The 465,099-nt window shown below is 45.4% G+C and overlaps 5 protein-coding genes, 2 non-coding genes and 1 pseudogene across 14 annotated transcripts; 4 read left to right on the top strand and 4 right to left on the bottom strand.

The window, feature by feature from the left end:
* Positions 1–3,361: 3,361 nt before the first annotated feature.
* Glod4 (glyoxalase domain containing 4) lies at positions 3,362–26,730 on the bottom strand. 2 transcript variants are annotated; one of them, XM_058580072.1, is made up of 10 exons: positions 26,573–26,730; positions 23,220–23,269; positions 21,560–21,680; positions 19,546–19,690; positions 17,101–17,166; positions 14,454–14,590; positions 12,539–12,625; positions 12,155–12,268; positions 11,979–12,065; positions 3,362–4,301 (listed from the first exon to the last, which is right to left on the bottom strand). In XM_058580072.1, exons 1-10 carry the CDS (start codon positions 26,660–26,662, stop codon positions 4,236–4,238), a joined length of 963 nt encoding a protein of 320 aa, XP_058436055.1. In that variant the 5' UTR covers positions 26,663–26,730; the 3' UTR covers positions 3,362–4,235. The 2 variants fall into 2 exon arrangements, with proteins under 2 accessions (XP_058436055.1, XP_046302982.1); XM_046447026.2 differs by lacking the exon at positions 17,101–17,166 and having other exon boundaries at positions 26,573–26,729.
* A 23-nt stretch (positions 26,731–26,753) lies between these two features.
* Positions 26,754–32,189, top strand: Mrm3 (mitochondrial rRNA methyltransferase 3). Its single transcript, XM_046447027.2, has 4 exons — positions 26,754–27,106; positions 27,364–27,608; positions 29,009–29,176; positions 31,469–32,189. The coding sequence occupies exons 1-4, from the start codon at positions 26,790–26,792 to the stop codon at positions 31,999–32,001; spliced, it is 1,263 nt and encodes a 420-aa protein (XP_046302983.1). The 5' UTR covers positions 26,754–26,789; the 3' UTR covers positions 32,002–32,189.
* Positions 32,190–37,965: 5,776 nt separating this feature from the next.
* On the bottom strand, positions 37,966–208,448 carry Nxn (nucleoredoxin). Of its 3 annotated transcripts, none has more exons than XM_046446895.2 (8): positions 208,157–208,448; positions 62,973–63,090; positions 60,663–60,796; positions 60,030–60,130; positions 58,431–58,537; positions 45,139–45,318; positions 43,144–43,268; positions 37,966–39,565 (listed from the first exon to the last, which is right to left on the bottom strand). In XM_046446895.2, exons 1-8 carry the CDS (start codon positions 208,430–208,432, stop codon positions 39,383–39,385), a joined length of 1,224 nt encoding a protein of 407 aa, XP_046302851.1. In that variant the 5' UTR covers positions 208,433–208,448; the 3' UTR covers positions 37,966–39,382. The 3 variants fall into 3 exon arrangements, with proteins under 3 accessions (XP_046302851.1, XP_046302850.1, XP_046302852.1); XM_046446894.2 differs by lacking the exon at positions 208,157–208,448 and adding an exon at positions 182,974–183,453; XM_046446896.2 differs by lacking the exons at positions 45,139–45,318; positions 208,157–208,448 and adding an exon at positions 182,974–183,455.
* Positions 65,029–65,101, bottom strand: Trnav-cac (transfer RNA valine (anticodon CAC)). Its single transcript has one exon. It is a non-coding gene; the product is annotated as a tRNA-Val (tRNA).
* Trnaa-agc (transfer RNA alanine (anticodon AGC)) lies at positions 72,976–73,047 on the top strand. The gene has a single exon. It is a non-coding gene; the product is annotated as a tRNA-Ala (tRNA).
* A 151-nt stretch (positions 208,449–208,599) lies between the features above and the next one.
* Positions 208,600–213,503, top strand: Timm22 (translocase of inner mitochondrial membrane 22). Its single transcript, XM_046446898.2, has 4 exons — positions 208,600–208,837; positions 210,214–210,410; positions 210,958–211,030; positions 212,902–213,503. Exons 1-4 carry the CDS (start codon positions 208,600–208,602, stop codon positions 212,976–212,978), a joined length of 585 nt encoding a protein of 194 aa, XP_046302854.1. The 3' UTR covers positions 212,979–213,503.
* A 1,883-nt stretch (positions 213,504–215,386) lies between these two features.
* On the bottom strand, positions 215,387–404,670 carry Abr (ABR activator of RhoGEF and GTPase). 5 transcript variants are annotated; one of them, XM_046446891.2, is made up of 23 exons: positions 403,342–404,670; positions 310,772–310,956; positions 285,882–285,980; positions 278,514–278,699; positions 273,675–273,782; positions 270,910–270,970; positions 265,944–265,996; positions 265,272–265,412; positions 263,455–263,576; positions 261,671–261,836; positions 258,529–258,651; positions 258,110–258,185; positions 257,548–257,652; positions 256,477–256,551; positions 255,007–255,104; positions 254,469–254,600; positions 224,478–224,537; positions 224,140–224,249; positions 223,273–223,412; positions 222,048–222,182; positions 221,088–221,193; positions 218,479–218,626; positions 215,387–217,876 (listed from the first exon to the last, which is right to left on the bottom strand). In XM_046446891.2, the coding sequence occupies exons 1-23, from the start codon at positions 404,414–404,416 to the stop codon at positions 217,787–217,789; spliced, it is 3,594 nt and encodes a 1,197-aa protein (XP_046302847.1). In that variant the 5' UTR covers positions 404,417–404,670; the 3' UTR covers positions 215,387–217,786. The 5 variants fall into 5 exon arrangements, with proteins under 5 accessions (XP_046302847.1, XP_058436054.1, XP_058436053.1 ...); XM_058580071.1 differs by lacking the exon at positions 403,342–404,670 and adding an exon at positions 365,640–365,788; XM_058580070.1 differs by lacking the exon at positions 403,342–404,670 and adding an exon at positions 359,825–359,944.
* Positions 404,671–453,323: 48,653 nt separating this feature from the next.
* On the top strand, positions 453,324–454,283 carry LOC124094184 (THO complex subunit 3-like; annotated as a pseudogene).
* The last annotated feature ends 10,816 nt before the right edge of the window (positions 454,284–465,099 follow it).

The following is a 465,099-nucleotide window of genomic DNA, read 5'->3' as shown; positions in this document are numbered from 1 at the left end:
AATTAGGACTACAGGAAGCAACTGTAAGGAAGATTAAGTTTAAAAAGAAAAGATGAAACATAGTATATGTTTCGTAGTATACAGTGTGCTAAATTTTGTGGAGGAAAGGGAGAAAATAAGAATATATTTGTATTTGCTTAAATGGTTACCTATAGGGCTGGGATTGTGGCTCAGTGACAGAGCGCTTGCCTAACATATATGAGCCGCTTGGTTTGATCCTCAGCACCACATAAAAATAAATAAATAAAGGTATTGTGTCCATTTACAACTAAAAAAAAAAATGGTTATCTATAGGAAGCAGGAGAAATGGGATTGATAGGCAGAGGTAGGAGCAGGATTTGTTGTAGATCTTTTTATATTGTTTTGATGTTTGAACCATGTGACTCTGTTACCTTATAAAGAGGTCTGAGGCAGCCTAGAGTGATGGCTCATGCCTGTAGTCCCAGAGGCTTGGGAGGCTGAGGAAGGAAGATCACAGCCAGCCTCAGCAACTTAGGCTCTAAGCAACTTAGCAGAACCCTGTCTCAAAATAAAAAGTGAAAAAGGGCTGGCAATGTGGCTCAGTGATTAAGCACCCTTGGGTTCAATCCCTTGTATTAAAAATAACAAACAAACAAACAGTCTGAGGCATAGGTACTTATTGATCATTAAGGCTCGAGTACATTTCCTATTGATTTCCCATATGGTATGCTTGTGAATTCTTAGACCAAACAGGGAATTTTTTTTTTTTTAATTTTTTAATGGTACTAGGGATTAAATGGTACTAAGTGTAAGTTCAAGTATTTCTTGAGGTTAAATCCAGAGATTTAGAATGGCTATGCTGCAAGAGTTCTCCTAGGTTAGATGGATTAAATGGTACTAGGGGTGCTTAGTCACTGAGCTACGCCTCCAGTCCTTTATATTTTTTTGAGTTCTGGTCTCACTAAGTTGCTGAGGCTGGCCTCAAACTCGCAATCCTCTTGTCTCAGCATGCACCATCATGCCCAGCCTTATTAACTGTTACTATGAATTTCAGAGGACAAGTTGAAGGCCTCCTGAAAATTGACTGCCAAACCACAATGGCTCTGTGTGACAGGTTAGATAGGCAGAATGTCACATAAAGGACGTCTGAACATCCATGGTTTAGTTAGTTCCACCAAGATGGCAGGTAGATTACCTCTAACTCTCCATCTAACTTAGGAGAACTCTTGCAGCATAGCCATTCTAAATCTCTGGATTTAACCTCAAGAAATACTTGAACTTAGCAGGCTAGACTCCACAACCTGTCAATTAAAAATCAAAGTGACTACTCTGAAAACCCAACTCTTGCTTTACAACTTCATCTGTTTAAAAGACCAGCTCATACAAAATCGCCTTTCTGAACTAGGGAGTAGCTCAGTGGTATACCACGTGCATAGCACATATGAGGTTCTGGGTTTGATCGCCAGCACTATAAAAATAAAAACAAAAAAGAAAAACCCAGGGGCTGGGGTTGTGGCTCAGTGTAGAGCACTCACCTGGCACATACAAAGCCCTTGGTTTGATCCTTAGCACCACATTAAAATAAATAAATAAAATAAAGGTATAGTGTCCAACTACAACTAAAAATAAATAAATATTAAAAAAAAGAAAAACCTATAGTACTTTCTCCAGTTCCACAACACTTTTCATTTAACTTATATTCCCTATCTTAGAGGAGCATATTCTTGAATTTCAAAGCAAAACAACAGGCCCTTTTTCTACACAAACATCTATATCTGTTTGTACTATGATTTGTTAATCTAATTTTCTATTAGATTATTAATTCCTGATAGTACCTCTTAATAATACTGTTCCCCAAAAAACAAACTACTGTTACCATGCATTAGGCTCTTATAAGGGGGACATATAGGGCTGGGTTTGTGGCTCAGAGGTACAGCGCTTGCCTACCATGCGTGAAGCACTGGGTTCGATCCTTAGCACCACATAAAAATAAAGATATCCCATCCACCTATAACTAAAAAAAAAAACATTAAAAAACGCGGGGACATATATATTTGTTATAGTAAATACAGTGGTTTATGTAAATACTGTGTGACTAAATAAACACTAGTTTCTTTACCTACTTAAGGTTGACTTTTTTTTTTCTTTTTTTGGTACTGGGGATTTAACCCAAGGGCATTTTCACTGAGATTCAATTTCAGCCTTTTGTATTTTTTTGTGACAGGGTATCTTTAAGTTGCTGAAACTTGCAATCCTTCTGCCTCAGCTACCCAAGTACCTGGGATTAAAGGCTTGCACTACCACCTTCAACTTTATCTCGTATTTTTATGAATTGCCAAGATCATTGTAATGTCATGTGTAGCTAATAAAAAAAAAAAAAAAAAACCTTTATCTCGTATTTTAAAATACTAAAATGTTTTCCTCCTAAGTATCTTTCTATGCATGATAGAAAGCATCATACATGGTAGAAATCAATGCTGCTTACCCACCTAGAACATTTGCCTTTAAGAAACTAGCTTCCTTTTATTAATTTCATTGCCTGTCATGTTTTCCTTTGTTGTAATCTTTTTTATTCATTTTAAAATCATTTAATAGCCAGGCATGGGAGTGTACAGTTACTGGGGAGATGAATGCAAGAGGAATACAAGTTCAAGGCCAGTCTCATCAATTCAGGGAGACAGGGAGCCTGGGGATGTAGCTCAGTGGTACACTACACCTGGATTCAATTCTCAGTCCAAAAGGAAAAAAAGAAAGAAGTCATTTAGTGTATATGTTTGGCCTTTATCAAGGAATTTGGACATTTATTTTTCCAGAGTCCATCTTGTAATTTTAAGCCTACTATTTTTTAAAAATATTTATCAACTTCTATATCTTTTTTTTAAAAGAGAGTGAGAGAGAGAGAGAAAGAGAGAGAGAATTTTTTAATATTTATTTTTTAGTTTTTGGCGGACACAACATCTTTATTTGTATGTAGTGCTGAGGATTGAACCCAGGCCGCACGCATGTCAGGCGAGCGTGCTACCGCTTAAGCCACATCCCCAGCCCTAAGCCTACTATTTTTAGTCATTTTAAACTGAAAATTATAATTACTTTCTTACCTCAGGAGGGATGATCACAATAAATTAGGAAATTATATTATAGAAAATAAAAAGCAAGATAAATAAATAATTACTATTATATCCACTGAGGAGGACTGCAAGTTTGAGACCAGTCTAAATAACTTAGGGAGACTCTGTCTCAAAATGAAAAATAAAAATGACTGGGAGGTACCTCAGTGGTAAAGTACCCCCAGGTTTGATTCCCAGTACTGCAAAAACAAATACAAGCCCCCCCCCCCCCAAACAAACAAACACACAACAAAATGATTGTACAGAACCAAAGAGAAAACCACCAGATAACATTTTTTTTCAGGCTGCAGAAACCATTTAATCCATTTGTACATAAAGAAACTAGCCCAGAGGGGCACAGGGGCACACTTCTATAATCCCAACTACTTGGGAGGCTGAGGCAGGAGAATAGGAAGTTTAAGGCCAGCCTGGGAAACTGAGTGAACCCTGTCTCAAAATAAAAACTTTCTTAAAAGGGTTGGGGATATATCTTAGTGATACAGCACCCCTGGGTTCCATCCCAGTACTGCAAACAAAGCAAAGGAATGAAAAAAAAAAAGAAACTAGCACAGAGCTGGGTGTGTAGAAACACAACACATTAAATCCTTCCCATCTGTTTTCTCTAGCTTCTCAAAATGTAAAGCAAGTAAAATGGGGTTTAACCAAATCTTTGTCCAAGGAACAGAATTTCTTTAAAAAAATGTATATGTTAAGATCTGCTAGAGTAGAAGATTAGAACAGCATATTATCATCAGATGCTGGAATTCTGACTACTATAAGCAATTGGTTTGAATTTATTTGAACAGTAACTCCTTTAAAATCTACATGATTCATCAAAATTCCCTCCATTCCCAACCAAGACTAATGCCCCATAGAGTTGTCCCAGTCTAGAAAATAATTTGTTACTGATCTATTACCCAATGTACCATTACAGTCCAAGTGCAGATTACAGTGAGTTCCCCTCTACCTGGATTAATGATAATTGGATTTCATTTCTAAACATATCAGAGCTTTCAAAGATTGAAATATACAAATCTTCACTACCCAGGTCTCCTTGCCTGAGCAGGACACAACCAAGTAGTAAGAACATTTATCAAAAAGGGACATATTAGGCTTCACAGGTGCCACGCAAGAATCATAAATGCTTGTTTCACATGATGTCTTCCATTAACCTGAAGCCTTTGGTTTGTTTCTTTCAGCAAACCACTCATCACTTTTATCTGCCGCCATTGCCTACAGAAACAGAAATATACATTTATTCCAAGTCTGAAAAACAATATACACTTTATATCTCACTGCATGTACTATGCACAAAGAAGAAATTGATATTTAAAGAGTGTTCATCCAGTGTATTTTGTTTAATGTGACAGAGATGCTAGTGAATACTGAGCAACCGCTTGGTGATTACCACTCTGCAGAGTTAAGGGCAAAGTCTGTTGGCTGATGAAAGAGCAGGGACCATGCATGCTAGCCTGTGAGGTCTGTGGTAGAACAAAAATCTTTAGTGTCATGAGACTCAATCTGAGACTGAGGCCAAATAAGAGCGGGTATTTAATGTTTTAGCTAGTGGGCCTTGAATGATTCACTTTTTTTAAAAATATATTTATTTTTTAGTTGTAGTCGCGCACAACTACAACTATTTATTTATTTTTAAGTGGTGCTAAGGATCAAACCCAGTGCCTCACGCATGCAAGGCAAGCGCTCAACCATTGAGCTACAACCCCAGCCCAAATGATTCACTTTTTAAAGGCTCCTCCTAGCCTACTCCACCAATATTGGTTCTGTTGGGTTAGTTTTGTGCCTATTAACTCAAACAGAATCCTTGTTAATGAAAGAACTCTTACAAGAGTTCTTTTAGCTGTTTGTTAAGAAAAATACTTAGGCAGCCCAAAAGCAAGTAGGGAAATAGCTTTCTTTAAAAAAAAAAAAAAAAAAAAAAAAGGACAGGGCTGGGGTGGTAGCTCAGTGGTAGAGCATTCGCCTCACACACGTGAGGCCCTGGGTTTGATCCTTACTGCCACCATAAAAAAATAAAGTTATTGCGTTCATCTATAATTAAAAAAATATTTTTTAAAAAATGACAGTTTTCATCACAAGCTAGGTACTAAGCTGGATCAGGTGTGGCTGCTGTGACAAAGTCTCAGGCTTTGGGGTCTATATAGAACAGCCTAGGACTCACATATGGAAACAATTACTTTGCACAGAGAATATGTGTGTGTGAGGCATTCACTATAATACAGCCATGAACAAAGTGGTACCTGACCAACAAGAAACAACTAATTGGAGAAAGTGCAAAAAATACCCATCTACCTTCAGAAGGAAGTCACAAGATGATGTCAGTAATTGAAAATGAGAAAACAAATGTATATAATGTATATATCTTGTTTAGAAACAGTAAAGGTGATGGCAGTCTTGGGTAATGGGTCAAAGATGGGGCAAGACATTATTACATTTCATTTATATAAATCTTAGTACTGGGCTGGGGATGTAGCTCAGTTGGTAGAGTGCTTGCCTTGCATGCACAAGGCCCTGGGTTCCATCCCCAAAACCACAAACAAACAAACAATAAAATCTTAGTATTATCTGATTTATTCTGATGAAAATAAAAGGTGCTTAAAAATCAAAGATATGCTAAAAAGCAACAAAGATTCACAATAGTTGGAATTGCAAAATTTTCTGTCTTTTAGGTACCATAAAAGTGGAGGGACAGAACCCAAGAAACTTTCTTAGTTTTTTGGTTTTTTTTTTTAGATGTTGATGAACCTTTATTTTATTCATTTATTTATATGCGGTGTTGAGAACCAAACCCAGTGTCTCACACATGCTCACAAGTGCTCTACTACTGAACCACAACCCCAGTCCCAGCTCTCTGAGTTTTGAAGCACAAGTTGAAGAACAGGGAAGAGAAAAAAACTCTTTGGGCAAGGCAAGGTTTGGGTTAATATAAACAGTTCAATGGGACTGGAATATGGATAGGTAAGTGACCTTTGGGAGACAGGTAGAATAGATCAGAATAGGGAAGGGCCAGACATGTCCACGTCCTCTGTCAGAGGGTTTGGCATACATCTTGAAAGTACTGGAGAGCTATCAGAAGATTAAACACTTGTAAGAATTACTGGATTGCTGCTGTGGAAAGCTAACACTGGCAGCAAGAAAGGGGGATGTACTGGAAGGTGGGAAGAGGCTTTTGCAGTATTACAGGGGATAATGAGGACATTTTCAAAAATAAAGTTGTCAGACCAAAGACATTCAGAACTCACATCTCTTGGTGACTAAGAGCTAGAAGAATTTAGGAGTGTGAAGAAACAACATACAAATGTGGCTCTGTCTGTACATCTAAAGCTATTTTAAAATAAAAAAACATGTTAAAAACAAAACAACAACATCAAATCAGTCCTGAGGACTGTGGTGTGAACAATTGGGATAAAAGACATACTGTATATACTACCCACAAGAAGAAGCAGGATATAGAGAAAGAAAAAGAATCTACTGTGAAGCCCAAAAGACCTCCACCCAAGCCCCTGCTTGACACTTAGCTGAATGAATGATGTTTATGGCTGAGTGGCTTAATCATTTTTTTTAAATTTATTTTTTTAGGTGTAGATGGACACAACACAATTTCTTTATTTTTAAGTGGTGCTAAGGATTGAACCCAGCTCCTGCCCCTGCTAAGCGAGTGCTCCACCCCTGAGCCACAATCCCAGCCCTGGATTAATCTTTTTGAGCCTCAGTTTTCTCATCTGCAAAGGGGAATGCTATTAATCTTGCAGACTATACTAAGAATTATAGAAAGTACATAAAACACTTAAGAATGTGTCCAAATAAGAGATACTTAATAACAATCTCCATTGAATATTATTAAAAGAAGAATGGATTTTTCTTTTCTTTTTTTCTTTAAGATAAGTTACAGACATGCCGTGGGATCATGGTGAAGAGGCTCACTAGACACAACACTGGTCTGGAACCAAAAGCACTAAATATAAAAAGTGGATAAATGGGCGTCCCTGCTCTTCAAAAGACTCCACTGAGCCGGGAATGTAGCTCAGTGATAACATTTGCCTAGTATGTGCAAGGTCTTGGCTTCAAACCCTAGCACCACCAACAAAATAAAATAAAGAAAATAAAGAGCCAAACCAGAGTGGTAGTACATGCCGGTAATCACAACAACTTGGGAAGCTGAAGCAGGAGGATTGTGAGTTTGAGGCCAGCTTCAGCAACTTAGTGAGACCTTGTCTCAAAATAGAAAACAAAAAGACCTGGGGATGTAGCTCAGTGGTAAAGTGCTCCTGGAATAAATCCCTACACCAAAGACAAAAGAAAACAAAACAGACAAGCCATAGACTAGAAAAAATACTTGCATTTACAGGTATCTACCAAATTACTTATATATAGAATATATAAAGAACTCTAACAAGTCAATAAAAATGAATAAATTAAAATATGGATTTAAATGAGCCTTAAAATAAGAGCAAATATTTAAATAAGAGAAAGAACATTTCAGGAGAATAAAATAATATGAACAAAGACATACAGAGTGAACAATATATTCGTTTTAGAGATTAGTGAATAGCCTAGAATGGTTAAAATGTAAAACAGATCAGAAGTCTACCTTTCAAATCATTTGTCATGAAGTCCACTGGATCAGATAAATTTGTTCTGTACTAATAATACATTCTAATTAAATAAAAACTAGTCACAAAAATGTAGGGCAAACCAACAGTATAAAACCATTTTTCAGACAACAGGGAAATTTTAATAACTGGATTTTTATCCCAGGACTGCCAAAAGAGAGGGAATGAGCACTGGATTTTAGATGACACTGTTGATACACAGTTCCCATCCCAGTGCCAGGGATTGAACCCAGGGCCTTGCACATGCTAGCACTCAACCACTGAGCTATAACCCCAGCCCACACTGTATATTTTTTAAGGGTGACAATGTCAACAATGGTTTATAAGAAAATTGTTTAGGGCTGGGGATGTGGCTCAAGCGGTAGCGCGCTCGCCTGGCATGCGTGCGGCCCAGGTTCGATCCTCAGCACCACATACAAACAAAGATGTTGTGTCCGCCAAAAACTAAGAAATAAATATTTAAAAAAAAAAAAAAGAAAATTGTTTAATTCCTACTTCCTTATATTGTCATAAAAAGTACGAAATACTTAAGTATTTTAGAAATTTAAAAAATGGTATGTTAATCTGAGATTTGTCTTAGAAATCCCCAGCCAAAAGAAAAAAACAAAAGAAAATCAGGACTGGGGATTGAAGGAAAGAATGATAAAAATAACTATGGCACAGAGGTGATGGGTGAGAGTCACCCAGGGATTTGTTGTACTTTTCTTTAGTCATCAGGGAAATACAAATTAAAACCAAAACAAGAAACAATCTTTCAACTGTTAGAATGGCTAAAACCCAGAAAACAAAAACCCCAAATGTTGGTGAGGATATGGAGAAACTGGAATGCTCAAACACCTACAGTACTTCCCCCTTATCCTTAGGTGATACCTTCCAAGACCCCTAGAGGATGCCAGAAACTGTAGATAGTACCCTATAATTTAGTGCTTTCCTATCTTAACTAGGCACTTACTTTGTCCTATGGCAATAACTTGCATTTTGAAATACAAAAGCAAAACTAATACAAATATCTTTTTACTTCTTCAAATTTTATAGATAAAAGATTTGATCGTATTGTTATCTTGGAATCTCAGCATGTTTTTTTTTTTCTTTCCTTATTAATCAAGAATCTTTACCTTTTCACCTAAAAGAAGCACTGTGAAGCTTCTCTTTGGCATAATGAAATTGCCAACATCACTACTTTTGTGCTTTGAGGACATTATTAAGTAAAATAAGGGTTGCTTGAACTCAAGCACTGCTATATCAAGGCACTTAATCTAAAAACCAAGATGGCTACTAACTGACTAATGTGAGAGGAGTGTATACAAGTGGCTACACTGGATAAAAAGATGATTCAAGTCCTAGGTGGAACAGAACAGGACAACAGGAGATATCATTATGCTACTCAGAACAGTGTGCAATTTCAAATGTATGCACTGTCTCTTTCTGGAATTTTCCATTTAATATTTTTGGAAACAAGAGACTATAGGTAACTGAAATCATGTGAAAAGAGAAATTGCAATTAAGAAGGACTACTATAGTATAATTACTATGAATAGCTATTTGGTACTTTTGGATAAAGTAAAAGCAATTCTACTAAGAATTTACCTGAGACATAAAACATGTATCTACAAGAAGATTTAAACAAGAATGTTCATAGCAGTCTTCTTTTTAGGAGATAAACATCTGGAAACAGCTCAATTACATAACATTGAAAGAATCAATAAACAACTGTTATAAAGGTGAATACTATTCAATGAGAAAACAAACAAAAAAGAAATAAACTATGATGTATGTAACTACATGAAGGAATCTCAAAAATGTTGAAAGAAAGAACCGTGTATAAAAGAATACCTACTGAGTGATTCTATTTGTATGAGTCCAAGAACAAACAAAACTAATCTATAGTGCCAGAAATCAGAATAGCACTTGCCTCTGGAAAAAGTGGTCAAGAAAGATGTGAAGAAGGCAGAATCTCAAACTCTAATACCAAAGAAGAGAGTTTAAGAGAAGGGAAAGTTTGTAGATGGCATGAAAGAACAAGGAGGAAGTCCAGCAAAAAGTTGCCTGAGATTCTAGTTTCCTGCATAAAATTTACAAAAGATGTATCTGTATCTTCTTACACATTTCCTGCTTTAGTCTATGGTTTGCTGAGCTTTAAAAACCACAGAAAAATCCCATGAAGCAGATATTCTTACTTTCTCAGATTGTTAGATAAAGAAGCAGTAGTTCAAAGAATTTAAGTAAATTGTTTAAGATCATTTATATAGATATTAAAATGACAGAACTGGGATAGACTAATGAATTCCTTCAATCATTCAATAATGTATTTAGAGATAAGCCAGGTAAGATAAGTAGTGGCATGTGCCTATAGTCCCAGCTACTTAGGAGGCTGAGGCAGGAGGATCACTTGAACCCAGGCATTTGAGACCAGCCTGGGCAACAACTGCAAGACCCTATCTCTCTCTCTCTCTGTCTCTCATATATACATACACACAGAGTATTCAGAAAACCTTTACTACATGCTAGATACAAGAAGTCTGAGTAATTCCTTTGAAGATTGCTTGGAAAAAAATTTTAATACAAAATTTTTCATTTTAATACAAAATTTAAAATTGTAAATACCAAAACAAAACAAAACTAACTTTTTTTAAAATCTTTTTTTTTAGAGGGTGGTACTGGGAAGTGAACCTAGGGCTTTACACATGTTATGTAAACACAATACCCCTGAGCTACTTCCCCAGCCCTTTTATTTTTATTTTGAGACAAGGTCTCTGTAAATTTCCCAGACTGTCCTTTAACTTTCAATCTTCCTGCCTCAGGCTCTCAAATAGCTGGGACTATAAGCACATACTACCATACCTGGCTGAAAAATCAAGTTTGATGAAAATAAAAAAGAAGTTTCTGGATTTGGCAAGATGGAAGTCCCAAAGATGTCAACATCAGCAAATATTTGAGTGACAAAGAGTTACTGCAGAATAGAGTGAAGTATAAATGGAGAGTAAAAAGTAGAAACTGTGTGCAAATTTTTAAAGAAGAAATCTAGGGCTGGGGTTGTAGCTCAGCGGTAGAGTGCTTGCCTCTCATGCGTGAGGCCCTGGGTTTGGTGCCCAGCACCACATAAAAATAAAAATATTGTGTCCATCTACAACTAAAAAAAAAGGAGCGGGGGAAGGAGGGGGAAGAGGGGGAGGAAAAGAAGGAGAAGGAGGAGGAGGAGGAGGAGGAGGAGAGGAGGAAGGGAGGAAGAGGAAGAAGGGGAGGAGGAAGAAGGGGAGGAGGAAGAAGGGGAGGAGGAGGAAGGGGAGGAAGGGGAAGGGGAGGAGGAGGAGGAGGAAGAGGAAGAGAAGAGGAAGAGGTAGAGGAAGAAGAAGAAATCTATAGCCCAGTGTGGTGGCACACACCTATAATCCTAGCAGCTTAGGAGGCTGAGACAGGAGGATGGCAAGTTCAAGGCTAGATTCTGAAGATGTAGCCCAGTCATAAAGGTCCCTTGGGTTAAATCCCCATTACCAAATATAAAGAAAAAAGAAAGAAAGAGAGAAATTTATAAAGAAATCCAAAGAAAGGATATGGAGTTAATACAAAGCTTAAAAGATGGGAACTATTGGAGCTTGCTTGTATGCTGATGAGAACAATTCACTAGGAAGACAGACTGAGCTGCTGAATGGAAGAGAAGACCAGAAACCTAAGAAAGTGAGACGGAGCTGGGGCTGGGGCGCTGGGGTTGTATCTCAAGGGGTAGAGCGCTCACCTAGCATGTGTGAGGCACTGGGTTCGATTCTCAGCACCACATAAAAATAAAAGCATTGTGTTGTGTCCATCTACACCTAAAAAATAAATATTAAAAAAAAAGAAAGAAAGAAAGAAAGAAAGAGAATGAGATGGGATGGTATCTTGGCATTCCCACACTTACTGAGCAGAATAATATTGTATACAGCAGCAGTGGTTCTCTAAGACGCCTGAGTCTACATAAGGGGTCATACAGGTAACAATGAAGACACAGGTCCCTGGCTAAAAAGTCACCCCAACAGCAAAAGGATGTGGTTCAGACATAAGAACCTGGACCCTACTGCTTTGGCCCTTTCCCATATACATTTATGCCTTCCCCCTTAGGCCTATGGTGACATAATATAGAAATAAGACTCACTGGCTAGGGTCATAGCACACTGGTAGAGCACTTGCTTAGCATGTATGAGGCATAGGGTTCAATTCTCAACACCGCATATAAATAAATAAAAAATAAATAAAGGTCCATTGACAACTAAAAAATATATGTTAAAAAAAAAATCAGACTCACATCATCCAATAATTTGCTTCCCTCTGGATCCATTTTAGAAAGTTCTCGAAATGCTTCATCCCCAACAAAGCAAATTTCATGTCCATCCTATACCAATAAATAGAAAAGCAATTTGTAAAAAGACATCTCTGAAGAAACCCATGGTAAAGCCTGTCTCCTTGCTCAGTAATACTTACAGGGTCAGCCAGAATCACTACTTGTACTGTGGCCTTCCCTGGGGTATCCAGACTCACCAAGGGAGTCAGTATCGTCTGGTTCTCCTTTTTCATTAAGTCTTCTAAGTCTGGCAACTTGAGAAAAAGAAGGCAAAGTGAGCAAGGATCACATACTACTTTTATGGCAAGGATCAAATACTCGTTAGCTCCAGATGAGTATCTGATCAGAAAGAACCATGGCACCAATTGTTTGATTTTATTATCTTAATGGCTCTTAAAATAACTGTTGAACTTGATTCCAAAGCGACAATCAGAATGAACCTGAAGAAGGAAGGCCAAGGTCCTCAGCTGAGTGGAACCAGCTAGTCACAGAGATTAAACAAAAGTCAGGTGATCTAACATTACCTCTTTATGGGGACAAGAAAAGGCAATTCTTCCAAAAGCTGCTGCATGGTCAACTGCACCCTTGATGCCCTGCAGCTCCAACTTACACTGAGAAGAAAGAAGAGAGTTTATGCTTCTGGACAGGTTATACATGCATATGGTAACAAAATTCAAACAGTGGGGCGAGGGATGTAGCTCAGTAGTAAAGTATTTGACTAGCATGTTTAGACCCTGGGTTTGATCCTAGATCCCCAGCACATTAAAAAAAAAAAAAAAAAAAAAAAGTTAAAGAGTACTAAAAGAAGTAAAAACAAAGTCTTCCTCCTACTTTCACCCAAGAAGCTACCAGTCTCCAATGTCCAGAGTTTTCTTCTAGGCACATTTTGTGTGTGTATGTGTGTGTGTGTGTGTTTTGTTTTATATAAATGGCAACCCAATTTACAAGTTATTCTATCATTTGTTTTCTTTACTTAACATTACCACATACCAGTACATAAAGATTTGCCCCAGGCTTTTCAATAGCTATATAATAATCCATTCTGTTTTTTTTTGTATTGTTTTTGTTTTTTGTGAGGGGGTTTTTTGGTACTGGTGATGGAACCCTTGTGCATAGTAGGCAAGTCTTCTTCCACTGACCTACATCCCCAGTATCCTATTCTATGGATTAATTATACAGTTTTTAAATATTCGTCTAATCCACAGGACCTGAAGATTCCTATCTTTTCCTACTACAAACAATGCTACAATAGATAACCACAAACACACTTCTTTGTGCATGTATATGCTGAGTACATCTATTAAAAAACAGACCCCAGGGCTGGGGTTGTGGCTCAGCGGTAGAGCCCATGCCTAGCATGTGCGAGGCCCTGGGTTCGATCCTCAGCACAACATAAAAATAAATAAAAGTATTATGTCCAACTACAACTAAAAAGTAAATATTAAAAATATATATAATACGGGCTGGGGTTGTGGCTCAGTGATAGAGCACTTGCTAGCACATGTGAGGCGCTGGGTTTGATCCTCAGCACAACATAAAAAGAAATAAAATAAAGGCATTATGTCCAACTACAATTAAAAAAAAAAAAAAAAAAAAAATATATATATATATATATATATATATATATATATATATATATATATATATATATATATATATAAAAAACAATCCCAGCTACTTAGGAGGCTGAGGCAGGAGGATCACACTTGGCCAGCCTGGGCAAATAATAGAGATCCTGTCTCAAAAAACAAGACAAAACACAACCCCCAATAAGGGCAGGAATGTCACTTAGTGGTAAAGTAGTTGCCTAGCATGTATAAGACCCTGGGTTTAACCCCAAGTGCCACCAGAAAATAAAATATCCAAGAAGTACAATTGCTGGGCCAAAGTATAAAGACTAAATCAGGTTCAAATGCTAGGTTACTAAGTATATATATATTTACATATATAAAAACAGATCACGCATTAATTCTTGTTTGTGTCTAAGAAATTCCACCTCCTATAATGTGTTGGCCGTGCTGGGGATAGAACCCAGGGCCTTTCATGTTAGGCAAAGGCCTTTCACTGCTCTACCACTATGCCATATCCCAGCCTATTCCACTTCAAAACAGATATATTCCCAAATAGAAACAGAAATAATATCTGAGTGGTGAGATTATCACTAATTTTTATTTTATTCTTTCTGTCTGTATAAACATTGAATCAGGGCTGGGGTTGTAGCTCAGTGGTAGAGCATGTGTGAGGCGCTGGGTTCAATCCCCGGCACCACCACATTAAAAAAAATAAAATAAAAATATTGTGTCCACCTACAACTATAAATACATACATACATAAATAAATTTTGAGTCACTGTGAAGAACTATGGGAACAACCTTCATGTTCCCCTTATTTATAAAACAAACTCAAAGAAACAAGTTATTTTTTTCCAAGATCACTTACCTGGTTATCAGCATAGCCCAGCAAAGCCCTTTGTTTCTCTTCATCTTGTTCATAAATTTTCATTCCCAGTAGATTAGACCAGTAGTGCAAGGACTTCTGAAGATCAGACACTGCAAGAGTTACTTTCAATACAGGATCTGTAAAGTAATAAATCAGCAGGAATAGATAGGTCATTTTGGTACAACAGATTAAAAAGACCAAGCTGGGCATGGTGGATTGCAAGTTCATGGTCAGCCTCAACAATTTAGAGAGACCCTCAGCAATTTAACAAGACCCTGTCTCAAAATAAAAAACAAAATGGGCTGGGGGTGTAGTTCAGGATTACTGGTTTCAAACTCCAGCACCACAAAAATACATATATACAAAAATAGGCTTAGGGCTGGGGAGATAGCTCAGTTGATAGAGTGCTTGCCTTGCATGCACAGCCCTAGGTTCAATCCCCAAAACAAAACACTCAATCATATATAAGAATTTAGTTAATGGGGGTGGGAATATTCCTTAGTAGTAAAGTGTATGCTTTGCATATGTGAAGCTCATGGTTTGATATCCCCCAAAAGAATTTAGTTTATGATTTAAAAAACGATTTTAAATCAGTATGAAAGGGCACCTTATTCAATAGACGACACTAATTTAATTGGTTAATCAATTGGTGGGGAAGAGGTATGTATTTGAACTAAATAGAAAATTAAATGCATTCCTAATGGGTTAAAGGGATCAAGTTTAAAGAATAAAACTAAGAAAATACTAAATACAGGTGATGATTTATACAATTTTAGATTGGAGGATGATTTTTATTTAAATATGACACCAAAGATAGAAAAACCATGAAGAAAAAAAGCCTGCCAGGTTAACTACACAAAATGGGAAAATCCTAGACAATAAGAACTAAAAGAAGAATTCTAGGGCTGTGGATGTAGGTCACTGGTAAGGTACAGGCCTAGCATGTACAAGCCCTGGGTTGAATCTTGAATGCTCCTTGTCCCCCAAAATAATTAATAATTAAGATTAAAAAGTAAAGAATTGGGCTGGGGTCGTGGTTCAATGGTAGAGCGCTTGTCTAGCATGTATGAAGCACTGGGTTCGAATCTCAGCACCATACATGAGTAAATATAGTCCATTGACAACTAAAAAAAATAAAGAATTAGGAAAAAATTTTTGCTATACATAGGACAAACATTAATATGAAAATCATATTTAAGTACCAATGAGAAAAAGGTGAACAGCCTAGAAAAATTGGCAAAAGGTGCAAAGCAGATATCCACATGAGGAGGAACTGCAATGGTCAATGAACATGAAAAACTTATTCAACCTCACAAATCATCAAAGAAATTTAAATTCATATAAAATATTTCATCTAACTGGCAAATAATTTGGTTTTTCATTATTATTATTTTTATTTTTGTTCTCTTGGCAAACAATTTTAGTTTTTTCACATTGTTTGAATTAAACCCACGTCCCCAGCCCCAGGAAAATAATTTAAAAAGTAGTGTTAACTGTGTGTGTGTGGGGGGAGCGGGCAGGGGTCACAATCATAGAGTACTGATAGAGTGTAAATTAATACATTTCTGGTCAACAATTTGATAACTGCCTCACATGTATGAGGACTGGGTTCCATCCCTGGCACTGCTTTAAAAAAAATAACAGTATTCTTGACAGAATGTATCAAAATCTTTAAAAATGTACATTATTAAAAGAGCAAGTCCAGTTTCAGCAATTCAAAAAGTAATTGTGGATGTATGAAGGTCTTTCATCACAAAGACACTTGTCAGTGTTGCCCAAAAAATGAAACACTGGGAATAACATAAACATTCAACAATAGAGAATTGTTTATCTTCCTACAATGTGATAATGCAATGGAATTCTTGAAATGGATAATGAAGACAGATCCTGTCTAAAATAAAAAAGGGCTGGGGATGGGGCTCGGTTGAACCTTGGGTTCAATCACTGGTACCAAAACAAAACAAATCAACAAGTCCCAGTTGATTCAGAACCTGAAGGAATGCAGGAACAGGAATGGGAATAAGTTTTTGAAACTAAACAGGAATGAATAATTCAAACAAAGGATGGATGCCAGCTAGACTTCTACTTCTCTTACAATGATGGGTTCAGCAGCAAGCACAGTGTATTAAATCTGACCAGGAAGTTAGCTAAAAGATTCCAAGAAAGTTCTGCACAAAGAACAGTAAGAACTTGGTTTCCTGACCCCTGCCCAAGTGAATGTGTGACAACATGTAGCCCTAACTGCTACTGGCAGCAGATTTAACTCCATTACCAAAAGAAAATTAATGCCCCAAGGATGTTATCATTACCTCCCAAGGAGGACAAAAACAGTATCTAAAACACTTGGGACTCTAAGTGTTTCAGATTTTCAGGTTTTAGAAAATTTGCACAGACTTTTACTGGTTGATCATCCCTGATCCAAAATGCTCTGAAATCTGAAACTTTCTGAGTGCAGATATGACGTTCTAAGTATGATGTTTTGGATTTCAGAACATTTGGAATTTTTGGAATAGGAATACTCACCTGTATTGAATAACTACTAAGATTAGAGGATGAAAAAAAAAGTATGATGGATTTAGTTGCAGAAATTATGGTTTAAAATAGTATTCAGGGGCTGGGGATGTGGCTCAAGCGGTAGCGCACTCGCCTGTCATGCGTGCGGCCCGGGTTCGATCCTCAGCACCACATACAAAGATGTTGTGTCTGCCAAAAACTGAAAAATAAATATAAAAAAAATTCTCTCTCTCTCTCTCTCTCTCTCCTCTCTCTTAAAAAAATAAGTTCTTAGTTTAAAAAAAAAAAAATAGTATTCAGACCAACCACAGTGACACATGTCTGTAATCCCAGCAACTGGGGAGGCTGAGGTAGGAGGACTGTAAGTTTGAGGCCAGCCTCAGAAACTTAGGGAGACCCTGTCTCAAAATAAAAATAAATAACAATGAGAAAGGGATAAAGATGTGGCTCAGTGATAGAGTAGCCCTAGGTTCAATCCCTAGCAGCAAAAAAAAAAAAAAATGAAAATAATAAAGTCAGTATATAAAGCAATAATTGCCTGTCAAAAAAAAAAAAAAAAAAAAAAACAACACAGCTAGGAATAGTAGTTCATGCCAATAATCCTAGCAACTGGAGAAGTTGAGGCAGGAGGACCACAAGTTCAAGGCCAGCCTCAGCAACTGAACAAAGCCCTAAGCAACAAAGTGAGATTCTGTCTCAAAAAATAAAAAGGGGATCTAGCTCAGCAATAAAGTACCCCTTGGTTCAATCCCCAGTACCAAAACAAAAGAAAACAATGACAAAAATGCTTTCTGCATCATGTCCCAAATGCTGAGTCTAATTTTAGTTTTCAGTGCTATTTGTTTTTCATCATGCTCAGCAAAAAGAAAGACCAATCCTTTCTGATGTGGGAGGGTAGACCAGCTGTGTAGGACTTATTGCAAGCTGGTATTTCTGTACTTCATTGATGATTGAAGGGTTTTTTTTGTTTTTTTTATTTTCTGTATGGGGGAATTGAACCCAGCATGCTTTACCATGAGCTACATCCCAAGTCCTTTTTATTTTGAGACAAGGTCTTGCTAAGTTGCTGAAGGCTTTGCAAAGTTACTGAGGCTGGCCTTCAATTTGCAATCCTCCTGCCTCAACTTCCAGAGTTGCTGGCATTACAGACATGTATTACCACACCTGGCTTGGAAAAAAGAATTTATATGGCTCATGTCAAGTCACCTACAGGCATGTGTTCACTGAGTGAAATGGCAGGCAGAATTGTCCTTGCTCTTTACCAGCCTCCTCCTGCCCTGCACTGCTACCACCTCACCCTTTTTTTTTTTGCTTTTGTGTTGGCAAAGAGGCAGTTGAATTTATAGGAATTAAGTATACATGATGAAGCTGTCACTATCTTGAAAAAACACACCTTGTGAGATTTCTTTCCTGCTTTATGTGACAGGCAGTGTGGTGAACTCCTCACTTCTGTTTCATCGTTACCAAGTACCAGCATAGAGTTTTGGAAACTAACCTCAGCTCAAGTGGTGTGTCTAGGAATAATCCTACTTCTCTTACAATGATGGGTTCAGCAGCAAGCACAGTGTATTAAATCTGACCAGGAAGTTAGCTAAAAGATTCCAAGAAAGTTCTGCACAAAGAACAGTAAGAAGTTGGTTTCCCGACCCCTGCCCAAGTGAATGTGTGACAATATGTAGCCCTAACTGCTACTGGCAGCCATCCTATCATCAAGAGGACTTAGCTCTAGGAGAAATACACTGAAGAAAATAGAACATTTTAGAGAAAACTTGGGTAGTGACACTGATATTTTTTCTACTAGAATACCTGCTCTGTGAGCTAAAAATTTTTCCTATCATTCAAATTAGTCTGAGTTGGGTTTTCTGTTATTTGTAACTGAAAGAATCATAAGTAGGTGCATTACCAATAGTACAAAACCAGTCTAGATTCCCTGTTGACTAATGTTCTAACATGATAATATAATTACTCAGAAAACAGGTAAGAGCACTGGCTTGTGAAGGACATGTCATATCAAAACAAAAAGACTCCATAGCAGTAAGAAATCCCACTCCCTCTCTTCTTTCATCAAAGGTGGCTTTAGACAGGTGCTCTGGTTTGGATCTGGAATGTCCCCAAGGCTCAAGTGTTGAAGACTTAGTTCTCAATGCAGCAAAAGTCCCACTCAGAGGTGGGACTTTCGGGAAGTGATTGTCTCATGAGGGCTCTAACTTCATCGGTGGACTGGTCCATTAATGGGTTTAATAATCTGATGGTATTATGAGGAGGTAGTGAAACTGTAGGATGTAGGGTCTAGTTGAGAAATTAGGTCACTAGGGACACACCCTGGAAGGGCAATTCTTGTCCCTGGCCCCTTCCTGTTTCTCAGTTCTCTGCCATGAACTGAGAAGCTTCCCTTGGCCATACCCTTTCATCATTATGTTCTGCCTCATCTGAGGCTCAAAGCAACCATGGACTGAAACTTCTGAAACTGAGTCAAAATACACTTTTCCTCCTTTAAGTTGTTTATATCAGGTATTTTGGTCATAACAACAAAAAGCTGAATAACACAATAGGTTTTTACTCATCCTGATGTAATTACCTGACTGAAGTAGACTGCGATTCTGCAAATAGAATTTATATCCTCCTGGGGCCTCAATTTCAAAAACTCCTTCTGCAACTTCACTGAGTGGCCACTCCAGCTTCCTGGCATTGCTGACAGCCTGGCTAGAAGCAAGTGTGATTCCCTATAACAAACAATGAACACACCCACACATATAATCACAACAGATCTTTTACAGAACAAGGAGCCAAAGTCCACTGACTCTAGGTCAAATTACTTAAGATTTAATTGGCATTCCAAAATTTTCTTCCATTAATTGCAAAGTATGTTTTGGATGTTTTCCTCCCACAAAGATTCAGATGTTTTTGGATCACAGAAGAGAAATTCAAATGTCAGTAAAGTATATCTATTCAAATATTCAAGATCTAGGGCTGGGGGTACCGTGGTACCGTGCTTGTCTAGTATGTACAAGGCTCTTGGTTCAATCCTCAGTTGAAAACCAACAAACAAAAAAATATTTTTTCAAGATGAAGCCAGAGAAATCTTGATTTTTCCTTGGCCTGTCAGCTACCTCTTCTGAGATTTTTATTTATTTATTTATTTATTTATTTATTTATTTATTTATTTATAGGCATGGTCTGGTTATGTAGCCTAAGCTGGGCTTGAACTTGGCAATATTCCTGCCTCAGCCTCCTGAGCCATTTTTTTTTCTTTAAGTTGTAGGTGGACACAATATCTTTATTTTTATGAGGTGCTGAGGATCAAATCCAGTGCCTTATACATGCAAGGCAAGTGCTCTACCATTGAGCCACAACCCCAGCTCCTAATTTTTGCTTTTTGTTTTAAAATATTTATTTTTTAGTTGTAGTTGGACACAATACCTTTATTTATTTTTTATGTGGTGCTGAGGATCGAACCCAGGGCCCCACACTTGCTAAGCAAGTGCTCTATTGCTGAGCCACAACCCCAGCTCCCAATTTTTGCTTTTTATTTTAACTTTTTCTATTTAGAATTTATTTTAAATTTAGGGCTTCCTGGTATTTGGCTTATTTGCAAATGTTGGTAGTAATGATAACGTAGTCTTCATTTTTGTGTAAAATAGGTAGAGAACCCAAATTTGAGGGGGAATAATGCAAACAAAACAATATAACATTTATATGAGGCCAAGAGGTAAGATCCTGAAGCTATGATGAGAGCCCAATATGTCTCTACTGAAACTTTGGGGTTTGCAGGCACCCCCCAGGACAAGGGAGTATACTGCCCACTCCCATGTCCCCAGGAGGGGAGTCCTATATGGAAATAATGGCCACCTCTGGGGTGCAGCTTCTGAGGTTCTGCCTCTGCAAGCAGAGCCTGGGCATCTGATAAGGACAGGTTCCAGCCCAGGACCAATTTTTGCTTTTAAAACAACAAAAAATTAAACAATTAATGAACTTTAAATTTACTCAAGTACTCAATAATGTACACTTGGGTCTCCTGAAAAGGCCAGCCTCATTTCTTTTTTAAATAATTTTTTTAGTTGTAGATGGACAGAATATCTCTATTTATTTATTTTTATGTGGTGCTGAGGATCAAACCCAGGGCCTCACACATGAGAGGCAGGTGCTCTACCACTGAGCTACGGCCCCAACCCCTGCCAGCCTCATTTCTAATTTGGACTATAATAGTCTCTGCTGCAATCTGATTAATTCATCACCCACTGTGCAGCCACAGTAAACTTTCCAAAATGCACCCAATAGCCTGTTTTCAAGATAGCTCCTGGACCTTGCTTTCTCCTCTGCTCAAAACCCTCAATAGCTCTTCATTTCACTCAGATGGATTATAGTGGCCTAAAAAGGTTCAATCTAATCTGACCCCATCTCCTACCACCTTTCCCTGGTGTTCTCCATTCCAGTCACCCTGGTTTCCTTGCATTTCCACATGGCTAACTCCCTTACTTCCTCGGAACCTTTGCTCCAATGTCACTTCCTCATGGATTCACGGACTCAACAAATTCAGATTAAACAAGTCATCTACCCTAGCCAAAAATCTACTGGGATAGAGTGATATTTACCATGAAGTCATTGCCCAGCTTGTAGTCTCCAATGCCATAATTGTAAGTCAGCTCTGCAACAAAATGATCATCCTCAGGCCCAAATCCCACCATTGTTTTACTCCATTTCCCATCATAAGGCCTAGAAAAATGAAAGTAAATGAACCCAGTGACCATAGGCAAAATCTGCTATAGTCCTCCCTCAGAGAATTATGGGGCACAGAATGGTGGGCAATCCCTTCTGGTCCCAAAAGTTCTCATAAGGTTATGATGACCTCAGGAGTTGCTGAGAACAGCTGAGGGCAGTGCTCATGGGCCCCAACTACAAGCTTCAAAGATCTTCTGTTTAGCACTTTACTGGAAGGAAAGATTCATTTACACCTTCTTTTTTGGCAATGGGGATTAAATCCATGGTCTTGTGAATGGTAAGCATTAGATAAGTACTCTACCACTAAGCTATATCCCTAGCCCTTTAAATATTTTAATTTTGAGACAGGGTCTTGCTAAGTTGCCCAGGCTGGTCTCAAACTCGTAATCCTCCTGCCATATCCTCCTTAATAGCTGGGGTTAAAGGCATGTTTGTTCACTTTTCTTTAAAGCAGAAAGTAGAATCCTAAAGAAAAAAATAATACTAATTTCCAACCTAAGTTCCTAAGTTCTGAACTTAGTTTGTTTATTTGTATATCAATCAACAAGCACACAAATCCCAACAGGCCAATTTTTCAACTTGATGTGGCTATTAAACTTAAAAGATACTCAATAACCAATGTTTTATCCAGAGCACATATTTGTGTTTATGGTGTAATATATCTAATTCCTGTCACAGAGGTCCTAAAATCCTTGGAATTTCCTGGTATTGGGGTATCTTTCCTAGTAAGTCCTTTCCATAATGCCTGAGTTTATGATAATGAACTGTCTTAGAGTGGGGCCCTTAGAGAGCCCTAGAATAGGGCTGACTCCATAAAAATCAAGTAATTAAAGGGTTTGAAGTTTCAGCCCCACTCCCCTTTGGGAAGGGGAAGGGTTAGAGATTAAGCTCTAATAATCTGTGTAAAACTACTGAACAACAAAACTAGATGAGCTTCTGGGTTGCTGAACACATGGAAGTACTATGAGGGTGTATATCCAGAAAGAATATGGAAGCACCACACCTCCTTTCTCCCATATTCTGCTCTATGCACCTCTCCTACTTGGCTGTTCCTGAGTTACAACCTTTATAATAAACCAGTAAATAAAAGTAGTGTTTCTCTGAATTGTGAGCCTTTCTAGCAAACATGTGAACTTGAAGAGGTAGTCATGGAAACCTCCAATTTATAATTTCTGGTAAATCAGAAATAGCAGAGGCCCAGACTTGTGCTGCGCAGCTATATTGGGGTAGTCTTGTGGGAATGAGCCTTTTATTTGTGGGATCTGACACTAACTTCAGGTGGACAGATTAAGAATTTAGTTAAACAGTAGGACACCTACCTGGTATTGGGAGAGTTGGAGAAATGCCTGGTTTATCAGAAGTGCTATGTGAGAGTGCAGAGAAACAGGATGGTTTCCCCAGTGTTCTTCAAGTTACCTCCCTGATTTACTGACTCCTTCATTTATTCCATTTATAGTCACTTTGAGAAACTGCCTTCTGTTCTCCTGGGGGTATTCAGAGCCTACAGGAGATTTAAGATACAAGATGTCATACCCATTACAGGCAGCTTTGCAGCCTTCTTCAAATTCCTCATGCCGCAGAACCTGGAAAGGGAATTAAAATAAATTGTAAGGTTTTACTAGTACTGCACATAGTATATTTAGCACAAACTAAAAGGTCAAAACACAGACATTATCATTTGTAAACTTTGTTTAAAAAAAAAAAGGAAAGGACGGAGAGAAGAAGAGAAGGAAAAAGGAAGAAAAAGAAGAAAGGAAGGAAAGAAAAGCTTTATACCTTTCCCAAGCTAGAAGAGGTAAGGGAGAGCAGCTTGACACCAAACTGCGAGCAAGCCAAGTTGTAAAATTCTACCTAGATTGGGAAGCAGTGCTGAGATGGAAAAAGTGTGGTTTTTCAGCATCAGAAAAATCTGATTTGCAATTCTGGTTCTCATCTAGCAGTGTGTAATTCTGAGCAAGCTACTTAGGCTTGGAGTCTGTCTCCTCATGTGTTGGTGAAAATGGGTAACTTGTTAAAGCATCTACCATAGAACCTAATATGCATTAGATTCTCAATGTCTTAATTTCTGTCCCCCCCCCTTTTTTTTTTGTACCAAAAACGGAAAAGACACTTTACTATTCAGCTACATTCCCTGTTTAAATTTTGAGACAGGGTCTGGCTAAATTGCTGAGGTTGGCCTTGAAATTGAAATCCTCCTGCCTCAGTTTCCGAAGTCCCTGGGATTTCAAACATGCACCACCATGCCCAGCACTGTTTTCCTTTTCGATTCCATGGCTACTGTTTTAGTTGAAGCTCCCATCATCTCTTCCAAAGACTACTATTAGGCCGGGCACAGTGATACACATCTGTAATCCCAGGAACTCAGGAGGATTCCAAGTTTGAGGTCAGCCTCAGCAATTTAATGAGATTCTCTCAAAATGAAATGGGCTGGGGACATATCTCAGTAGCAAAGTGCCCCTGGGTTCAATCCCCAGAATCAAAGCAAAACAAAACACAGAACAAAACAAAACTCTACTAATCTTCTTCCATTATACCACCATAAAAGTGTATCACTAAAGAACACTTCTGCCGGGTGCAGTACATGCCTGTAATCTCAGCAGCTCAGGAGGCTGAGGCAGAAGAATCTTGAGTTTAAAGCCAGCCTCAGCAATTTAGCAAAGCCCTGAGCAACTCAGTGAGACTCTGTCTCTAAATAAAATACAAAAAGGGCTAGAGATGTGGCTCAGTGGTTAAGTGTCCCTGGGTTCAATCCCCAGTACAAACCACAAACCATTTCTGATTACATCACTGCCTTATTTAAAAAAAAAAAAAAATTGGGGGCTGGGGTTGTGGCTCAGTGCTCTTAGCACGTGTGAGGCCCTGGGTTTGATCCTCAGCACCACATACAAATAAACATTTTAAAAAAAATTGATCTCCCTATTTACTGAAGCATCAAATCCAAATTCTCAAGCCCAGTATTCAATACACTTTCAGAAGCAATCCCAATCTATTTGCCTTGCTATCCCATCTCTTCAACTTCAAGTAGATAAAGGCACATAAATAGTGGTGTTTCCAAACATATCTTTGCATCATCTACTCAGTTCTTCTAGTATAACTCATTCCTTCCTCTGATTTTGATCCTTGGAAATACTATTTCTATATTCTATAGGTCAACTTGAATGTACAGTCTTTATGTATTATTCCTTGATGACTCAGGTTAGAAAACCTTGCCTTTTTAATTTTTCTAATACTTCTAGAACATACATATATATCTAAGGGTCAAATGCTTTCTAGATTTAAAAAAATTCATTTAGTTGTAGATGAACACATAGTATCTTTATTTATTTTTTATATGGTGCTGAGGATGGAAGCCAGTGCTTCACACACATGTGAGGCACACGCTTTACCACTGAGCTACAGCCCCAGCCCCTCAAATACTTTTTTTTGGTGGTGGTGCTGAGGATTGAACCCAGGACCTTGTGCATGCAAGGCAGGTACTCTACCAACTGAGCTATATCCCCAGCCCTCAAATACCTTCTAAATAACATGTATAATCTTCACAACAGCCCTTTAATCAATGAGGGAAAACAGTAAATAGAGCTTTGTGGTTTTCTGCTATCATTTACTAAGACATTAATTCTGACTTCTACTACTTTTAGCTAGGTACAAATTCAATCCCCATCTCCACCTCACCCCTGACCATGAGCTCTAGTTGTGGCTAGATATCAAAATCTTTTGCAAGTCTGTCATCAAAACTCAACACAGTACCCTGAAAAAATATTTCACTGTACTAAACCTCAACCCTTTTTTGAGACAGGGTCTCACTAAATTGCTCAGGCTGGCCTTGAACTTGTGATCCTTCTGTCTCAGCCTCCTGAGTAGCTGGGATTACAGGCCTGCACCATCCTGCGGTCACTGCATATATTTTTTTAAACCACTGATGTACTCAGGTAACTCCCTTTGTACTCCGGGTCTTCTGTACTGTTTCTACACAAAACCACCCTTGGCTCTAACAATGCCTTCAACACTGGTGTGTACTCTCCTTCCCTGACTTACTAGGAGTTCCCTAAAAACCTCCTTCCATGTTCTCAGGTGAGTGACCCCTGAACAATCACAGCTTCTCAGAGCTGGAGACATGCAATTTGATGAAGGCAGTGGGGAAGAGAATGGATTCTGACCTCATACTTAGGCCTGGATTGTTGAAAGGAGAGTCAACGATTTATCCAGAGAGATGAGAGAGTTATGGAGAGAAACCACACAAACTAGCCCTGACCAAAGCAAAACTTTGAATATGCTGATTATCTACCCAGAAAGGCTCCAATACCAGAAGAGACTGCGTTATTGTTCACTGGAAGAATATTATGTAAGTTTTTGGTTGTTTATTATCCTTCACAGTACATTGGAAGCTCCCCAAGGCAGACGCTCAAAAATATTTGTGTATGTAAGTGAAAAAACGTGCGCATAGCTAGCATGTCAATCCTTTTTTGTAACGCCCACCGCGGTGGCCCACGCCTGTAATCCCTCCAGAGGGAGGCTGTGGCAGGAGGATCCCAAATTCGAGGCCAGTCGGGGCTATTTGGCGAGACACTGCCTCAACTAAAATCTAAAAAATTAAAATTATTTTTTTAAAAAGGTTGGCCATATAGCACAAGTGGTAACGCGCTTGTAGAGCATTGCGAAGCCCTGGGCTCGGCCTCCAGTATCAAAAAAAAAAAAAAAAGAAAAGAAAAGAAAACACAAAACAGTACCTAACCCGTAACCGGGGACTCAGCGTTTCCTGAAGCTGAATACCCCGCAGGGCCAATGGGAGAATCCGGGGCCCAAGGTCCGACCACACACCCTTGACCCCCTCCTCCGCCAGGCACTTCCAGCCTCGCGCGCCAGCCCCTGTCGGCCCCAGCCTGCACCTTCATCCCCAGGACATCTCGAAAGAAATGCGTCGTCTGGAAGCGGTTTCCCACTTTGAAAACGAAGTGCAGAGCTCGGCGACCAGCCATGACTCCCCACGCTACACCACCGGCACTCGGACAGCGACGCCCCACCCACACAGACGGCGCCGAGGGCGGGTGACGTCACTGGCGATGGACGGCGCGCTTTCCTGACGTGACCCGCGTTACAGGAAAGATGGCGCTGCTGGTGAAGAAAGTGTGTTCTTCTGTGCGACCGTGGCTGCCAGTGGTCCAGACTTGGGATCTCAACGCGCGGCGCTGGGTCCGGGCACTGCGGCGGAGCCCCTTGAAAGTGGTGTTTCCATCCGGAGAGGTGGTGGAGCGGAATCGCTCCCCTCGGAAGCAGCCCCGCGAGGGGGCGTCTGAGGCGGCGCATCCCCAGGTTCAGCGACCGAAACAGCCGCTTCAGATGTCCCCATCCCATACGCCGAGTACCTGGGAAGAGGCAGGACTTCGCTACGATAAAGCTTTTCCTGGGGACAGGAGGCTGAGGTGATGTGTTTCTGACACTTGTCGTCTACTCCGGTGTTTGTTTTTGCTGCACAGTGGAATCTTAACCTCCTCGTCCCGGAGGAGTTCTTCCAGAACAACCCTCTGGTTTTATTATTTTTATTTTTGCATTATGCAGAATAAGTGTCTCCTTTGGAATTCGTTTTTGCCTCTGCGAAGCTCTTTATGTCTGTTAGAAATTAGGTGTGTCTCAGTATAAGAATGTTGGTCATCAGCCATCTTTTTGTTTCTACTTACAGCAGTGTAATGACAATAGTTAAGTCCAGGCCGTTTCGGGACAAACAAGGGAAGATACTACTGGAAGGTCGCAGGCTGATTGCAGACGCTCTGAAGGCTGGAGCTGTGCCAAAAGTTTTGTTCTTTAGCCGCCTGGAATACATAAAGGAGTTGCCAGTTGATAAGTTGAAAGGTGTAAGCCTCATTAAGGTGAAATTTGAGGATATCAAGGATTGGTCCGACCTAGTAGCACCACAAGGAATAATTGGTCAGTGTTTACACAATGTGTCACTAGGTGTGAATTTCTTGTTCATACTTGTCTTAGGGCAGCAGATTTTATTTAAATCAAATTTAAAATGTTACTATCTAATCTCTTCTTGGAGGCTTTGTACCTGTGATGCCTTTGCAAAGAATTCTAAATTTTTCATTGTATTATCTTTCAGGGAAGTAACTCATTTATTGGAACAATTATATATAGCAAAATGCTTATGATATTTAAAAAACTGTACAGTCCTTTGGGAGCATGCTTACAAAGAATATTGAATCTTTATTTGATATTAGTTTATATATAAAGAGCTTAGAAGTTTTGGGGACTGGGAATTGAGCCCAGAGGAACTTTACCACTGAGCTTCATCTGAAGCCCTTTTTATTATTATTATTATTTTTTATTTTGAGACAGGGTCTTCCTTGTTAAGGTGCAGAGGTTACCAAGGTTGGTCTTGAATTTGTGATCTTCCTGCCTTAATCTCTTCAGTAGCTGGGATAACACGTGTTGCACCACTGCACCCTGCTAGGATTTTTGTTTTTCCAGGTATAAACAGGTGTTTTATGTGCTTCAAATGTGAATAATCTAGAATAGGCTGTGTGGAGGACAGTTTGGTATCACTTGTTAACAGTAAGAGTGTATTTATACCAATTGTCCTTTTCACTTATGGGTGTTTATTTTCAGACACATACACATAGAGTCATACAGGGACATTCATTATAGCATTGTTTGTAAATAAGGAAAATTTGAAATAATTTAACTGTCAGTGGAAGAGCTAAATGAGCTGTTGTATATCCTTATTACAAAATAACATGCAAGCCAGGCGTGGTGGCACATGCCTATAATCCCAGCGGGAGGCTGAGGCACGAGGATTGTGAGTTCAAAGCCAGTCTCAGCAATGGTGAGGGGCTAAGCAGCTCAGTGAGACCCTGTCTCTAAATAAAATACAAAATAGGGCTGGGGATGTGGCTCAGTGGTCGAGTACCCCTGATTTCAATCCCTGGTACCAAAAAAAAAAAAAGTAAAAAATAACATGCAAGACAAGAATAAGGTAGCTTTAAATATACATGGTCATTTCTTTAAGACATGTTATTGAGTGAAATAAGTTAATTGCAAAATAATACATTGAGAGTTTTTATATGTTGATTAAAAGCACCTATATATGGACAGATGTCCCTGTATTTAGGTAGATGCATAAATGTTTTGAAAGCATACACTACAAGATTGAAAACAGATGGGGCAGGCAGGGGATCAGCACTGGTAGAATTTTATGTTGTTTTATGTTTTTAGTCAGAATGTATTCACATATTTCCTATGTCTTTAAAAAGACATAAAGAATAAGTAAATGGAAAATCAAATTATTTCCCACATCAAATAAGTGAACGTCCTTGTTGTTTCCTCAGGGATTTTTGCCAAACCTGACCATGTCAAAATGACATATCCAGAGACTCAGCTTCAGTATTCCCTGCCCTTATTTTTGATTTGTGACAATCTCCGTGACCCTGGGAACCTGGGGACAATTCTGAGATCTGCTGCTGGGGCAGGCTGCAGCAAAGTATTACTAACTAAAGGTAAGAGCACCTGTTACTAGGTGGCTTGCTTGGTTGGGACTCTGGGCAGACATGCATAGGTCTGAATCTTGGATCTGCACCTTACTAGATGTGTGTCCATGAGCAATATGCTAAGGGTCAGTTCCCTCATCTCTGAAGTGAGAATAGTAACAGAATCTTACTCATAGGGTTGTTCTGAGGAGTACTTGAGATGATACAAATAAAGTACTTCGCTCCATGCCTGGCATGATAAATAAGTCAGTAAATGTTGATTTTCTTTTAAAGTTATTTGAAACCTGTTAGGTTATTAAAGAAAAAAATTTTAATCAGGGCAAAAAATTTTAACATTTGGTTTCAGGTCTTGTATTTAATGATTTTGAGTGGGTATAAATTAAATTAAATTTTGAATTCTGTGAAAAGAATGTGTCAATGGTGGGATTATGCCTTTGTAATTCATTTCCCGCAGCCTCAGGTGGGTCACACAGTCCGTCCACATGCTAATTAACCTTATTACATTCCTATCTCTTTTAATCAGAAATGGGGATTAATAGGTTTGGTTCTAAACAGACCTGCCAAACTCATGGGATGTGCCCAAAAGACCTGTTCCACCTTGGGAGCGGAGGAGAGGGAAAGCATCATTCATCAGAAACACTCAAGCTACCATTAAATACACTAATAGTGGCAGCCATTGCTGAGACTTGCCTAAATTGTTTGTTCCAACTCTTCCCAGTCACACCCTGTTGGAGTACATTTCTCTGCTGGTATGAGAGCTAGGTGCTGTGATTCCTTTATGAGTAGCCACCTACTCCATTGTTGAGCACTGTGATAGGAGAGGTGGTTTTGGAAATGTGTTTATATAATCCAAGCAGTGTGGTTTTTCATATCGATAGTGGTGGCTGGTCTGAAAGAGGTAGAGAAAGAAAGAGTAGGAAATACTTGGTATGGTGCCCAGTGTCAAGGACATGAGGAGAAGGGGGAAAGTCTCACCTTTTCCTTACTCCCCGCTAGGTGAGGGGGTCAGACTAGATAGCTCCTCACAGGTATGAGCCCATCCTCTAGACCCTTTCCCTCACCTCTTCGCCTGTAGCCCAGCTCCCATCTCTGGTCCCTGACATGCATGGGAAAGCCCATAGGTGGGGTATGTGTGGGCACTCTCATGTTCTCAGTTTCTTTTATAGTCCTTTTAAAATGCTGTCTGCCTAGTTAATCTGTCCTGAATCTGACAAATTGACTTTTAAAATAACTTCTCATGAGGAGACTTGTGCTAACAAGTTAGGGTAGCAATATGTGTGATATAGTCATGAGGAGGTACCCTGGTTGTGCCATCTCTTCCCCCTTGCCTGTGGTGAGTAGACACTGGGAAAGATCAAGTATCTGCTGTGCATGGGAGTGGTTGGGCCTAGCACTTAACTATATGTAGAAGAGTAGGTTTGCTAACCTTACCATAATATGACAGAAGAGGTGTATGTGAGTGACAGAACTGCCACCTGGGTTCAGGTTCATTTCCCCCTGAATTGCTGCATCGACCTCCTACCTAATTTCCTCATCTCTAGTGTGGGAAATCTGTTCCAATCCAAATTGAACATTGAAGTCAAATGAGTCTGTCTGAATCATAAATCAGGTTCTGTCACTGTTTTGCTGAAAATCCTTCAGTACCTCATACTGTCTTCTGAAAAAAATCCAAACTCTTCAGCTTCACATCCTTGGCCTTCTGTACACTGGCCACTGCCTGCCTCCTCTCTCTTCTCCCACGCTCCACCCCCACCATCAACTCCAGTTCTTAGACATTCTCCCCTTCTCTGACTTTGTTCTCTACCTGGGCCTTTCTCTTACAACATCCTCTTATCCTTCAAGACCCAGCTCAGTGTCATGGTCTCTTAGACATTTGGTGTTTTTCCTGAAAGCCTGCTTTATATCAGGGTTTTCTCTTATCCTGTTTATGCTTCTTTTACATTGTCATTAATATTCTAATTACCTGATTAGATATTGTCCTAGCACCACCAACCACTGTACCCCGAGTTCCGGGATATTGGGTGTTTTAATTCCCTTTGCATCCCCTGGTCAGTGCATGTATGTATGAACAATGTCAAAGGGATGCATAGAATCCCTCTTCAGCACTAGCAGGGATTAATCCTGCAGTCCCTTTGCTGGACACTGCCGTCATTGGGAAGGCTCTGGAAGGTACCAACTACCAAGAAGGCTCCACTGGGAAACACTTTTGCTTTATTTTCTGGTCCAGAATTAATCTGATTTACTCCAGAGCTCCCACTCTGAGACTTATGAAATCTTGATTAAATCTTTTTTGTTTTCTAGGCTGTGTGGATGCCTGGGAACCCAAAGTGCTACGGGCAGGCATGGGGGCACATTTTCAGGTGCCTATTATCAACAATCTGGAATGGGAAACAGTACCCAACTACTTGCCCCCTGACATCCGGGTCCATGTAGCAGACAACTGTGGCCTCTATGCTCAGGCCCAGATGTCTACTAAAGCCAGTGATCATGGCTGGATGAGTGATCGACGATTTCTGAAATTTCACAAGTTCCAGGAAGAGGATCTAGAAACTGGAGACAGTAAAGACTGGCTCCCTGAAATTGAGGTTCAGAGTTACGACTTGGACTGGACAGAGGCACCAGCAGCTGTGGTGATAGGTGGGGAGACCCATGGCGTGAGCCTGGAATCCCTGCAGTTGGCTGAGAGCACTGGGGGCAAGAGGCTGCTGATCCCTGTTGTGCCTGGTGTGGACAGCCTGAACTCGGCCATGGCTGCAAGCATCCTGCTTTTTGAAGGAAAAAGACAGCTAAGGTTAAGGGTGGAACACTTGAACAGGGACAGGAGCTACCGCTGAAAAAGGGGGCCAAAGTTGTCTTTGAGGATGCCTCCAGCTCCTGCAACCCCAGCATACTGGATGGTAACTGGCTTCCTGGCATGGAGGCAAGAGGTAGGCATTGCTGCCATCATATAGCGTCGGAAAAATAGGAATTTCTACAAGTTTCTGCTTTTCCTCATAAATAAAAAGGTCAAAATTCTTCCTGAGATCTCCCGTCTCTACGAACTTTGAGGGTGTGTGTGTGTGGTAATTAATTACGTGGGCTCTGGATATACATAATTTAATTGTGTACTGTGGCTGGGGTGTAGCTCAGTGGTAGTGCTTCCCTGACACATATGAAACCCTGGGTTCCATCTCCAGCATGGGGGTGGGGGGCAGGAGACCACTAAGAAGCATTTTTTTTTTTTTTGCCCAGAAAGTTCCCAAAGACTGATTGGTATTTTATAGTCATCAAGTATTGGTTATGGGTCATGGTTAAGCCACCTCTGCCTGATAATTGGTCAGTGGAAAATAAACCTAGAACCAGCAGATGACGATGACATTAAAAAGTTTAAGTGTGGTCAGTGGGTCTCAGTGTCTCTTCATTTTTGGCCTGCTGAGGAGGGCATTGCTAAGAGAGGAATAACCCAGAAGCTAATGGCTGCGAGTCATGGAGCAATAGCTAGCTGTTCTTGAAGCTTGGATATGTCCACCCCTGGGGTCTGTGTAGACCTCACTTCAATAGCCACTGTTATGTATATCCCACCCACCTTATGCCAATCTTTAGAAACAGCTTGATTCATCCGGTGGTATCATCTTCTTAGCACCTTTGCAAATGTTTTTTGAGGACTCTGCAGAACAGGAAGAAATTGACAAAATCTGCAGCTTAACCCTGCAGCAGTGGGGAAAGCGTCACCCTTTTTACTATTTTCCTGTTGTTAATCCTATTTTATGTAAAGTTGTTTAAATGTAATAATGTACTAAGGTACACCCTTCCCCCTACACAGAATGACAGAACTGCTCAGGAACGTGCCAGCAGGCCTGGGTGCTGTGTGAACACAGGAAGAGTGGGTGGGTGAGGTTCTGAGAGCTTGAAGCCCTGGGAACCACGGCTCTGCTGCAGGACCCCCTGCAATTCTCTTAAACCCCCAGGGGACTAGGACAAGTTATATCCTTACTTACCAGGTGCCATCCAGGATACAGCCAGGTAGGTGAGGGCAGATACAGATGGTAATCACCATATCTAATGACTGCCTGTGGACTAGTGTTAGGACTCAATCCAGACACCACTTTTACAACTATAAATATAGGGTTGGAGTTGAGGACAACAGTAGGAGTGTAGCTGAACTATATATACCCTTTGGTACAGTAGTTCCTGTAATGATTTGGACTCCTTAGCTGCTCATTCCAGAGAGGTGGAGTGGGTTGCCAGCAGGCTCAAGAGATACCATGGACCCCCTTTCCTTCCCTTTCTGCTTTTCCAGCTCCCTAGTAAAAACTTCCTCCTGGGAGAACTAAATGTGGGTGTGGGTATGTGCTGAGTGATATTGGAAATCAACTTTCACTTGGCAGGTGGTATTGCTTTGGTATGTTGGGAGAGGGGTGTTTGCAGTTTGATTGGCTGTGTCTTCCTCATCAACATCTTTGAAAAGTGCTAGAGAAAAAGAAGTCATACACTTGTGTCTTTCCCACCTGAAGCCAATTTCTTGTAATTTGTGTCCGTAGATGGTGTTCTTGCTGGGTTTTGTTCAAAATTAAAATCAATGAAAGAACAAACTACATCCTTGAGAAAAAACAGCAATGCAAATAACTCTTTAGCCCAGTTTTTGTCCTGACTGTAAGAGGGGGAAAAGGAGTTGGTGTGCCTTTGACGTGATAGTCGGTGGCTTCTCCACAATGTCTGTGAGTTCTTTTTGTACATTCATAGGTATAACCACCCTGGCTGCTGGTGAGAAGGGGAGGGGTGGAAGGCACGCTGTCCTTTCTCTTAAATGACTGCAGGAGAGCAAATGGTGGTTAAGTTCTTATCTGCTGAGTGATACTGGAAAACAACTTTCATGAATTTTCAAATTTGAGGCCAATGTTTGTTCGGTCACCATCTTTGCAGTGAATAGGAATAAATTGAGCAATACATGACAAGAAAAACACTGGCTGAAAGGTAAACCTTGTGGGATGCTGGCTAGGCTCCTTGCCTTTGTCCCGAGGCACAGCTGCAGCAGTGGTTTCTGCCACAAGGTGGCGGGCTGCACTTCAGAACCACCCCTAAAGCCGGAGGGAGGGGTCATGATCTTTCTCAGATTTAAGTTGCTTAAAAGGAGAAGGATAGAGTCAAGTTTCCCTCTACCAAAGAGTAATTGCAAGCTCACAGTTGTCAAAGACCCATCCAGACTGGCTCATGTAATCTTAGTAGAAGCAAGAATCTGAAATTCAGGAGGACACTGGACCAAAAACTCTAAGTGGACAGAAATGGGAACTAACAAAACTGCTACAGCTTTTCCCTGTAACAGCTTCTGAGAGAGCAGCTCTGTGCAGAGGCCAATGTCCCAGTGGGCCCAAGTCTTACTGTGGGAGTGTGCTTGGCCCTTCAGTTAGTGCTACACAGCAGGGAGGGCAGAAACCATTCTCCCCTGCCCCACCCTGGCTGCTGACTTCTGGTTAGGATACTGTTCATTAATGAACAGTATGGAGCTTCTGACACTTGCCCCAGGGTTCACATCAACTCCAGATGTCACCGCCATCCAAGCTGAGCTGCATTTAGATCCACTTTTGTGATTCCTCCATGCAAAGACCCCAGAAACAGCACCCATCCAAGGTTCTCTGGATAGTGCTGAAAACCACCAGCTGTACTGCAGAGCTTGGGGCTCCCCTCTTGGTCCCTGCTACTCCCTCAGGAGCAGACTTCACTTGAGCTCACTTTTGTTTTCTCAAGGAAGCACTCATTGTCACTTAAATTCTGAGATCTTATTCCTTCGATTTCCCCCATGAGATTGCACAAATAAACGAGAAGCAAAATTAATGGATGAACTAAGTCTCTTTAACTAAGGAATCATGTCACATCTGAGCAGCTGAGATGGCAGCTGTAAGCCAAGTCCTCCCTGGGAGTCTCAGGAAGCATTGTTGACGCTTAATGGCCAAGTATGACGGAGACTCCCAATGTGTTATGATTGGAATCAGTTCTGCTCTTCCTACTCTTAAAAATCCCTAGTTGTGAAAGAAGAGCTCCTTTTCTCAGATGAATTATCAACCGATGCCAAAGGTGCTGCTTTCTCAAAATGCAAGGGAACACAGATTGAGGAAGAGGTGGGAAAATGACTGCTGCAGGGTCCAACCTCAGCCTCCCTTGTATCCCTGGAATGAAGGAAGCATGCGCTGACTGCGAGCCTGCAGAGTGGCTCTTGGTAGACTGGGGACTCTCAGGTCCTCTGATGTCCAAAGATCAATTTGGGGGAAACTTGGCTCCTAAGACCATGTCTCTTATGATTTTCCCATTCCAGTTCATGTGGGTGACTTATTTGTATAAAGCATGAGCACCCAAGAATCTAGACCTGAGGCTACTGTGCCTGGCTTGGGCTGTACATTGGCCTATAGAGATGGAGGCTTTCAAGAGTCGGCACATTATTTTAATGGAAATCCAAATGTCCCTCCGAATGAGTTCCACCCACCCCTACTAACACATTTCCTGGTTAAGGAAGTATTCTAAAACACCAATGGGGTGAGCCACACATAAATGGGGCACATTTACTTCATCCTTTTGCATATAAGGTACCTAGAACTTCTTTGTCATATATCCCCCAGTAGAAGAAACCCCGTCATAAAGCAGAACTCAATATAAAATTTTACATATAGCCTTTTGTTTTCTGGAAACACAAGCTCACACCACACATGCTGAGGCCAGTGACACTAATAACAAAGCTCCCGTCCACAGCTATTTGCTCCCCACCCTCCCCAAATTTTCCCTTCAGCAACCTACTTGAAGGAAAGGACACATTCTTGTCACTCTCTTGTCCCTGTTGGCATTGGGAAGAGGGATGTAGGTGAGGTGATTACTTCAACACAACTGTTTTGGGGCAGCCTTGAAAGTCTGCCTAGGCTTAGGCAGGTCAGTTCCTAGTTCCCAAGGCAGTCCTTATAGAGGAACTTCTGGGGGCACTCCTGAATCTCTGTAGCCTATGAGCATCACTACCCCAAGATCTATAAAATAGTTGCACTCTAGAACTATCCTGCAAGCACGGGCCTGCCCAGGCTGGCCAGAGAAATGGCATTGTGTACAGAATGTGTGTCCCTCCCTAGTGACTGGGTAGGGCAGGACCACATGCTGAGGTCCCTCCCAATGCTATAATTTCATGTGTGCAGCATTTCTGCACGTGACCTCACATGTCCATGGTTTTCTTTCTAGCTAAATAGTACAACACCACATAGTACTGCCGGCCTGTCCCCAGGCCACATCCTGCTGTCTCATTGCTGAATTCAGTTTGCTGCCCTGCAGAAGGGCAGGAGGAGTGGGGAACAGCTTTTTAGTGTCTTTAATTAGGCAATAGAGAAAAACAAAGTCTGGCTGGAAATTACCACTTGAAGCTTGTCCGATGCCAAGAAAATAGCACTGGCTCCCGAAGCCGGGATAAATGCTAGCCATTGATTTCAAGGACACATGTGTGTGTGTTGGGAGTGTGTGTGGGGGTTAATAGCACAATACCACCTGACTCCTGAAAAGGAAGCTGGTTTCCTCTGCCCAGTGTACATACCAATCCCAATACACCCCATTTCCTTAAACAGATCTTTAATGTGGGAAGACAGTAAAAAAAAAAAAAAATCTCATCTCTATTGTGAGAATGGCAAGTGGAGGTCATTGTTGTGAACACAAATCTGGGAACTCTAGGGTGGCATTTCTACAGCCACCTTCCTGTCTCAACCGGCAGGACATGGTTCTCCTTGAATATGTCACAGCTGGGGTTTTTAACCTGCTTCCAATTAGCAATGAGACTTATAAGGTATCATGGAGCTACTTGGTGGGAATTATCCCACTGCCATTTGTCTGCATCAATGACCTTTAGGATCTCCTGCACCATGGAGAAGGGACTTTTTCATTGGCACGGTGAAGTGAGTCTTCCCTAACATTTTCCTCCAGTGTAGCCACGGTATAGACCTAAACCTTTTTAATAAACCTTCCCACTGAGCTTAACTAAACTACACATCTGCTCTAAAAGGGGAATTCTGGTGACAGGGATCCGGCTGACATTAGTAGTTAGTACTTCAGAAAAGTCAGCCCAGTACAGGCCACTAAAGTAACACAGATGACCAATTTTTCTGTTGCAATGACAGCAACTCCTCACTGGAGTCTGTTCCTTCTGTCCTCACAAAAAAGTAGCTGCAAAGAGGGCCTCCTTTCCTCCAAGGCAGTGATGACCTAGGGCAGGGACACAAATTCTATACATCTTCCAAGGGAGAGGCCTAATCTTGTACCCTCATCTGCCTCACCCTCTAAGGGACAATGGTAGAATTTCTAGAGAAGCCTCTAGCCTTAGGACAGAGCTAGACTTGGGCAGCCCCAACTCTTACTCTATTCTTCACAGGTACCAGCAATCTCAAGAGGGAAAGAGCGGGAATGTCCATAACAATGTCTATAATCTAGGGATTCACCTTGGAGCAAGTACCAAGCCAATGGGATGGTGACCAGAGCTCCTGGAGGCATCTGTCTCTGGCACTCTAATCAAAATCAGCTTCCTGGCTTCTGGAAACCAAGATGATTTGACAGATGGCCAAGTTCTTGGAATTTTTTTTCTCTTTCTTTTTTCTTTTTATCCCCCTCAATACCTGGGATCAAACCCAGGGCCTTCTTGCACATGCTAGTCAAGTGCTCTACCACTGAGCTCTTGGGATTCTAGAAAATTCTGGAACATGGCTACTAGAGGTTCTCTATGCCTTTCCCTCCACTGCCCACCCTCTCATAGAGCACTCAAGTGAAAAATATTTTTGTTATTAAGAACAGGGAAGGCCACTAGATGGTAATGTCCAGAGATGCCTGCTTTATTTCTTACTAGGTGATTGCGTTTCAGGCTGGCAACATCAAATAGTCTAATTACCAACTAATTTTGTACCTCTGAACTACAAATAAAAATCCAATTTAGCAAGGAACACTGTCAACAGCTTATGCGGGTGGGTTGTGGGGTTTTCCAAATAAATTGTTTTGGTTGGCAGATGGCAGAGTTGAGTCAAGGGTAAGCCTTGGATTGTTTAAAGGCTGACACCTGACTGAGATAGGCTAAACCCCTGTGAATCCCTGGGCCAAAGTCTCTCACCCCAAATGTGGTCAGTTCCACTCAAACAAAAGGGCAAGTTACCTAGGCCTAGCAAAGGGTACCCATGGCCTACTTGTAGTTGACATGCCCTCTGTCCTCCCTCTTGCCTGAGAACACAGCTTCTTCTGAAGGTTCTTAAGGACAAGCTAGATTTCTAGTAAATTCTTGCTTTTCAGTTCTGCTTTGAAAAGAAAAGGGAGTGACAGGGGAAACTGAAAGGGATGCAGATGCCTCAGCAAAGGTCCAGTGGCCTCAGGCACAGAGCTGGGCCAGAGATCTGTGTAGCTGAGCACGGCTCCTCTAAGAACTCAGGGCCAAGTTTCTTGTAAAGATATCAAGGAGAAGAATTCAAGAACAAAATTCCGAGAGAGTAGAAGCTGCCCGTATGAGCAGGCAAAAACCTGGAGAAGGTCAAGACCAAGGAAGAAAGAGATAAAAGGAAGGAATGCAAAACTCTAATCATATGGTAGGAGCTCAATAAAAGTAAGCAATTATATGAATCATTACCTTAGCTACTTGTTTTCTCACCAAAAAACCCCACACACTTTGTTTTAGATTTGGGAGTCCCCTGCCCAAGAACCCACTGATAAGCTGCTATTTCTCCCTCAGGCCAAGAAAGACTATATCTACGTCCCCTATAAAAGGATGCTCTCCCCAACAGCTCTGAGCTGATGTCTGCTGAGGCCACGCCCTTTCTCCACTCCACCAGCATGTGCGTGTGCGTGTGGAGCAGCTCCCTTCTGGCTGTTTTGTGTGCGTGCTGACTCCAGAGCCAGAACCCTAATTCGATGTCTCTGCATGCTTATTGTGCAGAATACCCTGAACAATCCTTCACCAAGAGCTAGTGACCTGGAGAGAGTGCTGCAGTCCCAGTTCTGGCCCAGTTATGCCATCCCTGTGAATGCCAGGCAGAATCTCCAAATATGGCAGATTCTGCTGCTGCTGTGAGGATGTGCACCCTTGGGTGCTAGTGAGGAGTTAATGCAGAAACAAGGCACCACAGAGAGGTTGGAAATTTGGGTTGTGTGATTTAGGACCTGCTGGAAAAGTCCAAGGGCAGAGGGGAAGAAGGGGAAGAGGAGGAGAATGAGTCTTAAATAAGGTCTCAAGAGGCTGGAGCCCCACTAGATGGGCTCTGGCTTGAGCTTTTCTGCTAGGAAGTCATTCACAAAGGCCTCCACAATGGCAGGGGTGATCTCCTCCACGTCCATCACATACTTGGCCCGGGCTGACATGTCCAGAATGGTGAGCAAAGGGGCAGCTTCAGGCAGGTTGGTGTAATCTCTCAGGGAGTCAGTCATATCATCCTGGAAGTCACCAGAGGGGAGAGAAAACCAGTAAGTTTTAAAAAGAAGAAGTCCCCTGGGCCCCATCTCCCCAGACTGCATGGAATGGAACAATTCCATCATCCTGAAGAGCAGGCTACCCTCAAGGAGAGGTGGGTTCTTAGCACAGGCAGCAGGAGACCGTGCCCTGTTATGGGGAGACCACTTCAAAAAATTCCCTCAGATCCCCCAAACCATCAAGCAAATCATCTTTATTAGAATGAAAGCAACTCTGGTTATATCTTCTGCTTTTTAAAAATGTGATGTCTTTTGATTGCTTATTTTTGCAAGCAACTCTCAATTACTTGCTAACTCTACTGTGGCTTTTCTGAGGCCATCTGAACTTCAATTCTGGAAAGTTTTTAAACAAAAAACAACTCACTACCCACCACCCCATGGTTTCAAAGAAGGCAGGAGGCACATAGCTGGCCAACTCTAAACATAGCTGCGCAAGCACCAAGGTTACACTGCTTCACTGTATTTGTTTGAGAAGGACATGGACACTTTCTTGTACATTCCCAGCAGCTGTGCGGGTGAACTTCCCTCATATCAGATACTGCCTGATTCAAATATAAATGCAAACACAAATCCAAAGACAAGAAAAAGGTTTTGTCAGGGAGCAACCATTTAAGGTTACCTTTCATGACACTGACCCCCATGAGGTAGATAACAGTCAATGGACTTTACATACCCATCCTGAAGTCATTTCCCTACAAAATGCACAATATTCTAAACCCAATGAAAAAGACAGACACTGTTATGGTTTGGATATGAGGTGTCCCCCAAAAGCTCATGTATGAGACAACGCAAGAAGGTTTAGAGGAGAAATTATTGGGTCATGAGAGCTTAACCCAATTATTGAATTAATTCCCTGATGGGATTAACTGGGTGGTAACTGAAGGTGGGTAGGGTGCGGCTGGAGGAGGTGGGCATTGGGGGCATGACTATGGGGTGTATATATTGTATCTGGCAAGTGGAGTCTCTCTATGCTTGTTGATCACCATGTGAACCACTTCCCTCTGCCACACTCTTCCACCATGATGTTCTGCCTCACCTTAAGCCCCATGGAATGGAGCCTGCTCTCTATGGATTGAGACCTCTGAAACCATGAGCCCCCCAAAAAACTTTACATCCTAAAATTTTTCTTGTCGGATCTTTTAGTTAAAGTATCAAAAAAACTGACTAAAACAAACATTTTGCCGAAAAGGGGCTTGGATTATTCTTGGTCTCAGATGGAGGTGAGCAGGAAGCATAAAATTTATGACTCACTGATTTCTTTTTTTAATATTTATTTTTTAGTTGTAGTTGGATGCAATACCTTTATTTTATTTATTTTTATGTGGTGCTGAGGATCGAACAAAGGGCTTTGCACATGCTAGGCGAGCACTCTACTGCTGAGCCACAACCCCAGCCCATGACTCAATGATTTCTAAGACAAAAATAAAATTCATGTATCCATGGCAAATCTTTAGGTAGACTATTAGTGAGATGACCTTTCCTGCCCCCTAAAACACCATGCACTTCCCAGCAATGCTGTGTGATTCAATTTCTCAGGCACTCTTCCCCCAATTCAGGCCCTTCATGTGAGTTAGTAAAAAGTCTTCATGATAAATAAAGGGAGACACCTGGACAAATAATTTATGTCTCATTCCCATTAGGAGGCCTGCACAAGCCAAGCGTTCCACTGCTTGCCCTCCCTGGATCCCTCCAATCAAACCACATGGATGAATTTTAATGTCCACCAGGGTTTCAGAGGGGATAACTTTTGCCTGCCACAGGGATATGATTGAGACAAAGTCCTGGGCTCAGTCAATGCTCGATGTTCCATCTTCCTCTGCCTGGCCCCCTTCCTTCCATGCTGCCTTGCTTCTGAGCCTAAGGACAGAGAACTGGAACCTGGAAAGCCCAAAAGGCCAGAAGCCCACGTGAAATGCACAGGAAGAACATGCAGCCAGGTGGGGACAAAAGCCGCAGATGACTCAGATGCCTCTGTCCAGTTTTCGGGTCCAGGGAGCCTCCTTCCTCTGGGCATGAGCAGGTCCATTTGTCAGAACACATGGACAGAAAGAGGAAGAGCACTGTTCCTGGAGTCACGGTAATCTCATTTCAGTTCCCTCCCTCACTACCTACTTCCTATGTGACCCTGGCAAGAACTTCCAGCCCAGGTCCTAGCCCCTGTCAAATGTATTTAACAAAATGGATTTGACAGAGGTTCCTAACACATGGAGCTTCTGTGAGGGTAAACCAAAGGCCAGCAACCCCAGCCCTCTCAGAGAGAGCCCAGGGAGCAGTTTCAGGGCAACCCTTCATCTGGCTGGAGCCTTACTTTATTCCTCTGTGAGACAGGACGATGATTATGTTCCCAGGCAGAGAGGTGAGGTACAAAGGAAACAAGCAGGTGAAGCACTTGGCCCAGTGCCTGGGTTTCCGTAAAGGCCCCTTTTCAGCCACTTTCTAAAGCCCCGCCCACAGGGACTCAGCCCTTTCTGTTCTGCACCCATCTTTTCTTCGGAGCCATTCTGTGGGGTTAGAGTTTAATAAATGCAGAGCAGCCTCGCTGGGCGCTTTGTGTGCAGCGCTAGTGAGCCCCAGGGCCTGTGAACCCTCTTTGTTCCTTTCCATCCCAGGGTTGGGCAGGGCGACTTGAGCTGCCTGCGAGGGGCCCTCTAGGGCCTGCAGGGGCAGCTATTGAGGAAGTGATGAATGGGTGGCTCAGGGTGTCTGGCTGCTGCCTGTCTTCTCCAGCCTCTCCTGGGATCCTGGGATCCAAACAGCGTGAAATGAGCGTGTGGGCTCCTACCAACTAGAGGTACAGATGGGTGAACGAAGGAGGCAGGGGTAGTCTAACCAAGTGTCAATGACTTTTTCAGGGGGCACCGGGGTGGGATGCCATGAGCATGCGCAGAAGGGGATCCTGTGGGATAGACGCCTGCGCACTGTGCATGCACACATGTCCATCTTACTGAACGAAGCGGCTAGCGGGTTGGAGGTTCCCTCCTCTCCAGGGCTCCCTTCTAACCCTGGGAAAAGTTCCCTGTTGGTCCAAACTGTGGGGGCCTTCAAGGGCCAGGCCTTGGTTGAAAGGGATTGGGGATGACAACAGTTTCCAAACTTGATCCTCTTCCTGGGCTGGCTGGTAACTAACTGTACTCCCAACTACGGCCAAAACCAGAATCCCAGTAAAGAGCTAAGCTCATTTTGCAGGCTGGTGCAGAGAACCTAAACCAGTCCACACTTTATAAAGCACCCAGGGCATGGTTCTGACCAAGCACCACCGGAGAGAGGGTGGATTGTGAAAGTTTTTGGCAGCTGTTCTCCCCAGCAGCCTGTGTGGCAGCGGCCCTGAGAGGGCTTGGTACTGTTGCAAAAAGGAGGGGAAAAGGAAGCAGCAGGGGTAGGAAATGGTTTTCCATGTCTAATGACATGTCTTTTCTTCCACATTGGTCTGTGGCATAATCAGCTTGGTCCCAGAGGTCCCCTCAAACTTCCTAGAGGCCACTATTATATCCTAAAAGTCCCCAGCTAAGAGAGCCAGGGCCATATCCTCTCTCCACACTCACCTCCCCAGCCACAAAGAATAGAAGTGGTGCCTCCTCCTCTTTGGCTTTGTACTTGGCGATGATCTTCTCAGCTATTGGCTGAATCAGTTGTTTGGCTGCCTCAGATTCTCCATCATCCTCAGAATCTGTGATGGGGGAAAAAGAAACAACAAACTCTGGCTTGTCACCTACCACCCCCAAAGGCCTGGGGAGCTGGAGAAACACCCATCTAAACAGCCTCTGAATGGAAAAGAACCTCCTCTTAGACATAAATATAACTTTCCGTGTGCATGAGTGGGCCTACACACATGCACACATATATGCGCACACACACACGTACTAGCAGCAAAGCAGGCTCTAACAGAGCTCTACTGCACAGGGCTCACCAGGAACAATTAGCCTCACTGAGTGACACAATGCCCCAGCCAGACAATGCTTTTCATTGAATTCTTTTTTTTTAAGCCTTTTTTTCTTCTTCTTTTTTTTATACCTTTATTTTATTAATTTATTTGTATTCGATGCTGAGGATCAAACCCAAGGTCTCTCGTGTACAAGGCGAGCGCTCTACCGCTGAGCCACAACCCCAGCTCCTTCACTGAATTCTTTAAAAGCTGGGTTTCCTCTAAGCCAGGACCTGAAGTATCTGGTAGTTTTCTTCTCAATCACAGAACCAGAAGCCATGACCTGGGAACTTCCAGATTCCCAGTGAAAATGGCAGAAGTGGTGGTACAGTTGAGGTTGAGGACTGTGATTTCTTTAGTGGGTTTCATGGTGCTGGGGTGAGGGTACCACAGCTGCTGTGATGCCACCTCCACAGCGAACAGCCAGACTCTCCTGGAAGGGGAAGACTGGCTACATGGGAGAACACAGACTGGAAGTGGCCATGTAGAGGGTCCCAGGGCTCAAGCTGCTGAAACCTGTAGCCAAGAGCAAAGGCAGTATCCCCAAGTGATAAAAGTAGGCTTCAGTGGTGGAGGGATTCCATTCATACATGCTACACCACATGATAAGTTTGTGGTGTGCAGAGAGAGCAGGACACACTCTGGATCTCCATTTAGTTTGCTTTGCCTCTCTATGACCCTTTCCACATTGCTGCAGATGGTCCTGAGGTTCCTAATTCATCCTGGGTTCAGAATTGTTTTCTAACTGGCCACAGATGTTGTATGTATGCCTGCAGCAGGCCCTTTTCCAAGGCCACCTCTCTCCAGGCGGGCACCATCCCCACAACTCTGACCCAGGCTACAAGTCAGTTGGCTTAAGAATTCCTTCAGGTCTGCTTATTGGCTTCCCTCCTGAGAGCCCCTAAACCAGACTTCAGAGAATCTGGAGGATGAGGAATATACTCCCTGACCCTCGGTGAAGCAGATATGGCACATCTCAGCCATGTCCTAATACGGCAGTTCATCTGGAGGGGAGCAACAAGTCCTTAGGCCGAGGGGAAGGTGGCTCTTGGCCAGCAGTTGCTTAGTTTGCAGAAGCAACCTGGGTCATCCCAAAAGGCTGCAGAGACCTCACGTGAATGTTTCTCTGCCTCTTGCCCAGGCTGAGCACAGCACCCAAATGAGAGTTGCATTTGGCTACAGGGAAAAGAGAGAGCCAAGAACACTGCCCTGGGCTGGCTCTAACAGCCTGCTGTTAGCAGTTCCTCAGAGCACAGAGGAACACAGAAGCAGGTGGGAGTGAGCCAGGCTCAAGGGGGCCCAGCCTCCTGCAGCTGCAGTGCAGACAGCCCCGCCTCTTTCTTAGGGGGTGGGAGTAGGGGCATCCTCCTGGCCTGACCTATTCTGCCCAGCTGGCAGCCCAAGCAGCTACGGAGGAAAGCACAGCAGCCGTCCTAGACCACCTCCCACAGGGGAAGAGCCATGAATAAATCATTGGGGTCAAAAGCAAGGCTGGTAGGGAGAGACAAAGGCCTGGGCTCAGCCTGGGGCAGCAAAGAGGCTTCAGGGACAGGCACCACCCCCAGTGAGATCCATTCTGGCCCATCTCCCTCTGTCCCGCCACTGAGCTCCGTACCTACAAAAAGGACGAGGCAGGGCCCCTCGTTGAGCTGCACAGCGTTGGAGTCAGAGAGCTCCAGCACGGGTTTGGGGTGCCATGGAAACTCCCTGCAGTCCTCATCATTGAGCACCTCCACCCGTCCCTGCCGGGTGATCACCTCCCCCTGTGGGTCCAACACAATGAGCGTGGGGATGCCTGCAAGAGAGAGAGAGAGACAGAGTTCACACTAGCTTGGCCACTGGCCTGGGAGAGGAGGTGTGTCTGGAGACACAATGCAGTCTCAGAGTTAAGAATCTGGGTCCCCAAGCTGGAAAGCCTCAGGTCAGCCACTAAATGGCTACAGAACTGCTGTGGTTCTGCCTGGAACCTCTCCATAAAACACTGATAAGTCACCAGCCTGTCTAGGCCTCAGTGTCCTCAGTTGCAATGTGGTAAAGGTGTTGTGGTTCCTACCTTTTCTGGTTCCATCAAGAGCATGTAAAGAATTAGGCACATGCCCCGGGGAGGAGCTCAGTGGTGGAGTGCTTCCCTGGCACACACAAGGCCCTGGGTTCAACCTCCAGCACCGCAAAACAGAAGCAAAAATATTAGTACAGGGTCTTGGCACATGAGAGCAGCTGATCATTGGTGGCATCCTAAAGTGACCCTAATGGCACAGGAGACCTCCGCACTTGCAGGGAGTCTAAAGCTGACCGAGATGATGTTAGAACTCACACACGCTCCCACATGGCACCCCTGCCATAGACGCACACGCAGCACTAAGCAACAGATGGAGCAGAGTCCTCACACGGGCAGTGGGGGGGGGGGGGCACCACAGTGAGCAGGGGAGGAGCCTACGGCCAAGGCTGTAGCCACACAAGTGAGGGAGGAAGAGAAGCCATGCTGCCAGCCCTGGCCTTTTGTGGCCCCCACTCTCCAGTCCCAGCCCTGCTGCCTGTGGAGGCTCTGATACATGCTCTGAGAGAGACAGTCCCCAGAGGGAGCAGTGCATGGGAGTCTTGGGCTGGAATAAGAAATGCATTGCAGGGGCTCTGATTGTGGCTCAGTGGAACAGTGCTTGCCTAGCATGTAGGAGGCCCTGGGTTCGAGTCTCAGCACCACATATAAATAAATAAAATAAAGGTCCATTTACAACTAAAATAAATATATGTATATTTTTAAAAAATAAATGTATTGCAGTTCGTCGGCAACAACCACCACCACTACCCCCCGCCCCCGGCCCAACACACACACAAAGCCTCAAGTGAGCACTTAGAGAAAACCCATCCTGAGTTATGGTCACCTCTAAGTTTGCCACCACCCCCATTCTCCTCCAGCCGGGGCTACCCCCACCAACCACAGAGTCAGCCTTGGCCCTGTCCTTTGAGGACATGTGTCTCTCCATTGGCAGTTGGTCCCCTCTCCTTTGGAGCTATCCAGGTGCCTCTCCTCCACGGCAGACCAGAGCTTGAATTTTATATGAAAGCCAGAGCAATTTAATATTTATAGATTGCTAAGTATTTGGTCAGTAATTTGCTCCACTGACATTTTACTTCTCTATGGGGGGAACACCGAAGTACCAGAAATATGGCCTTGGTGCTTTGTAACCTGCAGCGGCAGCCAGCCCAGCGGGCATGCAGCGGTGGGCCCATCTTCAAAAGGAATAAACGAAACCATTATGTTCTAACTATTAGATAAGTGGCTGGGTGTGTTAGGGGAGAGGTCCAGAGAGAAATGGGCTCCTGAGGACTGCCATTCCCATCACATCACACACAGACACACAGCGTCTCCTCAGGGACTTTGAAGATGCACTGGTGATGAAGAGGACTCCTGAGCATGAGTCCAGGCATTTCCAGCCTCATACTGTTAGCTGCGCTTTCCCCTCGAGGCTGGGCCCCATGTCAGGTGTGTCTTCATCCCTGGGGATCAGGACCTGGACTTGAGTCAGAGGCCTGAAGGGGGCCCAGGGCTGTGGGCTACTTGGGGCCAGCCAGCTACAGATGAGTCTTCCACATTGCCACACTGCAATCTCAAAAAAGCCTTGGCTTTTAATCAAGCTACTGTGTTTCTGAAATCGGGCGGTTATAAGCACTGGGTCACACCAGAGCCATCCACGGCTATCATTAGACACATCAGCTGGCCAGTTCGTAGCCTGCACTCAAGATGTAGAGCTGGTCTGCGGAGCACAGGCAGGCACAGAGAATGGATAAGGAAGGAGAAAAGGGAAGATTGCTGGTCAAGCAGGCCAATTCCCGGGTCAGAGCCTCAGCCACTCTGAGGGACTATGGTAAGGGGCCTTCTTTGTTGTCATAGCCAAAGTCTCTTGGGTCCACACCCATGAGGAACAAAAGCACAGAGCTCCAGCTGGTTGCTGGTGAATCTCCTGCTGATTCCACGAAGGGCCAGATCCTCTGGGCCTGGGTCTCCCCACCTCTTCCCCTTGGCCATGCACAAGCAAAATCCCTTCATGTTGGTAATTAGAGCACGAAAGCCTATGTCTAAAAACCCTAGACAATGAGGTACACAGGGACAAGACAGTGTCAGGCATGTGACTGTGGTACATAAACAGAAACTCACTCAGTAAAATATCTATAGTCAGTCTCTGACCCAGAGAAACCCCTGTGTTTGGCACATGGATGGGGAAAAAATCCACGCCCACTGTGCCTGGCTGGTCCCCTTCAACTGACCTCTGGTTTTGGCCCTATAGCCAGAAGAGTGTGCTTTCCTCTGATGCTGAATCAGAGGTCTAGAAAAGGGAACTCGCCTGTGTGGAGTGTCTGCTCTGTGCCAGGCAGGACACAGATGCTACCTCACTTAATCGTCATAACAGGTGACTGCAGGGAGAACCACTATCCCTGACTTATGGATAGTCAAGTGGCCTATCCACTGTCACCCAGCTAATCAGTGGTCTTGCTGGGACAGGAACCCTGTCTGCCTGTTGCAAAAGCTGCAGTTCTCTGTCAGGCCACTGCCTTTGCTGAGGATTCTTCTAGCACCTGCATGGGGACTCTCCTAACTAGGACCAGGAAGAGTCCCTGTAGAAGCAGCTTCGCGTACCACCTTCTTCCCTCCTGTCTTCCTTCCAAAACAGTAGGGAAAGAGGCTGAAATTGCTTCTCCATCATGCAGTCCCTGAAGTAGGTTCTCTAAAGTCAAGACTTCTCAAGAGAAAGTAAGACAACACCTCAACAGGAACTTACAAGGAATGGCAAACTTCTAATTGATGGCATTAAACAAAACATCTTCCACACCATCAAGGAGCTTCTTGCAAGGGAATGAAAAATGGACAACTCATTGCTGCTTAGCTAGGGCTTGTTGTTCCCAGCCTGGATGGCTGGGATGTTGAGGGAAAGGACAGTTGAGACTCTAAGGAAGATCAGGCAAGTCCTTTAATTTCTTTGAGCCTCATTTCCACAGCTATCAAATGCAGATAATGGCATAATTTTGTCTTAATTGTTGTGGGGAGGAATAAACAAGATTTAAATGTAAAAATTTTTCTAGCAGAAGATCATGTATATAGTAAGTGCTCCATTAAGTATTGGCTATTATTGTAAATCAGTTCATTTTTTAAAATGCCATCTCTAAACTGATGATTTGAGAAGTGGAGGTGTAGAGAACTGGTGCCTTGTTCTACTGAAAGCAAAGAACCCTCAGGCTGGGCTGGGGAAGTTATCTGAAGAACAGAAGAGAGACAATGTCAATACTACAGCAAGAGTCCCAGGAATAGGATGTGAAAGCTATCTGGCTGCGACATCTGTCACCCCATTGATCGCCAGGGTTGATTCGGCTGATCTGGCTGGCTAGGCGGGTGTCCCCTTCCTCCCTCACCACTCCATGTGCGTCCCTCCCGAAGCTGCGTGCTGGATCAAAGAGGATGACCTTCCCCGATAGAGGAGGACCATTCTTCGGTCAAGGGTATATGAGTAGCTGCGCTCCCTTGCTAGAACCTCCAAACAAGCTCTCAAGAGTCTCAGGAACAGTGATGCCTGTCATGCATGGGGTTGGTGCTCTTTTATTTGTGCCAACTCAAACTTAAGTTTCAGGCTTAGAACAAACAGGTTATCTTCCTAAAGAGGGCTCAGGTCCAAGCTCCTAGCCTTAGGGAGCTGGGCTGGACCTCAAGCGGTTCCTAAGAAGCCTGTAATCCCAGTACTTGGGAAGCTGTGGCAGGAGGATGGCAAGTTTAAGGCCAGCCTCAGCAACTTCATGAGATCCTGTCTCAAAAAATATAAAGGGCTGGGGATAAAGCTCAGTGGCAGAACACCTCAGTGTTCAATCCTCAGTTCAACCAGGTGTGTGTGGGGGGGGGAACACAAAGAAGGAACAATGAGGCCTATGAAGCCAGCTCATTTATTCCTCATGGGAGGAGCCTATTTGTGACTATTTAGAACAATCTTGAAGCTAAGTGTATTGAGACTATTTTTCTATTGCTAAAGAGATAGAGTTTGTGGAGGTGACAGGGCAAAAAAGTTGAAATCATCTGGGACCTTGGGGAGAGGGAGAAAGACACACAGGATTGCAACCCAGGTTTCTTTGCATCTGGATGGCAGCATGACCTGAGGGTACTTGGAATAATTCCCCAATTGGAGGAGAAATCAACAGAAAAGCGGATGCTAAGACAGGAAGCATGGATTAGGGCACATGGCAGGGAAAAATACTATGTGATCATGAAAACAGTCATTATGAAGACTGTAGCAACATGGAAATGGTTTGTAACATATTGTTAAGGAAAATATGCTACTTGTACGTTACAACTGCAAATAAGTACCTGTGTGTACTGACAGAGACCAAAAGAACTCAGAAAAGTGGAAACAGTTATGCTAGCAAGGCAGAAGAGTGGGCGAGATAAGCTGTATATGTATTTGGGTTTTCTTTTTTGTTTTGTCATACTGGCAATCAAACCCAGGGCCTGGCACACACAAGGCAAGCTTAGGTTTTCTTATATGGTATCATGATGCATGCATTAACATAGAATGAAAAATCAGAACTGAAGGGCAGCAGGGTTGGATAAGAATGAAATACAAGCCCATGTCTTAGCCAGATCATTGCCAGTTGTTTGTCAGATCCTTTTTCCTCTCCTCTTACTGGTTCCCCCAAACTTTCCCTTATTGAGAGAGCTAAGGAGGGGAAGAAAGCAGCTGGTTTGGGTGAAACTCAGAGAAACCCACAAGAGGTCCCAGGGATGGTTCTGAACATACTTGAACTGGGCCAACAGATCCAAAAGCTGCTCAGGGCGGTGTCTGTGCCAGGAGACAGGCATGAACAATTTAGAAAAAAATCTAGAAACAACCAACTGCCCATTAGCAGTGAAACAGATAAATCAACTGGTACATTCATATAATGGAACACTTTCCAGAACTGAAAATAAATGAACTAGATATAAAGGTCAACAGGAGTAAGTCTTGAAAACACACTGGTAAGTGAGAAAAGCAAGTTGCAAGACGATATTTCAGCATGACAGCATTTTAAGCATGCTCCTAAACGACACACCAAGCAAAACTATATATTATTCATGGATTCATATATATGCAGGAAAAATGTGGAAACAGCTTGTGAAGTTACACATTAAATGTATGGCAGTGTTTCCCCAGGGAAGAGGAAAGAGAAAGGAAGGAGAATAAAAGGACCCTCCCCTTTGTCTGTAATGCTCCCATTCATTTGTGTTTTCTTTATATCACTTTCGGATGCTGCAGACTGAACACAGGGCCAGGAGCCCATTTGTTTATATTTTAAATACCTGAGCAAAAATGTCCATGGGGGGGTGGTGGAGGCCCATGGGTGTTTATTACAGTATTCTCTGCCCTTACTTGCCTTTTTCTGTGTTCTCACAATTAAACACGACATACAAAATAGAACACCAAGGCCGCTGAGTAGTTTCCCAGGCTGCCCCCAACGTGCTCTCAGCAGCTGACGGGGCCAGTTCTAGACAGGCCACACCAGCCCTTTGAATACTGAGATTTAGCTTAAAAAAAAAAAAAAAATCCCAGAATCGGCGGCTTGCCTTCTACTGATAGGAAAAAAAAAAAGAAAGAAAGAAATCTAAGTTCCAAATGTGTCCTTTTTATATCTACAGATTTTTGCTTCAAATCCATTTTTTTTTTAAAGGGCAAGAAAGAGGGCAAAGGAAGGGAGAGAGGAAAAAAGAGGGAAATAGAAGGAAAGGAAAAAGGAAAGGGAGAAGAAAGAGTGGAGGAGAAGGATGGAGCAAGAAAAAAAGAGAAACTGAAATGCTAGAGTCTGTAAACAAGTCAAAATAACACCTGGCATTTAGCCAGGGGAATGTTAGAGTTCGTAAACAAGTCTGGATGGTGCCTGGCAAAATGCCAGAGGGAGTGGTTTGAGAAGTAACAAAAGCAAGCCATTAAGTGTGGAGATTCCTGATTGGTTGACTGCTGTATCTAGTTTATGCTAATTAGATAAGCTGTGTGGAATGTATAAATACTGCTCCTGTCCTGCAATAAACGGCTCCTACTCCTGCTGTATCAATCTACACAAGTTATTCTTCCCCCCCCCCCCCAGTTAGAGCGTGTACACATGTACAAGCACACACGAAACAAAACCAGTTAGAGCCCCTAGCCCAAGAGAGAAGGGACACTAAGCCTATGAGCTGCAAAGAACAGGGTGTTCTATGACACCCCAGGATTACTTAAGACAATTGCTAATGGGATTTGCCCTTTGCCAAGTGTGTCTAAATGGTTTCCTTAGAAAGGCATTTTTAAACAGCTTATAAGGCCACAAACTCCCCAGTCTGCATAAAATCCTGGGAGTAGATAGGCCTTAGACCCAGGGGAAGCCAGCTATGCCCATAATACAAAGGAAATGAATAGAAACTAAATGCCAGGTCCTCGGTGAGCTCGGGTAGCCCTGTGAAGACCACCAGTTCACACAGCCTGGGCTAGGTCCACGACACCCAAAACAATCACAGCAACCAGTCAGCTGGCAGCGGCAAGGCATTTGTGCCATCCAACCAGGGGCAAACTCAACCAGCAAGGTAGCAAGACCCTGTCTTAAAATGAAATATAAAATGGGCTGGGCGTGTAGCCAGTTGTAAAATCTCCCGGGTTCAATCCCCAGTACCAAAACAAAAACAGAAAGCATAATGGTAAGTGAAGAGAGAGAGAAGTGGAATGAGAGCCCCACGCACACAGGAAGAGCCACACAGGAAGCAGGCGCTCACCCAGAGACAGCCCTGTGTGATCTGCTGAAGACTGGACACTCACAGAGCCAGAAGCCTGCTACGTACGTGTGTGCTTGTACATGTGTACACGCACGTGTGCATTTACATCTAAACATGAAGTTATAAGCACAGAGTTACACAAAAGATCAGAAATATTCAGATTCAATAAAAAAAACTGACAATTTTGTGATCCTAGAATAGAGTATGAAAGAAAACAGCTCCTTCAAGGCTGAAGGTATTCAGAGCTAGACTGCAGACCTGTAGGCATCCACAGAGGCCAAGCAACGTTCAGTGGAGGGATGGTGCATCCTGTAGGGGGAGCTATCAGCTTCTAAGACCAGAGAGAGCAGTGATACCAATTAAACCAGGGCTCTGAAGGTGAGAGGAGCAACCTAATTGAGAGCAAGGACATGGCACTATAAACAGGCTGTGGGTTGGGCAGGAAAGCTGGTTACTTGCAAACTTGATGCACTGAGAAGATAGTTTCAAAGAGTTGGAATAATCTTAAGTGGGCATCTTTCAAACCTAGGAAGATCTAGAATTAAGTTTAGAAAATATCAAACTCATTTGTGTTTTTATATATCAAAAAATCCAAGCACATTTAGTATATAACTCAAGATTTAGATTTAATTAAGAGAATGTGGTCTGTTAGAGTAACAGGTCCATCCTAGGATTCCAATATTAAAATACATTATCGAGAACTTAATGCAAACTTGCGTTTTGTTTTGTTTGGAAATTGAACCTAGGGGTGCTTAAACACTAACCCACCTCTCCAGTCCTTTATATTTTTTACTTTGTTTTTTATTTTGAGACAGAATCTCACTAAGTTGCTTAGGGCCTTGCTAAGTTGCTGAGACTGACTTTGAACTTGTGATCCTCCTGCCTCAGCCTCGTGAGCCAATGGAATTGTAGGAGTGCACTCTGTAGACTTTTGAGATTTTTAAGTTGGACCCTGTGACAGTAATTCTACATTTAAGATAACCTAAGAATCATCATATCTATGTCTAATTTACTGGAGTTAGTAGATGGACTCAAACACCAAAGAACATTTTGTTTGTCCTTCAATTAAATATTTTTAAGAGATTTAAGTATATAAATCAGTTAGAAATGTTTAAAGGAGTAAACTCGAAGTTTGTAAATGGGTTCAACAGATCCCTAACAAGAAACTACTACAATTTCCTAAATATATACATAGAATTAAAAATTCAAAAGCCAGGTGGAGTGACAAATGCCCTTATCCCAGCCAGCTACTCAGCTACTCAGTAACATTACTGAGCCAGTAAGGTTACTTGAGCCCAGGAGTTCAAAACCAGCCTGAGCAACACAGCAAAACCCAAAATCAAGGGGGTAGAAGGGAAGAGAAGTCCTGATCTGATAGGGCTGGTTCCTTGTGAGGAGAAGAGACATCAAAGCTCTCTTCCTCTGCCATGAGGACACAGGGAGAAGCTGGCTATCTGCAAGGCAGGAAGAAAACTCTCACCAGGACACAAATCTACTATCACCTTATCTTGGTTCTCCAGCCTCAAGACTGTGAGAAATAAAGTCTTGTTTAAGCTGCCCAGTGTGTGGTCTTTTGTCCTGGCAGCCCTAGCAGACTGAGCTAGTCACTTAGTGGGTGATGATTGTTGTTGTTTTGTTTGTTTTATGGCTAAGATAGATCTGAGTATATCATGAGGTGAAAAGGAGCTGGAGGAGGGGCTGGAGTGTGGCTCAGTAGTAGAGGACCTACCTACATGTGTGAGGCCCTGGGTTCAATCTCTAACACTATACGGGGGGGGGGGGGGGAGAAAAGAAAAAATGGAAGAGACGAAGAGCAAGAAACTAGAACAAAGGTGGAGGCTTGGAGAGTAAGGATGAGACTGCGAATGAGGAGAGGGGGTGGGGCTGTTCAAAGACATGGAACCTGATGAAGTTACAGGAAAGTTTCATGGCACAGGGGGACACTTGCGGAATTCAGGAGAGCTATCTATATTGCCACTAATACAGGTCCGCTGAGGAAAGCGGCTGGAAGAGGGGAAAGGAACGAGGGGAAGGATGTGATGGCCATGGGACCTCTGTTGGTGGCCATGGGACCTCTGTTGGTGGTCATGGGTAAGTTTCCAGCTGGCCCTGCTCTGCATCCCTAGACCCGGGTCCAGCCTGTGCAGAGCTGTAGAGGCATGTTCTCAGCAGCCCTGCGGCCCACTTCAGGCTGCTTTGGTAACTAGTGGGATGAAAGCTTGCCTGAACTTGTACTTGTGAGAAGAAGGTTTCTGAATGGTAAGATCAATGTGAAACACTGCACAAGAACTTAATGACAACCTGTGCTTCACTGGGAAACCAGCTGCATAAGCCTCATGGATGACAGACTCCCACCTGTCCCATCTCACATGCCCTTACATAGGTGACAATGTGAGGCTGGGAGGAGCAGAAGCAGGGAGATGGCCTCCTCCCCTCTCCATAGGGCAGGCCTGTGTGAGGCTAGACAACCTGGCAGCAGAGTCCTGAGCTCCAGGGTAAGACTCAGTGTGTCCACCAGAAATATCAGTGGATGACCTGACTAAGGGATTTCTCTTCCAGTCTATAAATGTCAAAATGGTCAAGTCCAAGGATGCCTCAGGCTTTCTGTGATATTTCTGTGATACGGCCTCATCAGCCTCATCTCTGCTCTGCCCCAACAGCAAACCTCAGGCTTTCCTGAGGTATCAGTGTGGGGCAAAAAGTAAGCACATTACAAATATTTGTCCAAAGGTTTATTTTGACCTTTGTCTCTAATGTCCCAAACCCTTCATCTAACCCCACCTATTCTATAAGGCCCTGCTCTACAACTACCTCGTCTGGGAAGTCTTCCTGGATCAGTAGCTCTAAAGCCAGGGTTTCCTCTGAAACTTATTCTATTAAATGCTGCCGTGAGGAAACAAGGGGCAGGCAACACTGTGCCAGGGAGAAGTTGGAAGCCACAGAATGAGGAAGTAGGAGGTGGGGAGTTGGAAAAGTAGATATTTCCAAGCTGAAGAGAGATTATCACAGATGGCAGGGGATGGACATCATGGAGTCGGCAGACCAGAAAAAGGAAGGGTCCAATATGAGGCTGGGCTGCAAAGAACACTCATGGCTGGAGCTGGGTTCCAGAGGAATCTGACATTCTTTCAGTTTAGCTGTCTGGCTGCTGCTTGCCTAAGGACCAGGTCTTTCCAGATCAGCTTTGTGATCCTCAGCTAAGGGTCTCTTGTAGTCTGGGACCACATATGTACTTCTCATCCTTACGCTGCCAGGGCCTAAACTGCCCCAAATGAATGAGCCTCTGAAATTCATCCCTGTATTCTCTTCCTCCTCCACTATGGCCACCTGCTTTCTGGCTGTCTGGCTGTCTGAGCCACCCCTAATAACCATGGCTCCTATGTCCATAACATGTGCATGCTGACCACTGAGAATCAGAGGGAGAGTTCAGCTGAGTTTCTAAGGTCTAACGCAAAGAAAGAATTGTGGCCCATAATGAAATTTGAAGTATACAAAAGATCTTAAAATAAGTAAGTAAGTAAGTAAATAAATAAATAAATCCCCAAACCTGGGGCTGGAGTGTAGTTTAGAGGTAGAGAGTGTATTTAGCATGTCCAAGGCCCTGGGTTCAAACGCCAATCCCCAGTACCAAAAACCCAAATGAAACAGAATAAAACCAAAACTACCACCTGATTAAGCTTAGCTTTTACTGGGTGCTCTAGGATAATTTCTTGAGAATAAATTCCTATAAGTGGGATTTATAAATTAAGGCTATCAAACTGCCTAAAAAAAGTAACTTAAGGGTACAAGTCATTTTCAAGGCTGTTGATATATATTGCCAAATTGCTCTCCAAATTTATATCCCTATAAATCTCTTGATTTATATCCCTACTAGCCATCTGCTATCTTTCCCTACACTGGGATTAGATTATCATTTTTAGGGGATGGTTCTTTGCAAATGTGATAGATGCAAATTTAGTGTTCTCATCTGTAAATCATGAAATTATGCTGAATATTTTTCACATCCATACTGACAATGTATATAGGGTAAGTTGTCTGCTTCATATCTTATATCTTCTACTAAATTGTCTTGTCTTTTTAAACTGGTATCTGGAGAAAGCGCTTCCTTTATGAAAGAATATGGATTCTTTGCCATATATGTTACTAATATTGTTGGTTGCCTTTGTTTCAACATTATTATATTCTAAAGTTTATCTTCTTTAGGTGATAAAATAAAAATTTTCCTTCTATTCCTCTCTGTGTTAGCCAACAAATATTTGTAATGTGCTTACCTTTTGCCCCACACTGAAATATTCCCATTTTACTGAACAAAGAGAGGTTAAGTAACCTGATTGAGGCCACTGTAGTGGGGCTGGGATGTTGGTGGCCTGCAATAAGGTGGTGGTAATAAATGTGGAAAGAAATAAGCAGAAAACAATATCCTAGGAGAAGATCCACAGTGCCCACATCTGGCAGGAGAAGGAAAATTGACAATCTTGGCCTATCTTTGAGATGCCTCTGGGAGAGTATATTCCAAGGCTCAACCACATCACAGAAGCATATTTTTTGCATACTAGTACACAACCCACACACATAGCTGGAAGGGGAAGAACAGAGTCCAGATTGTGGTTGAGGAGCCTCTGTTAGGGAGTCAGAGGAAGCCACACATCGGAGACACCTGCTGGTATGTACAGGCAATGGGGATTTGAAAAATCCCAGGGTTTTCCCAGAATTACTAAAAGGCCAAGATGGAAAATCCATGGTTAGCAGAAGAGGTAGGGCAAAGGTGCTCTTGGATATGGCTCTAGGAGACAACAAAGTCTTGGTAACACTTAGGAAAGATTTGGGTCCTACCCAACCTACTGGTGAGTCTCACTGTAGCCAGGGAAGGAGCACTTCAAGTCACAAGCCAGAATAGAGGCTGAGGCTCAGCCAGGTGGAATGTGCTGGCCGTGCAGTTAAAAAAAGACAGTCACATCTCCATTTTAGGAAAATCACAGAGTCACTTTGAGGGTGAAGAACTGAATCCTGCAGGCAGAAAGGACAAAGACAACCCCCATGTAATTTTGGGGTGGGTGATAGGAATGGAACCTATGGCCTGAAACATGCTAGACAAGCTATCTGCCACTGAGCAACACAACCAACTCCTAGTTTAATTCTTATACTTGCCAAGTAAGTACTTCACTAAAAAAAAGTAAAGTACTGAATGAAGTATATTCATTCTGCTGAAGAATGAGAAGGAGTTGTTAGTATAATAAAGAATAGAAATACAGTTTGTTTCTCTCACAGTCTTTTTCGGGGGGGCAGGGGTGGACACCATGGATTAAATTCAGAGGTGCTTAACCACTGAGCCACAGTCCTTTCAATTTTTATTTTGAGAAAGGGTCTTGCTAAATTGCAGAGGCTGGCTCCTGTCTCAGCCTCCCAAGTTACTGGATTACCGGCACATGCCACCATACCTGGCTAATAATCATTATTTCTGAAAATCACTATGATTAGTACCACAAGTCCTGGTTCTAGACACTCTCAAGCAATTTCCTTACCCAAAAGGTTATTACCCACCACTCAGCCCCACCATGACGCTTCAGGAATTGTGAGAAGCGCTTTATGTATATACATATTCATGCTCTACACAATTTATTATCCCCACTTTTCAGAAGAGGAAACTGAAGCTCAAGAACTCTGAGTGATGGAACTAAAGGTCACTCTCTGTCACACACTGGTCTGTTTGACAGTAAAACCTCATTGTTTTGGCCTTGTCATTTGGGAGCATGTGTTCCGCGGCCCACCTATGTCAGAAGCTACTATGTCAGAAAGTGAGAAGTAGCTGTCTCACCAGGACAAGTACTTAAATCCACACCAAGTAATTTTTAAGATGGTGAAGAATATGAACATTCCTGGAAATAAAGGTGTTTTTTGGTTTTCTGTTTTTTCTGCTAAAGGGAAAAGGATGTGGGCTGGGGCTGTAGCTCAGTGGTGGAACACTTGTCTAGCATATGTGAGTCTCTGGGTTTGATCCTCAGAACCATATAAAAATAAATAAATGGAATAAAGGTATTGTTAAAAAAAATCTTAAAAAAAAAATAAAGAAAGGGATGTGGTGAACCTAGAGGGCCAATGGGCCTTGGTTGCCATCTAAGGAGCCACATGGAGTCAGGGCCTGGGATGCCTACCTTGGATTCCATATAGCCGGTTCAGGCGCGACCTCCGGGCCTCATCAGTGTAGGGGACAGCAAGCCAGGGCATCTCACTGAAGTACTGTTTGAATGATTCTTCTGACCTGCAGAGAGACACCCATGGAGAACAAGGTCCTATTATCCAGAATATACCTCCATTCAGTCCTCCCCACCCATTACAGAGTTGTGCCCGAAGCCCCTATAGGGCTGGGGTTCATGACATCATGCTCCTTGGACACCAGGCAATGGGAATGTTCTGTTCTACCCATTCTGTGTTCACCAAGAAGCAAATGCCTCCACACAGCAGGTGGAGCCCAAACTGAAGCTCCAGGCTGGCCACTGCAATATCCCCCTTGCTCACATCCTACCAATTATTCTCATGCCTAGATGTTCATTTTCAACCCAGACAGGTCTTACTATTCCAGGGAGCTCAGACATACACAGCTATTGTATTCCCTGTGATATTTCTACTCTGCATAGGGAACCGTGATGTGTACAAGACCATAAATTTAAAACCAAGCATACACCTGTGAGTCCATGTTTAAGAAATTCTAGGGAAGACAAAACTACTCAAGTGATAGTGAGTACATCCGAGGTTCCTTGGAGCTGGAATTTGGGGATGAGGACTGATTGATAAGAGCCACAAAGGAATCTTTTGAGTGATGGATACATTCTGTATCTTAACTTTGACGATGCAATTATATAGGTAAATATATTTGGCAAAACTCACTGAATTGTGTACCTTAAAGGTATTCCTTTTATTGTATAGAAACTATATTTCAATAAAAGTGATGTTGCTTAAAGTTTTTTAAAAAGGGACTGCTCCGCCTGACATGCCTTTAGGCTTGCCCCCACTCTACACACTGAGACAGGGAGCTGTGGGGAGGAACCATGGGCCATTAAGACAAGCATGGGATAGTGCGGTGCCAAGTTACATAACAATATGCAAAAGGCCTTCCGCGTGCCGGCATCTCAGCAGCCCTTCTGTGAACAGCGTCCTGAGAGACAGAAGTGCCTGGGGACCCAGGCTGAACAGGGCTGGAATTCTGAGTTGAAGGAAGCTTGGTGATACGTGACGTGACGTCGGAAAGAGAAGCAGAGGAAATTGAGGCTAAAAGGACCTGAACTTGCTCCAGGAAGAATGTCTGTCTTTCTTGCTTTTGTGATTCAAACAGCCCCCAGACAGAGTGCATGACCAGGGCTAAGAAAAATGACTGCACGTGCAGCAAGACAGCCGTCAGATCCCATCAGGCGCTGGCTCTCTTCCATCTCCCCACTCTGTATCTTTTCCTCACAATCTAGAAAGCTGTTTGAACAAATTGGAAAACAAATCCAAATCCAAAATGGCCCAGGTCTGGATTGGGATGTGCCCCAGTGTTCACAGCAAGAAAAGGTTTTTCTTGGTTCCCTTCAGACAATTATAGGAGCAAATGTGAAATGTATCTATCTGGCCCTCTGCCAAAAGTGCCAGATATGCCTTCCCCAAGTGCTGCCTCCACTCCTACAGCAAGGAAGTAAGAAGTGTAAGGTGAAAGAAATGGATGCTAACCACCTCGGGAAAGGGAAGCAGCACCACCTTGCACAGGCACGCCTCACCTGTCTGCGCTAACGAAGATGATCTCAAATTTCTGGCCGGCCTCCTTGATCTTCCGGTAGGATTCCACCAGCACCCGTGTGAGGCTTCGGCAGGGTGGGCACTGAAAGAAAAGATCAGGACCTTGCTGTGCCATCAGAGGAAGACCCAAGTGAGATTGGGACACAAAAGAGGTGGAACTGAGCTTGCTCCTCTTCATGAACCAACATTCAGCACACAAGGGCCCCCTGCTCCATAGTGAGCCAGCAGGCAGTGGTTAGAACAGTCCCCTTGGGAACCCTTAAAGGCTCATGTGAATGGGTTAAGGGGAATATCCTTTCAGATCAATCAAAAGAAGTCATTTTGGGGGCTAGGGATTTAGCTCAGTGGTAAAGTGTTTACCTAGCTCACACAAGGCCATGGGTTCTATCCCCAGGACTGAAAAAAAAATTTTTTTAAAGTTAGTTTCTTGCTGCTATTATCATTTATAACATTAAGCACTAATTGCATGCCAACACTGCATCAGGAGCAGGAGAAGACAAGAAGGCCAGAGAATTCCTGCCAGAGCAGACACCCCCAGATGCCAACCACAGCTGAGCTCAGTGGTGACATCAGTGCTCCTATTTGTCTGGACTTAGGGGGGACCAACCACTCACCCAGTGTGCGGAGAAATAGACTCCCACATGAGACCCCTCCAGGCTGCTGCTCTCCAGGGACTGCCCATTATTTCTAAGTAAGGGCCCTGCGATGACTTCCCTGAAGGGCTTAGGTCCCCACGGGAATTCCAGACCTGAAAAAGCAACAGATGGCAATGTTAAGACTCCTCCTTATGGCATGGGGCCCAGGAGCCACTGAGCTGCAGGCAGGACAACTTCACCATCAAATGCTATCTGTTAACACAGCCATGGGATATGCAGCTCACATGCAAACAAAAGAACTCATCCACTACCTGTGGGGCAACAGCTCCCAAGCCTGCACGGGGCCACCTCTGGATACAGAAGCAAGGCTGAGGACAAAACTGAGCAGACTCCCCAGGTAATTCTGATGGTGGGGCAGGGCTGCGAATCCCTGCCTCAGGCGTTAGCCACAAATTGATGCAATCTAAATCCTAGCATCTCAGTCGTTCTCAATGCTGACCACATGTTAAAATCTACAGGGGAATTTTAAAATATAATGCTCCGGGGCCCCATCCCCAGAGAATCTGATTATATTGGTCTGGGTTGGAGCTAAGGGAACCAAGTGAGAATTTAAGTCTAATAAAAGGAAAGATTAAAACCCACCCAACCCAGATGGTCAACATTCTGATAACACTTAAGCTCCTGGCGGAAGAGTAAATAATATGCTCTCAGTTCTACAGAAAAATATGTTCTTACAGGGTGGTCTGTGGCCCACTGCTTCAGAATTGCCTGAGAGATCCAGGACTAGAGGGAGAAGTATAGACCAGTTTTAAAAAATGCAGGTGGCCAAGCCCACCCTGAAATAAAAGAATATAAAAATCTCCGGGGAGCCAGGCTTGGTGGTGCACGCCTATATTCCCAGTGACTCTGGAGGCTGAGGAAGGAGGACTGCAAATTCAAGGCCAGCCTCAATAATTTAGCCCCCCCCCCCCAGGATGAGGCTCAGTGTCTAAGTGCCCCTGGGTTCAACCCTCCTAACCAAAATAAAACCAAAAACAAAAAAAACCTCGATTCCAATCTTTGGGGTATATGTGTGCATGTATGTGTGTACGTGCAAGTGTGTTTAAATCTTCACTGCAACACAGACAGCAATGAAGCCATGGTGATGGTGAGAAAGGTTGAGCATCTCTAACCTGAAATTTAAAACTATCTGAGTCTTTTTTTTTTTTTTTTGGTACTAGGGATTGAGCCCAGGGGTGCTTAACCACTGAGCCACATCCCCAGCCCTTTCAGCCCTTTTTGGTATTTTATTCAGAGATGGTCCCACCGAGTTGCTTAGGGCCTTGCTATGTTGCTGAGGCTGCCTTTGAACTCTCAACCCTCCTGCCTCAGCCTCCAGAGCTGCTGGGATTACAGGCATGCGCCACCTTGCCCGGAGAATCATTTTGGTGCTCAAAAAGTTTTAAGATTCCAGAGTATTTCAGAGTGTTGGATTAAGAATGTTCAACTGGTAAACTCTGTGCAAATATTTCAAAATATAAAAAATTTTGAAATCTGAAACATTTCTGCTCCCAAGCATTTCAGATGAGGGATACTCAATCTATCTTTAAATTTCGAGAGAGAGGGGCTGGGGTTGTGGCTCAGCGGTAGAGTGCTCGCCTAGCACGTGCAAGGCACTGGGTTCGATCCTCAGCACCACACATAAAAGTAAATAAATAAAATAAAGGTATTGTGTCCATCTACCAAAAAAAAAAAATGGGGAGAGAGAAAGGCCCCTTTAGTTTGCCTCCGATTGTGAAGTTAACAGCTGCTACTGAGAAAAGCACTGGAAAGCCGGGTGTGATGGTGCAGGCCTGTTATCCTAGTTACTTGGGAGGCTGAGGCAGGAGGGTGAAAAGTTAGAAGGTGGCATGGGCAACTTAGCGAAACCCTGTCTCAAAATAAAAAATAGAAATGACCAGGAAGGTAGTTCAGTGGTGGAGCACATCCCCAGGATGGCAAAAAAGAGAAAGGAAGGGAAGAAAAGAAAAGAAATAGCACAAGCGGTCAGTATCTTGGTTTTTGCTGCTTTTCAACAGCCTCCTTAGACTTCAAAGCTGAACTTTCTTTTCCAGATTCCAATTCCTTCATCCCATGAATTAAAGTCCCCTAGAGGGACATTCTTATCCCTTTAAAAATCTTAACCATGACCTACAAAATACCATAATTTCATCAAGACAATGTTCTCTAGCCACGTAAACCCACTTACACATATTTATTAGCATTCCCTGTACCAAGGAGGAGGGGGCTAGGGCAGGGGAAGGAGCGGGAGTCAGGTCATAAGTGCGGATAGACAGGCTGAAGCTTCACCTTCTGGGTCATCACGGATCACCAGGAGCCCATTTCTGCACACGACCTTCCCAGTGGTGGCATCTAGGAATATTAGCGATGGAATGTTGGAAATTCGGTATTTGTTCCAAAGTTTAAGCTGTAAAAAGAAAAATAAAAGGTCAGGGTTAAATCCAAGCCAGATTAATTGCAGAGTTCTTTTGAGACCCTCAGGAGATGAGTGAGAAAATCACTAAAGTGTAAATAAAGAAATAACTGGGCTAAAGCAGGATGCTGGGCATAAAGGGACAGCTGACTATAATTCCCACACTCCCGTGAGGCAGATACATAGCAGGAGAACCCAGACTCCACCCAGGCTCAAGCTGTGACAGAGGATGATGGAGGACCAGGCTTCTCCTCTCCTGGCTCTCCCATAGGCACATTCTCTGAAACGCATGGTCATGAAAATGGATGACACGTGTTTGACACAATCAGACCTCCACCAGGTGGTTAAGCAAGGAAGGGAAGCATCTCCACCCACCAGCAGCCAATCGCTCCCCTGCTTTCCCATTCTGTGGTGTTCCCCTTAGCCCCATGGGAGAGGGACAGCTTTTCCAACAAGAGCAAGTGGTTCAAATGTGCCACTCACCCCCTCAGCCCCTCACCAGACCTGCTAAGATGTGTGCCATTTGGCCTACCATACACAGGGCAGCGATATCCCATACCAGCCCCAACCCACAGCTCTAGGTGCCACTCCAAACAACCTTGGGGCTGCTGGCAGACTGTTCACGTTGGCTGTGCAAACTGTCAGAAGCCCTGGGTCTAGGAGGGATGAAGCTGAGAAAACCCGAACATGACAGCCCAGGCGGGAAGCCAGGTATGTGTGGGCCCATGTTTGCTCACTGCCATGGGTGAGAACCGTTCTAAGTGGGCCTGCTTGTTCTGAAACTTAACTGCCAAGCCCCCAAAGCAAGACCATTAAATGAAATGTTGGGTTGGTAACACATCTCCAGAGAGGAAAAAAATGAAGAAAGATGGCCCAAGGGCCCACTGGTTCGGCTACTCAGCTTTGAGCCTCCCTTCTAGACAGGGAGATTAAGTGCTTGGGCACTGGAGGAACAGGACACGGATGTGACACAGGATAACAGGCATCAGAAGGCAGACTGCATGCAGCAGAGGGAAAGGCACATGTGGCCATGATTGTCCCCCCTCCCCAACGGGGTACTGGTGACTAAACCCAGGGCCTTGCACATGCTAGGCAAGTGCTCTACCACTGAGCTACCCCCAGCCCCCCACCAGTTCTTTTCAGTTTAATTTTGAGATGGGGTCTCGGTTAAGTTGCCCAGGCTGGCCTCAATGTTGTGATCCTTCTGTCTTAGCCTCTGGGATTATAGGCGTGCCAAGAAACGTTAGGCTTCCCTGTCTGTAAAGACCCACATCTTGGCAGGAGAGGTTGTGGGACCCCACCTCAAACTGGGTGGGCCCTGCTTGCGGCTGCCTGTTTTTCCCAGCCCCACATTTCCGGTGGGTTCACAAAACAGCCTCTGCAGAGACAGTTTCAATGACTGATATTACATCATTCCAGAGAAACCTGATCCTGGGCTAACATTCCGAAGAGATTGGACAACAAGCAAGCATCCTGCCCCTGGGATCAGCTTCCTTAAGTTTGCTGTGCACGTATCCAGCCAGGAAGGTAGGGAGGAAAAAAGAAAAGAAAGAAGAAAGGGGGGAAAAGAGAGAAAAGGAAAGTTAAAATGATTGATGTTTTTGTTTTTGTTTTTTTGGTTTAAAAAGTAATTCGTGTGTGCGTGCGTGCGTGTATGTGTGTGTGTGTGTGTGTGTGTGTGTGTGAGAGTCAGGGGGAATAATTACTGGAAAAAATTGGGAACAGTAAAACACAAAAACTAAAGTAAAAAATGACCATGATTCACCATTTAGGAAAGTTTAGACATTTTACATTTCCACCAATAGCCAATGAGACAGCCTACTTCCTAGTACCCTCACCAACATTATCATTGACAATAGTTTTCCAATCTTTAAAAATATTTTTTTAGTTATACATGGACACAATATCTTTATTTTGTTTATTTATTTTTTTATGTGGTGCTGAGGATCGAACCCAGGATCTCTCACTTGTGAGGCGAGCGCTCTACCACTGAGCCACAATCCCAGCCCCAGTTTTCCAATTTTTTAAAAAAATATTTTTAAAAATTGCCATGGACCTTTATTTTATTTATTTATATGTGGTATTGAGACTTGAACTCAGTGCCTCACACATGCTAGGAAAGTGCTTCTCCACTGAGCTACAACCCCAGCCCTAGTTTTCCAATTTGAGGCTAGCCTTGAACTTGCGATTGATCCTGCCTCAGCCTCCTGAAGGCTGGGATTATAGGCATCCACTGCCACACCTGGTGAGAGGATATTTTAAAGGTAGGATAACATGTGTTGACTGGGATAATCTAGGAGAGAGAGAGAGAATAAAATTGAAGAGAAAGAGAATGGCAAGAACAAAGTCCATGAATGGACAAAGCAGTGTTATCTGGGTCATAAATGGGAAGGTGGGGTTGTAGAAACAGCCCATTTTAAAAATTTATACTCTGACTTCAAAGCAGTTTTTTATCTGAATAGAAAGTCATGCTATTTCTAAGTAAAGACACCTTTACTTTTTCTTTTCAATGGTCACACCATTTATTTCCTTTTTTTAAAGAACTATAATGGCTGGAACTTCCAGAACAGTGTTTAGTAACCAGCATCCTTATCTTCCTACCTTACTATAATGCACATATCTCAACGATCTCACCAGCAAATATAATATTAGTCATTGGTTTGAGATAGATATTCTTTAACATGTTAAGAAGAAAATATTCTTCCATAACCTTTTGACCAAAACTTGAATCAGGATTGTGTGACTATATTATGATGATGATGATGATGACAACGATGACGTCTAAGTTGCTGAGACTAGCCTTGAATTTGCAATCCTCCTGCCTCAGCCTCCAGAGTCATCAGGCATACAGGCATGTATCACCACAGCTGGCCTATTTTAACCTCTTGTAGTATTTTTCATTAGCAGCTCTTCTAAGGTTAAAGTATCCTTGCCTTCTTAGAAGAAATCCTCCCTGGTGTTGGTCCTGTGTATACTGTTAAGGATCGTTAGGATCATATCTTTTCTGGGCATAGGGGTTCCCCCAAGCAAATGGTACCTTAAAACGAGACTCTTTTTGTGTTAACTAGACTGTTCCCTAAAGTAAACTGCAGCCTGTGAGCCTTAAAGAAATAGGACTGGATATAGGTCAGCGGTAGATCATGTGCTTAGGATTCATGAGGAGGTCGTGGGCTCCATCCTCAGCACCAAAAACCAAACTAATCAACAAAAGTAATAACAAGAACCACCAAAAAAAGAATTGGTGGTGGGTCTTTGCTTCCTGGGCAGCCCAGCCTCTCTGACTCTCAGTAGAGATGCCCCACCAAACAGAAGCTAGATAATGAGGAACTCAAATTACTCTGAGTTCTTCATGTAGAAAAAAAGAATTTTAACATCTTTCTCTGCCTTGCTGCAAACCACCACAGATATATCATTGTTCTCAGAATCCACCTTGAGGATCTAAGAATTTATAACTTCTGTGGCCCTCACTTTCCCTAGGGATCCCGTCCCCCTTCTTTCCCATGGGGACTCAGGAAGACAGCAGGTCTTGGCTTGTATTTTACACGGTCATCATTGGATCTTTGTTTCCAAGTAAAGGGCCACTGGTTTAGAGTAAAAAATAACAATTGCTTCTAAACTCGCCTGATACTGAAAAGTCAATCTTTTTATAGACTAGCCCATCATGGTCTAATTTTATACGATCGTGATTTATTTAGGAACTAGTGTCATTCATCAGTGAGCTGTATCTATCTGTGGATGGGCATGGACCATCTTTCTCATGCTGTGGCATCAAGACTACTTGGTTCTAAAACAGTGTGGAAGGTTCAGGAATAATCATTCCAACCTTATTGATCTTGATGCCTGAATCAGGATCTGATTCTTAGGCTTGAAAAGTTATCGGGCCTGTGCTGAGGGTTCCCTCATGCTGCCTGAAAATAAGGAAAGTTTGAGTTTAAAGAAATGAATTCTTGGACTAGGGCTGGGGCTCAGTGACAGAACACTTGCCTAGCATGTGTGAGGCACTGGGTTTGATCCTTAGCACCGCACACAAAAATAAATAAAATAAAGGCATGCTGGCCGTCTACAAATACGAAAAAAATTTTTTTTAAGAATATAAGAAATGAATTCTTTGTGTCTTCATGTGCTTGATACCTCAAATGTTCCAAAAAAGCCTCTGAAAATAACCTTTTTGGGTCACTTGAGGATAAAAGCTAAGGATCTTTTCACCAGGGAAAATACACATACCAAAAAAGTCTATGTGTAATTTCACAGAGCTCATGAATCCCTTGAAGCCTGTTAGCAGAACCTGCCTGATCATGGGAGGTCTATGGGCCCCAGATAAAGATTCCCTTGTCTTAAGAATTTATTTCAGTGCAGATCTTGACCTTATCTCCATGGGGAGAACTACATTATTGATTCATCTTTATTCCTGCCATTAAAATCTCCTCCAATAGAATTCCTCATAAAACTTGGAATGGAACCACCATTTGACCAGCTATCCCACTTCTTGGTTTATACCCAAAGGACTTAAAATCATCCTATTACAGTGATGCAGCCACATCAATGTATAGCAGCTCAACTCATAATAGCTAAACTATGGAACCAACCTAGGTGCCCTTCAACAAATGAATGGATAAAGAAACTGTGGTGTATATATATACACAATGGAATATTACTTAGCCTTAAAGAAGAATGAAATAATGGCATTTACAGGTAAATTGATGGAGCTGGAGAATATCATGCTAAGTGAAATAAATCAATCCCCCAAAAACCAAAGGCCGAATATTTTCTCTGATATGTGGATGCTAATTCACAATGGGCAGGGGGGTTAGGGAAGACTAGAGGTACTTTAGGTAGGGAGGAGGGAGGGAAGGGGAGCAGGTATGGGGGTAGGAAGGATAGGAGAATGAATCAGACATTGTTACCCTATGTACATATATAACTATATAACCGGTGGGATTGTCCACATTGTGTATAACCAGAAGAATGAGAAATTATTTATACTCCATTATATATAATGCTTCAAAATGCATTCAACTGTCATGTATAACTTACTAAAACACATTTTTAAAAATTAAAATTAATTAATTTTTTAAAAAGACATTGTCCCAGGGGCTGGGGTTGTGGCTCAGCGATAGAGCGCTTGCCTAGCGCATGTAGGGCCCTGGGTTGGATCCTTAGCACTACATACAAAATAAATAAAACAAAGGTATTGTGTACAACTACAACTAAAAAATAAGTATCTTAAAAAAAAAAAGACATTGTCCTGGATACAAAATTTAAAAAAAAAATCTCCAATAGAATCAGCATTTATAACTTATCTTACTATGTAAGATAATGGAGTTATGAACAGCAGATGATAAAAAGCCATTATCCTGCTGCTGCTGGGGTCTTTGACTCCTTCAGCACTGATTAGTGCCTAAGGAATCTAACCCACCTTTGTCTTCAAGGTGAGCACCCCCAAACCACTCAGGGCTGAAGGTTAACTGCACTTTTTTAAAAAGCATTCCCAAGAAATAAGTTCAAGTTTGCTTTTGGTTTGGGGGGTTGATTTTTTGGTTTTGTTTTTCCTTCATTTTGTTTTTATTGTGTTTTGCAGCACTGAGGACTGAACCCAGGGCCTTCTGCATGCAAGGCAAACAGTAGGCAAAAGCCCCACCACTGAGCTACACTGCCAGCCATTTTATTAGAGCATTTAATCGTCAGTGCTTCTTCATCCTCTTACAAGTGCTTCCCAGGGAGGAAATATGGTAATGTAGAAAAAAGAAACTGGCTTCGGAGAGGCTGGGCTGACATCCTGGCCCTGCACCTTATTAAATGTCAGCAGAGGACATGGGAACAGGCTCTGGGCAGGTCAGGTCTTGCTGTGAGCACAGTCATGTCCACACTGCAAGATGAATATGAGACTGGAAGGAGGTGAAGTGTGTTGGAGACACTCGAAAAGCATTGCCACACAGCGGACGCATCATTAATACTGGAATCTGATTTATGCTTATTACCCCCTTGTCTTGTCAGCATCCTCTTCAAAAAATGTTTCCCTGTCAACTTTATTTTACAGTTAATCAATCAACTAGGCTATAAATGAAACTACTCAGAGAATGGGGATTTCCTTCTACAGCAAATGATATTTTGCCACAAGAACTGTCTACAACATAGAGCGATTAGGGCCTGTTTTATATGGTTGGTTTGCCAGTCTCCTCCTTTCTTTACACCGCCCCCACTCTCATGCCTAGATTTCTGATTTAATTTATTCTTGTATTTACTTTTGAGACAGGTTCTCACTATGTTGCCCAGGCTGATCTTGAACTTCTGGGGCTCTAGGGAATTCCTGCCACAGCCCCCTGAGTAGCTGAGACTTGATAGGCATGTGCCACCAAGCCGGGCTGGAAAAAAAAATTTTTTTTTTAATTACCTCTATGGATTTTGCTTTTCACACTACTTAAGGGATCTCTGGCACTGCATCTGATTCTGAAAGGAATTCCTACTTGGTTTCCTCAACTCTGGCTTGGATGACGAAGTGTGAAATACAGTCCAGTCTAGTGCAAAGGAGCGTGGGGGGAAAAGGGAGCTGAGTCAGGTGCCTCCTTGCCCTGCTGTCTTTGAACCAGGAGACTGGATTGGGGACAAGAGCTCACATTCCACTGTGTGTCAAGAGATTTTTTTTTTTTTAAAGGCCAGTGGCGACTTCAACACTTTAAAAGCTATACTGACTGTTGCTGCTGCAATTGGAAGAGACCAAGTGACTTTTACATCCAATATTTGAGCTCTCTTCAGAGACTGTTCTGGGGGAAAAAAAATCCACTCAAAGTTCATTTCGATGACATCTTCAACCCTCTTCTTCCATAGCTACCCAAATGTCAAGTGACTCCAACATAATATGCCACAGCAAAACCCAACACCCAGAAATGTAAGTATTCCTCAGGAGTTCGCTAAATTCAGAAGCAAGGCAACAAAGATGAAATAGGAAAGAAACAAAGAGGAGACAATATGAGCTCGACTTGGCAGAAATCAAAAAGGATGACAGAATGAGCTATCCAGTTACTTGAAAGTTCCTGTTCCCGGGCTTGACGGCTGGCTCCGTCTCTGGCTCCAAGGCTGTGGTTGGAACTATCATCCTAGGAGCACTAGCCAGAAATGCTTTTATAGTGACCCAGAAAACAATCAAGCGAATATCACAAGGGACAGGATTGGGAACTGGTAAACTGTAAAAATGCAAATGAGAAAAACCAGCTAAACTGAAACCCTGGAGGGATCAGTCAGCACCCGCAAATACCACAGGGAAATACAACCTGGTGATTTCTGAGAAGTCCCAGCTCACGGGGCAACACAGGACCCGCCTCTCAAACTACGGATTGCATCTTGCACTTGACTGAGGGGCTAAGCTTTTACTTCTCAGCAGCTGCTGCAAATCTGTGGGGTGAAGCCAAAGCTAATACAGATGGAAGATTAATCAGCAAACTCCTTGCCCAGGTCAGCTGAACCTTCTCAGGCACTTTGCTCCTGGCCCTTCCACCCTGTGCTGACCACAATCAGACCACCTTTTCTATGAGCAGCATAAAAAACAGATCCAGAGAAGTGTCGCCATCCTTCCTAACCAAACATGACCAAATCCCATTGTAAATACAGTCTGAGAGAAAAAAATTCCACTTGTCCCCACCCCCCAGGGTCAAGGGAATATATACCCTGAGGGTTACTTAGCATAAGCTAAGACTGCCTGGGCCTAAGTAGGCTCCAGACACTTAGTAGTTGTTGATTTTAAGCAAGCTACCTTACTTCTCTCTTGGTTCCTCCATCTGTAAAATGGGGGTAACGGAACCTACACCTCACTGGGCCATTGTGAAGATTAGATGAGTTACATTAAATGTTGGTACAATATGACATATGTGTTAGCTGCTATTATTACCAGCTATTACTATTGTTACTGCTATCCCAGCACCATCTACTAAATGCTCCCATAGGAGTTTGTCCTCATATCTCGAGTTCAGACCCAATTTTTGACCCCTTTGCTCTTGAGGCATGATTCCAAGTGTGTGATTTGGCCTATTATTGTCATTTTCACAGCCTGGTAGAGCAGTTGGCCCAGCACAGTGCTCGGCATGTTATGCATTCAACAAGTGATGGGTGAATGAATAGAGGAAGGAAGGAATAGAAGGAAAGGAGGGAGGGAGGGAACATTGTCCTGGGTCAGACTGACTGACTAAGCAATCAAGTTCAGTTTTCTAAATGGCTTCTTCACTACTACTTCTCCTCCTAGTTCCTTAGGGGCCCAGAATTTATTTATTTCTTTAATTCCCTCTTTCCCCCACCTCCCACCTTCCTCTCCAGTTTTTAGCAGTACTGGGAACTTGACGGCTGGCTCCGTCTCTGGGAACTGGACCCAGAGGCTCACAACCACTGAGCTTCACACACTCCCAGTTCTTTTTTTATTTAATTTTTATTTTAATTTTTTTTTTTGTAGTTGTAGATGGACAGAACGCCTTTATTTTTATGTGGTGCTAAGGACTGACCCCAGTGCCTCACACATGCCAGGCAAGTGCTCTACCACTGAGCTACAGCCCCAATCCTCCTTTTTATTTTTTGAGACAGGGTCTTGCTAATCTGCTGAGACTGGCCTTCAACTTGTAATCCTGCTGCCTCAGTCTCCCAAGTTGCTGAAATTACAGGTGTGTGCCACCATGCTGGGCCAGAACGTTCTTTAAATTGTAGAATAAATGATTCAATACAGTTGTTCTTCTCTTTTAATCTGATGGTGCCTTTGACCTCTGTGTGCTACTCACTTTCCCATCTTTCCTTTGCCCAGAGTTGTCACAGAACAAACCATGTGAGGCCAAGAAAAAGATGCAGGTGGGCTGGGCCCAGCCAGTCAGAACCACTACCAGTCTATGAGAATTCAAAGAGCTCCTAATGGATTTGCAATGATGACACCGGATTTTTATAGCTCGTTCAGACCTATGCCCCCAAGGGTCACAAGACTGTGAGGTTTAGAATATAACATGTCTACTCTGCTTCCTGCAGACATCAGGCATTAAACATGCCACAAGCCCTTCTTCTGGGTCCTCTCTGCTACTGTATTAAAAAGAAAAGACTGGGTAGATGAGACATTAAACATTTATTCTTCATTCCTTTAAGTCACAGTGAGTTTTCTAACTGATTTACAGTTGACTTGGCTAAGCTGTGCAATCCAACAGGGCTTTATTAAATTGTGATTTACTCTAATCAAAGTGCTGCGTGGAGGCAGGGAAGGTTCAGGTATGTGGGTGGTGAAACACCGCGCCTGCCTTCAGGACCCACAGAGTTTATAAGTGGAAGATGGTTAAAAAGATCAATTTTGTTTTGTCTATTTTACCAGAGCAAATAAAAATATGGAGCTACAACTATACACACACAGGCACAATATAAGGCAGAGCTGCCAAGTGCTAGAAGAGGCAAACAAAGAGGGTAGGAAGGGAGACTGGCTCCATCCTAGTGTGGTGACTGTGCCAGGGAGGGCTCTGCATGCTGAACCAACACCCTGCCCATTTCAACCATATGACCACCTGCATTCTAAACAGGGGCAGCCGCCAGGACCAACAGCTCAGCATGAGTTTGATCCTCCTTCAGCCAAACGTTTAGTCGGTGCACTGCTGGACGGCAGTGTGCTGCTGTCAAGTGGTCAGGAATGTGGTTCTGGAGCCCGACGGCCTGGGCTTAAATCCTGACTGTACTGTATACCAGCTGGGTGACCTGAGGCCAGTTACATCACCTCTCAGGGCCTCAGTTTCCTCATGAGTAAAATGAGGATAACAACACTACCTCACACGGTCAGTGTGAGAACTAACTGGGCGAACGTGCAACATTTAGAGTACTGTTTGGTACATAGTAAGTGTTCAATAAAAGCCAGAAATAACGATGATATGGGGCTGGAGTGTAGCTCTGTGGTAGAGTGCTTGCCTAGCATGCAAGGGGTCCTGGGTTCAATCCCCAGCACTGCAAAAAGAAAGGAAAGAAAAAAAAAAGAAGAAAACAAAACAGGAAGAAGATGATCCCTCAAGAAAATATCTCCATTTCTCCTTGGCCATAAGTAGAAAAATATGATGTCCCGTATCGTCTTCATTTAGGCCCCTTGTCCAGTTACACATTCCCATTTCCAAGGGAAATGACCTCTGGGGCCTTGTGTCCATGTGGAACTTGTCTAGACAGAGAGACCAGAAGACAACCCTGCACACCTCAGCCTGGTGTGTAGGGACTTCTTAAGTCTTAAGGCTTCGATCTGCTTGCAAGGTACTCTTTTACAACAGAAATCATTTTGCTGCTAGTGCAAGAGACAGAGATCTGACAGGCTACTTTTGTTCCCTTGTCCAAGGGGGATGTCTAACCTCCGCAGCTGCCAGCCTTCCCCACACCTCACTGGTTTATACAAGCTTCCATCTTCATGTGTCCCTCCAAAGTACTCACAGATGCCCTGATGACTCCCAGGATAAAGGGCTGCACACTATGCCTCCCGGATTGAACACAAAACTACCACTGTCCCCTAAGGCCTTGCTTCAAGAGGATCACTGTGTTCTGGCAGCCCCCAATCCTCCACTGCATGGAGGCAGGAAATAGAGGGCAGGGGTGAGAGCACAGGCCATGGGCAATGGCTCTGGTCGGAATCCTGGGCTCTGACATTTTGGGCAAATGCCTTACCCTCCCCAAGCCTCATACTCTTCAGCTACATCTGGTACCATGGTCCCTACCTCCTAGATTATTGGAGACTTACTGATACAAAGGTAGTGTTTAGACCTGTCCCTGGCACACAGTGGGCACCACAGTGCCTTTGCACACTTTAGATCAGGGAGCCCGTGCTAGGGCAATGAGTGCTGCTGGCTGCAAGAGCACTGAGGACACAGCATTTGACTATGCTGCTAAGGACAGCACAGTGCCATTGGTACCTTGGCAGGGGGTGGGGGTCAGCATAATCCACCCAAAGAAATACAAACTATTATATAAGAGACTTACTGTCAGAGGGTAAGGAAAGGAAGGGGAAAGCTGAGGAGTCTCCTTCCCCAGCTCCGGCTCTGAGAGGGGCAAAAGCAAAAACAGGACAAATCTGCAATCCTTCCAACATGGCCCTGAGTTCATTCCAGAGAGGCAGATTCTTTCTGGGCTGGTATCCAGTCCAAGGATCCTTCTTTCTCAAAATAGGAGCTAGGCTGGGCATGGTAGCATACCATTCCCAGTGACTTGGGAGGCTGAGGCAGGAGAATTTCGAGTTTAAGGCCAGCCTGAGATACTTAGTGAGACCCTGTCTCAAAATAAAAAATAAAAAGGGATAGGGATGTAGTTCAGTGGTAAAGTACCCCTGGGTTCAATCCCCGGTACACAAAGACACACACACACACATTAGCTAAAACTCCATTAAGATGCAGTCCCTAGTTCTAACTACAACCCCCTAAAATACAGGGGTTGTTTGAACCATGCAGGTAGACTCAAGGAGGTAGAAAATGAAGCAGTGCTTCATGAGGCTTGGAGGCTGTCAGCTTTATGACCCTGGTGGTGAAGGCCACAGTGGGATACTGCTGAGGATGGAGTGTGAACATGGGAAAGAGGCTGTATTCCAAGTGCAACCAGCATTAGACGCCAAGAAGAAGGAACAAAGGCATTTCTGAGACCTGGGCCCTCCTGGCCTCCTTCTCAAGAGTCACAAGAAAAGCAACTAGGCCACTAAACTTCCTTTCAGAGAACAACACCTTCACCTTCAGACTGGCTCCCAGCAACAAGAACAATTAAACATTATGAGATGTTAAGGCCTGTGGGCAATGTCTACAAATACAAAGATAGACGTGTACAAGGTTTCTCTCCACACTTCCAAAAGTGCAGAAATACAAAATCTCTCTGAATTACTCCAGTACACGGCTGGCTTGGAGAGCCCCAGGTCCCCAACACTTGGAATTCGTTATCGTTTGTAACCCCCATTAAGGAGGTTCATTTACTAAGCCATGTGACTTCCTGCCCAAATGACTCAATGAGCCGGGAGATGAGCAGTTTGTTGGGAGTACAAAGCAGCATATGGCTGCCAGGTTCTTCCCGGCCAGCACTGCAGATGAGGGAAAGGCTGCAGGGTTTCCCCATGCTGCAGTTCTCACAAGCTGACGGAGGGATTTCCTATAGCCCATCTGGTATCAAAACCTCCACTGGGCAGAGTGGTTTGGAAAAGCGAGGGGGTGGTTTGTAATAACAGACTGCAGAGGGGGAAGCTCTCAAGAAGTGGCTTGCAGTTTTCATATGAGAGGGGGAGAAGGAGCCAGAGTCAGAGTGAGTCTGAAATCTGAGAGACGTGTCCCAGCCCCAAAGACAATAACTTCTACTGGGGGATAGGGTTTCTGTGCCTTATGTCGCTGGTCACTGTGGATTCTTCTGCAGTTATAAGCGGGAAAGAGTTCAAGTTTGCCCAAGTTCATTCTGAATAGTGCTGTTCCTCCTCCCCTCCATTGGGTACTGCTGAACCCAGGGGCACACTACCACTGAGCTGTATCCCCAGCCCTTTTTACTAAAGGTCTCCCTAAGTTACTGAGGTTGGCCTTGAACTTGTAGTCCTCCTGCCTCGGCCTCTGGAGTCCCTGGGATGACAGATATGCACCAGTGTACCAGGCTGAGTTGTGCCTTTTTGCTTGAACATTGGGACCTTGATCTAAAATCCTTTTTGAGAGATATGTTACTAAACAAGCTCAACCCAGAATGCCAAGGTCATTTCAATGAGGAACAAATTCTGTTTTCACACCAGATCTTTATAGGTTAAAACAAAACAGAAAGGCAGAAAGGAAGCCTAGGAACGATGAAGAGAAAGCGCCATGCCTTGTAGATACAGGGGGATCTGCTGGAAAATGTGCTTGTTCAGGCAGCAATATGGCCCACCTTGACCCTCCTTAGTTGAAAGGTGGTAGATGCTACCAATTTACCACAACCAACCTATACGCCATGGCTCAGTACTACATATAAGGTAATTAAATTTGGTAACTGCCTACAGCTGATGAAGGAACTTGCAAGAAATGCGCCAACAAGTTTTCTCTGTCGGTTTTTTTTTTTTTTAAATAGGAAAAGAAAATAATACCAAGAAACTGAAGAAACTTTTTTCATCTAAAAACAGACACCCCCCACCCCAAAACAGTATTAATGCAAGTTCCCCAGGACAGGACCACAGGGCTTCCCTAGCCTTGTCAGTTCTGGCTGAGCAGGCGAGCCACGGCTCTGATGTTCCACCAACTCTCAAACTCAGCACTTGAAGGACACGCCCAGCATGGCCTCTCTGCTCGCCATAGAACCCCCAGTCCCTGGTGCTTGCAGTGAAAAGGTCCAATGAGAAAAAGGCCAAAGGCATGAACCACAGAGACAGGGGAGTTTCTAGATGGATTCCACCAGGTGGAGGGCAAGGCAGCATTCCACCCTTCCAGAATCCTGCGGTCATAATCCTTATAGGCCTGACAGGTGGTGGGTCCTCAGTGGACGCCCTGATGATGCCCTCAGGCCGACAGAGTCTGCTTGCTCTACCAGCGCCTGGGGAGTGAGCAAGCCTCTGTTGCGTTTTCACACATTCATCCTCCTTCCTCAACAGCCACTTGGTAAGTTGCTATCCAGAAAAGAAATCAGGCAAATAGTCTCCAAACACTGTGCAGCTTCCAGTAGATCCGGAATGTGATTGCATAACGCCTACTAAACCAAATGCCATAAATTACAAATCAGCAGGCTGAGCTTTTCCATGTCCACTCTCCAGAATGAAAATAAGAGCAGGAAATGTTGTTTGGGAGAGTGGCGGCAATGTTTATCACTTCAGCGCCATCCGTACCTGTTCCACTGTGCAGCCATTAGCACTCAGCACAACACTCTTTCCAATTTCCTACTTGGTGGTTATTTCATCGGGGTTTTTGTACCAGAGCCCCCACCCGGCCCTCCCCGCATAGAAAGTTCTGTTTCTTGGCAGAACTTTCTGAGCGCCCAGTTATAAACCCCTTGTTACCACTTTCCTGCTTCAGGAAGTCCCCACTGAGCCCGGGCCAAATGACAAGGAGAGGAAAGGAAACATTTACAATGATGTGAGAAATTCCCAGTCTGGAAAAAAAAGATCAAAGAGGACAGTCATGAGGGAGCCTGGCACATGAAGGCCCTCCATGAATTGGACTGGATTGGTCCAAGACAAGTAGCGTCACCTCACTGGGAACCCAGCAAGCCAGGAGCCTCCTCAGCTCTGAAAACAACATCAGCCATGCTGCGAGGGGCCAGCTGTGTCCTGAGTGAAAGGAATCCTATCCCGTACTAAGGAGCCACGATTGCCATGTACTAAGATGTCTTTATATAGAAATGGACTGTGGCTTGCAGTCCCCTCCACCAGCTCTTGAAATGAAAGGATTCCACAGCACAATGAAATAAGTAACAGCAGGGAGAAAGAGAGAGGGAGGTAAATTGTTTGGAAAGCAAAAGACAGGGTGGAAAAGATGAAATTCAAGACAGATGTGTGAGAGCCGCAAACACATGTCCTTGAATTTAAGCATCCAAGTGATTTATGTAGAATAAGGGGAAAAAAGAACTACATTTTAATATAGAAATATAGCTAAATAAAGCTGTTATAAAACAGGTGAGTGGAGAATCCAAGATGAAACGCTAGTAATCAAGCAGAGATTCTCTGAGGCCCCTGTCATTCTCAACAGGATGTCAACCACCAACAATTTATTTTCAATTACTGAGTAGTGATTTTTTTATCTCCAAAAGGTACTGCTACTGCATAACTGGCAAAATTTGACAAACAGTAGCATTTACCAGGTTCCTGCCTAGCCCTTAAGAGAAAATAAAGCAGGAAATTTAGATGGGTGTTTCCACTGAAACACAAAAGTCCAAGGCTCTAGCAGGAAAGACATTTATTTTTACAGTGCAGTATTAATATGTGTTGTTTCACTTCTAAACAGCTAAGCTCAAAGGGGCCACTACACAATTGGTTCCAAATGCCTCACACTGAGAAAAAACACAGGCCGCCTGCTTCGCTGGTTTAAATGCTCTCAGTTTGAAACTTTGGAAGGTGATAAGAAAGAGGAAAACGGCAGAAATGCCCCTGGATGCTAGGATGCAGCTAGAGAAATGGGGTGAAGAGGAGTCCAAGGACATAACATAAGGGGTGGGAGGATGACTGAGTTTTCCTGGATAGGTCAAGTGCCACATTTCAGGACAGTGCTCAGCAACACATCAGGATCCAAGAATGTGCCTGGTCATTGTCATTAATAGGCATTTAATGAGTATCCCAAGCCCACCAAGTGTTTGTATTCGCCTTCAGGGAGGAAGAGTTTGGTAAATACCCAAACCTGCTTCCTTTTTGGTCAGTCCACCTGGGTTGCTGTCTCTGCCCCACCTGCATCCCCGACAACAATGAGCCTAGGGCCATGCTTCCTCCATGGGCTCCAGTCTTAGACGATAGGTGATCACAGCAGGTATGAACACTCGACACTAAGACCAATCACACTCTTTCCTGGGAATTGGACTTGGATTCAGTCAGATCAGATGTACAAGTATGTTACCAGAGGGCGCCATATTAATCCTGCCAGCCCTTGGGGCAGCTAGAGGCCCCTCTCCCTGCAAGTTCTTGGCCTCTGCAGACTAGTTTTATCCCTGAAAACAAATAATGATTATTTCCTAAGTGTGACAGGGATGTCAACAAGGTAGAGGGTGCCGAGGGTGAAGGTGGAGACCAAGCACTCAGTAAAGGGTGGGAAAAGGAGGAGTGTTGTTGGTCCAAGGACAAACAGAGAGAAAAAGAGATGAGAGAGACAGGGAAACAGAGGAGGGACAGTGTAAAGACACCAGAGAGACAGAGGGCAGAAAGAAGCAAACAAGAGAAACTGTGTAGCCCCGAAGAGGATGGGAGAGTCTTGCTTCTGAAATTCCACTTCTGGTCCCAGCTGCACTCCATTTCCTGAAGCTGGATGTCCATGGGATTAATGACTGTATTCTGAGAATCTGACCAAATCTACTTATGCCAGCTTGAGTGAATTTCTGTTCCTTGTAAACAACTCCTAACTAAGACAGATGTGTGGGTATATCTGTGCACGGAGATTCCATGCATACCATGAAACTCTTCCTGCTTAAAACATGAGCAAATAATAAAGAAAAATTACATGACACTCTGAATCTTTTCAAATCCCTTCCTCATAGACAGTAGCCCCTCTTATCTGCAGGGGATATGTTCTAAGACCCTTCTCCCAGTGGATGCCTGAAACCAAGGACAGTACCAAACTCTATATATATACTATGTTTTTTTCTTATATATATATATATAAATTTAATGCCTTTTCCATCTTAATGAAGCACTCATCATGATACAACATGATACACTCATCCATGATACAATAATTCAGCTGATAATGAAGGCAGCTACTAAGTGACTAATGGGAGGGTAGCATATACAATGTGGATACATGGGCAAAAGAATGATTCACATTTCACGTGGAATGGAGTTGGAGACAGTGCAAGATTTCATCACATTATTCAGAACAAAACTCAATTTAAAACTTACAAATTATTTATTTCTATAACTATCCATGCAATATTCTCGAATTTTAGCTAGCTAAAACCATAGAAAACAGAAGTTCAGATAAAGGAGGGACTAGACTACTGTGTCACTCTTCTATCCTCACCACAGAACCCTGGGGTCACAAGGAGGAAACTCTTTCTTATGCTAGGGAATGCACAGATTGGTGCAAGATGAGTTGCCTAAGATGACAGAGCAAATTAGTCCCAGGGCCTCTTTACTCCCTGCCAACCATCAGTCCTTGAAATATAGTACTTCTTATATATAAGCCTAAAATATAGCATATATTTCATATGCATGCAGATATGAGATAAATCAATCTGCTTCTCTGGCTTATGAGTCCAAGGAAAGTGGCTGTGAACAAACTTCTAAATTCACCAAGAAAAACCCCTTTTTGTGAGTTCCCATAATGAAGCTCTCTCCCCAGAAGGCTTTGCACTGTCTACCTCCAGGGGTGCCCCTGAACTGAATCAGTAAGGAAAAAATTCTGAGGTTTCTTTCACAGACAAGATGAATGGCTACTTTAAAAAAAAAAATCAAAATCCCATGTCTTCTATAGCACATTCCAAGGGTATTTTTTTCCTGCTGCTGAAATTCGAATCCAGGGCCTTGCACATGGTAGTCTCTACACCCCCAGTCTAGCCATCCCTGAAGTAAGACAGCACATAGGATATTCAGCAGCAGACACAGCAAGTTTCCCAACTTTAGTGTTAAATACAGATCACAGACACTACTAGACCAGGTGTGCCAGCACTTTCCTGTGTGCTGGTTTCTGAAAGCCACTGGTATCACAGAACTTAAATGGCAGGGTGTACTTTGTAAGACTGCAATGAGACTTTCTCCTCTAGAACAGAAGTGTCCCAGTGAATCAGACCTTGAATATGCCACTAATGGCTTGCTTAGGAAACTTGAACTGCTGAGGTCTTCTGAACAGAAACCACACTCAAATGAGTTCTCCATAAGGAGCCCGGACTTTCTGGGACAGGCTGGCCATTTTAAAGAGCACAATAATCCTGTCAACCTTTAGCAGAACCGAACTGTTAAATGTCAACACATTTCAAACTGGTCTCCAGACCACCCATAGAAGAGTCTTCATGTCCAAAAGCAGGGAAATTCAGTTGAGTAGCTGGGTTCCGGCATGTTTGAGCTCTCTTCTTGGCTAAGCAACAGTAAGACCCAGCGTTCGCCAGGCTGAGATGAGGTGGCCAGCAGAAGGGCTGAGGCAAGCTCTGTCTGCTCCCCCACCAGCAGCCTCAGGCTGCAGAGGAGAAAATGCTCAGAAAGCAAGCGGGGAGCAAAAAGGAAGGATGGGGGTCACTATGGAGGCCCACCACATCCCTCAGTCACCATGAAGGGCAGGCTGGCTGGAGGGCAGAGTGGTGAAGCTGGCCATGCTGTGATGTCACTTCACTTCCCTGAGAAAGTTACTTGCCTCTAGGCTTGCTGTGAGGATTCAACCAGAGACGAAATCCAGATGACTTCTTCTATGACCATATTAACCCAACTCTGGCATTCACCTATACCACAAATCTATGCCCCCAGTTCTGCTCTTACTTATTCTGCTTTAAATACTTACTATATATATATATATATATATTGAAAGGAAATTTTACACTGCTATAAAGAATTGTTTTCCCTAAATAGAGGGTGTCAAAATAAAAATAAGAAAGACCAAATAATGGGCAGAGTGCTTGCCTACCCCTGGGTTCAATCCTGGGTACTACTGGGGTGGGGGGGGGAAGACCAATTATTAAACATGATCTAGCCCTTCCTGCCTGAAGACTCTGGGGTCTGCTTTCTCTATTTAAAAGGAGGCTGGCAAGTTTTCCCAAAGTTTAAAGATGGAGCACTGCATCAAAACTTTCTTCTGATAAAACCAGAGACTTGGAAATGGAGAATGGAAAAAAAAACATGATGTAGCTCAGTCAGGGGCGCCAATCTCAGTAACAGTCCGGACACCTTACATTCCTGAGGCTCTGTGCCAACGGAGGCAGTGGTGAGAAAAGGGAACAGGAACCCAGAGAGCAGGCTTACACCTGGACAGCACCCAGCAGGCTCTTTGCCAAGGAGATGCCGCTGGCTCAGTGTGAGTTTTCCTGCCATCTGGGCATCCCAGCCCCTCCCCACAAGCCCCATCACAGGGAACCCGCCTCAGCCACGGCCAGGGATGTCACCCTCATGGAACATCATAAACTCACCACTGACAAGAAAGTAGGCTGCTCTTTGCCCAGGATCCCTCCTGCTAATAGCTGTGTCTTGCTCCCCGAACTCATCCTAGTTGTCTCTCTAACCTTTCTACCCCCAGATAAAGACAGACTTATATCTGAATGTCTGTACTGATGTCCAGAAAATTTGAACTGGGGGGACCCACTTGCTTTCCTTACCTGGCTCCCAGAGCTGAGAGTTAAGAGTTATTTTTGAATCTGGGGCTGGGGTCCCTGAAAGTGTGAAGCAGAAAGTAGGGATGATGCAGAAAGAAGAAGGGAGGGACCGATCACTGTCTGCTCCCTGAGGCAGCCCTGGCCAAAGAATGGGGGTAAATGCCCATGAACAGCTGGGATTATGCTTATGCCAAACCAAATATACCCACTCTTTCAAAGGACGCCTGCAGTTGTCTCCAGCACGAATTGCAAATTTTAAGAAAAGAGTTTCAACATGTTTAATGCGGTTATTTCTGCAGGAACCACCTATATCCGAATCTCCTGGACTGATGCAGATTTCTAGACCCCACCAAATCTGATTGCCTGGGGATGAGGCTTGAAAAATGTAAAGTATAAGAGAGCTCCCAGGTAACTATCATGCCTATTGACATTTGAGCCACATAACACTTTCCCACATGGTGCCCCTTTATAAATATGCTTCCCACTCCCAGGTATGTAGATCTTAGGTCTGACATCCCTTCCTCAGGGGGGAGACGTCTCTGCCCACTGCCTGCTCTCAAGACCTGACCAGGTCACTCACTAGATGTCCAAGTCCTGCTATATTTCTGTCATAGGGCTTATCACAATTTCCATCATAAACTGTATTTGTGTGACTTGTCAAATAATGTGTCTTCCCCACTGGAGTTCGGTGAGGGCAGGGGATCCTTTGCTCACGGGTGTACCCCAGCTTCCAACACAGTGTCTGGCACTAAGAAGGCTTGCGGTAAAAATAAAGGCTTGTGCCGAGCACAGTGGCACACGCCTGTAATCCCAGCAACTCAGGAGGCTGAGGCAGGAGAATGGCAAATTCAAAGCCAACCTCAGCAAAAGTAAGGCGCTAAGCAACTCAGGGGGACCCTGTCTCTAAATAACATATAAAATAGGGCTGAGGATGTGGCTCAGTGGTCCAGTGGCCCTGAGTTCAATCCCTGGTACCAAATAATAACAATAACAACAATAATAATGGTTTGTGCAGGTTCTTGAAATTTCTCATAATAGCAGGTACTGGGAAGGGAGACCTTGCTGTTGATATTTTTGAGTTACACAGATTTTGAATGTTCTCATCTGCTCACCCTGGTAGAGTTTTAAGAGTTTAAAATGTTTCATATACTAACAGAATAAGAAAGAGGCAGCCCCTCAATCTCCTGGGTCTGATTTTGCCTAATGAGCTACAGGACACCTATGCTCAGGGTAATGAGCAGAAAGAAGGGTCTGCTCTCTACTCAATCAGAGATATCTTCTCAAAGGCTACTAAGAACTTGCCTGCTACTTCGGGATTTAAACATGGGTAAAATGTTCCCCAGATCCCATAAGTTCTACTTATAAACATATTTGTTGAAAAGTTTTATTTGAATTAGTACAGCTCAATCGTGCTCTCTCTCTCTCCCTCCCTCCCTCCCTCCTCTCTCCCTCCCTCCCTCCCTCTCTCTAAAAATATGTCCCAGAAGGAAGCAATCCTTCCATTCTTCAACAAGTATAGGCCTGGTCCCATCTGATCCACCTCCATTTCTGGCAGCCGAATACCCACAAACGTTTAGCTCTGCCATGGGATATGTAGAATAAATTAAGTTTAGGGGGAAAAATCATAAAACAAGCCTTTGCGTCTCAAGACTCTGTGTACCTTGGCAGGGGGAATGTGTGTGTTACAACAAATCCTATCCAGCGTGCCAGAGAACTCAATCAAAACCAGAGAAACGATTCCTGTCATAGGAGACAGGCTGCTCCAGAGCAGCCCTCTAGGGGAGATGGAGATAAGGAGCCCAATCACGCCTTGCATCTGCCAAAATTCTTCTCCATGATGGCTAAGGCAGGAAAAGACCTAAAACCCCAAATAAAAGGAGATGGTCATCCCAAAGTCAGGGCTTGTGCATAGACAAAACAAACATAAAACCCCACCAGAAAGCCTTCTCACTGAGGTCTTGCCTCTGGAACTCTGATTGAATGTATTCTAGGGGGATAAGAATCTTAAATCACTGTAGGTCAAGCTCTAGAATGGCTCTTAAAGCATGGCTCCACTAGTCTTGCTAAGTGCAGTCTTTCACTAGAAATTCCCATTTCTATGGCTGAGCTTGCTCTGCATCTGGATGGCCAGTCCATCTGAATGAAACTAGACTTAACTAGTCTACAAAGCTTATTATCCACAGGAGAGCAAGACTTGACTAGTGAGACTGGCTTACCCTTGGTCAAAGAGGGACCAGATAGTACTGAGTTTTTCAGGTCAATGTTTTATAGGGAGACAGGCCACCTTATTCCCTGTGGTACTTTTTACCACTCTGGAGAAATCCACTAGAAACATCAGATTACCTGTGGCTTTTGTGGACCTTTGCTTTCTCAGGCAGGGAAAGGTCACAGGCCAGAGGCATGAACTCACTCGAGCTGCTGAGGGGCATTCAGAGCCTGTGTTGTGTAAGTCTAGACAGTCACAATCAAATGCTATCCCCAGGGAGCAGATTCAGATTAAAACAGGCTTCCATTCTGTTCTCCTGTGAAATTTGTTCCTAGTGATCTAATAACTGGAGCTCCTTTTAGATGAGCTGAGCACTTGCTACTCAACAACAACAACAACAACAACAAACCGAGCAGGTCTTCTTTTACTATACATGATGCAACTTAGGGGACATAAGAACTTGCTAATTAACTGATGTCCAAAGGCTATTAGCTTTGGGAGTAATAGTACAGCTACTCCCAGGTTAAAGTTAATACTTTTTGTTAATGCTTCTCAGTTTTAGTTTGGTTTTAATTAATTTGTAAATTAAGAAACAATTCCAAATGATAAGCTATTTCCTTTAATTACCATCACAAATAGTTTATCTTAGAGAGCTTACCAGGTTCCAGGATCAAAACTGGGTAGGTAAAGGATGTGGTGAGGGTTTTCTTGCTTGATCAAGGTGAGAGAAGTGAGAGAAGCCACATTTGGGGAAGAATGCTTTAAGAATATGCTCCCAGCTTAGTGCAATAATGTACACTTGTAATTACAGTTACCTGGGAAGCTGATGTGAGACGACTGCAAGTTCAAGGCAAGACTGGGCAACTGAACAAGACACTGCCTCAAAATAAGATGAAAAGGGCTGGTGCTGCAGCTCAGTGGTATAGTGTTTGCCTAGTATTTATGAGGCTCTGGGTTCAATCCCCTGGACATAATAATAATAATAATAATAATAATAATAATAATAAAAAGAATATGCTTCCAGATCATCTATAATATATGCATACTTTAAGGTGGAACTACAGGGGGTTGAATATCATACTAACCACTCCTGAAAGCAGTCTTACTAAATTTCTCTTTGGTGGAATGCCATCAGAGCCCATCAATGGTTATCTTAAAAAAAATTACAAAAAATTATGTTATTGATGGCATCACTCTATAGACCATACAAATTCCTTTGTATGTAGGTTTCTGGAAGAAATATCCATGCTTATTTCATTTTATCTTGCAGATACTGGGAACTGTGAAACAGATAGGTTTCCTTTTCTTCCCCTCTGACTACTAGGAAGCTGTTACGGTTTGGATCTGGAATGTTCCCTAAAGGCTGTTCTGTTAAAGACTTGGTCTCAGTTTTGGTGTCATAGGGAGGTGATAGAAATTTTAAGGGGTAGAACCTAGTGGGAGGTTCTAGGCCAATGGTGGTGTGACCCTGGAAGGGTTATGGGACCTGTTTTTTCCTCTCTTATGAGTCCTGGTCATGAAGTGAGTGGCTCTACCCACCACACACTCCCCACCATGATGGGCCTAAACACAATGGGACCACCAGCATGGACGGAAACTTCCAAAACTGAACCAAAATAAATCTTTTCTCTTTACAAGTTGACTTATAAGGTGTTCCCCGCCCCCTACCTACCCTCTACACCGGATCTCAGGTATTTGTTATAGGAACAGAAACTCATGCAAAATTTTACTTCTATGTAGTAGGTGTATGTGTCACATGATCTTCTGGCTACTTCTATTTTTGTCTTTGTATTCTTATTTCATTTCTCCTAGTTCCTTTTTTTTGGTCTTAACTTCAATTTATTTTATCCTGCACACTTTATGCTCCCTTGTAAGTCAGCTTTTTTGAACACGGATTGGAACATGTAGGCGCATGTTCTATTTCTAGAGGAAACCTTAGTGCGCTTGACCTGAAATAAGGCTTCCCCCACCTGACCCCCAGCACCCGCAACAAATATCAAACTACCGTCAGTAGGCTATACTATAATCCCAGCTACTTGAGACCAAGGTGCAGGCAGGTGGACCATAAGGTCAGTGCCAGCTTGGACAACTTAGTTACAAATAAAAATAAAAAATTCAAAGGGCTGAGATGTAGAACACCCTTGGGTTCAATCTCTGGTACCACAAAACAATAACAACAATAAATTACTGTGAAACTCCTAGTTTTCAAGGATTATTCTAAAAACATTGAGCATAAAAGCAGTGGCTGAATCAACAGTTACTGCCTTTCCAAATACTGCCAGGGCCATCAAAATATGGCACTGGACAATGCTCTTTTTATGTGGAATTATTTATCTAAACCTAATGGAGAGATTTTTTAGGTGGCACAAGTTGTTTTTAGGAAAAAAAAAAAAAATATATATATATATATATAAATACTTATTTTTTGGTTCAGATGGACACAACACAATGCATTTTATTTTTATGTGGTGCTGAGGATTGAACCTGGTCCTGCCTGTGCCAGGCGAGCGCTCTACCGCTGAGCCACAATCCCAGCCCCACAAGTTCTTAACTGAATAAAACTGTGGGGATCTTGGTCCTTTTGTAATTTTCTTTTGGTCCTTGAAATTACTTTAGGGGAAACTTCTTAGTCTGATGTCAATGAATGATTAGCATTTCTCTAATACCTGTTCATCTTCCTTTAAATTTAAGCAAATTTATGAATCTTGATTTTAAAAATGAGTGTACTTAAAGAACAATGTTAAGTAAACAATGGCACAGTTGGCATCCTTCCATGACAAAATCACAAAGGTGACACTAGAATGATAGAGCTATGGAAAATATAGGTGCAGTGAAGACTTTAAGCTCCCCTCTCTGTCCCATACCCACCCAGAAGCAGGCAGGGGTTGGAATCTCTGAGTCTATCTACTCTACGTTGAGTGCCCTGACATGAATGAAATGGACACCTTGTCCTCCGAGGAAGAACTGATGAAATGATCAGGTTTAAAAGCTACCTCAACTTTTAATTTAAACTTGGGAGAGGTTTTGTTTTTTGTTTTTTTAGAAAAGGTTTATTTTGGCTCAGGTTTAGAGATTTCAGAGCCTGATAAGTTGGCCTGTTTCTCAGAGCCTGTGGCAGCCCATCCTTGAGGGAGCCTGGGGAGGAGCCAAACCCTTCACCTCATGGCCAAGAAGTAAAAGAGAGAGAAAGGAAGGAACCAGGGTCCCATGATCCTCTTCAAGGGCACAGGGAGAGTATTTTGCCAAGAAAATTTGCCATTCAAGACATAAACCAGGTTATTTCAGGAAATACTTTCAGATCTAGTTTCCTGTGCACTTATAGTTTTAAAATGAAGTCTTCTCACTCTGACCTCAAAACTGTATTTAATGGAACCTATTAGATGTATCTGTCCAAGCTGACTAATAGTTGAAAGTTGTCATTTGGAAATGGGATAAAGAGTCACTCCCTAAATACACCAAAGGAGTTAAGACCAGAAATACTGGAGAAATTCCTCCAGAGGTCATTTGGAGTTTAGGGGAATTTTTCGTTTGGGTTTTCTCCTAGTTTTAATTGCTTATAAGAGCTCCTAAATGTCAAGTAAAGCACAACAACAACAAATGTGAAAAGTTAACTTCCCCAAGATGTTTATTCAAAAGAAAAAAAAAAAATTGGTTCTCTGCAACTCTTCTGCAGGAGGGGATTAAAACTAGATAATATTCTGTATGAAAAAGAAAGGAAAACCCAAATTACTCCAGTACAAAATAACAGCTGCACCAAACGGCCCGCCAGAGAAGGAACTTATCTGCTTAGTCACAATCTGTTTCACGGATCCCAGATCTGCTGGGGCCAAATCACAGTCAGTCCCACTCCTGTCAGAAGTGATTAAATGGGCCATCAAAATCAAACTCAGACTGCTTCTTTCTACTTGAAAGGCCTGCCCCTCTGCTCATCCCAGTCATCCTTTAATGACCCTCCCACAGGGTACTTTGCTTTTTTCACAGATTACTAAGCAACAGACAAAACTAAGCAAATTAACAGAGTGAGGGAAGATAAGGAATTCCACTCTGTTCCTGACACGTTTCCTCTGGTCACAGCTAACCCCAAGACCCAGAGCCTTAGACCATTCCTGTGTGTACAGAAAAGATAGGGTCCAACCCAGATAGGCACTGGTTGCTTTGACAATAAAGAAGGCAAAAGATAAATAAGAAACTAATGAAAGGGTTATTTCTTTCAACAGAAGTGTGACTGTTTTATACAGACTGACTTCAGAACTTCATAAACATTTTATTCATTAGAAGAATAAAAATAACAAAAAGTATGAGGGAAAAGACAAATCCTAAAGCCAAGTGGGAACAGAAACATATGAACCGAACCGTATATGGCAATTATTACGTACCTTCCAATAAAGAGTAGTTCAAGTGATTTTGGGGTACAATTCTGACTATCCATTCTTCCTGGGATATAGTCAAAGGACAAAAAGAACTAAAAGAAATCTTGAATTTTTCATAGTAGCTTTGTTGTTGGCAGGATATGAGGTTCGGACAAGGTTCTTGTCGTGGGACAAGAGAAACACAACACAAAATGGGATGCTGGTTCTGAATTAAAAATCTCTGGATAAACTTAAGATTTTAAAAAATATTTAGATTTTTTTTTATACTGGGGATTGAATAGCCACATTCCCAGCCCTATTTTGTATATTTATTTAGAGACAGGGTCTCACTGAATTGCTTAGCACCTCGCTTTTGCTGAGGCTGGCTTTGAACTTGAGATCCTCCTGCCTCAGCCTCCTGAACTGCTGGGATTATAGGCACGTGCCATGGTATCTGACAAAATATTTAGATCTCTTAGCTCTTTCTACTGAAACTTCCTAAAGCAGTGACATACTTATCAGTGAGCACACTTCATGCCCGTATTTTGGTTTCTAAATACCATTTCTCCATCAAAAGTAAGCAGGTTTTCTTAATGAAAGAGCTGATTCCAAGATTGGAGAAAGGACAAGCTCAACCTGCACATCTCACCCTACACCAGAAAAGCAAGGAAATAATGAAGACAGTTGGGAACAAGTTAAAAGGACTCAAGATCCATTCTGAAAAAGGCTCCCATTTACCAATTTTAGGTTATTAGAACATTAAAATATAATGAAGTTGATCTACTAAAGCAATTGAACTTTTTTTTTTGAGAGAGAGAGAGAGAGAGAAAGAGAGAGAGAATATGAGAATATCTATCTTTTTTGTAGATGGACACAACACAATGCCTTTATTTTTATGTGGTGCTGAGAATCGAACCTGGGTCCCGCCCGTGCTAGGGGAGCAATCTACCGCTGAGCCACAATCCCAGCCCTGCAAATGAATTTTTAAAAATGAGTCCAAAGTGATACTAAAAAAAGAAGGGGGTACAAGGGGCCCTTGGTTTTGTTTTGTAAAAGAATGACAGCTGGTAAATATGAAAGGAGCAAGAATTTTAAGATCAATGTCCCACAATAATCCATGTAAAAACATATTTGGGCAAGGACCATTAACATAGCAATAAATGCTAAAACCACTGAGCAACAAGTTATTAGGAATAGAATATTCATACAGTCCAAAGTATCATACTGTTTATTTCTTATCCATGACAAAGGAGAAAATACCTTTATGAAACAGAGAAATCTGGCAGACATTACCTTGACCAAGTCTTTCAACTATACATCATCAATAATGGGATAGAAAAATTATGTGCCTCATGGTGAGACACAATATCAACTTTTAGTATTCTGGACAATTATTTGACCTGAATCTAATCACAAGGGAACAATTTAACAAATTCAGATTCTAGAAAATTCTACAAGACAACTGACCTACACTCTTTGTGGATCATTGTTAAATTTCATGGGTATGGGGCTGAGGATATAGCTCAGTTGGTAGAATGCTTGACTCACATGCACAGGCCCCGAGTTCAATCCCTGGCACCACAAAAAAAAAAAAAAAAAAAAAAAAGTCATGGATACAAAAAGGATATTGTTCTTAAAGGGAATACCTTGTTCTTAGGGGACACACTGCAATGTTTAGGAGTACAATGTCATAATATGTACAAAATATTTCCAAAAAGTTTTAGGGAAAAAATAGACCCATCATTCATACATGTGTATAGATTTATGTCAGAGGTTCATACTGTATGTTCCCCAGACCAGTAGCAGCAACCTCTGAGAACAAAAGTAGCAAAATGTTTACTACTAATATATTTAGGCTAGGGAAGTATAATGAGTACTCATTGTATGGGTTTGAAATTGCCCCCGAAAACCGGCAGGAAAAGTGGTGCACACCTATAATCCCAGTGGCTCAGGAGGCTGAGGCAGGAGAATGGCAAGTTCAAAGCCAGCCTCAACAACTTATGAAGGCCCTAAGCAACTTAATGAAAGCCTATTTCAAAATAAGATATAAAAAAGGAGCCCAGCGTGGTGGTGCACACCCGTAATTTCAGTAGCTCGGGAGGCTGAGGCAGGAGGATTGGGTTCAAAGTCAGCCTCAGCAAAAGCTTTAACTAAAATACTCTGTTTCTAAATAAAATACAAAATAGGGCTGGGGATGTGGCTCAGGGTTAAGTGCTCCTGGGTTCAATTCCTAATACAAAAAAAAAAAAAAAAAAAAGGAAATTTCCTAAAATGAAAAGTTGGCAGCGGAAGAGTAAATTTTAATTCATTTTCCTTCTCAGGGAATCAAAACCTTCAATTTGGTTTCTCTTCAAATTGCTGAGTTTGCAAAAGTGTAAGAGGGTTGGGGATGTGGCTCAGTGGTATAGTGCTAGCCTGGTATACACGAAGCCCTGGGTTTGATTCTCAGTATCACCACCATAAAAAAAAACTTTCAGGGACTGAATGCTACATTAGCTCTATCTATGTTCTTCAGTTGAAGTACAATGTGGGATAGGACATCAACATCAATCTCAAAAGTATTAGATCAAGTGGGGGTCAACTGTATGGAAGGAAATAAAACAGGAATAAACTGGGTCCTGCCCATAGAAACTGCTGCCTCTGCTGTACAGGCTGGTTTTCCCTGATAAATATTGGTTAGACCAAGATGAGTAGGAAGATTTTTAGGAATATATCTTGCATTTCTCCCCCTCCAGACAATTCTCTGGTTCAATGTCACAAAGGACCTTTAACCAGACTTCTACCCAGAGATCATTCTAAGCTTAATTGTAATGGAAACCATAATTACCCATCTCTTACTTGGAGGCCCTTCTAATTAATGGGCCTCCTAAGGAATGTGTTTGGCACAGAAGGAGTGAAGAGGAGGATGCAGAGTTTGCTCAGCAGCTATGAAATCTCCAGGAAATGTTAAGTGACCCAGGGATTGTTCTGTCTGTTGTTAAGGAAGGGTCAGAAGCCCTGACCTCATTCAACACTGTTGAAAAGAAAAGAACCTAGAAATTTAAGAGCTGATTCTGGCATTTACTCCCTACTCAGGAAGCCAGGATTCTGAATCTCAGAACTAGAATCACTCCTGGATTTATAAAACATCATGCAATGGGGTTAAGCAGATCATTCTGTCCTCATTTAATGAGCAGATGAGAATACCTAGGTCCCCAGAAGTCCTGTCTTTTCAAATGTCATTCATGCTCCACATCTTGGACTGCCTTGCAGTTGTCAAGCATTTGTTTATATCATTCCATTTTAGGGACCAATATTTTCCAGGCAAAGGAAATGGCCAGCATTTTAAGCTGGCTGTCAGAAGCTGGAGTAATACATTTTCTTTTTCTTATGTATTACTCTTTTTAAATTTTTTTTTTTTGTAGTTGTAGAGTAATACATTTTCTATAAACCAACCCCACTGTTTCCTGCAAGAAAGACCTTGGCAATGTCTCAAGGTTAACAACGTATCATCCTTTGGCCTAGCAACTGCAATTGGAGAATGTTATTGTACAGGGCTGAGGATGTAGCTCAGTGGTGGAGCACTTGCCTACCAAGTGCAAGGCCCTTGGTTTAATCCCCATTAGCCCAAATAAATAAATAAAGTTATTCTACAGATATGCATGCATAACTGTGCAAGAAAATTTATTGTTGCATTACTTGAAATAGCAAAAGACCAAGGAAGGGATGAAATATCCGTTGCTAGGGGACTGGGTAAGTATATTATACTACATACGCTCAATGAAATACGCTGTCAGTGTTACAAAGACTGAAGCAGGTCAGTGTGTGGTGATAGGGAAAGATCAGCAAGATACGGCGATAAACTTTTTTTAACATCAAGGGTGTTTTTGGAAAGGACAGACATTACTCATAGGCACATATACATGTTTATAAATGCAGAGATAAGGATATTCCAGAAGGATGTGTAAGAAACTTAAGAGTGATTATATCTGAGGAACTGAACCTTGTTATTTCCTTCAGTACAGCTTAGATTTTTTAACCATGTGCATGTAGTTCTGCTTTTATAATTAAAGAAAAAAAGGGTGAGGACCTCTTCTTTCAGAAAAGTTCTGGCAGCCTCCGAGGCTGCGTGATCTCGGCCCCGGCACCATCAAGTGAAGACTGTTTCACTGAATCAGCAATTAAGCAGCTGGATGTGAGCTAATCTGGTTTGCTATCTCAGAATACATATTCTTAGTGAAACAAATGATTTGAGCATGGGTCAGGGCAAAGCCAACATTCAAATACTGCTTCACTGCAAACCCTCAGCTAGGGCAGCCTCAGGCTGCAGTCAGAACATTTGAGTGGAAACATTTTTACAGGAAAGAAAACTGATGCCAGCTTGGTCAGCAAGTTCCCGGGGTGCTCCAGGGAATTCTTTCCAGTCCCTTCAAGTTATGCTCAGAGCAGGGTTTGCACCGTGACCAAAGCATACTCTCCTTTCCTTGAGGGAAAAGTCCAACAAAACTACACAGTTAAGTGAACTAAGGGTTTTTCTCCAAGTCTGGGAGAACTGCAGTTTGGGTTTCTGAATAATCGAAATGTGTGATTCATAAGACCAAGAGAGTTTAACAGGGAGACTGAAAAGTCTAAACAAATGGATTAGCAGCCAATTAATCAGCAAAGGACATGCAGACTCTTTTCAAATTGTAAGCGAACGTCCCGCAGGACTGTCTGCCTGGTCAGTAGTGACCTGCAGTTCTAGGAACCTGACCTATACTGAAGAATACAGTGGGGACATTTGTATGCTCTGGGCACAGCCTCAGGGGCTTCCCAACTGGACCCTTGCAACAGCTTCAGAGTGGTCTCCTGCCTCCACTCCTGAGACCACTTACCTCCAAACTATTCCAATGAACTCACTTCTCCCTTTATCCTTTGCATGCACAAACGACTCTACGTAAATAGCTCTTCTCTGACCCGTTTCCTCCGGCCTCAAGAGCTGATGAGAATCTCTGGGAAACCTCCGTGCTCTCATCTCCTCAAACTCTCACCCAGCCATTAGATTGAGGGAGCTTCTCCTTCACCTCCCCCAGATCAGGCAGAGCCATGGTGGCCCCGTGGTAGCGCAGGTCTTGCACCAGGCCCGCCATCTCCATGTTGGTAGGAGAAAATGAGCAGAGAAAGGAAAATGCCGGGAAGTGCAAAGAAGAAAGATGTGCTGGGCATGGTGGCATATACCTGAAATCTCAGCAACTCGGAAAGGCTGAGGTAGGAGGATCCCAAGTCTAAGGCCAGCCTCAGCAACTTAGCATGATCCTGTCTGAAAATAAAAAATAAAGAGTTCTGGGGCTGTAGCTTAGTGGTAGAGAGCCCTTGGGTCCAACTCTGTCTAGTACCACCAAAAAAAAGGGAGAGAGAAAGAGGAAAACGGTCCTTTTTCTTAATCATGGCAGTCAGCTTAAGGTCTAGAACCACATAGAGGCCCAACCTGCCAATATTTCACAAGGCCAAGGGTGAAAGGTCTTTCAAGGCTGTTTCAATCATTCCAAAAGCAAGGAGGTAGCCAGGCTCAATGACGCATGCCTATAATCTGAGAGGCTCAGGAGTCTGAAGTAGAAGGATCGAGGTGAGTTTAAAGCCAGCCTCAGCAAAAACAAGGCACTGAGCAACTCAGTGAGACCCTGTCTCTAAATAAGATACAAAATAGGTCTGGGGATGTGGCTCAGTGGTTGAGTGCCCCTGAGTTCAATCCCTGGTACTCCCCTGCAAAAAAATAACCAGAAGAAAGGAGATGTTCATGATAGATGGTACCTCATGATCTGGCTGGTATTAAGTTTGACTTCCTCGCAGCTGAACTTCTAGATTTGGAGAACCGCATCCACCAAACTGTTCCTTTGCCCCCATATCTTTTCCATGTCATTATTTGTTAACTTCCCAGCACACATCTGCTTCTTTTTAAAAGGCAAGCAGACATGAAGCACCAGCGGTTTCATCAAAGGCCAGAATGCCTTAAGGAGGCACTAGAACAGACACTGGCGGCTGTTCCTGTGGCTCCTGATGTTGACCCTGGAGGGACTCACCAGGCACTGACTCATACTCTGTAATCAGGGGGCTCTGGGCAAGCAGCTCTAGTTCTGGAGGGCTTCCTGGTAAATCTCTGTTCTGATGCCACAAGAGCTACAGACCTATCCTGAATATAAGGTGGTGGGAGGGCTCTAAGGTACCTATGCCACCAACAGGACATCTGCTCAAGGTATTCTAGCCAAAGTTCATATCCCTCTCACAGCCATGTTTTTTTTTAAGTTGTAGATAGATACAATACCTTTATTTGTTTTTATGTGGTGCTGAGGATCGAACCCAGTGCCTCATGCACTGATGATTTCAGTTGTATCCTCTGAAATCATCTCTACTATGCAATAGCTCTACCTCTGAGCTATAACCCTGGCCCAATAGGTAGAATCTTGACATTGTTTTTTATTTCTTCAATTTTCTTATATTCCATGGACAACTGATAAGCTACCAATTCTCAAAGTGTCTTCTAGGGACCAATTTTTCACCTTTTCTTTTATCTCGGCCTAACTGCCAACCCACTGGCCTAATGTCAAAGGTGTCATGTGGGAGGGCTCTGGGGAAGACTTTAGGCAAGGCAGGATGATGCTGGGCACTGGCACTTGCTTTAAGCCAGTGATTCTCAACTGGAGTGATTTAACTTCCCAGGGGATGTTTGGCAACATCTGGGGACATTTTTGGTTGTCACAACTAGAGATGAGGTATTGCTGGCCCATAGTAGGTAGGTGTCAGGGATTCTATTAAACACTCTACACAGCATGGGACAGCCCCCCACAACAAAAAAAAAAATTTCTGGCTCAAAATATCAACAGTATGAGGCTGAGAAATCCTGCTATAAGCCTCTGCTGAAATTCTTTCCGTTTCTATTCAGCCCCCGATCACTTCCTAATTCCAATTCTCCAGCACAGAAATAGAGAAATGGATTAGCAAAAACAAAGGAAAAGTGAACTCAGAAGGAGCCGGTTCTTATGTATGAGTAAAAGGGAAAGCACCTTGAATTTACTGTGCAATTTGGAGGATTTGTGGGCAGTTTATTTTAATCGTCTCATTTGTATTATCTGTAGGAACATCTCGAGGTAGGAAGGGCCAGATTGAAGGAAGAACCCTATCTCCATGTTCTTCTGAGCAAGTGGCTTGGAGTCACCCATGCTCTCAGGACTATGTGTCTTGATTTTAAGCATGGTGATCTTATAGCTCTAGATATGGAACTGTGCTTTTAACCAAGAGTGGTATATACCTATCAGACATCTGCAGCTCCAATGTGAAAGACTACCTAGTATTAATGTCACTTGAAGGGAAGTTTTTAAATTTTTTATTTTTGGAATTTATAAATCATAGCACATACATTTGCTTTGGATAAGCTTCTGTGATTGAAAAAAGTTGACAATACACAAGCTTATTGGGAATTACATGTTTTGTCCCTTCCTGACCTAACTGTACCTCATTGCTGATGAACACTTAAGTTACCCCTAAGTTTATAAAATGTTTTTATGAATGATATGTCACAAAGCATCTGAGGTGCTATTTGCTTTATTTCCTGGGAGACTTGAGGGGTGTGGGCATGGAAGAAGAATGTCAAAATTTGGACATGCCTATAGAAGTATGTTGTGCATGGAATTTCATATACCATGTGTGGTGTGGCAAAAAATAAAATAAAATACTTTTTTTTTTTAAAAGTTGAAGGCTGTGGTTCTAATAGAGAACAAAGAAAGCTTGAAGTAATACCAGCTGTGAGTGGAAGGACCAAGGATGGAAGAGAGTTCCAGTACTGAATTCTGGTCTTTTAGTCAAGCTGCCAACACTCATAAGGCCAAGATATCAAACTCTATAACCAGAGAGTGAGAGGGGGAAGAGGGGAGAGTCCTGCAGAGGAGAGACATCCTGGAGATAGCGTCAGATACCACAGGTTGAGGACTAGATCCCCAAGTCTGATCCCTCACCCTAGATGCCAATTGCTTTACCTGTGCTTTGGACTGAGTTTTACAAGTTATAAATTGGGGATGCCACAAACCCTTCTCCTTAGATTCAGTTCATTTGCTTCAGTGGTTCACAGAATTCAGGGGGAAAGGAGAAGGAGAAGGAAGAGGAAGAGGAGGAGGGGAGAAGATGGAGATGGCAGCAGCACTATAAAGAAGCCAGCAAGTATGAAAATACCAAAACAGTAAGAGGAAATTAAACACTGGAGGACACACACTGGGTTAACTGGAGGGACACAGAGCTGTGGATAAGAAATGCAGGTGCCCAGATAAATAGACTCCCAGGGTGAAGGCTAAGAAGGGGCTATTGAAATTTTGAATGAGAGTGGGGCCTAACAAAAATGGTACTCAAGGAAGGCAATACAGATTGTAACAATATTCAGCAGAACTCTTTGTTTTTATTGGCCATGCTGGGGATCAAACCCAGTGAGGACCTCATTCATGCCAGGCAAGTGTCTACCACTGAGCTACACCCCCAGGTCAAGTTCTTGATCACATCTCATTTTGGCCTTTTATTTCATGCTATACGCTTTCTTCTCTAAATGTGTTTTGGTTGTGTATATCTCTCCATCAACAGAGAAAGCATCTTGAAGGTAGGAAATAAGAGTTGTATCCTCTGAAATCATCTCTTCAGCCCAGAATCGCTTTCATTGGCTTAGGAAACCCAACAGCACTTACAATTAGTATTACTCTTTGATTATTCCTTTGTACCACAAAATTGTCTTTGCTTCTCATTTACATGGAATAATAATTCCAGCCTTCAGCACATTATATGTCATCAAAACCAGTTCTTAAACAAACATATGCAATAATTGGATATGTGAATAGTGACTCTATTTTTTAAACCGCCAAATTTATCAATCATTACTGGGTTCCTTATATATGTGAAGCACTGTGCTAAAATCTGGGAATATAAAGACAACTGATAGATATGTGGCCTTGCTTTTAAGGGGGGCCTGAGCATGTAAGGAAGATTCATGGACATAAACTACTAAAATACAGGATAATAGAAGAACAATAACACTAGCATTAAGAAGAAACCAGCTAATATATAGAAAATGCTTAGAACAATGCCTGAGGCTCATACTCTGTGCCCCATAAACATTAGCTATTTTTACTATTTAATCCTATTTCGAGTCAGAACAGGTGAAGAGCAAAGAAGCAGTGACACCTGAGCTGCTTTTGGAAGTGTGAACTATATTTCATCAGAACTAGATTTGATCAGGCAGGAGTGAGATGGGGAAGGCACTCAAGACAGATCAAAAGGCAGATAAAGCCCAGTACATTTGTGGAACTGTAAGCTTTTCAAGGACTACAGATCAGAAAGTCTTGGAGGCTGTTAGGGAGATTAGGGGCACTACAGGAGATGGTGAGTCTAACTAGAACAACTCTTATTCATGACATCATTGATGGGACTATTGAAAATGAGGCCAGACCTAGAACACCTGGGCTGAACCCTGGGCGCACAATCTGGAGTGAGAGACAGATAGAGAATTAACAATAATACAGGAGACAGGTAGGACACAGATATGGACAGCCAGTGATGACTGTACTATAAAGTAACATCTGAAGGGACAGGGTACATAGCTTACATTTTAGCACAGCCTCATCATAGAAGGAAAGGGCATCCCTGGTAGAGGAACTATCCCCCATAAAGGCTCTCAGAGGCGAGATGGTGATGGTGTGTTTGGAGATCTCTGGAGCAGATCAATGTGGCTGGGTATACAGTGCAAAGGTGAGAGTGCAGGAGAACATGCTAGAAGGCCAGGTGGGGCTCAGTGGTGGGAGGTCTTGAAGTCACCACAAGGAGTCTGGATTTAATCCATCAACACTGAAGGTCTGCTATATAGGACAGCATTACAAACAATTGGTACTATAGAAAGATTGCTGGGGAGTTCAGTAGAGGAAGTGTGACTAGAGGCTGGTGGATTCATTAAGGGACTATTGAAATGACCATGTCCTGACCTAATTAGATTCAGAGAAGATGGGGGGTAGAGGGAGATGAGTTGAGAAACAATGTGGCTTGTAGCTTGGGTAAATGCAGCAGTGTGACACTTATCAGAATTAACCAAGCCTTAAAAAACATGTAGAAAAGTTAAAAGCTCAAATATTTCTGGAATGTATGAATGAATTAATGAGTGAATGGATAGATAGGAAGGAAAAGGAAAGAACAAAGTGGTTAAAAAAATGGTGGGTGATGGATACAATTAATTTGGTTTTGAACAAGGGAACTTGAGGTCTCTCTGGCAAGCAGATAAGAACATGGTTGGGACTGATAAGTAGAGATGTCCAACATGAAAACTTAATATGACTGTGTCATTATTTGCTGGACTTTCTTTGCCTTTCCGCATCTTGGAAGAGCTAGCTGGGAGGATGGGCTCTTTCTGGCCTCCAGCAGGGGGCAGCAAAAAGAATGGTTCAGAGGAAAACTGGCTAAGTAAATGGGTTCAAGCCAAAAGCTCTAGAAACTTCTCTCACAGGTATGGAATCCAACCACAATGCCCACTGTGGTGAAGCACTGTACTGGTCCAAGAAGAAAGTGATGAACAAAAGAACATTGAGACCAAGTCATCCTGCAAAAACAATCTGTGAGTTACGATTTATTTGGTTAAGAATGGAAACTCCGCTTTTATTTCAAGCAAATCTTCTACAAGTTCAAAGGTGAGGTTTCATTGGAAGAATTTATAAAAATAGTAAGATTATAATAATTTTTAAAATAAATGATTCTTTTAATGAAAAAAAAAAAGTCTTAATCTTATTCCAGGACAACAAGGTCCCTGAGGACAACACACCCCTGAGCAGATCATTCTTTTGGCGGGTAGGAGAGGGAGACGTCTCTTTATTTCCTCAAATACAAAATAAAAGAATTTAATTAAATAATTTTGAACTAACTACCAGAGCTGAGGTTTATGATAAGGCTATGATTAGGGATACATAAAAGGATAAAACATCTTAATAAGTACTTCTTTGTTGCCTGTTTGAGACTTTCTTAGTAAACTAATGAGTTACACTTTTCCTGGAGAGAAAATCTTGGAAATGACCCATTTCCCCAACAGGACAGCATTTCCTGTAATTCACATGTGGTAGAGTTAAAAAGGATTGTTTGAACCTAGCTGAGCTAGGCCAGGGAGAAAACTGAAAATAAGTATTTATTTTTCTGATTAAAGCGAAACAATCAGACTCAAAATAAAGAGGCCATTGAAAACCCACAGAATCTCCCAAGTGGCCGTGAATGGCATGCCCAAAGACCCTGCTCAAAAGGAAAAGAAGCAGGAAAAAGAGGAAAAGGGCAACCTGCTCTAAGGGGGCTGATCTGGGGCTCTGTCATAAAAATTCCTTATACATGTTTAGGAGCAGAGAATCCTTTCAGTCCCAAGAACAGGCTGACCATGAAAGACACTACTGCCACCTAGAACCAGGTAGGGACTGGGTCTGTTAATAGCATAATTATCAGAAATGAGGCCCTCCTCCTCAAATCCCACGGTCTGGGGGGAATGCCAAGAGGCTGGTCAGACCAGACTCTGGTGGTTACAATCCATGTGAGCTCCCCACTGCCTTTCTGCTCCATCGATGCCCAGGGGTTCATCCCCAGCCTTTGCTCCAGGAGTGCACACTAAAAGCAATCAGAAAGCACTACATGTTGGGTCAGGAGCTAAGAAAAAGAGCAACCAGTGAGAATCTGAATTATTGACTGCTTTATGTTTAGATGATGTTGAGAAGTCTTCCTGGAAATAGTAAGATCAAAAGTTGGTCTGATAAGCAAACCAAGAAGGAGCATGAGGGAACTTTGCAGAAAGACGGAAATTTCTGTAACTTGTTTTGAATACTGTAACAGTTGTCCAAATACACTGAACTGGGCACTAAGAACCATGATTTGGGGCTGAGGATGTAGCTCAGTGGTAGCTAGTCTATCATGACTAGGCCCTGTGTTTTTTCCCTTTTCTGTGAAAGGGAAAAATTTTTTTAAAAGAACTGTGCATTTTATCCTTTTATATATACACCTCAAAAAATGTATGTACAAGAGAAAAAATAAATCATTTGTTCCTCCATCTAGAGGTAGGTAATTGAGAATTCCAGAGTGAGGACAGAGTACCTGCCTGCTGGGTGTGTCTACTTTCCCACAAGGGACTGCCTCCCCCATCCCTGTCTTTCTCTGCAATTGTTCCCTATATCTCAGTGAATGGCACCACCCAGCTTCCCAAGCCAAAAACTGGGATTCCTTCCACATTCTTTCCTTTTCTTCACTTCTCCATCACTTCCTGGACAGTTCGGGAATCTACTCCTCATCTCCACCCCACTGGGACAACCAGAGTCTGGATCCAGGTTGCTATACTTGGCTCTCAACTATTTCCAGTCTGACTCCCTTCCAATCTGTCCTGCTAGAAAAACCAAAGCCCCTGCACTACCATCCTCCTGCTGCTCTAGATCACCTTCTGGATAAAGACCGAATTCAGCAAGAGGAGCAAAGGCAGTCTGGTGCCTTCGGGCATCAAGCAACTCTGCTGCAGCTGCCTAGCGCTCCCCCTACTACCTTCCCCAGTACCATTCCCTCCCACAGCCACCTGCACACCTGTGTACCTGGTAAGCCTTCTTTATGATTTTGATCAAACATCACCTATTCTTTGAAGTCTCTCCTCTATGTGCCTCTCCTCTGCCCTCTGCCTTCCTCCCTCCTCTTACACTGATACAGAGCTTAGATGCTTACAAGATGGCTTACTATGACAGGGCCAGACTCCCAGTACAAGCATTTCACACATGTCAGCTCTTTTAATAGCAATTACCACTCTACATAGTAATGACTGGGTTTCTGTTTGTCTCCCAGGCAAAACTGTAAGTAGGGACTATTTTGTTCAACTTTCCCCTTAATTATTCAGTCACAGGGAAAATACATATACTAATTTAACATATATTTTTTTTGAATGAGTGAATGTCACATAGCTTAAGGCACAAAATGGGATGTATTTCATTATATTTCAACAAGCAAAAGGAACCACCCAGGACAGGCTAGGTGCTGAGGTTGTAATCTGGCAGGCTTTGGCAAAACCCAGCTGTAAATCAGGTGTAGTGGTGCTTGCCTGTAATTCCAGTGGCTCAGGAAACTAAGGCAGGAGGATTGCAAGTTCAAAGCCAGCCTCAGCAATTTAGCCAGACCCTAAGCAACTCAGTGAGACCCTGTCTCTAAATAAAATATTTAAAAAGGGCTGGGGATGTGGCTCAGTGGTTAAGCGCTCTAGGGTTCAATCTCAGTACCAAAAACAAAACAAAAAAATCCAAACAGCTGTATTCAAATTATTTCCTGGGATAAGTCACTCAGATATCTCAACTGCCTAAATCTCTTTTCCACACACTTCTCACAAGCACCTCTTACCATACACCTTGCATTGTCCTGACCTCTCGTGCATAATCTCATTTAGTTCCCCTAATAGCCCTTTAGCGGGGCATCATCAATGCCCAATCTGACACGAGAAAAGAGTTCAGAGAGGCTAAGTAACCAGAGTACCGAATGGCAAAGAACAGAAGGCTGCTCTTACACTGAAAAGCTACGTCCTCCCATCTGAGCACACTGATTCCCAAGACAAAATGGAACACCTTACTGCTTCCGGTGTTTTCTGAGTCACTGTTATCTCTACTTCATGTAGAATGGGAAAGTGCTATGGTTTGAATTTGTCCCTCAAATTTCATATGTTAAAAACTTAATCCCCAAATTAATATGTTGGAGGTGTTTGGAAGTGGAGCCTTTAAAAGGTAACTGGGATTAGATAAAGCCATCAGAGTGGGCCCCTTTGACAGGACTTGTGGCTTTCTAAAAGGGCCTAGGCTGACCTACTTGTTTTGTCTTGCCATGTGGGATGTCCTTCACCAGATGCTAAGCAGATGCTGGTGCCATACTCTTGGACTTCCCAGCCTCCAGGATCCTGAGCCAAATAAACTTCCAGCCAAATAAACTTATAAATTACTTGGCCTCAGGTATTTTGCTATTATGACAGAAAATGGACTAAGACTGAAATTAAAACTCATGAGACTCAGGCCTTGCTGAGGACTGTCAAAGAGTGAGCACAGGAGGCAGAGATGGGGCCCACACAGCCAGTCACCTGGCAAAGGATAGAGCTGCCAATGATGGAACAGTAGACCCGGCTCCTATGCCCCAGCACTTGACCCCAAAAGCTACACTTTTACTTGCACAAACCCATCCTATGATAAAGAGTTAAAATGAATAGCGAAGAACTGGGTTTACTGTTCAGAATTTACAGAAAATTAGAGAAAGAATCCCCAAGTTTATAGTCTTTTTTTTTTTTTTAAACTGGGAATTGATCCAGGGAAGCTTAACCACTGAGCCACATCCCCAGTCCCTCTGATTTTTCATTTTGAGACAGGGTCTAAGTTGCTTGGGACCTTGCTAAATTGCTGAGCCTGGCTTTGAACTTGTGATCCTCCTGCCTCCACCTCTTGAGTAGCTGAGATTACAAGCAGGTGCCACCCCATCCAGCTGATATGTTTATAGTCTTTACTGGCTCTGAATTGAGAAAGCAGAAATCTTAAAAACCAAACCCTTCAGCAAGTCAAGAAAACAAGACTGACAAGAGAATGTGCTATATGAGGACTGCCCTAAAGGACAGGCATGTATTGGAGGAAATTCTGAACAGAGAAATTTCAAGGCACCAGGATCTAGAAGACACCTGCGGGAAGCTGTCAGTTAAAGGTGAATCTGTCAACCCCTGAGGACATGCAGAGGTGATCAGCAGCCTTCTAAGAGGTGAGGTGAAGGGGAGGGCTGTGTGATGGAACTAAAGTCACAAGGAAAACAGCCTGCACAACCCATGAGAGTGTGAGGCCACAGATGCCACTGAACAGAAGGCAACAGGGGCATGAGGATCAGGCCAAGGAGAACTAGGAGAAACTGGGGGTCACAGCTCTCCTAGGAGCAGAGTGAAAGATCTGTAACTGGTAGGCCTCTTCCTCCACATTTGTGTTAGACTCACTAACCCACAGAATTGAAAGCTTCCCTTATTTATAATTATTTAGACATGGTCTTGCTAAATTGCCCAGGCTGGCTTTCAACATGCAATCCTCCTGCCTCAGCCTCCCCAAGTAGCTGGGACTACAGGCCTGCACCATCACAACTAGTAAACAAACAAGACACTTCCATTTTTAAATAGAAAGGAGCAAAACTCCCACCTCAGATTTGTTTTCTATCTTTCTTTCCCATTTCTTCTTTCCCACACCAACACAGCCAAGAACTATGCCAATTAGGATTGGGAGGTAAAGACTGGAGGAAAGAGATAAAGGAGACTGACTGGCTGGCACTCACTCTTGGCTTCTGAGATGGAGAAACACCTCCACTGCCCAGGCCTCCCTCTTCTCCCCCTGATTACCCCAGGCAGAAGCTGTTCCTCGCTGGCTGTTGTATAAGTAGTCTTTGTTCTTGGAGTTGAACCAGCACAGGCCTCAAATTTCCATTACATCCACAGCTCTAAACTCCTCCTACTCCACCTTCGTGACCTCAGGCTAAGAAAAGAGCTGGCCATCAACTCCCTAGCTGAAGCTCTCACACCTCCTCTTAAGACAGACTGCCCTTAGGGAGACCCTCTGCTATGCTGGCCACCAAGCCAGGACAACACAGGGATGAGGAGGCAGAAAGGTCCAGATATAACTGGCCAGGAAAGCTCACTTGGGAAATACTTACAGAGGAGCTACCCCACAGAAATGAGGAGAGCAAAGCCACGAGATAGGGGGCCTTGTCTGTGGAAATAGTACCTCTAAAGGCAGACTCAGTGTGCTGTGGGTATGACGGCAGGGCATGATCAGCAAAATGCAGAGAATGCTGGGGTTCACACAAATGAGTTGTGGAAGTGTGTCTGGCAAGGTCCAGGGTAAAGACAACGTTTCTGGGGGGTCGGAGACAGAACGGTCACTGGAGAGGGCAGGTGAGCAGGGAACAGGTCCTTATTCTTTCATCCACCTGCCTTTTGAAATAAAACTTGGTTCTTAATTTGGTTTTCTAGCTACTTAATTTACAGGGAAATTCAGTATCCTGGGTTCAGACACTAAAAAAGCAATGGACCACCCCTTGTGAATAACAAACTAAACGGAGCTGATGTCTGACTCAGGTTTCTCAGCACTTCTGGATGACCCTATAAAACGAGTTTCAAGAATATGAACAGTTTTTAAGCATTTATATTCCAATTGTTAATCAAAACCCTAGGAAATCAGAGACAGTTTGGAACTTTCCCCCCAGATATTTAGCTGAGGACACGGAAGAAAAATTGAGGTGTGTATGAAAGATGAGTCTGGCTGAGGGTGTTCTCTGGGGAGAGTCCTGTCAATTAGGGATAAGAGAGACATCTAAGACTAAGCACTGTGTCAGGTCTCCTGAGTGGGATGAAAAGGTACAAGGGAGAGAGTTCTAGGAACAGGGTTTTATTCAGGATGACACGTCCCATAATGATCATGACCCACCCCCCCGCCCCGCCGCCAGTGCTACATGAAATCCAGGGCCTTGTGCATTGCTAGGCAAGAGTGCCACAACTGAACTACACCCCCAACCCTGGGTATTTTTAATTAGAGCAGGAAGTAACCTCTAAAAAGGGTTAAGGGCTTGGTAGTCTGTTCACCTATTTTCAGCCTTCCATTTCTCCTATTCATTTCTTAGGAACCATCATCCCTGGAAGTCAGTGGCTGTTTCCTTCTTTTTTTGCACATGCCTGATGTGAAGAAAAAGCTCCATGCTGACCTGGGAACTACAATACCTGCTTTTGATGCTCTTGGACAATTCCAAATAAAGGTCCACATATAGCTCAAAACCCTGGCAAAGAACAACATGAAAGACAGAAAGAGGCTGGGCAAGGTGGAGCCCATTAGAAGTCAAGGGCTCTATAGTTAAGACCCATCCCATCCGAGCATTTCTCAACCAAAGCAGCTTCCAGGCCCCCAGTGTCAGGCAAGCTGATCTCAGTCAGTAAAACTATGCAAGGCTATGTGCTCATACAGAATCTCTCCAACATTATTCTTGGCTCTGTTAACATTGCTTTGGCTTTAAAAAGTCAATAAATAAAGCAAGCAGAAGGTCCCCTAACATCCAGGCTGGACTAAAGGTTTGGCCTTTACCGAGCCAAAGGGAATATTTAGTCCAAGGAGATATAGTCTGCTGGATACCTGACACTTTCACATGATTTTTTTCCTTGGGAGGCCAGCAGTGCCCAGGGAGGCTTTGCTACATGAGAATCAATGTTGCTAAGCTACCAGAAGACACTGTGGCGAAGGAACAGCCAGAGACTCCAGGGGGAAAACACACACACACACACACACACACACACAAGAAAGGGAAGAAGGGACAGGAAATAAAACCCCAACTGAAGCCAGGCGTGGACACACATCTATAATCCTAGAGACTCTGGAGGCTGAGGCAGGAGGATAACAAGTTGGAGGGCAGCCAGGGTAACTTAATAAGACCCTATCTCAACATTTTTAAAAGGAGGTGGTATGCAGCTCAGTAGTAAAGCACCCGTAGATTCAATCCCTAGTAAAGCCCCCAACCCCAAAAAACCTTCTAGTGAACAAGGCTCTGAAGGGAAACTTGTGGCTCCTAAAAGTCTCAGTTCTAGAAGGCATGAGAACCTTTTCCAATAATCCGGAAATGGTGTGATATAGAGAAGGTATAGAAATAACAGCTCTTGGGCTGAGGGTACAGCTCAGTGTCTTGCCCAGCGTGCGCAAGGCCCTGGATTCGATCCCCAGCACTAGAAAACAAACAGAAAGAAGTAAATTTTCATCTTACTCTCTGAATGCTTTAAATCCTAACGTAATCTATTATTTATTCTAACATTTTGCCTGGCAATCTGGACCACAACGACCAAATTTTTATTTAGTAGAAACTCAATAAAAACATGCTAGTTGACTAGTCAGTGCTCTCCCAGAGAAGGAGGCACAGTCATGAAGGGTTGGCATAGGTGCTGGGGTGGAGGTGGGGGGCACCCAGGGAGGATGTGTCCTGCATTAACAAGGCAGTGTCTGAATTAATGAATGTGATCCAGGAAGTGGCCATTCATATGCTTTTGTCACCAAAGTCAACAAGGATACCCTCTTCTGTACCACCTATGTAGAGGTTTTCTAAATCCCAAGCATTTTCATTCCTTTATTCCTTCCACTAAAATCCCACAGCTTACTTCTCCCACATGAAGAGGCCAAGGAAAGAATCCATTTTATTTGTCAGAATTAGCCATAAGGTAAACAAATACAGAGAAAGCGTGTGTTGGCCAATTAAACAGGAATGCAGGCTCTGGCAGCTCCATGACCCGATTTTTCCATTCATTTGATGTGAGTGAACCACCCTTGCTGAGTTGGCCTCTATGGTCTATGGCTTTGGGGGGGTGGGGAGAAAGAGGAGGAAAAAAGGAAGAAAGAGAGAGAGAGGCTTTCCGTGTGTTTCTACAAGCCTACTCCACATCCCTCTTCCTAAGAGGAAAAAAGTAAACTCTCTTCTTTCCTAATTCCCATTCAATAGAAAGAATGTAGAGTGGGAAGAACTTGGGCTTCGGTGTTTGAGACCTGTGTTTAAACCCTTGTTCTGTGACATCCACTAGCCATGGATGTTCAGAGGAAGAATACAGAACCTCTCCAAGCCTTTGATCCCTCACCCACAAATTAGCAATGCCTACAACCATAATGGGTGACAGAGGACACTAGTGGAGATCATTCACATGGTCAGAATGCATGTGTTCAGTAAATGTTCCTTTCCTTTCAACTTCAGCTCATACTATACTTAAAGGATGTAGAACAAGTACCTGAGCAGGATGGACTTAAGGAGTTTTAAATGCAACAAACAGAATAACCTACATTTTACAACAAAGCTGGGGACAGGTCAGCAAGACTTAAAAAAAAAAAATCAAACAAAATAGAAAAACTTCAATACAACTATAGAGTGCTTTTAGGTCTTTAGAGAACTGCTAATGAATTGCTATAATGAAAATATATAGTGGAGATGTCAGATACCTTTCTAGAAGCAACAAAATTTCAGATTCATAATAACAAAAAACATGGGCTGGGGTTGTGGCTCAGAACAAGAGCACTTGCCTAGCACAGGTGAGGCACTGGGTTCGATCCTCAGCACCACATTAAAAATAAATAAATAATGGCATTGTGTCCATCTACAAGTTAAAAAATATATATTAAAAAATAATAACAACAACAAAAACCAGAAAGTTGGGAGTTTTTCTAAATCGTAGAGCACAGCAAGCAGAGCACTGCTGTGGTTAACAGATTGGTCAGGAAGCAGGTTCTAATCTCACTCCACCATCCACCAGCTAGGTGACCCAAGGCTTCTCAGGAGGATTAAATGAGAAGATAAGAGCATTAAGCACCATTCCCTGCACATGGTAAATGCTTAAAAGTGATGCAGTTTCTGCTGTTGCAACACTGAAAAGCTCTGAGCCCAGATACCTGTAATACAGATCCTGCATTTCAAGAGCAAAGGAAGACTGTAGGAAGATAGAGATAAAAGGAAAACAAAGAAGGATTAATCCTTTAGGGTTGCAGAATGCAAAATAAGGGTGGTTCCTGGGGTTTTAATTTAAGGCCAGGAATATTTCAGAGTCCAGTGAGGAGCAAGGTACCCGAATGCTTTGTCTTCACTCTCCCTAAACATGCCTTACAAAACATAACCCCACTCACAAAGAACACACTGGAACATGGCCAGTGCATGATCTCTCTCACTAAGCTAAATGCCCAAAACCCAAACTTATGAAGACATTCAATTCAAAACAACAAAAGTAGACACCTCATGTGTAAAGTATCTTAATTAAATAGTGTCAAACATGCCAATGTGAACTCAGTGTCTGGACCTACTTATTATGAAATAAGCTTGATTAAGAACAAATTCCTTTTAAGACGAGGAAAGAACCCAGCAACTCTTAGGCATATCAAATGCTATTCTCAATTATCCTTTTTTTCTGTGAACTTCACAAAGTACCAGCAGGTGGGAGATAATTAAAGTTTTCATAAAACTTGTTTTACATGCCTCAGTTGGAACCTTTGTTCTGCAAAGCTTTTCCCTCTCCAGCCCAAAGATGCACCTAAAAAGGAAGATTTAAAAAAAAAAATTTTTCTGGCTATATTTTGGTCTTACAACTTCAGACAGATGAGGGTAGAGGAGGTAATTTATGAAAAGGACTACTTCTCTTGATTCATATTTACATTTTATAAGGGAGTGAGTTTGGTTTTGGGTTCTCTTCCCATGCCCATCAGGGGAATAGAATCCTTGCTCCCACTTGATAAGATTTAGGAGCAATGAGAGATCCATAGGACTGATGCTTGCTGCACCCCCAACCCCAACTTCAGGAGCCTTCAGATTGCAAGAAGTGCTGACTTGGAAAAAAACGTATTTTCCCTTATAAATCTCTTTCACAGCAGTCCTCAGACAGCTTACCACCCCACTCACACGCTTGGCATCACATGAGCTACCCTGTTCTTTGTGGGCAGTTTTTAATGAATCATGTCTTGCCTCTGTTGCAACACTGGCATCACAAAAGCTAACAGTCGTGCACTGCAGAGATCAACTCCTGAAGATGCCCTGTCTACACAGAGATAAGAAGGAAAGGGAACCGAGGCAGTAAAAACCACCTCTGAGGCTTAAAAACAGGGGACCCCAAACACGGGGACCCAAACTCAAGACTAGGGCTTTCAGTTTTAGATGGATCAGAGACTGCATTTCACTGGACACTAACCTAAGATAACCCCATGGTACACAACCTACTAATTATAATTTTGCACCTTTCTATTGCACTCAGACTCAGGGGCATCTGAATTAGGAGGGTGAGAGTTAAAGGAATGTGTGTAGGTTCTGTCACTTTTTCCTCAATCCACCCAGGGGGCTCTCTTTTGCCTGAGGCAGACTTTCCAGCCCTGGAGCCTCACATCCCTTATTTCTACCTCAACACACATGCAACCCCCTGAGCAACTGCCTATACAGCAAGGTCTTGCAATGTTGGCACCACAGACATTGTTGTGGGGGCTGTCTTGTACAAGACAGAATGTTTAACAGCATCTCTGGCTTCTATCCAGGAAATGCCAGTAACACCTACCTAGTTGTAACAATCAAAAATGTCTCCAGAAGCACAGGAGGTTTTTTGGACCATACTACTATTCTATGTGATACTATCATGGTGGATACATGTCATTATCTGTATTAGTTTTCCATTGCTATAACAAAATATCTAAAATAAAATAATCAACTTAAAAAGAGGAAAGGTTGGGCTGGGGCTGTAGCTCAGTAGTAGAGCACTTATCTCACACATATGAAGCACTGGGTTCAATCCCAGCACCACATAAAAATAAATAAAGATGTTTTTTAAAAAAGAGGAAAGGTTTATGCATGATTGTACACACCTGAAATCCCAGCTGTTTGGGAGGCTGAGGCAGGAAGATTGCAAATTCAAAGCCAGCCCCAGAAGCTTAGTCAGGCCCTAAGCAACATAGCGAGACCCTGTCTCTAAATAAAATAGATTTTTTAAAAGGGGCTGAGGTTGTGGCTTAGTGGTTAAGTGCTCCTGCATTCAATCCTCAATACAAAAAAAAAAAAGGAAGAAGGGGAAGTGCCCCCCAGTCCCCCTTTAAGGACACATCCCCATAACCATAAGACCTCCACTAGGCCCCACTGCTTAAAGGTTCCAGGTTCCAACATCTCCCACTAGTGCCAAGGTGGGGACTAAACCTTTAACATATGGGCCTTTGGGGGGTGATTTGAGATCCAAACTATAGGCCTGGGAATGAGGTTCAGTGGTAGAGTGCTTGTCTAGTATGTGTAAAGCCCTGGGTTCAATTCCTAGCACCAAAAAGAAAAGAAAAGAAAAAAAAAAATATATATATATATATATATATAATATACACATACATACATGAGTGTATATACAGGGGGATGGGGATATAATTCAGTTGGTAGAAACCTGCCTAGCATGCACATGGCTTTGGGTTCAATACCCAGCATCACCGGAAAAAAAAAAAAAAAACATTCAAAACTACACCATTATGCCCTCAAAACCAACAACATGTTGGGTACAAAGAATGAGTCCCAACTAAACTGTGGATTAAAGTTTATAATAATGTGTCAGTATTGGCTCATCAGTCCTAATAAATATATCACACTAATCCAGATGGTATCAATAGGGCAAGCTGGGAGGCTACTACGATGATATTTCACAGCTCAGAAAGATATAATCATTCCCAAGGTCTTTAAATTTTCTCAACATTGTCAGTATCTTCCAAGGAACCTTTTGGGGAAATGCGCCTTGTGAATTAATTGTTCCAGTACCTCCTGCAGTTGTTGGAGGGTTAAGTTGGCTGATGTATCTATAGCTCTAAACATGGGGCTAGGCACACAGGACATGCCAACCAGACTGTTTCAGGTATTATCTTTATTTGTATTCCAAATTCACTTTAAACTAAAATCTAAACAGTCATTAAAACTATACCCCCACACACACATGCACACACCTCTCATCTCACTACTGCTAGCCTAGGGAAGTGTTGGAGGAATTGATATTTATTTTCATAAAGCTGTTCCTCATAATAGAACCTTCTCATCTAGCTCTAAACTCCCTTATACCATCAAATAACAGATAGTTGTACCTCTCCAGGCCTCTAGGACAATAGGAAGGGCCCCGAAGTCCTGCAAGTCTGGCAAGTGGCCACTGCCCATCTCATCTTCACATCTTACTGGATACACATCACACAGAGTCTTTTCTTTCTTTTTTTCAAACTGGTTCCTTTCTAGGCTTGACGGTTTAAAGTATACCTCTCATGGAGAGGTCCTTGTAGCAGATAAACATAGGATCAGTAATGGAAACTCCAGCCTGCCCAACAATAGTGCCACTGTCACACACGTGTGAGCTTTCGTGAAAGCCAGGGATTGGCAACCCCAGGCTGCCATGCCCAGGAAAATTATTTCCTGTGGGAGAAAGAAAACAACCTTCGGCTCCTGGCAGGTCCCAGGCAAGTCCAAGCCAGGCTCACTGGAGAATGTGAATGCTCTGACTTTGGAAAGGGAGGCAGAGGGGAGGGCTGTTCCCACCTGTGAATGTCCCAGTGGGGAAAGGCAGTGGGATGCAAATCAAAGCTGGGGATATAGCAGCTGTGGTAGAGCACTTGCCTGGCATGCGCAAGGCCCTGGGTTTGATCCCCAGAAGCAAGGAGGAGAGGTGGGAGAGGGGAGACACCACAGTAGCATCCAGGCCGGGCTTTTTCAACCTTGCATAACGGACAATCAATTAGCAAGACAGATCTGTTTGGTTGGGGGCGGGGGAGGAAACTCAATTTCTTCTTGAAAGCACCTTGCAGGGTTGAATGCATTTTTATCCCATCAATCAGATGTAGAAAGGCAATCACTTAAATTTAATAAGAGAAGGAAAATGCTGGGCAGCTTCATTGACATCCTGCATGTTCTGTTATTACTGAAAGGAAATAGAGAAATTACAGACAGCATAACCTATTAGCTTCCTAATGCCTAGTCCCTTGGTGATCAGCAAAGACTTCTTCAATACAGTGAGCTCTACAACTCAGTGTTCAATGAATTCTTGGTTCACTGTTATTTAGGGGTGAGCTGACACTGTGTACCTAGATGTCTCCTATATTGAGCTGGCTAGGCAATATTTAGTTTTCAATAACTACCCACCTATTGGTGTACATTTCCTCCCTCCTGGCTCTTTGCCTTTGTTCCTACTCAGCTCCTCAGAATGCCACTCCAAGAGAGCTCTTCCCCTCATTCAGGACTCAGGATTCCTCAAACTCAGTGCTAGGAAGCTGGATCTTTTTTGTGGTGTGGGGGGAGGGGGGGCATCGTGCACTGCAGGATGTTTTATTTCCTTATTTGAAAATTTTTCATGTATATTTTAAGGTATGTATCATGATGTTTTGATATACATATAAACAGTAAGATGGGTACTAGAGCAAATTAACACATCTACCATCTCTCAGTTAATTTTTTTTTTAAACAGGACACTTAAAATCTACTCTTATAGCAAATATCACAAATACAACAAAATATTCTTTTTTTAAAAAAATATTTTTTAGTTGTTGATGGACCTTTATTTTATTTATTTGTATGTGGTGCTGAGAATCAAGCATGCTAGGCAAGCGCACTACCACTGAGCCCCAGCCCCAGCCCCAAAATATTTTCAACTACACTCCTTGGTTGTATGTTTCAGCTCTAGATTTATTCATCTGCAGGACATTTCACAGCCTCCTGTTTTCTAACTGTGCTCCCCCAATCTGGATAAAGAGCCCCTTACGTGCAAAACCGCCTCCAATTGAAAACTGCTGTCCCAGTTCTGCACATTGTGTTCCTTTGGGAACATATTGGTCTTCACTTCCTGCTGCCTGGGATACTTTGGGTTCTATGTTTGCCTCCTAACTCCTACTCTGTGGTTAGGAACCTGTGTGGTTGTCACCTCCTCTGAAAATATGACTCTGAACCCCAGATCCTTATCCCCCCACCAAAGAAAGCGGGGCTGGGATGCCTCCTCTGCACCCATCCCAATCTGTGCATGCTTATTTTATGATGTCACAGCATTGTCACTACTTCCTTCTCTTAATAGCACATCCATCCATTAACTCCACAAATACGGAAATGCTGGGTATGGGAAATAAGGCCATAGACTTGGGTTCCTGCCCTCAGGGCTTACACTGTAGTGCGGGAGGACAGACAATAAAAATAATAAACAAGAATAAGAACTAGAAGAAAATATAGTTTCCCACTCTCCCCAAGGAGACTTAGCTCCTTGAGGGCAAAGACAACTCTGTTCATTACTATAGCTCCAGGAATTAACACTGAGTTTAAAAACCAAAACCAGGGCTGGGGATGTAGCTTAGGGGTTGAGCACTTGTCCAACATGTGAGGCCCTGGCTTCCATCCCCATCACCACAAAAAGACCAAACCAAAAAACTTGGTATTTTCTTCCTTTCTCCCCAGGCATGTCATTTTCTACTCTCTTTTACAAAGATGTAGTAGGTATAGGGTTCTCTCACCAGCCAGCTTCTAGAAGGGGGGATCTAGCTCAATTTCTAAATCTTAAAGAGTACATCAGAGGATTTTTGCTAACATAAATGATATCCTCAAGCTACAGTTTTTAACACTAAAATTTCATTAATAATATAGCTGAAAAGTCTGTGAAGACAACATTTTACACAAACTGAGGCTTGGGAAGGGTGACTTGCCCAATGTCACAGGGCCAAATAAATGGAAGCCTAGGGGCTGGGGTTGTGGCTCAGTGGTATGGCACCTGCCTAGCATATGTGAAGCACTGAGTTTGATCCTCAGCACTACATAAAAATAAATAAATTAAATAAAACAAAGGTATTGTGTCCATATACAAATTTTTTTTTAATTGAAGCCAAACTCCAGGACCCATATTCTTCTTCCCTGCAGATTACTGTCTCTTGTAAGAAGACAGATGCACATTAGGTAAAGATATCAGGAGAAAAATCTCTCTCCTCCCTGAAGGCTGTTGGCAAACCATAGCCAGCATTTAGAATTCTCCTTGGGTGGGAAAGGAAAGGTGGTGAATTTATTTAAAAGCAAAATGAATCTGATAGCTCAGAGAGAAGAAAAATGAATGACATTAATTTTTCAACTTGCCACTGGGACTGAGCCTCAATGATAGCACTTTCTTAGCCAAGCCAAAAATCACTCAAAAGCTAACGCCTACTAAGAAGGCAGCCAACAATGTTTGCCTTTCTTTTAAAGCAAAGAAAGATTTGTAATATTCAAAACCTCTGCCGGGCATGATACACACCTGTTATCCCAGCAACTCAAGAGACTGAGACAGGAGGATAGCAAGTTGGAAATCAGCCTAGGCAATTCAGTAAGACCCTGTCTCAAAATAAAATGAAAAGGCCTGGGAATATAGCTCAGAGGTGGAGAGCCCCACTGGGTTCAATCCCCAGTATGGGGTGGGGGTCAGGCTCATTCTGCTGAGATGTTAAAAAGGATCCAACCTGCTGGGTTGGAGGCATCTTCTGAGAGGCAGATGGACCAGCTCCAACTTTAGGAAAAGACATATCTGCATTCTAATTTGCATTCACTTAACCTCTCTAAGCCTCAATAGCACCATCTCTAAAATGCAGGGAATTGATGGGGATGATATCTAAATTAAATGGGACAGAAGTACCTGGCACAGAAGCCAACACATCATCGATGTTAGAGTCTTTTCTTTCTGCAGTTTATTACAGAGAAGAACCTCAACCTGGGAAGTGGGAACTCCCAGCTCTGCCGAGACTCAAAGTGACTCTGTACTTTAGCTGCCCCAGCTGTGGCATCCTCACTGGTAAAATATGAGAAGTCACAGGATTAAAGGACATACCCCCCCAGGGAAATCAATGCAATGCCTCTCAAGTTTTACATACCCAAAAACTGTTGGCTGAAGCTGAATTGACTACTTTATTTTATAAACACTCAGCATGAAAGCTTCACCCTCATTTTGCTGTTTAAACATGACCAGACACAGCTGCATCAGACTGTAGGATTGGGGATATAGCTCAGTTGGTAGAGTGCTTGCATACACTAGGCCCTGGGTTCGATCCCTAGCACCACACACACATACAAAAAAACAAAAACAAAACCATCAAACTGTACACTGCTGGACGGCAGTGCCAGGCTGTGGTTTCAGGGCCCCACAGTCATCTCCCCAAAATACCCTCAGGGTGTTTGTCCCAGCTGGTTAGTCAGGGTTGAACCTGAAACCAGGAAAAAGTATTTCTACTAAACACCCACCTCTCACCAATCTGACCTATCATTCCCAGCTCCCACACTGCAATGGAAAAATATCTATAACCCATTCCTAATATAAACATTAGCTCTCTTTCTTAGAAATCATAAAGGCCATAGGAAAAAAATTAACATCACAGTAGGTTGATATCCATGAAAGTGATACTTCAAGCAGAAGACACCACAGTATCTCTCTGAATGCCAAAAATCATGGTGAAGGCCCTCAGGATATGTAGAGGCAGATGTGTTTTTCCCAAAAATCTGAGCTACTCCACCTGCCTCTCAGAAGATGCTTCCAATCTGGCAGGAGGAAAAAAAAAGATGGCACAAGCAAAGATGCTGCCTCCTTGGGCTGTCTTCCCTGCCCCTTCCCCCAAAGAGGTAAGCAGAAAAGCTACGTAGAGGCAACTGTCAGGAAGTGGCAAAGCCACTGGCTTTCCTGGCTTTTTAAAAATCTTCCCTCTAAACCAGTACAAAAAGAAGTGAGGGAGAAAGGGAAAGGTCATGGAAAACAATACCACCAGGTCCCCTCTTCTACTATTCTATCACATTCCACCCAAAACATCTCAACACAAGGAATGACTCCAGTAACAACAGCAATAAAAGCATTTCACAGTTACTATGTACTTATGTCTTTATTCTGCTCCAGGTTTTCTGTGCATTAGCTCATTTAGTACCCAGGATAAGTTTTAACAAATTATTATTCCCCATTTTCCCGATGGAACACTGAAGTTCAGAGAGGCTAAGGAAATTGCCCTATTGGCTGGGAATGTAGCTCAGTGGTAAAGCACTTGCCAAGTTATGTGTAAGACCCAGGGTTCAATCCCTAGCACCACAAAAAAAAAAAAACAAAAAAAAACAGCTCATGTTATGATTTGGATGTAACGTATCCCCCAAAAGCTCCTATGCTAATGCAGAAATACTCAGAATATTCAGGAAAAAATGACTGGACTATGAAAGCCATAGTCTCATCTATCCATTCTAATTTGAATGGACTAATGGGTGGGAATGACAGGCCGCTGGGGTATGGCTGTAGGATGTGAGATGTGGGTCACAGGGGTGTGCCCTAGAAGGGTTTGTTTTCCCTGTGGCCCCTTCCCTTTCTCTCTCTGCTTCCTGGCCACCATGAATGGAGCTGCGCTCCTCTACCACACCCTTCCCCATGATGTTCTGCCTGAACATCGGCCCAGAACAATGGACTTGGCCAACCATGGACTAAACCTCTGGAATTCTGAGCCAAAATAAATTTTCCTCCTCTAAGTTGTTCTTGTTGGGTATTTTGGTCACAGCAATGAAAAACTGACTAACACAACCCATAAGTGGCTTGGCAGGATTTGAACCCTAGTTGTCTAACTCTACAGCTAAAGAGCCTCACATCTGCCTTAACTCACAGATTAGAATAACTCCCTCCAGGAGCAACCCCCTCAGAAGACCACTGACAACAGGTTCTTAATAACATTCACATTCCTTTGTGGGAAAAAGTCAGTAGTCTATGGACAAGGAGGAGTTAAGCCTACATGGACAAACTCAGAACTCCAAGCTTTGTGGGCTGAAGTCAGACTTGTAGCATTAACTTTAACGTAAATTTTTTTGGAGGTGATTCATGTAGAACTCCTGCCAAGAATTTTAATAATTAGACTGAATTAGTTCAAACTCTGTCCGTACATGCCTAACAACATCTGCTGGCCTGACAGTTATCCTAGAAGCCCTGCCAAGCCCAGGGAAGGGCAAGCTGGGCCTTGAGAACTCTCAGGCTCTGTGTGCGGCTCCTCGGTGGAGAAAGGCACCTGCCAGATTCCATCTGGTTCACACTTCAGCCTTCCACCTGGCTAACACCTGGCCCTGTTTTATCCTACCCCACAGTCACCAGGGAAAAAAGGCAGGGACACACAAATTAACAGAGGCACATAAAAGAAAAACATTTCCCAAGTCTCCTTTTTACCCAGACCTGAGTGTATTGAAGTGTTTTCCTACTGTGGTCACTTTCAGCCTTTTCCCTCTGGCCAGCACATTCCCATAAGTAACAGGGACTCGTCCACGTGGCTGTATTTCTTGAAGGATAGGGGAAGAATCCAAATCTTTGCCCCCTCCCCAAGAAGAATCATCAAAGGTGGGGTCCTAAACAATTTGGCAAAGCCCTTTGAGGAATGTGTTTTCTATCTTTCTTCCTCTCTCTGGGTCACATAGAAGCAAACACACAGATACACATATACACTCATACTCTATATATACAACATTGTGGATTTAACAAGAATCCCCAAACACATACATTGACAATGCATCAAATCTTTTCTGTAATGCTGTGTCATTCAAGCCACAGAAATTACACTAAAAGTATAAAGAATTGGGCTGGAGATTTTAGCTCAGTTGCAGAGAGCTTGCCTAGCATCTGTGAGGCTGGGGGTTTCATCCTTAGCACTATGAAGGAAATAAAGAAAAATGTTTTCCATGCTGGGATTGTGGCTCAGTTGTAGCACACTTGCCTTGCATGTGTGAAGCACTGGGTTCAATTCTCAGCACCACATATTAATAAATAAAATAAAGATCTATCGAATTGCCAAGATCATTGTAATGTCATGTGTAGCTAATAAATAAATAAATAAAGATCTATCAACAACTAAAAATATTTAAAAAAAAAAAGAAAAGAAAAATGTTTTCTGTTCTCACTTGCCCATTTACCAGTAAACTGCTCCAGGAAAGTAAATGAAACTTCTTGAGATTCTTGTAAAGGAACATTAAGAAATGCCAAGAAAACCTCCCTCACAGAACTGTTGTAAAGATCATATGTAATAATGCATATGAAAGTGTTAGGTACAGGCTATGTACATTCTAATTATTGTTACTACAGCTACTTTAAGAGAATAGATCATCCTTTCAGATCAATAGCTTTTTTCTCTTCCAGTCTATAAATATTTTGCAAACACCTGTCCTTCCTTCCCAGAGGCAGAAAAATAGTAAGAAATGCACAATGATAATTGCAAGTCCTTTTCCATATCAGAAGCTAATTTCTACCTTACAAGAAAAATCTCACCATAATTTCCAAGTGATATTTAGGTTGTTTTATTGGATAGATGCTTGGTTTAAATGAATACCTTGTTTTAATAATACCTCATTGAGGCTGAGAATGTAGTTTAGTGGTAAAGCACCTGACTATCATGTGCAAGGCCCTGGGTTTGATCCCCAGCGCCACAAAATAATAAATAAATAAATAAGACCCATCACTGGTCCTGGGCAACAAGTCTTGCTTCCAAGAGAATCTGATAATTCAAAAACTGTGTTCTGAACTAGCAAACAGAGATGAGGAAGGTCATCTACTCCTTCCTTACCTGCCTCACCTGTTCCCCCCTTCTTTTAGTCTCAGGCTCTTTTAAGATATTTGAAGAATTATCTACAAATTTAGGTGACTGTTTCTGTCTGCAATATTTTAGGATTAAGAAGAGAACTAATGTCTAAATATTTCTTGATAGCTGAACAAAAGACCTACTTCACCCTCCTCCCCATCTGCTATGGTAATGGAGACAATAATGCAAGCTTTGAGCAGCTAAGTGAGTAGTAATTATTTTATGAAGATACATATATATCTTCACAAGTGCAACTGCTATTAGATGAAGGGTCAATGAAACCTGAGGTTAAAAAGACATCTGTGATACACACCTACAATCCCAGATACTTGGGAAGCTATGGCAGAAAGATCACAAGTTTGAGGCCAATCTGGGCAGCTTAGAATGACTCTGTCATAAAATAAAGTTTTTAAAAGGGCTAGGGATGTAACTTGGTGGTAAAGCACCCTTCAGTTCAATCCCCAGTACCACAAAGCGGGGCGGGGGTGGGGATAATAAATATCCCCTTGTACAAAAAACTGGCAACCAAGACCAGTGCTTTAATAAATATGCCCCCCTGCCAGTAATATATTTATTCACAAGAGAAGAACCTATCTCAAAATCTTTCGTGTTACAGAATAATGAATTAAATGATAAAAAAAACCTTAGGTTTTGTTTTTCAATTTTAATCTCATAAGGCATGGCAAAATCTGAAATTCTCATAAACTCAAACATTACAAAACTGTCCTCCCTGAAATTCTACAGTTTTCCACTGTTCAGCATGAAACAGATTAGAAGATTTAGTATTCATATTTCAGTGACACCAAACAGAAGTTATCGGTGTGCTTTTAGAATAAACTCTCAATATAACATTTTGACAGACCTGTACTGATTAGAAAAACAATAAAGCCATCGAGACCCCGGTCTGACATTTGACTACACACAAAAGCCAGCATTTCTTTATTTCTACTGTAGTTTCACAGGGATGAAAAATGGAGGTTTGATAGCTTGTGTTCCAAAGGAAATTAATCTTAAAGAACTACTGTGAGTGATGCTTATGAACTGGACTAATGGGAAACAGCATGCAACAGATGACATATGTCTTAAGAAATGTTAGAAAGTGATATCCCCTCTAATAACCACATCTATCCACAACAGACATTGCACAAGAATCATCCTGAAATATTTCTAACATAAAGGCAGTTTACTTGTCAAGAGAAAAATCTGAAGTGTCATTTTACCTTTTCACAGCAAAGATTTCATTAAGACTTACAAAAGCAATTGTTTTTCTTCTAAAAATTCCAATTCTGGGTTGCAGCGACATGGCACGCCTTCTAAATCAAACAACCCAGGACTCAAATTCTGATATTTATAAATGGCATAGAGAGATGATAAAATGTTTTCCAAATGCTGTGGGAATTTCTTTAAAGCTCCCAAAACACGATAATGTCTGTTTTTTGTTTTTTAAAGAATTTATCATCGGTTCCAAGTTAGAGTGCAGTTACTACAAATACTCAGAACTGATGATTTAAAAAAAAAAACTTTCTACATACAGCAGTATTGCTTCGATGAACTAGTGCCAACAGATGTGGTCAGTATTGTTTCCAGATTCCTCAGGCAATTGTACTCCTCGTTATGGTCAATCCAATCCTGCTTGTTCTTGATTGCTTAATTCTCAGTCATCTGCAAACTCAAATTGACTTTTAAAAGTGAAAACATAGGCACACCTGGGCTGTTCTGATTAGCAATAGAACAAGCAATGTGGGCACAGTGTGCAGACTTTCTCACATAGGGCTTCTTAACTCAAAATAGACCACAGAAAGAAAGACACCCCCTCCCATCTTCACAAAGAAACCTTGGAGAGGACAGTTTCCATTTTCTGAGGGATGATAGACTATAAAAAAAGATTCTTTTTTGCTCTACCTTATCTTTAATTTTTTTTAAAGTCTCTGCTGATTAGCTCCATTCTGTTGATTCTCTCAAAGGACTGCAAGTTCCCACAGTACATATGTATTCAATTTTATTGCTTTGCACTTGATATACTGCTTTGTAACTGTTCAAGGCATTTTTTAGTGAACATTATGTTTCTGTCTCCCAAACTATACTCTAAGCTTCTTAACAATAAAAACCATGCCCTGCCTTCCCCCTGGGATTTTTTTTTTAACTATGACTGCATTAAACCTATAAATTAATTTTGAAGAAATGACATCTTTACAATATTTCACATTTCCAGTTAGGAACAGTCTGTTTCTCCATTAATGCATGTTTTCTTTTTTTTTTTTTTAAGTCTAACCAAAGTTTTGTACTTTTTTCCAACTATAAAAGTGAAACACGCACATAGTGAAAAATTTAAACTGAATCTTTCTCCCTTCTCAGATCCAAGTATGACCCTCAGAGGTAATCTCCTTTATCAGTTTCTTACATAGCTGTTCATATGCATGAATATCATCCACCCACCCATCACTTTTAAAAAGCTGAGCCTGTTATCAATTTATCACCTCTTAGTTGGCAAAGGAAAAAAAATATTTTAAGGGCATGGATCCATCTTCACAGAACAGAAAATACAGACAATGAAAGGATAATGTAAATAGATGCTAAATAAATGGAAACACACTATGCCCAGCACTATCTACAAGTCTTTTTAATGGTCCCCAAAGATTCCACTAAGTGGAAAGACAATAATTTACCTAACTAACTAGCCTTTTACTTACAGACACTTAGATTATTATTTCAACTGCAGGTATTGATACAATAAACACCTTTGAACATTCTAGATCCCTGAACTTTGCTATAGAAAACTTTGTTTATATTTGTAAAATCTGTTGGATAAACTCCCAGAAATTGGACTGGTAGGTCAAAGATTAGATACATTTTTAATTTTGATTGGCATTGCCAAAGAAACTGAGTCAGCTTACATTCATTCAAACCACTTGAGAGCCCGATTCTCCACACGCTTGCTAACACCATGCTCTTTTTTGCCAGTCTCCTAGTGACACATTGTACTTCATCATTCGCACTTCTTTCATTGTAAGTGGAACCAGATCTTTTCTTGTTTATAAATATGTTTACGTTTCTTGCTCTGTTCAAAGTCTTTATCCAAATTGATTTTAAAAGCTATTTATGCCTTCAGGGGGAAAAAAATGGCCCCTTTTATCTGTCATATATTAAAAATGTTTTCCCAGACTATGGTTTATCATTTGATTTGGTTTTTGGTATTTTGAACAATAAAGGATTTTAAAAATCAGAATCATCTCTTTTATAGTCACCAATAAACTCTAGCTTAATTTTCTAAACATAAATACAGTTGTCTCTTGGTATTCACATTGTATGGGGCCCAAGATTCCCCACAGATATCCAAATCTGTGAATGCTCAAGTTCCTTAACATAAAATGGCATTGCGTTTTCATATAACCTACTCATATCCTCCCATCGACTTTAAATCATCTCTAGATTATTTATAACTAAAACAATGTAAATGCTACATAAATAGGTGTTGTATTGTTTAGGGGATAACTAGAAAATAGTTTATACACGTTTGGTACAGACACCACTCTTTTTCCAAATATTTGTTATTTAGAGTTAGTGGAATCCAAGGATGCAAAATCTGTGGATTTGGAGCAACAACCATATATGTTAACTGCCTGTCAGCAAAGATGAAGTTAAAACAGAGAAAAGATAACTAATGGGTCAACAAAAATCTTCCCTGATTACAAATTATGGAAGAACAAATAGCTGTTAACCAAACTACTGTCAGCACCCAGTGGCATAGCTCATCAAAAGGCATCTGCAGACCCTCGGAATGGCACATTTTCTTGTGTTTGGAAAGTTCATAGGCTTGTCAGTTTTCGGGAGTCCAGTAATCCTCTTTGCCTCTAGTAAAAGAGGCCGTGGCTTAGCTGATTCATAACAAAAGTGATCACAGATAAAGATTTTGGCCATTGCCCTGCTACCAGACACACTTCAACATGACAAGCCATCTTGATGAGCTAAGAAAGGAGATTCGATCAATGTCCCAGAGATATTACGGACCAACCTGAGCCCAAGGAAGAAAATGATACCCAGCCAGGGTCTCCAATACTGTTACACCCCCAGGCAATGAACAGATGACAGATGTTCTCAGAGGACTTTTCTTTCCTGGCACCTTTCCCTTCTTGTCCTTTCCAGTAAAAGAGCAGGCACAATGAAGTAAAAAAAGCATTTTAAAATATTTTTTTTCTTTTTACCTACTCTGACATAAAGTCACTTATATTGCGACAAGGTATGTTTTTGCTATAATGTGTGTCCTCCCAAATTCAGGGAAAATTTCAAATACATTCTATATGTTCTTGGTACAAAAACATTGATACCAAATAATGTCTGGGCAGATGGGATAACTGAAAAACAGTAGGACCAATGTCCACCACAAAAGATTCTTCTGGTGGGGGGTAGGGAAGTGATTAATTTATCTACTTATTTAATAAACATTTTTTGAGTACCTGCTACCTATCTTAATCTGTAGGTAAGAGTCCATGCCTTCTACAAGTAGTCTAGTGAGAGACTGAAATACAGAAGACAGTGATTGCAGTAATCTCCTTTAAGTTTTTTCATTAGAGAATTTTCGAGTGCTAATGAAAAACATAAGGAGTAACCAAAAGTCAGGGCAGAAAAACCTGGGTATAGTAAGTATGGACTACTCCAGTGGGAAACCTGGAAATAAAAAGGAGAGTGACAGGGCAGGATGTAAAGGATTTGTTAAGGGAGAGAGAAGATTAATGTGTACTGGGGATTGAACCCAGGGCCTCACGCATGCTAGGCAAGCACTCTACCACTAAGCTACATCCCCAACCCTTTTTGTATTTTATTGTGAGACAAGGTTTCACCAAGTTGCCCAGGATGGCCTTGAACTTGGGATCCTTCTGGCTCAGCCTCCATAGTAGCTAGGATCACAAGGCAGGGAAGATTTATTTATTTATTTATTTTTTTTTTTTTGCGCGCGCACACACACACACACACGAGAGAGAGAGAGAGAGAGAGAGAGAGAGAGAGAGAGAGAGAGAATTTTTTAATATTTATTTTTTAGTTTTCGGTGGACACAACATCTTTATTTTATTTTTATGTGGTGCTGAGGATCGAACCCAGTGCGTTACCGCTTGAGCCACATCCCCAGCCCCCAGGGAAGATTTTTAAAGAGGGAGGTAAACAATGAGATGGAAGAAGAAAGTTCAAAGACAAACACAGCAGTTTGTCTTCAGTTGAACAAACAAGATCCCTAGAAAAGAAAGGAATATATACAATTTAGCAAATGTTTATTAAATGCTACCTTGTGCCAAACGCAGTGGCACATGACTGGAATCCCAGCAGCTCGGAAGGCTGAGACAGGAGGATCACAGTTCAAAGCCAAACTCAGCAACTTAGGGAGACCCGGTCTCAAAATTAAAAAAAACACAAGGGTGGGGATGTTTGGGGATGTGGCTCAGTGGTTAAGCACCCCTGGGTTCAATCTCTGGTGACAAATAAATAAATAATGCTACTTTGTGTGGCACTGGACCAGGTAGAGGCAACTTCGTAAAGATGAGTAACAAAGACTTGTTTGTAAACTTCCAGGAGCTCACAATCCACTGAGTCAGGTACTTAATGAAACATGCAATTTAAGAGCAAGAGAGTATGTATTTTGAGATGGGAAGAACAAGGTACTGTTAGGTTCATGGGAAGTGCAGCTAAACCACATTTCGTGCTTATTTAAGCCTGCTTCGCAAGTTCTCAGAACTTCCTGGAGCAAATGATGATAAGATTTATGGAATCATCAGACAGGTACAGGAAAGAAAGAAAATAGAAAGAGTTTTCATAGTTTTCTAAAATATTAAAGGGTGTGGGGTGGCAGAAAGGAATTTGTAGTAGAAAATTTTAGAGTTGAAGACAAGTGAGATTATCATATTCAGAGTACAAAAAGGTAAAATTTTGAATGTTCTCTAGGAATTGGTCCTAGGAAAAAAGAGAAGTTGAAAGGGGGCTGGGGTTGTAGCTCAGTGGTAAAGTGCTTGCCTAGCATGTGAAGCCCTGGGGTCTATCCCCAGAACCACCAAAAATAAAAATAAAAAAGAGGTGAGCATGAATTAGTAAGTAGTATAACAATCACTAGCAGTGGTGCAGAAACAGTGAACGTGTATAACAAGGATACCAGGGCTGGAAATTTGGCATGGCAATAGATCAACAAGGCAAGGGTGACAGATTACGAGACCAGGAAGTGAAACACAAGTGGGTTACCACTTACAGGGTCAAAGCTGGACTTCCACGATTTCCCTTTTCCCACAAGTCTTTTTTTCCCCACCCACAGGCCCTAGAGTTTTGGCCTTCAGCAATCAGTTCTGTGTTTTATTTCTATGCTCAGTTTCCAACCTCATTTTTAAAAAGCACTTCTTGAAAGGCAAAGATTGGAGAAAAAGACTGAAGCTCTTAAGAGCTCCTGTCTAGCTGCCAAAGCATTGTTTTAGTCAAATGTCAAATGAAAAGGGAGAAACAGAATAATGATTTTATTTGAATTGCTTCCAAAGAAAAGTAACCTCCAGCAAAACTTTAGGCTCACTTTGCTGGAAATCCTGGCAGGGCAACAACAGAAATGGAAGCATAAAATTGCATCTTCTAGAAAGCACGGTATCAAGTAGGAAAAACCACAAGGAGCAATAAGCTTCGAGGTCCCCATGGCTCAGGATCCATTTTATCCTTTTCTACTTTTTCCCTGCTGAAAATGAAATTACTTAAAACACCATTTTCCTTTGTAGAGGACTTTTGGAAATGACTAAAGGTCACATATCTTGTTTTAAGTAAAATTAGTGTATTAAATTTCAAGTTTACTGAACTAAAAAAACAGACAATGAAAATAAATATAAATATGTTCTAACACTTTAAAATTAAAGAGGAATGGAGTGCAGCTCTGTGATCCATTATTATTATTATAGGAGATTTCAGGGTATGGTTAAATGACAGTGCTTCCTGGTGAAATGTGAAATTGCACCCCAGCTGGATTAGCTACTGTAAATACTCAAGGAATCCAAGTGTTAGTGTTCAGGGATACCTGCAAAGTACTAAGAACTTTAACTTTATGCTCATAAATTATAGCAGCCAACAGGCCTCTAGGCTGGTTAACACTTAAACCTCTTCCTTAGAACTTTTCAAACCAAGTGGAAGGCAGATATTTTCAGTGGTCTTTATCTATCTTCATTCATTAATCACCTTTATTAGACATTCCTATGTGTCCTGTTCTGTTAAACATGTTGGAGTTACAAATCAAATATAGACTTTGCCTCCAGCAAAACTCCTTGTTCTCGTGTGAACAAAGCGATGAAGTGTTCCATGTCTGACTCTGGGTCTTTGCTTATGAACCTAAAGCTAAGCCACAGGTGCCACACTGTCATCTGTGGCAACTGTCCCAGATTCTCCTGGTTCCTTCTCAACCTGTCCCCACCCTTTGATCAAGCTGCAGTCTCATTCCTGAGTCGGTCTTCATTTCTAGCCTCTCTGAAAAGGTCCTGAGGTTTAAGAGTTCTTTGGCTTCACTTCCAACTCTCCCTCAAGGACTTGGCTCAGACTCACCTCACCGTTTTATCCCAATTCAGAAGGACTTTCCCACTCTGTCCAACGTCCTGGAAGCAAACTCTGGGTTCCAGCTCTACAAAGTACATTACTGGTGCAACAGAGTAGACAGGGTGGGACTCTCATTCCCCCCGAAGGAACAGCATGCTAGTAAAGAAAAATAACATGCTTTACAGTCAGTTTTGTTGACAAGAACCCCTAATGGATAATAAAACATTTATTGAGCTCTTTATGAAAAGCTCATGGCCCAGGACAGGACCTGGCACATTATAGAAACTCAAATATTTGTAGTATAAGTGAAATATAATTTAATATAAAAAATAAGGTTATGTGTCTAAATCAGAAAAAAAAAAAAAAACCTATAGGAAGATGGACCAAACACAAACAAATCATCAGAAAATTCACAATCTCCTTTTCTAAAACAACAGAGCCTTTTCTTTCTATAATCAAAGAAATGAGGCTGTGCTGGGCCTGGTCTCTTGTGCCAGAAACAGAGCCACCAAACCTGGGGCTAAGGAGTCTGGTCTTAATTAAGGTTATTTTCCTTCATAACATTCAGTTTGGAGGGAAAAGGAAATAATGCAGTGAAGATGGGCTCCCAGAGTCCTAACCCAGAAGAACTAAGATGCTGTGATGAGACTCACCGACACACCTTGGGCGCCTCCAGTTCCTTCTGACCCTCCTTGATTCCCCACAGCCTCTCCTCCTCCCTTTCACTGCGTCACAGGTGGGCTTCTGCTCTCGGCCATCTTGCCCCATTCCCAAAAAGCCCACTATCATCTGCTTGGAGAGGCCATGAATGCCATCTCATGCCAAGTCCATTGCTGTGTTCTCAGTCTGCTCTGCACCTGAAACCACTGCTCTTACTTGAAAGTCCTTCTGAATTGGGATGAAATGGTGAGGTGGTTCTTCAGTGTCTGGGATGTGCCCTTCTTGGTCTCTCACCAGCTCCTCTAACTGATCCTAAATGCTGGGGTTGCTGGTGCCACCTGTGGCTTTCTTCTTCTCCCCAAGGTGAGCTCACCTGCTCCCACAACCTGGCAAATGCCTGGGATGCTCGCTGGTCTCACTGCCCACCCAGCCTCTCTCAGGGCTCTCTCTGCCTGCAGTCTCCACTAGTTACCTAAGAGACCCTCAAAGTCAAGATTCCTAATCTGGAGTTATTCCTTTCCTCAAACCTGATTCTTGCCTTCTCTAGTCTTTATACTCAAGGTAGGGATTTGAGGCAGGGCCCTTGTCATATCTGTCCAGTTTATATCCCCAGGGGGTGCTTTTATACCATCTAGCACAGAAAAAAAGAAAACAAGCATTAAGCATTCAGTGGGTGATCAGGCTTTTACCACTGACACCACCTCATTTAATTACAAGAACTCTCAGGTAGGTACTAATGAGCTCCACCTTACAGGTGAGTGAGGCTGGCCAGCAGCTCAATATCTGCTCCTGAATGATAAGCTGACTTTATTTATGAATAATTAAGATTACAGCCTTTAACAAGATGCTCAATAAGGCCACGGCTTTAGGGAGACAAAAGCTCCTGGCCATTCCTATCAGAACTTGAAGCTTTGACATGCCCTGGCAACTCCTTCCAAGAGGTTTTTGGGTTCCTGAATGGAGCATGCCCAGGACATCCCTACCTTTTGCTGTCTCCCACCTAGAAGCCAGGTTCCTGCCTCATTGGAGGCCTCTGTTTCACCTCGAAACCTCCATGCTAATTATTCCTTCATAGACGAGCTACGGCCAAAAACTCTGTTCACAAAATATTTCCTCAGAATTCTACCATTAAAAGCTCATTTGAATGAAATGGATTCAGAAAATATGAAGGAAAAAAAACCTAAAAAATTGAATATAACAATAATCACACAATAGCTATACATTTTGTTAACTAATCACCTGCCCCAAAAGACACTGGGATCAGACAGTTTCATAGGTAATTTCTTTCAGATATCTAAGGAACCAATAATTACCATGTTACTTAAACCATTCCAAAACCCAGAAAATGATGGTGTTTTTTTTTTGTTTGTTTGTTTTTATTGTTGTTTTAATTCTTTCCTATGTTTTTTGAAATTCTACAGTGAGAATGTATTACTTTTATAATTAGAAAGAAATACTAACCCTATTCAACTTACTGGGGTTCTTACAGTCAGCTGCATTTTCAAATATATTTTTATTTTAACTGACATATAATAGTACATATTTAAGGATATAAAATAAGGAAATAATTATGAATCTGTATAAAGTTTTAGCTAAAGGATATCTGAGCAAAAATCATGAAATAATTCATTGATTCACTGTGTACCCTACAATATGCTATACAGCATGTCAGACACTAGGGATGAAATGGTGAGCCCAATACCCATACCAGCTATCTTCATGGAGTTTACACTCTCAGGAGGAGAAAGACACCATATTGTCCCCAAAACACATATAATTAGAAACTCTGATAACTGGTATGAAAGAACTAGATAGGACACAATACTGGAAAGAAAACCTTATCTGGGTCAGGAATGGTGGAATACCAGGAGCTGTTTAAATGAATAATATTTTAAATGAATATTTGATGATGACAAAGGATAATATTCATGTAAAGTAAATGAAAAGTACACAAAAATTTGTATAGCTTAGTCCTGCCTCCAAGTTTTAGTATTGCTATAGTTTGGATCACGTGTTAAAAGCTTGGTTCCCAAAGAAGCGCCATTAGGTGGTAGAGGAACCTTTCAGAGGTAAGTCTTAGAGATGTCTTAGATAGTAAGGCAGGGGACAGTCCCCTCAAAGGGGACTGTAGGACCACTGTCTCTTTCTCTCTTTGCTTCCCAGTCTCTATGGGGTGGGCAGCTTCTTCCACCACACACTGCCACCATGATGTACTTGGGCCTTGTTATAGATGCAAAAGCAACAGGGTCAGTTGACTAGGGACTGAAATCTCTAAAATCATGGGCAAAAACAAGCCTATCCTCTTTTCAAGTAGGTTTATTTCAGGTATTTGTTACCATAACAGAAAGCTGACTAGCACAATTATATTTACATAGGAAAATGACTGGAAGGATATACAAACACAGTAAAATGCAAAATATCTACAGGGGGAGATTTATGACTCCCCTATTCTTTGCTTTTCTGTATTTTTCAAATTCTCTAAAATAAAATTTTATATGCTATTCTTTGTGAAAGCTTCGTTTTTTAATTTTTTATTGTGGTAAATTATACATAAAATTTATCATCTTCACGATTTTTTAAGTACACAGTTCAGTGGCATTAAGCACATTCACACTGTTCTGAAACTACCACCAATATCACCTCCAGAACATTTTCATTTTCCCAAATGGAAACTGTGCTCATTAAACAGCAACTCCTCATTTCCCTGCTTCACCAGGCCCCTGGCAACCCCCAAACCTCACTTGATTTTAAAATGCAAACATTCAAAGACCAAGCCTCATTCACACCTTAGGTGTAAATTACTTTCATCTGCTAAACTCCTATCACTCAAAAAAGACTGTCTGAGCAAAGCAGGCAGGATCCACAGTTATATAGAGCCAAAGACAGTCAAAGTGGTAATTTTGACTTTAAATGAGAGATGGAAGGGCTCCTTTGAAGTTTGGCAGGAGCCTTGGGAGCAGTCAGGGTATTCAGGTATAAGGACCCACCCACCATAAGCCTTTGCTTTCAGTTCAATACTGATTGTCTCTGGCAGCTATGAGGAAAAAAAAGGTGGGGGAGGGCCTGGGGTTCAAAAAGCAGAGGGGTGTCTGGGGTGGTGCTTGCCTAGCATGTGTGAGGCCCTGGGTTCAATCCCCAGCACCTCAAAAAGAGAGAGAAAAGATGATAAAAAGAGGGACACTTAACTAACACCAATGAATGAGGCCTCCCCAACCCAAAGCCAGGAATTTCCTCCTCAACCCTCCGGACAGCTGGCTGTGCAGCACCTGCCTGCACACGTCCAACAACAGGAATACAGAGCCTGACATTCCAGAGAAGCACATCCAGACAGCTTCACAGACCACCCGCCCACAACCCAAAAACACGGACATGGTTGTGGAGGGTTCTGGCTTTTTCTGATTTTTGTGTTTTGGGTTTGGTTTGTTTGTTTGGTCGGTCTTACCTCTCATTACAAGTCAATCCCCTTTAACTCTTTCTAGAACTGTCTCACTGGAACAGTGCCCCAGCTCAAGCCACTGCTTAAGCATTCACAACATCCTTATTTCCCCCCCAGAGTACAAATGAGGTGGATTCTTTCCCAGCACAGCAAAATCCATCATTCTAGTTTTCAATGTCTCCAAAACTCCCTTTTTCTGGCTAAGACCTATCACTTTGGGGGATATCTTTGCTTTTCCTTCCCTAACATTGTGAATATTAGAGCTGCTTCTCTTTTTCAAAAAATATAATTAGAAACTCTGATAACTGATAATTTCTTTTTGGGGGGCCTGGTGGCACACACCCATAACCCCAGTGACTTGGAAGGCTAAGGCAGGAGGATCCTAAATTCAAGGCTAAGTCTCACCAACTTAGTGAGACTGAGACTGTGTATTCAAAGGGGAGGTGGGGGTGGGGGGGAATGAGGATGTAATTCAGCTTTAGCTCAGCAGTAGAGTTCAACAGAGGTTTCTATTCCTAGTACCCCCACACCTACTAAATTATTTTAAAAAGCCATTTTTCACAAAGTTTTAATGACTCAAGAGTTATAATAGAACTATGATTCAAATCTGTCTCAACAAAATGACAAATGACTACCTGTCAGGAACCTTCAGGATTGCTTGGGGCTCTAAAAAGTCAAGACAATGTTACATCCAAATTGGCAAATTCCAAGCAGCTACAGTCTATTTGCACTCTATTTTTCCTCCTCTCTCTATTAACAGTGGTATCCCACATATCCTTGGGATTTGCAGAACATGGTTCTGGATAATGAAAAGGTCTACTGATAAGGGACTTCTGCCCATCTCCTACCCAATGCAGCAGCAAAACTGTTTATAACAACCCCAGGAGGCAAGTGCTTGATGTGTAAGAGGTGGAAAGGGGAAGAGGTGGAAGAAGCAAGGCACTTAGGGATGTCTGGTCGAGGGAGGCTCCCAGAGACAGAGAACAAAGGGCAAAAAGGAGACAGGCTAAAAGGAAGGAGAGGGTAAGATTATTTCATAATAATGTCTAGAGCATGTGGGAGGCTCTTGGTTCAGTCCCTACCACCAAAAAAATAAATAACACCTACAGACAGCCCTGCCCACACCCTCACCAGCTGTCCTCTAACTAAACACTCTGCATCTAGTGTAATGCAACAAAAGAATCTCACCAACTCCATCCGCTTGTGTTAACCACGTCAACTTCTCTGAGAAGCTGGACTGGTGGTAATTAAAAAACAGAAGAGAGGATAAACACCAGAGGTAGAGGAAAATCACAGATTATAAGCTTGAAGTTGACTCTGGCCAAAAGTTTGGAAGAATTATTATATTCACAGGACTGGGATAAGGAACTAATGAGGATGCAGATGAAGGTGCTCTGCAAATGAAGTGCTGGACCAAGGTGTCACTATTAAAGACCTTGCTATGAGCCCAGAGTATAGGAAGTATGTGTGGTTGGGGGTCTTAATGATTCAGCACCACTTATTTAAAATATGACATCCAACTAGCTTCTTATCTTATTCCAAAAAGAAGGACAGTTTGGGGGAAGAGTAATATTTCTAACATATCTGACTTTAAAAGGAAAGCCTGCCATGAGATTATCCATACAATCACTGTGGATAAGATAGAGACGGATGGGCTAGATAAGGTAGACCAGTAGCTAGCTGAACCTAAAGATCAGATTATCAGATGAATATTAACAGAGGGAATTTTCCCACTGTGTTCTAAAGGGAATGCATTCTGGCCATGTTCAGCTCAACATTAATCTTAATGTTCTTGGGGGGGGAAAAGCATAGGGCATATCATTCACATGTGCAGATATTGCAAAACTAAGAGATAAGCAAATAAACACTAAAATTAGCCATGCAACGATCAGAATAATTTTTTTTTAATTTTTTGTAGTTGTAGATGGACAGCATGCCTTTGTTTGTTTTAATGTGGTGCTGAGAATTGAACCCAGTACCTCACACATATTAGGCAAGCGCTCTGCCACCGAGCCCCAGCCTCAGCCCCTGATCAGGATAATTTTTATGGATGATCTGCAATGTATTCTTAATTTTCATACAGGAAAGCAGAGGTCTTACACTAGTGAACTGCGTATGTGCTTTGTTTGGCTTGCCCAATGTTAAGAAAAAAATTAACCTGACTAAAATCATGTAAAAAATTAACTGATTTCACATAAAAATTCAGATTTTCGAGTGTAAAAAATCAAAAGACATGATGACCCTGGGACGGTGAACATACACTTTAAACTGCCCCTCTTTGGGAATAAGAAGTTAGTTGGCTGTCACTTTTTAAAGAAGTAGTGCTGAGTCATTAAGATCCCCCAACACAAGCACTTCCCATACTCTGTGCTCATAAGCAAGGTCTTTCATGGTAAAACCTTGTCCACATTCATCTGCTTCCTTCCTATCACAGTCCTGTAAATTCAGTCATTCTTCCAAATTCTTGGCTAGAGTCAACTTCAAGCTTGCAATCTGTGTTTTCCTCTACCTCTGGTGTTTATCCTCTCTTCTCTTTCTTAATTACCACCAGTCCAGCTTTTCAGAGAAGTTACCTTTACTAATACAAGCCAATGAGGTTGATCACAAATGCTTTGTTGGTTACAAAGGCTTGGCCCTCATTTTATACGTGTGAGAATACACACACACACCGCACACCACTACCCTCATTCACTTCACCTACCCATCCCTCTACTGGCATTTGAGTTGGTGATTTCTGCAGCAAGATCTTGATTTACATTATTCAACATATCCAATTGGCCATAAATTGTAATTGACCATCAAACTTCAGCTCAGTTTTCTCTCACTTTCAGTTTTCACAGGTTTTGCTCTTAAAAGATTCAATATCTCATCACAACTTTATAATGACAACCTGTGTACACACAGCAGGATGCTCTTCCACTGTGCCATCTTATCCTTCCGTTTGTTTACTCCTCCCAAAATTCCAGGAAGGTTGAGCTTATTGTATGCTACATAAGAGAGATCAACTCTCTAACTGGAAACAAAGCCAGGATTTCAACTCAGGATTTGGGCTAAATCTTGGTCTAGCATTTCCCACCATACCACATACTTTTCAACCCCCTGAAAACAGCTCTGATTCCAGGCTGATCCAACAGGAAGAGGATGAAATTCAGATTGCAAAGCAGCTGGGCTGCTCTGGAAAGAGGACGGCTTTTTAGAATCCTTGCTTTATTTCCGTTTTTAATCATCTAAAAAAAAAAACTATAGTAGTGTTTCATCCAAAGACAGCTGATTCTCATTTACACTTAACCTGTGCTGAACTCACACACTAAATTTTAAAGCTTTGCTCTCAAAAATGCATTTTGTTCTTTAAGATCTCCTTGGTAACACTCCTAATTGGTATGTGGGCTACAAAAATATAAAGAAAAGGATTGGGACCAATCAGTACTGGAGTTAGAATAAAAAATACAATTGGAAATTTAACTTGGAAAATAATTCAAGTAAAGGTCCAGGATGACAGCTGTGTAGCAGACCCAGAGAACAACCTGATCAGAATGGAGGACTGGAAAGTCCCAAGAAAGAGGACTCTGAGATTACAAAAAAAAAAAAAAGGCGAGTCTCAGTAAAATTCCTGAATGGATCAGAAGTTCTAGGGAAAAAACTGACGACACAGTCAAATAATATATAATGGAGGAAAGGCAATTAGAAATTTCAGGCAAAGTCAGTGAGATACACCTGTAACGGGGAAGCTGAGGAAGATTAAAAGTTTGAGACCAGCCTAGGAAACTTAGCAAGACCCTGCCTCAAAAAAAACATTTGAAAAGGGTCTAGGGATGTAGCTCAGTGATAAAATGCTTGCACAACATGCATGGAAGACCCTCAGTTCCATTCCCAGGAGGGAGGGAGGGAGGAAACTAACTTCAGGAAAAGCAAAAGGCTGTATTAAAAAGGTAATCATAAGGGGCTGGGGTTGTACCTCAGCAGTAGAGCACTTAACTAGCACATGCGAGGCCCTGGGTTTGATCCTCAGCACCACATAAAAATGAATATATTAATAAATAAAGGTATTATGCCCAACTAAAAAATAAAATATTTTTTAAAAATGTAATCATAATATATCACCTGAATTTGCCATGAACTTGATGTGTGTATGTGTGTTGCTGGGGACTGAACCCAGGGCCTTGCACATGCTAGGAAAGTGCTCTACCACTGAGCTACACCCCAGATCCTACTGTGAACTGTATTTACAGAACAATGCCACTACTGATTGATTGGCTGATTTTCAACTATACACATAGCATGATTTCAAAGCATGAATCAGTTATGTAACAGATTATAAATATGAACAAACTTGACAAAGTCAAAGGAAAGATCCTCTCTTCCCCCAAGAAAAGGAGAAGGAGAAAAACATGAGAGTTGAAGGGCAGGATAGAGAGAAATCAACATTCTCAACTTACAAAAAGTCATTATTGAAGAACAAGAACTAAAGGCAAAAGCATGGTATTTAAAATTAAAGGTGGGGGCTGGGGATGTGGCTCAAGTGGTAGCGCGCTCGCCTGGCATGCGTGCGGCCCAGGTTCGATCCTCAGCACCACATACAAAGATGTTGTGTCTGCCAAAAACTGAAAATAAATATTGAAATTCTCTCTCTCTCCCCTATTTCTCTCTCTCTCTCTTTAAAAAAAAAATAAATTAAATTAAATTAAAGGTGTAGGGCTAGGTAGTGGGATTACCTAGTATGCTCAAGGTCTTGGGTTCAAAACCCAGAATTGGGAGAAAAAAAAAAAAGGAAAACCATAAATTGTGATATAGTCATATCAAGAGGACAAGAATTGAGTTTAAGTGAGCTTGATTGTCATCAATCTTAGCAGAAAAACAACAAATAATACTGAAAAAGAATTGACACAGAAATAGCAGGAGGAATATTTATTAGAGATGTGGAATTAATTTCCAAGATATATATTATCTTAAAAAACAAAAAGTCACAACACTTAAAAGTGATAGCTTTTAATAATGAAAAGAAACAGAAAGATCATACTTCATTATAAGTATATATATACCATTTCATTTTGTTTTCCCATAGCTATATTATTTAATTTAAAACACATTTTCATCTGGGTGCAATTGGTATGCACTTGTACTTCCAACTGTCAGGAGGCTGAATCAAGAGGATCCTTTGAGCCCAGGAGTTTGACAAACCAGCATGGGCAACATGGTGAGACCCCATCTTAAAAAACAAACAATTAAAATATATTTTCAATCTAGTTGGGGGCCTAGGAAAAAAACGAAAACAAAGATCATCTGAAAAGTCTGTCTACCTAAAAGACATCAAAATCAGCTTGGGGGGCTGGGGATGTGGCTCAAGCAGTAGCGCGCTCCCCTGGCATGGGTGCGGCCCCGGTTCGATCCTCAGCACCACATACAAAGATGTTGTGTCTGCCAAAAACTAAAATGTAAATAAAATATTAAAAAAAAAATCAGCATGGTACTGGTTCTGAGTAGTGGTTCTTAGTCTGTTCCCTGGACCAATAGCGGCACCTAAGAACTAGTTAGAACTATAATTTCTTGGGCTCGGCCCAGACTCCCAACTCTGAAACTCTGGGATGAGGCCCAGGAATCTGCATCTTAACAAGTCTTTCAAGGGAATATTTTTTTGTGGGGGAGAGGTGGTGCCGGGGATCAAACTCAAGACTTCAGGCATGTTAAGCACTGGGTCTACCTCCAAGCTACACCACAAGCCTTCCAAGGTGATTCTGATGGAGACCCAGTTTCAAAACCACAAGTTTTAGTCAGGCTTGGTGGCACATACCTGTAAATCCCAGCAGCTCAGGAGGCTGAGGTAGGAGGATCAAGAGTTCAAAGTCAGCCTCAGCAATAGTAAGATGTTAAGCAACTCCCTGAGACCCTGTCTCTAAATAAAAATTTTTAAAAGGCTGGGGATGTGGCTCAGTGGTCAAGTGCCCCTGAGTTCAATCCCTAGTACTCCAAAAAAACACAATAAAAAAAAAAAAAAACCACACAAGTCTTGAACATAACAGAACTGTTAAAGCAGTTTCTGGTGTTCTCAGCTAAGTGTTAACTATACATTAAGGCAGTCTCAGGTGAAGGCCTGAGCCTCTTCTAAGAAAATATTTATTTGAAAGGAATCTTTAGAGCTGGTTCCTCAGGGTTGTGGCTGGGGAAGGTGACCGCTGCCCTGGGTGAGTTCTAATGGGGCCCAGCAGAAAGGCCCATCAGAAAGAGGCTCTGGGAGGTACCCATCTGCCACAGCCCATCAGCGGGCAGTGAGTGGGCTCGTGACCCTTCGCCAAGCAGCTGAATAGGTTCAAAGTGCCCTGTTGTGGCTGGCTTTGCATAAGTCATCTGCTATTATAAGGAAGCAAGAGGCACTTCACTTCTGGCCTCTGACATTAGGAATAGAGGTCTCAAATGTCCTTTCTTATTCCTGACTTAAAATAGATTGAAGCAGGAATGGCAAGCAATATTTTATACCCTATGTACACTCTGATGGGCTCCAGGGGCTTCAAGGCATATGCTTTGCCAACTTCTCTCTCCTGCTTCTGTTTGGAGGGAGTGCTAACTAAGAGGAGCGGCCTCACCTTGGGTCAGAGTTACAGGAAAGCAGAAAACAATCTCAGGACTGCCATCATTTTCCTCTCCAGAGAGAATGGCAGGCATGGCAACCAGAAAGGCCTCAGAGTCCTTCTCAACATTCAGCTCACAAGGCAACTTACTAATCCATTAATGTTGGCTGGCAAGATGAAATTTATCCTAACCAACTTAGTATACCCAAGCACTCTGTCATCAGCAGAGGACCCAATGACACAGTGCCTAGCATCTCTTGGTAGGACCAGGTGATTTGTCATCCATGATTTATTCCTTCCTAGGTAACAAATTTCGTAAATTTATTGTCAACTACATGAAACAGGCCTCCTTTCTAACAGTCTTGTTAGAAATTTAGGTCCAGAAGTTGGTAAGCTTAACATCCTTAACATGAGAAATCAAGTCTGAAGTTCCAGAAACTGATGTAGAACTGGTCTCAGTACCCCCTGAACATAAAGTGAGCAATCTAAATTTTCTGTCTACTCTCTTTCTCCAAAGTGCTTATTGTACAAGTTGGAAAGCAAAATGAAAAATACAAATTAACACAGATCAGTGACAAATTTTTGAAGCCAGGCGTGGTGGCATGCGCCTGTAATCTCAGCAGCTCCGGAGGCTGAAACAAGAGGATTTTGAGTTCAAAGCCAGCCTCAGCAACTTAGTGAGGCACTTAGCAACTCAATAATACCTGTCTCTGAATAAAATACAAAATAGGGCTGGGGATGTGGCTTAGTTGTCAAGTGCCCCTGAGTTCAAGCCCCAGTACCCCAAATTAAAAAATAAAAAATATATGTATTTTTTAAAAGAAAACACCACTAGAGTTTCCAAAGAAAGGGGACATTCAGAGAGCTGGAGAGGACTTTGTGGAGGTCATAGTTAGGTTTGGAGAGGCAGAGCACCAGGGGCAAGGCATTCTAGGTTGGTAGAACAATCTGAGCAAGCAAGAGGCAAACAGAAGGGAGCCCTGTGTTGTCTCTGTGAGTAGAGGGCTCGCCCGCTAGGGATGCCTGCTGGACAGTGACAGAAACTAGATTTGGTGCAATAGCATGGCAACCCCATGGAGGGGCTTAATGCCATTGAAATATTGCTCCTGTATGTCCTGTGAAAGTTAGCCTTTTGTTGCTGTGACCAAAATACCTGACATAGACAACTTAGAGCAGGCAAAGTTGATTTGAGCTCACTATTTCAGAGATTTAGTCCACGATAGGCCAACTCCATTGCTCTAGGCCCAAGAGGAGGCAGAACATCATGGCAGAAGGGTGTGGTGGAGAAGCACTGCTCCATTGTGGTGACCAGGAAGCTGAGAGAGGGGAAAGGACTTCAGGGAAAATGAACCCCACCAGGGCATGCCCCCAGGAACCTACCTCCTCCAGTCACACCCCGTGTGCCTAGCGTTATCACCCAGTCAGTCCATTCATACTGGGGTGGACTGATTATATTATAGCTCTCACAATCTAACCATTTACTCTGAATATTCATGCATTAACACAAGACTTCTGGCAAGGGGACAAACCAAACAGGCCCTTTTGAGAAGGATTACTCTCCTGGCAAAACGGATGAAGCCTGGGGAGCTACACCTGAGGAAAAAGACCTGTTTTCCCTTATTAAGGTCCTTTCTAGGTTCAATAACCAGTGGTCATTAGTCTCTCCCTCTCTGCCACACACAGACAAGAATTCAGACCACCCTCCTGCTGCCCCTCTCTCATCCATCCTACTAAACATGGTCTGGCTACTGTACCCAGCAATGTAAGATGCCAGGGGAATCACTGAGGGGCTCTATGATGACAGCCCTGGTTAGTTTTAGGTGTCACCTTGACTGGAGTAAGAAATACCTAGAGAATTGGTAAAGCATTATTTCCAGGTGTGTCTATGTGGGTATTTTCAGGGGAGACTGGCATATCAGAGTTGGTAGACTGAGTGGGAAAGATCTGCCCTCAGGGTGGGTAGGTACCATCCAATTGGTGGGGGAGTAGGTAGAAGAAAAAAGCAGAAAAAAATCTCTCAATCTCTCTCTCTCTCTCTCTCTCTCTCTCTCTCTCTCTCTCTCTCTCTCAGCTGAGACACACTCTTTCCTCCTGCTCTTTGGACACTGGAACTCTAGACTCTCCAGCCTCTGGACTCCATGACTTACAATAGTGGCCCCCACCAGGTTCTCTTTGGCCTTAGACTGAAATTTACAGCATCAGCTTCCCAAGTTCTGAGGGTTTAGGGCTTGGACTACCAGTGTCCCAGGGTCTCCAACTTGCAGATGGCCTGTTGTGGGACTTCTCAGGCTGTATAACTGAGCGAGCCAATTCCCTTCATACATTCCTTCTCACCTACCTATCTATCGCCTATTGATTCTCTCTCTCTCTCTCTCTCTCTCTCTCTAGAGAAATATAATAAAACGACTCATTCACACAGTGAATTTTGATGGAGTCAGCCCGCCTGTTTTGAATCCCAGCTGCATCACTTACCAATTTGTAATCTTAAAATAATTACCTAACCTCCCAGTGCCTCAGTTTCTGCCATCTATAAAATGGCTAACCTCACAGGTTATGTAGACTACATGTAGATTACATGTAGTAAGAGTTCATTAAATGTAGCTGTTATCAGTAGATATTATCCACATATTTACTATACTGGATCTAAGATTATTTTTGTGTATTATTTATTTCAACCCAGCTCACCAGTTGCTTAGAATGCCTAAACATTCTCAACTGCATCTGAATCTATATAACCAGCTGATTTTCCCACAAAATTTTGGAGCTGAAAAGAACATAGGAATTATGTAGTCCAATAACTCCCTCTTTTAAGGATGAGGAAACTAAGAACTGAAAAGATTATTTATCAACTCTCAGTAAAAATTTTCCTCCTTTATAACCTGCTTAAGTTCAATCTGCACCACCACTTTGATAGTTCCTTCCCCACTAACTTAGTATCTGCAGCCTAAATCCATTAGGAGGACTGAAAATTCACCTGGTTTCAAATCCTCAAATGTTCCAAACTACAAGATCATTTAGTGCCTCATCCCCAATGGTACTAGGACCAAGAAATAATACAACCAACCACATACTAGCTATTCTGGCTTTTGGATCTGTTTTGTACTCCAGGTTTGCAGTTACCGTTTACAGAAGACCATGTTTGTGTCTCCGCACAGAACCTCGACCTGGTGAGCGTGTACCGTAAGATGGAGGCAAGGCCTGTGGGAGAAGAGTTTGGCCAAGGGAGAAAATCTGATTAATAAAAAGATAAGCGGCCAAGAAATAAATTAAATGACAGCTCACAGAGAAAGTACAAAAGGCAAGAGGGGGAGAGACTTGATGCCCACATTGCAAAAGGGACAGAAATGCTTTAAGGAGAAGGATGGGGGAAGGGTAAGAAGTGATTTTCTAATATTAGACTCACCACATGCTGAATTCCCAAATCCCAGCCAAAATGAGGGCCCCTCTGCTGCCTCTGAGTCCCAGGGCAGCCTTCTGCTTGGACACACTTTTTGCATCAGGACTATGCACGGATGCCAGAGCAAATCCCATCCATCTCCACTCCTCACTGCGACGCAAAATCACTCACAGGGCTTATCTTGAAATTCCCCCTTTCATCTGTGCCTCCCGCTAATTTAAAACAATGCCTTTAAAAAATACTCAAGACCCCTACAGTAAATCCACATCCCCATTATTCATAAAGCTCTTACCAGAAAGCTGTTTATCTAGAGCTCTGCGTGGTCAGTTTTAGAAAATATACCTTCATTTAAGCTTTTTTATAAAATAAATAAATAAAAGCTTCCACAATACCAGAACACTGTCAATTTGGACCGAAGTCACAGATTCCAAGACAAGCAGCCAAGGTCCTCAAGCAAAAACATCCCTTGCCTTTTCTTAATTGAAAAACAAACAGATGGGGGAGGTGGAGGTGCATTCCCCACTATGCAATTTAACAAATGACACAATGGACTCCAGCTTCGATTAAATTTGTCTTTTTTTTTTTTTTTTGCACTGGGGATTGAACCCACTTTCTAGGCAAACTCTTTAAAACTGAGCTACATCCCCAGTCCTTCAATTAATTTTTAAATTATTCATTTTATTTTGAACTTTATGATTATAAAAGTCATGAATGCAGACTAGGGAAAAGAAAGGAAGCACCATTAAGAGGAAAACCAGGGGTCACTGCTGGAAAAGTCTTTGAATTGGTGACTTATGGTCAATAAAATCTCACATCTGGGCCAAATTCCAATCCAAGTAGGAACATTCTCCTAGCCTGGTTCCCGGCGGCTCTCCAGCTGGACAGACCACTCGTGCGCTGTCACTCATCACTTAATCGTCTTACTGGGCCTTTAAAATGGCCACAGGACTCCACCCCGATTCCTAAGTTTGTGGCGATTCTCTGGCAAAAGCCACCACCTTTCCTATATTATGTGGTCTGTGAGGCAGCCAGAAATGCCCTGGGCTTATGAGTACAGAGAGGTGGGGTCCCCACTGGGCTACCATGACGACGGGGCACGCACAAAGCCAAGGCTATTTTGTGAGGAGCCAACCAAGATAGAATTGGGGAAGGGCAGCTCTTAGAAACTCAATGAAATTGGGCCACAGTGTGACCTGAAAGACTTGGAAAGTCCCCAGCCTCCTGGCCAAGGCGGAATAAGAAGGAACCTCATAACAAAAAGTGATAGTGCTTGAAGGAGACCTCGTAAGGCTGCAGGAAAAGGACAAAACACCAGCCCAGAACCCGCTGCAGTGAGCTGGCCCTCGGCTGATGAACTATGCACTCCCTCCACCAATATGTACCTATGGAGCACCTGCTGGGTCTGAGACCCTGAGCTCTGGAGAACACAACCGTGAGTCACAGAAAGAGCCACCTGGACAGAGCTCTGGGACAGACTGCTGTTGATGAGGGTATTGCAAGTTCTGTCCTTCAGAACAAAGGCATCCTCCATTCCATGCCACAATATACCACGCCAGCTATGTCCTTCAAACTTAACTGAAATACAACCTGTAACCCTGCTGCCGTGAGGTCACACTATTCTCGGTCCCTCTCTTGCTCACATCAACCATCTTCAGTGGTGTGGCTGGAGCCGGTCAGTATCACTAGAATCCCACTCACAGTCAACCTACAGCTGAAGACACACAACCAGGCCTCAATACTGTGTAAATACTAGTCACCAAGGGCCTGGTTAATGCAATCTTCTTCCATTATACCCCAAAGTTCCTCTAGGACAAACCTTTTGGTTTTGCTTTGTCTTCTTTCTCCCCCTAAGTGGAAGAGCTGCCCCTGTAGCTTAGGGACTTTGGCAAGTGACAGTACATATGGCAGGTGCAGCTCTTTTTAATGCCTTTATTTTATTTGTTTATTTTTATGTGGTGCTGAAGATCAAACCCAGTGCCTCAAGCATGCTAGGCAAGCGCTCTGCTGCTGAGCCCCAGCCCCAGCCCCCAAGGGCAGCTCTTATATGCTACCTGTGCACCACGTGTGACCAGGACCAGCAATGGCCCCAGGTAAATTCTCTCCTGTGAATGGACATGCTACTTGCTGGATGGCATGGCCCAATAATTCCCTCTTTCCACATCTTCCAGTCCCCAAAGCAACTTGAGGCCAGGATACGGCTGCAGGAAAAATGGACCTGGATGAAAGGCACAGGCAGGGGAGAAGCAGGGAGCAGCAGAGGTGTGTTAGCCTGAATCCGTCCTGGGGTGCCAAATCTTGACTGTGCAAAGAATAAGAAAAGGATGCTGCAGACACCTGGCCAACACAGAGGACAAAACATCAGTCAGGCGTCAGTGCTGTCAGTAGAACCAGTGTTCAGACCCTGTGGCTTTATGGTAGATTTTTTTTTAACTTGCAAGTAAATATGAAATACTTTACACAGGCACTGCAGTTAAATCACATTTGTTTGTGTGAACTTATTTTTACTGAAAGAAGTAAAATTCTATAAAATTGGGAGTGTTCCAGAAAATGCAGGACTTGAGTTCAACAATATCCACTGGCAGAAAAGGGAGAGAAAACAGCTTTGGCAGATGGTTTAGCCAGGCCCTCTCCTGAAGAGTGTTCACACATTGTGGGGGCCTGCTTGTGTGTTAATTCACAGTTGGAGTGAGAGTGGCATGTCAGTGACACACACACACCAGCAGACGCACCAGCCATTCTTTGGAGGACAACTGACATAAACAGGAGTGGGAACTTTCCTTCTGGTAGCTATAAGCTAATCTTTGAAGGTCATTATGAGAATTAAGTGAGCTAATATTTATAAGCACTTAAAATAGCGATTGCTATGTAAATTTTTTGTTTATTTGTTTTGGTACCAGGGATTAAACTCAGCAGCACTTTACCACTGAACCATGTCCCCAACCCTTTTTTTATATGTTTTTTAGAGACAAAGTCTTGCTGAGTTACTTAGGGCCTCACTAAGTTGCTGAGGCTGACTCTGAACTCATGATCCTCCTACCTCAGCCTCCCCGGCCTCTAGGATTACAGGTGTGCGCCACCACGCCCGACACTATGTTTTTTGTTGTTGTTGTTGTTGTTGTTGTAGATGGACACAATACCTTTATTTTATTTATTTTTATGTGATGTTGGGGATCAAACTCAGTGGCTTACGCATGCTAGGCAAGCTCTCTACCACTGAGCCACAACTCCTGCCCTATGTAAGTTTTTTAAAAAGAAAAAAATGAATAACCTTTTTAAGTGTTATCATTTGTTGGGGACCGAACCTAGCATGCTAGCATGCACTCTACCACTGAACTAACACTCCCAACTCCTGCAAAACATATTTAACCAAAATTTGTTGTGATTCCAGAAGCCTGAAGTTGATAAGGACACTCTCTATGGCTTCTTGGGGCTCCCACCCCAGAGGAAAGAAGGAGCCCAGAGCTCCAGTCACGGGGTTATCTGGCAGGGAAGGTTTGTTGTGTCACTGTCTTCTGGGCGACAACCTGCCTTAGGTTCTCTTAGGTTCTTTGATATTTGGGTCAAGTATCCCAAACTTAATATTTAGGGCTAACTTTCATTGAATGCTCCTTGCTAGCTGGGTGTGAAGTTTAATTAGAGCTCTCTAGGCTTGTGCTGGGTGAAGAGTAAAAGAAAGCTTGAGGTTAATCAAGATTACACATAATTTTAAAAACTGAACTAAAAGAAGGTAACTAGGCAAAGTAATGGATAGATTTATTTATTATTTATTGACTGTAGTAATCACTTCGCTAAGTATATCAAAACAGTAAGTTGTTGGGTATGATGGCAAAAGCCTGTAATCCCAGTGACTCAGAAGGCTGAGGCAGGAAGACTGCAAATTCAAGGATAGCCTCAGCAACTTAGCAAGACCCTATCTCAAAACTTAAAAAAAAAAAAAGGATTAGGGATGCAGTTTAGTGGCAAAGCACCCTGGGGTTCAATCCCTAGTACCAAAAAGAAAACAAGCAAAAAAAAAAAAAAAAATTATGTTGTACACCTTCAATACATACAATAAAAATAGGTTAAAAATGAGATATGGGCCAGGCATGGTGGTGCATGTCTGTAATCCCAGTGGCTCAGGAGGCTGAGTGAGGCAGGAGGATTACAAATTCAGAGTCGGCCTCAGCAACTCAGTCTCTAAGTAAAATACATAAAGGATTGGGGTTGTGGCCCAGTGGTTAAGCACCTCAAAGTTTCAATCCCTGGTACCCCAAAAGAGAGAGAGAGAGAGAGAGAGAGAGAGAGAGAGAGAGAGAGAATATATCTGAACAATAACTGGGTATTTCATTATAGTAAGGATTTGTTAATTTGAAAATCTGGAGGTATTTCTTCAAATCCTTACCTTGCATATCTTTTATAGGTACACATTAAATATTTATGGCTGAAATGACATGATGTCTAGGATTTGCTTCAAAATCTGAGATGGGAAATAGGACATGGGAAGGTATAGATGAAACAAAGATGCTATGAGTGATCTTGTCTGCAGGTGGAAGTACACAGGGGCTGATGATATTATTACATCTACTTTTGTATGTATAGATTGAGCATCTCTAATCTGAAATCTGAAATCCTAAATTTCATGAGTATCTCCTTTTTGGGGCTGGCAAATTTTCAGATTTTGAAACATTTTGAATTTTGGATTTTCATATTAAAGATACTTAACAATACTCCAAGATCTAAAAAGCTTTGAAATCTGAAATACTTCTGCTCCTAAGCATTTCAGATAGGAGATACTTGAACAATATTTCAAATTTTCTATAACAAGAAAAAAATGTTTGTTTTTGTTGTTTAAAGAAAAAAAAAAGATGGAGAGAGTAATGACTAAAAAGAAAAGCCCGGCGGGGCTGGGGTTGTGGCTCAGTGGCAGAGCGCTTGCCTAGCACATGTGAGGTACTGGATTCAATTCTCAGCATATTAAAATAAACAAATAAAATAAAGGCAGGGTGTTCATCTACAACTACAAAAATAAAAATTAAAAATAACCGAAAAAAAAAGAGCCTGGGTTTTCCAACAGGAAAATGATCAAAACAAACAGAAGGAATCAACTTCCAACATGGACCCAACAAACCTGCTTTGAAGAACCTGGGAAATAAGGATACCCCAAGTTCATGAGATGGTGATCACTATGCAGTGAATACTAAAGGAGAGTAAGAGGAAATGTGGGTGTCGGATGAGAAGGAAAACTGAACTATTCTTCGTAATCAAGAAGAACCTACTTTTCCCCAGGGTTACTGCTAATTCGAGCACATTTCCTTCTGAACATGTCCACAAAGTTACAGGGGTCTCCCCCACCAGCTCTCCCCAACAAACACACTCACACCAGACAATTTCACTCTCCTCTGCACGGATTCCAGAGAGGTATCCTGGAGACAGACATCAAAGGAATGAGAGCTGGCAGCCCACAACAGGTCACACCATGTGGGGAGCATGAGGAACCACATGAAAAGCAGAGAATTCACAGGGCGTTTTATTATTATTATTATTATTTAAAGAGCTCGAAATGTCTCACGTTTTAGTTTGAGTTTAAGGACAGCTACCTCTTGGGGAATGGCTTTGAAGTCATATAGCCCAGAGCAGCACTTAGTGGCAGGCCAGCAAGGGAAGAAAAACACTGCACCCAGCAGAAAAAGCAAGAGGGATCCATGCTAGCTTATGGGTTGGTCTCATCACTATGGAATAACCCAGAAGATTTATGCTTGGAATAAGGGCAGGAAGGAAAGAAAAGGAACCACTGTTAGAAAGAACAGAGCTGAGACCAGATCGAAAAGGCTACCAGGCTAGAATTGTAATTGCCCTGCAGGGCGGCAGCTGCAGTCTATAGAGGTTAAATGATAGAACCCCAGTGGAACCCTACTAATGCCCCTTTGCTTGGAGGGGGCCAAGTGCTGGAGGAGTAGAATGACTGAGAGGAGAAACACACTTCAGACTGTCCTATGGCTCTAGAAAGCAGTACTATAAAAGTGCAGGATGGGAGATCCCAGGGCAATGACGTAGTATCTACAGGTGGGCAGCAAGAGCTTGCCCTGATGTGTGTGACAAACAGGTATTAAGTGGCCACAATCAGAGCTTATAGCTAGTGTGAAGGCTAGGCCAAAGAAAAAGCCCTAAGCATAAACTGACCCCATCTCAGCAGCTCCCACAAACACAGAAGAAAGAGAACACAGATATTCCCTGCTAGGATGGCCTCTTCCTCGCTCCCCTCAGGACACTGAGGAGCTGAACTAGAGACATAAATTTATACTAACAAAGTCAAGATCTAAAAGGAGAGTCTGTTAGCAACAAGACAGAGAGGGGAAAACCAAGCAGAAGGATGTGCCCTATCTATGGGCAAATCCAGAACCTGACAAACTTTCTTCATTCAAGGACAAATGAACAATGCAGAATATGAAGCTGCCAGAAACAGTCTGCAATACCACAGCAAAATACTGCACTTAAGATACAAACAGTACACCATCAGAAACAGAAGAAAAATTTGGAAAATGTATGCTTGTTTGTAGGCCAAAATGTTGAAGGAAAAAAAAAAAAAAGCAGGCCAGCACAATGGGGCACCTGAATCCCAGCTCCGTGTGAGGCTGATGCAGAATTGCAAGTTCAAGGCCAGTGTGGGCAACTTGGCCAGACCCTGTCTCAAAGTAAAAAAATTTTTAAAGGCTGGGAATGTAGCTTAGTGATGGAGCTACATTCTCAGTATCTGCCCCACCACCATTTAAAAAAAAAAAGGATGCAAACATAAACCAAATAAAATGAGGAACTATTATAGAGAAACTAATAAAAATGCAATTGCAGGGCTGGGGATGTGGCTCAAGCGGTAGCACACTTGCCTGGCATGCGTGCGGCCCAGATTCGATCCTCAGCACCACATACAAAGATGTTGTGTCCGCCGAAAACTAAAAAATAAATTTTAAAATCCCCCCCCTCTCTCAAAAAAAAAAAATGCAATTGCAGGGTCTGGGGCTTATAGCTCAGTGGTAGAGCGGCTTGCCTAGCATGCACAAGGCCCCAGGTTGAGCCACATCACTGCCAAAAATAAAAAATAAAACCACAACAGAACTAATCCTTGAAAGGAATACTGATAAAAAAAAAGAAATTAAAATGATGAAAAAGAAGGGCTAGGGATGTGGCTCAAGCGGTAGCACGCTCGCCTGGCATGCATGCAGCCCGGGTTCGATCCTCAGCACCACATACAAACAAAGATGTTGTGTCCGCCGAGAACTAAAAAATAAATATTAAAATTCTCTCTCTTTCTCTCTCTCTCTCTCTTTAAAAAAAATAAAAAATGAAAAAATGATGAAAAAGAAGATGAAATTGAGAACCAATGACAGGCATAAAAGAACTAAGGAGATAACAAATCTTTGATGCAGCAATTCTTCTCCTAAAAATTTATCCTAAGAGAACAACCAAAGTCAAACCCAAAGCATATGTAAAAAAGTTTATAACACCACTGATTATTATAGCAAAGTTTGAAACCGGCCTCAATGTCCCATAATAGGGAATTGTTAAATAAATTATGGCACATGTATATAGCAGAACACTGTGCAGCTATTAGAGACCATCTTTTAGAAGAGCATATTCTTAGACACCAAAATTCCAAGACACACATGTATGTGCACACACAGAAAACAATAAGGCTGCTTGTAAAGTAAGAACATCAATTACTTCTAAGCAGGGTTTGAGGAGGGTTTACAGGTGACTCTTCCCCTATATATTTTTTTGTATTTTCCAAAATGATATTATTATTATTATTATTATTATTATTATTATTATTACTATTACTATTTTGGTACCAGGGATTGAACCTAAAGGGGCTTTACCATTGAGTCACATCCCAGCCCTTTTTAATTTTTATTTTGAGACAGGGTCTCGCTAGGTGGCTGAGGCTGGCTTTGAACTTGCAATCCTTCTGCCAAATGGCTGGGATTACAGGCATGCACCACCACGCCTGACTCCAATATTACTTTTTTGGGGGGTATCAGAAATTGAACCCAGGATTGGATACTCAAACACTGACCCACATCCCCAGCCCTTTTTTATATTATATTTAGAGACAAGGTCTCAATGAGTTGCTTAGGGCCTTGCTAATTCTGGCTTTGAACTCACAATCCTATGCCTCAGCTTCCAGAGCCACTGAGATTATACCAACATTACTATTATATCAAAGTCACTGTACTGTCATGTATAACTAATTAAAACAAATTAAAAAAAAAAGAGAGAGAGAAAGATACCCCAATTAGTTTTTACAAAAGAAGGAAACAATTGCAGGGACTTCCTCAAAATGCAGGTCTTCTGAAAATCAACATCACGGAGGTAAAAGGCAGCACCAAGCCCCTTACCACTCAAGATTGGTCCCTTACAGCTTGTCTCATTTGATAACAACCCAGCAGACTTTTCAGAACCCTGGAAAACAGGATTCCATGGCACAGCTGTAAATTCACCATGTGTGTTTGTCTCCTCAGATTTACTACCAGGTCAGCAGGCACTAGACCCCATCTTCCCTTCCCTGTTCCAACATACTTCACTGCTTTAAAATAACCTGTCAATTTTAAAAGGTAAATATTAGGGTTAGCTCCTTCTCAGGCATCATAATTCTCCCTTGACTAAAATGTTTGTGAGTTTTAAACATCTGAACTGAGGTATTTGTCCCACATGAAGTTACCCAGTGAACAAATGACTCCCTGCTCTGGATTAAATATCCAAGTTCAAGGACCTCCCAGAAAAATACTGGAAAGCGAAAGAGAAGCTCCACAGAGATTGACTGGCCCCTGATTCTGAGATCACAACAGGACAGTCAAAAGGATTCCCAGGCAAGATTTCAAGTAATCACAGCCCACTCCTGCATGCCTGCTCTCCACAGCTTGTACACTTTCAGACACTGATCATAACTAACATGGCTGAGGATGTAGCTCAGTAGTAGAATGTGTATTTAGCATGCACAAGGCCCTAGGTTTACTCCCCAGCATATTAGAAACAGAGAGAGAGAGAGAGAGAAATACTAGTACTTTGTCAATAAATCCTAGAAATTTCTTCAAAGAACATTAACAAATTTGTTTATTTATTTATTTATTTTTATACCTTTATTTTATTTATTCATTTATTTTTATGTGGTGCTGAGGATCGAACCCAGGGCCTCGCACGTTCTAGGCAAACATTCTATTGCTGAGCCACAACCTGGCACAGAACATTAACAAATTTAAATTAACTCCTCCACAAAAGAATTCATGCCAGTCCTATTTTATAAACATGGGGGGGGGGGGCCGGGGAATGAGGTTATAAAAGGAAAATCAGAGATTCATAAAAATCATAACCCTGGAAAAAGCCTTAAAAGTCATTCAGGTCAATATCCTATCAACATTATCTGTTAGATAAGCAAAATGTAGTTTACACATACAGTGGAATATTAATCAGCCTTAAGAGAATTCTTCAGGGGCATGGTGGTGCATGCCTGTAATCCCAGAAACTCTGGAGGCTGAGGCAGGAGGATTGCAAGTTCAAGGCCAGCCTGGGCAACTTAATGAGACCTTATATCAAAATAAAAAATAAAAAGGACATAGTTCAGTGATAGAGTACCCCTGAGTTCAACCCCCAGTACTGAATTCCCCCACAAAAAGGAAGGGAATTCTAACATATGCTATAAAAGAGGTAAACCTTGTAGACATTAAGCTAAGTGAAATAAGCCAGACACAAATACTGGTTTCATTGCTATGAGGGTCTTAGAGTAGTCAAATTCATCTCAGCAAAGAGTAGAATGGTGGTTGCTACAGCTAGGGGAGGAGAAAAATAGGAAGTCATTGCTTAATAGCTACAAGATTCTATCAGGGAAGATGAAAAAGTTCCAGAAATGATAGTGGTGATGGACACAGAACAATGTGAATAGACTTTAATACCACTGAACTGTGCACACAAAAACTGTTAAGATGGTAAATTCTTTCACATATATTCTACCATGATTTTTTACTTACTTGCTTACATTGTTTATTTATTTGCTGTTCTAGGGATTGAACCCAGGGTCTCAGCTGAGCGCAGTGACTATAATCCTAGTGGCTGGGGAAGCTGAGGCAGGAGGATTGCAAGTTCAAAGCCAGCCTCAGCAATTTAGTGAGGCCCTAAGCAACTCAGCAAGACCCTGTCTCTAAATAAAATATAAAAAAGGGCTGGGGATATGCCTCAGTGGTTAAGTGCCCCTGGGTTCAATCCCTGGTACCAAAAAAAAAAAAAAAAAAAAGAGAGAGAGAGAGAGAGAATTGAACCAAGAACAAAGGGTCTTGGGGGCTGGAGCTGTGGCTCAGTGGTAGATCACTTATCTAGTTCGTGTGAAGCCCTGGGTTCAATCCTCAGCACACATAAAAATAAATAAAGGTATTGTGTCCAACTACAACTACAAATAATTAAAAAACAAACAACAACAACAAAAAAAAAACAAGGGTCTTGCCCTTGCTAGCCAACCTCTTCACCAATGAGCTACATCCCTCCAGGCTGGCCTCAAACTTGCAATCCCCCTATGTGTGTGACTGCATTCAGCTCTACCATCATTTTTCAAAAATAACCTTTTCAAAAAAGGGTCTTAGTTCATCAATTCTTCATATGTATCACAGGCTACATAACTCGCTTAAGCTTCCCATAAGAAAGCCTTGGGATCAACCTGGGTAACTCATGTTCCTATCTCATCCACATTAACCCCAAACTCCATGGGGATCAAATGAACTTCTGACTTCAAAGCTTAAAGTCAGGGCTGGGGTAGAGTGTTTGCTTCACATGCACAAGGCCCTGGGTTCAATTCTCAGCATCACAAAAAAAAAAAAAGCTTAAAGTCTACACAGATATAGATTTTGGAGGCACAAGGCTGCCTCCAAAAAGTTCTTCTCCATCGGCAGCCAAGGCCTCGCTCTGCATTCACTCACGTGTGGCTTTCCTCACCTGGACACTGCTTCAGCCAGGGATCCTGCTTGGAGCAACAGGAGGGCTCCTTCCATTGAAAAGATGGCAAAGGGCCAAAAGTATGGTAGATTAGTTTGTTTGTTGCAAACAGCTGAAACCCACCATGGCCCAGTTCTGAAAAATCCCTCTGCAAGTTAACCAGCTGGGTGAGAGTAAGAGTGGGCAGGGAGATCCCTTCTCTCATTTTCACCTCAAAAAACACCAACCTTTGTCTTGTGATTCTCAGTGAACTCCTATTCCTCACTTTTAGAAATGAAACCCACAGAAAAGTCCAGAATAGCTTGGGCAGAGGTCAACATTTTTAAAATGACAGCCCATGCTGTCAGTGTTCTCTTTCAGGTGAGGGCCGCAGTGGGGAAAATTTAAAAACAGGTAATAACAAACCACCTACCCACTGTGAGACACACTGCAAGGAGAAAATTGGGTGCAAAATAGAAATGGATTTTTCTAAAATGGAGTCAGATGCCCGAAAGGTTCACCAGAGCAGAACTCCAGGAATGGCCGTCTCAATAAGCAGTGACATGCTAGTGATCTGTACAAGCAGTTCTCTTTAGCAACTGCCCCTGTGACAGCTCTAGCCCTCTGTCACCACCCTGGCCCAAGCCCTCTCATTAGCCTCCCAAGCCAATTTTTCCCTTCCTAACTCCTCCAGCAAAATTGCACCAATTTTCCTTAAATACCATGCTCACCACCTCGTACCCCTACTCAAAGCCCTTTAATGGCTGCTGAGTCACCTCACATTGAGCACCAACTTTCTTGCCTATTTTCAAGGGTCTCTGTATGCCAGCCCCACCCTCAGTGCACAGTCTTCTGTTCCTCTACTTCCAGTGAACACCTCTCAGCACCTGGGTTTGAGTCCTGCTCTGACTTCCATCCTGAACACACAGTCCAGGATGTTTTCGTGATGGAGGCTGTACCTCACAGGGTTGTTTAGCAGATCCTGAAAAGAAAATGCAAACCCCTGGCACAGGACTCAGGCCCTGGCAGGGTTAGCCATAGTTTCCCTACACACCAGTGCAGCACTGTGTCAGGGATAAACACTGAGGAAAGTGCCTGGAAAATGGTCAAGTTGCAATGGAACGTGGTTAGGTATATGACCACTGCTGAGCTCACACCGGGAATCTGCCTGAAATGCCCCTTTTCACCCCACCCCTACCTTCTGGATCCAGTGCAAGTTCTGCCCCTTAGAGGGTCTTCTCTGACTACTCAGGGGGTTCTGAGTTCGCTTCTGACTCCTTCTGCACCATCCTACACAGCTCAATGCCATCTTCTCTTGTTCTGTCCTGCTTCCCCGCTGAGGAGGGCCCTTTCTCTATAAGCGAGACCATAAGCTCCCAGGAAAACAAGCCTCACCCAAACTCCTGAGTGCTCCTGGGACCTCCCTGTGCCCAAGTTCACAGGCATCCCATGTTACCAGGTACACACACAGTACAGTACTGCAGCCCTTAAGGCCACAGTCATTAAGAGGCCACCCAAGGGACAAACTGGGCCCTTAAACATGTCATCTAGGTACTACAATGTTTTAAATTTGAATTGTCTAACAACACTCATGAGATACAAAGATTTCACATCGTGAAAGAATCTTCTTGGCAAGATTTGACTGACCAGGTCTGCATTCCAGAATGGCCGCTCCCTTGAGATGAAGGCCACTCTCACCAGTTTGGCCCAGGCCCACCTATCCCTTGCTATCACCTCCTGACCTACATTCCCACCAGTGGCTTATACAGAGTAGAGGTGAGACAAAATGAATTGCTTTTTACTCTTCCATCTCTTTCAAAGGTTGGATAGTAGAAAATTCACTAAAAGGGATGTCAGTGCTGGGCAAGGTGGTGCACTCCTGTCAAACTCCCAACTCGGGAGGCTGAGACTGGAGGATCACGAGTTCAAGGCCAGCCTTAGCAATATAGCATTTCAAGACTCTCAGCAACTTAGCAAGACCCTGTCTCAAAATAAGAAGGGTTGGGGATATAGCTCAGTGGCAAAGTGCCTCCAGGTTCAATCCCCAGCACCAAAAGGAAGAGGGAAAAAAAGAGATGTCAGCTTCCAGAAAAGTGAAAGACAGCACATTTCCTATGTTTCAAAAGCGCACACCAGTCGTGTAGAAATTCCCCATGAATTTGAGTCACAGTAGGTGTTGAAGCTTGCTGCCCTGTCATCTGCTCTACAGTCCCAAGTGGGTCTTTAAAGGAACCTTGGGGAATAAATAATTTACCAAATTAAATTTAGAAGTCAAACCCTGAAAAGTCAGCAGATATCAAGTATATGGTTGTTTTCATATATTTAACCCCAATATAACAAACAGGGGGCCAACAGAAGGGCCTACCAGTAGACCACGGTGGCAACATCCTGCACAGCCATCAGTGGTGTCTGGGGCAACCCTCTCCTACTTGCCACTGCTGCACTCTCTCTCTCTGTGAATCTTGTCAATTCTACCCTTTCACAAAAATGCTAATTTTTCTGAGATGAGAGGCCAATCAGCAGTTCCCTTGGGTTAGGCCAGAAAACCACAGGCTGAAAATGTCCTTGGGGTCCTGGGATCTTGGCTGTTTTCACCCTGTTGGCTGCTCAAAGGGCTCTTTCTTTGCTATCAGAGACACTCCCTGGGGTAGGGAGAGATGGTGTGTGAGTATATGTGTGTTGGGGAATTCTAGGGGCTTGAAACTTCATAAGGCCATTGTGTTAGTCCATTTTATATTGCCATGACAAAATACCTGAAGCTGGGTACTTTATAAAGAAAAGGCTTAATTAGTTCACAGTTTCAAGATCAAGCAGACCCATCTGTTCAGACTCTGATGAAATACACACACATATACTATAACACAACACGGCAGAGAAGCATAAAGAGAAATAGTCACACACGGAAGCAGCCAAGGGCGTGGGGTAGTCTCACTTTTTAAGAACCTACTCTCATTTGGACAGACCAACATTAATTCCTTCCCAAGAAGATGCTCCCATGATCTAACCAACTTCCAAAAGGTCCCACCTCTTAAAGGTCCTAATTCATTCACATTGGAGACCAAGTCAGCAGCACATGGATCTTTGAGAGACATCTAAACCACAGCAGTCATCTTTAGAGAACTGAGGTATTTGAACCACTTTTCAGAGCTCCCTTTTGCAAGAGTCTGCGGTTGGGGCTGGGGATGTGGCTCAAGCGGTAGCGCGCTCACCTGTCATGCGTGCGGCCCGGGTTCGATCCTCAGCACCACGTACAAACAAAGATGTTGTGCCCACCGAAAAACTAAAAAATAAATATTAAAAAAAAATTCTCTCTCTCTCTCTTTAAAAAAAAAAAAGAGTCTGCGGTTGGTATACTCAACACCCTAGCTCACCTTATCCCCAGTAACACACTGGCTGACAAACTCTTGCCAAAAAACAGAGTCCAGATGTACCTAACACCATGCTCCCACCATGTACAGTGGTACACAGGAGGAAAGGAGAGGCTCTGGAGGGAAGATCAGCAGACCAGGTCTCGTCTATAAAATGGGAGTAATGATGCCAACTTCAGAGCATCCTTGCGAGAACTGAATAAGGCAGCACACATAAAGGACCTTTTATCTCAGTGCCTGCACACACAAAGGGGCCGCAAAGGGAGGGCCTCCAACTTCTTTAAATGACAGCCTCGGTCAGTTATTAGGCAGATCAGCACAGCTCAGGATTTGATCAGCTCAAATCCTCCCTGGAACACTGGGCAGCATGGCTAGGAAAACCAACCAGCCCAACAGTGCCTCACTCAAGGGGCTGTGTGAGACTAACACACTGCAAAGCACTTAGCTGACACAGGGCACGCCCAATCAATGAGAGCTACAGTCTGATGCTGCTGATTATTATGTTTATTTATTCTTCTATCCTCTCATTTATGTGACCCATTCCAGATCAAGAAACGCTAGAGATATAGTAGTGACTTAAAAAGTATATTTACAAAGATAATCATCAGGACCATTCAAGTTCACAAATGAGGATGGGACTCAAGGGTGCTTATTCGAAATGGACTCTGTGTGAATGACTGGACAGGAGATTGTACCTACTCACTTTCCTGAAGATTATGGGCAGACATAATGGGATCCTAGGCATTTAACTGACTTGCTATAATTATGCATATAATTATACACTGCCAGGCACTATGCTCTTTGCTGGGACATAATCATAAGCAAGCAGAGTGGGGATATGTTTTTTTTTTTTTAAAGCTCCCCAGGACACTCTATTAGCCAGGGTTGAAAATCACCACTTGACGTTTCACTTGGACAAGTTCTTATGGTAAATACAACAGAAACTGGGTCCCAACACCATTCCCTGCCTCTCCCAATAGTCTTTGCAGTTGAGAACTATATCCACACCTCGGAACTGGGGGAGACAGCAAGAGCAGAAGACAGCTTCCTTTTCCCTGCACTGGCCTCCTTTGCTACGGCCCCACATCCCATCCTCAACATGGAAAGGGGCTGCCAAGGGAGAGCTCCAACTGCCAAGTGAGCCTCCAGAATGCACTCCAGCCTGATCCAGAATGCACTCCAGCCTGGTGGTAGCCTCTGGGACTGGTGCAGGCAGACAGAATCCATCCTTCAGCCGCAGCATCCAGGAAGGACACCCTGTAATACAGCCCTTTGGTCAGAGCTTCTGGGGAAATAATGCTGAGGTCCAAAGCCCAACAGCCAGAAGTTATTTGCCCCAAGGATTGATCCAGCTTGGAGACAAAATAATTAGTAAGTTAATGACAGCCTGATGCTGGAGAAATCATTTTTTAAAAAAAGAAGAAGAAAAGGTGACTTAAAAGAAGCCCTTTAACTCAGAAGGTAGTCCCATCCACCTTACAAATTCAATGCCCTCTGCATACACATCCATCTGTCACAGTAGGGAATCTTTTAACTAGCAAAAGAGCAAGAGAAGGAATTCAGATCAACATCAGGGACTCCAGCAATAAAGCTGGTGCCGGTTCACCCCTTTCCCCCTGAGGCAGGAAAGAATCAAGGAAGAATTTCAAAACCTTTTTATACAATTAAAGAGCGGGATCCGGTGGGGGAAGGAAACTGGGTACAGAGATAAAGAAGTTTAAGGTTTGCTATTTTAAGCTCAAAATAAATCGTGATGGGAAAGGCCTAGAAGGTACGGTTTTCTTTTTAAGATCTTATCTACAGCAGGAACTGATTCTGGTGTTTGTGGGGAGGGTGAGGTGAATAAACTGTCAAGCTAGCAGGAGTCCTTTTACTGGCCCCACCTTTAGTCCCCAAATGCAAAACCAGAGTTTGGCACATGCTTCTAGAGTTTTACAATCATGTATGATGGCTTCAAAATAATTCAGATTCCACTATAATGAAGCTCAGAGATCACTATTTTTATGTATATATTTATTTTTTAGTTGTAGGTGGACACATATTTTTATTTCATTTTTATGTGGTGCTGAGGTTTGAAACCAATGCCTCACATGTGCTTGGCGAGCACTCTACCACTGAGCCACAACCTCAGCCCCAGAGATCACTATTAATTAGATATAAGGCCCACTACAAAGAAAGTCCAGCAGAATACCCAAGAACTGTACCCAAGATGATAGCAAACCTGGCACAAGAGGACCAGCAAATTATTCACCAAACCAGTAAAGATGGCTCCATTAAGAAATCCACATTATTGGGCTGGGGGATGTGGCTCAAGCGGTAGCTTGCTCGCCTGGCATGCGTGCGGCCCGGGTTCGATCCTCAGCACCACATACAAACAAAGATGTTGTGTCCGCTGAAAACTAAAAAATAAATATTAAAATTCTCTCTCTCTCTCGCTCTCTCTCTCTCTCTCTCTCAAAAAAAAAAAAAAGAAAAAGAAAAAAGAAATCCACATTATTGCCCCAAACTAGAATCTATAGCTGTCAATTATTACTTTCTAGAAATTAATTCCATAAGACCCAATCCTGATCATTTATAAAACAAAAGCAAACAAAAATGGGTAGAACCTTAGTTCTGTGCATTATAAAAAGTATGGGCTAGGATTGTGGCTCAGAGGTAAAGTGCTCACCTAGCATGCATGAGGCACTGGGTTCGATCCTCAGCACCACATAAAAATAAAATAAAGCTATTGTGTCCACCTAAAACTAAAAAATAAATATTAAAAAAAAAGCACTGCCCTGAGAAAACTAAAAAAAGTGCTTAGCTGGGAACAGTGGCGCATGCCTATAATCCCAGCAACTCTGGAGGCTGAGGCAAGAAGAGCATAAATTCAAAGCCAGGGGCTGAGATTGTGGCTCAGATTGTTGTATAGCACTCACCTGGCACATGCGAGGCCCTGGGTTCAATCCTCAGCACCAAATAAAAATAAATAAATAAAAGTATTGTGTCCAACTACAACTAAATGTGTGTGTGTGTGTATATATATATATATATATATATATATACACACAATATATATAAACTTTTAAAAAATATTTATTTTTTTGTAGTTGGACACAATATCTTTATTTTATTTATTTTTATGTGGTGCTGAGGATCGAACCCATGGCCTTGCACATGCTAGGTGAGTGCTCTACCACTGAGCCACAACCCCAGCCCATAAACTTTTTTAAATTAAAAAAAAAAATTCAAAGCCAGCCTCAGCAATTTAGTGAGGCCCTAAGCAACTAAGCAAGACTCTGTTTCTAAATTTAAAAAAATAAATAAAAAGGGTTGGGGATGTGGCTCAGTGGTGAAGAGTCCATGGGTTAAATCTCCGGTACCAAAAAAAGGGACTTCTTGGTAATTTCATGGCCTACACCTGTTAAGAATGAGGCCTGAGGCCAAGGGGTCTGGGCTGCTTTAACCATTTTCATCTCATCTAAATACTACTCTTTCATTAGGCCCCTCAGATTCTCTTTTCTTTTTATCAAATTAGGGAGAAAAATTATGTATGCTAATATGTGTTAATACACACATATAAACCCTCTTTACCTATTTAAAAAAATTCTTTTTTTAGTGGTAGATTGACACAAAACCTCTATTTTATTTATATTTATATTTTAACCTTTATTTTATGTGGTGCTGAGGATCAAACCCAGTGCCTCACACATGCTATGCAAACACTCTACTACTGAGCCACAACCCCGGTCCCCTTTTTACGTATTTTAATATTTAAGAGCTTATCATTCACATCATCAGATCTTTCTGAAACACAAAGTTGGCCTAAGTGGTGTGAGCACAACACTCAGGACTGACTGAAATGTTTTCCGCCTGTTCTCTCTGAGATGCCGAGTTCTCTTTCACAGACATGTGAAAGCCAAGGTCTTTCCCAATCAATGTGCTTTACAATGTGAAGCAGGGGGTGTCTGTCAGCTGTGGGGAAGCAACCTCCTTCTGCAGGCGCTCTGGCTGATGCTGGCAAGCCCCACTTCCATGTATGGAAGTGGACGAATGCAGTAAAACCTCAGGCATGAGCCTGGGCAGGGCTGGGCTGGGGGCCGGCATTCCTTACCACGGAGCCAGCGGAGGCCTGGAGCAGCGCACAAGGGGAACCCTGGCCTAGGGGCCGAGACTCTTCAGTGGAATGGTCCCACAGGCAGAAATGATGGGAAGCAGGAAAATAAGGGGCACAGCTCACTTGATAGCCAGAAGACATCCAGGAAGTAGAAATTCATATACTACAACAATCACAGGACCCAGAGCCTGAGCCCCAAAAGCCAGTGCCACACAGCCACGCATGCACTGACCTCAATCCCCTGGAATGCAGAATTCTGCACAATTTGCAATCTATCACCATGCTCCAAAAAGAGAGTAGATCTTTCTCTTTCTTTCTTTCTTTCTTTCTTCCTTTCTTTCATGTGTGTGTATGTGTGTGTGTGTGTGTGTGTGTGTGTGTTTTCCAAGAAACTCACCATAGTTATGCACTTCTTCCAGGGCAAGTATGCAGTTGCCAAAAAGTTTAAGTCAAACTTTGGGGGCTGGAGTCTGACAGCTCTGGGTTAGAGCCTCACAGGTAAGCGACTCTGAGCAAGACCTTTGGGGCCCTGGCCTCAGTATTCCCATCTGCTAAATGGAAAAATAACAGAAGGTGCCCTGTGCAGCTGTTGTCTAAAATATGTAGTGCTGTGCCTGGCACAGAGTAAGCACAGTATAATGTTATATGTTATTATTAACAATAGTCAAGTATAGAAGTTGCTAAATGAATGTTTCTTCTAGCTCTCTCACATTGATCAATGCAAGTGATACCTTTCAAGCCTTCCTTATAGTTCATGTTTACACTATTGCTCACCCCCCCTGAGGCACCTTCCTTGACCTCTGTTCCTTTGCACTCTTGTCCCCAGTCCCCTACTGGTATTCCCCAGAACTCTCCTCGCAGGCCACCTCCTTCTGTCTTCACACACTCTCTGAGACTCTTAGTCCCTCTCAGAACTCTATTTGCTGATGACTTGGGCAGAAACCTAAACCTCTGAAGAGCATCATCCAAGTAATTAAACAGCTCAACATTTCAATGTGCTTTTATTTGCCTTAGCTGCCCTCACAAACCAAAACACCCCCCAACTCAGTTGGCAACACCTGCTACATTTCTCACTGTCATTAACTCCTTCCTCCATCTCACCCATCAAAAGCTAGGACCCAGCTGTTGATCAAGTATCCCAACACTTCTCACCTCCCTCCATAGCCCTTTCCCACCCCCCACTGCCCTGAGGTAGCCTTTTGCATCTCACCTTTCCACTGCTGTTCAACAGAAATCTATGAAATTTAAAACTCTTTTAGTAGCCACTTTAAAAAACTGAAAGGGCTGGGATGTAGCTCCACAGTACAGAGCCTGTCTAGCATGCAAGATGCCCTGGGGTTCAATCTCCAGCACCATATACACACAAAAAATAAAATTGAAAAATAATAAAGACAGACAAATCAGTTTTAATGCTACATTTTGTTTAACCCAATATTTCCCAAGATTATAATTTCAACATGTAATTTATACTGAAAAATCATTCAGATACTTTACAATCTTGTATTCATACCATGTCTTTGCTATCTGGTGTACATTTTACACAGCACACCTGAATCAGACTAGTCACATCGCAAAGCGCTCTATAATCCTATATGGCTAGTAGCTACTATGCTGGACAGAATGGCTATAGCCTCTTGTCCTTAAATTCACTCTTCATATAGCTACTGTGGCTATCCATCTAATCTCATTAACAGCATTCCTGTTTAGAACCCATCAATGGCTCCTATCAGGACAAAGTTCCAAGCTCAGATGTCCCTTAATTTTTTACCCCACTTGCCCATCTAGTCTCTTCTCTCACCACTCACTCCTGCCCTTCACTCCAGGGCAGCCCTGAGGAACTGCAAAATGCAGAGTACATAACAATAAAAATGTTTGTTTTAAACACACATTTTACATAAATCTATATACGTAAGATGTGAGAGTACAAATAACAGGTGTAAATCTGCACAGAATAAAAGTCTGAAAAGATAATATGTAAACACTAAAATGTAAATAATCATAATTTTTTTAAACTTTTTTTTTTTTTGGTGGAACGGGGAATTTAACCCAGGGTCTTATGTATGCTAGGCCAACACTCCACAACTGAGCTATATCCTCAATTCCTTTTATTTTATTTTTTATTGTGCTAGGGATTGAACCCCAGGCCTTTGTGCATGCAAGGCAAGCACTCTACAAACTGAGTCATATCCCCAGCCCAACAATCATAATCTTAGATTAGTGAAATTTGAATGAGTATTTTTGGTTTTGCAAATCTGTTTTTTTTTTTTTTAACAGCAAGAAGATTAAAGAAAAGGGGAGAATAAAGTCACCCACAGAAGGAAGGGGCCCTAAAGCCAAGCAGTACTGAACCACAGAAGTTCTGCACATTTAGGATAACAGAGAAATAGGTATAGTTTCTCCTCCTCATTCATGGATCCTATATTTGTGAACTGGCCTACTTACTAAAATTTACTTGTCACCCCAAAATCTGTGTTTAAAATGCCTTTGTGGTCATTCTCAGACATGGGCAGAGTAGTGAAAAAAAAATCCAAGTCTATCAACAACCTAGTTCCTGCTGAGGCTGAGAAGGTCACGCTCTTCCTTCTTTCCGCTCATACGATGCATGTCCCTTTTGTGGTCCATTTAGTGCCACATTTGTCACATTTTTCACTTTCTGTTTTTGATTTTGCTGTTTAAAATGTCCCCAAAGGGCAGTGCTAAAGTGCTGTCTAGTGTTCCTGAGTCAAGAAGGCTACTATAGGCCTTAAGGGAGAAAATGTGTTACATTAAGTTTTGTTCAAGCATGAGTTAAATATAGTACTGTTGGCAGTGAGCTCAGCTCAATGTTAATGAATCAACTACACACCACACACACATAAAATAAGGTGTCTTTAGACAGAAACACATAAAACAAGGCTATGTATTGATCAGTTGATGAGAACACCAAGCGGAGGCTCACAGGAACCCGACCATGTGTGTCCCCTAGGAGCAATGCTTCAGTACTTGCTAATTTAGTGTTTGCAACAACTTTATAGAATGTAACTACCATGAATAACAAGAATCAACTGTAGTTTGGTTTTAAGGATTGTAACATGGGAAACCACAAGGAAAAAAAAAGAGAGAGAGGAAGGGAGAAGAAAATTGGTGCAATGTGGGTATAATGCTAAGCCCAGATCTGCCACTGACAAAGAACAGGAAAAAATCCAGAGGTAGCCCCTGCCTGGAAGCCCAGGTGTGAAAAGCCCTCCACCCTGGAGCAAAACAGCAGAAAACAGCACACCATGGGACACAGAGGGGCTGAGGAATGGGTTTGGGGGCTAGAAGCTGAGGGTGAAAATCCCACTCCACCACCCTAAACCAATTACTTACCCTTTGAATTTAGTGACTTCACATAAAAATGATGGCAATAAATAGTATGGTAGCCCCCCCTTAACTGTGGGGATACTTTCCAAGCCCCAGAGAATGCCTGAAACCACAGACAGCACCAAACCTTATGTGTCCTGTCTTTCCCATACGCCTTGCTGTATCACCACATAGTACCAGAGTTAATAAGTCCTTCATTGGCACCTCTTTGCGTCACTACTCTACTACTTTGGGACCATTATTTTAATTTGAACACAAGCACTGAGACAGAGCAACAATTAATATGATAAACAAAAAGGCTACTAAATAATTAGCGGGCAGGTAGCATATATAGTGTACAAACACTGAACAAAGGGATGATTCACATCCTAGGCCAAATGTAACAGACCAAGATTTTATGTGTTACTCAGAATGGTGTGTAATTTAAAAACTGTTCACCTGTGGATTTTCCATATAATATTTTCAGCCCACAGTTGACTATGGGTAAGTGAAATCTTTCAAAGTGAAACTAAGGATAAGGGAGACGACTGTACCTACTTCGTGGATTGTTATGAAGATCCAATGAGATAATGCACAAACAGCATTGAACAATGTGATCCCCAGAACCTAGTAAGGACTCAACAAACAGAAGCAGTTATCAGTGGTGACAGTACAAACACCCTGACTCAGGAGATATCTTGTAACTCCCTGAAGGCTAAATGAAGGAACAGGATCCCACCATCACCACTGTAAGCAGGACAAATTATTTCAGGTGCAACACACCTCTCCACTCCCTCAGTACCATCTCTATTAATGTGAGAAAGGAATCAACCTTTATATAATTTCATTCCCACCCACCAGTAAATCGATCAACTTGCCAGCTAGACACAATCTTATTAACCTCTATTGAGTTTAGACTACAATAAGTTGTAATTATTAGTCCACAGAGAATTCATAATTCTCTGGTGACCCCTTTAAAGAACCCAAAGAGGTGGGAGGCAACAGTAACCACAGCTGATCATGTGGAGGGACAGATATGGCTGCGCCTGCACAGTCACCTGAAGGGAGGTGACCATGCTTGCACATGGGTGTGCATGACTCCCTGATAGATTTCCTCTTTGTTTGGCATACTGAAAATCACCACTCCAAGGAGATCTATGCTGGGTTTCAGAAAATATATAAAACTACATCAAGATGATTCATGAAGAGAACTGGCTTTAGAATTGACTCCCACGCCTAGGTTTCAGAACATCTAAATTCTCTCTCTAGTAAAGTCACAGGTGTGACCCAGTAGCCCATTTTCCAATGCTCAAGGCTCAGGCCAAGTATGTGTCTGAGTTTTTGTTTTTCTCCTACTCCGGCATCTATCTTCTTGCTTGGATTGGAACAATCTCCTCAAAGCAACAGGGCAAATTCCCATGACTCCAGGCCCCTGAAGAGAGTGCCAAGGTCCCACTCAGGTCACAGCTATCCCTTAACACAACACGGACGGGTGCTAACTGCCTGGATAGGCCACAGGATAACAGGCCTCTTCTCCCTTCCTCGATGGCCCAACAGGAAAAAATACAAGTCATCCGAATGGAATTTCTGACACTTAAGCGCCCATCAGCCTAGACCCACCAGCCTAGACCCACACACTGAAGCACCTGGCTCTTTTTACATTCCTTTCTTTACATTGCACATACTTTGGCCCTGGTAATCCCCTCCTTAAGAGCTCTGTGCTGTTGTCCAGTCGGGGAACATGTTTGTTTTTTCAGCATTAGTTACAGCCACTTGAGGCTTTCCACATAGGAGGTCTGACCCGCGTCCCGGGCCTGACCCCAGCCCTTCCACAGGAAAATGGCTCCACTCTCAGGAACAGGCTCCTGGGACCGGGAAAGCGTCCCACTTTCTAGAGGCCAGGATATATAAACTCATGTGGGAAAAATAGGACTGCTGCATTTCCCTCTTTTCAGAACGCTTATCTCCTTTCTCTACAAGCAAAATTTGGCAATGACTTAAAGATACTAGTTGGACTTTTTTTTAAAGGGCTACCAGGAAGAATGTCAGGAAATACCACTGAGCCGGCAATAATGAGACCCAGAACCTAGAAGCTGCTCAGTCACGTGACTACCTCTTTTCTGGGCCTCAGTTTCCTCATCTGTAAAGAAAGCTACCTAATCCCCAACATCCTTTACAGGAAAACACTCAACTGGCCATGTTGCCCAATATTATGCAATGAGGGCATTTGTTTAATTATCATGATAGCACAAACAAACCAAGCATCTACAATTTACCTTTACTTCAAGACTCACCCTTGTGCTTAGAATTCCATTCCTCTTCCCAGCCCAAGTTCTGCCAACCCTTCTGACCTCTGTCCAAACCATTCATTCTTTCAACAAGCACTTGTGCCAAATTGTATTAGTAAGAGGTGTCAAATGTAGTAAGTAGACGGACATGAGGATGAAGAGTAAAATCCCTGCCTTAGGAAACTTTCTGGGTCTGGCAGAACAAAGCAATAGTGACCTGACCAAACACTGTGTGCCAAGCAAGATGCAGAGGTACCTATCTCTGCTCTCATTCCCATTTTACAGATGGGGAAAACTGAGGCTCAGAAAGATTAAAGTAACTTGGCTGAGGTCTCAAAGATAGAGAGTAGAAGACATGGACCAGAAAGGTCATCCTTGAGGGGCTGGCCTCTAGACTGACGAGGTCATAGAATTCTGGGTCACAGGACTCTAAGTCCTTGCAGCTCCTGCTGTCCATCCCATCTCTACTAGAACCAACACAAAGGACATTATCCAATGGAAATTCTAAATTTATATATACATTTCATGCCTTACCTCCCCAGTTAAAGCATAAATGTCTTTGACAGCAGGGACTTAGTCATTTATTTCTCTGCATCCTGACACTGCCTGAGGCAAATGAGATGTTCAGGAAACATGTGACTGACCGAGGTTTGGAAGTGCCCATACAAAGTAATGAAAAGCGCAAACTTGGTTTTTGTAGTATGAGCACATACTAAGTGAGAAATCTAGTTTGAGAGCTTCATAGGCCCTTCACCGCTTCCCCTCTACTGATACCATACAGTGGTGGAAAATTCCTAGAATTTCCTTTATTTTTCTTACCAAACGGAAGCCATTAACACAGAGTGTCTTCTTTATGCTCTAAGGAAGCTTATAGAAAATGTGTTTCTGCAACCTGGCCCAGGATAAGATTCTTTGTTTTGAGTTTGGCCTCATTGGTACAAACAGCATCTGTTTCTTATCCTGTGGCATGTCTGGAATCCAGACCTTCTTTCTCATTCCAAACCCAAACCCGAGAGAGGGGCCCACCCTCACCTTGCAAACAGACCACTGCCTGCTTCTCAGAGTCTTCCCACATGAAATCATCCTCCCAATCAGCATCACCTCAAATGTATTTTCTAAAGATTCTGCCAAAGGGATTTTTGCTTCCTAAAAAAAGTAAAAATGTTCCCACCAGGCATGGGCGGCCTCCAGGGCTCATCAATTTTCAAACATACATCATCTCCCTGCATCCCATACTTACTCTTTTTAGCAGGATCAAATGAAGTTCCTCCTTCTCAACTTTCCCCTTCATTCCCACATGGTTATTTATATCTGGAATATCCTTCTTTCTTAAGCCACTGGACTACCCACCCCTCATCTGAAAAGGTCACTTTCAAGTTATTCTTTGCAGAAAGTGTTCTTGAAGTCAGTGGCCGTGAGCTGGTGCTCCTCACCCATGTGACTTTGCTCCATATGAGGCAATTATGAGTGAGTTAGTCATGTGCTAACCAGATCGAAACAGGGAAGAGAACCTTACACTAAGACAAAGTATCCAAAAACAAGATGCGAGCTCTTTCAGGAAAGAGCCAAATTATTTTCTTCACATAACACTGATGTTTTCATTATACAGCTGACTATATTCAGAACATCTGGAAATCAGACACCCACCATCCACACATGCCACCATCCTAACATGACAATAAGTAACCTGGCATATTTCCACCTTTCTTCTCACATTTAAAACAAAAATTCTTACTTCTAAACTGATACTTTTTCCCCTTTTTTTGGTGGGGGGGATGATGTGGTGCTGGGGATTAAACCCAGAGCACACTACCACTGAGCTACAGGGTCTCACTTAATTGCTGAGGCTGGCCTTGAGTTTGTGATCCTCCTGCCTCAACCTTAGGAGTCACTGGAATTACAGGCCCGCGCCACTGCACCCGGTTTTCTTTCCATTCTGAAATCAAGTCCCCATTTCAGGTTCACTGGATCTTTGAAAAGCTTACCTTTCACAATGTCTATTATCCATGTATCTATTTAATAAACATTCCCATAGCAACCCTTTGATTTTTCATAAGCAACTTGCCCACATGGAAACCAAAGGAAGTATAACTTTTCTCAGTCACTTTATAGACAAGGGAATTCAGAATGTTCAGGGGAAAGGGGAAGAAGTGTTTGTAACATAAGAATATTTACTTTTTTTTTTTTTTTTTGCTGTATTGGGCATGATGGTGCACACCTGTAATCCCAGCAACTCAGGAGGCTAAGGCATAAAGACTGCAAATTCAAAGCCAGCCTAAGCAACTTAGCAAGGCCCTAAGCAATTTAGCAAGACCCTGTTTCAAAAAAATAAAAAATAAAAAGGGCTGGAGATGTGACTTAATGGTTAAGCACCTCTGGGTTCAATCCCCAGTATATGTGTACACATACATATATCTATATGTATATATGTATGTTTATACACACACACACTTTTTTTGCAGTGCTAGGGACTGAACCCAGGGCCACCTTATTTGTTAGGCAAGCTTCATCCCAGCCCTTTTAACTTTATTTTGAGACAGGGTCTGACTATGTTGTATAGGCTGACCTCAAACTTGTGAACCTCCCGCCTCAGTCTCCTGAGTAGCTGGGATTATAGGTGTGTACCACCAACACCTAGCTGGTAAGAATACTTTTCTAACAGTTGCACATTTTTCTCAAATCAACAGATGTACTCCTAAGACATTGGGGGGAGTGGGGGAAGGGGGAGAATGAAGTGAAGATCCTTCTATAATGAAAATGAGTTTCTTAATTTATCTGTTTCATAATTTTATATTTCAAGAGTGGTGAAACTTCTAAAAATACAGCACAGTTTACTAAGCAAAAATCTACATTAAATACAAATTGCCTGATAGAGCTACCACAAAAGGATGGGCATAATGCAAATGCCTGTGCATGGGGAAGTCTTTTGTCCCTGGATAAATGTGAAAGCTCTTGGAAGGGAAGACTGACAGCCTCAGAGAATGAACCTCTCAATTTACCCAAGTAGCAGGGCCCAGCAGTAGGAATTTCACAGACACTGTCTTCTCACTGCTTTATGTCAGACTTAGAGGAGGGCCCCTCTTGGAGGGCAGGGAAACTGTTTTCAAAGATCTCCTTAAACCCACTGTACCCCCACAACATGTCACACTGAGTCATTTTCCTTCTAAGGACAGTGGTGGTTGGGGGATTCCTTTCCCTGTTTTTGTGTTGGGTTTATTAATAAGGAAGACATCACACAAAGTTATTACAGGGCTATCCAGATGATATTTTTAGTCTCTATATAGAACCTGTCAGGACCCTCAAGAATCTGAGCAAGATCCATTTAAAAGCATTTGAATGAGGGGAGCATACACACACACACACATACACACACACACGCGCGCTTGTAGATTACAAAATAACATGAAATGGATCACGGTGGTTGCTGACTATAGTCAGCATTGGGAGTGAGACTTCCCTGCATACCTTTCATTTCTTTCTTTCTTTCTTTCCTTCCTTCTGACACATTGCTAGAAACCAAACCCAGAGTCTTGCATATGCTAGCCAAGCGCTCTACTACTAACACACATACCCAGCCCAATTTTTTTTAATGTACTACCATTCTAGAAAATAATATTTTTTCAAATGCTAAATCTATTTGTATAAAAATGGAAGCACATACATTTACATATATAGTACATGCACATTCTTTTTGCTGAAAGAATAGGAAAGCAGTATTAACAGTAGTTATCTTTGGAAAGAGGATTATTTTTACAATTAAAAAAATGTTGGCTTTCTCTTGCAAATGGAAAAAAGTTAATATGTGGAAAAGGCATATTAACTACATGCTGAGTCAAGGAATACAAGTGGCTTTTAATGTAAATAGTCAGCAGGACCGCCATAATTTGTGCTGGATGCACAGAGACAGACAAATCCCTCTTTCCTCATGAAGGCATATTAGATCTTTGTTCTAGGATCTACATTCACCTGGAACTACTGGCTCTGTGGCAGAGCACACTCAGATGACCTAAGGAAAAAAAGTCATCAACAGCATTCACAGGCCAGCAGCACTTCAGAAAGTGTCTCAAAACTAGAGTATTCCACCACAGCCTCGGCAAATTAATACTTTTCCTAAATCCAAATGAAAGGCAGTATGTTCAAGTGGTATTAAGTAGTATTTTACTCTTAAGATCATTTGTACAAGCTTCAAACAATGGATCCAAGGGTTGAAGCCAGGGACCTTGTGTAAATTAAGGAAACTGATTTCCCCCCAGGAAAGTGCTTTAAGGCATTTAATTCCAATTCATCCTCAGGCCTAACATTGGAATAGTCAGAATTCTTAGGTGCCAAACAGATGTGTAATCTTAAATAGGCAAATACAATTCAGTAAGAAAACAAATCCGTTTCAAAATAAAAGGTCTGATTTGTCCTAAAAAGTTGGCTATCAAGAAAAACCAAGCTGGGCACCAAGGCTCATGCGTATAATCCCAGTGGCTTGAGAGGCTGAGGCAGGGGGATCACGAGTTCAAAGCCAGCCTGAGCAAAAGCACTAAGCAACTCAGTGAGACCCTCTCTCTAAATAAAATACAAAATAGGGCTGGGGATGTGGCTCAGAGGTCAAGCACCCCTGAGTTCAATTCCCAGTATGCCCCCCACCAAAAAAAGGAAAAAACTAATGTATCAGCACCAGGGCACTAGGCTGCTTTGTAGCTAGTTGGCATCTACCACTAACTTTAAAACAAAATGCCACAATTAATTAGCCAGCAAAACTCTCATCCTGCCTGTGATGGGGGGAAATGGCATTAAGAAAAAGACTCCCTCAGGCCCTATTAGGACTTAATGAGCTGGTGAAGGAAGGGGAGTGCTGGGGTCAGGGAAAAGGCAGTCAGTATTGCCACACAACCTTCAGAAAGGGAAGGAACTGGGCCTCCTGGACAATGGGGTGCCCTCAACTACATGCTATCAGGCATTATCTAGACACGGCTACTCCCACAAGATCTTTTGCAGGAAACAAATGCACTCCCTACATGCCCAGCCAATACAGCAATTTTGCTCCTTTAAAGTATGAATTACATCAAGAGGGAGAAAATGTGGCATTAAGATCACCTAGCCAGGGCTGGGGTTGTGGCTCAGTGGTAGAGTGCTCACCTAGCACACGTGAGGCACTGGGTTCGATCCTCAGCACCACATAAAAATGAAATAAAGATATTGTATCCACCTACAACTAAAAAATTATTTTTAAAATATTTTAAAAAAAAAGATCACCTAGCCATTGTCTGTGATTTCATGACCTGCAACCAGCAGATGGAAGGTATACTGATTTTCAAAACAGCAAAATGGAAGAGATTCTGCAAACTACAGCTGGACCTGACTTCAACCCTTAAACAGATCCTCCAGTGTACAGTTCTTAACCACACAAAAAAATAAGTGATCCATTAGGAGCAAGCCTGGGTTTTACGATATAAAATCATTTCAGATGGTCTTTCCCAGAGAGGAAAAGAGTAAATATCTAAGTTACAGCAAGCTATGTCTTAAGCTCGCCTATGATAAATATGTTGGCCAAATGGATAAGCGTAGGTTAGACAGTAACACAATTAGGCAGATATGGAACCGGCTGGATTTCAGGTTGGTTAAACAAATGATTAAGGAACTGCGATTAACCTGGAGGTCCTTAGTACTGTGCCATGATCCCATCTCTCTCTCTCTCTCTCTCTCTCTCTCTCTCTCTCTCTATATATATATATATATATATATTTTTTTTTTAATATCTTTATTTTATGTGGTGCTGAGGATTGAACCCAGGGCCTCACACATGCTAGGTGAGCGCTCTACCGCTGAGCCACAAACCCAGCCCAATATATATATATATATATATATATATATATATATATATATATTTTTTTTTTTTTTTTTTTTAATACACTGTGTGGATAAAGGTCTGAAAGGGATCATACATAATTCAAAGCTAGCAAAGGGCTCTAATTATTATGGCCACCTCAGCCTACAAAATGATTTCAACAGACTGCAAAAAATGAGCAAATCTAAATAAATGGTTGAAAATGAGGGAGATGAGATCTTTGGACTCTCTTCTCATTTGTTCAGGTATATGATTGACAATGATAGGTGAAAAAGACTTCAGAGTTCTGGATGACCAAAAGGTCAATGGGACAACACAGTGTGAAGTGACTTGTAAGAAAAGCTGATGCAATCTCGGGCTCTGGTAAGGTTAAGTGTAGGTAAGATCTAGAACAAGGGGGTGATGCCTACCCTCTGCGATTGACTTTGTGTTCAGATACTGTAGAGTCTGTGTACAGGTGTGGGGACTCCTCTTTAAGAAAGGTTCCAGGAAGACTGGAGTGTAGCTCAGTGGTACAGTGCTTGCATGGAGGCCCTGGATTCAATCCCCAACACCACAAACACACACACACACAAAAGGGCCCAGGGAAACTTGGAGAAGGCTCAGATATGATGAGGCTGTGAACCCATGCCATACAAGAAATGGTCCAAGAACCAAAAAAACTTTGCATTTGGTACAGAGTTTTGTTTTTGTGGCACAAGGGATTGAACCTAGGGCTTTAAGTGCTCTGCCCCAGCCTGGAATTTCACATTTGAGAGACAGAAGAGTTGCCTGTGGACAAGGAGGTCCCCTGAGGAGGATGGCTGATGTAAGGATGGACTTCCTCAGTAGACAGTGTAAGTGGTCACTAGAAACACTCCAGAACAGACCAGACAGTCATCTCCAGTGCACATTTCCTCTGGGAACACAGAGGTTTCCCCTGATGTTCCCCCCTTCTTGAGGTTTGGTCCCCTGGCTTGAGATTCCACCCTCTGGGGACACAGGTACAGATGTCACTCAGGCAAGGTCAATTGGGCTTTCACACATCCTGGCCATAGCAGTCAGTGCTGGATGGGAAAGTGAGCAAGCTGGCCTCTTCCTGCTGGGGATCTCAGAAGATGCAAAGTAGACCTAGACTGCTGGTGGCCTTCGTGTCACAATGAAGAGCAGCCTGCTAGAGGTCAGGACCCAGATACACAAGCAGAGTAGACAGATGGGGATGGGCCACTGTCCCTGAGCTGCTCAGGCCTCAAGATGACCTATGCCTATCCTTCTCAGCTATGGGAGGCTGGGACCCTTTCCAAGCCAGGATTTAAGAAGCTACATACTTAGATAAAAGGAAAAACATGGATAGGAAAGTTCAGAAGTATAGCAAGGAGGGGATGGGGCTGTAGTTCAGTGGCACGTGTGAGGGTCTGGGTTCACTCCTCAGCACCACACAGAAATAAGTGAAGGCATGCCGTCCATCTGCAACGACGGGAAAAAAAATTTTAAAGAAATATAGCAAGGAAGACCTAAAGCCAGAGAAAGTTTAAATGGACAGGAACAAAAAAAAAAAAAAAAAAACCTAAGGAAAAGAAGGGAAACTATAGGTGAAGAGATTTAAGAAATGGCTTAAATGTAATGAGTAGACCTTATCTGAATTCAAACAAAACTTTGAATTCAAACAACCCAACTGTGGGGGATAAAAACAACTGTGAGACAATCAGGGAAATTATAACACTGACTAGATACTTGCTGATTTTAAGATATCGCTAGATACTGTGGGTATGTTTTTAAAAGAGTCACTTAGTGAAATGTTTATAAAGGAAATGATATGTCTCAGATTGTCTTCGAAATATCCCAGTGGGGGGATGGGGGATCCATGAGCTGATAACTATTGCACCTGTGTGGGTTCATGGGGATACACTGTCCTGTTGTCCCTACCTGTGTGATGTTTAAAGTTTTCCATAAGAAGTTTAAAAATAAATAAAGGGCAGAATAAATAAGTACATATGTATATTTAAGTATATTTATTTATAAATAAATATATATATATATATATATATATATATATTTTTTTTTTCCTCCTATCCATTCACAGCTCAAAGGAAAAATAGAATCCACTCAGTAAAATAAGCAAAGCACATGCTTAGCACATGCAGGCCCTAGGTTTCTTCCCCAACACCAAAATTTTAAAATAAAAAATATAAATTTTAAAAATTGAGCATTTGATTGACTCACAAATAGATGGCCTGGAATTATACTCATATTCAAAAATAGAGATATGTCATAAAATCAACAACAGACAAATCATTATAGCTATCCTAGTAACAAACTGAAGATTGCCTGGCACAGTGGCACACGCCTGTAATCCCACAGATTCAAGAGGCTGGACAGGAGGATCACAGTTCAAGGCCAGCCTCAGAAACTCAGAGAGACCCTCAGCAACTTAGCAAAACCCTGTCTCAAAATAAAAAATAAAAAGGGATAGGGATGTAGCTCAACAACAGAGCACCCCTGGGTTCAATCCCCAGTACCACAGGGAAAAAGAAAAAAAAAAAAAAACTGACTAGAAACCGATGATAGAGCTAGATGAAAGAACTAGGTGCCCTGGAATGGCAGAGGGGTACAAAGACGTAGGAAAGCTGAGAATTCCTCTCTCCTATAATCTGAATAACCATAAAATGTGGAATGAAATGCCCACGCACCTGGGATGAAGCCACACGTACTACGCTCCAGGCATTGTTAAGCACTTTTCCAATATTGACACATTTAACCCTTATCAACAACCTTATGAGGTGGGTGGGTATTGCTCTCTATTTTCCCCCGGACCAAAAAACCAGACACAGAAATTATGTAAACTTGCCACAAAGTCACTGCTACAAAGTGTGAGCCGGGATGCAAACTAAGAAAACCTGATCTAGTGTTTAAGTTCTTTTTTCACCCACCCGGCCACGTCTTTTAAATATTCATTTCTAATAATGGAGCATTCCCGAAGGTCCATGAGTCTGAATGATTTGCAGAGCTGCAGCCCAGAGCTGAAAGACGCTGCACTCGCCTCCATTCACACCCGACTGGAGCTCTGCTGGTCACAATGTGAGTTTTCCCTACTGCACGTTGCTCCACCCAATCTTTAAATTTCACATGAAACCCTGAAAAATGAGTAACAGATGAGGCAGCTGCACCGAGAGCCACCACGATCAAAAGAAAACTGTCTTGACCTGATCATGTTTAAAGGGGGAAAAGGCAATGTCTTTGGCTTTTAAGCAGATTGAATTCATCCAGATTTTTATCCTAGGGATATTGACACAAAAAGGAAAAAAAAAAAAACCTATAGAACTGTAGAACCAATGTATCTAGATAAAACTCTCTCCCAGGAAAACAAAGAGACAACCCTCCCCTAGAACAGCAAGACTGTCACACCCTGCTTTGTGATAATCCACTAACAATCCAAGATAAAAGCATCATTAGCTGTGGAAATATTACTTGAATTTACCTGTAATCAGCATCTATATCAAAATAATACCATGGGGAGTCGCTGACAGAGCTAACAGAATGCTAAACTTTACGCTTAAGTTGTTTTTCAAAAAGAATTTTCTGAAGTACAGCCCATACGAAAATGTACTGCATATCAGGTCTAAGAGTTATGACCAGCAAGCCGCAGAAAATTTACGTTTGCTTTTAATCACAGATGCCCCAGAACAAAAGTTTCCATTGCAGGGCTTCACTCCAGAATAACAGCACTCGAGCAACTTTCAATTACTATACTTCTTCCTTGTCATAAAGCAGAAAGCACATGTTTGAGATTTCACTGGAAGTTGGAACAGCCGTTTCTGAAAACCTCATAAAAGAGACGACTGATTTAGTCCTAGGATCTCGGCAGGATACCTGAAGTTCAATTTTGTCTCTGAACAAAAGCACTAAAGCAGCCCGCAGGCTTTGCATAGGATGAAGGGGAGTTGGGGGCACTTCACTGGCTGAACTAAAAAAAGCCAAATCATTAAAAAGGCCCTTAGAAAGCACCACCAGGGAAAGGTAGCAACAGAAAAGAAGTTCAGGCTCTCCTGTCTTCTGAGTAACAGCAAATGTGTTCAGCAGTTAAACTACCTCTATCTTATTTCAGAGTGTTCTACCCATACTGAGTGAATCCACATTGAAGAGAAAGCTCAGCTCCCTCCTCTTCCAGGGAGCATGTTTGATGTGAACGTTTTTAAGATACAATTACATGAACAGAAATGACAAGAGTTGTTTAAGGGAGATCAGCCAAGTTCTTTGATCCAACACTGTGACCCTGGATCTGATCATCAGTTTTCTTTGCTTCAATTCTCCGATTCTTAACATACTTTGAAAAGTTAAAACACTTAATATCCACTGATTGCTACTTGCTGGGAGAGGTAATATGCATGGTTTTTGAGCTTCGTGGAAGAAAAATGCTAGAGAAATACAAACTATTTATGAAATGTAAAAGCATGGAATGGTAGGTCTGCAGATGAGACTATTTTAACAGACTAAGATACTTGGTATTTCAAAAGGGAGAGTCAAGCCTTTTCCTATTTTTGAACATAGAATTACAGGGCAATGCTGTTGCACAAGAAGCAATTGGGACTTTCCCTGTTGGGATGTCTATTTGCTCATCTAAGTGCTTTTTTAAATCCTCATTAAGGGCTGGGGTGTAGTTATGGCTAGAGCATTTTTCCATGTGTGCAGGGAAAGAAACATATATATATATATTATATATATAAATAATATTTTATATATATAAATATTTTATATTAAAATAATATTTTATACATATAAATTATACACACACACACACACACTTAAGAAACAAAAACAAAACACAGGCACAGAGAATGTACAATTAACACAGTTCAATTAAGGCCCAACTCTAACACTAAATACTAAAATCAAGCTATGTAACAATGAAAGTATGCATTTTAACTTACATGATCTAAAATTATAGTGTTTTCTCAAGCTATCAATCTAAAAGTCACAGGCCTGATTTTTATGACATTAACCAATTTCTCAGCACCTCAACATCAATCACCTTCCCCTTCTTTTGGTTGGGTTCTAATTTCAAGGAGCTTATAGTCTAACAAAAAAGATGAAGAAAAATTTTTAAACTCTATTCCAGCGACTTGGGAGGCTGAGGCAGGAGGATTGCAACTACAAAGCCAGCCTCAATAACTCAACGAGACCCTGAGTTAACTTAGTGAGACCCTGTCTCAAAATTAAAAAAATAAAAGGGGCTGGTACTATAACTTAGTGGTAGGGTGCCCCTGGGTGCAAACCCCAATACCTAAAAATAAATAAATAAATAGATAGATAGATAAAATAGGGGCTGGAGGTATAGTTTAGGGATTGCATGCTCGACGGCCTGGGCTTGAGTCCCAACACATATATAAATACATAAAATAAATTTCAAGAGGGACAGGAAAGCTATCTAAGGCAGAGACATCAGGAGCTCTACACTCAGCCAGGTGAGGAAGAGGGAGAATACAGCACATTCCAGAAACGCAAGTCCAGTGGAGTTCTATAATACAGGTAAGAGACAAGACTGGAGAAGAGCCAGGACCGGTAGTCTGGAGTTGACGGCAAAGGCTAGCAGAATTCTTCAGCAGGAGAGTGACAGGGTCAGAGTTGCATCTCTTCCTTCCCTTCCTCCTTTTTTGTGGTGCTGGGATAACACCCAAGACACTTGCTGGGCAAGTATTCTAACACTGAGCTCCACCCCGTCCAGGGGTGTATTTCTGAAATGTTCATTCCTTTCTGAAAACAGTCTAGGGCAGTGCTACTCCATCAACATGGGGTCCAAGGACCAATGCTTATCTATGAGTTATTTGTCACTGGTTCAAAACAAGGTTAAGGGTGCTGAGGTTGTGGCTCAGTGGCAGAGCACTTGCCTAGCATGTGTGAGGCTCTGGGTTCAATCCTCAGCACCACATACAAATAAATAAATAATAAAAGTACATTGACAACTAAAAAAACATATATATATATATATATATATATATATATATATATGACAAAGTTAAATATAAAAAACAGAGTAGACACTCAGAAATGCTTAAGACAATGGCCCAACAAAACAGCAACATTCAAGCTTGTGATCCATGAGCTCATTTTATTGAACAGGACAATGACAAGTTTGTATGTTGTCAACTCAAGTGAGGAATCACATGTGGCTCAAGCTGCATATTAGTCACGTGGAGCAAGACCATGTATCAGTGTGTAATTGACTGTAAATTCTTTTAAAAATGGATCTTGAAGGGATGGAGTTGTGGCTCAGTGGTAGAGCACTTGCCAAGTATGCGTGAAACACTAGGTTCGATCTTTGGCACCACATAAAAATAAGTAAATAAAATAAAGAAACTGTGTCCATCTACAATTTAAAAAAAAAAATGGATCCTAAACTAGAGCATGAGAGAAGCCCTGGTCTCAAGAGCCATTTCAGGGGGCTGTGGTGGTGGCTCAGTGGTAGAGCACTTGCTCAGCATGTGTGAGCCACTGGGTTTGATCCTCAGCACCACATAAAAATAAGCAAAAATATTAGGTCCATCTGCAATTAAAAAAAAAAAAAGAAGGAAAGAAAAAGAGCCATTTCAGGGGGTCAGTACTGAAAGCCAGAAGCCCAGGAAAGCTGTTGGAAGAAATGGTCCAGAGGAAACCTGAACTGAAGCAGTGATGTAGGGATGGACAGATGGGCTCAGAGTAAGAAGGCGGTCAAATTAGCCAGACTCAGTGCCTTCAGGATGTGGGCGATCGAGAAGAATCTTTCTGTGAATCCTGACTTTCATGAGGCTCTTCATACCGCTGTTTTATATCTTGCCATTATTTTCAATCAGGATTCACAAAAAGATTCTAAATTCATAGCCATTTTCTCTGAGTGCCTTTGAATAAGCATAATGACAAATTAATGAAATACAGAAAACTAAGCACCCCGGTGGTTAACACTGTGCACCGCGGGGAATTCAGATTGTGAAGAAAGAAAACACAACCTGAGCCAAGTCTCCACTCTCCCCCTGAAATGAAATCATGCGGTCAGGAGGCAAATCTAGTTCAGAAAGGGGCAGCTGGAGCCCCAGAACCCCCAAGCCCTTTTAGGAAAAAAGAAAGAAAAAAAGAAAGAAAACCCTCAAGGGACTTGTTCATTGCCTGCCCCAGCTGTACACAACACAAAGCCTCCTTCCGCCAATTGATGCAGATATTAAACCAGGCCTTCTACCAAAAGGAAAAGTGATCAATAGAGGGTTGGGAGGAAATCAGGTGGAAATAAATCAATGATGCTAACCTCAAAACCCACTGCCTTCCTCGGCACTATGCTTCACACCCCAACCCATATCAGAAGACAAATCAGTCAGCAAGAGCTGTGGACAGCCGCTACCTGGAAAATGAGGACTCATTCAGCAGTGGCTACATGTCTGAGCAAACCTATCCTACACCATTCCAGAGCTGAGAAGGCAGGTGGCTCCATGAGGCGTGGCATTTCTATTGCTCCAGAGCAGGCTCCTCCATTTCCCATGTTGAAAAAAAAGAAATCCTTCAACCTCCACGCTGCCCAGATTTGAGCAACAAGGGTCAGCAGGAGACAGGCCTAATGGCTTTGTGAAACCACAAAATGATCACCAAGTACATAATTTCTCTCAAGAAGGGTGCTTGATGGTTTTTAAGTTGCTACCCATTATCATACCAAGGCTTCAGTGATTAGCAGTCTAGAGTTGCAGAGACTGGCCTCAAACTCATGATCCTCCTGCCTCAGCCTCCCAAGAAGTCTACAGTTTGACTGGCAAATATAAATATGGAGCTCAGTACCTATCAGTAATCTCCCAGAACTTTAAAACACAGTATTATTATATATTCATTTGCTTTTGGTATTTCATTCTCTGAGGTCTTTCTCCTCAATTACAATGTCTTGTAGGGCAATTCTTTCAACACGTTCACCATATCCCCTTGCATGCTTGTAAGTCATTGATTTGAAAAAGTTTAAAAAAAAGACAAAAAGAAAGAAAAAATATACACACACATACACCTGGTAAGTTTTGCAACTTCTGTGATGTGATGCATTCCAAAGGCTCAAGCTATGAAATGAATTACTAAATTTGAAGATCAGTTACTAACTAATAATAAATAGCATTTACTGAGCACTTACTATTTGCCAAGCAAGGGTATATTATCTTGTATATTCTATACAACAATCCTGTAAGGCAGGTGATACTATTATTATTTCCATTCTACAGGTAAGTAACCTGTGTGGGCACAAATACCCATAGTCAATATAAAGCAGAGCCAGCCAGTCATGGCGGTACACACCTGTAATCCCAGGGTCTTGGGAGGCTGAGACAGGAGGATTGCAAGTTCAAAGCCAGCCACAGCAACTTAGCAAGGCCATAAGCAACTTGGTGAGACCCTGTCTCAAAAAATGAGGGCTGGGGCTGTAGCTCATTTGTAAGTGTGTAGCTCTCACTCTTGCCTAGCACTTGTGAGACCCTGGGTTTGATCCTCAGCACCACATAAAAATAAATAAATAAAATAAAGGTAGTGTGTCCATCTACAACTAATTTTTTTTTAATTAATAATATAAATAAATAAATAAATAATGAAGTGGGCTAGGGATGTGGCTCAGTAGTTAAGTGCCCCTGGGTTCAATCCTGGAACCAAAAAAAAAAAAAAAAAAAGGAGCCAACATCTGAACTCAGGCAGAAGGATAAAAGAATCTACATTTGTAGCTAGTAGACTGCTTCATCATACAGAAAAGAAAAAGTAAGATTAAAAAACACCATTACAAATAATGGAACAAGGAAAAAGCCTCTCAAGGAACATTGCTCTTATTAATTTAATTGGATGTTGTCTTTTATTAAACTGACCAACATCCTAGAAATACAGTCACCAGTGGAAACCTATCCTGGCTGGTCCAGGGTTTTTATTAGGAAGGCAAAAACCCCTATTTTCAAAAGCTGTATCTTTTTTACCATCTTAAAAGTGAAGAGGAGGGCTGGGGATGTGGCTCAGTGGTAGAGCGCTTACCTAGCATGCATGAGGTCCTGGATTCAATTCCCAGCACGGGGGAAAAATGAGAATAAGAAAAGATAAGGTGACCCGTCCCTGTTCTTTTATTGGCTACAGTATTTGGATTTGAGAACGAGTAGAAGAGATGAAACTATAGACTATCTGAGCTGGCACAAGATCCCATCCACCCAAAGAGCCAAAAGGATTCAGGTGAATTCTAAGCCACGCCTCTGTTTTAATCCGAACCAAAGAACCATCAAGAGCAGTCAGAGCAGCAGCCCAATACAGAGCAGCTGGAGGATGGCTCCATTTCCCCTGACCAAAGCAGGTAGGCCAGGATGCCCCCTGACTCAGCTAATCTCCCACCCCAACTTCCTCTTCCCTTTCTGCCATGCAGAAAGTTCTGGGACCAAGCCAGAGCCAAATAACCTGTTGGGAGGGAAGTCACTGTCTACTCCCTTTCATGTCATGCACCCACAATGACCAAATGTTTTCCATCAGGCACCCAGCCCAGGCAAAGCCAGGTCCTGTGGCTTTAAAATGAAAAGCAGTGCTTTCTTCTGACTCTGAAGTGGATCTTGGAGACAGATCCTCCAGTTTTGACAACTGAGTAAGTTAAACTCATCTAAAGGGACAGATCCAATCTTCAAAGTCTAAATCTTCACCCTTTTCCAACTATTCGTCACTCTCTCTCTTTAGAAATCTCAAAAATGTCCACCAACCTACTTATTAAAACAAGACTAATTGCCTTACTTCAGGATTATAGGTTTCATGACAAAACTGACTCAGCTAATCTCCCACCCCAACTTCCTCTTCTCTCATTTATAAGAGTCAGTCTTATAAATGCACTCAAAGTTCTATTATCATCTAATTACAATTTCTATACAACTATATAATAATGTGTGTGTTGTGGAAGCCAAAAAGAAAAAAAAAGAAGCTTTAATTACTTTTGTACCTACCATTAAAACAAGCAGAAACAGGACAACCTTCCATAAAGAATTTTTAAAAGAGAGAGAAAAAGAGAAGGATGCTGGAATCCCTTTACTTAGTGGTTTCTCATAGCTTCAATGAAGGTGAGAGGAGCCAGAGAAGATGCAGGCTGAACATATATGGTCATCCCCAGACTTTCTTACTATATAAAGGAGAAATTAATAAAAGAAGAAAAAAAGAAATACCACACAGCATTTTCTTTCCCCACCATAATTTTTCAATTTTCTTTAGAGAAATGCCAGCCAATAACTAATTAGAACCATATCCTTTGTTATCCCAATGGGAAGAAGTACACAAATGGTTTTAAAGAGCAAATGTTAATGAGAACTTTAAAAAAATGTAATCTGTAACTTTGGTTCCCTTCACTGTAAAAGAAAATTCCCTTCTTTAAAGCTATTTTTATGGTTGGTGAAACAGCATGAACAGAGCCCTTCAAAAAAAAGTTAAGTGTTCACCTACCCATTGCCCTGAACTGGGGGTGCCCTGGCTTTTCACTGTTCTTAGGGTGAAATTAGCATCACAAACTCACAGATTTCTATGCACCTCATTTTAAACAAGAGAGACAAAAACTCAGTTACAAAAGAGGAATTCGTTTTACATCTCTTTGGTTTCAAGGAAGAAAATAATTCCTTTCAAAGTGAATACACAGCTTTTGCAATTTCCAAGAGTATGTTTTTCATAAGAAACACAGCTGGAGCCTTTTTACCTGGTATACATCACTACGAATAAGAATGTTTCTGGGATCAGATCTTGAGCTGCCTATTCACCAATATCCAGAGGCAGAAACCACCTCCTTGAAAACTAGTCTGGTTTTGAACAACAAAGTAAATTCTAGGATATGAGTCAGAAAAACTCTGAGCAAAAAATAAATTTAGGGGGGTGAGAAATATAGCTCAGTGGTAGAACACATATTTAGCACATACAAAATTCCCAGGTTTGATCCCCAGCTAAACAAACAAAAAAAATCTTTAAATAAAAATTTTAAGATGCTAACACATCACAGTTTAGGTACCTCCACACTATAAACTATATTTTCAAATGGGATCTCCATGTTCTCCAGATGCTTCATCCTGATGAAATTCAGCAGGTCCAGGCTAGGGCCACAGAACCTTCTCCCCACCGCCAACATAAAGGGACTAGCAGCTAGGGTAGAGAGAATCAAACATGGCCTATATCATATCAAATATGCCCATTTTTTTGGGGGGGAGCTTTAAGATTTCCAAAACATCTCAATTTATTCCATATTTTTACTATCCAACAATTTTATTTTCCCTTTTGTAAAAAACATAACAATAGACCTAGCTATGTAACACTTACCATTCCTTGTTTGTATTCAAAAGCCAGAAATCATTTATATTCCCCAATGAGGATATTATTTTAAACAGACTTCAGTCTACAACAGAAACTTGCTAGAAGAATAAAAGTATTTTTTGATAAATCACTTTCTGAGCATTATTTCTCCCCAAAACAGTCATATACACAACCAAAGAAAACAAAGGATTCTCATATTTTGAAGCAAAAAGTACTAGCCATGCATATTCACACCCTATCAAGCATATAAATCAAATATGGGCAAAATAACCTAAAAAGTGGTCAAAAATGGGAAGTCTTGCTTCTCTGTGGTTAGTGAACCCATGTTTTTCCAATGTTAAATTTGCAAACTGCATTTGTTAAACTGTATTTCATACTTTAAATCTCAAGTCTGTACCTTAACACTGCTTTGGGATGGAAGATTTACTGGAGACATTTGGGGTCACAGTACAAGCCTTTTGCTCTCACTAAATCTAAATCATGCTTCTCAACAAGATTCTGTACACACATAAAAGAAACACATGGCATGCGTTACCATCCTCCCTAGAGGAAACTAAACGCCCCAGAATAGTATCCCTCCTGTCCACCCCATAAACTGAGATTCTCCTCAGAAAGGGAAGGAGTTGGAATCCCTCTGCATCAGACACACTAATTAAGCAAGAGCACTCCAAAACTTTTTCTGTTACCATTCATTACAAAATGTCCTGAATTTGTTTTATTGAAATGGACATCTTCATCCAACAGATACACACAGGAACCCAAACTAATTCCAGCAGCAAACGGGGAGGAACGAGAAATTGACAGCAAAGTATATATCTCCTGGAATCCTAGTTCTCCCAGTCAAGCTGCATCTATGGGATCAGTTCTTCATTTAATTCCAAGTAGCCAAAACAACAGTGGCCCACCAAGAAACTAAGGGATCTGCAAGGACGGGACTGCTCCTGGGCCTGGAGATAGCTGGACAGCCAGACAATGAAAAGCTCCCCGGAGGCCACTAATTCAGCCCCGGGAAAGGGGGAAAAGTAGGGAAAAGGCAAGAGAAGAAAGCTCCCTTCTCACCCAAAACCACGATTAGTGGCCGTCTCCCTGGGGCGATCAGTGGCCTGACCCCAGAATCGGCCTCCAGGTCCCTAGTGCTTTGGGAGGGGGCCCCAGGAAAGCAGGTTTCTCTGGAATAGAAAGGAAACTTCCTGGTTTGGGCATTATGGGTAGGGGGCTAGCGCTTTCCCCAACCCATTACAGGTATCCACCAGGAGTTAAGTGGTTGGGGGAAGGCCCCCTCCCTGCACTAATAGAAAGAGGTGGGGGGAGGTCACTGGGTAGCGACCCTAGAGAATAGTCACCCTTTCGCGAGACTCCCAAAATGTGAGAAGGGGTCACAGTTTAAGCCAGGGTCCAGGGGGCTAAAGGGTGTCAAAACTTCCCATTGCGGGAGCAGCCTGACACTGGCACCTAGGAGTTGCCGCCGGCGCCCCAACCTAGGATCGGGGTGCGAGCTCAGATAGGGACAAGAGAGGAGGTACGTGCCAAGATGGAGAAGGAGGGCAAGGGGACAGCAGAGCAGGGGCGGCGAGGACCGAGCTCCCGGGAGCGCGGGGGCTTCGAAGCCGGGGGCTCCAACAGGCCCGCGCCGCTCACCTTCCTGTGCTTCTCCTTGTAGGGCAGCGCCAACCACGGCATGTCCCGCACGAAGTCCTGCCACTGCCTCTGGTCCTGGTCCGAAGACACGAAGACGATCTCCAGGCGGCGCCGCGGTTCGGGTTCCGCGGCCGCTCCGGCCCCCGGCCCCGGCCCAGCCCCAGCCCCTGGCCCGGCCGCCGCGTCCCCCCGCAGGCGGCCGTAGAAGGCGGCCAGGCTGGCGCTGAGCTGCGCGCAGGGGGCGCTCAGGCTACAGCCGAAGTAGAGCCCGAGCAGGGAGATGCCGCTGGCGCCAAGCGAGTGCACGTCCACCTCCTCGCCGCCGCCGGTCACCAGCTTCTCGCCAAGCAGTTCTTCCAGGAAGCCCGACATCCTGGCCCACCGCAGCCCCAGCACGCGGGCGGCGGGCGGGTAGACGGCTGCTACCCGGCTCCCTCGGTCCGCGCGGCGGGCAGGCGGAGGCGATGGCAAAGGCGGCGGGAGCGGGTGAGGAGAGCTCCGCCCACCGGTCCGCCCACGCCACGCCCCTCCGGCCCACGCTCGCCACGCCCCCTCCGTGGCTGACCCAGGCCGCCGGGCACTCTAGGCGCAGTCTACCCAGGCTGGTCCCCAGCAGCTGGCGCCCAGGCGCCCCAGCAAGAGGTCGCGGGCTTACAGCGCGTGGCCAAAGAAACCTGACCCGAAACGCTCCACCGTGACCTCAATGCCTTGGGCCTAAGTGAAGACAGGAGAAGGGTCCGCTGAGCCGGAGCTTTCTGAGGCTGCAAACCAATGCCGAACTGGACTTGGCCGCACTTTTGCCGGTATATCCTCTTCCCTCCCAATTCTAAGTTCTCTCCAGACTTCTCCAAAGGTGTCTCCCTCCCCGTCACCCTGTTTTGTACCCACTCCTTGTTCCTCCACCTCCTTCTCCTTTCTCCCCACCCAAAGCTTAACCCTAAGGGCACTTAGGACCCACTGACCTCTCATAAAACTTAAAAGGATTTAGTGTCTTTGCCATACAATATCACTTTATCAGGCTAAGTCTTGCTCGGCAGTTATTTCTCTGTGATTTTGTATTCTCTATTATAACTGGACTAGAGGACACCATGTCTTTTATTTCTTGTGCGCCTGTGAAGTACGAGGCACACAAGAAAAAGAATTCATAAATACTAGTGAATTGATTGCAAGTCGTAGTGTGGGATTTCAGTCCACAGGTCGCTGAGACCATGTCCCATCAGCGAAAGGCTCTCTTCCATCTCCACAAACATGCAACAGATGCTGATCGCAGTATCTCTAAATCAATGCTGGCAGCTCTCCTGATTGGCTTCAAAACTTATATCAAGTCTGTTGATGGCTGAGAAACATTCTAAGGAATTTTTTCTTCAAATGGCAAATGTTCATGGATGTTTAGGGAGAAAGTTTTTCTCACCACTTTCTAAATTGGTTCATTATAGTGGCACATACTAATGGGATATATTGTCGCATATTCATACATGCACACGTTACACAATATAACAAATTGGCCAATATAACTCCCCTCCACTTTCCCCCTCCGTCCCCATCTTCCACCCCTTGGTCACTTTCCTCTACTGATCTTGAGGGTGAAACTTAACAGGTGGTCTGTTTAATAAAGTCTCCCGGGCTCCCAACCACCCCTACCCACAAACATGACAAAAATGTATTCCATGCCCACCTGCCAAAGAGGGCTTTGGTGTGACAGCAAAAGGAAACACACACACACACACACACACACACACCAATAATAAATAAACTATCAGCCCTCCAGTGCTTTTAAAGTTATTTCTTGGGTATCTACCGCCATCTAATGGAAAGAGCGAGAAAAGAAAAAGTTCTACCAGCCCCAAGGTGTGAAAAATGTTGCTGGGCAGGACCAAGCAGAATTCTTGTTATTTACAAAGGTCCCCTCCCTGTCCCCTCACAGGCAAACACGCACACATTCACACACACATCATAGCAGGTCTCAACAGGATATCATTTAAACCTCCCAACTTAACTGCAAGCTTTGACACAAAAAACTTTCGAGCCCTAAAGTTCTCAAATTTGTGAACAGTAGAACAAGGAATCATATAGATTTTCAGTGCAGTGAAATATTACCACATAAAAAAATGAAGAAAGTGGAGATGTAGGACAACACCAGACCAGCAATTTCTACAACTTACATATATTTTCTTAGTAACCACCTAAAGACTGCTCATAAGCTGGATCTTTAGACTGAGGACAGCCTAAGCAGGCAAGATCCCTATGACAAATGCAAATCTCATGTTAATTCTTAGGAAAAGTGTTATGCTTAAAATTCCGACCACTACAAAGGCAGTATCATAATAAAACACACAGAAAACATCATTTTTAAATGAAAACATTTTAAACATAATAAAAGAATATATATTAAGTTTTCAAGTATCTTTTAAAATCCTTTTTTAAAAAAATTCTGTAAATGGGTTAAAATGCTTTCTTCTCATCCAGCTCATATCTGAAATGCCCCTGGGTGGGTAGGTACATGGGTTAGGCATGACCCAAAGCATGTTAGACTGAAATTCCTACACTCTGACATTTTTACATGACACTAAAAAAAAGTAAAGGTAAGCATTTACATCCTATGGAAACCAAAAGACAAAGTATTTGGAGTGGAGGTAATGAATTGGAATTTGGGGGTTTGCAAATTTGGGGAAATAATGAAGTAATTATTAGAGTACTTAACTTTGGTATACTAGGTGCAAGCCTGGTATAAAGAGGCAGTTTGTTCAGCATTTTACTTTTATTATTTTACAGGAAAGCACTTTCCACTGGAGTGTGTCCAAACCAGCATCTGGCACCTGGAAAAGTGAGAGTTCGAACATACTGCACATGAAATATAAATAAAATTTGGAGAATTGTTGGTGCAGCAGGCCTTGGTTAGAAGCCAAATATCGCAGCTGCCTTTTAAAGGAGTGTCGAAAGAGGGGATTTGCAATGGAAATCATTCCAAAATCATAATTCTAGTGGGTGTTTGTTATAAGAAGAAGCCTAAGGAGACTCATTTGGCTCCCTATAAAGAATTAGCCAATGTCCTTTGGCCTGCGGAAAGCACTACTCTCTCTGCTGATGCAGTATAAGAGAGCCACTTAAAGAGATTGTCCCTACTGGTATTTAGCTAGTTGCGCTACAAAAATTGAATGGCGAATATGCTATTCTTTTTTTAAAGTATGTATTAAGGAACTACAATATACATGATATTGTTAGGGTTTTTCTTTTCTTTTCTTTTTTTTTTTTTTTTTTTTTGTATTAGAGTTTGAACTCAGTGGCACCTAACCACTGAGCAAAATCCCCAGCCCTTTTTATTTTTTATTTTGAGACACAGCCTCACTAAATTGCTGAGGCTGGCTTTGAACTTGTGATCCTCCTACCTCAGCCTCCTGAGCCACTGGGATTACAGGCATGCACCACCACACCCAGCGAGAAAGAGATTTCTTATAAGGATTTGACTCATTATGTTATGGAAGGTGAGATGTCCCAAGACCTTCAGTCAGTCAGCTGGAGAGCCAGAAGAGCCAATGAACTCTAGACTGAGTTCAAAGGCCTGAGAGTCATGAAAGCCAATGGTGGAAGCTCTAGTCAGACTTCAAATCCAAAGGCAGGACATCCCACTCCAAAACAGTAAAAAGCAGAGAGAATAAGTTTTCCCATCCTTATCCTTTTTGTTCTATTCAGATTTCATGGTTTGAATGAGACATGCCCAGACTGGGGTGAGCAATGTGGTTTACTTGGTCTAGGAATTCAAATATTAATCTCATCTATAAACATCCTCACTGTCACACAGGAATAATGCTTAGCTAAATATCTGGGTACTCCTAGCCCAGTCATATTGACACATACCATTACAAGTGTGCCCCTTGTAAACTCAACACCCATATGTATTTGTTTAAACCATACCTCCAAATAATCTCCATAATTTCCAAATAAAGACAATAACAAAGTCATATTCTATCTAATATGATAAACTACTCTACATGCAACCAAAAATATATTAACCTCTTCCCATAAAAAAGAGAGAGGGCTGGGGTTGTGGCTCAGGGGTTGGGGTTGTGGCTCAGTAATAGAGCGCTTGCCTAGCATGTGCCAGGCCCTGGGTTAGATCCTCAGCACCACATAAAAATAAATAAACAAACTAAAGGTATTGTGTCCAATTACAACTAAAAAAATAAATAAATATTTTTAAAAAGAGAAATTCCTTGAGTGATATTTAAAGTCTATATATATAATTTGTGGTTTGTGTGTGTATGTGTATGGTTAGCACTGGGGATTGAATCCATAGGTGCTCTTCCACTGAACTACACACCCAGCCCTATTTATTTAGAGATCGGGTCTGACTAAGTTGCTCTCAATCTCACTAAATTGCCAGGACTGGCCTTGAACTTACAATCTTCCTGCCTCAGCCTCCTGCTGGAAGGCTAGCCAGAATTATAGGCATGTATCATTATGCCTAGCTTAAAGATATTTTCTTTTTCTTTTTCTTTTTTAGTTGTTGGTGGACCTTTATTTATTTTTATGTGGTGCTCACACATGCTAGGCAAGCACTCTACCACTGAGCTACAGCTCCAACCCTTAAAACCAATACATTTTATGTTACATAATAAAGATATATGTTACATAATAAAGTAATGACAGAGAAAGAAGAAACAAAAATATTTTAGACATACACACAAACATAATAAAATAAAAAAGAAACATCTATGATAATTACAGTTCTTGTTTCTCTTAACTGGTCATATGATGGCTGGTATTTATAGCCACCATCTTCATTACCCAATTTCTATTCCCTTTGCCTTCAAAAAGCACTTTAGCTGGCTGGGTCTTTACCTGGTGGAAGGACCCAAATCTTCATTCCCAAAAGGTCTGGGCCATTAATAGTCTTGTCTAGATTGGATTACTGTTTTCCATTGACCTTAATCACAGGTCATAGTAATACCAAGAAACACCCTAAGGGATCTTCTGCATTCCAGACATCCTCTTCCTTTCAGCTACTATTGGGTATTGGTCCAATTTCAGGAACAATCACCCAGCCAGCACAATAACTCCCTTACTTACTTGCCTGTTGACTCAGAGTTGCCACGGGTCCAAAGGAGCCATGCAGAAGTCATAATTTCGAGTTTGGTGGAGATAGTTGAACCTCCTGATAGAATCACTCCTCCTGGAACTAAGACCTGTAGGCCAGCAAAGCACAAAATTGTGGGAACAAGAAGCAAATTGTAGCTGGAGAGTTAGCTCAGTGATATGGTACTTGCCTAGTATGTGCCAGGCTCTAGGTTCAATCCCTAATACCAAAAATAAGTAAAAATTAACATTAAAAATTTTTTTAAAGGGGCTGGGATTGTGGGTCAGTGGTGGAGCGCTCGCCTAGCACAGGTAGGACCCGAATTCAATCCTCAGCACCATATAAAATAAAGGCATTGTGTTGTGTCCATCTACACCTAAAAAAAAATAAATATTAAAAAAAAATTTTTAAAGACCTACTTTTGCTAGTGCATCATTAGGGGTAATTGTGAGTGCTGGCACTCCCATTTCCACCTTGGGCCCATGAATCCTGGCAATAGGAGAAAGACTATCATACATTAGATGCCAACTCAGAGCATATACATCCTTCTACATTGAACTGCAAGCTATTGCTTCCTATCTGGCGATGTAACTATGTCTTCAAAAGGTCATTTCACTGCCTATCAAACCAGCAGCTTTAGGATTGTGGGAACATTGTGAGACCAGTGAATTCCATGAGTACAGGCCTGTTGCCACACTTTTGCAGTGAAAAGTACCACGGTCAGAAGCTATGCTATGTGGAATACCATGATGATGAATAAAATGTTCTTTAAGTCCATGGCTGGTAGTTTTGGCAGAAGCATTGCATGCAAGGAAGTGTGTTTATTCTAATAAGGACAAAATGCTACCCCTTCATGATAGAAATAGCCCAGTGTCACAAATCTGCCTCCAGGAAGCTGGCTGATCACTTGGAGAAATGATTCCATTTGGGGGCCTTAGTGTTGGTCTCTGCTGCAGTGGCCACAGGCAGGTATGCCTTGATGAAAGAAGTCCATGTTCCTGAACCCATGCATGGTCTTTCTCCCTGCCACCAAGGCCACTTTGTTCACGAGCCTGCTGGATGTTCTGGGGTGGCTGGGAGAACAGGCTAATTGGTATCCACAGAACATTTATCTTATCCACTTGATAAAAATCTTCTGCTGAGGTCATCCTCTGGTGAGTATTCACATGGAACATCAATTATTTCTTCTTCCTCTTCTTCCTTTTTCTCTTCCCCTCCCCCTCACCCCCTCCTCCTCCTTCCTCTTCTCCTCCCCCTTCCCTTCCCTTTCCCTTCCCCTTCTTCTTATTCTTCCCAGAAGTCCATCCACATATCTCTCCCCCAAATTTCCTTGTCACCAGTTTTCTGATCATGCACCTTCCATGTCCCTGACCACACCACTGGCTTCGATTCATGAGATGTATATAAGCACACATCGGGTCAAAGCTCCTCCCAAGCAAAGCCAACAACTGGTGCATTGCTTGAAATTCTGCTCACCAGGAGACTTCCCCTTTACTACCCTGCTTCAGAAATGTCCCAGAAAAGGGCTTTAGTGCAGCAGCTATCTACTTTTGGGGGACAGGACTTATTGTTGTGTAAGCCTAACTTTGTAACTTGGTGAGTCAGATAACATCCAATTTGCAATCAACAAACAGCGCAGGCAGCAGGATAACTAGGTGGCCTATGGCTAAGTGTCAGTTTCTACTAAGGCCCAGTATCTGTTTCACAAAAGAAGAGGTGTTATCCGTAGTAGATGGAAGGGCTTTCTTCCCAAATCCTAAGGAACCCACACCGAAATTCTTTTTTTTTTTAATATTTATTTTTTAGTTGTAGTTGGACACAATATCTTTATTTTATTAATTTATTTATGTTTACGTGGTGCTGAGGATTGAACCCAGGGCCTCACACATGCTAGGTGAGTGAATTCTTATAGGGCTCTATCCAGTGCTTCAAATAGCACCCCATCACTAACACCTCAAGCACCATTGATATGCAGATCTTGTGGCCCAAATGGTAGAGCAGCTTGCACAGAGGCCTGAACCTCTTGCAGAGCCTTCTCTTTTTCTGGGTCCCACTCAAAACTAGCAGCTTGGGAAGCCAGGCATGATGGCCCATGTCTGAAATTTTAGTAACTCAGGAGGCTGAGTCAGGACTAGAACAAGTTCAAGGCCAGCCTCAGCAACTTAGCAAGATCCTGTCTCAAAATCAAAAAATAAAAAGGGCTGGGGATGTAGCTCAGTGGCAAAGCACCCCTGGGTTAAATCCCCAGTACTAAACAAACAAACAAACAAAAAAACCCAAAAATTCTAGCAGCTTGGTGCTGGGGATACAACACAGTGGTAGAGCATATACTTAGCATGACAGATGACCTGGACTCAAACCCCAGCACCCAAACAAAACAAAACAAAACTAGCAGCTTTTTAGGTCACTTGGTAAATAGAAATAACACACTGAAAAGAAGAAAATGTTGCCTCTAAATATCTGGGCACCCCATGGCCCAGTCAAAGGGACACATAAAATTAACCATCACATACAATAATATGGAATATCCCAAAGATGAAGTACAAGAGAAATAAGGCGGAGAATAGGCAGGATGAACTAAACTATTATTTATAATTTTTTTCCTGTGCTGGGGATTGAACCTAGTGCCTTACACATGCTAAGCAAGGGTTCTCCTACTGAGCTATCCCTCCAGTCCCTACTTGTAATTTTTTTTTAAGCAGAGAAAAACATACACAAACCAATATAATGCTTATATATGCATGAAATATATCTGGAAAGATGTTTTAGAAGAAGTAACAGGTTGCTTGGGAAAGGGAACAGAAAGACTAGGAATAGATGTGAGAAAAATATGCAAGGTATTATTCTAGTCCAAGAAGAAAACAGTTTTGAATTTTTGATTAAGAACTTATTCAAAGGATAAGACACTATAAATGGAGAAAGAATTTTTAAATATTATTATTATTATTTTTTTGGCAATGCTGGGGATCAAACCCAGGGCCTTACCCATGTGAGTCAGGCACTCTACCACAGAGCCACATCCTCAGCCCATGCAAAAGAAATATTTAAACTTTGGCAGGTTATCTCAAAATGAAAGAGGTAAAAAATGTCTCTCACACATATACAAAATCAATTCCATTATAACCATCCTGTTAATATAAAATGAACCTTCTGATGATAAAAGTTTTCCAAATCCACATAAATAATTGATTCAACAATATTGTAATAACTTTTAATTTAAAAATTAGCCCATTTAATTGGAGTTCCCTGTAAAAGATTTTACCTGTAGATTAATACTACATTAGAGGTTTTGCATCTGTTTTTCCTTTTCCTTTTAAAAAAAACCTGGACTTCTGGGCTGAGGATGTAGCTCATTTGTTTAGCATGCACAAGGCCCTGGGCTTAATCCAAGTACCACAAAAAAGTCGGGGGTGGGCTGCTTTTTTGTGGGTGATTCACTGATAAAGAAATTGCTTGATAAGAGAGGTAAGTGAAGAGAATATGGAGGTGAGATTTGATGAGGTCCAAATGAAAGAAGGTAAAGCAGCTTTTTTGGTAAATAGGAATAACTCACTGAAAAGAAGAATATGTTGCCTCTAAATATCTGGGCACCTCCTCCTCCTTGATTATAGCAAAAGTGTGGTGTTTTCTTTCTTTCTTTTTTTTTTTTCAGTAACTTGACTAGAACTTAGGAAAGTCAAGATTATTGTTCTTTTATGTGTGGGGGGCGGGTACTAGGAATTGAACCCAGGGGCTCTCTATCATTGAGCTATATCCCCAGCCCTTTTTATTTTTTTATTTTGAGACAAGGTCTCGCTAAGTTGCTTAGGACCTTGCTAAGTTGCTAAAGGTGGCCTCAAACTTGTGATCCTTCTGCCTCAGCTTCCTGAGTTGCTGGGATTACAGACCTGCACCAGCACACCTGGCTATTGGGTTTTTTTTTTACCTTTATTTATTTATTTTTATTAATTTATATGTGGTGCTGAGAATCAAACCCAGTGCCTCACACATACCAGGTAAGTGCACTACCACAAGCCACAGCCACAGCCCCTGGCTATTGTTTTTTTGATTGTCCATTTCATCATGTAGCAAAACAGGTGACTATGGTCTGCAGTTTTTGTTTATTCTATCTCATTTGTGGTGCTGGAGATGGAACCCAGAGCCTCATACATATCACACAAACACTACTCCACGGAGCTACACCCAGTGGTTTCTAATTCTTAAAGTCCCTAACTCTTCTTTGACTTTTTTGTCATATGTGCAAGATGGTAGGGGAAAAAAACCATTATGCATATTTCCATTTCATGCCAATGCTTTTCATATCAAATCTGAGGGTCACAGCTTATAGCCCTGATGGACATCACTGTAACTTTATTGCAGATACAGCCAAAATAAATTATATATATATATGATCCATTAACCAAATCTGTAGTGGGTCCCGACAACCCACTAGACAGCCAGACTGTTTGCTACATTTCCAACAGCTTTTGGTAAACAAAGCTAAAGCAACAGCACAAGAGATAGTAAGCAAATCTGGGTCGTGAGTATGGAAAGTACATAAAACTTCCAAACAATTATGGTGTAGAGGAAATCTGCTCCAGAATATTAGACCACCCACCCCAAACAGGCTAGAACCTGAGGATCTGTCACTGGAAATTGTTCTCACCATGGCTACCATAGGTCAGCATCAAAAACAATTAAGACATCATAGGAGCAAATTTTCTAACATTTTACACTTGACTGAAGGCACAAGTCAAGGAAGGACATCGTGGAAAGAAATGACAGAGGGCTGGGGATATAGCTCAGCTGGTAGAGTGCTTGCCTTGCATGCACAGGCCCTGGGTTCAATCCCCAGCACCATAAAAGAAAAAAAAAAAGAAAGAAAGAAATGACAAGAGTCGGAAAGTCCAAACCGGCTCTCAAACACTTAAGACTACAAGGTATCAAGAATGCTTCCAATTCATCACTTCCAGGTCCAAATGAGAATATCAAAAGCAGACAACTGGGAATGGAAATGTTCCAGTGAGAACTAAACTTGGACGAAAGCATGTGCTTCTTCCTGGGCACAAGTTGTAAAAGCAACACATGGAGTTTAGATTTCATCCCGGCACAGAGAAAAATTCTGAGTAGCCGACACAATCACATTTATGTGTTGAAAGATGGTCCTGTGGATGGTTTGGAGAAGAGCAAGGTAGGAAGCAAGAAGACCAATTAAGAGGCTATTAAACTGGGCACAGTGGTGCTTGCCTGTAAATCCCAGCTACTCTGGAGGCTGAGGCAGGAGGATAGCAGTTTGAGGCCAGCCTCAGCAACTTAGTGAGACCCTGTCTCAAAATTAAAAACTAAAATGGGTTGGGGATGTAGCTAAGTGGAAGAGCACCCCTGGGTTCAATCCCCAGCACCACACACTTTAAAAAAAAAAAGTATTACTATTAATTAGGAAGTGATGGGACTTACACTACTGAAATGGCAATGAGTATGAGAAGGAAGGAAGGAGTCTAGGAAGACTTTTTTTTTTTTTTTTTTTTGGTACCAGCGATTGAACCCAGAGGCACTTAACCACTGAGCCACATCCCCAGCCCTTCTTTAAATTTTTTAATTTAGAGACAGGTTCTCACTAGGTTGCTTACAGCCTTGCTGAGGCTGGCTTTGAACCTGTGATCCTCCGGCCTCAGTCTCCTGAGCTTCTGGGATTACAGAAGTGTGTCATCATGCCTGGCTTAGAAAGACTTTTTGAGTGGATGAAAGTACCGTTCACCCAGATGAGAAACAGGAAGAACAGGTTTGAGGAGTGAAATATGTTCTAGTTCAGGTCCATCTGCACCCACAGCTCCATAAGCACTTCTACTTACGTGTGAGAATAAAAGCCACACCCACGTAGGCACATCCTCTGTCTGCTTCTCAAACCTGCTCCCCTCCCCATACTAGGGAGTATGTTTCTGGGGTTTGAGTTTGTTACTAACTGCCCCCTGATGGGTTCAGGCCATTCCTAGCTTTCTGAGACCTCCTCCTCCCCAGGGGCATTTCCTGCCACCCTCCTCATGGGTGCTGCCTCCTGAGACCTCAGAAAACCTACCTTGGGCCTAAGTCTTTGGCCTTGAAGAGGGGTGGAGGGACAGAGAGATGGAAGAATGGAAGGATGGGAATTTTCCCCTAAAACCCAGGTTGGCTGCAGTACACAGAGTACTGGTCCCAACTTCAATCCTACAAACTCTTCTCACAAGAGGCAGCAATGCCTGAGACCCAATGCTGCTGGGCTGAGCAGAGGCTCGCCTGCTTGTGTTCCTTGAACATGGTCAGGGCTCTCAAGTCACCAGTGGCTCATATGTGGCTATCTGAAAAAGTTATAACAAAATACACATAGGCACTCCATGTATGTATAAGTATAATATATCAAAGTACACTCTACTGACATGCATTTCTACATGGTGGGGTGTAACTGGGGCTTGAACTCAGCGATCAGGGACACTTGATCACTGAGCCACATCCCCAGCGCCCCCTTTATTTTTTGTGTTTTATTTAGAGACAAGGTCTCACTGAGTTGCTTAGTGCCTTACTTTTGCTGAGGCTGGCTCTGAACTCACGATCCTCCTGACTCAGCCTCCTGAGCCACTGGGATTACAGGCATGTGCCACCTCGCCCGGCTCTGTCATGCGTATCTAAAAAGAACAAATTTTTTAAAATCGCAGAACTTTCAATCAGTAGCACTGCAAAACAAACAAAAAACCTATCAGAATCCCACTTTCCCTGCCTTTGTCAGGGCCACAGAGAAGAAGCATTCTGGTCATGCTACTCCTAGAAAAGCTCATTCTCAACTGGAGGACTTCCAGGCCTTTCTAATTCAAAAACAAGTATCAGTGGTGGTGCACACCCATAATTCCAGTGACTTGGGAGGCTGAGACAGGAGGATTGAAAGTTCAAGGCCAACCTCGACAATTTAGCAAGGCCCTAAATGATTTAGCAAGACCCTGACTCAAAATAAAAAGGGCTAGGGACTTAGCTCAGTGGTAAAGCATCCCAGATTCAATCCCTAATAATAATAATAATAATAATAATAATAATAATAATAATAATAATAAAAAATATTAGGACACAGAAAGCTCTGGATTTGGGGAGAATGGTGAATGAGAAAGAGGAATCACTGATGACTTTGAGCTTAGAGGGTAAAGCAGAGACAAAAGTCTGCCTCTGCCCAGGCCTTCCATGAACAAGTACTCCTGAGCCCCCCAACCCAACAGAATCAAGCTCCAAATCTGTTCCTATGTGCCAGGAGATGGCAGTCTGTACTATCACAGTGCTAATCCTGGACTTATGAATCTGAGTTGCTCAGACATAGCAAATGCCTAGTAGGGTCTGTGACCCCCTGCCCCCACAATAAATTGGCCTAAACCCTTGAACATCAGCCCTTTGAGCAAGTCAAACTTAACTTTCAGGATAGAGATAAAACTGGCAGTGTGCTACCTTTCTGTTCTTTTCTGACCTTCTGCCACAGCCTGAGGGATCCTAACACCAATATGTGCTCCAGGGTCAGTTAGATGAGCAGCTAGTCACCATCTCAGTGGAGCTCCGAGTAGTGTGACTACTTCAGTGAGAGTCATCGTGGATAATGATACAGAACAGTGGTCCTCAAGCAGCAGCAAGCATCACCTGGGAAATACAGCTTTTCACACCCTCCCCAGGCCTGAATCAGAAACTCTGTTCCCAGAAATCAAGATTCTTTTTCTTCTCCTTCTTTTACAATGGAAATTGTTCATGTTTATTGGGAGCTTATTGAGGCACTGTTCCAAGCACTTTGCAAAATCTCACAATGACCCAGTGCCTGCAGGCGCTTCTGAGGCTCACTCAAGGCTGAGAGCCCCGATGTACAGTGATGGTACTGGCACCTTCCTGGACTGGGCCTTCCTGGGTCCAGCAAGTCCAGCCCCCTACCAGGCCATGAATACACATAGGTTATGCTGATTCATGAGCTTAACTGTGAAAGATAGAGGGGGTAAGCACAGGGCCTCAAAGCTGCACATACGTGCGCCTTACCTCTACCTTACTTAATTATTCTGCAGTCAGCAATGTGATGTGTCCATCTGTCTCTATATGCCCGACAACAAATATCCTTTTCTGGGGAAGTGACTTCTGAGAGAAAAGCCAAGAGCCACTCCACCCATTCACGTAAGAATGTGCAACTCTTTGGTCTCCATCTCTACCAGGCAGTGTCTTCTCATCTCTGAGCCCAGGACAAGGAGTTCCCAAAGTACGGCAGCACTGGCTGACAGCAGGGGCTCATTAATCCCAACTATTTCTTCTCTGGTGCCCCAGAGACCCTTCAAGTAAGGACATTTCACTTGCTGGCACAACTATCTCATATATATCTGTGATGCTATTAGGCTATGTGCTATCCAGCCCTCTTGAGTCCTTGATGAAAACTGTTTTGTGAGGCGTTCTGAACAGATGTGCCACCGTTTACTTACAGGAGCCCTTAATGTTTTTTTTTGGGGGGGCGGGTACTAGGGATTGAACTCAGGGGCACTTGACCACTAAGCCACACACCCAGCCCTATTTTGTATTTTATTTAGACACAGGGTCTCACTGAGTTGATTAGCTCCTTGCTTTTGCTGAGGCTGGCTTTGAACTCGAAATCCTCTTGCCTCAGCCTCCCGAGTTGCTGGGATTACAGGTGTGCGCCACCGTGACCAGCTCCTTGATGTTTTTTTGACCAAGATCTTCTAAGAGTCCCTGGGCCAGGCACCCAGGTGCCTATTACAGTATTGCCTCAGGCCAGATACAAGATGTGTGCTTAAAAGTCCCAGAGGGGTCATGTGTTGTCCATACAAGGGATCCAAAATGATGGCACGCAAGATGTGAGGCTTCCTGGGAGTGAGAACTCCTCTTTACTCTCCGTCTGAAATGTTTGGCATTTCCTAAGATTTTCTTGGATGCCACCAGGAATTCATTGCCCACTTTTCTGCCTCATTATCCTTCATTTACCGATTTCCTTAAATAAAGAGAAAGTGTTCTTGGTTCTCAAAATTTGCCTGTAGTGCCTCACAGCCTGGTTAATATTCAGCGACAGTGGCAACCAAATGGCCCTGACTTATAGCATTTGTCCATTTCTGTGGTGTAAATATTCTTATCATGGCTGATTTAAAACTACCAACATCAGGTCACTGGTTACAGCATTGGGAAGAAATGCACAGCAGTACCTTATTCTATGGCATTTTCTTTCTTTCTTTCTTTTTTTTTTAAAAAAAACACATTTATTTAGCTTTTTTTTTTTTTAAATCTGATGCTGGGGATCGAACCCAGTGTCTCACACGTGCTAGGCAAGTGCTCTATCACTGAGCCACAACCCCAGCCCTCATTCTATGGCATTTCTACCATACAACTATAATAGATGTAAATAACCTTACTAGATAATAGTAAAATATTCAGAAATTGATGAGTTTTAATATACATTACCAGTTTTTAATATATTTTAATTGTAAATATATAGATTTTAATTTTGAAGAATGGCTGTGCTTCACAACCAGTTCAAAATTCCTGAGAATCATGCCCAGGTAGGGGCAGCCTCTATTCAAGGGTGGTGCCTGACCCATCATTCTTTCCTAACCAGCACCTTTGGCCATCCAGGTCTGCAGGGCTTCTGGTAGCCTTATGTTAAAACTAGCACTTTGGTCCCGGAACTTCCCTGGACCGGGGCTAGGAGCCCGCGGAAACTGTGTCTCGGTCCGGGTCCTGCTGAGGGCAGGTCAGGACTCACCCATTGCTTGGGTTGCCTGGCAAGGGGAACGAAATGCTGCCATTCGCATAGGATACCAACATGGCAGAGATCTGATGTCAGCAGAAAGCGGTGGAGGAGAGATCTTCATCAATACCAGCGGTGACATAAGCAGTTGGTCTTCTGGTAAGGGGGGTGAGGCTCAGTCACCCGAGTCTCCTCAATTTGTCCTCGAGCCGGAGGGAAGGAGCCGGGCCGCCGCCAGCCCCTGGAGCAGGCCCAGCGGCTCGCCAGCGTGGTGACCGCGTGACCCCAATTGGAGAGGGGGCGGAGCGGAGCCGCCACCCACACCCGCCAGGTGGGCAGACCCACGACCCAGTAGTACATGGGCGTGGTAGGAGGGGCAGGGCAGAGCCGCCCTTCGCGCTTGCAAGGTAAACAGACCTGTGACAGCCTGGCGGGTCAGGCCCAGTGGCCTGCCAGTGTGGTACACACGTCACCCCAACTCGAGTAGGGGCAGAGCAGATCCTTATCCCACGCCCGGATCAGGCCCTGCCGGTGTGGTGGTCACGTGACCCCAATTGGAGTGGGGGTGGAGCGGAACCGCCACCCGTGCCCGCAGGGTGAGCAGACCAGTGATCAACCTGCAGATCAGGCCCAGGGGTCCGCAGGCGTGGTAGGAGGGGCAGGGCAGATCCGCCGCCAGCGCCTTCAAGGTAGGCAGACCTACAACAGACCGGCGGATCAGGCCCAGGAGCCTGCCGGCGGGGTACAAACACCACCCTAATTGGAGTAGGGACAGAGCAGAGTCGCCTCCCTTGCCAGGAACAGACCCAGCATCCTGCAGGCGGGGTAGTCACGACACCCCAATTGGAGTAGGGGCAAAGCAGAGCCTCCACTCGTGCCCGAAAGGTGGGCAGATCTGCGACCGACCAGCAGGACAGGCCCAGTGGCCTGCTGGTACGACAGACACGACACCCCAATTGGAGTAGGGGCAGAACAGAGCCGCCACCAGCTCCCAGAACAGGCCCAGTGACCTGCCGGCGTGGTAGCCACGACACCCCAATTGGAATAAGGAGAGAGCAGAGCCGCCGCCCGCACCTGCAGGAAAGATACGCAAGCAGTATGAAAAGACAAGGAAAGAAAGGACCACAAGCAATGCAGGTCAACGCAACTTTAGAAGAGGTAACAGCTGCAGCAGATGGAATGTCAGATAAAGAATTCAGGATATACATGCTTCAGATGATCTGGAGTATCAAGGAAGACATTAAACAGCAAAATCAGACAATGAAAGATCACTTCGACAACGAATTACGCAAACAAATCCAGGAAGCAAAGGATCAACTATACAGGGAGATAGAGGTTATAAAAAACAAGCAATCAGAAATCCTAGAAATGCAGGAAGCAATAAACCAACTTAAAAACTCAATGGAGAATACTACCAACAGAGTAGAACACTTAGAAGATAGAACATCAGACAATGAAGACAAAGTATTTCAACTGGAAAAGAACATAGACAGCTCAGCAAGACTGTTAAGAAACCATGAGCAGAACATCCAAGAAATATGGGATAACATTAAGAGACCAAACTTAAGAGTCATTGGGATACAGGAAGGTACAGAGCTCCAAACCAAAGGAATGAGCAGTCTATTCCATGAAATAATACAAGAAAACTTCCCAGACTTGAAGAATGAGACAGAATCCCAAATCCTAGAAGCCTACAGGACGCCGAATGTGCAAAATCATAAGAGATCCACACCTAGACACATTATAATGAAGATGCCCAACATACAGAATAAGGAGAGAATTTTAAAAGCTACAAGAGAAAGGAAGCAGATTACATTTAGGGGCAAGCCAATCAGGATAACAGCTGATCTTTCAACACAGACTCTGAAAGCTAGAAGATCCTGGAATAACATATTTCAAACACTGAAAGATAATGGGTTCCAACCAAGAATTGTGTATCCAGCGAAATTAAGCTTCAGGATGGAGAATGAAATTAAAACCTTCCACGATAAACAAAAGTTTAAAGAATTCGCAGCTAGAAAACCATCTCTTCAAAACATCCTAGCCAAAGTATTACAGGAAGAGGAAATGGAAAATAACAATGAAAACCAACAGTGGGAGGTAGGACAGTAAAGGGGGGGGGGAAACAATCAAAGAGGAAAACAAACAATGTTTAGTAACAGAAATAAACAAATATGGCTGCAAGAACAACCCATATCTCAATAATAACCCTAAATGTTAATGGCTTAAACTCACCAATTAAGAGACACAGGCTAGTAGAATGGATCACAAAACAAGACCCAACAATATGCTGCCTACAGGAGACGCATTTGATAGGAAAAGACATACATAGGCTGAAGGTGAAAGGTTGGGAAAAATCATATCACTCATATGGACTTCGGAAACAAGCAGGCGTGTCCATACTCATATCAAATAAAATAGATTTCAAGCCAAAGTTAATCAAAAGAGATAAAGAGGGACACTACATACTGCTTAAGGGAACCATACACCAACAAGACATAACAATCATAAATATTTATGCCCCAAACAATGGTGCAGCTATGTTCGTCAAACAAACTCTTCTCAAGTTCAAGAGTCTAATAGACCACCACACCATAATCATGGGAGACTTCAACACACCTCTCTCGCCACTGGACAGATCTTCCAAACAAAAGTTGAATAAGGAAACTATAGAACTCAATAACACTATTAATAACCTAGACCTAATTGACATATATAGAGTATACCACCCAACATCAAGCAGTTACACTTTTTTCTCAGCAGCACATGGATCCTTCTCAAAAATAGATCATATATTATGTCACAGGGCAACTCTTAGACAATATAAAGGAGTAGAGATATTACCATGCATCTTATCTGATCATAATGGAATGAAACTGAAAATCAACGATAAAAGAAGGAAGGAAAAAGCATACATCAATTGGAGAATGAACAATAGGTTACTGAATGATCAATGGGTTATAGAAGACATCAAGGAGGAAATTAAAAAATTCTTAGAGATAAATGAAAACACAGACACAACATATCGGAATCTATGGGACACATTGAAAGCAGTTCTAAGAGGAAAATTCATTGCTTGGAGTTCATTCCTTAAAAAAAGAAAAAACCAACAAATAAATGATCTCATACTTCATCTCAAAATCCTTGAAAAAGAAGAGCAAAACAACAGCAAAAGAAGTAGAAGGCAAGAAATAATTAAAATCAGAGCTGAAATTAATGAAATCGAAACAAAAGAAACAATTGAAAAAATTGACAAAACTAAAAGTTGGTTCTTTGAAAAAATAAACAAAATCGACAGACCCTTAGCGATGCTAGTGAAGAGAAGAAGAGAGAGAACTCAAATTACTAGCATACGGGATGAAAAAGGCAATATCACAACAGACACTTCAGAAATACAGAAGATAATCAAAAACTATTTTGAATCCTTATACTCCAATAAATTAGAAGATAGTGAAGGCATAGATAAATTTCTTAAGTCATATGATCTGCCCAGATTGAGTCAGGAGGATATAGAAAACCTAAACAGACCAATATCAATTGAGGAGATAGAAGAAACCATCAAAAGACTACCAACTAAGAAAAGCCCAGGTCCCGATGGGTATACAGCAGAATTTTACAAAACCTTTAAAGAAGAACTAATACCAATACTTTTCAAGCTACTTCAGGAAATAGAAAAGGAGGGAGAACTTCCAAATTCATTCTATGAGGCCAACATCACCCTGATACCTAAACCAGACAAAGACACTTCAAAGAAAGAAAACTACAGACCAATATCTCTAATGAACCTAGATGCAAAAATCCTCAATAAAATTCTGGCGAATCGGATACAAAAACATATAAAAAAAATTGTACACCATGATCAAGTAGGATTCATCCCTGGGATGCAAGGCTGGTTCAATATACGGAAATCAATAAATGTTATTCACCACATCAATAGACTTAAAAATAAGAACCATATGATCATCTCGATAGATGCGGAAAAAGCATTTGACAAAGTACAGCATCCCTTTATGTTCAAAACTCTAGAAAAACTAGGGATAACAGGAACATACCTCAATATTGTAAAAGCAATCTATGCTAAGCCTCAGGCTAGCATTATTCTGAATGGAGAAAAACTGAAGGCATTCCCTCTAAAATCTGGAACAAGACAGGGATGCCCTCTCTCTCCACTTCTCTTCAACATAGTTCTCGAAACACTGGCCAGAGCAATTAGACAGACGAAAGAAATTAAAGGCATAAAAATAGGAAAAGAAGAAATTAAATTATCACTATTTGCAGATGATATGATTCTATATCTAGCAGACCCAAAAGGCTCTACAAAGAAACTATTAGAGCTAATAAATGAATTCAGCAAAGTGGCAGGATTTAAAATCAACACGCATAAATCAAAGGCATTCCTGTATATCAGCGACAAATCCTCTGAAATGGAAATGAGGACAACCACTCCATTCAAAATATCTTCAAAAAAAATAAAATACTTGGGAATCAACCTAACAAAAGAGGTGAAAGACTTATACAATGAAAACTACAGAACCCTAAAGAGAGAAATAGAAGAAGATCTTAGAAGATGGAAAAATATACCCTGTTCATGGATAGGCAGAACTAACATCATCAAAATGGCGATATTACCAAAAGTTCTCTATAGGTTTAATGCAGTGCCAATCAAAATCCCAATGGCATTTCTTGTAGAAATAGAGAAAGCAATCATGAAATTCATATGGAAAAATAAAAGACCCAGAATAGCAAAAACAATGCTAAGCAAGAAGTGTGAATCAGGCGGTATAGCGATACCAGACTTCAAACTATACTACAGAGCAATAGTAACAAAAACAGCATGGTACTGGTACCAAAACAGGCGTGTGGACCAATGGTACAGAATAGAGGACACAGAAACCAATCCACAAAACTACAACTATCTTATATTTGATAAAGGGGCTAAAAGCATGCAATGGAGGAAGGATAGCATCTTCAACAAATGGTGCTGGGAAAACTGGAAATCCATATGCAACAAAATGAAACTGAATCCCTTTCTCTCGCCATGCACAAAAGTGAATTCAAAATGGATCAAGGAACTTGATATCAAATCAGAGACGCGCCGTCTGATAGAAGAAAAAGTTGGCTACGATCTACAGTCGGTGGGGTCGGGCTCCAAATTCCTCAATAGGACACCCATAGCACAAAAGTTAATAACTAGAATCAACAAATGGGACTTACTCAAACTAAGAAGTTTTTTCTCAGCAAAAGAAACAATAAGAGAGGTAAATAGGGAGCCTACATCCTGGGAACAAATCTTTACTCCTCACACTTCAGATAGAGCCCTAATATCCAGAGTATACAAAGAACTCAAAAAATTAGACAATAAGAGAACAAACAACCCAATCAACAAATGGGCCAAGGACCTGAACAGACACTTCACAGAGGAGGACATACAGTCAATCAACAAGTACATGAAAAAATGCTCAACATCTCTAGCTGTCAGAGAAATGCAAATCAAAACCACCCTAAGATACCATCTCACTCCAGTAAGATTGGCAGCCATTAGGAAGTCAAACAACAACAAGTGCTGGCGAGGATGTGGGGAAAAGGGTACACTTGTACATTGCTGGTGGGACTGCAGATTGGTGCAGCCAATTTGGAAAGCAGTATGGAGATTTCTTGGAAAGCTGGGAATGGAGCCACCATTTGACCCAGCTATTCCCCTTCTTGGTCTATTCCCTAAAGACCTAAAAAGAGCATGCTACAGGGACACTGCTACATCGATGTTCATAGCAGCACAGTTCACAATAGCAAGACTGTGGAACCAACCTAGATGCCCTTCAATAGACGAATGGATAAAAAAAATGTGGCATTTATACACAATGGAGTATTACTCTGCATTAAAAAATGACAAAATCATAGAATTTACAGGGAAATGGATGGCATTAGAGCAGATTATGCTAAGTGAAGCTAGCCAATCCCTAAAAAACAAATGCCAAATGTCTTCTTTGATATAAGGAAAGTAACTAAGAACAGAGTAGGGACGAAGAACAGGAGAAGAAGATTAACATTTAACAGGGATGAGAGGTGGGAGGGAAAGGGAGAGAGAAGGTAAATTGCACGGTAATGGAAGGAGACCCTCAGGGTTATACAGTGGAGGGGGTAGAGAGAGAGGAGGGGAGGGGAGGGGAGAGGTGGGGAGGGGGGAGGGTGGATGATGGGAAAGGCAGCGGAGCACAACAGACACTAGTATGGCAATTTGTAAATCAATGGATGTGTAACTGATGTGAATCTGCAATCTGTGTATGGGGTGAAGGTGGGAGTTCATAACCCACTAGAATCAAAGTGTGGAATATGATATGTCAAGAAATTTGTAATGTTTTGAACAACCCACAATAAAAAATTAAAAAAAAAATAAAAAAAAAAATAAATAAACAACAACAACAACAAAAAAAAACTAGCACTTTGCCTTATATGACCACATGTGATAGGCAGTGTAAGATTGCAGCGACCCCCCTTTTTTTTTCTTTTGGTATGGGGGATTGAACCCAGAGGCACTTTACCATTGAACTACACTACAGCCCTAGATCATTTTATTTCTTATTTTGAGGTAGGGTCTCCCTAAATTGCTTAGGGCCTCACTAAGTTGCAGAGGCTGGCTTTGAACTTGCAGTCCTCCTGCCTCAGCCTCCTGAGTTGCTGGGATTCCAGGTATGCTCCATTGTGCCTGGCTATAGGTACTCCTGATTCCTAAACATTCTTGAATTTTTACCTCTGACCTCCACTCCTCACGTGAGCATGAAGTTGTCCAGGTGTTGCTGGTGTTTTACACTCACCTTCTAGGAGGACCGCATTACCTTCTCCTTCCATGACTTTCTTAGCTACCACATGTCTATCCCCAGCTCCTAGTTGTCTGCTTTTTTTTTTAAAGAGAGAGAGAGAATTTTTTTTATTTTTATTTTTTATTTTTTTTAAGAAAGAGAGAGAGATTGACAGAGAGAGAGAGAGAGAGAGAGAGAGAGAGAGAGAATTTTTAATATTTATTTTTTAGTTTTCGGCGGACACAACATCTTTGTTTGTATGTGGTGCTGAGAATCGAACCCGGGCCACACGCCTGCCGGGCGAGCGCACTACCGCTTGTCCCACATCCCCAGCCCCGAGTCTGCTTTTTTTTTTTTTTTGAGGACATTGATCAAGACTCTTTAAATACAGGATCACTTGTTCAGTACCCACTACCATCTGCAATAAATCCCTTGCTACTCAGGATCTATTAGACCATACCTGCTTCCAGGATCAGGACCATCAACCCATCTCCCTGTTACCAAAGCCATACAGGACTCAAATCCACATGCAAAACACAGCCCTTTCTCACCTTGGGCTTCCTCATTCCATTCCAATTTGTGCTATTTCTTTACTTCTGGGCTCCAGCAGCCAGCACCTGAGAGGACTGGGTAGATCAGTTGGGGTCTCACAGGCATAAGCAGGCCTCCTCTTAGTTCAGCACACTAGAGTGATAGGTCATCAACTTTGCATTGCCTGACTCTTCTGTTTCCCTCACTGTGAACCCAACTCATCTTCAACTGTTCTCTGTCCTCTGATCTGCTTAGATGCTGGGTTTTTTTTTTTTTTAAGTTGTACACAATACTTTTAATTTGTTTATTTATTTTTACGTGGTGCTGAGGATCGATCCCAGGGCCTTGCACGTGCTAGACAAGTGCTCTACCGCTGAACTACAACCCAAAACCTAGATGCTGTTTTTTTTTTTTAAATTTTTTTGTTGTAGTTGTAGATGGGCACAATATCTTTATTTTTATTTATATATTTTTATGTGGTTCTGAGGTTCGAACCCAGGGCCTCATACATGCGAGGCAAGTGCTTTACCACTGAGCTACAACTACTGCCCCTTAGATGCTGTTTTAATCCTGCATCCTTGTGACCAGAAGAGACAACCTGGGGTGGAGAACCAAGCTGTAACTTAAGTGCTGTTGGACTTCCAATGATGCCATGGCTAGATAAGGTCCCTAGTCTGCTGACACAGGTTCAGCCCAGGGAAACAGACATGGAAAACCACTTCTCACTTTCATAGTGTACTTGAGCGGGGGTGGGTTCAAGTTTTCCATCATGTGAAATCTATTTCACCTTTTGGAAGGAGACAGGAGAGGGTGATAGCAGATCAATATCTGTTTGTTTGCTCACCATCTATGATCAGGGCCAATGATTTTCCATACAAAGTTCCCTATCTCACGCACCTCTGACACACAGAATTTCTCTGCCGGATGACATGATCCTCCATAACTTTTTGAGGTTTGACTATTGCTCTCCGACTGGTTCCATAAATTAGCTCTTTAGACCACTTATTGGTTCCCAAGGCTTCGTTGCCTGGGACTTCTCTCACTTCTAACTTTGGCTCTTAAGATCTTAGCATGAGAGGGCTGGACACAGCTCAGTGCTAGAATGCTTGTCTAGCATGTGCAAAGACCTGGGTTCAAGCCCCAGTAACTTAAAAAAAAAAAAAAGATCTTAGCAAAAATCAGAGTCCTAGGCACCTCCATCATCTGGAAGGACAGGGTGGTTGACAGGGTGTGTCAAGTTAGAAGTGCCTATCAGAAATGTTTGGTTCTTGCCAGGTGTAGGGGTACATGCCTGCAATCCCAGCTAATAGGGAGGCTGAGTCAGGACAGTCAAGTTCAAAGCCAGCCTGGGTAACTTAGTGAGACCCTTGTCTCAAAAAATAAAAGGACTGGGGATGTAGCTTAGTGGTAGAATCCCACTGGGTTTAATCCCTAGTATGTTGGGGGGGGGGATTCTTGTGTCCACAAGGAAAAACAAAGTTGGACATAAAGGTTTTGTAGTTGCTGATGCATTGTAAGTAGTAGTATAGATGCCATGAGTGTGGACAAGGCTGCCCAGGTAGAATGGAGTGTCTAGTGGAGGGATCCAAGAGCACCAGAGGAAAGGGTCAGGCAGAGGTATCTGCAATGAAATCTGAGAAGAGCAGCTGGAGAGGCTGGGGTGTAACTAGGAGAGGGAGAGAGGGGCTCTATTAGAAACTTCTAAGGAGGGAGGGGTCACTGTGTCATATGCAGTTGAGAAGTCTAGCAAAACAAGGCCTGAATTAGATTTGACAACTGGGGACTCACTGGGGATCTCAGGAATAGCTCATTAGGTAGCCTGGTGGGAGCAGAAGCAGTGGGTAATCACATGTCCATTATGTTTGGAAACTTACAGAATTTTGGACATCAAAGAAGCATCTCTGGGCTGGGGTTGTAGCTCATGATAGAGCGCTCGCCTAGCACATGTGAGGCACTGGGTTCGATCCTCAGCATCACATAAAAATACATAAATAAAGGTATTGCGTCTAACTACAACTAAAAAAAAAAGTTAAAAAAAAAAAAAGCATTACTGCCCATATTGCTCCCCACCCTGTTTCCACGCATGTTTCTTAGTCAAGAAATCCAAATAAGTTGCTAGTCTGGAGCTGGGGGTGTAGCGCAGTGGTATAGTGTTTACCTAGCATGTGAAAGGCCTGAGAGTCCAACCCCAGCACTGTGCTGGAGTTTGTGCAAACACACACACACACACACACACACACAGAGTCTGAATGAAGAGATCATTTTGGGATCTTAAATACTGCAGATTTTTTTTTTTTTGGTGTGGGGGGGCTCGTGTTCAGTGCTTTCTCACAGTTTACCTTTAGCTAATGAATTTGCAAGCTGGTAAATACTTGAATTGGTTCAACCTAACATAAACTTGGCTTTTTAATGGTCCAACTGGCAACTGGCTGGAGTGAGTAGCGCCACAGCTTCACTTGACTCTCTGTTGAACTCTCCTTCCGGCTATTGCCTCTGGGTCCCTGGTTTTCCTTGGGCTGGGCTAACCTCACTTATTTGTTAGCTTCTTTTTCTTCAGAAGTTTAATTATCAAACAAAACATTTATGGCATATATTTATACCATGCTTCCATGTTTATCTACAAAACACCGACCAATAGCTTGGCCCTGTTGTATACCTGTAATCCCGGCGGCACAGGAGGCTGAGGCAGAAAGACGGCAATTTTGAGGCCAGTCTCAGCAAGTCAGTGAGGCTCTAAGCAACTTAGTAGGACCTTGTCTCGAAAAACAAAACAAAACAAAAAACTAGGAATTTGTCCCAGTGGTTAAACTCCCCTAAGCACATTGCCCCTAGGCTCAATCCCCAGAACCAAAACAAACTAACCAAAAAACTAATCCATTATTTGCATCTCTGAACACCTTCAAGTACATCCCAATTAAACCAAATGCCGTGGGACGCCCGTAGTCCCAGCTACTTGGGAAGCTGAGGCGAGAGGATCACTTGAGTTCAGGAGTTCAGGACCAGCCTGGGCAACAACAGAGCAAAATCCCGTCTAGAAAAAGAAAAAAGAAAATAAAAAAGGAATACCTCAATTATCAAACGGGAAGGGCAGTGGTAAGGCACGTGCGTCCCCTGCCGACTCTCCAGAGCACTGCAGCAGCTTGGGTGCGCAGCCACTCCTAGCCCGGCGGCCTTCTGGGAAAAATAGTAGGATGTTTGAATTAGAACTACAAATCCCGGTAGGCTTCGCGCTGCAGTCCCAAAGATGGCACTTTTCTGGTGAACCTGGATTTTGTTTTCCAGTGCTGTTGGGGTAGCTGCACAAGCTTGGTTCAATGTTAAAAAGAGTCTTTGGGGAAACATGTTAGCTCTCTCGCAGGGGTGCAAAGGCCAACCTTTGCTTCCACAGCTTCATCCATTTGGCGAATCTGCTGTTCTTTTCGCTGGCTGGCTTCTCAGGGGCCTGACGGGAAGTTTGTGGAATCTGCTGTGGAAAGAACGACACGAGGGTGTCTTAGGCAGCCACTGTCATGGCGGCGGCCGCCCCAAAGGCCGGGGGCTCCGTGCCTGAGGCGGGGGGTTCCGCTGAAGCCCCCTTGCAGTACAGCCTTCTTCTGCAATACCTGGTGGGAGACAAGCGTCAGCCCCGGCTCCTGGAGCCTGGGAGCCTGGGCGGAATCCCGAGTCCGGCCAAGAGTGAGGAGCAGAAGATGATCGAGAGGGCGATGGAAAGCTGCGCCTTCAAGGCAGCGCTGGCCTGCGTGGGAGGTGAGACGAGGCTTGTGGGGCCCTCGGGAGGCTGAGGGCTCGAAGGGCCTTGGGGTTCTCGGCCAAGAAGACCACATGCCTAGGAGGCGAGCGACCTGTGTGCCTCGACCCTGACTGCACTCGCGCCTGGTCCAGTGAACTCGGGTATTTCCTCGCCTGACCCTGAGGTTAGCTTTCTCCGGTGGAAATTGAGTCCGAGAATCAGTACTAAGGGGCAGGGCCTGCAGGTTATAAAATGCGCCACTTCGTTCAATTCATTTAATCATTAATTCAACAAGTTATAAGCAACTGACTTCTGCCGGGCGGTGGGGTGCTAACATTTTACTCCTGATACTAACATTTTACTACGTAAAGAGAAGAATGTTGAGAAGGAGGCTGGCAGAAGAGTGCTGAAAACACAGGGAACTGCAAATCCACTGGTCCTTAAGGCAGGAACTGCCACGAGCTGCTGCGTGCGCGGGGAGCAGGGAGGGAAGATGGCTTTTTTTTTTTTTTTTAAGGTATTTATTTTTTAGTTGTAGTTGGACACAATACCTTTATTTCACTTATTTATTTTTTATGTGGTGCTGAGGATCGAACCCAGTTCTCGTACTTGCAATGCGATCGCTCTACCGCTGAGCCACAACTCCGGCCCAAGGGAAGGTGGCTTTTTAAGAAAAAAATTGACTTCTGAGTATTTGAGCATGTACAGCATACCTCCTGTGTGCTGGTAAAGAGGCTGATTGCATATTTGCAGAAGAGTTTGAATCTTACTGGGAACAAAAGACATTTAAGAAATGAGTAGTGGGCGAGTGCAAATTTTAAAAAGTGAAATATATTAGAAAGAAAAGAGATCTTTTTGGAGCTGGGGCCACTTGAAAGAAAGAGCCATAAGCTGGGCTGGGGTTGTAGCTCAGTGGTTGAGCGCTTGCCTAGCAGGAGTGAGGCACTGGGTTCCATGCTCAGCACCACATAAAAATAAATAATTAAAGGTATTTTTAAAAAGAGCCATAGCAGGAAATCTGGGAAGGGAGGAGCCCAAGATTTCTTTGAACTTACATTGATTCTGAGATGGTGAGAACACATCTGTATGGAAGTGTCCTGCAGCTCAGGAAGGTTGCATAGGAATAGCATTTTGGGATCAGCTGTTTGGTAGCTATGTGGTCTTGGGAAAACTTCTTAACTTCTTGAGAGTGGCAGAATCATGAGCAATGTTAGGAAATGAAAGGAGGCAGAAATGCTAAAGGAGACAGAAGATAGATCCTGAATTGTGTAATATGGAGGCAAGTGGAGAGTGTTAGTGACTAGTGCACTAGTGGCCATGGAAAAAGTCATCTTTTTGATCCCAAACAGTAACCCCGAAAACATACCCAAGAAATCTTCATCTCTGTTTTTAGGATTTGTCTTGGGAGGTGCATTTGGAGTTTTTACTGCTGGCATTGATACCAATGTAGGCTTTGACCCTAAGGATCCTTACCGTACACCGACTGCAAAAGAAGTTCTCAAAGACATGGGACAGAGAGGATTATCCTATGCCAAAAATTTTGCCATTGTGGGTGCCATGTTTTCCTGTACTGAGTGTCTGGTAGAATCTGTAAGTGTCTCTCTGCTTTCTGAGAAATCCTTACCAGCTGCTGTCTCACAAGTGATCTGTCACTGAGTTACATTCCCCAGCCCAGTTAATGATTTTGAACATTTTAATTTATTGGACCTGGGTATGGTGGTGCATGCTTGTAATGTAATCCCAGCTACCCTGGAGGCTGAGGCAGGTAGAACACAAGTTCAAGACCAGCCTGGGTAATTTAGCGAGACCCTGTCTCAAAATAAAACATAAAAAGGGCCAGGGGTCTAGCCCAGTGCTGGAGTGCCCCTGGGTTTGATCCCCAGTGCCCCCTTCCCTCACCCTCGCCCCACAAAGACATTTTGGAGAACCTGAAAAAAATTTTGGTTACTTCTCAAATACTGGACTTGATTACAGTGCTCTAGTGCCACCTGCAGGAAGCATCTATGGATACATTTAAATTTTAGAAACTATACTTTTAAAAAGGTTTCCTTTGGATAGTAACTAAATTAGCCAACTGGAAGTCCTGTGTATTTTCTGGCTTGTTTCTCTGGCTTGACCTGCGCTTCTGCCCCCACAGTACCGGGGCAGATCAGATTGGAAGAACAGTGTCATCAGTGGCTGCATCACTGGAGGAGCCATTGGTTTCAGAGGTTAGTAAACAACTCTCAAATGGTTTTCCTTTGTGGCCTTGGCCAACGTGCTGATGTTGACATTTCCAAGTATGAGTGTTCCAGGGACACTTGATATTCTTCTGACAAATAGATCTTGACTGCTTCTGTGTTAACCCAGTTTTGGAACTTGCTATTATCTCTATCAGGGTTTCTCATCCTTGGCCTTTGGACCAATAAATCTTTGCTGTGACCGGGGGGTCAATCCTGTTCATTGTAGGATGTTTAGCAAGATGCAGCAGCACTGCTTCAGTTGTGACAATGACAAGTGTTTCCCAATGATGCCAAAAGTCCCTTGGGGGGCACATCACCCTCACTAAGAACCATTGATCCAGTCTATCTTAGAAAAAAGAACTGCCCCCTTATTAAGTATATCCAGCAACTTTCTCATATAGGTAAGTTGGAGTTTTTTGGTTTGCAGGATAGTACAGAAGCATAGCTAAGTCCACTCAGCCCTGGAAAACCCGTTTGTCCACGTGTGCAGGCCATGCTGAACTTTTAGCTCCAGTCATTTTTAATGTTTACCCATTATTCTTAATTTTAGACAGTTGTCAGTTGTATTTTTGTTTTGTTATGCTTTGCAGTTCTGGGGACAAACCCAGAGCCTTGCTAGGCGTGTACTCTTCTAATGAGGTATTTTTCCAGTCCCAATTATCAGTTTTAATTTTATATCTAAATCATAATGGTAATGTTGTTCTGCAATTGAGGATTCTTAGAATTCTTCCCATTGAAAGCTAAATATAAACATTCTAGAAATGTTAGATTATCAACTGTAAGCAACAAAGGAACAAACTGATCCCCACCATTTCTCTCTGTTAGCATGCTCATCGAGTGTGTGGTGCAGACCTCAGGGACTTGAGTTTCCTAGAAGCAGTATCTATTGCTGGGCCACTCTCCATCATTCACACCCTGACTTATCTGGAGCAAAAGCCTCTCATCTTCTGAGAGTCGGGATGATTTGCTGTCATTAAAGTCTGAATTTGCTCTTCACATAGCCATATGTAATTTATAGAGTGACTTTTCTTTTGGTCTTCTTGTTGCTTAGCTTGTCAGGGCCTCTGTGAGAAGCTCAACTCCCTCCAGGACTGCTTTGATCACCTTCCCAGGAATTTATTCCATAAACAGATAGGGTAAAAGGCCATATGCTTTCATTTGATTCCAAGGGCTGGTTCTTTTAACCAGTTTCCTGCCTTTGAGGGGCTATTTCCATAAGACTAGAAGTAGTAATTCTTTGGAATGAGAAAAGTTAAGTTAAATAAAACACAAAGACTTAAATCTTTTTTGGTACCAGGGATTAAACCCAGGGGCACTTAACCACTAAGCCAATTTCCCAGACAATTTTTTGTATTTTATTGAGAGACAAGGTCTTACTAAGTCGCTTACGGCCTTACTAAGTTGCTGAGGCTGGCTTTGAACTCGCGATCCTTCTGCTTCAGACTCCTAAACCGCTGGGATTATAAACATGAGCCACCCAGCCTGGCTGGTGTACATCTTACATGCTTCTTCACTGAAATTTTTTTTTAATTCTTTTTTTTTAAGTTGTAGATGTACATAATGCCTTTATTTATTTATTTTAAAAATATTTTTTAAGTTGTTGATAGACCTTTTTATTTTATTTGTTTATATGTGGTGCTGAGAATCGAACCCAGCACCTCACACATACTAGGCAAGTGCTCTACCGCTGAGCCACAACCCCAACCCTTCACTGAAGTTTTATAGAGCCACTGTAGGTTGAATGAGAATATTTAAGCTGGTTTCTCTGCATCTGTGGGTATATAAACTTTTTGTGAATGCATCCTGACCCAGCATCTGTTACCACAGGTAAGGTAATATTACTTCTGTTTGCTTTACAGCTGGCTTAAAGGCTGGGACCATTGGTTGTGGAGGTTTTGCTGCTTTCTCTGCTGCAATTGATTATTACCTACGGTGAGAGTAATTGCCTGTGGGGAAGGAGGACGCCAGCCCAGGATTAAAGCTGTTTTCCGGAGGAGAGTTTCTGTACCACTTGGCACTTGCTTCAGGGGCTGAAGACATTTGTTTTCCTTCATATAGTTGGTGTTTTGAGGGAGCCTCCTGGCTGTTCTCTGTCTCTAGCAGTCAGAGCAACCACACTCTGTGCTGCTCCTGGATTCCAGCCAGCCTTTTCAGGGGATGGCTATGCCAGATTGTCTCCTTGGAGCCTTCAGGAGACATTGTGTTGACTGTTAGGAATTAAACTCCACAAAGGCTCAGTCCTAACCACATCCTGTCCTCTGGGTTATGGGCATGGAGGTGGCAGTATGTTCATATATACCCAGGAAGCTCCTTTGCCTTGGAACACCGTGCAAGCATTCATCTCGCATGCCAGGGCAAGGCAGAGTAAATTCATGCCATTCAACCAATTATGTCATTTTGTTTTGTTTAGTGTTCTGCCATTCTTGTTAAAAGTATATATATATTTATATTACAGTTTAAAGGTTGGTTTATTTTTATTTTCAAATTCCACAGTTCTCAAAAATGATGGTAGGCAGTTCAAAGAGTGACAATCCAGTGGGAAAGTGTGACAAAACTCCTGAGAAATCTAGGACTGTTGGATTTTCAGGGTTTGTGTGGACTGGGTCATCTCCACCAGGATCATTAGTTTGGCCAGAAAGCAGCCCTCTCTCCAGGAGCCTAGTCTAGCTGCTTTCTAGGATGCACTGAAATTCCTTGTGTGACTCCCTCTGGCCACTTCACAGAAACCCTCCAGGGCTGGCTGATAGGCATGCCTGCAGTTTGCTGAACCACACGTTGGTTTCAGGCCCAAGCCCAGCTCCAGGACACATGTGGAGGGTCCTACTGTGGTCATCCTGATGACTCAGTCACAGCAGCTACTGGCTAAGGCCAGACATGGTAGAGGGGCTACTCATTGCTGCCCCTGTTCTCCACTATCAGTGGATATTTTGTTTTTGACCTCATGGTCTTATGCTGACAGTAGCAACTCAGCCTCATTGTGTGCTGTGGAGGCACACACACACAAATATATATAAAATATGCACACACACATGTGTAAATGGTTTTTTTGTGGTTGGCCTCCACTGCTGTGCTGTTTTGCTCTGGTGCAGTAGTGGAGTAGAGCCGATGAACTCTTGGGCTTTACCTCTTGGAGGAACAGGCAGGTAGGCTCAGTGGGGGCCACATAGTGCTGGCTGCCTTTTTCCTGTACTGTAGCTCCTCCACATTTTCCCCCCTTTTCTTTCTCATTTGCTGTCTTCTATCCTACCCACCCTTAACTAGAATCAGAGACTCAGCTTCAACATCCAAGCATCCCTAGTGTGTATTTGTGTTATGTCAAAGGATAGCTGGTGACACCTTCTTTTAGCTGTTTCCTTTCAATGAATGTAAGCTAGTACATAGGGCTTCTGTCCTCTGTGGTGAATTCTATGTGATACTTGCCTCCTTATAAGCATGAAGCTGTATCATCACTAGGCCGTTGGGAGCATTCCTCAGAGCTCTGGGAACAAATTTAGGAGTCCCTGGGTTCAATCCCCAGCACTCAAAACAAAAACAAATTTAGGAGTGTTTCCTGTACTGTCCCTAAATATTTCAAACCTAGGACTATTCTGAAGCAAGGGCAGTCAGTCCTACCCGGTACCTGTCAAAATGCTCAGATGCCTGGGATCTTCTATCAGCTAGTCTTGTGCATGGTATTGAGTACAAGAAATGCTGCCCTCCCAATTGACTTGGCAAAGATGAGCCTGGAGGATGTCAGTAGCCATCAGTTCAATAAGCCAAGCCTTGTCCACACTGACTATTCAATCAAGAGAGGAGATGAATAGCTTCCTGTTTTAGATGACTAGGGAGCCAGTATGAGCTCATAAACCAAACAGCAATTTTCAGAGACATCTGTTCTTGATCTCCAGAATAAACACAGTATCCAAGGGCATAAGCTGGTGGGAGCGTACATTAACCAAAGGAGGGTGGGCCCTCTGGGGGATACAGCTTCTCCAACAAGCAGATTAGACCAAAAGACTGACCCAAAGACATGCCACTTCCAAGGAAATTGCAGAGAAAAATTATCGAAAACCAGTGGACAACTAATGGTCATCTCTCTGAGGTACATTGATGGCCAGGTCAGTAGTTAGACATGAAGAGGACTGCAGCAGCCTGGTCCAAAGGGAGGTCTTTGTGTCGAGCAAAGAGAGGGCTGGCTTATTGCCCCCACACTCTGTCCTGGCTCCCAAAAGGAAGGTTCAAGGACAGATAGCTAGGTAAACAGGTTCCTAGAAATTCACATCTGGATGCAGCTGGAAGTGTTAAATATTTAGATTGGTGGTCTTCCCTGGACTACTGAGAACACAAACATCTACACCACAGGGCTGAGTTTTGTGCAAATGTTGGGGCTTTGCATTTTTTTTTATTAACATTTTCCTTTCACATGGTTTACATCAATTTATAATAATCTACATAAATTGAAACAGAACAGAGACAAAAAAATATATCCTTACCAACTTATTAAAGTCAAATATTAATGAAGGGTCCCATCCTACCTCTATCAGCAAAACTGGCAGCCCTCACCCATTGCCCAGCAAGGACAGGCATCCCTGGGACTCCTGTAGCCTGTCCCTTCGAGTCCTGTTGGCACAGGCTGCCCTGCTAAGTACAGTGACTGGGGGTTCTGGGCTGCAGTCCCTGGCTCAGGAGAACCCACCAGGTATTTATTTCCTCGGTGCAGCTTAGTCCATGTCTGGCACCCGACCCTCCCCACTCAGTGGAATTTATAAATATTATAAGCCTTTTGCATTTCTCAGCTCTTCCAGCCTTCCTGTTTTCATATTGCCTAAGCAAGCTGGGGGCTGCAGTAGCTGCCTGACACTGAAAAGCAAACATTCTGTATTTGGGGGAGGCAGGAGACACCCATTTGGGCTGTAATTAGCTCTAGCTGGGCCTCTAATTTGTAACTGACAATCTTCTGGAAGCAAGAATCTTCCATACCACATACCAACAAGTGCCAAGCGGAGACTTCAGGAATGGTCAGATGGTGGGATCTTTTCCTTCACTTGCCCCAGGGAGCAGGGCTCCTTGGTAAGCTGCTAACAGGCAGCTGAATGGTCAGCATTTCCCTATTCCAGCGTGAAGAGTATACTGTTCCACTGGCGACAGGTATAAAGTAGATCAGGAAGGCCCCTGCCTCTCTCCAAGCAAGTACTCCTGCTTCAGGGCCAACAAACCCTTTAGACTTACCCCTGAGCAAGAGCAGTGGGAGCTGTTTTCCCTAATCCTAAGAGCCTAGAATGGCCGCTGGCACATAGAAAAGCCAGGGAGTTGTGCAAAGGTTCAAGCCCCTTTTGCTGGCACTTTGGGAATAAATATTACTCCTTTCCAGTACTGAGCAATGGGTCTCAAAGTTGGGAATGGCACCTCTTGATCCCCTGCAGTGTCAACAATGAGGTTCCCCAGCAAAACCCAGTCCCAAGAGAGGCAGGTGCCTGTGATTCTTCATCCTCTAATTTCTGGGAGTTTCCAGAGTTCATCCACAAAGCTGCATCTAGAAGCTGGGGCAAGGGCAGCACCGTGATGGCTGGCAACTGCTGGATTGTGCCTTCCTTTCCCAGGGTCTGGAGCGCACGTGGCAGTTGGGGCTGCCCCGTGGCAGTGCTCGGCTGTGGAGAGTGTAAAATCTAAGGCAAAAGTACCACGAGGTATGTGAGGTGCCAGGCAGCCTCCGAGATGGAGCCTGCATGCTTCTGGACACCTGCACCAGCCACAGAAGTTGCCCTCCAGGAAGCCTGGCTCCATCAGGAAAGCCTCTGTAACTCACTGCCAAGTGCAGCTTCCCCGCAACTCAGGCCAGTGCTGACTGTTCCACCTGGCTTGTTTCCTCAGCAGTCTGGACTCTCCTACCTCCCCGGACGCCTTCCTGACCCTCTGGCTCTCTTGATAGCAGGTCACTTGTGGGTCTTTATACTCAAAGGAAATAGAACTCCAGGGGGAAAAAACTGAAAATTCAGCAGTAGAAGAAACAGTCAAAGACGCCTCACTGCTAAGCAGGAGACAGAGCAGACAAACCCCAGAAATCAGCCCTCCAGCTCTGTGCTAAAACGTGGGATTAGTGTGAGTCTGTCTCCTTGTCCAACATTTGCACAGGCAGCAAGGCAAGCAGGTGTGCTCCCACAGTGGAGGGTGGGGAGAGGCCCAGGGCAGTGCATTGGATAGGCCACCACTGCTGCCCAGGACCTCTGCAGAACTTTCCAGGTGTTTGGAGCAAAAACTGAAGCTGCACATGCATGTGGCCGGGCTGGGACAGAGGCAAGGGTGGAGGACACTGAGGGGAGGCTACAGTCTAGGAGCAGGGCCAAGAAAGGAGAAGCTGGTGGCAGCTACAGAGTGCCAAATAAAAGCCCTTGGACTGGACTCAGGAGGAAAGAAAGGCTTGGGGGAAATGAAAGAATAAAGCAGGCTGTGTGCCCACACATGGTCGGTCACTACCTTTTCTGCATGACAGATAGACATTAAACAATTCCCAAACAGCACGGAGCATTAGACACAACTAGAGGTACAGAGGGCAGGAGCCGGGGCTGGCGGTGAGGCTGGGGGCTGGTCAGCTGGCTTTGTACAAGGTGGCACAAAAGATGCACATATTCCAGTTCTTGGAAGTTGGCTTCCCTTGGAGTCTGGAGTGCTGGGCTGGGGAGTTTCTATTGCAGTCTTTCAAGTCTGTGTTGGGCTCTGGCTGGAGGGGCTGGCTCTGGCCACCCCCCACAGCCACCCCTCCTCGGGCTACACATCAGTGGAAAAGTACAGTGTGTTCCGCTTCAGTTCTGCAAAGGAGATGGGGGGGTGCTGCAGGTAGTAGAGGAGGACCTGCACCTGTGGGGAGACAGGAGAGACTAAGGTTGGAGTCCTTGTCTTCCTGGCCCTCCTCATCTGATCTGTTGAGAAGAAAAGGTCCCTGGGCGGGGGACGGGGGCGTGGTGGGGGGAGTCTGTGTTGCCCCCTGCCCTCCCAAGGATGGCTTTGGCCACCTCCTGAAAGCCACACCTTCCTTTGAAGCCCAGGTGTGTTAGTCCATTATAGCACTAGAGGGCGCTGCAGGACAGAGGGTGGGGAGTCTAGAGCCACTTCCCCAATCTCAGTCATAAGGTCAAACCTGGGCCTGAGGTCAGCTTGGCATCTCTGCCCTGATCTGGTCTGTGTCTCAGGGAAGCCTCCTGCCCCTGATAGAAATCCCAGGATTCTCCTATATTCCTGGGCTTGTTTTCTGAGACTGAGGCCCTCCCAGGAAAGCAGGCAGCACCTAGGACAGATATTCTCTGGGCCCTTGTCTAGCTCACATGTTTCGGCCTGGAAGGGCAGGACTGTCCACAGCTCTGCCTTCCTGGTGGTGTCATATACACCAGCTGCCCAGGAGGAGAGAGGTGTGGAGACTTAGCTGTTTTCGCTACCCCTCCACCTGGGCAGTGCTGAGGTACCTGTGCCATGACATCATGGGACCAGATGTCTGCAGCCGATGTGAGATGTGCTTTGCTCTCCACTTCTGAGGGTCTCAGTAACGTGGGGCCAAACACGGTGGCCAGGTTGTGAAGCGACATTTTGTTAATGGGCTCCTTCTCGGCAACCCTGAAAGAAAGCAGGGAGATCAGAATTCACTCCCCAGCGGCTACTTGGAGATGTAGGGCCCTTGGCCTTAAGCTCCAGGAACTACTGGAAGGACTCCTGGAGGACATCTTGCCTCCGTCTTTTTAGAGTAGAGACCTGCTGGTGGGAATGCACTAAGCCAAAGGATCAGTGCCCAGCTATGTCTCCATATATTGCTGTGACAGATTCCCAGCTTCTAGGCCATCGCTGACCTGATGGTAAACTGCCAGGGCCAGAAAGACTCACAGCCATCTACTCCAACTCCCCTGCCTTAGAGAAAATGTTACTGATCTAAGAACTTCTCCTGCAATAGCACATACTTGCTAAGGTGCTTTGAGGTGGGTACTATTATTATTATCATTCCCATTATAGAGATGAAGAAACTGAAATACAGAAAGGTTAAGTGACTTGTCCACAGTCACATACTTAGCAAGTGCAGACAGCTGGGATCTAAATCGGGGCAGTCTGCCCAAGAACCCATGCTCTCAACCATTCTGCTCTTTACCTGTGATCCAACAATCTAGCTGTGGGGACTGGTGCAGGAAGAGTCAGTGGGAGGAGCAGGGGGCAAGGTGGGGAGAGCCTGCAGCTAATTAGCTGTAATCAGACCTAGGTTCTGCCTGCTGTGCTGGGGCAGAAGCAGCCCTAACTCCAGTAGGAGCCCAGGGCCCTCCTCCCTGCTGCTCTAGGGACCTCAAGGCTGCCTCCCTTTGGATCTTTCCTGCTTCTCTTGCATAATAGGCCAGATGCTGTAGATCTTCCCTTGGATGCCAGCAGGAGTTGCCATCTGTGCCCAGTGTCCAAGAAAGCCTAATATCACCAAACACACCGAGAAGCGCTGGGCCTCCACTGTTCTAGGAAGTGTTTCTGGGGTTGAGACAGACCAACCCCAGACAATGTCCCTCACTGCCTCCTTCTGACACCATATAGTTCCCACCCTCTGGGCAGGAGCCATAGATGTTCCTGCTGTTTTGGAAACAGGCAAACATTGCAATGCTAGCAGACAACTGTGCAGCGGGCAGTGCTCCATGTGCGCATGCGCGTGCACCCCCCCCCCCCACAGAGCCAGAGGCCCAGATGTGGGAACAGACTGTGCCCGATTCCCAGGGCAAAAAACCTAATGAATTTTCCCCTCCTACTCCTCCTCTGTGCATCCTCCCCACAACACTCGTCAAACTATTTGGGAATTGGTTGAGGCTTTGGTTCTGGCCAAACCAGAGGGAAAATGTCTCATAATGGGAAAAACAAGACACCAGCCCCAGGCACATCCAGGTCTCCCTCCCTCCAGAGCCTGGCCTGGCTGCACTGCAGCAGGCGCCTGGGCCTGAGGGTGGGAAAGCTCAGGGGGCGAGGGTGCTGGTCCACAGAGAGGCCCTCTCAGGGCTCCCTGGTTGTGGCTGGCAAGTTGATTTAAAGGACACCTAAAGGGGCTGGGGATGTGGCTCAAGCGGTAGCGCGCTCGCCTGGCATGCGTGCGGCCCGGGTTCGATCCTCAGCACCACATACAAAACAATGATGTTGTATCCGCCGATAACTAAAAAATAAATATTAAAATTCTCTTTAAAAAAAATAAATAAAGGACACCTAAAGTACTTTAAACTACTATGTATAGCTATAAAGCTCTAATAACAAATAAACAAAAAAATTTCGAAGGGCTGGAGATGTGACTCAGTGGTTTAGCATGCCTAAATTCAAGCCACAGTACCCTACCACCACCAAAAAAAGGGACACCTAGTGACATCTCTTCCTCACCCATGCCTGAATTAATCCTGGGCTCAAAAGTAATTCAGGTGATTCAAGGACACTTTATGGCTAACTTCTAATTCTGAACCCTGAGGCAGCACCAGCTTGGTTTGCCCTAACCAGGGAAGTTGAGAAGGGACTTAGTTTAGGAAAATGTAGGTGCTACGCACAGATCTGTAGCTAACCTAAGCAAGTCCCTGTGGGCTTGGGGAATCGCTTTCCCTGTCTATTAAATGAGGCATCAGTGGAGACCAGTGGGTTTCAAACTCAACCGACTCAAAAAAACAAACACATTTTATGATGCAACCCAGTATACACACGTCTATAGTAACTGAACAAAATGCACTTACACTTCCTGCTGCAGTGTACCCTGATGCTGCCCTTTCTATTCACTTAAAAATGCTAAAACTAACTGACAGGTTGAGGCCCATTAATTGTAAAGTTCTCCGACAGCCCACAGCTCTAGTCTTACCATTCTGAGCACTTCATGGCCAGTACCTGAGGCCTTTGTTAGGACCCACATATTTCCCAAAACAAGCTGTGTGTGCAGGAAGTTGAAAAGCAAACTCTTGCACTGTTGTGGGTGGCCTAATAGAAGCCAGTACCCACAAGGAGGTGCTGAGAAGATGGGATCCCCTAGCGGGACATGTGGGGCTGCCTTGGGTCTCTGGCCCTCCCCTTCGAAGACCGGTCTCATTACCTTTTCAAGTGTTCCAGCAGGAAGAGGAAGGTGATGAGGTTGGGGTCGGGCAGGGAGCGGAGCAGGTGCATCATGCAGTTCTCCTTGGCGGCAGGGTCTGACAGGGCTGTGGGGAAAGAGGGGCTAGAGCAGGGCTTGGTTCCTAGAGAACCCCTTGCCAGAGCTCCTGTGGCCACCAGGCTGTGAGACCCGGACAAATCCAGGCTGCTGGTGTTCAGGGGAGTAGATCCCATAGGGGAGGCCTGGCATCTGGGTGGTCTGTTAGCAGCAGGTTCCTCCAGGAGGCCCTCCCATGACTGGTGACTGGGCCAGAAGGCAGGCTGGTGAGAGCAGTCCCTTTCCATCCCTCCTACACAGATCTTTGTCCCCAGTGCCACTCCACTCCCAGTCTATATGCTAGGTTCAAGCCAATGGTGGCAGTTCTGCCAGGGGTGGGGATGTTCTATTAACCACCTCCCCCCCAGGGGTCCTCACCCCCCAGGGGCCAACACCCTGCCTGCCCCAGGAGAAGGAAAAACAGGAAGGATGCACCAAGCCTGGATCTGGCCCAAGCAGGTGGAGGCAAGAGCCCTGCCCTCAGCAGAGGCGAGGAGAGAGCAGCCCTGGAAAACACAGCACAAGCTGTCCCCAGTGCCTTCTGGCTCACACCAGCCTCTTCCTTGGCTCCGGGTTGCTGGCTTCTGACTGCTCACCTCAGGGCAGTCTTCCCTAGATATCTCTGGTTCCAAGCAAGCAGGTCAGTGTGCAAAGAGGACAAATGGAGGGCTGCCCATGGGGACGTGAGGGAAGAGAGGCAGGCCAGAGAGGCCCCAGCCTCTGCACCAGGCCCAGCAGCCGTATAGCCAGCTGGTGCAATGGACAGGCCAACGAGCAAGGGAGGCCACAGTCCCTTGCTCTTTACTTCACTGGTCAGGAAGGCCCAGCTCAGCCCAGTCCAGCCTCAAGACCCAGGAGCCTCACCGATGCCTTCCATAAAGGCTGGGTAAAGTCGGTCTGTGAGGAGAGGCTCAGGCAGTTCCCGGAAATACAGCTTGAGGGTGCCAGCAATGGCATTGATGTCCATGTCACTCAGCATTAACAGGATATCCTTGTTATCTATAGGGGAGGGGGAAAGGTCAGGGACTGGCCTCCAAGTCATCCCTCTCCCCCACATCCAGCCTTTAGCCCTTTCCAGCCCCACAGGGACTGTCCCAAGGCAGACCACCACCCACTTCTCTGCCTCTGACTTCCCCCAGAAAGGTAGGACATAGGTAGTACCCACAGGATCTGTGAGCAAGCTCTGTTGACTGGGGTGGGGGAGACAGAGAGACAGGCTAGGTTCTGTCTGCCATGGCTTCCCAGGAAAGGAGGGGAGGGAGAATAACTTATCATCCAGAGTCCTAGAGCCACAATCATACCATGTGGCAGGCAGCCTCCTTCCCAACTGGAATCTCCCCCCGACTGATCTCTTCTGTGGAAGGCACTTCCATTTTTCACACCTAAAATCATGTTCTGACAAAATCTCAGCTTCTAGGTTGTACAGGGGAGCCATGTGCCAGAACGTTCCTGACCTGGGTCCTATCTTCTACCCCAGGCTTCCCCCATGGGCCCCTCTCCACCTGGACTCATGGCTGCTGGTCCAGTTTAGGCTTCTTGACTGCTGGGTATGGTGACGCAACTGTAGCCTGACCCAGCTGAATAGGGAAACCAGAGGGCCAAACCCCACCCATACCACACCAAGGGGCTCATGCAGAGGCAGAACTGTCCCACAGGACACCAGGGCCTGGAGACATGAGGGAGGCCAGCTCAGGCCATGGCTCTGTGATCTCCCTGCAGCCCTCTAGGCACTAGGCAACAAGCACAGAAGCCAGGAACAGAGTCTGGAGTACAAAACTCTGAGTTTAAACCCAGGCAGGAAACCTACAGGCCGGTAACCCTGAGCAAGTGACTTGGCTTCTCTGAGATCTGTCCATGTTCTTATCTGTAGCAGTGGATTTGAGACTGAGAAAATGCAGATTACATGAGAAAAAGCAGAAGCAGGCTGGCCACAAGGACTCAGAGACAGCCTGCGCTGTGCCATGGTGGACTGTGTGCACGTCACAGGCCAAGGCTGCCCTGCCATCAGATCCAGACCCCTCCATGCAGAAGGCCTCCTGGTCCAGTGAACCTTCCTACCCACCGTACCAGCTGGGCCTCCCAGACTCACTGGCATCAAAGACAGCTTTCAGTGCCTGGATGTCCGTGGCCACTCCTGATATCCGGTAGATGCCAACCTCCTCGATGCCCCTCTTCTCCACCTCTTCCACACACTGCCGCACGATGTAGGGCACCTTGGAGCGCTCCCGCCTGCGGGCAGAGGATGCAAAGGGAGGATGGAGGGAGCCTCCCAGTGCCAACTGCACCGTCCCACCCGCCCCAGCATACCTTGGCCGCTAGGATAAGGGCTGGAGAGAAGGAAAGGGTTAAGGAAGAGGCCGTGCCACCCCACCCTACACAGCCCACCAAGGCCTGCCTCTTGAGCAAGGGCACAGGTGAAAGAAAGTTCTGGGAGATGCCCAAAGACCCTAAGAAAGAATGTTCCCTGAGATTCAAATGCTTATGGTGGGGGGTGGGGGTGGGGGTACAGCTCAGTTGCAGAGTGCTTGCCTAGAATGCATAAGGCCCTGGGTTCAATTCCTAGACCTGGAAGAAAAAGTAGTCTACACAAAGAGGTGGTTCAGGGCCTGAAGATGAGTGGCACAGTGGAACAGTATGACCTGAGGCACACAGCCCTTTCCTGAGCGGCAGCTGCTCCCGGCCTCCAAGCTCAAGGGTGGCCTGCAGTCATCAACAGTCTGGTATTTTCCCCATGAGATCCTCCAGTGTTTCCGTGCTGGCTCACTTATTTCTAAAGTATTGTGTCACCCAGAGAACACACCTCTGCAGGCCACTTTTGGCTTCCAAACAAGCCATCTGTGACTGTTGACCTGGGGGTGATTGATTAAGTGCTGGCATAGGCAGGGGGGCTGGGAGGCCAGGGCTGGTAGGGACCCGAGTGCTAGTCCCAGCACTTGGACTCCAAAGCAGCACCTACTTAGTCACCACACTGATCTTCACCCCAAAGACGCCAGTCTGCTTTTTGGATGGGGTCCTCTTCAGGCTCATGTCCCGGCTGGTGAATTTCATGGAGAATTCCACTTTGATCTGGTTGGGAGATGAGTCAGGGCAGGCATTAGTCTCCCGAGGGCATAAGTGTCCATGGACTGCCTCCAAAACACAGGGGTTCCCCCCGCAGGAGTGCAGCAGCCCTACCTCCCAGGGCTCCATCTCCACCCACCCCCAGGTAGGAGTGGGAAAGGCATGGGCAGAGGGGAGAGCCCCAGCTGGGCTAGGGGAGGGGGCGCCAGACACTTCCTATCCCTAGGAACTCACCCCATTCATCTCAATCACATCTGTGTGCCAGTTCTTGGTTTCTACAGTTTGTGGATCCAACTGCAGAGAGAAAAAGAGAGGGGCTGTGAGGGAGGGAGTGGGGACAGCTCAGAAACCAAGTCAGTACTCTTCCTGCTAGGTGGCAACTGCTCACCAGCCAGCAATGGTTAGGAAAGCGGAACCTTGATGCTTGCCAGGCATGGTAGTGTACACCTGAATTCCAGCAACTCAGGAGGTTGAGGCAGGAGGTTTAGCCTCAGCAACTCAGCATGATCCCGTCTCAGAATAAAAAAATAAAAATGTCTGCTATGTGACTTAGTGGTAGAGCATCCCTGTGTTCAATTCCAATAATAATAATAATAATAATAATAATAATAATAATAATAATAATAATAATGCCACCTTAATGCTCATCTTGAAATCTTGAAATCAACCTTCAAACTTCAGGTGGCTCCAGCCCTCATGCCCCTCCCAGCTATGGCTGTTGAAGGACCTCCGGACCCCATGGAGGTGAGGATCCTCTATTAGTCACTTTTGCCCATCACATCACACTGACTCCTGGTCACCATGCTGGGAAATGGATTTTATCAGTCCATTTCACAGATGCAGCAACTGAAGGTCACAAGAAGTAAATAACTTCCTCAGCCATTTGAGCTGGAGTCGTCAGAGAAGATCTAGACCTTGGCCCGTGCATATCGGAACACCAAATGGGTTTGAATCCCTGCTCCGTAGCTTGCTATAGTGGAGCCTGGGCAAGTTTTTACCTTGCTAAGCTTCGTCTGTATGGGGCAGCCAGTACCAGAACCTGCCTCACTGGACTGTTGCGATGAGATAACAGGTTAAGGGATTGGCTCCCAAACAGGCGAACTCTCTATAGGGAAGTTCCCAGACCTGGGCTGGAGCTCCAGGCAGGAGTAAGTGCCAGGAAAGGGTCACCGATATCCCACACTGGGACTGTTCAGAACTCCCTTCCTCTAATTCAGTGGCCTTCAAACTCAGTGGTTTGTGCACCCACAAAATAATTTTGAAAAACAATGTGCTCTGGAGCACATTTTTAAGTCATCTCAACATTTCTAAGGCAAGTTCAAATTGCTGCAAAGAATGTGATTTCCAGAATAATGTAAATATTGACAGCTTAAAATAAAACCATTACATCATGCTTTAAATGTATACAGTAGAATCTAATTACTGTAACGATCTGATACCCACCATCCTCCACTTAAAAACACATGAGCAAGCTCTTTGTTCCCTTGCAGAATCGCTGTTCCATTTCTCCTTAAAGGGTTCCTCCTAGTTTATATTTTAATATTTTCAAACCTTTTACTCATTGCCATATTATCATTTGCTCCCAAAATATACCTATACATTGAAATGAAAAATTTCCCGAGACCACAAGGCTCTGAATACATAAAACATATTCTGGACCTGTTATTACCATGATGAGCAGTGCACACTAATAAAAATAAACCAACACATCCCACATTTTAATAAGTACCAAGCAGCCAGGTTAACACTATGGTGGACTTTTATCTCTGAATGAGATAGACAGGACACCTCTCCTACGTTGGGGCACAGATCTCTACAGATATTATTTTTTGCTAGAGTAAAATGGGGGTTAGCACCGACTCTGTTCACATTTTTTTTTGTCTTTATTTTAAAGGATGTAAATGATAAACATTGTCACTAGAGGAGGCTAAATAGGGTTATATTACAGCAGTGTTAAGCAAGTCTTTAATCTCTTTACATGTCATTTACCTTAAATTACTCATATATCTTTGATCAAACTTTAAAAAAAAATTTTTATAGGTATAGATGAACATAATGCCTTTATTTTATTTTTTTATTTTTATGTGGTGCTGAGGATCGGACCTAGTGCCTCACACACGCTGAGCAAGTTTTTTGCCACTAAGGTAAAGCCCTAGCCCAAACTTTTTTTTTTTTTGGTACTGAGGAATTGAGCCTGGGGCACTTTACCACTGAATTACATCCCCAGCCCCTTACTTTTTAATTTTATTTTGAGATAGGTTCTCACTAAGTTGCTTAGGGCCTTGGTAAGTTGCTAAGGCTGGCCTGGAACTTGTGATCCTCCTGCTTCAGCCTCCTGAGTCACTGGGATTACAGGCGTGCACCATTGTGTCTGGCTCAAACATCTTAAATGACCTCTCAGCCGATAATCAGGCCCTTGTCAGTGCAGTGGAAGGCAAAGAACTAGACAACACCTGGCTAGAAGGCTTTGTAACCAGCCATTGGAGTCTTTAGTTTTCTCAACACCTACTCTGACGTTTCTGTGGCCCCTCTATTGTCACCTCCAGGGTCTGGGTCAAGTCATCACAGGAGCCTGATCTTCAGGCCTTCCATCTACAGAGGGGAGAGGTGCCCATTCTCAGGTGGGCGTTGAAGACCTGCAGCTGATTACCTTTGAGCTTTCCCTGCTCAGCCAGCCATTGGGACATCACTGCATACCCCAGAGACGAACCACTGCTCCGACGGGCCACCACCCTCACAGAGGGAAACTGGACCTGGGTCAGTCAAGTCCTTTTTTACCTTCTGTCTCCCACATACTGGCTGGGGACAGAGGGCACCCAAACCTCCTATGGGGGTCAGGGGGCTGCACCCAGCTGGCCCTAAGCCTTGTGTCTGGGCCAGCTGTGGTCCAGGTCCCATCCTTAACAGTCAGTTCTCTGACCAGAGGAGGGATGAAATTGAAAACGGGAAATGGAGAAAGGAGTGTGGGGGGAAGCCCAGGTCCCAGGACCTCCTCAAACACAAAGGTAGTGTGAAGCAGCCAGCCTGCGGCTGCCCAGGCTCTCTGGTCCAGAAGGCTCGAGGCCAGGGGCCTGAGTGGGTCCCATCAGAAGCCCGATTTTGGCATCACTCTCCTGAAACCTGCCTCCCCGCTTAACTTCTTTTGTCCCCCAAATCCTGCCCGGACCTGAAGCACAGGTTGCTTCTTGCAGTTCCTTCCTCCCATCCAGACTGCTGGTTCTTCAACATAGGGTCCAAGTCTGCCCCCAGCTCTGTCCCCCAGCAGTGACCACAGGGAGTAGAGGGATCTCAGATGACTGGGGCAGATGTGTCCTTTGGGAGACACATTCTGAACTGACCAGCCTCCCTCCTTTATTTTGCAGTGTTGGGGACCAAACCCAGCAGGTGCTCTACCAGTGAGCTACAGCCCCGGTCTGCGTCCAGCCCTTAGGAAGGCAAGTCTCTTCGGGTAGCAGCATACCCCTCAGCCAATTCCACCTGGCTGGATTCACCTCAAGCCATTCTCTTGCTCTGGTTTCAAGTGACCTGGCATTTCCTGGCAGCTGCTATGAACTGAGCCAGTGGTCCCTGCCTAAGTCCCAGAGTAGCATCTGGACACAGCAGGGGAAGGGCAGGATGGAGTTTCAGGCTGACCTGGGTCTTCTATTCCATTGTGTGCATCTGAGCAGGTCACTGAACCTCCTTGAACCTCAAATTCCTCGGGGGTGGGGGGGTATCTATGCCTACATCTGATGAATTTTCCGTAAGTCTGGCACTAGAACAAACCCTTGACACACAGCATCTCAGTTCACTGTCATAACAAACCTGTGAGGTTTAAGCCTTCATAGCTGTTTTCCCATTTTACAGATGAGGACACTGAGGCTTCGAGGACTGATTAGCTAGGGAATGAGAACTGGGATACAAAATCAGTTCTCCCTGACCTGCTCTTTCTGATAAAGCTGCAAGATAATGAGCACTGTATTTAACCAGGCACCTGGGCCTGCAGGCAACAATGGCACCTGCCATCACCTGAATTTATTCAGAAAGGAGACATGAGGCCTCCTGGCACAGGGTCTGGTGCCTGGCTGGTTGCCTCAAGCACAAACTCCCATTTCTCCCCTCCCCATCAGGTGGTTCTGTTTTGGGACAGCATGTGAGGTAGGAAAAGCAACTCCTGACGCTAAGGCCTGACTCTAGCGTCTCTCTTCCAGAAAGCCCTCCCAGAGAACCCCAGGCTGCTGGAATCCTGGTTCTTCTCTGCCTCATGAAGAGCCTGCCTCCTCCATTTGCTGTGATTTCACATACCTCAGCCTTTCTGAAGCCAGCCCTGAGTAAGGCGTCCCTTTCTGGTTTGCTGTGAGTCCCCACCACTGCCATCTTCCTGATCCCTGCTGCAGGTGTGGTCCTGGTACCTGCCCAGGAAGGCCTGTCCAGCCCCTCAGTGCCCTGACAATGATGCTCAGACTCCCAGGAGGCCAGCAGCCTTCAGAGACCAAGTCTATTTCAGGATGTCATTTAAATACAGAGAAGGGAGGGTGGGGAGCGGAGAGGGACATGGCACATTTTCCAGCGAAATGATGCTGCCTGAATCACTGTGACTATTTATAACCCCTGGGAAATGTGGACTCTGCTATTTCCTGATTAGATTAGTGCTTGGGGTGGAGAAGCCAGCCCCTGGGATATCAGTGAAGGGGAACACCTGAGTGTTCACCCCCTAATCCCACTAGACAGGGGCCATCCATGGGCCCTGGGGAGCAAATACCTGGGGGACAACAGATCACTTGAAAGAGACAGATGGGGGTTGCAAAGAGTCAGGCTGGGGGAGACCCACCAAGGCCCCTCTTCACACCACAGGTAATCATATGCAGTGTGTTCCCCTAGGGTGGGCACAGGCAGGAGACAGAAATGGGCCACAAAATACCTTGGAGAAAGTTATTAACGGCTGGACGTCACTAAGGGCAACCCAGTCATGTTCTTTTAGTCTTTGCCTTTAGCCATGGTTGAATCCTGGCCACACATTCTGACCCATCCCAAAGAGAAAAACAGCTGACCTTTAGGACTGGTGTCTGGGAGAGCACCAGGAACCCTGCAAAAGATCCCAGGCCTCTGCTGGAATATTGCAGGAGTCGGGAAAGGCTGCCTCCGCTTTTTAGACCAAACTGGCCCTCCATTTAGAACAAGAAGCACCAAAGCAGATTTACAGTAGGGGCAGGAGGACCCGAGACTCTGGACATGAGATTCCTCCAGAGCTGTTTCAGTAACGTCCTAGGGGATCCCCAGTTCAGCCCTTCCTCCCAGTCCCAGGCAGGGAACTCCATCACTGTCCTTGCCTCACCTGTTCATGGCCACCTCCCATTGCTTGGCATTTGGGGCCACTCTTACCACTGGAGGTCTCCATTCCTGCCTCCTGGCAGATGACAGAGCCACGCTCAGACCTGAGTCTGACTGCCGGGCTGCACGGTCCATCACGCCACACTCCCTCAACCACACAGCTTGCCCAAGGTCTTCTGGGGGTGATTTCTGCTGCCTCCCCTTCCTGCAAGGTCCTTACATGAGGCCCTTTAATCTTCTATAAGGAGCCTGTGATGGCCCCATCTGTGGGCAGCTAAGGATAAACAATCATGTTCTCTAGGGCTGGGGGTGGGGAGGCACTGAGCCGCCTTTAGCAAGCAGAGGCCCCACCTCTGAAGGCTGAGCCCCTTCCCTTAAAGTACCCTGTCCCCATCACTGCCACAGCAGGGACCAGAGGCCCTGAGGAGCTTGGCCTCCTGGCATAACCCCTAACCTCCCACCCCTCGGGCCTGCTCCCACACTTCCCTTGGCTCTTGCTCTTCTCTGCCCTTGGCCCCCTGAGCCTGAGGCCTGCCATCCTAGCTCTGTCCTGGGAGGCAGACCCCCCCCCTAGAAGCCCCAAGTTGGTTTTAGAGGTTAATAAAAATGAAGTGTTTTTTAACAAGGGCAGTAAATCCAGTAGACTGAAGTTGTCACCCTAAGAGGCAGGGCAGGAACATTAGAAAATAACTCAAGAGGGACCTCAATCAAATCGACTGCTGATCAGGGCGCCAAATGGAAGGCAGAACCGACTGGATATGTTTTTGGGATCCCTGCCACAGGCCGAGCATCAGGTCATGGAGACAGGGCCCTGATCCAGGCATCCCGTCTGATGTGGGTACATTTCCTGTGGCTCCCACACCAGGACCACAGTGGCGGTCCTGGGCTGGTTTTCCCCTGCCCTCTCCCAAGTGTGGTCACATGCTTAGGGCTGGGTCCCCTTGAGACACCAAACCAGCCTGTTATTGGGACATACCACAGGCGTGAGAGCCATGGCAGGGCGGCAATGGGGAACGGGGAGCTGCCAAGAGCCTGCCTCGCCTCCCTGGAGGAGGGCACTGGAGGATTCCGTCAACGTGGCTGCTCTGAGAGACCCAGGGAGAGGCTGTGTGGGGAGGGAGAGGCTGCCAGGGCTTCTATTCAGGGCTCCAGCTCAGCAAGTGGGTCAGAAAAGGCCAGGGTCAGGCTCAGAAAATTATCACCTCATCTTCCCAGTGACTGGGCAACTCCTGCCATGTGCCCAAGCCAATTTTGCCTCTCTGGTCTTCGCCGTGCAGGGACAGTTACAGCAGGGCTGGCTAGGCTGTCCTGAAGCCAAAGTCTGCCCACCTCCTCCCAGGCCAGCACCAAGGGGCTTGGCTGACTGTATTCCAAGGCACCCGGAGGAGGCCTTTTCGCCTCCCTTCCCCCCTCTCAAGAACTTTGAAGTTCCCTGAGGCCCACATATGGAAGGGGTTTAGCAGCTCTGAATGCGGCTTTTATTGAAGCCAGGTTAGCCTCTTAGCACCGGAGGCAACCTACCTTCCCCAATGTTCCCATTCCCATGGCTCAGCCTGCCCTCTGCATGCCACACTGTTGGTCCCTGGGCCAGGCACAGCTGACCTTGAAAACCTGGGCTGCTTATGGAGGTTCCTGCATTTAGGCACCTCTTCCCCTGAGCTGGCCCATACACCTCAGCCTTCCCTACCCCAGGCAGCCTGAAGACTTCACCCCAAAGCAAAAGACTACAAACCAAAAGCAAAGAAGCCCAGGGCCATGCTGGTGGCACCAGGGTAGCAAGAGCAGGGATGGTGGTCACTTGGGAATAAAGAAAGGGGTCAGGACAAAGCAGCACAGAGACAGCCCTCAGCAGCCAGTCCCCACAGGAAAAAGGCTACCTTAGAGGTCTCAGTCCAGGCAAGAGGCTTTCTGAAGTCCTGATAAGGAAATTTCATGCTAGCTACTTATGGGAAGACCATGATGGGCTAAGAGGCCTCTCTCTGGTCTTGCAGAGGTTTGGTAAAAACTATAAAACCCTTCTCTGAAACTGACTTCATTCTCCCCCCTCCCCCAGGCCAGGAGCACTTTCTGGGCACAGAGCCTGCTGCCAGTGAACATGGGGGAAACAGCATTTCCACCGCTGACGTGGCTCAGTGTGGACTCTTTCCTCAGGCCTCACATCTGCAGAGTCTCGAATTCGCCACCCGTCATCGACAGTAAATGGCATGTCCACTGCTGTGCACAGCACGCCAGGCGCGTACCACACACCCTGACATTGATGGACGGGAACCTGGCATCTCCAGAAGTCCTCCAATCTAGGGCATGTCACCCTGACCTCCACTGGCCCTGTGACCACCCATACAACTGGACAACGGAGACATAGCTGCAGGGTCAGGACGGGCTCCGGGCTTCCTCCTTGGAGGCCCTGGAAGGCAGGTGGCACTGTGGGTAAGAGCCTGTGCTCAGGCCAGGCTCCTGGGTATGAACACCAGCTTCTCTGCTAAGCCACTCATGGGACCTCATCTGGATCATCCTTTGAGCCTCAGCTTCCTCATACATCACATGGTGTGGATAATCCTAACACCTTGCAGGGCATCGAGGGCTGGGAATGGCAACTGGTACTCGGTGTTGAAAATGCACCATCATCACTAAACTGCATCGAAACACTCCTGCATTGGCTGGGGATGTGGCTCAAGCAGTAGCGCGCTTGCCTGGCATGCGTGCGGCCCGGGTTCGATCCTCAGCACCACATACAAACAAAGATGTTGTGTTTGCCGAAAACTAAAAATAAATAAATATTTTAAAAAAAGAAACACTCCTGCAGCTTCACACGGCACTCCAATTAAAGGGCAAACTCCTTGTGGCCTGCAAGGCCCTAGGCAATCTGGCCAATGCCCCCTCATCCAACGTCATCCTCTACTCCCCACGTGGTGGCCTCTGCCTGCCTCTGAACACACCGACTCAGGGCTTTTCCCTTGTTGGTTCCTTTGCCCAGAATGCATGGTCCCTAGATCTCTCTTGGACAAATCCTTCTTATTATTTAAATCATAGTTAAAAAATGACCTCCTCAAGCGAGGCCTCCATCCCTTTATTATCTAATCCATGACCACTGCTCCTACCCTCCCTTGCTTTTTTCTTCTTTTTGTGGTACTGGGGATTGAACCCAAGGGTGCTCTACTACTGAATGATTTTGTTTATTTATTTATTTTTTTGGAGACAGGGTCTAGAAAGTTGCCCAGGCTGGCTTCGAACTTGCAATCCCCCTGCTTCAGCTTCCCAAGTAGCTGGGAGGACAGGCATGTGCCACCACGCCTGATTTCATTTCCAGCCTCCTGAGCTCACATGCTGACCTCTGCTGTCAGAGTGTCACGAGGGCAGCGCTTCACCTGCCGGCCCCTCTGTGTCCCTTGTGCTCAGCACATGGAAGGTGCTCCATCAACATCTGTGGACAAATGCATATGCTGGGATGTGGGGGACAGAGACAGCAAAGCCGTTCCAGGCCAGAGCTCCTGAGGACAGGGGTCAAGATGCCCCACATTGCTGCGAATGACTTGGCCTTGGCCCAGGGGCAGCCCTGTAACCTCTCACCACCCAGACTCCCCCAGCACATTGAGGGTTTAAGGCTTAGGAATAGGAATCCTGAGTCATGGCCAAGACCATCATATGAACTGGATTCTAGGAGATCATCCTGTTTAGCTCCCTCCATCTGTACTGATGCCAGAGAACCAGAGAGGTGAAGAGATTTGTCCAAGGTCACAGAGCAAGTTAAAACAACAAACACAGGACTGGAAAAATGAAGCCTCTTGATTCCTACCAGCCCAAGGCCTTTCCTTCTCTAGCACCCTGTGTCACATGAGCCCAAGGGCTGCAGTGCTGCAGCCAGAGAGCCACCCAGGGCACGGCTGAGACATTCAGGCACCTGATGAAAAGGGACACTGTAGATGTCACCGTGCTGGCTGGGTTCATCTGAGGCACCAGCCCTGGTTAGGGTCCCTGTCCAGGATAGAAATAATTCCAGCCTCTGGCTCAAGAGCAAGTTCCTGTCTAAGCAGAGCTAGAGAAAATCTCTCTGGGGATCACAGAACTTCCCCACCACAGGCCTTTCTGCAGAAGAAGCCTAAGAGCAGCCCCCATGCCCCTTCCCACCTCTACAGGGTCCATCCTGGAAGGTCAAGAACAACAGGCCTCACTGGAATCCAGAACCAATACCAGTCCCCCACCACCACCAGGTACTAGGTAGGCATGTCCCAGGAACAGGGGGCTGTTCCTCAAAGGTGCCAGGCAGCTGTCAAAACTCAAGCGTGCTTTCTACCTCCAGCATATGACAGGGGAAAGGAAGCCAAAGTAGCCTGCTGACCAGCTCCCAGTAATGTGGGCAGCTGGCAAGGCCACTTAGCAGAGAGCTCAGTCTTTCTAGATCAGTGACCCTTCACCAGCACCTGGAAACATCCCCAAACCAGCACCTGCAGAAGTTTCTGGGCTCTTTTCAAAATGTCTGTCCTCCTAGGCCTGGGGCCTCACCGTCTCTGGACACTACTACAACTCTGGGCCTTTCAGGAACCACTTTGGTTGGCAGGCTCAGCTCTCCCTGGTCTAGGGCCATCTAAAAGACGGGGCACCAAGCCCAGTAGGGCTAACTGGCCAAGCTGTGTGTGGGATGCAGAGACGCTGGGGAGGGCAAGTGCCCATCCAACCTCCCCAGGTGCCAAGAAACAGCAAGTGCCTTGACGAGTTCACTTAGAGGGAGGACTCCTGCCTTCAAGTTCTCTGAAATGGCACATAGGGTGCCTCTGCATCTGGGTGAGTTTGAATCTTCATCAAATTATCAGTCAAAGACTCCTGCTCTGTAAGTCAAAAAGGCCTCTGGGGAGCCAACATGGTGGAGAGAGGGGAGCACTGGGGTTGGGAGACTGCCCATGTGGCCCCAGGAGTCAGGTCCCCTATTCTGGGGGATGGCAAGGAAGCATAGTGGCTGTGGGAATGAGCAGGTAACACTAACCCCACTTCCTACCTGTCAGTCTGGCCAAGATGCTGGCTCAAAAAAGGGCCTGGGAGGAAGCAGGCTGGCAGTGGTCTCTAGTCCCTTGTCTACAGCTGAAGGATCACTGTAAGAATTAGGGCGGGCCTGTGAATGGTGAAGACAGAGGATGCAGGTTCTTTCCCTCTGGCAAATAAGAAGGGTGGCAAAGCAGAGTGGTGGGCAGCTGAGGCCAGGACGGATTTCTATTACAAAAGGTCTCATAATTTTGTTTTTGATGCCCAGAGCTGGATGATGGGTAGATGAGCCTAAGACACATCTGTATCTTGCACCCAAGCACCCTTGTATCCTCAATGGTAGGAACAGCCAGTAAATGGCTAAGTGAACCTTTAGGGAGTTGCATGTCATTTGCAAACCTGGTGCAATCAAGAATAACCATCAAGCTGGGTGCAGTGGTGCATGCCTGTAATCCCAGCCAGCTACTTGGGAGGTTGAGGCAGGAGGATCACGAGTTCAAATCCAACCTCAGCAACTTAGAAAGGCCCTAATGAGACTCTGTCTCTAAATAAAACAAAACAAAACAAAAAGGACTGGGGATGTGGCTCAGTGGTTAAGCACCCCTGGGTTCAATCCTGGGTACCAAACAAATAAAAATAAAAACAATTGTCAACTTAAATGACCCACTCTGGAAGGGGCTGGGAGCTGTTCTATGATGACAATCAAGCTCACGAAGAAAGGGACTCTCTTTTATGACCATCTGAGCCTTAAAGTTAGACAAATAGCCCAAAGGGGCTCCCCCTGTGTTTCCCTGGGTAATAGAACTTAACAGAACAGGTGGATGTAGCAATACCAGTCCCTCACTTCCTAAGAGAAAGTCTTTGGAAGCAGGGAATTCTCAGGCCCACATGGCAACCACTTGAAACAGAGGGAAAGTCACCAGAAGCTGTTCTTAATTCTCTTCCACTCCCCTGGATCCTGCCAATTCAATCTGAGACCCCACCTTCAGCCAGTATCTGGCCGGGTCTGGGCCAGAAGGATCTTTGTTGTGGTTGCAGGGAGACAGTAAGGTGTTGATTTCCCCACAAATGCTTCTGGCCTGGCCTCACTTTGGGCCCTCTTAGCTTCTCTATGGTTCCCACAAGTGACCCCATTAAAACCTTTGGATGTTACAGAGTTGGGAATGGGATTCCTCTTTCAGCCCCTTCCCCTCTGAAGCTCAATCTAAGAATCTAGAAGCAGGCAGGATGGAAGGAAAGGCAAGGCACAGAGCCTGGTCTACTTGCATGTGATTTAAAGCAAAAAAAAAAAAAAAAAAAAAGAAGAAGAAGAAGAAGAAAGAAAAAAAAAAAAGGAAAGTAGAAATTCAAGTTCAATACTGAGAGCGCTGGCAGAACCCACAAACCCAAATGCCACGTGTCTCCTCTGCTGAACGCTTGCACAACACACTAACTGCCAAGTCAGGGGCTGGAATGAGGCCTCAGCCCCAGAATGCTCCTTGGGGACAAGAGCAGCCCTATCCTAACCCTGCCTCCCTGGGGTCCCAGGGAAGCTTGTGAGTGGTCCCTGATTCCCCTCCCACAGCCACCAGAGGCCCCATACTATTTCAATGGCTCCGTTTTAATATGGAGACCTTTCCATTGGAACAGACTCTTCATTCCAGCATAGGGACCCCAGATGAGTCAGAGCCCCTCTTCCAGACTTTAATGACATGTTGGTTAAATGGGAGCAGGAAGGCCACAGGTGTTTTGGCATCCACAACATTGAATCCTTAGGGCACAGTTAATGAGTTAATGAGGCGGCTCCTCCTGCCAGGCTGGGCAGGACCTGGCACCCTTCCCCCACCCCACCTAAAGCACTGCCTCGTCCCACCCCCTGTTCTGGCGGTGAGCCTGCTGCAATGAGAGAAATAGGTTAACGCAGCTGGCAAAGGAGAGAAGCATACAGTGGGCCCCACTGCCGCCTGTGCACCTACCAGCCCATGCAGAGCGAGGCAGACACAGGAGGACGGATGTCCCTCTGTCACCGCAGTGTCCCTGACACTGACACACTTTGTCACTCAGCATGTGCTAGGGGACTGAATCACCCGCTACACAGTGCATCCCAGCGCCAGAGCCACCCTGCAGTTGCACTGACGCCAACCAGCTCAGCAACACAGTGCCTGACTGGCCCGCCACGATTGCCAGAAGTCACCATCAGATATGGAACTGTCAGACATCACCGGAGACAAACCCAGCTAGAGTTCTTGGAGCGGCTCCTCAGTTTTGCCAGCCATACATCAAAGTAAAAAAAAAGTCCGGGCATTAGAGTTTAACAATTTAACCCTCTCTGCCTGGCACCTTCCCAAGAGGCAGGTAAACCAAAGGGCTCTGTTTGGCTGGCCCTGGGTCAGGAGCCTGCTGGGACAGTTTCTTGCCAACTTTGAGGTTTGGGAATAGATGTTGAGCTTTGAGCTGGTGTCCGCTGGCTTCAGCAAGGGCTGGGGAGAGGAGACAGGGAGGGGGTGGCTCCATTCTGCAGGGCACAGACAGCTGCCTCAGCATAGAGGGGCTCTGGTAACAGCCAGGGCCAGCGGGGCTCTGCTAGCCTGGTCCCTAGGGAGGCTGAAGGTGACACAGGGGCCAAAGGAGGGCAGCTCAAGTTGCTGCCCTGCCCAGCACTTTCCAGAACTGATGTCACCTCTAAGGGGTCAAGTATGCCCCACTGGCAGATGAAGCTAAACAAGAAGCCAACAGGCCCAGGAGTACTTCCTCTTGGCAGGTGCCAGGAGCCTCTATGCTGGCTAGAAGAACTTGTGCAGAGGATACTCCTCTGAGCTACAGGAGGGCTTTCAAGTCTCCATCACAACTGGCCATGGCCTCCCTTGTCACTACCTTGAAGAAGGAACATGGCTCTCACCAGCCAGGACTGGCATCCTGCAATGTCTTAGGCAGTTGATTCAGTCTGCAGCGTTATCAAGCGCTTACTTTGTGTTAAGCGCTGGGTCTGGCTCTTCCTTGGATGCCTGATGCCAGGGCCCAAAGCCAGCCTCAAGGCAGCCTGCCCAGCTGCAGGACAGTCAGCTTCTATCTCAGACTTTAATCCCAACTCAGGTCTGGGGCTGCAGGAAGGGCCAGCAGTGTGCCCTGGCACAGCTTGGTCTGAGCTGCCTGCTGGGTCAGGAACCCCCTGGCACGCTGATTGAGTCGCCTGGTGCCCAACTGGCACCTGGCCAGCAGTCATCTGGGTGGTCCCTGAGGCAGCAGCCTTCAGACCCCAGACTCAGCACATCGCTACCTCCCCAAACCCCGCCCCTTCCTCCCTGACAGGAATGATCCCCACAACTTGCACAAAGAAACCTCACATGGGGGGTAGTACTGAGGTGCTCCTCAGCAAAGAGGCAGCCAGCAATGTCCACAGGAAGTGGGGTGAGGGAGATCAGGCCTGTGCTGGTTGAGTGGGGCAATGAGACCCAAAAACCTCCTGCCTGGTCTGCTAGAATAGACTCAGAAAGCAGGCAGGCAGAGTCTACTTGCATAGGAGACGGTCCCTTTTTCAGAGACAGGGACAATTGCAGAGAAGGCAGCTAGGGCTAGGGTGGGGACAGTAACAAGCATTCATCATCAAGTTCAAGATGCTTAGAGCAGACCCATACGCATACCCCAGCCTCTGTTCTGGGACTCCTTAGTTCAGGCAGAGAGTGCCCCTAGCAGCCCCCAGCCCCTCTAGCCCAACCCCTTCTGACCCCTTTAGTCCCAGGCTAGCACCTTGTGGCGAAGCAGCTTGCTGCGTACTCGGCCCCAGAGCCGGGCGCCAGTATTGGGGCCCCGCTTGCTCCCGGGCTCCTCCAGCTGATCAAGGCAGCAGCGCTCCAGGGGTTCGCACACTGCCTTCAGGCTGCAGTCGGGCTGAGGCAGGACGTCGGTCATGCCGGCGGCTGGCCTGCCAGGCCAGCTCCGCGCAGGGATGCGGAGAGGAGCCGGCGGCGTTGGAGAGGTTGCTGTGTGGAGCGCTCAGTCCGGGACTGTGAGTGGAGCAGCCCCAGCGCGCGCGTTGCGGGGCTCGGCTTTCTCCTCCCTCCGCGTCCTCCCACTTTCCCCTCCCCACCTCCCTAGAGACTGCAGCCCGCAGCGCACTGAGAGCAGCCGTCTGGCTGAGCGGTGGTGCCCAGCGCCTCTCAGCAGCTCCTCTCCCCTCTGCCTGCGGATCGGCCCGCGGGATGCTGAGTGCGTGCGCCACCGCCGCCGGACGCAGGCAGAGCGCAGAGTGCCCCCGCCGCACCGAAGGAAGTGACTCAAAGGAGTCGCTGGAGCTGCCCCTCCAAAAACACCCAGCCTCCGGGCTTTAACTCTTGACAATCTGGCGCTGCTCCTCACCGACCCTGCGTCCCTCCTTCCAGCTCCTGCTAAATAAAGTTTGACAAGCAGCTAAACACAAGCCAGTCCCTTCCCGGCTAAATCCCTCCGTTAACTCCTTCACCACCAGGCTGCTCCAGGGGCCTGGGGTATCAGGGAGTCTTGAGGCCAAGCCAGGGAGGGCTTGCAGGAGCCAGGATTCCAGCAAGAGCTGCATTTTGGCCATAAAGAACCATCCTCCTCCCCTAAAAGGGTCCACACTGACTTGGAGTTCTACTTCCTCTACCCCCAACTCCTGCCCCCAAGGAACTGCTATCAATGCCACTTAGGTGACTAGCCAGATACTTAGGGGCCAGCACTCCCAAACATTCTCTCCTGAGAAATGTGAAGAATAAAGAGGAAGCCGGTATGGTGGTGCACAACTGTAATCTCAGCAACTCAGGAGGATCATAAGACTAGCCTTAGCAAATAGCAAGACCCTCAAAAAAAAGGGGGGGGGATAAGGATGTAGCTCAGTTGTAGAGCACCCCTGGGTTCACTCCCCAGCACTGGGGGAAAAAAGAAAAGAATAAAAAGGATCCTTAGTGGGGCAGCCCTCTGGAGTTTAGCAGCCTTAGTGGTAATCAAGCCACTGTGGGCCCTCTGGAGGAACATGGGCAAAAGCCAAGGTGACTCTGGTCATAGGTGTCCAGCAGGAGGTGTTTCAAGCCATGGCCTTGCACATCTCACCAAAAGACTTTTGCAAAGGACACCCAATGGCAGAGGGGCAATCAGTCACATATGTATGCTGAGCACCTCAGGAGACAGGGAGTAAAATCTTGTTTTTGACTCTTAAATTAGTGAATATTCTAACTGAAGAGTGAGAAGTGAATCATTTCTTATCATGCAAGTTAGAGTATGATCCTTATATACAAGAGAAAAGCATGAACCCCAGATGGCTAGGGTAGTCACAACCCAGGCATCTGGGACATCCTGCCACTGTGGAGCTAGGCATGTGGAAGAAGCAAACTAGTATCTGCACAGTGCCAACCATGAGGCAGGTCCCATGCAGGGCTTTCAAATAGCCAACTACATTTATGTGAACTTGGTGTTCCTGACTGGGGCTCAGGGGGGTAAAGTTTTTGCCTGAGGCCATGCAGCTGCAGCTAAGGCCCTGCTTTTCACAACCACTGTCTCTGCAAGTTCTTTGGATTCAGGAAAAAGAGCTGGGTCTTGTCATTGCTTGGTAGACTACAGTTGGGACAAAGAGACCAGTCCTTGGCATCCAAATGCCTTTGTGTGTGGAGAGGTCTCACCCCCCAATAGTTCTTAGTTCTTAGGGTTTTACATCTGAGTCCTTAAAATGCTTTTTTTTTTTTTTTTTTTTTTTTGCGCAGGGTTGGAGGTGGGTGGGTGTTACTGGAGATTAAATCCAGGGGCACTTTACAACTATGCTATATCCCCAACCCTTTTAATTTAGACAGGAGGTTCTTACTAAGTTGATGAGGGTCTGAGTTTCTGAAGCTGGCTTTGAACTTGTGATCCTCTTGCCTCAGCCTCCCAAGCTGCTAGGATTATAGGCCTGCCCTACCACACCCATCTTCTTGAAGCCTTCTGAGAAAGAGGTAGCTTCATGGCAGAGTGAGCAGGGAACTAAGTGGTCATAATTAGAGCGGCCCTTTTATCAGCACCACACTCTCTACACAAACTAATTCAAGCTTTCCCAAACTTTATGAAGTACCCCATTTTACATTTGAGGAAACCAAAGATTAGCTTGCCCAAGACCAGGATGGGCTAATATATGAAAAGAGGTCAGGCTACCTCTAGAGCCTCTGCCTCCTCACCCTGCAGGAATGAGATCTCAGTAGGGCAGGATTGGGTCCTGTATCACTGGTGGAGGTGGGGCCTTGGGCTCTGGGTGTCCCTGCAGGGTGTCCCTGGGCCCTGTCCCATCTCTCTCAGGGCTCCACATGCCACCACCTTCTGCACAGTGCAGGAGGGGCTGGGCTGCCAAAGATGCAGACAGTCAAAGCCACCCAAGGCCACTGTAACTAAAGATGGGCTAAGTAAGCCACACCAGCCAGCATGCTGAGAGGGAGGTGACAAGACCAACAAAGGCAAAAGGCCGGAATGCACCTGTGTCCCCTGTCCAGCTGAAGCCTGAGTCCCTCTTTCCTGACACATCCCTTGCCTGTCTCTTCCAGGGTACTTGGGTGCCACTTCTGAACAATCTTTCTCCAGTCCCATGAGGGACAAGGTAGCTCCCTCACCACAACTGCCACCAAACCTATTTCCTCCAGAAGGCTTTGCTCATTCCTTCAGTGCCATGTCTTTATCAAGAGGCAGTAACTGAGGTCCTGGCTGAAAGAATCAGAGATAAGACAAAAGCCAGCATTTGACAAAGCTGCCAGCCTGAGAAAAGGAGGCAGAAAGGCTTTTGTGCATTCATTATCTACCAGCTGTGCACCTACTATGTGTTACACCCAGACAGACTAGGCCTGATCTCTTCCCTCAAGAAACCCAGAATCATGCCTCAGGACCGTGCAGATAAAGTGCTATGAAAGTCAAGAGAAAGAAGAGAACCTTTCTAGCCAGAGGGAATTGGGGACAGCTTTGGGGAGGAGATGGAGCTGGCTCTCTGAGGCAGGGGAAATGCCCCAGCTTTACTCTGCACTCTTTCAGCAAATGTGCAATGTCTGGTTGTATAACTGGTTGGAAAGATGCCATTGTGACTGCTCACCCTGTCACCTGATGCAGGTATCATCAGCACTTTACACTGGCTGCTTGACTTCAGAACTAGGCCCTCACTGGCTGAGGTTCTCTTCCCTCTAGCTGGGTCACATGCCACAGGGTACAGTCTGGGGAAATGATGTGCTGCTCCCCACCACTGGGTGTGTGGGAGAAGGGGGGCCGGCAGGATAAATCCTGTTCCCAAAGCCCTTTACTTGTCTGTCTTAGAAACCCCAGGCTCAACACTTGTCTGGGTAAAGCAAACTCTGATTGGATGAGCAATGGCCAACTGGTCTCCATGGTGACAAAAGTGCCTTAGCAGATGGGTAGCTGAGTTGAGAGGCTCTTCCCTGGAGATGCTCATCTTTCCCCTCCTCCCTGTGGACTTGGACCTTCCTTTGGGGTCAGTACAGATTTGCCTTCTCTTCCCCAAGCCTGACTCATTCCTTCCTGGAATCAGTGGCCTAGGACCAGAGCGGAGGAGGAGTTGGGCAAGACAAGTGTCCCTAACAAGTTCCTCAAAAGCGGCAATCTGAATTCTAGTCTCTGCTGCCCATCACAGACCCTTCCCCATCTCTGCTAGCTGGGACGCGCTCAGATTATTCTGGCCACCCAGGAAGTGACCATATCCCCTCCTGCCTGTGTCCATCCCTTCCATCTTGCCGCAGCTGGCAGAATCCGCCTCTGAGGACACGCAAGGGCCCCCTGTCTGGATAAACAGAGCCTGGGCGGTAAGGCCCCCACAAACAGATGTCACTGCCTTTGGAATTAAAAACATTCCTGGTGGACTGTCCCATCCTCCCTCATCCCCTTCCCAGGCTCTCTGCCAGAGGAATGAGGGGCTGTTTCTAGGGAGAAGTAGGACCCCAGGCTACATGCAGGGAGGGGACCCGCCACCCAGCACAGCTGTGATTGAAGTAAAATCAGGTTAAAGTGATCAGCAGAGGCATCACTGAGGGGGAAAAAGGTCAACAGGGAATAATATGTAGCCCGAGACATGTGGGCGGGAGAGGTAGGGACTGCCACAGTGCTGCCTTGGTGACAGCTGGGGGTGGGTATAGCTTCTAGGCAAATCCTCCAGCCTGTGAACACAAGGAGGAGGATTCTGCTCCAGAACCTTGGGATGTGGCTGCTACTTCTCTAGAATGACCTCCTTTCCCCCTTTCCATCTCCCCCCAAGTCCAGACCAGAACCCTGCTTCCTTGTTCCCGTTCTTTAGCTCAAATGACTAAGCTAGGAAAGGGGCAGCAACCTAGACCACGGCTACAGCTGTCCCCTCATAGGAACTGCTCAGGAGCAAGACGGGGAAGGGGGAGCCCTAAGAGGCCACCCTGAGAGTCACACGGTGTAAGAGTTGGGCTTCCCAGAGGAGCCTGGCACTGGGCTGATGATGAAGAACTGGAGAGTGTGGTGTGGTTGCCCAGAACACTCCCTCAGCCCAGAAGGGCATGGCATGGGGTAGGCCCAAAGGAACAGAGCTGGGAGGCATGATACCTGTGGAAGGTGAGGTGGGCCAAGGCCGTGGGGTATAGGGAGGAAGCCAGGGAGTGGTTCCTGGCCCGAGGACAGACACAGGAGTCTAGGCTTTGTGAGAACCAGGCAGGACAGTGCACAGGAGCCCAGAGAGACCGTGGTCCATGGAGAGGCCGCGGAACCCAGTGGAGGACAGCAAATCACAGCGAAAACTGTGGGGAAGCAGGGATGGGCTCACCCTCCCAACAAGAATGGCTCTGTAGCCCCTGCGCCCCCCTGTGCTCTCACCAGGTTCTCTACACACCCTAACCAAAACCCAGAGGTCCAAGGACAGAGGTTGTCCCAGAATGGGAAACTGAGACCCGTTCATATGTCTACCCATCTGAATATCTGCTATGTTCAAGGCTTGTGTGAGGTCCAGGGATGGGAACCCCTTATTCAAAAGTCACCAAGCAGCCAATGGCAGAGCTGTAGTTCCACCCAAGTACCCATTCACTCATTCGTCACCAACTGGATCCCCACCACATGCTAGCAGGGGGCCTTGGTACAGCTCACATTCTAACTCAGCCAAATGCACCCCTGGCTGTCCCCACTAACCTTCTCCTCTAAGGAGATCACTTGACAGTAATTGGGCCTCTTTCAGGCAGTCCATGTCCAAGGCCCCAGAGCTCCCCAGGAGTCTGGTCCTTGCCTGCTAAACAGCTGTTCATGAGTTTGCAGCAATCTGAGCTCTGGAGCCCCAACTCTGTCAATAAATGGCTATTGGCTGGGCACGGTGGCACACACCTGTAATCCCAGCAGCTCAGGAGTCTGAGGCAGTAGGAGTGCAAGTTCAAAGCTGGCCTCAGCAAATTAGCGAGACCCTGTCTCTATATAAAAGATTTTTTAAAAAGTGTTGGAGATGTGGCTCAGTGGTTAAGACCCCTGGGTTCAATCCCAGTTACAAAAAAAAAGTGTCTATTGGTGGCTATAGATAGACACCCAGGGTGGGGCTGGACAGCAGGCTCCAAGGTGGGCTCTAGGTTTAAGATGTGCACAGCATAAGGAAAGGAGGCAGCCAGGATGGCCAGTTACTTGCTCCCCAGCCCACACCAAACCTGCCCAAGGTGAACTGCCATCATACCACCTTTCCAGAGGTATGTGCTGCTTCCCATGCAACCACCTCTGGCTGGTGACCCCCAGGGGCATGGTGGTCCTAGGTAGAAAGAAGAGGCTAAACCAGCCCAAGAGCTTGTATGCTGAGGAAGGACTGTCCTGGGCACACCCCTGGCAATCCCCAGTCTTTCTCATGGCACATTTGGTCACAGAACAGGGTGGAAAATCCACTTAAGCCTTTGGGAAAATATTGCTTACTAAACCCACCCAGGGAGAGAGTAGGCAGAGTCCACTCCTCCCCCAGTGTCCATCTATTCTTTTCTGACTTCAGGACACAAGTCACAAGAATCACAGCCGGGAGCATGTCCAGACCCCATAGGCCACTTGCCTGCTCCCCCTCAAGGAAAGGAGGAGGTATGGCCAGGGTCTCCCAGCACAGCCAGTGGGCACTATGCTCTGGATACATGGGTCTCCCAGGCCACACATGACAGAAAGGATTCAGTCTGAAAGTGGGTCACAGGGCAGGACTGAGGAGCCTCGCTGCTCCCTTGTCCCCATGCATTATTGAGCAGCTCCCTTTCACCCAACCACAAGTGTAAAGTGACCAGAAGAAAGCTCCAGGCAGCTCAGGAACCTGGGCCCAGTGCTGCCTGATTACCATGGACTCGGCAGCCGCTTTCTCTGAGCTTGGGCTAAATCATATTCAATGAATTTCTCTTTTTTTGGTTAAATCAGGAGCTTGGGCTAAATCGTATTCAATAAATTTCTTATTTTTTTGGCTGAGGATCCTCTCTACCCTTTTTGTCCCCCAATGTTTATTTTTTAGTTTTAGGTGGACACAATATCTTTATTTCTATGTGGTGCTGAGGATGGAACCCAGTGCCTCACATGTGCTAAGTGAGCACTCTACCACTGAGCCCCAGCCCCAGCCCCCCTCTACCCTTTTTGCTCACATAAAATTATATACCAAAGTCTCTTTTATCTCCCCAAACAGAAGCTGAAGTGGAGAGTAGAGGCCCTGGCTGAAGCGGGGTGTGGGACCTACCGTTCCCACTCCCTTGTCCTCTAACCCTCGCCTGTCTTGGGGCTCTTAAGCTCCTCCTGAGGTTCCCAAACTCTGCAGACAGAACCTGAAGCCTTGGATTCTCCTTTTGGGCATCTCGGACTTGGACCTCAAGTTCTTCAAGTGGACCCACCAGTGCCAGAGTTTCTCGTGGGAACTGCTGTTTCTCTTGACCACAGGGCCCCCTCCCACTCACCCTCATTGTCCCTCAGGATGTGGGGGTGTGGAGGTAGGGAAGATTAGGGGCTTTTTAAGGAAACTTCCGGGTCAGAGTTCTGGATCCAGAAACCATTTCTTATCTCCACTTCTTTCCCCACTTTGGGAAAACTGTGGGCTTCTGAAGTGTTGATGTCGGTGTCCCTCAGTGGCCTCTCAATGGCATAACACTTATCTCATCTAGTCCATCAGGCTAGTGTTTTCTGGGTCACTCTGGGGTGTGCCCTGAAGCCAGTGCAGCTCAGCTCTTGCCTCTGAGGGTGTAAGCAGGCTGTGCCAGCCCCTGTCCCAGACCACAGGGTGCAGGCTCCCCCAGTGCCACATGGCTCATATCTCTTGGGACCAAGGTGAAGGCCAGGCTGGCTGTGTGGGACTGCTTAGGTTCTGGAGGTACTGCAGGCTTGAGGGAGGCCAGCAGAGCCCACCCTAGGAGGACCCCATACTGGCATCCACAGGTGGCCTCAGCCCTAACTCAGCGCATTTCTGGCCACTCTTCTGCTAAGTATTTTCTCAATGCTTTTGGAAAAGAATCAAAAGTGGGACCATCCTAGGAATCAGTTTTTGAGATTCCCGGGAGGAGGAAGCAGCCTGTCTGCAGGGAAGTGACCTGCTTACCAAGTGCCTTGTCCGCCTTTAGTTTTACCTCCATGGGCCTGTCTGAAACCCACCCAGGCTGCAGAGGACTTGCACTGGAGGGCACCTGAGACCAGCTAGCTGGCCTCAAACCTGGGTCCTCTGCCTCTGGGTCAGGGAGTCCCCACCCCACAGCTGAGAGTACCCATCTTAGGGTTTGGAGAGAGGCTAGGTATTCCCAGGGTCTGAGAGAATCAGTTTGCAAGGTACTCTATGCATCGGATTCTTAGCTTGTCACACATCCCTCAGAGGTGGGCCTGCGGGGGTGGGCACCAAGCCGGCCTGCCAAGGAGGCATTCCCAAGTGGGGAGAGGGAAGGAGATCTGAGCCTCCATCTGCTTCCTATTGAATGTTTCCAGTCTCCAGCAATCACTGGCAGAGCCCAGGCTCCCCAAATCAGGAACACCTGGGTAACAGAGGCAGCTGGGCCAGGGGTTCACATTAGGCATTTAGAACAGCATTTGGAGAGTGGGGCGGTCACTCTCTCAGTGTCCTCATCCTGGCTTTTTTTGGCAGAGGATAAGCTTTCTTTTGCCCACTTTCCAAGTATCCCCAAAGCTTCTAGACCAGCCTGAAAGAGGGACAGCAGGTGGGGCACTAGGCTGGGGGAAAAAAAAATTGGATCTGCATCAGCTGGGGTGGGTGGCCCCATGAAGGACAATAGGTCCAGTCCCCAGGCCCTGGGAGGAGTGGTGTCTGATGCAAGGAGTAGAATCAGGCCTGGTATTCAGTCTCTCTGTCCCCATGTACCCTCCAGGACTGGCAAGGTGGTGGTAATGGGGTCAAAGGGAAGCATCCCACCTGGGCTGGCTCTGAGAATAGCAGGCACCAGAGAAGGAGAAGCACAAATTAGAGGGAGACACAGCACCTGCCATGCATGTCTGGACCAGTGCAGGGAGGGAGGGACGCCATCTCCCAGGGGAGAGGCTGAATTCCAGGGCCTGGAGCTGCCTGGGGTTGTAAGGTATGCCAGGATAGGGGTTTGGGGGGACTACAGTGGTGGAACGAAAGGGAAAGGTCCAGAAGCCAAGATATTTTCAAGGCAGCCCCACTCCTGTCAAATAAGGTGTCCCTCAGGACACTGGGCCCAGCAGTGGTCAGTGTGACCCAGAAACAAAGGTCTAAAGGACAAATGGGACAAGGTGCCAGGAACCCACATTAATGGGCCTGTTAGTTGTCCAAAGAGGGACTCCTGGTCATTTAGGTCAACATTCCAGAGGCCAGGCTATCAGGGCAATAGAGCTGGCCATCATGACCCTCAGGCAGAGTGAATCCGGGACAATAGACCCCTCGGGGGGCCAGAAGGAGGAAGCTGGGGTGGGGGAGCCCTCGACTTCTGCCCCAGCAGGCTCCTGACCCATGTTCTCCCAGAGCTCCCTCCAGCTCTGCAGAGTAATTAAAACCAGAAGCAGCTCTCTGCGGGCTGACAAAGGACCCTTGTTCCAGGGCTCCTCGCTCACACTGCACTCTGGGCCTGACCCCGCCAAGCCTAGGCGAGACATGTCTAGGACAAGCCCAGAGCTTCTCTGCCCTAGGCACCGCAGGCAGTGGGGACCCCAGGCTTGACTTCCCCAGTCACTCTGAGGTGGTCCCATCAAAGCTGGGTCTGACTCCATCAGTATAAGAAAAAGGATGGCCTCTCAGTCAGAGGTCCCAACACAGGGGCCACAGACTGCTGACAGACTTAGGAAGGGGGCCGTTTAACAAGCTGTACCCACACTGTCTGAAGGAAGGTTGGGGGGCAGGGGACCTGAACCTACTAGCTTAGGGCAAAGGGACTTTGCCATTAAACAAGTACTGACTCTGTGCCAGGCCCCATAGCAAGGGCTTCAGGACTCTCACATTAGAGGAAACTGAGGCTCAGAGAGGTAAAGCAACTCAACCTGTTCCCCCAACTAATGAATGGAGTAAGCAAAACTTGAAGCCCCTGATCTGTCTGTCCTCAAGGCCCTTTAGTGCTGGCTGAATAATAAAAATTCTCTCATGGTTTCTTTATTAGATGGTGGAATCCTGTCCATTCTTTGGATTCACAGCACTGTGCCTGTCATTTAGAGGGCGCTCAATAAACCATAAGTGACATGAATAAACCAGTGAAAGGCTGGAGATGCATGTCACAGCTCTATCAATCTCGTTCAGGTTCATTATATTCTTTGAGCCTCAGTATAATGTGGTGGTAGCTGGGTGCAGTGACGCATGCCTATAATCCCAGTGGCTCGGGAGGCTGAGGCAGGAGGATCATGAGTTCAAAGCAGCCTCAGCAACTCAGTAAGGCCCTAAACAACTCAGCAAGACCCTGTCTCTCCATTAAAAATATAAAAAAGGGCTGGGGATGTGGCTCAGTTGTTAAGTGCCCCTGGGTTCAATCCTTGGTATCAAAAAAAAAAAAAAAAAAAAAAGAATAATGTGGTGGTGAAGAATGGGAATAATTATTCCATTTAATAGATAAGGAAACCGAGGCTTCAAGAGCTCAAGAGACACTGACCTTCAGTTTGGATTGCTCTTCCCACAGCATCAGGGTCACTGCACTTCCATAACAATATATCTAAATCACTGGCCACTGGACAAGAGGCCCTGGGAAAGAAGGGTCAAGGAGCCAGGGATGCCTTCCTGGGGGAGAGAAGGCCAGAGGATGCTGACATTACAAGGTTCCTAGTGATCAGTTGTGCCTTGGGGCCATGGGGCCCTGCTGTTTTATTATGGCCAGGGGGTGATGAACAGTGTATGGGGGAGGGAGACCTGGGTCTGGAGAGGAGGCTAGGAAATCTTCATCCCAGAGATAAGCTTTTTTTTTTTTTTCTTATCTAAAACCATGAAGGTCTAAGATGTTATTATTTAATAATAACGTAATGAAGAACTAAGGAGTTATTATTTAACGGGCACAGAATCCAGTGAGGAAGATAAAGAGGTCCGGAGAGGAATACTGATGAAGATCATCCCACAATGTGAACGGACTTAATGCCATTGGGCTGTACACCTGAAAACTATGAAAATGGTAAATTTTATGTTGTGTATATTTTACCACAATTAAAAAAAAAAAGAATAAAAAGTTAGAGGGTCTAGATATGGTCAGATTTGCCAACTGGGCTCCATAGACATCCCTAGTCCTGGAGGCCAGGGGTGTAGCCTTCATGACCTCCTCCCAAGTATGGTTTATAATAGCTCCGATTTCTCACAAGCTTCCAAGTGGCCTGGTTAAGAATGTCAAAGAAATCCTCCCTGGCCTGCCTATTAACCTTAAGGCACAGGCTCCAAGCTCCGGGAGGGAAGGGAACAGAGCGGGGAGGCAGCCCATCAGCTGGAACTTGGCAATCAGGGGTGAGGGTAAGTTACCACCCAGGACAGGACAGCGGCACGTCCTTCTTGGCCTGGAATGCTGTCCTTTCCCACTCCAGGGTCTTGAGCACGCCTATGCTCAAGAAGGGCTGTCAGGACAGGCTAGCTATGGGAAAGAGTAGCTCCACACAGGGGAGCCAGGCGACGACGTGGGGTAGACCTCAGGCTCCTGGTGGAGGCAGGGAATAAGAGGGTGGGGGTGAGTGGGCAAAGGCGCAAAAGTGCTCCCCTGGCTTAGGCAGCTCCTGGGTCTCACAGACTCTTCTCCAGTCTGAGGTCAGGGGTAGGAACTGAGCTGTGGGGCCCCTGAGGGAAAGCTCTCCTCTCTGGCCTAGCCAGCTAAGAGGGGTTGGACCCTGGGAACATGCTAATCAGTCAGCAGGCTGGTCCCAGTTGGGGACATCACATCTGGAGCCTGGGGCAGCTTGGTTGGAAATAGACTAGGATAAACATTCAGGAGTCCCCTGGGAGCAGGAAGCCAAAGCAGGCAGCGGGGGCTGGGGGGAGTCCTGGATGAGTTGTAACCCTGCCAGACCGGGCTGGGGGTGGGGCAGCAAGGAGAGGGTGAACAGTGGGGCAACCTGGACTGAGAATCCACAGGTAATGGAAACCTTGGGTCTGGAAAGAAAAGGAGATCTCCTGAGCCCGAAGAGGAGAAAGGGACTAAGCTGGTGGGACCTCTCACTAAATCTGCAGTGACAAAGGACAGACCCCTGAGAGTCACAGGCTGACACCCAAATCCTTCTCTATCCCATCTAGGATCATTTCCAAGCATGACCAGCTTTGGGTGGGAGTCGGGGTGCGTTCCCTGAATTTGGAACCCTCGCTCGACCACTAGCGAGATGTGACTGGCCATGTCACTCACCCTTTCTTGTCTTGCTTTCCTTCTCTCTAAAAGACAGGACTAGATTCCTGCCGGTCTCGAACCCTTCAGATCTTCTGTATTCATTCCTTCACCTCCCCTCCTTCTTGCAAAGCTCACAACCTCCCTGCTTAGAGCCAGCTGGGCTCTTCAGTTTCCTAGGCTGCTCCCTGCACATTCCCGACCTCTCCACCCCTTCTACCACTCCAGAGCCTGCCCACCTTGCTAGAAGAACACAGTCTAAAGACGGCAGTTACTGTGCAGGCCATTTTATAAAATGATTGATAGTACCCTAGAAATAAGAGGGTTTATGATAATATTCCACAAAATAGGAAAAAAATTACACACTGTGATTAAAACTATATAAAAATGTATATATCCAAGGAAGGGAAAAGTTACAAATAAAATGGGTGTTCCAGAGGAGCAGGAGTGGGATGGTTTGTGACTACATTTCGAGTTGCTTTACTATGATTGCGATTTTCTTTATGATATAAACACTGCCTTTGGAATCAAAAGATCCGGTTTTCTGAAATCCCTTTTGTCCCACCTCTGCCTCAAAGCCTCCCTACCTCCAGCCCACGATGACCTTTCCCTCTTTGAATTCCTGGGGCCTGAGTTCCCATCTATGACTTAATGGGAGCAGTGGGAGGCTGGGAGCACCTTGTGAGGGACTCTGGAGCTGGAGGCTCCCCAGGTTCAAGTCCTGGCCCTCCTACCCCAGCCACGCAAGTGACCTTGGGACAGGTTGCTTCAACCTTCCATGCTGCCTCGCATTTCTCATCTTCATCATCATGCTGACATTCCCGACCCACAGGTACTATGAAGATGCCCTGAGATCAGAGAGCGAGCAGAGCACAGGGCGGGGCTCTTTGTAAGTGCAGATGGGATCATTGCTGTTGGCATCGCTAGATCTCCAGTTGATGTATACAGAGTGGATTCCTCAAGGCCAGGACCTGCACCCTGAGGCCCACTGCAGGTGCACGATAAATCCTCCTCCCCTTGCTCTTTCCTATGCATTCTAACTTCAGGTGCACAAGGCAGAAATGTTCCCAGTCCAGACGGGACAATAATCCAGGCAAAGGCAGACTGAGCTCTCCTTATGCCATAAAAAAGGATCCTGGGGCAGAACACTCTGGCTGTTCTACCACTAGCCATGTCAGGGCCCTTTAAGTAGGCTGGGAAATTTCCTTCCTCCTCCTTTTCTCTTTCTATATATTTATTTATTTTTGAGGCAGGGTCTCCTATATTGCCTAGGCTAGTCTCAAACTGGTGGGCTCAAGAGATCCTCCTGCCTCACGTTCCCCAGTAGATGGGATTACAGGTGTGTGCCAGTGCACCCAGCGTTAGGTTTCTTGATGAAGACCTGAGGCAAGAAGACATGGCACAGAGGAGAGAACATGGCCTTCCCTGAATACATAAGCAGAGATGCCTTGGCTAAGATTCTTAACTTCAGTGCCTTAGTGTCTTTATCTGTGAAATGGGGAGGACAGAAAGGTCGGTTTCCTTGCGGAGTTATTGCAAAGACCACATGAGACAACATTTGGAAACAGGCTTTCAAGAGCACAAATGCCAAACACACATGTTGGTGATTAGAACTGCCATTTATCTGTCACTAAACACTGCCCACCCCTGCCTCCCACTCTGGATTCTATGACCCATTGCCACATTAAGCAAAGCCAGAGAGGGCCACTTATCATAGGAGCAAATGCCTGGAGCTCAGACAGTGGAATTTCTCTGGCTGGGCTGAGTGGGAAGGGGCCTAGAAAGAAGGGAAGCCATAGAAGTGGGCCTCTTCTCCCCGCCTTTCCTGCAGTATCCCTGGCTGTACCACGAGGCTGCCTCCAGCTCCATCCTTAATACCTGCCGAAGGGGAGCAGGCCTGTGCTCCAGGGACGGTGCCAGTTCCTTTCTTGGACACCAGGCAGGAATAGAGGTGGGATGAGCTGTGGGAACAGGTTGTTCTGTGGCTCTGTGGGGCTTGGCCATGTGGGAACAGCTTGTTGCAGACTATCCATCCAGCCTAACATCCTTGTTGGCTCTGAGGGCATTCACAGGGCTGGACTTTATGGGCTATGGCACACCTCAGGGAGGTACCTCCTTCCCTGAATCATAGGGGGTGAGATGGCTCTGTGGCTGGGGCCAAAGGGCTGTGTTGGGAGTTAGGGGGAGCGGAGCACAAAGGGATTTCAAAGTCCGCTGGCTCTGAACTGTCCGCTCATGGGCTCAGGTCAGCTGGCAGCAGGAAGGTTTATATTTCTTTTAATATCAACTCCCAGGCATTTAGCATTCCTCGAAGCTTAAACACAGAAACATTTTCCTTAGCAGACTGTGCTTTCTGCTCTGCCAAACATAACCTGGCTGCTTCCCCCTCCCCCACTGCCTCCATCTGCTCCTGCCTCCAAGATGCAATGATTTATGGTGTGCTTCTCCTGGGCCTGTGAGCTGAGCGGGAGGGAGGGACGGTGGCAGGCTGAAGTCCAGATGGGAGATTACCACCTCCGTGCTCTGGACTCTGAGCTCTAGAGAGGTCGTGGGTCACGGTACCCACTGAGCTGACAGCCCTGGACACCCTTTCTACTCTTCCATTCCACAGCACTGATGGAGGCTGCTCATGTCTCTTGGATGGGTATCCCCTGGAGGCTGGACAGCCCAGCCTAGAACTCCTTCCCCGCCTGTCCCTCTGGCCCAGCCCAGGGATGTGGAGATGGGGCTCCCACTGCTTATCCCTGCAGAGTAGTTTCTGGGGACTAGATTTATAGAGCTTTCTCGCTTTATCCCTAATTCCCGAATAATGAAAGACTAGCTTCTGGTTGCCTAGCAGCGCTGTCTCCCTGGCGACGGTGCTGAGGAGCAGGGTGTAGGTCCCATAACATCAGGAAGGGACGTGCTCAGGAACATGGGTGGCATAAGGCAGACGGCTAGGCCTCTACTAAATAGTGCCATCCCCCTGAGACAGGAGTGGGGGAGTGGGAGACCCACACAGGTCCTAGTGCCACCAAGAATACCCAGTTGAGGATCATATACCAAATTTCAGCTTCGACATCCATCAGAGAACAAACACTTTCTGCAAAAAAGCCTCACCCTATCACAACCTATACCCCGTCACATGGGGGCAATTGTTAAGAGACCAGGAGTACCCAATGCTCAGGCCTCCCTATGTACCAGTTATCATTTCCCTCGATTTCATAGTCACAGAATCGATTCCCACTTGTATCCTAATCATGAGGTCACACAAGGTGCCAGACAGGAGTGTGGAAAGATCCACACTGAGTGTTATCTTTCCCCAAGCCTAGTTCTCCTGACAGATAAGTAGATAGCAGCCATCTTCAAAGCTGAAAAAAATGTTCTAGACATGCAAGGTGCAAGCAAGGACTTCCTCCTTATATACATTTTCACGGCATCAAGAAACAGAGCAGAAACAACCAACAATAAAAAATTTAAAAAAAAAAAGAAAAACAGAGCAGAGCCAGGTGTGGTGGTGCATACCTATAATCCCAGCAACTCAGGAGGCTAAGACACGAAGACTGCCAGTTGGAGACCAGCCTTAGCCACTTAGTGAGGCCCTAAGCAACTCAGCGAGACTCTGTCTCAAAATAAAAAGGGCTGGGGATCTGGCTCTGTGATTAAGTGCCCCTGGGTTCAATCTCCAGGACCAAAAAAGAGAAACAGTCTGATTGAGGATTTGCCTCTACTGAAACTCAAAGTATCTTTCCTAAGTTGGTGACTCCCAAAACTCAGTTGAAGACAGTCCAGCAACTCTAGCAACAAGTCAGAGACCAGCCCCAGGAACCAGTAGGATCCAAGCCCTTCTGGTAGAATAACAAGTGCTCGGGAAATGTGCCTCATTCCTATCCAGCATCTATGGCAGAATTGCTCATCACACAGAGCACTCTCCCGCCCCCCATGCTCATGACGCAACCTCAGAATCCTTCTCAATATCGTGTTTTGGAAAAAGCCACCAACAGACTGAAACTGGAGTGTGAAAACTGTCATTCCTCAGTTCCATCTGCAGAAGTATGAATGAGTCTGCTGTAGCCCCACAGGTACCTGGATGCTCAGTAAGAAGCCGTCTCTAGGAAGCATGAACCACCACCTTGGGGAATTTTTTCAAACCAGCTTTGAACTAAAGTCACAAAAGGCCAAGCACCTTAATCAAGAAGACAAGACCAGAAGACGCCTTCTCAATAGGCACCACAATGCCTGGCAGCTCCCCAGGCCTTGCCCTGGGGCCTTGGACTCTCACCTGGATCTGCCCTTTGCCCATGATCTTGTCCACGATTTCATTGTTGTCCTTGTTGACCTTGGTCTTGTCATAGCACTTCTCATAGCACAAGATCCTCAGGGATTGAGAACCCTCCAGCTCGATTTCAAACTCCTGGGGAAAGACGGGACAGAGGGTCATCAACCTCAGAAGCGGGGGGCACACGGCTTCTTGGCAGGTGTGGGCCTCAGCTTTGCAAGGCTGAGGGTGAGCGGGGCTCAGGAGGAGCATATCACAAGACATGGAGGAGCGTCTCATATTCTGGAGCTCCCAGAGGCCTTTACATCACCGATGAAGTGGAGTTTGTGGGCCAGAGCTGAAACCCTAGTGTCTGACACCTAATCGGAAGCCAGATGAACAGGGGATGGGAGGGACTGGATTAGGGAGACAGAGCTGGTCCAACCAACAGGCAATGGCCACCCCTCCCCGCCAACAGATAGGTCATGAACACAGTGATTAGGATGGGCATGCTCGGTGACACAGAGGAATCCCTATAGGGACACCAGCCTCCTCCACTTACCTCATCCCATTTGGGCTCTGTTGTGTCCCGGAACACCCTGGTTTTGGCTTTACTGACAAAATAGCCAAAGGAATCCACCTCCAGGGTACAGTACAGGTCTGCAAGGAGAAGGGCAGACAAGACACACCAAGTGAGGCCCAAGAAGCCCGGGAACAGGGCTGGGGCAAGGGTAGTGGTGGTAAAGCCCTTGAGGGGACAATGCATCTGTCCCTTCCAGAGGCCCCTTCAGGAAATGCTCTAAAACAGAGAGCTTGGGCTTAGGTGTCAGAAGGCTTAGAAATATTGCTGCACCACCTAATAATACCGGTGCCACCCTGGAAAGTCCCTTGAGCCCTTTGAGCCTCAGCTTCCCTGTGTGTGAAGTGGGGATGAGTCAGTGACCACAGAGGGATGCCAGAGAATCAGAACAGATAATGGGCCATAAAAGGCTTTGAACACACCACGGCCCTGTCCACACACTGACCATGTTCTCCTTTCCTCCAGGTACACAGTAGGTGCTCTGTAAATTAAGAGTGTCACTCAGCCTTTCTGAGCTCCTAGTTTCCAAGGATCAAGGAGACCTGGTTCCTGCCTTCAAAGATATCAGTGGGAGAGGCGAATTAGAAGTGACAAAACAGCATGACAGGTGCTGTAAACACAGTTTGCCCTGAACCGATGGGGACACAGAGGGGGAGGCCAGTTCTCCCCGGGAACTCAGGGAGGCTTCCCAGCAATGCCTGAGTGGCTGTTTGTGGGCCGATGACAGAAGCTCTGAAAGGGGTCTGCAGGGAGAGGGACAAGGGCAGATGTCACCTGCCAGAGGAAAGGGGCAGGCTGAGGAGAGGAGCCAGGAGCCCTGGGTTTCCGATTCTGTGTAATATTAAGTCCTTTTAGACCTGTGACTCAGTTTCCTCACCTGGTAAATGGGTAAGAACTATAAGCTGTCTGACTCACAGATTCCTGGGTAAAAAGTAGATAAATTGGACAAGTATAGTTTATGAAATATTAAACAGGGTTAGTATTACTAAATATACAGTTCTGTTCATCTCCAGACTTAGGGGATGATAATAGAAAAGGGATGGGTGCTGGCACATGCATACATGGTCATCTTTGAGTCCACTCTCACAGGTCAGTGTTAACAAAGTGTGACTCCCGTTTATGGAGAAGGAAGCTGAAGGTCAGAGAGGTTAAGAAACTTGCCCAAGGCCACATAGCTTGTAACTGGCAGAGATGGGGTTGAAGTCCAGGTGTTTGCAGCTCCAGGGTTCAGATACCTGGAATGAGGACTTGGGGAGAAGAGATCTCCCTGCCAAGAGGAGCTGGTTCCTGGGGTTTGGGGGAATGCCCCACATCTCCAGGCATACTAGCTGGACCCCAGCCTGCACAGAGCAGAGCAGAGCAGATGGGCAGTCCCACACCATGGGTCTTTTTGTAAAAGATGAACAGTGGCCACCCAACTTCTTCCTAGGGCAGGTAGTCAGGAGCACTTACTAGCTGATTGTTTAAACCCCTTGGCAGAGTGAACGATGACATGGAGGAAGCCATAGAGTCCTGGAGACTCATCATCTGCAAGAGAGAAAAGCCCCCAGGGTAGGGGGTGTTGAGAAGCTCACCCCCAACTCTGTCCCAGGCTGGTGGAAAAGCTGCTGACCCAGGGAGATGCAGCCAGGTGGTCTGACAGCACCACCTGGTGGTTGGCTAAAGAGTTTGCAAAGCCCACTGCTTCCTCCAACCGGAGCTGCACCAGGTCTCAGTGCCAGGCTGTTTCCCACTGGGCTCAGCCCAAACCCACACTCGTGGGCCAGATATTTAATACTGTTCTCCAGGGCTACTTTCCCTTCCTCCGAATCCTGCTTACTCCATGGCTGTCTTCCTAGTTTAACCTTTCAAAGGGAAAACTAATTTGATTAGTCGCTCTGCTAATGGAAGAGGGAAGGCTCAGTTCTGACCCCTGCTTGGGACACAGGGGTCCCTAGTTGATCCAAATAGACCAAGGGAAGCTGGCCCTCAAAACCACTTTCAGAGAGTGAACGCTTTCCCAGAACCATGGGCAGCCAGAACCCACCTGCTTTGGGCCAGTTTCCAACCTTGAGAGCACTTGTCTCTGCTCAAAAACCTCCCCCAGGCCCCCCCCCCACCCGCTCCACCGCCCGTTTGCATGACATCTAAACTCCCTTGATTAGCATTTAAGGCCTTCCAAGATCCAGACCCTGGAAACTTCTGGGCTTATTTCTCATATACTATCTTCTCCATCCATCATCGTCCACCTACCCCTCGGGCTTCAGCCTTTGGCTTCCACTATGGGACGGTCTCAGAAACCAACACCATCCCAGTGCCCCAGGGTTCCAGATTCTTCTCTCACAACTGAGAGGGCTGAGGAGGGCCTGGGGGTTCAATAGAGAGTAACCCCCATTTAAGATCTCTATGTACCTAGCAATAGAATCGCCCCAGCAGAGTTAACCGGAGATCAGACATCTGTAGCCATAGTCCTTACAGAAGGACACAGCAATGCCCTGGGGACTTGCACCTGCTATTTGGGCCACCTCAGGTTCCAGATCTTACCATCTTTATTGCTGGTGACAGGAATGTTGTGTACAGTCCTAAGCTTGAAACAGGATCCCGTGAGTACCTGGAGCTCCACTGAGCTCAGGACGAAGGCCTGGAGATCTGCAAGAGGAAGCAAGGGAGGAAGGAGCATTAGCACAGGTTCACTAGGACCTGCTGCTCTTCCTTGGGGGCTGCCATGGGAAAACAAACAGCTTAGTTCTAGGGGTGGAGTTGGTCCTTGGGAGGTAAAGACTTGGAGACATTTACATGGGTCCAGTTGTGAGTGCTGTCAGAGTCCCTAGGAGAGTCTAAGGGAAGAGGCTCAGGTATGTGTGTATAAGAGTAAGGGCAAGAGCAAGTGAGAATGGCAGAACCCTGAGCTCTGGGTCCAGGTCTATCACCAACTCATGGTATGCCTTAAGTGAATCGCTTGAATTCTTTGGGCTTCCATTGATCAGAAACATGAATTAAGTGCCAACTCTCCTGGCATCTTACAGGATGGCTGTGAGGACTGAAGAAGAGCTAATTGACATGAAAATGTTTGGAAATGCGAACGTAGAGCAGGACAGGACTTTACCCTTCTTCTGTAGTTTCTGGATTGCTTCTCTCCACTCTGACCTCTCGTAGTCCGAGGATAGTAAGAACAGGTAGCTCTGAAGAGAGATGAGAATTCAGTGGGATGAGCATAGTCAAGCCAAGCATATTCCCAGATTCTGGGGCTCCCAGTCAAGCTCTTTACGCACACACCCCTGAGCTTAGAGGAGGCAGCGGGGGCGGGGGGGGGTGCTCCTTTCTGGGAAGCCAGATGACCAGGATGACAGTGCTACTGGTGGCCAGCAGAGGGCACTGGTTCCACACCAGTAGGACAGAGAGTTCAGGACTGGAACCACAGCAGCCTCATTGGAAAGTGGGGGGGCCCAGGAGCCATGGAGAGAGAGTGGGCTGCCCTGGACCAAGAAAAGGGGCTATCTCTGTCCCAACTCCACCCTTCCTGACCTTTCCATTCCGATTGTGGATCCGAAACGGGATTGTGGGGGAGTTGAGCAGCAGTAAGAACTCATTCTCAAACATCTTCTTTTTGAGGCGCTCGATGGCCCGGCTCTGCCCTTTGTTGGCCTTCTGTAGGGGATGAGGCACAGAACAATGCTAGAGGCTTATAGCCAGACTGAGTGACTGCACGCTCAGTCCCCACTGCACACTCAGCAGCTCTAAGCACAACACCCCCCCCCCCCCCCCGTGTGTTAATCATGATTTTTAAAAATTTTTCTATATTTTATGGTGCTTTGGCAGCTAGGGGCCTAGCTAGGTGAGGAGAAGCCACTCCTCGCAGGGCTGGCTAACTCCTAAGGTCGTAGATGACTCCCCCAAATCAACAACCAGAATCCAAATCCCCAACCACCCCTCAAAGGCCTCTCACCCATCAAGCCAGTACTTCCTCTGCCCTAAATCATCAGGGTCAGGGACTAGAGACCACCCCAAGGCCCGAGCCCCCCAACATTATTTGAAATCGGCAATGCTAAGCTATTCTCCCACCCTGCTCTCCTTCTTCCACAGAAACCTAAGTAATGCAGTGGCACCGTGGCCCATGATTTCCATTTCTGCCTCTTGATGACCCTGAGGCCTCCACCTGTGTAGTGTGGTGGACCCCTTCTCTAGGGAACTATAAGTAATAAAAATATCTCAGTGGCATTAGACTCTCTGTATTGTTTTTAAAATTTTTTTTTTCTTTTAATATTCTTTTAGTTGTCAGTGGACCTTTATTTTATTTATTTATCTGCAGTGCTAAGAATCAAACCCAGGGCCTCACACGTGCCAGGCAAGTGCTCCATTACTGAGCCACAACCCCAGCCCTGCATTGTTTTTTGATCACCTCTATAAATTAAATCCTGGGTACAATAGAGACACCCTACTTTCAAAACCTCAGCCATGTCATACGAGGTGGCACATGCCTGTAATCCCAGTGGCTTGGGAGGCTGAGGCAGGAGGATAGCAAGTTCGAGGCCAGACACAGCAACTTAGTGAGATCCTGTCTCAAAATAAAAATAAAAAGGGCTGGGGGTGGACCTCAGTTTTTGAGCACCCTTGGGTACAAGTCCCAGCCCTGGGGGGAAAACATAATAAAATGCATAAGTATACTTGTATCTTTACATATATACCTTTAAAAATATATTTGTACACACACACAGTGCATGTGTAAGTGTACATTTTGCAGAGCTGCCTTCTCCACTGGATGAGGAGCTCCATCAGGTGTCTGGGATGCTCCTTGTAGCTACTGGGGCTCAGTAGGCATAGGCTTGACTGAGTAGAAGCCTCTGTCTGCATACTTTAGGCAGGAGGAAGGCATAAGACCTACCACCCCTGCAGCCTGGGAAGAAACATGCATGCAGGCTGCCCCTGGAGTGGAGATGATGGGCAGCATCAGAGGGGGAAGGAGGTGTCACTGCAGCAGGCCGGGGCCCAGCCCTGATGGAGGAGGGCACCTGTGCTGGCCAGGGCACTTCCTTTGGGCAGATGTGCCCCATTGTCTTCAATCCTAGCACACTCCCCTGTCCCAAATACCCCTATAACTGTGGTCTTCTTTTCCCTTTTCAAAGAGAGAGATCTGAGTTGAAAGGATCCTTAGAGGTCATTTGGTTACTTATTCATCAACAGTTAATACATGAAGCACCTACTGACTACATGCTAAGTACTAGGGGCACAGAACTAGAGAAAACAACCCGCTTACTGGTGTTCAAATTTTAGGGAGGAAGAAATAAAGCTGACCAAGCTGTTATAGTCAACACCAGTCAAGCAAAACCAAAGGTGAACAGCCAGGACTGGGAGCAGGGCACCTAACCCGGATTATGGTGAAGGTGGACACCGGAGAAGGTTTTCCAGAAGAGGCGAGGTCTAAGCCAAACCTGGATGGAGGAGGAAGAGACCAGGCCAACCAAAGCACTCCATGCCCTACCTTCTGGTCACTGGGAAGCCTCCATCAATGTCCTTTCCTCTAGCCACTGTTTTCAAGTGTAAGAATTTAAAGCTATGCATTTTCCTCTAAACAGTGCTTTGGTTGTATACTCTGGGTTTTAACATGTGCAACTCTCATTTTCGTGTCGTTCTAAATAGTGCACAGTTTCTTTTTTTGATTCTGTAAATTGAAAGTTTTAACTTTCCACTCATTCAACTAATATTCTAGCCTTTGACTTCAAATTTTACAGCAGTGTGGTCTATGAGTGTTACCTGTATGCTAATTTTTTTAATATCTATTTTTTAGTTTTAGGTGGACACAATATCTTTATTTTATTTTTTATGTGGTGCTGAGAATTGAACCCAGTGCCTCACGCATGCTAGGCGAGTGCGCTACCACTTGAGCCACATCCCCAGCCCCGCTATTGTTTTTAAATTGAAATTTCTCCTGTGGTTTAATTGTGTGTGTGGCATGCTGTGGATTAATTCTGGGGTACTTTACCACTGAGCCACATTCTCAGGCCCTTTTTATTTAAGGTAGGGTCTCTAAGTTGCTAAGGGCCTTGCTAAATTGCTGAGGCTGGCCTCAAAATTTTTATCCTCTTGCCTCAGCCTCCTGAGTTGCTGGGATTATGGTTGTGCCACAACCACATCCAGCTCTTGTGACTTAATATAGGATAAATATTTATGAATGTGCCATGTGTGACAAGAATCTCAGCACTCTGTCAAGGCACAAGCTTCTATGCATTTTTAGACCAAGCATGTTAATTGTGGTATTGAGGTCACTTCTCTCCCTGTTTATTTGCCTACTTGATCTATCAGTCCTTAAGAGATCTCCCAGGCCTTTTCTCTTGCATAAGTCCTGCTTTTCCTTAAGAAGCCCTCCTTTTTCTTCCCTTCTCTATTGTGTCTACTGTGTTCAACAAAAACTGTTCTCCCATAATTCAACTCATTAAATTCTGAGCACTCACTCCTTGGCCTTCGCACCATCTGCTCAGAGCTGATCTGCCTTAGTCTGGGGCTTTCTCTTATCACAGACACAGAGGGCTCCAACTCTTGTGTCCTGCCTCCCTTAGCAGATCCTCAAACCTCACAACTGCCCCTCTCTGTCCCCCTCCCCCAGCACCCCCCCAGCTCAAAGGGACCCAGTCAAAATGGTCCCAAGGCTCAGCTGCCAGGTGCTCCTCACCTCCTTCTGGATCTCACTCTTGAGGGCAGAGATCTTCATTTTCATGTCCTCTAGCTCATGGTCTGGGAAGGGGTGCACGTGGGGGCTGGCCTCAGACTCCTCGGGGGATGGGAACACTAAGTCGGCCAGGGGGATGTACCACTTACAGTCATACTGCTGGTGCTTCCTGCAAACAAGCCCAGAGGGAGACGTGAGCCACAGGGAAGCTGGCTCTTCAGTCCTGAACCACTGGGCCCAGAACCAAAAAATGACCCAAGCGGGATCTACTGAGAACTCTGCAGAGGTAAGAATGATCGCAGCCGGAGGAGCTAGATCAGGAAACATACACATCGACCAGTGCCAGTCAGGTCTGGGGTCCGCCAAACAGTGAGGGCTCCTCACTTTGACGAGTCTTCAGATCCAGTAGGGCTGGTGTTTTTAAAAATCCCAAGTCACTTGTTTATTAAGAAAAACAAAAGCCTTGTTGATTAGACTTATACTTTCCTATTCCCCATCCAATACGCTTCTCTCCCTTCTAGCCCATCTAGCCTTAGGCTCAAAGTCATTTTCCTTTAGGGTAGATGTAGGATACCAAGATGTTATTCTAGATGCCAACTCTGATTAACAGGAGGTCACACAGGGTACTAGATTAAAGACTATAAAGCTACATCCAAGCCTAGTGAGAAAGAGCAACATGGTTGATTCATAATGTCTGCAATGGGCAAAGGACTCAGGCAGAGGCACATATGCTGATTATTGCCATCTCTGCTTTAGAACTATCTCGAAGGTGATCTAGTTCCAGGGAGTCATGCCCTTTATTGAAGCTCATGAAGATCTTTCCTTCTCTGACTTGCTCCAGAACTTAAGATTTGTACCTCTCATTCCAGTTCCTTATTGCTGCAGTGAGCACATGGCTTATCTACCTCTATACTGCACAGCAGTGTACTTGGCACATAGTAGGTGATAAGTAAATGCAGGTGGACGAATATGTGGATAAATACTGAAGAACCTTTCCTGCTCAAGGCCCGGTGCAGACCCACACTACTGAGATGGAGATAGAATTGAGTTTTCAGTTTAGATTAGGGTTCAAATCCCATCTCCTCCACTTCTAGCTGTGTGACCTTGGGCAACTTAGTTACCTTCTCTAGGATTTTCATCTGTGAGATGGGAATAATAATAAACACTTTGTGGCATTGTTGGGAAGATCAGAAATCATGTATTCAAAGCATTTGTCATAGCACCTGGCATGGCATAAGCCCTCGATAAATAGTGGCAGATTTAATGAATATTCACAGAATTGCAGTTAGCAAAAAATTTAGAGATGTCTAATAAAAGGAGAAAGCTTAAGTAAATTATGGCATATCCACTTGTAACATCATACAGGAAAGTATAATGATGATTATGAAAATCAGGCAGCAACAGGGAAAATGCTTATGACGTGAAATAGATGAAGCAGAGCCCCAAATTGGGCATTCACTCTGATTACAATTATATGAAAGAAAAAAAACAAAACATAATGACATTTAAAAAACTGAGAAGGAAATATAGCTGCAGGAGACAGGGGCTTATGTTCGTGGGCCTGACAGCTCTTTTCTATATGTCCTTATATTATCTTTATAATTTAAAGCATGATTTATTTTTAGAAAAAGACTCTGTAGTGAAATAAAATTAATTAATTTTCTTTTTATAAAGAAAAAAAAAAAAACAAAAAACCACACAGATTACCCAAGGTTGCTGAGGGCTCTACAAGGACCAAGGGTCTGGTTCCCCCCACTGCGACCCTGGACCCCCTTCCGCACACTCACCCTGCAGAGGTCTTCTTCAGCTTGGCGCACAGCAGGACATCTGTAAAGAGGAAGACATGCCGCAGCTTCCGGGAGCTCTCCGACATTTCCACCAGGAAGCCGTCCTTCACCAGCTGCCGCGTCTGAAGGAGATGGCACCCCCCACCCCCAACCTGCTCAGAGGTGGATACAGCTGAGGGCCCAGGCTGCACTGGGGACATGGCCCTGCTAGGGAGGGCGGAAAGGAAGGGCTGTATTACCTAGTGGTTAAGAGCACTGGCTTTGGAATCCTGAGCTTGAACCCCAGATTTTGCCACTTCTCAGCTGTGACCCCAAGCAAGCTCCCTGGCCTCCCATATCTCAGATTTATCCCTGTACCAGGAGGAGAATGTTATCTGCCTGACAAATCAAGATGATGCATAGGAAACAGCATGATGCCTGGCACTTAGAATGTGATTGACAAACAGTGGTTTTCCCACAGCTCTCAACTGGGATGGACCCTAGTTCAGAATGACCTGGTTTCTCTAGCCTGAGCCAAGAACATCCTTCATCCTCAAAGAGCCTCCTAATTGAGTCTGAGAAGTTGATCTATTTTCAGCTCAACCTTGACCTGCAGACCACTCAGGCCTGTTTCCATTACTTCTCAGTGGATTCATGACTCTCCCCTCGTGGATGGGAGATGCTGGGTTTCCCTCAGTGGGGCTGTAGCAGTCCTAGAGTCACCTCTTGGAGTTTCCTCCCTCTCACCCTCAGAGCCAGTGGGCTTCTCTGGAGCTGTCACTTCCTAGCCCAGCCTCCCCCATGTGCACGACACACCGTGTGACCTACATATGCTGCAAGATGTGGGTGAACATTTGAAAGGATACAATTAAGACGACCTGAAATTGATGGTGCTCTAAGCAATCTGGAGATTTCTGAGCTATCCCCAGAGTACAACAAACTCATGATATTCTGGGGCATTGCAAACCAGGGCTGGCAACTGCACACAGAGATAGTTCCATGCCCCGTTAGTCATGCTCCAGACCCTGTCCCTCATTACTTCTCTTCCCAGGAGACACTGGAGGCTCATAAATGTAACAAAGGAGCATAAACCCAGTCAGCCTTCACTCCTAAATGCCACTTAATTGCCTCTATTGGACAGGAAGCACTGTATCTAGGCCAGGATGCTGACCCATGAGGGTCACCGTCCCTTCAATTCTTCACATTGCTTCCCCTCATTGGGCTACCTTTCCATCAAGAAGGGTCCCCAGGAGAGCTGCTGTGCCAATCTAGGCACCCACAGGGAGCATCTCAGCAGCCTGGATGGACTCAGAAATCATGAGGCCAGTGTGTTCAGCTGTCGGCTCATCCCCAGCTCCAGCCTACCTGCTGTGCAGGCCGAGCTGAAGCTGCTCAGTTTCTGTTCCCTAACCCTCCAGGGAGAGCAGCATACCAGGGGGGTTGTTTGCACCTGGAGGGCCCCTTCTCTGGTATGGAGCACAATGCTAGGGGCTTATAGCCAGATAGCTTCAATCCTGTACTGACCCTAATGGCTGAGGGACCTCATGCCAGACCTGGAGAGACTCTCCAGGCTTCAATTTCCGCTTCTGCCTCCCTGGGTTATCATGGGGATTAATGAGACACTGGACTTAATGCTATTTAGACCAATGTCTGAAATGCTACAGGTAATGGTGGCAAGCAAAGACTGCACACCTCACCTTGGCTGGCAACCAGAGACAAGGAGTAGAGAGGTACAGGACACTTGACAGTGACATGCATGTATGAAAGAGAACAGGGGCATTTGGTCAAATGCCTGCTCCTCAGCCTAGGTGTGAGGCCAGGCAGGGTCTTGAGCTCACCTCCCCCTTGGGAGTAGTGACTGCAGTCCGGCGGGGGTCAATGTCTTCATTGATGCTGGACAGGAAGTTCTGAGAGATGCGGAGGGCATCCTGTAACAGTGGGTAGTCTGGATGGTCCACAGGTGTGTGCTTCAGAAGATCCTGGGAAATGAAGGGGGCGGGGTAAGTTGAGAAGGACGATTCTGGGCTCTGTAAGATAGTAGGTAGTACTAATCCTCACCAAAAGAATTCTGAGGTGGGCACTCAGGAACCCACACTCTAATCTGGTCATGCCTATTAAAAATATGAACTAAAAATTAGGGTTGGGGCACTCAGGGTAAGGGTAGTGATCCCGATTAATCTTGCTGCATCATAACTGTAGCCTCATCTCACCAAGCAGCTGAGAGAGACACCCCTCTACCCACCCCATAGCTAGCTGTTCCCAGAATACCAAAGACCAGGAGGCAGAAAAGTGCCTGCCTCCTAGGGAGCATTTGGCCAAATATCAAGCTTAGTAGCCAAGCTATATTTAGGCCCTGGCCCCGTTGGCATGGTTACTGCAGGCCAGGCAGGCGCAGTTGAGGCCCAGGGACCCTCTGCTCAGCTCCCCAAATAGGCTGTTCTCAGTGACTCCAGCACCCTCCCACCAAACTCCTAACCCCTTCCTAGCCATTCAGGGGGCTTGACACTCACGTGTAGGACCAGGGTACTCCGAGTAACTCGGTCAATGGGCTTGTAGAGCAAAGCTGTTGGGGAAGGCAGAGAAAGGAGACAGGATGGTGACATATAAGGAACAACTTAAGACATGGGAGCTGGCTTCATCTCACAACCCACCTTGTTGCCCCATACAAACACTCATTTGCTGGGAGCCCCAGAGCATTCCGCAGTAACCTGTCCATCCACTCTCAGTCCCAGGGCATGCCATGCCACAGCAACAGGCGGACACACAGCCCCGGCTCCCTTACCGCCTCTGCCTCTGCATCTCACTGTCTATCAGACAGGACTTCTTTTTATTTGGGGGGTACAGGGGGACTGAACTCAGGGGTACTTAACCACTGAGCCACATCCCCAGCCCTATTTTGTATTTAGAGACAGAGTCTCACTGAGCTGCTTAGTGCCTCACTGTTGCTGAGGCTGGCTTTGAACTTTTGATCCTCCTGCCTCAGCCTCCCGAGCTGCTGGGATTACAGGCGTGTGCCACAGCACCCGGCCAGAGATGACTTCTTTGAGGGTCATCTCCCAGACCCTCCTGGCCTGGTCCGGCTCAGAGCAGATGCTCCTCTGCATGCTCCCCCACCTACACCTAGCCAAGCCCCTCAGGTCCAGCACACTCTGGGTCCCACCCAGGACTCTGGGCTGGGGGAAGGAAATGTTTTTCCAGGAAAGGCAGCTTCTCCATTCTCATGCTCCTCCAGTCAGAGGCCTGGCCCACCAGTGGGCGCAGCATGCTTTGCTCTGACCCACACATCTGGCCTCTTCTTTATGAAGAAAGACTTTTCTACATGCCCTTGAACTCCCAGGCAGAATGGGGAAGGCTGGGGGGCCAGGAGGCAGGCCAGACTTTAGCACCAAGTCTCTGCCAGTGGCAGCCTGAGGAGCAAAGACTTCCTGAAGGGATTTGATGGGGCCTTGCCTGTGGCAGTCCCCAAGAGGTTGGGCAAATGCAAACTCAGCCAGGTCCCCATGAGCCACACCCATCTGTGACCCAAACACATGAAGATTGCTGGGATTCAGTGGGGACAGGTGGAGGAAGCAGCTGGTGGCCCAGTACTTCCAAACATCCTTCTCACGAGCAGCTGTGCCCCGCTTCTCCCAACATGGTGGTTTCAGCATTGGTCCTGCACCCGAATTCCCCAGTCCATGGGCGAGACCTTTGGTCTCCTGCCATAGGAGCAGTAAGAGGTAGGACGCTGGTTTGGGAAGGACCTCAACTGGGTTTCCCACAGGACTAGGTTGTGCCAGATCCCACTCATGCCCTAGCCAGCCCCCAAACCAATGTGTCCCCTCCAAAAGCCCTAGATATAAATACCCTGTGAATTGCTAAGTAGACACTTCAGGGAACAATCTGCTGGCGACAAAGAAGATGCGGTCTCAGCGGTGTGCCAAGAGTCTTATCTGCAGTCTTTGCCTGGCTGCCCATTAGAATCACTGGGGGAGCTCTTAAAAGAAACAGATGCCCACCCCCCACCCCATCAACTAAACCCAAGTCTCTGCGGGTGAAACAGGGGAGCAGCACTTTTCAAAAAGCTCCTTTGCTGATTCTGATGCCCAGTCATGGTTGAAAGCCACTGCTTTATGCAAACACACTTTCTATGGCTTATTTGTACCTCTTTCTTATCTAGTCATTTCTAGAGGCCCTCTCCATGGGCGATGGGAGCTAGAATGCCAAGGCTTGTTATATCCTGGGACAGTGAGGTAAAGCCCAGTTACCAGCTCAGGGGGGCTCACTTCTGAAGCTGTTTTAAGGCACCCCCGCCTACTTGTGGTTCAGCCCATCTTCGGAGTTGCGGGGGCGGGGGGGGGGATCACCAGAAGAGAACCCAGAGACACACAAGGAAGTGCAAGGTCAGCAGACACCTGCCAGGGTGGGCCCTTGAGTTCCAGCCCCCAGGAAAGCTGATACTGCACTGTCAGCTACTCCAGGCCTCTCTCGAGTCCCAGGAGGAAGAGGCTTCTGTACAAATGGTGGGTTGGGTTTCAGAGGGGTTATTAATACGCTTGTAGTCACCTCAAGGGTCCACCTGACAGGGGCTGTGGAATGTGACCTGCAGCCTCAGCCTTGGCCGAGTGGGATGAGGACAGCTAGGAGGAAAAATGAGGAGAAGGAGGGACAGGAAGAGGCTCTGGAGTCACAGTTAGATGTAGAGAGGAAGGGCAACCCAGTATTTGTGTTCCCCGTGGCCCCTGCACGCCTGCATCCCCTGGGGAAGGAGCTCACCCTTTGGCCCAGGAACTCCTGCCCCTTCCCTGTTTCCCGGCTCTGGCAGGTGAGCCTGGTTTCCCCCAGTGCTGTAAACCACTGTCCCTACTCCTCATCATGCCATCTGGCCCAGCATACCCACCATCCAACAACTTGCAATGCTTGTCTCTCCTCCTATTCCAGGAAGCCTCTGCCTGGACTCTCCCAGGACTTTTGCAAACAACACCTTCACTTGCCCCAAAATCAGACCCCTGGCATGAACATGCTGGTCTCTCTTTTGTTTGCTTGGGAATTTGCTATGCCCAATGGCACTGAGTTAACTGCTTGGTGTGCTTTGCTTTCTGTGATTCGAATGGGGAGCAATTTTTTCACCAGCCCCAATTTACAGATGAGAAAACTGAGGCACAGAGAGATTATGTAACTTGCTCACAATCACAAAGCCTTAAGTAGTAGCTGGGTTTTGGATCTCAGTTTACCCATAAATAATAATAAACCGCTTCTAATAGTGAGCTTTTTCCTCAGGAGAGCGCAACGTCTGTAAAAGCTAATTGAATGACAGGAGGGTTCTCAGAGAGATTTCCCAGGAGTAGGTAAGATGACCCCTAGTTACTAGGGTGAGCCCCCTCCTTCAGAGCTGGCTTCTTCATTCTTCATTTCCCACTTTGAAGCTGACTTCAAAGATGGCATCGCAGGAACCAAAGAAACCCTGATAACCGGGTCCTGGGCCTGTTTCACAGAGACGAAGCTTTCTTTGTGGAGGGAAGAGGAAGGAAAGGACTGACCCCCTTTCTCTTTTAGGGAAGCCAGAGCTAAGACCTGACCAACTCCTAGGCCAGATCAAAAAAGAGAATTTCCCCTCACTCTCTGAACAATCCAATTTCAAGTCCTGCTCTCCTCTGACCCTAGCCTGTCAGAATCCGCTGAAGGGCAGGGGACTGGCCGGACAGCTTCTGTCCTGCAAGTAGAGTGCCCAAAGCCGTCCACTGGAGCTGCTGGAAAGGCTGCCTGCCTCTGAGGCTGCTTCTGTCATAAGCAGACTTCAACACAGGTCAGATCAGGAAGGTGTGGTTGAGGGGGTCCTGCACAGCGTCCCCTGGGAAAGAGCCCAGGAAACCTAATCCATCATCTCTCCTCCAGCAAACAGCACCGCCCCCCTTTAGTTCAGCCTTTAACAAGGAGCACTGGGTTACCACGGAGACAGGAAAGCAAAGTGATTGAGAAGGGTGCAGACAAAAATGCCTGGTGGCAGGGAAGAAGGTCCTACAACCAGCCACCTGCTGCTCCGACACACATGGGCCCAGAGCAGCTGGCCCGGAGGCCACACTTGCCCCTCACACCCTGCCCAACGAAGCTCAGGTCATCCCTAAGGCACTCCTTGCCTTGGAGAGCAGGACCCACCTGCTTCTGGACGCCTCCCTGCCTAGGCCCGCTTTGGCCTCCTCTGAGCAACAGCTGGGCTGATAGCATATGTCTGTCCTGGGACCCTACCCCCACCACACATGCTTGGGGTCCCTTTCACTAAGGAGTGGGTGTGTGACCTTCACAAAGAAGCAGCTGCCACACCCCCTTCTCCCAGAGCTGACCTCCTGTGCTGAGTGTGGGAACCTCAGCTCCAGGGCCTCCAGAGGCTAGCAACAAACCTCCTGGGAGGAACCCAGTCCCTCCCGGCTCCCGGCTCCCCCAGCGCGTCCTGAGAGAAGGCGGCATGTGCACAGAGCACACAATACCCAGGCTGCTCAACCTCCTCTCCTATCTCCGGAAACAAAGAAACTCCCAACTTGTCCCTCCAGCCCAGGCTGGCACGCTCTTGGTTCAAGGCACTGCTGTCCACACCCTCTGCCCCTGTCCACCAGGCCCCTGCCCACCCTCTCCCTGGCCTCAGGGTTCTCTTGCCTGCAGGTACAGCCTGCCACTTCATTTCCTTAGGAAGTTGCTCAAAGCCTCTCATGCATGCATTTAGTTACCAGTTCCCCACAGATCCTTGTGGGGGAACCTGGACCCTTCCCGTCTGGCCCTTCCATTTCAAAGCCTCCCTGCCCTGAGCAGTCCCCAGACTTCAACTCCACAAGCCACAGGGCTGTGCACACAGGTCCAACCACTTGCCCAGCCTCCCTTCTCTGCTGGCCCCCCCAATCCTGATGGTCACATTTAAGCCCACTCCAGCCAACCCTCCGCCCCCGCAGTGGGTTAATTCACACCGCCTCCCATGGAGAGGCGCCTGGGTTACCATAAGTGCAGTTACAGCAGAAGCGAATGATGAAAAGAATTTCCATGGCAGCCTCTGTTCCTGCAGCAGGGGCGTGTAGCCATCGCTCCCGGCTCCCGGCTCCCCTCAGCAGCCCGGCCACTCGGCCACCTTGCCGGCTGCTGCTGCACAGCCTCCAGAATCAAGCAGCCGCTTCCTTCCAAGTGCTCCTCCAGCAAGAGGGAGGGCGGGAGGCGCGTGGAGAGGCAGGAGGAGGGAGGGGAGGGAGGAGGGACCCAGCGCCTGCTGGCATCCTAAGGAGGAGCACGTTTGTAGCTGGCCTGCTGCCTGGGGAGGAGAGGCCGGATTCCTCATGTGCGTGTGTGAGGACAAGCCCGGGTACACGGGCATGTACACACACACACACACACACACACATACTCACACACACTCTCACACACAAGCAGGGAGGGCCTGGTGTTCACACACAGCCCATAGTTCGCAAAACCAGACAAAGGAAGGTGACCGTAAAGCAGCCCTATTCTCCAAAGTACCTTCCATGGTGACTGATGTGTGGCTGTCCTTGGAGTCCTTGGGCCCTTTCACTTTGAGTTCCTGCCAGAAAGAGGAGAAGAATCACTACCTGATCTGTCCAGCTCTCCCCCTCCCCCAGTGTGACCATGGCAGGAAGAGGTGCTTTGAAACGCAGGGAGACAAAGGAGACCCAAGGACATGGGGTACCTCTGCCTCGCCACCTAGATTCCCTGGAGCCTCCTGAGTCCAGCTGCTGGGGTGTGGGCAAGAAAGGGCCGTCTAGGTACCGGAATCAGGACTATTTGGTAGGACGTGCTAAGGTAACGGGAATTCCTCAGCATTCCCATGAAGCGCCCCCCCAGCAATTCTTAGGGCCTCCCAGAGACTGAGAAAATGGCAAGAGCAGGATCCCACCCCCTAGTAACCCCTGCAGAAGACACTACTCAGAGATGTGTACATATCAGGCCCAGGGCAGCCAGGGTTTGAATGGACAAGCACCAGGCCAATCATTGGGGCATTCAGTCAATTCCTAGGGTATGAATGCCCTTGAGATGAGAAGGGGTCTGCACACCTGCACAGGGGGAGCAGGGAGGATGAGTGCCTGGGGCAGAGATGCTAAAGGTCACAGGCTACACCATCCCCATACAGCAGGGTCTCACTACCACCCCAGCCCCCTGACACTCTCCATCACCCACATCTGTTCTGGGACACGAGAGGAGACTGCAGGGAGGAACAGCCACAATGGCTTCCTGGTACCCATGCCAAGTAACCCAGGAATGAGTGCTGGAGACGAGATTCCAGGGACAGTTTATGGGATCCAAACCTTTCCTATCTGCTTTAGAGGGAGAGGGACCCCAGCCCTTGCCAACAGGACAGTGCAGCCTGCCATTGGAGCTGAAATGCAATCCCCATTTGGCAGGCTCAGGGCACAGAGCCTGGGCAAGGAGTGTCCCGAGAAGGCAGGGGCGAGGTGAGGCCAAGGTCAGGTACCCTGGTGATACTGCCTGCTCTGCCTGGAGGAAGGAAATGCCCAGACAGCAGGAGCTCATTTCCTATGCTAACTGTTTCTAGACAGAGAAAACCCCTAGGGACTGAGCTTGGGGGTGCGTGGTGTGTGTGTGTGTGTGTGTGTGTGTGTGTGTGTGTCCAACTCAGCTTCTCCAGGCTGCATCTCTCTCCCTGATGCCTGGATTCCCAGCTTGAAGGAATTTTGTATCACACCCCCTTCCAGTGCAGCCTGGAGGTATGAAATCACTCCTGCTGCAGAGGAGAAAGGCCTAATTGCAGTAATTAAGTGGCAGCGCCAGCAGGAAGCAACATCGTCATCCAGTGAGTCAGGATGAACAGCCACCTGGCAAAGGGCCATGGGCCTGGCTTTGCCCTCTGGGACAAGCCAGCGTTAAAGGGGTTTAAGCATGGGTGCAGGGAGTTCTGCCCATGCACAGAGAACAGGCAATAAGGAGGAAACAACACTCTCTAGACACTCTCTGGACCATGTCGGCTCTGGGCATCCAAGTAGCTGTGTCAGGGACACTCTGAACACAGATCGGGCAGCTCAGTTGGTTCCTGGGGAGGGCTGGAAGCTTAAGGGGAAGCACTAGTTCTCTAGCCTCATGACCTCACTTAGAGGGACTTCCCCACCCGTCACTCCATCCTCCTGAGAAGAGGGTAACTCAATTGACCCATGGGTTTGGGAGATGGAATGGAACCCAGGCCTCCCCTCACAGTACTCTGAGTTAGAGGGGAGGAACCTGTGGCTTGCCATTCCCGATAGATTCAATAGAGAGATACATTTACTTTCAGAAGTGAAGCATTAGCAAGTCCCATGTGGCTATGGATCCAAAGCCACGTCTTCCAATCCGGCTTTTTCTAAAAACTGAGCTGACATTTTCATCTCTATCTGTCCAACTCTTGTGCGACCTCTAGGTTGATTCCAAACTTGGGCATAACCCATAGCCCGAGTAGTTTCAGGAAAATGATCCCATGTCTCACCAACTTTTCTGTCATCAGAAGTGAGACAGGGAAAGCAAAGGGACTAGGGGGACTTTCTGGCAGGACTTCCAGAACTATAAAAGTATATTCTCTCCCAGAAAGAGGTTCCCTGGCCCTGAATTTGGACTGGGTGCTTTCTACAAGGCTAGTGGTTAAGGGGTTTCTCTGGGGTCTTTTTTGAATAAAGAACAAACTGGGCCGCAGATCCTGAGGATCCTATTCTGATCCCCTCCCTGCCACTTTCTGGATAGAAGTGCCAGTGGCAGGCAATGCCATGCTTCTAGGTCTCGAATCTTCCTGATAGTAAAAAGTTACCCAGGAGCTCGTTAGAGTGTAAACTGTGGGGCTGCACCCCAAGACTTCTTAAATCAGAAGCTGCAGGAAAGGTGCCTGGAGATCTGCATTTTGAATAATGCTCCAGCAAGTTTGAGACGAGGTGCACAAGTCCAAACAGCTCATTCTATAGGAGAGGAAACAAAGGCCAAGAGAAGGGGAGTGACTTGCCCAAGGTCACCATTATATAGCAGAATACTGCCTTTCTTTTTCTTTTTTCTTTTTTTTTTTGCCTTCTCTATTCCTCTCTCTAACCTGAAATGGAATTTAAAAAAAAAAAAAAATCAAACCAATCGATATTCTTATATTAAGAGGAAAAATGTCAGGTGTAAGAAAGCAAATATCAGGCTAAGCATTACCCATGAGGGGAACGGCTTCCCTGACTGGAGAACAGGGAGGAGACAGACAAAGGCTGGAAGGTTCCGAGCTGCCCGGGGTTGTCGTGTGGGGAACTTCCTACCTCTGAGATCTTCTGGAACTGGTTGTTGGACTGGCTGCACTTCTCAGCTGTCTCCAGAGCGACTTTATAGTTATCCACAAATGCTTTGTACACACCAAGCTGGCTGGCCTGCAGGGAGGAGACAGAGAGTGGAGAGAGAGGAGGGTGGGAGGGGGCTGGGGGAGGATTAATGAACGGATGAAAGCTTAACCAGAGCTCCTGGAGCTCCCTCAGCACTCGGAACCTCTGACTCGGCTCCAAAGGGCTCGCTGGGAATGCGAGGAAAGGCAGGATGAACATATTACAGTATCCCTTTGAACTTGACAGTTTCCATGGAAACGGACCCAGCCAATAAGGTTAATAAGAGGGTACTTGGGGGGGAGGAGAGCAGGGCAGGGCCTTTGTTGGCAGGCCAGAAATTCGACTCATCATAACATTTGGCTTTCTTTAGCACCGTCTCAGGGTTGAAGCCCCTCAAGGTCTCAGTCCTCTTTCATATCCTGTCATTAGCAGGAGCACAGGGAGACAAGGGAAGGGGGTGGACAATGTGGCCTGCTCAGTTCCCCACTCCCCATGCTGAGTGTGGGGCACAGCATTTAACGGGGCCCCAAGTCCCCGTCCCCTCTGCCTCACTACATATCTGCGGGTCACTTGGGACCTAACCCCAAACTTCCCCTGACTTTCGACCACAAAGAGCCTTGCCTCCTGGGGGGGGGGGGCAGAGCAAATCCCACCACCCGCTTTCTGTAAAAGGAGAAACGAAGGCTCCCTAGTTTGATTCCTTAAATATTTATGGGACGTCTCCTCTGGGCTGTGCATACATATTTTCTCCAAAGGACGGAAATTCAAACTAAAGCCACAATGAGATACTATTGCATACTGGTCAGAGGGTTGAAATTTAAAAATTAAATGCTATCAAGGGTTGGCAAGAATGAACTCTTATAAACTGGCCTGTAGGTATAAGTTAGTACAATTATTTGGAGAGGAACTTGTCAATAATTAATAAAGCTGACAACAGGCACGAGCTGAACCTACCGCACAGCAAATTCACCTCTAATAGAAACCACAGTACTGATTGGGGATGTGGCTCAGTGGTAGAGTGCTCACCTGGCATGTGTGAGGCACTGGGTTCGATCCTCAGCACCACATAAAAATAAAATAAAGATATTGTGTCCACCTAAAAAAACTAATATATATATATATATATATAAATTTAAAAAAAAGAAACCATAGTACTATGTTGCCCCACACAATGGCCATGAGCTACACGTGGCTACTGAACACCTGCAACGTGGCCAGTGCAAATTGAGATGTGTAAAATCTACACTGGATTCCCAAGACTCAGAATGTAAGAGGATGTAAATTACCTTGCCAATTTTAAAATATAAGTTAGATGTTGAAATGATATTTGGATCTATTGGGATAAATAAAATATATTTTTTTAATTTTTTAAAAAATTGTAGTTGGATACAATACCTTTATTTATTTATTTTTATGTGGTGCTGAGGATCGAACCCAGGGCCTCGTACATGCCAGGTGAGCACTCTACCACTGAGCCACAACCTCAGGCCCAAATAAAATATAGTCTTAAAATTAACTTTGCTTGGGCTGGGGTTGCAGCTCAGTGATACAGCACTTTCCTAGCGTGTGGGAGGCACTGGGTTCAATCCTCAGCACCACATAGAAATAAATAAATAAAGGTATTGTGTCCATCTACAACTAAATAAAATATTTTTTAAAAAATTAACTTTACCTGTTTCTTTCTTAATCTTTTATTAGGGGGTGTGGAGCAGACTACATAACAAGTATGCCCAGTGCCTGGCATCAGTATTTGATTGTTTGTTTGTTTATTGTGGTGCTGGGGTTTGAATCTAGGGCCTCACACATCCTAGGCAAGCGCTCTACCACTGGGCTACAGAATGTAAAAGAGGATGTAAATTACCTTGCCTTTAAAAAAGTAAATTTCCCTTTAAAAAAGTGAAAATAAGGCTAGGGCTAAGAATGTAGCTCAGTGTTAGAGGGTTTGCCTAGGATATGTGAGGCCCTGGATTCAATCCCTAGCTCTGCCAGAGAGAGAGAGAGAAAGAGAGAGAGAGAGAGGGCTCTGCCAGGGGGAGAGGGAGTATACTAGAACATTTAAAATTATATACGTGGATGTGTAACCGATGTGATTCTGCAATTTGTATTTGGGGTAAAAATGGGAGTTCATAACCCACTTGAATCAAATGTATGAAAGATGATATGTCATGAGCTTTGTAATGTTTTGAACAACCAATAAAAATAAATAAATAAATAAATAAATAAAATTATATATGTGGCTTGCGACTTATTTCTGGTGGAAATCACTACTCTTGAAAAGCCTGCATGTGTGTGTGCCCAAGATACTCACTGCCTCCCTCTTCTTTCTTATAGTGGAAGGGCTGGAAACAAATGCTCATAAATACTGGAATTCAGACACACACAGCAGTTCAGATGAATGAACTAGATTTATATGTAGCGATACCAACATGTTATGAACCAAATGTTGATTGAATTGCAAAATGTGACATACATATAAACCTATGCACATTTTGAAAGTACATGCAGTGTCATAAAAAGATATAGATATGCAGTAAAAATATAAACTACAGTATATAAGGTACACATCAAATGCACAAGAACAGCTGCTTCAGAATAAAGGGGAAGGAAAGGGAAGGGAAGACTTCACCTTCACCTGTAATAAATAAATAAATAAATATAGATATAGATATTTTGTTGTTGTTAAAAAAATTTTGCCAGGGACTGGACGTGCAGCTCAACAGCAGAGGCCCTGGGTTCAATCCCCGAAAGAACGAAAGAAGAAATGAAGGGAGGAAGGAAAGTAAGAGAGAGACAGTAAGGAAGTTAGTTTTGGTATTTATCTTCCAAGTTTAACATCTGTTAATTCTGGGAGGTGCTTAAACAGTTGTCTGCTGTTATTCTCTAGATTTTCTGGTTTAAATGTCTTTCTGATGAAGTAGCAAGGGGGTACAGCTGTTGCCAGGCTTTGTCAGAGGTTTCTACTTCCCCCAGCAAGGTGCTAGGAAAAGCAAGCTGTCCCAGAGCCCAACTCTGGTCTATGCTGCTCCCTGAAGAATCCTTGGGCAGTTCAGGGATTCTTGAAAGAGGCTGGGCAGGGGGCTGGGTGCACTATCAGCTGGGCCTAGAGCCTCCCAGCACCAAGACAGGCCTTTGTGAAAGTTGGCGGGGCTGGGAGACAGGGAAGCCAGAAAGGACAGTGAAAACTGGGATGCCCGGAGAAACCAAGGCCAGAGCAGTGCAAGTCTCAGCAGTGCCCACCCCCCGGGGGGGCGGATAGGTAAGACTTTTCAAAAAGAAAGTTTCTGGGTGGGGGCAGGAAGAAGTGGAGCTCCTGTTCTTCTGGGAGAGTCCTGGTTGTCTGTGTCCCAGGTTGTAGGAGATGCACTAGACAACTGCTTCCTAAGGCAGAGTGCAAATAACTGAAGCCTTCTTCTAGGAAAAGGCTCTCCATGCCCCCCATTCCATGAAAAGGATGAAGCCTGGTGGCCTGGGCTGGCTTCCTCCACTGAGCCAGGAGCAGGAGCCATTTGTGCATAGGCTATGTGTAGGTGTCATGGGCCATCCTAGGACTGCTGTCTCCACAGTCACCCTAAGCATGGAGGGCCCAAGTCCTAGTCTGCCAGGGTCATTAACTGGAAAGTAGACGTTGCTTGGAAACAGCAACTTGGCACTGGAGTGATCTCATAAAACAAATAGCAGAGATGCTAATTCCCTTCTCTCGGTAATGAATAATCAAATATAGAGAGACTTTAGCTGAAAATAAACTGCCTCCAGATGCCCAGCTTGCCCCAGCTCTATCTAGGCCCTGCCAACCCCATAGCCCCAGGAGCCTCAGGCATAGGTTCATGAGGCTGTGGGTAGGAATCAAACTCAGAACCAGCCCTGTGGAGCTGAGTCCAGAACAGGAGGCTCTGGTGACAGCAGGGTCCAAGTGATAAAAAGAACTGGAACAGCCTTTCCACTCTCCTCTGGCTACTCAGCCCTCACCTCTGGTTGGCTCTCTTCTGCCCTCATGAAGGCTCAGGAGAGGCTTCCCCTCAAGTCAATCACTTTAGACTCCTGGGACCAGAAAAGGATGACTGAGTGTTCACCATCTCTGTACCAGGGAAAGCATTTGGGTCCACTAGAATCAGAAGTGTGACGTTCCCTTGAAATAATGCCTTCTGTAGGTGGCACATGCCTGTAATCCCAGTGACTCAGGAGGATGATGCAGGAGGATTGCAAATTCAAGGGCAGCCTCAGCAACTTTGCAAGACCCCAACTCAAAAAATAAAAGGAGGCTGGGCATGGTGGCACACGCCTGTAATCTTAGCAGCTTGGGAGGCTGAGGCAGGAGGATCGTGAGTTCAAAGCCAGCCCCAGCAACTCAGTGAGGCCCTAAGCGACTCAGCCAGATTCTGTCCCTAAATAAAATACAAAAAAAAAAAAAAAAAAAGAGCTGGGGATGTGGCTCAGTGGTTAAGCATGGGAGGTTTCATTCTAGGACTAAATTGAGGAGCTCTGGCAGAGAGAGAGAGAGAGGGAGAGAGGGAAAGGGGGAGGTGGTACTCTCCCAGAAGCACCCACATCCACGGGCTGTTCCCACCATACCTGGAAACACTCCCAGGGAGTCAAGGTTCCAGGCCCAGATGCCCCATTAAGCACACACACCAAGGCTTGCACCCAGGACTCAGAGATGACTCAGGCCTTCAGGAGGCTAAGAGGGCTCAGGCTGGTTAGTCCTCCCCCAAGGCCCCATTCATTTGCCAGCAGCCCTATCAGGACCCTGCCTGAAGTTGGCTCCCTCCGTGGGAGACTCACCAGCTTCTGGAAGAGGTGGCCCATGGTGACCTGGCTGTCCCACTGCTGCACCTTGGGACAGAGGTTGTCATAAAACTCCTTGTGGATCTCATAGATGTCCTGGATCTTGTAGAAGATGGTCTCAATCTGCTGGATGGTGAGCACAGGCTGGGACGTGGTGGCTGTGGCCTTCAGGGGTTTCATGGGCTGGGAGAGGAAGAGGAAGAAACAGCAGAGGTGGGGGGTGAATAAACCAGAGTATCAGCCCAGTGCAGATCGTGGCACTGATTAGTGCTTTGTGCAGCCCAAGTACTGCCTCAACAAGGCCACCAAAGGCAGGGCACCTGAAACGTAGTTTGTACATTGGAGCAACTGTCACAGGCCCCAACAGGCCATCCACAACAAGGGTGAACTGATAGCCAGAACCTGGCCCAGCAGTCAGCGCACAACCCCCACCCCCATCTGAGCTCACAGCATCCGGCTCACCACCCCCTATGGGTTTGCAGATCGATTTCACAGGATCTGCATCTCCCACAATGGCCTCATACTCTGAGTCACAAGCTTTCTTGTCACACTTCCATAGGAGGGAGGGTTGCCTGGGAACACAACTACTTAGCTGTTTCCTTTCAAGAAAAAGAATGTAGTTCTAGGACTTGAGGATTCACGACCAGCTCAGATTCACTGATAGTTCAGCTTCCTGTCACCTATCACAGGGAGAGGAGCAGGTAGCATACACACCACCCTCCTACTTCCCACACCAGTGGCAGACATTGCTAAACGATTGTAATGATCTTTCCCACGGAGCATGGCTGCGTTCTCAGGCTCTCTCTCAATGCCTGAGTTGACATGAAAATGAAACCTATCTATCATCCCCACTTGTCTAAACCAAGATGCACCAGGACCTGCAAGTGGAGAGGTGAGGTGACAGACGAGACAATAACACAGAACCATTCTCCAGCACTGCCTGGGATAATGCAGCCTGGGTACACTCTCTTCAGTGTGACCCTCTATATTTTCTAAGTCACCTACAATCAAGTTGGGCACTCTAGATTACAACTGTGGTCCCAACTACTCAGGAAGCTGAGGCAGGAGGATCACTGGAGCCCAGGAGTTCAAGACCAGCCTGGGCAATAGCAAGATTCCACTGCAATCAATCCATCAATGAAATAAATAATTTCATTGTGTAATAAAATGGATAAGTAGATAAAAATCACCTATAATGAAAGGCAGCAGAACACAACAGACACTAGTATGGCAATATGTAAATCAATGGATGTGTAACTGATGTGATTCTGCAATCTGTATATGGGGTAAAAATGGGAGCTCATAACCCACTTGAATCAAAGTGTGAAATATGATATATCAAGAACTATGTAATGTTTTGAACAGCCAACAATAAAAAATTTTAAAAAAACAAACAAACAAACAAAAAAATCACCTATAATGAGTAAATATTACTTTTATAATCAGAAAACCCCAAAGATGCCCAGACTATACCATGAAGGCCCTACAGGGGGACAGGGTCTGGAAACCTGCCATATGGAGAAGACGTGGGGGAAGGTACATTTACCTGGAAGAGAGAAGCATGAGTCAGATATGGCTGATGTTCTCTTTGGTGGCTGTGTGGAAAGGGGACCTAGACTTCGTTTGCATTACTCAGTAGACTAAGGAGTCGTGGGGAGAAGTGAGCCAGGTTTGAGCTCCCTGGAGCCATCTCCCACTGTCTCCTGGATGAGGTAGTGAGCTTCCCAACAGGAACAGCATTCTAGAAGGGAAGGCAGAATTCCCCTGCTAAAAGTGCTGCAGGTGGGAACACCCACACTGAGGGAGACCAAAGCTATGCTGGCTCCCTCCCAGCCATGACGACCCGCTTGAGCTGGCCACAGCAGCCACACCTCCAGCCAGGCTCTGCCCCATCCTCCCTCTGATGATGGCAGAGCCCAAGTTGGTCCACAAAAGGAAGTCTCCTCTACTCAAACACCCAGACAACACTCTGACTCTGGGCTTCCTCTTCCTCTGAGCTCTACAAAGTCCAGACACAATGATGGAGGCAGGGAAAAGCAGACTCTCTTCTGCTGACCCTCTCAGTGCTAGAACCAATGACCCTCAGCATTGAGTCCTTGCTGGGAAGAAGGGGTGGGGTTGAAGCTGGGGCAGGCCAGGCAATGTGGGTTTAAGTTCCAACCCTGCTACTTAATAGCTGTGGGCAAGTCACTTACGAACTCTGGGCTTAACATCACCAGTGGCCTCATTTGTAAGTGGGATAGTATTACTTTCTCAGGAGAACTGACGGGAAGATCAAAAGCCATGCTTTACATGAAATATCTAGTATGTGCCAATCAGCAAGTGTTAACTGCTACTATTACTATTATTCACCCCACATATAATGTATTGCGTGTCCAAAATGAGGCTAGGCCTGGGGTATTCAGTGGTGCATAACACACACACACAATCCCTGTCCCCATCTAGTAGGCTTCCCATCTAGTAGGGCAGACAGACAAAACCTAAGTAAACAATAAAACATCTCATGACATAGAGCAGTAAGTGCAATGAAGGAATTAGGGAGGGGACCCCCTGAAGCAGGATGGTGAAGGACAGCTTCTCCAAGAGGGGACATTTACCCTGAAACAGAAGCATGGGGGCCCAGTATTGCAGACAGACTTCCCTAATGCCTGGTCCTGAGGTAAGAATGAACTTGATGAGAAACAGGAGCTGAACAGGTCCTTGAGCCATGTGCAGTGGGGTAAGGGGAAAAAGGGGGTTAAAGCAGAACTGGATGCCTCACAGGCAGGGCCAGATCACACAGGGGAAAGAGTGCAGCCTCCAGTACTGGGGATTGTACCCAGGGGGCGCTCTACCACTGACCTACATCCCCAGCCTTTTTTATTTTTTATTTTAGGATAGGCTCTTGCTAAGTTGCTGAGGCTGGCCTTGAACTTGACATCCCCCTGCCTCAGCCTCCTGAGTTGCTGGGATTATAGGTGTGCACCATTGCACCTGGAGAGAAGTACAGCTTTGATGGTGCAATGGATCATGCACTGACCCAGATTTCCCTGGAGAAATTCAGGCACGTGTGTGATAGAGGTCAAATATTCAGATTAGTTTTTACAATCCATCATTTCTGCAATCTATTTGAGTCAATCAGATCAACACAAATGAAACAATTTAGGAAATAATGCAAGATGGAGCTATTACCCAACTTGGACTATAAATATCAACCAGGTGGCTACAAGGTTGTGCTAGAGTAGCTCAGGGGCTTCACAAAAAAGACAGGCAGGAGCTGGGCCTTGGAGGTTGGGAAGATCAGAGCAGGTCAGGGGCTGGGGGCTAGATAAGCTTGCAGGCAGGGAAACAGAAGGTGCCAGGAGAAAGCATACTGTTCTCCCAAGCCCAGGCAGAAGGATGCAGAACTCGCCCTCGGGTGTGAGTTTATCATCTCTCTGCAGGATTCAGTGGAGGGGCCCAAGTTGTCAGAGTCCCAGAACCACTCATCCTTGACCTGCTTTAGTGCCATCCCCATTGCAGAAGGAATAAAGGAAATGAAGTGGGGGGGGGAGTCCCGGGAATGCAAAAAGGATCAGATTTCTCAGAAGCTGCTGGGGAAGCAGACACTCATCTGCTGCCCATACAAAGACAAGGCACAACTACTCTGCTTCCTCCTAAACTTCCCACTCAGTCTACAAAAGGGGAAGAAAAGGAAGCTCGTTGGTGGTCAGTCACATGGACCAGCCTGCACTGGGGGCATAAACGGTTCTCACACCAGACTGAGGACCTTTGCTTCTACCCTTGATTTCATGTGTGGGGATGGGGAAGGGCTGGTCCAGGTTCTTAAGGCCTGTTATTTTTACAGATAAAAAGGCACAGGCCTCAGGGGTAGGAGGGGCCCAAGGGCCAGAAACCCTCACTGAGCTTTGACCCAGCACTTCTCTTTTGCCACAGAGCTAGCCTTTCGGGTACCTCCTCCCTCCTCCTAGATCCTGCTGCAGAGAGCAAGGGTGGGACCCTGGCTCTCCATTTTCTCAGGGAAGAATTCTTAGAGAGAACTCCGGGCCACCTCAACCCTGGCTCTTTATTTCCCAGCTCTTCATTTCTTCCTGAGTGCTTCTGCATGTCTGCTTTGTCCCCCAGCAACTGGCCTTTCAACACAGGGGAAAGAAACCTGCCCACTTCCTCCAGCTCCCACCCCAGAAGGCCTAGTGGCTGTCAGGCGTGTCTGCTAACCTATCACCTGGGCTCCTCCTCATAAGCGCCCAGGGAGGAGAGATCATTGACCTGTTGTACAGATAAGAAAGCCAAGATGCAGAAGGACTCTGAACTCCACAGCAAACTGCCAGAGTGAAAGTCTACGAGAGGAGGGCCAGTGGGGACTGCGGTGGCCACCCTGTCCCAGTGGTGGGATGTGCTATGGACAGCAGCCCCACACAGCACAGGCAATACCCAGAAACCCAGCCCCAGATACAGAATCACAGCACATTTGTTTTTCTGCTTCCTTCACTACCTCCCACCTCAGCCCAGGTTCCCAGACCTTGCCTGTAAAAAGAGTCCAGCAGGAACCAGGAGGGTTCCAGAAAATTACCAAGCCTGACCTCAACCAGCACCCCAGGGACTGGAACAGATGTCCCTATGTGACGTCTCCCTGTCCTGTGTTATGTACAGTCTTGGGTACACACACTCAGCCCTTTGCATATCAGGAAGTGTGAAGGGGAAAGCACACACACATACACACACACATACACACACACACACACACATGCAGAGCAGTGGGAATGGGGCAGGAGGGGAGTGTGTGCTGAGTTCCCTGCCCCCCCAACCAGGAGCCAGACAACCCCAAAGAGCAGAGGGTTTAACTCCCTAGTAGCTGACAGGGGAGGACTCCTGGCTCACGGAAAGGAGAGGGCTTGACTCCTTATCTCTGAGATTTATCCTCTGAGCCTATGGCTGTGGAGGGTTCTGCCCCCTCTTCCTGAGCCCTCTAGCCATAGACCTGGCCTCCCAACTCAACCCTCCCTCACTCCCACTGGCCTCTGCTCAAGACAGAATCAAGTAGGGGCCCAGAATGAACAATTTCAGAGTGGGGAGGTGGGGAGGGGTGGAGGGGGTGCCCAGCCTCACAGTTTTGCCTTTGAGGCATAAGCTGTTGGAAAGGCAGGGCAGGGAGGAGCTGTCTTGGCCCCTAAATCTGGTCTCTTTGCCCAAATGAAGAGGCCTAACGGGGGCGGGATAGCATCGGAGTGGCAGGCGTCTGAAGAGGGCGGCACCTCCCCCGTCCTTCAGGGAAAGGGCTTGTTGACAAGACAGGATCCTAGAAGCCCTAACCCGTCTTCTCTGCCATCACTGGAGACACTAACCGTGTCATGTAATGCTCAGGTTCTGTTCTAAGAGCTGTACGTACAAATTCATGTCATCCTCATAACAACCCCATGAAGAGAGCACTATTTGTGTACCCAGTTTACAGATGGAGAAAATGAGGCACAGAGACTCATTCAGTGGGCCAAGAGCTAGTAAGCAGGCAAGAGCGGATCCACAGCCAGGCAGTCTGATTCCTTTCGGGTAGGCACTCTGTTAGTAATGACAATCATGCCCTCTTTGGGGGGTGGGTATAGTAACCCAGTATATAAGGTATTCTTATGTCTGCTTGATAGTGTGCCTGCCTCCTAACAGTTGAGTGTCTTTAGTACCCAGAAAGGTATAGGTCCCCAAGAATCACCTGACCTAACCCAGGAAGAGAAAGAAGGTAATGGTATTGCTGTAGCCCCAGTTTTAGTCACCTGCAGTCAACCACTGTCTGAAAATGTCAATATTTGTTTTGACTCTTCAAGACAGACAAGACACATTCCCATGCTTTTTATTATAGTATATTGCTATAATTATTCTATTATTAATTATTGTTCTGAATATCTTGCTGTAATTGATAAATTAAACTTTATCACAGGTGCGTATAAGTAGTAAAAAAAAACCATAGTATATATAGAATAGTATATATACTATGTATATATAGGATCCAAGGTTTCAGGCATCCAGTAGAGATCTTGGAACACATCCTCTGTGGACAAAAGGTTGCTAATGTAGTTTCATCTTCACACAAGGAAACAGAGGACCAAGGGCTTGTGCATAGCTTTCTAAAGACAGTGGTTTTCAAACCCTCAACATGCATAAGAAAGAATGTGGGGGCTGGGTTGTGGCTCGGTGGTAGAGCACTTGCCTAGCATGCGTGAGGTACTGAGTTCAATCCTCAGCACCACATAAAAATAAATATATAAAACAAAGGTATTATGTCCATCCACAACTAAAAAAAAATTTTTAAAAGAATGTGAGCTTATGCATGCATACATATGCATACACATATACATACAGATATACATGTGCAACAAACCAAAGGTTCTTGATGCACACATTGATGTTTTCTTTCTCCATTTGTTTTAACATGCTGGTTCAACCCACTACACTTTCACTACCCACTAAAAGGTGCAATATGCCTGCAATTAATGGCAGAGTAAACACAAATAGCCTAGTATACCGTGAAGTATCTTCACATTTCTGTAGTCATTCCTTGGGTAATAAATGTCTCTGGAACACTGAGAAACAACATCTCCTATCACGGCGAATACACGAACGTGTGTCTTACCCGTAGGACCGAGTTTTACTTATCTTCACTTACATTTTTTAACTCCTCCTTTTCTGATAGTACCTTGTGCCCCAGACTACAAAGCGCCCAGGGGAAAGAACTTTGCATGCCGCAATCACTCTGCATAATATCCAGACACATCTAATAAGCACTTTCTTCACACGCACAAACACCTTACATCTGCACAGAAGTTTGATCTTTGGAAAACATTTTCATGTTGCCCTCCCAATCTGAATCTCACAACAGTGCCTCCATCTTGGAAAGGACCCTGGGATGCATCACTATGGAGGACTCAGGTTGGTCTAATGCCCGAGTTGTGATGCTTCTCAAAACGACAGACAGCTTCCACCTTGCACTTCCTGACACAGGGTCTCTGGGCTGGTGCTGATGTCTTCCTTCCCAGGGAGGAGGAATGACTTGGACAGAAGATGACAGATTGTCATCTTCTTGATTGATTGGTCGAGACTGCCAGGAGCACAGCATAGAGGAAGGTGGCCAGGCGCCCACCTGGATAGAGCAATGCTGATGTCCTGGTCATGGGCAATGGGAGCATTTGGCCCCCTGACCTGTGCTGTTTCTCCTGCCCTTCCCAGAGCAGGGTAATGAAGAGTCAGAGCTGAGGGGAACAGGTGGCCCCATGCCCAGCAGTAAGCAGAGTCTCTGTTTGCAGGTAAGGTCCCCTTTCCTTTCCAACTCCAAAAGCAGTTCTGAGCATGACATTGGCAACAGGGGAACAAGAAATGGTCCCCACAGCAAATACTCACCAACAACAGGGCTTCCAACTGGTTAATGTAGATCTCTTCACTGGCCAGGAAGCCAGAGAGAACCAGCTTCCTCATCTCCAGGCCTTTCCCTGCCTCCACCTGCAGAAAGCAAACCAACATCCAACAGCTCATGAGAAAGAGAGCAAAATCCCTAGAAGACTGTTGCTTTGTCTTTTTCTCTCTTCTTTTAATAAACTCTTTCAAAGGGAATAAGAGTCAGGCGTTATTACAGAAAATTTGAAAAATACAAAAATATAAAGGCAAGAACTATTGCCCGAATTCCTGTCCACATCTTGCTTTATTTCCTATCATTTTTTTTCTCCCTTTCCTTATTTACTACCCACCCCTCCAGTCACCCCTCCATCCAGCTATCCTCCACCCATCCTTCCATCTATCACCCTCGCCAAATTTGTCACGGTAAGCAGGACCACAAGGACCTGCCCTCATGTCTAGTGAGCAGTGTAATTGGGGAGAGAGATGAAGACACATATAATGGAAAATTAGTCATGACTGAGGCAGGGCATGGTCACATGGGAGGGCACAGCAAAGGTCACAATCTAAGTTTGGGGAACAGACAGGGGCTCACAGAGGAAGTGACATACAAACTGGGGGAAACAGGCAGAGAGAATGAGAGTGGGCACGGGAGCCCCAGCCTTATGACCATTTCTGATGAGATCTTCCTATCCCTCCGGGGGGATCAATTCCACAACAGAGGACCCTTCCCGTTTACCTGTGGTAGCCCCCCAGCATTTCCTCATTGTATAAGCCACAGACCCAAGCTAGCTCCTCCTGCTTCCTAAATTCCTGCTCTATGGTGGAGATCATGCCCTGTCTAGCCTTGAATGCCCATCAACTCGCACAGTGCCTGGTACTGAGAAGGTACCCCCCAATTTTTCTTCGGTAAAAAAATGTGTAATTCTTCTCATCATCCGAGATCCATACGAGGCATTCCTGGCCCCTCTCTCCCTTTCCTCCACCACATTTCTAAAGTGTTTGACAACATCCTTCATCAATTCTTCCCCTCAATTCCATCCTCTCCTCCCCTCTGCAGTGGTTGAAACCCTGAGGCCCACTCAGCCACCTGAATTCTAACCAACCTCCACCCCACCCTCCCTCCCCACTTCCCGCCTGCAGCAGTAGACCAGTCTTCCGAGAATGCCACCTGATGCCTGTCGAGGACCTAATATGAACACTGCAAAATTTGATTATTATTTGTTCATTTACCCATTATTCATGCAATAAGTATTTAATGAATGTCTGTTAGGCCCTATAGATACAAAGGGAAATAAATAGACGAGAGTCCTTGCTCTTGTGTGGTTTATTCTCTAGTAGGAGAGAAAGACAATAGCAAACAAATAAATATACAAGCACGATCTGTAATGTGTGCCCAGAATATCCTTTATTTAAACACCTGCAATGCCTCTCCCTAACCTTCCTCTGTTCCCCACGGTCAAGACATTGCTGTCTTTCCAACATACTAGAAGCGTCCATTCATTGAACTTTGGCTCCTGCCACTGCTGCTGCTTAAAGCCCTCTCCCACCTGGACTCTTCTCCTGACTAAATGACACCTCTCCTTAAAGAAAGAGCTGCCATCTTATCTCTTCATCAAGTCTCCCTGGACACCCCCCACCCCCCCACCCCCCCGCCAGCAGCAGCATACTTCTTACCTGCCCAGGAACTTCTGAGCTTTGCAACACCTGCCTCACACCCCTCTTCCCTGAGGCCAGCACCACGTGATAACACCTGCCATTTACTGGGGGTTGTACATCTTTTCCACATTCTCAGCCTTCAAACATCCCACTGAAATGGGTTCTGTATCTTCTCATTGTACAAATGGAAATAAATCATTTAAAAAGAGGGAAGGGAAGGACCCAAGTCACATGGCCAGGACTGGCAGAGCTGGGATTCCACTCCAGGGCTACCATTTCTGTGTTTCCACGGCTCTGAGGAATTCCCCAGTCTCCTATTCCTTTTTCAATCATTGGGTGTTTGTGTGTTGTGGCAAATGGATCCCTTCTGGGCATACCCGGACGTCAGCTGAGAGAATGTATGACGCCGGCAGAAATTTCATAAAGCCCTGAGAAGAGCTGCTGTCTCCTAACTGGACAGTGTGTCCCAATGGATCCTCACAGGCTTTCCCAAGCCACATTCTTCCCGCCTTCCCCACTGGTGAGGAGCTTAATTAACACTTTGTTTCCATCAGCTACACACTGTCCCCAAAGTCTGAGCCTCAGGTAGAGAGAACGATGACTCCCCAGAGATGTCCACATCCTAATCCCTAAAATGTGTGAACTCGTTACTTTAATGATGGTGTGATTAAGTTTGAGATGGGGACATTCCTGGGTTATCTAGGTCCTCTGTAATCAGAGGGGTCTTTATAAGGAGGAGGAAGAAGGGAAAGAGTCAGAGAAAATACAATGTGACAAGAGAAGGAGGGAAGTTGGAAGACACTAGGTTTATTGTTGTTGTTTGTTTTGGGTGGTCCTGGGAATCGAACTGGGGGAAATATTATGACTGAGTTACATCCTAGACCTTTTCATTTTTTATTTTCAGACTGGATCTAAGTTGCCGAGGCTGCCCTTGAACTTGCAATCCTCCTGCCTCAGCCTCCAGAGTCTCTGGTATTAGAAGCGTATCACCATGCCTACCTTAAACTGCTACCTTTGAAGACAGAAGATGGGATGGGGAGTCAAGGAATGTTGGGGGCCTTCAGAAGCTAGAAAAGGCTAAGAAGTGGATTCATTTCCTTAGAACTTCCAGAAGTCAGGCAAATATGCTGAGCCTTTTAAGACTTCTGTATAAGAACAGATCTATTCTGTTTTAAGCTATTAAGTTTGTGGCAGTTTGTGTGGACCCCCCAGCTTTTGAGAAGGACAATAGTTATTTATCAATGGCTACAGAGACACCAGGAACTGTGCTAAAGGCTTTTTGCTGGAATCTCACAATCTGGAAGGTATTGTCATTATCTCCCGAGGCACACACAGCAAACTGCCAGCTGCTCAGGGACAGCACAGCCTCCAGCACACACTTAGGCACAAGATCGGTGCCTAGAGCAGGGTCTCTGCTATCTAAGCCTGATAGACCCCTCCACTAGGAGCATTCCCACCAGGCACCACATCCTTCCTGCTCTCCACCAACCAAAGATTTGCCTAAAGTCTTGGTAAATGCCCTCTAAAGGAAATCCCCTGGGGCACACTTGGGCTGAACAGGCAGAGCTGGTTGGACTAGGACCCCAGGTGATTGGCAGCCCCAGGCCCCAAGAGGCCCTCAACCTGGCACCAGCAAGACCCCTTAGCCTTTGTGCCTGTCATGTCAGCGGAGCCTCCCTTCAAGGGTCCCACCTCAGGATCCAATCCTGAATGCTGGTTTTGAGGGGACGGCTCAGGGAAGAATCCCCACTCTGGGCTACATTCCCTCTGAAGTTTTGGCTGAGATCGGGTAGAGGCATTAGGAAATTTAAGGATGTGAAATTAAATTCTGTCTTAAATTTTAGTACCAGGCCAATTGCTCAGTTACCACCTGAGACCTCTTCCACCTTTTCTTTGCTTTCTCTAGACCCCACATGTTCCTGGCTTAGAATTGTTTCTTCAATCCTTCGGGGGCTATTCCTGTCTTATAAACGCCAGGGCTCAACCTTCACTCATTCCTTCTCTATAACATGCCAGGCACTGGAACACGAAGGTGAAAGAAACAGTTTCTGTCCACTAACAAGCTCTCCAGAAGGGCCACACAGCAGAATCCCATGGGCAAGTGCTCTGAAGAGGTCAGTGCCTAGGCTCTGCCATGCTGCTGCAGTGCCCAGCATAAAAACCCCCCTTCCAAGTAACACTGTCTCCTCCTCCTCTCCAAGCAGAGCTCACAAAACGCAGCCCTGGTGGGCTCATTCATCTCTAAGCATTTTACACGACCTGCTCAGATGAAAGTCTGACCGCTTGAGACTCCCAAATCAAGGACATCGGGTCACTATGGTAGGGACAGTATCTATAGATAAACCTTAGTCAGCTCTGGCTTGGGCTTCCACAGAGCTAAATAAAGCTTCTGAAGGTTTGGTTCTAGGCCAAACCAAGAAACAATCTCTCCAGGAGGCTTGATCTCCTCTAAGACAACAGTAAGGACTGAACAGGCAGGGCTGGCTCTCTGGCTGTGTTTCAAAGCCAGAGCAGAGACTGCAGACAGCAGGACTCGGCCCATGGGCCCACATCACTTTGCGAGGAGCCCCCAGTAGGATCTGCCCAGAGTTGATACCACTGGGGCCAGGGATTGTGCACATGCCCAGGGGCTTACAACCAAGCCAAGCATCAACCTCAGGACAGCTGGCCTCTCTGAGGTCTCTTTCAACTACTTCCTCAGCAGAACTCAGAGCAAAGAGGGGAGTGGATGGAAGATAAAAGACCAAATTCCACCTGCTCCCTCTCTTTAAGACACACGTTCTGGTGTCTTAAAGCTTTAGACAGAAACCATGGGGGCTAGGCAGTGTTTGGGAACCTCTGTTGTTCCTAGCCCAACTTTACAGCTTTTTTTTTTTTTTAATATTTATTTTCTAGTTTTCAGCGGACACAACGTCTTTGTTTGTATGTGGTGCTGAGGATCGAACCCGGGCCACACGCATGCCAGGCGAGTGCGCTACCGCTTGAGCCACATCCCCAGCCCCCTAACTTTACAGCTTTGCCAGACTCTCATACCACTTACTATTGTTCTTCACAACGACTGACTTTTTGTTTTTAAAGCAGAGTCTTATTGTAGGACTTATAGCTGAAATCATAGGAAAGATGTACAAGTGATTTTTTTTTCTAGTTATGCATTAAAATATATACTTAACTATTAAAGTGAAAAATATATATTCAGGTGCCACCTAAAATCATCTTTCAAATCACCACCTATGGGGCTCACACTTCAGGAAACACCCCACAGCAGACAGAAGCAGGGCCCTTACTGCATGTGAGGCAGGAGAGACCTGGGCAGGTGAAACAGAAATACAAGCATTTCAGATAAACCATTAAAACTTGGCACAGAATAACACCTGAAGGGTTAATCTGCTCTACAAAAGGGCTTTTATTCCTGACAAATGAGTTCCTTGAAATAGCAGCTTCCACAAGTCCCGGCCCGCCAGCCCTATGAACCTTTAAATAGAACAGTGCGAAAAGATTTTGGGAAAGTATACACCGTTTTACAGATGGGAGGTGATGTTGCTATCAGTATCTGCATTATGAGTTTCCAGATCATTAACTCCTCAAAAAGAAATCTGGGTTGAGAGATGCAGCAAACTCCAGCTACAGCTCTGGAAAAAACCACTGCCGGCTTCATATGTGTCCCCCAGGAAGATGAAGCATTTTGGAAATTACACTAAAAACAGGATTGATTTATAGGACTGGCATTTGGGCACATGTTCAGCAACACAACTACTGTTGAAGATAAGTACCCCTGAAGCAAAGTAATAGCAAAGAGTGAATTGCCTTGGATTCCTACCAGCTGCCTTGGAGGAGTGAGCCAAGATCATCTGCAGCCCAATACATGACCGCACCAGTCAGAAAGGACCCTTGGCCATACACACTGAGGACACACATGCATACACACGGGGCACACGTGCACCCAGTCTAGCCCCGACTCAACGAGAAGTGGTCTCACCTCTGAATCTGGTACCCTTTCATAAGAACACGTCTCATCCCTTGACTGCTTTCTCATTATATCTCTGTCACCTGTGCACTCGCCAACCCTCACTCTGCTCTTTGTGAGACAAGACTGTGCCTCATTTATCTTGTTCCATCCTGGGCAGATGATCTGAATACACATAACCTGACAGCATTTGTTGAATGACTCGAAGAGTTTTCTTTCCCCATCTCCACAGACCCTGCTTGTTATCCTGCCTGAGGCCAAGCCTGGTGGAAGAGAAGGGCTTTGGAGAGGTGTTCAGGATGAGCCAGGGAGCCTGAAATTTCCCAGCACTCAGGAAAGAACCCCTGCTCCCATGCTGGAGACAACTCCAGGAAAGGAGAAAACTCCATCCTGGCCTCAGGAGAGACAATCTTAGGAGTAAAATGTGTCTGTCCAGGCCCTTTGTCAGCCACATGATACCTCCTGAGAACACCTCTGAGAAACAACAAGGCCAAGGTACACCCCTTGCAGGTCCCAGTGAGGCTCACTGGTTTCACAAATTCTCACTGGCACCAGCCACACACACAGAGCACCACGCTGTGTTCATTAGTGAGGACAACATGGTACTTGCCCTTGAGGAGAATCGGACATAACAGGAGGTAGATGTCTACAGTTCTGGACAGAGTGAAGCATGAACGAAGACAGAGGTGTAAGACAGAATCCAGGAAAAGGGTGGGTGCAGGGTAGCATGTGAGCGGGACTACATCTATGCTGGGGAGGACTTCTCAGAAAAGTCCTTTAGGAACCCCACTGATCTCCCATCTCACACATTGCTAAGCTCCCAGCAGGCACTCCTGCTTCACGAACAGACTTCTCCCCCATTCCGTTCCTGGTGGGGAGCTTGGTCAGACACTAAGTCTGCAGAAGCCTCCATGTGAGTTACCCCCAGTGCTCCAAGCCAGCACCAGATCAAAGCACAGGGGTGGGGTGCCAGCCCCCGCCAACCTCCCAATGCAGCTCTTCTGCAGCCACTGCTCCACCCAGGGGTGCAGTCATTGCTCCACCAGGACTCCGCACATCAGCCATCTACCTACCCTGGGTCTGCAGGCTATTTCTGCCTCCATTAGCTCCTTCTGGGAGCCACACTCTAGTGTGGGTGGGGCAGGGCTGAGATCCTCATCTGATGGTGAGGAAAGGCTCAGAGAGGTTCAGAGACAGCCTCCTATCCCCAGCAATGCTCCGTGCACCACGCCCTCTAGGGGCCCACCTGCTGTTAGCCAGCCTGACTTCACAGTATGCAAACTCTGCCACAGTCCTCCGGGGCTCTCCCTTCTAGCCACAGAAGACAGGAGCTAAGCAATAGCTCAAGTGAGAAGAAGTGGGTCCAGGTGAAAGAAAGCCCAGCATGGTCTATCATGCCAGAACTAGGCAGAGCTGGTGTCCCAGGGGGTGTGTGCCCCCAAGAGAGGGAGGAAGAAGGCCAGGGGGTAGGTGTAAACACTCCGCTCCTGCTCTACCTCCAGGAGCATGGCTGCAGAGAACCCTGAAACCCAGGAGTGGGTGGGCTGGTCCAGCAGATGCTTCTTGCCTATGCCTACTTTGGGAAAAGCGCCTACCTACCTGGCTGGTGTCTCAAAGGCAGCTGCTACCTCCCCCCTCTTCAGCTGATTCAATTATTTTCATTTAAGGAAGACCAGTGGCCTCTGGCTCTTGACCTTTGCAACTGCTCTCTTGCCTCAGTCAAGACACTAAGTCCCCAGTATCCTCACTAGAAAGAGGGGTGGCTCCTTTAGCCGACACTTCTGGAGTGCCCATATCCTCCGGTTGCCATGGAAACAATGAATTATTGCCCACCGGTTTCAAGTCAGCCAGCTCCTCTGGGGGAAGCAGGCTCACACCACTGACAGCCCACCAAGTGACTCGTGTCACGGCAGAAAGAGCCCCCAGCACAGCTGGCTGAGAGGAATGCCCCGCAGTCACTGCCCCTAAGGACAACTGGTGCAGGGGGAGCACGCACTTCACCTCTCCCCCAGGAACAGCTGCCAAAAGAGCACAGCCCTCGGTTCCCCTCGCAGGCATGCGCCAGCCCCTCTCTCGCACGGAGTGAGGTGCTTCCACTCAGCCATGAGGCTTGTGCACACACCAGCCATTTCTGCCCGCACACGGCTTTGGCGGCAGTCGAGAGCTGCCAGCCCTGCCCCCTCCCCGACAAGCATCTAGGGCGTGTCACATTCCCACCTTCACAGCCACCAAGAAGGGGGACCCTGAGCCGGGGCTAGTCGGGGTTCCCAGCTCACACTCCTCCAGGAGAAATACATCTTCATCTTCCAGAACCTTGTCCAAAAAGCCTATTGCCTCCTCTTCCTCTTCCATGGCAGCCGGAGCCCGCGGAGGGCAAACAGGAAGCAGGGTCCACGCAGCAGCAGCAGCAGCCGCCGCGGCCGCCGGGAGAGAGGCAGGCAGGCAGGCAAGCGGGCGGGAGGGAAAGCGCGCGGGGCAGGCCTACACCAGCATGCTGGCCTCCCCGGAGTCAGTCCTGGCACCTGGCCACCGGCTCCCGATGAAAGGCTCCATTATGAACCTTTTCCTGCTGCCGCTTTCCAGCCCTCCTGGGCGCGGGGCTGCGGGCCCGCCTCCTGCGCGTCCCCACCCTGCGAAAGGGGAAGCCTGGCCTTCGGGTAGCCCCTGCCGGCCGGCAGCTTCTCGCGCAAAGTCGGCCTCCGCCGGCGTTTCAGGGCTGTCACCCGGACCGTGGCGAGGCGGGCGGCGCAGCTGCAGGCGCCCTCCGCGGCCCTTCCTGGCTAGCGCACCGGTCCCGCGCAGGCGGGGCCCCGGACGCCGCTCAGTCCTCGCGCTCTGCTCGCCCCGGCCGCCCCGCTGGCCGCTGTGTCCCGGCGCCCCGCCGCCGCGTTCCCGGCCCCACAAAGCCCGCCCTTTCTGGACTCGGAGGCTCGCGTTTGCTCTGAATACACAGGAAATGCACGTCTTGACTTGCGAGGTGGAGCCGTTCGTTCCCTCTGTGGTCACCGGGCAAGCGGCTGGCGGAGGCTTCTGATGCGGAGGAGGAGGGAGGGAGGAGGCCGCAGACAGGCCGGGCGGGCGCAGGGGGAGGTCTGCTTCCCAGAGACAGGCTTTATTTACAACTTCTCGCTAGAGCCGGCAGGCAGGGGGAAGCAGGAGAGTAGCTTAGTCGCACAGCCGTCCCCCGCCCCCCTCCCTCCACCAGGTCACCACCAGTCACCGTGGGAGTCTCATGAGCCGGAGCCCCCTTCGCACCTTGGCCTCAGTCTCCAACACCTATGCCAAGGGAGGCCCAGGCCCGGTGAGAAACCACAGTTGTCATCCCTACCACGGATGGATGAACAAGACTTTGGGGGGGGGTGGGGTGGGGGGGGCACCTGTCCTGCCTCACCCCCAACAAGAGCTGAGTGTCAACCAGAGTCCTGAGCACGTGTCACCTGGCGCCACAGACCAACCAGATGTCACGTTCCACCTGTGAGTGGGGTAGCACCCACTCACAGGTGCTACCAAGACTGGCAACGCCACTTCCTTGGAGGAGTTTACCCTCAAGAGGGGCCTCCCCCAACAGAAGCAGCTCTACAAGGCCAGGACACCTAAGACCTAGGACAGGTAGCATTGCCAGCTCTGCCCATTCCCAGCTTGCTTCTCATCCTTACAGAAACTAAATTCATCCAAAGGGTGAAGCCCCAGTGTAGGTCTCCTAGCCCGGATCCCTGAGATGCACACAACTCTACTTTCAGGGGGGAGGAGTCTAGAGGCAGTTCCGGGAACAGTCTTCCACGACACAAAATCAAGGACAATGATGACAAACACTAGTACCCCTGAGGGTGCAGGTGAGGTAATCAGTGAAGGAACCAGGTAGGGCTGGGCAAGCTAGATAAACCTCCCTGGCTCCAGCTGATGGCTGCTAAAGGTAAAGCAGGCTCCTGATTGCCTTTCTCTGTTGAAGTGAGAAATCTGGATTCTTGGGTGAAATCTCCTGATTTAAAAAGGATTGCAAATAATTTACATCTTTTAAGAAACATGATGCAGTTTAAGTGAATGGCATCTGTGCCCTGAATTATTAGGTCCACCGATTACGGGTCTGACTTTATTCTTGCAATGGGTTGTTTCTTTGAGGAAAAGTTAGGACTCTTGTGTGGGGAAGGTTCCCTGAGTGTCTCCTTTGTCCCATTTCCTCACTGGACCGGGTATCTTGGAGTCAAATTTAGCTTCACACACTACTAAAAGACCATTTATCTGTGTAAACCTGTATCTTAGCTTCCACCAACCAGGCAGTGCAGAGTCTGAGGCTGTCTGTCAGTGCCTCGTGTGTCCATGACCAGTCTTTCATGCACGTATCACATTCCCTGTCAGGTGACAATTGTACAGCCACAGGATAAAGAGTCAAACTGTCAAGACCATTTCCAAAGGAAGGTCAAACTGGGCACCATCCTGAGCCCAGGTGGTGCCACCTTCTCTCTGCTTCACCTCCCTGCTCAGCACCTTAGCTGAGAAGAGCTCTCTGCTCAGCCCCCAAGCTGGGTGGAGAGGAGAAAAAAAAAAAAAAAAGAATGGGCATGGTTTCTATCCCCACTTCCAAAAAAAAAAAAAATTCTGTAGAAGTTTGGAGCTCTAGATGGGGTTCCTGTCAATCTCTCAGTAGTAGAAAACCTGTTCTTGCTGGTCACAGGCTCCATCTTGTTACCAAATACAGAGATATGGGATGGGTTATCCGGGGCCCTAGATATTGTCAGGCCTTGGTCAGGGAACTGTCCCCTCACCCCAACCCCCTCTCCCTCCAGTCCCTGGTTTTTCCCTGTCCCTGCCCTGGCTGGGTTATAAATAGCCAGGGCACATATGAAGGGCCCTTTCAGCCACAATTCCTCATTTGGTTTGGGCGGGTAAGGCTGTTCCCAGGGTTTGGGAACAACCAGGCCTGGCGTTCCCCAGGGCACAAGTGTGTCAGCTTGGGGCCTTGTGCCACAGGTTCTTCTGTCTCCACCCTGCAGGATCCAGTGCCTGGCATGAGCTGCTCACGTGGGTCAGACAAGCAGGAGGCATGAGAGAAGAGCTAGAACTCCAAGGAACACTGGGTGTCCCTTCCTCCACCCAGGAGATCATGAGGCGCCCTTAACAGTCTTTTAGAGTATACCTGTCTTTATTCCTCACACCCCTAGCATGGTGGGATCAGCACCCAATTCTTCCCCAAAACCTTGAACCTCACAGAAGCGACTCACTCAACATCCAAGGCATCTCTGCTCCACCCCACTCCAGTTGCCTGGAATTTCCAGTGAGTAACTAGGATGCCCCCTCCACTGGACTCCTCAAAGGCCCTCAGTCCTCTCCCTGGAGGGGGAGTGACTCACAAGTCCCCAGAGTGCTCCCTCCCTTTCCTTCACAGATGCCCTGAGCTGGAACTGAGCTTCCTCTCTGTGTCCTCCACACTCTGCCTGCTTCAATCTGGCTCCTGAGCCTCCTCTCCAGAGAAGCAGCCACTCTAAAGGCCCCCAACTGCCTGTTCCAGAGGCAGAGGCCCCCCCTTTCCTAAGGTTCACCTCTGCAGTCTGGACTTTTCAAAACCCTTAGTTCTCTTGGCCATGGAGTTGCTACTTGTGACCACTCCTTGGTTTAGGCTGGCCCTTCTTTCTCCTGCCCCTATACATGTGGAGGCCTCTACTCAGACCCCTGTGCTCTATCTTTGGAGAACTCATCCCTTCTTAACTGCTAGGCCGCCAGCAACTCATCACCATCCCCAGGCCCAGCATCTTGCTAGGCTCTGTCTGTCTGACACCTGCACTGACAGTTAGATCTCCTCCCCTGGGAGATGCCCATGCAGCCTCAACTCCACATATCCAGACCAGGAGGCCCCTTCTCCTCCCTAAACCAGCTTCCCCTTTTGGCTTCTCCACTTTTGTTGGTGGGCCGCCATCTCATGGCTCTTCTTCCTTCTGGCCCTACACATCCCTTTTACCAGGTCCTTAGGTTCTTCCTTTTTTTTTTCTTTTTCCAAATCTACCACCCAACCAAGGTTTGCAGCATTCATACCCACACAATCCCAGTTGCTTGGACTCCCCATGTCATCTGTCATCTACCTGTTCACTGACTCCATTCATTCATACCCTGAAAAGGCCTGGCAGGGCAGACACACGACCTGAAACAGGACCCCTGCCATTGGCCCACTCTTGATCCACTGAGGGTGAAGAATGTCTGAATAAAGGAGGCACAGTTCTCATTCATCAGTCTCGATGGGAACACTGGACAAAGCCACCAGTCCTGATAGAGAGAGAGGAGGAAAACTTCACAGGAGAGTGCCTTTTGGGTGTCACTTGGGTGGGAGGAAGAACCCAAGGGTGATTGAACCCAAGGGTGCTTTACCACTGAGCTACTCCCCAGCCCTTTTCATTTTTTGAGATAGGGTCTTGCTAAGTTGCTGGTCTCACTAAGTTACTAAAGCTGGTCTCAAACTTGTGATCCTCCTGCCTCAGCCTCCAGAGTTGCTAAGATTATAGGCTTGCACCACCATACTCAGCATAGGAAAGGGTTTCTAAGCACAGAGAAGAAAGCTTGCATGTGTGTGTTTGGGGGTGGTGGCACTGGGGACTGAACCCAGGGTCTTGCATATGCTAGGCAATGCTCTACCACTGAGCTACCACCCCAGCCTTTTTTGTTTTGTTTTGAGACAGGGATTTGCTAAATAGCTCAGGCTGTCCTTGAACTTGTGATTCTCCTGCCTCAGCCTCCAAGTAGCTAGAATTACAGGTGTGTGCCACTGTGTTTGGCATGAAATTTTTTTTTTTTTTTTTTTTTTTTAAGGAGAGAGAGGGAGAGAGAGGGAAGGAGGGAGGGGGGGAGAGAGAGAGAGAGAATATTAGAATGAATGAATCTTTTTTGTAGATGGACACAACACAATGCCTTTATTTTATTTTTTATGTGGTGCTGAGGATCGAACCTAGGTCCCACCCGTGCTAGGCGAGCGCTCGAGCGCTCTACCGCTGAGCCACAATCCCAGCCCCATGAAATGGTTTCTTAAGGAAACCCAGGAGACATAGAGAACAGAAGAGAAAAAGGCTAGGAGACAAACAGGGAGAGGCTGGCTGGAGCCAATGAGGCACCCAGACCAGATCCACATCTCCAAGACTCCAGTGGATTACTCCCTACCAATGGCCTTCTCTCACACTCCTCCTTCACCCTCCCAGTCCCTTACGACTCAGTCTACAAGTCTGCTGTGCACCAGGCAAGCACCATGCTCACACTCAGAATGCAGTCACAAACAGGAGATACTGTGTTTACCTTCATGGAGCTAATGGTCTCAGCAGAAGAGTGACCATTGTGCTGACTCCCAAGGCAGAGCCAAGGGACGGGCAATGCCAGGGGAAGGGCAGGACTGGGGAGAGGCACATTTTAGAACTATTCAGTTGAAGTGCCATTGCTCTGGAAGGGGTAACATGGAAATATCTATTGTTGATTTTAAATGTTCACACCCTCTGACTCAGCAATTCCACTCTAGGGAATTTCTCTGAAAAAAAAAATACTTCTAGAAGGACACAAAGATATATATATTTAAGGATGTTCATTGCTGCAATATTTATACCAATGAAGACTGGAAAGAGCCCAAATGTCTATCAAAAGTGGACTGGTCTGGCAGGGCAGAGTGGTGCCTACCTGTAACCTCAATAACTCCAGAGGCGGAGGCAGGAGGATTGAAGTTAGACACCAGCCAGGGCAATTTAGCAAGACCCTTTCTCAAAATAAAAAAAATAAAGCTGGGCGTGGTGACCTAAGCCTGTAATCCCAGTGCCTAGGGAGGCTAAGAGCAGGAGGATCATGAGTTCAAAGCCAGCCTCAGCCACTTAGCGAGGCCCTAAGAAACTCAGCGAAACCCTGGCTCTAAATAAAATATTAAAAAGGGCTGGGGATGTGACTCAGTGGTTAAGTGCCTCTAGGTTCAAACCCCCTACTAAAAAAAAAATAAAGAATAAAAAAGGGCTAGGGATGTAGACCAGTGGTAGAGCACTTGCTTAGTATAAGGCCCCAGCACTACAAAAGGAAAAAAGAAAAGGGGTGGGGGCTGGTTAAATAAATTACACCCATAGAACGAAGTACTGCATACATTCAGGAAGAGGAATAAGGTTGATCTTTAATTACTAGTATGCAAGATGTCTTAGTCTTATTAACTAAAACAACATGAGCAAACTTCATAACTACCAATAGCATGATCTTGTTTATATATATGTATATATACACATATAATAATGCATGGAAAAAAATGAGAAACTTACAACTAACTCTTGGCAGGTCTCTGTGTAGGATGCAAGTTAAAGAGACTTTCGCTTTCTACATTATGTATTCTGTTGTTAGACTTTTTAGTGATGCAATCAGGGAAAATAAAGAAGCTGTAAAAAGAAATGTGGGGGATGGGGGTTTTGCTCAGTGGCAGAGCACATGCTTAGCATGCGCAAGGCCCTGGGTTCCATCCCTGGCACCACAAAAAGAAGAAGTCTGTTAAATACTATGACTGGGAATTTAGAGTAAGCTCAGGGTACAAAGGAGGTCCATCTGAGGCAGCAAAGAAGTCACTGGGAGGCTCCCTGGAGGAGACATTAAAACTCAGACGGGGAAAAAAAAATGAGCAGGGGTTAGCCATGCCAGTGGGGGCTGGGAGACAGACAGGAAGGAGAATGTGAGGCCCAGTAAAATGAGCTCTATCTGGCTAGAGGACAGGAGTGTTCACAGACTCATTCACACAGTATTTACTGAGTACCTACTATGTTCTAAGCCCTGAGAACTACAAGGAGCAAAAGTTTTGTTACAAAACGGACAAACCCCTCATGGAGTTGACATTCCAGTAGGGGACTGGTCACTACGAGGCTGCAGAGGTACAGGCAGGGGTCAAGTGGTCAGATCAGTCAGGGTCTGGATTTCACCTGTCAGACAAAGGGAAGGCATGGGAGGGTTTTTAGCAGGGAGTGACATGACCATTGTTTAATGCCTCCCTCTGGCTGCCATCAGATTTCTCTTTCTAAAACACTGTTCACTCTGTGCCCAGCAGGAAGCCACTAAATCAGCCCAAACAAGGGCAGCGGGGCCTGGCTGATGACTCAGGCGGTCACACTCCAGACAAGAAACTCTGGAAGGGCCAGGCACATTCCCACCTCCGGGCTCCACTGGTTGCAGTTCTCTTGGCCTGAAGCACTTTCTCCCTCCTCCTGGCCTGTCCCTGGCTCTTTCTTGGCAGAAGCTCAAGCCCCACTCCAAACTTTTGGAGTTCAGTAGATCTTGGGTCAATGAGAGGCCAGTGCCAGGCAGGGAGAGTCACTACAGCTGCAGATAGCACCAGAGTCACTATCCTCCTAACCTTGATCCCTCCTCTGCCTTCCCTTTCTCTGTTATAGAACACTGTGTGAGTATAATCTAAGCAACTCAGGAGGCTAAGGCAGGAGGACCACAAGTCTGAGGCCAGCCTCAACAAGCTGGCAAGACCCTAAGCAATTTAATGAGACCCTGTTTCAAAATAAAAAATTAAAAAAGGGCTGGGGATGTGACTCAGAGGTAAAGCACCCCTAGTACAAAAAAAAAAAAAAAAAAAAAACAGAACCCAAACCAAAACAAAACCCCTGCCAGATCTGTAACTCTGGGCAAGGCATCCTTATCTGTTAAGTGGGGATAATCATAGCACCAATCCTAGGATCCTGTAGGGTCTGGTGCACACGGGGTGGTGCTGGGAGTGTGGTAAGCCCTCAGCTAGCTCCAGCTGTTCCCCCTCTTCTTTGGAAGGTGCTGTGTGTTGGAAAAATACAGAAGAGGGGCTCCCAGCCCACTCAGACTCACCTCTTAAGTGTTCCAATGAACCCAGTGCCCCTCCACTCCCCCAAACCAGACCATTCTCCTTTCCCAAAACCTCCAGTGGCTTTCCCACATTCCAGAAGGTACACAGCTCCCTTACCTAGCATATTCTTCTGGATCAGTGCCCCAGAAGAGCATAACCCACTCTCAAGGCTACCTTCTGCAAGATCCCCTCCCTCCCTTTGGGTATTTATCTCTCTCAAGGCTGTTGCTCAGAGGACCTGGAAATAAAGGAATTTGGGGCTAGGGGGTGTAGTTCAGTGGTAGAGCATGTGCTTAGCATACGCACAGACCTGAGTTCAATACCCAGCACTTCAAAAAAAGAAAGAACAAAAGGAAAAATAAAAAGGGTTTAACAAAAAAATATAGGAGTTTGTTTTGTTTTTTTTTTTGTATGTGTGAATCCCTTGATCATATTAATTCCCCACAGCACCCGAAACAGTATATTGTAAAAAGTGGGTGCTGGAGCCAGTACACACCTCTATTCCCAGTAACTCAGGAGGCTGAGGCACAGGGATGGCAAGTTCAAGGACAATCTCAGCAACTTAGTGAGGTCCTGTCTCAAAAAAAATAATAAAATTAAATTAAAGGGCTGGTGAGATGTAGCTCCATGGTAAAGTGCCCCTGGGTGCAAGCCCCAATACTGCCACCTCAAAAAGGTGGGTGCTCAGAAACTCTTAGTGAGTGGAAACAATACCAGGAGGCTTACAGGGCAAGGCGAGGGGTTGCCCACAAAGCTAAATCAAGGGGCTCAGGTTAGATGATAGCTCTCATGGAACAGTCATATAAAGGGGGATCCTAGGGCTAAAGGGAACTCAAAAGACATGGCATGGTGACAGAGCACTTTTGTAATCCCAGCAACTTGGGAGGCTGAAGCAGGAGGATTGCAGCTTTGAGCCCAGCCTCAGCAACTTAGTGGGACCTTGTCTCAGAATAAAAAATAAAAAAGGGCTGGGGATGTGGCTCAGTGGTTAAGCACCCCGGGGTTCAATCCCTGGTACCAAAAACATAGAATAAAAGGGGCTGGGTTTGTGGCTCAGTGGTAGAGCACTTGCTTAGCACATGTGAGGCACTAGGTTGGATCCTCAGCACCACATAAAAAATAAATAAATAAAGGTATTGTATCCATCTACAACTAAAAATAAAATAAAATAATAAAAATCCACTAACAATGAAGGAATCTCCTCTCTACCTTCAGTCCCCAGCCTCTGCTTGAATCCTTCCAAGGACAGGAAACTCATTACTTATCTTGTTGCTGGACAGTTCCAGCAGCTGAAAACCTAGTTTGAGGTGTTAATGTACTCAGCTCTTGCCTCCCAGTAACTCTATTCTCATCCTGTCCTCCAGGGCAACCCAAGATACTTTTATTTTAATTGGGTAGTGTCCACCTCATTCAAATGCCAGTATGGAGGGGCATGCAGTCAGCAGTCTCCCCACCCCAGCCCCAGCCACTTGCTGGCACACACCCCTACTAGGCTGGGGGTGGGGAGTGGCCCTGGGATCCTATATCACATACCTGGGTTCATAGGTACCTGAACACTTGGATCTATCTTCCCTAGTGGCACCTCACCTTGCCCTGTGAGCCCTATGGGGCCATTTCCATTCACTTAAGTCTTTTCTCAGAACCATCTTTTTCCATTTAGTAAATGCCAAATGTCCTGGGCCAGCAGTGGGGGTAGGAATGGGGGTGGGGAGCCCCTGCCCTAAACAGCTGTTCTAGACACTTCGCTTTCTAACCTCCTTTTAGAGCCACAGTTCTGAGTCAGTGGTGATTTTCAACCTCCAGGAGGAATTTGGCAATGTCTGGATACCTTCTTCTTCTTCCGATTTTTGTTTGTTTGTTTGTTTGTTTGTTCTGGGAGTGAACCCAGGGGTACTCTACCACCGAGCTACATTCCCACTCATTTTGAATTTTTAAATCTTACTTATTGATTTATGGACTAGGGATTGAACTCAGGGGTATTCTACCATTGAGCTGCATCTCCAGTCCATTTTTTTAAAATGTATTTATTTTTTATTTTTTGGTACTGGGGATTGAACCCAGGGGTGCTTAACCATTGAGCCATAACCCCAGCCCTTTTTTATATTTTATTTAGAGATAGGGTCTCAGTGAGTTGCTTACAGCCTTGCTAAGTTGCTGAGGCTGGCTTTGAACTCACGATCCTCCTGCCTCAGCCTCACAAGCTGCTGGGATTACAGGTATGTGTTACTCAGTTTTCATTTTTATTTTTAGACAGGGTCTCACTAAATCCTTGAAGCTGGCCTCAAAGTTGCAATCCTTCTGCCTCAGCCTCCCTCCCAAGTCAGTGGAATTATAGGTGTGTGCCACTGTGTCTGGCCCTGGATACATTTTTTAATGTTACAACTTAACTTGAGGATGCTACTGGCATTGAGTGGGGAGAGGTCAGGGACGCTGCTCAACAGCCTACAATGTGCAGAGCCTACAATGTGCAGACGGACCCCTCATAACAAAGGATTGTCTGGCCCTTTCCAGATTATAACCCCTGCTTGAGATGCACTTCAAAACCAGAAGCCGGGCTCTGAGGAAGGAGTCAGGTGAATATTTGTAAGGCCAAACCCAGTGAGCCGAGCCCTTCGCTGTCTGTTTCCTGGCTCTACCTTTCCTCCTCAGTGCACAGATCCTGACAGGGGTCAGTGTCCAGCAAGGGGGTGCGTAGAGCTTCAAGGGAACACGCTCTCTATGAGGGGACAGGGAGGGAGGGCACATGCTACCTACGTGGGAGATGGCTCAGATCAAGTCTAAACCCTTGTTATGGTGAAATAATGTAAGAGCTTAACCAAATCAGTGCAAAAATCCACTTGAATGGATTAACTGGGTGGTAACTATAGGCAGGTAAGGTGTGGCTGCAGGAGGGGTGCCCAGGGTGTGCCTTTAGGGAATATATTTTATCCCTGGTGAGCAGAGCTCTTCCTGATTGTAATGTCCTGAGCTGTTTTTCCTCCTTCATACTCTTCTTTTTCTTTCTTTTTTTTCTTTTTTGGCACCAGGATTGAATCCAGGGGTGCTTAACCACGGAGCCACAACCCCAGCTCTTTCTATATTTTATTTAGAGACAGTGTCTCTCCAAGTTGCTAAGGCCCTGCTAATTTGCTGAGGCTGGCTCTGAACTCCGATCCTCCTGCCTCAGCCTCCAGAGCAGCTGGGATCACAGGGGTGCACTATCGCACCAAGCTCCTTCATACTCTTCTACCTTGATATTCTGCCTCATCTTGGGATCAGAGCAATGGAGTCAGCTATGGACTGAGACGTCTGGATCCGTAAGCACCAAATAAACTTTTCCTTCTCTAAAATTGTTCGTGTCAGGTCTTTTGGTCACAGAGGTAGGGGGAAAAAAAAAAAAAAAGCTAACTACAACAACCCCCTTCCCAGACACTGGGCTCTTTCCTTGGTGTCTCTCTCTTTCCCTTGAGTTCCCCAGGGTGACACTCCCCAGAAGGGCTTTCGCCCAGCAGGAATATTGAGCCATCCTTGATGGGACCAGAGCAGGATGGGGAAGGACCAAGGGTAGTCAGAGCTAGAAGCCCATGAGAGAGCTGGGGTTCACATCCCAGGCAGGGTTCAAACTCAGCTAGCTCCCCAGGAGGTATTTAATTCCATTGACAGCTAAGGGGACAGAGTCTCAATGAGCTGCCAAAAGTCACATGGCCAGATAGAGGTAAAACAAGGGCGCTTGGGCTCACATTCTGGAGAAGACCCAGAGCGGGGTGGTTACCAGTACCCCAACCCTGATGAGGCTGTGTAGCCTCCCTGCGCCCTAGTTTCCACGTACGTAAAAGGAGCGAGAATGGTGCCCACCTCACAAGCTGGTGCTGAGGACCAAATGAGCTCATAGTTACGAAGCCCGACAGCAGTGCCTGGCAATTAGAAAGTGCCATGGGGAGGCTGGGGATGTGGCTCAGTGGTAGGGCGCTCGCCTAGCATGTGTAAGGCACTGGGTTTGATTCTCAGCACCACATATAAATAAATAAATAAAGGTCCAATGACAACTAAAAAAAATATTTAAAAAAAAGAAAGTGCCATGGAAGTATTTGCATTTTTACTCTTCTTTCTGCCACACAGGCCAGAGGGTGAGGACTCCCTGTGTCCCTCCAGATGGAGGCTAATGGCCCATCACCATGCTGGGCAGGAGGTCAACAAGAACATCTTCCACGTGAAAGAAAAACACTCTGCCCTTGTTAACACTGAGGAGTGGAGAAGCCAGGTCACAATGACAGAAAATAGTCTCTGGGGTAAGAGCCTGCTGATTCCCTGTCGCCCTTGTGCACCTGGGTGGTCCAGCTTCTGCCCCCAGGTGTCTCACCTCTGGGTGGCTGAACACCCCAGGCTTTCAAGACACTTGTTTTAGGGGGCAATTTAACACCATGTTGGTGTGATTATTTGGGTCCAACACATTCTGTCTCTCTCCCTGTCTCTCCAAAGACTTCAGGACCTCAAGGGCAGAGAACGCATCTTGTTGGACCCATCCTCTTATCTATGGTACCTGGATAATTGCTGCTTTCTAAGTAGCCTGATTGGCGGATGTGAAATACATTAATGAACTAGGACCCCAGCACACTAGCAGGGAAGGGTCCAGACAGGATGCGAGAGCCACCAGGATCAGCTGGGCAGCCAGGTGGGTCCATCAGGGGAGATACCCTGGAGGGGTGATCAAGGCAGAGCTAGGTGGAAAAAGCAGTGAGGGGTGGCCTGGAGAGGACAGGGAGAGAGATCTAGGAAGGAGACCGAGGATCAAAACTCAAGCGTGTTATCTGCCTACTTCCGACTTAGTTCTTTCCCACCCTGCCCTTGAATTTGTTCATGGATAAAACAGTGGAACTCCCCCAGAGGCTGAAGGTGTTGGGTAGCAATGAAGCCCACGGGGCCCCTCGCAGAGCACCTGGCATGTGGGAGCCAGTTAGTAACCTCTTCTTTATAGCAGGGGAGAAATGGGGAGCAAGGTTACCCAGTCAAGGAGGCAGGCGAGCTGACAGCATGTCTGCCTCCACCGTGGCCATCCCTTAGCCACCTCACCAGGCCTGGGACAGAACATGAAGGCAGGAGAGTGGGGTGCAAGCTCAGAAGCTGCCGCTCTCCATCTGGCTCCCCCATTCACTTGGAAACAACCTGTTTCCTTTGCAACTCCAACCCCTAAGCCCTCAGGAGAGGACTGGGGAAGTAGGGAGAAGCCAGTGATTCTTCCCAGCTTTGTCCCAAGATTGCCCTTACCCTCTCTTCCTCCTTCTTGGTCACCCAGAACCAAATGGTTCAATTCCAAGCACCATTTAAGAGCCTCTAAGTACCTGAGCTGTCGATGGGGCCCACAGAGATGATCAGGGATTGGGGCTGCCAATCTCATAATAGCCGATGCATCCCACAAGTAACTATGTACACCTCCCAGACAGCAAGGAGGCCAGCAGTGAGTTATAAAAGCTTCACAGGGAAGGGGTGGGCATCTGAGCAGGACCTGGCAGCACCATTCCGACTGCAGCACCACAAGGACCCAAGCTTAAGTAAAGCTCTAGCTCCCTGGCTGTGTGGTCTCAGACAATGATGTCTCCTCTCTGAGACTCAGTTTCCTCCACCGTAAAATGGAGATAGAGCACATACGTCATTGGGCCATCATAGACCTTAAATGAGACCACAAGCTCTGCAGCTGTGATGATGATGAGGAAGAGATGGGGGAAGAGGAGAAGGATAACAGTAATGGTGTCAACTCACCTTCATCCTTATCTGTGGCGTCTCCTGCCAGCTGGAGTCTGAACCATGAACAGACTTTACAATTTACAAAGCATTCTGCTAACACCGTCTCATGGAAAACTCGTGACTGCTGTCTGAGGTCAGGAGGGAGGAAATGCTCAGGATCTTCACAGATGGAGCTCAGCGAGGGCGAAGAACCTCCCTAAGGTCACAAAGCTACAAAGTGGTAGAGGAGGGACAGAACCTAGGTCTTCTCTTTGCCTGTGGTCCTTTTTCTATACCTCCCTAGAGGGGAGACAGGAGTTTATGGCCTATGGGGAGCAAGATTGTGGTCCTGGCTGGGGAACCTAAGCCCCCTACTTGTCAGCTGAGCTACAGTCCGCACTACTCCTTCCCAGTATGCAACGTGGCAATCCCAGTTAAACTGAACCATTGGTGGTCTGTGACCTTGATCCTGTGCCAGCATGCTCTGCTCAACCTAGGCCTGGGGAATATCTGAAGGGCTGGGTTTTAGGGTTCATTCCATACCTCTGTGGGCTCAAACTAAGATGAGAGCAGCAGAGTAAGGCATGTTGGGAAGTGAGAATATATATCTGTCAACACCAGAGGCTTTGCTTCATCTGGGGCTACCACATGTGACAGGAGGGACCCAACCCCAGAGGTGGGCTGCAAAAGCAGATTTCTTGCAATGCTCCTGGTTCCCCACATCTCTAAAAGCCGATAAGAAAAGCCTCACAGACCTCAGTCACCAAGGGCTGAGCATGACAGTAAGCCAGACTCAATGCCCTGGGCCATCCTCTCAACAGCCCTTGGGGTAGTCAGTGCTATTTAGAGATGAAGAAACTGAGGCTGAGTGGTATTACGACACTGGTGCAATGTCTCACAGCTAGGGAGATTTTTGTCTTTCTAAAATTTAAGTTCTTTCCATTCTTAGGGCTGCTGAGAGTAAGACTGTGATTGCTGAATTTATGTGTCAACTTGAATGAACCACAGGGTGCCCAGATATATGTCTTAACAAAATTCTGAGTATGTCTGTGATGGTATTTCTAGATGAGATTAATATTTAAAACTGCAGACTGGGTAAAGCCAATTACCCTCATCAGTGTGAGTGGGCCTCATACAATCCACTGAAAACCCAAGTAGAACAAAAAGCTGAGTAAGAGGAAACTCTTCCTACTCGACTGCTAGAGCTGGGGCACTGGTCTTTTCTGGCCATTGGACCTGGATTGAAACATCAGCTGTTCTTGGACGACAAGTCCACTGGCTTTCAGACTGGAATTTCTGCCGTTGGCTCTCCAGGTTCTTATGCCTCTGGACTTAGATCAGAACTACACATTAACTCTCCTGGGTCTCAAGCAATCCACTGTAGAGACTGGGACTTCTCAGTCTCCATAATCACATAAGTCAATTCCTTCTAGTAAATCTCTTCATATATATTTATGTGTACACACACACACCATACAGTTTATATTTCTCTGAGGTACCCTGACTAACACAAAGACCAATCCTTTAGTTTCTAGGAGAGAGCTGACTGCTATTCAGGTGTAGAAGGCTCAGCTGCCAGCCTCTGCCAGAGGCCAGATATCTGAATATCTGATTTGACTCTAAGTCCCCACTGTTCTCAAGTTCCCAAAAGGAAGACTGACCAAATGAGATCAGCCAGGTTGCAGAAACCTTGACTCTCTTTTCTTTCTTTTTTTTTTTTTAAACCAAAACATCCCCAAGTACTCAGGCAAAGATACTGGCACCCTCCAGACACCCCAACACAAACAGCAATACTTCCAGTGTCCACTAGATGGGGCCAGTGATACAGTGGAAAGGGCAGAAACACAGGGGCTGGAATTTTCCCTGCCATTCCCAAGTTGGATAAATTGCTCCCTACTCCTATTTGTAGAGGCTTCTAGTCAAAGATGTCAAAATCAATATGAGAGGCCCCACGCACTTCAGTGGATTGTCACTCTGTAGCAACTCTACATTTCAAAGTTCTCAAATTAGGTTATTCCCTTATGAGCCACCAAACAAAACGGGCAGCCACAAAGTAAAGTTAACAGTCCCAAGCCTCAGAGAACCCGGTAGGGGCAGCTTCCCATGACGGGTGTGAGCTGTTTTACTAGAGAAAGTGCCAGACAGTACTTTTCACCAGGGAATCTAACATAGGACTGCCTGGGTGGGATGAACACCAGGAAGGAACGGGAGATGAGAGGCAGAGAGGAAGGCAGAAAGGGTATAGCAAGGACCTGGCCCTTGTGCTGAGGTGCTACAGGGCATCTCCCCGCAACTGTCCATAGCTGTGGCTCTGCCTAGGCATCTCTGAGCCCTGCAGTCACCTGAGACTGGAAGGCAGAGATGGGGAACAAGAGTTCTCCCTTGCCTTCCCTTTGGTTGGGGTCCAGGTCACAGAATTCCTTCCTCTCCATGGGGTACCAAATCCTGTCCCTGCCTGTCCAAGATGGCTATCTCTAACCCATCACCTCTCCTTAGGAATAATGGAGGAACAATACCCCAGAACGCTAGCTGGGGGGAGCCTGAAGCTGACCAACACCCTTGCCCACCCCCTCCGCCTCCCACCTGCACCCCACCATCCCTGCCCAAACTTGTACTGCCTGGCAGCCGCTGAGCTCTGCCTCGGCCTCTGTTGCCATGGCAACCATGTGGCTTCCCCCAAGTGGGAAGCTGGTTGCCAAGGCCCTTGTTGCCAAAGGCTATAACAGCCACCCCAGTGTGTGAAGAGGGAGTGAGAGCCTGTGCAGGGGGTTCTCCAGAATGGTAGAGTCCAGGCAGCCTCCAGCTGGAGTGGGGGTGCTAGGCCCCAGAGAAGGGAAACGCATCACACCGTGTCTCTCAGCGTTGCTCTTCTGGGGGCTTCAGAGAAAAGAAAAAGAACTCCCACAAAACATAGCTGGACAAGCCTGAATCCAGCAGGACCAGGCACTCCTACAGCTCACCCCAAACACACACATGCCACCAAGAGAAACAGCTTTGATTCTTCTCCCAAACTCCAGAAAAAGAGCCCTGAGGAATCTCTGTCTTGCTGGCTCCTGTGTCTCAGAGGCACACACACAAGCAGGGCCCAGAGTCTATCCCAGCAACAGTATGAATTACAACTATGTGTCCCTTCACACATTCCTACCCCTTGCCCTGTCTTGGAGGACAGGCTTAATACTCCTTATAAAACGCTTCTCTTGGGAGAACTCCTGCCTCTGTTGACAAGAGGAGAGGTGGTCACCCACCAGGGTTTTCTCCCTTCCTGAGTGAAGAGCACAGGGCTGGAGGGGCTTCCAGGTCAGGCCAGACCACAGAAGCAGCTCTTTCTACCCCGCAGGGAGCACAAGACCAGCCTTGGCTTGGCTGAGCCAGCACCTGGACATCCACGACCCACAGGCCATCTATACAGCCACTGTCCATCCTGGGTTGGGACAGAAGGGTCTGGTCCTTCCTGGAGCCCCCTCCCCACCCTGCTAAGCAGAGAGACTGCCAGGGAAAGACAGGAAGGAGGACCGGGTGTCTGGGAAGTATGGAAGCCAATGTTAGAGGGGAGACAGGCGCAGGGGTGGCAGAGAGCAGCAGGTGGGGGGAGAGGAAAGCAGAAGCCGGAGAGCGGTTCCCAATGGAATGAGAGGCCCGGAGCACCTAGAACACGGGGTCCCAGTCTGGCCCCAAGCAGAGCATGGCCGGGAGGCCCAGGATGCTCTACCAGCCTCCCCAGAAGGCTCCCCTCCCCAAATCCCAAAGGAAAAGCAGGTGTGTACCTACCCCAGGTGCCAGCCCCTCGGGTGGAGTGGGAGAGATGCCATCCCCGCCACCCTGGCTGCGGGCGCTGAGCTGGGGTGACATGGTGGGCGACTCGTCGATGTACGGCATGGTCTCCGAGCCCTCGGGGGGCCCCTTCTGCTCCTCATGCCCCTCTGCGTCGTAGTCGTCGGCCCCGTAGCTGAAGTCTGAGACAAGGAACAGGAAAGGCCACTGAGAGTCCTCCACGAGGGCTGCCAGGGACTGGTAGCGCAGTGGGCGCCGGCGGCGGCCCCCGGCTGCCATGGCCCCGGCCGCACCATGCACACCTGGCCGGGGCAGGGGCTGCGCGGGGGCCCGGGCCTGGGGAGGGGGAAGCGCCAGCAGGCACCAGGCTCTGCTCGGTCACAGGCTGCTGGGAGTCGGGGAGGAGCGGCTCTGCTGTCGCCACCCGCTTAATAGCATGTCAGCCGCGTATTTGGAGCTGTTGTTGCCTTTGCCTCCTGCCTAATTCCACGTCTAAAAATCAACAGTGGGAGCAGGAGGCAGGACGCTTCCAACTCTCCTCTCTGAGTCACCATTTTGCTTTTTATAGGGACTAAGGAGTGGGGGCGGGCCGAGCGATGTCACTTCCTCAGCCCCTCCTCCTCAGGTACCATTTGTACACTGAGTCCCATCCCTCCAGGGGGGCCAGGGAGGCTTGGGAGGAGGGGTGCAGCAAGTGTGCTCAAGGGGGACCTCACCCCTCCAACCCAGGCCCTGGGCGCAGGACAGAGCCCAAGGCAGGCAGACGTGGGCGGGAGGGCTGTGCCCAGTCCTGGCAGGGACACGGTGAGCAGCAGACTCCTCAAAAGCCGGCACTTATGTCTATAATTCCAATGTAGGCTTCCTTCAGAGGAGGAGGGAAGGGAACACAACAGGAAGCCAAGCCGTGTTAACCCTCTCAGTGCTGCCAGCCCCAGAGCCCACGCACACATGGGGACCCAGGGTTGGGCCATCAGGGGATAGGGCAGCCCCTCAGGCCTTGCACTGAAAGGGCTACCACAGCAGTCTCAGAGAGGCCCCTGCATCACACACCCCAGCTGGGTCTCTCCTGCAGCAGGTGAGGGTCTCCGACTCCCCCAACCACTACCCCTCTGCCTATTTGCATCCCATCAGCCCAGAATGGAGGGGCCGGGACAAGGCCAGGCAGTGCTGCCTTCAGCTGGCTGGTGATGGGTCTCCTCAGGCTGAGGCCACCTTCTGGAGATGAGGGGACTCCTCTCTAACCCATCACCGGGCAGGGGCTAAGAACCTTTGGAGAACAACGGGAGCTGGCACAGTAGTGTATAGGGGGACCGCAAAGACCACAGTCTGTTCCCTGGGCTCCCAAGTAGCCTCAGTGTCAGCAGTGGTCTCTCCTTCATGCTGGACTGCCCAGCAGCCACATCCATTCGTTAAATAGTCCCTGAGCATCTTCTAGGTGGGAGGTGTGGCCCCGTATCTTGGGATCATGTCCAGCGGGGTGAGAGGTCTGGCTGGGCTTGTCCTATTGTCTGCTCAGACATCGTGTCCTTCCTGGCAAACCAGCTCACACACTTATAGCATATGGCATCCTGGTGTCCTTGTTTTGGCCCTGCGTGTTTGTCCCTGAGCCCCTGAGACAGGACTGGGTGTCTCAACCATTGCTGTGTGCCCAGCACCCACGACCAACCCACGGCAGGCTCTCGGCAAGTGTGCGTGGCCAGAATGAATGAGAGGAAATGCACCGTCGGTCTCAGGTCTCAGGTCTGAGCTGGGCCCTAGCAAGCCAAGTTCTCTGCAAAAAGGTCCTGGCTCCTCCTTCTCTGTCACAACATACCGGCCCCAGGGCAGCCAGCAGCCCAAGAATGGTGTCAATGGGTCACGAGGGCGCCTAGCCATGGCCACACTCAATCCAATCTGGCCTGTTGGCAGCCGAGAGCTTCCCCAGGCTCACTGCACCTGCTGCTGCGGATGTCCTCTCCGATCTCTAAGCTGACGGCCTATTAAGCTGTCAGGGAACACAGGCTGTTTATTTCCCAAGACAGGCCATGCACGCGAAGAACCACAGGCCCTAATGATAAGTCAGACGCTCAGATGTGGATGCCGTATATTCAGGAAACAGGCCCACTGCCCTGCGGGCCACAAGGCATGGGTGGGCGGGAGGTGAGCAGACTCTGGCATTTCCAGGGACAGGAGGAATGAAAGAGGCAGCATCCAGTCTGCAGAGCTTGGCACTGAGAGGGGCCTGGCTGTCTGGAGAGAGCTGCTCACTTAGGCAAGCTCAGGAGGGACTCGAGATATCAGGTCGACCTCCATCTCTCCTCCACCAGGCTCCAGGCTGGCGTCAAGGCTGGGAGAGGTGAGCCTCCGCGGACCCTGGCCTGGCCCAGAGTTCAGATTCCAGCAGACCACACCAGGGGTCTCCTGCTCTTTTCAACCAAACCACCACTCTGTGAGGGTCTTATTTCCCCAATTCACAGAGAAAGTAACTGAGTCTCAGAGACATTGACCTAAGGACACAGAAAGACCCTGAATCCAGATCTGCCTGCTGCCTCCAAGCCATCCTTTCCCCTCTGAAGCTCACTCGAGAGAAATCCTCCTCGGCCCTCCTGGCAGGAGAGATGGAGCAAAGGAGAACAGGAGAGCCCAAGGGTGGGGGGCCAGCACCGGGGGCAGGCGGGATGGGACAAGGTCCAGAGAGCTCTCCGCAAGCGTTCCTAGATCATTCCTCTTCCCTTCCTACCCACCATAAAATTCCGAGAGCCCAGGAGACTCCTGCCAGGAAAGAGAAATCAGAAAAAGATTGAGAAACCACTGCTTCAAGAAAGCCGGAGCCCTGGAGAAGAAGGAAACCAGCCAAGCACAGGCTTCGGCCTACCAAGGCCACAGGTGGGAATGCCAAGCGGACTGCAGCTTAGCCACTGGGTCTCCAAAGAAAGAAAAGGCAGATGAAGTGGCTGACCATCACAAGCGTTTCCCTCTTGGTAACAGAAATCCCACTGTATTTGAAGCAGCATGGCAGTGTGCCCAGTGGCTAGTTAAAAGACTACTTTTCCTAATGGTGTGGAGCATGTGATCAAGTGTCTTCATCATGAGATGGATATGTGTGGGACTTTGAGAAAGGCTGCTAAAAGAAATACATTCCCCAATACCCCCATTATTCCTCCTTTCTGTTGTCAATATGGAAAGCAAGTGGGATGGCTGGAGCTCTAGCAGCCACATTGAACCATAAGATGACCTTGAGGATAGAAGCCGGCATTGAAGATAGCTGAACAGGATAGGAATCTCTGCTCCAGGATGCTCTACCTCTGGACTGCTTTTACTTGAGAGAAAGAAGGTGTGGGTAAGCGGGGGACAGGCTGATGTGATTTAAACCACTGTTACTTAATTTTCCCCGACTACCTTCATTATTCCTTCTCAGTCTCTGGGGTGAAATCCTTCACTGCCCCAACTCCTTTAAAGATTTTGACGTTTCTTATAGATCCTTATATAGAATGGCACTCATCAACGAAAAGGAAAGACAACATAAGTGACTCTCACAGACATTATGCTAAGTCAAAGAAACCAGACACAAAAGAGTACATCCTGTATTTTGTTATATGAAGTCCTAGAATAGACAGAATTAACTTGTGGTTGAAAAAAAAAAAAAAATCAAAATGATGGTTGCTTCCGGGGATGGAGCAGGGACAGAACTGACTCGAGTAGGCACAAGGGAGCTTTCTGGGCTGGTGGAACTGTTCTGTGTATTGAGGGGAATTTGGAGTCCATGGACGCATTCATCAGAGTTCATGGTACCCTTCAGATCTATGCAGTCCCTGAATATTGGACTTCCGTTCATGATATGCCGCCACCCAGGTGCAGTGGCGCATACCTGTAATCCAGGGAACGATCTGGGCAGCAGATGCATCTCTGATGGTTTCCTGGACCCCTTCCCTTCAGGAACCTCAAACCCAAGCTTTTCCTGCAGTTAAGACACAAGATCCCTCAAGTAGGAAACTGAGGAGTCTCCCTGGGTCCCTCCTCCTTCCTGCTGCTCATCTTCTGCACCCCACTCGCCCTTCTCCTTCCCAGCTTCACCCACTGCCACGAGGATGATTCCAACCCTCTCCCTGCAGCAGCCAGACTGCAAACCTGGTCACGGCTCTGCCCTGTTCAAACTTCAGCTGTCCTCCGAGCACTTCAACGGCACGACCAAACTCCCCATGCAGGGCCCGTTGGTTGGCACCTGCCTCTACTTTACAGGGTCATATACTCCTGCCCTATAAGACTTCTAAGTTCCTAGAGTGGGTTAAGTAGTGGCACCCCCAAAGTAGACATCCAAATCTTAACCCCTGGAACCTGTGAATGTGACTTGTTAGATATAATCAAGTTCAGTGTCTTGAGGTCATTTTAGATTAACAGGGTGGGGACCAAACATCCCCTTGTCCTTCAGAGAAGCAGAAGGGGAAGTGATATAAACACAGAGGAGGCCACGTGGAGATGGGGGTGAAGCAGCCACAGGTCAAGGAACACCTGGAGCTGTCAGAAGCCAGAAGAGGCAAGAATTCTCCCCGAAATCTTGAGAGGGGGCTGCCCACCCCTTGACTGAGCACATCTGGCCTCCAGAGTGTGGAGAATAAATTTCTGTTGTTTTAAGTCACCAATTTTGTGGTCATCTGTTTTGGCAGCACTAGGTAATGAATACAGTCCCCAAACACTAGCACTCTTTCCACCCCTGGGAATTTGCACATGCTATTCCAGCGCTAGAATACCACTCAGTCCTTGTTCATCTGCTCAGAGCCTGTTTAGCCTTCAAGTTCTGCTTGGATGCACTCTCTCCTACCAACTTCCCCTGTGTTCTTCAAACAACAATATCTGGGTATGGAAAGCACTTGTACAAACCCGTGAGGGGAAAAAGTGAAAACCTCAACTTTCTAAATGAGCAAGGGATATGAACAGAAAATTAAAAAGAAAACTACAATTTTAAAAATGTGAACCTCACTTGTAAACAAAGAAAATGCAAACTACTTCCCCTCTTTCTTTTTTGTTGTAATTTCCCTATCAAATTGGCAATGGTTTCCCAGTGACTTAGGAGGCTGAAGCAGCAGGACCATGAGTCAAGGCCAACCTCAGCAACTTAGCGAGGCCCTGTCTCAAAATAAAAAATAAAAAGGGCTGGGGAGGTAGCTCAGTGGTTAAGCACCGCTGGGTTCCATCCCTGGAACCAAAAAAAAAAAAAGAAAAGAAAAAAAGAAAAACAAAACGGTGAGGGTTTCAATATAACCACAAGGGCTGGAGATGTAGCTCAGTGGCAGAGCCCTTGTCCAGCGTGAGTTCAATTCCCAGCACCAGAAAAAAAATTAAATAAAAATTAAATAATAATACCTATAGTTGTCAAGGAACAGACTCACTCAGAAATGCCTGGAGGATATGTACAACTGATACAACTCTTCAAGAGTTAATTTGGTAGCTGGCATCAAAGCTGTGATCGTCCAAACATGTTTTAACCCAGCAAAACCCAACCAGGGTCCTAAGACATTAGTTATAAACGCACAGGTTATAAATGTACATTAAATCACAAGGTTATTAATCACAGGACGGCTTATGATTATGAGATATTAAAAACAACAGGAATGATTCATTATAGGGGGACTGGTTGAGAAAATTAAGGTAGTCCCCGAGATAGATGAATATTCAGCCATTTAAAATTACATAGGTGGGGCTGGGGCTGCAGCTCAGTGGTAGAGCTCCTGCCCCGCACGTGTGAGGCACTGGGTTTGATCCTCGGTTCTACGTGAAAATAAAGAAATAAAGAAATAAAGGTATTATGTCCTTCTACATCATATATATATATATATATATATATATATATATATATATATATATATATATATATATAAAATTACATGGATGGATGTGGAACCTAGAGAGGTAAAAGGAAAGAAAAGTGTTGGGGGGGGGCTCATGAAAATCAAAGGGAAATCACTAGACTAGAGGACAGGGACAGGGGCGGGGGATGCGAGGCCCTAGCAACTTAACAAGGCTTTGTCTCAAAATAAAAAAATAAAAAGGGTTGGGGATGTAGTTCAGTGGTCAAGTGCCCCCTGGGCTAAATCTCTGGAAGGAAGGAAGGAAGGAAGGAAGGAAATCCAGAGAAATTATGTGGATGGGGCTGGGAATAGAGTTTGGTTTGTAGGCACACATGAGTTCCTGGGTTCAATCCCACACACCACACACGCACACACACACAAAATCTATATGGATGATAGCCAGATATAGTGGCATATGCCTGGAATCCTAGTGACTTGGGAGGTCCGGGTAGGAGGATCACGAGTTCAAGGCCAGCCTGGGCAACTCAGTGAGACTCTGTCTCAAAATTAAAAATAAATAGAAAGGGTTAGGGATGCAGTTCAGTGGTCAAGTGCCCCTGGGTTCAATCTCCAGCACTGTAAATAAATAAATAAATTATATGGATGATGTATACCACCTTGTTAAGTGGAAAAATGAGATTGATAATAGTAATATACAGTATTATATGTTTGGAAAAAACTAAAAAGGTCTGTACATACCCGAAAGAAAGCTCGGAAGGCTACAACATGAACAATTACAGAGCCTTCAAATTCTGGGAATTGGGAGGAAATTAATGAGTGGTTTTTGTTCCCCAGGACACCAAAACACACTGCTTGTCTTCTACCTAATATCCACCTTCCCCTCCTCCTTGCTCCCATTGCCTTGGTCTTATTTATTTCTTATTCTTTGTGGCACAGGGGATTGGACTCCGAGCCTTGTGCATGCTAGGCAACGTGCTTTACCACTGAGCTAGATTCCCCAGCCCTTTTTAAATTTTATTTTGAGACAAGGTCTCGCTAAGTTGCCCAGGATGGCCTTGAACTTGGATCCTCCTGCCTCAGCCTCCCAAGTATCATTACCTTGGTTTTATATGAGGTGGCAATGGTCCCTGTTCCAGGTAAGATACCTACTTTCTCTGCCTCTTTTACTACAACTAGTGGCCATTTGATGTCATTCTGTCCAGTGAGACCCAAGTGAAGCGTTCTGGGGCCTCTGACAAAGCCTTTACTTTTAAAAAAATTTACTTATTTTTAAATTATAGGTGGACCCAATATCTTTATTATATTTTACGTGGTGCTGAGGATCGAACCCAGTGCCTGACACATGCTAGGCGAGCACTCTACCACTGAGCCACAACCCCAGCCCATGGCCTTTACTTTTGATGATTAAGAAGGGCTTCTTGCCGGGCACAGTGGTGCAAGCCTGTAATCCCAGTGGGCCCAGAGGCTGAGACAGGAGAATTGCAAGTTCAAAGCCAGCCTCAGCAACTTAGTGAGGCTCTAAGCACCTCAGTGAGACCCTGTCTCTAAATAAAATACAAAATAGAGCTGGGGAGGTTGCTCAGTGGTTAAGTGCCTGAGTTCCAATCTCCAGTACCACACACACACACACACACACACACACACACACAAGGAGTGCTTCTTACCTTGAACTCAGATGTGATGACGAGAGCTACGGTGGCCATATTGCTGCCATGAGGAAAAGGTCTAAAGCAATAGAGACACTTCCCTGATAATATTGAGCTAGTGGATTGCCCTAGAAACAGCTTGCTTCACTGTTTGCTAAGTGAGAAATATAAATCCCTACATATTGGAGTTATTGGAGTTTGGGCTGCTTTTTTCTTTTTTTTTTTTTTTTTTTTTTTTGTGGTGCTGGGGATTGAACCCAGGACCTTGTGCTTGTGAGGCAAGCACTCTACCAACTGAGCTATATTCCCTAGCCCTGGGCTACTTTTAAAAACACATTTCTAAGTGATTCCTTTACAGCCCAGGAGAGGTACACAATCCCATAAGCAATAAAACATCACAGGCACAGTGAAGCGGAGAAGGGGAAACAGGAAGCAGCGGGGGTGAGGGGATGGCTGGAAGGACTCTGGCACCACCACCAAAGATGTGATAGAAATGGTTTTTGGTCTATCACAGTGGCTAAAAGCAAAGACCCTGGGGCCAGACAGCTTAGGTCCCAGTCCGTGCTCCATCCCATCCCAGCCAGCCTCTCTGCATCTCAGAAGGCAGCCACTTACCAATAGACACTGGCTAAATAAATTAATGTGAAAGGAGGGCCTGTAAAGGGATGGGAGCATAGGGCCACGGTGAGGGTTTGATTGGGTGGCGAATGCATGCAAAGCACTTAGCACATAGTAAGCACCCAATAAATCTTAGCCGCTATTATTAATATCATTAATTGAACTTTGAAAGATGTGTGGGTGCTTGGCAGGCGGGTGGGGGACGGGAGCAGAGTTCTAAGCAACAGGAGGAGGCTTGGCAATGGCACAAAGTGTGAAACAGCAGGGTCCCTTAAGGGGACTATAAATAGCTGGGCATGGCTGGAACACTGAGCGAGCAGGAGGGTGAGATGATGCCCCGGGGAGGTGGGCACAGACCAGCTCACCGCGGGCCTCCTGAGCGGAGCTAGGGATTAGGCAGGATCAGAGGGGTCTGCTGATCCAGTCCACCAGCCCACCACCCCAGGGTCTTGCCTGCCCCAGGAGCGCTGAATCACGCTAACTCTAGGCAAGTCTTCCTGATGCAGGCTCCTGGGTTGAGTCACAACGCAGACAAAATCTGGGACTTCCAGATCTCCTGAGAGTCACCCAGATCCGTGACCACAGGTGAAGACAGGGGTACCTACTGCAAGCCCATAAGGAAGCCCGAGTCCTTGAGGCTGGACAGATGATAGAACAGGAGCCGAGTAGTGGCAGAACTGTATCAGGGACCTCAACCTGCTCTTCTCAGGCAATACAGAGAATCAGCTTGCAGGAAGCAGGCTGACCCAACTGACTGGCCTTCATTCCTTCCCCCTTAAGCTCTGCCAGGTGCTAAAGGAAGAAGCCCAAATGTAGGATGGGGATCTGTTTACTCCAACGACTCATGGACAGAGCCTAGGACACAACCCCTGACAAACTGAGGGAAGTCTGGGCCCCTTCCAGACTCTTCCTGGGCAGGCCAGGGACCTGCAGATGCAGGACAAAATCAAATCGCAGGTCTGAAATGGTCCTGTCCTCCCAGCAGGCATAATACAAAGGCTCGGTGACACATTTATTTTTCTAAGGATGATGGGAACAGGGGAGGGGAGGAGAGCTTAGGAAAGCCCGGGTCTCACCATCATTCCCACCAAAACAGCATCAAAGTCTTCAGAGAGGCTGGGCACAGAGACACAGGAAGCTGAGGCAGGAGGATAGCAAGTTCAAGGCTAGTCTCAGCCACTTAGAAAGGCCCTAAGCAACTCAGCAAGACCCTGTCTCAAAATAAAAAATAAAGAGGGCTGGTGATGTGGCTCAGTAGTGAAGCACTCCTGTGTTTAATCCCCAGTACCAAAAAAAAAAAAAAAAAAAAATGTCTTCAGAGAGCAGCTCCTTCCCTTGAGTATCTCCCTGGACTATGTGCACTCACTGTCATTTGTGACTCTGTGTGGGCACTAGACTGTGCACAGCTTCATTTCATCCACAAGGCAAGAGCTGATGGATGAATCTTACAAACATGTGAACAAAAGAGCCACAAGAGAACACATAGAGAGGACTCCCTTTATATGAAGTTCAAGAACAAGCAAAACAAAGGGAGGATAGGGAAGTTCACAGCTATAGTTGGGCTGTGGGGAAGTAGTGTGTTGACTCAGAGGAGCATGAGGGAGCTTCCTGGGGTGATGGACCCTCGCTCTCTCTCTTTTCCTTGCAGTACTGGGGATGGAAACCAGGGCTTTGCATACTCTAGGTAAGCACTTTACCACTCTCCTATAGCTACAGCCCCAGCTCAATGCACCATATCTTGATCTGGGCATTGGTTACCCAAAGAGACCAATGCAAATGTTCATTTAGTTGTATGCTTAAGACTGGTGCATTATAGCCCGGCATGGTGGCACATGCATCTAATCCCAGCTGCTTGGGAGGCTGAGGCAGGAGGATCAAGGGTTCAAAGCCAGCCTCAGTAACAGCGAGGCCCTAAGCAATACAGTGAGACCCTGTCTCTAAATAAAATATAAAATAGGGCTGGGGATGTGGCTCAGTGGTTGAGTGCCCCTGAATTCAATCCCCTTTGTACCAAAAAAAAAAAAAAAAAAAAAAAAAAAAAGATTGGTGCATTCTAGCTTTTTTTTATATACCTTTATTTTATTTATTTATTTTTATGTGATGCTGAGGATTGAACCCAGGGCTTCACATGTGCTAGGTGAGTGCTCTACCACTAAGCCACAACCCCAGCCCCCATTCTAGCTTTTAAGAATCAAGTAAGTTGTGCCATTATAATTCTCAGTTACACATGAGGAAATAATGGCATAGGTTTAGTGGCTACCAAGTTAAAAACCATATCAAACATGGGTAGTCTGATGCAAGGATATATCCATGAACAATTGTACTATGTAGGAAACATATCAGTAGAAAAAACAATGGGAGGACTATTCTCAAAGGGCCTCAAGAATAATCCCAATGACTTGGGAGACTGAGGCAGGACGGTTGCAAGTTCAAGACCAGACTCAACAACTCAGTGAGACCCTGTCTCGAAATAAAATTAAAAAGAACTGGGGATGTAGCTCAGTGGTTGAGTGCCCCTGAGTATCCTTAGTGTCCTTTCCCCCAAAAATGGCATGTGGAGGAGGAAGAGGTCAGCTCCCTAAAGGGTCTGAGCGTGCAGACCCAGGGCAGGACTGCACTGGCTTTTCCTGGGTCCTGATGAGTAGATTGATATGGGAGAAGCACAGGTCCAGAGGGTCAGACTGGAGGCTTCAGAATACTGTGCGCAAGTCGGTAACTGGGTGCCATTAAATCCAAAACAGCAAGATAGCTTTAGGAAAATTAGGCTAACCAAGGCATATGTGATGATCTGGAGCCCACAGTCCCCATACAAGTTGTCAAGGGTGGTAGTGGTGGGAATAGAAAGACAAGACTGGATGTGGGAGAGTTAACAGAAAGTGCAGCCAGGAAGGGGGTCTTCTGGGTTCAGATGACTGAGGTGCAATGGGCCAGGGTAGTGGGAACAGACCCTGAGTTCAGGTTTAGGCAGGTCTAGACTGGGAGGAGGAGAACATGCCTGTGGAGGATCATACCTGCAACTGGACTGGTGTCTGTTCACGAGATGCAGACTTGGGAGACTAGTGACCCCGGGTCAGCAGAAAGTCAGCTGCTACTCAGCTGAGCCAGACCATGCTCTTTGGGAGACAGGACCAGGGGTGGTGTATGAAATACAGAAACTGCCACCGAACCTATGATGGTAAGGTCATTATCTTCTATTGCACATGTAAAGGACAGCTCCATAACTGGGAGTTAGGGAGTGTGAAATGGAGACTGGACTGAAATCAAAATGCACTATCACTCAGAATAGGCCCTCCCCTTGACCCAGTGCTCTGGAGAGTGACAAGAACCCAGTGAAGCAACAGGCAAGCACCATTCACCTGACACCCACAAAGGAGACGCAGCTCCCATGGAGTCCCATAGGTCCAAGTATGGAAAATTTTCAGTCCTCACTTCACTGCAACTCACAGCAGCATTCAAGCTGGTGGCCCATTCCTCCTTCCAGAAACACTGGGTTTTACCTGGCTGCCAGGACACCATGCTGTGGGTGTTCATTCCCTTGCCCAATGCTGCAGCTCAGCCCCCTGGGTTGGGTCGTCCTGGTCCTAGCCTTTTTCCCTGGGCCACTCCAGGACTTGGGGCTTGGGCTTCTTCCCTATCTTCTCTCACCTTCTCAGTGTCTCAACCAGTCTTGTGGTTTAAAATAATCACCTACCTGCTGACAACTCTCACATATATATTTATTCAGCCCACGTCTTTCTTCTGAACCCCAGGCTTGATGATGATCCAACCACCTGCTCAAGTTCAATATCTACTAGGAATCCCAATGTAACACATCGAACCAAGGTACCCCAGACCTGCCCCACCGTGGCTTGACCCACCTCAGCTAGTGGCAACCTCCTTCTTCCAGTTGCTCAGGCTCATCTCTGGGCCCTCTCTCTCACACACACACCCACATCTAATCCATCAGAAATTCCTATTAGCCAATAGGAATACCAGAGGAATACACCCAACACCCAGCCACATCTCGTTTCCACCAATATCAGCTGGGTCCAAGTGACATCAGTTCTTCCTGGGCTCATGAAATTTCTTCCTGATGGGTCTCTCTGTTCTTGCCCTTCCTGCTACAATGTATTGTGCGCATGTGGGAGGGGAGTGCTGGGAATTGAACTCAGAGCCTCATGTATGCTAGGCAAGGGGTCCCCCTTGAATTAAACCCCCAGCCATTCCTACAATGTGTTTTGTGGGGTGGGTACCAAGGATTGAACTCAGTGGTTAAGTCACATCCCCAGCCCTTTTTCATATTTTATTTAGAAGCAGGGTCTCACTAGTTGCTGAGACTGGACTTAAACTGGATCATCATACCTCAGTCTCTTGAGTTTCTGGGATTATAGGTGTGCACCACCATGCTTGGCCCATCCCCAGCATTTAGAATAGTACCTAGCACATGGCAGGTACTCAGTGTTGACTGACTGACTGACTGAATAGATAGCTGGATGGATGAGTGAAAGGATGGATGGATGGATGGATGGATGGTTTAGATCCCATGAGGGTGAACACTCTGACACAGGCACTGGACGGTGAAGGGTATGCCTTTGCTCTTGCCATTTTTAGTCTATTCAGATGAGAGAGGCAAAACTCAGGGGAGCCTTTGTCACTTTAATAAAAGTGCCAACCACCCACCGATCAGGGAGTGGACAGAGAAGAAGAATGCTGGATTGAGGCTGGACATTAAGAACCACCCTGGATGGAGGGGTAGGCAGAGGAAGGACACCATTGGGGCCCAGGAAGAAGCTGCTAGAGATAAGGAGGGGAGGCAGGAGTCATCACGGAAGCCAAGGGAGGCAGTGATCTAGAGATAAGGTGCTGTGGAGGTCCAGGATATGGTCAAGGTGGAAGAACGCACCTGCCCAGGAACTTTGAGGGTGCTGGGGACTTTGGGACAGCACTTTCAGAGACTCAGAGGAAAAAAGGCCAAGCTCATTGGCAAGGGAGTGAGCAAATGGACAGTGAGGAAAGAGATGGCAAGGAAGGGCTGCTCCTCCAAGAAGCCCAGAGCAGAGCCAAGGCCTGGCTCCTTCTCCCAGGAAGAAGGGCCCAGAGATAGCAGTTTTCCCTGTGCAAGGGCTGCCTCTGCTTTCAGGGAGAAGGTGCTCAATCCCTCTTCATGCTGAGTAATGAGGTTATTTCCTGGATCACAAAACTGGACAGACAGCAGAGCAGAGATCTGTGAAATCAGACATTGGAAGCTAGACTTGGGCTGAGTCTCCGTGGTTCTGAGCCCAGATATGACTGGAGGGTGCAGGGTTGCAGCAGACTGTTAGGAAGGAGGCTGTAACAGAGTCCCTAGTCACTGAAGAAAGTGGAGGACATATTGACCCTAGTCTGACCACCCTTGCTGCTCTGAAAGGGCCTCTCAATGTCTCCTGGCTGCCCATCCCTTCCTGCAAATACACGGCTCGTTTCTGAGTCTGAGCATGGCTTGGGCATCTGCAGCCTCCCGGGTATGGAGAATTCTGCTCTGTTGCCACCTTGTGTTCTGAGGCTGACCACCTCTAGAGAAACCCTCCTGACCTTCACACACAAGCCCAGTTCACAGCACCTGTCTCCCCAGCTATTGCTCATCATTGGCTCCCCCAATCTGATGGAAACTGAGTCCCCAAGGCACAGTGGAAGGCCAGGGCCTTCCCATCCACACCAGAGCTGAGCCACCACAGAGCTGCAGAAGTGGGCTTGGGTGCCAGCTCTGGACTGATAACTGGCTGGCTCCGAGTCTCTCTGAGCTTCAGTTTCTTCTCTGTAAGATGACATAATACCAAGGCCCCAGGGTAGTTGTAAGAATGACATTAAATAACATAATGTAGGCTAAAGAACCTGGCATAGTATCTGGGGCAGAACAGCCTCTAATAGAAGTTACCAGAAGTCGTGCTGGAGCCATGAGAGCACAGGAAAGAGCAGGGCCGACATCTTCAGGGCTCAGGTGAACGCATTTGATCCAGAGATACCACAGGTCATGGCCTAACACCTAAGTGAGGTGTCCTGGGGAACAATACCTTTACTCTGGGACAAGCTGCCTCCTTCTCAGCACCCCCGGCCTTGTGACTGATGGAAGAGGGTATAAGGGACCAGGACAACACAGTGGTTCAGGGTATTCAAGCCCTGGTCAAACTTTATCCCCAGTATTCCCACTTACTAGTCATGTAACCTTGGACAAACTTCTTGCTCAGAGAGCCTCAATTTTTCATCTGTAAAATAGGGGTAACAAACAACGATTACACCTCATGAGGTTTTCATGGGGTGCAATGAGAAAACATAGGCAATGCAAGGCAAGCACTAAATAAATAGTAGCTCTTATTATTATGACTCCCTGACATCCTTCTGGTGTAGGATCATCCTTCCGGAGATCCTCAAGGATCTCCTGCTTCTTAAAAAAACAAAACCAGGGCTTTGGTAATTCATAACTGTGTTAAGGCTACAGCAAGCCTTCCTCCCTCAGCTGACCCACCTGTTAATTGGGGGCCATCCCACTGGGAGTTTACATGGAGTTTTAAGAGACCTGGTCCAACCTTCATAGCATGCTGGTATCTCCAGAGGAGTCTGGAAGCTCCAGATGTCTGGCTTCCCCCTAGAGGCTCAAATGGAATTGAACTGAATTGGTGGGGGGTGGCCAGAACATTAGGGCTATTAAAAGCTCCCCTGGAGAGTCTATTGTACAGGAAAGCTGAGATTCATCAGTTTAAGACAAGAACTTGTTAGTTTGGTGTTAGATTGCTGGCCTGGAGTGTGTGAGGCTCTGGGTTCAATCCCCAGCACCTCAAAAAACAAAACAACTCTGAGGCCAAAGCCTTGAAAGCCCAATGGAACTAAAACTCTAAAACAGCCCCACGGAGCCATCAGGCACCATGGGATCAACTCCCTGAGCACAGGGAAAGCTGCCTTTAAGAGGCGGGGTTTGAACTAAGTCTTGAGGGGAGAGAGGAGGAGACCAACAGAAAAGCTTTGCTCTTAGTGTACACCGTGGGCAGACAGAGAGGGCAGTCCATAGCTCATTCGCTCAGGTCCCCTGGCTCAGCTGCAGCAACGGCTTACATCAGAGGGTGAGGGTGAGTTCATCCTCATCAGAGAACTTCAGCTAGGCCTGGAGCCGGGGCACTAATAGCAAAGGGCCAGCTGTATGCCTGAGCAAAGAGAATGGGATGGGACAACTCATTCCTAGAGGGGCAGCTGGTGTCACTGGAGTTCTCAGTTCTGACTCCGCCCCCACTGCTGGGAACAGACTCCAGGCCCCCTACAGGGTGCAGCAAGGCCTCTTTGGTTGCCATGGAGATAAGATCTGATCATCCACCTCTGGGATCCCTCAGGGAGGGAAGTGAGGCAGAGACAGTGGCCGCCTGCAGAAGCCCAGGGCTCCAAAGCCTGAGACAAAGGAATCTCAGGTCCTGGACAGGAGTGACCCAGGCAGAGGGCAGGGAGGAGGGTGCTTTTCAAACAGTCCTGGGCAGAGAAGGGAGGGGCTCTGAGGGATGGCTGGGAATACTGGCACTCTCCTAACTGTGTTTTACAGCGTAAGCAGCAAGCCCACAGCTGGGGTCTCATTTCATCCTCACAACCCAGGGAGGCTGTCAGAGTAGCTATTACTCCCCCAACTGGGGGAGGGGAGAGGAAACTGAGGCTCAAAGAGGTTCTCGGTCTTGGGGGCAGGGACTGTGGCTCAGTGGTAGAGCGCCTACCTTCCATGTGTGAGGCACTGGGTTCGATCCTCAGCACCACACAAAAATAAATAAAGATATTTTGTCCATCTACAACTGAAAAAAAAATTTTTAAATGCAGCCACATTCTGAATTAAATGAGCTTCAAAAAAAAAAAAAGATTTTGGGTCTCATCCAAGGCTAATAAAAAACTAAGCCCCAATATCAAGCCTGCTCTTTTTCCTCCTGTGCTTTGACATAATCCCACACTCAGGCCAAGGGCCTAAAATTCCTAATTACTCTGTAGGAAAGGTGGTTACCAGCCCACTGATCACACAGGACTGATGATGTGGACTAGCCAGATGACCTTCCTCAGTGGATAGCAAGATGACTTCATGTGTCATTCAACAAACATCTCCTACAATATCACATACCCCTGACAGTTCTCAGCACCCCCAACTCCATTACCTGTCCCCTGTCAGGCCAGGCCAGTAGTCAGACAGATTTGGGTCCTGGTCCCAGCTCTAAATGACTTGTGGCAAGTTGAGCATTCTCTTGGAGCCTCCACTCTGTCATCATCTGGAAAATGTGGGTGGCAAAGCTGCCCTGCCCATTGTGCTGGGCTGCTCTTTTGAGCAATTCCAAACAAAAGGAGTATTCCACCAACAAAAAGTTCATCAGACAAAACACAAAAAACAGAAAACACCCTCTACCAAGTATCCACCGGGCATTGGTGTATCTGGTTTCCCCACTAGGCGGCAGGAATCTGGAAGGCAGGGATGGCCTTCTTCTATATATTGTGTCTTTTTGGGGACCCCAGGACAACATTCACACACAGTAATTGCTGGCTGGTTGACAATTCCCTAAAAATCCTCGAAGTCTCTTCCCATAACAATCAATTCAATTATTTAGGGTCTGGGGGCTGGGAGGTCACTCTGACACATCCTACAGGAGTCCTAACCCCTGCTAGAGTTAACAGCTTTAATCTACTTCCTGTCTCCCCTCTGAACCTGCTCAAGAATTGATAACAAGTAATGAGCCTGGACTGATTTGATTTAGGGCTCCACTCTTTCTTCCCTCTTCCCTGCTCAGCCTCAAAGCCCCAGAGGGGGGGCAGCAGAAGGGGGAGCAGCCAGGAGGCTGTGACTCAGGAGAATCCAGGGACCATTAAGGCATGACCTTCGAATCCAACCGCACTTATCACCCGCCTGGGATGGCTTCCTCGGAGTCCCTCTCCCATATATGGTTTCATGAGTCCTCAGGGTATTCATGAAAAATTAAATGACTCTCAATCTAGTACTGAGGAGCAGGAAGGGACAGTTCGAGGACAGATAAGTAATGTAAGATCCAGAGGGGTTGTAAGGTTCTCACAGCAGCCCTGCAGGTTGGTGGCAGCCAGGGCGGGAATCCACATGAACCCTACCTGCCACCCCCAGGCTCCCGTTCCTCGTTCCTCGCTGCAGAGGTCAGTCGAGGCATTCCCACCTTATACACTCTCTCACACACACAGAAGTACTTCTGCTCACTGCAGCTGGGAGGCCACACTCCCTGGCATTCAGCTCAAGGGGCTGGTTCTCCACCCAAAGCTCCCCTGGACCTTAAAAACAATCTCACCATTAGCGGGACACAATGGCACAAGACTGTGATCCAGCAAATTAGGAGGATGAGACAGGAGGACCCAGGTTCAAGGCTAGCCTGGGCAACTTAGTGAGACCCTGTCTCAAAATAAAAAGAAAAAAAAAGGCTAGGGTTGTAACTCAGTGATAGACCACTCTTGGGTTCAATACCCAGTATCACAAATTAGATGATGATAATGATAATTCTACTATTAGAGCAGGGGTGTATGGCTTAATGGTAGAGCACTTGCCTAGCATGCACCAGGTCCTGGGTTTGATCCCCAGCGCAGGAAGAAAAAAAAAAAATTCTTCTACTTTACAGGGCTATACACACGTTCCTTTATTAACTCCCTCAGCTCCAAAGTAACAGTAGCTTGACCTATTCCAAGAACAGAGGAGAGGACTCACCCCAATTAATAGCTTCTTCCTTGGACACAAACATCACTTTTCCTCTGGGGTAGTGCAAAGCCAAGTGAGAACTGAGCTCAAGAAAGACAGAGCCCAGCCAGCTAGCTTCTGCTCCGTGTTCTCATGCACGTGTAGACACACAGGCACACCCACCTCCTTGTGGCCCAGCCACCTGTGACGCCCACTGCTCTGGTCAGCCCTCAGCCTCTCCATGGGTCCAGACACCCACCTGCCAGCAAGCACAGACATCATTTAGAGGCATGTGGCTTTGGGCAAGAGTGTGGCCCTGAGTTTTGATTTCCTCAGATGGGAAATGGAATTACAGGATCATTGTGAGGACGGCATGAGACACTGGCTGTAAATAGCTCAGCCCGGTGCCTGGCACATGACGAAGAGGACGATGATTCTGCCTCTCCTCCCACAAGTCAGTGACACACAAATCCCCACTGCCCAGCCACCAGCTGCCATCACCTTGGCCACAGAGCAGGCTCCTCAAGGGCCTTTGTCCTTCACGTAAATGATTTGCCCCTGTGTTATCAGCATTACCAGCATTCAACAATATCCCATTCTCCTCGCCTTCCAGCCGCCCTGCAGTTGGTCAGGGCCATGTGGTCAATTCGGATGTCAAGAAAATGTAAGTGGATGTGACATGTGCCATTTCTTGAAGGAGGTAGAGAAAAGCCATGCACAATTCTTTCTCCCTCTTCCCCTAATGAGGTGAGATTGGAGGCCCTGGGTTCCTGATGGTACAGTCTCCATCAGGCTGGATCCATGAGGGACCATGTGGAGCAGAAGCCCTGGCCTACCTTCAAAGAACCCGTGAGCAAAAAGAAGTCTTGCTTGTGTTAAGTCATGGAGATTTCAAGACTAATTAGGTCCCACAACCTCCCTAACACCCTCCCCCTAAGCTCTAGGAGGGTGGGAGGTAGCCCACCCCAATCTCAAAGAAGTTCTACATGAACATCCCTATGTCTATCAGGCCCTCTTTCCTAATACCACCCATGCCAGCCTCATGGTAAGCCACAGCCACCTTCTTTCTGTTCAAGGGAGAACCAGGAACCCAGCACCCTCTTCTGGAGGCAGAGGGAAAAGAAAATGTGGAATTTCCTTCACAAGTAGATTTGGTTAGAAGCCCAACAGCTTACTGTTTGGAAGAAGGTACCTAAACCCACAATACCAACACAGTAACCCACCCACTCTCTCCAGGCTAAGTCAAGGGGTCCATCCCAGATTAAACTCTGAGGATGGGCTACTACGGAAGTGAGCCCAAGAGCAGACAGGGAAATACACACGTTCCTAGCAGCATTATTCACCGTAGCCAGAAGGTGGAAGTTGCCTCAGTGTCCGTCGATGACGAGTGAGTGGATAGACAAAATGTGACGCGTTCATAATGGAATGGTTTTCAGCCTCAAAATTGAAGGATATCCTGACACATGCTACAATAGGAATGGACCCTGAGGACATCCCGCTGAGTGAAATAAGTCGGTCACAAAATGACAAATGTACAATTCCGCTTGACTACCGTAAGTAGTCATATCAAGAAAGAAAAGCAGAACAGTGGTTGCCAGGGGCTGGGGCAGGGGAGGACTAGAGAATTGTTTAATGGGTGCAGAGTTTCACTCATCTGCAAGGCTGAGTTCTAGAGAGGGCTGGTGCTGGTGGTTACACAGCCACGTGACTGTACTTAAGGCCACTGAACTGTGCACTTAGAAATGATTATGATGGTAAATTTTATGTTACATCTATTTTACCACAATTTTAAAAATAAAATAAAATGCTTTTTTTTTTTTTTAAAGTAGACAAGGAAGGAACAGAGATAGAAACCCTTGCCCAGGGATCAGCAGGAAGCAAGGGGGCTGGATCAGGCCCAGAGCCCACGCAGCTTCCAAAGAGGGCTTTGGAGTCACCTTCTGAGTTCCAAAGGCAAGTTCCACCTCCAGAGCTTATTTGTTTTGCTGCCAACTTCCTGGCACAAGACGAGCCTGGCTCAGTAGGGCTGCCAGGCGCTTGTGGCCTCCAGTTTCAATATTCCTCCCATCAGAATTCAGATGGGAGGCATCCTCTCCAGAATTCAGCCTATCCCTACACCCATCCATCAAAAGGCAGTGTCTCAGCTTGGGCAGAGTGGCGCATGCCTGTAATCCCAGCGGCTCAGGACGATGAGGCTTAGTGGTCAAGTGCCCCTGAGTTCAATCCCTGGTACCAAATTTTTTAAAAAAAAGCAATGTCTCAGGGAGAATGCAGAATAGCCCAGGGTTCAGCAGGAAAAGAAACTTCCCCCAGGCCACAACTTTCACTAACTCTGCCCTACCCCTCTGCCACCTCCTAAGCACAGCTCTGACCTCCTACCTGGCAGTCACGAGATGCCAGCCCTCCCTCCCACAAGAAGGCAAACCCATCCAAGAACCAAGCTCAGGGCCAGATATGGTCTAATTGCTGTCAGGGGATAGAGAGGCGAGATGTCTCAACTTGGCCTTCATAATAAGGATGCTCACAAGCCAAAGGCCAAAGGAAACAGGCCAAGAGAGTATGCAGAAGGTCCACAAGGCTGGCAGGACTGCCCTACACCAGGTGTGAACCATAGCAGGATGCAGCTGGAGCAGCAAAGGGTCAGTCACCTCTGCTCCAAGGAGAGTTCCTGGAAGCATCCCTTCCGTGCCTGGACATTTGAGCATGAGGCCAAAGGAGGGACACAGCTCCCACAAAACCAGGGCCCATGGGCAGGCAAATGGGCACATACAAGTCTTCCAGAAAAATGAATGCAAGATTCTGAATTGAGAGCAAGAGGAAGATTACATGGTCCAGAGGCTTCCTCTAGCATCCACGAGGGGGTATAGTAGTAGACAGCGCCATCACTGCACTGGCTCAGGAGCCAGGCTGCTCCAATTCAAATCCCAGTTTTAGCCCTGTAACCTCAGACAACTTGCTTAACCTCTCTGTGCCTTAATGTCTTCATTTACAAAATGAAGATAATAGCAATAACAACGCTCAAACTTTCACAGAGCTTTAGTGACAGTTAAATCAGTGAGTTAGTTCCGATAAAGCTCTGAAAACAGTGCCGGGCACATGGTAAGTTATATTACCAGCTGCAATTGTTACTGTTATTATTCCCAGACCCTCGCCCCCTGTTCTGGTCCTGAAAGACACCAAGAGGAAGACCAACTCATTGGGGACTTCTAGGGAGCTGGAAGCAGCTGCATACAATGTGGGCAGCACACTGGCTGTCCCACACCATGAGAGGCACAAGAGATGCTCCTTCGGACCGAGGACAGTACACTCCCCATTTTCACGGTCTGCCTCCCCCTAAGGGTGCTGTCTGCTCTTAGCCCTAGATTTGAGCTCCTTCCTGGGACCCTGGGGCCCTTTAGCAGAGTTGGGCAAGCAATCCAGGCACACAGTCTGCAGCGACATCCTCATTCTTTCAACCAGAGTCAACAGAGCACCAAGCCTCCTGGGAACCACTTAGGGAGGGAAGGAAAGGGAGGGACACACAGGCACACAGACACAGGTCTCCCTGGGCTCCTGCAAATGTACCAGTGCAGCTGTCAACACCCAGTGGCTCACAATCACAGTCCTGGGCGCTCCCTCCACTGCGGGTATATTGCGTGTATGCACACACGCACTCCACACACACACACACACACACACACACACTCCTCCTTCCTGCAGGGAGGGTGTTGTGCAAGCTGACTCACTACCATCTTTCCAGAAGGTAAGAGCAGAGGCAGTAGAACATTTCAGTTAAGCGTTCATGCTCTAGAACCACACTGCCTGGCTTGAATCCCGCCTCCACCTCTTAACCAGGTGCGTGACCTTGGCAAGTCAAGTCACCTCTCAGAACCTCCATTTTTGTCTTTGAAATGGAAAAATAATAGCACCCAAACTCACAGAGCATCTGTGAGAAAGGGAAGGATAAATACATCTCAAGAGTGCTTAGGAGTACTGATTACCATTTCTATGACCTGACAGCTCGTAGGTCAGATCATCTGATTGGCAGGCTCCCGCAGAGGCCCTGGTTCTCTTCTGGTTCTGAGTCTTACTTGCTCAGAACCACTTTCACCAAACCTCTCTCTGCTGCAAACTCATCTGGCAATTAGAAGGTCCTAAGCAAAAATTCCAAGCTCAGTCTATGTACCAAATCTGGGTTTTATTTCCTCTGCCCACAGGCTACACCAGGCGTGTCCCACATCTCTCAGCCTTCCTGTTTGGAAATCAGAAACAGCCTCAGTTCACCATTCTCCACAGACACCAGGGGCTTTCCCTGGGGAGATTGCCATGGCTTTTCCACCAGAGGATGGATAGTGTTTCTTTTCTTTTTTTGTAATTGAACCCAGGGGTGCTTAACCACTGAGCCACATCCCCAGACCAACTTTGAATTTTTTATTTAGAGACAGGGTCTCCCTGAGTTGCTTAGCGCCTCATTTTTGCTGAGGCTGGTTTTGAACTTGCAATCCTCCAGCCTGAGCAGCTGGGATTACAGGCATGCACCACAGGGCCAGGCCTCCAGCCCTTTTTTAAATATTTTATTTAGAGACAGGGTCTGGCTGAGTTGCTTAGGGTCTCACTAAGTTGCTGAGGCTGGCTTTGAACTTGAGATTCTCCTACCTCAGCCTCTGGAGCAGCTGGGATTACAGGCATGCGTCAGGGCACCCAGCTGAAGAGTGTTTCTTTCTTTTCTTCTTTTTTTAAAAATTTTTTTAGATTTTAATGGACCTTTATTTTATTCATTTATTTATATGTGGTGCTGAGAATCAAACCCAGTGCCTCACACATGCCAGGCAAGCGCTGTACCACTGAGCCACACCCCCAGCTCCTGGACAGTGTTTCTTCATTGGATGTCCTAAGAAATCCTGACACTGGAATCCAAAAAAGTACCAAACCACAGAGCCCAGTGACTGAGGCTTAACTCTCTGGACAAGTCACTTAAACCCTCTGGGTTCCTGGATTTGCTATTCTGCAGAGCAGGGACAGCAGACCCCCTCCCCAGAGTAGAAAAAGGATATAACAAAAAGATGGAAGAGGAGCTACTCTAACACCCAGGGCTCCGCAGGTGCTCCTTGCATCTGGAATGCAGACTTTTTACCTCCATCCCCGCTGAAGACAAAAGATAGGAGAAGAGATCTGAACTGGGGTGTTGTGCTGGCTTGGTAAAGCAGTCTGTTATCTTTAGCAAGATGATGTATTCTGGCAGGTGGTTAAGAAAAAATTCACAATGCAGCCTGGGCAGGTTTCACTGGCTGGGATTCAGAGCAGCCTTCTATTCTGGGAGATGGGTGCCTTCTAGACTCCTTTTCTTCCTCCAGACTTTAGTTAACCTGATCAAATCTCCACCTCACCCCCTGCCCCCACAACTAGGCAGAAAGGTCAAGGGAACCACCCCACCACCCAGCCCCAGGTCCCAAGCAGACTTGGCCTAGCCACCTGTGTCCTTTGCTCACACACACCCAACCCAGCCTAGGCCCACACAGCTTTTGGAGCAGTCCCATGGTGCTATTGGGGAAGATGGCACATCCTCAAAAGGGCTGGGACATTGACCCACCAGACCCATGTGCCCATCATATGACAGCATCACAAGGTGAGAAAACCACACCCTGCGGCTACCTCACCCATCTCACTGGTTTGAAGCCCGGTGGTCACCATAGCAACAGGCTCCCGCTCCAGCCTGCCAGGCAGGGCTGATGCAATTCTCAAGCAGTGAGCAACTCCAACTTGTTCACACAGCTCTGTTCCCACTCGGGGCGGGTGAGTGGGGAGAACAAATGAAGAGGGAGGAGATGGGCGCACAACCTCCAGAAACTCTACGCTCCCTTCAATTCTGCTCCAGGGGCTGGATCTAAGGGACCAGGACCAGGAAATGAGCAGTGAGCTATGGGTTCTCCTCCCATGTCCCTAATAAATGTGGTGTCCCTATAGTGGCTGCCACTTCTGGAAGATGTGTCTCTGTCAAGCCTTGGGAGATCTGGGGGAAGGGGAAACAGCCTGTACCGTGCACTTCTCTGCCACCACGTGGCCCCTTCCCTGCCTTCTGAGTCAGCACCCCACAGCTGAGCATGCCGTCCTCCCTCAGCCCACAGGCAGCCCAGCTCTTCAGAATTCAACAGGTGCAGCTTCTTAGCCCTCTGCTCAGTTATGTTCTCTGCCTTAGTTGCTTGCAATAAGCACCCATAAATCCCAGAGCTCCCTGTAAGCCAAAAGGTCCCTGTGATACCACAGAGCTGTCTATCCCACTCCTCAGGGGTCTGTGGCTGCCCTGGGGAGTTATTCACTCTACACTGAGGACATAACAGCCAGGAGTCACCTGACCTATTAAATTACCCATGCGCCCATCTTCATGGAATAAGCACTCAGAAAGTGGGAGGAGGGGGCCAAGTCACCGAGTCTCTCCTCCCACCAACCAAACACACCAAAAAAAAGGAGAACTGGCAACCCTAGTGTCCTCTCGCCTTCAGCGCCTACCCATTGATGCAGGACTCTCCCTCCTGAGGCTGCTGTCCTGTTGAAGATACCTCTAGAGCCAGGAATGCTTCCCTCCTGCAGGCCCGGCTCCCTTCTCCACCCCAACAGCCACCTCCCGCCCTATGCTCCCTCCTACTTGCCCACATCAAGGGCATCCACCCAATCAGGAGCTGGGCCTCCACACAAACAGGCCCTGCTCTGGGACCTTGCACCCTGCTAGAGGCCAGCACTGAGAGGAGGAGGGAAAGTGTACCTCCTGGGAGGGGTAGTCCCGCAGAGGGAAGTGATTAACTGAGGGAGTCCTTTGGGAGATGGCATTCAGCTGTGGGATGTTCTAGTAAAGTGTCCTGCAGGAGACTCCAGGCTGCTGAGAGCAGATAGGCAGAGGTGGTAAATTGCTATAGCTGGAGGTGTCTTGTAGACAAATAGATCAGTGGAGGAGATTTGAATGAGTCCCAAAATAAACCACTGCATTCATGGTCAGTAGACTCATTATGCAGTTTAAGCATACCAAGACCATTCAGTGCGGAAGGAAGAGTCTTTTCAACAAATGGTGTGGGAACAATTGGATTGCCACATGCAAAAAGAAAGAAATTGAACCCTTCAAAAATTAACTCAAAATGTCATCCCAGCTACTTGGGAGGCTGAGGCAGGAGGATCACAAATTCAAGGTCAGTCTGGGCAACTTAGCAAGACCCTGCCTAGAAATAAATAAATAGGACTGGGGATATAGCTTAGTAGAGCACTTTCTTAGTATGCACAAGGCTCTGGGTTTAATCCCCAGTGTCATTAAAAAAAAAAAAAGTGAAAACCCATAGAATAGGATAAAATGTTTGCAAATCATGTATCTGATAAAGGACTTGTAGCTAAACTATATTTAAAAAAAATCTTACAACTCATCAATAAAAAGACATCTAACCCAACTTTTAAAAATGCTCAAAGAGGTCTGGGGACATGTCTCAGTGGTATAGCATTTGCTTTATCCCCAGTAACACACACACACACACACACACGTACACACACACACACACGCACACACATAGAGCAAAGGATCTGAACAGACAGTTCTTCAAAGAAGATGAAGGTGGCTTTCCTTCGGTCCACTGACAGATAGTCAATATGCACATACATGTGCCCGGTACTATGCCAAGTTATAGGGACATAGCAGGAGGCAAAGTAGACTCATCCTTCATAAGGGTTCCATTGAGTGTACAAATAACAAATGCATTTACTATGTGTGTAAAATGTGTATTGGCCGTTTAGTTCTCACAATAAGGAGCTACGCCTAGAGTTCCCATTTCATAAGGAAACGGAAGCAAAAAGTAAGGTAACTAGCCCAAGATCACACAGTACATGGTGGGACCAAGATCACACTCAGGACCATCTTCCTCAGAGTCCATATTTTGAACCATGACATGACACTGCACATTTTCAGAAGTGATTCATTCCGCTGGGGATCAGGGAGTTGCTTGAAGCGGGTGATAGAGAAGTGGGTTTGAAGGTCAAAAGGTAAGTACAAGCTGGGCGAGGTGGTGCATGCCTGTAATCCCGGCAGCTTGGGAGGCTGAGGCAGGAGGATCATGAGTTCAAAGCCAGCCTCAAAAATAGCGAGGCACTAAGCAATTCAGTGAGACTCTGTCTCTAAATAAAATATAAAATAGGGCTGGGGATGTGGCTCAGTGGTTGAGTGTCCCTGAATTCAATCCCTGGTACCCCCCACCAAAAAAAAAAAAAAAAAGGTAAGCACAAAGGACAGTGAAGGACAGAGACACAGAGCCAAGCATCAAAACAGAGTTTGGGAACACAGAGAGCTCAGCACTGCCCAAGCTGAAAAGGTGGGGAGGCCCACAGGGCCAGGCTACGGATGCCCAGAAGTCTATGCCAGGTAGACATGGCTCCATAGGAGCCCTGAAAGGGTTCAAGCAGGAGGGAGACTTGCTCTGGACTGCACCAGCCACTGTGCTAGGTTTGTTTTGTTTTGTTTTTGTCCTGGGGATGGGACCCAGGAAATTCTACCACTGAGCTACATCAGCTACATCCCCAGTCCTTTTTATTTTGAGAAAGGGTCTTCTAAATTGCCCAGGCTGGCCTCGAACTTGCAATCCTCCTGCATCAGCCTTCCAAGTCACTGGTATTACAGGTCCATCCCACTCTGCTGGCTTGATTTGATTTTGATTTGGGGAAGCTGTCAGGTAGCTGGGAGGGGCTGCTGAGGAAGGGGTGGTTTCAGCAGGCAAATTGGGGAATGATGAGAACTCAGGTGTGCATGGTGGAACATCCCATGCCATCCTTCTTGTTTTATCCACATCAGTGACAATAACAGGGTAGTCAGGTGGGTGACTAGATACTGCTGGCCACCAAGGGGTAGGAGGAGAGGCTCTCACTGCAGGGCATTGTGTGCCTGGTGCCCAGGTGACTCTGGGTTTAACTCCAATGCTGGGATCTCCTCTGAACACAATGGGATCCCTCAATGGGATCCCTGTGGCAACCCAAGTTAAGACACCCATCTCCACCAGCCTGCACCAGAGGGAAGGGCTGCCTAGGGAGCACATATTTTGTAGAGAAGAGCTTAGGTCTCTGATAGCAGTGTGCTCGTGAAAGGAGAAGTTCTCAAAATTGAGTTTTAGCTGGTTACAGTGGCACACTCCTGTAATCCCAGCAATTTGGGAAGCTGAGGTGGGAGGATCCCAAGTTCAAGGCCATCTTCAGCAATTTAGGGAAACTCTGTCTCAAAATAAAAAATAAAAAGGGCTGAAGAGCTGGGTGCAGTGGTGCACACCTGTAATCCCAGCAGCTGGGGAGGCTGAGGCAGGTAGATCACCAGTTTAAAGCCAGCCTCAGCAATTAAGCAACTGTAGCTAAATAAAAAATAAGAAAAGGATCTCGGATGATTTGCTCAGTGGTTGAGCATCCCTGGGTTCAATCCCCGGTACCAAAAACTAACAAAACTCAGTAACTGAACTTTGCTGATAGGGAACCAGGCCAGGGAGCTGCTCCCTACCCAACCGGTAACAATATCCCGTGAAAAAAAATTGCTGTTTAAACAACAAGAAGCCATCTCCTGAGGTTCTGGCTGGGTCAGGGGGTGGCAGAGCCAGACTGGACTAAAAGCATTATCTCATCCAGTTTTCCTAACAATCTCCTGGTGAGCTCTATTGTTGTTTTCATTTTGCAGATGAGTAAACCCAGGCCCAGGGAAGTTGACTGGTTTGGTCACCGCCCCATGGCTAGTCACGGTGGAGCGGGGATCTCAATGCAGGCAGCCTGGGCCTAAACCAACTCTTCTCTCTGCCTCCACCATTCCCGCCCCCCCCCCCTTTTTTAAAAATATTTTTTTTAGTTGTAAATGAACACAATATCTTTATTTACTTATGTATCTTTTTATGTGGTGCTGAGTATTGAACCCAGTGCATCATACATGCAAGGCAGGTGCTCTACCACCTTTTAACCATGGAGTTTGGGGTGGGGGTGGTTCTGGGGGTTGAATCCATGGATGTCCTGGGGATTGAATCCACTGAACTACATCCTCAGCCCTGATTTTAATTCTGAGACAAGTTCTCTCACTAAATTGCCCAGGCTGGTGTCAAACTCATTATCCTCCTGCCTCAGCCTCCCAAGTAGCTGGGATTACCGACATGTGACACAGCACTGAGTTTAACCATGGGTTTTTACCTCTTTCCAACATAGCCATTATGTCCAGAGATACTAGTAGAGAATTAAATCAATTTCAGGTTCTGATGCACAGGCAGGCTCAGCAGTAATAATAACAACAGCCCATATGTATACAATAAATTATTGTATCCTTGTACAGTCCACAGAGGCACTATTATTATTCCCACTTGACAGATGAAAAACTGAGGCACAGAGAGATTAAAGTGTCTGGCCCAAAGCCTCAAAGCCACGGGGTGGCTAAGTTTGGACCCCAGGCAGTCTGGTTCCAGATGCTACCTTTTCTCTTGCTACCTAAGTCAGCAATACCATAGAATACATAGTTCTAATGTGCCCAGAGGGCTGGTTTCTCAGGCCACAGCCCATGAGACACAGCCACTACAAGGGCAAGGCCACAGCTAGAACATGCCCAGCAGGACTGGGGAGAAGCCGACAGTCAGGACAGATGGAAGAATGAGAAACCTAGTGACACCGTGGATTCCCATCAGTGGGTGTGCAGACAGACAGCTGGTGAGACTGGCAGGGGCATGGCCTGGGCCTGCCTGCCAGGCACAGACCACAGAGCCACCAAAGCAGACAAAAGACATGATGGGGTGCATTCAGCTCCACATTCTTTGAAACTGGAGGTCAACCTGTTAGTGGATCATGATATCACTTTGGCAGGTCACTTTTTGGAACGGATTGCAAAGTAATATCTCACCTACTGAAGGTCGGTATTGTTTTGTGAACCCTCATGTGTGTGTGTATATATAGATGTAAATATATAGCATGTGCTGATGGGTTTTGTTCCAAAACGTGGGAGTAACATTATTACTACTAAATAAGTTGTAGTTTATTCCTACAATGGAATTCCAGGCAGCTTTGACAATGAATAATTTAGAGCTATAGGCAAGAACAATGATGAACCTCAAACATAATTTTAAGCAGAAAAAAAAGGCAAGTCACAGAAATATTCTTCTTCTATTTATATAGATTGCAGGCAAAACTACACAGTTATATTATTTAGGAACGCGTACCTATGTAGGAAAACAAAGAAGAGGGGACGACTAACACCAAATTCAAGACAGTGCATGCTTCTATCTGCAATGGGTGGTAGAGGCAGTGTTGTGGGTTGAACTGTGTCCCCTCAAAAAGAAATGGTGGACCAGGCATGGTGGCGCACACCTGTAATCCCAATGATTTGGAGGGCTGAAGCAGGAGGAGAGTAGGTTCAAGGCCAGCTTTGGCAATTTAGTGAGATCTTGTCTCAAAATAAAAAAAAAATAAAAAGAGCTGGGGATGTAGCTCAGTGGTAGAGCATCCATGGGTTTAATCCCCAGTATATATATATAACCTCAGTACCTCAGAATGTGGCCTCATTTGGAAACAAGGTCTTAATAGAGGCAACTGAGTTAACATGAGGTTGTCAGGGTGTGCTGTAATTCAGTGTGACTTGTGTCTTTATGCAGTGGGGAAATCTGGGCACAGAGACACAAGGATAAGACCACATGAAGATGAGGACAAAGATGGACATAGGGCATCTACACACCAAGGGATTCCAGAGACTGCCAGCCAACCACCAGAAGTCAGGAGACAGATGGACAGATCTTGCTTCTCAGCCCTCAAAAGCCACAAAGCCTGCTGCCACCTTGACTTGTGGCCTCCAAAACTGTGAGACAACATATTCCTGTTGTGGAAGTCACCCAGTCTGTGGAGCTGTTATTAGCCAATGAAACCAGCAGTTTTTCAGTCCCTCCAGTGGGACAAAATTCTCTGGAAGTTTCTCTGAAATGACTGACCACAGGTTCATCAAGGCTGAGAGGAGAAGGACCTACAGCAGGCCTTCCGTACAAATGGGGAAATGGACCCTAGGCCAGAACACAAACACAGCCTGTGCCCACTGTACCTCTGGTCACTGTACTGGGTCCCTCCCATGGGCCAGGCCCTCTCACACTCCATAACAGAAGTTCAAAGTCAGTCTTACGACTACATAAGTAAGTGCAAATTATATCCCAAATTTACAGAGGAGGAAGCTGAGGTTCAAAAATATAACAATTTTGCCAAATCAATCTTCACAGGTCTCTTTGGCTCTAAGGAGGATGTTGAATCCAGACCATCATTCATTCATTCATTCATTCTCCCTTCATTCACTCTCTCAACGAGTAATCGTTATGCTTCAGGCACTGCTCCAGGAGCCAGAGATATAACAGAGACTACAACAGACAAAATTTCTTCCCTTTAGTGCTGAATTCATAGAACCACCACACAGTGTGAATACCAGACTTGGCGGGGGCAGATTGGCAGCCCTATGGAGCCCAAGGCTGGATTAATTAATAGAGGCATTAATGTTCTCTATTGAAAAAAAAATCAGGGAAGGGCGGATGGAATACACTTTGGAGCATATTCCATCACAAATTACCAAAACTTAACAGGGTCCATGCTTCAGTGGAGTCACTTGATTAGAGTTGTTGTTTACCTTCCAGTCTCCAGGGGGCGCTGCTGAGAAGGGGGTAAGGGGCAGCCCAGGTCCCTGCCTCCTGTGGAACCAAGAGGATTCCCAGCCCAGCCATAAATTCCCTTCTCAGATACATGAGGATTGATCCCGAATCCAGCCTCCTGCCTAGCAATTACCCTGAGCTTTTCAGAAAACTCCAGTATCCAGAATTTTTCCAGTTGGGCTTAAGGAGTCCTGTTAACTACCCCCTCCTCACCAGCTAGTGGCATCCAATCCCGCTCTGAACCCCAAAGCAGCCCCATGAGGTGCATTTCACTGCTGACAAGCTCATTAAGTGACTTGCCTGATGCTTTGTGGCCATTAAGCAGGGGCCTTGGGATTCAAATCTAGAGTGTACAATTGTGCAATTTCTCTTTCCTTTACTCACACATCCCTCAGAGTTTAAAGGCCCCCCTACAGAAGTGAGAATGTATAAAAGACTCAGTCCTGCCTGGTACCCGGCCAGTGTTTATCGGTAATAACAATTATCCCTGACTCTGGCATAACACAGCACGGTTACACACCATCAGCATTATCGTCTCAGCTGATTAGTATGCATCCCAAAACACACATGGGGTGGGTGTTTATACCTTTCACTTTGCAGACGGTGAGAGGTTCAGAGAGAATGAGTCTACGTGGACACAGGCTGGCTTCTTGGAGACAGCCCCTCCTGCTGTTTCCCCTGTTTTCTGTCCCAGCATGAGATCAGAGGAAGGGAGTGGCTAGAGGCTCCTTGTGGGACACCCAGACTGTGTGCTCCACTGAAAGCAGCAGCTTCTGCCACAGGCCCTCACCCCACTGCAAGGTCTGGAAACCAGACCCTACCCTGCCCACATTGTGGTCATAGTCCTGTTACAAGCTCCCCCAATATGACAGTGCATATGTTTTCTGTTGCACCAGGGTAGAACCAGGGTTTCTCTGAATCTCCCAACAAGCACTTACTGAGGAGTCCCTTGGGAACTGGGGACTGGGAGAGAAAAGGAAGATGTCAGGGACCTGGAAGGAACTGGCAATAGAAACAGGGAACGCCCTTGGTCGCAGATTTCTTTGAACTAGCCCAAATTAACCTGAGGAAAATGGGAAAAGATCTTTACACAGAGAAGCTGGATGGGGAAACTCCAGTATCCAGAATTTTTCCAGTTGGGCTTAAGGAGATCTGTTAACTACCCCCCCCCCTCCTCACCAGCTAGTGGCATCCAATCCCGCTCTGAACCCCAAAGCAGCCCCATGAGGTGCATTTCACTGCTGACAGGCTCGTTAAGTGACTTGCCTGATGCTTTGTGGCCTGGGGTGGGAAAAGAGGTAGGGAAGCCTTAGAATCTGGGCTTTAGGCCAAGGAGGGCTGCTAGTGCTACCTGAGCATTCTAGAAACTGATCTGTGGCTATAATCTGGGAATGGGACCAAAGCAGCCCCTCATAACAACAGGTGCTTCCACAGTGCGGCGTAGGGCAAAGACAGGTAAGTGTGTGATGGCCCTGAGGGGGAAGCTGCCACCTGTCGGGTTCCAGTCCTTTCCCATTTATCCCTCTTGGCATAAACATCCAGGATTGGTGCCCACTTAACAGGCTAGTGTGCTCTGGCCTTCAGCCAGACTGCATGGCCTAAGCCTGAGCATCAGAGAAGCAAGAGGAGGGACCCCTGGGGAGGTTGAGCAGTGGTACATTATTTTGATCCTTTATTTCTAGGTGTTTTTCTAATCTTCTATCACTCTATACTTTTTTTCCCCCTTGGTCCCCATCATTGAGAATTGAACCCAGGGCCTTGAGCACACTAGGCAAGTGTTCTACTACTGAGCTACATCCCTATCCCTTTTTATTTTACTTTGAGACAGGGTCTTGAACTTATCATCCTCCTGTTTCAGCCTCCTGAGCAGCTGGGATTACAGGCATAGGCCACCCCCCCCCCCACCTCATGCACTCATTTTACAAAGGAGAAAATCATCTATCCTGGAGAATTATAGTGATTCTCAGGGAGAACAAGATGTCACATAGTAGCAAAATTCTTTGTGAATTAATAAAACTGAGGTGGACATGTACAAGTATAAATAGGCCAGGAGGCTGGCTTGTTAGGGACACTCCAGGACACACTCAGGGGTGTGGCTGGGGTAATATGCACCTGGGACAGACTGGCACATGGCCAGTGTCTCCAAGGCCGTCAGGGGGTGCTGAGCAGGAAGAATCAATCTCCTGTGTGTGCTCCCCACACCTGGCTGCCCTCTCTCTATGTAAGCATCACAGGGGAACCCAGGAAGTCACACCTCCCTCTGGGAGCAAGATGAATTATCACCTGCTTTATGAAACTATCCCTGTAGGCTTCCATGCCCTTGACCTTGAAAAACAAACTGTACAGCTTTTAACTATGGCAGCTGGTAAACAAGATGCAGCAATACAGTGTCCTGATTAGGAGCAGGAACACAGATTGCTTACCTAATTCCTGCCTCAGTGTTCTCATCCGTAAAGTAAAGATAGTGTCTTCTTCACAGGACTGTTGTGAAGGATAAGGGAGTTAATATAAAATGCTTGAAACAGGGGGCAGGGGGCTGTGGCTCAGCAGTAGAGCACTTGCCTAGCATGTGCAAGGCCCTGTGTTCGATCCTCAGTACCACATAAAAATAAAGAAATAAAGTAAAGGTATTGTGTCCAACTACAACTAAAAAATAAATTTAAAAAAAAATGCTTAAAACAGACACAAAGCAAATATTAGGCTACTCTTAGCAATTATCACTGGCATCTTTCCATTAACCACACCATTATTTTTTGTGTCAACTCTGGAAAAAAAAAAAAAAACTCAATATTTCTGTGACATCTCCACAGAAATTTTTCCACCAACTTGGCTTCTGTAGATCAGTGGGTGGCACAAAGGGGACAAGAAAGCAATGTAATGAGCAAGAAACACCTAGGTAGAAACTTTGCAAAGTATTACACACATAACCATTTAATCTGATGTAGGAACACCAGAAAAAAAAATGCAAGTTAAATAAGAAGGTGAGATAAATGATAAATAAGTTTTTAGTGTACACGCACCCCAAATTTTGCATAAGATATACTTTTAAAAATTACTCATTATTTACCTAAAATTCTAATTTAACTGAGCATCCTATTTGTTTTTTCAGTACTGGAGATTGAACTATGGGGAGCTCTTCCACTGAGCTACCTCCCCAGTCCTTTTTTTATTTTACTTTGACAACATGTTGTTAAATAAGTTGTCAGTTATGTCAATAAATTGTTGAGGCTGGCCTGGAATTTGTGATCTTCCTGCTTCAGCCTCCCAAGAAGCTAGGATTCGTCACATGTCAAGGTACCTTCCTATAACATACTAGATTTTTATTTGCTAAAAAATTCAGCCATGCTTTCCTGGGGTTAGTAAGGTGATTCCCATTTTACAGGGAAGGAAAATGAAGCTCAAAGGGGTTAAGTAAACTGCCTGAGGTACAATCCTAGCAGGCATTCAAGGCCTAGTACAGGCCTCCAGCTGCACACCTCTCAGAGGAGGGGACAGGCCTAGATCTAGAGAAACTAGCCCTTTGTCACCTGCCTGCAATCAAGAGCCTGCTCCTCAGCCCCTGGCCCCTGCTGTAGAAAGGGCCATTTCTTCCCCGGGAGAGGGAGCTACTACTATCCAAAACCAGAGCTTCAGGAAGCCTTGGGCAGCCGGGGCAGGAGGTGCCAGAGGGGGCTGCAGCAGGCCAGGGTGGTACCCATAGCCCTTCCGGGAGCTGCCCCTGCTTGGGCTGGGACCTGGAGGCAGAAACCCCAGGAGAAAACTCAGGAAGCTCCAGAGGAACCCCCTCAGGAAGTCCTGAAATAGTGCCACAGCAAAGACAGAAAAGAGTGACAGCATCTATGCTTTAGAACTCCCAGCAGGAGGACCAGGCTGGCCTGAGTCCAGGCCACAGACCACAGTGCCCCATAACTCATGCAGATGGCCACCAGAGAGTACCAGGCACACACCTTCCCAGAAGGGACCCCACCTCTTTCTTCTCTCCTGGACTCCAAAGTGGCATTTCACTTCAGTCATTCTCAGCTCTATTTTTACTCAAAGGTGGCAAAGAAACAACAAATGTTCAAAGCAGGACAATTAAGTCACCTGATTCTAACCTTTCTTCTTCTTCTTTTTGGTAGTGGGGATTGAATCCAGGGGTGCTATACCACTCAACCACATCTGTGGCCCTTTCTAATTTTTATTCTGAGACAGGGCCTTCCTAAATTGCTAAATTACTGATACTGGCCTTCAATTTGTGATCCTCCTGTCCCACCTCTGTAGTCTATGCCCCAGGGATTCTGCACCTTTCTTTTAAGCCCAGGAGCCATGGCTGACCTTGGCTATGAGAAGGAGTATAGAAGAAAGGTTTAAGAAACATCTGGAGGGCCAGGCCAGGCGGCACATGCCTGTGATCCCAGTGGCTTAGGAGGCTGAGGCAATGAGGATTGCAACTTCAAAGCCAGCCTCAGCAACTTTGTGAGAATCTGTCTCAAAATGAAAAGAGCTGGGGATGTGACTCAGTGGTAAAGCACTGTTGCGCTCAATCCCCAGTACCAAAGAAAGTCTAAAACAAACAAACAAACAAATCTTGGGGGAGCTTCTCTCCAGGGCCAGGAGTCCAGGCCTGGAGCTGACTCCCCAGATAGTGACTGCCCAAGGAGATGACCTTCAGCCTCATCTTCATCTGCACTTGCACAGACAGGTCCAAAGTCCCAAGATTGTTCCTCCAGGCAAAGGAACAGCATGTGTGAAATCAGTGTGTCTGGAGGGTCAGGAGTGTGGTTGGGGGCCCCAGGAGGTGATGCTATGCCAGAGGTAGGTTAGAGTAAGTCTCCAACAAGGCCCCCATGCCATGCTGTGTTTAGATTCTCTCCTGCAGGAAAGAAGGAGCTAGGAGGGGCTAGACAGCCATGTGGCTGCATCCAGGTCCTTCCCACCCCAGGTGAATAGTATGGTCACATCACTGGGGCTCCTAAAAATTTTTTTTTTTTTTAAAATGCAAAAAAGGAGGCTGGTCCCCATCTGCAGAATCAAAATGTGCATTTTTCACAGGGCACTTTGGCGGGGCACGGGTGATTAATAAGTTTTGGTCTAGGCCAAGCTCTGAATCACAGCTAGCACAGAGAGATGGCCACTGGTGTGATTTCTCTAATATTCTTTTCTGATTGCTCTCTGCCCTCTTGGCAGCCAGCTCTCCCTCACCCCTCCCCTGCACACTCCCAGCTTGAGATTGTCTTAGGCAGCCTGGTACCTCCACATCCCAGGCTTCCTCCCTTCAAACTTCCTCGACCAAACACAAAGCATTCTCCAATCTCCCACCTGCCCAGAGCTCAGCTAAGTGTGGGGTTCAGGACACACCACCCCAAAAGATGAGTAGAGGAGATCAGAATATGCTGCCCCAAAATATACTTCTTTGGCATATTTGAGATAGTTATTCTGAGATACCAACAGAAGGGAGTAGCTCTGAAGAGCTGTTCTTGAATAAAAGAAATTTACATCTACAAGGGAAATCTACATTAGTAAAAGTAGAGGAAAGAGGCTGATCCAGACATTTTTTTTTCCTTTTTGTTTTTACCCAAGACTTTTTATCTGCATGAACAAGACAAGCTTTGTACATCATACAACCCACCCCCCACATTCTCACAACTTGTGGATGTCACCATCCTTGCAGAAGCCCACAGCCTCTTTTTTTCTCTAGCTCAGGATGCTTGCTATACAGTAGATCCTTGGCATCCTTGAGGGATTGGGTCCAGGACCCCCTGAGAATACCCAAACCCTTGGATGCTCAAGTCCTTTATGTAGACAAAGGGGGAGGATGTAACTCAGTGTTTGAGCACCTGCCCAGATATGCAAAGCCCTGAGTTCAATCCCCTGCACTGGAGGAAGAAGAAGTAGAAGAGGGGGAAGAGAAGGAGAAAGAAGAGGAGGAGGAGGAGAAGGAGGAGGAGATAACATCAATGCTATGCAAGTAATTGTACCTTATATTGTTTTTCCTGAATAGTTTTGATATGCAGTTGGTTGAATCCATGGATAGAGAACCCACCGATACAGAGGGCCAAATGCATATACTTCACTCATCCAAGTCTTTTTCAAGACTCACAGTGTATAGGACTCCCATACATAGGCACAGATTTAAAGTGGGTTTTCTCCTATTCATCTGTCATGTCAACTTAATTAGTAGCCATCCAAGGAACCTGGTAAGGGTGGAAGGGAAAATACAGTGGCTAAGTGTCCTAGTCTCCAGGAAGAGGAGCTTTCAAGATACAGATGCGGGCTGAGATGTAGCTCAGTGGCAAAGCGTCTGCCTTGCATTCGCAAAGCCCTGGGTAAGACCCACAGTTCCAAAAAAGACAAAAAAAAAAAAAAAAAAAAGAACCCCACCAAAAAAAAATAAGATAAAAAAAAACCCCTTTTAAAAAAAAAAAAGATACAGATGCCTGCCCCCCACCCACCTTCACACCACCCCAACCACTATGCAGTTCTTCAGTGGAAGGTCCCAGCATTTGGTCACCTCCTGGAAAGAGCACAGGAGGGTGCATCCAGACATCTGGATTGTGACCTAAGGAAAGGCATGTTTGAAGCTTGGGGTGGGGGTGGGGGTCCTCAATCTTAAAACAGGATAAGAATAATCAGGACCTCGGCAGGTAGTTGAAGATTAAGTAGGATAGTGTTTGTAAAGTGCTTAGGACAATATCTGGCACACTATAAAAGCAGCCTTTGTTATTCTTCATGCCTCTAAGGCGTTTAGAATCTGGCAGAGAAGAAATGACAACTGGCATGAAACATTATAGAGGTAAACAGTGTACAGATAAGAAAGTACTAAATGATGGCCCCAGCAAACACAGTTAGGGGTTGTGAGATGGGGATCTCACTAAGAGAGTGCTAAATCAGGCCAGGAGGGCTTCCTGGAGGTGGTGGGAACGGAGCTGAGGCTTGAAGCTGGGGAGTTCACCAGAGCACAAATTTGCCAGGGAGTGGTGAAGGGCCCCAACACTTCAGAGGCAATGTGCTAGAATGCTGGGAAATCCTAATAGATAACAAGAGGATTCCCAGACGTTGGGAGATCTTGAAGGCAGTCTGGACCAGATATGGTAGGAAATGCCCCACTGAAGGTTTCTGGGGAAAGGAGTGGCAGACGAAAGTGAGTTTAGCTCATTAATCCTTCTGTAGCTTAGGCAATGCTGACAACGGGGAGGGGAAGTTTACATATGTTTAGTAAGTGAATTTTTTTCTGAATATTTTTGACTTGCAATTGACTGAATCCATGGATGCACACAGCCAAGTGGAAAAGGAGGTCTCAGACTCAGGGAGGGAGCTTGAAGACACTGCAGGCATCTGCTATCTGGGCTGGCTGAGGTGGCAGTGACCAGCCACTCCAAGGGGTCCAGGCCAGAATCTGCTATTCAGCTTCTGCAAAATTTTGCTTTCTGAAGGTTCTGCACCCAAAGACAGTACGGCATATCCAGACAGGCACCATCCCGGACTCCCAAGGCAGGAACTGTTTGGTCAGAAGCTGCCATGAGGTCTGAAAACTGTTTGCCAGTCTGAATCAGGGAAGTGGCCATTCTACACGGTTGGGTGGCACACCAGATGGTCTCTCATTAACCCTCTCGATGACGCACTGGGAAATTAACAACCATTTCTGCTCCATTAACACCAAAGTTGGCCCTTCAGGGAGAAAAATCGGGGTGGGGAGGATATGGATTTTATCTAGACAGAGGCACTTATCAAGGCCAGATGCTTAAGCTTTTGCACTAGAGAAGAGGGTGGCAAGGAAAGACCCTGTGTGCCCCCTATAGTGGGAGTCCCCAAGGCAGAATTCACCAATGTCAGTCCCCTTCTTATCCTTAAAATGAGGTTAACAACCTGTCACCGGTTTACTGTGAGGATTAAATGAGATTGTGAATGTGAGAATACTAGCTGGGTCTGCTGTGCTATAGGTGTTCACTTAATTGCTTTGTCATTTTTACTTTTATTGGGAAATGGACTCCTAAGAGAGACACATCAGTGTATGTGGTACACACCTATAATCCCAGAAACTTGGAAGACTGAGACAGGAGGATCGCAAGTTTGAGGCCAGCCTCAGTAACTTAGAGAGATTCTGCCTCAAAATAAAATAGTTAAAAGGGCCGAGGATATAGCTCTGTGGTAGAGTGCCCCTGGGTTCACTCAGGGGTGGGGGTGGGGACATGTCAAGGGATTGCTTTTCATCTAGCTAGAATCCAGGGCCACAATCAGCCCTCAGTGAGTGGGAACAAAGAACTCTGGTGCCCTGCTACCCAAACTATGGTCCCTGGACCATCACTGAACACAGCAACAGCAGCAACACTTGGTTGCCTGCTAGAATGCAGACTCTCAGGCCTCATTCCAGACCTGCTGAATTGATTAGCTTTACAAGACACCACCCTCCCCACCCCTGCTGGAGTTTGAGAAGCTGCTAGGTATTCGATCCTAGGGAAAACCACCTCCTTCCCTCTCTGCTCCCAATACAGGAAATATTGGGCTTAGGATTCGGTAGATGGAAGTAGAGGATGTCAGTGCAGAGGGTACTTCGATTAGCATCTGCTTGCTTGTCACACTGAATAAAATTACTCTCAATCACATGTTAAGAAAATTATTCCGTTTCCCATTCCATTCAATCTTTCCTACTACTGAAGACTCAGTTTGGTATTAGCGTGTCTTTAACATCTCTATCTCCCTTTAAACAAAGAAGCAGGAAGGCTCAGAATTAGATCTTTCCCAGGGCAACAGAGTGTAACTAGAATTAATAACCCTGCTTAGTTTTCAGGGTGGTTGTTTATAATCTTTTATCTATTGCAAATGTACAAATTTCCCATTAGTTTTCTTTGTAAATAAGTTACATTTTAAACAATGAATCAAATGAAAGAAAAACATTAAATACATAATAACAAAAGTGCGTAATATGGCAGGGCTGGGATTGTGGCTCAGAGGTAGAGCGCTCACCTACCATGTGTGAGGCACTGGGTTCGATCTTCAGCACCACATACAAATAAAATAAAGATATTGTGTCCAACTATAACCAAAAAATAAATAATTTTTTTAAAAAAAGTGTGTAATATGGCAAAAATCACAACTTGAGTTGGGTAAATTATTATTCCCTATAGTTAATAAGAACCCTTTGAGATCAGCCTATCCACTTTTTGGGTTTTGTTTGTTTGTTTGTTTACATTGCAGGTCATGTTGTAGGTCATGACCAGCATTTTCTTTTTAATATTTTTCTTATTTGTTCATGAATCAGGAGCAAAGAACCTTTATTTTATTTATTTATATGCGGTGCTGAGAATCGAACCCAGTGCCTCGCACATGCTAGGCAAGCGCTCTACCATTGAGCCACGATTTGCTTTTGATTTTAATGGAATGGAATGGAAAACAATAGAAGGGCATAAATATAGGAATGCACTGCAAATAAGGTAAGAGCTGTTGCATGAAACTTTGTTTCAGTGTGTGAGCTTACCATGTAAAATGTCTGTACTGTGTGTGGGTAACAGTCCAAGGAGTTAGCAAGTCACTTCTCCAGCCCAGTCCAATCTCCATTGATAGAGGCATTCTAATTGAATCCCAATGTGTGGCACTAACTCCTTTGGTCAGGCCACCCATGAGAAAAATTTCTCTTACTGCTACACCCTGAACCTCCCCACCACAGCTCTTTGTCTCCTCTCTCTCATGACACAGAACTGACAACAGTAGCCAATGCATGGAGATACTAAATGAATGGGTGTTCCCCAGCCCTGCTGAGGTGAGGGAAGTGGAGGAGATGTGCACTGAGTCACAGCTTCAACCTGCACAGATAGAATTAGGGAGAAGCACAAAAGGGACAACATGCCCTTTTTGGAGGGGCAGGACTTGCCAATTGCTAGGATCTGCCTTCCTGGCCTCTCAGCTCTCCTGGGCTCGGGCAGCCTTGAGTCAGGAGTCTTCCCTCAGGGAAAGGAAGTGATGGGGAGGGGCCAGGAGTGGAGGGGAAAGGCAGGAATAGCTGGAGAAAGCTCTGGGCACGTGAGGAGTAGGGAGCATCACAGGGTGGCACCTGGAACAGGAAACTTGTCAGGGCTGAGCCTTTCCTCGGGCTACATTCCGGAACCCAGGGGTGAGGGTGGAAATTGGGAGGCAGGAGCAGAGCTGGAGCCCCAGAAGGGAGGCAGCTGCTAGGCTCAGGGTGGTGTGAGGAGAGGAGGGTTAGATTCCAAACATGCTTCCCTAAAAAGGACACTTGGAGGGAGTGGTACTTGGGTCCCTATACCCAACCAAGGCAGGGGCTCCTAAAAATATTGCTGACTCAGACCAGAAAGTGAGCAGCCACTGAAATTTTGAGCAGCAAGAGGAAAGGAAAGAGAATGGAGGTGGGGAGCATACCTCCTCCACTCCGACCCTCCTGATTTGGTTTTCAGCTCATGGGAAGCTTCTTCCCTCAGTCTCACTACTCACATACCTTGGTGAAATGGGGCCTCCCATCTTTTTTTTTTTTTTTAAAGAGAGAGGGAGAGAGAATTTTAATATTTATTTTTTAGTTTTCGGCAGACACAACATCTTTGTTTGTATGTGGTGCTGAGGATCGAACCCTGGCTGCGCGCATGCCAGGCTAGCGTGCTACCACGTGAGCCACATCCCCAGCCCAAGGGCCTCCCATCTTGACTGGGCCTTTCTGACCCTAGCCACAGGCAGGGTCTGCTAGACTAACTATAAGCCGCCCAGGCTCACACTTCTCCCAGAGGACTAGGGTCTCCGAAGGGGCTCTCTGAGGTTGCAGGGGTCTTGGTGGATGGGGGGGAGTGGGACTGGAGGAGCTGCACCATGCCACCCCATGGATCATGTGCCATGCCTGGGTGAGTTCAGACATAGCGGCCGGATCTTAGCCCAAAAGGCTCCAGGCCTAGGCAAGAGACTTTGGTGCTCAGTGGCCTGATTTATGGTTGAGGGCTGTATTTTTCTTCTGAAACTGTGGAGGTGAATTTTAAAAGCCAAAGAGCAGGGCCAGCATCCTTGGGCTTTGCCAAGTCCTCTCTTCCAGTTCCTACTTCCTTGACCCTGGCCCCACTTTGCTCTGGAAACTGGGCACTAGCGACACCCCATCCCCGCCTCCAAAGCCTATTCTCCCTTGCATTAATAATCAACGCTTCTTGCCAATAATCCCAAGAGCAACGAGGTTAATGCTGAGAGGTGGACTCTGAGTAACTGTGGGGAGAATATCTTGGAATAGAGGCGGCATCAGGTGGGTGGGTGCTAACAGGACACCTGGGGGTTGAGAGCTGCCCACATATCACGGGTTGGCGGGGAGTCAAGACACAGTCTTCGCAGTTGTCATTTTGGCTAGAGATGAACCAGATCAATCAACCTCAGTGAAATAACCAGTTGCCAAGAGGCCCTCACTGGGCTGCCAAGAAAGGCCAGAGTGTGGGAGAAAAGCACAGGGTAGAGTCAGGCAAGCCAGATGCTCAATGCCTGGCTTGTGCTCCAGCTCCATGACCTTAAATCAAATTCTTAACTTCCCTGAGTCCCAGTTTCCTCCCCATCTAATGGAGAAAATAATTCCCGTCTTGTGAGGATAGAGATGGAAGGACAAGTGATAACATGCGAAGTGCCTAGGCCCGAGCTGCCACATAGGAGGTGCTCAATGGTGGTGGCTAGAATCACTATTGCTGCTGGAAGCTGAGTGGGCTATAGTGTCAGAGGGACCTGAGGTCTGGCCCAGCAAAAACTGGGAGACCTTCAGCAATAAATGAACATCTCAGAGCCTTGGTTTCCTTATCTATATCATGGGGATGGTAAAAGGTATCCTTTTTGGAGTTTTATGATAATGTACAGAAGGTACCTCACACAACATCTGGAACAGAGTAGAGATGATTAAAGTTCCAGTCACTTCCATTCTTTCTAGAACAAATAGAAAAATCTATTTTCTATGAACTCCACAGGACTGATGGACTTCTATTTATGGGGCCCACTGGTTCTGGGAGACCCAAGGATAAGGTTTCTCTTCCCCTCTACAGAAAACAGACACCATCCTCAAAGACTGCTGGTGTACTTTTGTCACACAAAAGACACTGCCATCCTGATCCTAAGGTTCTCCTAGAGGGGTCTTTCTTCCCAAACTATGCCTTGAAGAGAAAGACTAACTCAAAAAGATGGCTCGAAGGCCGTTTAGACCCAGGATAATGTGCAGTTAGCTGGGGGTAACCACAAATGAGGAAATCAATTGTTGCTATGGGGAGTGCATGTCCCCCAGCCAGGGAGATAACTAGGCTTAATTACACAGCATATTTTGCCTCTACAATCTTGATCCATTAAACCCTTGCTGCTCTCCAGGAGGCAATGCCCAGGAGGAAGGGGTTAGCCCAGCACACAAACAGGATCATCCCTTCAATCCCACGAAGGCAATTATAGACATATCCTTCCCCAATTGACCTAAATAAACCCACAAGACCCCTAGTTAATCCTGGGCCTTCTCTAGGCAGCATAAGCTCTACCGGCATCCAGGGAGGCCAATGGCCACCATGCCTGGAGTGACAAGGACTCCTTCAGCCATGCTCTACCTGAGACTGCCAACCACCCAACCCCTTCTGCAGATCTTTCTCACCTAATTGCATCTGCCATGTCACTTATGAACTAAATGGACATGAAGCCATCAGTAGTAAGGCAGAGACATGGCAGGGCAGAATGGCACCTTGAACAACTGGGTCCCCACAGAGCTCACCCTATCTAGTCCCATCTCCTAAAGGCCAGACTCACTCTGATACTTTCTGTATAGCCAGTAAACTCATATTCATTTTTTTTTTCCATCCTGATGTGTGGTGGGGAAGGAAGGGCAGGAGAAGTCAGGAAATAAGTATGGGGGCAGAAAACTGAGGGAGACAAAATTGGATCTGAATCTGGGAACCGAGAACTGGCTGCCCCCACTTACAAATAGGCATAGTTACCAGTTGGTTCTGCCTTAAAGGTCTCTTTACCAAATGACTTGGAAAGGGAGAAGACTGGGCATGTGTCCTCAACCTCTGTATGGGGACTCTACTCTGCCCCTTCCCCTGATTTCTTTCCTCTTCCCCATTCAGAGTCTGCAACAGGTTCTCCCCAAGCTTCAGAGACAGTGGAACAGTCCCAACCAGGGGTACCCATGGCTCCAAATGACCATATTTTACCCTGAGAAATGCAAGCTGAGTCAAGCCAAGGTCACACATCACAAACAGCTTCTTTGGGCTTGGGTTGTGGCTCAATGGTAGCATACTTGCCTAGCACGTGGGAGGCACTGGGTTTGATCCTCAGCACCACATAAAAAATAAATAAATAAAGTTATGTCCATCTACTACTAAAAATATTTAAAAAAAAACAGGGCTGGGGTTGTGGCTCGGCGGTAGAGCACTCGCCTAGCACATGCGAGGCCCTGGGTTCGATCTTCAGCACCACATAAAAATAAATAAACAAAATAAAGATATTGTGTACAACTAAAAAAATAAATATTAAAAAAAAAAACCAAACAGCATCTTCATCCACCACCCCAACCCACCCACACCCCCCACCCCTGCTGCCAGAGCTGAGGACCAAACTCAGGGCCTTGTGCATACTAGGCAAGTGCTCAGCCACTGAGCTAAATCCCTAACACCAAAAACAGCCTCTTCTATTGCAGCCCTGGAGACTGTGATAGAGGAGGCTCTATGCACAGGCTTTTCCCACTGGTACAAAAAGCCCTTGGAGGAAAGTGCCAAGACACTGTAGGTAGAACATGGTAGTGATTAGCCTGCACATCTCCTTAGCCTACCACAGCCAAGGGCCTTGAAGGTGGCAGGATACTGATTTGTCCTGAATCTGCCTAAAGCTGTCTAGTTCCAGGTTGCCCCCAAAGGGCTCCAGCTGAATCAAACAGCTGCAACAGGAAATGCTGCAGTGAAGCCTTCCAATCACAAGCCCTAGCAAAGCGGGACTCCCTTGGGGGGTCTCCAGCTCCACTATAAGCTACTACAATTACCAAATCCACACACCAGGAAACTTGTGAATGGGCCAGTAAACAGGTTTCTAGGATGTCTGGTGGAGTAAGGAATTAAAGGAGCCATGGCCCCAGAACTTCTCTCTCATACTCATTCAACCAAAAACTATCAGGGGCTTATACCTGAGAACTGAGCTAGGAACTTCCTAACAAATTGGGAGTGTGGCTCATTGGTAGAGCACTCACCTAGCATGTGCAAGGCCCTGGGTCCAATTCTCTGTTCCTATCTACCCTCTTGCCACTTCCAAGCCCCTTCCAAACTCATCTGAAAAAGGATCCCTGTTCATTGGTGAGGACTATGACGAGCTGAATGGCTGAGCAGTTCAATAGTACTCATCTTCAAAGCACTTTATAAACATTAACTAATTAATCCACACAACACCCACGAGAGACATCACAGCCTCACTTTACAGAGGAGTAGTTACAAGAAGAGTTCAAGAACTGCACCAGGAAGCAGACCATATCTCAGACAGAGAATAGCCCAAGTCTTCCATCCTACCTTTAAGAGAGGGAGAATGAAATTTCTTCCCATCCTCCCTTAACCAGCCTCCCAGAGTATCTTCTTGCTAATTCTTACAAATGTTCCTGTCATTTCTTCCTTTTCCCAAAGAACAACAACAGCAACAATCACAATAACAAAAAGTTTTTTTGAGCAGATGACTTAATTATTCTGCCAGCCCCACCTCTGAGACTCCAGCAACCATGACAATTATGGGCTGGTGTTGACAAGAAGGAATAAATTACTGGGGCTATTCAGAGCACAAGAAAGCCTCTATCTGCAGGTGTTCACTGGCACATCAGGGGCCGTCCAATGTGGCCTGGCTGAATGAGCTGCTCTGACGAAGTTCACCCAGTGCCAGTGGCTTGGACCTTGGTGTGTCAAGTGAGGCACTAAGATGAAACTGAGGCGGGCTCATGGTCATTTGGAGATGTGTTTGTATCCTCACAGCCTCAAATACTTCCCTGGCCCATGGATAGGGACTCAGTCTTTAAGAGGCATGAAAAATATCACGAGAGACTGAAATATCCCTTGGAAACGTTGCTTGGGGTAAGAGACGTTGGCTCCAAAAGGCAGAATTCTTGTAACTACAGATGGTCATATTCTGCCTTCTATGAGGTCCAAGAAACTACAGGCTTTTGCATGGCTCAGTGGGATGGATATGTTTGGGATCAGTACTGAGTTGCTCAGTACAAAAACAAAGAGATTGAAATAGCAAAGGAAGAGACCTGAAATGCAGCCCTCAGCCCCTCTCCTAAAAACTCCTGGCCATTTGAAAAGCAGCCAAATGACAATCCTGCCTGGAGTATACATGCCTCCACTTGGAAGGATACAGAAAGTTTCAGAGCACCCCTCATTTTTAGGTTACTTAACAGAACTTAATTTAATCCAGTCTTATCCCAGGGTATAGAACACAATTAAGAGGTGTTAAACATCTAGTGGAAAGTGTGGTTGGTGAAAGATACAGAGAATTTAAGAAGAATAAGAAAACAGCCCACAGAGAGAGTCACACCAACCCTAGGGAAAAGAAACTAGACAGGGTATCAAGGAATGAAGTTAGCATTATTATATTCATGCAGGAAAAAGAGTAGTAGAGACAAGAATTTGGGATGGCTGGCACCCTCGCCTGCCACTTTACCAGGAGCCCAGGACCCTGCTCTAATCAGTCCCACATCCCATTGGGAGTTGGAATCTAACCCATATCCTTGAGTCAGACAAATCATCCTTACCCAAGTCCTTCAGGACTTCTACCATAAGGGAGAGAATGCATTTGCCATCCACCCCTTCTCTATGTGCATCAACCTGTGGTGAAGTGGACGCACTCCTCCCACAGATGCTGGAAGAGGAGTCTGAGAATTCCAAAGGCAAGAAGCTGCTGGTGTGCAGTCTGGCACCTTAGGAGCAGAGAGCCCCTGAGGGCAACAGATGGAGCTTCAGCCATCCCTTCCTGGGTTCTATGTCCAGCCCCCAGCTCCTGCAAGAGACCAGGGACAGGTTGGGGTCAGGGTCATTAAAGCCACCTACCGTGCTGGACCATTTTGGGGAGAACTGGAACAGAGAACTGAAGAGACAAGTGGAGATACAAACACATCTCCATTCCATGTTACCATTCAAGGTCTTGAATAATCTCAGACATATCTGACGCCCAGAGTCCTCTTCACTATCCTAGGATATCATCTGAATTCCTGCTCTGCCATTCATCAGTTATGTGACCTTGAGTGAAATCATTTAAGTTTACTGAGCCTCCATTTCCGAATCTGTGAATTCAGAGTTGTGAGGTTTGGTGAGAGTGGTAGAGAGTGCCTAGCATACAGTAGGTGTTGAGGAGATGCTCTGGAGCAATGCTAAGGTTAAGCCTCTATCATTGCATCATTTGCATCTCTAAAAAGTCACTCCAGGTGCCCTAGGTGCACCCCCTTAATAATTCCTTATGATCTGGCACTTGTGGGGGCTTGCCATCTCAGGATTGTGAGCCTCCTAAGCAAACAGCTTCCCAAGAGGCAAAGGAACTTCCTCTGGGAGCCACAAAACCATGCTGCCAGGCAAATGACAGCCCGGGTATTTGTTTTAATTTAGGCTCTTGTCAAGAGGAAACTTGATGGCTTACAGCCCAAACATGACTACACAGCACCACCCCAGGAAGCCTCATGCTATGGGGCTCTCAAATAATCTGTTTTGAAGAGGGAGGCAGGAACTCCTCACACTGCTGCCAAGTCAGTGCCCCCGGCCCACCCCATCATCCAGCTGCACCAGAGGTTCAGAGGCCACTGTGGCAGCACCAGGGTACAGTTCAGATGCCAGTCTGCCTGAGTCAAGGCTGGTTTACAGTATCCCAAAGAAGTTCTTGACCTAATTCTCTCCTCTGACATTCCTCAGGTCAGGAATTCTCAAGGCAACCCAGGCAATTTTGCATCTCAGATCCAGGCTGGGTATGGGGGGAGAGCCACTTGGAAATAATAAAGGGTGTGTGTGTGTGGGGGGAGATGGAGGGGTGTCTTCTTCAGCATAGAGAGAAAGACAGAGGTGGGTTTCCATAGGATTCAATGCTTTGGGAAATAGAAACTAGTACTGGGTTTTGCAAAAAGCCAGAAATATCCAGGAACATAAGCAGCATGTGAATATGAGGCATTGTTATGACTGTTATTTGCAAAAGCACAGCTAAGCAGAGGTCACTAATCCTTCCTGCAGGCCAGGAGCTGATCTGCATCAGGGCTCTGAACAGATGTGTGTCCCCATTCACACAGACACACATACACACACATGCCACACAACCTTGGGCTCTAACCCTCACTCAATGAAGTTGACCTCTGCAGGGAAAGGAGCAGATGGAATGGCTGGGCTTGGCCCAGGATGGAAGCCCAGGGGATCCAGCTTTGCCCCTTTGATGTAGAAAACCAAAGCAGAATGAACCATCACAAGGGGAGCTCCTGGGAGGAGGCAAGCAAAGAAAGTAGGATGGGTGGGGGGAGGAGATATGGGGAATAAAACAGGATTCAAGGGGATGCAGAGAGAAGAGGCTGGGTGTTGAGTACTGCACAGCCTTCAGGGCTAGACCTTGGAGCTCAAGCTATCACCTTTCCCCTCCTCCCAATATGACTGTTATCAAGAAATTGGAGCCAGGTTGACCCTTAAATATGTCCTTGAAAATAAAAAGCAATAAAAATGTCTTTTTTGTATGGTATCCAGTGTCCTGACTCAGACCCTGGCTCTACCTGCCTCTCTGGGCTCCTGCTTCAGGACTCTGAGCTGGGAGATGTTGTAAGAGAGAAGGAGGGTCTCAGTCAAGTGGATCCAGAAGGGTGCAATTTACTTACTATCTTCCTCAGAGGCCAGCAAGGACCCTCTTCTTGCATCTGGAGAAAGCACCTGGAGAAGGTGTCTCAAGGGAAGGGTGAGGATAAGAGGCGGTTCTGTTTTAGCCACCTAAGCCACAGAGGGTGCGGGTGGTGATAGCTCCCAGTTTATTTCCAGTGCCCAGGAAGTCCCAGTGATCAGTTACACATCCCCCGCGGCCAAGGAAGAGCAATCACATGATCGAGGCAGATTTGGGAGCTGCGAGGGGGTGGAGAGCCCGAGAAGGGCTTTTTACCCACCCCCCTCCCCTTTTTTGGGAGGGTGATGAGGATAGGGTGGTGATGAGGCTGGCTAGGAAGACTGCTGAACCAGGGATTTTCAGCTTCTTCATCCAAAAGGCCCCCAAGGAGATCTGCACTTCCAGTCTCCTCCCAACCCAATCAATCCATCCCACCTTCGCCCCGAACCACACATCGGGCCTCGGAATATTCCTGAGGTGGTAAACTTGAGCGCCAAGGATTTCCCAAAATGGCCTTTCTGCTTCAGTGTGGAGAGAGAAACCGCTAGTCAGGGAGCCCAGGTAGCACCCTAAAAAAACATGCTCCCCTCTTCCTGAGGACTGTAGAGGGCTGGATTACACAACAGGTGGGCGGGGGTGAAGCAGCTCCCTAGCCTGGTTGGTCCACTGTCCCCATCCCCTTGAAGTCCACTCTGGGGACCCTATCTGCAGCCAATCTCGGGGACCCCATCTTCAGTCGATCACGGGGATCCCACGTAGCTCCCCCGCCTCCCAGTCCGCGGCGCACCTAGTGAAGGATGCCCGCGGCCCCTAGCCGCTCTGAGCTCCCAGAGGAGCCCAGCACCTGGGACCCGGGGCCGTCGGGGCTCCTTGCCAGGCGCTGAGCCCCTTCCCGCCCGGTCTCCCCGGCCCGAGCGCACACGTACTGCTGTAGAGGGTGTCGATCCAGGAGAGGCGCGGCAGGCCCCGGTGGCTGAGCGGCTCCATGCCCGCGGCTCCGCGCGGCGGCGGCGGCGGCGGCGGCGGTTCCGTCAGATCGGAAACCCGACCCTCATCGCACAACAAAGGAGGGAGGGCGCGGGCGGGCTGGGAGCTTGGAGGGGCGGCCAGACCCGGAGGCCGAAGTTGCAAAGCGCAGGGTGGAGGTCGGGAGGCTGGGAAACAGGTAGCTGAGAGGAAAGACCCGGAGATGCTGGGGAGGAGGCGAGGGCGGGCGAGTGTCCCCGGGAACCCTTCTGGCCGCTTCGGCTAAAGAGAGCACCGCTGCAGATCCCCGCGCCGCGGCCCCGCAGCCCGCCGGCCAACTAGCAACTTCCCCCGGGCTACGCGGAGCCCAGGGGCGGGGGGGCGGGGGCCGCGACCAATCCGCGTGAGGCTCCGGAGCGCCCCCACCCCCAACCGCAGCACGCCTCCGGACCCGGTGTGTGGGCAGTGGCACCCGGCCCCACCGACGCCCAGAGAAGAGGGGCGCGAGTCCGAGCGCGAGGAGTGGTCAGGCGGGGTCTCTGGGTTGCGGCACAGACCCAGGCTCCCCCTCCTGCCCTCGTTGGACTGAGCAGAATTCTGGCAACCCGCAGACTAGGTGCCGCGGTTAGACCTATGGGCCCGCAGGGGTGACATCACCTGCCACCCCAGGATCTCCAAGCACAGTTTTCGGGCTGGTTCGGCTACCAGGCCCCTCCCCTAGGCAAGCCTGGGAATTGGCGCAGACGGGGTTAATGTCCTGCGCGCCCGCGGTTAGGCTCCGCCGCCCAAAGACTGTTGTTGGCTTCCAAACCTTAGCAGTGCCTCCTCTATTCAGCTACCCTTGACCTTAAAGTGCATCGGTTCCCGCCCTACACACCAGGGGGCGGCTCTGGAGAAAAGCAGGAGAAAGCTACAAGGGGTAGTGGAGAATCGACTCTCTCTCTCAGAAGTGCCCCTTTGAAGTAACCGGAAGGCAAACTCCAGGAGCCCTCTCTGGGCGTCTCTCCAGGCAGCACAAGAGGCCTATCATGTATGCAATATCATGTCTAAATTGAGGGAAGTCTGGGGTCAAGATGACTCAGAGAACGGACAAAATTCCTCCTAACAAAGACCCCCTCAAAGGTAGTAAAGACATTGCGGGTAGGGCCTTATGTGTGTCAATTCTATGGGACTCAAGACAACTTTCCCACAGACTTGGTCCTGTAGTCACACTGGAGATATGACTGAAGAGGAGGTGAGTCAGGCTAGAGTGGTCTAGGGCAGCAGAGGAGGACACCCTTTCCTGAACTCCCTGGGAACCAAGCAGCATGGCCCACCAAGGCAGCCCTGCACTAGACCATTTGTTTACCAGGATAGTAACATTTCTAATAATGGAACAGTCCTCAGGCAGCTTAAGGACAAAACCTTCATGATCCAGTTCTACCCAAAGTCTACAGGAAGTTAAGCTCACCCTGGCCTTTGTGGTTGGCAGTGTTGTTAGCATCCACTGAACTTGGTGGTGGTAGTGTGTGTGTGTGTGTGGGGGGGGGTGTCCTCATTATTCCAAACATACAGATCTAGTTCTTAAGGGGAGAAGCAGACCCTGGGAGGAAGGCTGTGCCCAGTTCCATAAGCTGCCTGGGCACAGGCCTCCACAGCTGCCCAAAGGAAATGGTGGATACCAGTTCACAGTGGATTGGGTTGAGCCTCTGAGAGGTGCAGGGAAAGATGCTCTGAGGTGTGGAAGCCTCTACAGGTGGCTACTGCTGATATTTTCTAATATGAGCCCCTCCCTGTGTCTGCTTGGCTCTCCATCCCCCACCCTATACCACTCTTGGTTCAGGCTCTAGCACTGTGTCTTGCTGCTCCTCCCTGCTCAGCAGACACCCTCCCATCATCTCTGACTGGCACATAAGATTGGGAGCACCAAGCAGGCACCTGGAGCTTGGCAGGGAGGGAGCCATGCATCTCCAATGAGAAGCTCCAGAAATAGAGCTCCAGGATGAGAGAAGGAGCAAGTGGGCTCTCCAAGGAAGCAGGCGGAGGATGGGAGAGGGGCCTCGGGCTTCTCTTCTTCCTGCATGGAATTCTCAGAAGGCACAGGCAGAACCAAGGAGAGGAGGAAACAGGAGCATGAGCTGCAGCCATCCTTGATTATCAGCCCCAGAAAGCCATGGCACTGTTCCCTCCCCAACAACAACCACCAAGACTGCCTGGACCCTCTCCCCACACCATGGGGATTTTTCCTGATGGTCACATCCGGAGCTGGCTGTGAGGAGGCCATGGATATGTGTTTCTGTGTGAGTCACATACATTTGCATACATTTTACATTTTTATCTACAAAGGCTTGAACAAGCTATTTTCAGCATTTTTTCAAGCTAAAATCTTGCAGTTGTTCTCCTTAGCGTTGCCATAGTTTGCTTTTTCCCTCCATTCTGTCCAATCCTGCATGGACCTGCCTCTCTACACCACAATGTAGGGTTGAAGGAAAACTAGAAATATTGGGTGGTGGGCTGGGGTTGTAGCTCAGCGGAAGAGCTCTCTCCTCGTAGGTGTGCGGCCTTGGGTTCGATCCCTGGCACCACATAAAAATAAATAAAATAAAGGTATTGGGCCCAACTACAACTGAAAAATAAATATTTTAACAAAAGAAACACTGAGTGGCAATATTTCTAATATCTGACACTGAATGTCAACTTGGACATTAGTTTTGTTCACAAGGATGATCTCACTATGAGCACCACTGTTATCCCAGTTTTTCTGCATTTTCCAGATGAGAAAATTGAGGCATTGAGCAGCTAAATAACCCACCCAGACTGGCAAGGACTGAGACTTGGACCCTAGCTGTCTGCTTAAATAATGTACATGCTGTACACTGTCAGCTGACTATTAAACACAGGGTATTGAAGGTCCCTGGAAATCTTGGTTGGTCTATTGGTGAGACCTCCTTCTAGGAAAACTTTCTAGCCTCGTTCTATCTGTAGATGCCCATCTCAGAAAATGGTAGTTACTTCAAGATTTTCTTGATGCCTTATAGGATGACCTCCAGTGTTAATACCACACAGCCTGATTGTAACCTTGGCTACTGCAACGATTGAATGGGCCTTGGAATACCATAGCAATTTGAAATTGGAACAGCTGCCTTCAGATCTCTGGCACTGAGGGCAGGGGGGAGGCTGGGGAAACCCTACCACACACCTGGAAACAGAAGAGTTAAAAGAGTTACTCGCTTCAGTATTTTGCCCAAGGAATGCTACCCTTAGTGCTCTTAACCCCAGCCATCAACCCCAATCTGTCAGAGCAGCAGAAAGGTGTTCCTGTAGACAGACCTCCCTGATTCAGCTAAGTGCCTGCACCAGCCCGTGCACCCCAAGGTACTGAGTCAGCATCCATCAACCACCTCCTCCACTCCCCTACTAATCAGTCCGTTGTCCAGCCCTTAGGGCCAGAGCTCTCCATCTTCCCCAGCCTTTCCTCCAGCCTCTGCACTCCGGCTGTCCTCAGCTCCTCCATCTCCGTGGTGACCTGCCCACTCCTCCCTCACAGGAATTTAAGGGCTGGTTACAGTGCCGGCAATGCTGGGCTGATGATGTGAGGCTGAGCAGGAAGGAGATGATAGATCCCATTCTGAAGGCCACAGCCCTGCGCTTTACTCCCAGGGGCAGTATTTTGCCATCCAACAACCAAATCTTTTACCAATCATTTGGCCAGAATGAAAAAAAAAAAAAAAGGATGATCTTAGAATCAAAACTGTGTATCTCCAATCCCTAGCATGGCAAACAAAACAAAAACAGCAGTAAAACTGTGTCTCACCACTTTTCTTCCCTTCTCACAGTAGCAACAACCCAGCTCCACTGTGCACAACAGGAAGGACCCAGGAGTCCCTGCTTCCTTGATCACCCAACATTCACTGTTGGCAAATGTTGTCCACAGCCTGGGGGCAGGCAGAGAAAGCCAGTGTGTGCAGAAGCTGGATGCATAGGTATTGATGGGGTGTGTGGCCCTCCACATTCAGATTAAAAAACAAAAACAAGAGGCTGAGGTTGTGGCTCAGTGGTAGAGCACTCGCCTACCATGTGCGAGGCCCTGGGTTCAATCCTCAGCACCACATAAACAAATAAAAAATAATAATAATAAAAAAAACAGACTCCAGTGACTAAAAACCCAAGAGTTTGCACCCTCCCAGCAGATCTGTTCTTTAAAGCCAGGTCAGTATATTGTGCACTAGAGTGGACCCAGCACCCAGCCCAGTGGATGAATGACATTGGTATAGACTTCCAAAGCAGCTGTCATCATGCTATGTCCCCAGATCAGCTCTCTGTCAAAAGCCCAACAGACTGGCATTCAATAATGCATATTGAATAAGTAAAATTAAGAACAGCTAATATTTATTGAGTACTTGGTAAGCGCCAGGCACTAGTCTGTAGTTCTATGTGGATTATCTCACCTAATCCTCATAGAAGGCAATGAGACAGGCACTACTATCATCTATTTCACAGAAGAAGAAGAAAGGCTAAGACATTGGCCAGCTAGCAGACAGAGACACTTGGAAATGAACCGAGTCTGAATCCAGAGTCCATGTGTATAGCTCTGTGTTGGGCTGTAAAGAGTGATCAAACGAATAAACAGAATGAAGTTAAACTGGGGGAAGAAGAGATCCGAGCTATAGAAGGAGGCAAGGCAGTGTTATTCCAGAACCCCCTAGGACCACTGATAATAAAACAAAAAGAGAACTGTTTCCTATAGAAAACCACATCTGCTACAACAGGGCAGATGACCCTGGAGACAAGCAAGACACAATCCAATGGCAGCCTCTTGTATGCCAGGCTCTGTCAAATCCCACTGCCTCTATGCCTTATGCCAGTCTCTGTCATCTACAGAATATGGGCACCTGGTGGGTCACATAGATGACTCCAGACTTCTTTTTTTTTTTTAATATTTATTTTTTAGTTCTCGGAGGACACAACATCTTTCTTTGTATGTGGTGCTGAGGATCGAACCCGGGCCGCACGCATGCCAGGCGAGCGCGCTACCGCTTGAGCCACATCCCCAGCCCCTGGACTTCTTATCAATAGTAGCAGACTAATAAACTTTGCTTCCTTTCCACTTCTTGCTTCATTTCTTTTTCCTTGGTATAGTAAAGCAGCATCTATTCTTCTAGGATTCACCCTCACCCCTTGGGTCTGGAAAGAAGAAGATCCCCCCAGACCTCTGTCACCAGTCAGGGAGAAGGCTTGGCCCAAGACTCTGTCCTTTAACCTCTTACTGCCTGCCTCTTCCAAGCCTCCTGGTTTTCCAGCAGACAGTGAGATTTCCAGATAATTAATTTGCAATCATCCCCTATTCATTTCTCTATTGAAGTTTTGTGTCAGCTTGAATCATGGGAAAGATCTGCAGCCCCGGTAAGATGTAGACCTTATTCCCAGGGAATTGCATTCACTCCTTGTTGCCTCCCTCAGAATCACTGCCAGGAGAAGGCACAGGCCCCAGGACATCCAGGTCCCAGCAGCAGTGACACTTCCCGCACATACCCAGACATTTCCCAAGGGCTGAGTTCAAGCCCTGTTCTCACAGCCAGGGCTACAGCACAGAGCAGCTGGCTTAGAAGAGACAAATCAAGCTGCAATTTCAGGAGGATCTCTTGCCAAGCCCCAGCTAACATGGCTCTCACCTGATATTGCTTAGATTGTACCACCCAGGGATCACCACCAAACATCTCATGGTGATGAAAGTTTCCCTAGAGCCCATCAGAGGGCTCTACAGCAGGGTCTGGGTCCCCTCCATCATTTACTTACCACTGAATCCTCATCAGCATTTGGAAAGATGCTAGCTGAAGAAGAGACAAGAGGTTTCTCCAAGTCCCCCAAACCCAGAGACCAAGTTAAATGGCTCCAATTTCATCAGTTCCAAGGGACACAGGGAAACATGTCCAAGATGAGCTCAGAACTCACGAGCTGGCCCTCTGCCCTCCTGTGGTCACCACTGCCTTGAAACTGGCTGTGCTCCCCACTCTTTCAGCCAGAGTTCTGCTGATGCATCCCAGCCCTGCGCTGCTCTGCCAGGAGCTCTGACGCCACTCACCAAGCTGGCCCTGTCCCCATCAGGCCCAGGAGTAGCCTCCGGGGCTGCAGGCTGTCAAGGAGACCGCCTCCAGGAGGTGGCAGCTCAACATCCAGGAAAGTGAAGACAAAGGAGCGTTTGAGACTGGCCAGTGGTGCTTGCTAGTGGTGGAGTCTTGCTTTGAGGTTAATGGTAGAGCAAGTCAGCGTGTGACAATGTCTCTTTAAGAACTGGACCTCTTTAAGGCAAGTTCCCTCTGCAGTCAACTCTTGCCACCACCCGTCCTGCGGCAGAGAGGTGGGCTCTCAAGCGCCATCTGGTGGTGGCCCAAAAGAACAGAACAAGGTTCCGCTCCTGACTGCATTCAAATTTTAGCTTCTCAACAAATTCTGCCCAAGGCTGCAGGTTACTATTCTAAGCAACAGGGCTGGGGGAGTCAGGAGGAGCAGAAGTCTCAGAGAGTAAGGAGAAGGGGAATACCCATCCCACCAGACAAAATCTTCAGTAAGATCCTCTCAAATGGGGGGACTTCCCTGAGGCACTGCTGAACATATCATTATTGACTTCATCACTGAGACAGTGACTTTCAATTAGGGAAGGTGTAGTTGGTATTGCCCTGCCAGAAAGAATTTTAAAATGTGCAGGACAATTTAAAGTGATCACAACAACTAGAGAGTGACCAGCAATCGATGGGCAGAAGCCAGAGATGTTACAATGTCCTGCAACATGCAGGACTGTCCCAAAGAATTTCTGACTTCAATGCCAACAGTGTCAAGAATACTACATTTATATATTTGAGTGGGGAGAACTGAAGATCCTTCCTTAGAAAACTCATACCCTAGTCTTCTTTTCCCTATCATGCCACCTTAGAGATCCTCCTTAAATAAAATCACCAAACTTAGGGGTGGGGAAATGATCTGGCTCAGGTCACCTTTATGAGGGAATCCAATGTTCTAGCTGCCCCTCCCTAGAAACAAGGCACACATACTTGTCTGTAGCCCAAATGGCTCATCATGACCCTGAACTTTTTTTTTTTTATACTAGCGACTGCACCCAGGATTGCTTTACCATTGAGCTACATCCCCAGCCCTTGTTATTTTTCATTTTGAGACAGGGTCTCACTAAGTTGCTGAGATCGGCCTCAAACTTATGCTTGTCCTGTCTCAGCCTCCGGAATCACTGGGATTACAAGTATAGCCACTGCACCCAGACATGGCATGCACTTTCAGGTTCTGATCATAAAATCTTGTGACTACTAATTTCCTCTTCTCCAAGCTCTTTGTGCCCTGTCCTGGGCTGGTCAGCTTGGTTTCATGAACTGAGCCCAGTCTAGTGCCAGGGGATGCAGGAAAAACCAACAACCATTTTCTAATGGAACAGGACAAGATTCTGGCCAAGGTGGTCAGTGAAAACCACCCAGTGGTCACATCTGAGCTGGGTCTGGTGTTCAAGCAGCCCTAGGCTCAAGAGGCTCACATCATAGACACAAAGATCAACTGGAAGAAAAAGTTTAAACACTCTATAAAACAATCTGGCATGCTACCCTTATGAAAACCAGTCTGATTTCTCACCGCCATCAATACAAAGACCCATATCCTTTTTTCCTTATTGCAGTGCTGGGGATAGAACCCAGGGCTTTATGCATGCTAGGTAAGCACTGCACTGCTGAGCTATACCCCAGCCTCCTCCTGTATCTTTATTTATTTATTTTTGGGAGGTGGGGGGTTGGTATTGGGGATTGAACCCAGGAGTGCTTAACTGAGCCACATCCCCAGCTCTTTTTTTTATTTTTTATTTTTTTGGTAAATTTATATATATATATATATATATATATATATATATATGTATTTAGTTGTCGATGAGCCTTATTTTAATCATTTATTTATGTGGTGCTGAAAATCAAATCCAGTGCCTCACACATGTGAGGCAAGCACTCTACCACTGAGCCACAACCCCAGCCCTGTCCCCAACCCTTTTTATTTTTTATTTATAGACGGGGTCTCACTAAGTTGTTTAGAGTCTCACTAAGTTGCTGAGGCTGGCTTTGAATTCACAATCCTCCTGTCTCAGCTTCCTGAGACGCTGGGATTACAGGTATGGGCCACTGTGCCCAGCTCCCATATCTTTTTGATGGCCACAAGGCCCTGTGTCCTGGCCTCTGTACCCCCCTTTCGGCTTCATGTGGCTTATTCTTCTCTTTGCTCTCGCCCCCTGCCTTTTTGTTTGTTTGGTTTTGTTTTTTGTTACCCTTTCCTGCCTCAGAACTTTTGCACAGGTTGATCTCTCTAGTGAAAATGTTCTTCCTGGTTGAGCACAATGGTGCATTCTTGCAATCCCAGCTGAGGCAGGAGGATCGCAAGTTACCTCAAAAGTAAAAAGGGTGCATTAAAAAAGTCATCTCTGGCTAGGTGTGGTGGCACCCACCTGTCATCCCAGAGCCTCAGGAGGCTGAGGGGGTGAGGGGGATTGTGAGTTCAAAGCCAGCCTCAGCAAATTGGTGAGCCCCTAAGCAACTCAGCAAGACCCTGTCTCTAAATAAAATACAAAAAAAAAATGGGGGATGGGGGACTGGTCATGTGGCTCAGAGGTTGAGAACCCCTAGATTCTATCCCCAGTCCAAAAAAAAAAAAAATCATCTCTGGAGAGTTGGTGAGTTCCTGCAGCATCCTGTCAGACAAGCAATTTTGGTTTTCAGGTCAGCAATGGAAGAAGAATGATGGAACAAATTCTGGTCCCTTGCCCTCCCAAGGACCTAAATGAAGAGGGTCTACAGGCAGCCTAACAGACAGGCAGGGCTAGGGAGACCCTCTGCAGCTGCTGCTTACACTGAGCCACAGTGACCACCAGGCAGGCCTCAGAGTCCAGACTCACTAGGTCTTCTGAGAGCCTGCAAACGGTGAAAAAGTTTCCTTTTCACATTTCCTTCACCAGAACAAAGAAGTGAATAAAACCCTCAATATTTATTCAGGTTCTGGTTTGTTGGGCTGTCAGTTTGTGATATCCTGGAAAAATCTCCTCAGGCCATTAGGTCAATAATCCAGAAGGGTGGTATTCTAAGTTTCCTGCCATCTATCTAGTGAAGATGTTCTATCATACTAATAGTCTCAGGGTTCTCCTCTCTTCTGAAATGAGGAGACCTGGTTTGAATATGATTTGTTTCCCTGGAACTCAGGCAGGACTTTAATCCCCAGGGTCATGTTTATGGTATTCACAGTGTGGAAACTTAATCTGACTGGTGTTTAGCAAAGAGGACTTCCTCTTTTCTTTTCTTTTTGTGGTGCTAGGGATGGAACCCAGGGCCTCCTTAGGCAAATGCTACTACTGAGGTACACTCTCATCCCCAAAGTGGGGACTTTGGAAAGTGATTAGATCAGATTGGGTTATTATGGTGTAGCAGCATGACTGAATCCTGGTGGCTTTATAAGGAGAAGGAGTGACCACACAGAAATACACATGCACTATAATGAAAAAGAAAAAATTAAATAAAAATACATATAAATTCCTGCTGTGATTTGATGAAGCCAAGAGTCTACACTGTTGTTTGGACTTCCAGCCTCCCAAACTGTAAGGTAAGTAAATCTTTTTTCTCCATACAGTAGCTTGCCTTGGGAATTTTGTTGTAGAAATGAAAAACTGCCTATTAAACCTCTGAACCATATCCCCAACCCTTTTTTATTTTGATTCAGGGTCTTGCTAAGTTGCTTAGGGCCTCACAAGTTACTGAGGCTAGCCTCAAACTTGGGATCCTCCTATCTTGGCCTTCCGAGTCACTGGGAATACAGGTGTGTGCCACCATACCTAGTCTAAATGCTTCTTGAATAAAGTGGCATTTGACCAGGGGCCTGGAAAGACACTTAATGTTTCACTGACAAAAAAATGATAGGGTTGAAAGCCAGGGCACTCTGGAGAAGAAGGAGAGCAAAAGCAATTGTAGAAGCAAAATAGGGAGGGGAAATCCAGGCAGGTATACAGCCAGAGTCCTAGCTCCTCTGGAGGCTGGGGTGGGAGGATCACTTGAGCCTACAAGTCTGAGACTAGCTTGGGCAACATAGTATAACCTTGTCTCAAAAAAAAAAAAAAAAAAAAAAAATCCGGAGGCAGAACTGGAGTAGATGCCTGGAGAAGGTTCTTTTGGGAATCAGGGAGGAACAAACAGAGAGAGTTGCTAACTGAATGTGTGCCTAAGACCCAACAGAATTTGCAGCCTTTCCCTGTCTTTATTAAGAAGCCATTCTGGGTCATCCCTTCCTCCTCAATGCACAGCAAGGCTAAGGTTCCACTTCTCCTTCCTGGGTTCACTGAAAGCCCTTCATTTAACTTCATTTTAATTCTCCCTGGCATCACGGACACTTACATTCTAGGCATATACCCATTACTTTCCCTCCTTTTTATTATGTGACATCTCTAGGTGGAAGACACAATCACTACTCTCATTTTACAGAAGAGGCTCAAGGCCACACTTCCAGCGAGTGGTGGAGTCAAGTTCACACTCTGGTCTGGCTACCAGTCACAAATCATCAGCAAGCATCCTCATCAGACAGCCTCTTTGTCACTCATGACAGAAGCTGGGGTTCCAGGCAGTGTGGCTACAGGAGAACATGAGTCTGATGTGAATTTATCCTCAGATCTCTCAAAGTTACTCTCTAGAGGAAGTGGGAGGGCCAAGACACAAAGACAAATTTCCATGGTCTTCCTCCTCAACTGAAATCTGATGAGATCTAGGGTCTTTGCACTACTCTTTGAGCATGAGGCCTATGCCTGGAGGGTACCTGGTGAGTTAACTAGTCTGTGGGACATCTCTCTCAGAGGCAGTACCCAGCCTGATGCAGGCTCAGCTGAGTGTGTATTATAAGGAGTTTTTGTTGTTATTGTGGTGGTGGTAGGGGTGATGCTAGGGATCAAATACCCAGACCTCCTACAGGCTAAGTATGTTGTCTACCCTTTTCAGGAACATTTTAAAGGTAAGTATCCCTCAGCTAATGTCTAGGAGGAACACACGAGGACATCAGCTCTATATTGGGCTCACTCAATCCCCTTCCCAAACTCTCATGTATCTGCTGCCCTGGGCTAAAAGAAGAATACCCATACATGTAGAACTTTCTGGAAGCTTCTCTGCTTGGTGGTCCGAAAGGGTGGGGGGTGTGAAGGCCCTGGGAGAAGATAATAGAATGTGGTATGTGGTGAGGTATGACAGATTCACTTTCCTAAGGAAGTATCGTGTTCTAAGAAACCCACACAGAAACTAGAAAAGCAAAGCCAGGAACTTCAGTTCCCTGCCGGGCCACCTGGGCAGAAGCCCCTTCCCCACTCCTCAGAGGCAGCCCCCATCCCTGCCCAGCCCAGGCAGTATTTTGAGATACATCATTGCTATTTCAGAGCCACCAGGAAACATGCCCAGACCTCCTACTCTGGGATGCAGAGGGGGATGCCTGGAGGTGCTGAGCTGCCATAGCCGGAGCTTCAAGCTGCCCGATTTCAAATCTCTGGCCCTGCCCACCTCTTCCAGGTCAGCCCCATGTCCACTTTTAGTCTGACTAGTGGGAGACAGAAAGATACTGGGTCTCTGACTCAGGCTACCCAGAAGCCTCAACTCCAGGGCCTTCTCAGATCTTAGATGTGACTCAGGTGAAACCTGGCTCCTCATCCTCACCTGCTTCTGTGGCCCCAGTGTGTTTTAGAAGAGCAAAGCCAGGAACTTCAGTTCCCTGCAGAAGCCCTTTCCCCACTCATTGCCTCATCCCTACATGCCCCACTGAGCTATTTTCCAGCTTCCTATTTCGATCTGATTATGAAAGTTTCCTTCCTCCAGGAAGTCACATGCTTGTCACATGAGAGTAGCCACAGGCCACCAGCAGCGGGAAGGGTGTTAGGAAGTCCTGGGCCCAGGCTTTGGGTGATGATTCCTCACTTGCTGTAGCCAACATACCGAGGAGCTTTGACTCACTTGGGGAGAAGCCTAGTAAGCACAGGCCCGAATGAGACCCTGACTTTTCAGTTTCCCCAGAAAACAGTAAGCAAGCAGAGATGAAGAAGCTGCCACCCAGAATCATCCTCATCTCCAGGGCTCCTAGTTCTCGGCTGCTGTCTCTCAGAAGCCACAGGTGGATCTATACATGCAAGCAGGCCACTTCCTGACAGACCCTCAAGGAACATTGTCTTCCTGCACAGACTATCAACCTCACATCAGTACATGTGGGCATATCTACCCAAGGCAGAGTTGCTAAAGATTTCTAGTGTGGTTTTTAGGACTGAAAAAAAAGGAAGAGGTTCTGTCTTGCCAAGGAGAGTATGGGCCCTGGACTAACAGAAGTTGACTTCCCATCTGTCCTGCCTAAATCTACAAACAAAGGTGCCTGGGTCCTAGCATAAGGTACCATCTCTTAACTGGACCCTCTTCTGAGGGAGTTGGTAAAGGTAGGGGACTTTGCTCTGGAATGTCCAGTCACAGGTAACTTGTTATGGAAAATAAAACCTCTCTCTTGCTCTGCAGGTATAAGGAAAGATGGGGAGGAAACAGATGAAATATGCAAAGGTCCTGCTATGAAGAACACTCAAGCTGTTGGTTCGGAAGCCACACTGCAATTAGCATCCTGTCATTTGCTCATTTGTGTGTATTTCGTATATCATCAAAAAGCCACATGGAGGGTGTGAAGTATATAGTCTGTTAAGTTGGTTTTTTTTTTTCAATTCTGGGGAATGAACCCAGAGCCTCCTATATGCTAGGCTAACAGTCTACCACTGAGCTACACCCCAGCCACTGTTGTTTGATTATTTTTAAGTTCACTGAGTTATTTTTTTCTGTAAGTTTATTTAGTTATTTTTTAGACAGGGGTGGGGGTGCTCTCTCTCTCTCTCTCTCTCTCTCTCTTTCTCTCTCTCTCACACACACACACACACACCTTTTGACAACAAAAAGAGTGAAATGTGACCCATAAATGCACCACCCCAATTAACATTTCTTAGCCTTTCAGGGGATGCATACAATAGTATCTTCACATTCTTATAGTCAGAGGACTCTGTAGACTGTGCACAAAAATTTCTCAATCTTGGGGCTGGGGTTGTGGCTCAGTGGTAGAGCACTTGCCTAGCATGTGTGAGACACTGGGTTCGATTCTTAGCACCATATACAAATAAATACATAAAATAAAAAATGTCATCAACAACTAATAAAAAAAAGATATTTAAAAAACTTCTCAATCGGATCCTTGGCTAGTCCAACCTTCATTTCCCCTTCCTATCCTGTTACCTCAAGCAGGTCAAGTTCTACCTAGATGAGCTATGACCTCACTTTGCTCAGGGCTAGCCTCCTAGGCCACAGACACAAAAATGAGCCCCTGCATGGAAACTCCAGAACATCATTCAATTCTGTTCATGGTGTGAGATGTCTCTGATTTCTTGGGCAGAGGGAGGAATAGCACCTGGGTCATCAGTGCAGTCCAGGAGAAGAGATAAGGGGTTATCTGTAGTGTCCTCAGTAATAGGAAGCCAAGAACTGCTCTAGACAGGGCCTGGTGGCTCTTCCTCTGGGCTGGGCTCTAGCTTTGACATTGGAAGGAAGTCCTGTGGTTGACCAGGGCTACACACCTGTCCCAGGAGGGGCTGTATTAGTGACATCAGTCTTTCAGCAATGGAAACTGAGGAGGAGGAGGGGAGGGACATGAAGGAAGAATTGTAAAGAAAAAGTTAGGTTTGGATTCACCACCCAAACCCCAACTCCTAGTAGAAACAAAGTGAGTGGAGGGCTGGGTACACTATTCCAACCTCAGAAGGACAAAGGACAGAAAAGCTTCCCAGACTTTTTCACACCATGGTTCATGCAGGAAATGACACCATATGCACAGCACACTTGGGTAGACAGACAAGAGTTGTGGTCAGAGGCGAGGTGGGGGGAGGGAGGAATTGTATTTCTTCATACTTTCAATTCATTCTAGACAAGCTCATTGAGAAACTGAGAGAGGGGCAGGGAGAGCAATTTTGATTTCAGAAGTCTCTCCACTGCCTGCCAAGATAAAAATCAATGAAGCCTCCTCTAAGGCAGCAATCCCAGCCCCACTGCAGGTGAAATGTGGCAGTGTCCAGGTGAATTCAGACAATGGGGCATAGAACACTTTCCCCATAATGACGTACTATAGCTGGGCATGGCCACTGATAAAGCAGAATTATTAGCTTAGAATATATTGCCATGCCTGGCTTGGGCCAGATATCAGTCAATCTTGTCAAAAGGATTCAGGAGCTCACAGGCCCAATGGCCAAGGTGAAGACTGACATTTACTTTGACAAAAGCAGTGCCGCTAACACAGTGGCTGATCTCATCTAGAGACTTCTACCTGACTTCAGCCGTCCTCCCATGGTGGGGTGGGGGAGAACCTGCTAACTGCTCTCAGCACTGCTAGAGGGACTTTGGTCCCAGGCCTGCACCAGCAGCATTCACAGGTATTTAGATCAGCAATAGCTTCATAGGCCCAGCATATGAGCTGCTGCTGTTCAGGACACAGGGTGGGATGGTTTAGCTCAGGATGTGGGTTCTAGAGACAGAGTAGACCTAGGATCAAGACTGGTATCCCTAAGTAATCTAACCTCTTTGAGCTTCCATTTCTATCACTGTAAAATGAGGATAGCAGTGGTTACTGCCTCAATTGAGATGGCTTAAAGGATCAAAAAAATAGCAGCTGTAAGACCACCACCCCAGCACAAAGTCTGCTGCACTGTAAGAGCCCAAGCAGTATTTACTATCATTATTATGTTGGCTGAGTTTATATATATATATATATATATATATATATATATATATATATATATATACACACACACACACACACACACACACACACAATCCTCCAGGCAATAAACTTAGGACATATCTGAATGTTATAGCAGGGGCATGATTCAATGCAGAATTTCTTAATAATGGATTCAGTTATACTAGAGCCCCAGAGTTGATATTCAAAAGGAAATCTCATTTATTTCTATTACTCATCTTAGACATCAATGTGATCATTCACTCTAAATGGCAAATTGAAAAAGTATCCCTGCTGTCTCTTCATATTCTCTTCAAACACAACATCAGTCACACATACGCATGCGTGCACACACGATAAGGTCATACTTAAAGGGTGTTTCTCCTGGGATAGGGTGCCCAACTGCCGGAGGCTCTTATAAGGGATCCCAGTCACTGTGTGCTCCCCAACGTGTACAAAGCCCTTTTCATGTTCTCACATATTACCTCTTGGTAAATGTTGCATGAAATTTGATGATCCTGTTAGGGAAGAGAAGATGATTTATAATCATCTATTACTAATTGGCAGACCCCTGATGAAATCCCGTCTAGGTTTAGGAGACATTGCTGTTAGGAAATTGCTGGACTGGAGACACGTGGCTCTCCCCTTTCACCAAGGAGGCCCCAACTGCCTGCGAAAGGGTACATTCAGCTATTCCGCCCCAGGACTAGTTTTCCCATTAGTCGGTACAGAACAGACTGAGTGGCAGAACGGGGGGGGGGGGGGGGGCCCCCTTGAACAGGGCTTCCGACCGCCCCAGCTGGACTCCGGGACAGCTCCGGTGCAAGGAGGGGGCTGGGGGTTCCTGGTCATGTGACGGGCGCTGCAGCATTTAAACTTGAAATAGAGCACCCGCAGTCAAACCACGCAGGCAACCAGGGTTACCTCTTCCTCCACGCACGATTAATCCAGCATCAAACTAGAAACCCTGTCGCAGCCGGATGCTGCGAGGAGCCAGGCGGACGAGCAGGCTTGGTTTCTGAGGTTTACGCAGTAGTTGGGATGCAAATGCATTCAAGGTCTGGGGCCTTTTCCCATGACTCACTCAGAGAGGCAGATGCTGCAATGCTCCCAGAGCCTATCTACACCCTCAGGATCTTGTGGGGTGAAAGGATGCTCAGACTATCCCTAGCCATAGGGAAAGCCCTACAAGGCGGGTGTGGCATTGGCGTGGACCCCACCTCCCAAGTGGACCTTCCGCTTTCTGATTGACATAGGAGGTGCTGATTGATACGGAGATGAAACCAGCTTCAACCCTTATTTGGATTTAAAATAAATAACTCAAGGAGTTTTTGTTTCCTGGCATTGGTGCCCACTGGCTCCACTGGGGAAATCCCTGGAACAGAAAGGAGAAGAGCAAGAAAGCGCAAGGCCCACCTGCCCAAGAGCTGGGGCAGCCCACTTCCTCTTGGTTTCTCCCGCAGCTCATTCCACAGGGGCATGTTGAAGTCCCGGGCACGAGAAACCGTCCCTGGAGGAACTTACAGATGTCTGCACAGGGCTTGAAACCATCTAGCAAAAGGAAAAATCTGCAATCCAGATGAGGGTCTTCTGAAATTCAAATAATCAAGCACCTGTGTGCCCCGCCCAGGTTTCTGAAAGGACAGCTGCTAAAGGAAAGCAAAGCTGAACTGAGAGGTCTGGGCCCCATCCCAAATGTCCTTGAGGACTCCTTCAGACCGTTATAGATTTGTGACAAAATAGTCACTGAGCAAGACTACTTCATGTATGTTTTCAAGAGTGGTGCCTTGTTTTCTGCAAAAAGAGGCACTGGCTCATTTCAAAAATGCAAAAATAGATTCAAACTAATTATGGGTGCCCTTTGTTATGTTTAAGTGGCACCCCCTGTCTCCACAGAAAAGCCCTCTTCACCATGGCTGATTTTAGGACTGTCAGCAAAAGAGTCTCTGCAAAAGAGTTCAATGTATATAGATAGACTTCCTATTTTCATGTCGCCCTGTTTACTTGGCCACTGGCCAAGAAGATACCAGCACTCCAGGTGCTGGACAACTGTGGGAGACCAACCTTACACGTGACTGGGTCACACTCCCCGGCTGGGTGCTGAGGCGCTCAGTCACAGAAATATGGTCAGTGTCTCGTGCATGGGTGTGTCTTGCTACAGCCCCATGGGTGAGGCTATGCTCACCTGTTCCTTTGTAATATAACCCCTTGCCCTGTTTAGGATAGAATCTTCCATGGAAGTGCCTTGTGAGTGTCCCCTCCTCTTACTGTGCCCTTGGATGTGACCTACCCAGGTGTCAGTCAACCTGCTAACAGTGGACATCATGAAGATACTCAGCCCCCTGAAACCTGACCCCCTTGCCCCTGAAACCTGACCCCTTGCCTCATTTGAATAGCTTTCCTCAATAAAAGGGGTCTGCGTGTGCTCTTGCTCTCTCTCTTTCTGCGGACCCTTAAGATCAGAGGAGCTGTCACAGTGACCCCAAAGAAAAAGGTATTTGTGTCTCTTTTGTGCAGCCCAGTTAGCCCAGGTTAACTAGAGTGACCCCTGAGCCTTTTAGTCGTGAGAACAGAAACCCGGCAGACAACCCTTACTAGTTTTTCACAAACATATCCAGTATAGTACTTTGAAGAAATGTGCAAACAAGGCCTCTGGCCTTGAGCTGGGGCTTCACAGAGATGTCTACATTTTTAAGATAAGTTACAAATGGGCTCCAAGGTAACAGCTGGCAGGGGGAGGAAAGAAAGGGGAGAAGAAGCTCTCCCCTTCTCAGATGTTGTCCTTGAAGAGTTAACTTGCCCAGAACAGTGAAAAAAAAAGCTGCTTTTATGTGAACTTCTGCAGACTTGAACTTCTGAGCCCCTTCCCTTACACCCTGGGTATAAAACTCTGAAACTCCCTGAACTCAGAGTTCAGGGGATTTATTGATTACAGAAAAAGCTGTGCCCTCTGAACCTGGCTGCAGCCAAATAAAACTGTTTCCTGCTATCTTCGGTGCCTTGCCTCATTTGTCCCTACAACAATGTGAACTAACATCAGTTGGGCCTCAATTTTCTCATCCATAAAGTGAGGTTAATAATACTAACCTCTTATGGTTGTCATGAGAATAAATGAAATGATGCGTAAATTAGATACAATACCTGTAAGTGTGCCATAAAAGGACTCAAGGATATATATCTACAACATAGTGTTAAGTGCAGATTCTTTCTGGTGGGGACAGGTGACAGAAACTGACATGTTTTAGTTCAAAGACTTCAGTATTGATTGAATATTTTATACTGAAAATGCATTTATGTAATTCAGGTGCTTAGTAACAGGTCCGTGTCATGGAAGATACTCAGAATTTTTTTAAATTGAGATATTCATTCTTCCTTAATTTAACTTGGCTCCTGGTTCAAAGTGGAAGACAGTGCATGGAGTTTGTGTGTTTTAAATCATTGTCATATGCCTCTCCCTCTTAATTCAAATCCATAAACATGATATGACTCAGATATTAAAATAAAACCTGTTCAGGCCAGAAAGATAACATAGGGTATTCTCAAGGGTCAGGAATTCCAAAGAATACCTGAAAGATGGTGTTAAGAGACATCAGATTGGAGGAAAGCAAAACCCACATTTTGGCTCCTGCCAAAACATGGGAGGGAAGGAGGAAGCAGATCATGGAACAGGAGAGTGGGCAGGGGAGCTATGTGGGAGACTAGCAGAGAGGCAGGAGAAGCAGCCAAGCACTCAGATGCCCTTCTGTTCCATCTCACCTTCCCAGTCCTAGACCCACCCCATCCCCAAAAGCCTCTGGCTTCAGCTTTCCTTTCTACACTGTGGCTTCATTCCATCTCTAATTCATACAGAAGCATATCTTTTTTTTTTTTTTTTTTGTACCAGGGATTGAACTCTGGGGTAACTGAACCATTGAGCCACATCCCCAGCCTCTTTTATTTTTTATTTGGAGACAGGTCTTGCTAAGTTGCATAGGACCTTGCTAAACTGCTGAGATTGTCGTTGTGATTCTTCTGCCTCAGCCTCCCAAGCCAGTGGGATTACAGACATGTGCCACCACACCCAGCAAGAAGCATATCTTACTTTTCAGCCCAGCAATATTTTTTTTAATAAAGAAATGGGCGGCTTGGGTTGTAGCTCAGTGGTAGAGCACTTGCCTTGCATGTGTGAGGCACTGGGTTTGATCCCTGGCACCAAATAAAAATCAATAAACAAAATAAAGGTATTATGTCCATCTAAAAACTTAACATTTTAAAAAATGCTTAAATATCAGGACTGTATTTACAGCAGCAGAAGAAGAAGCTTAAAACGTGAATTCACTGCATGAAAATGATCCAAAATTTGAACTGATCAATTTCTCAGAAAACATAAAGTCCAAATAATGATTTGAGAGGGAAGCCCGAATAGATACTAACTTAAAAAAATGGACAGGGCTGGGTTTGTGGCTCAGCGGTAGAGCACTCGCCTAGCACGTGTAAGGCCCTGGGTTTGATCCTCAGCACCACATAAAAATAAACAAAATAAAGGTATTGTGTACAACTAAAAAATAAATATTTTAAAAAATGGACAAAGGGGCTGGGGATATAGCTCAGTTGGTAGAGTGCCTGCCTTGCATACACAAGGCCAAAAAAAAAAAAAAAAAAAGACCAAGTAGGTAGAGATCTACATACTAGACCTATCTGGTTATAAAGGTAAGGGCTTCTAAACCTTTGCAAGCAGAAAATGCCTGAGTTACATAAAGTGTTTCAGGCACAGAAACTACTAGGAAGCTACTCAACTAATTTTGTGACACCACAACAATTCTGGATAAAGACAGAGAGAAAGAGAGGGAAACAGGGTGGGGGGGGGGCTCTAAGTCAGCCTTCCCTTTGCCACAGATACAAAAATATCTTAATTGCAAGGATCATGTTGAATCTAGCAATAATTTTTCCTAAATAGTGTATTTCAGAGCCACTATGCACTGCACAACTAATTGCCATGTGAGTGGGTTGTTTAGTGTACAACTGAGCATCCTGCAACCCTGTATGTTAAATAGGGTTTATCTCAGAATATAAGCCTTGTTCAACATTAGAAAATCTGTGTAGTTTACTTCATTAATAAATTAAGGAAGAAAAAGCATATGAGTATCTTAAAATATTCAAGAAAAGCATTTGTGAAAAGTCAATATCCATTTCTGCTTTAAAAGAACAGAAAAAATACTCCTGGAATCTAGAAGTAAAAAGAACAAGGGCTGGAGTTGTGGCTCAGTGGTAGAGCACTCGCCTAACATGTGTGAGGTGCTGGGTTTGATCCTCAGCACCACATAAAAGTAGACAAAATAAAGGTGCTGTGTCCAATTACAACTAAAAAAATTTTTTTTAAGGAATAAAAACCTTCCTTACGTAAATCTATAATTAGCAGCCGGGTTAAGGACCCCCTGGGTTCAATCCACAGTACCAAAAACCAAACAGACAAAACTATAATAACATACTATTTTACCATGAAACATTAAATATATTCACATTAAATCTAACAAGTGGACAAAGAGTATAACAAAAAAGAAATAGGAATACCCACCGAAAGACACTCTACCTTATTAGTAATCAGAATCATATGTATATTGAGATGCCTTTTTTTTTTCCAGGTATTTTATTGACTTTTCTTTTTTTTTTTTTTTTGGTACTGGGGATTGAACCCAAGGGCCTCAGGACCTAGTGCATGCTAAGCAAGTGCTCTACCACTGAACTTCACCTCCAGACAGGTTGACCTTGAACTTGAGATCCTTCTGCCATAGTCTTCTCAGTAGCTGAAATTACAAGTGTGTGCCATTGTGCCCAAGTGAGATGCCATTTTTGTCCATTAGATTGACACAAATGAAAATTAATAACAAATATGGGTAATAACAGGTTATCTCAAAAAGTATGGTGAGGCTGGGTGTAATGGCACACCCCTAAAATTCTAGGGCTCAGGAGGCTGAGGCAGGAGGATTCAAGTTCAAAGTCAGCCTCAGCAATTTAGTGAGGCCCTAAGCAATTTAGTGAGACTGTGTCTCAAAATAAAATATAAAAAGAGCTGGGGATGTGGCTCAGTGGTTAAGTGCCCCTGGGTCCCATCCATGATACCAAAAAAAAAAAAAATTGAGAATATAAACTGAATTGACCTTTTTGCAAGACAATTTGATAGTACCCATAAATGTTTAAAGTGCACAGTGTTCAACTTTATAACTCCATGTGTAGATATTCTCTAGAGATATGTTCATACATGTGAACTTGTGTTCTGCAACATACATGGTTTTTCATTGCAGTGATGTTTGGAATAGCAAAAACTGAGATACCCCAACAGGGATTAGGTTTGCCTCCTTTGCATTTTTTCTAGCAAGGGGAGTGGGAGAGGTGGGCTATTGGAATCACGGAACTTATGACTTTATAATTCCCTAGCTGGCCTCTCTTAGAAGATCAACTATTTCAGACCCACTGATATCAGGTGACCTCCTGTTGTCTAGGAGAGAGGGTGTAAGCAACCCCAATGAATTCTGAGGGTTTAAGAAGAATAATTACCAGACTCCCAGATGGGTTCCTGAGGGTGGCAAGGACAGGGTGGTATAGATGCTAGAGGTTGTCCTACCAGACCTTCCGGCAGGCCGACACCTGAGAAGCATCTCTGCCTGTGTCCTGAAAGAACTGGATATCAGGAACAACAACTCAGGGAACCCAAGTGTGAAGTGCCTTCAGCCAAGCTTAGCCCTGAGGAACTGACATTTCCCTTCTCCAGGAAAAACGGTGGCTGTGCTGGGTCTGGATCATGTGAGCTCCACTGCACCTTCATGTGCCAGGGTCATGTGTTGGCCTGTGAAGAACCAGTCTTAGAGGTACATCTGTGGCAGTGGAAGCCCTTGATGCTGATGAGACTGAGTTCTCTGCCAACCTGGGGGATAGCAGCACTGACTTCCTTTTCAAGCCTGAAGGGAGAACTTCAGGAGGGAACTTCTGGACTTTCTGCAGGTAAGTATGTGGGTACTGGAGCTGAAGAAATAGGAAAAATGCCAAAGGAAGCACCTCAAGATAACAGAGCAAGTGTCGCTGCTTTCATATGTGCTGGTCAGCTAAAGAAGATGTGGTTATTGCTGTTCAGAATCCCAACAGCAGTAGTTGCCAACAGTGCAATCTTGGGTCTTGTAAGCCATTTCAAAAACTTTTTTTTTTGTTTTTTTGTTTTCAGTACCAGGAATTGATCCCAGAGGCACTTAACCACTGAGCCACATCCCCAGCCCTTTTTTAATATTTTATTTTTGAGACAGGGTCTCACTGAATTGCTTAGGGCCTTGCTAAACTGCTGAGGCTGGTTTTGAACTTTCGATCCTCCTGTCCCAGACTCCTGAGCTGCTGGGATTACAGGTGTGCACCACAGCGCCTGGCTGCACAGGTCTCTTGCCTACACATTTATGTAATAAATGTATGTCTACTAGCCTGGTAACTAGCTATCTCTGTCATTGGTATTCTTGGAGGATTGAAGCTCTTGAAGCAGAATTTTGAGCTCTTTCCCCTGGTGTACTCTTTGTCACAATTTAGGTTTCACTTTAAAAAAAAAAAAAAGTTTGCTTTAATGGTGCCTACATCCCTTTCTCCTAGATAGAGGAGTTTATGGTAGCCCAGAATTGATCTCTCCTGGGTTATAAAACCAAACATACAAAGCTTCTACTCTCTGGACCTACTTTGAAGTGGGTGATGTTTTATTGTCCACATCCTTCTCTTTTAACCTTCTGATTCTTGGTGATTTGGTTGCTCCATAAACATTGAGAACTGCAGTAAAGGTATTTTATTGACTTTTCTTTCTTTCTTTTTTTTTTTTTTTTTGGTACTAGGGATTAAACCCAAGGGCCTCGGGTTTATTGATCTTTTTTATTGATTGTTTTCAAGGTTATAAGCACTCTATCCTCTCCACAGTGACTTATAAAAAAATACCAGAAAGAGCCAATTATGGTGGCCCATGTCTATAATACCAATGACTTGGGAGGTTGAGGCAGGAGAATTGCAAGTTCAAGGCCAGCCTGGGTAACTTAGCAAGATCTTGTCTTAAAATAAAAAATAAAAGGGGTTAAGGATGTAGCTCAGTGGTAGTGTGCCCCTATGTTCAAACCCCATTGTCAAAAAAAAAGGGGTGAGGAGGGGAAGTTCCATTTATCAAAGTTCAGCAGATATGTCTGATTATTAACAAACATAATAAATTTACAAATTTCAGCAAAGCTCTATTCTTAAATCCATAATGATCTCTGCTCCTGAAGAACACACACTCTTTTTTTCATGTCATCTACATCCAAGTTAATGAAGGCTGATCCCTTTGAGAGAGCGAGAAAACAGAGGCAGAAAGTAATCAACTTTTGAGAGATTGAAACTCAGCTCACCAAGGCTGGGACTCTGGAACTATCCCTTGTCACCTACATAAAGATTTGATCCCACCCTAATGCCCTCCTTTCCTGAGCAAAGCAAGGGGAAAGAATAGAATGAGCATTCAAACCCAGAGCCCAACACTTTAGACACCAAGATGACTAGGGACAGCAAGAGGGTCACCTGCATGATTCCAGCCCCAACCAGCCAAGAGTTTTGGAATAGCAGATCTGAAAGGACTTCTCTGTACCATCATCCAAGTGTCAGTCAGCTTTGGGATGTCATGTTTGATCTCAAGCCAAAGGTCACCTTGGCTTCTTCCTCTGACTGCTGGCTGGTTCCTAACACACGTGGATTACTTTATCAACTGTCTGGCAACTCCTTATGTACTTACACGCAAACTCAAAAAGGGCTTTTCCCTCCCCATTTTACTTGGAAACACCCTAAGTTCTTAAGTAAATTGAGAACTTCTTTTTCCTTTCTTTCAATGTCAACCTTTGGGGCTGTGTAGACAGAAAGGGTCCTATATTTGAAACTTACCAGACATTTACTACCACCTCGCATCAAGCTCTTAGAAAAGCCTATTGAACTCTGGGGTGGCTGGGCTGGCTGCTAAGAATCTCTGGGCTTGTTAAAAATATAGATTCCAGATCCTGACTCCTTTGCATAAGACTATAGTTCCAGCTATTCAGGAGGCTGAGACAGGAGGCAGCTTGAGCCCAGGAGTTAGAGGTCCGGCCTGAGCAACAAAGCAAGACTCTCATCTCTTAAAAACAAACAAACAAAATGATAGATAAATCCCAGGCTTTTCCCAGATCCATGTGGATTCCATTTCAATGTGGCCCAGCACAAGAATTCTTTTTATAATGTTCATGTAAAGGATTCTGATTTGCAGTCAGTTCTTTAGATTATTTCAGAAGTGGAAGAAAAATAGTTTAGTAATTTCCTCAGACTTTCTTTCAGACTAATTAGCAAGCACTTAACAAGTAGATAAGATGGGTAAAGTGCTACAGCAAACTCTAGGAAAACAAAGAGTGAATAAGATGAGGTTTGGTTGAGGCCTGGCAGCCACTTTGCTAAACATTTACCATAGATTTCCTCCTTCATCCTCAGGACATAGAAGCTTTTTTAAAATTATTATTATTTTTTTTTAGTTGTAGATGGAGACATACCTTTATTTTATTTGTTTTTATTTTTATGTGGTGCCGGGGATCAAGCCTCACGCATGCTAGGCAAGCACTCTTCCACTGAGCCAGCCCCCGAGATAGAAGCTTTATTTATTTATTTTCTAATAGCCATTGTTTCTCTCTTTTTTAAAAAAAAAAAATATTTCTTTTTTAGTTTTAGGTAGACACAATATTTTTACATTTACGTGGTGCTGAGAATCGAACCCAATACCTCATGCATGCTAGGCGAGCACTCTACCACTGAGCCACAACCCCAGCCCCAAGATAAAAGCTTTTAATGCATCCATTGCACAGATAAGAAAACCAAGGCAAGATGACTTTTTAAAATCCCTCACTTCTAGTAAGGGGAAGAACGGAGCTTCAAACCCAGGTAACCTGGTGCCACAGCCTGTGCCCTTTACCACCACTAGCCAGTATCTGCCTTCAACAAGCCCAGTGAAAAAGGGGTAACAGCTGAATTACTGTAATAAGAGGCAGAAAGAGAGTCTAGTGGGTGGCAGCCACGTCAGGGATGGGGGTTTGAACTTGAGATTTTTTTTTTAACCCTTTTGCCCAACAGCTAAAGGAGTCTGAAATTCCCAAGAAATCTATCCCCCCATCACCACCCTTTTCTTTTGTACCAGGGATTTAACACAAAGGCACTTAGCCACTGAACCACATCCCCAAGCCCCCATTTTTTAAAATTTTTTTATTCTGAGACAGAGTCACATTAGGTTGCCTACAGCCTTGCTAAGTGGTGGAGGCTGGTTTCAAATCTATGGTCCTCCTGCCTTAGTCTCTTGAACTGCTGGGATTACAGGCATGTGCCACCACATCCAGCTCCCCAAGAAATCCTTGAATGCAGCAGCTCATAATGAAAGTCAACCCATCTGAGCACAGCACAATATATATATATATATATATATATATATATATTTTAGTTTTCAGTGGATACAACATCTTTATTTTTTTTTTTTATTTTATGTGGTGCTGAGGATCCAACCTAGTGCCCCGAGGATGCCAGGCGAGCGCGTTACCGCTTGAGTCACATCCCCAGCCCAGCACAAATCTTTCTTCAAGACATGGCCCAAGGGCTGGGGCTGGGGCTCAGTGGCAAAGCGCTTGCCTTGCGTGTGTGAAGCCTTGGGTTCGATCCTCAGCACCACATAAAAATAAATAAAGTCATTGTGTGTCCATCTACAACTAAAAGAAAAAAAAAAGTTTAATTAAAAAAAAAAAAAAAAGACATGGCCCAAACAAACAGTGGCCCAGAAAGCAAGAGAGAAGATTGGTTATTTCTACTTTTCAGTTTCTAAAATCTCTTGATTTTGTGATGTGCTTGGGGTGGAAGACAGGTCAGGGAAGTGGTCAGAAGTGAAACTAAGATTCTGTTTTCTTTCCAAACACTGCCTGTAACCAAATTCCCCTAAAGACTGTGATTTGGGGGACAGAGAAATCTGCCTGTCAATTTGGGACTCAAATAGCAAGCTAAGGGATATCTTAAGAGCAGGAAGATGACCTTATTTTAGGTGACCAAGAAGATGATATTTAGTCTGGATTAAGGTTGCAGAGGTTAAAGGTTATTATCCTAATTCATAAGTTCCCCTGTGCTTTTTTTCTGTGTTCCTTTTTCTTAGACTGCGTGCAAACCTCAGAAAAGATACAGTCTTACCCCACAGTGGTCTAACTCCTTCAAATATAATAAGCTGTACTGTTCCAAAGCCACAAAATGGTTCAAAACAAGGCAGTCTAAGACACTGCTTCTATCTAAGGAGGGACCACATCCCTAACAACAATTTGGGCAAAATAGCAAATAATTCCATAACTGGTTAAAATTACCTATATTAACAAGACCAAATGCTAAATGTTGACAGCTCAATAGCAATTTAAAAGAAAAAACAAAGAGGGCTTTGAAATTTGAGTATAGGGGCTGTTGCAGTGGTGCATGCCTGTGATCCCAGTGGCTAGGGAGGCTGAGGCAGGAGGATTGTGAGTTCAAACCATCCTCAGCAATTTAGCAAGACCTAAGCAACTCAGTGAGACCCTGTCTCTAAATAAAATATAAAAAAAGGGCTGGGGATGTGGCTCAGTGATGAAGCTCCCTGGGTTCAATCCCTGGTTCCAAAAACAAAAACAAAATTTGAGTATAGAGGCTGAGAATGTAGCAGCAGTATAGCGCTTCTCTAGTGTGCACAAAGCCCTGGGTTTAATCCCTATCTCTGCAAAAAAAAAAAAGAAAAAAGAAAAAAATTTACAGTCATATATATATATACATATATATGAATGATTGTAACTAAATGTTTCTTCCCCTAATTTGTCAGCTATTTCAATATATATATACTTCTATCTAAATAAAAATGCAGATGAAATAATATTGCCAAAATTTGACTTTTATATCCTAAAGTACTGCTTTTATGTTTTTTTTTAAATTGTAGATGGACATAATATCTTTATTTATTTATTTTTATGTGGTGCTGAGGCTCCAACCCAAGGCCTCACGCATGCAAGGCAAGCAGTCTACCACTGAGCTACAGCCCTAGCCCTGCTTTTATGTTATATAAAAATTTGAAGCATAGCCAGGAATAGTGATGCTGGTCTGTAATTCCAGCGGTTTGGGAGGCTGAGGGAGAAGGATCAAGAGTTCAAAGCCAACCTTAGTAATTTAGTGAGGTCCTAAGCAACCTAGTGAGAGCCTGTCTCAAAATAAAACATAAAAAGGGCTGAGGATGTGGCTCAGTAGTTAAGTGCCCCTGGGTTCAATCCCTGCTACCAAAAGAAAAAAGAAAAAGAAAAAATGGAAGCCTAAAGGTAACAATAATATTGTTTTTCCTGCCCTCTCCCTCACCCCCAGCAAACCAAATAAACAAAAGACAAAACCAAGAGTCTGAGAGGGAACATGTGTGTGGTCCTTGCTAATGAAATGTGAACAAAATAAATGGGTACCACCACTTCTGGGCTGAGTCAAGAAGCAAGTGTGTCTTCTCTCTTGCTCCCTCAAAGTCTTGTGAGAGCTAGAAACACTAGGATCCAGAAGAGGAAGAACCATCAGGGTGCTGCCTGGGTTCTGAGTGGCTGTGGGAAGCAAGAGTGGCCGGGGGAAGAAGCAAGTCTTCTCATCAAGAGCACCACATTCACTGTTGTGTGAACCAGAAAGAAACATGGCTGTTCAGCCTCTGCAATATTGGAGTGGGTTTGTTACAGTGGCTAGCTCTAATAAAAACTGTTGCATTCGGAGGTACTGAGATGGGGGTGGAGGTAGGGGAGGAAGAAAAGGCTTAGTAGCCAGTGCAGAGGCCACTAGGAAAGAATACATTGTCTTCTTCAATGGAAAACCCTTTAACACAGAAATTTTGATCTCATATGCCTATAGAAACTAGGCAAGTAGCATAATACTAGTAGATGTTGACAACATACATAGCACAATGTACCAGGTTGAGCACTTACCTTATTTAGTCCTCACAAATTTGTGAGGTAGATAAACTATGTTTTTTAAATTTTTTTTTTAGTTGTAGATGAACACAATACCTTTATTTATTTATTTTTATGTGGTGCTGAGGATAGAACCCAGCGCCTCACGCATGCATGGCAAGCACTCCACCACTGAGCTACAAGCCCAGCCCTGAGGTAAATAAACTATTATAAACTCCATTTTACAGAGGGGTCAAGTAACTTGCCTAAGGTCACATAGCTGGTAAGGGGCAGAGAGGCAGGACGCAAAGCCAGGCAGCCCAGCTTTGGAGTCTTGCTCTGTCCACTGCCCTCTCCGCACTGAAGGCGGGTGGATAAGGGGGTCAGACCAAGAAGGCTGGAGCAGTTAGAGAAACCACACCCAGTCTGAAGGGGTCAAGCCATTCAGCTCCACCAAACATCTTGCCAATTTGCCCATCTTTCAATAAGTCAGAAATCCAGATTTTCATGTAAAATCTCCATAAGGTTCTATTTTGTCTTAACCCTCTGCTGCTGAAACAAAGCACATCAGCAGTTAGCCTGGGGCCAGCCACTTGCCGCCCTGTGGCCCCTGCATTCAGAACAGCTGTCTCTGCTGTCCAAAGGCCCTGGGGACTTCTGGATCTGGTGGTCTTCGGTCCCCCTGATATGAATAATTAACTTGTTTTCCAAGTGCTGGCCCACAAAGGTTACCAACAAGGCTGGCATTCAGGAAGCAACTTCATGTCCTTCTGAAACAATGAGGACGGGCGTGGGGGATCCTAGGGGTGTTCAGGGAGTCCCAGAATGAAGTCTGGCCTGGTGGCCAGTGCTCAAAGGGAGCCAGTAGATGCCAGCCTTGTCTGGGGGGGCCTGCTCCCTGCCTGGCTGGCTCGATGGGGCCATAAGAGTGTCAGCGAGGCTCATTAGAGACGTGACATGCTGCGGCTTTCACTGCTGTCAGCGGGAGAGGGCTCTGGATTCCTCAAGATGCTTTAAAATAAGACAAAAAGACACAATTATGCAGCCAAACGGAGGCAAGGCAACTGCATACAAAGCAGGGCTTTCTCCACAATCAAGGACCACAACCCCAGCTAGACAGCACTGAGGTCTCACCTTCCTCCCCAGGCTGCAGCTGGGAGGCATCTGTAATTGGATGCTCCACTGCTCCAGCTTTTGGATTATTCAAACCGCAGGATTTCCAGAAGCCTCGGGTTTCAATTAAGGATGCAACCAGGCAACAAGATGAGCAAGATACCATTTTTCACCCTTAAGAATCTATTTCAGCAATGCACATGGCCAAATTAGAAACAACAGTGATAATAAGATTAACCAACACACATTGAGTGTTTACTACAAACCAAGTGCTTTTCAAAGTGCTTTACACATATACATTGATCCATTTAATCTTCACCCCACTTAATTAGTCACTGATATCATATTATCACCTCTAGTGTACAGATACAGAAACCAAGGCACAAAAAGGCCAAGAATGGGCTGGGGCTGGGGCTCAGCAGTAGAGCGCTTGCCTTGCATGTGCGAGGCCCTGGGTTCGATCCTCAACACCACATAAAAATAAATAAAATAAAGATATTGTGCCCAACTACAACGAAAATATAAATATTTTTTAAAAAGCCAAGTAAACTTATTCAAGTTTACTACAACTAAAAAATAAATATATATATTTTTTAAAAAGCCAAGTAAACTATGTGAATAGCAGTTAGGTGGCAGAGCTGGGATTTTTTTTTTTTTTAATACTGGGGATCAAACCCAGGACTTTGAGCATGCTAGGCAAGTGCTCTACCACTGAGCTGCTACACCCCCAGCCCCAGAGCTGGGATTTTTTTTTTTTTTTTTTTTTTGGTACTGGGGATTGAACCCAGGGGCGCTTAAAACTACTGAAACACATCCCAAGCCCTTTTTAAAAATATATTTAGAGATAGGGTCCCCCTGAGTTGCTTAGGGCCTTGCTAAATTGCTGAGGCTGGTTTGAACTCACAAGCCTCCTGCCTCAGCCTCTTAAACCACTGGGATTACAGGTGTGTGCCAACACACTCGGCCAGAGCTTGGATTTGAATCCAAGTGAAGTGAGTGATCTCAGACGGCACGCTCAGGACGACCATACCAGTGCATTTACACGCTGGGAACTACATGCCAGACCCTGCACAACCTATTTTCTGTACATTATTTTGCTTAATTTTCACAACACCAAGTGAGGTATAATCATCTCTATTGTGCAGAAAAGAAAATGGGTTTATGGAGTGGTGAAGTAATTTTGCTAAGGGCACAAAATAATGAGCAGCCTACAGCCTCACTGTAAACCCAGGTCCTTCTGATTCAAAGCCAGGCTCTTTACTTGGTACAGAGTCCCAGCTCAGCTCATTTAATTTACCAGGGTTTATAGAATTCAGATCTGGAAAATCATATAGTCCCATAATGTTATTTTAGAGATGAGGTGCTGTAGCCTTAAGAGATCACTAGTTAGTGGTGAGATGGGGTAGATAGATAGTAACTTTGGTCCCAGAAAGAGCTGGGTTCCAATGCTAGCTCTATCCTTTATTAGCTGTGTGATTCTAGGCAAATGACTCAATGTCATTGGACTTACTAGTATGTAATGGGAATAATAATAATACTTAGATGCGTGTGATGGCATATGCCTGTAATACCAGTGGCTGGGGAGGCTGAGGCAGGAGGATCACAAATTCAAAGCCAGCCTCAGCAACAAATAGGCACTAAGCAACTCAGTGAGACCCTATCTCTAAATAAAATACAAAACAGGGCTGGGATGTGGCTCAGTGGTCAAGTGCCCCTGAGTTCAATCTCAGAACCAAAATAAATAAATAAATAAATGCTTAGCCTTATAGAATTGTGCTTATAGTATGTGTGTAATATATACTTATTCTAACTACTTGACATGACAAAAACATACTATTATAGTCCGATAGCTGTTCCCAAATTACAAATTGATGGTTTCAGACGTCTGCTTACAAGTCTATTCTTTTTTTTTTTAAGAGAGAGAGAGAGAGAGAGAGAGAGAGAGAATTTTTTAATATTTATTTTCTAGTTTTCGGCGGACACAACATCTTTTGTTTTTGTATGTGGTGCTGAGGATCGAACCCGGGCTGCACGCATGCCAGGCGAGCGCGCTACCGCTTGAGCCACATCCGCAGCCCCACAAGTCTATTCTTTATGACTTGACGTGGTGGGGTAAGTGGTAAGTGGGTTGCCAGGACAGCTCCTGAAATCTAATCAACAGACGAGGACCTTGAAAACTGCATTGCACTTCTGGGATTTTCCTGAGTAACGCACTTTTAAATGTGTAAGATCCCCAAGGAAATCACATTTCTCAGACAGCTGCACCATCAGACACTTAGGACTTCCACTCTCACAAAGAGACTTAATATACGACTAGATCAATGGCATCACAGACAAAATAGGTTTCCATGGTTTTTAATTCTCAGATCCTTTTCACTGTGAGTGATTTAATGATTTTGCATCTGGAGCAACGGACCTTGCTGAAACAGCTTGTCATTTTTCCTTTCAACAAAATCCATCAAAACTTCTGATGATGTGGCAGGCGCGGTGGCACCATACCTGCTATCCCCACGACTCAAGAGGCTGAGGCAGGAAGATTGTATGTTGGAGGCCAGCCTCAGCAACTTAGTGAGACTCTATCTCAAAATAAAATTTTTAAAAAAGGGATGGATGTAGCTTAGTAGTGGAATGCTTGTCTACCATTTGCAGGGACCTGGGTTCAATTCCCAGTACCACACACACACACAAAAATACTGGTGATGTGTATCTGGTTTCGTTTCATGGTTGGGGTTTTTGATTTTGGTTGCTATGGATGATTTGCAGAGCAGAATATGCCCATGTGATCCACCCTCATAAAAGTCTCAGACCTTGAGAATCAACTGATTCCTCTGGGCAGATATTCCATATATCTCTCATTTGCTCTAAGAGAGAAAGCATTCCTATTTGGGCAGAGATGAGAAAGGACATTGAAAGTGTGTGCTCTGTATTCTTTGGGGGAAAAAAAATCTTTGTCTCCTCCTCCTCCTCCATCAGTAGAATCTGCTGGGAGCTCTGCTCTTCATTGTCTTGCCTCTAGGGCACAGGGTGATAGAGCAGCCACCTAGAGCATTGTGCATTGTGGCAGTGGAAAAGAGATCTCTGAAGAGTCTCCTATCAGCACTAAATTCTCTGATTCAGAAGTTGTGCACGTCAGTTCTTTCACACTCATTGGTCAGGCCTAGGCAAATAGTCCCATCAGATTTCAAAGTAATCAGGAACATAATCCTGCCTCTCATATTCCCAGAAGACAAAAGAGAATCAAAGTATTTAGTCTGTAGTCCTAATGACTAACATAGGTCTTGGTTAGTTGGGGAGGGCCTATTTGTCCAGGTTTGAAGCATTAGCCTTTTTCTTCATTGCCTCCCTTCAGAAAATGATACATTCCCACCAGGAAGAAGAGCAAAAAATGGCAAAGATTCTCAGATGGACATGGGAGTAAGCAAGAAGGGTGCATCAAAAATTCAGGGATGCATGAAGTTTGAAAAAAGGATTCAGGAAGAATATAATAGCTCTTTTTTGTTCCCCTTTTCTTTTCTCTCTCTCCCTTCCTCCCTCCTTTCTTTCTTTGGCACTGGGACTGAACCCAGGGGTGCTAGAGCACTGAGCCACATCTCTATCCCTTTTTAACTTTTATTTTGAGACAGGATCTCACTAAGTTGCTGAGGCTGCTCTCAAACTTTCAGTCCTCCTGCCTTAACCTCCCGAGTTACTAGGATCAGAGGTGTGCATCACCATGCCCGGCTGCCAAAGGCACTCTTAACTGAGACCCAGTACCTAAGTCTACTGGGGAAGACTTCATAGATGAGGTGGCCTCCTAGCTGAGACCTGAAAGATGAATAGAAAATTGTCATGTGGACAATATGGGGAGGGCATTCCGGGGAAATGTAGAGAGACATGAGAGGGCATGGTGTGTGAGGAAACCACAAGCAGTTTCAGTACTGCTGCAGCATGGAGCACATGCAGGGGAAGGTGGAAATGAGGGTGGAACAGTTCACAGATGACCTGGCACCTTTGTATTTAAGGAGCTCAGATTTTTCTCTTGTAGGTGACAAGAGAGTCAAAGATGAGTGAGAGTTGGGGGTGCAAAATCTGACTTGAGGGTGCAAAATCTGACTAGGGCATAGCATTGTCTTTACTGTGGAACATAATCATGGGCTGGAGAGGAAAAGCTAGAGGCAGAACAATCAACTGCTGTGGTGGTTTAGGGGAGTGATGATGGAACATGCAGATATGCAAGCATTTATTGAGCACCACCCATGTACTGGGCACTGTGCCATTCTGGGGCTACTAAGAAAAAGAAGGCATAGGTCCCTTGTGGTCATGCCAGCCACAGCCTCAGGGCATGAATGAGTAGGGCTCAGGGAATCTCAAGTGTGGGTATTGTAACTCCTGCCCCAAGTCCAGGACACACACACACACAGGGTTTGGTGGCGCCTAGAGTACCTAAGGCAGAGCCCCACAGTCTAGCTATTTGAACAGGGCCCCAGGGCCAGCGCCATGATGGGAAAGTGACCAATGCCCCTTTTATATTCATGTCTCCACCAAATGAGTCCTGATGTCCCGTGCTACATCTGCTTCCATTATTTTAAATCTCTGCACAGGGCAAATCAGAAAATGGAATGGCATTGTTGTGGAAAAGGCTACACTCAAAGATCCCCCTCTCGGAAAAGGATTTGAAATTTAAAAAAATGGTGGTGATCACACAGCTTTGTGAATGTACCAAAACCCATGACTGTACACATCAAACGGGTGAACTTTATAACCCGTGAGTTCTCTCTCTCAAAAAAGTTAATTTCATTGTTCAAATTAGAGGGGAAAAAATAACTCTACCACTTAGCCTTGAGCAATTTGAGGCTATTTAGTTAGTTAACCAACCAGGGCCTCAGATTCCTCATCTGCACAATGAGAATGGTTAGGGAGCCCGTCCTTCAGGAGACTGTTCTGAATATTCAATGGGAGAATGTAGGTAAAGCACTTAACCTACTGCCTTGCAGAGAGTAGGTGCTAAATATATTCTAGTTCTTTTCCTCCTAGGTGCCAATGAACTTTTTAAGACAATTTTTTGCTAGCAGATGCAAGATGTGACAGGAGCTCCAGGCAACTTCTCTTCAGACAGTCTTGTCTCAGGCAGACTACAGCGAAATCAAACGGGAAGACAGAACAGGAACTGGAGCTGACTCTCACTGTAGAAAGACTGCAGATTTTCTCTGCAGCTACACAGTGCAGAAATAACACGGGAGGTTCACGTGGAATAAGTACAGCTACACACAAAGCAGCCGCATGGAAAGTCAGATGGCACAGAGATTTCTGCTTATAATTCTAGTATGATACACAGTCCAGTGTCCAAGACAGCCAACTTGGTCCCAATTCCTGGAAAAGTCCACGGGGCTATAATGTAGCCCTGGTGGGTAGAGATGATAGATGCTCCATCCTCTTTGATATGGGTTCTTTGAAATCAGAACGAATCCAAAACAAATTTCACACAACCAGAATTTTCTATCATTGTACTAATGCAGGGAATTTTTTTTTCACTATGCTTTTCATTTGCGACTATTCTAAAATCCACCAGGTACTTAGCAAGTGCCTGCCATATGCTCAGCACTGGGAAAGATATCTTTGTGAGAGAAAGAAACAAACCATGGCCCCTGCTCTTGAGGAGCCAGCTAACCTCTCAGTTTTGAGAGCAACGCTTCACAGCCATGGTGCCTTGCACAGAGCAGTGGTTCTGTTGTTGTTTGTCCATAGGGTCAATGAATTAATAGATGGCACAATAATAATACAATTGTGCAGTGTGGGGCTCACTCTAAGAACCACAAGATGGGTTGGAGTAGTTGGAAAAGGCTTGTGCCAGAGGCTGCTAGTTGCCTACTCAATATCAATTCTTCCATTTTTTTCTTGTAACAGAGCCCCCATTTTATGTGAGGTGGCCACATGCCCAGATTAAATACTACATTTCTCAGCCTCCCTTGGAGCTAGAGGTGGCTAATGAGATAAAACCAGAAATTGTTAAGAAAGACTTCTAGGAAAGTGCTTTAAAAAGCAGGTCAAGGGCTGGGGCTGGGACTCAGTGGTAGAGCACTTGCCTGGCATGTGTGAGGCACTGGGTTCAATTCTCAGCACCACATATAAATAAATTAATTAAATAAAGGTCTATCAAATATATATGCAAATCAACAGCCTGCCACTAACTCTTATGCTCTTCTTCCAGTTCTTCTAATCCCTGCCTGAAACATAAATATGATGGCTAGACCAGAAGCTCTATTAGACCATGAGGCAGCCTAGAAAACAGAAAGACTCAAAAGCCTGAATTTCTCATGATCACCAAACTACTTACCTGAACTACTTACCTCTTGGAGTTCCTTTACATGAGAGATAAAAATACCCCTCTGTTGTTTAAGTCACTTTTTTTCAAGGGTGGGGGATCATATGCGGCAAACCCATATCTTAACCAATACATGGAAAAGCCAGACCCCAAAGGAAGCACTGGCTTTGGGACTGAGGAAGTAGAGATGGGAGGGCATCTCAAATGCCCAAAGACCTTGGCAGGAAAAAGCATTAGCTGAAAGCAAGTGGTAGAGAGTAGGAAATAAGGAGAAGGAGGCGATAGCACTGCAGATGTTAGGGGAAAGGAGTTAACTGGGAGGGACCAGGGACTACAAAGGACTAAGAAAGCTGGTCTCTCTCTCTCTCTGGAGAAACAAAGTACCTTTGAACTGAGAAAGGAGAGGAAAAGGGAAAATAAAGAGGCCTGGGGAACTTCATTATGTGAAGAGATGCAGATGGGAACAGTGGCCTGGGTCAACCAACTGGGTCTTTCTGTTTTAAAATCAGGATCTTGTGGGGCATGGTGGTGTAGGCCTGTAATCCCAGTTGGGGGCAGTTGTACACCACTGTAATCCCAGCAGCTCAAGAGGCTCAGGCAGGAGGATCTCAAGTTCAAAGCCAGCCTGAGCAATTTAGTGAGGCCCTAAGTAACTTAATGAGACCCTTCTCAAAAATAAAAAGTAAAAAGGGCTGAAGATGTAGCTCAGTGGTTAAGTGCCCCTGGGTTAATCTCTGGTACCAAAAACAAAAACAAAACCAAAAAAGTTGCTCTAATAATACCATCTAAGATCTACTAAACACCACGCCCTGGCCCTGTGCTAGGTACTTCCTGCATAGGGTCTCATTTAGGTTTCACAAGTCTATGAAATAGTCCTGTATTATTATCAGTCACTCTCATTTTGTAGACAAGGAAATTGAGGCTTTCAGAAGGGCAGTAACTCACCAGCATAATCATGGTGTCCCTGCAAACTGGGCAACACCAAGCTGGGCAACACCATTTATCTGTAGTGGCAACCCCTTTTTTCAGATGAAGAAGGGATTAGTCCCAGTGTTTCAGAACCAGGAAAAAGTATGAAGAGCCTGACATTTTTGGGAGGAGGGGTACTGGAAATTGAACCGAGGGGTGCTTTACCACTAAGCTACATCCCCAGCACTTTTTTTTTGCGGGGGAGTGGGGGTGGTGGGGAACAGGATCTTCATAAATGCCTGAGGAGCTTGCAAACTTGTAGAGGCTGTTCTCAAATTTATAATCCTCTTGCCTCAGGATATACACCACCATGCCTGGCAAGATCCTGATTTTAAAACAGAAAGACCCAGAGCCAAATACTGAGCCAATTGCTTTGTGAATTAGTCTCTTCACCAGAAGAAAAACAGACCAGTTTTCGGGCTTCGTTGTGTTGACTACATGGATAAGAGAAAAGCATGTTAAACCCACCCATCACCCTTGGCTGGCAGGGAAAGTGTTCATAAGTTGTGGGGGGGGCGGGCGTAAGGTGTTGGGGTGATCTAAGGTGGTGGGGGTGAGGGGTGGAGGGAGAGCCAAGCAAACAGGAATGCAAGGTCCATTCGAGGACCATAGTAATCCACTAGCTCATATGTCTCAAATAATTTTTTTTTCAGTACTGAGGATTGAACCCCAAAGAACTCTACCACTGATCTACATCCTCAGCCCTTTTTATTTTTATTTTGAAATTGGGTCTCAGTTGTTTAGGCTAGCCTCAAACTTGTTATCATTGTGTCTCAGCCTCCTGAGTAACTGGGATTAAAAACATGCACCACTGCACACAGCTTCAAATATTTTTTTAATATCTCTCCACAACAGGGATTGGGGGAAAATTATTCTATCACAGATAAAGCTAAAAATTCAATACTTTGAATTGAGTTATTCAGACACATCCACTGAACACTAGGAATTCTTCCTGGAGCAAAAATCTCATTAGTCATTGATGGGAAGGTGAAGAAACCCATCAGCTTACAAATGGGCTAGGTAACATGAGTACCTAGTAGGAAATGCATTTCCAATAAAGATTAAAAACAAAATGTCTCCATCAGCAACCTGGTAGAATCCAGTGGCAGAGAAATCTGCGATCACACAGCTGGCACAGGATAGCATTACAGGTTGGATGGTTGAAGTGTCAGCTTTGCCAGGCGTGGTGACACATACCTATATCCAACAACTCGGAAGGCTGAGGCAGAAGGATTTTCAAGTTCAAGACCAGCCTCAGCAACTAAGTGAGGCCCTAAGCAAAAAGGGATGGGATGTGGCTCAGTGGCAAAGTGCTTCTGGGTTCAATTCCCAGTCCCAAAAATAAATAAAATAAAAGTGTCAGCTTTGTAAACTGATCCAAGTTCAAATGATGATTCCACCACATGCTAACTGCGAGACTTTGGCAAGTTTCTTCTCAGCCTCAACATCTTCACCTGTAAAATGGGACTAATCATTTCTGCCCACTGAAATGGCTGCGGACCTGTAGGAGATGGTCTGTTACTCCTGCCACTATGACTTTGGGGACTGAGGCTTTGGTATTTACTTAAAATTCCAAGAAAGAAGAGGCTTCAGCATATAATGGAAAGAGCTTAGATCTGACCTCCAAATCGCACCTTGTGGGTCCTAAGCATGTGACCTTGAGGCTACTTGCAGGAAAATATTTTCTTCCAGTTCTAGGCTCTTGAATGTTGCCAAGGTTCTAAATAATAATCTTCAGTAACTAATATGATATAACCATAGTCACCCATTAGAAAGTTGTTTCTTTAATCTAAAAACTAAGCATTTCTATCCAGGAGCCAAAGAGCCAATGAGAACCATGAGGTGGCGGGGCATCACCAACCTGAACAGTCTCAGCATGATGTGAGATCTTGATAAATGCTTGCTGAGCAGAATGGATGGGCAGGTGAATGGATAGATGAATGAAGGCATTCCAAAGGCCAACAAAAATAGAGAGCCTTGTTTTCACTGAGCAAATTTTAATGCAAAGAGAAAATGTTACCCATTTAAAATATTAACATTATTTGGTTTATCATTTGAACTTGAACCAGAATATCAATGAATAGCTTCTGTTAGTCAAAGGATGCCAGAAAGCCAGGCACAGTAGCATGTGCCCATAATCCCAGCTACTCAGAAGGCTGAGGCAGGAGGACTGCAAGTTTGAGGCCAGCCTCAACAACTTGGCAAGACCCTGTATCAAAATAAAAAAACTAGAAGGGCTAGAAATGTAGCTCAGTGCTAGAGTGCCTCTGGGTTCAACCCCAGTATTAAAAAAAAAAAAAAAATGGTATCCCTAGGCTCTGAAAAGCCATCTCCAGGCTTTGTTAGAGAACAGCACTTTGGTTCACAAGGATTGCAGACACACAGGGGAAATCACAGGCTGCAGAAGAGATGCATAAACCTGAGAAAGACGTGTCTCTCAACTCCTATGACAGGGGTGCTGCCAGGGAAGCATGTCAACATGCAAGGGAAATACAGAGCCTCAGGGTGCAGGCATGCCATTTTGTCTACCCAAGGGTGCCCAGAAGAGGTCTGACATCCAGCTGTGAGGCTGAGACCACCCTTAAGCCCTATAGATGGGCAGCATCCCTGATGGGTGATCCCAGCAGCAGATCTGAGGTTTGCTGGGATTTTAGTAATAAAGAAGACTATAGAGGCTCAGCAGGAGAGTGCTTGCCTAGCATGTGCAAAACACTGGGTTCGATCCTCAGAACTACATAAAAATAAACAAAATAAAGGTATTGTGTCCAACTACAATATATATATATATATATATATATATATATATATATATATATATTTTTTTTTTTAAGAATACCATAATAATGCACACATACACATGTATGCACTCCATGGTAACTATGAGCCAGGTGCTCTGTTAAACTCTTTAAATATTTTCTTATATGTATTCATTCATTTGTTTATTTTGCAGTACTGGAGGTTGAATGCAAGGGTGCACTACCACTGAGCTACATCCTCAGTCTTCTTCTTTCTCTCTTTCTCTTTCTTTCAGACAGGGTCTTGCTAAGAGGCCCAGGCTAGCTGGCCTTGAGCGGGTGATCCTCCTGCCTCAGCCTCCTAAGTAGCTGGAATTAAAGGCAAATGCCACTATGTGTGGCTATTTTCTTGCATTTAATCTTCTTAAATATTTTTGGCTGTAGATAGCAATATCTGAGACAATACAGCTTGGTGTTTGAAAGCATGGACTTGGGATCCAACTTCCTGGGTTCGAATCCTTAGTAATCCTTTTATAGGCTGAGTGACTTTGGGCAGCACTATGTAAGTTTTCCAAGCTTCATGATTCTTATATGTAAAAATGGAAATAATAGTAGTGCTGTCCCCTGAAGTTCCGTAGCATAAACAAATTAATATGGATAAAGTGCTCAGAACAGGAGCTGGCAAAAGTAAACCGTCAGTAAGTGTTCACTATTCTTGCTATTCCCACCTGAGGAATAGAGACAGAAGTTTGGAAAAGACCAGGGTGGCTTATCCATGGCTTCATACCTAGTAAGGTTCAGAGTCAGGACACAGAAGCAGATCTGACTTCACAGAACACAGGATATGACACAGTTGTCCTGGCTCTGCCTGCCTGGGTTCCCCATTCATAGCACCAACTCATCCCCCAATTTTAACCAAGCCAGCATGGCCTAGTCTTTTCATGTATCAAGATGCTAAAAGAAAGATACTAAATGAACTGGCCTTCTAACTTTATTGAGACTATGATTTTTCCATCATGTGTGCAAAGAGCCCTCAAAGAGCCTTCAGACAGGGTCTTGCTAAGATCCCTAAACCCTCTTGGTTTAGGGATCTGTCCCTTATTTAAAAGAAAATGTCCCTTTTCCAAGGAGGGGAACACTTTGCCTTTGAGCCTTTTTATATAAGGCCTTGTATACTCTCTGTCCTTGAAACCCTGAGACCTAGGCAAAGCCTGTTATTGCCAATAAAACCTACCCTTCAGTCAAGTCCTCTGGGTACAGATACTGGGTGTGATCATTGGCACAGAAAGAGAATAGTATGAGGACCAATCCAATCAAAGAGCCTCATCAGCCAAGATTACTACCTCCCCTTCTTCCTGGGAGGTTCTACAAAGAGCCAGAGTAGTGCTAGGGAAAAAAAAATATGGTAAAAACATATGTTATAGGGCTGGGGATGTGGCTCAAGTGGTAGGGCGCTCATCTGGCATGCGTGCGGCCCGGGTTCGATCCTCAGCACCACATACAAACAAAGATGTTGTGTCCGCCGAAAACTAAAAAAAAATAAATATTTTTAAAAAATTTTTTAAAAAACCCATATGTTATAGACAACCAAACCATCTTTGATCCCAAATGATCTGGAAGTAGGAAGCTTTGAAAAGTCAACTAAAAAGAAAACAAAAACCCCATAGCAGTGGTTAGTTGACATTCATGGCTGCTATGTGCTAGGACCTGCTCAGATCTGGTTAGAGATAATATCCTGCCTAATCCCCATATCAACAGTATAGCATAAGCAGTGTTTATCAGCCCCATTTTACAGAAAAACAAGCCACAAAAAAAGTCAAATAACTCTTCCAAGGTCACGTAAGCAACATGAGGCTGAGGTCATGGTTTTAATCAGTGTTTGTATACTCACACATATATATACTTGAAATAGTTTTAAAACAGCATAATATTCAGCACTACTATGTGCAATGCACTTTAATGTTTTGTTCTTTTTCTTTCTTGTACGCACACCTCTCTCTCTCTCTCCCCCTCTTTGTGTGTGTGTGCTAGGGATTGAACCCTGTGTGTTGTGCATTCTAGGCAAGCCCTCTACTATGGAGCTACACCCTGAGCTCTGATGTTTTTCTACTCTATTTTAATATATTTTTAAGTTATAGATGGACACAATACCTATTTAATTTTATGCAGCTGAGGATCGAACCCAGTGCCTCACACATGCTAGCAAGCGCTCCACCACTGAGCTACAACCCCAGCCCCTATTCTATTTTATTCCTATGATGTATAACATTCAACAAATGTGTCTGGAACACTTAATGTATGTTAGATACTGTTCTAGGGTATTGGGCTGCAAGAGGCCAAAATCCCTGCCTTCCTTCAGCTCTGATTTCACCAGAGAGAGAGAGACAGAGAGAGAGAGAGAGAGAGAGAGAGAGAGAGAGAGAGAGAGAGAGAGAATCCAATCCATAGGCAAAATCATAGCATCTGAGGTGGTAATCTGATGATCTGCTATGGAGGGGGAAGAAAGAAGGGAAGGTCAAGGGTGATCAAAGAAGACCTTGCAATGCTTTCTCTGTCTGATTTCAGTGGGCTGTTGCCTACAGTGTGAAAGCCCCTGCCCTCGATTGTTTCACTCCAGTTCCTCCCTGTATGTTTGAAGAGTCTTTTTCCTAGAATGTGTGCATGTGCACACACATGCATGATGGTGCGCATGTATGTACATGAGTATATGTGCATGTATATATGCGTGCATGTGTGTGCATGTGCAAATCCACCCCTATTCACTTCCTCACTGAGGAGGTTTGAAAGACTAGAGGCAGGGCCTCCACCTGAGCTATAGAATCCCCTACACAAGCTTGCCCTGCAGGGGGGGTCTGGTGTGGGACCTGAAATACAGCTCTGGCACTAGTCAAAGCCATGAGTGCCAGAGATGTGCTCTGGCTGGAGTCTTTAGTCCAGAAGAAGGAGAATATTATCATCAATCTATCCAGAGGGGGTATCTTTTACAATTCATTAGCCCAGAGGCACTGTCAGTTTCTGATTTGCATCAAGGTCCCTGTATGTGCTAGAGTGATCTTAGGGAGAGAGACCACACAGAGAAATAAAAATCACACCTGGGGGAAATTCCAGTGCACTGGGCACACCTGAAAGAGTGATTGATGCAGGTCTTGGGGGAGATGGGATTGGAGCCAGCTCTGAAGCAGCTAGAGCCACTTGGGTAGCCTCCATTGAGGGCATTTGGAACTTGGCACCAGGATGAAATCTTCAGATTCTTGCTTTAAGTTAAAGGGGCACATAAAAAATGTTACTAGCATGGATGGCAAAAGCATTACCTATGGGAAAAGCAGCCAATCTCTGCTAATGAATAAGTGTAATTGATCAAAACAGATGACTTGCTGGACCTTCCAAATGTGCTTTTAGCAAAGTGGACAGTTTCTCATTCAAATGCAAACTCACCCAGATAAGATCTAATAATGGAGATTTTGGAACAATCCCAGCATCAGTGATTTCTTCTCCTTTTTTTTTTTTTTTTTTTCTTTACTGAGCAAGAAGGCATCATCCTAAATTCCTGGATGTGGTTTGACTCAACTAGATACCAATATGTGGCTGTCGGGACTGTGACAGTCCCCAGGTACAGCAAAGAGCCAGTCACATGCCACCCCACATCACCATCTGATCTTTCCTCCTTACCTCATTTCCACTCCCCGAATTATGAAGAGCTGGGTGGTCATTCAATCCAATGTAATCATCCATTTATTCAGCCAATATTTATTGAACACTGACCACCACAAGGAGATTCAAAGATGACTAAGACTAGACCCTGTCCTCAGAAAAGGGGAAAGATGTGAGGGGAAACAACAGATGACAGAAGGCCCTAGCAAAGGTCTCAGTTCACCTGGGCAAGCACTTAATCTTTCTGGGCTTCAATTTCCTCCTTTATCAAGTAAAGGCTCTGGACTAGACAGGATCTCTGGGCACTGGGCCAGCTGAAAACTACATAATTCAAAGCTTTGCCCTCCTCTCAGGCTTCCAGGCTCCTAGGAAGCTAACAAACCCAGATTAGTTTTCTAGGAAGGTGAAAAGTCAGCAATGGGAAACTGGTGAGCATTATGCACCCTTTCCAGAGTGAATTTGGCCCCAGAACACAAGATAAAGGTTGGAGAAGATGTGAGATAAGTTCAGAAAATTAAGTAGATTTATAGACTTCCACACCAAGGACCAGGAGATAGTGGGGGAGCCACTGGATTTTTATATAGAAACTAACAAGTTGGCACAAATGAATCTGGTGAATCTGTGGAGGTTTGGCTGGAGCTGGGCGGTGGTAGTAAGTGATACTGCAACGGAACAGAAAGGCCACGACCTGAAGTGAAAGGTTCCACCGGTGGTCAGGCCAAGCCCACTGATCCATCACTCCCTGCCATGCATAGCCATCATACTTATTTTCATAAACTCACCCAAGCCCCAAATTCACTTTGCACTCTTTTTATAAGTTCCAAAAGTGACTGTAAAGTCAACAAGTAAAGCTCAACCCCCTTTTTCCGAGGTACCCGAGATTAAACAAGACCACCCACCAAGGTCTGCCAGGGAGGAGTGCCAGTAGATTGTTTGGAGGATACACTGCAGAGGGATCTGGGGGATGGGGGGGGTGGGGTAGGGGAGTCGCCTACCTGCAGAGAAGCCGTCCTCGTGGTCTGAGCTGTTGTGGCTGCAGTCGCTGCCTCTCTCGGGCGAGCTGTGAATAGGCGAGTCCTTCTCCGGCACCCACAGAAACCTCTTGCGCCCCCACTGGGGGAAGTGATCACGTACCCCGCGTCTGGGAGGCTCATCCTCCGCCGGGAGCTGGGCCCGACCTTCCTTGGCCTCTGCCTCCAGCTGCTCTAGGTCTCGGCTCCGGCGCTGCTGCCGCCGGCCCCCGGGGAACAGGTGAATCCAGCGGTGAGGGCTACACGCCCGCGCCGGCTTCTCGGTCTCATCGCGGGTCCCGAACCGGCAGGGGGCCACAAGCAAGTGGCCGAGGACGAATTTCTCGTTCAAATCCACTATCTCGAAGTCGTGATCACTGCTGTCGCCCCCATCATCCGCGTCCGGAGCGTCCGGCTCTCCCTCTTCCGAACCCCTCCCTGCGCGGGTCCCTGAGGACTGCTCCTCCCTGGGCAGGGTAGGAACGGTGCCATCGTGGCCCGGGGGCGCGCAGTCCTCCTTTAGCCTGAAGAGGAGGCGAGGCTGCACTAGCTGCTGGTGGATGGCAGCAGTCAAGCTGCGCACCGCGCCCCCTCCCTCCGCCGGCACCGGCCAGGTAGGAAGATCTAGGCACACGTAGGGGGGAGGCTCGGCCTTCCCAGCCTCCTTTGAGTCGGGCTGCGAGGTGCTTGAGGAGCCTGGTGAGCCTGAAGGGCCTGCGGGGTCTGCGTCGCCACCCGCTGCGCCCTTTTCCTCCAGCTGTGGCGGAGCCCTCCCCGGCTCCGCTGGCGCCCGCTCCTCCGCCGTGGCTACTGGGCTGTCGCCTTCTCCTCCCGCCGGATCCTCGCAGCCTAGGTCCATCTTCTTCCCGGCCAGGGCCGCCTGCAGGTACAAGACTTTGAACTTCTCCTCGGCCAACACCTGTTGCAGCCGCTTCAGGTTGACTTTGCAGCGCTCCAGCTCCCGCTCCATGTCCAGCACCGACTCCAGCCTCATGACCGGTGCATCCTCCCCGGGGAATTCGGCCTTCCAGTGACGTTCAAACTCCTGCGGGTCCCACATGCTGGGCGCCCCGTCGGGCCTCGCGGCCCGGATCCTCTGCGCCACAGCAGGCTGAGGTCGCGCCGGGCTCTCCCAGGGAAGCCCACGATGGCGCAGTCGCCAACCTTTCGCTTCAGCGCCTGAAGAGAAAAAATAAAGTTTTTCCCCTTCCGCCCTCGTGCCTTTTTTTTTCTTCTTCTGGGTTTCGCCTTCCTGACGTAAGCAGCTAGCCGCGGTGGAGGCGGGAGCCTGGGGACCCTGGGCCCGCCCCGGGCAGAACGCGTGGAGCCGGCGGTCTGCGGTCGCTCGGCTGGGCCCGGCGCCCCACGGACTCGGGCTACGGGAAAGCCGTGGCGGGGGCGGAGCCTCGGTGGCGCTGGGCCAGAGCCCGCGGGCGCGTCCCCGAGCTGCCGGGAACCCAAGAGAGGGCCACTGAGGGGCGGGCCTGCGATTCTGTCCACCTCAGAGACTCTGGCGACACCAGGTGCTGGCCGCAGTAGGGCCCGCTGGCACCCGCCAGTCTCCTCTTGCTGCGCAGCTCCCGCCGCAGCGCGCGGTCCGCGCCCCTTCCTGCATCCGAGCGCGGGGTCGCGCGGCCGGCAGGAGGCGGGAGCCCGTGTGAGGGAGCGCGCGGGGGCGCCCTGGGTCCCTGCCAACCTCCCGCCGCCGGGCCCTCTGCAACGTCGCCTGCCCAGAGTCAGGTTGGAGCCCAGGACCAACAAGGAAAAGGTTCGAAAAAAGCGATGTGGCGTGGCGGCGTGGGCAGGTGTCGAAGGCAGAGGTCTGCTGATCCGCGGTGTTGCCCTGCTCAGGGATTTAAGGAGCTCCTGGAACTAACTCATCCAAGATCACACGGCAGCTTAATCCTAAACTGGGGCTAAAACTTTGGTTTTTGAGTCCCTTTAAAGGATCTCTCCACTGCTTTCTAGAGCTTCTCGGGAGAAATAGGCAATGGTGATAAGCTCCAAATGGTTCTGCTTGGAGACTCTTGTTGCTTCAAAGCTGAGGGAGCTGTCTTGTGACTGAACCAGACCATGGTTGCAGGGGCCTCGATCTAGTAGAGGACCCTCCCCTCCTCCTCTTTATGGCCTCAGACAATCATCCTCTATGGAGGGAAAGAAGGAGCTGGGAAGAGGCTCCCCGTGGGCTGGATTGAGACTCCTACTTTGCCCTTCCCCTCCTTTCCCCTGCCCTGCACTTTCCCTGCCTTTCCTCTACTCCAGGATTGGGTGGGGTCCGCCTCCTGACGAGAGAATCCTTAAAAAATCGTCTCCTGCTGGTGAAGAAATTGATACTCAAGAGGTTAAGATGACTTGGCAGCTGCAATTTTTTCCCATCCTCCGAAGCTAAACTCGGGGACCTTCTCTCCAGCCACTTGCCACTCACTTAACCGTGGGCACAGGCCATCATGCTCCCACTTCAATCCCCTTCAATTCAATCCTCAAGTCTAAAAGGAAGATGTTTCTTAACATCAATGCTTTTTGCTCCAAACCGATCAGTGATTCCCCATCACCCACAAGGGTGGAGTCCAAACTCTTTGCATGTCACAGGAGGTCCTATCTAGTTTGGTTTCTGCCCACTTCTCTTTCTCCTATGCTTACTAACAACACTATCCCCAAAGACCTGGTTTCTTTTACATGTGCCTTTTGTTCTTTCTTGAAGCGCCTGTTTTTTCCCTACACACAACAGGCAGCCTGGGGACCTCTACTTCTGAGAAGCCTTCTCCAGCCCCTCCCTCTCTTGTTTGTTTCACCCCTGAATCCCGTGTGTGCCTTTATTTGTTTGCTCTGCTTCCATCTTATTATAATTATTAATAACAACTTTTATTTCCTCTAAGAACTGCACAAGGGCAGGGATTGTCTTTGCCAGTTTTTATATTTCTGTGGTTGCTTGCAATGTGGTATAGAAACGATGGATAATTGTTGAAGGAAGAAAGTTGAATGAATGAATGAAAAGATGAACTCATCCTCCACCTTGCCATTCCTGCTGTGCTCCTCCTGCAGCTTATCATTCCAAACTGGGGCAGATGTGCTTCCCCTAGAGGCTTCTCAACTCTGGGATTTCTTTCTTGCTAAAAATCTGTGTTTGCTTTGTTTCCTTTTTTCTTTTCTCTAACTTGGTTGTCAATGGCATGAATCTTCAGAGTATCTGTCTTCATCCCGGACTGACATGGGAGAATGGGTGTTTTTAAATACACTAATTTAGAATTTTCCATTCTGACTGATTTCTCAATGCTTTATCTATCTAATTCCTTGATCTGCTTTCTCTCCCACTTTAGCTCCATGTGATGCAGCTCCAGAGGCCATCACAATTTTCTTTGTTCACTGGGAAGGATTGAGGATCTTCCGGTGAGTGCTTACAACCAGCCAGTGCAGGGGTATTCCATCAAATGGAATCCATAGGCATTGTAACTTCTGTTAAGATTTCAGAAGGGGAGGAAAATATGCTGCATGGCAGTGATGGATGATCCCAGTCAATACCATATTGATTGAGAAATCTTCCAGTGTGTATATTTAAATGCACAAAGAAAAAAGAAAACTATCAGTTACCATAAACATCAATTTCTGAATGTGTAAGTTCCCTGGGAGGGTAGTTTCTACGCTATCCTTTAATTAAAGCAGTGGTATGATTCCCTTTTGGCCCGAGGAAGTTGTTACCAAAACCACTAATTTTTTCCACCAGGACCAATATAGCTGGAAATGCCAGCATACATCTTCTCTAAACAGATCCCAGGAGCAGCCTTCATTGTCTCTAGCTGGTGGATAGTTCAGCTTTATTACCTGGCTTCGGGTTATCATGGGGACAGGAGTAGGGTGACTGAAAATTATTGAGTCCATATTTCTAGTTGCCATACATCTTTGATCCCATCGAATCCCTCCCAACAACCCTGTAAATGAGGTATTATTGTTGCCACTTCAGCAAGAGAAAAATGAAAGATCAAAGAGGTTACAGGTCACGTAGCTGGTCTGCTGAGTTCTAAAGCCCAGCAGCTTTGCAAAGGTGTGACCCAGGTGCATCTGTCGTTGACACTTATCATTCAATAAATATTTGTTGAGCACCTATTAGGGGCCAGAGACAGGCAAATTAAGTTTAAGCTTTGTAGCCTTGCATATAGGTTTCTCCACCATGGATCCTCTGATGCCAGCCTACTCTTCCAACATCATTACCTGGATTTATTTTGCTGGCTGTCCCCTTTAACCCACCAAGCTGAATGACCCCTCTATTACCAATGCCTTTTGTGCCCTATTCCACCTGTCCACAGCATAACTGAGATTTCTGCTGTAGCCTCAACTGGACAGTTACCACAAGCTGGTCTCTCTTTCTACAAGCACCCACCCCTACTGCTCTTCATTTTTTTCCCCCAAAGTCACAAGGCTCTCAAGAGTAACCCAGATGGAATTTTCCATAGGGAAATTAACACCCCCAGGAGCATCCCAGGGCCAGTGGAAAGCATTGGTTAATAAGTGTCCCAGAATCCTGTCTTTGGAGGGTCTTTCTGAGGCATGCTTCAGATGATTACCCAGGGATCTTTGACAGCAAGGATCCCCAGTTGTTCACAGAGGCCAATGTGAACCAATCAATAACGAGCTATTGGCTTTCTGTCTCAGTCTCCCTTACTCCTGCTTTCTGCACTTCCCCCAGGTCCTTGTCTCAGCCTCTGCTTTAACTCCCTTACTATGACACCCTCCAGCACCCATGCTCTCTCTGATATAACCCCATATGGCACTTCATCATTCTTCCTTGGTCTCTCATGCCTTCCTTCACCAGGCTGCTTCCTTCTCTACTTGGCAAGACCCCATTTCACCTGTCAAAGCCCAGTTCACTATGACTTCATCTCTGATAGGGCAAGTTCACTATGACTTGCCCAGATCCAGTTAGGCATGGCTGTCTAGAGACCCAGCAAGGGTTCACCACACTGTAATTAATTACATGGCTCTTCAAGTCTACAGCTTCTCAAGTCTCAAATCCATGACCCATCAAGGATCAGATACTCCTGGCCAGTTGGCACCTTTTATACCTCCAGTTGTCCCAACACCTTTCAGGTATGGAACAGAATCAGTGCCTAGTGCATACCTGCTGACGGGATGAATGAATGATGTACAAGTAAAAATGATCACTACTCATCTGGGCTCTTTGGACCTCAAAACATCTTAAAGCAGAATCACCCTTATCCAATGGACAGACTTGGAAGACACCTGTGAAGGCCATGCTGCTAGAAACTCTCCCTTTAAGAGGATTATTCTGTATTAACAAGCAACCTCTAAAGAAATACAAATTTGGGGCTATCAGTCATTCACACTTCAATATGAACTGCCTTGCTTTCCTCATGGTTTTCTGAGTTTAATAGGAAAAGACTGGATGGAGGAAGAGATTGAAAGCAGATTAGCCAGAAGGAGGAGGAGACCTGGGGTGAGGGGAGTCATGCCTGGGTGGAACCTGCATCTGAGTGTTGAAAGTGGGAACAGGCCCCTCCCTTTGAGTACCTGGTCTACCGGGCTTTTGTTCTCTAACACAAATGTTCTCCTAACCACAGTTTGAATAACCTGGGAGAACTGTTCAGCCCGTCCAGACTTGGACTTCCTCCAATTTCAATTCTTTCGTAATCTCAGGAATTCAGTCCCACAGCAGGATTTTATTTATTTATTTCTAACTTTATTGAGGCACAATACAATGAAATTCACTTTATTTTAAGTGTGCAATTCAATACATTTTAGTAATTGCAAATAGTCATGTAATCTCTACAATAATCATGATGCAGTCCTACATAAAAAATCCCCTGCTGTCCTTCTGCGGTCAGTCTCTTACCCCAACTTCCAGCCCCAGGCAAACATAGTTTTATAGAATTTCTGTCAATATAGTTTTGCCTTTTCTAAAATTTTATATGAACGGATGTAGTCTTTGGTGTTTGATTCTTGACATTTAGCATAATGTTTTTCGGTTACATCTGTGTTGTTATATGTATTTGTATTTTCTTTTCTTTCATCCCCCCACCCCAAATCAGGAATAGGCATTTAAAATTTTTGTTTGTTTGTTTTAATTAGTTATACATGACAGTAGAATGCACTTTGATACATTCTACACACCCCTCCCCTCCCTTCACTCCCCTCTACTTAATCTAAAGTAACTATTCTTCCCTAGCCATCCCGTGCCCCCATTATGATATAACATCCACATATCAGAGAAAACATTCAGCTTTTGGTTTTGGGGGATTGGCTTCTTCACTTAGCATGATATTCTCCAGCCCTATCCATTTACCAGCAAATGCCATAATCTCATTCTTCTTTAAGGAGTAGGCATTTTAATGTTACTTTGTGACATTTAAAGTTTATTATAATGGGACAGAAGTTTTATCATCATCTTACAGATAAATGTGGTTTGATGAGATTAAGAGTCATTGGAGGTTATATAATTCCTTTTTATTGCTAAGGAGTATTCCATTGTGAGAGTTTATTTATTTACCTACTCTCTAGTTCATGGGCATTTGGGTTATCTTTGGTTACCTTTGACATGTTTTCAATTATCTCAAACAAACAAAGAAATGGGATGGCTGGATCCTAGGACAACTCTGTTTAAACTTTCTAAGATACTGTCATATGATATTTTCCAAAGTTGTAGTGCCTTTTTTGGTGGCGGTTGGGGGAGGTGTGGGGGGTTCCAGTGCTTAAACCCAGAGGAGCTTTACCACTGACCCACACCTCCAGCCTTCTTTATTTTTTTATTTTGAGACAGAGTCTCACTAAATTGCTGAGGCTGACCTCCAATATGCCATCCTGCGGCCTTAGCTTTCCAAGTCACTGGTGCATGTACCATGCACCCAGCTGGCAGTATCATTTTTTTAAATATTATATTTTTTTAGTTACCGTTGGACACAATACCTTTATTTTGTTTATTTATTTTTATGTGTGCTGAGGATCGAACCCAGGGCCTTGCACGTGCCAGGAGAGCGCTCTACTGCTGAGCCACAACCCCAGCCCCACAGTATCATTTTTTAAAATTTTATTATTATTATGTTTAGCAGTATCATTTTTTATTGCTATTGGCAATGTCTGAGAGTCCCTTTGCCTACATCCTTGACAGCACCTGGTGTTGTCAGTCTTTCATTTTAGCCATTTTAGTGGCTGTGTAGCTATCTTTATTGAGATTTTAGTTTGCATTTCCCCAATGATTAATAATGTATAAGATATTTTTTATATCTTTATTTATTTATTTATATTTATATGGTGCTGAGGATTGAACCCAATGCCTCACATGTGCTAGTCAAGCACTCTACCACTGAGCCACAACCCTAGCCCACAATGATGCATGATGTATAAGATCTTTCTATGTCCTTCTTGGCCATATCTTCTTTTCAAAAGTATTCTGTTCAAGTCTGTTGTCCATTTTTTATTGAATGTTGCCTTTTTATAATTGAGTTGTAATAGTTCTTTATATTCTTTATGCATATGTTTTGCAGATAATTTTCTGCTAGTCTGAGGCTTATCTTTTCATTTCCTTACCTGTGATTTATGAATAGTGAGTATTTTTTATTGCAATGAAGCACACTTTATTAATTTTTAATAATTCAAACTTTATATATTCTACTTTAAAAAATTTACCTTACTTATTGTCATAAAGGGTTTTTTTCTCTCTTTTTTTTTCCTAGAAATTTAATAGATTTAGGTCTTATGTTTGGTCTATAATCACTTTTAGTTAATTTTGGGGTATGTTTAAAAAGTGAGAGTAAAGGTGTTTTCTTTCTTTTTCTTTTTTTCATGTTGATATCCAATTATTGCAGTACAAGTTAGTAAAAAGACTCTATTTTCCTCCATGGAAGAAAGTAATTTGGTGACTTTGTCAAAAACCAATTGAGGGGCTGGGGATGTGGCTCAAGCAGTAGTGCGCTCGCCTAGCATGCTCAGGGCGCTGGGTTCGATCCTCAGCACCACATAAAAATAAAATAAAGATGTTGGGTCCACCGAAAACTGAAAAATAAATATTAAGAAATTCTCTCTCAAAAAAAAAAAAAAACAATTGAGGGCTGGGGTTGTGGCTCAGAGGTAGAGTGCTCGCCTAGCATGCATGAGGCACTGGTTGATCCTCAGCACCACATAAAAAAAAATAAAATAAAATAAAAATATGTGTCTAATTAAAGCTAAAAAATATATTTAAAAAATCAATCGAGCAGCTAGGAATGGTAGCAAATGCCTGTAATGCCATAGGCTCAGGAGGCTGAGGCAGGAGGATTGCGAGTTCAAAGCCAGCCTGAGCAAAAGCAAGGCGCTAAGCAAGTCAGTGAGACCCTGTCTCTAAATAAAATACAAAATAGGGCTGGGGATGTGGCTCAGTGGTTGAGTGCCCCTGGTACAAAAAAAAAATCAATTGAGCATAAAAATATGGATCTATTTCTGGACCTTCTTCTATCTCAGTAACATATTATGTCTATTCTCTGGCAACACCATAATCTTGATTATTAAAGTTTTAGGTAGGTCTTGATTTAGGTACTGTGTTATCAGCCTTTCATCACTGTGACCAAAATCCTTGAGAGAAACAACTTAGAGGAAGACATGTTTATTTTGGACTCATGTTTTCAGAGATTCAGTCCACGTTCGGCCATTGCTCAGGCCCTGCGATAAGGCAGAACAAACTGCTCAGCTCGCGGCAGCCAGGAAACAGAGACAAGAGAAGACAGGGACAAGATATAAATCATGCCCCCAGTAACCTACTTCCTGCAGCCACACCCACCTGCCTATAGTTACCACCCAGTAGTCCACTCAGATTACCAATCCGTCGAATGCATTAATTCACTGATTGTAATCTAATTATTCCACTCCTGCATTCTGCATTGCCTAACACAGGAGCTTTTGGTGAGACATTAAAGATCCAAACCATATCAGGTTTAGTGTAAGTCTTCCAACTATGCTACTTTTTAAAAATTATTTTGGCTATTTCTCAATCTTTGCCTTTTGATAAACTTCAGGTGTCAGCTACAAATGCTGCGCTCAGGGTACCACCCACAGTTCTGCCCAGCAGACTGCAAATCTGGTACTCTGAAAGCCCTCCACATCAGGATTAATAATTCACTAGAAGAACTCACAGGACTCAGGAAAACAATACATTAATGATTATGGTTTATTACAAAGGATACAAATGAGCAATCTGATACTTTGGACCAGGTCTGGAAGGATTCTGAACATAGCAGCTTCTGTCCCGATGGAGCAGAGTGTGTCAACCTCCTGGATGTATCCACCAATACAGAAGCTCTCTGAGCTGCTTTGTTTAGGGATTTTTATGAATATTTCATTATGCAAATTTGGCTTAGTGGTTAAGTGCCCCGGTACAAAATCCCTGGTACGAAAAAAAAATCATAAAAATTGAGCCCTCTTCTATCTATGATTTAATCATTGACCATTGGTGATTAACACAATTTTGGGTCCCTTCTGCTCTCTAGAGGTGGAGATGTACAGGGAGAGGGTTTGGGAATCCTGAAAATTCTGACCCTGGAATCTCCTAGTTGGTGTTTCTATCCCCATTCAGAAGCTAACCCACAAGAATGGGATCAAAATTGTAATGGGTTGCACACCATGTATGTATAATATGTCAAAATACACCCTCCTGTTATGTATGTCTAAAAACAACAAAGTTTTTAAAATTTAAAAACAAAGCTCTCACTAGCATCATAGCACTGAGTCATCTCATTAACATACAATGGACAGTAAATTCCAAGGATTTTAGGAACTCTGTGCCCTGAACTAAGGATGAGACCAAATATTTATCTTTTATGATACCATGGGTGTGGATCCTCCTGTCCCTTTTTAACAGCTTCACAGCGTCCCATGCTATAGATGTACCGAGGTTTATTTAACACCCCCTATTGACCAACGTTGCAGGCATTCTCTATCCCTGCTAGTACTAGCAATGATTTATTCAAATATCCCCTATTGATGAACATTGAGTTGCTTGCAGTGTTTCTGCTATCAATAAGACTGTTGTAGGAAGCATCTTTGTACATGTTTATTTAGGTTACATTCCCCAAAATGGAATCCCTGGGTCAAAGTGTAATGTGTGCTGACATTTGGGCAGATACTGCTAAATTACCATCTGAAAATTGGGCCAACTTGTGCTCCCATCAGCAGTGTGTGAGAGAGACCATTCTCCAGAACCCTGCCAACATTGGATGTTTTCAATTTAAATTTGTTGTTGTTGTTGTAGAGGTTGGGGGTGTAGCTCAGTGGTAGAGTACGCGTGTGCCTGGCTTTCATGAGACCCTGGGTTGGATCCCCAGTACTGGAAAAAAAAATATATTGTAGAAAATTTTGTATATTGATAGGGCACAGTGCTGTATGCCTGTACTATAATCCCAGCTTCTGAAGAGGTTGAAGCAGGAGGATCTCAAGTTTGAGATCTTTTGGCAACTGTTTAAAAAAAAAAATCGGGCTTGGGGAGCTAGGAATGTGGCTCAGTGGTAGAGTGCCCCTGGGTCCACAGCTAGTGCTGCCAATCAGGACTATTGTATTAGAGATGCTTATTTCTTCTGGGTTGTTTATTAGTCTATTCATTATTTTTAGTGAGCAAAGTTAGGAAATACATTTATTTAAACTATATCATGAATCTATAGTGTGTTTCCTTTTTTTATATACTTGTTATTTCTCAGTTTTAAGTGGACATATTATCTTTATTTTATTTTTATATGGTGCTGAGGATGGAACCCAGTGCCTCACTCATTCTAGGCAAGTACTCTACCACTGAGCCACAACGCCAGCCCTATAGAGTGTTTTCTAATGAGTATTCAAGACAATAGAATTTTCACTTAATCTCAGCGATCTCACTTTTCCCTCTCCTTTTTCCTGCTCAAAAAAGAGCCCCTGTTTTCAGTAGCACAAACTTGATTACTCACGCACATTCTCACAGGATTTGTCATTATTTACATGTCACCCACGCCCAGAGACCATGCTAATTCTGTGTTATTCTAAATTTAGCATATGTGCTGCCAAGGTGAGAACACAGTTTATAATCTTTGCCAATCTTCAAGGTGAAAAATCGTACCTTCTTGTACTTTTATTTAGTATTTCTTTGGTAATTGGAGGCAGGTGTGTTTGCATTGTAGACAAGTCCCTGGTTTAAACCTCTTTCCCTAAATTGTTGACAGTCTCCAGAACAGCAGATCCCAAACTTCAGGTATCTGCGTACTATTTTTTTTTATCCACAAATCACCATGCTATTGCTTACTGAGTATATTTTTATTTACTGAGCATCTTCTTAAGCAGTCACATGCAAATGTAACAAACTTTATTAGATTTGGTATCTACTTATACTTGTCTAGTGGTCATTTATATAAATATATTACTCTTGAAATTAAAAAGTGGGTAACACCTGAAACATCTCCTGTCCCACCAACTGGTGGGAGCATCACACTCAAAATTACTGCCCTAGCCAGGAGCTGTGGCACATGCCTGTAATCTCAGCAGCTTGGGAAGCTGAAGCAGGAGGATCCCAAGTTCAAAGCCAGCCTCAGCAATTTATCAAGGCCCTAAGCAACATGGCGAGAGCCTGTAAGAAAAATAAAAAATAAAAGGGGTTGGGATTGTGGCTCAGTGGTTAACTGTACCTGGGTTCAATCCCTGGTTTAAAAAAAAAAAATCACTGCCCTATAAGTGTTGATATTCTATGACTAAAACAAAGTGAGAGACATCATTGCCTCTTGTCAGTATGTTTAGTAAGAAAGACTGTTCTGGGGAAAGCCAAATCCTCACATGGTGCTGGAGGCAGCCGCCAGAGAATGGCTTGTTGTAGAAAAGAGGACCTGAGACTTGCCTGGAGTGCTGCTGTGAGTCTTTGAGGTGTTTGGGAAAGCACACTGCCTCTCTCGCCCTCAGTTTCCTCATCTGTAAAATGGGGAAGTTGGAGTAAATGCTTTGTGATTCTTTCCAGGTTTGAAGGCAGGAAACCCCTCTGACTTTGTGCACTGAGTTCCTAGTTCAGAAGCAAAAATACTGTTCAGCTACCCATTTTCTCTCATTCAGGTTCCTATGGCAGGACTGGTGGTCCCAGTCCACACCACCAAGCTTCTCTCTTGGCATCATTGACAAAGAACTCACACCCAGGGAGCCAACCAGCTCCTGAGCACAGGAAGCACCTAAAGGTAAGCAAGCTATGAATCCCGGTAGATCCAAGATTAGGACAATGATGTGCAATCATTGGAAGAGGCCAAGAACTGCATTCAGGGAGGCACAGACAACCGAGGTATGGGCAGAGCCCAACAGGTAAGGGCATTCTCAAGACCAGCAGAAGCAATCCATGCAATCCCAGAATCCCAGGTCATGCCCTGCTGGACCACATTCCAGCAGCTGGTCCAATTCAGTGAGGATCAGATGCACGTGTGTGTGTGTGTGTGTGTGTGTGTGTGTGTGTGATGTCCAGAGAAACAGGAAAACGCTGTGGCTATGAACCAGAGAAAGTCTGGGATTGAATATCACCCTTGGCTTTAGACAAGTGACAAGTGACCTAATGACTTGTGCTTCAGTTTCCTCATCTGCAAAACAGGGATCATAATATTATCAATTTTCTAGGAGAGGAATAAAAGGATTAACAAATAAAGAACACTGTGGCCCCAAGCAGCTTATGTATTTCTGTTTTCATGTGTACAAGAGAGAGGTGACGAAAACAAAGGAAGGACAGAGAAAGAGAAAATTAATTGACATTTCTCCAGTAGGGTGGAGTAAGATTCCCCAGCCAGAGTTCTGGGAATAAAATAAGATGCACAAAGGTGAACTTCTCTCACAGAGCAAAACTACTCATATAGAGCCCACGACCCCAAGATACATCCCAACAAGGTGGACTACGCCAGGCACAGTGGTGCACGCCTATATTCCCAGCAGCTCGGGAGGCTGAGGCAGGAGGATCGTGAGTTCAAAGCCAGCCTCAGCAATGGCAAGGTGCTAAGCAACTCAGTGAGGCCCTGTCTCTAAATAAAATACAAAATAGGGCTGGGGATGTGGCTCAGTGGTCAAGTGCCCCTGAGTTCAATTCCCCAGTACCAAACAAACAAACAAACAAACGAAAACCCTTCATATTGCTTGACCGCATTCGGACCTCATATTATCTAATTAGGAAAGGAAGCTGAGATGCCAATGATTCTACCTTCTATTAAGACTGAACAATTGATCCAAGAGCTGCAAGTTGCACTGAGTCTGTGACAGTCAAAGTGGGTTTCTGTACCACCTAGAAGAGCAATCGGTGAATCTGAGGAGCAAGCCATTTGCTCAGATAGTCCCATGTACAGAGAAAAGCATAAGTGGCTGTGTACACATGCTTATGGCATGAAGCTCAGTTCCAAATGGTCAATGCTATGGCCACCCAAGCATCCCAAGACCAACCAGTGCTGGTGATCATCCCTGTACATGCCGTGCCCCCTGAAGATTCGGCTGCTCCAAAGGAAGGTGTTTCTTCTTCCATGGGGGGCTCTGTGACACGTGCCTGTGATCCAGGTGACTTGGGAGGCTGAAGCACAGGGTTGCAAGCTCAAGGTGAGCCTTAACAACTTAAGGAGGCCCTATCTCAAAATGAAAAAAAATTAAAAGATCTGGAGGTGTATCTCAGTGGTAGAGTGTCCCTGGGTTCAATCCCCAGTACCAAAAAGAAAAACAAAAAGAGAACCTGAGACCTATTGTACCATTTACTTTACTTTTTTTTTTCCTGTCTCTCCAGTATGTTTTCTTGTCTGTGTACTTAAAAAATATTTTTGGTCATTTCCTTGAGCCATTTTGTGTGTGTGTGTGTGTGTGTGTGTGTGCGCGCGCGCGCGCCCACGTGTGCACACGTGCATCTAGAAAGCTTACCTCCCCTGGTCCCTTTCCTCCAGTGCTAGGGAAGTTCTGAATCCTTGAAAACCTTGGATTATTTGGCTGGGATTTTTTTTTTTATTGCTCTGGGCATTCTTCTCAGAGAATGGGCACCAGGCTCAGAATGAAGGTCACATGTCTTCAGTCATTGTAAAAGCCCTGAAGGGCATCAATAAGTTCCTTCAGGATCTTTGCAATATTTCTCCTGTCTCCTGACTCATGCTTGAAATTCCTTGACCTACTTCAAGGCTTTATGTTCTACATTAAGGGTCAGCAAGCTTATTGTATAAAGGACCAAATGGCTCTGTAGAGTGTACAATCTGCATACACAGAGGTGAGCATCTCTCACAGCAAAGCAACCCCTACTTTCGTTGTCACAGTGATCAACTGTTCCTTTGTAGCTGAATAGCAGCCTTAGACAACACATAAATGAAGAACATTTTTGTGTCTTAACAAAACTTTACCCTGTGCAGTTGTGGTGATGCTCATCTATAATCTCAGTGATTAGGGAGGCTGAGGCAGGAGGATCTCAAGATTGAGGCCAGCCTGGGCAACCTAGCAAGAAGTTGTCTCAAGTGCTGGGTTTCATGACACACACCTGTGCCGCAGTCTGGCTGGGCACAATCAGGAGCCACTTGTCAAAAGAAACTAACTTTATTTTTAGAACCACACACGACAAACAAAATAGTCTCTCAGGAAAAACCCTCAGAGCCTCAACTGCCACCACCGGCTTTCCCCAAGCCTCTCTCTCCCACACAAGCTTCTCTCCACCTCCCACAATCCTCCTGCTCTTGAGGCCGATTGGCTGGGTCACATGGGCGGAGCCAAAAAAGTCCCCCAATGAGCAGCTCCGTGGTCTGAAAGGGCAGGGAAACAGCCCAATGAGCATCACCGCAGAGGAGCCAATCAGCTAGATGTTGCTGGGGCCGCTGTGAGCCAATCATCAGCCAGCAGCTGGAAGTTTGCTGGCAGCTGGAAGTTTGCTGGGGCCCCTTCGGCTGTGGCTCTCAACATCTCCCCCTCTCTGTTTAAACAACAAGCATGTGGCTTAGGGACCGTGCCTGTTAGGCAGTCCAATTCAACATATGGTCCTTACCCGTCATCGGATGAACTGACCTCTAGGCGTCAGCCTCCTGTCTTAGGTTGGTACCACTGCAATTGGATCATACCCGTCACTGACTACCGGTCCAGCATACAGCCATACCTGTGGATAGGCCTTTGCACCTGTGGGGGGGTGAGGTTCTTTGCCTCACCTCTGTTGGCCCCCAAATTTTAGACCATCACTAGTAGAGGAGGATGCAAAATGCCATGACATTAAGCCAATTGAGGGCTCCTTTGAAAAATTGTACCACCAGTGACACCATCAGCAAAAATACTCCAGCACTACCACAATTCGCTGTACCAACAGATAGTTCACAATGCATACAGGTGAGCTCACAATGTGTCCAGGCAAGTTCTGCAAGCAGTTCAGTGATGGCTATTGTAGAAGCTGTAGATTGGTTTTATCTTTCACTTCACCAGCACTGGGATGAAGATAGGAATTCTGGCAATAATGGCTAAAGAAAAAATTATGTAACATTCCAGAAGGCACTAAAAGAAAACAATTTTCTTAACAATTTACATTGTCTTTAAGAGAATTATTAAATATAATGAAAAGGAAAGGTAAAAGTAAACAAACAGATTTGTTAACCTTCTTTTTTGTTTACATATTAAAACAATCCTCAACAGTTGTTTACCCAATTTAAATTAAACCATATAAATCACGTGAAAAAAAAATATTTGGATCCATTTTATCATGAGCGCTCATCATATATGATATATGGACATACGTACATTCAAACATATAACACAAAACACAAGTGTGCACACATAATATAATACATACAACACATAACATTATAGTAAAGGCCTTATAACTTTTTACAGGTGAAATCTCCATTGCAATGCTTAAAAACTCTATAGTCAAAAAATAGAACTGATCAGCAAAACATTAACCTAGGTCTGTATGAGCTCAAAAAACAAAATAGAACTTCATGATATGGCAAAGGGCAATAATAAAATAGATATTGAAAAAAGCATCCTGGTTCTGTTGCAGATGTAAGAATAGCCAAACTGGAGTTTTGGATATCAGTTGTTATGGATTTGAGCCAAATCATCTTCTTTTTGGTCTGTAGAAATCGCTTTAGTTAATCTTTCTGGAATCCAAATCGGCTGCTGTTCTCCCTGTGGAAACACATAAACAGACCCCCGACTCCAGACAATCACTGGGTCAGGACCTTGGTTAATCTCTCTGGAATCCAAATCGGCTGCTGTTCTCCCTGTGGAAACACACAAACAGACCCCCGACTCCAGACAATTACTGGGTCAGGACCTTTCCATTGTCCTGTTAGAATATCCTTCCAAAGTACCTTGGGCTTATGTACATTTTTTGGACACATATGCCTTTCTGCAGCACTAAGTCCTGATGAATCCAAATTTAAAAAGTTTAGAGTAAAAAGGGTTATTTTAAGTTTATCTTTGGGGAATATATACCCCTTCCCAATTCCTTCTTTTTGCTTTAATAAGTACATTTTAATAGTTTGATGAGCTCTTTCAACTATGCCTTGTCCCTGTGGATTGTATGGGATTCCTGTTATATGAGTAATGCCAAATGTTGAGCAAAATTGTTTAAAAGAGGTAGAAGTATAACCAGGGGCATTATCTGTTTTTAACTGTTTTGGAACACCCACAGTGGCAAAATTTTGTAAGCAATGAGCTATAACATCTTTAGTTTTTTCTCCGGCATGAAGGGAGCCCATCAAAAATCCAGAAGAAGTATCAACTGTAACATGCAAATATTTTAATTTTCCAAATTCTGGCAAGTGTGTGACGTCCATCTGCCAAATATGGTTAGGTATCAATCCTCTAGGATTGACTCCAAGATTAACTTGTGGTAAAAAGGTCACACAATTTTGACATTGTTTTATTATTTGTCTAGCTTGTTCCTTAGTTATTTTAAAACGCTTTTGTAAAGTATTAGCATTGACATGGAACTTTTTATGAAAATTTATAGCTTCTTCTAGTGTAGAGAAAATATGTATGTCATGTGTAGTTTTATCTGCTAAATCATTGCCCAAACTAAGGGCTCCAGGCAATCCTGTATGTGCCCTGATATGTCCTATAAAGAATGGATCTTTTCTGTCCCAGATTAGACTTTGTATAGTGGAAAGCAAAGAGAAAACAGTAGAAGAAGGGGAAATCCTACCAGCATCTTCAAGAGATACTATAGCATTAACTACATACTGACTATCAGAAAATAAATTAAATACAGAATCTTTAAACATCACAAAAGCTTGTAAAACTGCATTAAGCTCTACCTTTTGAGCTGATTGTTTGGGTACTAAAAATGTAAAAGTTTGATCAGGGGTAACTACTGCTGCTGTACCATTATTTGACCCATCAGTGAATATATTTGGAGCATTCATGATAGGTGTTTTTCTTGTCATTTTTGGAAAAATTACAGGATGCAATGACCAAAAAGACAATAAAGGATTAGATGGTAAGTGGTTATCAAATGAAACATTAGATTTGCACATGATTATTGCCCAAGTATTTAACTCATTAGCTAACTCATCAATTTGATTCATAGTATATGGAGTAATAATTTTATTGGGAGAAATTCCAAACACTCCCTTTGCTGCTTTTATTCCTTTGAGTATTAATTGTCCTACAGCCTCAGGATACCTAGTAAGAATAGTGTTAGGAGAATAAGATAAATGTATCCATAATAATGGACCTTCTTGCCAAAATACTCCTGTAGGAATATTTTTTGTTGGTAGTACAATAAATAATAAAGGCAAACTTATATCAATTCTATCCAAATGCATATTTTCCATATATGTTTCAATGATTTTTAATGCCTTTCTTGCTTCAGGCGTTAACATTCGGGGTGAATTTGGATCTGATGGACCTTTTAGGATATCAAATAAAGGTCCCAACTCTCCTGTTGGTATACCTAAATAAGGCCTTATCCAATTTATGTCTCCTAATAACTTTTGAAAGTCATTAAGTGATTTGAGTTGATCTACTCGTATTTGAATTTTTGGTGGACGGACCATGGTTGAGGATAATAGAACTCCTAAATAATTAATTGGAAAATTTAATTGTACTTTATCTATTGCTATCTCTAGATTATAATTTTTTAATAAGTTTGTAAGTGTGGCATAACATTCTAGCAATGTGTTTTTATCTTTGTGTGCTAATAATACATCATCCATATAGTGAAATATTTGTAGTTCAGGATTTTGATTTCGAAGTGGCTGGATTACTTTGTTAACATAAATTTGACACATAGTTGGGCTGTTAGCCATCCCTTGAGGGAGTACTTTCCATTCATATCTCTGATCAGGACCTTCATGATTCAGTGCAGGGATAGTAAATGCAAAACGTGGACTATCCTCAGGATGAATTGGAATTGAAAAAAAAACAATCTTTAATATCTATAACTAAAACATACCAGGTTTTTGGCAAAGCAGACAACTGAGGAATCCCTGATTGAGCAGGTCCCATAATAACCATCTCATTATTAATGGCTCTTAAATCTTGCAGTAATCTCCATTTACCAGATTTCTTTTTGATGACAAAAATGGGAGTATTATGGGGAGACACAGAAGGTTGTATATGTCCTTCTGCTAATTGTTGTTTGACCAGGTCATGGGCTGCTTGTATCTTTTCTTTAGTCAGGGGCCACTGAGGAACCCATACTGGTCTTTCTGATTTCCAAGTAATTTTTATTGTCTCAGTGGCCCTTTCTGAAAATCCAACCCATGTCTGTCTGTTCCTTGATCTATTTGTATTGGTGCTGCTATACCTTGTTCTTGTTTTTCTAATCTTTTTCCTTTCCTAAAACCTTGTCTAGTCATAATAGTGGGTGCATTTTGGTTGATGTTATTTGTTAATGTCAAACCTAATTGATCTAGGACATCTCGTCCCCATAAATTTACGGGAAGATGATCCAATACATATGGCTGTATAGTTCCTTCACATCCTTCAGGATCCTTCCAATCTAATACCATTGCACTTCTATGGGGATTAGTCGCCACTCCTAGGCCTCGAAGCGTTTGAGTGGCTTGTTGTAATGGCCAATGTTTTGGCCATTCTTGACGAGAGATGATGCTAAGGTCTGCACCTGTATCCAGTAGCCCATTAAATTCATGTCCTTGAATATTTAGTTTTAGCATGGGGCGAGAATCTAAATTTAAAGAAAGCATAGCCCAATCTACACCTGTGGAGCCTAATCCCTTGGAACCTCTTTCTACAGTACGACTGGAAAATTTATCATGTAGGCTGGGTATTATTAGTAACTGTGCTATTCTATCTCCTGGTGAAATTACTGATATACCCTTTGGAGAACTGGCTATAATTTTTATTTCACCTTCATAATCGGGATCAATTACCCCAGGACTTATCATAAGTCCTTTTAGAGTAGAAGAGCTGCGTCCCAATAATAAGCCTACTGTTCCTTTGGGAAGAGGTCCTTTCACCCCTGTGGGAATGATTTGAACTCCCATCTCTGGAGTTAGTACTGCTCTGGCGGAGGCGCAGATGTCCAACCCTGCGCTCCCTCTGGTTTGTCTGATGAGGGATCTGATGGACAATGTGTCCTGGGCACTACCCTGATGGGGTTGCTGGGTTCCTCCAGTGCTCCGTATATTTGTGGTTTTGGGCCCCGGAGCATTGGGCCCCCCTGTCCGTTTTTTGGCAATGGAGCCCGATGCCTTTCTCCACGATATCGTGGATAAACACCTGGTCCTTGTTCGTTTTTTGATAATGGAGTACCCTCTATGGTGGTTTGAGAACGGCATTCATTAGCCCAATGTCTCCCTCTACGGCATCGTGGGCAAATACCTGGTATTCTACTCCTTTGATACCTAGTTTTGTTAAACCCTCCTCCAATGGGGCAATTCCTTTTAAAATGTCCTGTTTGTTCACAATTGTAGCATGTTCTTGGCCTGGCATCTAAAGCCTGTTTTACTGCAGCTGCCACAATTTGCCCTTGTTCATTAATGTCTCTGGCATCTAAAGCCTGTTTTATTGCAGCTGCCACGACTTGCTCTTGTTCATTAATGTCTCTACATAATTTAATATATGTGTTTAAATCTTCATGTTTCCATGGTCTAATGATATCTCTGCACCAACGATTCGCTTGCTCATAAGCCAGGTGTTTTAGTAATGGCATTGCTTGTTCTGTATTCCCAAAAACTCTGGTAGCTGTTTGAATAAGCCTATCTACAAATTCAGCATAAGGTTCATTAGCTCCTTGTATTACCTTAGATAATTGACCTTGTAAACCTCCATGTCCTTGTAAAGTCTTCCATGCCTTAATTGCATCTGCAGCAATTTGTGCGTATACGCCAGGATCATATGCAATTTGTTGCTGCTGATCCGCATAAGGTCCCTTTCCTAACAACATATCTAGATTTCTCTGAGGATAACCAGCTGCTGCATTTCGCCTAGCCGTCTCCTTGCAAAATTCCTCATTGGCAACCTTCCATAACAGGTATTGTCCTCCATTTAGCACAGCTTTACACATATTAGCCCAATCTGCTGGCGTCATGTTCAAGTTGTTAATGGATTCGACCAAGCTTACAGTGAAGGGTGCTTGAGGACCATAGGTTGTTACAGCCTCTTTTAGCTGCTTCACTGTTTTGAAATTTAAAACTTGGTAAAATCGCTGCCATCCTGCCTCAAATACAGGGCATGTTAATATTTGAGACCTTGTCTCAGGATCCCAACTATCAACTGCGGGGGTTGGGGGCCTCCCAGCATATGGAGGTGGCGCTGTTGGTTGGACACTTACGCCCTCTGGTGATAGAAAGGTGTTAGTAGCAGTCTCCTGTAGAGGTGGTGCTGTTGGTTGGACACTTACACCCTCTGGTGATAGAAAGGTGTTAGTAGCAGTCTCCTGTTGTAACTTTCCCCCTGATGGCTTTTTCTGTTTTACACTTTCTTTCTCTGTCTGACTAGCTTGAGAGGCCTTCTCTTTTACTTGAATCTTTTCCTCTGTCTGACTAACTTGAGAGACCTTCTCTTTTACTTGAATCATTATGTCTTCTCCTTCCTCTACCATTGTCTGAACTGAAGGCTTTGGACTAAGCAAACAAGATATGAACGTCCACAATGGCAATGTGCCAACTGGCAGAGTCCCTGGGCTTTTCTTTTCTATTCTTTTTAAATCTTCACCATGATGGTTCCATTGTGATATATTTAACAACTCCTCCTTAAAAAGCCATGGGCTACATTTTTGTATTGTATCAACGTATGCCCTGACTGCTCTTGATTTTACTGGGATGCCTCCTTCCTCTAACAATTTACTTAACACTCTTTCAGTTTGTTTTTTACTAATTTCTGATCCCGTATTTCTACTATAATACAACCCAACAAGATGACGCCAAACAAAACCGAGACAGAATGAAATAAAAAGGGAACAACAGAAACTCATTATAGCCTTTCTATCCTCCTGACATGTGCATCCATCCTTTCTCCCTATCTGTTCCTCAGACGTAAATAGTTTTTCCTCAGATGTGAGCGGTTTTTCTTCCGTCTCACTCATCTCCAGGGACAGGCAACTTAAAACAAAAGTGAAGCAAAATAAAAGAGGAATCTTAAAATGGCTACCCATCCTCTCGCCCTGCCCTCAGGGGCGAGCAGTTTCACTTACCCTCAGTCGCTCCCCGTGCGAGCCACCAAATGCCACAGTCTGGCTGGGCACAATCAGGAGCCACTTGTCAAAAGAAACTAACTTTATTTTTAGAACCACACACGACAAACAAAATAGTCTCTCAGGAAAAACCCTCAGAGCCTCAACTGCCACCACCGGCTTTCCCCAAGCCTCTCTCTCCCACACAAGCTTCTCTCCACCTCCCACAATCCTCCTGCTCTTGAGGCCGATTGGCTGGGTCACATGGGCGGAGCCAAAAAAGTCCCCCAATGAGCAGCTCCGTGGTCTGAAAGGGCAGGGAAACAGCCCAATGAGCATCACCGCAGAGGAGCCAATCAGCTAGATGTTGCTGGGGCCGAGGAGCCAATCAGCTAGATGTTGCTGGGGCCGCTGTGAGCCAATCATCAGCCAGCAGCTGGAAGTTTGCTGGCAGCTGGAAGTTTGCTGGGGCCCCTTCGGCTGTGGCTCTCAACACACCTGTAATCCCAGCAGCTCAGGAGGCTGAGGTAGGAGGATTGCAAATTCAAAGCCAGCCTCAGCAACTTAGTGAAGTCCTAAGCAACTTAGCAAGACACTTGTCTCAAGATAAAAAAATAAAAAGGGCTGGGAATGTACTCAGTGGTAGAACACCCCGTGTTGATTCCCAGTACCATACACAAAACAAACAAATAGGTAAACAAACAAACTTTATTTACAAAAGCAGAGGCCAGACTTGGCCCACTGTCCATTGGTTATAAACCCTTCATTTATGGAGAAGGGTAGATATAACACATGCCAAGCACTATGCCAACAACTGGATATGCAGTATTTCATTTAGTCCTCAAAAAAATCACTGTGCAGTGTAATAGATATCCCACTTTATAGCTGGAGAAACTGAGGCTCAGAGAGATTAAGTAAGTTGGTTGAGGTTGCACAGGATATTATCAGAATTTGACCTCAGGTTATGTGGAATTGAGAAGGGACAGACAGATGCGAGTGGTAAGAATAATTCTATAAAATGAGCCCACTCTGCTGACCCCCACATGCTTTCTTTTCCAAGAAGCAATTTACCTGCAGCCCTGCCTGGCTTAAGCAAACAGGATATGTCACATTCCTCAGCAATCTGTTATCTGCAGGAGAAATGCAGGCCCAGAGAAATGTCCATATGAGGAACCCAAGTTCCACTGCAGGAGGAAGACTTTTGTGATCCTGTTCACAGATCAGATCCTGAGACCCAGGGAGATAAGGATAATTCCTCCTAACAATACAATCTATAAGAATTTATCAGTTAAGAATCCAACTAGAACCAGTCTGCATGAGCCAAAGTGACCTAAAGTTGTCACAACAGTGGAGACTTAAACGTCTGATGTCATCCTGCTGTCAAAACTCAAGAGGCGGACCCTGACAAAAACTCATTGGAAACTTCTCTGGGATTCCCAATAAAATTGTGCAGGAGAGGCACGCTGTCCCTCTACTCTCTGAAAGGACCTTCTCTCTACCTTAAGAGTGTTCCTTTGTTTCTTTCCCATTCCTACTAATAAACTCATGCCTGTTCCTCTGAGCCACCTATCTGAAATCTTTCTGACTTGAGCACAAGAATTGGGGTTTGAACCCTGCACAGTGGGCCCACACCTAGAATCCCAGCAACTCGGGAGGCTGAAGCAGAAGGACTGCATGTTCAAAACCAGTCTCAGCAACTTAGTGAGGCCCTAAGCAACTCAGCAAGACCCTGTCTCTTGGGGCTCATCCATAGAGTGTATGCCTGGCGTGTGTGAGGCACTGGTCTCCATCTTCCATACCACATAAAAATAAATAAAACATACAATTTGATTTTTTTTAGACCTTGTCTTTAAATAAAATATATATTTTTAAAAAGGACTGGGGATGTGGTTCCGTGGTCAAGCACCCCTGGGTTCAATCCCTGGTATCAAAAAAAAAAAAAAAAGACAGATCTTCATGCTGCCTGTTTCCCAGAAGGCCCCAGCCCTATAATAGAATTCCAAAGCCTATGTTTTGTGACTCTGCGGTAGAGCACTTGCCTAGCATGCAAGAATCCCTGAATTCAATCCAACACAACGTGTGCGCACACACGATCCAAAGCCTGTGTGTCCAAAGCCTGTGTGTTTTCTACAGAAACAAAAATGTGCAGAATACTGAAACTAGATGGGCCTCAAGATCTCACCAAGTCCAACATCCTCATTTTGTAGAGGAAATGGGAATAATGGGGCAAGAGCACACCGAACCAAACTTGTCTGTCTCTCCTAATACCATCACTTGAGGCACAGCATCTCCCTTCCTGGATAAGTGGTCTTCAGTGGGATTTCCACTCCCTGGGTGGACCCCAACTCTTCACTTAGAATCTCATCTTCCTCAGCACTGATTTCAATCTGGGGCAAGCTCTCCCTTGTGATTGCACAACAGCTGCCAGTCACTCCTGAGGCTACATTCTTCCTTATTTGCAAACTTCCTCCAAGGAGAACTTTTCTTTTTTAGAAACCACTGTAATCTTTTCCTTGTATCCAACTGGTTTGAAGTACCCATTTTTTTTTTGGGGGGGGGACAGTACCAGGGATTGAACTCAGGAGCACTCTCCGCTTTTTTAGAGGCTGGCTTTGAACTAGAGATCCTCCTGCCTCAGTCTCCCAAGCTGCTGGGATTACAAGTGACACCACTGTGCCTGGCTGAAGTACCCATTTTAAACCAATCACTGTAGTCAGGGAGTGGGTCACTGTTTTTTAAGTCAATCAGGATCCTTCTCTGCAACTGGAGTTGAGATAATTATATTTAAACCACTTGGCTGGTTGTCAGGGAAATGTTATTAATTTCCCCATGAGGGTCTGTGTTTGCAAAAAAAAGAGGGGTTGACAAACAAAAATGTTTTCTCAGGCTCTCTCGTGCCTGAGAGTTCACTCTTCATTGTTTTTTCCCATCCAGGCAGGAGAGGCTGGTTTTGCAGACACTATCCCTCCGTTATCTCTTGGAGCTAAGGTGAGCCCTACGTTGCCATCTGCCTGGCATGGAAGCCATGTACAACTGCAGTCAGGGTGAATGTGGGCAGCTGTGTTCTTAATTCTTACTTCTTTGGTGTCTGAATGTGGTCTGAAGGTGGAAGTGTGTTCAATTAACCCACTGTAGAGAGTTTAGGAATTTTTTTCCTCCCTTTGTACTGGGGATTGAACCCAGGAGCACTTAACCACTGAGCCATATCCCTAGTACTTTTTTTAAAAAAATTATTTTGTTTAGAGACACAGTCTCACTGAGTTGCTTAGGGCTTCACTAAGTTTCTGAGGCTGGCTTTGAACTTGAGATCCTCCTGCCTCAGCCTCCTGAGCAGCTGGGATTATAGGTGTGTGTTACCGCACCTGGCTGGTTTGGTGATGTTTTGAGTAGAGGAAGCAGCCTTAACTAACTACTGCCCAGGGTGAGTCAAAATGGATACCGGAGAATGGAGCAGGAAGAGAGTTCTACTCTCACTGTTTTAGTGATGTCTTGGCATAGTCTTAGTGTTACTTAGGGTACCCTGCTCATTACATCCTTGGTAGTGGAGGTCAGAAGGCAATAAACAAATTACTGAGCTTGCACCCTTTTCCAGAGTTCTCCTTAGCAAATAGGTACATCAGTGACATCACAGGACACCTTCACAGAGTGTCAAACAACAAAATCTGTGATGTTAAGAACCATGACAGCAGGGTGCAGTGGCTCACACCTCTAATCTCAGCAATTTGGGAGGCTGAGGCTGGAGGATTACACGTTGGAGGCCAGCCTTGGCATATTTTTTTTTTAATTTTTATTGTTGGTTGTTCAAAACATTACATAGTTCTTGACATATCATATTTCACACATTTGATTCAAGTGGGTTATGTACTCCCATTTTTACCCCGTATACAGATTGCAGAATCACATCGGTTACACATCCACTGTTTTACATATTGCCATACTAGAGTCTGTTGTATTCTGCTGCCTTTCTACTATCCCCCCTCCCCTCCCCTCCCCTCGCATCTTCTCTCTCTACCCCATCTACTATAATTCATTTCTCCCCCTTGTTTTTTTCCCTTTCCCCTCACTTCCTCTTATATGTAATTTTGTATAACAATGAGGGTCTCCAGCAACCTGGTGAGACGCTGTCTTAAAATAAGAAGAAATAAAAAGAAAACAAACAAACAAACAAAAAGCAAACACAGCTCTGGTTACTGTTTACCTTGTAAGCAGGTAGAAGTGACAGGTCCATCTGTTCTTCCTAAGCTGATGGGGGAAGGGAGAGGCAGCAGATATCCCCTGAAATCCTCAGGCCCTAGGATAAAACCTGACATCAGATACAAACACAGAACACAACTGTGGCTCCTTCATGGAGACAAAGGGGAGGAATGAAAGCCAGTGGCCCTTTGGGGGCCTCACATTCCTTTAACCATTTTGATTGTGAATAACAACTATGTCTAGAAGGTACTTGGCTATTCTGTAGTATTTGTTTGTACTTTAACTTTCTCCCAGATTTTCCTTGCAGAGTTCTGAACATTTAGTCTGTAATCTTTGAGGGGAGGTTGCTCTAGGTTAGCTCAGCAGGTTAAAAACCAAATTTAGGCCAATTTCACTTTCTACTTTGCATACCTGAAAGAATTCAAAGCAGGAAATCCAACAGATACATGGTACTCCAACGTTCATAGCAACACTATTCACAATAGCCAAAAAGTGGAAACAACCCAAATATCCATCAACAGATGAATGGTAAATAAACCTGGTACAGCTATGTAATGAAATGTTATTCAGAATTGAAGTTCTGATACACGCATCAACATGGATGGACCTTCAAAATGTTATGCTAACTGATATGAGACACAAAGAACAAATATTGTATGATTTCACTTATATGAGATACCTAGAATTAGCAAACTCATACAGGGGGAAATAATGGTTACCAGGGACTAGACAGGGTGGGTGGGGTAAGAGAGAATGGGGAATTAGTGTTTAAATGGCTTGGAGTTTCAGTATGGGATGATAAAAATGTTCTAGAGATCTTTGGTGGTAATGATTGCACAACAATGTGAAGGTACTCAATGCCACTGAAAATAGTACTTAAAAATCAGTCAAAGCTGAGTTGGGGTGTAGCTCAGTGATAGAGTACATACCTCCATGAGCAAGGTTCTGGGTTCAACTCCCACCATGCACACACAAAAAGGTTAAAATGGTCAATTTTATATTGTGTATATTTTACAAATACCCACCCTCCTCTGGTGGTGATTTAACTCTGGGGTGCTTTACCCCTGAGCCACATCCCTTTTTATTTTTTACTTTGAGACAGGATCTCACTGAGTTGCTCAGGGCCTTGTTAAGTTGCTGAGGGTGGCCTCAAACTTGCAATTCTCCTACCTCAGACTCCTGAGTTGCTGGGATTACAGGCATGGACCACTGAGCCTGGCCCACAATAATCTCTTTAAAGTCAGAATTAGAAGTGATCTGTAAGGTAGGGGACAGTTATCTCTATTCTGTCTCACAAACCAACTCATCTCCATCTCAGGCCCAGCTGGTGACTAGAAAAATCAATGCCTTTGGCTAGAATAGAGTTTGTTTCAAGGCAACCTCTTTTGGTTGCTGGTTGTTATGTTCCACTGCTGCTTTAAAAGCAGGTAAGGAGTCAGCCAAAGCACTGAAGGTCACCAGCTATACCACCTCTCGGTATTTATCCTGAAGAATTAAAGTGATCATACTACAGTGATACATGCTTACCCATGGTTATAGCAGCAAGATTCACAATGGAACTAATCTAGGTGTCAATCAACAGATAACGGATAAAGAAAATGTGATACATACACACACACACACATACATACATACATACACAATGGGGTTTTATTCAGCCATAAAGAAAAATGAAATTACGTCATTTTCAGGAAAATGGATGGAACTAGAGACATTTAATTGTGTTAAATGAAGTAAATAAAATTCAGAAGGTCAAGGGTTGTATATTTTCTGTCATATGCATAAGCTACAGAGAAAAAAGGAGAAGAAATGTGGGGGCAGATCTCACGAAAATCAAGGGGAGATATCAGTAGAGGAAAAGGACCAAAGGATGGGAGGCACAGAGGGAGGGGGGAAGTACTGGGGATTGATATTGGCCAAATTATATTGTTATATTGTGTCATGTACAAATATGTAACAATAAATCCCATTATTATGTACAACTATAATGCACCAATAAAAAATGTGTGGCAGGGGGGACACTGAAGATCACAACTGGGAAGTATAGTAGATGAGATATCTACATTGTTCAAACATTAAAACAAACAAAAAAAAAAACAGGTGGAGGACCTGGGGATGTATCTCAGTGCCCTGGGTTCAATCCCCACCACCCCCCACCACTCCCCCGAGAATATCATAAAATATCTTCCCACTGCTATATGCCATTCATGTCTCCATGTGTCCCAACTTGTTTTTAGTTTCTTGTTTATCTGATAGGCTACTATGAATACATTATCCCCCCTCCTTTTTTTCAGCGCTGGGGATATTGATCTATGCAAGGTAAACAAGCACTCTACCACTGATGACATACCCTCAGTCTTCTATTTTTTTTTTATAACCTAAATAGTGCCTGCTTTTCTGCACCTCATTGGTTTTTTGTTGATGTTGTTTTGTTTTGTTTTTGTTTTTGTTAAAATGTATGTTATTGGCCTCTCTATCGAAAGCATAAGGATTTTCCTTACTGTCTTTTTGTGTTTATATTTGATTTCAACACAGGGAGTTACCACACTTTACTTAACCAGTCCTTTACTGTTGAACATTTATCTTGTTTCCAATCTTTTGCCATGATATAATTGTAAAGGATAACCTTTTCTAAATGTCATTTTGCACAGGTGTAAGGATATCTATAGGAAAAAATTGTCTGGAGGGGAGATTACTAGATCAGGAGGTACATAAATTGGCTACTTTGGTAAATACTTAACTAATTGCCCATTGCCAATTTATCATTTTACCCACAATATTAAGAACACTGTTGTTTTTTTAATTTTTTTGTAGTGTAGATAGAATACCTTTATTTTATTTGCTTATTTTTTAAAACTTTTTTTGTAGTCGTAGATGGACAGAATGCCTTTATTTTATTTGTTTATTTTTATGTAGTGGTAAGGATGGAACCCAGTGCTTCACGCATGCTCATACTCGGCAAGTGCTCTGCCACTGTGCTACAGCCCTAGCCCTTATTTGTTTATTTTTATGTGGTGTTGGGGATGGAACCCAGGGCCTCACACGTGCTAGGCAAGCGCTCTACCACTGAGCTACAGCCTCAGCCCAAATTTTTGGATTTTTACTAGTATAATGAGTGAAAATTATATCTCAGTGTAATTTTAATTCACATGTATCTTATTATGACTGAGGTTGAGCATCTTTTCATAATAAGAGTCATTTTTCCTTTCCTTTCTGTGAACCATCTGTTCATATCTTTTGCTCATTTTTCTCTTAGGCTATTAACCTTTTTCTTATCAATTTGTAGGAGACTTTCTAATATTCTGGAAATTAACCCTTTGCCTGTAATATAAGTTGAAAATATTATTTGCAAGTTTGTCATTTCTATTCTTTTTTTAAACTTTTTTTAGTTGTAGTTGGACACAATACCTTTATTTTATTTATTTTTATGTGGTGCTGAAGATTGAACTCAGTGCCTCGCATGTGCAAGGAGAGCGCTGTACGGCTGAGCCACAACCCAACCCCTTGTCATTTAATGCCTTAGTCTGTTTTGTGCAGCTCTAACAGAATACCTGAGATTGGGTTATTTATAATGAATAGAAAATTGATTTGCTTGCAATTCTGGAGCTTGGAAGTCCAAGATCAAGGAACCAGCAGCTTTGTGTCTGGAGAGGGTCTGGTCTCCACTTCTGAAATGGTGTCTTGAAAGGAAACTGTCCTTTATATGGCAACAGAGCAGGAAGCAAAAGCCACCCCCCCAACTTGCCCTTTTAAAAATGGCATTAATCCGACTCATGAGGGTGGCTTAAACACCTCTCAAGGATCCCATCTCTTGCCAGGGGCAGTGGCACATGCCTCTCATCCCAGCTACTCCAGAGGGTGAGGCAAGGAGAATGGCAAGTTCAAGACCAGCCTGGCAATTTAACAAGATCCTGTCTTAAAAAAAAAAAAAATTAAAAGGGCTGGGGATGTAGCTCAGTGGTAAAGTGACCCAGGGTTTAACTCCTAGTGCTGAAAAAAAAAATTACAATGATAAATTTCAAAATGAGTTTCAGAGGGGCCAAGCATTCAAACCATCACACTTAGGCTATCGTTTGCTTTACAGAATTTTTTATGTAGCCAAATTTATCAACTTCTTTTTAATGGCATTTAGATTTTGTGATAAGAATGAGAAAATGCCATACTTTGAAATTACAAAAGAATGCTTTCATGTTTTCTTCTATTTCGTTAACGGTTTCACTTTGTTCTCATTTTAAGTTTTGATCCAAATGCAATTTGTCCTCATGTGCATTGTGAAGGATGGAGCTCACTTCTTTTTCCCCAGTGGCTACCCAGCTGTTTCAATATTACATATTGAGAAATCAATCTAATTTCCTCGCTGGTTTTAGATTCTGTCTCTTAAAAACCAATGAGCTAGGTGACACTTTCTTTTTTTTTTTTCCATTGGTCTGTCTCTCCATGCATATAATTCAAGAATTCAGCAAGTATTTCCTGGGTGCTTTTCCTGTGCTAGGTGCCATTCTAAGCATGGGGGATTTTGTTTTGAACAAAACGAGGGAAATCCTCACTTTGGTGGAGCTTAGATTCTAGTGACAAGACTCAATAAATAAATAAATAGGTATGTGTTAGATAGTGATAACTGATAAAGAGAACAATAAAGAAGCCTGGGAGCAAGTCAAAGTTGCCGATGAGTACAAGCTAAAAGAGGGGTCATGAGGATTTTAAGCAGAGGAGTGGAAATGCAAAGGCCTGAAAAGTGGGAATTAGACATATTTCAAAGTCCAGAGGCCTGTTTGGTTAGAGGTGAGAGGGAGATAGTAGGAGCTCAGCTCCAGCAGGCAAGGATAGCAGATGGTACAAGATCTTGAACTTCATAAACCAGTGCCACACCCTCTTAGACACGGAGCTTCTCTAGTCTTTTTAAACATGTGGTCAACGGTGGTGCATGCCTGTAATCCTAGCAGCTCGGGAGGTTGAGGTAGGAAGATCAGGAGTTCAAAACCAGCTTCAGCAACTTAGCAAGGCCGTAAGCAACTGAGCGAGACCCTGTCTCAAGATAAAAAATAAAAAGGGCTGCAGATGTGGCTCAGTGGTTAAGTGCCCCTGGGTTCAATCCCCAGGATGACGACGACAACCACAACAAGAACAAAAACAGGTGGTCAAGCTGCTTCCTTGTTTTAGTTTGGATTTTCTGCGAAACAGAAGAAAAAGGCTGGCTTTCCACGCAGGTCGCTTATTTGGGATTTGCTCCTAGGTATGGAGGTGAGGAACAGGTGACAGATGGAGGGAGAACCAATACAAGGATGCAACTGTGGGGTCTGCTGCCATCGGAAGCTACTGGTACTCAACCCTTCGGCACCTTCATGGGAGACTTTTCAAACGGTTTTCAGACACTGTCTGCCTTGGGGACAAAAAGGGGAAGGCTTTAGCTATCGGTTCCCTTTCCCCATCAATCAAGAAGGCACCTTGTGTGTAACTCTCCCTCACCCCCAGTTCTCCAGCTGAGTATGCAAACGTCAAGGGGATTCTGTGGGCACGCTGCAATGCAGCTGCAGGAAAAGAGCAGGATCCCTTCAGGTTGCTCCTGGGTAGAATTGGTCACTGTGGCTGCAGCTGGATTGAGAGAGAGGTACAGCAACATGTCCCTCCTTCTTGTGGTTCTCTTGGAACTTTTTATTTATGCATGCAGTTGTGTGTTGTTGTTTTTTTGGTACCAGGGATTGAACTCAGGGGCACTCACAGTTAGGATCTGAATTTACTTCCTACCTTGCAATATCATGCCATGTAGATCATTAATCTGCTATCTACCCTTGTATTATGTATTAAACTTACTGAGCCACATCCCCAGCCCTATTTTGTATTTTATTTAGAGATAGGGTCTCACTGAGGTACTTAGGGCCTTGCTTTTGCTGAGGTTGGCTTTGAACTTGTGAACCTCCTGCCTCAGCCTCCCCAACAGCTAGGATTTTAGGCATGCGCCACCGTGCCCGGCTGTATGTATTTTTAATAACATGAATTTTATAGTCAGCTTATTTTAGGTTAGGAAAAAAATTAGTGACATTTTTGTTGGAATTGCATTCATTGTACCAATCAAGTGAGGGAGACTGTCTTGATGATACTAAATCATTCTCTTCAGAAACATGTCCTTCCATTGTTCAAAGTCATCTTCTTATAAATCTCACAATTTTCCTGTTAAATGTGTTTGTGGGCATTTTCTTTATTTATTAATGTTGTTACTTTTTTCCCATTATATGCAGAAACTGGGTGTTGTTTCATTATGAAATCTACTGATTATTATGTATTAATTTGTACTCTGCTACTAGTTCACTTCTTCTTAGTCCATTGTGTTGCTGTTGACTAAACCTGTTTGGTTTTAAATTTTAGTTATTGTAATTTTTCAGTTCTAGGATTTCTCTTTGTTTTTTTGTTTTGTTTCGTTTTTCTAATCAGCTATGCTATGCTTGTAGTTTCCAGTTCCCTGGAGATTTTCAAACTTGAATTCTATTGCTTTGAACATAGTAAGCACACTTGTTTGAGAGTCATGGTGCCCCTGTCCCATTAACTGAAGTCCCTGTGTTTCTATTAACTGTTTTGTTGTTTGGGTTGTGTTTTTTTACAGTGCCAGGGATAGAACCCAGGGCCTCACAAGTGCTAGGCGATGCTCTCCCCCTGAGCTATACCCCAGCCCTGTGGGCCTGTTTCTTCTCATTGGTATTAATATTGTCTTGTTCCCCTTGGGCCTGTTTAGCTATAATTCATGCCATATATTGTTTTTAAAAATTAATTTTAGGTTCAGGATGTGACCTTCCTCCAAAGATGATTTTCTTTGTCTTTTTCTGGTATTCTGGATATCCTAATAACCAAATTCAAAGTTTAATATTTCCTGGGCTACCCATATGACCAGAAGCCAAATGCAGTAAGAGAAAAAGGATCCCCTGTATTTTTATCCCCTCTTGGGATGAAGTGGTTTACCAGAATCCCTTCCCTTGTTAGATTCCAACTTTTCTCCCCATACCTGTGGAATTGCCAAAAGTATGTATGTGTATGTATGTGTGTGTGTGTGTATATATATATATATATATATATATATATATATAATGTGTGTATATATATATATATATATATATATATATAGTAGTAGTAGATAACACAATATCTTTATTTTTTATTTATTTATTTTTATGTGCTGAGGATTGAACCCAGGGCCTCACATGTGCAAGGCAAACATTCTACTACTGAGCTACAACCCCAGTCTCATGTCTTAGTTACCTTTTATCAAATGTTTCTGGAAAAAGTGACCCCAAGTGCTTTGCTTACCAGTGTGCATTCCCAAACTTTCCCAGATCTCATCCAGCAATTTATCTCTGTCTTATTAACTATTTGATGCTTTAAAAAATGTTTCTAGCCAGGTATGGTGGCACACACCTGTAATCCCAGCAACTCAGGAGGCTGTGGCAGGAGGATTGCAAGTCTAAGGCCAGCCTCAGCAACTCAGCAAGACCCTATCTCAAAATAAAAAATAAAAAGCACTGGGAATGTTTTGTTGTTTTGGTTGTGTTTTTCACAATGCCAGAGATAGAAGGCAGGGCCTCATAAATGATGGAGCGCCCCTGGGTTCAGTCCCCAGTATGAAAAAAAAAAGTTTCTATTATATTTTGTCCAACTTTTAACTTTTCCTTCATAGAAAATATTTTTCTAAATTTACCTCACTGAGCTGGAGATATAGCTCAGTTTTAGAGCACCTGCCTAGCATGTGCAAGACCCTGGGTTTGTTCCTCAGCACTGGAAAAAACAAACACAAAAACAATCCTTTGTCCACTACAACCAGAAGAGGAAGTTCTGGGTTATGGTAGTAAAGTTTTGTATGATGAACCATCCTTGAATTCCTAGAGAAAAAACAACACACGGCCGTGATATATTAATTGGAATATGTTATATTCTGTTTATTAATATTGTGTTTATACTTTTTGCATTACTATTAATTAATGAGATATATCTATATTATATTTTAGTGAAATTTTTAAAAAATTTTGTTGTAGATGGATACAATTTATTTATTTATTTATTTATTTATATGTGGTGCTGAGGATCAAACCCAGTGTCTCACATGTGCTAGGCAAGTGCTCTGCCACTGAGCCACAACCCCAGTCCCTTAGTGAAGTTTTTATTGAGTTTGATATCAGTTATGTGCTCATGTTTTTTGAAGTATTTTGGAAGTTTTCCCCTTTTTTTTTTGTAGACTATAATAATTTAAGCAGCCCTGGTATTATATTGTCTTGAAAGGTTTTATAGAATTACCCTGAGAAACCATCCAGTGCAGTGGTTTTAATTGTGTTGGTTGGGACTCTTGCTGGGGGCTATGGAGTGGTGAAATATAATAAATGACAGACAGCATATTATTCACACCAGTGCACACAGCTGTAGCTGGAGCAATTGTGTGGTTAAAAAACAACAGCAGCAAAACATTTGAGTAAATTTTCAGTGCCAAGAAATTTTTTAAAAATTCTTATTTTTTTGTTGTCTGAAGAGTAAAAAATCTTAAAGCCTTTTTTTAAAAAAAAAACTTATTTCACATGCTAGCCTTTTTCAGAGACCAGAATCTGTGCATAGAGCCATTTCCCAAACATTTATTCTGCTTTAAAAACGAGTCTAAGTTGCTTCAGGTCATAAAAATAACCCTTCCTCTCGTTCCAAAGCTCATCTGTAAAATTTGACATTTACTCGTCAGAAAACAATTTCTATTTGTAGGCTTCTTATCTGTGCTGTTCTCCCTCAAAGGAAGAGGGTTTTTATCTCTTTTGTTACTCCCATAAGCAGAATAAATGTGATTAGTAAGCATAAAGATGAAAGCAAGATGGGAAGGGAGAGCATCAGATCTACACTCAGATTTTGCAAAATCAAAACAAACAAAATCCCCCTGACAGCAATAAGCCCCCAAATCCTTTATAAAAAGTGCTATGTATTAATGAGCTGTTTTCTCATCTGCACAACCAAAGTGGTCTTTGTGAGGTAGTCTGGTTTCCTAAGAAGTATGGAATGTAGAGTGTAATTTGGGGCTTCAAAGTAATACAAGATAAGAGGACTCCTGAATTGGAACTCCCTTCCCCCACAGGTCTGGGAGAGGTTGGGAGTTAAGTTCACTGCCAGGATAAGGGGCTGAATTTCAGAAGGATATTATCAGTCAAACCAGCAAGCAACCCTACTGTGTGTGAAATAAATTAGCCAGTAACTAAGAGAAGCTGGAATTCAAGTAGTTCAGAGCCAGGCACGGTGGCCCACGCCTGTAATCCCAGCAGTTTGGGAGGCTGAGGCAGGAGGATTGCAAGTTGAAAACCAGTCTAAGCAATTCAGCGAGATCCTGTCTCTAAATGTAAAAGGTGGTTGGTGTGTGTGTGGGGGGGGAGCCTAGCTGGGGGTGTGGCGCAATGGTTAAGCCCCTTTGAATTCAATTCCAGTACCAAAAAAAAAAAAATTCAAGTTGCTCAAGCACATGCCTGTCTCCTCCGCATTGTAATCTCCTTGAGAATTGTACTTCTGATCTCTGATTCCCCCCGTGCCTGGTACAAAGTATATGCTCAGTTTATAAAAGAATGAACCAAAATAGCAATTAACATGAAAGTACACATTCGTTCATTAAGTATGGTTATTGTGTGGCTGAGTCAGACACTGTGCTGAGTGCTGGTGACAGGAAAAAAGACCACCCTGGACCCAGGATTTGTGGTCCCTGACACAAATTTGTGGACGCTCCAGAGGAGGTCACAGAAGGGACGGTGCACAAGGACTCCCTCTGGAGAGGCTTCCCATCCTTTGTTTGTGGGCCCTGCGGAGCAAAGAGCAAAGGGAAGCAGTATATTCAGAACTGGGGGTCCTGGTCCAAGGGGCTCAGAGGTCCAGCGCCTCTGGTTGGCTCCCCTGCTCCTCCCTTGCAGTGAGCAGCGATGCTTGGCTTGGATGTGAAAAGATGAAGAAAACGGAGCGTCCGCCTTGGCAGCCTCTAACAGCCCGAGGCCCAACGTGCGCAGAGATTGTCATCTGCTTCCTCGCTGTTACCCGGGAAGGAAAACCAACACAGAGGTAGAAAGAACCCCGAGCCGGCTCCAGCAGATGGTGGAGGTGTGGTTTACCAAGGGCTGGAGGCGAGAGCATCTAAATCAGGCGGTGGCGCGCCCTCTGCTGGAGACAAGGCCATTCTGCATTCGGCGGAGCTTGGGTGAAGCCCAGTTGGACAGATTGCTGAGACTCCAACAACACCAGGCGTGCCTTGTTCCTCCCCAAAGCAGAGACCAAATCTCCAAAAGGGAACATCTACCAACGTTGATCCAGGCCCTCCCATCTTCCCTACTCTCCAGGGGAATCAGGAAGTAGTCAGGATCTTGTTAAAATTCCATCTGCACTGAGTCTCCACTACTCAGTTTGCTGGTCAAGTCAGTACCTCCTTTGGTCCCTTGATGCCTGTATGTATACAAACTGGACTGGGAATATGATAGAGCACTTGCCTAACATATGTGGGTCTCATCCTCAGCACCGAAATAAAAAGATATAGGAACTATTATAAAGTATCTAACCTCCCTCTTTTTATTTATTTTATTTTATTTTATTTTTTTTTGGTGCTGGAGATTGGACCCAGGACTTCATCATGCATGCTAAGCACATGTTTCACCCCTGAGCAACTCACTCCCATCCTGTCTGTCTGCTTTTCTGCAAATACAAGGACTTGGGGTACAGTAATGATACAGAGAGCATTGCTAGAGAGGTCTATATCTAGTTTATTGGCATACTCCTTCACTTCCTTCCTGAACAGCACATCATTTGAGGATTTTCTTAAAAGAAAGTCTTTAATGCCCCCAACTAATCTTTTCCAAAGAGCAATAATTATAAATTCCAAACAAAAACTTAAAGGCATGTGTGCCTCTCTCAGGCTTTTCATTTCGATAGATCCGCTAATTAAAAGCTATAATTTAACAAATAATGACCTAACCATCTTACTCTGAAATCAAACAAAAACCTACCACTAAAATGTTGGACTGGATAAAGATAATGAATCCAGGCACAATTCAGACTCCTGCTGAGCCCAGCCTGGCCCCCTTCCAGCAACGGGGCCTGCCGCCTTTGATTAGCTGCAATAGTTTTCCAAGCCATTTGGAGCAAACTCACTACAGGGAGGATAAGTGAGCAATTTATGAGGCTAAGTGTTTTTTTGGACCCTCTCCCACTGCTGATGGAGCAGGTTGGGATATTTATCCCTTCCTTGTCCTCATTCATTGTCACTTGGTCAATTTCATTTTCTCCCCGTCCTTCTTAGGCCCCTGGGGGAGAATATTGTTTGTGAAGTAACAAGGAGTCAGGAATCATGAAAAGGAAACTGGCAATGAAACCAGGTAATGCCTGCTGCCTTCGACATCCTAAGTGGTTAATAAAATAATAAATGATGAAAGCAAGATTGCTTCCCACCTACCACACCCGCTCCCTTAGCTGGGAATTGGGCATCTGTGCCAGGCTAAAAATAGTCTGGTGTTCTGGAACCTCCCCCGCTGCCCAGGCTCACACCAGTCTCCTGTGAGTGCCACCCAGCTGTTTGGCATCTGCAGGAGTGCCCATTCTCCACGGCAGGAGGGCTGCAAACGCTGACCACTTCCTGGAGCCCTGGGAAGGGGAGTAAGTGGGGGACTCTCTGAAAGAGCATCAGGGAGTGGCAAAGGGCTCCTCACAGAGCCAAGGCAGGAAGAGCCAGCACTAGGTGGGACTCCCGTAGAACACAAAGCTTGGACCCTCCGGACCTGTATGCAGGCTAAGGGAGGAAGGAGCCTCCAGTTGTATTCAGGTCCCATTCTCATCCCCAGGAGCTCAACCTGAGTGGTTCTATCCTGGGGTCACTAGTAACAGTCCAATAATAGTTGTGGTTATCATCATCTTTGTCATCCTCTGTGCCACCATCTATGGGATGCTTATGATGTGCCCAGCACTTTGCTAAGTACTGAATGCTGATTCATTCCATTGATCCTCTCAACCACCATAAAGCAGTCATATATATATATATATTTTTTTTTTGGTCCCTTTCATTTTCTCTCAGGCCATTCCTGGATTCTCTTTCCTGACCAACTGTACTGCATAAGCCAGTTCTGAATGCCTTCTCCATCCAGAGTCCACCCATGAAAAAAGGTTACCTTTTGTGGGAAGGATGAGGTTTTCATTTTAGTTGTAGATGGACACAATACCTTTATTTTATTTATTTATTTTTATGTCGTGCTGAGGATCAAACCCAGTGCCTCCCACGTGCTAGAAAAGTGCTCTACCACTGAGCTATAACCCCATTCTAGGGTGAGGTTCTTAATTCGCCTTGTGTCATGTGATTAAATTGTTCTTCTGGTGCTAAAGCATTGGTCCTGGGATTGGGCCCTATGTTAGTCAGCTTTTCAACACTGTAATGAAACACTAGAGACCAGCTTACTTTATGAATAAAAGAGGCTTATTTAGATCCCAGTTTTGGAGGTTCAGGGGCATGGCACCTGTATCCACTCAGATCTGGTGAGGGTCTTCAAGACTGTGTCATATCATGGTGGATAGCAATGATGGGAGCATTTGCAGGGCACATTGCCAGACAGGAAGCCAGGGAGCTGGGTGGGGCTCTTATAACAACCCTCTTGGGAGAACTACTAAAGGGCAGCATGGGGGCCTCCTTAATTATTCTGAGGGCACATCCCCAATGACCTAAAGACCAGTCAGTAAGCCCCACCTCTTAAGAGTCCCATGACCTTACCACACTGAGGACCAAGCCCTCAACATATGGATTCTTGGGAGACAAACCAAACCCCAAGCATAGCAGAGCCCAAGCCTGAAGTGGCTACCGTTAGCTGGACATCAGAATGACAGGGATGGGTTGGGGGCTGTGGCTCAGTGGCAGAGCGCTTGCCTAGCACACGTGAGGCACTGGGTTCGATCCTTAGCACCACATAAAAATAAATAAATAAATAAAGGTATTGTGTCCATTTACAACTAAAAAATATTAAAAAAAAAAAAGAATGTCAGGGATGCTTCTATTAGATGGGGACAACACCCCCAATCGGATCTTGTCTGGGGTGTTCATATAATGCAGACTGGGACAATGGAAAGCTACTTCCACTGAGATGACTAAAGGACAAATGGCAACCATAATAACTGTGCATTGTTAGATGTGTGTTTGCTGAGTACGAGGTGCCCTGCTGAGCACTTTTCATGTGTTCTTTTATTTAATCTCTCAACAGCTTACAACACAGGCACTATTAGCACCTTTTACTTTAGAGCCCAGAAAGAAGAGAATCAAACAAATCCATCAATTTGCCACAGGTCACACAGCCACAGCAGGAAGGAGGTTCAAACACAGACATGGAGACTCAAAAAACTGTGCTCTGTTTTTTTAAAAAATAATTTCAAGATCATATTTTTGAAAAATCACATGATCCAAGTATTCTTTAAAAAGCATACATGGGTATTTAGTCAAAAGTGTACCTTCTTATACAGCCATGCACCGTATCCATCAGTGAGGCAGCAGCCTTTGAAAACTCAAATCCCACTTCCACAAATGCGGTTAGCAAGGCTTTACCTGTGATCGTCAGAAATGACACCCCAGTTTTGCACCTATAGATGCAACGTTTGACCTTGCTGGACAGCCATAGCAAGAGCATCCACCCCCATCTGACATCTGGACTGACAAAATAGAAGGCAGTTAGATTATAAGACAAGCTGTCATTCTAGATTTACCTAACATGATATTTTTAAAAATCAGAGTATTCAAGCTGGGTACAGTGGTGTGCAGTGACTCAGGAGGCTGAAGCAGGAGGATTGCAAGTTTGAGGCTAGCTTCCATAACTTAGTGAGACCCTGCCTCAAAATTAAAAAAAAAAAAATTTAAAAGGATCTGGGGATGGAGCTCAGTGGTAAAGCATGCCTGGGTTCAATTCCTTATTACCAATAACAACAACGATAAAAATAATAATAAAAAAGAAAGACAAGGGATTGGGGTTGTGGCTCAGTGGTGGAGCGCTTGCCTAGCACGTGTGAGGCACTGGGTTCAATCCTCAGCACCACATAAAAAAAATATAATAAAGGCATTCTATTCTGTGCAAATATATATATAAAGAAAGTCAAAAAGGCAACATATTCAATTTTCATTGTTAGGAATCCATCAGAAACAGGGACAGGAACAAATTTTTCTAATGCTTACAAATTCCAGCAATGGTTTTACATTGTTTTGTGTCCTCTGGTGACAGAGAGGGAGGAGGGCATCTTGAGAACATTTGTTTTTTTGTTCAATCTATAGGAACATATGATCCTGCAGAGCTGGAATTTTTCTTGAATATTCTGATCTTTGCTTCCATTTTTTTTTTTTTTTTTGAGATGGCATCTCCCTATGTTCCCTAGGCTGGCCTAGAAATCCTGGGCATGAGGGAGCCTCCTGCCTCAGCCTCCTGAGTCAAGAGGAGTACAGGTACACACCACTGCATCCAGTGCGAATACTCTAATTTTTAAAAATATCAGGCTAAGTAAATCTAGAATGACAGCTTGTCTTATAATCTAACTGCCTTCTATTTTGTCAGTCTAGATGTCAGATGTGGCTGGACGCTCTTGATATGGTTGTTGAGCAAGGTCAAATGTTGCAGCTTTAGGTGCAAAACTGGAGTCTCATTCCTCAAGATAGAAGTTAAATCCTTGCTAACAGTGTTTACGGATGTGGGATTTGAGTTTTCAAGGACTTTATTATTGATGGACATACTGATTTACTCTATCTCAAATCCTCAGAGCAAAACTATCAAATATCAATTCCCAGTGTCCGAAGCCTCTCCAGCAGTGACCTGACCCAGGCTTTCTGAGCTGAACTCCAAGGGTGAGGCTATTAATTGATTGTAGCATCTTGTGACCTCTTCTTAGGGATATTTGCATTCAAAGGAGGCAGAGTTCAAGTTCAGTCCATCCTCTACCTGAGAAGCGGCTCCAGAAGGACAAACTCCATCTCTCCAATGCCTCAGGCAAAGCCTATTTTTTTTTTTTAGAGGGGTGGGGGTACTGAGGATTGAACTCAGGGGCACTTAACCACTAAGCCACATCCCCAGCTCTTTTTTGTATTTTATTTATGTAGGGCATGATGTAACGTGTGGGGCATGTTGCATCAGAAAAAGGGGAAACTTAACTTGCTGGCTGCTACCCGCTTCCCGGTCTTGGGGCCGCACTTGTGGCTAAGACGGCGCATTGATTGTACATTGATTGCACAAGAGGGAGGAGATCAGCCAGAAGGCATTGCCATGGGTTGTGACAAAAATCGGACCACCTCTAGGATAGGCTCAGAACCCTTCCGCCCATGCCCATTACTGCCAGTAGGATGGGTGTAGACATGAACTCTCCCCACCCTACTGACCTTTATCCTGATCGGCTTCTGTACATTGTATTAGCTGTGTCTTCTCATTAAACGAACTCCTGCTTTGACTGGTCTCTGATCAGTCAGTCCTCTCAACAAGGGACACAAAGAGGTCGGTTCACCAAAAGTGAAAGTTCTCATCCGAGGTAAGGGTCTCCCTGAAGAGATGGGACAATCTCACACTAAGCATGATGACCCGGTTCTTAAAGCGCTGAGGTTCATGCTCAAAAGCCGAGGTTTAGAGATCTCAGATGCTCAGGCCAAAAAGATCTGGGAAACCTTGACACGTGCTGCGCCCTGGTTGGTGGCTGCCCATCTTTTTGATTGGGCCACCTGGGACCTCGCAGAACAATTGGTGAGGAAGAGGGAGATTAACCTGGGAGAGGACCCCCCTTTGGGGGTCTACCCGACCCTATCTGCCCTCAAAGCCTGTTTCTCCCCTGGCCCCTCAAAAGGAACATCTAGGGGTGGCAAAGACCCTTTTAAGACACCTACTCCTCCTACCACTTCCTCAAAGGGCGACCCACCTTGGGAAACCTTTGTTGAGGAGCAACTTGGGTCACGGGGAGTCCCTCTCGCTGCCCAGGAGGAGAAAGGCTTAGAGCCTCACTCTGACAATGGCCTCCTAGACCTTTTGGATCCTTGGCTTGGTCCTCTGAGTTCCACACCAAGTGCTCCTGTCCCGGAACACATGGTAGACAGTCGGGATGCGGAGCAGCCTCCGCCATATTGTCACCCCTCCCCTCCAGGAAATTCTCCGCCCTCTTGTGCAAACCGGAAAAGCCGGTCAGGCTGCCATCTTGTAAGGCCAGCGATGACTCATCCCATCGTGTATGGCTTTCCCTGTAAATGCTAACCCTGTGGGCAATAGTCTGGCTTTATGGTACCCCTGGGAGGCCTAAGATTTGAAGGAACTCAAAAAGGCCGCCTCCGAGGATGGACCTAATTCGCCCTGGGCCGAAACCATCCCCCAGGGTCTGGCCCACCAACAGAGTACCACCCAAGACTGGAAAAATTTAACCAAGGCCGTGCTTCCTGGTCCCCTCTACCTGAAATGGTGTGCTTTTTAAAATGAGGAGTGCTACACTCAGGCTGAGAGGAATCAGGCTGTTAATCCCCCGGTTCCTGTAACTTATGGGATGCTGTCAGGGTCCAGTGATCAATTTTCCACAGGCCTTCAGCAGGCTGCTATCACTGCCCCCTACCAGGAGCAGGTACGGGCTTTAGGACTGGTGGCATGGAAGAAGTTGGAGGAAGGCCCCTCAGAGCCCCTGGTAGCAGGAATTACTCAGGGGGCTACTTATGGTACCCCTGGGAGGCCTAAGATTTGAAGGAACTCAAAAAGGCCGCCTCCGAGGATGGACCTACATCCCAGCCACCTCATCAAGAGGGTGGAAAAGAGCCTCCAAGGGAAATTCCCCCCCAGGGCCCCTTGGTGACCAGTTTGTCAAGATGCTGGTCTGGGAGGGGATGACCACAGACCACAAACTAGCCTGTGCGGGGATGAGGGACAGATCTATGTGGAGGTGGATAGTGGCCACTAAGGATGTCAGTACTCAAGCCCACCAATCACAGTCGTTGGTCATGGCCTTGCAGGCCCAAATGGCTTCTCTTGCTGAGGCCCTTACTACCGCCCTCGCCTGTTCCAGTGGCACCAGGAAAGGGGTTTGTTATGGGTGTGGTCAACAGGGCCATTTCAAGAGAGAGTGCCCTACAGGCCGAATAAGACCAGGGACATCCCTCAGGCCAGACTAAGGGGCAAACCCCACCTAAGATGCCTTGCCCCCACCCCCCCCATGTAGAAAGGGATTCCATTGGCTGAGGGCTTGTAAGTCCAAATTTGATATTGAAGGGAAGCCTTTAAACTAATAATGGGGTGCCCTCCAGCCCCCTCACCCAAAGGAGGCACCCCACCTAGGACCCACTGGACAGTCCCAATAATCCCGGGAATTAGGCCAAAAATGGATATCTTCATAGTAGGGAAAAAGTTCCGCTGCTTGATCGACACTAGAGCGGATCAAACAGTATTAAGGAAAGAGGAGGTTCCCCCACAATGGCAGCTGATTCCCAGACCTCAGTTATTGGGAGTGGGGGGTGATACAAGGTCTGAATAAACCAAGGACTGGCTTACTTGGAAGGATGTAGATGGTAGTCAGGGAGAGGTACGCCCTCTGGTGGTGTCTGGCCTGACAGCTAATCTGCTGGGACAGGATATTTTGGGGGAAGCTGAGGTGTTCATCACCACAGATCACAAAAGGATACATGACGATATCCTAGAGGAAGAGGAATACCAGCAATAGTTTGGCCTATCAGGTCCCCTTAGCAATTATGGGGGGATCCACTTTTTGAAAACATCCAGGCGGAACACTCCTGCACCCTGTGTGAGGCCTCACCCCCAATCCTAGAGGCCAGGGTTCCTACATCCCAGCCATTCAATGGCTTCAGGGCCCTCCAGTGTGGGTGGAACAATGGCCCTTCCTCTAGATAAACTACAAAAGTTAAAAAGAGATAATATCAGAACAACTGACCCTAGGGCCTACTAGGCCCTCCCTGAGCCCTTTGGAATAGTCCTGTATTTGTTATACAAAAGGCCACAGGGAAATGGAGAATGTTACAGGACCTAAGAAGGATTAATGAGCAGATGATTCCCATTGGTACCCCCTTTCGAGGGCTACTCTGGATCCCCTCCATCCCTAGGGATTTGACTCTCATTGTGATTGACATCAAGGATTGCTTCTTTTCTATTCCCCTTGATCCCCAGGACTGCGAGAAGTTTGCCTTCTCCGTTCCCTCTGTTAACTTCCAGGGGCCAGACCAAAGATATGAGTGGGTGGTGTTACCCCAGGGCATGGCTAACAGTCCAGCTTTTTGTCAACATTATGTTTCTCAAGTCCTGCAACCCCTTCAGAGGCGATCGGACATAATTCTATATGTTTACATGGATGACATCATTATTGGGGCGGCTGACGCCAAAGCGTTAGGCTCCGCCTATAAGGAACTCCAGACTCTCTTACAGAAGGGAGGATTACATATATCTAATGACAAGGTCCAGACCTTACCCCCTTTTAAAATTCTAGGGGCGGAACTTAGATTGGACTCTGTCTGTCCCCTTAAGCCTCAATTACTTTTCCAGTCGTCCTATACCTTGGTGGAATTACAAAAACTGTTGGCGAACTCAACTGATTAAGCCCTTGGCTTCACCTGCCTACAGAAGACCTGCTTCCGCTTTTCGACTCTTTAAGAGATAAAGTCCCCACAGATGTCATCACAATGACTCCATTGCATCAATTGATATTCCAAAGGATTCAGTAGCCTTAAATGCTGGTTCAATTGGCTAGCTATAGGCCCCAATGCCCCCTCTGTCTTTGGATCCTCCCCGGCTTGGAGCTTTCTTCGGCTGCCATTACCCAGTTAGGTGATCTTCAACAGATACATGCATCTGTGGGAGTGGCCCCTAGGGTCTATTCCCAACTTGACCAGTTGGCTGACCTGATAGTTAAGGGTAGGGATCCTGATGTGCTAGTAATCCCCTACCGGTTGTCGGACTTTGAGTGGGTCAGAAGAAACCATAGTCAGGTATCCAATGCCTTGGAGGGTTTCATGGGAAAGGTGGATCGTCATTATGGTACTTCGAGATGGGTGACATCATTCTCGAGGTTACAATGGACCCCCCCAATACTTTTTCCCACCATACCCCTCACTAAAGCGGTAAATGTCTTTGCTGATGGGGGAGAAGTGGGATCTGCCACAGTGGTGTACTCCGTCTCTTCCCCTGCCAATGAAGGGGAAAGTACCCACTATTTTGAGCCAGTTACGGGATCTGCACAATTTAAGGAACTATATGCAGTTGCCCTGGCCTTAACCCATGTCCATGGACCAATGAACTTGTTTTCTGACAGCCTACATGTAGTCAACTTGTTACCGACACTAGTGTCAGCGTATATTACGTTGGACAAAAACCCAATTACTCCTCTAATGATTCAAGTCTGATCCTTGTTGAAAGAGCGGGCTGAGCCCATTTTTCTGCAGCATCTCAGGGGACACCAGGAGTTACCTGGAATCTTGACACGGGGGAACCAAATGGCTGATCGATTGGCTACCAATGGGACTATCATAGCTACAGCTCAGCCTCAACAGAACCTTCAGATGGTTCAAGGACTTCATGAACTTACTCACTTAAACTGGAGAGGGTTACATCAGAGATTCCCCCTGATCCCCATAAAAGATTTTAAAAAGATCATAAGGACATGTAAATCATGTATGTCGTTTTTACAGGTCCCACCTCTTCAATCCCCTGGGGTCAACCCCAGGGGCCTCAGACCTAATGTCGTCTGGCAAACTGATGTGACCCACTATGCACCTTTTGGAAAATTAAAATATATATTTATGTCTATAGATACCTATTCACATGCTTGTTGTGCAACTGCTCATTCTGGGGAAAAAGCTTGACATGCTGAAAGCCATTTCCTACAATGTTTTGCCATTTTGGGATTACCCTTACAGGGTAAGACAGACAATGGGCCCTGCTTTGTGAACAAATCATTACAAGAATTTCTCCAAACTTGGAATATTAAACACACCACTGGAATACCATACAATCCAAAAAGTCAAGCTATAATTGAGAGGCATAAGACCTTAAAGGACCAATTAATAAAACAAAAATGGGGAAACAACCCCCATGACCAATTAAGGACAGCCATGCTTACATTAAATATTTTAAATTTTTCCAAAGACCAACCTCTAACTGCTTTCCAGAGACATTGGTCTAATCAGACACCTTATTTGAAGCTAGAGGTCCGATGGATCATGGCACCGTCCTGATCCCCTCATTAGTGTAGGGAGGGCATTTGGGTGTGTATTCCCGATTGGGAAGCCAAGTCCAATTTGGGTACCCGCTAGAGATCTAAAATACTGTTCACCAGAACAAAAATTATTACCCAAGAGCACCCCCTTCTTGAGGTATGATTCTTTATTTTTTCATTTGTAATGAAAAGACCATTCTGGACGCTTTGCCTGGTTGTGACCAGACTCCTCATTGTCTCCCTCATGGAATTCGTGTTTGTTGGAGGAGACGTGCTTGGGGAGGCATGCTTTGATGCCATATCCTTGGCTCCCCCTGCAGGCAGTGTGTCACTAAGGCCCTTCTCAATAGTCGATGCTACGGGACCAAATATGATTGTGGTAATGGCTTATGGGGGGGCATATGTAATCAGCAATCTTGAAGCCTGTGAAGCTGGCTCAGGTCGCCTCGTTGCTCTTGACTACAGCATCTGCTGGCCCAAACCAGTGATTCTTCCTTCTAAGCCCCAAGGCTCCCCCCCACCCACATGCCTGTGCACGATATTCCATTCAGGCATGGTCCACACTGCTTGTTATAAATCAGCATCTAAATGTACTCACAGGGGTGTAACTTACTGGATGGGCCACTCTGAGGGGTCCCATTCTGGGTATCAGTGTCCTGGAAGTGGTGGTAAGCCAATTTGTTGGTCCTTATATGCCCCCCCCCCGGGGAAGAATGGACCATTAAAGGCTACTGCCATTCCCATTTGGTGGAATATAACCTCACCTCTTCCTAGTAGATGCCCTATACTCCCACCCCACTCAGAAGTCTTTTTGCCCTTGGTGACCATGCCTAACGTCATCTGTCTCACTAGAAATGGCACTCAAGATGTGGGGATGTTGAATCCCTTCTGGTGTGGAGGCAATAGGTTTTTTGAGGATCAGTAGGTGGTATGCTTTGTCCTCCTAATGGTACTGCCTCCTTCTGTGGGTACATGGCATAAAGTGTCCTACCAGGTAATTGGAGTGGGATCTGCATTGTGGTCCTCCTCCTTCCTGACATTGGGGTCCTCCCAGTAACCAGTCCCTGCCCATACCTGCTGTTGAAGAGCCATTCATGATGTTCCTTTGCTGTTGGGTCTGGGGGTGGCCACGGGGATGGGCACTGGACTTGCTGGCCTCGGTATTTCTTTACAGATGTACAATAAGCTTTCTCAGCAGATGATAGATGATATGCACCATGTTGCCAGCACTATCTTGGACCTGAAATCTCAACTCAATTCCTTGGCTGCAGTAGTCCTCCAAAACCACCGTGGTCTGGACCTGCTTACCGCCCGAGAAGGAGGACTATGTCTGTTCCTACAGGAGGAGTGCTGTTTCTACGGTAATCGCTCTGGTATTGTCCAAGACAAGATCAAAAGACTACAAGAAGACCTTGAAAATCGACGAAATGAGCTGCAATCGAGCTTCCTATGGACTGGGTTAAATGGGTGGCTTCCTTACCTTCTCCCCTTTGTAGGCCCCTTGGTTACTATAATTCTTGTATTTACATTTGAACCTTGTGTAATCAACAGGCTCCTCCAGTTTCTCAAGGATTGAGCCAGAGCTGTTTAACTGATGGTGGTCCAGCAGCAATATGCTGTCTTACAAGATACTGACTGGGAACCCTATGAGATTGGCCACGGCCCCTACCAGGATGTGCAGGTGTAAGCCGGGAGCAGAAAGGTTTCCTTCGTAGGCAATAGCCATCTCCCTTCCTTGAGGCTTCCCATTGGGCCTGTGGGCCCTGCAGGTGGGATTGCCCCAAGAGCGAGAGTGGTAGTCAATGACGGATAAGATCCCCAGAGGGGGACAATCTAAGACAGGCACACTCTCAAGTAAGGCAAACACCTGCTAATAAAACAAAAGAGGGGAGATATAGGGCATGATGTAACATGTGGGGCATGTTGCACCAGAAAAGAGGAAACCTAACTTGCTGGCTGCTACCTGCTTCCCGGTCTTGGGGCCACACATGTGGCCAAGATGGTGCCTGGTGATCAGCAGAAGGTGTTGCCAAAAAATTGGACCACCTCTAGGATAGGTTCAGAACCCTTCCACCCTCATGGATAGCTCGTGACACCCATTACTGCCTGTAGGATGGGTGTACACGTGAACTCTCCCCACCCTGCTGATCTTTATCCTAATTGGCTCCTGTACATTATATTAGCTGTGTGTGTTTTCTCATTAAACGAGCTCCTGCTTTGAGTGGTCTCCCTGACGCGTCTGATTGTCCTCCCTCGGCCCGGGCGGTCAGTCGGCCCTCTCCTTTCTTGGTTTGTCCTGGTCAGGGCGTGCTCTCCCCATCTCTCCTGCAGGTCGGGAGGGAACAAGGGCTAAACCATGAAAATTTAGAGACAGGGTCTCAGTGAGTTACTTAGCACCTTGCTGTTGCTGAGGCTGGCTGTGAACTTTCAATCCTCCTGCCTCAGCCTCCTGAACTGCTGGGATTACAGGTGGGTACCACCCAGCACCTGGCTCTTCAGTGGTTTTGATATCTTTAATAATATCCATTTGCCTTGATCTCAAGCATTTGGGGAAAAGTTTTCTGACTCTCTGTAGGGATTCATTTTGATGTGCATGCCTGGAATAGTCATTGCTTTGGAAATTTTGGTAGCACTTCCTGAATAAACTCCGTGTCACAGCAGTGAAGCAGAGCAGGGATGTTTGTGGTAAACGCAAAGAAAGGCTGACAAAGACTGTTTCCAACTAAAAGAGACAAAAGGCACATGACAACCAAATGCAAAGCATGAGCCTGTACAGGATGCTGGACCCAAAGAGAAAAATATAAGCCTATTGAGGATATTATTGGAGCAACTGATTAAATTTGAAAATGAACCATAGATTACTGTATTATCTTGACGCTTTATACAGATTATGTAAGAGAATGTCTTTGTTTTTAGGAAATATGCACTGAAGTCTTCAGGAGGAAAGAGCATCATGTCTATAACTTTCATATTGTTCAAAAAAGAACAAAAATAATTTAGCTGGGCATGGTGGTGCACATTCATAATCCCAGCTATTCAGGAGGCTGAGGCAGGAGGCCAGCAAGTTTGAGGCCAGCCTTGGCAATTTAGTGAGACCCTGTCTCGAGAAAGAGTTGGGGGTGTGTTTCAGTAGTACAGCACTTGCCTAGCAACTTTTTAGGTCCTGGTTCAATCCCCAGTCTGGGGGGTAGGGAAGACAATGCAAATGGGAATAAATGTTTAAAATTGGTGAATCTGAGTAAGGATTATGGGAGGCCTGTGTCTCTGTGTTCCCATGCTGCCTCGCCTGCTCACTAGGTAACTCTAAACTTAAGTTCTCCAGGCCTTAAGGGTTTGGCTAGTGGTAAGAACCTAATATCTTCTATTTTTATCACTATTCCCTCACTACTCACAGTTCTTGGGGAAAAGAGTTCTAAGTAGAGTTATTTCTTCCAGAAGCACAGGTAGACAAAGTCCTTCCATAAACCCTGCCACACAGGAAAAGCTGGATTTCATCACACATCTTGAATACACATGGTGATAGGCTTTATGCATTTTTCTGTGACTTGCCTATTTCACCCAAAACAATCTCTTGGAGATCTTTCCATAACAATGCCAATAATATTTCACAGTTACTGACATTTACCATGTGACTTTCATGCTTCTCAGTGCTTGAATGCATTATTTAATCCTCACAACAATCCTGTGAGACAGATTCCCTGGTACTCAACATTTTAGGGATAAGGCAACTGAGGCTCAGAGAGGTTAGGTAAGTTGCCAAAGGCCAGAGTATCAGAATTTGAACTCAGCTGATTCCTCCTGAGCCTGTTAACCTTAACCACCATATTCTCCATGTAAGTACTTCAAGGTCCACTTCATTGACAGAAAGTAAAGGGGGCACCAAGGGGGCTGTGCAGTATTCCACACAATGATGCTTTCAAAGCTCATTTAGTCATTTCCCAATTGATGGGCATATAGGTTATTTCCAATATTTGATATTTAAAACCATGCTGCAGAAGCGCATGCGTAAGGCGGCGCCAGGACGAATTGCGCCCAGGCTGGAGGCAGGTTAACCCTCTGAAACCTCGGCATGGCATTGCCTGAGGCAGCCTTGGGGTCCTCAGCGCTAGACCAGAGTGGCCCAGATGCGATGGCCGCCTCCCTGGTGCTCTGGGAGCAGTGGCTATGTGCTCCTGATGCTGGAGATGTTCGGGGGACCACAACAAGACGAGCGAGTTTCTGGTGCACAGTGCCAAGGTGCACTTGGTGGCCTGGAGCTGTGACCGGCGTCTCTTAGTCCCCAGATCCTTAAACAAGACGTCCAGTGTCTTCTTGCTGGAGAAGGACCTGTTGGTCGTGGGGACATGAGGATAGAGTGGACCAGCTTTGTTGGCATCCCAGTAGTCCTGGATCTCTTGGTCACTTTATCTGGCAGTGAAACCACTAGCATCTGGGATGTGAGGGCTACAGAATGCAGTGCCGCCGAAACGCTAAAGGGGAGAGATTACTATCTGCTGGAGTCCGGATAGCCAGACCTTGTTGCTGTAGGCAACAAGGATGATGTGGTGATCTTTATGGATGCCAGAGCACCGTTCCAAAGCAGCCGAGCAGTTCAAGCTTGAGGTCAACGAAATCTCCTGCAACAATGACAATAACATGTTTTCCTTGGCAAATGGCAATGTTTGTTTCAACATCCTCAGCTACCCAGCACTGAAGCCTGTTCAGTCTATCAACACCCAACCTTCCAATTGCATCTGTATCAAGTTCGACCTTATAGGGAAATCCTTTGCCCCAGGAAGTGCAGAGGCTTTGGTTAGCCTCTGGGGCGGGCATGAGTTAGTATGGGCGGGTGCTTTTCCGGGCTGGATTGGCCTGTAAGGACCCTCAGTCGGATGGGAAATTGCTGGCATTACCATCGGAGGATCATTTTATTGACATGACTGCAGTAGAGACAGGAGACAGACTATGGAAAGTGCAGTGTGAGTGCCCAACCTTCCCTGTGGTTTGGCACCCCAAGAGACCTCTGCTGGCATTTGTTGACAGCAAATAGAATGGCAGCTGGGACTGTGGAGCTGTTTGGGCTTCCTAAGGATTCCTGAGAGGAGGACCTGACATAGGGAGAGGAAGCCCTGTGGAGACACTCTGTGCAGTTTGGTCTGTTCTCTTGGAGTTGGTGGACACCCTAAATATTTGTGAATCAGTAAAGGCTCAGCGGTAGAGCGCTCACCTAGCACATGCTTGGCTCTGGGTTCCAGCCTCAGCACCACACAAAGATAAATAATTTTTTTTAAAAAGTCTTGTGTCCAAGTACAACGAAAAAATAAATATTAAAAAAAAGTCTCTTGTGAGGCTGCCCATTCCAATTTCTTTCCCATTTTTTTGTGTTAGCTGTTTCCATTCTTCCCACCCAGTATCAGTTAGCGAAGGAGGACTTCACACTACGGGACCTCCTGTCTTCCCTGAATTTAGATATGTGGTAGACTTTGTTGAGCTGCTTGAATAATACCCAGTTTGGAGAGAGGGTGGGATGAGGATGGAGGCCTTTTAATGATTAAAATATATATATATTATCTTATAAATATATATTTATTAATATATAATAAATATATATTATATTATAAATGTATATATTAGACATATAATTTTGAGAATTGGGCATTTAACAAAGCTGACTTTTTTATTATGGGGTTTTGGGGACTTATATAGATCTGGTATTATTATTACAGGGAGATATTGCAGTTTGTATTTTTTTTTAAATCTGAGAAATAGAGTTTGTAGGGTATAATTCTGTTTAATGTCCTAACTAAAGAACCTGAAACATAGGAACAAAGCAGTCAGTGCATGGGCTACAGTAATCCTTAGAAGTCATCCGTTGTTTCTGTGAATGTGTATCTATGCCTGGCTTTGGTATACACAGGACCTGTAGACAAATTATGACAAACACTGAGAAAAGTTATAAAATATAAATAAGAAAGAAAATCAAGATGAGACAAATGTAAACTAGAACAGAAAGTTATGACTGGGGAAATTAAATAGAAATATGTTAATGTTGTTAAAAAGGAAAAAAAAATGCCAGGCACAGTGGTGCACGCCTGTAATCCCAGCTGGAGAGGCTGAGACAGGAGGATCAGGAGTCCAAAGCCAGCCTTAGCAATGGCAAGGCGTTAAGCAACTCAGTGAGACCCTGTCTCTAAATAAAATACAAAATAGGGCTGGGGATGAGGCTCAGTGGTCGAGTGCCCCTGAGTTCAATCCCAGTACAAAAGGAAGGAAGGGAGGGAGGGAGGATGGAAGGGAGGAAGGGAGGGAGGGAGGAAGAAAGAGAAAAACATGCCAGTACCCATGGAAAGCAAAAACCTCTTACCTATAAGAGAAATGGCTCATGCAAGGACTTGTTACCTATGAATGATGTTTTGATTTTCATTGTATCTTAATATTTTTTTTTTTTTAAAGAGAGAGTGAGAGAGAGGTAGAGAGAGAGAGAATTTCAACATTTATTTTTTAGTATTTGGCGGACACAACATCTTTGTTTGTATGTGGTGCTGAGAATCGAACCCGGGCCGCACGCATGCCAGGTGAGCGCGCTACCGCTTGAGCCACATCCCCAGCCCTTATCTTAATATTTTTATCATTAAAAATAAAAAATAGAGGGGCTGGGGTTGTGGCTCAGTGGTAGAGCGCTCGCCTAGCATGTGTGAGGCCCTGGGTTAGATCCTCAGCACCACATAAAAATAAATTTTAAAAAATAAAGGTATTGTGTCTAACTACAACTAAAAAATAAATATTTTTAAAAAATAAAAATAGAAATGTGAAAAAAAATAAAACCATGCTGCAATATACACACCATTGAACGAGGCCTGATAACACTACTATGTCTAAAATCAAAGACAAGGGACAAGAAATTAAATATCTTAGAACAATTTGAGCAACCAAATAAGTAATATTGAATTATAACCCAAAGCTATATTAAAAATTTGGGGGGGAGTGCTGGGATTTTAACCCAGAGATGCTTTACCACTGAGTTACATCCCCAGCATGCCCCTCCTTGGTGGTGGTTGTTGGTGGTGATTTTCTTTTTGAGACAGGGTCTTGCTAAGTTGCTTAGGGCCTCATTAGTTACTGACGCTGGCTTTGAACTTGTGATTCTCCTGCTTCAGCCTCCCAAGTTTCTGGGATTACAGGCGTGTTCTACCATGCCCAGCTATATTAACTTTATATTAAATACCCATAAGTCCACCATGACATATATAAATAATTGAATAAATAAATAAATGGAGAAGAGATAAATATCTAATACAGAAGAATTTCAAAGTTTTGCAGATGCTCTGTGGTCAAAGCAGGGAATGTAACTCCCTACTCCTTCAGTATGGGTTGTGCTTAGTGACTTCCTTCCAAAGTGTACAGTATGGGAAGGGGCAGGAGAAAGAGTAACTCTACAGTAGAGAAAACTGACAAACACAACTCCAGTTCAAGGTCATCATGAACACTGATAAACCATGCTGATAGTGTGTACCCTTCATATGTGGCATAGAAATGGCACTTTACCTATGTGGCTTTCCTCCCCCAAAGCCATAACCCTAGTTGTGTTAGCTTTCTGTCACTATAACAAATGTCTCAGATAATAAGATTATAAAGACAAAAGTGATATCTTGGTGTAAATTTTAGAGTTCAGTTTATAGTCGGTGGAGCCTGTTGCTTTGGGTCTGTAGTGAGACAGTCCATCTTGGCACATGTGGCAGAGCAAAGCTGCTTGACTCATGACCAGGATGCAAAAGAGAGAGGAAGGCATTTGGGCCCCACAGTCCCCTTCTAGAGCACACCCCCCAATGACCTAAGACCTCTATTAGGCCTCACCTCTTAAAGGTTTGACCCCTCCCAATAGTCCACCAAGCTGGGGACCAAGCCTTTAACACATGAGCTCTTGGAGGATCCAAACTACAGCACCAGAGTAATCATGAGGAAAATCAGGAACATGCCAGTAGTGGGGCCAGCACTCTCCAAACCATCACGAGCCCCGAGGGGAGTGAAGGACAAAGCTGATCAGAGGCAGAAAAAGAGCAATCACCTCTCACTTTACAGATGAGAATACCAAAACAAGGAGTCTGAAAAATTGTCATAGTCAAGAGGAGCTAGGGAGACTGATGGCTAAGTGCAATGTGTTGATGGGATCCCGGGACAGAAATGGGCATCTGAGTGAAGAAATCTGAATGCACTATTGACATCAGTTAGTAATATTGATGTGTTCCCGTCGGTTCCTTAATTGCAACAAATGTACCATAGAAAGGTGATACATTAATGATGAGGGGAAATGGGTGTGGGGTGCATGGGAACTCTGTGTACTGGCCTCTTAGATTTTCTGTAAATCTAAAATCATTTTAAGAAATAAAGTCTAGGGCTGGGGTTTTGGTTCAGAGATAGAGCACTCGCCTAGCATGCATGAGGCCCTAGGTTTGACATTCAGCACCACCTAAAAATAAAATAAAGATATTGTGTCTACCTATAACTAAAAAATAAATATTAAAAAAGAAATAAAGTCTAATATTCAAAGTTTATATATTTATTTTATAGTCTTTAAAATATATTTGTATATTTTAAAATATATATATATATATAATATATACTATGTCAAAATATTTTATATATATATATATATATATATATATATATATATATATATATATATATAAAATTTACTGTAAAGGGTACCTTATAGTGGGTCAAAATCTGGCTTCTGCCAGGCTTGGTGGGACATGCCTGTAATCCCAGTGACTTGGAGGCCAAGGCAGGAGGATTGCAAGTTCAAAGCCAGCCTCGGCAATTTAGAGAGGCCCTAAGCAATTTAGCAAGACCCTGTCTCAAAATAAAATATGAAAAAAGGCTGGGGATGTGGCTCAGTGGTTAAGGCCCCCTGGGTTCAACCCCGGGCACCAAAAAACAAGAAGAAAAAATCTGGCTTCTGTAAGGGAGGGGAGCAGAGGGGCTCAGCATCAGCCATCAAGTTGGGGGACAGGAGAAAGGAAGTTCAATGGGTACAGACAGACTATTTATGGGCCCAGCTAGGGAGCTGAGGATTCACACCTGAAACCTCAATTTTTCCTCTATGATAGGAAGTGAGGGTGGGGCTACTCTGGGAGATGAGTAAGCAGAGGGAACAATTGTGGTTACAAAAGTGAGGAAGACTTGGAGAGCCCCTGAGGGGTGTAAAGGACAAAGCTGACCAGGGGCAGAAAAGATCAATCTCCTCTCCCTTCATAGATGAGAATGCAACTTCCATGTTTGCTGCTGGCAGCCCCAGAGATCCCAGCCAGCCCAGGTCCGCAGTCAGACTACTTGGAGTTCCAGATTCTGACCAGCAGAGGGCACAGAAACCCCACCTAAATTTTCTTTTGCTTTTCCGTACCTGAAAGTTGTCTGTGTTCCAAAGCTTTTAATTCTAGAAGTAAAAAGTTTTCTGAGTTAGCTATATTTAAAAGATGAGGGTCTGGGAATGTAGCTCAGTGGTAGAGAGCTTGCCTGGCCTGACCTACTTGAATGCCCAGTTGAGACCCTAGTTGAATCCCAGCACTGCAAAAAAAGAAAGACTTTATGACAGCACAAAAGAAACTTTGAAGAGAAAGAATTAACTTATGCTTCTGAAAGCTAATTTATTTTACTTTCCTCCCCCACAAGACTCTCCAAAGAAGATCTGGCAAGGGAGAGGACATGACTGCCCACAAGAAGTGGTGGTTGTGGGGTGCCGATCTAAGTGTTCAGTCTCCTTGAATCATCATGGCCACCTCTGGGAGGGTCAGTCACATCACCTCTACTTTACAGGCCATTTAACAGACTCACATATTGGTTCAGGAAGTTACTGGTTCAGGAAGGGGTCTTCTTGACTCCAAGCTGAGCTGCCTTCCTATTTGATTTCAACCAATTAACAGTCAACAGGTGCATGGGCTACACCCCTCCTCTGGGAGGTACTCTGTGAAGAAAAGATCCATGTCATCAAATTCGGGAGATCACAAGCTCCCCATTCCTGTGCGGGTCAGCACATGGGAGAATCTGAAGTCAGGTAGTGAGGAGGCTGCTTGGGCTTGTTCAAACTCAGCCTTCCCAAATCTTCTACCCCACAGCCTGAACAGAGCAGTGGCCGTGAAGCTGAAGAGAGGAAGACAGACTGGAGAGGGAGCCCGGCTATACAGTTGCCAACTTGGTGGGGTTTGGGCTCTGGGTATGTGAGAAGGGTGGACAATGAGGGTGGGAGGTTGGGATGCTCCCTGGGCTTTGGGCTGGACCAGCTAGGTAAGGGATGGTTTTGTTCTTTTGTTCATCTTATCTGCCACGTGGAGCCAGGGAGAGGAGTTTTGGATTTGGGTTCAGATATCTGCAGAACAATCATCTGGAAATTAGAAAGATAAGAGGGAGAAAACAGCTGGTGATAGAGAGCTGACATTTAGGGCTGGGGGCGTGGCTCGTAATAGAGGGCTTACGTGGCATAGGTGAAGCCTTGGGTTTGAGCCTCAGCCAACCAACTGTCCACCACCACCAGAAAGAGATCTGACATTTAAGGGGTCCATGGAAGGAGAGAGAGAGAGAAAGAAAGAAACAGAGAAAGGGAAGGGAGGCAGGGAGAAGAAGAAGGAGGAGGAGGGAAGAGGAGGAAAATAAATCAGAGACCCAAAGGGGAAGCTCCTGTCGAATAGGGAAACCCAGTTTCTGGAAGGAGTGGTGAGCAGATCTCGAGCTTATGGGTAAAAAAAAGAAGGACGGAAACTGCAAGTGACATATCAGCCACCAGGAGGTCACTGATGAGCAGGGTTCCAGCAGAGTGGAGAGGGGCTAAGGCAAATTATTATGGATCAATAGATGTGCTGGGGTGAGATGGGACAATGAGGGGAATTCTGGGAGCAGCAGGGTCCAGGGAGTTCCATACTGGTTACTTGAGCATTAATAGTAGCCTCCAAATACTGCTGTGAGTGATCCCTCTGATCCAGGTACAGACCTGGGGTTTCGCCTACAGAGAGGGGAAGTCTGTCTCCCCTTCCCCTTGAGTCTAGGCTGGCCTTGACACTTGGCTTTGACCAAGAAAGTTGGCGGAAACAACTGTTCCCAGTTCTTAAAAGAACACCGGCAACTTCCTCTTCCCCCCACCTCTTAGAACCCAGCAGCCATGCTGTAAGGAAGTCCAGGTTGTCCTGCTGGAGTGACTGGCCGAGGGAGAGGCCACACAGGAATGGAGGTCATTTGGCAAGAGAGGCTTCCTTGGGCACTCTAACTTCAGAAGAGTTCCCAGATGAATGCAGTCACATGAGTGACCCTTGCTGATACCACATGAGGCCCTGAACTGCCCAATCGACCCCCAGAATCATGAGAAATAATAAGAGGCATTTTAAATCATTAAGTGGGATAATTTGTTACATGTGAATAGGATGAGAGGAAGGAGCTGGGGAGAGATGCTGATCCCTGGCACAGGACTGATGGAGTGAGTTTGTTCAGAAGGCTGAAAGGCTGGCCTGGGTTGAGGGAGGCACTTTTCCCTACGACACAAAAGCAAAGGACAAGCCAGGCATGGTGGCACACTCTGTAATCCCAGTGACTCAGAGGCTGAGGCAGGAGTATTGCAAGTTTGAGTCTAGCCTCAGCAACTTAGCAAGACGTTCTCAAAATAAAAAATAAAAAGGGCTGGGGATGTAGCTCAATGTTAAAGCTTCTTTGGATTCAGTCCCCAATACCCCCCCCAAAAAAGGATTTTTCTGAGTTCAACTGACCTGTGCCTTCACATCCCAGTCAGTCCTGTTTGGATTGGCAGAGGACAAACAGCACACAGGAACCCTTTCAGGGAGAAGAGGACCATTCTGTTGGGATTTTTCACTTTATCTACAGTGTTTTTGTTTCTTTTTCTTTCTTTCTTTTCTTCTTCTTCTTCTTCTATTTATTTATTTATTTATTTATTTTTGTACTGGGGTTTGAACTCATGGGCGCCCAACCACTGAGCCACATCCCCAGCCCTATTTTGTATTTTATTTAGAGACAGGGTCTCGCTGAGTTGCTAAGTGCCTCAATATTGCTGAGGCCATCTTTGAACTTGCGATCCTCCTGCCTTAGCCTCTCCAGCTGTTGGGATTGCAGGCATATGCCACCGCATCCAGCTTTTGGTTTCTTTTTGTCTTCAAGCATTTCAAGGATTAAAACTTACCATGATGCTTTCAAATCCAAAAACCAAACAAAACAACAATAAAGGACAGTGATGCATAGAAGTGTTTACAAAGTAGGAGGAGAGACTGAAGCTGGGGACTCCCCTGCTCCCCCACAAGTGATTTTTTTGCCCATACTGTGGATTGAACCCAGGGATTCAATCCACATTCAATCCACCTGTAAAACTCCAAATGACTTCTTTCTCTGTGGCTCCTTTGTCAGAGTGAAGTGCCAAGATTAGAGAGGGGCATAGGTGAGCCCTAGAAGGTTGGACCTGTGATGGAACCCCCCCACCCTCATAGAGCACCTGATGGGCTCAGCTGCCCTTCAGGATAAAAGGTAAGTGGACAGAGGGACAGTGAGCAGTGGGAAGTTCTGACTCAAGTGCTGGCTGGACCTGTGATTTGGGACAAGTGACTTCCACTTCTGGGGGGTGGTTGGACTAGATTAGTATTTCTAAAATTTTTGGATTATGGATTTCCCCTGACAATTTGATATGAACCCATATAGATGTAAATTTAGATATATAATCCATATTTTATATGTGTGTATTTTGTTCCTGGCACAAAGTAGATGTGCCATAAATAGTAATGAATAGATTATGGTTGGGATTCAGAGACCCTCTCCCCCCAACACACACTTGAAGTTAGCCCAGGTTCAGAATCCTGGAATAAGCTGATCTCTTCCTGTCCCTACATTCTTGGAATCTACAAAATTCTACCCTGAATCTTTTTTTTCTTTCCTTTCCTTCCTCTCCCCATCCAGTGCTAGGGATTGAACCTAAGGATGTTCTACTACTGAGCTCACGGATCCACATCCCCAGCCCTTTTTATTTTTTATTTTGAGACAGGGGCTCACTAAGTTGCTGAAGCTAGCCTGGAGCTTTCAATCTTCCTGCCTCAGCCTCCTGAGTTGCTGAGATTACAAGAGTGTGCTACTTTGAATCTTTCTGGTGTAGACTATATAGTTGACTCTAACCAAAACAAAGTTCTAGTCCCGTTCAGCAAAAAAATATTTGCTGAACAGCTTCTGTGTCCAGGGTGCCAAGAGCTACATTGCATGCATTCCATATTTTATCTTATTTAGCCTTACACCAATGTATGAGGAGGTTTTTATTATTCTGATTTTTCAAATGAGCTGGTGTGGTGGTGTACACATGTAATCCCAGCAACTAGGAAGGCTGAGGCAGGAGGATTGCAAGTTCAAGGCCAGCCCAGGCAACTTAGCCAGATTCTGCCTTAAAATAAAAAATAAAAAGGGCTGGGGATGTAGCTCAGTGGTAGAGCACCCCTGGGTTCAATTCTCAGTATAAAAAGAAACAAATAACAACAACAACAACAAAACTAATTTTTCAAATGAGGCTCAGAGAGGTTAAGTAACTTGCCTAAGGTTATTTAGCTGGTCAGAGATGGAGCTGGGATTTGAACCTAAGTCTGTCTGACTCAAAACCTATTGAAAGGTCTTTCTTCCATGTCCTGGTTGAGGGTCACCATTCCTTCCTCCCAGCATGAGGTTTGAGGATTGCTGGGCATTGCTGAGTGGAGATCAACCTCTTCTCCTGAGCTGCCACAGAAGATAGGATGCGGTGGCTGTATCTGAGGACAGGCTTCCCATCGCACCAGAGGAGCGGCACATTCCCAGGAGAAGGAGACTTGGTGACACCAGTCCTACTCTTGGGCATACAGGACCTGGGCCCACAGCCCTTTCCTCATTGGAGCCCCGTGGGTCTGTGCAGCCCAGTTGCGCCCCCTTCAGGCCTCCCGACGACCGCTGGGGAATGCACTTCAGACACCCGCCCACTTCCTGGCTGTGTGACAGCCCGTGAGCTGCTTCACCCGCTGGAGGCTCCGTTTCTACATCTATGAAATGGGCATAAAAAGATAGCGAAGCGCCAGGACCCGTACCTGGACCGCGGCGGAGGCTGGAGAACCGCGTCTCCCTGGCCCCACGCAGGTACCTTGTCCAGACGGGGCGCTGTCCCAGGCAGTGAAGCAAAGGGGCGGAATCGACCCAAAATAAGTGTCTGTGGACAGAACCACAGTCGCCGAGGACCCCTGCCCGGAGCCTGGCTCGGGACGCTAGAGGTGGGTCCGCCACCCGGACTCACTCGCGGCAGGATTTACGCGGGTGGCGACTGCGGTCCTTCGCCCCGGGCGTCGCGCTCCCCGCGCTCCCGACACTGCCAGGCTCCGGGTCTTGGCTCGTAAATCTCCTTCACACAGAGGGCCATAAATCAGGGCCCGCCCGGGACCCCCCAGCTCCCAGCCCGGACCCGCCCCCCTCGGGAAGGGCGGGGCGCAGGAAGCCCCCGGGACGGGTGGGCGGGGCCGATGCCGCCACGCCCCCGCCACGCCCCCTGCGGCTGCTAATTACAGGCCCGCGGAGCCTGATTTACGGCGGGGCGGGGCGAGTCTGGGGAATCTGGAGTGGCGGGGGCTGGGACACCCCAGGGGCTCCCAGGTTCCCAGGACCTCGCTGAAATGACAATCTCGATAGTAAACTGCAATGTGCTTTATATAAATTAATAGAAACATAATAATAGCTAACTTGGAGAGACTATGTGCCAAGCTGGGCTAAACACTTTATTAATCCATTCATCAAATAGTTATTGAACACTTACTAGGTGCCAGGAATCTTGCATATATTATCTCCCGAATGCCCCCAGCCCTAAAAGTTAGTCTTTTATGGGTCCCATTTTGCAGATGAAGAAATGAAAGCAAGAAGTAATTAAGCAATTAAATGACTTGTCTAAGGCCACTTACTAGTGAGTAGTAGGTCCAGAATTCATACTCCTTCCTCACCATCTGTGGCTAAAAATCTACTTTAAAAACAAAAAACCTGGATTATCTTGCCTCTTTGTTACCACTTGCGTTACCGTCTTCCTGCTCCATCCTTCAACCTTGTGCCTTTGGGCAAATGCCTTAGCCACTCAGAGCTTTAGCTCCTCTCAGTGGCAAAAGAGTACCGTCCTACTTATCACAAGGAGTTTGGAGGATCAAATTTAAAGGAAGTTTATGAACACAATCATAAATTATAAAGTTCAAGGATGAAAGGGTATTAGTTAAGGTGATTTGGGGTGTTCTAATGGATAAATGCACGACTCTCTGTGGCCTAAACATAAATGTGTATTTCTTGCTCAGGTGTGGTCAGTTTGGTGTTCCTGGCCATGCAGTTTTTCCTGGGCTATTCTGTTCCAGGCATGATGAAGGGCCCAGAATTCATCCCCCTTGTGGCACTCTCATTTCCAGCCTGTGGCTCCCGAGGTCCTGAGGCTGCCCTAAGGTCCAGAGGCCAGCAGGAAGGGGAAGGAGCATGGAGGCTGCTTATCCGAGGTTGTTATAGGCTGACCTGGAAAGTACACATCGTTTCCACTCACACTCACCAGAAACACAGTCAACTGCAAGAAAGGCTAGGAAATGGCATGACTGCTGCACAACAGATTACCCCCAAACCTTTTGGTTTAAAACAGCAATAAACATTTATTAGTTTCTCGTCAAGATTTTAGGGAGGGGCCTACCTGGGTCATTTTCTTCTCCTTTTGTGCATGATAGACATGTGAACTTCTGCAGCCTTTTTGTCTCCATGAGGGAAGAGAAAGAAACATTATGAGGAAAGAGATATGAAAAAAAATTATATGAGCTGAGGATGTGGCTCAGTGGTAGAGTGCTTGCCTAGCATGCACAAGGCCCTGG

The sequence above is a fragment of the Marmota monax genome, unplaced genomic scaffold (genome assembly GCF_021218885.2).
Source record: "Marmota monax isolate L192 unplaced genomic scaffold, Marmota_monax_Labrador192_F-V1.1 WCK01_AAM20220418_F8-fsc00138, whole genome shotgun sequence".
Lineage (NCBI taxonomy): Eukaryota > Metazoa > Chordata > Mammalia > Rodentia > Sciuridae > Marmota > Marmota monax.
This window is presented reverse-complemented; position numbering and strand designations above follow the sequence as displayed.

Coding starts and splice junctions, on each gene's coding strand:
- Mrm3 (XM_046447027.2), top strand. CDS start 26,790: ATGGCGCTGCTGGTGAAGAAAGTGTGTTCTTCTGTGCGACCGTGGCTG. Junction 27,107..27,363: donor CCTGGGGACAGGAGGCTGAG/GTGATGTGTTTC, acceptor TTCTACTTACAG/CAGTGTAATGACAATAGTTA. Junction 29,177..31,468: donor CAAAGTATTACTAACTAAAG/GTAAGAGCACCT, acceptor TTTGTTTTCTAG/GCTGTGTGGATGCCTGGGAA.
- Glod4 (XM_058580072.1), bottom strand. CDS start 26,662: ATGGCTGGTCGCCGAGCTCTGCACTTCGTTTTCAAAGTGGGAAACCGC. Junction 23,270..26,572: donor GAGATGTCCTGGGGATGAAG/GTGCAGGCTGGG, acceptor TTCCCTTTCCAG/GTTCTGCGGCATGAGGAATT. Junction 12,626..14,453: donor TGGGCTATGCTGATAACCAG/GTAAGTGATCTT, acceptor CTTTCTTCTCAG/TGTAAGTTGGAGCTGCAGGG.
- Nxn (XM_046446894.2), bottom strand. CDS start 183,345: ATGTCGGGCTTCCTGGAAGAACTGCTTGGCGAGAAGCTGGTGACCGGC. Junction 63,091..182,973: donor ACAAGGAGAAGCACAGGAAG/GTGAGCGGCGCG, acceptor TTCTTTTTACAG/CTTAAACTTTGGAACAAATA. Junction 43,269..45,138: donor CTGCCTCGTCCTTTTTGTAG/GTACGGAGCTCA, acceptor CCCCCATCACAG/ATTCTGAGGATGATGGAGAA.
- Timm22 (XM_046446898.2), top strand. CDS start 208,600: ATGGCGGCGGCCGCCCCAAAGGCCGGGGGCTCCGTGCCTGAGGCGGGG. Junction 208,838..210,213: donor AGCGCTGGCCTGCGTGGGAG/GTGAGACGAGGC, acceptor CTCTGTTTTTAG/GATTTGTCTTGGGAGGTGCA. Junction 211,031..212,901: donor AGGAGCCATTGGTTTCAGAG/GTTAGTAAACAA, acceptor TTTGCTTTACAG/CTGGCTTAAAGGCTGGGACC.
- Abr (XM_046446891.2), bottom strand. CDS start 404,416: ATGTGGGACCCGCAGGAGTTTGAACGTCACTGGAAGGCCGAATTCCCC. Junction 258,186..258,528: donor TCCACAATCGGAATGGAAAG/GTCAGGAAGGGT, acceptor ATCTCTCTTCAG/AGCTACCTGTTCTTACTATC. Junction 224,250..224,477: donor ATGTGATTGAGATGAATGGG/GTGAGTTCCTAG, acceptor TCTCCCAACCAG/ATCAAAGTGGAATTCTCCAT.